The 540,027-nt window shown below is 39.6% G+C and overlaps 6 protein-coding genes, 1 non-coding gene and 2 pseudogenes across 13 annotated transcripts; 5 read left to right on the top strand and 4 right to left on the bottom strand.

Moving 5' to 3' along the window:
* Window positions 1–83,362: 83,362 nt before the first annotated feature.
* NDUFA12 (NADH:ubiquinone oxidoreductase subunit A12) lies at window positions 83,363–111,431 on the bottom strand. The gene is made up of 4 exons (XM_070370000.1): window positions 111,276–111,431; window positions 110,387–110,469; window positions 105,037–105,124; window positions 83,363–83,639 (listed from the first exon to the last, which is right to left on the bottom strand). The coding sequence occupies exons 1-4, from the start codon at window positions 111,359–111,361 to the stop codon at window positions 83,459–83,461; spliced, it is 438 nt and encodes a 145-aa protein (XP_070226101.1). The 5' UTR covers window positions 111,362–111,431; the 3' UTR covers window positions 83,363–83,458.
* An 8,886-nt stretch (window positions 111,432–120,317) lies between these two features.
* NR2C1 (nuclear receptor subfamily 2 group C member 1) lies at window positions 120,318–159,913 on the bottom strand. 3 transcript variants are annotated; one of them, XM_005910265.2, is made up of 14 exons: window positions 159,775–159,913; window positions 152,239–152,310; window positions 147,090–147,320; window positions 143,893–143,974; window positions 142,292–142,471; window positions 140,808–140,955; window positions 140,615–140,705; window positions 136,593–136,786; window positions 135,243–135,408; window positions 131,014–131,135; window positions 128,652–128,791; window positions 127,118–127,255; window positions 124,512–124,617; window positions 120,318–122,192 (listed from the first exon to the last, which is right to left on the bottom strand). In XM_005910265.2, exons 2-14 carry the CDS (start codon window positions 152,290–152,292, stop codon window positions 122,018–122,020), a joined length of 1,827 nt encoding a protein of 608 aa, XP_005910327.1. In that variant the 5' UTR covers window positions 152,293–152,310; window positions 159,775–159,913; the 3' UTR covers window positions 120,318–122,017. The 3 variants fall into 3 exon arrangements, with proteins under 3 accessions (XP_005910327.1, XP_070227002.1, XP_070227003.1); XM_070370901.1 differs by having other exon boundaries at window positions 135,255–135,408; XM_070370902.1 differs by lacking the exons at window positions 135,243–135,408; window positions 136,593–136,786.
* LOC102280091 (small ribosomal subunit protein eS1-like) lies at window positions 148,685–149,982 on the top strand (annotated as a pseudogene).
* Window positions 159,914–165,984: 6,071 nt separating the features above from the next.
* Window positions 165,985–269,265, bottom strand: FGD6 (FYVE, RhoGEF and PH domain containing 6). 2 transcript variants are annotated; one of them, XM_005910266.3, is made up of 21 exons: window positions 268,926–269,265; window positions 261,364–263,791; window positions 226,482–226,632; window positions 218,926–218,993; window positions 218,810–218,840; window positions 204,761–204,912; window positions 202,992–203,148; window positions 201,760–201,847; window positions 187,034–187,084; window positions 183,445–183,503; window positions 183,290–183,361; window positions 182,528–182,596; window positions 181,907–181,990; window positions 181,102–181,181; window positions 175,187–175,289; window positions 174,555–174,701; window positions 173,430–173,532; window positions 171,418–171,545; window positions 168,555–168,683; window positions 167,798–167,946; window positions 165,985–166,223 (listed from the first exon to the last, which is right to left on the bottom strand). In XM_005910266.3, exons 1-21 carry the CDS (start codon window positions 268,939–268,941, stop codon window positions 166,187–166,189), a joined length of 4,302 nt encoding a protein of 1,433 aa, XP_005910328.2. In that variant the 5' UTR covers window positions 268,942–269,265; the 3' UTR covers window positions 165,985–166,186. The 2 variants fall into 2 exon arrangements, with proteins under 2 accessions (XP_005910328.2, XP_070226996.1); XM_070370895.1 differs by having other exon boundaries at window positions 226,482–226,635; window positions 268,926–269,261.
* Window positions 269,266–269,429: 164 nt separating this feature from the next.
* VEZT (vezatin, adherens junctions transmembrane protein) lies at window positions 269,430–349,164 on the top strand. 4 transcript variants are annotated; one of them, XM_070370899.1, is made up of 12 exons: window positions 269,430–269,594; window positions 296,780–296,914; window positions 300,829–300,915; window positions 306,130–306,260; window positions 308,223–308,498; window positions 311,167–311,316; window positions 315,107–315,254; window positions 325,226–325,557; window positions 327,843–328,036; window positions 331,307–331,407; window positions 336,071–336,278; window positions 339,650–349,164. In XM_070370899.1, the coding sequence occupies exons 1-12, from the start codon at window positions 269,442–269,444 to the stop codon at window positions 340,162–340,164; spliced, it is 2,430 nt and encodes an 809-aa protein (XP_070227000.1). In that variant the 5' UTR covers window positions 269,430–269,441; the 3' UTR covers window positions 340,165–349,164. The 4 variants fall into 4 exon arrangements, with proteins under 4 accessions (XP_070227000.1, XP_070226998.1, XP_070226997.1 ...); XM_070370897.1 differs by having other exon boundaries at window positions 306,085–306,260; window positions 311,179–311,316; XM_070370896.1 differs by having other exon boundaries at window positions 306,085–306,260.
* A 42,097-nt stretch (window positions 349,165–391,261) lies between these two features.
* Window positions 391,262–391,334, top strand: TRNAC-ACA (transfer RNA cysteine (anticodon ACA)). The gene has a single exon. It is a non-coding gene; the product is annotated as a tRNA-Cys (tRNA).
* Window positions 391,335–483,347: 92,013 nt separating this feature from the next.
* Window positions 483,348–483,829, top strand: LOC102266871 (small ribosomal subunit protein uS17-like; annotated as a pseudogene).
* A 10,074-nt stretch (window positions 483,830–493,903) lies between these two features.
* METAP2 (methionyl aminopeptidase 2) lies at window positions 493,904–524,713 on the top strand. The gene is made up of 11 exons (XM_005902072.3): window positions 493,904–494,126; window positions 497,536–497,640; window positions 506,361–506,426; window positions 509,932–510,034; window positions 516,314–516,475; window positions 517,192–517,373; window positions 518,136–518,230; window positions 518,475–518,571; window positions 522,627–522,730; window positions 523,236–523,351; window positions 524,034–524,713. Exons 1-11 carry the CDS (start codon window positions 493,976–493,978, stop codon window positions 524,284–524,286), a joined length of 1,434 nt encoding a protein of 477 aa, XP_005902134.1. The 5' UTR covers window positions 493,904–493,975; the 3' UTR covers window positions 524,287–524,713.
* Window positions 524,714–525,827: 1,114 nt separating this feature from the next.
* USP44 (ubiquitin specific peptidase 44) lies at window positions 525,828–539,474 on the bottom strand. Its single transcript, XM_005902074.2, has 5 exons — window positions 538,038–539,474; window positions 535,273–535,468; window positions 532,143–532,251; window positions 529,034–529,239; window positions 525,828–528,209 (listed from the first exon to the last, which is right to left on the bottom strand). The coding sequence occupies exons 1-5, from the start codon at window positions 539,454–539,456 to the stop codon at window positions 528,010–528,012; spliced, it is 2,130 nt and encodes a 709-aa protein (XP_005902136.2). The 5' UTR covers window positions 539,457–539,474; the 3' UTR covers window positions 525,828–528,009.
* Between the last annotated feature and the right edge of the window lie 553 nt (window positions 539,475–540,027).

The following is a 540,027-nucleotide window of genomic DNA, read 5'->3' as shown; positions in this document are numbered from 1 at the left end:
CTTCATTTTCACTTTTCACTTTCCTGCACTGGAGAAGGAAATGGCAACCCACTCCAGTGTTCTTGCCTGGAGAATCCCAGGGACGAGGGAGCCTTGTGGGCTGCCGTCTCTGGGGTCGCACAGAGTTGGACACGACTGAAGTGACTTAGCAGCAGCAGCAACTAAGAAAGGGTTCTTGAAGAAGATGATTGTTGTTTCGGTTGCTAAGCCCTGTCCGACTCTTTTGTGACTTCTCTGTAGCCTACAGGCTTCTCTGTCCGTGGGATTTCCCAGGCAAAAATACTGGAGTGGATTGCCATGCCCTCCTCCATAGGATCTTCCCAACCCAGGGATCAAACCTACATCTCTTAGGTCTGCATTGGCAGGCAGATTCTTTACACTGAGCCACCCAGGAAGCTCTGAAGAAGATGAGTCCTTATCTTTTTTTAAAGAAAGGACAAGATTTAAATTAAAAGAGTGAAGACTGTTCTTGAGAGGGGTCAGCACAATGGCCAAAACATGGAGAAGATGACAATTAAAAACAAACAAACAAAAAAAGACCTGATCTCCTAAGGAGTCCTGGGGCACATGACTGGGGAGATATGCCTGGTGGCCAGTTAATAAGAGGCTGAGGATACTCATCAAGGTACAATCATACACATTCCCTTCATTTTTATTTGCACTATCACAATCACTCAAAAATATCCATTTATTTTGCTGTAGAAGTTCAGTGTGGTTGCTATGCCATTATTTTTCTTCTTGCCCTTGCCAAGACCTCTATGACTTCTCTGAGCCACAACCAAGGAATCGGGCACTCCATTAATATTATTTTATTTTTTTAGGTGCCTGAGGATGCATGATTGGAGAAAGAGTAAGGAAGAGCTTACCTGGAGTTGTGTGTAGACTTTGTCAGAGAAATTTAGTTCTGCTCTCTCCTGAGGTTCTTTGCAGGGTTGGCTCCCTAATTGGTATTTGAAAAGATAAAAATTCACCTATACTCCTCATACTGTTTACATATTTCCACATCCCTTTCTAGTCTCAATCCAAATGTGTACCTGCTTGCAATCTATTAACATGGCTTTCTCTTCTGTTAGACTCCTTTATAGAAGGCTTCTTAAAGTGTTATTAACTCAGTCATATCCGGTTCTTTATGACCTCATGGGCTGTAGCCCACCAGGCTCCTCTGTCCATGGAATTCTTCAGGCAAGAAAATTGGAATGGATTGCCATTCCCTTCTCCAGGGGATCTTCCTGATCCAGGGATCAAACCAGGGTCTCCTGCATTGCAAGCAGATTCTTTACTTTCTGAGCTACTATCGCCCATCTCCTTAAAGAAGGGACTGTCTTAATCCTTACATCTCTATGGCCTATCACAAAATAGGTACTCAGTATATGTTTAATAAATGAATGAATGATGTTAAAATCATATTGTAGTCTTCTCCTTTCCATTGACAAAAGATTTTCTATATTAATAATTATCTTTATTGATGCTTATATGGACATCTCATTGGTGCTGCTTCCCAGGTGGCTCAAGTGGTAAAGAATCCACCTGCCAACACAGGAGATGCAGGAGACATGAGTTCAATCCCAGGGGTGGAAAGATCCCCTGGAGGAGGGCATGGCAACCCACTCGAGTATTCTTGCCTGGAGAATCCCATAGACAAAGGAGTCTGACAGGCAGCAAAGAGTCATGACATGACTGAGTGCATGCATGCATTGTGAACATTGATATATTATCATTTAACCATTCTTTCAAGTCATTCGAGTTCTTTCTACTCTTTAGAAATTCTTTGTGAGTTACTGAGTAGAGACATGACTTGATATAAGCAAAAATTTAGAGGCAAATAATATGAATGAGGTTGGTCAAATGGTCCAGATGTAAGAAGGCCAGTTAGGAGACTCACCTCAGTCACACAAAAGGGTGCTGATGAGGTGGCTAAGGCCAGGATTAAGATGATGGCTGTGGAAATGCGAAGGGAGAATTCATTTCTATGTCTACTGCTAAAGCTGGAAAGTTGTAATATGGGTTTATGTCTGCTGCTGCTGCTGCTAAGTCGCTTCAGTCGTGTCCGACTCTGTGCAACCCCATAGACGGCAGCCCACCAGGCTCCACCGTCCCTGGGATTCTCCAGGCAAGAATACTGGAGTGTGTTGCCATTTCCTTCTCCAATACATGAAAGTGAAAAGTGAAAGTGAAGTCGCTCAGTCGTGTCCGACCCTCAGCGACCCTATGGACTGCAGCCTTCCAGGCTCCTCCGTCCATGGGATTTTCCAGGCAAGAGTGCTGCTGCTGCTGCTGCTGCTAAGTCACTTCAGTCATGGCAAGAGTACTACTGAGGGCTAAATATATGACAGACAATAGCAACATTGTTCTGTGTTGAAGGGCATTGTTTTAGCACCACGGACAGCTCCTGGCTTGCAAGGCAGGGGCTGTGGGTGGAATGGGGCCATTATCACTGTCTGATGGCTGCTCTGAATAAAAAGCAATAAATAGCATTTGTTGAGCATGTACTCAATGAAAGCCTTCCATGCATTAACTTATTTAATTTTCACAAGGAAGTAGGCACAGAAAGGACCCCCAAAGTCAGACAGATAACAAATGAGGCAGAGCTAACTTCTGAACCTAGGCATTCTGGCTCCAAAGTCTATTACATCATATTGTAAAAGACAATTACAGTTAAGTATGATAAATTATATGACAGGAAAACCACAAAAGAGAGGTATCTGAACTACACCATGGAGGGAAAGAAAGGGAGGAGTATTCTGGGAAATTTTCTGACAGAAGAGAACACTGGAACTAAGTTTTGAAGGATGAATGGGATGTACCTAGAGAAGAAGAAGGCTAATAGTTTACTTGAAGCCCTGCGTTGAGAAGGGTTCCGAGGCCAGATCCAGGCTCAGCAAAAAGCCTCCTGTGATCAATTAACAAATGAGGTAGAGAACAATAGAAAACCTGAGCTATCGAGGTATGTGGGCCAAATAATAAAGGATCTTGCATGTAAGTTAAGAAGTTTAGGGCTTCCCTGGTGGTCCAGTAGTTAAGAATCTGCCTCGCAATTCGAGGGACATCGGTTCAATCCCTGATCCAGGAAGATCCCATGTGTGCATGTGTTAGTCATTTAGTTGTGTCCAACTCTTTGTGACCCCATAGGCTGTAGCCCGCCATGCCTCATGGCAACTAGGCCCTTGAGCCCTAGAGCCTGTGCTGCACAACAAGAAAAACCACTGCAGTGAGAAGCCTTCACAACAGAGAATAGAGAATAGCCCCCACTTCCCACAACTAGAGGAAGCCTGCACGAAGCAGTGAAGACCTAGCACAGACAAAAATGATTAATTAAAAAGAAGAAGTTTAGACATTTTTTTCTAAAAGCTATGAGAAATCACCAAGGAGTTTTAGGCAAGACATGGCAGGATAAAATTTGCATTCTAGAAAAAGCATCCTAAGATGTCCTAATACCTAATGTAATGAACAAAAACTAGCTTAGAGAGAGGGCAATACATTCATCCTAGATAAGATGGGAACAGAGGCAAACACACTACATTCACTCAACAATAGTTACAAGAAGCTCTGATTGGAGATGCCCTTATTAAATAAGAGTGAGATGAAAAGAAATTCGGAGGAGGCAATGGCACCCCACTCCAGTACTCTTGCCTGGAAAATCCCATGGACGAAGGAGTCTGCTAGGCTACAGTCCATGGGGTCACTAAGAGATGGACACGACTGAGCGACTTCACTTTCACTTTTCACTTTCATGCATTGGAGAAGGAAATGGCAACCCACTCCAGTGTTCTTGCCTGGAGAATCCCAGGGACAGGGGAGCCTGGTGGGCTACCATCTATGGGGTCACACAGAGTCAGACACGACTGAAGCACCTTAGCAGCCGCAGCAGCAGAAAAGAAATTACATGGCAACCATGTAAATACAATACAATCAAACATGGGACAGACAGGGAGGAAGGAAGGTAGTGGGTCAACTATGAAGAAACTAGTCTGGAAGAAAATATAATTCCAAGATACAGGAGATCCTCAGGGATTATACTAGACAAAAGGGCCTTAATAAGAAAATGAATCTGAGAAAAATAAGACCTCAAAATTCAGATGATAAAGTGAAAGAGGGAGATTAAAGAGATTTCAGAGCTAAGGAAATGAATCGAGAACAGAAGCAACACCATTATATATCTAATACACAAATTAGAAATGTCAAAGTAACAGGAAAGACATGATTGAAAATTGAATTAATGGCATGGATAAAAGACTTGAGATAATTATGGGAAATACAATGGAAAAACACACAGGGAGTAAAGCAATTAGGGAAAAGATAATAAGAGAACAAAGAGACCATCAAACATAAGGATAATTGGTGCCCCTAATAAAGAATCCAATAAATGCAACAAAATATGCATGCAGAAACACAATACATGGACATTTTTCCTAAAATGAAGGGAGAACTGAATCTGCAGAGGAAATTTTCCATTGTGCACCAGGGGGAAAAACTGCTTTGAACAAACAAGATATTAATTTTCAAGGGGAAATAACTTAGACATTGGGCAGAAAAGGCAAATCATCCATGGAGGTAGAGGTGGGTAGGGATGGAATCAAGCTGGATACAAACATTTCCAAACAGCCTCAATGTAAGAAGACAATAAAACAATGTCTAGAGAGTTTGGAGAGAAAAAAGTGTGACCTTGGAATATTACAACTAGCCACAAGTAGATGTCTCAAACATGAAAGAACAGAATGAAACACCCATGAATCTTTCTTGGAAAAAAAAAAAAAACAGGGCTTCCCTGGTGACTCAGTTAAAGAGTAAAGAATCCACCTGCCAATGCAGGAGACATGGGCTTCCATCCCTGATCTGGGAATGTCCCACGTGCTGCAGAGTAATTAAGGCCGTGTGCCATAACCATTAAGCCTGTGCTCTAGAGCCCGAGAGCCGAAGCTGCTGAAACCTGCACGCCCTAGAGCCCATCCTCTGTAATAAGAAAAGCCACAGCAGAGAGAAGCCAGCCTGCACGCTGCAACTACAGAGTAGCCCCTGCTCACTGCAACTAGAGAGAAGCCTGTGTAGCAAGGAAGACTCAGCACAGCCAAATAAATAAATAAAAGTTTCCTAAAACTCCAACCAATCAGGACCAAGAAATGAATTTTTTTTAAAAAGAATTCAGGAACAGAAGACACCAAGGTAAGAATCCAAAGAATATGGTGATAGGATGGGCAGATAAACCAGATAAACTGTTTATATACAGAATTAAGACAAAGGACGGATGGAATTCTAGTTATGGAACAAAATGTAGATATTACAAATCCTGACAAAGTAAAAATAATAGATTTTACAAATCAGAAGGTGGGAGAAGGAAGAAGTAAAATGCTAATTACTTCATCTCTCACCTGCAGGGATCCAATTGCTATCACCTAAAATTGAAGCATAAACCAAGGGAAATAGTGTAACTTCCTAACAATTTCCTAACTTTTTTCTTAAGCTCAGGAATGCCTTATAAAAACACTTCTCCCAGGTGAGGGGGAAAAGTTGTCTGAAACTAAATTACCAGTTTAATTTTAGTTTTTCCTTTTGTAAAGTGAAAGTCGCTTAGTCGTGTCCAGCTCTTTGCGACCCCATCGACTATACAGTCCATGGAATTCTCTAGGCCAGAATCCTGGAGTGGGTAGCCGTTCTCTTCTCCAGGGGATCTTCCCAACTCAGGGATCGAACCCAGGTCTCCCGCATTGCAGGCAGATTCTTTACCAGCTGAGCCACCAGGGAAGCTTAAAATTCAGTACTTCAATTACAATAACTTCGGTAATTAATCATAAAATTCTTTCCATCTGTCTGTCTCTCATCTTCTACCTTTATATATACATAAAAGAGACCTTGAATTATGTTACTGTTTCTGGGTGGTGAGATGTTTTCCCAGTTTTAATGAAATATAATTGACATATAACATTGTATTAGTTTAATCAATATGTACCACATACTTATTTGATGTATATATTGTAAAGTGACTATCACAGGAAGTCTAGATAACATCCATCACCTCACATAGGTATAATGGCAGGATTTCCTTCTTTTTTGGGTGGTGAGATTCTGAGGAATGTGCTGCTTTTATTTTTTCTTTGTACTTTTCTGTATTGCCTGAAACTTTTGGTAAGGAACAGGTATTTTTATTTTAAAACAATTACCTTTTTATTATAAATGAATATGGCTGCCCTAAGTGATTTGACATGGAAAGACGTCCATGATACATTGCTGAGTGAAAATATTGCTGGTTTCAAAATTGCATCTGCAGTATATCATTATTTGAGGTAAAACCTACATAGCATACATGCTAATATATAAATTAATAAGTCTGAAAAGGCAAGCACCTAAATGTTAGCAGTATCTCTGAAGCTGGGATAAAGAATTTAAGAGAAGGGTTTATAACTTCAGTATCATTTTTTAAAACCTTTTTTAATTGAAAATGAAACACAGGTACAAACACAAACAAAAAGGAAATGTGTAGTCTTTTAAGTTCCTAAGGTGAACATCCTGTAAATACAACCCAGGTCAACAAGTATAACACTGTCAGTAGCCCCAAAACCTGTCTGGTGCCCCATCCTCTTTCCTCCCCACAAAATATCAGTATTATCATGACTTTTGAAGTACTGATATCCTTACATTTCTTTATGGTTTTATCATTCAAGTACACATGAACTTAAAAATACTTTGATATGTTGTCTCTTTTAATCTATGTCTTGTTCTCCCTCCATTCCTTTCTTCTCCTATATTGGCTGAAAAACCCTGGGGGGTCTGTCTTGAGTTTCCCACAGATGCAAGCTGGACTTGGTTGCTTGCACAGTTATGATGCACTTTAATGTGTCCCTCTGTCTGTCCTCCATATTTCCTGCAGAAAGACAGCTGGATCCAGATTCTCTTTGGCAAGACTACGGGTGATGTGATGCTTTTATCAAGTGCTATAGCATGTCTGCTCGACTCTTTTTGGGTGATGTTAGTAGCTATTATCAATATCTCAATTCATTGACTTTTTAGGATTGCAAAATATTTCTACATACCTCAATAAAATAATACGTATTAACAGAAAGATTTCTAGGGAATTCCCTGGCAGTCCAGTGGCTAGGGCTCCACACCTCCACTGTAGGGGGCACCAGGTTCAATCCCTGGTCAGGGAACTGAGATCCCACAAAAATGTTTTGAGTTCTACTTTTCTTTCTCATTCATTAACTGAAATGCTTTTATATGGAGATAATTTCCCTCATTGGTTACCCAGTGTTGCAATTTATACAGAAAAGGCAAGATCATTGTTTGATTCTGTTTTCTTTACCAGTTTTGAAGATAATGAATTGGTTCCCTATCATATTTGGAAAGTAATCAATTATTTTTTAATATCCATATGAATTCATGGGTTAAGCATATTTGGTGGATTTTAATCAATTGCGATGATCATCCTTCCTGAAGGCTCTGTCTCATCTTTGGCCACACCTTCCAGTGAACACCTCTTGGCTGGGGATTCTCCTGCTCTCCATCCAGGAGCTGCCCCACTGCTCCCTCAGCTTTGTTAGCACAGATGTTGATACCACACAAGTCTTCCTGTATTGGGGGATTCGGCGGTAATCTTGTCACCCAGTTTTGCTAGAAACATGTCCACGGGTTTTGGATTTAGCCCTCTAGTTTCTCTGTCTGTACTGCCTCATCTTTGGCCAGTTAAAGCCTCTTCAATTCAGCTTGTGGGTTTTATTGTTTGTTTTCTGTTTGGCCATATCCCTAAAACGCTTCATACCTTCCCTGCTCTCAGATTTCCAAGTTCAACTGGTAGATCTTCTGTCCCAGATAGGAATCAACTATTTCTCTGAGACTTAACCATTTCTCCAAGAAGCCTTAATTTAATTGAGAGGTAGATTAAGAGAGGCAAATATTTCAAGACCACAATATTGGTACTAGGCATGCTCCATGTTTCTGCCTTGCTCACAAATTTTAGGCCTCTGGATATATATGATTTATGTATAGTCTTATGGTCTTAGCTCTGTCCCCAAAGACACCTACCACCTGTATATAATCTATAGACCACAGGCTATATATACATAGACGAAAGACTTTGTCTCTTTCACTCCACTTAACTCTGAACTTGGCTTCCCTTCTCTACTGTCTATTTCCACTCTTTCTCTTTCAAGGCAATACCCTACCCTGAAAAGGATCCCTGGCTGGTCAGCTAGAAGAATCTGTAAAGGTTACACTGCTCCAGCTCCTCTGGCTTTTACTGCGAACCCACTTCACTCTCCAGCTACTGGAGCTGACAGATATCTACCCATGACAACAGCTCTTCTCAGGTTACATTACCATGCCTTCCAGTGAACGCCCCTTGACTGGGGATTCTCCTGCTCTCCATCCAGCAGGTGACCCACTGTTTCGCTCTGCTTTGTCAGCACAGATGTTGATACCATGCAAGTCTTTCCAAATTGGGGGATTCAGCGATATCTTGTCACCCAGTTTTGTTGGAATTGTGTCCACGGGTTTTGGATTTAGCCATCTAGTTTCTCTGTCTGTATTTGTCAATTCAGAGAAATTTCAGAAAATATGCTGGAGCTACAATCTTCCCAGCTCGTCTTATTTTACTATATTTTTACAATGGTTATGTTTAGGCTGTTATGTTTTCTGGGAAGGAGTGGAAAGCAACAATATTTTCATTTGGAGAAGGAAAAAAAGATAAGTCTGGCTGCATTGTACTGTTTGGCTTTGGGGGAGTTTAACAGATAAAATCAGCTGGTACGCACTAGTACAGCTGTACCACTAGTAAAATATTTAAATACATCCATTTCAGCTGGCACCAGGCTCAACTACTCCCAGGTGGCGCTAGTGGTAAAGAACCCCCCTGCCAGTGCAAGAGATGTAAGAGACCAGGGTTTGATCCCTTGGTTGGGAAGATCCCCTGGAGGAGGGCATGGCAGTCCACTCCAGTATTCTTGCCTGGAGAATTGCATGGTCAGAGGAGTCTGGCAGGCTACAGTCCATAGGATCGTACAGAGTCAGACATGACCAAAGCGACTTAGCAGCAGCAGCATTTCAACTAGTAAATACCACTATTTCAACCCCAAGTTCTCGTACCTTGATATTCCTTTCCTGTGCCCCCAACCCGCCCCCCCTCCCCGTTCAGAAAAGTTAATGTCTACCCCGGGAAGGGTCCTCCAGGATTCCAGCTCACTGGCTGCTTGGTTAGTGCCCAGACGACACTGTTGGTTCAATATCCCGACCGTGGGGACTTCCCCAGTGGTCCAGTGGCTAAGACTGCACTCCCAGTGCAGGGGGCCCTTATCCAGTTCCTGCTCAGGGACTAGATCCCACATGCTGCAACTAAGATCTTGCAGTTCGCATGCCACAAGGAAAATCGGAGATCCAGAGTGCCACAGTTAAAACCAGGCATGACTGAATGAATGAATGCATAAATAAATAATAAAAATATATCCTGACTATGACCTCTGGGAAGACTACACAGGGTTTTGAGACTGGCAGTACATGGAGATAAGAGAGAGGATGAAATGGGTATGTGGCTTCTGAATGGGCCTCAGCTGAATAATTCAACCAGTATTTCTGAAGCATTCCCTGTGTGTTAGGCACTGTGCTAAGCTACACCCTGAGGAGCCCACAAAGTTCTGTGCCCTGGGGCCATGGGGAAGGTGACAGTTTTGCCATAGAGAGGTACAAACCTCAGTCCCTGAGCGGAAATGGGAGGAGCGATGAAAGTGCAGACTCAATGTCAAAGCTCTTAATTTGACATCACCTAACAAGCTCACATCTCTCCACCTTTGGAACACTGACTGCCATGAAAGTCCCGGCAGCTAATTAAACACACAGTAAGTAAGCCAGGCAAGGAACAGCCTGTCCTTGTACACAATGAATCCAGCAGTCTCCTTAGACACAAAAGCTGGCATCTTTATCTGTAGAGTGAATCAGTTATTTAACAATTCATGTTCCGTGTCCTAATTGGACCAGCAATGGTTTCTTTGAATACTGAGGAAAAGAGACCTAGAGTAAAAGCAGGTCGGCAGCACAGTATTTGTCTAAATAAAAACAAAATTTTTTCTTAAGAAAGACTTTTACAGTCAGGAATGTAACATACTTAAGAAGATGCTCTAATTGTATTTGCCCAGTTACTGGAAGCACAAATCTCTTGGAGGAAAAAAAAAAAAAAAATTAAATAGGACTAGCTGTCTACTGTCAGAGCCCAAAAAGCACCAAGAGGAAAAATAAATAACCGTGACACCTTCATTCCTCCAGAGTCAACAAATTCCAATTGATTACATGTATTACTGCTGCTGCTGCTAAGTCGCTTCAGTCATGTCAGACTCTGTGTGACCCCATAGACAGCAGCCCACCAGGCTCCCCCGTACCTGGGATTCTCCAGGCAAGAACACTGGAGTGGGTTGCCATTTCCTTCTCCAAAGCATGAAAGTGAAAAGTGAAAGTAAAGTCAAGCAGTCGTGTCCGACTAGCAAATACATATTGTTATTCAGTCACTCAGTCATGTCTGACTCTTTGCGACCCCATGAACTGCAGCACACCAGGCTTCCCTGTCCATCACCAACTCCTGGAGCTTGCTCAAATTCATGTCCATCAAGTTGGTGATGCCATCCAACCATCTCATCCTCTGTCATCCCCTTCTCCTCCTGCCTTCAATCTTTCCCAGCATCAGGGTCTTTTCAAATGAGTCAGTTCTTTGGATTAGGTGACCAAAATATTGGAGTTTCAGCTTCAGCATCAGTCCTTCCAATGAATATTCAGGACTGATTTTCTTTAGAATTGACTGGTTTGGTCTCCTTGCAGTCCAAGGGATTCTCAAGAGTCTTCTCCAACACCACAGTTCAAAAGCATCAGTTCTTCAGCGTTCAGCTTTCTTTGTAATCCAACTCTCACATCCATACATAACTACTGGAAAAACCATAACTTTGACTAGATGGACCTTTGTCAGCAAAGTAATGTCTCTGCTTTTTAATACGCTGTCTAGGTTGGTCATAGCCTTTCTTCCAGAGAGCAAGTGTCTTTTAATTTCATGGCTGTAGTCACCATCTGCAGTGATTTTGGAGCCCCCCAAAAGAAAATCTCTTACTGTTTCCATTGTTTCCCCATCTATTTGCCATGAAGTGATGGGACCAGATGCCATGATCTTATTTTTTTGAATGTTGAGTTTTAAGCCAACTTTTTCACTTTCTTCTTTCACTTTCATCAAGAGGCTCTTTAGTTCTTCTTCACTTTCTGCCATAAGAGTGGTGTCATCTGCGTATCTGAACTTACTGATATTTGTCCCGGCAACCTTGATTCCAGCTTGTATTTGTATTCCAACCAAAGTATTGGAGCTTCAGCTTCAGCATCAGTTATTTTAATGAACATTCAGGGTTGATTTTTTTTTTTAGGATTGACTGGTTTGGTCTCTGTGCAGTTCCAAGGGACTCTCAAGAGCCTTCTCCAACACCACAGTTCGAAATACATACTAAGCATCTACTATGTATCAAGTGTATCAATACTTTGGCCACCTGATGCGAAGAGCCACTCTTTGGAAAAGACCCTGATGCTAGGAATGACTGAGGGCAGGAGGAGAAGAGGGGGACAGAGGACGAGATGGCTGGATGGCATCGTCAACTCAATGGATGAGTTTGAGCAAGCTTTGGGAGAGGGGAAAGGACAGGGAAGCCTGGTATGCAGGTTCCTGGGGTTGCAAAGAGTCAGACATGACTTAGTGACTGAACATCAACAACAATGTATGAAGTGCAGTCTCTACGATTACCAACTTCCACCTTAATCATCAGGGAAATCAATATGCAGACATGACTGTTGTAGAGGTCAGCCTTGCTTCTGTAGAAGAAGTAAGAAATTCAATGTTTCCCACAGTGGAGGTAATACTTAAATAGGAACCAGACATATATTGTGAGTAGGACATTATTGTTTATACCTTCAGTTGGGACTTCTGAGAAAATGAACAATCACAACAGTTTAATTAGTCTGTAGGAGTTTATGACGAATGTGGGAACCCCCTGTCTTGGATCCTATTTCCAAAGCAGAAGAATCAGACCCTGTAAAATATCAGCCGACAAAGTCAGAATGTTACATTGACAACTGCTACCATTAACTTCTAGTAATACAGTGGTTTGCAAGATGGGAAGGCAATGTATCAAAAATCTTGGTGGGGTGACAGAGGGAACTAAAAGGGATGTTTTTCAAATTACACATCCCCTTAATAAGAGATTTTATACAGAAATGACTATGAGCACAGGCTTTGGATTCAGACTGCCTAAATTCAAATCCTGGCTTTAGTATGTATTAGTTGTATGACTTTAGAGAAATTATGAAGCCACTATATGATTCCGTTTTTGCAGTTGTAAAAGGGGAACAATGACAGTAGTAGTATCTGTTCATTCAGCTGTTTTGAGAACTGAGCGAATTAACATAGCTAAAGCCCTTAGAAACGTGCCTCCCTCTCAGGCCCCTTTCTACTGCTGCCTCTCGCTGACCTACATTGACTTTCCTGGGGAGGCCTCAAGTCTTAGACCATGACAGAATCAAGAGCGGGGAGGAATCTTGGAGGCCATCTGCTCTCATCCATTCTGGAATCCTCTCTCTGAAATCTTGGCCGAGTCATCTGGCTCCTACTTCAACACACTGAAAAAAATCCGTTCCATCTCTGGACATTTGAAATAACACACTGAAAAAACCTGTTCCATCTCCAGACATTTGAAAGGCCTCCCTTGTATTGAGCTGAGTCTGTTTCTGTCTTCTCTGACTTTTGCTCTCTCTGTTGGAATCAGAGACAATAAGGTTATTAATATCCCTTTAAATAATGGAGGACAGCTAATGGTGTACAGTTAAGCCTGTGGGCTCTATGGGCAGATTGCATGGATGGACTGACTCTCAGCTTCCCCGTTTGCTGATTGTGTGATCTCGGGCAATTTAATCTTTCTATGCCACAAGATTCCTCATCTGCAAAAAAAGCATACTAATTCTGCCAATTTCATAGGGTTGTTGTGGGGACTGAATGAAATAGCATACTTAAGGAACCTGTTGCATGATATTCAATCACTGTCAGCAATGTCATCATACATACATGGTTCCTAAAACTCAATAAATGGGGACTTCCCTGGTGGTCCAGTGGTTAAGAATCTACCTGCCAATGCAGGGGACACAGGTTCAATCCCTGGTCCAGGAAGATCCCACATGCCACAAAGCAAGCAAGCCCAGGCACCACAACCACTGAGGCCGCACACCCTAGAGCCTGTGCTCCACGACAAGAAGCCTGCGTTCTGCAACTAGAGGTAGCCCCCCTCGCGGCAACTAGAGAAAGCTCTCATGCGGCAATGAAGACCCAGCACAGCCAAAAACAAATAAATGAATTTAAAAATGAATGTCATCAACACCGATGCTGTTGATAACCCTCTTGGGCATTTGTTTTTGGGGATAAACATCTGTATTTCCTTCACTTATTCCTGATGCAATTCCAGTGCCCCCTCAGCCGTTCCCTCTGAGTGAGCTCTGATTTGCCAGTCTTCCTCTCCAGGGTTCCAGCTCCCTTTTCCTCTTTCACTGTACCCCCCGTATGGAGCCCAGGACTCTGGGGGCTTCTGGTCCACATAGACCAGAACGAGCCACCATCTTGCTTGTTTGGTTGTTGCTTCATCTACTGATTCATTCACAAATGATTTTAAGCATTTATATTTTTATAAATGGATCCTAAGGGAGAACTGGCTTTTTTAGCAAGCGCATCACGGTCTTGATTGACAATGAATGCACAGTGACCTGACTCCTCTTTAGTTAGAAATTTTACGAGGTATTTCCTTTGCACTCACAGCTGAATGTTGAAGGTTGAGACTTTGGATTTGTTTCTTTTACGTAGCTCACTCAGCTCCTTAAAATATACTCACCTTTAAATCAGAGTAAGGGTTGCAAACTGGCAGCTCCAGGGCCAAATCCAGCTGGCAGAAATGGGCAGTGTCATCTTCACCCCTGCCTCCCTCCCTCCCTTCCTTCCTGCCCGGTATAAAATATCTGACTTGCTTTTAGCAAAGCACAGACTCCCCAACTTAACCAGGGTTTCCTCCATGCTCTGTTGCCCCATACAGGGTATATACACATTTAAATGACCTTCCTGGCCCTGAAGGCATTGAAGGTTTAGATCCCAGCATTTGGGACAGTGAGCAATTTGCAAAAGGGAGGGGTCATCATAGCAGTTTTTATTTTAGAGCATTTACGGTGGACAGGCACTGGGCTATATATACATTCCATACATCCTACAACTTTAAGAGACTGAGAAAGAAAAGCCAGCCCAGAGTCACAGAGCTGGGGGCAGCCCTGGGACCCATGCAGGCCTGGGTAGGCCAGAGCAGCCACTGCTGTGCTCCATGGAAACGGGTGCTTTTCTGAAGCAGTCACACCTGGTCTCCTTATTCTTAAACATTTAAGGAAATACAGAGGCTTTAATTCAGCTGAAAAACCGAAGGGGAGCAGACTGCTACCCCCAAACATTATACTGTGGCATACTGATTATTCTGATCTATAGTTACTTGAGAAACAGCCAGTTTAAGAAGGACTCTCTGACCCTTCTCTGTCCCCCTGAAGGCAGGAAACAGATCTGTCATCCGAAAGCTACCTTCCCTGTCCCAGGAAGGTAGAAAATATTATTTATCACCAGAAATCGGGAATTTAGGACAGGGAAGGCTGTATAAACAAATTTTGTTACATCTTCACTAATTTGTTACTCTAAGTCCAAAATCCTTTGTCTTGTCAATTCTTTATAAATTCACCGTTTTTTGTGTGTAAAAGGTGTAAAAGCTGCCAGTTTTGGTCTCATACTTTTATGGGATTCCCATACATAAGCATTAAATGTTTTCTTCCTGTTTATGTGCCTTAAGTCAACTTACATATTAGGCCAGACAAAGAACCTATTGTAGAAGGGAAGAGGGGGACATTTTTCCACCCCTATGAAATTATGACTAGATGTGAAAACCAAAACCCAGAAAAGAGAATAAGCAGATAAGCCCCAGAACAAAATGATAAAAACTCTCCTAGCTTTTAAGAGGAAATTCTAAAAAGCCTGAGAATGAGAGTTTTTCTGAAGCTATTATTATTAAACTAAGTGGTCACATGTGCGTGTGTATCTATACTATATTTTATTTTGTTGAATATGCTTTTATGACACCACAGCCCATGTGTAAAACTTGATTTCTCTAAGGACAGTGCAGACAGAGCAACAGAACTGATCATTACTAGCTGTGTCTTCAGAAGCAGAACCAGATAGGGCAAGGAGCTGCAGAAAATTAACTGCCTCATAAAAATTCCAGACTAGCCAGCCCTCAATGACAGCAGGGGCCTCCCTCCCTCCCTCCTTTGTGTTCTCAATAGGGATCAAATGAAGGCCCACAAACTACTGATACTATCACGTTTTTAGGAAAGACCCCCTTTCGTCAGTTCACATGTTTCCGAGGGCCAACTGCTGTGTCCCATGTGAAATACTGAAGCACAGTGCTTGCCTGCCCTCCTGGAGCTTAGAATCAAGACGATGCAAGTTCTTTCTTTTTGAGTGTCACTTACTCAGAATTCTAAATATTTCTTGTAATCATTTTCCAACATGTCTCTGAAACAGAGATGGATTATAGTTTCTGGAAGTATCTAGTTCCCAGGATGCAATGGACTGAATTATGTCCCTGCCAAATTCATATCTTAAAGCCCTGACCCCCATGTGACTGTACTGGACACAGGGCCATTCAGGAGGATTAAGATTAAGTGAGGTCATTAAGTGTAGCTGCTGCTGCTGCTAAGTCGCATCAGTCGTATCCAACTCTGTGCGACTCCAGAGACGGCAGCCCACCAGGCTCCCCCATCCCTGGGATTCTCCAGGCAAGAACACTGGAGTGGGTTGCCATTTCCTTCTGCAAAGCGTGAAAGTGAAGTTGCTCAGTCGTGTCCGACTCTTAGCGACCCCATGGATTATAATCCACCAGGCTCCTCTGCCCATGGGAATTTTCCAGGCAAGAGTACTGGAGTGGGGTGCCATTGCCTTCTCCGCATCAAGTGTAGAGTCCTGATCTAATAGGACTGGAGTCCTTATAAGAAGAGGAAGAGATACTGGTGCTCTCTTTGTGTGCACACACTGGGGAAGGCCACGTGGGCACGCAGCAAGAAGGCAGAGCTCTGCAAGCCAGGGAGAGGGTTCTCGCCAGAACCCAACCTTGCTGGCGCCCACATCTCAGACTTGCAGCCTTCCAAATTATAAGAAAATAAATCCCTGCTTAACTGACTCAGCCTGCAGTATTTTGTTATGGCAGCTCTAGCGCACTAATATATGTGGTGTGATATTAGCATGTGTAGAGTAACTAAGGGTACAAAAGCATCAGTATGAAATAGCATCACTCAGATGCCCCTCATCAGTTCAGGGGCCTGGTGGGCATCTACTATTTTGCCTGCTCTGCTTCTCTGACTTGTTTGGGCAACTCCTCATCCCCAGTCCATAGAGTTCATGTGGAGTTGTCACTCACTGTTTACTGCCCTATGCTGACCATAGGCTTGCTTATTACGGTACCCAATCACCCTGATGACAGTGACGGTAACTGGTACAGCAGCTGGCATGCCACACAGACAGGACATCAGAGCCTTTCTCTGCATTTATATGCAGTACTTACCTTGGACATTTGATATGCATTGAGAGAACTTGCTTTTTCTGCTAGGCTTGCAGAAAAGTGAAAGTGTTAGTCACTCAGCAGGGTCCAACTCTTTGGGACCCCATGGACTGTAGCCCACCAGGCTCCTCTGTCCACAGGATTTTCCATGCAAGAGTACTGCAGTGGGTTGCCGTTTCCTTCTCCGGGAGATCTTCCCAACCCAGGGATCGAACCTGGGTCTCCTGCATTGCAGGCAGACTCTTTACCATCTGAGCCACCAGGGAAACTTGCAGAGCTGGGTCTTAAAAGGCTGGCTGCATATAGGAAGCCTGACTGTAATGGTAGAGAGCAAGCCTGGAGGAGAAATGAGAAGACAGAGAGTGCATGTTATGTCCGGCCATGTCCCAAACCTACTCCTGGCTCCCCACTCCCCAAAGCAGCGTACTGCTTCTCTTTTAAGCTTAAGCTAGCTTGAGTTTGATTTCTGTCACTTGTATCTAAGAATCTCAACTTATCCAGTAGGTTCACTAGTCCCTTTGAGTCCTTTGCTGGCCAGATTTGGCCAGAACCCAGGCTCAGAGCGACTTTCATCCTCCGATTGTGCTGATCCTTTTCTTTTCAGAGGAGGGCAAGTTTTATCATCAGATTTCCCATGACTAGACACATACTTTCCCTGCATTCCCCTCTAGGTTCTTCCAGCTAAACACCTCAGTTTTCCTGTCTTTAAAACGGCAACAGCTACCTGTAAAAACACCGAATCAGTATGCTGTACACTCAAAACTAATATAATATTATAAACCAACTATACTTCAATTTTGTAAAAATCGGGAAGTGTTGCTGTGAAGTAATTTCAGGAGGTATCTAGCATATTATTGGGCAGTAGTCAGTGCTTGGGAATGTTAGCTCCAATCATGGAAAATTCTCTGTATGGTGCCTGAGGCCCTCTCTTAGGCTTCCATATAACAACCTCTTATTTTTCCTCATGAAAAGCAAAAGCAATGAACAGATCACAGTCAATATCTGTTGTTTTCACAGTGAGATCTTAGTCCCCTCCCAGAGGAAGGTTGTCTATCTGTAACAAGGGAGGAGAACACATGTGCATAAATGCTCTGCTTAAAATTGTGCTTTTTTAGAAATCATTCTTGCCTACTTTTCCTCTTCAATTCAAGAATGAGAAGAAACCATTTCTTCAGCATCCGTTAGCATAATGTAACATAACATGCTCAGTCCCGTCTGGATCTTTGTGACCCTATAGACTGTAGCCTGCCAGGCTCCTCTGTCCGTGGGATTTCCCAGGCAAGGAGGTTGCCATTTCCTCCTCCAGGGGATCTTCCCGACCCAGGGATGGAACCCCCATCTCCTGCATGTTCTTCACTGGTACTCGGGTTCTTTACCACTGAGCCAAATGGAAAGCCCAGCATCCAGGAAGGAGAACTGAAATGAAAGATTACCAGGGGCGCTCAATTACTGCTCTGAGGAAATTAACAAAGAGGGCTGGCAAGCCTGCCCTCCCTGGCATGGTCACTGGATGGGCTTGCAAAGATTTGGTTGGGTCCTGGGGAAACTCCTCTGCTGTCTGCCATCACCACCAAATGGGAGGTACCACCGCACCCCTCCAGGGGAGGATAGTTTGGGAAACAGAAGAACCTCAGGTTTAGGCTGAAGCGGGAGCTTCATAACGCTGCTACCTGGATGGTACATCTGGTATAATAGGGATAAAGGAAGTGCAAAACCCTTTTGACTGGTCTCAGCCTCCTGGGATCCTGAAATCTCCATTACTTGGGATAAAAAAGAATTGCAGTACAAACTGCCCCACAGAGGAGAAGCTTCTGGTCAACAATTAGGGCTTGCTAAACAACCAACCAGAGCAGGGTAGTGCTGACACAGGCTTGGCGAACCATTAAATCATCACACTCAGTGGGTCAGCCTCAGTCAGGGCCACCAGCCTTTGCTGTCATGGACAGAGCTCTGAGTCACACTGCACGCACTCATCCACTTTAGTCTCGCCCTGTGAGGTGGGTACCTATCCTCCTTATATAGAGGAAGAAACCGGCTTAGAGATACGAGGTAACCAGTTGGTAAGCAGAACTTGCTAGTCTGTATAAATACAACACCCACATTCTTCCCCACTGCAAAAAAGTATTCACATATTTAAGACTCTTGTTTCTAAGGCATGCAATGAGGGCAGTTAGGCCAGCACACCCCTAATTAACTAGATGGGCTTCATCTTCCTAATAATCTTCATCATTTTTACTCTAAAATAAAAAGCCATCCTATCAGCACCATTCAAAATGCTTGGAGAAGGAAATGGCAACCCACTCCAGTGTTCTTGCCTGGAGAATCCCAGGGACACAGGAGCCTGTTGGGCTCCCATCTATGTGGTCGCACAGAGTTGGACACAACTGACGTGACTTAGCAGCAGCAGCAGCAGCATAATGCTTCCTTTCCCAGAGAAGAGGCTGTTCTCCGGTATTTTCTCAATCAACCTCATGAGAGCCTGGCACATTGTTTCTCAGTAATCGTAAGCAGCGTTCATCTGCATCTCTTCATTCGCTGAACACTGAATGGGTCAGGCCTTTTTGCTCCATGTCCTGGGTCCTCAGAGGGGCCTGCAGCCCTTTTATTGTTATCCCTCTTCTGGCCTAGCCAAAGACCAAAGCAGATGGCCCAGCTCTGGGGGTAGAGACCTCCTCTGGTTTCCCCACTTGAAGACCAGTTAATCACCTGCAGTAGTTCATGCTTCTTCCTCTTCCGTACAAATAAGACCCAGGCACTTCTTGAGAAACCTCTGGTTTGCAACGTTTTGAAAACTTTTCAAACAATCATCACTTGCGCTTCCACTCAGCAGCTGAAGTATCAATGTGGCAGGGTGGAAAGTCAGGGCGACATTGCTGTCCTGCAATTGCTGCATTTATTTCACTCATTTCACATATTGGCAGGGGCATAAATGGTTAGGTGTTTACTTCTTCATTGGTTTAGGGCCCTCTCTCACCCCGCACCCAGTCTCATTCATCAGTAACTGGAGACAGCTGTCTACAAGGAGTCTTTATGGTGTTTTAATGTTATTTTATTTTCCTAAAATGTCAGTTGGACAGCCAAGAAAATTTCCCCTTAGAGTCCTTGGAGGTTGTTCTGAGCTGAAATCACCACCCCCATGGTTGGCTGAGCACTAGATGAAAAACAATGTTATAAGTCAAATTAATATTTTAGGGAAGAAAATGTGTGAACCCACACCGGCAGTTCCGCCAGCATAATTTCAAGCTTTAGCCACAAAACTGCAGAGGAACGACTGAGGGCCAGAGTCATCCCTGGCCATCAGTTAGGGAGCCGAAATCCAAGAGAGGGAGAGAATGAATAATGGTGATGAGGTCTCCGTTCATCCACTGTGGCAGATTAGAAGGCCATCAGAAGGCAGGAGTGATGACATTTTTAAACGGATTCATTCTGTGAGAAGACAGCTGGGTGAAAAGCAGTGGGTCAGAGCTTATTAGAAACCACAGCTGAAGCCGTAAGGAAAGAACATAAGACACTGTAGAAAAATAATGATGATGAGAGATAAAGCAGCTTGACAAAAGCAGTTTACAAAACTGAACGTACAATATTGTCCAATTTTTGAAAACTACAAGAGAGATACAGACAGGCAAGCAATAGGCATGAGTTGAGTGCCAGGGTTTTTAAAACTGACTTTGCAATAGAATGTTCTGGAATTTTTTTTTTTAAACACAGACCCATCATCCCTATCCCTGCTGCTGCTGCTGCTTCTAAGTCGCTTCAGTCGTGTCCGACTCTGTGCGACCCCATAGACGGCAGCCCACTAGGCTCCCCTGTCCCCGGGATTCTCCAGGCAAGAACACTGGAGTGGGTTGTCATTTCCTTCTCCAATGCATGAAAGTGAAAAGTGAAAGTGAAGTCGCTCAGTCGTGTCTAACTCTTAGCCACCAGGTAGACTGTAGCCCTCCAGGTTCCTCCGTCCATGGCATTTCCAGGCAAGAGGACCAGAGTGGGGTGCCATTGCCTTCTCCTCCCTACCCCTAGAGGTTCTGATTTATTAGCTCTGGTTTGGCATCTTTATTTTAAAAAGCTCCCCAGGTTGCTCTGATGCATTGTCAGCACTGAGGACCACTAGTACATACAGAGAAAAATTTAAAAACCAGAAATGGCTTTACGGGATATGTCTAATTTAATTTTAATGCAGTTTTTCTGTGTTCCTACATATTGTTCTATGAACATGCATTACATCTCTGATCAGAAAAGGTTATTAATAAAAATTATAACTGAACTTATTAGGAAAAATCACCCCAGGCAACAAGAAATAATAATAATGACTAACATTTTGCTGAGAGCCAGATATGCTCTTTGTCTTGTTTTTGTTTTGTTTTGTTTTTCAGCAATTGGGAATGTCGGATCTTTGTTCCCTGATCAGAGATTGAACTGAACTCATGGCCCCTGCAGTGGAAGCACAGAGTCTTGACCACTGAACCACAAGGGAACTCCCAGACACTGGCTTTATCAATGTCCTTACAACAACTCTGTGACTGAGGTACTGGTATTTCAGCCATTCTACTGATAAGGAAGGTGAAGTCCAAGAGGTTCCAGCTCAGACACCAAGACAGTGACAGACACAGCACAAACTCAGGACCAGTTACTAGAGAACCTGAGGCTTACCCTAAAGAAGTCCTGTGTGGTCCCTCCCCTCCATCACACCATCACGGGCCCTCTAGATCCAGGGCCTCACCTGTGCCTGCTTCCGGCTTCCCAGGGCCTCATGGGAAGTTTCCTCTCTGAATTCCCATCAGTGTTCTACTTCTTCCAAAGACTTCCCACAGTTTGCTACTCCCCTCAAAGGAGAACCCTGTCTCCATGCAAGCTAGAGAGAGAGGAAAAAGAAAGAAGAAATTGAACACCACAGGATACTGACTGTCTAATAAGACATATTATAAGAATCCTTTTTTAAAAGTATTAATTGATTTTTTTACTGGAGTGGAGAATGAAGAGGAGGTGCCCCAGGCAATTATACTTGGGGATACAGATGGGAAATTCTACAGGGTTTTCCCCTGGGGAGATGACAGAGTGCTTATCAGATTATTTCCCCATTTCACAGATGGTGGTGCCAAATTCTTAAGAAACAACATGAAAGAGAAAAAAAAAAATGAGTGATGCCCCAGCCAGAACCAAAAATCCTTTCTGGTCCACAAAAGGTTTGTGGATTTTAAAAGATTTTTTAAAAAATCAACAGCTATTTACCTTCATCCTCTTTCATGATTAGGTTTCCAGATAAAACACAGCATGTCCTGTAAGATGTGAATTTCAGATAAGTAATTTTTTTGGTAAAAGATGTCCCAAATATGGGACATATTTATACTAAAAAATTATTGTTTATTTTATTGATAGGTCAGTTTTAACTGGGAGTCCTGTACTTTTGTGTGCTGAATATGACAGACCTATTTCATGAGAAACATGATTTTCTTTCTTCCTTGGACATTGTTTTTCCTTCTCAGTGTCATCAGCTCAATGATTTGAAGAAGCATAAACCAGAAAATTGAGCTCATCAACTGAGCTCATCCTTTTGTGTCAAACAACCCACTAAGCCAACTCCTCTGGTAGTCAATAAGTGTTACATCTTCCAAAGGCGCACACACACACCCCTTATACACATGCATTCACAGACACCCACACACCTTCAGACATGCCCAGGCACACACTTTCACATATATGTATACATATGCATACACACAGAGTACAAACAGATTTTAATTTCTCCTAACACTCTAAAATGCAGATCCCTCATTCTCTTTTCAGATTTTCACGGCTTTCCAAACACATTTTCTTATTTGTTCAAGGAGAAAAAGCCATGTCTCCAGTTTGCTTTATGTGCCCAGCTACACTAACCGGGCTTCCCACAGAGATGGTTGGCAATAAGACCTCGTCTTTTGTATTTCAGAAATGTTGAATGTTCTTTTCTTGCCACTGTATTAAACTGCTATTTTAGTATAAAGGGGATGACAGTTGTCTTAGGGTCAGATACTAAACACAACTTCATAACAAGGAAAAATACAAAACTGCAAATTGAAAACTTGAACCATATAATAAAAATACTTGAAAATGAGAGAAAAGAAAAATTTTAAAGTATCTTTCAAGAAGGATAGTAGTTAAATGAATAATTCCTAGATCCAGCCTACTTGAGTAACTAGCTGGCCAAGTTACTTAACTTATCTGTAAAGTAGAAGTAACAATAGTTTCCATCTCATGGATTGCTGTGATATTTAAGTACATACATAATTAAAGATGTACAAAATAGTGGCCAACACACATTTTTTACTATTACAATTACCTCTTATTTGCCACACACAGGGGTAGCCTCTTTACATACATAATTATATTTGATTATCAAATGAATGTGAGCTATGTAGTCATGAGGAAACTGAAACTCACAGAGGTTAAGAGACTTCCCTGAGGTCACACAGCTAGCATGCAATAAGCCAAGATTTAAGTACCAATCTCAGTACAAAAACACTGTTCTCTTGATTACCCAGTTTTAAGGTAACAAGCAGAAAGTACACAGGTGGCAAGGTGGTAGCTTTTCAAGGAGAAGACCTCTATGGTCATTGCTTCTATGGAGTGGGGTGGAGGTGGGGTATTCAGAAAGATTTGGACTGGTGCATCAGGTAAAGAGTACAGGACCTTCTGTCTAGTTACAAACCTCACCCAAACATTTGCCAACCAGATTAGGACCCTACTTTTTTGTGACCTCTCCATGTAAATCCCAAGGAGGTGGAAAGCCCTGACCCTGACTCTGCCTGACTCTCTGTTTTAAGGCAGTTAAGGTAGGGCTGATCCACCAGCACTGGGCGTGTTCTAGCAGCAGCCCCAAGGACTCGATCCTTTATCACATTTGTCTACTCAGCTTCTCCACCTGGATATCTAAGACTCTCATCTCAGACTTAAGTCCAAAACTGGCTTTACCTCTGAGGGCCCCAGTTCAACAGATAACAACTCCCTTCTTCTGGTTGAGCGGACCTAAAGGTGTGGAGTTGTCCTTCACGTCTCTCTTTCTTGTGCCCTTGATATCTAATCCACTGACTCATCCCTCATCCAGTCCTGATGGTTCTACCTTCAGAATACATCCAGAACCTGACCACCTCCCTCCATCTCCACGCCCACCCTCCCAGTCTGTGCATCGCGCCTTCATCAGCACCACTTCCATCCTTGTCTTCTGCCATCACATCATCTTCACACAGTGGCCAGAGTACTCTTGTTACATTTGCCTCCGATCGCCAGGCTCCTCTGCTCAAACTCCTCCAAAGTCTCCCACCTCAGAGGGCCTGAGAAGCCTGTCATTATCCACAACTCTGCCTCAGCTCTCTCGGACCTCCCCTCGCACCACGATCCGCAACCCCATCTGTTCCAGCCCCTACCCCTCCACACCAGTCCTTGCATGGGCTGAGCCAGCTCCCGCATTAGGCCCTTCGCTCTCTGTCTGCTGGAAGTACCCCACCACATTGCCGCCGTGACTCACTCCCCAGCATCCTTCAAATCACTGTGCTCCTCCATCTCACCCTACCAGAGGACCACCCTGTCTACCTACATAAAACAGCGATGTACCACCCTCACCCGGGCACTCCCTCCCCCTTAACCTGCCTTATTTTTTTCACAGCATTTGTCACTTCCTGATGTGCTCTATTCACCTATTTGCTTATTGTCTCCATCCTCTAGAAGGGAAGATCCAGGTGGATAGAGATTTTATCTGTGTTATTGACTGCTGTTTATGTATCCTCAAGGCCTAGAAGCCTATGTACACGCAGTAGGTACACAATAAATATTTGACAAATGAATGAATGGAAAGAGTCTCATGTCATCTGAACAGGACACCTCTGCTGATTGCTTCAGCTTTCCTACTCTAAAGTCAGCCTTTAGAAAGACTCTTGAGACCTCCCTGGTGGTCCAGTGGTCAAGACTCCACACTTCCATTGCAGGGGATGTGGGTTGGGGAAATAAGATCCTGTAGGCTGTGAGGTGTGGCCAAAAAATGGAAAAAAAAAAAAAGACTCTCCACTCTGCATTCTTTTCCATCTTAGGAGTCAAAACTCCAGGGTGATCCTGAACAAATCTTTTCTGGCTGGCGTGCTGCTGCGTTTGTGTAGTTCTGCTTGGTTGGGTTGAACAGAACAGGCTCATGGACAAAGCCACGTGCAAGGCTCCCTGTGTGTCTCTGGCTTCCCATGCGTTCTCGGTGGAAACATGTCTGGGGCCACTGTTCTAAAGCCTCCAAACCAACCAGCGCATGACGAAAACCTCATCACTCAAGCAGAGAAGAAAACAAATCCATCCACCTCAATACCCACTTCCATGGAAACTTGGCATTAGTTCAAAAGGCCAGTGCTGGCAACACTTTTGACTTTTATTATCCTCTTTTGTCATTCCAGGGATTGTGTTTACAGGCACATGCTGAGAGGAGGCGGCCTTTCGAATTGAATGCACCAAGCAGGAAACCTTCCAAAGCCCAAATTAATTATCTTCAGCAGCATCTAAATAATTATTATTTTGTGAGGAGTTTGCCAGTCAGAGACTTTGGCACATCCATTAGGGACCCTGAAACCACGCCAAGGACTTAGCCTTTCACTGCAGAAATCCCTTTACCCCCCCAAATAAGCAAGGCTGTTAGAGAAAGTCTTTGCTGATCCAGGTGGGAAGCCTCACCCAACCCTCTGGCTTCTGCTGCATCTCCTAACAGCTGAAGTGTTGCCTACAGGAGCCTCACACAGACACTGAACACTATGAAGGCAGAATGCTAGAGTATGCAGTTGCTAAATGTCCAAGGATCATTCCTAAAAGGATTCAGGCATATCCAATCACCACTGTGTTGGTTAGTCATTTCTCCAGGATTACACTGGCAAAACTATCAATAAGTCTAGAGTTCCTGTTAATGGGTCCCAGGTTCATGTACACGCATGCTACCCACATGAAGAGGACAATGCCCAGTGGAAGTACTTGAACTCTGTGGTTTTTCTGGCACTTGCTTTAGCCATGTCCCCTCTAAGATTCCTGAACATTCAGCCAGCACAAATTTCTAGATCGTTTTTAAAGTATATTTAAGACACTGAAGGCTCAGATGGTAAAGAGTTTGTCTGCAATGCAGGAGACCCAGGTTTGATCCCTGGGTTGGGAAGATCCCCTGGAGAAGGGAATGCAACCCATTCCAGTATTCTTGCCTGGAGAATTCCATGGACAGAGGAGCCTGGCAGGCTATAGTCCACAGGTCACAAAGAGTCAGACACGACTGAGCAACCATCACTTTCACTTTCGCACCATACTTTAATTTGTCATCCATTTTAAGATGCACCATTATTTTATGTTGGAGAAGGAAATGGCAACTCACTTCAGTATTCTTGCTTGAAGAATCCCATGGACAGAGGAAGCCTGATGAGCTACAGTCCATAGGGTCGCAAAGAGTTGGACACAATTGAGTGACTAACTCATACCTACATACATTATTTTATGTAAAGCTAAGAAAGACAACAATGCTGTCAATTAAATTAGAACAAGCCATTGATTGTAGATTGGGTCCTGATCAGAAATAAGTTGTCAAAAATTGTGTATCTTATGAATACAATCATGTGTGTGTGTGTGTGTGTGTGTGTGTGTAGGGAGAAAGAGAGAGATGTAGTGGGGGAAAAAGGAAACTCATATAAGTGGTTTGGAGCAGTTTTGATATTTCATATTTTTACCATTTCTAAAATTAAAGAAAATTACTATACTGCTTTAAAAATCCACTTGGGATTTTAATAGAATTTTTTATATTATCAACTGTACGAATTTATTTCTATCTTAGACTCTACTGAGCAGGCACCAAGTTCTCTAACATGAAAATGAATTATGTAATTGCTTTTTCTGCTTGCTCTGCTTGCAAAGGGCCAAACCAAGTTCAGTGTTGCTGCCTCAGCAGAGCACATATGATTAAGTAATGCAGTAAATGGCCATCGTTCTAAGATCTTGAATCCACTCACTCACTCTTTCAGGACTGCCATCTAAACTCCGGTCACTGGTAATTTTCTGAGTTTATCTCTCGTTTCTCATTTACAGAATGAGAAGCTAGAACTAAATTGATTTCTAAGCACCTTTTCTGCTTTAACATTCAGCTTTATACTAACTCCAGTTTGACTTCTAAAATATAGGAATCATCTGGAAAACATTTAATGAGCATACGTTCAAGGCACTCTCATTATTGCTTTTCATATGGTGTTTCATTTAACCCTGAGGCAGCTCTGTGAGGTATAACAGATGTTACTATGACTATTTTACAGATGCAGAAGCTGCAAATAAATGCCGAGCAAGGTCTTTTGTTTTCTGTTACAGATTGAGTGACATATAATTCACATCCCATACAACTCACCTTTTAAAATGGAAAATTCAATGATTTTTAGTATATTCGGGGCTTCCCTGGTGGCTCAGAGGATAAAGCATCTGCCTGCAATGCAGGAGACCGGGGTTCGACCCCTGGGTTGGGAAGATCCCCTGGAGAAGGAAATGGCAGCCCACTCCAGTATTCTTGCCTGGAGAATCTCATGGACAGAGGAGCCTGATGGGCTTCAGTCCACAGGGTCGCAAAGAGTTGGACACCACTGAGTGACTTCACTTTCACTTTCTTTCTTTAGTATATTCACAGTAGTGCAAACAGCTGTTGTTATTGTTTAGCTGCCCAGTTGTGTCCAACTCTTTTGCAACCCCGTGGACTGTAGCCTGCCAGGCTCCTCTGTCCATGGGATTTCCCAGGCAAGAATACTGGAGTGGGTTGCCATTTCCTTCTCCAGGGGACCTTCCTGACCCAGGAATTGAGCCTGTGTCTCCTGCATTGGCAGGTGGATTCTTTACCACTGAGCCACTAGGGAAGCCCATGCAAACCATGTACCAAACTCAATAAAAGCCATGTATCATAATCAATATTAGAACCTTTAAATCACCTTAAAAAGAACCACCCCTTTTAGCAGGCATTCCCCTCATTGCCTACTTTCTCAGCCCCTGGCTACCATTAGTCTACTTTATGTCTCTAGAGTTGGCTAGTCAGGATATGTGCTACAAATGAGATCATACAATACAGTCGTTCCCTTTGTATCCACGAGGAATTGGTCCCAGGAATCCCCACAACCCTAAAGGTATGCAAATCCCATAGATAAAATGGTGAAGTACAGTGAATACAGTTGGCCCTCCATGTGCATAGTTTCATATTTGCAGATTCAACTAATCATGGGTATGGAGGGCACATTGTATGTGGTCCTTCCTAGTAGGGTCTTGAACCCAAGTTTTCCGGACTGCAGGATTATATACCATACTGCCTTGGTGCCGGGTATTTTGAAGGACATAGATAAAGTAGGATGCTAATCCCTGCTCAAGTTTGAGTGAGAAAAGTGTTAGTGGCTCAGCTGTGCCCAACCCTTTGCAACTCCATGTATTGAAGCCCACCAGCTCCTCTGTACGTAGAATTCTCTAGGCAAGAATACTGGATTGGGTAGCCATTCCCTTCTCCAGGAGATCTTCCTGCCTAGGGATCGACATGCATTCAAAACAAGAGCAGACATCCCTATCAAATTACTGATGGCATTTTTTGCAGATCTAGAACTTTAAAAAATCTTAAAATTTGTATGGAAATACAAAAGATGCCAAATAGCTAAAGCAATTTTGAGAAAGAAAATGAAGCTGGAGGAATCGGGCTTGCTGGCTTCAGACTACACTATGAAGCTATAGTAATCAAAACAGCACAAAGTCAGACCTATAGATCAATGGAAAAGGATAAAAAGCCCAGAAATAAACCTACGTACCCATGGTCAGTTAATCTATGACAAAGGAAACAAGAATATACAGTGGAGAAGACAGTCTCTTCAGTAAGTGGTGCTGGGAAAACTAGACAGCCACATGTAAAAGAATGAATGAAATTAGAACATTCTATAATACCATACACAAAAATAAAATGGATTAAAGACTTAAATGTTACATCAGATACTATAAAACTCTTAGAGTAAAATATAGGCAGAATACTCTTTAACATAAATTGCAGCAAGATCTTTTTGGATCCACCTCCTAGAGTAATGAAAATTTAAAAAAAAAAAATAAACAAATGGGGCCTAATTAAACTTAAAAGCTTTTACACAGCAAAGGAAATCACAAACAAAATAAAAACAGAACCCACAAAGTGGGAGAAAATATTTGCAAATGATGAATCCAACAAGGAATTAACCTCCAAAAGATAAAAACAGCTCATGCAGCTCAATATTAAAAATAAAAAATATTTAGAAGATTTAGATAGACATTTTTCTAAAGAAAATGAAAGTCATTCAGTCATGTCCGACTCTTTGTGACCCCATGGACTATACAGTCCATGGAATTCTCCAGGCCAGAATACTGGAGTGGGTAGCCTTTCCATCTTCCAGGGGATCTTCCCAACCCAGGGATCCAACTGAGGTCTCCCGCATTGCAGGTGGTTTCTTTACCAGCTGAGCCACAAGGGCCAAAAAGCACATGAAAAATGCTCAATATAGCTAGTTATTAGACATATGCAAATAAAAACACAATGGGAAAAAAACCACAATGAGATATTACCTCACACTGGTAAGAATGGCAATTGTCAAAATGTCTACAAGCAATAAATGCTAGAGAACGTATGGAGAAAGGAGAAGCCTCCTACACTGTTGGTGGGAATGTAAATGGTACAGCCACTATGGAGAACAATAAGGAGGTTCCTTAAAAAACTAAAAATAGAGCTACTGTATGATCCAGCGATCCCACTCTGGGGCATGTATCTGGAGAAAACCATAATTTGAAGATATATGCACCCCAATGTTCATAGTAGTGTTTACAATAGCCAAGACATGGAAGCAACATAAATGTCCATCAACAGATGAATAGATAAAGGCAATGTACTACATGTACACAATGGAATATTATTCAGTCATAAAAAGACTGAAATAATGCCATTTGCAGCAACATGGGGGGCTTCCTACGTGGCGCTAGTGGTAAAGAACCCACTTGCCAATGTAGGAGACATAAAAGATGCGGGTTCGAGCTCTGGGTCAGGAAGAACCCCTGGAGGAGGGCACAGCAACCCACTCCAGCATACTTGCCTGGAGAATCCCATGGACAGAGGAGCTAGCAGGTTACAGTTCATAAGGTTGCAAAGAGTCAGACACCACTGAAGTGACTTAGCACGCACGCATGCAGCAACAAGAATGGACCTAGAGATTGTCACACTAAGTGAAGTCAGTCAGACAAAGACAAATACAACGTGATATCACTTATATGTGGAATCTAAAAAGATAACGCAAATGAACTCATTTACAAAACATAAACAGACTCATGGACTTAGAAAACAAATTTATGGTTACCAAAGAGGAAAGGCAAGGGGAGGGATAAATTAGGAGGTTGGGATTAACATACACACACACACACACACACATATATATATACATAAAATAGATAATCAACAAGGACCTACTGTATAGCACAGGGAACTCTATTCAATACTCTGTAATAACCTATATGGGAAAAGAATCTGAAAAAGAATGCTGCTAAGTCACTTCAGTTGTGTCCGACTCTGTGCGACCCCATAGACAGCAGCCCACCAGGCTCCCCCGTCCCTGGGATTCTCCAGGCAAGAACACTGGAGTGGGTTGCCATCTCCTTCTCCACTGCATGAAAGTGAAAAGTGAAAGTGAAGTTGCTCAGTCGTGTCCGACTCTTAGCGACCCCATGGACTGCAGCCTACCAGGCTCCTCCACCCATGGGATTTTCCAGGCAAGAGTACTGGAGTGGGGTGCCAGTGCCTTCTCCGTGAAAAAGAATAGATGTATGTGTATATATAACTGAATGACTCTGCTGTACACCTGAAACTAACACAACAATGTAAATGCACTATACTCCAATATGAAATTAAACATTTTAAAATAATTAAGAAAATAAAACAATAACACAATATAAGATAACAGGGGAGACAAAAGTGTGATCGGATAGATCTCCCTGACTTCCCATTTCTATTCTTCTCGGTCTGCATATGGAGGTTTAGCAGGTCCTCAGAGGCACTTGGTTCTGAGCAGGAACCCACGCCCACACACTCTGAGGTTCACTCAGAGCTATAAAACTGTAAAGAGAAAAAGCAGGTAACTTTCCTGGCCCCTTATAGTCAAAGAGGGGACAGACTGTGGTCTTGTTTCTGTACTGAGTCTTGAGCTGACAAAGCATTCCTCAAACACCTCCAAGCCACAGCTCAGGATTCTCCCTTCCTGTACCCTGGCTGGAAGTTTCAGTCTTTGTACTCAAACTGCTGCAAATCTTCTCACCATATAGGCCAGCCCCTTTCCCTAATGTGTGGAAGGACACAGGCTGGCACCTTGCAGAGGTGACTATGCTGGATATTCTCTATTTGTCCCACACCATCTTCGCCCTCCTCTCCCTGCTCTGGACTCTGAAGGCTGGTCTCTGGGCTCACCAGGCTCCCTTGCTCTTAGGTTAGATCCAGGCAGCTGCTTGCAAAAGACAGAAGGGCAAGAAGATGGAGAGCCTGGGGTCTTTAGTCTCTGGCCCCTCTCTCTTGGGTCCAGGGCTAGTAGCAGCTGCCTTCTCTTGCTAGCTTCCAGATATCTAGCCATCCTTTGATGGTTCCCTTCAGTCCAGTTCAGTTCAGTTCAGTCACTCAGTCGTGTCTGACTCTTTGCAACCCCATGGACTGCAGCACACCAGGCCTTCCTGTCTATCACCAACTCCCGGAGCTTGCTCAAACTCATGTCCATCGAGTTAGTGATGTCATCCAATCATCTCATCCTCTGTTGGCCCCTTCTCCTCCTGCCTTCAATCTTTCCTTAATCTTTCCCAAATCTTTGAAAATCATCTCTCCATTAATTTTTCAGTTAAATTCTTCTGATTGTGTCATCTGTTTCTGCTAGGACAGCTAGCAGCCTTCAGAGATAGCTACTGAGAGCTACGTGCATGCATGTTCAGTTGCTCAGTCATGTCTGACTCTGTGACCCTATGGACTGTAGCCCTCCAGGCTCCTCTTTTCATGGAATTCTCCAGGCCAGAATACTGGAGTGGGTTGCCATTTCCTCCTCCAGGGGATCTTCCTGACCCAGGGATCAAACCCGCCTCTTTTGAGTTTCCTGCATTGGCAGGTGGATTCTTTACCACTGAGCCACCTAGGAAGCTTCAAATAATCACTCCAAAAGGGGTAGGCAGAACTAGCTGTCTATTTATCAACTTTCCTTCTGCCTTAATGGGCTTCCTTGATAGCTCAGTTGGTAAAGAATCAGCATGCAATGCAGGAGACCCTGGTTGGATTCCTGGGTTGGGACGATCCTCTGGAGAAGGGAGTCTACCCCCTCCAGTATTCGTGGGCTTCCCTTGTGGCTCAGCTGGTAAAGAATCTGCCTTCAATGAGGGAGACCTGGGTTGGATTCCTGGGTTGGGAAGATCCCATGGAGAAGGGAAAGGCTACCTACTCCAGTATTCTGGCCTGGAGAATTCCATGGACTATATAGTTCATGGGGTCACAAAGAGTTAAACAAGACTGAGCTTCACTTCATTTCTGCCTTAATAATAATAAACCCACTTTATTTGTAGCTAGACATGTAGCTACTCCTAATTTTCTCACCCTCCTTTGCAATTAGCTATTATGGCCTTATGACTCAATTCTGCCTGTAAGATGTAAGCAGAAGTCAAATGTAGCAGTTTCTGGGAAAGCTTAAAAGAAAGCTAGATAATGTCATTTGGCCTTTTTTCTGTGTTCTTTCCTCTACTACTTGAAACATGGTAATGATGGCTAGAGTTCCAGTAGCTGTCTTAGACCATGCGAATGAAGGCTATACCTTAGTAATGGTGGGATGGGACACCTGAAGGAGCTTGGGTCTTTGCATGTGTAGAGTTCCTATACCAGCCTGGACTGCCTACTTCTGATCTCTTGCACAACCCATGCTTGCTTATGCCGCTGTTATTTTTGGCTGTCTGTACGATGCAGCTGAGTTCAGACTAAAATTGGGGAGTGAGATTGGAAAAGAAGTGTGGTTTAGGAGAAAGAACTTTAGGCCAAAAGGCAGAAGATGCTGGTTCAACCTGTAGTTCTTCTACTAAGAGCTCTACTACTAAGTTGCTTCAGTCATGTCTGACTCTGTGTGACCCCATGGACTGCAGCCCACCAGGCTTCTCCATCCATGGGATTCTCCAGGCAAGAACACTGGAGTGGGTTGCCATTTCCTTCTCCAATGCATGAAAGTGGAAAGTGAAAGTGAAGTTGCTCAGTCGTGTCCGACTCTTAGCGACCCCATGGACTGCAGCCTACCAGGCTCCTCTGTCCATGGGATTTTCCGGGCAACAGTATTGGAGTGGGGTGCCATTGCCTTCTCCCACTAAGAGCTCTAGAATATTGAGAAAATCACCTGGTCTTCCTGAGACTCAATTCCCTATCCATTAAGTTGGAAAAATAGTATCCACTTCACATGATCATTGAGAAGATTACATAAGATAAATATGTTTCAGTGTGCTGCAAACAGCAAGCGCATGGTTTTAAGTGTATGGCTCTAGAGTTGGACTGGGAGTTATAATCCTGCCCCCACTCCTTACTAGCTGTGTGCCTTTGAGAAAAGCTGTGTACCTTTGAGAAAAGCTGTGTACCTTTGGGAACTGACTTGGCCTCAGTTCTCTCATCTTTAAAAGTGCATTATAATAATACATGCCTTACAGGGCTTCCCTGGTGGCTCAGATGGGAAAGAATCTGCCTGCAATGTGGGAGAACTGTGTTCAATCCCTGGGTCAGGAAGATCCACTAGAGAAGGGAATGGCAACCCCCTCCAGTCTTCGTGCCTGGAGAATTCCATGGACAGAGGTGCCTGGCAGGCTACAGTCCACAGTGTCACAAAGAATTAGACATGAATGAGCAACTAACACTTTCATTTTCATAGGACTTTGAGTATAAAATTCGGGAATTTGTGTAATTACCTTATTTTATTACCTAGCACACAGTAAACATTCATTAAATGAGTAAACTACTGCTATTGTTATTTTCTGGTCATCACCCTCTAATCATTTTTATATATTCTTATAATGATTATTTTCATTTTAAGTAATGGATTGCATATTTCTATGACAAAGGAATGTCTATATACTGTTACAGCCTTTACTGCTCCAAGCTCAATGCCAAACCCAGAAGTACTTAATTAAACAGCTCACAAATCATTTTGCATGCTTCAGTTGAGGAGGTCCAGTTTTTCAGTGAGGTTGAGATTCCTGTTCTCAGAAAAACAGCTAGATTTACCAAAGAGGAATGAGATGGGGAGAGGCTGGGAGAAGAGGCTGAGAAGTGTTGAGATTTCAGAATTAGTAGGGCATTATATAAATTGAGAGTCCTTGTTGCAGACAACAGAATTCACTCTGGCTGGCTTAAGTAGAAATAAGAACATGAAAGAAGCTAAAAAGCTCACAAAATCTTTGGGAAGAACCAAGCTTGAATGCAATGCAGCCAGAAAAAAATGCCCTGCCACAATATGGAGCTGTTTTAATGCAAGTTTACAAAGAACCATAAGAAAGTACCTTGGAGGTTTACAGAGAATCTGCTCTCCTTCCCTCCCTCCCTCTCTGTTTCTGGACTCAGCTGCCCTCTTACATCTAGGCCTCATAAGTTGGGCAGAAACTATCACATGTCTCAGTCTATCTGCAAGGGAGTCTAAGAATGTAGATTTTAGCTTTCTTGACAGAAAGGGGTTGGAATATGAGTTTACTGAGTCAACTTATAGTATCTGCCACATAAATTTTAGGACTTTCTGTTTGCCTATGGCTTCATCAGTGTGATGTGTCAGAAAGACCATGAGGTATAGTGAAAAGATCACAGGCCATGATAACAGATAAATGTGCTTCTTTCTTTTCTTTGCACAGACCAAATCTGTTCCTATCTTAGAGTCATTGCGTATGTTCATCTTTTACCTGGAACTCTCTGCCCCTGTGACTTCTCATGGTTCATCCACACCTGTCCTCAAGTTCTGGCATGAATGTTACCTCCTCAGACAGGCCTTCCCTGACCACCCATCTACATGATTTCATCTCACCCAGCCTCCCATCATGTCATCCTTTTATTTTCTTTTTAGAATTTATCTGCTATCTTCTTGTTCCTTGTTGTTGTTGCTTTGCAGCCTGTACTCCTCTTACCTCTAAATAGAATGGAAATTCCATAAGAGCAGAGACTTAGTCTGTCTTATTCACAGCTGTACTCCTGGAGTCCTGAAGAGTGGCTGACACATGACAATATTTATTTTATTATATATATATATATATATATAGGCTTCCTGGTGGCTCAGATGGTAAAGAATCTGCCTGCAGTGTGGGAGACCTGGGTCCAATCCCTGGGTTCAGAAGATCCCCTGGAGAAGGGAATGGCTACCCACTCCAGTATTCTGGCCTGGAGAATTCCATGGACAGAGGAGACTGGCGGGCTACAGTCCATGGGGTTGCAAAGAATCGGACATGACTGAGTAACTTTCACTATGTATGCTTATATACATGCATATGTAAGTCTGGCTCTAGAGCCTGAGCATGCTAAATATAGCAGGTTAATTCTTGGATACATGTGTGCATGGACGTCTTTGAGTCATCTCATTGGCCCTCTCTATTATATTTAACACTGCTAATTATCTCTTTCTCTGTCTCCTCACGGGCTTCTCATCCTCAATCCCCTTGTCCCCTCTCTTTACCTGCTAGTGTTCTATAGACTTCCATCCTGTGTCAACTGCTGTTTTTGCCACATGCTCTCCTTGGGTTTTATTCAGCATCACGATATGCTGAATATGAATGCCTATATTTTGTGCTCAATTTCTAGTGCTGATTCTCCAAGGGGGACAGAACTAAATGTTCTTGGCTTCCTGATGTCACCATTTGAGCATCCTTTATGCATCTCAAACTCAGCAAACACAAAGTTGACTTCATCTGCTATGTGTAGTCAAGTTAGTATCAGCTGGTCTGAGGAGAGGGTGCCATTTCATCTTCCCCCCAAACAAAATCTACTCCTTCTCCACATCCCCCACCTCAGTCAACATCACCAACCATTTAGCCAGTCTTCAGGACCAACAACCTGGAATTCACTTTAGAATTTCCTCCCCTCTTCTCATAGCCAATCTATGACCAACTCCTATGGATTTTACTACTTAAATAGTTCTCTAGTCCATCCTTTCTTTTTATTCCTGCTCCCAACAGGATTTCTGCATTTCCTTCCAAGAATATATATCGCAATAGTGTCCTAACTACTCTACCTGTCTCTGGTCTTGCTCCCTCAAATCTGTTTCTGAGTATCACTGGTGTGATCGAACTACAATAACATTTTGTTTGCTCTAAGCTACGCTCTGCCGTGGCTCTGCCATTCATTGCCCTCAAGATAAAGTTCCCCCTTGTTAAAAATCAACCTTGACCTGGCCCTCGCCCACATCCCAAATCTACATCAAGCCCCTTCCCTACTCCCAACCTTCACCATCATCTATGCTGCAGAAATGACCAGTTGGGGACTTCCCTGGTGGCTCAATGGTTAAGAACCCACCTCCAGTGCTGGGAACATTGGTTTGATCCCTGGTCTGGGAAGCTCCCACATGCCATGGGCCAACCAAGCCTGTGTGCCACAAGCACTGGGCCCACCTGCTGCAACTACGGAAGGCCCTGGACCTAGAGCCTGTAGTCCACAAGAGAAGCCACTGCAATGAGAGGCCATTGCAGTGAGGAGCCTGTGCACCACAGCGGAGAGCAGCCCCAGCTCAGCCCACCTAGAGAAAGCTGGCACACAGCAGCAAAGACCCAGCGCGTGCAGAAATGAAAATAAATCAATTTAAAAACAAATGGCCAACTGGCCAGTTCACTGCTTTTCCCCACCAAAGCCCACATATAGAGGCCCGTTTTGCTCCTTGTGGAGTAGGAATCAGGGAAAGTCAGTCAACTGGAGAGGAAAGGAAACGTTACGGTAGCTTTTCGGTTCCCCAGTTTCTTCTTGAAGCCCAGCTGCAGTCCTGCCATTTCACTTCTCCAGACCCTCCAAGAGCTTTATAATTCAGTTCTTTTATTCACTTCTGGCTCAAGTTGTGTCTGCTATTTGAAACCAAAAGAGTTTCAACAAATGCACTGATGAACTGAAAGAAAAGGCATCTGTTTACATAAGATGATTTGCATGAGAGGAAGGAAAGAGCCCCGTCACAGGAAGAGGGAGATGACTGGGGAGGCTGGCCCAGCCAGGCTGGGAGGGATGCGTGTCTGAGCAGCGAGTGGAGCAGGAGAAGCTGCTAAAAGACGATGAAGACTATTTCACAGAGCCTCCCTCCTGCAGAAGCACAGCTTCTGGGTCCAAGTGACCAAGCACCACACAGGGCAGAGCCTTCTCCACCTTCTGTAAGGGACGCAGCTGTGGCACATTTAGGGCTCCAGGGAACATGGAACTGCTTTGGCATCTCCAGGTTTGCTGTCTGGGGATCCCAAAAGAGATGGCATTCATGGCACAGTCCTCAGCATTATCACCTTGGACACTAGCAGCATGGGTGCAGAAATGCACCCTCCCCAAATGGCTCAGTGGGCAACAGATATCTTTGAGGGGAGGAGATGAGGGCACAGGAAGAAGACGTCACGAATGTCCCTTGGTAACGGTAGTGGACAGACTGGTTTGCAACACAACCACTGGGGAATCACGAAAATAACTGAACGAGACGTGAATGGGGACACTCAGGCTCTGAAACTTGAAGATGTGAGATGAATTCAGCAAAATGTGGGTTATCGCCATTAGTGCGCCCCCACTGCGACCCCCAGGCCAGGGAAAGCTGAGGAAATTGAAGGTCACGGTATTAGATCTACTTAAAAATGGTTTTAAGTGAAGGAATAAAATAACCCTAGGAAAACTAAGTTGGAATTATCTATGGGACTTTCCTTCAAAGCCTTGTCTAGAACTCACAAGATGTTTATGAAATGTCATCCACTAAAAGATATAATTTATAATTTAGTATGCCAAGATTTTCCTACTGACTCAACAAAGTAGAGGAGGACAATAGAAAGCTTATATTCCAGGGTAACAAGTCTGAATGTCCCCTTTATAAAATTAGGATCTCTGGGTAGTTAGCCACAGAGATCTTGTCAATTATTCTCGATCTCATTTGGGAAAGAAGTAGACAGACATTTTTATAACCTTACTTTTAGTTCTGCATTTCACATGGAGTGCTTGACCCAATTGTGAAATGACACATTTTCCACAGCCTGGTTGGGATAAACCTGACTGAACATATAGCAAATCAATTTACCCATGGAATGGATGGATGTCAACCTAGCCTTAAAGAGAAACTTTCTCTCTAAAGAAACTTTGAACTAAATTGATACTTAATACACCTTTCGGATCTTTGGTTCTTTTTCATTCTTATAAGTGATAATACTGAGTTTCAAATTGAAGTTGATGAGTTATAAAAACCTTCATTTATAATATCCTAACTATGTTTACAAGGAGAAGGCGATGGCACCCCACTCCAGTACTCTTGCCTGGAAAATCCCATGGATGGAGGAGCCTGGTGGGCTGCAGTCCATGGGGTCACGAAGAGTCGGACATAACTGAGAGACTTCCCTTTCACTTTTCACTTTCATGCATTGGAGAAGGAAATGGCAACCCACTCCAGTATTCTTGCCTGGAGAATCCCAGGGACGGAGGAGCCTGCTGTCTATGGGGTCACACAGAGTCAGACACAACTGAAGTGACTTAGCAGCAGCAGCAGCAACTATGTTTACAGACATTTTAATAACACTCAGGAGACATAAAATGCAGGATCATTAGTTCATTGGAAGATGAAGACTTGGGGAATTAAAATGTTTCTCAAACATAAATTTTCTAGTAAATGAAATCCAGAAATCAAACTTCCTATGTGACAGGAATCGCTCAAAGCAAGTAACAAAACCTTCTGAGACAGATGTCATTTTTTCCCTATTTCACAGATGAAGAAACATAAGCTTGGGACTTCTCTGTGGTCCAGTGGCTAACACTCCAGGCTCCCAATGCAAGCAGGCTGCATCCGATCCCTGGTCAGGCAACTAGAACCCACATGCCACCACTGAAGGTTCACGCGCCGCAACCGAAGATTCCACGTGCTGAACCAAAAGATCCCATGTGCCTCAACTGACACCTGTGCAACCAAATAAGTAAACAGAAATAATTTTTAAAAATGAGAAGGAAAGAAACAGAAATTTGGAGAACTTAAGTAACTTGCCTAAGAACCCACAGCTAGTAAGAGCCGGGCAGGGATTTAAGACAAACTGACTAGAGAGACCAGATGTGATATCAGCATAAGTACACAGTGTCCCGACTTCTGCTAGCTCCTTCTTTAGCCAGTATCTGTACCTTTGGACTGTTTTGGTGCCAACTCTGATCCCATCTCTATGTGATCTTATCCTTCAAGCATGTAACCGCTTTTCTAGGAAGTCTAACTGACCTAGGATGAATTAGTGTCTTCACTATGGGTTTTTCATTTTGACATGACCAAGTAATTCCATAATTCTCAGCAGACACTGGCTGGGTCCTGAGTGTCCTAAACTAACTCATTTCTGGCACTATCTACCTGGAGATAGCATGAGATTCTACAGGTTAAGGGCTCAGTCCAAAACACTGCTCTTCCTTACCCCCCAACTTCAGATGCCAATCACAAGTTCAGGCTGTCACCTGAGCTTCTGATTTACTAGCTAGAGATGACAGGTCCCTGTGACTGAATTCTCGGGTTTGATTAACTTACTAGAGCAACTCACATAAGCGTTTTACCTGCTAGATTACTGGCTTATTAGGAAAGGATATAACCCAGGAAAAGCCAGATGGAAAAGATTCATAGGGCAAGAGATGTGGGAAGGGGCTCGGTCTCCTAGCACCTCCTTGTGCTCACCAATCTGGAAACTCCAAATCCCGTCCTTCTGGTTTTTCTATTTGTTTAGTTTGCCACACTGCATGGCCTGTGGGATCTTGGTTCTTCAACCAGCGATTAAACCCAGGCTGCAGCAGTGAAAGCACCCTGTCCTTTTGGTTTCTATGGAGGCTTCATTACATAGGCATGCTTGATGAAATCTTTGACCATTGGAGAACAATTCAACCTCCAGTTCCTCTCTCCTCCCCAGAGGCAGTGGGAGGAAGAGGGACTGAAAGTCCCTTTCTTCAGAGAAGGGGTTAGATGCTTGAAAGATAAAACCACATATAGATGGGTTCAGAGTTGATACCAAAGTAGTCCAAACAGCTGTGGTCCATTCCCCTGGCAACTACCATCCATCCTTAGGTGCTTTCCAAAAGTCACTTCTTTAATATAAACTCATGTGTGGCTCAAAAGAGTTTGTTGTGAATACTGAGACACCTTTATCACTTAGAGAAGTCCAAGGGTTTTAGGAGCTCAGTGCCAGAAAGGAGGGCAAAGACCAAATATATATTTCTTATAAATCACAGCTTTCATGTTTAAGTTGTGGGGACATTAACTGGAAAAACCCCTCAAATGCACCTACTACATCTCAGTGAGTTCTTTATAATCAAGATTTGAAAAACAACCACAGGCAAAAATATTGGAGAATCACAAGGTGGAGGATTACCAGTGTCGATGACCTACAATGTGCCATGAAGTGAAAGTGAAAGTCACTCAGTCATGTCCGACTCTTTGCGACCCCATGGACTATACAGTACATGGAATTCTCCAGGCCAGAATATTGGAGTGTGTAGCCTTTCCTGTCTCCAGGGGATCTTCCCAACCCAGGGGTCAAACCCAGGTCTCCCATATTGCAGGCAGATTCTTTACCAGCTGAGCCACAAGGAAAGCCCATTATGTGTCAAGCACTGTGCTAAGAGTTCTAAATGCATTACCTCATTTATGTTTGTAACAACACAAGAACTAACTGTAACAACACAAGAACAAAGACTATCAAAGGGTCAGTTAGAACAATCAACAATGTTAAAGAACAATGACAATGCAAGATATTAGAAGACTTCAACAGCCTAAGAGGAGACAGACTAGGAAGACGGTCCTTGGGAAGAGCCTCAAACAAATGGATTTAAATTCTTCTTAATTTATATTTTGAATGGGTATATATGCAAAATTCAAAAGGTACAAAGAAAGTCTTTTGACTATTTTATCTAATCAAAATAGTTTATTGATTGGGACCATAAACTTTTTTGTCCCAAGAGTTTTATAATGGACATTTGATATTTGTGTTTGCTCCGCATCTTTTCTTTGTAGTTCTTTTATATTGTGAATTCTCCTTTCCATAAATAGAAACAAAGATAACACATATCCTGAAACCCTTTGCTGCTAGGATATAGACATGTGACTATACTCCAATAAACCCCAAATCTAAGCAAGACTGGAAATACAAGCAAAAAAATTACACATTATTCTCCTGGTAAGTATGGCCCTGGGGAATTTGCCTTTCTGCAGGAACTGCAGTGGGTCCAGGCTTTACAGAGGTTGAGCATCCCCTGCCTGGCAGCCACAGCAGGACTTCTGCTAGAACACTCCGATGGTGTGTTCAGACATTTGGGATGTTGTTGGACATTTCTCCTGGATGCTTTGCTTCTGACTGTTTGACATGCAGGCTTTGTTGTTGGCCTTCCCAGAAATTCTAGTTAATACCATGTAATGAAGTTCTACTGAAACTGGATAGAATGGATTCTTTCTTTGAAAGAGATCACAAGGTACTGGCAATCTGGGGTAGATTAGATGACCTGGTTGGCTAAGAAAGCAGTAAGGGGACTTCCCTGGTGGCTCAGTGGTAAAGAATCTGCTTGCCAGTGCCGGAGACACAGGTCCAACCCCCTGGCCCAGGAAGACCCCACATACTGCAGAGCAACTAAGCCCGTGCACCACAACTATTGAGCCTGTGCTCCAGAGCCTGAGAGCCACAGCTACCGAGCCCACGCACTGCAGCTCCTGAAGCCTACACACCCTGAGCCGGCGCTCCACAGCAAGAGAAGCCGCTGCAATGAGAAGCCTGCACGTCACGAGAGCGGCCCTGCTTGCCACAGTTAGAGAAAAGCCTGCACAGTAACAAAGACCCAGCACAGTCAAAAGTAAATAAATAAAACAATTTAAAAAAATAAAGCAGTAAGGACGGGATGCAGGTAAAACAGTGGCACCCAGTGGTAAAAGAGTCATGAAAACTACTGCAATACAAGTTAGGATGATGCTGTTTCTTCCTCAGTTTAGTCAGACACATCACTAGATTATATCTCAGGATGCCACAGTTAGAGTGAGGCCAGCCTCTATTCCCCAGTCTCCCCACTATTAGGCAGGATTTGTAGGGCTGAAAAAACTGCCCCACATCTCCTGGGCTTCTCAGAGAAATCAAGAATGTAAACAGGGCTCAGACTATTCGGAGAAAATGGCTGAGAAGATCTTTTTTGAAGAGGTTTCAGCTCTAAGTCTTTTCTCCTTTGACAAGGGTGCAGGGTGCTTGGTGCTATCTCCCAATCTCAAGCCTGGTGAAAGAAATTTCCAGTAGACCACTGAGTAAGTTGCAGCAGCCTCCTGCAGCTGGCAGACACGGAAGACCAGGGTCTGACTAATGACCAAGAAAGTGCAATCCAGTCATGGAATGAAGTCCAGTTTCTCCAGCAAAATGTTGAATGTTAAGAAGGGCTGGTTAAGTGCTCTGGAGAGAACAGACCCAGGAGGTGCTCCGCTGGAATCATCGGGCACTCTCAGAGCTTGCTGGGGCCAAGGGAGGGGATTTCCCATGACTACTTGAAGGTTGCACAGGAGAAAGCCTTGGATCCTAACAATAGGTCTTTTTAGACAGACCTTGACAATCAAAGCTGAGCATGTACTGCTGGATATCAAGGGACTAAGGAAAGAGTTGAAAGGAACCACCCAGAACAGAGATTTGTCCTATTGAGGGAATTGCAGGAGAGGAGGACTGTAGGGAGTGTCCAAAATCCCTAGGCCAGTACACCGAGGGAAGAATCCTCCTGAGCCAAACTACGGCCCCCTGGGGGTCGCCAGCTTTAATCATCTCCAAGGCCCAGAGAACATGAAGCCACACATCAAGTCATAACTCACTGGCCTCTTTCCCTCTCATCTTACCCGATCTTCAATCTGAGAGAAAAAGACAATGATAGCTAGCAGGTGGAGGTGAAGGTCATCGGGGAGAGCAAGAGAAGCTGTCAGAAGTTTCATCTCGGGGGAGAGGAAGATCAGCTCTCCTCCTCCATCCCTGAGTGAAACTGAGAGAGTTGGTGGTAAACATAAAAGTGCCTTTTGATTATACCATGAGTTGTGTTCATACTGGGGCTTCCCAGGTGGCTCAGTGGGAAAGAACCAGCATGTCAATGCAGGAGACACAGGTTTGATCCCTGGGTCAGGAAGATCCCCTGGAGTAGGCAATGGCACCCCACTCCAGTTCTCTTGCCTGGGAAATCCCATGGGTAGAGGAGCCTGGTGGGCTCCAGTCCATGGGACCACAAAGAGTCGGACACGACTGAGCGACTAAGGACAAGCCCACACACCCAGTGGCCAAACTGATCGCCTGCTGTTGTGCAAAATGAAATGTCAGAGGAAGCAGGGCTCCGGTGGGCGGGGAAGAAAGGAATACGAAGGCTCTCAGGTGAGAAGTTCCATCTAATCGCAGAAAACAAATTAAAGAAAAAAAATCATGGGCTTAGGAGTTTAATTCTCACTTCAGAGCACGGTCAGTGAATGAGAAAGGTTCTACGACCTCCCTAAAATACTCTTTCATCTCATGAAGGCACAGAGCTAATGAAGCTGAAAAGTCAGAGGCAGAGACAGAGCCTGAAGATCGATGGATTATAAAACAGACTGAATTCACAGTCTCACCAGGTCTTTCAGGACATTTATTGGGAAAAAGTGACTCTTGCCCTGAGTATTGGAATGGACATATTTTGGAGGTGTCACATAGCCCCAAAAATCTAAAGTCCCAGAACACAACTCCCTGGATCAACAAAAACAGCCCGTCCTCCCATTCCAATGAGGCTGGTCCCGTCCTGTTCAAAGACACCAACTTCACATGGTGGTGACCTTGCAAGGGGATGTCCCCACGGTCCACCCCTACCTCTGCTCACTGACTCCAGACCCACAGTTACAGTCCGATTCCAGCATGCCCTGAATCAAAATCAGACCTGGGAAGAGCAGGCTGGCACACCCAAAGCACTGCAGGACTGTGGGAAAGTATTCTGACATTGTTAGGAAGAGAAGGTCATCATTTTAGATTGGATCAATTTCATTTTATAGGTGCCCTCACCAAAAAGTTCTGGATTCAATGTGCTAGATCAAACAATCAGAAGAGGTGTCAATTTCTTGCCTGGTTGTCTGAGACTGAGTCTCAGCGGCAGCCTGTGCATGTGAAGTTCAGAAGCCACACATTCCTTGATGGAATGTACACCCCAAGTTATCTCATTAGTAAAGATACAGGTGTGCTCAGAAGGGTTTCCTCACGAATAACGAAAGACTATCATATCACTCAGGAAATTCCAAGGGTTTTAGGAGCTCTGTGCCAGGAGCCAGGAATGAAAACCAAATATATATATTCCTTAACATAAGTCATAATATCACATATATGTACCCCAATGTTTATAGCAGCATTATTTACAATTGCCAAGATGTGGGAGTAACCTAAGTGTTCATCAAGAGATGAATAGATAAAGAAGATGTAGTATACACACAATAGAAAACTACTTACCCATGAAAAAACAATGAATGAAATTTTGCCATCTGCAGCAACATGGATGGACCTAGAGGGTATTATGCTAAGTGAAGTAAGTCTGACAAAAAAAGACAAATACTGTGTGGTATCACTTATACGTGGAATCTAAAAATGCAAGTAGTGACAAGAAGGAAACAGACTCATAGAGAACAAACCAGCGGTTACCAGAGGGGAGAGGTGGGGGTGGGCAAGACAAGAATAGGAGATCAAGAGGTACAAACTGCTATGTAGTAAAAAATTAGCTACTGGTATATATTGTACAATACAGGCTGCTGCTGCTGCTGCTAAGTCACGTCAGTCGTGTCCGACTCTGTGTGACCCCATAGACGGCAGCCCACCAGGCTCCCCCGTCCCTGGGATTCTCCAGGCAAGAACACTGGAGTGGGTTGCCATTTCCTTCTCCAACAATACAGGCTAGGTAGCCAATATTTTATAATAAAAATAAATGGAATATAATCTTTAAAACTGTAAATCACTATGCTACATACCGGAGAAGGCAATGGCACCCCACTCCAGTACTCTTGCCTGGAAAATCCCATGGATGGAGGAACCTGGTAGGCTGCAGTCCATGGGGTCGCTAAGAGTTGGACACGACTGAGTGACTTAGCAGCGGCAGCAGCAGCACGCTGCATACCTGTAACTTATATAATATTGTACATCAAGTGTGCTGTTGTTGTTCAGTCACCTAGTTGTGTCCAACTCTTTGACACCACGGATTACAGCATGCCAGGCCTCCCTGTCCCTCACCATCTCCCGAAGTTTGTCCAAGTTCATGTCCATTGCATCAGTGATGCCATCCAGTCATCTCACCCTCTGACACCCTCTTCTTCTGCCCTCAATCTTTCCCAGCATCAGGGACTTTTCCAATCAGTTGGCTGTTCACATCAGATGACCAAAAATACATCAACTATACCTCAATTTAAAAAAATCACAATATCAGAGTTATCCGTTTCATTAGATTGTAAGGTCCATGAACATCCATTTTTTTCTTCTTCACCACAGTATCCCCAGAACTGGTGCAGGGTTCTCTGTACATGGGATTTTCTCAATAAATGTTGGAATAAACGACTCACTGATTTTTAATATGATAATTGTATTGTCAATTATCTATTCCTAGATAACAAATTGCTTCAAAGTTAGAAACTTAGAACAGCACACAGTTATCATCTTGGTTAACTGTGAGTCTAGACCTCATGGTTCTTGTGAGTCTAGAGTCCAGGCAAGACTGTTGGTTCTCTACTCCAGGGTCTCATCTGAAAGCTGCAATCACTGTCTTGGCCAGGGCTGCAATATTAGCTCAAGATTTGACTGGCAAATGATCCACTTATAAACTCACATGATTGTTGGAAGAATTCAGCTTCTCGAGGATGGTTAGCCTGAGGGCTGCAGTTCCTTCCCCACTGTCAGTGGGAAGTTACCCTCAGTTTCTGCCATCTCAGAACATGGTCACTTGCTTCCTCAGAGCCAGCAAGGAAGAGGGTCTATTAGCATGATGGACGTTAAAATCTTACGTAATAAACTGATATACATGCAATCACATACATTCCATTACCTATTGATCAGAAACAAATCTCAGGACCCACTCACACTCAAAGGGAGAGAATTACACAATATCATGGATACCAGGAGGTAAAAGTCTTTGGGGCCGCCTTATAGCCTGTCTGCCTCAGTGATGCACCAAATACCCTTATTGAATCAGCTAAGCTGTAGCCATTCTCTAAAGAAGGTTGGACAGTTAATGTCTGTGAAATGCCAGAGGGTCCTCATTAGCTCAGCCTTCATTACTCAAGTCCCAGCTATTGTCAGGTTACATAGGGAAGCAAAGGTCATCTCAAGATAAAAATATTCACTAATATCAAATTAGTTCCCATTCGAAAAACATTTCTTCTCTTAATGCTAGTATATGTCCTCTTAGATCACATTTTGCCAGAGTACCTCCTGCTAATTGTGCGAGCCTGCAATGCAAATACAATCAAAACCAATTGCATGGGCACTTCAAAAGAAAATTATTTGACTATCAGAGGCTTAGGAGAGGCTCTTGGGAAAACCAATGAATCCCTAAAATAACTTTGTAAGAATATTCTTATTTGGACCATGTTGGGAAATTTGATCATGAAATATTATGCATCCTGCTGTCGTACCAGTTTTGGATAAATATTATGAAAAACTGTCAGCAAAATATTCCTTTTTCTTATGCTAAGAAAATTGCCTAGATGCAGAATAATTAAGTAAACTAACCTTAAATATAAGAGAAAATAACATAGTCCCATAATTTTATTTTTTTACTTACTATAACCTTGAGTCTTTTGTGGCCTGGGTTCAAATCCTAGTTATATTAATTACTAGCTGTGAGATAGGCAAGTTAATATTTCTGTGCCTCAGACCACATGTCTATAACATGGAGATGCTAGTAATAATACCTGAATCACCTTGTTCCTTATTTGACCCTAATGACAACACAAGGAGGCCAATGTTAAGGCAGGTGCTCTTGATGGGATTAATGACTGTGATTGGAGTAAGATGACCAGATGTTCCTTTTTTTGCCTTTAAAATGCTGGGCCTCCACAGCATAAATCATAGAGGCCAACTAATTAAGGTCAGGGGAGTCTGCAAGTTCAGGATAACTTCCTCATCTCATAGGTTTTTTAAAAAGTCCATACAACATGAATCCACCAAAAACAAAGACTAGATGATACACTGCACCTCATAAGATATAAGAGCATTTAAGTAACTTTCCAAAGGTCAATAGATTAAAAGTGATGGATTCAAAGCCCTGTGTAACTAACTGCAAAGCCCACTTTGATGCTTTTTTCCCATAACTTTCTCTGTGCACAGCCCTGTGGATGGGAGGATGAGTAGTAGCAGGGAGGAGTGGGCCGACTAGGAGAAATACCCAGTGCTCAGATCCATAGCCAGCCCCAGAAAATCGCCAGCCTTGCTTCCCCACTCCCTTCTTCCTCAATGAACCCTTCATTCCTTAGCTCTCCCCTCCCTCCCCCACAGCTCTTATGTTCCTCCAGGCTGCTGCTTAAGAAGGTTTTTGAACAGTGCCCTTGAGATCTCAGGAAAAGAGAAACAATCTAAATCGAAAAAGCAAATAAACATTGAACCATCTTCCAGCTGTTCTGTTTGAACAGACAGAGGAACCTGAAGCAAGGCCCAGGAGTGTTAAGAGTTCATTTTCAAAGCACAGCTCAGAGAGTGCTCATGCTTAATAAACCAATGGAGTGAGACAGAATGTAGAGACTGGGGAAAGGGTCATTGCTTGACAGATCAATGCCACAAACATAAACAGCCAAGTCCACACACATGCAAATACAGATTGAGGTGCTGCTTGGGGCCAGGAAGCATCAACTGTGTCTTTGGAACTTGTGGTTCCAAGCACGAAGCCTGGCTTTCCCACTTGCTAGTCACAGCATCTCTGCTCCTTCGTATGTGAGGAAGAGAATAATCAAAATCCTTAGAGATCAAGTTGGGAATGGCAAAGAAAATGAAATGCTGGGATCCAAGTGGTATTGCCTTGGAAAATAATCATTGTGAGGGAAGGAAAGTATTATTCCATAGCTGGTGCTGGGTACAGTCTGAAGAGTGAAATGAATTCATTCCACTGTGGAAATATTTAACTGAAACAAAAAGGACTGTAGATAACATGCTACATGGTATTTAATGATAAGGTCTGAGAGGCAAATCTCATGAACAAAAGCACACAGAGAATTCCAAACCCTGAGGTTATATTATCATCTCAGTACAATGATGAAAGAGGATTAGCGAATATTCACACCCCAGAAACCTCAAAAAACCAGGTACAATAAATATCATCCAGGTGGGTCAAATATCTTAAGTTTAAAATGTCTTATCCCCAATAGTCCTGCTTAATACAGTTTATATATATATGTATATATATTCACACACATATATAGTGTTTTTTTCAGATGTTAATTGAAATCTCAAAAACATATATTTAACCAATCAAGAAAAACAAATCTTGTCTTGTTTTCATTTTAGTCACTCAGTTGTATCTGACCCTTTTGTGACCCCATGGACTGTAGCCTGCTCTACAGGCAGGCTCCTCTGTCCATGGGATTTCCCAGACAAGTATACTGCAGTGGGTGGCCCTTTTCTTCTCCAGAGGATCTTTCTAACCCAGGGATTGAAACTGTGTCTCCTGTACTGCAGGTGGATTCTTTACCACTGAGCATATATACCATAAAAAGATATCTCAAAGAAGGTTATGATTGATTCATTGATTGATTGGCTGATAGGGGAGTTTAGATACATTATCTCCAATCATCATAAAAGCTCCCAATGCACTTTACAGAAGGGAAAACTGAGGCTCAAAGTATATAAAATCATGCAACTGATAGAGATGTGCTTAGTTTCAAAGCTTCTAATCTCAGACCACAGCTTCCTGCCTGGAAGAAGGAAGGGAATGAGCAGAGATTCTGATGGAAAACTAGAGGCTGGCCAGGGAGGAGGCCACCAGGCTCCGGATCTGGTGGGATAGGTTTATGTGGTCAAGCGCATCAGGAAGCAAAAGCTTGGCCACTGTGTGTTGTTAGTGGGTCATAATATGAATAACTGGCTGAATATTCCAAGTGTGGACTGTTATCAGTACAATGGCTAGCCGACAAGAAGGTGTTTCTTTTAACCACCCCAGTTTACCCCAATCCCCCAGTGAGAGCAGATTGAAGGCTCATATCAGGACCTACTGAATGAGACAGAACATTGTCTGAGTGAGTCTTACTGACATCAGGAACTACTAAACACTGCCCATAGTTCCAAGTGTTATACATTTTTGCCACTAATACTTGTGCATGAATTAGCTTGTTAAGGAAATAAGCAAACTAATGACTTCCCAAGACCAGAAGAAAGGAGGTTCAGATGAATGAGTTTTGTAAGGGAGAGGGACTGTGGTTGGGAAGAAGCAGAGGGTAGAACCAAAGTGGGTATAGCCAGAGCGAGAGCTGGACGGAGGTCAGGGGGACGGAAGGCCCTGAAATAACAAAAGGGATCCAAGGAAGAAAGCTCAGAGGACACAGAAGATGGGATCTCACTTCTTTCCAAACCTTATTGTTGTCCATGAAATTGAGCCATCCATGGGCAGCTGTCCCTTCCTACGTAAACCAGGGGCCCCTGGGATGGGTCTGCAGTCATAGGCAAATATCTCTTTTGTTTTTATGTCTCAGATGAATATAGACAGCACAGTATAATGGAGAGAGGAAAGGCTTAGCACTTTGGAGCTAGTGTTGGAGGTGACAGCTGCCTCTTTCACCTACTGGCTTAGAAATTACTTACCTTCCATGAGAGTCAAGTCCCTCATCTATACAAAAGTTCATAGCAATTTATTAAGGTAACACCATATGCCGTGCAATACTTGTTAGGTAAGCAGGTAACACCTACTAAGGTAACACCTCAGCACACAGTCTCATGTTCCACAGATGAGTGCGTCCTTCCCTCATCTATAACTCTAGTCCTGCACTCTGCCCACCCCAAGCAAGCAGAAATCACTGAGTTCATTCACTCCACTGCCTGGCTCTGAGCCATCTGAGGTCAGCACCTCTCCTTCCCCTTGCTAGCACCCTAACAGTTTGCTCTCTTTATTTTCCTACTGCCCCTGCTCTGAGGACCTCTGAGGACTTGGCAGACTCCAGAGGGGAAACATAAACCATTTCTATGTTATCAAGAGGGAAGTTAGGACACAATGAAAAATAAGCGGTTTTTCCAGAAAACATTTGAGAGAAATCCCAAATTGTCATCCTTTCCCACCATCCACCCCACTGTTTGAACTGCTGCCCTGGACACTGGAAGAAAGCAGCTGGCTATCAGGGACTGTGGTCCACAGGGAATGCTTATTAAGGGCTGGGTTGGGGTCAAATTTTCAGGTGTCTCATCTTCTTTTTATTTTTTATTTTTTTTTATTTTTTTGTGTGTCTCATTTTCTGAAGCCCTCGGAAACTGCCTCTCCTGAATGACGGCAGCTGCAGCACCAAAGTCATTTTATCCTGAAACAATTGCCAAGCACCAGGCATACCCAGCCTGTGGCGCTGGAGAGGCATGAGTGACATGCTTCCTCGGATTATGTCCATCCCTTTGAGGAAAAGCATATTGCTAGGTGATAGTAACCTCTGGTGTCAGCCTCTGTTTTTAGTCTCCAAGTGAGTGATGAATCAGGTTCTAATCTGACAGTGTGCTTAAAGACATATTAAAGTCAAATTAAATTACAGTGCCTCAGACACCACACACATTTCTAAAGAACAGAGCCAGAAGGCATTATACCTGCTCAGTTTCAACACGCATCCATTATAACCTAAATTATTCTTATTACATATCCCATTATACCTCAGAAGGTTAAATGTGACTCTAAGATGAAGTAAGTTTCCTCCAATTTTAATCAAGCCTCCTATATTCCGGTAGTTCATTCCAAAAGTTGGAGATAGAAATGATTTCTCTTGAATATTATCACTGTGCTGTGAGCTCAGACACTGCTGGTAGAATCAATACTCTCAATCACTGAGATCGATCTGGAACACTTGTGACACTGGCAGACACTGCCTCGGGCACTGGGGAGACAAGGGTGAACAAGAGCAAGAATTATTCTTGCCCTTGTGGAGCTAGTTGAGGGAGAAGCGAGATAATAACCAAATAATCAAATAAGTAAATGGTTAGAATTGAGTGCTGAAATTATATTACTAAGTCTCTGATTTTATCTCCTCCATCCATCTCTTAGTTCTGTGGTCTTCTATTCTAGCACCTGTCTCTATGTGACTAAGATGGCCACTTGCAGCTCCTGACTACTACAGTGCTAATGAATGATGATCCTAAAGGAACAATTGTCCCTAGAGCTCCAGCCTGTCCTGGAGAGGATGCTGATAGGCCTGGATCAGATCACATGCTCCTTCTCACAATGAGATGGAGACCTGGGAAAGGAATATTCTGATTGGCCAGCGTAGGTCACATGTGCACTCAAGGTGGCAAAGGGAGGGGTGGTGTTAGTTTCCTTGTACCACACACCTAAGCAGGATTCCTATGGCATGGGAGACAGTAGCTTCCCAAGTTAAAGGATGATGGGCCAATGAACATTTGTCCATGAAAGTGTCAGAAGGTTGATATTTAAAGTTAATCAAGTGAAAGAAGAAAAGAAGTAGCAACGTAAGTTATGCTTTCTTTACATTCCTTCCTGCTCCTCTAAGGGCCAGGGACTGAGGCATGCTACAGGGTAGAAAGAGAGAGGGTTTCAGGACTAGACAGACATGGGCTCAAATCCTGTCACCACCACTTTTTAGAGGCTATGTGGCCTTCAGCAAATCATCCAACCCTCTAAAAGAGTTTCTTCACTGGTAGCAAGGGGATAATAGTTCCACTCCATAGGCTCGATAGGGACATGAAATTGTACAGTGTAAACAAGGAGGTGCAGCAATGGGACCATTGGAGCTACTTGATGGATGGTGGGTATTTAGAAATCTCCCTGAGGTACCATACTGTGCAACAAATATTGTAGACAGACAGGGTCCTAATATGGAATGGAGGGAGGGAATGGTGTTTAGAGACAAGAGGAAGAAACAAAATATATACAAATAAATAAATAAACTTCCATTCATATTTTGAAAGTGCTCTGATGGAAATAAACAAGGTAGAAAAAACAGGAGAAAAACAAATACAACAGAGTAATAAGAGTGGAGGCCTCCTTTAGACGGAATCGGCCAGGAAGGCCTCCTTGAGAAGGTGATATGTGTCCTTCAGAAGTCCTGAAGGCTGAGAAAGAGACTGCCACACAAGGAGTCCAGGGAGTGGGTTCTGGACAGAGGGAACAGCAAGTGCGGAGGCTCAGAAGCAGGGAAGGGGCGGTCATATTCAAGGAACAGAAGGAAGGACAGAGGTGGGAATGGTAAGGTTAAAGAGAAACCCGAAACAGATCCTAGTAAGTATGGATCCTTTCAGTCCATAGTAAGGTAGTTCAAGTTCCACACTAAATGATGTATCTGGCTAAAAATTCTAATAAGATAATTAGAGTTGTTGGGTGGAAAACAGAACAGATAAGGGCATGCGTGGGGCAACCAGTTGGGAGACAATTGCAGTCATCTAGGTAATAAGACCAAAGAAGGCAATGGCACCCCACTCCAGTACTCTTGTCTGGAAAGTCCCAGATGGAGGAGCCTGGTGGGCTGCAGTCCATGGGGTCAAACAGAGTCAGACACGACTGAGCGACTTCACTTTCACTTTTCACTTTCATGCATTGGAGAAGGAAATGGCAACCCACTCCAGTGTTCTTGCCTGGAGAATCCAAGGGATGGTGGAGCCTGGTGGGCTGCCGTCTATGGGATCTCACAGGGTCAGACACAACTGAAGCGACTTAGCAGCAGCAGCAACAGGTAATAAGACAGTGGGAACCTAGCCTACTCTGATGATAGTGGAGATGGGGATAAATGGCTGGATTAAAGATATATTTTGGTTGTAGAACCAGGAAGACTCAGAGATGGATTTGTATGTGGGAGGTGAAGGAAATGAAAGAATTAAAGATAAATCTTGCCTCTGGGGATTGAGCAACTACTTGGGCAAATGTGGGCCATTTAGTGAGCTAGGGACACCTTGGGAAGAGACAGATTTAGGATACTGAGATTGAAGTCCCTATAGAGACTCAGGGGGTGACAAAATGGATTAGGCAGTTTGATGACAAATCTGGGTCTTAAGGGAGAGGCCAGGGCTAGGGTACAAATCTGAAACCATAGAACTGGATGAGATCATCCAGGAAAGAGGGGAGATAAGAAGAGAAGGGAGAAGGTCCTTGCATGAGCCTTGAGACTCACAGAGGAAGAGCCAGCAAGAAACAGAGGCCATGATCTAGAGGGAAACCAGAGAGTCAGAGGAACAGAGGTCAGGAGAGGACATCATTTCATAAAGAAGGAAGCAGTCAATTCTGGTGAAAACTGTTGAGTGATTAGTAAAATGAGGACAAGGAAATGAACTTTAAATTTAGAAACAAGTGAAATGAAGCAGGAAAAAGGCTAGCAGAGTTTTGTCAAGAGAACATGCTGGTCATAGCAAACACCCTCTTCCAACAACACAAGAGATGACTCTACACATGGACATCACCAGATGGTCAATACCGAAATTAGACTGATTATATTCTTTGCAGCTGAAGATGGAGAAACTCTATACAGTCAGCAAAAACAAGACCTGGAGCTGACTGTGGCTCAGATCATGAACTTCTCATTGCAAAATTCAGACTTAAATTGAAGAATGTAGGGAAAATCACTAGGCCATTAAGGTATGACCTAAATCAAATCCTTTACAATTATACAGTGGAGGTGACAAATAGATTCAAGGGACTAGATCTGATAGACAGAGTTCCTGAGAACTATGGATGGAGGTTTGTGACATTGTATAGGAGGCAGTGATCAAAACCATCCCCAAGAAAAAGAAATGCAAAAAGGCAGAATGGTTCTGAGGAGGCCTTACAAAGAGCTGAGAAAAGAAGAGAAGTGAAAGGCAAAGGAGAAAAGGAAAGATATACCCATCAGAATGCAGAGTTCCAGAGAACAGTACGGAGAGATAAAGTGAACCATGCAAAGAAATAGAGGAAAACAATAGAATCAGAAACACTAAAGATCTCTTCAAGAAAATTAGAGATACCAAGGGAACATTTCATGCAAAGATGGGCTCGATAGAGGACAGAAATGGTATGTACCTGACAGAAGCAGAAGAGATTAAGAAGAGGTGGCAAGAACACACAGAAGAGCTATATAAAAAAGATCTTAATAACCCATATAACCATGATGGTGTGATCACTCACTTAGAGCCAGACATCCTGGAATGAGAAGTCAAGTGGGTCTTAGGAAGCATCACTAAGAACAAGCTAGTGAAGGTGATGGAATTCCAGCTGAGCTATTTCAAATCCTAAAAGATGATGCTATGAAAGTACTGTACTCAGTAACATACCAGCAAATTTGGAAAACTCAGTAGTGGCCACAGGACTGGAAAAGGTCAGTTTTCACTCCAATCCCAAAGAAGGGCAGTGCCAAAAAATGTTCAAATTACCACATGATTGCACTCATTTCACATGCTAGCAAAGTAATGCTCAAAATCCTTCAAGCTAGATTTCAACAGCCTGTGGACCGAGAAGTTCCAGATGTACAAGCTGGATTTAGGAAAAGCGGAGGAATAAAGATCATACTGTCAACATCTGTTGGATCATAGAAAAAACGAGAGAATTCCAGAAAAACATCTACTTCTGTTTCATTGACTACACTAAAGCCTTTGACTGTGAAGATCACAACAAACTTTGGAAAATTCTTAAAGAGATGGAAATACCAGACCACTTTATCTGCTTCCTGAGAAACCTGTATGCAGGTCAAGAGGCAACAGTTAGAACAGGACATGGAACAACAGACTGGTTCCAAATAGGGAATGGAGTACGTCAAGGCTGTATATTGTCACCCTGCTTATTTAACTTATAGGCAGAGTATATCATGCTAAATGCTTGACTGGATGAAGCACAAGCTGGAATCAAAATTTCGGGGAGAAATATCAACTTCAGATATGTAGATGACACCACCCTAATGGCAGAAAGCAAAGAGGAATTAAAAAGCCTCTTGTCTTGTTGAAGGTGAAAGAAGAGAGTGAAAAAGCTAGCTTGCAACTCAACATTCAAAAAATGAAGATCATGGCATCCGGTTCCATCACTTCATGGCAAATAGATGTGGAAACAATGGAAACAGTGACAGACTTTATTTTCTTTGGCTCTAAAATCACTGCAGATGGTGACTGCAGCCATGAAATTAAAAGGCGCTTGCTCCTTGGAAGAAAAGCTATGACAAACCTAGACAGCACATTAAAAAGCAGAGACGTTACTTTGCCGACAAAGGTCTGTATAGTCAAAGCTCTGCTTTTTCCAGTAGTCATGTACGGATGTGAGAGCTGGACAATAAAAAAGACTGAGTACAGAAGAATTGATGCTTTTGAACTGTGGTGTTGGAGAAGACTCTTGAGAGTCCTTTGGACAGCAAGGAGATCAAACCAGTCAATCCTAAAGGAAATCAACAGTGAATATTTATTGAAAGGATTGATGCTGAAGCTGAAGCTCCAATTCTTAGGCCACCTGATGAGAAGAGTCAACTCACTGGAAAAGACCCTGATGCTGGGAAAGATTAAAGGCAGGAGGAGAAGGGGATGATAGAGGATGAGATGGTTGGATGGCATCACCAACTCGATGGACATAAGTTTGAGTAAGCTCCAGGAGATGGTGAAAGACAGGGAAGCCTAGCGTGCTGCAGTCCATGGGGTCAGAAAGAGTCGGACATGACTGAGGAACTGAATGATGACAAATAAACAGAAGTCCACCCTTGACAGTGGTGCTCTCAAACTCATCTTTCCAAAACACATCTGATTATGTTACTCCCCTGATTACAAAATTCAGTAGCTCATCTCCAAAGCCTTAGCAGGGTGCATGGGCCGGGTCCTTCCCACCAAAGCCTCCATCTGCTCTCATCCACTCCCCACTTCTCTGCCTGTGCTTCCTGTGAGCAGTGACCACAGATAGTCCTGCCTCTCCGGGAAGCCCCTGCTCTTTGGGTCTGTGGACATAGTTTCTCAGATCTGCCCTGCCTGCACTGCCTTTCCCTTGCTCCTGGCGGATGCCATACCCTGATTCCATCACGAGACAGTGTTGTTGGAGCCACAAATCCCCTCCTTAGCTCTCTAATACAGCACTTCTCAGGTTGCGTTAGAATTGTTTTCCTATTCATGGCACCCACTAGACTCTGAGTGAGATTCTTTACAGCTGGGAATTTGTTTTGTTTATCTCTGCACTCAGCACAGTACCTAATGCATAGCAGCTGCCTACTAGGCATTTGTTGAATCAGTTTCCTAAAGACAAAGTTTTAACTACTCTTTAAAAAGCAATTTTAAAGTAAATCTCTTAAACCTGAATGCATATACAAGTTCCCCTTACTCAAAAAATCATCTTGCAGGGTACAGAAACGTGATCACTCCTATTATCACTTGAACTGTGTTCTCCACCCCTTATTGAAGTCTTAACTCTCAATACCTCAAAATGGGACCTGAGTTGGAAATAGGGTCTTTACAGAGGTAATCAGGTGGCGGGGGGGCTAGTCCAATATACCTAGTATCCTTACAAAAAAGGAAAATTGGGACATGGAGGCAGACACACCCAGAGGGAAGACCATGGGAAGACAGGGAGAATGCCTCGTGAAGACAGAGGATTAGAGTGATGCGTCTACAAGCCAAGGAATGCCTGTGGCCACCAGAAGCTAGGAAAGAAGTCTGGAAGTTTCCTTCCTCAGCACCTTCAGAGGGAGCGTGAACCTGCTGACACTTTGATTTTGAACTTCTGGCCTCTGGAACCAAGAAAGTAAATTTCTGTCATTTTAAGCCATGTAGTTTTTGCTGCGTTGCTTTGGCAACTCTAGGAAGTTATCAACAGTACAACCCCTGACATGCAGGAAGCCCCAAATGTATTTTCTTTCTCTTGTCACTTTGGCAGTCCATAAGTTGAACTCAACCCATTATGCTGAAAATGTTTAAAATACAGGAAAAAAAAAATCACTCTCATCAATTTTGCCTAACAGAGAATGAAGAATCCCCAAAGACCTGAATTTAATCAGATTTAAATTAATCTACATTTTGTATTTGTAGTAATATTAAATTAACCAAATGCATTTTATAATAATAATGTAGTCTGAAGATGGAAATTGGATTATATTAATTTGAGCACTCTATTTTTATTTAGTAAAAGAAAGTTATGCCTTTTCTTCTGCTCATTTTATAACCCTGAGTGAGTTCCTTATAAAATAATATAGTCTATTAATTAAAAAATACTCTATGAAAACCATAAAGTTCTGTAGTGAAACAGTGAAACACATGGTTTCACTGAAAATTAACAGTGGCAGTTAATTTTATGTCAACTTGACTGGAATAAGAAACATCCAAATAGCTGGTAAAATGTCTTGTGAGTGCTTCCAGAAGGAATTAGCATTTAAAATGGAAAGCTGAGTAAAGAAGACCATCCTCACCAGAACATATGGGCATCACTCAATCCATTGAGAGTGTGAATAGAACAAAAAGGAAAAGGAAGGGCAAATTTGTTCTTTGTTTGAACTGGGGTGACCGTCTCCTCCTGCCCTCAGACAATGATACTTATTGGTTCTTGGGACTTGAAGTCAGCCAAGAAACACCACTGGCTTTCTTGGGTCTCCTGCCTGCAGAAAACTGTTCAGGTGACTTTTATATATCTATCTATCACCTATTGGTTCTGTTCTTCTGAAGAACCCTGACTAATACAGATGGGGACGTGGCAGAGAAAGTATCATTGACTTAGTTGAGTAGAGAAGAAAAAAGTAAAGAAGCTGAGCTGATACTTTGGGAAGGCATTAGTCAATTTAACCAAAAAAAACAGAAGCCACTTTAAGTGTTTAAACAGAAGGAATTTAATACAGGGGATTGGTAACACATAACAGAAGAGATGGGCTTCCCCAAAGGCTTAGGTGGCAAAGAATCTGCCTGCAGTGCAGGAGACCCGGGTTCGATCCCTGGGTCAGGAAGATGCCCTGAAGAAGGAAATGGCAACCCACTCCAGTATTCTTGCCTGGAAAATCCCATGGACAGAGGAGCCTGGGGGGCTATAGTCCATGGGGTGACAAAGAGTCTGACACAACTGAGCAACTAACACTACTACTACTACTATTACTACTACTACTACTACTACTACTACTACTACTACTACCAAGGGCAGAGCTAAGCACCAAACAGAACAATGAGGCGAACCTGAGATGAACAATGGAAGGAGCCACTATTGCCTTCAGGCTGGAGCGGGTTTCTCAATCGGGAACTATTGGTGTTTTGCACCAGATGATCCTCTGTTATCAGGGGCTATGCCCTGTGTAAATAGGATGTTTAGTCTTTATCTCTGACATTCAGCCACTAGACGCCAATAGCACCACCGTCCCAAGCTGTAACAACCAGAAATGTTTACAGACATTGCTAAATGTCCCTTGAGTAGAGGGAGTGGGGATTAGGTAGAAATGTCCCTAGGGTGAGAACCACTGAACTGGAGAGACAAAAGGAGGAAGTGGTGTTACTGGAACTTAGGTACAGGGTCACCTAGGAAACGCTGGATCCACAAAGCAAGAGGTTTGTCCAGTGAGAATTAGAGACATGGAAAAGAGGCTTTAGGCAGAGAGGGAGAAGGAGAAATACCCTGGCTTTTCCCCTGCCCCCTCAATTTCCTGCAGGTTGGTGTTGGTTTCCGGAGATATGCATGCAAGCATGCATACTAAGTTGCTTCAGTCGTGTCTGACTCTTTGCTACAGGCCCCATGGACTGCAGCCCACCAGGCTCCTCTGTCCATGGGATTCTCCAGGCTAGAATACTCGAGTGGGGTGCCATGCTCTCTTCCAGGGGATCTTCCCAACCCATGTCTCTTATGTCTCCTGCATTGGCAATTAGGTTCTTTACCATTAGCGCTACCTGGGAAGCTCCGACATACAGAGCAGATCAAGGCAAAGGCAAGAAATGGCCTAAGGGTGCAGAATTGGTGCAGAGATTCCCTTAAAACTTTGGCTCTGAATGGAGTAAGTATTTTAATCTGAGGTCCAACTTTGAGATGTTCCAGATCACCAGATGATCACCACGTGTCATACAGAGGTAACTTACTGTGAAACCAAAGACCAACTTTGAGATGTTCCAGATCACCAGATGATCACCACGTGTCATACAGAGGTAACTTACTGTGAAACCAAAGAAATCCCTTGTTTGCATGGGCCTCCAAGGTGCCAGGAGGACTCTAGTAATGTGTTCAACATGGTCTTACATTTTAGTAAAATGCATTTCACACTCCTCCTCATGTTGGGTGGACCTGAAGTGGGTGTGGGCACTTCAGAGCAACAGGGGCTCCTGCCCTGGGGCCCACACATCAGAGAGCCGCATGGAGCCTCCTCCTGCTGCACCATTCCCTCTAGATGAGAAGTCTGCAGTGTCTGGGGCTATGCCCACGGAGAATTTATACCCTCCCCTTTTGCCCGTACTTTGAGTACCCAGGGCTATAAAATTGCCTGTCCATATGGTCCTGAGCCAGCTCCCAGGGTCTACATGGGCCTCTCCTCTGAGTCCAGACTTCCAAGACTGGAATGCACACCCTTAGGAATAGGAATGCACACTCCTAGGCCCAAGAGGGAGCCAAGGCATAGCAGTTTGCTGGGGTTTATAGATAAAGCTTGGTTGTATGGACTGTAGTGTTTGCACATGTGATGAGGCCCTGCAGGGTGCAGAAGGGAGCTCGATAGGAATAGGAAGAGAAGGGGAGTCATAAATAAGCAATAAGATCAGTATAAATTATTCCAACATTAAGAAGCAAATTCTAAGTCCTCCGTTTTTATTCAAATTATATCCAAGGAAGTAATTCACAAAGAAGAGAGAAGTTTTGAATAAAAGGAAAGAATCAGCTTTTATATTGTTTGATATCTGTTTCTTCTTGATCTAGCATGACATACTGACATCATAATCTACCCAAACAATGACAAACTGGTTAATGAGGGTCCTCAGTTCAAAAAGTATTGAACATTAGTCCCTGTGCAAGAGAATTTGAGATACGTATGAATTCTTACAGCTTATATGTAAAAGAAAGTTGATGTAGGATCTCCCAAATTTGACAATTTAAAAAAACTACATGACTTATCAGTAACCAGTTATGAGGCTGAAAAACTTTTTCTATCATATCAATAAAAATATTTATTCAACCAGGCTAGAAGAAAGACTGAGTAATCTTGCTATAAGGTGTACAGGGACTTCCTGGTGGTCCAGTGGCTAAGATGCCACACTCCCAATGCAGGGGGCCTGGATTCAATCCCTGGTCAGGAAATTAGATCCCAAATGCCACAACTAAGAATCCACATGCTGAAACAAACAAACAAAAAATATCCCATATGCCAAAACCAAAAATATCCTGCATGCCACAGTGAAGATTGAAGATCCCATGTGCTGCAACCCAGGCCTGCTGCTGCTGCTGCTAAGTCGCTTCAGCCGTGTCTGACTCTGTGCGACCCCTTAGACGGCAGCCCACCAGGCTCCCCCATCCCTGGGATTCTCCAAGCAAGAACACTGGAGTGGGTTGCCATTTCCTTCTCCAATGCATGAAAGTGAAAAGTGAAAGTGAAGTCGTGTCTGACTCTTAGCGACCCCATGGATTGCAGCCCACGAGGCTCCTCCGTCCATGGGATTTTCCAGGCAAGAGTACTGGAGTGGGGTGCCATTGCCTTCTCCGAACTCAGGCCTAGCTCAGCCAAATAAATAAATGGATATTAAATAAACTAAATATTTCTTTAATATTAAAATTAAAAAAGAACTTTACAGAGGTATGTCACCAATCAATATAGAGAGAAGGATATTAAAGAGATGTGTCAAGCCATCAAATAATGATGGTATTATTATTTTTCTAGATTTTTGTAGTATTTGTCAGTTTTTAAAATTTTGTGACTTGCTGTAGTTCCTTTTCCCATTTCATGTAAATATTAAACTTCATGTTTAGTTGTTCACAATTTTTAATTCTCTTCTCTAAAGAAAGAGCCCGCCTCCCTCTAAATTGCAAAGCTTTGGTTTCCACAAAATCTGGCTTTTCCCCTGGCATCATAATTTATTCTGTGAGTTGTTTGAGTGTGGAGAAATGAAGTAAGAGGGGCTTGAGGGCTATGCCTGGAGATATTTATAGAAAATTATCTGAATGGGCAGCTCATCCTGACTCCCAAAATGTCAAGACATTTTATTTCCAGGTGAGTCAGTAAGTGGCGCTTCTCGAATACCATTTTCAGATGACTGAATTACGTCCTCTTTCCTCCTTGTTTTTGTTCTGTAGTCATGGTGGCAGCTGATGACAGGAGATTGAAGTGGGTGAGGGGCAGATGTTTAGCTATGACTCCTCCGTCTCTCACACGGTAGAGAGCAAAAACAGACGACTAAAAAAGAAAAAAAAAAAGAGGCCACCAGAACACGCCTTCAACCCTGGCAAAGAGTTTTGCTATTGGGAGCCCCTTCCATTTGGGAAGCCCCAAGGTCAACCCAAAGTAGATAAAGCAGGAGTGTGGGTATAAGGTCATAGAAGCCAAAGTTCAGGGGCTTCATTTGTGAGCCTATAGGCTGCAGAGCAGTGACTATTCATCTCACTGAACAAAGCACAGGGATTAATTCTTAGTGTGTAATTTATTATTTGTTTTAAAAAGAAGCTATTTTATCTTGAAGTTATTAGGGTTCCTAAGTGTTCACATTTCCTCAGAAACAGTTATTGGGATTTGCTGATGTAATTCCTACATAATTCCTTGGTGTGGTTATGTAGTTCCTTGCGACAGAAGAGCTGCCCTGAGCAAGGCTGCCAGTCCATTTTCCAGCAAAGGTTTTTTAACTCCTCAAAAACTTTCTGGTTAAAGTGGGTTGAACACAAACTCTTTATCTCTGCTCCCTTCCATGATCCCAATAACACAACTGAAAAAAGAGTGAAATAGGAAAACTTCACAAGGACAAAAAGAATGAAAGACAATGGCAGCAGAACAGGATTCAACAATCCTGGAGACCGTAGTCCTGGAAAGTGGGACTCAGCAGGAGAGTGGATCAGAAGTACTCGCCCTCCCTTACCACTTCTAGGCCAGAACAGAAGAACTTTCACAAAGTGACTTCAAACTTATATTTTCTGGGGTTATTTTCTTTTATAAAACGGATCACTTCAACTTATAGAATAGAAGCTTTCATTGACTTAACAGGGAGAGTTAATCAGGAGCAAGTCAATTATTACCTCCAGATCCATCCTCTATCCCTGGTCAGGAAGTTCTCTTTCTGGAGAGATGGGACCAGCAAATCCTGGATTCAGAGAGGGCTTAGATGAGATGTTAGATCAAAAACAGTAGTCAAGGCGGAGTCAGCTGTCTCTGAAACACAGATACTGGAGGAAAGGAGAACAATTTCCCAAAATGAAGTTGGGTAACAGTGACAACAGCTGATACATACACAGCGTGTGACGCAGTTTCTGAAACACTTTATACACATTAACTCAATTCTCACAACAACCGTATGCTCGGGGAACAATTATCACTTTATTTTATGTACAAGGAACTCAAGGCACAGAGAGTTTCAGTACATTCCCGAAGGCCACACAGCCAATTAGGGGCAGAACAGGAGATGAACCCAGACAGTCTGGCTATACTGAGAGGGGGACATGAATCCCAGGGGGCAAAACTCACGAAGGTTTACCACAGGGAGAACTGTGGCTTATGTTCCAAAAGTTTCATAGATTGTGGAGGTTATATGCGGTTAACTTCTGGTAGCTACAATGTGAGCCAAGCAAACAACAATGCCACGCTCATTCATTCTGAGCAGATTCTTTTCTGCAGCAGCAGGTCCCTCTATAGCTATAGGTCTATGGTGGCCTGATTAATGACCCCCTCCCCGCCAAAAGATGCCATGTCTCAATCCTGGGAACCTGTTACATTACATGGTAATAGGGGCCCTGTGGGTGTGGATCTTGAGATCTAAATGCAGAATCTTGAGATGAGGGTTCTCCAGTCCTCAGGCCTTTCGTACTTACCCAGCTCAGAGTACCAGGTGAGACGCTCACGGACTACACACCCCTCTGCTAATACCACACGCAGCCCACATCACGATTCCAATCACCAGTAAGAAGCTGCTGACAAAGGTGAGTGGGAGTGGACTTCACATAGATCTGTGTCTTAACTGGGATATGAACTGAAAATTGGTACTGATTACACACCACATACACTGAGTACATACCCACAGGATCCCCATGTAAGAAATGGTTTCTAATCACAGAATAGAAAACTCTCTCATTAAGGATAAATGTACTGTGACAAAAAGAAAAAAAGTGCTATGACATTTGCAGAGCTTGAACGCCAACACAAATGGATTTTGTGCAGGAATCAGAATTTCTAGAGTGCCAAAGATGTTGCTGTGATTTCAAGGAAAGAACTGTGAATAAAGCTTGGCTCAGCCGTGTCTGTAGAAAGGATGAAACGTTATTAGTCATGGATGGAGACTGGTGTGGAATCAACAGCCCACCTGCTCTCTTGGTAGAAATCATCTCTATTCCTGTTTAAATAATTTTGATATTGTGAATTGATAATCCTAAAATGATCTTTGAAGCTTAGGAAGGAGGAGGGAGGAGGAGCTTAGGAAGGAGGGAGGAATACCATGGGGGCACCTAAATGAGACACCAGAAATGAGCAGATGGAAGCTACAAACAATATAAGACAGGGAGGGGCCAAGCAAGTCATTTTTCCAAGGGTGTGTCAGTCATGTCAGGTCTGCAAGAGAACTATGAACCTGATGTGTTCCTTAGACAAGAAGCAGAAGGTTATTGGGTGTAGAAGTCCTGAACCAGGAAAAGATACATTGAGCCAGGAGCTGCAGAGAGACATCTGAAAGGCTACGTTACTATTAGAGGAGCTAGGCTCAGACCTTGACTTAGAACAGTGATAGCAAACGCACAGCTACTCTCTACCCCATGCCCATGGCAGACATCACTTACACTTTCTCGCTGAAGCCAGAGGCAGCCTCAGAATCTTTCTTAGCTTGGATCTCAGTCCTAATACTTATTGATCAGAGTTGACAGACGAGATGAAATCTATTTGCTATCCCTGGTTTCGAACAGGGATACAAGAACAAGAGGTAAAAGAACCAAACGTTGGTTAGAAAGGCACACACATTAGTATCTTGAAAAAGCACCAAGGGCAAGTTGAGTAGAACAGAAAGATTTGGGCAAGAAAGAAAGGAAGGACTTCCAGGGTCTGAGGCCAAGGGGGTATCCAGGAAGTTGCAGGAAATGACACTAGCCAGGCTGAGGTCTAGAGGGAGAACTTAGCAAATGTTTCCTCATGTCTCTATGGCTTTAATGGGATTATGGGCCCATCCTGAACTGATCACTGTCATCACATGTGGGCTCTGCTGATTGGTTTAAGTTAATAAAGCCCACCTGTAGAGCAAAGGGCATTCCCACCTAAACCTCATGACTAAGAGTCAGCAAGAGGTGGCTTCCCGAAGGAACTGGGGTACCCCTCCCATGAAGGAAGAGACGTAATGCTGAGGAATAACAACAGGCTTTACCTACACTGGGTAGGATTTACAAGGACCAGATTTGGAGAGCTCTTATAGAAGGGCAGTGGGATATCCATCGAGTAGGTGCAGGGTGGCTCAAAGCCCACAAAAATAATTTCTGGGGACCACGTAGGAATTTCTTTCCTCCTCTAAGGAGACCAAAGAATTCATACCTGCCACAGAAATGAGGAAGCAAGTTTAGGTTGCAACTCAGAATATTCCCAGACCTAGTAGAGACACAAGCTTGAATTTCCTTGGCTAAGCATTTCAGGCCAGCTTTTCAACGTTATATGAGGGTGACACCTTGGAACCAGCCAGGAACTAGATCCTACAGCTCAAAGACAACAATAGCAAGTGCTTTCTGCAACCGTGAAAGCATCCTGTGTTTGTAATTTTGCTTCCATGAATGTTTCCTCGAGATGCGTGACAGCCAATTCCTGAGGTCTGAAAGTCCCGAGTGATTGCCTTCTAGAAAAGAAAAGAAGAAGGAAATGGGGCGATTGTGTCCTAGGTCTTTGTCACTCCTGGAAACAGAAAATTCCCCAGGGCTGGAGAGGGGATGGCAGCTTTGAAAAGAAAGGGAGTTTGGATGTTTGGGATACATGGAAAAGAGGAAACGTGCAGAAAGGCAGTGATGAGAAGCAGGTGTGGGTTTGATAGGCAGAAAACCCCATGGGTTATAGAGGAGGAAGAATTTGTAAATAAGAAGAAAGCCATCAGTGGAAAGAAAGGTGTTAGTTTGCTGCAGTTTGTTCACAAATAGTATCAATTGTGTTAGGCATCTGCCAGGTGTAAGCATTAGGAAATCTTTCCCAAATTGTCTTTAGAAAGAAAAAGAATTTATTAGCTCATGTATTTGAAGGGAGGGCTTTCCTGGTGGCTCAGTGGTAAAGAACCCACCTGCCAACGCCGGAGACGTGGGATCCATCCCTGGATCAGGAAGATCCCCTGGAGAAGGAAATGGCAACCCAGTGCAGTACTCTTGCCTGGGAAATCCCATGGACGGAGAAGCCTGGCATCACAGAGTCATACACAACTTAAAGATCAAACAACAATAACAAAATTAGAAAGAGACAGATGTAGAATGGACTTTGGGCAAGATCTGATCCAGTAGGGACTTCCCGGGTGGTCCAGTGGCTAAGACACTGCACTTCCAACACGGGGGGACTGGGTTCAATCCCTGGTTAGGGAACTAGGTCCCACCTGCCACAGCTAAGAGTTCTCATGCTGCAACTGAAAGATTGTGCCTGTTGCAACAAAGATGGAAGATCCCATGGGCCGCAACTAGGACCTGGCACAGCCAAGTAAGTAAATAAATATTAAAAAAAGATCTGATGCAGCAACTCAAAGGATTCCACTTCTTCCCATCTCTACTCTCTTCATCCTAAGGCTGGCTCTTCTCATTGCTGCAAGATGCCTACCAGCAGCTCCTGGGGAAAAGGAACATGCTTCCTCATTAACATAGACGGAAGAGAAAGGATGCTGTGTCCCAGAATCCCTATCAAAGGACCTCTGATTGGACTTACTTAAGTCCTGTGACGACCTTTGAACCAATTACTGTGTTCAGGGGAAGGGAAATCAGGTTCTAATCATAGGTGGCTATACAGCCCCTCACATCAAATCTGCATGGCTGAGAATGGTCCAAGTTGTGGTTTTCTTAAACAGGAAGTTATTATGAAGGAAGACAACTAAAGGCTGGAGAGCCAATAGCAGATCTCCTCATATCAAATGTATGGAGAAAGGAGGAATATACTTAATATATATTTCTAAATTAAAGATAAAGGCAAATAGCAGAAGTCTCTCTCCTAGAAGAGACTTTGGCTTAAAAAAAAAAAAAAAAAAAATGACCAGAAGAGAAAGGCTCCCATGGTTTGACCGTGGCCTTGCTCGGCTGGCTGGCAGCTGCTCCACCAAATGAAATGAGGCTCGCGGTAACAACTCGCATGGATCACCTCTAAAGAGGGATCTTGATATACACACTTAACCTCACATTCTTAGAGGGACTCATGGGCACATCGCAAAGAGGGAGTTAATGTTCTGTTAAGTTCTTGCTTTATTTATTCGCAAAGATGGTTTTTTCCTGAAACCCAGCACTGTATTAGCATCCTGCAAGTCCCTCTGATTCAAGTAAGCCATAGGAAGATGGATGACTGTTCACTCACTGAAGAATTTCCCAAGTTAAGAAGACATACAATTAATGGTGGAGCAACTCAGCTAGAAACTCTTATATGCCACGGAAGACAGAGAATAATGAGAACATTCTTCGGTGCCCAGAAGAGAAGAGTGAAATAGAGTCAGTAGCATGATAACTGTTCAGTAGATCTTTTTTTCTTCCTGGGCTTGTTGTCCTTGGTTCGTGGCATGGGCCTATGGAGCTGAGAGAGCCAAAACATTCATCTGAAACAGAATTCTCCAACCACTATGTCAGACTGTAGCAGCAGATTCCAAAGTCTTGCGTGGTAATGAGATGATTCTTTAAACAAATTATGTTATATCCCTACAATGGAATTCTATTCTTTCACTTAAAATGATGCTGTAGATGAAAATGTATTGACTTTGTTTTTTAAATATTTATTCGTCTGGCTGTGCTGGGCCTTAGTTGTGGTACATGGGATCTAGTTCTCAGGCCAGGGATCAAACCCAGGCCCCCTGCATTGGGAGCATGGAGTCTTAGCCAGTGGACCAAAAGTGTATTAACTTTAGCCAGTGGACCAAAAGCCAGGGAAGTCCAAAAGTGTATTAACTTAAAATGATGTTCAAAATATATTATTGGGTAAAAAAGCAAATTAAAAAACCACATGGAGGTTACAACCGTACTTTTCAAAAATATGAAAATATTTCGGCACAGAAACAGTGAGAAAATATATTCTAAAGTGTTTCCAGTAGTTTCCTCTGCATGATGGAATCATGAATATTCTTTTTTTTTAAACCGGAGGATAATTACTTTACAATATTGTGTTGGTTTTTGCCATACATCAACATGAATCAGCCACAGGTACAAAATGTCCCTTCCCTCCTGAACCTCCCCCCACCTCCCTCGCCATCCCACTCCTCTAGGTAGTCAGAGTACAGGGTTGAGCTCCTGTGTCACACAGTAAATTCCTGTGGGCTATCTATTTTACATATGGTAATGGATTTGTTTCCCTTCTACGCTCTCAATTCATCCCGCCCTGTCCTTCCCCCCCCCCTGCCCAGCTGTGTCCACACATCTCCTGTGTCTGCATCTCCATTGCTGCCCCGCAAATACGTTCATCAGTACCATCTTTCTAGGCAATCATGAATATTCTTTGTGGATCTTTTTTATATTCTCTAAATTTTCTATAATGTTTATCTATGGCTTTTGTTATAAAAATACAGCAGAGATATTTTGAACTAAAAAACTATACCCGTTACATCTGTAACTCTTTAATTGTACTTCCATCTTATTCTTTTAAAAGTGTGGCATTCTTGGTAAGCAGCCACAGGTCCTCTGTGGCATGAGGCAGGGGAAGAAATGCATGCATGCATATATAAACGAGTGAATGAATAAACACGGCCCCAATTACAGCAGGAAAGGAAACTCTGGGGAATCCCAAGCCTGACCCTCTGTTCTCTCACTTTGATTTAGTTAACATTGAAATGAGATCCAATTCCAGGAGAATAGTCCCAGCCCTGGCCACATGAGACATTTTAATGCTTCTGGGTCTGCTGACAGAGTTTTCTTGCTCCCAGGAGAGGCATCTCAAGAACATAGATTCTCAGACTCGAGTCAGGGGTCCATCACTCCCCTCTGGGCCCCAAGAGGCCTTTCTCATCCCATAATCTCTAGATCACACTCTCCTCCCCAGGCAGGGCCACATTTGGCCTTGGAGGGAATGCCACCACCCGGACCCAGAGGTACTCCTTGACCTTCACACTCACTCCAAGGTTTCTGGTGCTGTCCCCTGCTTCAGACACCTCTAGTCCTGCCCCACTATGCAGCCAGCATCACGGCAGCAAGCCTGCTCCCAATATGTTAGAAGTCCCTCCCCTCTGCTTTAGTCCCGAACAAAGCTGCAAACTCCCCCTCAACAGCTGCCAGCATCTAGAAACACAAAGGCCTCTTCACAGAGCTGTTCTCAGGTGGGAAGAAGGTGGACACATCAAGGTCCAACTCAGTCCCACAGTACCCCCACCTTTCTGCTCACCAGGCTGCTAGACGGGGGACACGAAGTGACAGAAGTGGAGGTGAAAGAAACTCAAAAGCCTGCAAGTAACATGTTATCTACAAGTTGCTGAGCTGCAGTAATTGTTGCCAAGGGTAATACAGGCCTAGTATTGATAGGTTTGTTTTTTTAGGAGAAAGTAGAAATTTAGGTTATATTATCTGTAATCCCCAATTTTTAAATACTGGCCATATGCCATATATATATATATGCATTTAATATTTGTTTATATTTGTTTCTATATTTATTTGCACCGGGTTGAGTTGCAGTGTGGGATCTAGTTCCTTGACCAGGATTTGAACCCAGGTCGCCTGCATTGGGAGTGCAGAGTCTTAGCCACTGGACCACCAGAGAAGTCCCATGTGTTCTATATTTTTAATCCCAAAATAAGTCTGTCCTGGTTAGGAATTCTGTCCAGTTGCAATAATAGAGATGAGAAATAATACGGCTGATGGTAGAGTCTTGGTTCTCTCTCACCTGAAAGAAATCCAGGGCAGTGCAGGGCTGTGGGCAGCTCCACGAGTATCACGTTTGAATCACTTGGCTTGGCTTTCTGCCTAGTGGTTGCTAAAACACTGGAACTTGAATTCAAGATAAACCAGCTGAAAGTCCCTGGGCACAGCCATTTATCTTTCTATGCTGGTTTCCTCTTTTGTAAGATGGACTAGAATGGTACCTGCCTCACAGGATGGATGTGAGAATCGAATGAGGTAATACATGAAAAGAGCCTGGGGCACAGTGAGACCCGTAAATGTTGTATAAGACACAGTAAACCCCATCCTAGATCCTTCTACATGGTAATGACAAAGTAGCCTTTAGAGAGCTGGGCATAGGACAGATAAGAGATGAATTGTTCTGTATGTTAAAATGAGAAGAGCTCAATTTCCTATCTTTTCCCCCTCTTAGAGCAGGAAATGACAGTAAGAGAAGGGAGGAGAGAAGCAAGTAGCAAAGCAGAGTGCAGAAGGACATTTACAAAGATCTGATCTTATTTTTTGACACTGATGGTCTTTTTTGAAACGTAAGCCCGTCTGTCACCCCAAATCTTTAAAGTCTGCTAGGCACTAAAGTATCTATTATAAGTAATTTTAAATAAAATATGAGAAGGGGATGAGTTCTGTGGATATTGACGTAGGATACAAGTGGACAGCATATGAAAATGAAGTCACTCAGTCATGTCCGACTCTTTGCGACCCCGTGGACTGTAGCCCACCAGGCTCCTCCGTCCATGGGATTCTCCAGGCACAAATACTGGAATGGGTTGCCATTTCCTTGTCCAGGGGATATTCCCGACCCAGGGATCGAACTTAGGTCTCCTACATTGCAAGCAGACCGCTTTAACCTCTGATCCACCAGGGAAGCCCAGCAGACAGCATGTATAGGACTGTATATTCTAATGAATAACTAATTCAACAGAAATGAGAAGGATTGGGAGTTTGGAGTTAGCAGATGACAATTAGTATGTATAGGATGGATAAATATCAAAGTCCTACGTTAGAGCACAGGGAACTATATTCAATATCTTGTGATAAACAAGATAATGGAAACAAGTATGAAAAAGAATATAAATATGTATAACTAAATCACTGTGCAGTTCAGCAGAACTGGAGCCATTAACCTCTGGAGCCAGAGGTTAATCTGTAAGAACATGAACTCTACCCTTCCCCAAATCCTTGGAGAGATTACTGGATTTTCTTCAAATGTGAAAGGAGGGGTGAGAGTTTGAGTCAATTTTATTAATACCTTGATCTAAAGCAGCAGCAACACCCTAATAGACATTTGATTTGCATAGCTACTACCTACCCTCCTCCAGTCCTCAACCACACTCCCGATGACCCTTCACAAAACTGAAGGGGAATCTTCTGACACTGCCTCTGCATTTGTAACACTCTTCATCAAATCAGGAAGAGCTTGAGTTGACTGTAATTCTAAAGGATGAATGGATGCTGATGGTGTTTCCTAGCAACAACTGGAAAGAAATCAAGGTTAAGTGATACAGTGCCATGAGCAGAAGCAAAAGATCCACTGAAACAGTCAGAAGTAACATAGGCTTAAGCACGGACCGTCAGACCAAAAGTGGCAATTGCACGCTGCTCCCATTAGGACGCTGCACAGACGAAGCAACAGCAAGAGACAAGGTAGGCTAAAGGAGGCCTCATAAAAATGACCCCGATCACATTGCTCAAAACCCAGGTTTGGCGGGACAGCCTTAGCCAGAGAAAACCATTTCATCTATAGACAACTGAAGGTCATAGAAGGCTGTCAAATAAATCCCTTTGATCTCATTATAATGACATTTATTTCTATAAAGCCATATAGTATTAAATAAGACACTAATAATCACATTTCAGAAGGATAAAAACAACTCTCTTCACTACCGTATTAGTAAATTTAACAAGCACTGATTGTTACCCAAGTACCAGCTAAAGAATACTAGTGTATCCTACGGCGTTTGTCAGAGGTATTTTTATTGCCAAAACAAGAAATTCAGCGTGAGCTTCACTTGAGCAAAAAGAGGATTTGGGGGAAGGAGTGAGTCGTGGAATCAAAAACATCGAGGAATCAGGGCAGCGCCGAGGAACCAGAAACCAGGGAATTTAACGCGCCTGGGACTCTTTCTGCTTTGCTGTGACTTCTTCATTTCCTCAGGCTTCTCTCTGAGGCTACAATATGGCTCGTAACAACCCTGGAGCTGTGTAGTTTTGTGGTCCCAGGAGGGAAGAGCACTTTCCTTACTAGTTTCACTTAGGAAAAATCCCAGGGTGGGATGCGTTACCCCATGCTGGGCTGTGTGTCTTCTGGGCTGCTCACTGGGGTCGGGAAGAAGGTGCGAGCATCGGTCAGGCCTGGGTCACACACTCACCCCTGGTGTCGGGACAGGAGGTAGGATACACTGGTTAGCAGAGTTGGGATGGGAAGAAGTCCCACAAAGAAAGGGATGCTATTTTCCAAAAGAGAAAAACCTGGCACCGAGCAGAAAAGAACACATGCCCACCACATTTCTTGAATTGGTGAGGAGAGTGATTTTCATAACCCACTACTATCCTTAGCTTGTCTAAGTTGTCTTGGTAAAGGCAAATCATTACAGAATCCACAGCTGTCTGGAATGTACTGTGGATTTGGTTTAACCTTGCAAAATTGTAACTAGCCACCGTAGGAAGGGGGACTTTAGTTGTTCATCTCTGAAAATATCAAATCCCATTTTCTCCATAAATAAAAAGATGATAAAGATAACATCTAATATAGTAGCTACATTTGAACTCTGTTTCCAAATAGAACAGTTACATTTATTAAGGATTTTTTAGTCAGTAAAATAACACAAAATTCAATTTTTATTAACATTTAAAGGAATATTACATACAATAATTTTTTAAAATTACTCATTCCTATAGTGATCTGGCTTCCTGGGTAGCTCAGCTGGTAAAGAATCCACCTGCAATGCAGGAGACTCTGGCTCAATTCCTGGGTCAGGAGGTTCCCTTGGAGAAGGGATAGGAGATCCACTCCAGTATTCTTGCCTGGAGAATCCCATGGACAAAGGAGCCTGGCGGGCTACAGTCTCTAGGGTCAGAAAGCGTCGGCCATGACTGAAGCGATTGAGAGCGCACACACACTAACAACTGTCTCAAACAATTATTGAATCATAAATTGTATAATTGTGTCTCATATTTGGGCAAAGAAGCTAATCTCTTAGACTTCAAAATGTTCTCTCAAACAAGACACATTTGCAGTGTGCAAAATGAAACAGTTGCTAATTCTAAGTGAGTGAAGTGGAAGTCATGTTGGACTTTATATGAACCCATGGACTCTAGCCTACCAGGCTCTTCAATCGATGGGATTTCCCAGGCAAGAATACTGGAGTGGGTTGCCATTTCCTTCTCCTGCTAATTCTAAGACCCTAAGAGAAATCTCAACATCAAACTTGATGTGAGAAACCACCGATCAACAAAAAACGAAGGCAAGAAAGCTGTTATCCAGTCAAAAATCAAGGAACAACTGTGCCCCGAAAGACCACAAGAGAAAATGTGAGAATAAGATCTTAGCTCTTCTTCACCAATGGGAAACTAGATAAGGGGGTTTTTAATTTAGGGTATGAGGACAGTTAGGGAGCTGGGGCAAGCACAGTTATATGACAAATATTAATGGCCATCTCAATTCTCTAACTGAAAAACTCAGGTCAGTTTGTATAGGGGAAGCTGTCTCCAAATGCAACAGCCTTGTTTGAGATTCACTGGTAAAGCCTACCTAAGCAAGGGAAGTCATCTGAGCTCACAGAGAAGTACATAATTCAGAACAAAGAGATGTCTGTCAATAGACTTGTGGTTGCCAAGGTGAGGGGGTAGTTGGGAGGGAAGGATTGGGAGTTTGGAATAGATGCAAACTAGTATGTATAGATGGATAAGCAACAAGGTCCTACTGAATAGCACAGAGAACTCTATTCAGTATCTTGTGATAAACCATAATGGAAAAGAATATGAAAAGAATATATATATATATATATGTAAAACTGAATCACTTTGCCCTACAATAGAACTTGTTTTAAAGTCGCTAAGTCATGAATGATTCTTTTGTGACCCCATGGACTGTGGCCCTCCAGGATCCTCTGTCCGTGGGATTTCCCAGGCAAGAATACTAGAGTGGGTTGCCATTTCCTTCTCCAGGGAATCTTCCAGAGCGAGGGATCGAACTCGTGTCTCCTGCATCGGCAGGTGGATTCTTTACCACTGAGCCACCTGGGAAGCCTGTGGTAGAAATTAACACATTGTAAATCAACTATACTTCAATTAATTTAGAAAAAAGAAGAGATGTTAGTTAAAACATCCCTACATTTTTGGACAAAATTCCAGCAGAGTGGTAGTTTTCCCAGTGGACAAGGCAACTTTTCTCCACTGGGAATATTAATCATGATACAGTAAAAGCTGGTCGGACACCACCAAGCTTGGAGTGGGTTCTCTATGACAGACATCATTAATGCCAACCAGGAGTTATTCCTCCAGCTTTTGTTAACAGAATCCTAGTTTTGCTTACCCTTCATGTCTTTCAACAAGGCTGAGTCCTGGTCCAGCCACTGGGGATGACCACTGATTAATAAAACAAATATGGGCATCTCATGAGCCTTGCCAGGTGACTGGTTTAGACATGGGCATGAGATGCAATTCTGCTGAAAGTTTCTGGGGAGATGTTCATGCTCTCAAAAGGGACATAAGACAGGGGCATCCCCCTTTCCTGACTCTAGATATTGTCCTCTGCGTGTGATGTCTAGAACTGCAGCAGCTATTTTATGAAAGGAGCCAGACTAAGAGAAAAAATCCCCATATTGAGGATGGCAGAGTGGAGAGATGGGAAAACCCATCTCTTGATCCCTTGATAATGTTACTGGGCCCTTGAACTTAGAAACTACAAACTACTTCAGTTACTTAAATCTTAACTACAGATTCTTTATAGGTTTGTTATTAGTGTATTGAAGGCACTTTTGAATTGGTTTTCTTTATAAGCCAAAGCTTCTTGAAACTGTACCCAAGCCAGAGGTATCAAAATCCAATTTCAGGACATGATGGTCAGATCAGCCTTCCAGCCTCCTCTACTTGCTGCCCAACTTTGTGTGTGATCTTTTAACGTTCAAAAACTTGGCATCCCCATCCTCCTTTACCTCCCCTCTCTTCCTTTCCATCCCCTCAACCCCCCACCAGACCTTTACTTCAAACCTTATCCACCCTCAAGTCACACTGCACTTAACTGCAGGTAATGGAATTTTTAGGAGACTCAACTCAATCTATATCAAGCCCAACTGCAAAAAGGTGGAATAATCATATGGTGCTTGCCCAAGGACGGGGTAGTTTTTAAATGGATCTATAGTAGGGTGAATGTCACTTTCTTTTATGCTGAGGATACAGTATATAACCCATTAGAATTGAGTTTTAAAATCATTTTTTTTTAACTGAGACAAAATTCACATAGCACAAAATTCACCTTATAAACCATTTTAAAATGTGTAATTCAATGGTTTTTAGTATATTTACAATATAGTGCAACCATTATCACCACCTCACTCTAGAATGCTATCTGATCCCATCATTCCTCCCCGCAAAAAATCCCAGGCCTGTTAGTGTATGTGTGCATGCTAAGTATCTTCAGTCGTATCTGACTCTGTGAAACCCTATGGACTATAGCCCACCAAGCTCCTCTGTCCATGGGATTTACTACGCAAGAATACTGGAGTGGGTTGCCATTTCCTTCTCCAGGGCATCTTCCCGACCCGGGGATCAAACCCGTGTCTCTTACGTCTCCTGCATTGGCAGGCAGGTTCTTTACCAGTAGTGCCAGCTGGGAAGCCCAGGCCTATTAGTGAAAGTGAAAGTCACTCAGTGGTATCCAACTCTTTTCGATCCCACAGACATGGAATTCTCTAGGCCAGAATACTGGAGTGGGTAGCTGTTCCCTTCTCCAGGGGATTGTTCCAACCCAGGAAGTGAACCAGGTCTCCTGTGTTGCAGGCAGATTCTTTACCAGCTGAGCCACCAGGGAAGCCTATTAGTTGTAAACTTACACGTCTTAAAGGACTTTTACTGATTTCGTTTCTTGTAGTTTGTATTATGAAAATAATAGGGTGGATTGTTTTTATTCACTTTTCCAATGCAAAATTACGTTTTACAACTTCCCTGGTGGTCCAGTGGTTAAGAGTCTGCCTGCCATTGCAGGGGACGCGAGTTTGATCCCTGGTCTGGGAAGATTACGCATGCTGTGGGGCAGCTGAGCCCAGGCACAACTGCTGAGGCCTGAGTGCCTACAGCCCATGCTCTGCAACAAGAGAAGCCACTGGAGTGAGAAGCCCACACTGCAACTAGGGTAGCTCCCCACCCCCACCATCATAGCAGCTGGACAAAGCCTGCATGCAGAAATGAAGACCAAGCACAGCCAAAATAAGTGAATAAATTGGAAAAAGAAAACTCAAAAAAATAGAATCACAATACCACTGTGATTTATGTTTTATTGTCATTTGTGCTTTTTCAAACTATAGATGCCTCCCAGATTCTGATGGGCAAACCCATCTCTGCAGGCATCCTCTCTCGGCAATCAGGACTATGCTCTGATAGAGGATACTTGTAAGATGTGCATATTTTGTGTGCATGGTTCTTATATGGCCAACTGCTTCTTCCATGAGTGAGTTCTTGTTTTTTTCCACCTAGCTCAAGTTAGAGTTAATGGTTCTAGTGATTTAGATGAAACTCTTAACATTACAAATTTACTGATCCTACCTGCAAAAAACTGCTTTTCATAAATGAAATAGTTTTTAATGATAACTTATTTAAGTTTCAAATTAGAACACAGACTTTTTCTGTCACATACTTTTCCATCCTCTTCCTATCGCTTTGAAAGAAGTATCATAAACCCCTTAAAATGTGGGAGTTGATGCTTAGCCTTATTTAGTGACATAAAAATGATTGTCTATTTTTTACCCATTTTATTGTGGCCCAAAGTTCCATGTCCAGGCTACATGCAGTCAGATCCGCAGACCTTTCTAACTGGAATCATCCAGTAGAGTCATAACATACACAAATTGTAAAGACCTGGATATATCCTCAAATGCACATGCAGATACCTCATGGAATGTGGGCATCCACTTTAACACAAACTTTTTTTAAAAAATAGAGGGTTTTTTTTTTAATTAGTTTATAGTAATAAATCATAACAGACACCACAGGCCATCAAATACCCATATTTATAAATCAAAAATTCATAATCAGAGCTACACCTAATAAGAAAGATGGTGCAGACCAGTAACAAATTTCATTATTACACAGAAGTGACAAAGTCATAAGAATGTTATATCCATGAGGACATTCAGTTCAGGCAAAGAAATCAGTGTATATTCAGAAAACAAACTAACAAACAAAACCAGTGAAATTCATTGGTTTCACTAAAAAGTCTAAGTGAATTCCACATTCAGGCACAGTTGGAGTTGGGAGTTAAACACTCTTAATAAGTCTGTCCTGTGCCTTCTCTTGGCTCCACTTTTCCTTTCATTGTTCACTTTCAGGCTCCCTTCCGAGGTGCAGTGGCTCCCAGCCACACCTGGAATCTATCCTCCAAGTGCGTGTGTGTGTCCAGTCATGTTCAACTCTGCGACCCCACAGACTGTAGCCTCCCAGGGTCCTCTATCCATGGAATTTTCCAGGCAAGAATTCTGGAGTGGGTTGCCATTTCCTTCGCCAGGGCATCTTCCTGACCCAGAGATTGAACCTGCGTCTCTTGCATCTCCTGCATTGGCAGGTGGGTTCTTTACCAGGTAAGCCTTATAGAACGAGGCTTCTATAGAAGCCTTATAGAACGAGGAATTCTATTTTCCAGTGTTTCTAACTAAATCCTACTAGTTGAGTTGCACTGGTCTGTCTTAGTCACCTATTCATTCCTGAACCAGTCACTGAAGCCAGTGAAACACAATACTCTGAGAATATTTAGAGTGGGTACAAACCCACTGACCCATATGGACTACAAGCAGGGGTAGGATAGTTCTCAAGGTAAGTCAGGATTCTATGACAGAAAAAAGGAAAAGGGATGCTGGGCATCCCCAGCAACAGATGTCCAGACATATGCTTCCCAGGAACTGGATTAACTCCCTGACATGTCCTGGTGGATAACCCAGAACTAATGTGTGGCACAGCTCCAAGGGGCACCATTCATACTGTATCCACGTAGGTGAAAAGTGCAACACAGGAGCTATTGTGCCCAACCTTTCTTTGGACAGGAAGGCTGGATCAACACCAGATGAACCTGGGAAACAATTTTTGTAAGGCCAGTTCTGTCCCCAAGAATTTGTTAGACAGTTTACCACCACATCTCGACTTCGGTAATCCCATTCTTTCCCTGAGTCTTAAGACAGACATTACCCTCCTGGAGCCGGCGCTAACAAATGTGCCCTGATTATAGGGCACTTATGAGGCAACTGCATTTCATACTCATGGGCACTTGGCACCAGCAGATGGATCATTTTGTATTTGAGAAGAATGTTATAAGTCATTTTCTTCTGTAGGAGCATGATTTAAAACAGGGATGCAGGCCTGGAGGTCTCTGCAAACTGATCACACAAAGTGATTGCAAACCCTTGATATAATCACCAATCTTTTTGGAAACACAGCACGACATCCTGGCAATTAGTGTGCTTTTTTCTTTCTTCTATAAAAACTGCTCAATGAAACATTTTCAGTTCTCTATTTATAACTAGTTGCATGCTTTAATGCTATCCCCTACAGATCCTTTCACTTCCTAAAATTTCAGATTTTGCTATTCAGGGCTGCTGCCGTTTTAATTTCAGTCATCACACCTCTATCAAAAATACGAAATCTGATCAATACTGTTTTACTTTAGGTGTTCAGTCAGTGCTGAATACACAGGTTATTTCCTGGAATAATTTTGTTCATCTTGTTTTTCAAAAAGGAACAATAAATACTACGAAGAAAATAAAACAAGCAAATTTATATAAATAGAATTCTTAAATAAGAGGAAGTTTCAAGAGAGCTCCTTTAGATTAGACAGACAGGGAGCATCTCGCTGTGGAAGCGATACTGGTTAAGTGAGACACCAGTGATACAACAGAGGGTAGAACACAAAGATGTTACTGGTCTAGACCGAAGGAAGAGTAAGTGCAAAGGCCCCAACTCAAGAATGAATCCTGTTTTGAAAGGGGGCTGGTGTGACTCACATATGGTGTGTTATAGAGGGAAAAACAAGAAAGATAATGTCTGAGAAACGGGCACATCAGGAATACCAGACATTGTTCCCACAGACACTGGTTCATTGCCGCTTTCGGTGAAGTCGCCTGTATTCTTGAGCACAGGCACTCTTCTGCGTATGACAAAGCAGAAGGCATTCTCAGCCCATGGATGTTAGTGCTGGCCAAGGTATGGCAGGGTCCATACTCAGAACAACCGTCTATTTCCATGGGAACAGATCACAGCTCCATCCACAATGGAAGCGGTCCAGGGAAATGAACTTGTCACCAGGTGGCTGCTGGACTTTATGCTGGGTTCCCTCAGAGTCTGGCCCTAAGGCAAGGAGTTGTGCTCAGGAGGTGCTCCTGGTAAGCACTTAGCTGCTTTGTTCTAATCTTAAATTCTAGGTCCCATCCTCAAGGTTCATTGGTAAAATCCTTCCTAAAACCTTTACACCAATTGTCAACATTGCTTTTTTCAGGTCTCTGACCATATAGCCAGTGATCGTTTTAGAGCCTGGCTCAGGTCATGCTTTCAAGTCAAAGTATATGGTAAAAGGCATTGCTTGGAACTTCCCTGGTGGTCTACTGGCTAAGACTCTGCACTCCTAATGCAGGGGGGCCGAGTTCGAGCCCTGGTCAGGGAACTAGATCCCACATGCCACAACTAAAGATCCTGCATGCTGCAGCAAGACCCAGCACAGCCAAATACATATAAAGGCATCGCTGTACGGCAGAAACCAACACAGCATTTTAAAACAATTATCCTATGCTGGGATTTGCCCTCTACGGTCCTTCAAGATCACTGTGAATGGGGCTGCAGGATACAGCAGTATACTTCCACCTGGTAATACATATTGTTCAACAATATCTATAAGCCAGGCTTGACTTTTTCCATTCTCAATTAATTGGCCAGCAACTCTCCACCAGGGCAAAGGGACAGATTGATAGGGGCACTGAGTGGGAATAGGGTACTTAAAGGCACAGAGTGAGGAGAAATCTGCTTACCCAAAGTTAGAGTGCCTTCACGGTCTGCTCTGGTCCCATCTGCTATGGCAATGCTACTGGAAATAGCCAACTTTTTGAGTAGGTGAATTACACAGCACCTGACGTCACAGGCTCTCCAACATACCAGTAGCAAATGGGAGCCGTATCACGAAAGGAAAAGAGTAATTTTTCTGAAGGGGATGTGGCCTTGTTCCAAAATCCTGTGGGCTTCCACTGTGACTCTCCTAGAGATTTGTTTCTGACTTTAGTAAAGCATTTCAATCTTTCAGATACTTCGAGAGGGCCGAGCAGCAGAGCTGCTTGGTCTACAGCCTAGGTGGGCCACCGAGAGAGGCTGCTTATGCACTGCCAACTTTTCAGGTCACTTGGGAAATAAATACGAGCAAAACATTTGTATGCTATATGCTGTCTCTAAAATCCAGAGCCTTTCTTAATTGTAGAACAGGCAAGGTGCAGCAATTTGCCCTTTAACACTGAAGAGGCCCATCTCAACATGCACTAGACCACTGAATCCCTGAGAAAATCACGAAGGAATCAAGTCCCTCCCTTTGTATGATATTCAGGTTCCATCCTTGGCATATGTTGTGTCTTATCAGGGCATTTGGGTATCTGATATTTCATGCTCTGCATCAACACAGTGGGCTAATGTGACATCCTACAGTTTGATGAGGCATTAAATGTCCTCATGTAGCAATTGGCTAGAAGTGACATCCATTCTGTCCCTGTCAGGTAAAAGCAAACAATTGCTGATGGATTCTACCAACCAAAATGGGTAAAAATACAGTAGTTAGACCAACAGTTACATATCAAATGCCAGAGGCTGTACTAACTTGCTCCAGTGAAGAGACCATTGGATAGCATCTACAATTTAAATCACCTCAAGGTTAAGTTTGATCATTATAAACTGCTGTCACCCTCCAAGGCCTTTCTCGCTGGTCAAATGGAAGTACACTATATTTGAGGATGACAGGAATGTCCACATTTGTACCTTTCTTCCCACCAATGGTTGCATTTAACTGTCATTACCCCAAAGACATACTGCTTTTTCACTTATTATTTTGGTAAGAATGGAATGCTCCAATGTCCTTCCCTTGGCCTTTTGCCACAAGTGTATTTACTCCTGAAGGCAGGGATCCAATGCTGGGCTTCTGCAAAGGGTGTCTAACCATCTACACTTAGGAACTGAAGAAATAAAGCATGGGGTAGAGGAAAGGGAAGAGGAGTTCAGCCTTTCCCATGGGCTTCGAGTGAAATGGGGTCCAACGTGCCACTCACAGCCTATATTTTTATCAGTGGGCCATGGTGTTCTCAATCTTCCCAAAGTTGGTCTAATTTGGAACAAGTGTCCACTGAAACACTGATATTTCTTTTTTCTAAGTACACATATCTATTAATATAGCACAGCCCTTGAGGGTTTCAGATCAGATCAGATCAGTCGCTCAGTCATGTCCGACTCTTTGCGACCCCATAAATCGCAGCACGCCAGGCCTCCCTGTCCAGCACCAACTCCCGGAGTTCACTCAGACTCACGTCCATCGAGTCAGTGATGCCATCCAGCCATCTCATCCTCTGTCATCCCCCTCTCCTCCTGCCCCCAATCCCTCCCAGCATCAGAGTCTTTTCCAATGAGTCAACTCTTCGCATGAGGTGGCCAAAGTACTGGAGTTTCAGCTTTAGCATCAGTCCTTCCAAAGAAATCCCAGGGCTGATCTCCGTCAGAATGGAGCCCTGTGAATTAACTCAGGTGTGAAATCGAGAGAGAAGCTGTGATCTAGCTTGATTCAGGTGTCTATTATCCAGACCTATAAAGTTGTTTTCAAGAAAAACCAGATTAAGAACTAAGGTAGCGAGTTGGGGGTGGGGCTGTAGAAAAAAAAAAAAAAGAACTAAGGTAGCTGCCTACTACTTTCATTCCTAGAAGCCCCAAGCTAACCATCAGCAGAGATCACTGCAGATCAGACCATTTCCTCGTTACCATCTCTGTCCACCTTCCCCCTCCTTATGAGAACCACACCCACTTTCCTTCTAACAGGTGAACCTCCAAAAGAACAGCCAAAAAATAAATAAAGAAAGAACAGCCAGGACAGAACTTCTAATTTTTCACATTTCCCTTTTCAATCTATTCCTAATTGCACTAGAAAGCCACGCTTTAGGCACTGACAGAAAAGTCAGTGAAGTGGTAGACAGAGCATACAAAATCTCAGTCTAGCACAGGCTAGCTTTTAGCGCTTAGTGCTGCTCTGCTTTGGTCAGTCAACAAATTGCAGACAGCTGCGCCAATAATATGCCGACTATCATATCTCCTGAGAGCACCACATTCAACCTGATCCAGCTAAGTAGGGAATACTCAGCAGCAAAGCTATGGGAAAACCTTAATTTCTTATGATTGAGAAAGTTTCAGAACTCAGGTTCAGAAACCTGAGGAATTGGCTAAGTCATATAATTGCCCTGAGTTTCACTCAACACCTTGAGTGGAGATTTGGGGATTAAAGTTCATTCTCTCCCTTAAGTTATCCAGTATCCTTGAAAGCAATCACATGACTCTACAACCTTTTTCCATCACTAAATTGTTCCATCTCTGTTCTGCTAAACTATTCTATGGTAGCTGCTAACTGGTATCCAAGGGCCTTATCCTTCAGGGGCTTATGGACCCCAGTGACTAAGGACAAGAGCTTGATAAGCTGATCACTGCAGCTGCTAGCTTCCCATCCAGAATACGAAGAGAGGTGGTGGTGCCTTTCATCCTATCCAACATCAGTGTGGATGACAACTGCAGCCATGAAATTAAAAGATGCTAGCTCCTTGGAAGAAAAACTATGACAAACCTAGACAGCATATTAAAAAGCAGAGACATCACTTTGCCTACAAAGGTCCATACAGTCAAAGCTATGGTTTTTCCAGAAGTCATGTACGGATGTGACAGCTGGACCATAAAGAAGGCTGAGCACAGAAGAATTGATACTTATGAATTCTGGTGTTGGACTTCTCCACTCCCTTGGACTGCAAGGAAATTAAGCCAATCCTAAAGGAAATCAACCTTGAATATTCACTGGAAGGACTGATGCTGAAGTTGAAGTTCCAATACTTTAGCCACCTGATGTGAAGTGCCGATTCATTAGAAAAGACCCTAATGATGGAAAAGATTAAAGGCAGGAGGAGAAGGGGACGACAGAGAATGAAATGGCTGGATGGCATCACCAAGTCAACTGACATAAATTTGAGCAAACTCTGGAAGACGATGAAGGACAGGGGAGTCTGGTGTGCTGTAGCCCATGGGGTTGCAAAGAGTCAGACACAACAGAGCAACTGAACGACAACATAACCAGTTCCAAAGATTCCTTATTTCCCGGAAGGTCTTTTGCCTACAATCCATTCTTTGGAACCAATCTGGATATTAGTTAAAGCTCTTTTATTTGCAAGCAAAAAAAAAAGAAAAATGTCAGTGACCTTACTTGGCTTAAGGAAATAAAAATATATTGGAATGGATCCTGGGGTAGTTCCAATCAACTATGAAAGAACCAAAACTCAGGAAATAGGAAACCTCTCATAACCTTTTTACAGGCCATCATAAAATCATCCAACTTTGATGTCTCTCAGTCTCTCCATTCAAGTTTCAAATTCCCATGAGAAGATCTGTTTGGCTCAACTCAGTGTTAGGTCTCCCCATCAATCAGCTACGGCAGCAAGGCAGGGACACAAAGCACAGAGACCACCACACAGGTGACAGGGGACCGTACACCACGCAGCTGCCCCAACAGAAGTCTACTTCAATTACCCGTGTTTGTAAGCTTCTATTTTGCAGCTGATAAATAAAAAGTTAAGGGCAAAAAAGCACAAAGTGAAAGTGAAGTTGCTCGGTCGTGTCTGACTCTTTGCAACCCCATGGACACCAGGCTCCTCCGTCCGTGGGATTTTCTAGGCAAGAGTACTGGAGTGGGTTGCCATTTCCTTCTCCAGGGATTCTTCCCCACCCAGGGATCAAACCCAGGTCTCCCGCATTGTAGACAAGACGCTTTACCGTCTGAGCCACCAAAAAGCACAGAAGACACTGCTTAATCAAGTAACTTTAATCAAGTTAACAGTAAGCAGTACAATTATAGGAAAAGCCCCATATTTTACACGTAAATTGCTTTTCGTTGTCTTCACTTGTAAGGTGTCAAAGGTGGGACCCACTCCTGAATCTTCTTTCTAGTGGTGGAATAAGGTACGTACTGTTGTGGAGTGCCACTCAGATTGAATTTATGGTTTGTCCAAATGAATTTACGAGCAGTAGGTGGTTTTACTGTTGGAGGATCATCAGTCATACAGTGAAGCCAACGATGCCTTAAAGAGAGAGAGAAAAAAAAAGACAGTTATGAAGAGGTAGCCTAGTGTAGGAGGAGGAGAGCTAAGACAGCAGTTCTCAAGTTATTACGTTGCTTGAGCTCAAATCTCAGCTCTAACTAGCTGAACTTTCCCATGCCTTGGTTGTTTCATCTGAACATTCTTACTAAGAAAAGTATAAGGATTAAATCAGATAATACCTAGAAAAACTCCTGTGCGTGGCAGGTACTCAATGTTAGCTACTGCTTTTATGATTATTATATGTCATCAAATCTAGGACCCCATCAATTTTAAGATACACCATTATTTTATGTATCACTAAGAAAGAAAAGAAGATGCTGCTAATTGTGGCATTACTGATTATAACATACATCTTAATTTTAGATATAAAAATGTAGTTTAGAACTGATGACGTACAGCATTATTCTTTTGGATGCTGGAGGCTGCCTCCGCGGTTTCAGCACGCTCAGGATGCTCTGGTTCATGAAGCTCTAGTTTGAAACCCTTCAGGCTCTTGTCGAAGAAGAGGGTCTCTGCGTGCATCTTAAGTCAAAGCTTAAGTCTGAGCACTGGAGGACATACAGTTTGTTATAATAAAATTGTTCAACCACAGCCCAAAGTTCACGAGTGTTTCAGCTTCAAGTGTTTGTAAAAAGATACTTGGGGGGAGGTGCCAGAAATCTGGCCTAAAGAAGGAAGCCGGGCATTTCCTTGGAGTACAGAAAACTCTCTAATAACAGAAAAGAAAGAAACTAAGTCCAAGGGACAAAGAGTAGAACTGAGCAGAAAACCAAGCTGAATTTATATGGGAAAGGAAGGGGAGAGAGAATTCATAACAAGATTCTGAGCTCCTAAGACAAAGATGACTCTATAAGAAAAGGGAATGAGGTGACAGGCATAGAATTGCAGCTCCTGAGGAAAAAAAGGGCTGGGGTGGGGTGAGGGGGGATTACCCGGCTAGAGAGGAAAGGGCAAGTCAAGGAAGTTTCAGTAAAATAAGACTAAAGCTTGGACTGCAAGGAGATCCAGCCAGTCCATTCTGAAGGAGATCAGTCCTGGGATTTCTTTGGAGGGAATGATGCTAAAGCTGAAACTCCAGTACGTTAGCCACCTCATGCGAAGAGTTGACTCATTGGAAAATACTCTGATGCTGGGAGGGATTGGGGGCAGGAGGAGAAGGGGACGACAGAGGATGAGATGGCTGGATGGCATCACTGACTCGATGGACGTGAGTCTGAGAGAACTCCAGGAGTTGGTGATGGACAGAGAGGCCTGGCGTGCTGCGATTTATGGGGTCGCAAAGAGTCGGACACGACTGAGCGACTGAACTGAACTGAAAGCTAATGAGAAAAATGCATGATGCTATGTAAGTTTAAGAATATCTGCTAACAGTAATTGATAGATACAGCTAGGTAATTGTCTAAGATCAATAAGATATTATTACAGTTGCTATATTTGTGTCTAAGATAATTATATCATGACCAGCTAACACAATGAAGAATGAGGAAGTCTAAACCCACCGGGCTGCTTTCTCTCTTACATCCTCCAAAGGAAAATGGGGATTAGTCAAAGTAACCTGGACCAATAAACCATGACATTATGAGACACCAGTGGTGAGACAGGAGGGATTAGCTGTGAAAACCAAAGCTTTTACTTACCAAGGGGTTTTATGTAAGTTAAGGCACAGCAGAAATATTTAACTTTTGCCTTTTGAGTCAGCCTAAGTAACTACAAAAAAAGTGTGTTCAAAAAAATGTTAGTTGCTCTGTCATGTCGGACTTTTTGCAACCCCATGGACTGTAGCCTGCCAGGCTCCTCTGTCCATGGAATTCTCCAGGGGAATCTTCCCAACCCAGGGGCTGAAACCAGATCTCCTGAACTGCAGGCAGATTCTTTACTGTCTGAGCCATTTTTATTCAAATAATTGTCATCAAGACTCCTGAAAGTTAAAATGATATTTAAAGAAGCAGAATCCAAAGCTTTTATATGCCTATTCAGTAACTTAACTGAGAGCTCACAGAGAGAAAGAAAATGCTAAAAAGAGAGAACTATAAGAGGAGGGAATTCTCTGGTGGTCCAGTGGTTAGGACTCAGCAGTTTCAGTGCCAAGGGCCCAGGTTCAATCCCTGGTCAGGGAACTAAGATAAGATACTACAGGCTGCACGGTGAGGCCAAAAAAAGGAAAAAGAAAACTAAAAGAAATTTTTACCGCCAACACATAAAATCTGAAAATGTTCATCTAGTAAGGCTATTGACTGGAGTCAGGGAATGAGTAAACAATCATTTATTCTCATTCTGTTAGAATAAGAAGCTACAAGAAATAAGAAAATGTTTATAATCTGCTAGCCTAATTTAACCCTTCTAACTATATTATTAAATAAAGCGTAAAAAACAATATCTTTTAGATTTTCACACTGAAGAGTTTGCGCAAACAGGTTTTCATTTGGGTCACTTTTATTCCAATTAATTAAAGGCACCAATGGACTAAGAGTACTGCCTAAAAACTGTGTTGAGCTGGCGTCAGACCCACTTCAACTTTATATCACTGTTATTATCTTACAGGACAAAATATAAACTTCAACTTGATGATAAAGTCAGTAAGACTATAAATAAGGAGACTGGCAGAAAGGCAGAAAGTTCTAAATACAAAAGAGATAAGTATTTGTCATGAAAACAGATTACACTTTGGGAAAAACTTAGTACTCAAATATATTCAAGTATGTCAAAATTAATAACAAAGATATTAAACCATAATTACAACACAACTCAAATGGAAATAAATCCCACAGGTGGTTGATCCAATTTTCAGTTGTTATTGAAGAAAACAGAGACTGGAACACAAAAAGAAGTGTAGAAAGGAACAGGAAAGGACGACCTTCTCTTTCTTTGAAAACATACTACTTTACTTAAGTTTGAGGTTGTTAGCCACTCTAAGTACAAAATGGAGGGATTTATTTCTGAAGAAAGAATAAAACAGCCTAATAGGAAATTTAAGAAATAAAAATATACACCATATAAAACAGATTGTAAGATGGTAAACAATCTTTAAGATGGATATTAATAACAAAGATAAAAAGTTTAATTTTCCTTTTCAGAAATATAACAGCAACAAAAATACAGGCAGTTTTGAATCTTTTCCTCGGATAATAAACATTATTAACTTTGGGAATCAAGGCTGGAGTTTGTGTTCATGTTTCAGATATTTTTACCTAACATCACTGAGCCTAGAAACAACAAAGATTTTTCAACTTTTCAAAAGACAGACTAAGAAAAACCACACAAACCCCTCCAGATGGTTTTCTGAGGTAAAAATATTCATTATACTAAAACTATTATTACTCCATCTCACTTTAGTTTATGAAACATTCTCATGCATACCACTCAATCACTTAAATTAATACTAAGTATTTTGTATTTTAAAGCTGAGGAAACAGAGTTGAAACCACCTTCCAAGGTCCCACAGCACGTATGTCACACAGCTGAGGCTTGAACAGTTTCCCAGGAGCCGAAAAGAACATCCTGATCAGGAGCTTACATACGAGCAACAGATGAAAACTGGCTGGGATGATGATAGCACTTAAGTATCTGTCAAAACCCTGAGATCCAGCTAACCATAGGATAAGACTGACATATTTAACAAAATAAAAACCAAAGACAATTCATGACAAAATAGCCAACTCAAACTTCTTTAGCTCAGTAACTACTGTTTTTAATTAAATGCAATCTGAATCAAAATCTCAATAGGGTTTGACAATTATAATTCTAAGGATCAGCTGCAAGCCTATCTTAAGAACACTTTGAAAACACAACAATCAGGAAGGCTGGCAATACCAGACTTTAAAGTCACAAACATTAGAACAATATAAAAATTGGTACAAAAACTCTGTACTAAGAATTTTGTACAAAAGTATAATAATAGAACAAAATCCCCTAGACTTAAGGATATATAAAGTAAGGTTGGCATATCAAATTATTGGGGAAAGTAAATTTTTCTCAATAAATTATGCTAGGACAATTAATTTTGTTGAGGAAAAAGTGCAAGAATATTTATATTCATAAGACGTGTTGATACTAACAGAATATGAAGGACCATTTCTGAGCTTAACATCAAAGTCCAAAAGCCATAAAGAAAAAAAAATGGTAATTTTATTACATAAAAATTGAAGTATGTTTATGTCCTAAAACTCTGAAAACAAGATTAAAAAATAAAAGAAATGGGGAAATATACAGAAAAGTAGTTAATCTATCACTACAAAACAGAAAAAGTTAAACATCCAATAGCAAAACAGATAAATGATGTTAAAAGATAAGTCATAAAAAAAGATAAAAAATTTTAACCAAGGGAATAAAAATTAAAACAAGATATAACGTTTTACTTGCTAAGCTGGTAAAGATTTAAAAATAAAATAATATCTAGTATTGGTGAAGTTATAGAGAAATCAAACTCACATACTGTGAATGTATTTACCCTGAGAATGTCAACTAAGGGTAATTTGGCAGTAGGTACCAAACACTTCCAAAACATGTACATTTCTGGACTCAGCAATTTTACTTGTAGGAATGTGCCACAGAAAATAGGATGTGTGGATAAACACTTACATACAAGGATACTGACCAAAGTTTACTTATAATAGTAAAAACATAGAAAAAACAAAACCAAGAATAATATAGGGAATACTTTAACTCAGGCCACAGCCACATGACAGAGGATTAAAGCCTTAGTAAATATTATGTTAACAGAGAATATTTTATGACTTGAGAAAACGCTCACCAAATATTAAGCTTAAAAAGCAGGTTATTTACTTAATTTACTGAACGATCAGATCAGATCAGTTGCTCAGTCGTGTCTGACTCTTTGCGACCCCATGAATTCCAGCATGCCAGGCCTCCCTGTCCATCACCAACTCCCGGAGTTCACTGAGACTCACGTCCATTGAGTCAGTGATGCCATCCAGCCATCTCATCCTCTGTCGTCCCCTTCTCCTCCTGCCCTCAATCCCTCCCAGCATCAGAGTCTTTTCCAATGAGTCAACTCTTCGCATGAGGTGGCCAAAGTACTGGAGTTTCAATAGTAGATAGCATTTGTAAGTCATGGCACTGTTCTAAACAATTTATAAATATTAACTCATTTAATTCTTAAAACAACTCTATGAGACAGATGTTATTAACCCGATTTAATAAATGAGGAAACTAGAGCACCAAGAGTTTAAAAATAACTTGCCCATGATAGTGAAGCCAGGATTCAAACACAGGCTACCACTTTAAAAAATCCACTTACATTAAAAACAAAAGCAAAGGATATATATGCACAGGAAAAGGGGAAATGAGAAGAATATATATCAAAATATCAACAGTATTTTGTCTCTGTGTGGTAGGGTAATAGGTTACTTTTATTTGCTTTGTGATTTTCTGAATTTTCTGTAACAAACATGTACTACTTGGTAAGACAAAAGAAAGCTATTAAAAATTAAAATCCTAATTCAAAACAACTAGCAGGGTTTTAAATCCTCATTGAAATCATCTGTCATTTATTTGAGACTATAAGTAGGTTCTTCTACTTCTAACCCCACTTCACCCCACTTTAGACCATCACTTAAAAAAAAAACAAAACACTCTCTTCAATGTACTGAATGTTTTAGTGGCAGATAGACTGCTTCTCTCAGTCTACCTTAATGGGAATTCTTCCTATGTCACTTCCACAGCACAACATCTTTCACTATAGTTACACAGAAAAGGTTCAAACTGTTTTTCTAATTTAGAAACCTCAAAAATTTCTACATATGACTATGTGTGCCATATTTTATACTTTGATAACCTGTGAACATCAAATAGATTTTGTCTGGAAATTGCAGATAGTTCTTTGTTCAGCAAACTACCCAGTTTATTTCCACAATCAGGTATGAAATTTCCCAACAACACATCTTTGTAAAATGTTACATTGAACAGTGAATAAAATGTGTTATTTATTATAAAGCAATATTCTGTAACACCTACATATCTACCTAAACATGCATTTTATAGTTTCTTAAAACACAGCCACTTAATACTCTCATTTTCTGGAACAGAAAATAAACATTAGGAAGGAACTATTTTGAAAATAACCTGTAACCCACTGTACTGAGTAACACTTATTTCAATTCAGAGTATTTTATACAACACTTACTATCTGAAGAAGGACAGACTGAGCAGATATATCAAGAGGAAGACAATATTCTCTGGCATTGAGAGATGGCAATTTACTTAGGAAAATAATATTCTAAAAGACTAAGATACAATTCAGTGGGACAAGATATTAAAAAGGACAGGCTGAAGTTAGAGTGGAACTCAGAGGTAAATATATTACAGCTTCAAATTCATACAAAAGCTATGAAAGGAGTGACAGATATACCATTTTTGGATCAGCCAGCAGAAGCAAATAAAATTACTGTATCCAAAAAGCAAAATAACAGTTGTTTCAAGTAAAACAGTATGTCCACATTCATCTAACAAAAGTTTACTGAGCGACTACTACGTGTGAGACACTGATTCAGGCATTAGCAACACAAGAGTGAACGAGATTCTTACCAAGAAGCATGGCAGCTGGAGAAACAAACCATGAGAGAAGGACGGGGCTCTTTCAGCTAGGGCAGTCTAAGAAGTCACTGGAACAGACACTTGAACAACCTGCAGGCCTGAGCCATGCAATCTGGGGAAACATCCAGTGCAAAGTAACTGAGGTAGGAGTGTGGTCACTCCGTAAGAAAAGCCAGAAGGCCATTGTGGCTAGTAAGTCAAGAGTCAGCAGGGTGGTGAACTGGGCAGGGCGCACAGACCTGGAAGGGCCAGGACGGCATATGGCCTTGCAGACCGAGTGAAGTGAGAGCCGCTCAGTCGTGTCCGACTCTTTGCGACCCCATGGACTATACAGTGCATGGAATTCTCTAGGCCAGAATACTGGGATGGGTAGCTTTTCCCTTCTCCATGGGATATTCCCAACCCTGGGATTGAACCCAGGCTTCTCTCATTACAGGTGGATTCTTTACCAGCTGAGCCACAAGGGAAGCCCAAGAATACTGGAGTGGGTAGCCTATCCCTTCTCCAGTGGATCTTCCCTACCCAAAGAATCGAACCAGCGTCTTCTGCATTGCAGGTTGATTCTTTACCAACTGAGCTATTAAGGAAGCCCTGCAGACCAAGTAAGGAGTTGGAATTTTAATTCTAATCATAATGGAAAGCCAATGGAGAGAGTTCTGAGCAGAGTACTGATATAATCTGAGTTAACATTTTAAAATAATCACTCTAATCACTTAATCATCTTCCCAGGTGGCGCACTGGTAAATAATCTGCCTGCCAATGCAGGACATGCAAAGAAACATGTTTGATCCCTGGGTCAGGGATATGCCCTGGAGTAGGAAATGGCAATGCACTCCAGTATTCTTGCCTGGAAAATTCCATGGACAGAGAAGCCTGGCTGGCTATATAGTCCATAAGGTCACAAAGAGTCGGACACGACTGAGCAACTGCACGCGCGTGTGAGCGCGCGCGCACACACACACACAATCATTCAGTATGTTGGGAATACTGGTATATTGTAAGAATGTAAGCCAACTAGTTAAGTGGTTGCAGAAGTCCAGGCAAGACATTACTGTGTTCTGGACTGGGGTAACAGCCATAGATGTAGTGATTAGGCATGGGATATATTCAGAAGATAAAGCAGAAAGAACATGTTGATAGAACATGTTCCTAGAGAAAGAGTTTAAAAGGACCCTTAAATTTTTGGCTTGAATAAACAAGAGTCATTTAATGGCTTAGGAACATTTTGCCTGAAAGGTTCATTAACCTACCTACACTGGGAATCTGAAGATATTTTAAAAAATCAAATATATTACATTTATAAATGTGCCCTAAAATGCTTTAAGGGATGTAATTAACTAACATTGCAAGTGGAGATAACTCCTTAGGAGAATTTCTTTCCATTAGCGTTTATTAACCATTCATCAAAGAACAAGAGAATATAATTGTTTTTTATTTTTATGCACAAATATTCAAGTTACTAATCTTGCTATCCTATTCATAAACAAATCCTCAAAGCTTAAGAGCAACTACATTTTAAAGTTTGCAGCTATAGTTAATAGAATATTCATTTTAAACCCAAATTGCCATTAGTCCTGTCTATATTCAAAGCCCCTCTACACTAAAACACTCAAACTGACAAGCAGCATATTAAGTGAAAACATCTGTGCTATATTTAGTGAGGGGAGGGGGAAGGGAAACAAAATATTGTATATAACAAATATATTTGTATACACACATTTACCTATATATAGTTATTAAAATTTATAACCACAAATCTTCTAAAGAAGATGTGACCAATAAACTACAACCTGTTCTCCACATTGTGGTCCTTTGAAAACATTCCTTCTCTACTCAAAAGCCGACAAACTGGTATCTGTTCAATCAGTGAAAAAAACCTTAACAGTGCTTATTTCTTGGCTAAGGAATTATAGTTTATTTTTGTTTGTCCTTCTATGGATTTTCCAAGTTTTCTATAACAACTGTACATTTTTACCATCATGATTATAAGGATTCTTTTTAAAAAGGAAAATTGCTTATATTATACACTGAAAAAAAAGAGTAAATAAAACTGAATGATTAGGAACACAACTAACATAAACATTTATTTTAAAAGACTAAAGGAAATATGGCAAATGCTGACAGTGGTTGCCTCTTAGGGGTGTATGTGGATTATCCCTGCCCACCCAACAGATTTTTAAAAATTTTTCTGATCTCTCCACATTTTGTTCAAGAACAGATTCCATTTAGATTCAATGAAGTTCATACTGCCAAATGTACGTGGACACTTCTCTGTCCTTATATTACTTAATCTCTCAGCAAAAATCAACACAGTTAGACTTCCTATGATTATTGAAATGCTCATTTCTCTTGTCTTCCTTACTTTGCTGCTGCTGCTGCTAAGTCACTTCAGTTGAGTCCGACTCTGTGTGACCCCATAGACGGCAGCCCACCAGGCTCCCCCATCCCTGGGATTCTCCAGGCAAGAACACTGGAGTGGGTTGCCATTTCCTTCTCCAATGCATGAAAGTGAAAAGTGAAAGGGAAGTCGCTCAGTTGTGTCTGACTCTTCTCGACCCCATGGACTGCAGCCTTCCAGGCTCCGCGGTCCATGGGATTTTCCAGGCAAGAGTACTGCAGTGGGGTGCCATTGCCTTCTCCGCCTTACTTTGCTGCTGCTGCTGCTGCTCAGTGGCTTCAGTCGTGTCCGACTCTGTGCGACCCCATAGGTGGCAGCCCACCAGACTTCCCTGTCCCTGGGGTTCTCCAGGCAAGAACACTGGAGTGGGTTGCCATTTCTTTCTCCAATCCTTACTTTGCTAGTAACTACTTATTCTTTACTGGCTCGACCTCTGTCCTAAGCTACAGATTCATCTATCCTGCTGTTTACTTAACATAATTGTTCACTTGGATTTCTGGCACGTATCTCAAATTTCCTTCATCCAAAAAGGAGGCTTCTGATTCCTACCCTCCACCCTCACAGGCTACCCTTCTCCTAGTCTTCCCATCCTAATGAAAGGTACCACCACCACCCAGTCTCTCAAGCCCGAAGTAATCATCTCCAGGTAATCCTCCCCACCTGCTACCTCACTTCTCTAAAAGGCTTCTAGAACATCTTCTGTCAAGTGAAAAAAAAAAAAGCTGACTAAAATGATGTTGTGTGTATGTATGTGTGTGTGTTAAGTTGCTTCAGTCATGTCCGACTCTTTGCAACCCTATGGACTGTGTTAGGTATCCTAAATAAATTAACCCTACAAAAGAAAAACCATTGTCAATGTCACCATGGCACTAAAAAAATCTTCAAGGACAAATTATTTTCTGTAAAAAAAAAAAAAAAAAAAAAAAGCGAAAACTTTTGAAAATAAGCTATAATTTCTTTTAAAAAGTACTTATGTATTACTTGAGTAATTTAACCGTTAATTTTAATAAGAAAAATTAATATATGGGGAGGAGAGACCAGTACACTACACGGAAGAAGGAAGGGCATGTTACTTTAAAATGAACAGAAGGTGCCACCAAGTGGGAAAAAAGTATATCCACAGTAAAGAAAAATCCAGGCAAGCCATGGTTTTTTCTTTTTTAACTTGGTTCAAAGGATTTCAGAGTTCAAATATTTCAAACCACACATAAACAAAACTTTGTTTCTCCTGATGTAAATGAAAACAGCAATTTTATACTATTATGCAAAAAACTGCCCAAAATTTTCTTTCTATTGGTATTCAACAACATTTTATCGTGTCAAATTTCATGTAGATACTGATTATTTACTTGGTTTACTACCATAAAAATGAAAATAAATATTATTATGCATTACTGTATAGATGGTGGCAATTAGCTAACTTAAAGATAAAATTAAGGGTACTCCAAAATGGTATAAGACAGTATTTGTAATCCACTGAAATAAAGACTTTGAGTATTCTATTCAGTCAAGTTAAAGGAGAAATTAAAATCTAATTGTTGACCCCATAAATGAATAAAGGACTTCCATGGTGGCTCAGACGGTAAAAGCATCTGCCTACAATGCGGGAGACCGGGGTTCGATCCCTGGGTCGGAAAGATCCCCTGGGAGAAGGAAATGGCAACCCACTCCAGTACTCTTGCCTGGACGGACTGGGGAGCCTGGTAGGCTACAGTCCATGGGGTCGAAAAGAGTCGGACTAAGCGCCTTCACTTTCATTTTAAATGAATAAAACAGATAAGAAAAGGAAGGTACTGTAACAAAGAAAAATAACAGTAAGTTACAATACAGTATTAGTCTACCAGCCAGTACTCATTAAGTGACTATAAACTCCAGGACAGGCTCATATATTTTCATCCGTATAAATGTACAAACCCATGAGTACCTGAAACATAGTGGGGTGCTTAATAAATATTCACTCAATGGCATGAACTATTTGTAAGCTGGGTGCTGTGCTGGGCTCTAGGCACTAATTTTTTTCTTTAATTTTCAAGGTTCGAGTGGCTCCACTGCCCATCCAAGATGTTTGCACCACCACGGATACCTTTTGTTTATCTACTAATAGACCTTACCAACTGCTGACACATTCAAAGAAAAGGAAAGCTTTGAGACAAGACCGACAAAATGAACTCATTTTCCCACACAATTTCTCATGTTACCACAAAGATGGGGAACATTAAGTGAGCTACTGCTGCTGCTAAGTCACATCAGTCTTGTCCGACTCTGTTGGACTTCATAGACGGCAGCCCACCAGGCTCCCCCGTCCCTGGGACTCTCCAGGCAAGAACACTGGAGTGGGTTGCCATTTCCTTCTCCAATGCATGAAAGTGAAAAGTGAAAGTGAAGTCTCTCAGTCATGTCCGACTTTTAGCAACCCCATGGACTGCAGCCTACCAGGCTCCTCCGGCCATGGGATTTTCCAGGCAAGAGTACTGGAGTGGGGTGCCATTGCCTTCTCCGAAGTGAGCTACAAGTTCATTAAAAATATGCCCTGGTTCTACCAAAAACACTGAAAGGATGCCACTGAAGGGAAATCCTTCCCCAGGTGAGACTATGTAACTACTCAACAGACTCAAAGACTGTCAGAGGCCACAGAGGGCCCCTGAGAACTCAGCAGGGCCAAGCACGGGAGCCACAGCCTGAGAACACAGGGACGCATCAGGTGTCACTCCCACAGGGAGTCTTTGCAGTAGTTCGTCGGGGGACGAGGCTCACTCAGACATCCATCTTTCACTCTGTAGATGACACAGCACAGGCTCAAGTGAGATGAGAACCACACAAGGCAGGTGCCGGAGCTGCCCTAACTTTAAAGCTTCATGCCCACAAAAGCTAACATCTCTGTTAACAACTACAGGCACGGCTTCAGGACCACCATTCCTAGCAGGGACTTACCGGTTCTAAGAGCAACAAGACAGGGGAGCCAAAACATAGCTGACTCATCAGGCATTTGCAAGTCCTCTCAATCTAGATGCAGTTTGCCAATCAAGGATCAGTTTAATCCAGCACTATGACTGATACAATCTAACCTGGTTTCCAGGGTGACAGAGCTAGATATTTAACTGAAGATCAGAGTCTCTCAACCCTTTTACCCATAATTTATGAAAACTGCATACTATGCTAGGTAAAATCACACTTGAAGTCCTATCTCCAGCACCAACCTCTATTCTGACCTCCGGACTAATGTTTTCAACTATCTACCCACCACACTCACTTGGCTGTCTAACAGACATCTCAGATGGAACTCTCGATTACCCCTTCCAATTGTGCTTCTCCCATTCTGCCTGCTCCTCCTCTTCCCAGCTAATATACCACTAGCAGTTGAGGCCAAAATCTTGAAGCTACCCTTTTCCCTCAAAATCCAATCTATCAGCAAATCTAGTTGAGTCCATCTCACTTCAAAATGCGTCTCTGTGGTGGGCAGCCTCTAAGATGACCTCCAATGACCACATCCTCCTGGTGGACATACCTCTCCTTGACTGTGGGCTAGCCCGACGGACTCAACTAACAGAATACAGCACCAGTGTGGGGTGTCACTTCTGAGATTAGGTTTAAAAAGACTGCAGCTTCCAACTATGGTGCTCCCTTTCATTTGCTCCTGATTGTAACTCTGGGAAAACCAGCTGCCGCATCATGAGGTAGTCTTGAGGGGAGGCCCACACGAGTGTTCTAAGGTCTGTGAATGAGTTGAACAGTGGATCCTTCCAAATGTAAACCTCAATATGACTGCAGCCTCACATGGCAAAGAGATGGGGAAACAACGGAAACAGTAACAGATTTTATTTTCTTGGGCTCCAAAATCACCGTGGACAGTGACTGCAGTCATGAAATTAAAAGATGCTTGCTCCTTGGAAGAAAAGCTATGACAAACCTAGATAGCATATTAAAAAGCAGAGACATTACTTTGCCGACAAAGGTCCATATAGTCAAAGCTATGGTTTTTCCAGTAGTCATGTATGGATGCCAGAGTTGGACCATAAAGAAAGATAAGAGACAAAGAATTGATGCTTTTGAACTGTGGTGTTGGAGAAGATTCCTGAGAGTCCCTTGGACTGCAAGGAGATCCAACCAGTCCATCCTAAAGAAAATCAACCCTGAATATTCGTTAGAAGGACTGATCCTGAAATTCCAATACTTTGGCCACCTGATGCTGACTTATTAGAAATTACCCCGATGCTGGGAAAGATTGAAGGCAGGAGGAGAAGGGGATGACAGAGGATGAGATGGTTGGATGGCCTCACTGACTCAATGGACATGAGGGTGAGCAAGCTCTGGGAGATGGGGAAGGACAGCGAAGCCTGGCGTGCTGCAGTCCATGGGTCGCAAAGAGTCGGACACGACTGAGCAACTAAACAACAGCAAACACACGGTGTCTTCTGTGTGGCCTTGTGAGAGAGTCTAAGCCAGAGATATCCAGCTAAGCTGCACTCAAACTCGTACCCACAGAAACTGTATGATAATGTTTACTGCTTTAAACTAAATTTGAAAAATCTGTTACACGGGAGTAGACAACGGTGTGTGTGTGCTCAGTCGTGCCTGACTCTGTGAACCCAGGGACTATACAGCCCCCCAGGCTCCTCTGTCCATCCTCTGGGATAACCCCGGCAAGAACACTGGGATGGGCTGCTGTTTCCTCCTCCAGGGGATTTCCCTGCCCCAGGGAATGAACCCGCATCTACTGCGGGTCCTGCACTGGCAGGCAGATTCCTTACCTCTGTACCACCAGGAAAGCCCCCGAGAGCCATTAGCTGGGGCTAAGCAAAGTAAGCATCTGTCTGCTTGGCACAGTGGGTGGAGAGGAGGAGTGTGGCAACAGACTAGTAAGGTGATAGAGCCTGCACGGGGAGAAGGCATTCCTGTGGGGAGGTAGCGGGAGTTGCCAAGCTGATGTGGGGTGCTGGAAGCATAGTGGGGTAAGAAGGGCGTTCAGAGGTGGGGAGTGGGAAGGAAGCAATGAGAACTTCAATACATAGAGTGGAATTCATCAAATAAGTAACTCTATTTAAAAAAAAAAGAAACAGAAATATGGAAAGAGAAAAAGCTGGAATATAACCTACGGTGTTGGACTGGATTCAGTGGCACTGCTGTGGATGCATGGTTTTCAATATGTAGACTAAAAAAGACAGAGATATAGATGTATACACACATACACACAATTGTTAGAGCCAACTAAGCTTGTCCACTGAGAGAGCCTGGGAGCAGTGATGTCCCAACAGCAGTGAGCATACTTTGCACTTAGATATTATTATAGTTTCTAAATACTATACGGAAAAACAGCAAGAAAACAAAACAAACACAGGGCTCCTCAAAGAAATGGCTGTTTTCATGGGTGGGGAGGGGAAAACATAAGATGAACCTGGAAAAATTGTTGTCAGAAAGAATGTGCTCCAAGAATGCTGGAGATGTTTTAAAAGGACCACAAATGCAGACTGAATGGACTCCTACTGGTCAAATTTGTTCAATCTGAGCAATAAAAGAACAAATTATATTAACAGATTATGCTGCTGCTGCATTGCTTCAGTTGTGTCTGACTCTGCAACACTATGAACTGCAGCCCACACTATGGACAGAGCGCCCTCTGTCCATGGGGATTCTCCAGGCAAGAATCCTGGAGCAGGCTGCCATGCCCTCCTCCAGGGGACCTTCCCGACGCAGGGATGGAACCTGTATCTCTTATGTCTCCTGCACTGGCAGGCAGGTTCCTTACCACTAGTGCCACCTGGGAAGCCCATTAAGGGACTATAACCCATGGATTAAAATAACAGTTCATACTGCTATAAATAAATTGAAGTTTCTTGAGTAATTGGATAGTTATATACTTCAAAGTTTCTCCCCACAAAATGCTAATTGTAAAGGGAAAATGAGTAACTTGAGAATGCAGAAATCTGGGGAAATCAGAAGCCATTTAATAAAATGCAACAAGAAGAACCTGACATTGCTTCCGTGACATTCCTGTCACAGATGCACAGCTCGCATGGAGTTATGAGGAAACACACCGAGAAGCACTCCACAACACAACTGGCCTGCAATCTTGTAAAGTGTTAAGATCATAAAAATCAAGGAAAAACTGATGAACCAATCCAGTGTGGAAGAGACTAGAGAGAAATGAGGTCTACATGAAAGGCATGACCAGACCCTCCTGCTATAAAGGACATGGTTGGGAACACTGATGAAACCTGAAACAGGGTCTGACCATTACACAGCAGTGTGTATCACTGTTCATTTCCTAACTTTGACGGTTACATCATAGCTATGTATGTAGGAGAATGTACTTGTTTGTAGGAATTATATACTAAAGTTAATTCTGTCGTAATATGACATCATTTTGGAAACTTACTTTGAAATGATTCAAGTACTTGGACTTTTCAGAAAATTTGGGATTGTTCCCAATTTTTAAAAAATCGTAAAACAGGACTTCCCTGGTGGCGCAGTGGTAAGAATCTGCCTGCCAATGCAGGGGACACTGTTTCCATCCCTGGTCCAGGAAGATCCAACATGCCATGGAACAGCTAAGCCTGTGTGCCACAACTGCTGAGCTCACGCTCTAGAGCCCGCGAGCCGCAACTACTGAAGCCTGTGTGCCCGAGAGCCTGCGCTCCGTAACACGAGAAGCCACGGAAATGAGAAGCCTGCACGCTGCAACCAAGAGCAGCCCCCACACTGCAATGAGAGAAAGCCCACGCACAGCAAAGAAGGCCCCTCCCAGCCAAAACTAAATAAAGAAATAAAATGTAAAAACCTGTAAAACAGATCACAGTCTATCTTGCGTTCCAGTGACTTTCTAAGAACTTTAAAAAAACAGCCAAAGGATTTACCCATGACTTACAAGATCCGCATGCAGATGTAGCTACTGTAGGCCCTAGCTAGTTCTCCTTCCTCGTCTCCTGACATCTTCCCCTCACTCATTCCATTCCAGCCCAACTGGCCACTTTGCTGTTCTTTTGAATCAAGCAATACATCTCAGACACAACGGGCCTTTGCACCTGTGGTTTCTGCTGTCTGGAACTCTTCATTTCCCCCACCTCAGTCCCCTCCCCTTTTCAAATGTCACTTCTTCAAGAAGCCTTCCCTAACCCCTGTATAAAACAGCCACCACCCCCTCGAGAGAAGGCCCTCACTCTTTATGAATATCAGCTCCCTTGCATTTACTGTTTCCTAAAATACATATTTGTTTTTCTGCTTCCTCTCATGAGAGCAAGGGCTTTGTTTCACTCACTTGTTGTATTCACAGTGCCCACAATTGTTCTTGGCATCCAGTAGGCATGCCATAGGTTTTTTGGTTTTGTTTTTTTTGCCATAGGTATTTGAATGAATAAAGATGACAGACTGTAGTTCATTAATCTATACGTAATACCTGGCTCTCTAATGAAAGAAAAATCAACCCAACTTGAGATTTATTCATGGATCAAATCAAAGGTAAGATCAGAGTTCCACAATGCATTGCACTCACTCAGAAAAGGGGGTTCTGAGAAACAAACAGCTGAAGCCAATCCAAACCACTCTCTCCAAGGCAGATTTATCACAAGCCTTTAAGGTTCCTTTACAAACAAGGGTCCTCAAAGGTGCTCAGAACTTAGGGGGCTCCACTCCACAAAGAAACCCAGCTTTGTATCCTCAACTGCCCCCAGGCAGCACCCCAGCGGGTGATGTTATCTTCTACAGCTTTCAGCTTGGCTGAATAGCACTTATCATTTCAGATTTTTAACTATTTAATGGCTTAAAATGTGTTTCATCCCACATAATTTAAATCAATTCCCTCCCTAACCCCTAATCTAGATAGGTACTCTGAAGGAGATGGCCATCCATCTGAACAAGACAGCCCACAGACCTACACACTCTCGGGATCAACCCCTCCCCAAAACAATCAACCAAATAAATGAAAACTGCAGGATACCTAGTCACCTAAAGCCAACACTCCACTTTGAGATCGTGGTCTCAAATAGTGCCCCTGACATACAGAATGCCCCTTCAGAGAAGGCAGGTAGCTCCAGACCTAAAATCACAGCTCTTCACATTTTCACAGACCACAGATTATTGTTTCCCATTAAAAAGAGCACAAAAATCCAGCCTCAAATAACATCAGTGCTGCTTTCTCATGTTAAGAGCCAATGAGTTTTATTAAAGACACACTTCAATATCGTAGTCTTCAAACTACGTCACTGACAGGGGTAAACGCTCCTAAGCAGTCCAAGCAGGGGACCACAAGTTGAAAACTGCATGTACGTGAACCCTTATAAACATACTTTCCTTAGCTCACATAATATTTAAAAAAACAAAAAAACTACTCTGTCCAATGAAGTAGACTGTTCAATTTAAATAAAACATTAGATTAGTTCACTTCCTTAGTCACATTAGCTGCATTTCAAGGCGCTCTGGGCTACATGAGGCTGGTGGTTTTGTTGTAGTTCAGTCGCTAAGTCGTGCTGGACTCTTTGTGACCCCACGGACTGTAGCCTGCCAGGCTCCTCTGTCCATGGGATTTCCCAAGCAAGAACACTGGACTGGGTTGCCATGCCCTTCTCCAGCGGATCTTCCCGACCCAGGGACCAAACTTGCGTCTCTTGCACTGGCAGGTGGAATCTTTAACACTCACTGAGCCACCAGGGAAGCCCCACTGGAAAGCACAGTTATAGAACGTTTCCATCATCACGGAAAGTTCTATTGGACAGTGCTGTATTAAACATTCAATAACAAACAAACAGAAAATAAATCTCATAAAGAAATACAGATTTCCACTTTCTCTTGAAAAATTGTATCTGGAAATCCTTGGCTGGACCCCCACCTGGTGGAGCCGGAGAGGGAGCAGCACGCTGCCCTCACTGACGGAACGCGTGCGTTCAGCTCACTGTAGCGCCCAGAACCCCCAGCCGTCTCACAGCAGCACTTCCGCCACTCACTCAGTGCCTGGGTTCCTACTTGAGCCTTTAGAATGAAAGTGAATACTATGAGATTATCTCAGTTTCTACTCAGTAGAGCCCAAAACTACTTCTGATGATCAAGTTCAACTAAAAGATCACAATTAACCTGATACTTTATTTTTAGGTGTGTGCTTTTTTTGTAAAATTTTCTAGACCAGGATCTTCTAGAAAGGATCTCTAGAGTATATCAACCAGCAATCTATGAAATAGATACAAATACTTTTTTTGAACTATTTTTATTAAAAACTTGGTAATTCAAGTAAGCGGATTTGAAATTTCATTTTTAAAATAGACATATTAGAAATCATAGTTTTTAGAGACCTAAGGAATTTGAGGGAATCTCACTTAACAGATGAGAAATCCAAACTCCAGAGAGGTTAAGGAATGTGCTTTAAGTTGAACTGCTGAATTAGATCAGGGCCAGAGCTCTTTTAGCCTTTCTCTTCACTATGGCCAAGTGATACCACAGCATCCTGCTTTTCCTCAAAGATGACCACACCATTATGTAACCCAACATATAATATGATTGGTGATACCTCTTCATCAAGAGAGAGTCTACACCTCTCCTGTTAAACATGAACAGAGTTTTCTAACTGCCTCGGCCAAGGGAATGCAGACTAAGTACTGGATGATTTCCAACACTAACTCAGATAAAGCAACATGGCTTCTGCCTGGTGCTCCCTCTCAGAGCATTTGCTTAAGTAGGCTCAGGCTACCTGAGGGTATTCCAACCCAACACTCAGCCATGTTCCCCGCTAAAAGCCAGCATCAATTGCCAGACGGAGACAGAACATCTCTCCAGACTGTTGTCAGAGCTGCTCCAGGTCTTTGCTCAAACCCTCCAACCTCCACCTTCAGCCAGGTTGTCCTTGCTTAAAACCAGCAAACAAGCCACTACCTCCACCCACACGTTTAGTAAAAGTGAACATAAATTTTTAAGTTAAAGGGTACAGAGATAAGAAAGGCAGCTACAAGCAAAAACACAGATGGAACCAGATGAGACCAACCAATGAATCTGACCTCCAACTATAATAACCCTGAGTCATCTTATACATTGATTTCTATGATATTAACATATTAAATGGCACACCTACCAACAGTGATGACCAGACATTAATAACAAAAAAAGGATAAAAAGGGAGTGGCACCCCACTCCCTGAGGATGGGGGGAGCCCTACCTTTCCTGGCAGACTAATGCATATGCCTCCCCATCATTAGGCTCACTTCTCCTCCCTTTGTCTTTACTTTTTTAAAAAAAATCCCTCTTGCCACTGATTTGAGTAAGATGGAGGAGGAGAAAGACATGTGCTCATCTCCTCCTAAGAGAACACCAAAATTGCAACTAGCTGCTGAACAATCAACAGGAACCCACCAAAAAAAAGATACCCCACATTCAAGGGCAAAGGAGAAGCCGCAACAAGATGGTAGGAGGGCTGCAATCGAGTTTAAAATCAAACCTCATACCAGCCAAAGATGCTTGGAGAATACACACAAAAAAACCTTGTGTGCACCAGGACCCCAGGGAAAGGAGCAGAGACTGAGCCAGCCCTGCCTGTGTTTGAGAGTCTCCTGAAGAGGCATGGGGCCTCAGGAAGCATTATGACGAAGAAAGTCAGTAGAGGTGATGAAATTCCAGCTGAGCTATCTCAACTCCTAAAAGATGATGCTGTTAAGTGCTGCACTTAGTAACATGCCAGCAAATTTGGAAAACTCAGCAGTGGCCACAGGACTGGAAAAGGTCAGTTTTCGTTCCAATCTCAAAGAAGCGCAATGCCAAAGAATGTTCAAACTGCTACACAATTGCACTCATTTCACATGCTAGAGAAGTAATGCTCAAAATCCTTCAAGCTAGGCTTTAACAGTATGTGAACCAAGAACTTCCAGATATACAAGCTGGATTTAGAAAAGGCAGATGAACCAGAGATCAAATTGCCAAAATCTCCTGGATCATAGAAAAAAGCAAGGGAATTCCCCAAAAACACCTACTTCTGTTTCATTGACTATTCTAAAGCCTTTGACTGTGTGGATCACAACGAACTGTGGAAAATTCTTAAAGAGAAAGGAATACCAGACCACCTTACCTGCCTCCTGAGAAACCTGTATGCAGGTCAAGAAGCAACAGTTAGAACGGGACATAGAACAACGGACTGGTTCCAAAGAGGAAAAGGAGTACGTCAAGGCTGTATACTGTCACCCTGCTTATTTAACTTCTGTGCAGAGTTTCATGAGAAACGCTGGGCTGGATGTAGCACAAGCTGGAATCAAGATTGCCAGGAGAAATATCAATAACATCAGATATGCAGATGATACCACCCTAATGGCAGAAAGTGAAGAGGAACTAAAAAGCCTCTTGATGAAGGTGAAAGAAGTGAAAAAGCTGGCTTAAAACTCAACATTCAAAAACTAAAATCATGGCATCTGATCCCATCACTTCATGGCAAATAGATGGTGAAACAATGGAAACAGTGACAATTTTCTTGGGCTCCAAAATCATTGCAGATGGTGACTGCAGCCATGAAATTAAAAGACGCTTACTTCCTGGAAGAAAAGCTATGACCAACCTGGACAGGATATTAAATAGCAGAGACATCACTTTTCTGACAACGGTCTGTCTAGTCAAAGCTATGGTTTTCCAGTAGTCATGTATGGATGTGTGAGGTGGACCATAAAGAAGACTAAGCACCGAAGAACTGATGCTTTTTAACTGTGGTGCTGGAGAAAACTCTCGAGAGTCCCCTGGACTGCAAGGGGATCAAACCAATCAATCCTAAAGGAAATTTATCCTGAATATTCATTGGAAGGGCTGATGCTGAAGCTGAAGCTCCAATCCTTTGGCCACCTGATGCCAAGAGCCAACTCGCTGGAAAAGATCTTGATGCTGGGAAAGACTGAGGGCAGGAGAAGGGGGCAATAGTGGATGAGATGATTGGATGGGATCATCAACTCAACAGACATGAGTTTGAGCAAGAGTTTGGGGAGACAGTAAAGGACAGCAAAGCCTGGCGTGCTGCAGTCCCTGGGGTCGCAAAGGGTCAGACACGACTAAGCAGCTGAACAACAACTACTGCCACCTGGGCAAGAAGCTGATCTGTGAATATGTTCTTGCTTCTCCACTCTTTGGCCAGTGAATAAAGCTTGTGCTGAGTCAATCTCAGTCAGGGTCCATGGGATGTAATCAGGAACAAGATGATTCCAGCATCAGCCCTGAGTCTTCCCCTTGAAGCCTCAGACATCCTGGAGCAGAGATAAGCCATTCCTGCTCTGTCCTGTCTGAACTCCTGACCCACAAAAACCCCAAGATAAATACTTATTGTTGTTTTAAGCTACTAAGTTCTAGGATAACTAGTCACACAGCCATCACAATTGGGACCGATGCTTTCAGAACACCACCGATTAACTTAGCAATAGAATTTCAACAAATATTTGTGTAATACTGCCAACTTAAATAAAATAAAATGCTGATGCAGCCTACCATTCAGGGGGCACCATGCTTCCATCCACATCCCAGAATGTGTTTTTGCCATTCATTTCAGTAGTATATATAACCCATCGGTGTCGGCCTGGAGGGAAAGATCAACGTGTAGTTTAGAGAGATGTGAGGAGGTAAAGACCAGCTTTCTAAAACAGCGTATTTGCGTAGTATCAAAGTAAGCTTTTTATTAAGAAAAGACTTTTATATGCTCTTATGTAAGAGAAAAGTTAGAGAACTATAGAGACCCGGGTGTATTATTGAAGGTAAACTCCAGGAAGTACATGGCAAGGTTTATCAACAACCCAGAGGCCACCTCAGGAAAACCCCTCTAGGGCAATGGACTTGCTCTGTGGGTGGAGCTCAGGCCTTTTCCACAGTGCAGAACCCTTGCTTCTCCCGCAGGTGCCCTGCCAAGCAGGTATCAGAGAGGGAAGGGGAATACTTTCCCAGTCATTCTGGGTATTCAGGAGAGAAAAGTGCTCCTCCTGAAACTGGGGCAAGAGAAATGTATTCACAGCAATCACACTTGAGGAACAGGTTTCCGTATAAATATTTTTAAATAACCATCAGAGATTCTTTAGGAAATTGGTGGTTATTACATAATAAACAAGCATTACATATGATGGTTAGATAAGTAGAACAGCTCATGTTATCAAAATAGTATGGCTACATGTTTTAACAAATTTCTATGAAACAGCTGAGAGCCTAACCACAATTTACAAAACTGTTAGGCAAAGGCCTATATTTTAAGGAACATTGTCACTTTTTTTTCTTTTACTTTTTACTGGGGTATAGTTGATTTACAATGATGTGTTTCAGGTGTAGAGCAAAGTGAATCTGTTTTTATATATATATATATGTATCTCCACTCTTTTTTGAGATTCTTTTCCCATATAAGCCATCACGGAGTGTTAAGTAGAGTTCCCTGTGCTATACAAGACTGTCATTTATTATCAATGGCTGTTAGGCAAGTTACAAGCCTCAGTTTCTTTATCTATTAAAAGTGGCTGATTATACCCACATCTTAACGTTGCTATGAAAACTAAATGTCACACACACACCCCTAGTTTGGTATCAAGCACATAGGTGCATAATAAACATTAATTTCTTTCATCTCTTCCTCACTGCCCTCACCCCCACAAAGGGAATACTGAATTCATCCCTGTAATGAATTTTAAGCCAATAAGCAAAATGATGCCATGATAGAGCTGGGCTTTAACAATCTCATAATCTATACATATCAAAATTTTAAATGTGCATACTCAGACTCAGCAAATTCCACTTACAGGAATTTACTCTTAGAGTACTTAAACAAGTGAATGTGGACATTGTTACAATCAAGTTCACTGCAGCATTGTCTCTAACAGCAAAAAGTTGAAGGCAATGTAAGTGTCTACCAATAGTGAACTATCCAAGAAAATAATGGTTCTTCCATACAGTGGAATACACTGGTGCTATTAAAAAGAATGGTGTGAAAATCTGTAAAATAGGAAAACACAAGTGTTCAAACAGAAAAGAATGCTGTAGATACCTTCAACTTACTATGGGAAAAATGACCCATGATTTTTAAGTAAAAGTATTTCAGTTTACAAACAACATGCATGACATAATTTTAAAAAATGAATGTTTACACATGCACTGAGGAATGTTGAAATATATATATATATAATACTATTAAAATGGGGTAAAACTATGAGACAAGGAAGCTTTCCTTTTTCACTTCATACACTAAGTTTCAATGTTTTACAACAAAACATATCATTTTTTAAATTAGCAAAAGTAAAGATATTTCCAATGTGAGGCAAAAATGGAAAGAAGAAAAGGGGAAAAAATGAAGGAAGTTTATTATTATACTAGTTTGTAACAAAGCGATGAATAGAAAGAATTTTGGCCTGGGGCTCTGCCACTACCTAGCTGTTATTTAACTAAGTTCCTTCTGGATAAGACATTTTCTTGGGCCTCAGTTTTTTTCTCTATTCAAAAAAAAAAAGCTGAGAATACGGTAGGAACCTGAAACGTCTTGAAGTTGTCTGAAGAGTCTTCAATCACTAAAATCAACAGATATTTCTCTTTCTTCAAAGATCAGGGATCTAAACTTATCCGAAAAGCTAGACAGGCACCATTTGTCCCCATTGGAATGGCAAGCAATTGTTGCATATGGATTATATAGATTGAAGAGCAGGGACATACTAAAATGTCTGTTCACCTGATCCACATGCGTGTGGCAGCCCAAGGCTTTGTTGTGGAGCAATGACTCTTGGTATGGGCTATTCCTGTATCAAGAATTCTGGGGGAAACCTAAACCTTAGAAGAGGAGATGCTGTCTTGGTCGTCTTGGTGGTGCTTGCTTTAGTTAGACATCTCATATTGAGGTTATATGTTTATGCTGAAAATAAATTGTTTGGGTCAGACAAGAACATGGTAATTTGAAAATTGGCCTCCTTTCTTGCAGGCTTGATTTGCCTGGTGACCAAGTTACTGGTGACTAGTTCACTAGCTAGGTCATTCAGGGGAGTCAGACCAGCACAAAAGAAACATGTCACTTTTAAATACACTTGATAGTGGTACCTGTCCACCTTCTTAAACTCTTCTGTTGAAATTAGTTCTAAAGAAGACAACATGGCAATCCTGAAAATGCTCCCAGTTGCTGCAGAATATCATATGCTTTTGATGTAATGTAGGAATCCTATTTACCCCAGTTAATGTAACTTTCTGACGGCCTTGTGGACTGAGTACTGTTTTAAGGGCTGGTTGGCTCTTGAGGAACCCTTTCAGAACAGTGCATGGAATACAACATTATAAACCTCCCTGCAAGTCTGTGTGTGTTTTTAAACCAAAACTAAAAAGCTGGTAACAGAGCCACTTTGAAGTAGTATTTATTTTAGAATCATAAACATGAGAGTAACAACTTGTGGATCCTTTTAGCTCTTTAGTAATTGTAGAATTATATTTTGCTGCTGTTATATTAGAATAATTTTAAATTATTTTGAAACATGTATTTTAAGTGCTAATGCAAAGGTAAATGAAAAACACTTTTTAAATGTGTGCAGTATGTTTTCTCCAAAAGTATCATCAACTAAATAAAATCCCTACAATGGAAGTCATTGATGAGCAAGCTGGTTTGGTCAGACATTATACAAACTTTGGTATATCACAGAATGCTTTGTTGTACTTGTGAATTCTCGTCTAACCTGAATTTACATTCCATGGTGATAACATGGTAAATGTAGTGTTATTAAAGTAAATGAACACAAAAAAAAAAAAAAACAACAAAAAAAAGCTTTTTGATAATCTCTTAAAATCAACTGCAGGCCTAGAACTCTGATTTGCCTAAATATTACAAAATTATGGTTACAGAGTGTTAAGATACTGCTGTTTACCCCTTGTAGACCAACTTGCATCCAGTGCAATCACACATGGATACATGATTTGTATGTTCCTAAAAATATTAAGGTCCATGAGCAAGTTTCCTCTGTAAAATGAGGGAGGGGGAGATGTTAAATATTAAAGTAGATAATGTACGTTATATGTGTTTAGCAAGCACATGGCACTCAAGGCCATTATATTTCACCTTATCAGTTTTTCCCCTGGATAAAGACTAACTATTCCCTCTCTGATACTTTTAATCTCAATCAAAATATACTTTTTTTTATTATAAAAGTAACAAATGCACATGGCAAAAAATTTCCAACACTTCAAGAAGGTAATAATACTAACAACAGTAGTATAGTATTTTTTGAGCACTTACAGCCCGAGCAATAGGCCAGTGGTTCTCAATGGGGGACAACTCTGTCCCCCAGGGGACATTTGGCAAAGTCTGGAGACATTTTTGGTTGTCACAACTGCAGAAGGGAAGTGTTTCTGGTACTTGGTGGGTCGATGCCAAGGATGCTAAGCATTCCATAATGCACAGACCAGCCCCTCACAACAGAGAAGTATCTGACCCACAGTGTTAATCTTGTTGAGGCTGATAAATCCTACATTTAGATAAGCTCCTCCCATTCACTTATCTATTTTTTATACAAGTTTATGAGGCAAATATTATTATGATGATGCTACTTTATAACATGAGGAAGCTGGGGCTGAGAGACATTAATTAAGTAAACTTCAGAGTTACAAAGTTTTAACACGGAGAAACAAAATGTTGAAACCTTACCATCTGATAATACTTCTAAGTTTCTTGTATTTCCTTCCAGCATTTGGAATATGAACACAAAAAGCTTAATTTTCTTCCTGTGAGGCAATAAATTGTTCTGCATCTGGAGTTTCTTGTGTTACAAACATCTTTGACATCTTTCTACATAAAATGTATTGGTTTACATCATTCTTAATAACAACAAAGTATTATAAAAAATGCAATTCATCAGTATCCAATTTATGCACAATTAATGTTGCTTTTAGAATGTACTAGTAAAACAATGCTGCAATGGTTGCTTTTGGTTTGCAAGAATATTTAAGGTGGATTCCTAGAAGTTGAATTGCTGGGACAAAAGATACGTGCAATGTAAATTTTAAGAAAATTTACTGACTGTCCTCCAAAAGGACTGTACTAATGTATATACTTAAAAAAAAATTATTTATCTGGCTACACCAGGTCTTAGTTGTGGCACATGGGATCTTCAATCTTCCTTGTGGCACGCAGGATCTTTAGTTGTGGCATATAAACTCTTAGTTAGGACATATGGGATCTAGCTCCCTGACCAGGGATTGAACTTGGGCCCCTTGCACTGGGAGCATGCAGTCCCAGCCACTAGACCACCAGGGAAGTCCTCATGTATATACTCATGGCATTTCCCCAGTAAGTATTTATCAGATTGGCAAATGCTTCAAAACTCAACAGGTGAAAAAAGATAACGCTGTTTTTTTGAACTGCATTTCTGTAATTACAAGTGAGGATGAGAGGGATAAGTTAGGAATTTAGATTTAAAATATACACATACTATACATAAAATAGATAACCAAAAAAGACCTACTATATAGCAGAGGGAACTATACTTAATATGTTGTAATAACCTATAATGGAAGAGAATGTAAAAAAAGAATATGTGTATTTATACACGTATACATGAATCCCTTTGCTGTATACCTGAAACACTGTAAACCAACTATATTTCAATAAAAATTGAAAAATAAAAAAATCATGTATTCTTTTAATAAAAAATAAGAATGAGCATCTTTTCATGCCTTTGTTAGTGACTTAATTTTCTTTTCCTATGGATTATCTTTTTCTTTTTTCTATTGAGTTCTTCATCCTTTTACAAGTACCTTGTAAAAATACATTACGGAAAACAAAGTAAAATCAAACCCCAATCTCACTCCCATTACTTATACCCCAAAATACTGCACTTACCAAAAAACTGCTTGTTGTCTTCATAGTATTTATTTCCATATTTGTCTTCTCCCACTAATGTGCCAACCCTCACATCATTTGCCCTGGGAATGTCCAAAAGAAAACAGACATTTTGGAAAGATTTTTTATTTACAACACATAGGTAAAAAAGAGAGTATTAACTTTCACAAACATAGGCAGCTGTGCCAAGGAGAAAAACGAGGAGATGCTGGATATGGTCACCGATTGTATACTTCCAGCACAAGCGAAGAGAAACTGAGCCAACTGATGTGCCTTAAATGCACTAAATATTTACACGCAATACCTTCAAATTACAAGACTACTTTAAAAAATCTATTATCCCTAGGTCTGAGCCACTGAAGTTAGCAATAAACTTCAGGAAACCTGGAAATTAAAGTGTTTCATCTTAAAATGATACGAACATCTGGCTCTTTCATTCGGCTCTAGGTCTCCAACTCCGTTTCCCCGGACGATGCTGCTCGTCCAATTCACCGAGTTGAAGGACTACTCGGGGAAAATTGTAATCACTTGGTTTAACTCCTTACAGTACATGGAAGGAAAGGGAAGGAGGAAAAAAACCCCAAAAGCTTCCCAAGGTCACACAGTGTGAGCTTTTGGCAAGCTCATTACTCTCCAGGAAGCAGAGCAGGGGTGCAGCCCATACACGCCCTCACCTCTATGTCACAGCCCTGTCTCTACAGCCGGCTTTGATCCCGTCTCCGGGAGACCCCGGGACAGACTTCCGCCCGGGGAAAGCCAGGCTGACTTGGCCGGTTGTCCTTGAGAGGAGTTGCGGATTCTCCAAGGTGACCCAAGCCCGAACCCCCTTCCAAGAAACCAGCCAGGGTAAGTCCAGTCCCAGAAGCCAAGAGCATGGCTGGCTGCCTACCTGAACAAGACTCGTAGATAGCCGCGGAGGCCACCGTGGCCGCTGACCTGCTGCAGCCCGCGCTTCAGGACCTGCAGCAACTCCATCTTGTCCTGCAGGCCCCGCCTCTCCGGCGCGCCGCGGAAAACCCACCGGCGGAACCAGCCACTCAGCGGCAGGGAGCCGACGACAGAAAGTTTCCAAGCACGCGCTGCAGGAGGAGTTGGTTTTGCGCATGCGCGGGTCTGGAGCTCCCCCTTGTGGCCGCCTCCCGTTTTACAGAGAAGATGAGCTTTGTTGTCCCTCCAGAGCTGCGTTTTCAGAGATGCCATTTAGAAGACAGGACAAGTGGAAAAGTCACCTATACTAGGGTTTCCCAGGTGAAGTTTTCTCCTTTGGGGACCTCAGTTTCCTCATCTAAAGTGATTGCTTCAGACTACTCCAAAAATCCTTTCTAGAGTCAAGATTCTTTAGAAACAATTACCATCAAGGAATTCAATATTAAGCACAAAATGATTATTGCACATTTGAAAGTAAGTACATTTAATACTACAGTTGTATAGGTAGGCCATTGAGGAGGAGGAATAGAAAAATACAAGATTAAGTATCTACTTTAAAGGACTTAATGATTCAGTTTCAAGTTTTGAAATAATAAAAAACTATTTTCTAATTTAAATTAGATGCATATTTAATTTTTTAAATAATCAGTTCAGTTCAGTTGCTCAGTTGTATCCGACTCTGAGACCCCATGAACTGCAGCACGCCAGGCTTCCCTGTCCATCACCAGCTCCTGGAGCTTGCTCAAACTCATGTCCGTTGAGTCTGTGATGCCATCCAACCATCTCATCCTCTGTCATCCCCTTTGCCTTCATTCACTCTTTCCCAGCATCAGGGTCTTTTCCGAAGAGTCAGTTCTTCACATCAGGTGGCCAAAGGATTGGAGCTTCAGCTTCAGCATCAGTCCTTCCAATGAATATTCAGGACTGATTTCCTTTAGGATTGACTGGTTTGATCTCCTTGCTGTCCAAGGGACTCTTCAGGAGTCTTCTCTAGCACCACAGTTCAAAAACATCAATTCTTTGGTGCTCAGCTTTCTTTATAGTCCAACTCTCACATCCATACATGACTACTGGAAAAACCATACTGGAAAAACTAGACGGACCTTTGTCGGCAAAGTAATGTCTCTACATTTTAATATGCTGTCTACGTTTGTCATGGCTTTTCTTCCAAGGAGCAAGCGTCTTTTAATTTCACGGCTGCAGTCACCATCTGCAGTGATTTTGGAGCCCAAGAAAATATAGTCTGTCACTGTTACCATTGTTTCCCCATCTATTCGCCATGAAGTGATGGGACCAGATGCCATGATCTTCGTTTTTTGAATGTTGAGTTTTAAGCCAACTTTTTCACTCTCCTCTTTCACTTTCATGCAGAAGCTCTTCAATTCCTCTTTGCCTTCTGCCATAAGGGTGGCATTTCTGCCATTTTTAAATAATAAAAGGAATTAAATGAACATTATTTTTTCTAGCATCTAACTTTATGACTTTCAATATGCTTTAAAACACACACTCCTTGATCTGTCAGTTTGAAACAGTCCTCTGAGTCCCAGCTATTTGAGATGAGAAACTTGGCACATGGTCACTTTCTTCATCTCTTCTCATCTTTTGTGCTTCCAGATGCCAGTTTACCATATCATTTCTTTAAAAAGGCCAAGGCTTATAAGATTTACACTCTAACCCATAACTGAAAGTCTTCATAATTGTCTAAAGAGTTTTAAAAATGGAAACACATTATTTCCTGAGAGGACTGAGTAATAAGATTGGACCCAGACATGTAATGTCACACTACTAAATCTTCAACCCCAGAAGAGAAACCTCCAAATGTTAGGATCAAATTTTCTTTTCTTAGACTCAATCACTCAAAATTATGTCACACAGGAATTTATTTTATGCTTAAGTGTGACTTTCATGGTCTTTCCACAGGCTTTTTTGTTTTTAAAAAATTCCATCTGTCTTATTTCACAATATAAAAATTATTCTAAAAGCATAACCATATTATTACTATCTCACCTGAAAAAGTTAATAACTGCTTAATATAAAATATCTGCTGAGGAAGGTTCAAATTTCCACAATCATTTAATACTTTTTTTTAGTTTGTCCAAATAAGTTCCATATTTTGTAACTGATTTTCTTTTAATATTTGATTCTCCCCATTTCCCACCCCTTGTTTTTGGTCCTTCTGGTTTATTTGACAAACACAAATTTCTCCTGTAGAGTTTTCCACTGTCTGGATTTTGTTGATTGTGTCCTTGTGTTCTTCTAGCCCCTGTATTTCTGTTCAGTTCAGTCGCTCAGTCGTGTCTGACTCTTTGCGACCCCATGAAATGCAGCATGCCAGGCCTCCCTGTCCATCACCATCTCCCGGAGTTCACTCAAACTCACATCCATTGAGTCGGTGATGCCATCCAGCCACCTCATCCTCTGTCGTCCCCTTTCCCTCCTGCCCCCAATCCCTCCCAGCATCAGGGTCTTTTCCAACAAGTCAACTCTTCGCATGAGGTGGCCAAAGTATTGGAGTTTCAGCTTTAGCATCATTAAATCTAGGCACCTAACAAGATTTGTGTTCATTTTTTTGTTATCTTTCCATTCAGGAGCATATATGGTGTCTGCTTGTCTCATTTTTTTGGTGATTTTAGCTGTCACTGCTAAGCATTGTCTAAATACTTTCATTCCTTCATTAGCCACAAATCTCCTATAAAGAGAAAAGTGTGTGTGTGTGCTCAGTCATGTCCAACTCTTTGCAGCCCCACTGACCTTAGTTTGCCAGGCTTCTCTGCCCATTCATTTTTCCAGGCAAGAATATTGGAGTGGGGTGCCATTTCCTCCTCCAGGGGATCTTTCTGACCCAGGGATCGAACCCATGTCTCCTGCATCTCCTGCACTAGCAGGCAGATTCTTTACCACTACCACCACCCGGGAAGCCCTGTAAAGAGAAAACTTCCTCTCAACTATTTGGTTCCTAAAATACTGTTCATATAGGAAAGATGCTTGATTCTCCCTTATGGAACAGTTTTCAAAAGTACAATTTGGTTTCCTAGCATCCTGTGTATATGTGGGGGGAGAAGCAAAAAAACCCATAAAATTTACCATCTTGTTTTAAAGTGTATAATAATGTTAACTATATATATAGTTGTGTAGCAAATCTCTAGAACTTTTGTATCTTGCAAAACTGAAACTCTCAACCCACAGAACAACACTCCCCTTTCTCTCTATACTAGGTTGTGCTGTGCTTTGCTAAGTCGCTTCAGTTGTATCTGACTCTTTGCAACCCTATGGGCCATAGCACGCCAGGCTCCTCTGTCCATGGGATTCTCCAGGCAAGAACACTGGAGTAGGTTGCCATGCCCTCCTCCAGAAGATCTTTCCCACCCAGGGAACACCCAGGGATAGATCGAACCTGCATCTCTTACATCTCCTGCATTGGCAGGTAGGTTCTTTACCACTCCCTAATAGCTCAATTGGTAAAGAATCAGCCTGCAATGCAGAAGACTCCAGTTCAATTTCTGGGTCAGGAAGATCTGCTGGAGAAGGGATAGGCTACCCACTCTAGTATTCTTGGGTTTCCCTGGTGGCTTATCTGGTAAGGAATCCTCTCTCAAAGCGGGAGACCTGGATTCAATCCCTGGGTTGGGAAGATTCCCTGGAGAAAGGCTACCCACTCCAGTATTTTAGCCTGGAGAATTCCATGGACTGTATAGTCCATAGGATCACAAAGAGTTGGACACAACTGAGCGACTTTTACTTTCTTTACCACTAGCACCACCTGGGAAGCTTCTATTGGAGCTCCTATTAGGTCACCAGAGCCCAATAACCACTATTCTACTTTCTGAGAATATGACTACTTTAGATACCTGCTATAAATGAAATCATGCAGACCTTGTCTTGGCTCAGACAGTAAAGAATCTGCCTGGGTCAGGAAGATCCCCTGGAGAACGGTATGACAACCCACTCCAGTATTGCCTGGAGAATTCCATGGACAGGGGAACCTGGTGGGCTACAGTCCTTGGGGTCACAAAGAGTCAGACACGACGAACACTTTCACTTTTACTTAGCATACTATCCTTCAGTTTCATCCACGTTGTAGGATGAAATCCATGTGACAGGATTTCCTTTTGTAAGGCTAATACTCTACTGTGTGTACATATCACTTTTTCTCTATCCATTCATCTTTCAGTGGGTGTTTTTGGTTGCTTTCATCTCTTAGCTATCACGCAGTAAACATGGGAGTGTATACATCTCTTCCAGATCTGTTTTCAATTCCCTGGGATATAAGTCTGTATGTGTGTGTTAAAAGGATGTGTTAAAGGCATAATCTTTCACCATGGATTGATTTTTAAGATTTCATTTTTTCCTAGTGTTGTTTCTGCTTGTTTTAAAATGTTTGTTCCCCATTGCTGTTCCCGTTTCTTGCTTTTTTTGTGGGGGTGGGAAAGAAAAGTTTATTGCAAGGCCAACCAAACAGAATGGGTGGCTCATACTCTAAATTCCCAAACTCCCCAGTGGTTTTCAGGGAAAAGTTTTTATAGGTAAAATTTGGGTTGAGAGCTACAGGGTATGTGACTTTCTTCTGATTGGTTGGTGGTAAGGTAACAGGGCAGTGCAGGAATCTTTTGCTCAGCCTGCAGTTGCTATCCTCCACCTGGGTGAGGGCCTCAGATTTGTAAAATTGCCAGGCCTGCTATGAAACCAGGTAAACCATCTAAACGACTTGGTTCTTCAGTCTCTCCCTTGTTTGCACGGAGACCACCATCCTATTCAGGATTTCTGCTGGCCCCACGACTTTTCTAAGTTCACTGCCCATAATGCTGACTGTCAAAATCAAAGTTCAACTCTCTCCACTGTGGGTGCCTAACAGCCCCAACATATGTGCTCAGTGTCCACCCAAGCCAACTCTGCTACTTATTTTTTTAAATAAACATATATATATATATATATATATATATTTTTTTTTTTTTTTTTTTAGAAAAGGCAGGTCAGTGAGAAGGACAGAGATGGGCTGGTTGAAAAGGCCTGGGGAATTACCTCCATCCCTGGAAGCAGAGGGCAGGGGATGAAGAGCAAAATGCAAGTGAAGGTGAGTGGGGGCAGCACACCCAAAGGGGACAGGGACCTTGGTGTGTCCCACAGACACACAGGGAGAAGGCTGAAGAACTAGGCCTGAGTCAGGCACACCCCTCAGGGCTCCAGAGACCATGGGAGGCAGCTGGGACGTGTCCAGTTGGCAAGCGGGTCCATGGAAGGTTGTTAAGAAGGGAATGGACGGGCGCAGACAGATGTGCTTCAGAAGGTTCTCAGTGGTGCTGCTGGAGAAGGCTGCCGGGGGCAGAGGCACACACACAGAGGCGAAGGGATCTGTGACCAACTCTGGAAGCTGAAGCTTCAGGGGTTACTGTTGAACTCGATGGGGGTGGGAAGATGGAAGAGCTGCCCTAGGTGTTGGCTCAGGTGAGTCGGTGGCTGGTGGTGTTGGTCACCAAGGCAGGTCACTGAGCCAGCAGTGCTGGGGACTCCGAAGTGCCTACAACCACAGCACACAGTAGATGCCCAAAAGGATACTGGTTGAACCAGAACACCCACCTCCTTTTTGATTTCATTTTTTTCTTCTTAAAACTTGTTATGTACACTTTGAATCATGTACAGATAGGACAATTTCAATATTTTTTAGGATCTATATGTATTGCTTATTGCTGACTCATTCAAATTTCCTTCTAACTGATAATTTTGTGAGCTCATATTTGGTTGAGCTTAATGTGTGACAAATTGAGGTTCTAAATTAAGAGGTCAGCCAACTACACTCGAAGGGCTAAGTCCAGTTCACTCCCTGTTTTCTAAATGCTTTACTGGACCACTGCCATGCCCATTCACTTATGTACACTCTACAGCTGCTTCTGAACAATAGCAGAGTAGTTGATTCAGACATGGTAAGGTCCTCAAAGTAAAAAACACTGATGCTCTGGCCCTTTACAGAAAAGTGTGCAAAACTCTGATGTAAATTAATGTTTTCCCCAGAGTTTTGATTCTGCCAGGACAGGGAGGGTTCATGACCTGGGACAACTTAAGCCTGCTTTGAGAACTCATGCCATATTTCTTTCAAGTCCAGCAATAGATCAAAGGCCTTCAGAGTTATCTATTCCACAATACTGTTAGAAGCAGTAATACACTATCTTCTTTGATTATGCTGTTCTCATTTCAAGATGGTATGGATCTTTTTCATTTAACAGGTCAATCATTCAACCTGAGAAGCACATGTCCTTCTGTGGAACTTTTCTTGTATCAAATAATTTTCTTACCTCGTCTTTTGTTTTCTCTTAAGTCCTTACTATTAAAATGTTAGACGTCCTGTTCTCTTTTCTCATTTTCTATTTCTCTGTCTCTTGGTTAGAGTTGACCCTTAAAATCATGGGTTTGAACTGTGTGGGTCTACTTACATGCAGACTCAAAAAAATACATACACAGTACAGTGCTACAGGAGCTGCAGGTGGTTGGTGCCCCTAACACCCATGTTATTCAAGGGTGAATTGTACTTTGAAGGTTGTTGAAACCTTGAAACCTTTCCTCAACAACTTTATCTTGCAACCCTTCTAATGAATTGTTTTGGCTATCAGTTTAAATTTCCAGGGGCAGTTTCTTCCTTTAAATTTTCCTTTTCAAAGCATCCTATTTTCATTTAATGAATACATATTTCTTTCAAAATATTAATAATATTTGAAGGTGGGGTACTTTTCTGATCACTGCATTGTTATCTTCCCCCACCATCAGATTATAGCTGATCTCTTATATATTAAAAATTTTCCTCAAATATCTGATGATCCTGGCTCTATGTTCATATTTAACAGTAGACATTAGAGAGCTGAATGGGAACCCCATGTATACATATATGACTTAGAAATACTGGGATTCACTGAAGAGTGATAAAATGGTAGGCAGTCTTCTTATCAGGGACAACCAAAAGTTGAGTGTCTAGAGATCTTTTTTCCAGACAAATTAGTTTTTCCTAAAGAAAAAAAATCCTGGCATTAGAAGCCTATACCCAGTGGTCAGCATTCTGGGAACATGCTTCAGTTCAGTTCAGTTCAGTCGCTCAGTCGTGTCCGACTCTTTGCGACCCCATGAATCGCAGCACGCCAGGCCTCCCTGTCCATCACCAACTCCCAGAGTTCACTCAGACTCACGTCCATCGAGACAGTGATGCCATCCAGCCATCTCATCCTCTGTCGTCCCCTTCTCCTCCTGCCCCCAATCCCTCCCACCATCAGAGTCTTTTCCAATGAGTCAATTCTACGCAGGAGGTGGCCGAAGTACTGGAGTTTCAGCTTCAGCATCATTCCTTCCAAAGAAATCCCACGGCTGATCTCCTTGCAGTCCAAGGGACTCTCAAGAGTCTTCTCCAACACCATAGTTCAAAAGCATCAATTCTTCGGCGCTCAGCCTTCTTCACAGTCCAACTCTCACATCCATACATGACCACAGGAAAAACCATAGCCTTGACTAGACGGACCTTTGTTGGCAAAGTAATGTTTCTGCTTTTGATATGCTATCTAGGTTGGACATAACTTTCCTTCCAAGGAGTAAGCGTTTTTTAATTTCATGGCTGCAATCACCATCTGCAGTGATTTTGGGGCCCAAAAAAATAGTCTGACACTGTTTCCACTGTCTCCCCATCTATTTCCCATGAAGTGATGGGACCGGATGCCATTATCTTTGTTTTCTGAATGTTGAGCTTTAAGCCAACTTTTCATTCTCCTCTTTCACTTTCATCAAGAGGCTTTTTAGTTTCTCTTCACTTTCTGCCATAAGAGTGGTGTCATCTGCATATCTGAGGTTATTGATATTTCTCCTGGCAATCTTGATTCCAGCTTGTGCTTCTTCCAGTCCAGCGTTTCTCATGATGTACTCTGCATAGAAGTTAAATAAGCAGGGTGACAATATACAGCCTTGACGTACTCCTTTTCCTATTTGGAACCAGTGTGTTGTTCCATGTCCAGTTCTAACTGTTGCTTCCTGACCTGCATACAGATTTCTCAAGAGGCAGGTCAGGTGGTTTGGTATTCCCATCTCTTTCAGAATTTGCCACAGTTTATTGTGATCCACACAGTCAAAGTCTTTGGCATATGGCCGTAGACGGAACATGCTTAGGGAGCCCATATTCAACGCAGATTTTCACTTAATCCATATCTTCAAGATTATACCTAATCCAAGCCTTCTGTTATCCCTGGTATCCTATAAATCCTGTGATCTTCTGGTTTAGTGTCTCAAGATTATTCATCTCTGGCTTCTTGCTCAAACAGGCTGAATGATAGAAAGTGGTCACTGGGGACTTCCCTGGTGGTCTAGCAGTTAAGATTCCAAGTTTCCAGTGCAGGGGTCATGGGTTTGCTCTCCAGTTGGAGAACTAAGATCTCACATGCCGTGCAGCGCGGCCAAAAACAAGACAAAAAACAAGAAAAAGAAAGGGGTCACCTGACTTCAATAAACGTAGAGAAAGGCAGTTCAATGATTCTGTAGACAGATATGCAACCAATCCTCTTGTTAATGCTCCAAGTACCATCTCTGAAGATGAGCACCTGATTGCCCGGGCACTAGACAGCATTCCTGGACACTGCAACACATACTGGCTCCTTTCTCAGTGTACCACCTTTTGCAGGCATTCAGATGACCATTCCCTTGGTTTTGGCTCTTTCTCTACCCGCATTTTCTTTCCCTAAAATTTATTCAACTCTCTTATCCTTTGATTTCTTCTCTCCTGTTTCATCTGTCATTGTGTGTTTACACTTTACTGAGATTTCAGGAGAGAAAGAAAATAAACGGTCAGTGTGTAATATTTAGTTGCAAGTCTTCAAACTGAACTGTAAATCATCCTAAAATATTGGGATATGGAAATGTTTTCCATGCTTTTTCCTTCCTGAAAGTACTTTCACAAATATTACTAGAGATTTCTTAACAATGGGACAAACAGAAGGATGACCAATGAACAAACAGGACTCTGAAATCAAATATATTGGCAGAAAACAAATTTGTAATGCAGGCCACATTTTAATGTAGTTTTTAAAAAACACTTCCAAATACAACTGTAAATGTAATCAGGAAAAATACTTCAAACATGTATCTTAATTAACCATTAGTACATTACTTAAAAGAATTTCTTGAATCCTTGGCTTTCTTCAGCGGGTTTATAAAGGTATAAACCTACTGATTTTTCCATTTGACTATTCTGTACTAAATGTAGTTTACCCAGCTGTCATTATAGAAAAAAAATCCCATTGACAAAAATCACATTTTAAATAGGGAAAAAAAGTTTCCCTTAAGTTGGTAAAGACTGTAAATTGACACTTTAAAACTTCTTATTTACTATAAAGCAGCAATTAGTAAAATCCATACTCTTCCCCCAAATTCTGCTTCTCTTCTATTGCAAAATCTTTGTAAAAAATGTTCAAGTGCAATAAAATATCCTTATTTTTTAAAAAAATCAACAAATAGAGATAACAAAGTAATTTCTCACGAAGTTATAGCAAAGAAATACTTAACAGTATCATGTTCTGCTAAAGAAAACATTACTGTGGAAGACATTCAAGGAATCTAAACTGTTTCCATTGTGGTATACAAGGCAGTGCTTCAGGCTGATGCTCATACTGTTGTTACAACAGCCCTTTCCCCTTTAGAGTGAAAAATCAGTGCACATTCCTCCATGTATTAAACAACTGAAGTCTCAAAAAATTATCAATTGCTTTTAAATAACTGTCTAACTCACTTTGGAAACACAGACTGGCTATGATAAATCCACTTTCACAAAGGAGGTATTTGCAGTGACCTAACAGAAACTGGCTAAATCCCATGGAAGGGTCAGGAAACTAAATGCAGGTCAGAAAAGAGGGAGAGATGACAGATGCTTTCTGTGGAATAAACAGCAACAATTTATATATCTATTGTGAAATACTGAAGCTTGTGGCGCTCAATCAGTTTCTATTACTTTTACAACACAGTAAACCAAAAATATTAAAACATGAACCCTATCTTATTCTCAAAAACAATTTTCTGCTACATACATAAATAAAAAGTGCTTGTAACTAATAATACACAACACTAAAGATATCAGCTCTTAAGTTCACAAATAACCTATGTCTCATTGCCAGCAATGAGGGTGATAAATGCTAATGGTGCCATGATATTTACAAAAAACAAAAAAATATTTATATACAATTATTATCTCCTATAGTCCCAGTGTTATCATTATATCACTGAGCATAAAATAATCTTCTTTAGACAGGTAATTAAAACAGATTATATTTTAGAAGCGTAAAATGCAAGATCCTTCTTAGCGATTGATTAAGTGTTTATACTGGTTCATAATGAAAGTAAACATGAATAGAACACAATTCTGGGGGGAAAACAGAGAGACTTATTTATTTGTTTTATAAAATAAAAGGAGAAATCTTAGTCAAGAGGTGACAGCTTTAGGTGTCATCTTAACCAAGAATAAGATGATAATATTTTTTATTCACTTAAATAAGACAGGAAAGGAAATTCTAATTCCTGCTACCTGCTCAGTCACTTCAAACATTCTTCTTAAGGAAGTAAAATCAAAATATCTTGGTTTTTGGTTTCTCTTTTAAAGTAAAAATTTCCAGATGCCCTGGAATCAGTGAGTTCGATTTGGTATCTTCTTGTGTTCTGGGAAAGAACAATCACTTTAAATTGAGATCTCAGCTTTCAAATGCTGTGACCAATTATTTGTGAGTTATAATCTGCAGGTTCCATTTTTAAAATATGTGGGATGACACTGTCAATTCGAACATTGCCGATGAGACCTTTGAAAAACAGTTCTTCGGTGATGGTAGCGTTCATCAGTCTCAAAGCTGGCAATCGAAGTAGTAGTCTAGACAACCTCAAAAGAGAAAAGGAAGGTGAACAAGGTTGTAAATCAAAGAGTAACTCAGTTGAAAGATATCAGTAATTTCTGCATGAATACCAATGCCATAAACAAAGATTACCAACAGTTTTCAACACTTAAAATATTTAGTATTCTCAAGCCTTAAACGATATGACAATCACCTAGATATATATGATGTCTGACAGACTTCTTTGGAAAGCCTTGCTCTTAACTGCTATGCTGTGCTACCTCTAGTTGGTTGTATGAACCATGGAACAAAGTTTTAAACCATGGATCGAGTTATAAGTTTAATGGCTTAGGAACTCTTTCAAGGTTATCATAGCAATGTTTTGTGTTATCAGGATACATGAGGCTCAAAGATAGTTTTTTTGGTTTTGCTTTGCAAAATGTATTGGGAATAGTAAAATAGGCAATGAAGTGAAGTGAAGTGAAGTGAAAAGTCACTCAGTCATGCCTGACTCTTTGTGACCCCATGGATGTAGTCCATGGAATTCTTCAGGCCAGAATACTGGAGTGGGTAGCTGTTCCCCTCTCCAGGTAATCTTCCCAACCCAGGGATCGAACCCAGGTCTCCTGTATTGCAGGCAGATTCTTTACCAGCTGAGCCACTAGGGAAGCCCCAAATAGGCAATAGCTGTTATTAATGGGAAGAGCACAGATTACAGAATCAAAACCATCAGGTTCAAATCCTGATTCAACTACTTCCTAGCTATGTGAATGGGTGGAAGCCGCTACTCGCCCTGTCTCTCTCCCAATGTTGTGACAATCAACAAGATGATCCCTGCCAGTTTCTGTGCTAGTGAGGTAGGACAATGTCTTGTGTGAAAGTACATCTTAAGTTGAAAACTGCTATCCAAAGATAATTAATGAAACTAACTATGGATATAAGAAACTAAGAAAGAGTTCCAGAGGTCAAAGAACCTGGAACCTAATGGAACAGAGGTCAGCAAGAAGGCGTACAGTCAAAACGAGGAAAATTCTAAATACTCTATTGATTTGTATGTGTGTGTGCTAGTTGCTCAGTTGTGTCTGACTCTGCGACCCCATGGACTGTGGCCTGTCAGCCTCCTCTGTCCATGGAATTCTCCAGACAAGAATACTAAAATGGGTCACCACGCCCTTCTCCAGGGTATCTTCTTGACCCAGGGATCAAACCCTGGTCTCCAGCATTGCAGGCAGACTCTACCTTTTCAGCCATCAGGGAAAGCCCATTAATTTATATAAGGTATAAAACTTTTGAAACTTTAAAACACTGAAAAAAAAAAAAAGATCATAACAAAACTAACACCCAAAGAACTACCTTTCCAAAAAGTTTGTGGCATTATCTGTCCTTCCTCTATGCTAAGGCCTTACACTCTTGAGAACACTGGAGCACTTGAGAACAAGTGAAACCAGCAGACCCAGAATTAAGTGATCTTTCTGTGTTCATGTACTATACTGCTCAAATACCTCATTTCCTGTTTGTTCCCACCAGCTGAGCTGTATTCACAGAACTGGTAGGAAGTAAGGTAGGAAAACTATTTAGATGTTAGATAAACTACAGCTGATTTTCATGATAGAACTGCCTTATAAGCCTATTATCTAATATATGTAAAAAGTTATTATATGTAACATATTCTTTTACTAGTTTGAAGTATGTTAATAATATTAGTAAACAAATTTACATAGCCCTTACTATGTAACAGGCACTGCTCTACCAAGCTCTTTGAATATATTAACTGATTTAATCCTTATACTAATTATAAAATGTGGGTACTATTATCTCCATTTTACAGTAAAGAAATTGAAATAGAAGTTAAATAACTTCTATTAACTTCTATAAGGTCTTACAGCTAGTAAGTAGCAGGGTTAGGCATTAAACCCAGGTGCTCTTGCTTTGACAGCCAAATGCTTAATCACTCAAAAACTGAGTTCATTTTATTAAAGGACACTGGTAAGAAACACCTTGCTATAAATGCCATAGGCCAAATTTCAAAATTAATGATAAAATAAGCTATTTTTTTAATTCATGCACTTTTCATCCGCTTTTCTAATTCAATCCATTATTTCATCTGAAGCAAGTTAAGAGCTTGGGTGTGAGAGTCAAACTACCTGGCTCTGCTGTTTATTGTGTGACTTTGAGCAGGTTACTTAACCTTTCTGTGCTGAAGCCTCATATAAAACAGTACATATAAAGTGCTTGCAACAATGCATTAACTACTTGAAAGGCCAAAGCTGACTAAATTTAATTACACTTGGAATGGAGAATAAGGAAACAGATACACAAAAATTTTTAAGATGAATTTAATTAAATAGTATTTAACTTCTAGATACCTGTAGGTGTCATCTGGATATGTTTTGGTTATATAATCTTGGAATTCAACATAAGCCTTTTCCTGAAATTTCTCAATCTGTTCCATGTTTTCTAGGCCTGGATGATCTGAAACATTAAAGAATATATTGTTACCTTAGTTCTGAATACTCACTTACTAAGATACCAAGTGGAGATGGAAGAGGTGATAAAAAACAGTTCAGAAGGAAGCCCGATCATATATGTGTGGCTCTTTCATTCCACAAATACTATTTTAGTAACCCACCCACTAAATACCAGGCACTGTACTTAAACCCTTAAAACTATTTCATCTGATATACGTATTCTAACATTTAATAAAAAAATGAAACCATTGGGCTCAAATAAAATAAGACAGCCTTTTCTATTTCAAAAGTGGTAGAAAGGATTTTGATCATTTTGCTTTCAATAGAAACAAAAAAATGAAATGACTTAGCTTGGTTAAAAGTATTTTTAACCAAGGAAATATTTTCAGAATGAAAATGAAAGTGAAACTCGCTCAGCCATGTCCGACCCTTTGTGAGCCCATGGACTATACAATATACAGTCCATGGAATTCTCCAGGCCAGAATACTGGAGTGGGTAGCCTTCCCCTTCTCCAGGGGATCTTCTCAACCCAGGGGTTGAACCCAGGTCTCCCACATTGCAGGTGGATTCTTTACCAGCTGAGCCACAAGGGAAGCCCAAGAACACAGGAGTGGGTAGCCTATCCCTTCTCCAGCAGATCTTCCCAACCCAGGAATCCAACTGGGGTCTCCTGCATTGCAGGCTGATTCTTTACTGAGCTATGAGGGAAGCCCCCATTTTCAAAATATATTCTTTAAAATTTTTTTCATTAAAATAATAATACATATTTTAACTTAAGTATAATTAACATACAACATTGTATCTGTTTAAGGTACACAACAAAATGAAGTGACATTCATATGCACTGTGAAATGATCACCACAGTAAGTCTAGTTATCATCTGTCACCATTCAAAGCTACAAAACTTTTCTTACGATGAGAACTTTCAAGGTTTATTTTCTAGGAACTTTCATGTTTACACTACAATGGTGACTACTGTCACCATGTTATAAATTTTATCACTGTGACCTGATCATAACTACAAGTTTGTACCTCATGATTCTCCTTCACCCATGTCACCCACCCTCGTGCATGCTATATTCTATATTTTTTTAATAAGAAAATCTTCCTTTCACCATTGTTAGGATAAAAAGATACTTAGGAAAATATAAACTCTGAACATCATCTCTATCAGAAAAATAATATAGCAACATGAAATAACCTATATAAATATTTCACTGAAATGGAAATGTTAAAAGAATTTCATGAAACTTATGCCTAAAATATGGAAAGTGGTATCCTGACTAAGAAGAATAAGAAAAGTAGCAAACAGAAACAGAGGGAACATTTAATAAAACAAAAGTACATTACAATTCTGTTGTCAAATCTACGGTCTTTCAATTTTAAGGAAAATTAAAGTGGCAAATTGGTTGTGATAAAGATTGCGATACATGTTATTAATTTAGCTAAAACATCAGAATAATAGTACAAAATAGCTTTAATTATCTTACTGATATCACTGAAGGTAGTAAGAAGCAGGGTTCCTCAGATAATTTTATTATGATACACAGTAACAGAAAAACATATACCAAAATGAAGAATACAGAACCTAAGAAAATAGGCAATTTTTCTTACTCTAAAATTGATTGTTGAGCTTTACTGTCATTTTACTATATGTAAAAACTAGTACTTGGCAGAAAGACAAGAGACCCATTTTTCTATTTATTGGGAACTTGGAGAAGGAAATGGCAACCCACTCCAGTGTTCTTGCCTGGAGAATCCCAGGGACGGGGGAGCCTGGTGGGCTGCCGTCTATGGGGTCGCACAGAGTCGGACACGACTGAAGCGACTTAGCAGCAGCAGCAGCATAACATGTTTGGAAATTTAACCCATTAACAAAGCAATCTTCATCTCTCTTTTTGCCTTTTAATGATGCCTAGCAAAATATACCTAAACATTCAAGTGCTGAACAGGACTAAAAGTCTATGTCATTTCACTGATTTCTTTAATTTTCCTTTTCATGCCCAGATGTCTAACATCCAACAATTTCACAGATTTGAAGTGTACAATTCAATAGTTTTTTAGTATATTCAGAGTTGTGCAAACCTCACCACAATCTAATTTTAGAACATCTTTGTTGGCCCCAAAAGAAACACCCATTAGTAGTCACTCTCCATTATCTCCTATCCTTACACCAAGGAAGCCACAAATCTCTCTATAGATTTGCCTATTCTAGACAATGCAGATACATGGAAATATTTAATATGCGTTTTTTTTGTGATTGATTTCTGTCACCTGCATACTGTTTTCAAGGTTTATCCATGCTGGCATGTATTAGAATTTCGTTACTTTTTATGGCTGAATGATATTCCATTTATATATACATTTTGTTTATTCATTTGTTTGATGGACACTTCAGTTGTTTCCATATCAATGTACATTCCCAATGGCAAATGTATGAGGGCTGTAATTTCTCCACATCCTCAAACACTGTATTTTGAATAGGAAGTAAATGTTTATATACCTGGACTGAAGAGTACTATTGCCTTCAGGTAGGCATATTCATATCCATCAATGCAGAGTTTTACCATGCTGTTACAAAACTCCTGTAGTTTGAAGATGTGTTCCATCAATAATTTCCTTCTTTCTGCTGATATTTTATCTTTAATTAAAAACAAACAAACAAAATCTTCTAGTGTTCAGCAAAAATGTATGACTATTTTTATCCGACATATTTCTTCCTCACTAATTTCCAGCTTTGAATATAATCAATTTATCAAATGTTAAAAATTCAATATATCTGCAAGTTTAATGTTTTATTTATTTATTTATTCAGCTGTGCTGGGTCGTAGTTGCAGCATGTGGGATCTAGTTCCTGAACCAGGGATGGAACCCAGGCCCCCTGCACTGGGAGCATAGAGTCTTGGCCACTGAACCACCAGGGAAGTCCCTCTCTGCCAACTTCAAATGAAACTAATTAATGATCTTCAGACACTGTTCATTCAAGAAAATAAAAAAAGAACAGGCTGTTAATATAAAAAGCCCTAAAGGTTATGTTTCCTTCCAAGATACACCTTTGAGAAGATAAGCTATAAAGATTAACTACAAAAGACTCAAATTTTGCTAATAGGATTTAAGTTTATATCAATAAAATAAGCAAAATCATCTAGATATTTAAGTTACCGACACTACTACAACAACAACAAAAAAAACCCTGTTAAGACCAAAGAAAAGTTGAATAAAACAGTATGTTCTAACTTAAAATTTATTGTGTTTATGTAGTACTGACTTCTGGTATATCTACTATTGATGAGATCTTAATAATCAATAATCTTATTGATGAGGTTATTCTTTGCCATTAAATGGAGGGGAAGCAGATAGTTCAAGAAAAATGTACAACAACAGGAAGTGGCATATGCAAAGGAAATAAATGTAATTCTCTGTCTATAATTTTTTCTTGAACTCAAAAAAAATAGTTCTTCCCATTTGATGAAGGGGCACCTTCTTGGATAGTCACAAGCCATTCTGAAACAAAACATTTATAAATCAGTGCTTGCCCACCTGTCTCCTCAAGCAAATGGGAGTTGTAATCAGGAAAAGGAAAAAGATAATTAGGGTTGTTTTGTGACTCTTCAGTAGTGTCTAAGTGAAAGGATACATACTGATGAATTGATTAAAAAAAAAAAAAGTTTAGCCTACCTTGGGATTCAAAAGGCTACAATGAAGAAAAGCAGTTTAAAAATAGTTGGTAACTATACATTTATAAATAGTTGATTACCTCTATATAAGCGTACCCTGGATTCTTTGGTATGTACGTTGAAGTGTAAAAATTCATGAGGCCTGATCAGAAAGAGCACTTAAATACATTTGTTTCAGTTTTGTTGTACTATCATTTAAAACTATTTTGGTTGATTAATGAATTATATCAAAATGTAACAATTATGTAAGGTAAAAAGGATTATTGATATTTATCTTTTGATACTTAACTTTAAACGTAATACTATAAAACCGATGTCTCTTCTTATATCCTAGAAAAGGAAAAATAAGGTGCTTTTTACCTTGTTGAAGGCTACTGTGAAGACAGTTGACAAATGTTGCTAGTATAGTTGCGACATTCATCACTTGCCAGCACTGGGCAAGACCGAGAGTAAAAAGTTCATTCCAATAAGCTTTCACCAATGATATGCTGTTTTCTTGCCTATAAAAACAAAAACAAATATCAAATATGTTTTATGAAACCTTATAACTGACTCATATATTTGAAAATACAATATTCAGTTCAGTTCAGTCACTCAGTCGTATTGGACTCTTTGCGACCCCATGAACCGCAGCACACCAGGCCTCCCTGTCCATCACCAACTCCCGGAGCCTACCCAAACTCATGTCCATTGAGTCGGTGATGCCATCCAACCATCTCATCCTCTGTCGTCCCCTTCTCCTCCTGCCCTCAATCTTTCCCAGCATCAGGGTCTTTTCAAATCAGTCAGCTCTTCGCATCAGGTGGCCAAAGGATTGGAGTTTCAGCTTCAACATCAATCCTTCCAATGAACACCCAGGACTGATCTCCTTTAGAATGGACTGGTTGGATCTCCTTGCAGTCCAAGGGACTCTCAGGAGTCTTCTCCAACACCACAGTTCAAAAGCATCAATTCTTCAGTGCTCAGCTTTCTTTATAGTCCAACTCTTACATCCATACATGATTACTGGAAAGACCACAGCCTTGACTAGACGGACCTTTTTTGGCAAAGTAATGTCTCTGCTTTTTAATATACTGTCTAGGTTGGTCATAACTTTCCTTCCAAGGAGTAAGCATCTTTTAATTTCATGGCTGAAATCACCATCTGCAGTGATTCTGGAGCCCACAAAGACAAAGTCAGCCACTGTTCCCCCTCTATTTGCCATGAAGTGATGGGACCGGATGCTATGATCTTAGTTTTCTGAATGTTGAGCTTTAAGCCAACTTTTCATTCTCCTCTTTCACTTTCATCAAGAGGCTTTTTAGTTCCTCTTCACTTTCTGCCATAAGGGTGGTGTCATCTGCATATCTGAGGTTATTGATATTTCTCCTGGCAATCTTGATTCCAGCTTGTGCTTCTTCCAGCCCAGCGGTTCTCATGATGTACTCTGCATAGAAGTTAAATAAGCAGGGTGACAATATACAGCCTTGACGTACTCCTTTTCCTATTTGGAACCAGTGTGTTGTTCCATGTCCAGTTCTAACTGTTGCTTAAGAGGCAGGTCAGGTGGTCTGGTATTCCCATCTCTTTCAGAATTTTCCACACTTCATTGTGATCCAAACAGTCAAAGGCTTTGGCATTGTCAATAAAGCAGAAATAAATGTTTTTCTGGAACTCCCTTGCTTTTTCGATGATCCAGCGAATGTTGGCAATTTGATCTCTGGTTCCTCTACCTTTTCTAAAACCAGCTTGAACATCTGGAAGTTCACAGTTCATACTGCTGAAGCCTGGCTTGGAGAATTTTGAGCATTACTTTACTAGCATGTGAGATGAATGCAATTGTGCAGTAGTTTGAGCATTCTTTGGCATTTCCTTTCTTAGGGACTGGAATGAAAACTCTGAGTCTAAAGTTTTATACAGGAAAGTCAAAGGTAATCAACCAGTGAACAAAGCACACAAAAAAAGAACAGAGTAAACAGATTTAAAAAGTCAGTTTTTGATGGCCTGCGTTATACCTCTTAGTTAGAAAATAACATTGGCATTGTTGTACAATGAGGTCCTACAACTTGACCAATACTTTTCTAACTATGGGCTTAACTTTCTCCATGGTCTCTTTGCTTCTTCAAACCAGTTACTTTAAAACAATAAAGAAATCTGACTTTAAACAAAGCTTGGATTTCTCATAATAGACCATTTTCCATTACCACCTAATCTAAACAGAATACAGACATGCTCTTCAGTGATACAACCAAACTTCTAACTCTTCATAGTGGTACTATGGGCTAATTTATATTTTCTTACTTTTTTAGGGGGCAACCAACCACATGATTAAAAAATAATTACTTCTATTTTCAGACATATTCAGTGTATGCAAGTTTCAGATCCTTATTAACAAGCTTGAGATGACACTGAAACGGTGGTGGTAGGGAGAAACAATACCCCAAGTCATCTAGAGTCTCCCTTATTTAAGCCAATCAAAGACAGCCTATTATAAATGCTGGCTCCAGTGCACTGACTTCATTCAAACTGTTAACTCCATCAGATTATGAAATATGGATAATCTTCCACATAAAATAATATACAGTAAATACCACCCACTATGATCCTTCATATAAAATTTCAAGTTATAATGCTGTATCAGTTTGCCCCGTTTAAACAGATTCTCCCAAAATAAAAGCTTTTGCCTCATGTACATCTGTGCTGCAAAATCACACTTAATATTCAAGAACTTCAGGACACTTACCCTAGAGCCTGGAAGGAAGGAATTGAAAGTGCCCAGTGCATTGATAAGAACAGCAGCCTGGAGGCAGACTCCCCAATGTAGTGCACATTCAGGTACTCAGGCATAGGAGACGGCATGGTGAGCTAGTGTGGACAGGGATGAGGTCAATTATCTCACATCGGACACTTCTAAATGAGCACTTCTTTGAAAAACTTAACTGTCAACATGTCAAGTAACTATCTAACATATTAGCCAAAAAGGCAAATCTTGATATAATCCAAGTCACTGGATGTTACAGCTAAAAACAGGATTTAGAATAAACGAAAAGACCAGAGTTTCTAATAAAGCAATATTCAGATAAAGCAGAATTCCACTTAACAAATACCAACCACAACATTATCTCGGTGTATTTTTAAGTTACTTTCTGTCTTCATATCAACAGTAAGTGTTTCCTTTCCTCTCTTCATTAACAGTATGTATACAGAAAACTTAATTCAAGAAGCAATCCTTTATGTTAAATGTCCCTTTCATTTAGGCTATGGGGATAACAAATTCAAATGCTTATAGGAGAGTAAGGAGTGAAGTGAGCCTGCTGATGCCATTTGTAGAGTGCATATTCCCAGATAACGGGCATGGGTGAATTCAACACATTGAAGACGTTTGGAATTAGGGCTCAGAACTGCTTGCTTTTTCAATTTTTCAAAAAGCAGCTTCTACACAAAATCTCACCATCTAATCTACAGGAAAAATAAAATGTGTCTGTGGCCATAACAGTCACAGGCTGACCTTAGGTAATGTGTGACCACTGTTGGAAATAAAGATCCTACATCAGAATACTTATCAAAGCATTTCTGAAAATCTTGTTAAAGAGATCTTTTATTGCTATAAATTAAGAATTGATGCTTTTGAACTGTGATGTTGGAGAAGACTCTTGAGAGTCCCTTGGACTGCAAGGAGACCCAACCAGTCCATCCTAAAGGAGATCAGTCCTGGGTGTTCTTTGGAAGGACTGATGCTGAAGCTGAAACTCCAATACTTTGGCCACCTCATGCAAAGAGGTGACTCATTGGAAAAGACCCTGATGCTAGGTGGAATTGGGGGCAGGAGGAGAAGGGGACGACAGAGGATGAGATGGCTGGATGGCATCATCCACTCAATGGACATGAGTTTGAGTGAACTCCGGGAGTTGGTGATGGACAGGGAGGCCTGGCGTGCTGCAACTCATGGGGTCGCAAGGAGTCGGACATGACTGAGTGACTGAACTGAACTGAAATGTAATTTCATTCATAAGAAACTTCTATTTTAAAATTATTAAAATGATCAGTAATACCAAGCATAGGTGATGATATAGGGAAACAAATACATACAACTGAAGTGAGGTGAAAGTTGCTCAGTTGTATCCGACTCTTTGCGACTCCATGGACTATACAGTCCACGGAATTCTCTAGGCCAGAATACTGGAGTGGGTAGCCTTTCCCTTCTCCAGGAGATCTTCCCAACCCAGGGATGGAACCCAGGTCTCCCGCATTGCAGGCGGATTCTCTACCAGCTAAGCCACCAGGGAACTGAGTACCGGTCAAATGAAGGGCAAATTGGCTGTATCTATCAGCATTTTAAAACTGAGTTTATCCTATGACCTAACAACGCCATTTCTAAATCTCTATTTCAAAAGGATACTTGCAAATATGCACAAAAAAGCATATACAAGGATGTCCATTTCAGTACCGCTCTTAACAGAAAAACTAAATTAAATGCTGGCTATAACCCAAATTTCTATCACTAAGGAAAGAATAATCCATGCCTACTTAGCAGGCATTAAAATTAGTAACATAAACTGAGATAGCAAGAAACATTTCAGACATCTAAGCAGAAAAAAATAGCAAAATAATATTGATGAGCCAATATATGTTAAAAAGAGTATATGTATATAGATACACACTTTATGTGTATTGTATATATGATAGGAGGAGATACACCACACATTTAACAGTAGCCACCTCTGCTGGGGGACAGATGAAAATGCCCATGTGCATTTTTCTGGGGAGTGAATATACAGCTTTTAACAGATTCTCAAAGGTATCTATGATGCCAAACAGATTAAAGCTTTTCATCGAAATGATACCAAAGTTCTCTGGAAATGTTAGATAAAAATGCAAAAAATATTAATTTCCTTTGTTCAGTGTTAGCCATAAGCGGTTTGTCTATTTACAAAACGGTGTCAAGTAATAGAACAGGACAATCAACAGCTGAAATTTCACATGTGAAAAGATAATTTTTAAAATGTTTGAGAAATGTTTACTGCAGCAATAAATTAAAATATCATTCCTTAAGAGAATTATAATAAGTAGATATTAAGCATCATAAATTTAATTGTTAGGATTCAACTGTTTCCACACATAAGTATATAAAAAACCAATTGGAAACTACCATACATTTCCGTACTGCCTATGGTGAGTAGGGGGAAAAAAAAATCCCTGAAAGTAATTACCAAAGATTACTAGTTTTAAGGGTAGGATTAGGGTGCAAAAACAAGATTACCCTTTACTAAGTAGTTTAAAATCATTCTAAAACAAATGAAATACTTACAATATGTAAAAACTGGATATTGGGGGCTAAAAGATACAGATGCACCCCGATTTACACAATAGTGGTGGCAATGCTGAAAACTGTGTTGCTCTAATCGTAAAACTGAAACCACTTGCAATATACACTAGAACCTGTTATTCAAAAGACTGCCGCATTGTATTATTTTATAGAGAAAAAACTGTTTTACATACATAATTTTCTTAAAGCCAAGATAAACCTCCAACATTATATCAAGGCCAATTTTAGAAAGAAAAATGTTTTAATTTCCCCAATTCATCTGTCCAAAACAAATTTTTGAAGGATGACACTGATTATTCTCACTGCCTATTCCTATAGCCCCCATAAAATTTTTTCTTGTAAAGTACAAATAAAGCATTTCTGATTTTTTCATGTAAATTAACTTTGGTAAAATGTTCCATAAAGACTAGTTTCCCTGATACATTTGTGGACTATATCAAATTACAGCCACAATTATTTAAATGTGACTTTTCTCTGAGTCAATTCTACTAAGCCAAATTTTGTAGGAATAAATTTTATCATACGCAGCTTTGATCAGTGTTAGATTTTTTTTTTGGCTGCACCACACAGCATGTGGGATCTTAGTTCCTGGAAGGGATGGAACCCACGTGACCGACCTGTAGTGGAAGCTCAGAGTCTTAACCACTGGACCACCAGGGAAGTCCCTGGCCAGGGTTAGATTTATCTTGTGTTCATTATTTCTGCCAGTAGCACACATATCTATTTGATAACTGTATATATTTTCATAAGAAACCCATGGAAATTTATAATCGCCAGTAAAGTTATGAGCAACTACCCTCAGGTAGTCCAGGACTGCTATGCTATGCACTGCTAACTAAGAGTTCTTAAGCACTTTCAATCACTTGCATATGATCTGCTAACAGTCCTCAGGGTGGGAGGAGCAAAGATAAACAGAGGGATCAAAACAGCAGAGTCTTAATGAAGGGTCTCAATGTCTCACTGGTCAGCCTATATAGCTGTGGTTCGAATATTATCTGAATGACAAATCAAATGCCAGATGTTATTTTCTAATATTCTACATGTATTGTTTCTAGTATTCTACATGTATTGTTTCCATCATAAATATATTTAAGGAAGCAAAAAAGAAATTACAGATGTACCTTCTCCAAATGGTTAAAGTGTAAAAAGTTAAAAACCAAAAATTAAATAATTTTAACCTTCTTAAAATGAGGCTGAGAGCTAGCTAACTGAGGCATTATATAATTAATTCTGTTCTTTGTAGTTAACTTGGTAAAAGCAGAAAATCTGGGTCTTAGATACTGATTTACACTAAAGCAGTAGTAGCTAGGCATTGAATAAAACCAGTGGATTCCACACATGATGAACACCAATACTTAAGAATACCCCCATCAACCATGTCTAACAGTGTCTAAACGAAACAAATCATGTCCAAATGTCCTAAAAGCTAACTTTTATAATCTTAAACACATTAATTGATATTGTGAGTACTATATAAACAGGATGTTTTAGTGAGCTGTTATTTTATGTTTTAGCTGGTGTTTGAATCCTATTTGGGGTATCTCTGAGTTTAAAAGCACAACAAATATATTTTGATTTCTGAAAGGACAATTAAAATGGTCACACAACATAAAAATTATGAAATGTATATATATATATAGAAATACCCTGAAAGCTACATGTGAATCGCTGAGAAGTGGCCCCTCTTTTTCGATGTAATTTATGCTTGAGTCTCCAGCAATTAGGTGTACGTTTCCTTCCATGCCCTCTCCTGAGCTCTGACAGGCTGTGCTTTCTCCAGGATTCAAAGCTTTTGCAAGAGTGTCAAATGCCCTATAAGGAGACATCAGAAGCTGTGAGCTTGGCCAATCTCCACAATAAAATGAGAATTCTATATAAAATCCTGAAATTAAGATTTAGGCCTTAAAAACTGTTTAGAAAATAGAACTTTGGTATATCACTGAGTATTCTATTTCAGTGATGTCTTTGACTCACTCTCCAAAAATAACAAATTAAACTTTAAATGTATAGTATGAAAAACTTTATTATTAATATATTTTACCAGAGAATTAGTCTTTTTAAAAAACTTACATGATTTAAGGGGAGAAAAATTCTTATGCTTCCTTTTACAAGTTAAATATTTGATACAACAAGGTATCAGGCCATTTATTTTACATACAAAAGTTATTTAGAAGAACAAGAGCAAGAACTTAAGCTGACTTTATTCTACACAAAACAAAGTTAGGTTTTTAATTTTATTTAAAAATGCAGAGAATGAACTTATGATAACACAGCTACATCTGAACTATAAGAATCTGAAATTAAGATGGCAAATAATTAATATTAGTAAGTAACTAGTCAAAACAGCTCCCTGTATTTTTCAGTGAGAGGGCTTCTACAGTTCTTTAAAATCTCATGTTCAACAAAGTACTCGGTGAGATTCTGAAATGCAGTTCGTTCAATATTTTAGAAGAGGAACAGAGTGTAAAAAAAGCTGGTTTCTACATCCTAAGTATTAATAGCAGAAGAATGAAAAGTAGAATTCTGATACAAGTTTCCTGAAGTGTAAACTTAAAACTATAATGGATTCAACCCAATTTTTAAAACCTATTTTCATCACCAGAAATTGGTGGGGGAAATGAAAAACGACTGCCTAGTAAGATATATATTAAACTTTAAATACACAGAATATAAAATCTGGCAACTAGAACATCTGAAAAATCAGACCCAAATTATCATCTTTATTGGGGAAAAAAAACCAAAACTGAATTTTATGACTACATTTCTAATCTTATCATATTTACTTATTGCTCACTATTTACAATGTAACCTGCTGGACATCATTTTATATTGAACAGAACTTTTCAATGAAAGTTTACTTATGACTTAAATTTTCTAAGTTTAATAGAAATAATTGTTTTTTGAAACTTCTGTAAATAATATTTAACATAAAAGTATTTTTTAAGAGATACTAAAGGACAATTGGCAAAGGGACACATGCTCAAAACAGATCTTACCTTGAAACATCACCGTTTGTCTGCATTTCTTGATGAAATTCACACAAAGAAGTATAAGAAGTATCACCATTGCTTAAGCTTTCAATCATAGACACTTCATTACTATTTGGAGCAGGATCTTTAGTTTTTCCAAGGTTTGCTAATGATGTAACCACACTGGCCAATGTACTTAAATCTCCCTGACATGATACAGCCTTTAAAAAAAAAATTAAAATTCTGCAAATTGGTATCAGTTAACATTTCAATCTTAAATATCTAATTCTAGAATGTGAAATGCCAAAAGAAAAGTATATAAAGATATATGGAATCTAGAAAGTAAAATCAAAGAGCTCTGAGCTTTTAGAAACTTAAGGAACAAGTTTAAAAATATCAGGCACATTTCCTAGGAAATATTAATATTTACACAGGTTAAACTAAAAACTGTACATAATGGCTATCTATCCACATAACAGTTGCTTTCTTTTATTAAAAAGGTATTTGCTGCCCCAGGTCTTAGTTGTGGCATGTGATATCTAATTCCCTGCCAGGGACGGAACCAGGACTACCAGGGAAGTCCATTAACAGGTGCCTTCCCTATAAAAGGATATTAAATTAGATGAGCTTTCAAGATCTTCCAGCATTAAAATTTTGATATTTCTGTAATTCCCAAAACTTATTATGCAAACTTGAAAGTTGCATAGGATAAAATTAATGTTTTATTAAGGAATAGAGAAAAGAAAAGTGTATTACTGAACAGACTTCCAGGATGCCAAGTTTTACCAGCCACTGTGTTAAATGTGTTAAATATCAAGCATTCTGTAGGTGGAAAGTCCCTCTACATTATTTAGGAGACTGGGCTTTTGTATATATTGCATGTTTTCCTATTTGTCACCACTTTTTGTTAACGTGTACATTCTTTATGCATGAATTAGCGACAACTGTTTTATGAAAAAATCTGCTCAACTCTCTGACTACCCAGAAATATAATCTGTACAGGAAAAGCAGATAGATGGTTTATTTTTCTTCCTTTTATTTATCAATTTTAGAGCAATGAATCAATGCCCAAGCAACTTATGACGAAAGGTGAATTTTGAGTATCATTTTAAATTCATATTTTTATATACTCATTAGTCATTCTTTCATAAATGCTCAAATCATTCCACCCTAATCAAATGAAAGGCTCTTCAGTTTGCCTTCTATGACTTCTGACAGGTCCATAGATATTTAAAATTTTTCATTATATCTTTATGGTTTTTTAGTGATAATGATTACTCCTAAGAGGATACATGTTTCCTTGAATTTCTCTATATCAATTCTTTAGTTTATGTGAAACTGATTTGTCTATGAATACATAGACAAATAGCTTCTGTGCTCTCCCAAACTAAAGAATGGTCCCAGAATTATTTACTGAGTAATCCACCAGTTACTGAGTTTCTTACATGACTGTGACCTTTGTATGTATTTTATGTAATCCATACATCAACCCTGTGAAATTGCAATCATTGTCCCTTTATTACTGATAAGAAGAATTACTCACTGTCTCTTTAGCAGTAAGTAGTAGAGGCAGGATAGGAAGTCAGATCGGTCTGACAGGAAAGCCTGTGCTCCTAACCCCTGCTCCTGCCTTCATATATACATGTAAAAGGAGCTGACATATTTTAGGTGTTTTAATTTTCAACTAAAACATTTATATATTCTCTTCCATTTCATACCATGTCTATCTAGACAGGTGCTTAATGTGGAAAGGACTTACATTGTAGCTTGACAGCTTTGGGACCATTTGTCAGAAACTAACCAAATAAGGTTGTTAACACAATTTAATATAAAGACATTTAGAGAAGTACAGTGTCTGGGCAAGTATTACAGAAAATTTTCAACAAAACTTAGTTCTCTTCCTTTCCTAAAGAAGTTAATATGTCAATGAAGTTGTAACTACAATTCTAGGTACAAATCATGTAGATAAGGCTAAGTGAAGTCTTGAATGTAATTCCAAAATATATGGTAAGATACCAGATCTCCTTGATTAATAACAATACGCTAAAGCCCAATCTGTAAGGCAGACACTCTTATTATCCCTTATTTTATAGATGAGGAAGGAAACTGAAGCACTAAGGTCAAATATCTTGCCCAAGGTTATGCAGCTAGTAAGTGGCAGATGAAATTTGATTCCAGAGCACAAGTATTAAGATTGCCTTAAAGTACCAAATAAAAAATAATAACACAAATCTGGCCATATATAGAATAAATAATCTCATAGGGCATATGAAACCAGATCACATTATAGGTTAAGACAAACACCAGTAATAGGCTCTCTGAAATCTGCCTTCAGGAACAATGTTTGTTTTCAGTTCTTATAAGGGGCTTTCAAACACTACGGAATTCTACATGCTTGTTTTTTATTTCAGACCTCTTGCTCAATAAAGAGCTGCTCAAATCTCTAAGGGGACCCAGATGACTTGGATACGTAGCATGAGAGCTCATGCAACTGTTACTACTCTTGATTCAAGTCAGTGTTTTAAGTGAGGTGCGTGAAGAATTTCTCTTCACCTGAAATATTTTTAATATCAACATTTTAACACTAAAAAGTTTGTAGGACAACACAAAAGGAATATAAAGAATTTTATACTTATTATACATTTCTATATCTGAGGACTTTTAAGATGAAAGAAACCCAGAAGACTTTTCCACGTTGAAGCTATAGTTGGTTCTGGTGGAAAAATGAACATTTCTACTGATAAAATTAATTCATCAGGACTCACAAAATAGAAGCTGCTCCAGTGACCTGGCCCATTTCACACCACACTTACGGCAGAAAGCAAAGAACTAAAGAGCCTCTTGATGAAAGTGAAAGAGGAGAGTGAAAAGTTGGCTTAAAACTCAACATTCAGAAAACTAAGATCATGGCCTCTGGTCCCATCACTTCATGGCAAAGAGATGGGGAAACTGTGAAAACAGTGACAGACTTTATTTTCTTGGGCTCCAAAATCACTGCAGATGGTGACTACAGCCATGAAATATAAAGACGCTTGCTCCTTGGAAGAAAAGCTATGACCAACCTAGACAGCATATTAAAAAGCAGAGACATTACTTTGCCAACAAAGGTCCGTCTAGTCAAAGCTATGGTTTTTCTAGTAGTCATGTATGGATGTGCGAGTTGGACTATAAAGAAAGCTGAGCACCGAAGAATTGATGCTTTTGAACTGTGGTGTTGGAGAAGACTCTTGAGAGTCCCTTGGCCTGCAAGGAGATCCAATCAGTCCATTCTAAAGGAGATCAGTCCTGAATATTCATTGGAAGGACTCTTGCTGAAGCTGAAATTCCAATACTTTGGCCACCTGATGAGAAGAACTGACTCACTGGAAAAGACCCTGATGCTGAGAAAGATTGAAGGTGGGAGAAGAAGCGGACGACAGAGGATGAGGTGGTTGGATGGCATCACCAACTCAATGGACATGAGTTTGAATAAGCTCCGGGAGTTGGTGATGGACAGGGAGGCCTGGCTTGCTGCAGTCCATGGGGTCCCAAAGAGTCAGATGTGACTGAACTGAAACTTACGTCAGTTTGCACTTAAAGGAAACATCTGTCAAAGAAACCTATCATATACCAGTCATAATCCTCCAGCTCCAGCTTTAGTGAGCTCACCTCATCCTAGACAGCAGGACCTGAGAGCATTACAGGGAATCCCAAACTCTGAGTCAATCCCAACCTCTGTTTCCTTTTTGCTGCTTCAAATCCTCTATAAAACTAACTCTTGTCTAAAATTCCTCCACTAGAGTGTTCCACTGCTAATCAGCACTGTAATCTGCTCATCCATGGATCGTTTTCCCTTAAATAAGGAAGACTGAACTCATTACCAAATTTTTTTAGTTTTGTTATTTGATACTACCAAACAGTTGATGATAATTTTCATTAAAATAAAAACAAGAATCTGTAACCCGAAATATTTAGGACCAAATCAATTGGCCAAACTGATGGAGGAGAAAAGGAAAAACTTTTATAAGCTTAAGCAGTTTTAAGCTTTAAATTAATTGTACTAAACACACCTTATCTGGTGTCATCAGCATAGTTGACTCAGTTTTTATTCCAGATTGATGAATATTCACAAACATTCCTGAATCTAAAAGTCCTGCTGACCTGTAACAAATAAGTACAAATTTTAGCCTTGGTTTCACTGGGAAGACAAAAAATGACCACCTGCTTATCATATGTTGCTGTTGTTTTCTTTTTTTACTATACCTTGCAGTTTCACTATCTGTTACAAAAGTTGGAGTTGCAGCTAACGGGCTTCGAAGGTCTTTTCGAATGTAGATTTTTTCTGTTGAAGCAGCACAGTTGGAAGATTTTTCTCTGGATACTTCAATGGGTTTTCTTTCACACTGAACAGCTACAAAAATGTGCCAAATTTATATCACAATGCAGAATTTATAAGCAATTATAAATGCAAGCTCTAGGTCAGCAATGTTGTTATGGGAGACATGGTTATCATAACTCTAAAGATAACCATCAATCTTTAGAAATTATTTTTTAAGTTCAACGAAGTTGCTTCAAATAGTAAAACTGGCCACTGTGCATCTCTCTTGTTCTCTTTTCTCTCCCTGCCCCAGTTGTGGCAGAAATGCAGAATTCTTATTTTTTAAAAGTTCACTGTCAAGAAGGAAAACCTGAAGTTAGGAGTCCTTTACACATCTAATACACATAAGAGTATTAAAAAATAAAGTATTTAAACAACTGAAGACAATACTGACAGTGAACCACAAAAAGACCCAAGTCAAATCTTTTTTTAATTAAGGGCAGGGAGATTTTTAAAAATTTGTTAGTTTTTTAATTTGTACAGGGCAAGGAGATTTTTGAGCAGCAACTCAATCGCTTAGTTTTTATTTATAAAATAGAGGTTAATAAAAAAATAGAGGTAATAAATTTTATGGGCTTCCCTGGTAAAGCTCAGATGGCAAAGAATCTGCCTGAAATGTGGGAGACCTGGGTTTGATCTCTGGGTTGGGAAGAGCCCTTGGAGAAGGGAATGGCTAACCATTCCAGTATTCTGGCCTGGAGAATCCATGGACAGAGAGGAGCCTGGAGGGCTACTGTCCATGGAGTTGCAAAGAGCTGGATGTGACTGAGCAACTTTCAATAAAATTTACAGCAATTTTATTTCATGATACTTAGGAGACGGTATACTGAAGTTGTTAAATGTATGTTTTCTGAGAAAAACAAAACAAAACTGCCAAGATGCAAATCCAAGTTCTGCCACTTATTAGTTATGTGACCTTGGGCAAGTTTCTAAATTTCCTCTGTTCACACAAATGTAAAATGGCTAACAGTAGTATCTACTGACAATTCTGATGTGAGAACAAATAATTTAATTAGTACGCTATACACAGAGTAAAGCACAATGAGAGCTCAATCAATACTAGCTACTGTTATTGCCTTATTAACCACTTTAGTATTAAAAGTTTGGTGAAAAACTAAACTGGTATCTAGTTACCTTTAAAAAAAATTATTATTACCAGATCCAAACTAAAATTACAATGCCTGGCATTATAGGCATTGAGTTAAGATTTGTTGAACATACAAAAAATACATATTTCTATATTTTTGTTGGAAAACTTTAAATTAAAAAACATATATATATGACATATTTTAACGTGTTAATTTTAACATATTTCTAGGAGTTTGCCTGAATTCTTAAAAGTATTTTCTCCTGAAAAGCTAATACATACAGTCTTGTTTCATTCCAAACGCAATACATCTTTGTAACCTGCAGTATTGACAGCGATTTCGATGGTGTTTATTAATAATACAGTCCTTTGATCCTCGACATGAATAAACTAAATTTTTTCGGATACTTCTTTTAAAAAATCCTTTGCAGCCTTCACAAGTTACTGCTCCATAATGACGGCCTAGAAACAAATGTTTAAGAAAATACGAAAGTCACATTTTTCAGAACTAAAATGAAGTAGGCCCGCCCACATCTACCCTTTAAACATGAGATGAAACTGAGATTTCTGAGTTTATGACATGATGTTTTTTTTTTTTTTAATGAACTACCAGAGAATGACACAAACAATTCTCTGATAAAATATACTAAACAATATGAGATTTTAAATTTTGCAAAGTAATTTTAACAATGACATGGAAAATTTGGGAAAGAGAAGAAACACAATCACCCATAACCCATGATATAAAAACTATTTTCACTTCTGAGATCACTTACACATTACAATTCTATTATGTACTATATAAGGGTTTCCCTGGTGGCTCAGTGGTTAAGAATCCACCTGTCAATGCAGAAGATGCAGGTTGGATCCCTGGGTTGAGAAGATCCCTTGGAGAAGGAAATGGCAACCTACTCTAGTATTCTTGCCTGCGAAATCCCATGGACAGAGGAACCTGGAGGACTATAGTCCATGGGGTCCAGAGAGCTGGACATGACTTAGCAACTTAACAACAACAATATACTTTATAAAGCTACTTTATTCTGAAAACTATGCTCTAAAAAAAGGATATAATGTCAGTTAGTATTTGAAAATCTAATCATCCTTCCTTATAGTGAGTCCACTAATTTTTGGAGAAATCTGTTACACTTTGATAAACCTATCATTTTCACAAACCATTAACAAACTGAACATACTCCGGGAAAAGCTCCAGTACAAGTTTTGTAATGAAGCTATGGGAAAGATAAAAAAGATGAAGGAAAACAAGCTGGGCCCTTAAACTTATCTCACTGGTACTTGTGAATATATACGAATAAATATGGGTATGTATTTCTGGGCATGAAGGAACAATGGCCAGAACTAAAACAGCGCAAACCTGAGTACTAAAATCAGGCTTGGAGAAATGTCTGCTCAACTATGCAGAGCATTTCATCAGGGTTCACCAGAGCTTTTCCACCTCAGTAATCTATTACTCTGTATTCCTAGAATGAGAACAGGGCTCAACAGGTAGATTAGTAATCTAATGTTACATGTTATTAAGGATCACAACTAATTTTTAAGCAATACCTTTGATAAAACTGGTTTCACATTCAGAAAAATTTCCACATGTTCAGTTTACTTTCAAAAAATTGAAACTGCCTTTCATAATTCTTTGAAATATGCATTTTATGTCACTGCAAGATCACATTAAACTGCAGTGAAATAAAAAACCTTTAGGTGAATAAAAAGCTCTGGGGGAAAATCAGTTAAATTTCATAGGCTACAAATATGAACCATAAAAACAACATGCTCCTTTATTTTACTTTTTACTGTCAGTAGAAGAAATGCAGCAGTGAGGCAGTTATTTTAACAGCACAACACAGATAGCAGGTTATGTGTAGTATTACCTGATGCTTTGTCTCCACATACTACGCAAAGATCAAAAACCTTATTTGGTCCTTGTTCTGAGGAAGAATTATCTGTTAAGAACTAAAGAAACCCCCCAAAACAAACAAACAAACAAGAAAACAATAATTTGTTGTTACTCAGTAATACTCTTATGTAAAAAATTAAAAGAACTTTCATATTACTTTTTGCTTTCTTTTTTGTAAGTTATTCTGAAACTTTCAACTCTATTATTATGCATGTATCAATTAAACTATTCTGAATTTTCTTTACATAAAAATTAAAATTTCAATGTTATAAAAAGTACAGACAGAAATAATACCTTTTAAGTTTGTTCCCTAACAATTCATTAAAGTAAAAAGAGTCTTAAACACACAAATACATGAGTATATTTTTTTACTGCATCTCACCCATAAAGTATTTACTATTCATATGGAACACATCAAATTACTGTAGCAGTTATCTGTCCTATTTTGACATTTGTCTTTGAATAACTCAGAATATTTCCCCATAGAATGATATGACTAAAATAAGCTATAATAGCGTAAAAAGAGAAATCTAATTTTAAATATAAAAAGGTTATGAAGAAAAAAGAAATCTATTGAAGCATTTACTTTAACTATGGAACATGACTGATATACAAAGGTATAAACTTTTCATTCAGCTGTCTAAGGATTGGGTTAGGTGCAGAGGTTGAGAACATGGACTCTGGAGTCTGTTAATGACAGCAAATTAGTAGGGACTAGATGGAGTGGCCTTGGGCAAATTACTAAATTTCTTTAAACTATATTAAGAGCTCATCGCTAGGTACAGCTAATATAATACAAAGAAATACTAGTTTCTTCTTTTAGGTTCATCCTTCAATCTGTCATTTTCTTTCAATCTTTTGAAATGTGAACAAATTAAATTCAAGCTTCAAAATGGTAAAAACCTACCCCTGCTTTAAAACAGCTCACAAAATAATCCTCTCTTCCTTCTCTTAGGGGTGTGAATGCCTTCAGGAACAATTCTGATTTTAAAAACTTTAAATAGTCATTAAAATAGCTGTCCCAGGGAATTCCTTGGTGATCCAGTGGTTAGGACCCTGCGCTTTCACTGCTGAGGGTCTGGGTTTGACCCCTGGTTGAGTAACTAAGACCCTGCATGCCATGCAGCAAGGCCAAAAAAATTTTTCAAAAATAAAACAGCTGTCCCTTACTATGTTATAGTAGCATAATTTCTTTTTATATCACCATAAAAATCAGTCTTCAATGAAAACTTAAAAAAAAACAATTTCTGTATTAGATATCCTTTGAAAACATCTCTGACAAACATCTATCTTTTTTTAAATAGCATATCTACTGCAAATGGTGCTAATCTTTTATTTGTTAATTTCCTAAGGGTGGAAGAGGCACTGAGGTTAATGGGCCTGCCCACATCCCATCTTAGGTCACTGGAACAGAAATCAAATCTTGGCCCAGGGGAATTCCGTCCTATACCTGTTTCTCTTTCATTGCTTTTAGAGATGCAAAGTACCAATATTAATTTTAGTTTTTAAATAAAGAAAACCTTTGAAAAAGATTAACTTTAAAGAAATCTGATATACACCTTTTCAGCCAACTGATGTCACCAGTCATAAATATGATGATAGGAACTACGCTTGGAATGATGTGATGAAAATGGCACTTAACTTCTGCTAACTACTCCCCCAAACCCACAACCCCAGTCTAACCATGAAAAAAACATCAGACCAAGTCCCACAATAAGGCAATTTATAATATACCTGACCAGTATAACTTAAAACTATCAAAGTCACCAAATATAAGGAAAGTCTGAGAAACTGCCACAGATTAGAGGAGTCAAAGGAAACATGACAAATGTACTGTAATTTGGTATCCTGGAACAGACAGACATTAGGTAAAAAGTAGGGAAAGCTATGGATTTTAGCTAACGTATAAATACTACCAGTTCATTATTTATAATAAATATATATTATTTATAAATATATATATATAATAAATATATATTATAAATAAATATAATAAATATATATAATAAATATATAATAAATATAATGTAGAATGTCAATTATATGAGTAATTGTGTGTTGGGCGATTATATGGGAACTCTCTATACTAAATGCTCAATATTTCTGTAAATACAAAACTGTTTTTAAGAAAATCAAGCATGTTTATTAAAAAAAAAATAAAGAAATTAGGGTATGGATAATGCCATACGTTTTTTTAGTGACTTCTAATAACTTTATATATTTTATCCATTTTCTACATTAGCTGTTTTTAAAAGTAATATAAAATTGTGTAACTTGAAGAATAATACAATTTATCAGGATATATAGGCATAATTTTGTATCTTATGAATTTGGAGCTTTTCAATTCTAAAAGGAATTTTACTTGATTAGCTTTTCAACACAAAATGTGGAATCCAATTTTCAGTGAGCACCCTCACCAAAGCCTCTGGAAGCCAATGTAAGGGTTCACTGTATTTATATTCAATCATAGCAACCATTGGTAAAAACAGCAGCTACATAATTGTATGAAAGCCTTAGCTGGCTCTTTGAAGAATAATGTATAACTAGCAAAAATAAACAGCAATGTAAAGGTAATTTACACTACTGAGTGAGTTCCAGTGTTAGAGCAGACCACAGGCTCGGCTGCTCACTACATTAGTGAAGATGCACACGACAGAAGGGAAGCAAAGGCCACAAAGCTGCCAGCTGTAATATGGACTTCTTGATCCGGCAGCTGCTTATTCACAACACAGGCATCTTGGTCTTGGAAACTGCAGTCACAGAATTCTGTAGATGCTCCTGATTTGGAAGTTTCCTAACTGCAGAAGCAGGGCACCTAGAAGCAAGCTCTGAAGCAGGCTCCCAGTTATTCTTGGAAACCTGACCTACAAGTGTTCCTTCAGCCTTTCTAACAGTACTTTGAGCTCTCTACATTCTTTGTTAAATTCCTTCCTGCCCAAACTCGCCAGAGTGGATCTTACTATATGCCACTAAAAACCCACCGAAATATACGCTGTGAGGATGTGTGAGGACAAGTATAGTGGCCCATAGGAGAAGGTAGCACCTAATTTTATACAAGATCTTTTCCTACTGAACATGCAGGACATAAAGTCTTAATGTCAGGACTTATTTTATGATATGCTTTTTCTTTTTTTCAAGGATAAGATTAAAGAGAAACTCTTATGAATTTACCTGGAGCTGTTGTGTAGACAAATCAGGAGTCGTAAAAAATAACTGGTTGACACCTGCTGCATCTGGCGTTGTGAAGAAAACTTTTCCTGGAGTAGAGTCTTGCCTGGCCAGAATGACTTTGTTTGGAGTAGAGCCATCGTGATTTGTCAGAATGAACTGTTTGCCTTGGGTATTATGATCAAGTGCTGTCACAATCTGGATTTTCTGGCCAGTAGGCTGCTCTGTAACAATCTAATACAATCATGTCATTAGTAATTAAGTCAACTTAATCTTTTTCCTTCTCTAAGGACAATTTTTCTCATTTCTCAGACAAAGCTAGACTAGAAAGCATACCATTACATATATAGATTCAATGTAATACACATAACATACATACCATTTAATCTAGCAATCCTACTTCCATGACATCCTACCCTACAGAAATAAACAAATGTGTAGATAAAGCTGCAATAGTAAGAGCACTTGGACTTCACTATTTTGATTCCTTCCCTTCTCCTCCTTCCTACCTTCCATATACATAAACATATACTGAGTGTATTCTATTTGCCAATCGCTGTTTGTTCTGGGTCCCTGGATACAACAATAAAGAAAACAAAATTTTTATTCTCTAAAAGCTTTTACTTTAGTGAGGAAAGGCCAATAAAAAACAAGTAAGCAAATAATATTGTCAGGTGGTTATGTGTTACAAAGTAAAATAAAACAGGGTAAGCTGGGGGTTATTGATGGAATGAGAGTGTTGAGGAGATAACATTTCAGCACAGACCTGAGTGAAGGAACAGACCAAGGCTTAGGACTAGCTAGGGGAAGTGCGTCCCTAGTAGAGGAAGCAGCCTGTGGGGCAGGAAGAGCGTGTTTGAGATAGCTGAGGCAAGAGGCACAGCAAGAGAGCTGTATGAGTGAAACTGGATGGGAGAGAGATTTACGGTAGGAAGTGGGATGTGAGAAACAAAAAGGGCCAAACTGAAAAGGGTCTTGTAGGCCATACAACATCTGATTTCCTACTGGATGACATGGAGATCCACTGAAGGGCTCGCGGAGCAGAGACGCGGCAGGATCTTTTGCAAACAGCATCTTTCTAGATTCAGTGTAAAGATCAGACTATGAATTAAGAACAGAATTAAGGGAGACCAGAAAGGATGCCAGTGCACAAACACTGGCAGCACTTGGGTACTGTATATAGGCAGAGACACAGGCCAAGATCAGGGTAGTAGGCATGCTAGGGGTGAAAAACAATTGGGGATATTTTATAAAGGGAGAGGTGACAAGATACACTGATGGATTGGATATGGAATATGAGAAGAGAAGAGTCGAGGATGATTATGAAATTTTGGCCCGACCAATTAGGACAGAATTGTCATTTACTGAGACAGAGTAGTCTGGAGAAGAAAAAGTTCATGAATAAAAAGAACAGCCTAGCATTGAGGGTTTTCAATGTAGCTGAGCAAATATTTTACGGAAAAAAACTCATTAAGCCAATTAAATTCCCTGAATTCAATTTTAAAATGGCAAAGCTGATTTGTTCCCAAGTTTTTTCTATTTCTCTGAAATTATTTTCAAGACTATTTTCTCCTTTTTCTGGCTCTCTTAGCAGCCCCATGGTGGTCGTCAAGAACAAGCGCCTTATGAAAGGAGGCAAAAAGAGAGCCAAGAAGGAAGTGGTTGACCCAGTTTCTAAAAAAGATTGGTATGATGTGAAAGCACCAGCTATGTTCAGTATAAGGAATACTGGGAAAACGTTGTTCACAAGAACTCAAGGAACCAAAATCACATCTGATGGCCTCAACGAGTATGTTTTTAAGTGAGTCTCACTAATCTGCAGAATGATGAAGTAGCATTTAGAAAATTCAGGCTAATTATTGAGAATGTTCAGGGCAAAAACTGCCTAATTTCCATGGCATGGATCTTATCCGTAACGTATTCCATGGTCAAAAAGTGGCAAACCATGATTGAAGCTCATGTTGAGGTCAAGACTACGGATGGTTACTTGCTTCATCTGTTCTGTGTGGGTAACTAAAAAACGCAACCATCAGATTTAGAAGACCTTTTATGCTCAGCGCTAGCAGGTACACCAGATCCCCAAGAGGGATCTGCACCTGAGAGGCGCAGATGAATGACTTGAAAGAAGTGGTCAATAAACTGATTTCAGATAGCACTGGAAAAGACTTGCCAATCTATTTATCCACTCCATGATGTCTTCTTTAGAAAAGCAAAAAATGCTAAAGGAGCCCAAGTTTGAATTGGGAAAACTCATGGAGCTACATGGTGAAGGTAGTAGTTCTGGAAAAGCTACTGGGGATGAGACAGGTGCTAAAGTTAAATGAGTTGGTGAATATGAGCCACCAGTCCAAGAATCTGTTTAAAACGTGTACTTTTAATGATGACAAAAGATCTTATTTGTGGTAGGAAAAAAAAGACTATTTTCTGCACAAAATTTACAGCACAGTTCTGAATCACTCATTAGTTTTTGTCTAGAGCACACTGCATTGATTATGGCTGCTACCAATGTGAGTTTCCTTTGTTGACCATTATTTCTACCATGCCCTATTTTCCTGGCTGCAGTTTTAACTGTTGTCAGTTTTGTTTTGCATAGGTTATTTCTACCAAGTCTCGTCTCCAACCTCCCCACTAACAATTTCTGCAATATTCAATGACACTTATAAGAGGTTTTCAATCAGTTCATGTGTAATTTTACCATGTAAAGTTTATGCTGTTATACATTTCATTTTAGAATATTCCTATCAGAAATATTAATTGTAAACTGAATAAAAATCTAATGGCTCACACTTATTTCTTAGAGACAAGAGCATCAGGTACATGCAGGGTCCATTATTATTATTATTGCCTGGAAACACTTTGCTTAGATGGGTAAAAGTATGTTTACTGCAGCACAATAATTATAATTAGAAACTGAAGTGATCCAAGTGGCCTTCAATAAAGAAAAGTAAATAGATTATGGAAACAGTTCTCAGGTCTTAGGATTTCTTTACATCCCTAAACAAATAAATAAAAATCACTGAGAGCCCAAACGGCTTTTATTTACATAGGTTATATCTATTGATATTTACCATACTGAAATTCAAATAAAAAATTTTAAGTATTTATTAATTCATCTTAAAATAACCCATTAAATATTAACATAATATATTTATTTAATGAAAAATAAGTATATTTTCCAAACAAAAAAAAATTTAGTGGAGGACAGAGGCACTGATTTACATTTTTGCAAACAGATTCAATGTCTGGCTTAATAGAAGCTGGATACTCATACCTGCCTGTGCATTCAATCTGCTGCAAAGGCTGTTTTGGTTAAAACAAAGAAAGACAATCCAGCCTTATATTTTTTGGGTAAAAGGGAGAGAATATCTTAATTGCTTCTTCAAATTGTGTAAACTGTTCTTTGATATGACATCAAAACTTGAAAAGTGACAGCTTTTTAGAGGTTAGTTGCAATGTAGAATCAGAAACTACTGGGTTGGTCAAAAAGTTCATTTGGGTTTTTCTTGATATGATACAAGAGACTTGAACTAACTTCTTGGCCAACCAATATATTAAAATCTATTGATCTATCCTGTAATGTGAATCCTTCACTTATGAGTGATTTTGTTACATCATGCACTGTTCATTTCGAAAACGCTGGTTCAATGAGTTATGTACACCTTTTAAATTTTGACATATTTAACCTATCATGTAACAAGTAGTCTCTGGAAAATTATACCACGTATTTGTGAGAGAATGATAGTGAAAAGACAAACAGCATTTTAGTATTATTATGAGAATGGTTTGGACCTTGCTGACTCTGAAAGAGTCCCTAGATGATATTTTGAAAACCTCTGGACTATGGAACTTCTTACTAGAACACAGCTGTTTATATGATATAGATCTCCTTCTAATGGTCCAGTAAACCACAGATTTCACACCCTCCAGAAACAGTCTCTGACTAGAACCTCACATCCCACAACTCTTCATTAGCTGTTTTTCTTCCATGTTCCCAATTCCCAATTACACTCTACACAATCACCTATCATAGCACTGAACATATTCTATTTTTATTGTCCAATTATTCAACCATCTCTCACTAGATCAAAGTGAACTGAAAGTCAGTTCAGTTCAGTTACTCAGTTGTGTCCAACTCTTTGCGACCCCGTGAACCGCAGCACGCCAGGCCTCCCTGTCCATCACCAACTCCCGGAGTCCACCCAAACTCATGTCCATTGAGTCAGTGATGCCATCCAACCATCTCATCCTCTGTCGTCCCCTTCTCCTCCTGCCCTCAATCTTTCCCAGCATCAGGGTCTTTTCAAATCAGTCAGCTCTTTGCATCAGGTGGCCAAAGTATTGGAGTTTCAGCCTCAACATCAGTCCTTTCAGTGAACAGCCAGGACTGATCTCCTTTAGAATGGACTGGTTGGATCTCCTTGCAGTCCAAGGGACTCTCAAGAGTCTTCTCCAACACCCCAGTTCAAAAGCATCAATTCTTCAGTGCTGAGCTTTCTTTGTAGTCCAACTCTCACATCCATACATGACTACTCAAATAACCATAGCCTTGACTAGACGGACCTTTGTTGACAAAGTAATGTCTCTGCTTTTTAATATGCTGTCTAGGTTGGTCACTGGAGAAGGACATGGCAACCCACTCCAGTACTCTTGCCTGGAGAATTCCGTGGAGAGAGGAGCCTGGTAGGCTGCTGTCCATGGGGTCGCACAGAGTCAGACACGACTAAAGCAACTTAGCGGCAGCAGCAGCAGGTTGGCCATAACTTTCCTTCCAAGAAGTAAATGTCTTATAATTTCATGGCTGCAATCATCATCTGCAGTGATTTTGGAGCCCCCAAAAAATAAAGTCAGCCACTGTTTCCCCATCTATTTGCCATGAAGTGATGGGACCGGATGCCATGATCTTAGGTTTCTGAATCTTGAGCTTTAAGCCAACATTTTCACTCTCCTCTTTCACGTTCATCAAGAGGCTCTTTAGCTCTTCTTCGCTTTCTGTCATAAGGGTGGTGTCATCTGCATATTACTGATATTTCTCTGGGCAATCTTGATTCCAACAATTGAGGGTATCTTTTATCTCTGTGCCACCAAAACCTAGCAAACTTATTTGTATAAATCACTTTGGTTAAGCAGTTAATGAACAGTAAATTAGACATACCTCTCCCATTTGTTGTTCAATAATTTGATGTGCAATTTCTTCTATGGATGCCATGATTTGATTGCCAGTGTCCTGCCAAAAATAAGATGCTTTTTCACAATTATACCCACAAAACATATTAACTGAAGAATTTACAAATGAAATTATATGATAACTAGGATTTGCTTCAAAATATTCTGGTTTTGGAAAGAGGTAGAGGTGGGAAGGAATAAACAACTTAAGATTGGCTGTGTGTTGACAATTATCAAAGACGGTTGACGTTTATACAAGAATTCATAAAATTATTCTCTCTGCTTTTACAAATTTTGAAAATGTCTATTAAAAAAAAACCAAACAATTTCACTTTTCAAAGGTACTGAAGACTAAACCACAGACTTTCAATATAGATCAGGAATGGTTTATTAATTAAAGAAGGTCAATCCAGTCTAAAAATACATCACTGTAGCCATTTAACACACTTTTTAATCAGTATACTGTAAAAGCTGACAAAATAATTATATTCAGAAGACTGGAAGATTTCTCCAGAATTTTGTGATTGTTCTTCATTGTTCTTATGTGTTAAGTTTAATTTGAATTTTAACATAAAACTCTTCAAATAGATTTGAAAGTCAGTAAGATTAACAGATTGACTTTGACATTTGTTTTTTCTCTATATCAGGTAGTCAAGAATACAAAAATCATTTGACTTTATTATATACCATCATAAATTCACTAATATTCTACAATTATAATTAATATTGATCACCAAATTATTTTAATCACTTGTCTTTCAATCACTTTTAAAACCTTAAATGTTTCAATTACTTGTTCTAAAAGCAATATACAGTATTTAGATTAATTACTCAACTATCTCCCACTTGAAAAGTAGTGCCAGTTAAGTGCCCTCAACCTCTCTGGAACCCAACCAAGGAGACGGTTACTGCCAAAGCCTGTGTGCTCTGGGTCCATGATGGAATGACAATCCTTCCAAACTCTTCTCTATTTTGGTGGGGGGTGGGGGGGACGGAGTGTCATTCTTTCTTTTTTTTGAAAGGCAACATATGTTCAAAACAGAACAGCGCTATTGACCCACCCAGTATTCCAGAGTTCCAGAATTCCAACAGCCTTCATTCATTTCATCCCATTTATGTCCCCTTCAGTCCAAGCTGGCAGCCATTTCTGCTGGCATGAATTCTCAGAAATCTTTGTTGCCTCCCATGCAATTCACGCGGGTTCATGCCACCAGACAAGAGTCTTGTACAGACCTCTTGTGGGTAACTGCATCTCTATTCCTACCATGTGCTGTCTGTAGATCTCAAGGACACTGTGAATGCAGTCTTTTGAACAAGGCCGCTTACTTTTCCTACACGAAAAACTCTTCCTTTGAGACTCACTTAAGCGAGTTATACCAGTTTTTAATGTCATTCATTCATTTCTCTTTCAATTACACTACTTACTGAAGACTGACAGACTGGTGTCCCGTTCCTGCCATTCTCCCAGTTTCTTGACCTCAAGGTCCAATAACGTTCACCCACTTGCTATTAACACTTTAATAGTGTGGTGCCAGACTGCTTTAATGTATATATTTAACATTATTTTAGCTCTTAATATTCTTCAAAGCCTTCCCTTTAATTATAGGATGTGAGGTGCCAATGGTTAAACCTTACATTTTAGCCATATGCACTACTTGTAACTCCTTGAATTTATTACCATGTTGCTTCATATTGCCATGTCTCTGCTAATGGCTTCTCTCTCTATCACAACTGCAATGGAATCACTAGATCAACATGTGTTTGTTTTCCAAGACTAAATTTAACTCAAAAAAACTGAGGAAAAATAAGCATTCTTTACATATTATTGATGTAAGTCTAAATTGAAACAAACTTCCCAGAAATTTGCCAATGTTTATCAAAGCTTTAAAACTTTTCCTACTCATTGATCCAATAATTCATTCAACATTCTTTCATTCAAAAATAATTGTTGAGTGCTTACTATGAGCCAGGCATTTTTCCAAATGTTAGGGATACATCTTTCTAAATGTCAGGGAGTATTAAAACAAGGGCTTCCCTGATAGCTCAGTTGGTAAAGAATTCGCCTGTAATGCAGGAGACCTTGGTTTGATTCCTGAGTTGGGAAGATCCGCTGGAGAAGGGATAGGCTATACTCACTCCAGTGTTCTTGGGCTTCCCTTGTGGCTTAGCTGGTAAAGAACCTGCCCGAATGTGGGAGACCTGGGTTTGATCCCAGGGTTGGGAAGATCCCCTGGAAAAGGGAAAGACTACCCACTCCAGTATTTTGGCCTGGAGAATTCCATGGACTGAACAGTAGGAAAAAGAGACAATAAATAAAATATACAAACATTCTCAAGTATTAATGATGACTTCTCTAAGTGCAGATTTACAGGCCACTTATTTTCTGCTTTTTGAATGGGTATCTACTAATGGGTAATTAGAAAAGTAAACATTCCTTCATCTGTAATCCACTGTATTTTGTGCCTATTTATCTTCTAAAGCACGTGGCTTTATCTGTGTAGATGATAAAAAAACTTCTAAAGAAAAAGAACTCGTAGTTTTTCAATGGACTAATTTTTTCCAATGAACCTGTAATGTTTAATACTGCCTGGTACTTGTATTTGAACTCAGAAAGCATCAATATTTACTGAAAGATACTTAACAGGCACGGTGTGACTGCTGGACTTCACAGTGAGTAAGACAGAGACAATCTCTGCTGCATGGAGCTTATATTTTAATGAAGAAACAGATTTTTTAAATTACCACGTACTAAACGCTACGAACGGGGAAGGCAATGGCACCCCACTCCAGTACTCTTGCCTGGAAAATCCCACGGACGGAGGAGCCTGGTAGGCTGCAGTCCGTGGGGTCGCGAAGAGTCGGACACGACTGAGTGACTTCACTTTCACTTTTCACTTTCATGCATTGGAGAAGGAAATGGCAACCCACTCCAGTGTTCTTGTCTGGAGAATCTGAGGGATGGGGGAGCCTGGTGGGCTGCTGTCAATGGGGTCGCACAGAGTCGGACACGACTGAAGCGACTCAACAGCAGCAGCAGCAAATGCTACAAAGTAAACTAGTAAGTAGTGATAAAGAGAAAAAGAGAGGAATATAGGAGGGGGTTTATAAAGGTAGTAGAGTGCCCTAGAGTCAAGTCAATAAATCACTTTCAATCCCATTTTTACTATTTACTAAATGTTTAACTACATGTCAGTCACTTAAGGCTGTTTGCTTATAAATGAAATGGATTCAGTAAAATCTATCTCAAAATATTCTTGTAAAAATTGAGTTTGTGAAAATATCTTTGTCAATGTATGCTGTTGTTCCGTTGCTAAGTCATGTCCAACTCCTTGCGACCCCATGGACTGCAGCATGCCAGGCTTCTCTGTCCTTCACTATCATGGAGTTTGGTCAAACTCACGTCCATTGAGTCAGTGAGGCCATCTAACCATCTCATTCTCTGTCACCCCCTTCTCCTGCCTTCAACCTTTCCCAGTGTCAGGGTCGTTTCCAGTAAGTTGGCTCTTCGCATCAGGTGGCCGATGGAGCTTTAGCTTCCGTCCTGCCAGAGAACATTCAGGGTTGATTTCCTTTAGGATTGACTGGTTTCATCATCTTGCTGTCCAAGGGACTTCAAGAGCCTTCTCCAGCACCACAATTCAAAAGTATCAGTTCTTCGTCACTTAGATTTCTTTGTGGTCCAACTCTCACATTTGTACCAATGACTACTGGCAAAACCAGTAGGTCCATTTGACCAAATGGACCTCTGTTGGCAAAGCAATATCTCTGCTTTTTAATATGCTGTCTAGGTTTGCCATGACTTTTCTTCCAAGGAGCAAGCATCTTTTAATTTCGTGGGTGTAGTCACCATCTGCAGTGATTTTGGAACCCGAGAAAATAAAATTTGACACTGTTTCCACTTTTCACCCATCTATTTGCCAATATAACAACATTCATCCACACACACACACACACGCACAGACACATAATCAGTGTACAATGGTCTCTTGCAGGTAAAACATATTCCCTGAAAGTTAGCTGAATAAATAAAGTGCTCAATAAATAAAGAGCAACAGGTCAGGAGAACCATCACACTGGAGAGGGAGGGTCTGGGAAAATCTTATAGAAGAGACATTTGAGATAGGCATTGAAGGGTAAGCGTTTTTACCAACCTGAGGGACAAAGCCAAAAAACAGGAGGATGCTGCCTTTACTACTCTAGAGCTAATTAACATACACAAGACACACAGTCTTACATTTTTGGCTCTGATTCTTCTTTTTTCACATTCACCTCAATCTCACGTCTATGTATCTTCCCACAGGAAAAAATATACCCTCAGTGATGCCATTTGAATCTGTTCATGGGGTTCTCATGGCAAGAATACTGGAGTGGTTTGTCATTCCCTCCTCCAGTGGACCATCTTTTGTCAGAACTCTCCACTATGTCCCATTCACCCTGGATGGCCCTTCATGGCACAGCTCGTAGCTTTATTGAGTTATACAAGCCCTTTCGCCATGATAAGGCTGTGATCCATGAAAGTTATGGTTTTTCCAGTAGTCATGGACGGATGTGATAGTTGGACCAAAAGAAAGCAGAGCACCACAGAATTGATGCTTTCCAAATGTGGTGCTGGAGAAGACTCTTGAAAGTCCCTTGGACAGCAAGGAGATCAAATCAGTCAATCCTAAAGGACATCAACCCTGAATATTCACTGGAAAGACTGATGCTGAAGCTGCAACACTTTGGCCACCTGATGTGAGGCGCTGACTCACTGGAAAAATACCCTGATGCTGGGAAAGACTGAAGGCAAAAGGAGAAGAGGGTAGCAAAGGATGAGATGGTTAGATAGCATCACTGAATCAATGGACACAAATCTAAGCAAACACCAGGATATAGTGAAGGACAGGGAAGCGTGGCATGCTGCAGTCCACGGGGTTGCAAAGAGTCGGAAATGATTTATTGACTGAACAACAAAAGTGGTGTCATCCTCCTTCCATTCAGGTTCAAAATTTTAAGTCTGTGTTCTTTGAGTACATCATAAACAGTCCATTTTCTTTCTCCACCAGCCCTACTCCCATCAACCAACTGTAGGCTCTTGTTACAAAGCAGTATTTTGCAAACTCCTTATTGTGAGCCACTTGTGAATGGGGAAATATAGTGGGTCAGAATTTTCTTCTTTTAAAAAAGAAATTAGAATAGAAAATACTGCATCAAGCATAGTGAGGGTAAGGACTTATTTCAATTTAATCTGTGTGCTAAGTCATGACGGAAAACATTCTTCTGTGTAGCAGTCAAAAAATGCTTGAAAATATGATGCAAAACAATTATTATTATTATTTTTTTTCTGGTAGGGTGGATCAAACGTAGATTTGAAAATCTGGGACTTCCCTGGTGGTACAGTGGATAGGAATCTACCTGCCAATGCAGGAACACGGATTTGATTCCTGGTCTGGGACGATTCCACACGTCATGAAGTAACTAAGCCCATTAACTACAACTACTGAGTCCGTGTGCCGCAACTACTGAAGTTCGCACAACTACAGCCCACGCTCCGCAACGAGAAGCCACTTCAGGGAGGAGCCTGGGCGCCGCAACTGGAGAAAGCAAGGTGCAGCAACCAAGTCCCAGCACAACCGAAAATAAAAAAGAAAAGAAAATCTGACGGCAGTTAAGGTTTCCCTCACAAGAAAACAGGTTCACATTCATTCTCTCTACAACTGATCATATATGCTATGCTGAATTTCAAGGAGTTCATAACTCTATGGCCAGCCCAAGGTCTTCAGGTTAAGAATCCTTTGAGTATAATTTCAGCTACTGCCAGAAAAAACTTTCCTGGATGAATACTTAATATATTCAACTTTGTGTATATGAAAAACCCCTAGAAGGCAAGAATCATCTATGTGTCAGCACTTCTAACCAACAGCAAAATCTCGGGATGCTTACAGAATTGAAACACATCCTTATTTTCCTGTTTTATAAGTATCAGTGCCTCTTTAATGGTCAAAGAATAAAGTTTCAATCCTTCTCCTGGTATTTTTTCAGTATTTACTAAGTCCTTATAAACACACCTGCCCCTGCAGACACAAAGGAGCATTCCTTTATAGTTTGACTTCCCCATCTTCCTATTTTATCTCCTACCAGTCCCAGAGGGGACTCGTTCAGGACAAACTGGAATGTTCTTGATTCCCCAATATACAATTCCAAGCTCCTCCTCCCTCATTTAAATTCTCTCACCTTTAAAACTCAGTTGTGAATCTTCTGTTTACTTACAAAATTGTATGCAAGGGTGCATTTTTCTAGAGACAGTCTATGGCTTTCATAAAAGATTAAAAAAGGTGGCAGACGGTTCTATGACTCAAAAAAGGTACATGATTATATAAACTATTAATCCTTTCTTATATACGATTTCTTTCCTTCTCTCCAACAAATAGTAGGAATTATATTGTGTAGCACACACAAAGAGTACATATTTTGGGGATGTTTTTTGCCTTTGCTTTCCTTTTAAAAAGCCGAAATGCTCCTACAAAGAATGATGAAATTACATTTTCTGCGATCCATTTTAAAAATAAGCAGAAATAGCTTCTTTATTGTACATCTACCAAACTGACAATTAAAATCTAAAACCAACCACACAGCAGGCACCGTTCTAAAACCCTCAAAGTCGAAGGTCCATTAAGTTCCGAAGCACAAAAACCCTAAAGGCCTTAATTTCAAGCCTTTTTTATTTTCCTTTCCAGAAATTATTTTTTAACAGTTGACCTATATAGCGAAGGTTACAAAACAACCTGGCAACATATGCCATTCATAAAACGGTATCTGCAAGAGCTGGAAGCAGACTTTCTTAACAAAAGAGATGCAGGAAGCTTGGACGTGCACTGCAATGAGGACATTCGGCCGTTGCCTTTTCTTTCTCTAAAGATAGAGATCCAAAGGCAGCGGCCGCTCCTGCGCCACCGGTTGTGAAAGTAGAGAGCGTCATTCCGTCGGTCCAGTAAAAAGCACAGAAACAAGTCAGAGACTCGTAGTGAAAGGGATCCGGGCCTCGGCTCGCCGCCAGGCCGGCTTCTCCCACGTCCGCAGGCGCTAGAGCCCACTCCGACCCCGGGCCCGGCGGCAGCGCGCGGCTCCCGGAGGCTGGGGAAGAGGCGCCCGCGCCAAGACGGAAGCTTTCCCTGTAGGTGAAAGGTCAGAGGTGCCGCGGGAGAAGCTGCCGTGCGCGCAGAGCCGCTCGCCGACTCCCTCTCGCGCCCACCGCCACGGCCCTGCTCTGGGCTCTGGACCCCGCTCCCGGCTCCGGCTCCGGCTCCGGCCTCGGCCTTTCTCGGAGCCCCGCGCACTCGGCCCCGCTGCTCCGGCCGCTCCCAGCCCGCCCAGAGTAGCGCGCCGCGGATGCCGAAGTGTGGGTTCTGCTGGCCGAAGCCTCAGGCTGCTGTGGGGACTGGGGGCGCGCCCGTTGGCAGTTGGGAGGAAGGGACCCTCCCAGGGCCCCCCGCCTTCCTCCCGGGCACCGCTGCGGCCGCTTTTCTCCTCACCCGTCCCTCCTTACCGGCGCTTCTCTGCCGAGCGGCGTCCTACGCTGGGCGTAAACCGGACAGTCCCGTGCGGCGGCTCCTGGGACGGGATAGGGTAGGGAGCCTCCAAGCAAACAGACTGGAAAAAGCTGAAGCGGGGAGGGTCAAAAAAGTGGAGATGGAGCTTTCTGGGTTTGTGTATTTGGGGGGGGAGGGGGGGTCAGAGTTCGTGACCCCTCCCTCAGCGGCTCGGTGCGCGCTCCCGTCCGCGCCTGCGCACCAGTGGAGTGCAGAGGCGGCGAGAGGCGGTCGTGACGTTCCCCGGGTGGAGGGTTGAGAGAACCCAGCCTCTGGAAGTAGACTGCCCCCTATCGCGTAGGAGGGAGACTGCTCTGGCAGAGCTGCACTTCCCTTATCTAGGACTTGGAGAAGATGCGTGCGCTTAGCATCCTGTTTGCAAAAAAAAGCGGTCCTTAAAGAAAATTTTGAGACTGTTCAGATTGGAGCCAAGATAGATGACCTAATCAGTTTTAGACAGTTCGGTCTCTAATTTATGGGAAACTGGGCTTTGTCACAGGCTCTTGCTTTAGACTAAACGGTTTATTAGAACACTTAACTGGGTAGATCCCAATAAAATATTTCAAATTCCCTTAAATAAGCTGGAGTATAGCCCTGTTGAGTAAGGCTAAGTTTTACTTATCAACTTTTGTGAGTAAATAGCATAATTGCCTAAATGGAGCCAGAGCAGAATCACTTAGAATGAAAACTTTCAGAAGACTGGCTTTAGTCTGTTTTGTTCACTGGTGTATTCCCAAGCTTATGGGACAGTACCTAATGGTAAATACAGATTTGCGAAATAAGGTGTTGACAGAACATCACATTCTGATAGTGGCCCCCGAAGCACCAAGGTGTGGTAGCAAGAGCCGCCATGTTTGCAGAGTGCTGTGTGGTGTGGTCTTGAAGGGGTCCTCAAAATGTCTTATTTATTTTTTAATGTCATAGTTTTGATTCACCCTAGAAAAGCAGTCATGCATTCAGACCAGAAACCCAAGTCAGGAAAAACAAGGTGCACTGATAAGGAGAACATCTCCTATGTCATTTCCCCCTGGAACTGGGCATCTGGGCAAACAAAAGGGGCATGCAACAACCCCTAACAAGTGAAAACACTATGTCTCATTCTCTAGAAGTCGCTCTCTTCCTTTTAGTATCATTTGTTGTGTAACTGGTGGTTTTAAAGCAGCCCTCCTCCATCCATCCTTGAAGTCGAGTCCTAAAGGAAATCAACCCTGAAATGTTCATTGGAGGGACTGATGCTGAAGCTGAAGCTGCAGTACTTTGACCACTGGATGTGAAGAGCCGATTCCTTGGAACAGACCCTGATGCTGGGAAAGACTAAAGTCAAAAGGAGAAAGGCTAGTAGAGGATGAGATGGTTGGATGGCATTATCGACTCAATGGACATGAATTTGAGCAAACTCAGGGAGACAGCGAAGGATGGGAACCCAGCGTGCTGTAGTCCATCCAGTCCCAGAGAGTTGGACACGACTTAGCAACTGAACAACAGCTACTCCATCCACCCAAATTGGGAGCCAATCCTTACATCTGTCCCAAAGATGAAAGCTAAGAAAGTATACTACCTATAGGTCCAATGGAAAAAGGCGATCTGAGACCTTTTCTCTATTCTCAGTGCCCAATATGCACACCCACAGTGATGCCTAGGGTCATCCCCTTTACAGCCAATTAATCTGCTTAGGTCACAGTAACATTTCAATGTAGATACCATGCAAATGGGGAGTATGTTTTGTTGGTGAAAAAGAGCTTCCTCTATGATTCAGGAAAATAGATCAGTGTGGTTCATCTCTAATTGCATGGCTATAAAAAATGATTTAAAAGACATCATCACACTGAGAGTAGATTTAGTAAATTTATTTTGTATAAATATACATAACATTATTTACACTGCTAATATTTTATTTATAAAGGATCTATATCTCTACATGGACAATAAGATACAAACATCATTTTTAAAGTAAAAAGTGTTTCTATAAATTTATGTCATTTGAAAAAATAGTATTTCAAGATTGGTTCTTAACATGCTATGATGAACTCATAAAAGAAAGTTGCCACCATTCGTCCTAACCACCCCCTCAAAAACGGGGGAATTTGATATTGAGACTTTCTGAACATTTATCTTAACAAAAAAAGCCAACTAGAAAATTTCCATTAGAAAAAAACATTAGAAGTGGCATAGGCTCCAGAATATTTGTGTTTTGGAGGCATTCAAAAAAGAGATCATTTGAATTTAATTCACAACAGTGTCCAGTGAATGCAAGGCACTCTGCCGGGTGCTGAGGAGGAATCGCAAACGAACAAGATACAGTTGCTGTTCTCAAGGCTAGAATGTGATAAGCACCATAAGAAAGTCTGTAGGAGCCAAAGGCTACAGGAGCATAGAGGAAGGAGAGACTAGATCTAATCTGCAGGAATGGGGAGAGGCTAGGATCAACTGTTACAGAGAAGTCTTAGGTAAATAGGCAGAAAAATGGGGTGGGGGGAGGATGAGAAAAGACAAAACGCTGTGAACAGAGGAAGGTAGGGTTGGGGTTAGCTGCCACATGATACCTGAGCAGAAGTATTCATGCCAAACCACTCAGAAGCCAGTGAAGGTTGTAAAGAGCAGGAATGCAACTAAATTGGAACTATGCTTAACAAGGTGGGTCTGGCAGTGTTTAAATGGGAAGGCATTGGAATTAGAAGAAAAGTTATACCCATCACTGGGAAGAGGTAACAAGGATTTGAGCTAGGGTGGATGCAATAACAGAAGGACAAAGAAGATGGAAAAGACACGAGGGCAATTGTAAAGGGTCTTGTTGAGACTTGGAGGCAGATTCTGGAGCCAAGAATGGTGTTTCTCCATTGTAGAAGAAAACATGCAGATCTGAATGAAAGGAAATTGAGTTTTAGACATGTAAAGCTTAAAATGCTTAAGATATAGATGTCCAACAGGTACTTGCTAATATGGCCTTGCAGGATGGTGGGAAGAGCAGGTCTAAGATCTGAGTTATAATATGGGCCATCTGGGACTTTTGAGTTCAAAATGATAAGAATCCTGTCCTTACTTTCTTCCAACAAATATTTTCTCTTGAAAGATGCAAGGTAGGTATTTTGTGAGAAACTGTTGTACCAGGAATAGAATAGTACGTTTTTAAGGAGTGTGCAGTATAGTAAGAGAAATAGGATTTATCTCTGGAAGTCCCCGTGATGACATCCGACAACAACAGATCTCAAATTTCAAAAACCGGGTACAATGAAAGCACACTCAAAGACATAAATCAAGATATCCTGTGATGACATTTACATTTTAACTGAATTACTAAATAGTAGGCTTTCCCTATTTCTGGATATATTCTACCATCCAAATATAAAATACACCTTTGGCTAACAAAACTATACTTTAAAGTTGTCCTCACGTAATTGGTTCATTTGGAGAAGGCAATGGCACCCCACTCCAGTACTCTTGCCTGGAAAATCCCAGGGACGGAGGAGCCTGGTGGGCTGCAGTCCATGGGGTCGCTAAGAGTCGGACATGTCTGAGTGACTTCACTTCGACTTTTCACTTTTATTCATTGGAGAAGGAAATGGCAACCCACTCCAGTATTCTTGCTTAGAGAATCCTAGGGATGGGGGAGCCTGGTGGGCTGCCGTCTATGGGGTCGCACTGAGTCGGACACGACTGAAGTGACTTAGCAGCAGCAGCAGTTGGTTCATTACAGCTTTATATTAAAGTTTGCTCTGATGATCTCATTTTAAGAAATGCTAGTACACACTCAATCAAGCTTTTAGTTATTAAAAGAGAGATGTATCTTGGGAAAAGACAATAGCAGGATACTGGGTACATTAGGGAACAAGGGGAAAGAGGTTGGGAAGAGGTTCAGAAATACCAAAGATAAACTTTCTCATTTTCTTAGACTCTGGTGGGTCCTCTATGTTTAAAGCTGCCACAGATAAGGGAGCAGCACTGCCTAGAGACACACACTAAGGCCAGCCTTCCCCTAGTTTGACCTGGCATCTCTTGTCTAGGTTTCTTAAGCATCCTTTTGGACTGAACTTTATAACTACTCTTCTTTCTCCTTATGAATAAAAGGAGACACTTGAAAAGGATTTGATGGAAGCACATATATCAATGTAGAAAATACACTAAGCACTACTGGGGTCTAAGTACTGTTTATGCTTTCTTCTCATTTATAGAGTGCATACAACATCTTTTTTTTTTTTTTTTTGCTAAAATGTTAGCTTCAAGAGTGGTTTTAAAAGTATTGACAGCTTTATAACAAAATATATATAATCAGGCTTTTCATTTGACATTGAATGAGCAAGGTTAAATAATTGATCAGCTTCAGTGAAGTTATGAAGGATTGATAAGGGAGAAAGGGAATGTAATACTATTTCACATTTAAAACATCTGGTGGGGGGGGCTGGTAATCCGATAGCTTCCTCAAAAGGCACCATATTTTATATTTTTCAAAGCCCTCCATGGGCCTAAGCCAACTAGCATAATCATACATGCGCTTCACATGTAATTAGAATTATCAGAAGTCTGTGCACTGTTTCTTAAATATTTAACTGATTCTTGATTCAGCCAACTGTTGGAAAGACAGAATAGCCACTGGCTGATAATTTTCAGATTCCGATTAGACCAAACCTTGCAGTCAGAAGGTTGAAAGCTCAAGAGGAGGAGAGAGGAACCCCAGTAACCTGTTTTACAAAATGCTGATCCTATGAAACCAAGGGAAATACTTCATAAGGCATGACCTTGGTCTCTAAAAAGGACACACTAAAAACTGCAGGGATTTTAACGTGGAAGCCTTATTTATGCTATCTTGGTTAAAGTTAATGAGATGCAAAGAAATGTTAGTTTACCTACAGCTAACAGAAAGACTTGGAAGTTAACATGTAAGGACTGTATGTGAGGTTGCAAGAGGGTTTAAAATGATTCCACAGCAAGTAATAGCCAGAAAATGACAGCAGTCAAAATCGAGATGTAGAGACCCTGGTGCTGCAACCAACATTCTAAGGGTTTCAGGAGGCGCTCGGCAATTCTCTTGGCAGTCACAGAGATAATACTGCATTAGGAAATTCTTTATATAACAGCAGAAGGGAAATTTCTTGAGCCTTTTATTCAAAGGAATTTCTTGCCTTTGAAGATACTTTATATTTCATTTAAGCTCAGTCAGTAAATTTATTTTATGAACATCAGGAATGACTTTAATCATAGTGTTAATTTAATTTTACTTCTGCTCATCAATTTTATGTATAAAGCAGTTCATATATTAAACAATACATGAACCAAAATAGGAATATAAGTCCTTCCTAATGAGGTATGCTGACAGCTGTTTAAAGGAAAATATAAAAAAATATACTTTAATTACCAGAGAGGACATAACACAAAGTGGTATTTAAAAATCTTTTAAAAATGATTACTATACAATTTCTAATACTGGCTTAGAATATGTGCTTTTTGATATGGTAATTCCAGTTCATTTAAAAAAATCACAATATTATAGAAAATGTAACATTCTTTTTATATACAAATACCTCTCTACTACCTTGGGCTCAGAACATCTAGAAGAGCAAGAAACATTATATAATATACTCACCATATTTTGCTTTTTAAAGAAATAATACATTTATGTTTGTGTTGAAATGGTAGTTTTTTTTTTCTTTTTTAAAGATTAGACTTAATGTAAAGGCCATAGAGTTAATTATTTGTGTAACCCTGAAAATGGAAACATTCTTTTTCCTACTCACAATTGAGTTAAGTGAAAATTCAGATTCTATCCCTTTGCAGTAATTCCTTGATGATATATAACATTATCTCATGGCACAAGAGGTACGTAACAGTAGAAATACTTTAGACAATTTACTGGAATTTTGTTTCAGTTACTGAGGTAGCAATTGGCCATATGTTTTTCCATTAAAAGATAAAAAAAATTCATCTAAATGTATGGATTCAAAGACATACATTTTTCTCATCAGCTGTTTAATCATAATTTCCAACCCAAAGACTGTATAGAAATTCATACCACTGGTGAGAATGTTACAAAGTAACATTGTAAAACACACTGAGAAAACAGGAGGGACCGTGTCACAAACAGTTAATACGGTATTAAGGTAAGTGTTCTGGTTTCTAAAAAAAAGGTACTTCAGAATACAGTGTGAGTCTCAGAAATAACTCTGACCATTAAGTAAACATTAAAATTTTAATAAATAACATACATGAAAAACAAACATTTTAAAAAAATTACCTTATACCTAATAAAATAATCTCTCTGATGAAGATTTTAGTTGGATTCATCTTGGCATTGTTCATTTATATAAAATGTTTGTACTGCATTTATTCTGATGAAATTCCACCCTTTTGGAACCACACGAGACGAAACCAACGCAACTACAGTATTGTGCCTTCTTGAAATGCTTCTATCCACCTGGAAGAGAAATTTGTTAGACCTGTAAAATGCAGTCACCCAACATACGGTAAGACAATACTATAGACCACAGCTATTCCCTTGGATCCAATTACCCAACAGTATATTTAAGATCTTTTCTATAGCAAACGAGAATTCTGTATGAATGAAACTACCCTTTATCTGGTAACTTGGACCAAAATTTGACCTGAAGAGTGCATCTCTTATTTTTTTTTAGTGGTCAATTTAAAATGCAGATGGCATATAAGTTATACCATAATAAATAAGATTTTTTAAAAGTCAAAAGTTTTCCTTAAAATTAACACATTTTAATATTCTGTAATGTGAAAATATTGCAACCCATGTGATATTAATAAACTCAAAGAGAAATTTATAAATTAGTCTGTATTAATTCTAAATAACAACTAAGCTGATTCTTTTCATCCAACTACATTCAACTCTCTTGAAGGGATTTCTATTTTGTCAACTATATAAGGAAAAGATACATATTCAAAAGTTCAACAGCTGATCATGAACACAAATGAAAATGATGAGAAATATAATATCTAACAGAATTGTAGGCAATTACTATTTTATCCAAATAACTATTTTTTAAAGAAAAAATAGCTGTGTCATAATTTTAAATTATTCTTCCGTACAGAAGTAATCATTTGGTTTAACAGCTATATATGGTTCGAAACTCTAATATAGACTGAAAAAAAAGGCTTATAGAGTATTTGTAATATAGTATCTGACTATTATTGAGGGGGAACATGTTTAATTCTGATACATTAGTTGTAACTACCTTTAATAAAAGACAAGCCTTATTTAAAGCATTCTTTTAGATTTGCATGTACTTTGAGAGCCTAGTGAGAAAACATGAGCACCACTTAGTGAAAATAAAAATGCATATTTTGTGAGGCCAAAATAAAAATCTAGTGAAAGGGAGGTGAACTGAATTGTTTTGTTCACAGAGGACCTCAATTTCACGGAGATACTCTTCTCTATGTCAAGCAATCTCACGACATCTAAATAAATATTCTTTTCAGAATTTTGAAGAGACTATTTCAACCCCTTCCATCTAAAATGATATATGTTTCCTTCTACTCAGTCACTGGGAAGCATAAGAGACTCTTAATGTGTTTGACCTTCTCCCCAAAGATGTAAGTTAGCAAGCAGCTGTTTAAGCTCCTGCCGTTCCATGGCACGACTGACTCACTGGATTGCCAAAATCCTAGAATGTTTCAAGAGAAAACTCTCCTCTTTGGAGGAGAGGTCAAATACCTCCGCTTCCCTTCCTTTCAGCAGAGCAGCTTCATGCTGCTTCCTTGGAGGTCATGTGTACACAAAATATTTTGGACAGAACTACCTATTTTCTTTTCCTCTCTGCTTCCTGAAAATATTCCAGATACTCTTGCCTATCTTTAAAATAATTCTAAAGAGTTTGAATAATACGTTAAATCTTTCTAAATGGGATCTCTGATTTATATTCTTTGTTGATCACATGCCTGGAAGTAGGTTATTTTTAAAATCAATCATTTAAAGTAACAATTTGAAATCTCATGTATGAAAAAAAAAAAGCCTAAATTACTTACTTCTGAGCTGAGTGAGCGTCATCTGCTTTGAATACATAAAATAGCATGTTTTTGTGCAGTAACTGAAACACTCTAGACTCTGAATTCTCATCTTTGACTTGAGTAACTGTGAATCCTAGTAAAGGTTGACTCTCCAAAGCTGCCACGTCCTAAATTTACAAAGACACAAAGGAAGATGGACTTCTAAAATGATACAGAATTCAGACCTGCAACTTTTTATCTGAAAAGCTCTAACTTAATTTCAAACAAACACACGTATATAAAACAATGGTAATTCTAGCAACTAATTCACTTTTCATTTATTCAACAATATTTATTGGGCCACCCTCTCCCCACCCATCAGACAGACATGGCAGCAGACAGTTTTCAATGTGTTCATATTCACTGATTTCATGTTATTTCCCTACAACCATGGGAAGTGAGTAATTACATTACTTTCATTTTATGGATGCAAAAAATACAGCTCAGAAAGGTGACATACCCCAGTCTTACCAAACTTCTGCCTTTAGTGAAGTAGTCAGTAGTCACATGATATCCCCCAAACTTAACATTTTAACACTATGGAAAATTCCTAATATCTTTGAGTATCTTTAGGTACAAAACAAGGACACTGTTCATGTCAAAAACAACAGTAATATCTCCCCCTCTGAAAGTAAAGCAAAAGTGTAGACAAATAGACCAGGCAAACACTAATCATTTCTAGGTGGCACTATAAAATAAAACTCCAAATTATTCATGTTTACATTTCAGATCTTACCTCACTTGCAGCATATGTATACAGTACTTTATTTTTTATGACAAACCACAAGTGTTTCCAAGGTTTTTTATTGCCCTTTGATCTGTACAAGTAGCCACTCATAGAGGAATCTTCTGTGTTTGCTGATACCTAAATAAGCAAACCCCATACACAGTTTAACAGTTTTTAGACAAAACCAAAATTTAAAATAACAAAATTGTTTTTGATCATTGATGCTGAAAGCAATAACCATGATAATATCGTGTTTAAGAATGAAGCTGTTTATATTCAAAATCTGCTGCTGTACAGATTGAATACTGCCATTACCATGAGCACAAAATCTTTCCTTTTAGAAGCAATTCCAGAATTTTACCTAGTTTACCTGTGCTTGCATGTATAGGTTTCTTAGTGGGTTCCACTAGGTTTTCTGGGTTGCCAGGAGATGAATAATAATTTCAAATGACAAAAATGCCTTTTTAAAGCCGTGTTTTGGGGACAGTATATGTTGTTTATTGCTCTCTTTTAGGGGTGTTAGGGAAAATTACTTAAACCTTTAACTTTGTTTCTGCGATAACTCTGGATTTCTACAAATTATATCAACAGATAAGTAAACAGGAAATTCTATTTTTGGGGGGAGGGGATCATGCAGCTTGTAGGAATCTTAGTTCCCTGGACAGGGATCAAACCCCTGCTCCCTGCATTGGGAGCTCAGAGTCTTACCCACTGGACTGCCAGCAAAGTCCCAAGTGGAAAATTTATATCTAATGTTAAATTAGAATGTCTATTAAGTGCAAGTAAATCTGTATACAGAAATAACATCTTATATAAGACTACCAAGTAATTAAAAAAAAGGAAAACTACAACATTTACATTCAAAGGAGGTTTCTCTTAAAATGCAGTTACACTGATACTACTGATACTAAATATTTAGGTTAACTGTTACTATCATTGCCGAAATATTGTGTACATTGCTCTTTTGGAATATTTTACAATTAATTTAATAGCCATATAAGACTAATCACAATATTGAATAATCATGCATAGTCCTCTATTATCTTTTTAAAAGAAAAATTAGTGTTAAACCAGTTTAATCACCTAATTCACAAAACTTTCATGCTATAACTTGGCTGAATCTCAAAAACACTGTGCTAAGCGAAAGAAGCCAAACATTCAGGATCATATATTGCATGATGCCTTTTACATGACAGATCCAGAACAGACACGAGCAGATTCACAGTTGCCAGGAGGTGGGGGTCAGGGGTGGGGGTGGGGAATGATTATTTAACAAACACAGGGTGTTCTTATGAGGCAATGAAAAAGTTTTGAAACTGGAGCAATACAGCAGTTACACATCACTGTGAATACACCAAATACCACTGAATTGTGTATCTTTAAACAGTTAATTATATGTTATGTGAATTTCACCCCCGTTTAAAACAAAAGACAAAAACCACAGGTTTCCAAGGAGACTACTTTGACTTGTATAGAATGTAATCGGAAAAATGAATTTCCCCTGTGTGGCCACAGAGGCACAAAGCAATGGTTTTCAAACTTAAGTAGACATACACCTGAATCACTGGGAATGCTTGTTCAAGTTTCTGATTCCACACAGCTTGGGCCCAAGAATCTGCATTTCTAGTGAGTTCCATGGTGGTGCTGCTGCCACTCCGGAGGACACTGAGAACCAGCGGAGTCAGGGGAGAAAGCAGAGGTTTGAAAGTGGAAGGCCCGTTTGTATGCTTGGGTAGAAAGATGTACAAAAGAGGACTGGAATTAGGTTGAGTCTAGTCTATAGCCCATAAAGAGTTTTTTGTAGCCAAAAACTCTGTGGAGTTCTGACTAAAGAGGGGAGCACGTGTCAGAATTATAAACAGTGACATCAACATGGAGAAGTGAAAAATTACAAAGAACTGAAAATTATTTCAGTTGGTTAAAAACTTCAAAGTTTTTGAATGTAAACTTAGATTCAGGAACTGTGTGATCGAAGAAAAAGAGTTAAGAGGTATTCACTTAGCCCGCTTACCCAGTTCCACATGAAACTTGGCAAATGGAACTGTAAATCCTATTCTTACTATTTCATGAGACTGGCTATATAAATCACTTCCTAGTGTTTCAACAACCATGATAAAATATGCTCAGCTTTACATAAGGAACATGATCTTGGTCAAATTTTTAGAGTTCCTTTCTTCCACTTTTCATGATGGAACACTTCGACAGCAAACAAGCAAGAGAACAAAATTTAAAATGCTACTTTCCTGGGCACAAAACCAATTAATAAACTAACCAAAATAGGAATGACTAGAAAGGCAGAACTATTTGATCTCTTGACATCAGCTGATTTAACACTTGACTTTGAGGAACTGGGACAGAATATCAGTGATGCATATGGATTTACTCCAGGGGCAGGTCAAGCTTTGTAGGTTATTAAAACTTAAAAATTTTTTCTGTTAAGTTGAAGGAAGAACAACCTACTATCAGTGAACAACCTACTATATCAGTTGTATATAACCTACTAATGCCTAAGAAAAAATAAGCCATGCAGATGAGTAAATGCTAACAAAATCCCCCCAATAGTTTATAGACTTCTTCCCTCTGATAAGGGGTCTCCTCAAAGTAATTTTAAAAATCAACCCAAGTCCAAATTATCTTTACTTTCTATCACTGCTATAAAATGCTTTCCAAACCTTTCAACATTCATTTTCTAAATGACTCAGGTCATAAGGGAGATAAGGGAGGCCTAAGCCACATCCATCTTCAGTATTAAAATGCATGTCTTAACAGTGGTGGGAAATGGCATCTTCCTTTATGAGAGAAAAACTAAAGTACTATCTGGGTATGAATAATTCAGCCTCTATCAAGTTGCAAGTTTAATGGAAACACTTACTTCTTTCAGAGCAGCTGGGATTTTTTTCTGTTTCCTCCCTGATGGAATACTATGTAAGACTGATGATAAGGCGCTGGAAGGAGATTTGTGATTTCCAGGGGATCCAAACTTAGGAGAGTGCTGGTGATCTAAAACAAACCAGGTACACTTATGGAACCAACGGTAAACATTCTGCAATTCAATTTAATCCAAGTCAATAAACACTGTTGTGCAAAATATCCATGGAAGGATACTTAAGAGACTTGTGTCACTGAGGCCCCTGGGAAAGGAAACCAAATGGGTGGAAGTTGAGTGGGAGGAAGACTTTTCACTGTCTATTTTTTACTTTTTTCAACTGCAAACCATATGAAAGAATTGCCCCTTTATGCCTTTAGAATTCTGAAACATGTTCATGTACTACCAACTTAAAAAACTAAATTGAAAAAACTTCTCTCTTGACTTAAAAAAAAAAACTAACAACATCATTTAGTATCTAATACATGACCAAATAACATTACATAAAATTTTCAAAAAGAGACTATAAGGCAAGAGGAGGCAGTAATTAATTTTGACTGCAGAGGTTCAAGGAAAGCTGGGAAAAGAATGAGTTTTGAGTTGGCATCAAGGTATTAAGTAGGAGTCTGGCAAGCAAAAAAGAGGAGAAAGAACACTTTGTGAAGAAAAGTCAGCATAAGCAAAAGCACAGAGATATGAAATTAGATCATCTATTTGGAGGTGAAGCTAGAAAAAAGAGGACTGGTTCTAAGGACTGTCTTTTAGGCAGTAGGAAATCAAAAGCCTTCTGGGCTGGGAAGTAGACTCAATTTAGAAAACCAAATCTGACAGTAGGAAAGGGGAAGGATTTGCAAGAGAAAAACCTGTTAGCAAAGTAGGACAGCAGTCATATGAAAGATAACGAAGGCTTTGTTAGGGTGGAGATGCAAAAGTCAAGAGCAGGACAGATTTTTCAAAGATAAATTTGCCAAGATTTATTGACCAAATGGGTGACAAAGGAGTATTCAACAATGGATTTTGAATGTTTGAGCCTATATTAGATACTCAGAGAACAGAGGGAGGAACATAAGGCTGGCAGAAGATCAGGTGAGTGTTTCTTTTTGGAAAATGTGTACAGAAAATAACAAACAATTCCTCTATTAATGTATGGATTTTGAAATAGCATGTCAACCAGTTTTATTCACTTAGACACTCTCATCTGCTAATGAAAAGCTTTTCTTCATCGCCATGAAGGATCATCTTTTAAAAGTTTAGATCCTCTAAGTTTCAGGAATTTTAACTACGGATCTTTTCTCAAAATGTAAACCTGAGCTGCATTCATCTTAACTGCAGGCAGATATAACTCATCATTTTATAGCTGGTAAAAAGCTGCACATTTAGATGTAGGTTAAAACCTCACACATCAGTCCAAGTGAATAGAATAAGGCTAACAAAGTGCCACTTGGTATGTTTTTATAGAGAACTACTTGACTGATTGACAAAAATGATTTGTAATACACATAGATGTGAAACTAGAAACTTGAAAATTACTTAGAAGCTAAAGTTCCCTTGTAACTGTTCTAAGCATTTCATCCTGTGATTATATTTCTACAATTAGAATCCTTAGCAAAACCCTTTTCCGAATAAAAATAAAGTTTCAGTGCAACCTTTCCTGGAATCATCACAAATACGAATGAAGAAAGCTTAACTATCCAGTGCTATGTGACACCTAGAGGGGTGGGAGATGGGAGGAGGTTCAAGAGGGAGGGGACATATGTATACCTATGGCTGATTCATGTTGATGTATAGCAGTAACTGACACAAAACAGTAAAGCCATTATCCTCCAAGTAAAAATAAATAAATTTTAAAAAAAGAAAGAAAAAGCTTAACTAAGTTAAGAATGCAAGATACTTAATATTTTGAGAGAAGTATCACCAATTATATTGCTAATAGGCCCTATGACAATTCTTTTAGAAGGTTTTTTGCAACCGTCTGGGGCATAAAGGAATTTTCAGTTAAATCTTTACTTATACATTACCTAATTTCTGCAGTTCTTGGAAACAGTGTTCACATACTCTTGCTGGTTGATTTTTCAGGTAATCTAAGCCATACTTATTTGATGAACAAGCTTGGCATACAATCTGCAAACACATTGGAATTAAATCATTTCATTTATTTTTATTTTTTTTTTAATTTTATTTTATTTTTAAACTTTACAATATTGTATTAGTTTTGCCAAACATCGAAATGAATCTGCCACAGGTATACCTGTGTTCCCCATCCTAAACCCTCCTCCCTCCTCCCTCCCCATACCCTCCCTCTGGGTCGTCCCAGTGCACCAGCCCCAAGCATCCAGTATCGTGCATCAAACCTGGACTGCCGACTCGTTTGTATCTAAACCATCAGTCACAATTTATAGCCCAGTCTACTTTTCAAAACCTGTTCATAGTCATTGGGTCTCAATAACAACTCAGTAGAGGAATGTAGTGAACTCACACACACTACCACATTTGAAGAGGCCACAGATTATCATTGATTGCTTATGACAGATAATAATATACTAACGGAGTTAACAGGTGCAAATGTTTAGACACTGCCCGGTGGGTAGTAAGTGCTATGTTAGCTGTGCCATCATCACTGTCACTGCTGCAACCATGAATACCTCTGCTGTACCTCTTCCTAGTGTCTGGCCTGTATTAAATGCTCTCTAAATAACATCCATTAAATCTTTACAGTCACTCTCTGATTTCATTGTTACTATGCACATTTTACTGATCATGTTATGAAAACTTAGAAACATCACAAAGGGTAACTTCAACACTGAAAGTTTCCTCCTGTTAAGAACGTAGTTTTGGGACAAATGTAGTTTCAATAATTACCTATAAATGTGAGCATCTATTTAATTGTCAATTTGTTAGTTTTTTGTTTTTTTTTAAATGAACATGTTCTACTATTGACATCCTAAAGTAATCTTGGGGTAGAAGGAGTAAGTTTCCTAACAAGATTGCCTCATGCTAAATGTTTAGGGGGGGATACCAGTCTTGAGTCAGTATCTCTCTCCTCCCTACCCTACAATGGTTTACAAGGGGAAATACACTTCTTCACCATGTACAGCGTGGAGCTATTGAAAATCACAAGGGAAGAGAGTGTGATCCTCTCCAACCTTTCCGCAGGCCCGGCAGTGATGTCGTCTCCAGGTGAGAGTAAATTCACTGGTGCAGATCATACACATGGTGGCCCTGGTATCAGGAATCCAGATGGGAGCCTTAGATCCAAGAGGACTAACCTCGTCTTTATCTTCTGAGTCAGCCTGTAGAAGAAGGACTTCTGATTATTTCTAGGCACACTGCCTGCTACCGCTAAAATCTTTTTATTTTGCACTGGCGGCTCACAATTCTGACGGTATCATTAAGGATGTGGATGAAATAGGAACAATTGTATTTTTCATCTTCTCAGGATATTAAGATGAGCTACATTCCAACAATCCTCTAGTGCAAAACTGTACTACCATTGCCTGTGGTAGTGCAAGGACAGCTGATTAGTTTCTTCCTCAAACTATACTACCGTATATTCTACAGTGAGGTTTTATAACCAGAAAAAATATGAATGCACTATATACTATCCTAGATTTGTAGGGAGACAGTAATAGAATAAACATTTAGGCTCTGAAATTATGCACATACCCAATCCTTCTGTGAAGCATATGCTGCTTTTCTAAACCCCTGGGAAAAGTTTCTTTAAGGTGAAAATGGTTTGAAATGCACTTAAAAAACATGCGAAGGAAAAGAACAATACCTCATCAAGACTCCGACTAGGACAGAATGTGATTCTTTTCTTGGCATACTCTTCTATTGACCTGGAAATGGCTTCGAGCCATTCATCCCTTTCTGGGGCAGAACTGTTGGGGGCAAAAGAGGTTCTATCAGCCAGATGTCAGCTCTTATTCTTTGCCTTTTTCTTACTTTTTTTCCTTCTGCCATGGCAACAGATTCCACCACCCTCCAACAATGTGAGTCACAGGCAACAACTAGGAGGTTTCTGGGCACAAATAACCAGCGGGCATTTAAAGAACATATGGCATTTTAGCAAACACAACACTTTTCTTCTTTCCAAAGATACCACTTTCTAAAACTGAATGGCTTTTGAAGTCTCCTAAATTTGGAAGTATTTTTGTTCAATTTAAGGGCTATTCATGCAATTAATAACTGTAATTACTTATATAACCAAGGAGCTTCCTGAGATATAATCCTAGCTTTAAAAAATATTCCAAGGAATCAAGTTTCAAATCCAAATTTACAACACAGAATGCCAAATATTTTTAGGTTACTAAATACTCTAGAAAGGGCAGTAGAGTAAAGGAAACATATTTTTGGTGTCATAAACAGAAGCTGAAGAAGTGTTTAATAAGGTAGAGAGCCTTCAGTGGTTATTAGGGCTCCTCTACCAATTCAGTCCATCACGTTTTCTGTTCTTACCCTCAGTTCATCAGGAATGTCTGACTCAGATATAGATAGAAATGGGCCAAATAGGGGGACAGCCTGCTCAGAAAAATGCGTTCTTGTTCTACGTTTTTGCAAAGAGGCCCTCTAAAAAAATTCTATGGTGACTCAGAATCATTACCAGTATCGGTGCATTTGTTTTGCAAACTCAGGAGGGGAGACACATTTTAGGTATTGTGTGTGTATGTGTGTGTCTTTGTAGAGAGAAAAGAGAATTTAATAATAAATGTAAAACTCTATCATAATAAAAATCCATTATAATAATGGGAATGTTACTGTGTAAGAAAATGTGCATTTTCTTATTTTTAAGAGAAGCATACTCAAGTATGCAGAAGTAAAATGACCTGATATTTGCCATATGTTTTAAAGTACTTTTAGAAAAAAGGAAAATCTGTGGCAGAACCTTGGTAATTTTTTGAGTCTTAGTGACCAAATATGCAGGTTCGTTGTAGTCCTCATTCTATTTTTAAGTGCATAACTTTTAAGTAATGACTTTAAAAGGAAAAATTCCATCATAAAAAATTATACAAATAGGCATATTTTGATGAATCCAGAGCACATCAAGGAGATACTTTAACCTTCCCCACCATAATCATTCTCAGAAATGAACCTTCCAACTAAATGGCTTCAGTACCATTTAGAAAATGCACTCATACGGATATTAAAAGGAAGGCATCCAGTTTACAAACAAAATTTTAAAACTAGTATATTTTTCAAAGTTTCATTATATATCAGAACCAGAATAAAATAGAAATAGCCCCATCTCTCTAAACCAAACAAAACCCACCTGTTACCTCTACTATTCCACCATCACTGTCTCACTAGCTGCCGCTAATTTAACATTTACCACATTATCTGCCAATTGTGCTGAATGCTCTCTGTGCAAATGCCATCACACCTCATATCCTCAGAGGAATATCTCTTTCCCCTAATCCCAATTTCACACACCATCTCCATCTATAGAAAAGCAATGTGAAGATTTGAACAGTTAGATAATTTGCTTTAGATAATATGATGCTCAGGATGCTCAAGTGCTCAGTCCTGTCTGACTCTCTGTGACCCCATGGACTGGAGCCCACCAGGTTCCTCTGTCCGTAGGATTCTCCAGACAAAAATACTGGAATGGGTTGCCATTTCCTTCCCAACGGATCTTCCTGACCCAGGGATCAAACCCATATTTCTTGCATCGGCAGGCAGATTCTATACCGCTGCATCACTTGCGATGCCTTAGATAACAGGCTGCTGTGTTAAATGGTGACCTGGTATCAGACTCAGGTGTGGCTAAGGATGGAACCCTTCACCACCAGGCCATCTCTAGCTCCTGTTCCTGTCCTCTGAAGAGTTATGCTATGAGATCACAGGTCCAGGTTCCGGGTAAACATTCATAAAATATTACTGTCCCCCCTGCCTTCTCTCCTTCCCCAACTTTTCACTGGAAAAGGTAACAGAAAGCAGAGAGGCAGATGGCTAATTTGAGGATTGCTGTCTGATTTTTCTGGAGCCCTGGGAGCATGTGGAATGTGATTCGACTGCAAATCATGTCACATATGCTGTTCTTTCGTTTAGTTATTCCTGGCTTTTTCTTGTGTGGGCTTTTGCCAAAACAATGTTTATCAGCTCTTGATAAAACATGTCTCAGAGACCACACACATTCGCCTCGAGCATCAAGTGCAGACATTCTAGCCCTGCTTTTGTGACATGGTTAAGAGAAGAATCAGCATCTTCCTCCTAAGAAAACACAGTTAAGCCAAGTATTCTTTTCTTTATGGAATGTGGACATTGCCAGAAAGCAAATTTGCATCAACCAAGCACCTTTTCTCCACTGACTGGAAAGAATTTCTAAGGGAAAAAGTTCTCCAATAGAAGGGATTTCTGGTGTGCTCGACCTGCCACACTATGGCTTTCTTGTGTTAACTGTGGGATGCTACTCTGGGGTCCAAAGGCCCCATCATTTCAGTTCACTTGATAACATTTACTGGGAGCCTTCCATGGACCAGGCACGATGCTGTGAACCAGGCACAAAAGTACCCTTCACTTCCAAGTGCTGACACCCAACTGAGGTGAGACCTAAGAACGAGTAATTACCATATAATACAGTAAGGGTAAAGTAGATAAATAATTCAGAAATAGTAAACTACCTCATTTGGGTCGCAGAGAAGGCTTTGCAGAGGTGATGACTAACATGCGACTGGAAAAATTACAGGATTTAACAGGGAAGTCTGTGGTCTCCCTGTGCACTCCCAGTCAGTCTGCTACCTTCGGTCATCATCTCTAAACTGATGACTCCCCAGGACATGCCTCTAGTCTGGTCTCCCTTCTGACATCCAGCTCCTGGCATAAACTACCTCTGTGCTGACCGATGGTTTTTAGGCACCTCATATTCAATATGCACCTGTGAGCCTGCGCTCACTCACTCAGTCGTGCCCGACTCTTTACGACCCCATGAACTGTAGCCCACCAGGCTCCTCTGTCTGTGGCATTTTCCAGGCAAGAGTACTGGAGCAGGTTACCATTTCCTTCTCCAGGGGATCTTCCACATTCACATCTGAACCTAAATTCCTGATTTCTCCCCAAAGCTCTCAGTTACCTATCGCAGCAACCTGATACGTTGTCCAGGCTAAAGACTCAATCTTACTGCCTCTCATTTCCTTTGTCCCGTTACTCACCGCCTTCAGTTCCCTCTCAAACTGTTCTCCACAGAGTAACCAGATATTCTTTTTAAAAAGCCAGTATGATCAAATCATTCCTTTGTATAATCTTTCCGTGGTTTCCTGTGGCTCTTAGGCTAAAGACCAAAATCCACAAGACAGTTCTGCATAACTTTTCTCCCCGTCCCTTCAGGTTTATCTCGGGTCACTCTTCCTCTCATTTGCTATGTTCAAGACGCAGTGGCTTTTCAGTTCTTCGAACACGCCATGCTGCCTTCCACCTCAGGATCTTCGTTCCCACTACTCCTAGTGGCCAAGAGCCCCCTCCTTTTCTCTTTGCCAAGCTATCCAACTCCTACTTACCCTTCATAACTCGACAGACACAGGACTTGAGGGAGGCTATCCCTAACTGCCCTTTCTCCATCAAATCTAACTGAAGGCTAGACCTCAGTCTAACCATAGTCCAGACCTCACCATCGACAGCCTCCTAACCGGTCTTCCAACTTCTACTCTAGTCTCTGGTGGCCTGTCATCTACAAAGCAGATAGTGTGCTTTTTTAAACATGAAAAATGAGGTCACACCAATTCTTGGCTTAAATCTTTGGATAGTTTCCCATCACACTTAAAAATTCAGTGATCTTACTAGATCATTCTAGGAGCCAGATCTGAAAAAACACACAACATCTAGATATTTAACTGATAGGCAACCAAAGAAAGAAAGACTGACCATCATTTTCTGAATTGTTTAATTTTTAATAAACAGAATGTTTGTTTATCAAAGCACATTTTAGTTAGAAAACTTAAGTGCAATTGAAAACTTAACTTCCCTATAAGCATTTCCTCTTTGGATCTTTGAAAATAAATTTTTTTATTTTAAGAACCAAGCTAAAGTATTCGCCAGCAACCTGATATACAGGGACTTGATGTTCTTTGCATTTTTTGTACTAATTCAAGAAAGAAAGAAAAGAAAGGGGAAAAATCACACAGTTCCAGGTGATCAAGCTTTTTTCCCACTTTCTTTAAAAAAAAAAATTGGCTGCACTGCTCGGCTCATGGGATCTTAGTTCCCCAACCAGGTACTGAACCTGGGCCCTGAGCAGTGAAAGTGTGGAGTCCTAACCACTGAGCAACCAGGCAAGTCCCCTACTTTCGCATTTTAAATACTGATCTGGAGGATGCTTCAAGTACTCGCTCCCTTGACAGAGCTCTGCTTGCTCCAGCCAGCATCTGGGAAGCACATGACAAACCCAGAATACAAGAATTTGTCTTCCCCTGTCATCCTGAGATTTAGTATCAGACAGCAGTGGCCTTTCTGTTTCAGAAGAGTGACACAACCCAGGGAGCTGTTCCTGTGGTCTGATTCGGGAAGTCAGCACATTTGGTCTGAGGCCTTCACATCCATGGACACAGGCAATATTAGAACAGTTAAAAGAATGAATTTTAGTGTCAGATCCAAATTTCAGCTCCACTGGCTCTGCTACTTAATAGCTGGTTGACTTTTTTCACCATAAAATGGGTATAATAGTAGTAACTCACCTAAAAATTTATTGTGAAGATTTAATGAATTAATACACAGAAAGTACTCAAGACAGTCCCAAGTACAAAGTAAGCACCATGTAAGGGTTTGCTGCTATTTTGATTACATCAAAGGTGAAGTCTGAGAGCCACCCAGACTTGTTATCCAGATCTGGCAGTAGAGCAAGCTAGAGCTGTTGGTGTCTTTCCCTTCACCAGTCAAATCCTGCCAGACAGCCACTCCTGGCACTTAGCCAAACCTGAATAATGTACCTGTATGAGTCATACAGTTTCAGGTTTCCTCAGCACTTAATTTACATTATGGTCATATATTTCGCTGTACACACAAATCACTGTAGGTTTCTATTGGAGGCAAAGTGGTATTATAGTAACAACAGATTTAAAACCAAAAAAAGTTCTATTCATATCCTGACTTTGCCAGCAATGCAGCCTTAAGAAAACAATTCAATTTTTCTGTAACTTGGTCTTCCTCACTTTTATGACACCTACCTCAATAGATTTGTTATGACCTTGGAATGTTATACAAAACTTCCTTGTAAAATATAAAGTGCTAGATGTTTTAAGAACATTCCATATCACTGTAAAAGGATTTGAAATACCCACTTCAAAAACAATGATTGGCAAAGCACTTTTTAGCATTATTACTCCATTCAGAGGAACATTTTAATATTTGTGCTTCTAGCATACTACTGCATCAGCTCTCAGACATTCTCCCTACATGGTAAATCAAGAGTAAACTGCATGGGGGACTCCCTTGATGGTCCAGTGGCTAATACTCCTCGTTCCTAATGCTGAGAGGCTGGGATCTGGTTCCTCTGGTAAGGGAACTAGATCCCACATGCCGCAATTAAGACCTGGCGCAGTCAAATAAATTAATAAATTTAAAAAAGAAAAAGTAAACTGCATGGTATTAGGAGAGAAAAGAAGGGGGGAAAATAAGTCTAGTTGTTAACCTTAATGTGAAAAACGTTGCAGGTATCTGAGCCTGTAACACTGGCAAATGTTTATACGTATTTGTAAAATGTACCTGGCTGAGAGGATGAAGGAACGTTCTACACTTTCGATCTTAAGTTCATTTTGATATGCTTCTTGGGTGGGTTTTCTGACCTGGAAGAAAGCAAAACGAACTGAGCAGACATCTCCTATGGAAAACCTCATCTCTGACGTGCAGTTAAAACTGCCCAGCGCTCTCCCTCATATGCTCTATGCTCCAGATGAATGTAAACACCCACATACTCAAAGGCCCAACTTTCCCATCTTCAGGCCTTTGCTCACACTATTCCCTCTACCAAGAATGCCTTTCCCCACATCTCAGTGTGGCCAGATGTGACCCACTCTGTTAAGATTCTTGGCTCTTCCTCCAGAAAGACTTCCTCATGTCTCCCTCTTTTCTCACTGCCAACTATCCCTCCACCATGTCCCATGAAAAGCTACATGTTCTTTATTTTCTGAGCTCCCACAAATTTTGTGCCTTTATAGTGATTATTTATTACCATCTATTTTATAGGTGTTGACATGCAGTGTATTTGCTTCCCCACTAGTTGCTAAACTCATGGGGGTTTAGAGCAAAGGTGGAGACAAAAGAATCCTGTTTCAATTCATCTTTGTATTTTTCACTAAGTCATTAACATGTTTTGTTTATAGCAGTTCTCAGGAAATATCTTGTAACTAAATTAATATATGAGGGAAAAAATGAATAAGTGAACACATGAACAGCAACGCATGGAGACAGAAGAGAGAAGGATTATGAGAAAATGATCATTGTAGGGATTTTTCTCTAAATACATCTGGGTTAAAAAAATATATATATATCTTCTAACAGACGCACAGACCTTCATTCCAGCCAAAGATAGCATGTTGTTCAGTTTGTACATCCCAGACTGCACTGGTGTTGTATACAACAGGGCATCATTAAACTGAAAGTAGAAACATTTCATAGGACAAAGTAAAGCAAGAAATTTTATCTACAAAGATACTGATAAGACACAGGAATAAAGGAACAAAATTACCTCTTTGCTTCAAACTCTCTCAATAAAATCCTTAGATTCTGCTTATAAAATCAGAACCACCTAGAATGTTCTATTATAATATTACTAGAAGGCAACTTCTGGAAAATGCGCTGTCTTTCCGAGTTCTATAAGAAATTTGACATTTTCTGAATTCTAAATCCCACTAAGGAACTATAATCTGCCAGAACAAAACACCGACAGAATCAATTTTTCCAAATCAGACATGAAACAAACTAGATTCAAAAAGGAAGTAAATTTCTAGTTATGCACCATACAAGACTTTGTTTCCTATACTTGACATGCAAATAAGCACTCCAGACAATCAAAGATCCCACTAAAACTGCTATTTGAACATGCCAAGCTTATCTGGCCTGAACAAAGGTCTCCTTTCACTAAGCAATTACCCCTGCCTTGGGTTCAACAGCAACACACATGGCCACTTACCAGGAAAAACATTCGGGGCTGCATGACTTTCCGAGACAGCTTCATCAGAATTCCTTCTTTGAGAAAAACCTGATTCATCCAAACGAACACCCATTTAGTACCATCACAACTACAATATATGTATACACGTAATTTCCTTTTCAACCTTCTTTACCCAGATGTTTTGTGTGAAGGCTGGGTAGCATAGTTTCCTTGTGGCTTTTTACAGCCATGGTTTCTTTTAAAACCCTTACAGTCATTTAGGAATTGGATAAGCCAGCAGAATTCTATAAAGCCAATATTGACCCCAGGGGTACCATGGGGTCTAAAATGTAACTGACTGAGTGTGTACTTTATCCCCAGGCTGAGCCAACATCCTGACAATTGCACTTTGTAAATTTCCTGAATTCATTCCCTCAGCCACTTTTGTGCTCCAAGAAGAGCATCAAAACATCAATAATGTTCCCCTCCTCTCAAAATTCACTCTTACATTAAAGATTTGAAATGAAATTGTCTTTAAAGCTGTGTGAGGTCAGCTATATTACACAATAAAACGATCCTATTTAATCAGATACTCTGTGGGGTCCATTGCCATTCTCCTAATTGAATTGGACTTCTTGTTACAGTGACTTAAATCATGCATGTTTTTAAAGGATAGAATGAATGCAGTTAATCCAGATTGGGTCACTGAAGACTAACAATAACAAAAAACCTATTTTCATAACTCAAATGAAAACTAAATCCATTGTATTAAGCTTGTAAAGGGCAATCTAAAACACTTACCCGTCCAGGCTGAACTATTTCATGGTGTCCATTTAAGCTGTACTGAATTTGCATAAGTTTCTGGAAGTTGTCCTATAGAAAGAGAATGCAGAGCATATGAAGGCATAAGCTCCCAGGTACAACAGTACAACAGCCACTGAAATGAAGATACTTACTCCTTGCTTCATGGTGTCATTGGCGTGGTTGGCTACCTCTATAACAACAGCAAGGGCATCTAAAATACGTAGGAACAGAAGGGGCATTTGATCACTATCATTACCAATGAAATGCAACATCGAGCAACTCCAGGTAACAAGACGGCTAGTGGAGGAGCTCAGTTAACTGTGCGTGGGCAGAAATACACATGGTGAAGTTCGAGGAGAGCAAAACCAAGGACAAACAGGCAAAAACAGTACTTAGGAAAAGAAATGAGCCAAAGACAGACTCTGAAGACACATTAGAGGGAATTCCCTGGCAGTCCAATGGTTAGGACTTCCATCGCAGGGAGTATGGGTTCAACCTCTGATCAGGGAGCCAAGACCCAATAACCGTGCAGTCTGGCCAAAAACAAAAAAGACACATTATAGACCATGCATATCAACAGTAGGAAGTCAGGATTGTTTTGCGCTGAGATTTGTGCTCTTGGAGACTACAAGGATACGAATAGGATTTAACTGGAAGCTGAGGACCATTCCAGGATAAACTGCCTTGACAGACAAGGATCCTGGGATAGGAAACCAGAATTATGAGAACCTTGAATTTAAGAAGGTCAGGGCTTAGCTGTCTTCTCTTAGTCTGACCCCAAAAGGGAAAAAAGCCACGTGGAAGCATACTGTATCTTAGGAAATTACACACATTATTTTGTGAGTTGGGTTACTGAGCCTCACCTGTGTTTTATTCTTTTTATTAACTTCTTGCCTTTATCAAATGTTTCTGAACGTCTGTCTTACCATCTTCATTATACATATAAAGGAAAAAGTGTCCCTTGTCTCGTTTTGGGCCATGGCTGTTCTCAGCAGTATTCCCCTAGGGAATGCCTGAATATGTGTAAGAACTTTTGTTTGTCACAATGATGGGAAGGCCCACTGGCCTTTAGCGGGAAGGAGCCAGGGATGTTAAATATCCTGCAGTGCTAATTAGCAATCCCCACAAAGAAAGCTATCCCAAATGACAGCAGCACTTTCACAGAGAGAAACTGGTAGAGTGTTAAAGAGGGAAGCATACTCTCCTGAGCCTGGTGTGGCAGTGACAGTAATTATCAATGAAAGGAATAGATACATATATTTTTTAATCAATTTCTGGAAAGGGTTTGAGGTTTTTTTTGGACCAGCTACTATACCTACTGGGATTCCCCGATGGCTCAGATGGTAAGAATCTGCCGGTAATGAAGGAGATCCAAGTTTGATCCATGGATTGGAAAGATCCCCTGGAGACGGAAATGGCTACACACTCCAGTATTCTTGCCTGGAGAGTTCCATGGACAGAGGAGGCTGCTGGGCTACAGTCCACAGGGTCGCAAAGAGTTAGACATGACTGAGGGACTAACTATACCTTCCAAGGGATACTCTTTCTGGTATCGACCCTGGAGGTTTCTGTAGCCTTTAAATATATTATTGGACTTTCCTGGCAGTACAGTGGATAAGAATCCACCTGCTAATGCAGGGAACGTGGGTTCGATCCCTATCTGGGAAGATTCCACATGCCGCAAAGCAACTAAGCCTGTGTGCCACCACTACTGAGCCCATGTATTGCAGCTACTGAGGCCTGCGCACCTAGAGCCTGTGCTCTGCCACAAGAGCAGCCACCACGATGAGTGGCCTGCTCACCGCAACGAAGAGGAGCTCTGCTCACTGCAACTAGAGAAAACCCACTCACAGCAACGACGACCCAGTGCAACCAAAAATAAATGTGTTATCATCACCTTTATCCAAGGAAAGCAGTATCTTCTTGTACAGATTCCAACCACATATCGGAATGTACTGCAGTTGGCACTTATCATGGAAGATATCAAGAGGTGAGCCTGGACACATTCCCTGCTTTCTGACCTGCTTGACCTCCCAGTGGACAGGGACAAAGGCTTGAAGATTTAATGAATGGATGAAGTACTAAAGCTGCTGCTATTTGGTCACCTGGCCTCCAGGCTCTGACTTCTCCCACCCATTCTGCAACCCTACTTTTCCCATGTCACCCCTTTACAAGGCCCCTGTGTGACTCTTCCTTAACTTTTCTGCTCACCTTCCAAAGCTATATTACCAACAGTCTCATTCTCTCTCGCCCTTGGGCAGTCTCATCACTGCACTGCACTGCCTCTGGCCATACAGTACATGTCACCATTCACTGCCTATTCTAAGCCATGTCTTTGCTGAACTGTGTAATTTCCTTTAAACAAGCTCCTTAATCTCTGCCCTGCCTCTGTTTTACTGGCAAAACGGAGCTAACGATGCACTTTCTTTGAAGGCAGAAGCCCTGGGACAGATGTTTTCTTGAGGCCTGCTCTGTTAAACTCTGTCTAAAATATTTATCTTTGTGATGTCCATTCTTCCTCTCGTCCACCATCTCCAGTCATTCATCTCTGGTTCCGCTTTCCTCTAAGTAGAACTCTGCCTCTTCAATTCTCACGCTTTGTTCCCTCTTTCAAATGATTCTATGCTGCTCAGCGCATTCTTACTTTAAAGCTATCTGCTTTGTTCTTTACCTGAAGGGTATCACAGACGTCCTTCTTCAACTAAACTATGTTCACCAAAGACAAGAAGCATGTTCTATCCCCCACTCCAATCTTTTCCTTTAAAAAAGCACCCTTTAAAGCATAACCCTTGTGAAAGAAGATGTTAGAGAAAAAGAAGTAAAATGATTAATAGAATGAATAAGAATCTCTACAAAATGGGTTAAAGACCTTTCAGCTTTGTAATCTGATAATGTAAAGGAGGATGCACAAGAATGTGATCAAAATTCATAAGATGAACGTAGTGGAGATGGATTTGTCTAGGGTGTTTCTGTAGATTGGAACCAGGGATATACCTATGACATTCAAAAGAGGTAGTTTGGGAGTAAACAGAAAAAAAACTACTATCCCAAATGGAATTAAATCCTTGTGTGTGTGTGTGAAACAGAGAGAGAGAGGGAGAGAGACAGACATACTTGCATGCACATGCGCGCGCACGCATGCGCACACACACACACACAGTGGATTATCCCATGAATATCAGTGAATCCCTTGTACTGTACTAGACTATTTCCGATAAGTACTATTGGGGTAAGGAGTGGAAGGATGGCAAACCTAATGCCCATCTTTAAACAGTCCCAGAATAATAGATTATTTTAGATCTTACCTCTAATTTGTATTGTTTGGTCACTTCATGGACTCATGATTTTAAAGCCTGAAAGGATGCTGCAGATCAACTGGTTCAATCTCTGCCTTCGAAAGCTGGTGGACATTTACTGAAGGTGAACGCACCCTGGCACAGACAGACTGAGCCCAGGAGGACGACGCTTCCTGATCACACACTGTGCTGGGACCACCCTCTCAGGAGGCTGGCTCCCATGGCTGCCTGACCATGGGCATCTTTGGGCCCTATAATTTCACCTGCTTCCAGGCCACTAACACTTTATCTAGTTCTATCTTCATCTGCCCAAAACAGAGTTTAAAAAGGCTTGTTATGAATAAAACACAGTTTTGTATATGGGTTTTGTTACATTTTTACTTTCTAGGTCCAAATGAATGTAACATAAAAACTTCTAACACATAAGACCACAGAAATCATTTACCTTGAGTGTCTCTGTAATCTCCAGAGTCTTCTAAGAGATTTTTCAAATAATCTAGAAAAGGTGAAAAAAATACATATATAGTATTTAGTACAATAAAGCACTAAGGAAAAAAAAATTAGTCAGCCTTATTAGTCAGACCAATAAGTCAGCCTTATTGGTTAGTATACACATTCATTCTGGTTGTGCTAACTTTCTAAAAATGGAAGAATAAAGCCCTGGGGTCAATTTGAAATCAGGACACAGAATCAGAGCTAAGAAAGAGCCTACAGGTTGCACTGGTGATTTTAGAGATGAGTAACCGGGCTACTGAGGACACGTCTCACCCGAGTAATCCCACCTCTTTGTGGCAGAGCCAGGATCAGAATCCAGGTCTCCAGATGACCAGCTCAACACTTTTACTCCAACACACAGTAAATACCTTAATCCCAAGATCAGATGTACGTCTACTTCCAAAATTCAAGCATTAATAAATTGAATGCCTAAGGGACTCAGATTCATCAATCTTAAGAGTCTAATAATGCCCAGAATACATACCCAAAAAATGCAATATGTGTGTCTAGACCAGTGGTTCTCAAACGGGGGCAACTTTGCCCCACACCCACCTCCCAAGACATTTGAAAACGACTGAAGATATTTCTGATGATCACAACTGGGTGAACGGGGACACCACTGGCATTGAGGGGTTAGAGGCCAGAGATGCTGCTTAACATCTGCCAAATGTCGCAGGATCGTCCTAATGTCAACATTAGGGCGTTGTCAACAGGGCTGCAGTGAAGAAACCCTGGTCCAGATGGTCTGTAAATGAGCGACATGGTACACAGCAGCTCTTGCAACACAAAATAAATTAAGGCAATAGGTTATATTTAATAAGTCTTTAACACCAAGGAATATTGCTGGATTTCAAAGTGACACTTCCAGTTGAGAAATGCTGAACGACTTAACTACCAAATTAAAACAAATCCCATTTGCTGTAATTTCAAGACCCCACTACATGGTCCCTGTTGACTGTTCTGATTTTCTTTCTTGCTACTGCCTTACACCAGCCCTTTGTTCTTATTAAAATTTGATTCTACACAATTTATTAAACACTTCCTATGTGTTCCCTGGCTCTATACTTTTTGTCTTTAATGCACCCTTCTTCTGAATCCTTTCTCTGTCTCTGCATATAAAAATTCTACTCATAATTCATCAAGGCTCATCTCAAATTCCTCCTCCCCTACCAAACTTTCCATTTGAAAGAAATATTCTTTCCCTTTGAATAATATATAACACAGCAGTTACTCACTGTATGCCTTCTATCATTTTTTTTTTCATTAGATTCAAGGCTCCTTGTGGGCAGGGCCTGCCCACATCTGATACCATCTTTCTCTCATACCACTTAGCCAGAGACGTGGCATACAAGGGACAAGAAATACTTAATGATTTTTTTTTTTCAAGATTTTTTTCATATAGGATTTTGTCTTAGTGGGTAAAAGGCAGTGAAAGCTAAAATCAATCCTAATTCCTGTGGGAGCTTAGAAATGGAAAGAGGAAAGGCATATTAAAAGACTGAATGCATTTTATCAGATCCAGTCTCCACTAGGAGATACCGTAGATGACATTAAGCCTCTCTGAGCCACAGCACAGGTTCTATCTTGCCAGAGACCATCACACCACTTGCGCTCCCCAGGTGGCGCTAGTGGTAACGAACACGCCTGCCAATGCAGGAGACCTAAGAGATGCAGTTTCGATCCCTGGGTCAGGAAGATCTCCTGGAGGAGGGCATGGTAACCCACTCCACTGGCCTGGAGAATCCCATGAACAGAGGAGCCTGGCAGGCTACAGTCCATGGGGTTGCAAAGAGTCAGACACGACTGAAGTGAGTTAGTACCATGCAATCTCCACTTAGCAATATTATGGAACAAATATAATTTCATCCCATGGATTTATGAAGTCATGCTCAAAAAGGCACAAAGAGAAACTTGGATATTGGTGCCAGCTTTTCAAACTTAATAGATGACATAAACATACACACCCAGCTGTTGAAACTATACGTCTTTGAGACACTGATCTAAGAACCTGTGAGTCTAGACATGCACACTGTAACTACCCAGCCCTGGCAGTGAGTCACCGTGAGATACTGTGGAGACAGCACTAAGCTTCTGTGAGCCACAGCAGAAGTTCTATCTCACCAGAGGCCATCACAAGCAATTTAGATCCCAAACTAATCCGAACACACATTGGAGAGCATTCTTCCAATCAAATAAGAAAGTCTCCAAAACTAACAAAATATATTGACCGTACACTGTACTTAGCCTCATCCAGGGATGAAAAATGAATTTAATCTCACTCTGACCCCATCAGAATGCATTCCCTGTATAAGTCATCTTTTGTGAATTCAAATATTTAATGTTTCCATGAGAGTGACAGGGTTAGGAAGAAAAACATACTCTTTTAAGCTACATCATTAGTCAAAAGGGATGTTCCTTTAAGCCTGGGGGAGCAGAAGAGCACATGAACGAAAGCAGATTTACCTAAGCATCAGATTCACAGCAAGTTCCTATTTTGTCTTTGATTCTTATTCTTTAATACAGAAACATATCTATGCAAACTGAGACATTTCTCTAAACCAAAAGCGGTCACTGGAGGTTGTCCGTATTAGGAAATCCTGACCTCAGAATCACTATGCTGAGCCTGATAAGTTTCTGAGTTGCATTTTCTTCCCTTGTACTCAAGTTCAGCTACTGCTCGCCAACCTAAACTTTTAGGAACAAAGTGGAAAGACACAAATTGGCTGGGCAAAAACCCCACCATGAAGCTGTTGCAAAATCATACTATTAATCAAGAAGATAATGGGGTTAGGTTTACTTTCCTTGCCAATTAAAAAAAAAAAAAAAAACTTAAAATTCACCTTTCAAAATTCAGCTTTCCAGAAGTGAATTTTAGAATTTCAACTTTCTAATGTATTCATCTGTATTTTCAGGTTATCTCATTGCAGTACATCTTCCTTTTGAGAACTTTTACCTTTTCTAGGAAGACCCAACCATGAGCCCCTCAGTTAAGAATCACTCCATGCCTTAACTACAGAATGAGCAGGAGACTGATCACCCTCTGAGTCAGATGGAAGGAGCAATGAAATCACCAGCTGTCCCAGTGACTGTCATAAGCCAGGTGAAACACAGGAAGGGAGACCAGACAGACACGCCTGCATTGGTCATGTGGAATTGTTCACTACATATCATTTAGGTCCTAGTATCCTGCTGGCCACCTGATACGAATAACTGACTCATTTGAAAAGACCCTGATGCTGGGAAAGATTGAAGGCGGGAGGAGAAGGGGACAACAGAAGATGAGATGGTTGGATGGCATCACCGACTCGATGGACATGAATTTGAGCAAGCTCCAGGTGTTGGTGGACAGGGAAGCCTGGTGTGTTGCAGTCCGTGGAGTTGGACACGACTGAGCAACTGAACTGAACTGATCCCGCTGGTGATCATTTTAAAAAATGAGAACACAGGAGTCATTTCGATTTGCCATGTTAGATTTATAGTATTCCATGTCTTTCCTGTTTTCAACAAACGAAGCAAAGAATTTTTCAAAACTTCAGTAATAAAAATGCCTCAAATGCTATTGAAGTTATTTATGTCAAAGAAAAACAGGCTGGTGAGGTCTGCATGGGCACCACAAAATGTACTTTCTGGCCACCAGGTGGCACCCTTGATTAATAAAGGTTAATTAATCCCCATAATCACCATCATCCAACAGTAGCAGCACAAAACTAATTTAGCATGTGCAGCCTCAAGGATTAAGCAAGTGAATTTCGTCCTCATATATCAGGACATAGTCTTTCATGTTCTCATAAAAGAATGAGAACCTAAAAAACACCATATCTTGTTAGAGCTCTAAGTGTTCAATACATGAACTCCTAGTAAGCCTTACCATTTCTTGATTGCCTCATCAATGAATAAGCAACTTAAAGCAGAAAACTATTCAGAGGTATAGTAACCATTTCCTAAAGAAGAGTCATCTGTGAGAATCGGGGACTTTTTAATTCAACAGCACCCAGTCAGATTCCTGGACGCTTTGCTCAGAAACGGTTGATGGCAAAGAACAGAGGAAATGAGCATATACAAAGAGTAGCGTTCCAAAGTTGAGCGTTTCAAATTTGAGAACATGGTTCTATGGTGTCAGGTATCCCTTTAAACACAAATGCTAAACTATGGATTGCAGGAGGACCAGGAGCCTGATTATTTACTCTTATATTACCAGCATCTAATAGAATATGCATTAAAATTGCATATTCAGCAAATGTTTCCTGAATTTATGATGGACTAAATGACATTCCATGTCCAGTTCTAATTGTTGCTTCCTGACCTGCATATAGGTTTCTCAAGAGGCAGGTCAGGTGGTCTGGTATTCCCATCTCTTTCAGGATTTTCCACAGTTTATTGTGATCCACACAGTCAAAGGCTTTGGCATAGTCAATAAAGCAGAAATAGATGTTATTCTGGAACTCTCTTGCTTTTCCGATGATCCAGCAGATGTTGGCAATTTGATCTCTGGTTCCTCTGCCTCTTCTAAAACCAGCTTGAACATCTGGAAGTTCACGGTTCACATATTACTGAAGCCTGGCTTGGAGAATTTTGAGCATTACTTTACTAGCATGTGAGATGAGTGCAACTGTGCAGTAGTTTGAGCATTCTTTGGCATTGGCTTTCTTTGGGATTGGAATGAAAACTGACCTTATATGCAGAGTACATCATGAGAAACGCTGGGCTCGAAGAAGCACAAGCTGGAATCAAGATTTCCCGGAGAAATATCAATAACCTCAGATATGCAGATGACACCACCCTTATGGCAGAAAGTGAAGAGGAACTAAAAAGCCTCTTGATGAAAGTGAAAGAGGAGAGTGAAAAAGTTGGCTTAAAGCTCAACATTCAGAAAACAAAGATCATGGCATCCGGTCCCATCACTTCATGGGAAATAGATGGGGAAACAGTGGAAACCGTGTCAGACTTTATTTTTGGGGGCTCCAAAATCACTGCAGATGGTGACTGCAGCCATGAAATTAAAAGATGCTTACTCCTTGGAAGGAAAGTTGTGACCAACCTAGATAGCATATTCAAAAGCAAGACATTACTTTGCCAACAAAGGTTCGTCCAGTCAAGGCTATGGTTTTTCCTGTGGTCATGTATGGATGTGAGAGTTGGACTGTGAAGAAGGCTGAGAGCCGAAGAAAGCTGTACCAGAACATTGGGGGTGGGGGGCGGGGAATGAAAAGGAAAAGATTCTGGGTCTATACAGTAAAAGCCTTAACTTATTTCTAGGACAAACGAATAAAAGAAGTTACCTCATGCAAAGAGTTGACTCATTGGAAAAGACTCTGATGCTGGGAGGGATTGGGGGCAGGAGGAGAAGGGGACAACAGAGGATGAGATGGCTGGATGGCATCACCGACTCGATGGACGTGAGTTTGAGTAGACTCCGGGAGTTGGTGATGGACAGGGAGGCCTGGCGTGCTGCGATTCATGGGGTCGCAAAGAGTCAGACATGACTGAGCAACTGAACTGAACTGAAGACATTCACTTAGGGGTTACCACTTTTGCTCCATATTTTATTAAGCAGCTGAGATGATGCTCGGAGGGTCTGATTAATTAAAAAGTGCTCCAGTCTTTGCTCTAATTTTCCTGCTTCTCAAATATGGAGAACTCAGTTGGGAACCCTTCTCAGTTCAGTATGTGGTCCAGAGCTCCCTAAGTTAGTAAAGTGACCTTTCCAGGCTCTCAGGCTCACCAATTCATGTTCTAAGAAAGCTGACAATGCCTTTCTGTGAATTAAAAAGACCATTTATTTCTCAGGACTTCCTCCAAAGTCCAGTGCTTCCTAATGCAGGAGCTATGGTTTGCTCCCTGCTCAGGGAACTAAGATCCCACATGCCTCATGGCACAGCCAAAAAGTTTTAAAAAAAAATTAAAAAGTCCAATTCTCCTGGGCTGATGCAGTCCTTCACCAGGGCACCCAATAAGGTGAGCAGAGTGAAGGCTGGACTTGGAACTCGGCAGGGAGCCCATCAGGACATAGCCACTTGAGGCAACACTGGCCTATCTTAAGACTTTGATCAGTCTGTTCCAGAGGGGCATGCCCAAAGAACTCACAAACCAAACCTGATGCCAGGCTCATCGTAGGGCAAAATTTTAGAGCAGGTCTTATAATGGACAGACTCTCCCTTCAGTTCCTTTTTAGCAGGACAGGTTGGCTTGGCATATCCAGAAGGCCCTTAGAGGAATCAACCCCAGATGGAAATCTCCCAACAAATGTAAACATCCATTATTTTTACTTCATTGAGATTGCTTTTCTTCTTGGATAACATTTTCCAAGCATTAAGGCTGCCAGTTTACCAAGTGAGAATCTCACATATACAGAAATGGCTTCGTTGAGGCCAAGGCCCACTTAAAGAACCTCTTATTCATATTTGGTCCCCACCAACCCAGTTATCAACGAATTGCAGTTGCAAATAAAGTATTTTGAATTGCAACAGAACTAGAGCTGAGCTAATTACAATAGGAATTTTGAATGTTATGACCCTCCCATTTCTCAAGGATGGAGCTGCCTTATATCAAGGGCTTTGGATTCCTTAGAGACGAAATTCTTTGGCTGGTGTCCAGGACAGCCCTGCCTTTCATCATGTTTTGCTCTAGAGAAAATGTTAGAATGATTTCAGATGTAGAAAATTAGCCCATGGTTTTCAAACAAACACTTGCTAGGCAGAGGTTTTAATTTTCAGAAGCAAAGTTTCAATATTCAGTGGGGATTTTTAAAAGTCATGCATTAATCTGATTCTGATCTTTTGTCATATCTGCTTATTAGCCTGTTCACAACTCAAATTTATAGCTTCAGAACACTACGGCAGATGTAACAGATGTTTTCAATATCCCATTTTTCTATCAAAATGGGAAATCCTGGATTTCTAAAACCTAGAGGGAGTTAATGTCATCCTGGACTAAAGGCCAAGATTACACGAAAAGTAATATAATATGTTGTTAAAGTTACTTATAATATAACATAAATATCTTGAACAAGATCAAAGAAACTACCTGATCTGAATTTAATCAAAGTTCAAAGGATTGGTTCCTCTGCCACATACAGAAATGGAAAAAAATACTTCAGAGGAATTTTTAAATTACACTTTTCATTATATTTTCTTCACTAGGATCCCCAATGATTCACCTTGTTTCAACACCAATGTAGTAACTTTCCACAAATAAAAGGTTTTTTACTGAAACTTTTATAGTGCATATAACAAAATAGAGACATCCCCCCCACAAATAAAACCCCAAATCCTAACAACAGCAGCAAAAACAAACAACCTGAAAGGATACATGATAGTCATCCCTGAATGGTAGAAGATGAAAAGGGACTTTTTTTTGGTATTATGTAACATACTTTTCATACACACAAAAGTGAAAGAAAGTGAAAGTCACTCAGTCATGTCCGATTCTTTGTGACCCCATGGACTATACAGTCCATGGAATTCTCCAGGCCAGAATACTGGAGTGGGTAGCCTTTCCTTCCTCCAGGGGATCTTCCCAAGCAAGGGATCAAACCCAGGTCTCCCGCATTGCAGGCAGATTCTTTACCAGTGAGCCACAAGGGGAGCCCAGAAGCGCACTTGTCCCACAGAGCCAGCCAGGAAAGGTTCCTTCCAAAAAGAGAAGGTGATGCTTACAAAAATAAATCCTCAGGATCTTCTCACTCAAACAAATGACCAGATCAATATAAATTCTAGGCAAGAAGAGGAAGAGCTGGGAGGGAACCTGAGGGGTTGGGTGCGGTTCCCAAAGAACAGGACTGTAAGCTCCATAAGGGCAGGGACCACCACTGTGTTGTACATACAGGTGCCCAGCTCAGTGCCAGCCATGTGAATACTGCTTGAATGAGAAAGTGGTCGATGAATGGAGGAGAAAATCTGCCCTTGACAGTCAGGTTTGAGGAGAGAGTCAGATAATGAATGCAGCTAGAGCAAAGGAAAGTAAGGCTTGCACAATTCTTCAGTTACAAAGAGCATGTTTAATAGTTGTGGTCTTTATACTCTGGACCAATAATTTTTTTTTCTAAAGTAAGATTTAACTTTTTAGAGCAGTTTTACATTTACCGCTAATCTGAGGAGAAGATATGAAGACTTCCTACATATCCCCCGCGCTCACACATGCTTAGTCTCCCCCATCATCAACACACCCCATCAGAGTGGCGCATATGGTACAATGGAGGAACCTACACTGATACACCATAACTGCCTCAAATCCACAGTTTCCATTACAGTTCATTCTTGACTTTGGATAAATGTGTAATGACATGTATCCCTCATTGTGGTAGGATAAGTAAGTTTTCAACTTTCCTAAAAAGCAAAATAAAAGTATGTCTGCGAAATGACAGAAAATATATACAGCTATCCCTCGTTATCTGTGGGAGATTTAGTTCCAGCACTCTGCTCAGATACCAAAATCTGGATGCTCAATTCGCTTATATAAGAGGGTACAGTACAGTCAGCCCTCCCTGTGTGTGGGTTGTGAGTCTGCAGATACCGGAGGCCAACTGCAGAGTCTCTGCTCCCAGTTCCTGGCCCAAGGTTCCCCAAATCTTTACAATCTTCTAAATGACAGAAGCAGCAGGAGCATCTTTTGTCCTAATATCTGGATTCCCTGGTGGCTCAGATGGTAAAGAGTCTGCCTCCAATGTGGGAGACTCGGGTTTGATTCCTGGGTGGGATGATCCACTGGAGAAGGAAATGGCAACCCACGCCAGTATTCTTGCCTGGGAAATCCCATGGACAGAAGACCCTGGCAGGCTACAGTCTATGGGGTCACAGAGAGTCAGACACACCTGAGCAACTTCCCTTTCTTTCTGTTCTTTGACTTTAGTTCTGACAAAAATGGGCTTGCCAGGACATGCTAGTGGTAAAGAACTCCCTGTCAATGCAGGAGACATAAGAAACATGGGTTCGATCCCTGGGTCTGGAAGATCCCCTGGAGGAGGGCAAGGCAACCTACTCCCATTCTTGCCTGGAGAATTCCATGGACAGAGGAGCCTGGCAGGCTACAGTCCATAGGGTCACAAAGAGCTGGACATGACTGAAGTGACTTAGTGCTTGCACACACAAGCATGCACGTGCGCACACACACCACCCCCTCCCCCTGCCCCCAGAGCTGCCTTGGGATTTCCTAGGTGACAACAAGTATCTTTTGTTGTAACAAGGTGACTCTTAGTGGGCTCCTAAATGGGGATGGGTCACCAGAAAGATCAAACCATGACTGAAACTTTCAGCACCACTCTCCATCCTCCAGGAAGGGGAGAGGGACTAGAAGTGGAGTTAATGATGGGCCATGCCTCCGTGATGAAGCCTCCATAAAAATACCAGAGGACAGGATTTGGTGGGGTTCCAGGGAGCTGGAGTACCCAGAGAGGGCATGGGAGTTCCAACCCACATACTTAGCCCTGAGTATCTCTTCCATATGAAGCTCGTTTTTATGCTTTATCATACCGTTTTACAATAAACCAGTAAATGTAAATAGGTGTTCCCCTGAACTCTGTGAGCCATTCTAGCAAATTTTCAAACCTAAGGAGAAAGTCATGGGAACCCAGATTTACAGTCCATCAGTCAGAAATAGAGGTTGCAGCCCAAGACTTGTGAATGGCACCTGAAGTTTGGAAGGATCAGAGCCCACTATCTCTAGGCAGATAGTGTCAGAACTGAATTAAATAACAGCAGCAGTCTTCAACCTTTTTGGCACCAGGAACCGATTTTGTGGAAGATAATTTTCCCATGGACCAGGGGTGGGGGGATGGTTTCGGGATGATTCAAGTGCATTAAATTTATTGTGCATTTCACTTCTATTATTATTACATCAGCTCCACCTCAGATTATCAAGTGTTAGATGCCAGAGGTTGGGGACCCCTGAATTACAGGACACCAAGCTGGTGCTGAAGAGAATTGCTTGGTATAGGGGAAAAAAGCCCATATATCTGGTGTTAGTAGTGTTGAGTGTGGTGGTGTGAGAGCCAACGGGAGACACAGGAGGAGTGTGTTTTTTCCCAAGGTCTTCTTGGAAGGGGGCCTGATAAGAACACCATGACCAGTAGGAAGATACTGCCATAACTTGGCATGACTTTAGAAAGATCTGGCCTGAATCATAAAAAGGGAAATGGAAAGAGCAGGAAGCAGAGCAGAGGAAAACTAGTCAGCAAATCCTACGACGGAGGCAAGATGAGGAAAGGGAAGCATTTCAGTCCTTTCCCACAGGTTTGTTTCTGGATAACCGGAAGACTTGTTTTTACTCTTAAAAGCAATTTATCGATCCATCCATCCAACAAATGTTCACTGGCACTACCATATAGGAATTCTCAACCTCATAAAAAGGAACACTGCTTATTTCTCTGAGCCCTTTCAGTTTATTGAGTCCCTGTTATGTTCCAGAATCTATGCAGGCACTGACTTAGGATAAAAAAGATAGTCTCTACCCTGAACTGATGAGGAGGTAGAAAATAACAATTAATGTTGTTTCTTCAGCAGCATCTGCGCGCTTAAAAAAAACCACTCCCTCACTGTTGCTTCAAGATCCCCCTTTGTCCTAACTCCAAACAGGGTTTGGGCACCACACAGACATAAAGATCTGGCCAGATCCACTGGTCTTAAGTGGCCAAAATAAAGGCAGAATTTACAAGTTTCTCTTCTTAAATTAAGTCACTTTATTTTCCTACTTAAAAAAAAAAAAATCTAATCTTAAGCATTTCATTACACAATAGACATTTTCTTGGATCCTATTTTGAGTTGAGCTTAAAAAAACATCAAGAATTTACTTGGAAATTTTACTACAATGAAGGAAGGGAGAGCCTAAAAAAATAACCACTAAAAACCCAAATTAGGTTCTGAAGAAAACACTGCATGACAACAGGCTGGTTGTTTGAATAGGAGGCAGGACTGCTGTATCCAGGGATTTCCAGTTACCTCTCTCTAGAAGAATTCCAAAAGAAACCATCTTATCTGCACTCCATCCCTGCATTTCTCAATCTTCCCTTCCCCAGAAGCCAAAGTGGGCACAAATCTACTTACACCAAGCCGGGCAGGAATCCTTCCCTTTCTCTGCCCAATAAATCAAAGTTGTCAGGAGTTGTCTCAAATAGTCTCACTCTTTCTTTCTGTGCCCCTGGCATTTCTAAAATGGAAATAAAAGTACTTCCCTCATAGGGTTGTTGGGAGGATTAAATCATTGAGTTTGTTTATCCAAAGATGAGGATCCAGCTAATTCACACATCTGAATTGATGCTAACCTAAGACCTGAAGTCCAACTTCTAAAAAATCTAAATGCATAGACAGGGGCACTTTGATAACTAAAGCAGAAATATCTTGCAAGGAAAAGAAAAATCAGAACATGACAAAAAGGAGTATTGGAAAGTCAGAGTTTTAAGTAAAAAGACATATAAAACAAACTGTTGGCATCAATTCCCATATGTCCTAGGATTATATGATCATAGATTCTTCAGTTAATACTATTTGTGTTGCTGGGGCAGGACATTTCACCTCTCTGGAGAAGAGAACATCCCTGAAATTCTCTCTCTCAATATTGTTCTTTAGGCTAAAGATATTTTGGTTAAAAGGATGCTTTAAATGTAGCTTAAAATCAACAAAAATTATTTCCTAAATAGCTTTCAAGTGATCCCAAACTGACCCAGATACATTGGGTACCCTAAATTATGAATTATTAATTAAAGACTTACTCGTCAGGACTTCCTGGAGGCCCAGAGGTTAAGAATCCGCCTGCCGGTGCAGAGGATATAGGTTTGATCCCTAGTCTGGGAAAATCCCATATGCTGCACAGGAAATAATCTGTGTGCCACAACTACTGAGTTGCACTCTAGAGCCCGTGCTCCACAACAAGAGAAGCCACTGCGATGAGAAGCCCTGCATCTCAACAAGGAGTAGCCACTACTTGGCACAGCTAGAGAGAGCTCGTGGACAGCAACGAGGCCCAGAGAAGCCACAAAACAACAACAACTCACTCACTGACCTCAAGGGGTTTATAATCAAACTAAGGAATCAATATTCAAGTCATACAAATATTAGCAAATAAACAAGACACCAAATAAATCTTTACTAAGTCACACTGCACTGATACGAAGGATCAAGGAGAACTGAAGTAATCCGAGATGGCTTTGGAGGGATGGGGGACTCAGGTCAGGGGGGAGGAAGGGAAGAATCTGAATCAATGGAAGAAAAGGCACAGAATGAATATGAAGTCTTTGCTTTACAAAGTCTATGTTCTTTCTTTAACTTTAGTCCTGACTTTGCAACCTTGAACAAGTCATTTACCTTTCAATAAATCCACAATTATTAAGAGTCTACTATATATAAAGTATTGTACATCATTTAAATAATGTAGATTTTCCAAGTTAAGAAATGGGGGGGGGGGCTTTAAGATTAAAGAAAACACAGCTCAAAACTAACTCCAATCTCATATCATCTTGGTTATAAAACAATGAAACAAGTGAAACCTGTTCTCTTAAAGAGAATTTTTAAAACTTACTGTTGCTATTTCACCATTCATCAATTAAAATCAAACCCAGCATGAAACCTACATTAAACACATGTGTAACTTTTACTTGGATCAGTCATAGTGAGGGAAAAAAATATTTTTACATGAAAATTTCAGAACCTTGCTCCATTCTTCTCCCATTTGAAAACCATAGTTGTCTTTTGCCACTAAAAACAGTACTTAATTCAACAGCTGTAGAAATAGCCTGAGCCCTTCAATAGCTCATTTATGATAAAGCACTGAATTTATCTAGCAAAAACACAACACAGGCATGGGCACTTCCTTTTGCCCTGTGTATTCCAAATCTCTGCCAACTGCAGAGGAAAGAAAGTACAGATGGACAGGATATCCTGAAATTATTTGGTTTGCCTTATGTCAGTCCAGAGAGAAATCCAGTGCCTGATTCACAGCAAGAAATTCAAATTAAGTAGAAATATCTAGGGTAGCCAGTCCTGGGGCTGAAGGCAGGCATTCCTCACCAGTGGTTCACCAGGGAAGCTTGGAAGGATGGCTTTGCCTAAAGGGAAATCAAGAAATCTTGGCTTTCCAGAATTCACTTCCCTCATTCCATTAAGCTCTTGGCTTAAGAGAAAGTGATTAAGGATAAAAGCATGCATGCCATTTCTTAAGAACACTAACAGGAACCAAGTACCTCAAAACCTATTACATAAAATTTCAACTGACTGAATTTAGAGTTGTGGAGGCATTTGAATATTCTTGTGTATTTGGACACAATTCCTTTAAAACAAATTTTTTTTTGGTATGCAGGATCTTAGTTCCCAGACCAGGGATTGAACCTGTACCCCCTGCATTGGAAGAAGGGAGTTTTAACCACAGACATACAGAGAAGTTCTAGAAACAACTCTTAATGGTACTATATATATATTAAGGTATTGCACATCCAATACATTTCCATAAATACCACAGAGGACCTAGTAGTATGTGTTTGATACTATGCTTGGTACTGAGACTATATTGGCTTTTTTGTAATGCCAAACAACTTAATATGTGAAATATGCATAGCTATGGTGAAGATTTAAAGAGCCAATGAATATAAAGTCCTGAGCCTCCATTCAAATCATAGCTTTCTTTTCCTTCTTCTTTTTTAAATGATTACATTGGTAAACAAGACACGCAGCCCGGTAATCTTGAAGCTGTAGAAGATACAGACAATGGCCTGACATAGTGACAGTGATGATGATGATGATAAGGATCTAATAATAGGAGTTAATACTTATTTAGACTTTACTATGAGCAAGGCTTGTGGCTCAGATGGTAAAGTGTCTGCCTGCAGTGTGGGAGAGCCGGGTTCAATCCCTGGGTTGGGAAGATCCCCTGGTGAAGGAAATGGCAACCCACTCTAGTACTCTTGCCTGGAAAACTCCATGAAAATTCCTGGAAAATTCCAGGAGCCTGGTGGGTTACAGTCCATGGGGTCGCAAAGAATCGGACACGACTGAGCAACTTCACTTTCACTATGAGCAAGGCATTACTCTAAGCACATAGCTCATCAATCAATCCTTATAATAACCCTCTGAAGTAAGTGACTAGGGCCATGGTGAAAAACAAAGTGCTTTAAGTGGCTCAGTTGTGTCTGACTCTTCGTGAACCCATGGACTGTAACCTGCCAGGCTCCTCTGTCCATGGAATTCTCCAGGCAAGAATACTCAACTGGGCAGCCATTCCCTTCTCTAGGGGATCTTCATAACCCAGGGATCAAACCCAAGTCTCCTGCATAGTAGGAGATTTACCATCTGAGCCACCAGGTAAGCCCCAGGGTCATGGTAGTTGATATTCAAATATGTGGGAATGATCCTCTAAACCTCATTCTTGAGTCGCTGGAAAAGCACCTTCTAGGAATTAGTAATATTAAGCAGGTAAAATGACCCAAGGTTTTGGGGCTGGGACAGTAAAAGAAGTTCTGAGCAAAACAAATTAACATGTAGAAATGCCCAGAGCAGAGAATGCACATGGATGATCGAAGAACTGGAAGAAGCTCAGTTCTGGTGATGTCTATGTGAGGCCACCAGCAATGTATAAATTCCTTGTTAGGAAAAGCAGCTACTGGATAGACAGAAAAACAGAAGTGTTCTCAGGAAAGGCAGGGTGTCCTCAGTGTGACAGGAGTTCCTTGGTTGGCAATCTGCCAGAGAAGCCCACCTGTTAGCAGCAGCCTGTACTGGGGAATCCTCTGAACCGGCTTGAGCAGGTAGTGCTTGAGGGCCAGATTAGCACAGCGTGGGCTCATCTGAAAGGAAAGGCATCCAAAGTAAACACGAACATTTTCCTCTGAAGCAAGAGACCCAGACTCAGGTGCTCGGGAAGCCAAGTTTTAAATAGCCAGCAACTCCGGGAGGGGGTTCATGGAGATACTCCCTTTATTTTAAGGCACAACTCATACACTGAGAGGGAGACCAGAGCTGACTCATCATGGAGCCCACCCTCTCTTGCAGATAGGTCTTCGAAATCACTGACTCGTGAGGAAATTCACAGCCCAGAAATAAAACTACTGGGAACTGGATTCAAATAAACATCAGAGCCTGTTGTCAATATACTCATAATAACAACAGTTGGTACTGGGGAGAAGGCAGAAATTCAAGACAACCTGAAAAACAGCCTTGCTAAACAAACCTCTTATAAGCCTGAAGAATGTAAACTTTCTCAGATGAACGGCTACAAAGGACAGCCCCAAATCACATTGTCTATGGAAACATTTGATTCTGGAACCCTTTTGACTTGACCATGAGGACATTTGATTCTGCCTTTAAAGTTGTTTTCTGTAGTATGTATAACAGATACTGGTGCCCAATTCTGAGCCCCACCTCCAATCTCCATAACAGGTATTAACTGGGAAAATGTCCCCGCATCCTAAGATGTCCTGGGGTTCTTACACAGCTCAAGTGAGAAGGGAAGAGTTTTTTCAAATTTGTTCAGAGGGTTCTATTTGTTTCTAAATATATACCTCCAGGGTCTGGTATGCAGGATAATTATGAAAGCATAATGATAATGCATGTTAAGAAAGCATCTGTTGTGCAAGCATCCTTAGACATTGGACGGTTAACTTTCCCCGGTCTTGTGTTTTTTTTTGGTGCCAAGGCAACAGAACAACTCACTGGACAGTGATGAGAACCTGGGCCACAGCTATATATATATATATCTATATATCTATCACACTTCCATTCTTAACAGCATGAAGACTTCAGAAGAAAGGAAAAGAGGGAAGAAAAGTTGACACATAATTTTAAAGTTTAATTACCATACAAATCAGAAGAAATAAGCAATATCTTAATACTTCTAAAACTTTTCTAGTTTGGTATAAATGGAATTTACTGATAGTTTTAGCTTCAAAACAGAGAAAGTGGTAGCAAAACAGAGGATGGTAGCAAAAATACCTCAAATTCTCTAACAACAGCAGCAAAACCTGGGTTTTTCTTGCACTGCTCATCCAACAAAGCTATATTCTTATCAAATTCTTTGATGTATGTGGAATACATTTTTAGATATGGTCCCTTCTTTACAAAGATATCAGCAATTCTTTGTTGTTCCGTCCTAAGGAGTGAGAAGGGATAGACAAGAAAAAGAGTCATTACAGGATCCAAAATATATCCACTGATAAGCAGAGTCCCATTTCCAAGCCATCTGTTTATCCTTTTTTCCTCTTCTTATAAGATATATCCCCTAATGCCCACTCTTTCCCATTTCGATTGTCATCATTATATTTTGCCTGGACTCTGCCAGTTCTGACTGGTCTGCTAGTCCTGACTGGTCTTTCCTGCTTCTGTACAGCCAGAGACTTTAGAAAATTCAGATGAATTTCTAAGATAATTTTTTGTAAGACGAATGATAAAGTACGGACAGGGAAATTCTTTGTAATTACATTTTATTTTAGCATGCCTTTAAAAGAGAGCTTTTAGTCACTCCTCAGTCCTTAAACTGTGTAATTATAGTTTTAATCACTCCTTAGCCCTTAAACTGTGTAAGTATAAATTTTATACTTAGGCCGTAGTGAAGTATTAATCACTATTTAGCATATTTTCCCAACATGTAGAGGCAAGATATTTCCAAAACAGGCAGAGGTTATTTTCCTGGATTATATATAAATAAAACTTAGAGGGAAATTTTTTTATCATCAAAGTAGGTGATACACAATGTTGTTCTAATAATTTGGTGGTTACCCATGAACTTCAACAGTAAATCCAACCCCCTAAACCAAACTCACCACACATTTCCAAAGATGTCACCAAACTTTCTATTACTGTCTAAATATCATAATACTGTCTAAATATCATAACGGGCTTCCCTGGTGGCTTAGATGGCAAAAAGAATCTGCCTGCAATGTGGGAGACTGGGGTTTGATCCCTGAGTCGAGAAGACCCCCTGGAGAAGGAAATGGCAACCCACTCCAGTATTCTTGGCTGGAGAATTCTGGTGGGCTACAGTCCACAGGGTCACAAAGAGTCGGATAGGACTGAACGACTAACACTCAAATACGGGTAGTGGCAGTCAACCTTTGGTATTGTTTTCCGGTTGTGAAATCTACAGCACCTACAATAATGTCATATATGTGTAAATTTCCTAAACCAAACAGAAAAATCTCCCTATTCTCTCAGTTAACAGCCTCCTTTAGGAAATGCAGTTTCCTCTTTTTGAGGTTCCAAAAAGAGAGATATTTAAAAATGTTTCCAACGTGAATATATCAACTAAACTCTCCTCCCAGTCTCAAAAATCTTGGATTATCAAAGGGCACCTATAGAAAGTTAAATTGGCCAAATATAGGCCCTTCTTGCTTTTGAGACAACATTACTAAAGAATTAAAAAATGTAGTGTACTGAGCTGAGTGCACCAGTGAATTCTGGCCATCTAACGTGATCAATCTAGGGGACTTCCCTGGCAGTCCAATGGTTAAGACTACAAGCCTCCACTATGCAGGGGGCACAGGTTCAATCCCCAGTCGGGGAAATAAGATCCTGCATGATGTGCTGTGTGGTCAAAAATAAATAAATAAATAAAGTGATCAATCTACAGGTAATTCTTACGCCAAGAAAATTCAACATATTGAATAAACACAATGTAAGGAACAACAAGTCTTTGTCACGTGCAGGTCCCTTCTGCCTTTATCTAAAATTAGAAACTCTGGGAAAGCGGGTCGGCCCATTTTTACCAGTTTGACATTCTTTCCTCCAGCTCCTTCAGGAGATCCCGATTGAGCTCATACAGCTGAGGCAAGTAGTACAGGATCTGGTTTAGGATCCGGTCCTCAATCACTGGTTTCCCAAGTTGCCTGGAAGCATGGGCTACTGCATCCCGGAAATCCTGTTACAGTTCAGAGGAGGAAAAACAATGTACACACACATACCACTTAATATAATGAAAAGCTTTTCCCCCAGTCACTCCCTTTACCACAATATGAACTGCAAACTATATTTCCCATGTAGAGTTCAAATTGAAAGCACCCACTTCCTCTTACCCCACTTACTTGGATAAGAAAGTACACATACATGCATACACACATACACACACACACACACACCCCCAGTGGCTGGAGTGGATGTTTGGTTTTTAAACAGAACATGATATTTCTCTTAAATCTTTTGGTTTGATCTCCAAACTTAGCAATTATATTAAGGAGATATCTGCAAATTATACCGGAACTCTTAAGTAGTCCTCAAAATTATTCTAATACTGCTATATGGACAAAATCCATTTATTTAAAAGTTCCCAGAAGATCTTAATTAATTTTACATTGGGAGCATCCTTTTGTCCACTTTCAGTAATTATTTGCTAACTGCTGGAACATTCTAACTGAGGCATTTAGAGGGTGATACATTCTTGATAATCAGAGAATATTGGATGTAAGCCCTTGTTCCTATTCTACTGTATTTCATTGAGCTAGCTCCATTTTACTCATCTGTTAAATGGGTTGTAAGACTTTAATTAGATACTACACACAAAGCTTTCTGCAATGTATTTGGCACACAGACGCAACAAAACATTTTAACTCTGGACTTGAAACTCTCTCTTCCCTCTATCCAACCTCCCCATAAATTCACCAGAATTTATAGAAATTAAAAATTTTTCTCATCACACATTCTTTTTCCTTGACTTTTCCCTATAATAAGACTATTTATACCATGTTTTAAGACAGGTCCACCCTACCCCACCCTCTCTCTCCAGAGAACTTGGAAAGGGTGAGGCTGGAGATGGTACCTGGCCAGAATTCAATATATTTTGAGGCGTACCCTCAGGGGATAAGACAGACAATAGCAAACTGTATCACAGTCCTGAGGATTCAAAAAAAGATTGTTCCTTCTTAGAAAGGAATTTAATTAAAAACCTTAAGGCAAAGGTTGGGTAAAACAGAGTCTTTACTAGGCTTTATCTTTTTTCTCCTTTCTAACTGCTTCCCTTCAGGAATTCACTGGGCAAATCAAAAATCAAAACAAAGACCCTGATTTCTACCCTGATCCCTTTTAATAGCTACCCCATACATACACACACTAACCATTAGTATCAGTATTTCTTGAGCTTCTTGTGAAGGACAACAAACTCATATCTAATTTGAAAGTAAATAAAAGCTACCAGAGTAATGAAAATAAAAACAACAGTAAACAAATGGAACGTAATTAAACTTAAAAAGTTTCTGCAAAGCAAAGGAAACCATAAACAAAAGGAAAAAACAATCCACAGAATGGGAAAAATATCTGCAAATAAAGTGACCTACAAAGAATTAATCTCCAAAATATACAACTAGCTCATGCAGCTCTATGTCAATAAAAACAAACAATCCAATCAAAAAATGTACAGAAGATCTAAATAGGTATTTCTCCAAAGAAGACATACAGATATCCAAGAGGCTCATGAAAAAATGCTCAACATAACCAATGACCAGAAAAATGCAAATCGAAACTACAGTGAAGTATTACCTCATACTTTATTTTATTGGACTCCAAAATCACTGCAGATGGTGACTGAAGCCATGAAATTAAAAGATGCTTGCTCTCTGGAAGAAAAGCTATGACCAACCCAGATAGCATATTAAAAAGCAGAGACATTACTTTGCCAACAAAAGTCTGTCTAGTCAAAGATATAGTTTTTCCAGTGGTCATGTATGGATGTGAGAGTTGGACTATAAAGAAAGCTGAGTGCAGAAGAATTGATGCTTTTGAACTGTGGTGTTGGAGAAGACTCTTGAGAGTCCCTTGGACTGCAAGGAGATCCAACCAGTCCATCCTGAAGGAAATGAGTCCTGAATATTCATTGAAAGGACTGATGCGGAAGCTCAAACTCCAAAACTTTGGTCACCTGATGTGCAGAACTGACTCACTGGAAAGGACCCAGATGCCGGGAAAGATTGAAGGCGGGAGGAGAAGGGGACGACAGAGGATGAGATGGCTGGATGGCATCACCGACTGAATGGACATGAGTTTGAGTAAGCTCTGGGAGTTGGTGATGGACAGGGAGGCCTGGCGTGCTGCAGTCCATGGGGTTGCAAAAAGTCAGACACAACTGAGTGACTGAACTGAATCACCTTATACAGGTCAGGATGGCATCATCAAAATATCTACAAATAATAAATGCTAGAGAGTCTGTGGAGAAAAGGGAACCCTCCTACACTGTGGGTGGGAATGTAAATTGGTACAGCTACGAGGGAAACAGTATGGACGCTCCTTAAAATACTAAAAACAGAACTACCGTACGATCCAGTAATCCCATTCTTGGGCATCCATCAGGAGAAAATCATACTTCAAAAGGATACATGCAAATGTTTATTGCAGCACTATTTGCAATAGTCAAGAAATGGAGGGGACTTCCCTAGTAGTCAAGTGGTTAAGATCCTTGTTTCCACTGCAGAAAGCAAGAGTTCAACCCCTGCTTGAGGAACCAGATTTTGTGATTCTGCATGTCACCCCATACAACCAAAGGGAAAAAAAAGAAAAAAATGACTCCTCTTCTAAGGTATATTTTAGACAAGTCAAATGCTATGCTCAACAAGTGCTAATAAACCCTTCACTTAGTGCTCAGTGTGTTCAACTCTTCAAGATTCCATGCACTGTAGCCCACCCAAGGAATCTTCCAGGCAAGAACACTGGAGTGAGTTACCATTTCCTCCTGCAGGGGATCTTTCCACGTCTCCTGTGTCTCCTGCATTGAAAGGCGCATTCTTTACCACTGAGCCACCTGGGAAGCCCTCAGTACCTTTATCAACCCCAAAGAGTCATATTAACCCATAGGAACCAAACTACTTCCACCAGTAACTAAAGAACTACTTTTACAACTAATTACTGTAATATAAAATAAGAATTTACTACTTGTATAAACTAAAATTCAGAAAAACACACAAAAAAACTCCACAAACCAAATGGATTGGGGCCAAATTCCACCTCCAAACAGCTTGTTTTTATCAGCACTCACATATAGTAAGAGAAAATAGAGCTAACTTAACATTTTTGACAGTCATCAGGATTTCCATCAGGCAGAACTATAGAGAATGTGTTTACATATCACAAATAACATCCTCAACTGTAAATATACTCAAAGCACTATAACTAAACATCTTCTATGGCATTTTTCATTTTCCCAGTTCAAAGACTAATATAATTAAGATGCAAGAGTTCCTTTTTCAGCAAAACAAGAAGCACTGTCCTTTCTTCTGATAGGTTAAATGATGGATATGTTTGTCCCCTGGCAGGAGGATAACTTTTATTTTCCAGTTAGAAGGCATTTCCTCAGCCAGGACAGTGACAGCAGACATTAGCTGCTAAGCAGCTTAAGGACCTGTTTGACACAGCTTTGCTAGACTCTGCATTCCATGTCTGCCACCACTGCCAAAAAGGAAACTGGTTTATTTAAGACACAGTCAACAGAGACCAGCTAGTATGCTGCACTGACGAGTAAGGTGGTCACCTCTAACTGGGGGTCCCTGACACATACCTGGCAAAACTGTGGGGTTTTTTTTGAAGTATTATTGGGTAATGTCAGCAGTTCTGCAGGAATGAATGGCCAAAGATGCCATTTTGGGGGCTTGTACTGTGCTTTTCTTGGAAGAAAAGCTATGACCAACCTAGACAGCATATTAAAAAGCAGAGACATTACTTTGCCAACAAAGGTCCGTCTAGTCAAAGCTATGGTTTTTCCAGTAGTCATGTATGGGTGTGAGAGTTGGATCATAAAGAAACTCAGCACCAAAGAACTGATGCTTTTGAACCGTAGTGTTAGAGAAGACTCTTGAGAGTCCCCTGGACTGCAAGATCAAACTAGTCAATCCTAAAGGAAATCAGTCCTGAATATTCATTGAAAGGACTGATGCTGAAGCTGAAGCTCCAATACTTTGGCCACCTGATGTGAAGAGCCAACTCACTGGAAAAGACCCTGATGCTGGGAAAGACTGAAGGCAGGAGAAGGGGACAACAGAGGATGAGATAGATGGCATCACCAACTCAATGGACATGAGTTTGAGGAGGCTCCGGGAGTTGGTGATGGACAGGGAAGCCTGGCATGCTGCAGTCCATGGGGTTGCAAAGAGTTGGACACAACTGAGCAACTGAACTGAACTGTGAGGCATGCAGGACCTTAGTTCCCAGACCAGGGATTGAGCCTGTGACCCCTGCAGTGGAAGCACTGGAGCTTAACCATTGAACCACCAGGGAAGTCCACCATGATGTATTTTTTTAAAATTATGACAGCATGTCAAAATAAAAGAGAAATAATTATAAGAGCAAAAGAAGAATGTCTACGATGACCTTCTTAACTGCACAGGGCAGCCCTGGCCCCCATCTCATTTCCCCACCCTGTGGGCCACCATCCCCTGAAAGCCATGTGCAGTGGCCACAACGCCAGATGTAACTAAGTCACACAGGAACTACACACAATCTAACTTCTCAACTCTTCATGAACCTCAACCACTGCCAAACATGTGCCACTGGAAGGAGGAAAAAAAATATTTTTAATAGAAAGGATGATTACAACATATGTCTGGTTCTTCTTCTAAATGCTAACAGCCAGGATAATTTGGGAAAGTGTGATGACACTTATGAGCCAGAGGCAAAACTATTTTGGGGCAGAAGAATCTAAAGTTGCCAACACCCCCTTGAATAAGTCAGTGAGGACACAGGACGATAGGACTAGTACTTTCCGTTAGATCCAGAGTATAGTTTTTCACACTGGAAAAGCTGAGGAATTAAAATAAATGGGTGGAAGGGAGCTATAGTATAAAAATGTTAGGTGCTGGCATCCCTGGTGGCTCAGTGGTAAAGAATCTGCCTGCCAATGCAGAAGACACGGGTTTGATCCCTGGTCCAGGAAGACCCCGCATGCTGCGGAGCACCTAAGCCTATGCACAACTACTGAGCCTGTGTTCTAGAGCCCAGAAGACAGAATTACTGAAGCCCACATGCCCTAGAGCCCATGTCCCACAAGAGAAGGCCGCGTACAGCTAGTAGAGAGGAGCCCCCACTTGCTGCAACTAGAGAAAAAGCCCATGCAGCAACAAAGTCCCAGCACAGTCAAAAATAAATAAAAATAAAATTATTTTAAAAAGGTAAATGAGTGAGTTTTTTAAAATATCAACTACATATACTTCAGTCTATTCTTCTAACATAAAACCTACCAAAGAGTCTGTATGCAAAACAAGTTCCTAATCACCACCAACCTGGCCTTTTTAGAAATAGAAATGGGTGCCTCAATTAAAAAGTGTAGTATAATATTATTCTTAATAATTTGAAGAAAACCTACAACCAGATCAACTTAAAAAAAAATACTCAGTTCCTGTGAGGTATTAACATACTAGTCTTACCACCTCTGATCTCCTGGGCAAAAGCAAGCAAAAATCAATGCAAACAAAATCGAGACTGAACATTTTAACGTAATGAAGCACAAAACAGATGGCCTTGTTCATCAGGTCAGACTTTATATCCCCAGGGCCAAAGAGCAGCAAGTGACTTAATGACCAGCTGTCCTGACTGGCATAACCCGACCTTAGGGCATTACTTAACCACTATGATGACACAGTGAATTACAAAGACCAAATGGATATATGGGCAGACAAGGGGCTCTGTAGAGCTCCCTGCCTATATGAAGGGCACTAATCAATTCGTATTAAGCAAAAGCAAAGGAGCTGCTAAGATCAGAGAGCTATGATGAATAAGCAAAAGGCAGTGTGATGCTATGAAGTACAAGTGGGGATGGGGTATAGGCTCCACATTAATAACTTGATTTTATTCTAAAATGAAAATGTTTGACCAAGGAAGTTACTCCTCCCTTTCTCTATGTTCAGACCCGGTGATAATCTGAAAGCAAGCCAATAAACTCAAAAATACACCAGAGCCTATACAGCACAGCAGACATTCCAAGTAACAACTTTTAATCAATTTCTGAACTTTCATCACTTAGCACGTGGGTTCAAAGGGACCCAGAATTTAAAGTCTGGCTTTGCCATTTAGTAATGGGGTACTTTTGGCAGTTAGGTCACTTTCTTCACTTAAAAAACAGACATGACACCCATTTGACAGGGTTGTCATGAGGACTGAAACAGATAATTTATGTAACACAGCACGCTGCACAGAGAGCACTCAGTAGACAGCCATTTATTTCATTAAAGGAGATTCAGTTATTTTAAATGATCACATGACCACCATTTACAATCCCAAGTCCCTTGAAGCTCAGAAAAAGAGCTCTCAAACAGAAGTCTATAAACAGAAGCAAACATCAAAGCAAGGTGAGGAAAACCAACAGTCCAGTGGCAAGACAGAGACACGCTTAACAATGAACTTCATTCAGCGAAGGAAGCCACTCAAAACTGAAAGTTTGGTGTCCATGTCAACATACAATACAGGAGGATGCTTCACAACTAAAAAACAAATAATAATTAAATAGTTCACAAAACTGAAAAAGAGACAGTGTATTTGGTAAAACAAGATGGTCATTTTAATATGGTAACAACTGGAGGCTTCTGTGAGGAAGTCTTTTATTTTTATAATGCACTTTTTTTAAAAAGATATATTCTATTTACTAACAAACACCTGACTGTCCAAAGTAACTCTGCCTCTAACTCTACGGATTTTAATTGAGAGTCTTCTCAAATCTTCAGGGTAATATATATCCCAGCCTAAGGAAATTGGTGGAACAAAAATGCCTCATTACAAGTACCACTTACCTACAACTTAACCAGCCCATCTTTGTTCGAAAGACCTCAAAGTCTTTGATCATTCTCTCTTAAGACGTATTATTTAAATCATGCTGTTTAGACATTTATAAAATAAGTTTATAGATACATCTATTAAACCAGTCTCCCAGCAGAGAGCAAATCAAATAACAAAAACAAAACAAAAAAACATTGTATCATTTGTACTTAATTATATTAGATGTCTAAGGTGTTTTATCTTGAAAATGGTACTTATAAACAATATTATAGCAACCTCTGGATTGGACAACTTCTGATACAAAAAAGGAAAATAAATATAATTAACTAGAGCTCTACCAAACCAAGAATTATTCATCACTTTCCTATCATTCATTTAACAGATATTAATTTAGTGGGATAACACTAAACAAAACAGACAAAAATCCCTGTTTTCACGGAGCTTACTTTCTAATGGAAAAAGAAACTTAGTAGGGTATTTTTCAGGAACAAATTCTATTTTGATTGATTTGAGTAAAAGCTTACTTGGTAACAACAAAATTAAATAGTACAGATTTTAACTGATAGAAATAATTCTAAATAACAGCACATGGGAAATAGATGGGGAAACAGTGGAAACAGTGTCAGACTTTATTTTGGGGGGCTCCAAAATCACTGCAGATGGTGACTGCAGCCATGAAATTAAAAGACGCTTACTCCTTGGAAGGAAAGTTATGACCAACCTAGATAGCATATTCAAAAGCAGAGACATTACTTTCCCAACAAAGGTCCGTCTAGTCAAGGCTATGGTTTTTCCTGTGGTCATGTATGAATGTGAGAGTTGGACTGTGAAGAAGGCTGAGCGCCGAAGAATTGATGCTTTTGAACTGTGGTGTTGGAGAAGACTCTTGGACTGCAAGGTGATCCAACCAGTCCCTTCTGAAAGAGATCAGCCCTGGGATTTCTTTGGAGGGAATGATGCTAAAAAGCTGAAACTCCAGTACTTTGGCCACTTCATGTGAAGAGGTGACTCACTGGAAAAGACTCTGATGCTGGGAGGGATTGGGGGCAGGAGGAGAAGGGGACGACAGAGGATGAGATGGCTGGATGGCATCACTGACTCGATGGACGTAAGTCTAAGTGAACTCCAGGAGTTGGTGATGGACAGGAGGCCTGGTGAGCTGCGATTCAAGGGGTCGCAAAGAGTCGGACACGACTGAGCGACTGAACTGAACTGAACTGAACCTGAAGAATGTCCACTTCACCTGCAGCTAACACTAATTAAGTGCCTAACATTTATTTTGTATGATCACATTTAACCATCACACCAAATGTGGTTATTATTCCCATTTTCAAGAAGAAACCAAGGCTTGATTAATTTCTCCAAGAGCACAGTTAGTGGCAGAAGCACAATTCTTAACCACTAGCCAATTAGTCACATTCATTCATTCAGTAACATTTGCTGGGGGCCTTCCACACAATAGGAATGATGGGAAACTCAGAAGATATCCCTGGGTTGGGAAGATCCCCTGGGAAAGGGAATGGCAACTCACTCCAGTATTCTTGCCTGGAGAATCCCATGGATAGAGGAGCCTGGCAGGCTACAGTACATGGGGTCACAAAGAGTTGGACATGACTGAGCAGCTAACACTTTCACTTTTTTTTCTTTTCTGAAACTACAGGATCGTTGCCCTCACCTAGCTTACATTTTAGAAAGTGAAGTAAAGTGAAAGTCGCTCAGTCGTGTCCAACTCTGTGACTCCATGGACTGTAGCCCGCCAGGCTTCTCTGTCCAAGGGATTTTCCAGATCAGAATACTGGAGTGGGCTGCCATTTCCTTCTCCAGGGGATCTTCCCAACCCAGGGATCGAACCCAGGTCTCCCACATTGCAGGCAGATTCTTTACCATCTAAGCCATCAGGGAAGCCCTACATTTTAGAAGAAGAGACTAAAAACAAACAAGTAAACAAACAGATAAACAACATATGTGATGTAATCAAGAAGAAAATAAACACAGGAAAGTTGGAAAGGATGGTCAAGGAAGACCTCTTTGACGAAGTCACCTTAAGCTCAACTGGAAGGATAAAGAAAGAACTAGCTTGAATGAATGAAGGAAGGATAAATATTCCAGGAAACCGCACTGGTAAAATCTCTCAGCAGAAATAACCTTAGCACTGAACTACAAACTGAAAGCAGGCCATGATGGGACAGAACATAGTCTTTTACAAGTGAGAGAAGGCCTTCCTCTCTTTCACTGCCTTTTCATCTCATTACTAGAAGCCAAATACAGAGCACCTTACAGGCGCAGGGAACGATAACTTACTATCCACATTAGATCATTTCTGACAGTAAAAGGAAGCTCTATTAATAATATTTGTTGCTGCTGTTTAGTCACTAAGTCATGTCTGACTCTTTGCAACCCCATGGACTGTAGCCCGCCAGGATCCTCTGCCCATGGGATTTCCCAGGCAGGAATACTGGAGTGGGTTGCCACTCCCTTCTCCAAGGGATCTTCCTGACCTAGCAATTAAACCTACATTTCCTTCATTGGCAGGCAATTCTTTACCACTGAGTCACCTGAGAAGCCCATTAATAATATTATGCCAAGACAATAACCAAGATGGTCAAAAGCAGATTAGGACAGATCGTCATCCTACTTCCAGGACTTGGGACTTGCTAAGGAACAGCTTTTATTCTTAATGCAATGGGAATCATATAAACAGCTTTAAGCAGGAGAGTGACATGACCTAATACATATTTTAAGAAAATCACCCTTAATACTTCACATGAAAAAATATTTTAAGGAACAGACTGAAGGGGGGTAAGAATGGAAATAGGAAGCCCAGTTAAAAGGCTGATGCTGTTTTGAGTAAGAGATGATATTCTGGACTAGGATAGTGGCAGTAAAGAGGAAATAAAATCAGCAGGGTTGCTAACAGTTTGGCAAGAGAGGTGAGAGGGAGAAATGAAGAACAAATCCTAGTTTTCTGGCTCTGGCAGCTATATGGATGTCATCACTATTTTGAAAAGAGAATCTCTTTTTTTCTTTGGACTCAATAGTGTATTGACTTAGAGACAATGTGTATATTGGACCATTTTTTCAAATCTAGGTCAAAGTCTAAGCGCTCATGGTAGATACTGCAGAGTAAGGACCATATAAAACATTACTTTTAAAGTCTTGCTACTGCCTCTGCAGGCCCAATTTTTTCTCGCAAACATCAGAAGAATCAAAGCCTTCAACTAAGTACACCGATTCTTAGAATTTTAAGTATACTTTAAATCACATGATCGCTACCCAAATCTAATTCTTTCCAATGTAGTATGATAAAATTTATTAGTTTAGATTTAAAATCACTTTTATGAGCTATATCACCTAGTTCATCAAATTCGAAACCAAGAAATAATAGTGAGCTACAGTGATATATTGAAGTGATATATAAAGTATTGCACTACAGAGATACATTAAATTTCAAGTGTGACTACTAACTATACTAGACAGTGCAGATAACTGAACATTTTTGTTTCTGAGAAAGATCTATTAATGTTAATCTAGAGTCTCGAATATGGAAAACTATTAATGGGAAATCATATATAACTGAAATAATAGCTCCTCCCAAGCCACTAATATAATGGGTTGATTTCCAAAGATACCCACTGGGTTATCTAAAGCCTGTTAAGATACTTTAAAGCAGTCATATTCTATCATATAACACAGTAGTTAACTCATTTAGATGAAATCAGATAGCAGCAGCATTCAGGATTACAACTATCCATGAGCTATCTTTGTGGTAGGGGAGTAAACGTGAGCCTTAATAGCATGATTGGAATGTTGGACTGAAACAAGAGATGCTTTTGGCTTTACCCACATTATCCTGGTGACAAAGCCCTCCTAGCAATGGTTCAGAATCTGTTTTAATGCCTGGCTGTTAAGACACCCACTAATGTTGGGCTCTGCTGAGTTACCCTTTGCACATACCAGACAGGATGTTAATATAAGGTTGGCAGATGATCTATTCTCACTCCTACATTAAAAGCTTAGGAGGTTTTGAAGATGTACAAATCAAGGTGAGTTACGGATGATTCACTCTGTTCAACATCAGTGGGGAAGAAGCCGAGGCCATCTATCAGATCTGAGATGATAAGGGAAACATTTTGGTCTAATTGTCTATTCTTATGGTGCTTTTGTTTTGTTTCAAACACACAGAGGTAAGAATCAGGATACATATTTTTTTTTAAAAATCAAACACTCTGGTAATGCTTTTACTGGGCTTGCCTTGTGGCTCAGTTGGTAAAGAATCAGCCTGCAATGCAGGAGACCTAGGTTCAATCCCTGGGTTGGGAAGATCCCCTGGAGAAGGCAAAGGCTACCCACTCCAGTATTCTGGCCTGGAGAATTCCATGGACTGTATAGTTCATGGGGTCATGAAGAGTTGACTTTCACTTCACTTCACTTCATTGCTTTTAAGTGCTTCTCTACCTACTGGAATCAGAACTTCCTTCATGAAAACGAAATTTTAGTTCAGGAGTAGAGGAAAAGGCATTTGAAAGCATCAGAACTGTGAAAAGTCTACTGCCTGGTAATATTAAAATGGATACTTCATTCACTGATGCTCTACATGGGAAGAAGGAGAAGAAGAAAATATAACAGCAATTTGAGATCCTATCATACACTTTATAATTTTAGTTTTTTTCACATACTTTATTTCACTGATTCTTCATGACCTGAGAGATGGATTTTTTTTTTTTTTCAGCCACACCACAGCTTGTGAGACCTTGAGTTCCCTGACGAGGCGTGGAACCTGGACCCTCAGCAGTGAAAGCTCAGAGTTCTAACCACTAGACAGCCATGGATTTCCCCAAACTGTTTTCTAAAATTCACATACCTAGTAAGAAACAGAATCTACTTAGCTAATGCTTCTCCAAGTGTGGTCTACAAATTGTTATAGGTATACAAAGACATTAGTCAAAAAAAGTAAGAATAAGGGATTAGAAACTTTTCTATCCATGAATTTTTATTGCATTTTACCAAAGTTTTGGTCCACCATGGATGTGCAATTTAAATATTCATTTGCTCACCAAAGCAGTGTGAGAAGCAATATATTAGACTACAGGCATCCTAAACATATGTTCCATGCAAGGTTTGAATAGCACAGTGAAGTTAAACAGCAATTTTTGCCTCTACCAGTTTCCTCATTCACTTGCAGATGCTTCAAATTTCCTTCAGGAGGTCCTCTGTCTATTTAAACATGTCTATCAGAAAATATGTCAAATAGATATAATGTGCTCATTCTGGAGATAAATTCTAAGTTTTCAAGAAAACAGCAATTTAGCATTTTCTTCCACCTCTCCCTCTACAGTTCCTTATACAATAGAGACAGTTGGGGCATAGCAGCCAATGCATATGCAGTTTATTTTCAAAAGTCATTTATTTATCAAGTTTATCATTATTTTTTTTAATGACAATATTGTTGTCATTCAACAGCTCAGGTGACCAAATATTGCTATATATATACATAAATTTTAAAAGGGAACCTACCAATATAGTCAAGAGTTACATGAAAAAAAATTCATGGGAAAAACAAATTAGCAATGCTAAGAAATTTTTAAGAAAAATATTCCAAAGCTAGAGATTTTTCACACAGGAATTAGGTCTCCATGAAGGCAATGGCACCCCACTCCAGTACTCTTGCCTGGAAAATCCCATGGATGGAAGAGCCTGGTAGGCTGCAGTCCATGGGGTCGCTAAGAGTCAGACACGACTGAGCAACTTTACTTTCACTTTTCACTTTCATGCATTGGAGAAGGAAATGGCAACCCACTCCAGTGTTCTTGTCTGGAGAATCCCAGGGACGGGGGAGCCTGGTGGGCTGCTGTCTATGGGGTCACACAGTCGGACACGACTGAAGCGACTTAGCAGCAGTAGCAGTGCCCACTGGACCAACTAAAGAGCACAGGGGATTGGTGAATGTTACCCACCTTTAAGTGTAACCCTCTTTTCATGTTTATACAAAAGAAAACAGAAAATGATACTCTTTTCAGAGACAGGAATGAGTATATATTTTGTAAACCTACCACTCCTCAGTAATTCAGTTAATAATTACCATCTAAGTAAACTTGGATGGTAACTTAATTCACTTCCATTTCTTTTAAATTGTTTTGTCTATTTCAAACTTTTCTTTTCTAAATCTTAATATCCTGCTAAAATATAACTAAAACAAAGTAACACCAAAAGCACTTTAATTGCCAGTAAGTAATGAACTTGTGCAGAGAAGGCAATGGCAACCCACTTCAGTAGTCTTGCCTGGAAAATCCCAGGAGCCTGGTGGGCTGCAGTCCATGGGGTCGCTAAGAGTCGGACACGACTGAGCGACTTCACTTTCACTTTTCACTTTCATGCACTGGAAAAGGAAATGGCAACCCACTCCAGTGTTCTTGCCTGGAGAATCCCAGGGATGGGGGAGCCTGGTGGGCTGCCGTCTATGGGGTCGCACAGAGTCGGACACGACTGAAGCGACTTAGCAGCAGCAGGAGCAATGAACTTGTGAAAACTTGCAGGAGTGCATGAGAAAAATGAATATGCAGCCAGACACATTAACTGTTTCCCAACAGGTTTTTTCAAGTTTACAACTGCAAAAATTGAAAACAGAACTTTAAAAAAGTTTGTTTTTAAAATATCTATTTTAAGTGACTTTCTAGGAGATTGTTCATATAGAACAGTTTTGAACACCAACATTCTTTACCCATTGCTGTAGAAAATTCTACTGAAGCAGAAATCTTCTGCAAACGGCCAAGAAGAAATATCATCCTTCTAATAACTGTTTATTATGAGGATAAAAAGTTTAAAGATTTGGAGATACAGATATAAAGGCTCTGTTTTTCAGAAATCATCTGGCATATTATATACATACATGAGATTAATGCACTTTAGAAAATTTCTGTCTTCACATAAATGTGTGAATTTACTAATATAACCATGTATTAGAAAGCACATACATGTATATACATGTTAATTTAATAACACTGAACATATCGAAGGATAGGGAAAGATGTAAAAGAGGATAGTCAGACTTCAAGAAAATATTAGCAGATACTTACAATATGCAAAAGTTTTAACACATCCACAAACCTGTAAAAAACAGCAATGGGAGACATGTTTTAAACGAACCAATGAGGAAACAAATAGTCTTTTGAATTGGAAACTGGATACCTACACTTTTTCTGAGCTCATGATCTCTTTGGCAATATGATGGACTTTACATTTCATTCCAGTATCTTCACCCTGTGGATAAGAGTGCATTAAGAAAGCATGAACTCATAAAAGGATAAGGAAGATCAGCTTTGAGTTATTCAGATGTACATTCAAGCTCTGATACTTACAGGTTTCAATTAGAACACATTTCATACTATATAATGTCTCAAATGGCAAACATGAAGGATTAGATGTGGTTATTAAACCATGATACAGGAGAAGCTGAGAGCAATCATAATCCTCACTGTTATCAATGCCGGATTCATGGAGTACCCTGAGGAACCCCAGAGCCCCAGTGGGGCACACTGTTAGTGGCACAAAACTGAAGTTACATTCTGCAGGGGAAGTAGACACCACATGAACTTGTGTTCTTGGGGTGCAGGCAAGTAATTTTAGTTAGTAACTATTTAGTAGGCCTGTCGGAGAAGGCAATGGCAACCCACTCCAGTACTCTTGCCTGGAAAATCCCATGGACGGAGAGGCCTGGAGGGCTGCAGTCCATGGGGTCACTAAGAGCGACTTCACTTTCACTTTTCACTTTCATGCATTGGAGAAGGAAATGGCAACCCACTCCAGTGTTCTTGCCTGGAGAATCCCAGGGGCGGGGGAGCCTGGTGGGCTGCCGTCTGTGGGGTCGCACAGAGTCGGACACGACTGAAGCGACATAGTAGTAGTAGTAGTAGTAGGCCTGTATCAGAGAAGGCAATGGCATCCCACTCCAATATTCTTGCCTGGAAAATCCCATGGACAGAGGAGCCTGGAGGGCTGCAGTCCATGGGGTCGCTGAGGGTTGGACGCGACTGAGCAACTTCACTTTCACTTTTCACTTTCATGCATTGGAGAAGGAAATGGCAACCCACTTCAGTGTTCTTGCCTAGAGAATCCCAGGGACGGGGAAGCCTGGTGGGCTGCCGTCTATGGGGTCGCACAGAGTCGGACACGACTCAAGTGACTTAGCAGCAGGCCTGTATAAGAGTACTTCACCTTCAGTAAAGCCATTTTAAGTCAGACAACTTGAGTGCAGACTGGCAAGTGCTCTTCAGTAGTCTATAACCCCACATATCACAGCCATAAGCTTTTACAACTTACTGAAAATACCTTTTAGAAATATGCTCTTCCTGGAATAGACTGTTTCCTCATAGTCCTCAACTCTGCTGATACACTAATCTGGACATTTCCCCTCTAGAAGTGAGACAATAAATTTCTGTTGTTTGGGCTTCCCTGGTGGCTCAGTGGTAAAGAATCTGCCTGTCAGTGCAGGAGACATAAGAGATATGGGTTTGATCCCTGGGTTAGGAAGATCCCCTGGAGGAGGGCATAGCAACCCAGTAGTCATGTATGGATGCCAGAGTTGGACCATAAAGAAAGCTGAGTGACAAAGAATTGATGCTTTTCAACTGTGGTGTTGGAGAAGATGGACAGCAAGGAGATCAAACCAGTCAATCCTCAAGGAAATCAGTCCTGAATATTCATTGGAAGGACTGATGCTGAAGCTGAAGCTCCAATATTCTGGCCACCTGATGTGAAGAACTGACTCACTAGAAAAGACCCTGCTGGGAAAGACTGAAGGCAGGAGAAGGGGACAACAGAGGATGAGGTGGTTGGATGGCATCACCGACTCAATCGACATGAGTTTGAGCAAGCTCCGGGAGTTGGTGATGGATAGGGAAGCCTGGCGTGCTGTAGTCCATGGGGTCACAAAGAGTTGGACAAAACTGAGCAACTGAACTAAACTGATCCATCATCCGATAGCATGGTTAGTAGGAGAAAACAGCTTCACCATCAGCTAATTCATTGCTCTGCAGCTGAAAACACTTCTGATCATTAAAACCACCAGGCAATGCATGAGACAGGGTGCTCAGGGCTGGTGCACTGGGATGACCCTGAGAGATGGGATGGGGAGAGAGGGGGAGGGGGGTTCAGGATGGGTAACACATGTACACCCATGGCTGATTCATGTCAATGTATGGCAAAAACCACTACAATATTGTAAAGTAATTAGCCTACAATTAAAATAAATAAATTAATTACAAATAAATAAATAAAACCACCAGACAATTCTTATTAATTTTCAGATTCCTAGGTAACTGTCTTGGAAATTCTGATTTTGTACTTCTGAAATGGGGCATGAAAGTAGACGTTAGAAGAAGGGATTGAACATAAATAAGAAATAGCTCCAGGCTTCAAGACGAGAACAAGGGAGCAAACCACACATACAAATAACTATACATAAAGACACGGACTTGCCTGGTGGCTCAGATGGTTAAAAATCTGCCTGCAATGCAAGAGACATGGGTTTGATCCCTGGGTCAAGAAGATCCCCAGGAGAAGGAAATGCCAACCCACTCCTCTATTTTTGCCTGGAGAATTCCATGGATAAAGGAACCCAGTGGGCCATGGAGCTGAAGAGTCCAACAGGACTGAGTGACGAACACTTTGACTTTTCATATATAAGGACAACTGCGAAATGTGCTGATTATCTCGAAGGAGAGAAGGATCATAATCAGGCAGTGGTACGATCATAACCAGGAAAAGATTGACAAAGAATAAAAAATTTGATGACCTTCAGTCACTCCTTAAACAGACATAAAATACTCACATCCCAGATACTATACATATCCACTGATCAAAGCCAGAAACCTGGACTCTACGTTCTTCTCCACCCTCTATGATCACAACTGAATCATTGAGCCCTGTTGATCTGCACTTCTGAATATTTTATTAATCCTCTCCTCTCCTTTCATACTGCCTCCTTATTTCTGGTCTATACTACTGCAGTAATCTCAGTGGCTCCCTTGCTCTAGATTTACCCCTGCTGCAACCATTCTCTGCACTGCCACTAGACAGCTAGGCTCTAAACTGCAAATATAATCACATCTGTTCTCAGGCTGAAGCACGTTAGCAGACCCTATCATGGAACTTCCTTTTCCATGTGTATACGGCACTCCACATGACGGTCTGGTTGTCTTCACTAGTCTCATTCCTGCTTCTCCACGGTGTGTACTCTCTACTCTAGCCAAACTGGAACCACCCTGAAACTCCACATGTGCTCTGCCCTTACATGTCTGTCCTGCTTCGACTTCCCTCCTTACCAGCTCCACCTCCCCCGAAGATTTCTGCTCATTATATTCCAACCCATCTTTTAAAGTGGCAGGCACTCAGTTTTCTCCTTGACAAAGGCTGCCTTTATATTCTCTATTCTCTCCCTACCATCCTTGGGGATGTCATTTGGATGACAAGATTATTCTCTTACTGGTGTAGAGTTTACAGGACTGAACCCAGTGGGTTCTGTTTATTTGCTGACCCGTCTAAATCCTCTCTAGTCTGTGATCTTATTCACCCTTGTCCCCTTATGCACCAAGCAGACTGCCTGGTTCACTCTGCACTTAAGACGCATGAATGAGCAAGTGTACAAGGTGGCTACCATCTGCTCAGAATCTAAGACCAGAGAGCACTACTTTTGAGTAACAGGAAAATGTAAATTCAAACTAACAAACAAAAGGCTCATTACAGCGATTTCATCATGTAAAAGAACAGAATGTTGGACTAGATGATTAACGGTCTGCTGCTGCAATTCTAAACTTCTAGGAGTCGGTATAAAGTTTTCTACTTTACCTTTTAAACCAGGAAGACGGCAGAGCTAAAGAAGGACAGAAACTACTAGAAAATGATTCAGAGGATTACAATCATTTTCCAAGTACAGAGAAAGCCAAAGATAATCAAAAAACAAAATACAAAGCTCTATATTAACTCCAACTTGCAAGAACAATGATTCTGACCCAAGTCAAACTATGACGGGAAAGTACATCCCACTGTAAAACTTCAAGACAGAGGCCTTATTTGGTGTCTTAACTTCTCTGTTAATGTAAGTCCTCACTTAAACTACATCACATTTCAAAGGAGGCTGCCTGTTAGATAATTGCATGTCCCCAAGTACGCAGTCATGGAAGTTGAAACAAGAGTTACAAATGAGATTACTTTGTTAAGGTCATAAAATAATTCAAACAAATTCCAAACAGAACCTTTGATCTGAAATTTAGTTTTATGTTCTGATCTCCTGATAACAGACCAGCTTTGTAAATTCTTAACTGTGTTCTCTTCTTTTCATATTTGTTCACAAGTAAAATCCAGTGAAATTTATCCATTACTTTAAAACAGAATTTGTAAAACATCTCTGCTGTATCACTTGAGTTCTACTAAAAATAATACATACGGAATTTAGAAAGATGGTAACGATAACCTGTATGCAAGACAGCAAAAGAGACACAGATGTATAGAACAGTCTTATGGACTCTGTGGGAGAGGGCGAGGGTGGGATGATTTGGGAGAATGGCATTGAAACATGTATAATATCATACGTGAAACGAAATGCCAGTCCTGGTTCGATGCATGATACAGGATGCTCGGGGCTGGTGCACTGGGATGACCCAGAGGGACGGTATGGAGAGGGAGGTGGAGGGGGGTTCAGGATGGGGAACACATGTACACCCGTGGCGGATTCATGTTGATATATGGCAAAACCAATACAATACTGTAAAGTAAAAAAAAAAACCTAAACAACCACATCACCCAAGAAACATCTCCATATCATTAAATAATCCCACAAATGAGGTGACACCATGATGAACTAAAAAAAAAAAGTCCTCTTAGGTTTTCACCTCTCTCTTCATGGTATGTACCATATGAGCTGTTACATATACACAAAAAAATGTGGGGGAGGGAGGCAGAGAAGTCAATATTTAGGAGGGGTGAATAGTGGCGAATATTCTAACCATAACGAAGCAGAATGAATAACATATCTCATTTTTAAACAATCATTTATTATGTACTGAAAATAAAGACCAAAAAATATAAAACTAAAAAATGGGAAAAGAAAAAATTTGCATGGCTACTCCCTCCATCCCAAACACGTTCCATCAACATCATTCAGATTCTGTGGCTCAAACCAAGTTATTAGCAGTGACAGATTTTGGCTACAAACCTCAGTTCCGGAGGTTCCCAGGCAAGTTATTTAACCTGTTTTTAAAAAGTCCCTTTCTTCATGTGAAGAAGAGAAAAAGAGGACAGTTGTCAAATCTATAACCCTGGACGATTTTGAAGATTAAGTGTAATAACCTGCACAGAGACAGGCACAGACACACAGATGTGGTAAGGGCAGTTTTCTTGCTTTTATGGTGGCACTTTTCTCTTTCCAGGAATAACTTTTTGAACGTCAGTTTGTTGTTCCTTCACAAGTTAAAGATAAGGGTGCAGCGGCACACATTCTCTCTTCTCTCCTTCTACTGAGTCTGGTACTTTGGTGAGGGAATGTTATTGGCATCTAGACACGTATTCGTGATGTGCCCATTATATGTCCATGGAATGGGGTATTTGCTATAGTTTGAAATAAGTCCCTCCAAAATGAATGTTCAAGTCTTAACCCCCAAGGACCTCAGAATGCGTCCTGATTTGGAAATAGGCTTGTTTCAGATGTAGTAAGCTAAAAATGAGGTCATTTTGGACTATGGTATGCTCCTAATCTAGTAAGATTCGTTTCCTTCTAAGAAGAGGAGACACAAGCACACACACACAGCGAGCACACCATGTGATGACGGGGGCAGGACTGAAGTGCTGGAGCTATAAGCCAAGGAACCCTAAGGATGGCCGGCAAACCACAGGAAGAGGTAAGGAAAGATTCTTCCTTAGAGGTTTCAGAGAGAGCTTGGCCTTGACAACACCCTGATTGTGGAATTCTGACCTCCAGAACTGTTAAATAATCAGTTAATTATTAATTGTTAATTTCTGTTTTCAAGGCACTCAGTTTGTGGTCCTCTGTAACAACTTCCCTACGAAACTAATACAAACACAAGCACAGACGTACATCACACGTGTTTAATGTGCATAAATTTCTTTGATTTACGAAGTGTTTTGGCAACTATTAGCCTGCTTGAGACTCAGAACAACATTACTGTCCCGCTGAATAAACTGAGACATTTAAAATCAAACAAGTTATAGAAGAAGGTCTTCTCCTATGCTTCTACTCCAAAGACTTCTTTTGGAAACTATCACCTTTTCTCCTTGAGTTACTGGCTGGCTACAGCCACATTTGTGGTCCACCCTTGGCTGATATATATGGACTATACAATATGCATGTGCTATGCTCAGTCGCTCAGTCGTGTCTGCCTCTGTGTGACCCCATGGGCTGTAGCCCGCCAGGCTCCTCTATCCATGGGATTCTCCAGGCAAGAATCCTGGAGTGGGTTGCCATGCCCTCCTCCTCTGTACTAACCTTTCTCTTAGCACAATTATTTTCCCTTTATCAGGACTTTAATCTTTCTTTAACAACTTTTTTGAGATATAATTCACATTTCATAAATATATTTTTGTATTTTTAAAATATATAACTAAATGGCTTTTTTAAATATTCAGGGATGTGCAATCATCACCACAAGCTAAGTTTAGAACATTTTTATCACCCCCAAAACAAACTAGTGGTTCCGCCCAACTCCATGATCCAATACTTTATAGCACAGAAATGAAGTCTTGTGAATAACAAATATCAGAGTCATTGCATTCTTATCACGTACTAGACAGTATTCCAAGACTTTACACATATCAACGAATTTAGTTGACACAATTCTATGAAATAAGTACTATATTTTCCTTCATAACACTGAGTTCTTTAGCTCAAAGAGGTTATTGAGATCATAGGTGGTGGCACTGGAATTTAAATCTAGACAATTACAAAACATGTGCCAATCACTTAAGGCTGAAAGTTAATTTAAACAAAGCAAAACTATAGTAAAGAGGAAGCACAATGGTCTGATAAATTATGACACAGGAGTTAAGTGACATGGATTTTCTCTAGGGCTTGATAAGTTTGCTATGTGAATCCTTTCAAATTCCATCTTCCTGTAACATTTCAACACATTCTGGGGATATTGCTGATAACACTATTTTTTTTCCATTGCAACTATTTCTTTATTCAAAGAATTATGATTTAAAATGAAACATATGCATATCAAACTGGAGAAATAGTGTCATGAACTCCCATGTATCTCTGATACATCTTAAATAATCACCAGTACATGGACAATCCTGCTTCATGTATACAGAAAATACACACGTAGTGGATCATTTCAAAGCACATCTTGAGGTACTACTGACAGCGATCTTTATTCTATCCCTAAAAAGATCTGATTGAGGATGAAATGCAGCTAATTCCTTTCTTTCAAGTAGAATCACCAGCAGTACAGGAAGCAATCCTAAGAAGGGTTTTTATTATCAAAAGAAAATCAAAGGACGTTACCAAAAACAGTTTCTCGAAAATTACTAAATAATCTCTAAATGATATGTTCCTTGAAATAGGAAAACATCTCAGGCACATATAGCAAGAATTAAATAACTAGAAAGATGTTTTATAAGGTTTTGAAAACTAAGGAAGGATTTTATGCCTATCGTGATAATAAATATTACTTCTGAGTGTCCTGAGAGGCCAAAAAACACAAAAGTAGAAACTTTTAAATACCAACAACATACCTGTTTATCATCCAGCAGATCAGGCTCCCCTTTACTAGAACCAGAGCTGACATCATCTTCATCTGAACTGTTGATGACTTCCTCTTCATCTGAAGGAAGGTCACCAAGACCAAGGTCCAGATCACTTTGTCCCTCCAGGGATGCTCCAGAACTGCTTTAATAGAGAATATCACATTAGACACCTTTGAGAACAAGAAATCTCACCAAAAACAAACTGTGAGGGCTTCCCTAGTGACTCAACCGTAAAGAATCTGCCTGCCAATGCAGAAGACACAGGTTTGATCCCTGATCCAGGCACGTGTCACGGAGCAACTAAGCCCGTGTGCCACAACTATTGACCCTGTGCTCTAGAGCCCAGGAGCCACAACTAGTGAGCCCACGTGCTACAGCCACTGAAGCCTTCATGCCCTAGAGCCTGTGCTCCACAGAGAAGCTACCATAATGAGGAGCCCATGGTGGGGGTTTAGTCGCTCAGTCGTCTCCAACTCTCGCAACCCCAGGGACTGTGGCCTGCCAGGCTCCTCTGTCCATGGGATTCTCCAGGCAAGAATACTGGAGTGGATTGCCATTTCCTTCTCCAGGGGATCTTACCGACCCAGGAATCGAACCTGGGTCTCCTGCATTGCAGGCAGATTCTTCACCAAATGAGCTACGAGGGAAGCCCGAGCATCGCAATTATAGAGTAGCCCCTGCTCGCCACAACTAGAGAAAAGCTGACACAGCAATGAAGACACAGTCAAAAACAAATAAATAAATTATATATATATATACACACACACATATGTATGTGTGTGTATATATATATGGGCTTCCCTGGTGAATCAGACGGTAGAGTCTGACTGCAATGCAGGAGATTCAGGTTCAATCCCTAGGTTGGGAAGATCCCCTGGAGAAGGGAATGGCAACCCACTCCAGGATTCTTGCCTAGAGAATTCCATGGACAGAGAAGCCTGGTGGGCTACAGTCCATGGAGTTGCAAGAGTCAGACATGACTGAGTGACTAATACACACACACACACACACACACACACACACACACACAAACAAATTGTGTGAGGTAAGCAAAGCACATCTAAGGGATCTGGAGGGATGGAAAGAGTCAGATCAACCAAACTCTCCCTTCCCTTTCCCCATCTCAGTTGTTAAAAACCCAAATTCATCTTGGATTTAAAATGGATCATCTTGAAAAACACATTTTTTTTTGTTTTTTTTTTTACAACAAACCAGTGAATATAACATAAAAAAGGCAGACTTACAGATACAGAAAACAAACTAGTGGTTACTAGTGGCAGGGGGAAGGTATAATACATTGGGTGTAGGACAGACTCAAATGTATTCCTCAACATGGGGAATATGGCCAATATTTTGTAATAAATGTAAACGGAAAGTGATCTTTAAAAATTGCATAAAAAAACAAAAACAACACCCAATGGGGCTTTCCTACTGGTCCAGTGGTTAGGAATCCACCTGCTAATGCAGGGGACACGGGTTCCATCCCTGGTCTGGGAAGATTCCACATGCCAAGGGGCAACTAAGCCCGTGAGCCGTAACTACTGAGCCCATGAGCCATGACCACCGAAGCCCACACAACCTGGAGCCTGTGCTCCACAAGAAGAAAAGCCACCTCAGTGAGAAGCCGGTGCACCGCAACTAGAGAGCAGTTCCTGTTCTCCGCAACTAGAGAAAGGCCGCAGCAACAAGGGCCCAGTACAGCCAAAAAACAAATAAATACAATTGGATAAATCTTAAAAACAAAAAACAGACCAAACCTAACATGTATTTCTGTGACAGGAAGGTGGGTAAGGAGCAAGTTTCCCAGATGCCCCTATTCTATGCTTTAATATACCCCTAATCAGGTATATTAATATACCCCTGATATTATATAATAGTATATTAATATAATATACTATTATACTATATTAATATAACCAGGTCTCTACAAACACAAACCAAGAATAGGAGGTGGCCTGGGTTACTGATCACGTTAATGTTTCAACATTAGAAGAGGTGTTGCTTCCTTAGGTCTCAGAGATTTGTTTTTTTTAAAAAGCGACTAACAAATCTATAAGTATTGGGATGTAATGATGGTGACCATAATGCACAATCCATGTGCTATTGTGAACATGTGCCCACCTCTCTGGTCATCACTCCTGCCTTTCATGTAACCACATCTGAGGATGGGTACAAAATCTCCAGCTTGCTCCAGACATGCTGAATCAGAAACTCTATAGAGCTGCAGGGCCCCTAAGGGATACAGGCTGGAGTTTGAAAACCCTATTGTACAGGCCATTTATCAACTCCTCCTCACCAGCCTGACATCAACAACATTTCTCACTCTGTACTGAGACAGAATTCTTAAATCTAAAAGACACTGTGGCAATCCAATCTGTGAGGGGAATTCCATAGGAAAGCTTCCAAGGAAGGCAATAGAAATAATCCTAGCTTTAGTTGTAAAGACTCAGGAAGAAAAGGACTGTAATAATGGCTTTCCTGTTTGTAGGCTGTAAGAATATTTGCAGAATAGAAGAGTCAGGAAAAGATCCATAGAAAATCATCAGGGAAAATACTCAGGCAGAATAAGGCGACAGTTCCACTCCCTGCGGCAGGTTTCTTTTTCAGGTCATGGGCAGGTCACTCAACTGCCAAGATTCCTAACAAGTCATGAGGTTTTCTAACGGGAATCTTAAAAGTTAAATTTTCTGCCAGTTCCTGATTACACACTGTAGGATACAGGCTTGCCTCAGAAGCCATTCCTGAAGCCCAATTGTTATACACACCAGTTGGATGGAGGCAGAACGCCAAAGGAACACGTCCTCCTGCCAAAGTTACAGTTTCCTATTACTCAGGGGCAGAGGGTCTTGGGGAATAATATCACAGCCTCAATTAAGTGGGTGCATATCTTATCACAGCTCCCCATGACACAAAGATTCACCCCTGGGGTGGTGGGTGGGGTGGACAGCAGAGCAGTCAAATCACTGGCAATATTCACTTGTTTCTTGGTGCAGGGATAGGAGCCCAATCCAGCTGGGTAATTAGGTGATTGAGATGAGAGAGAGTAAATGAGAGGTAGGATATACAAACTGCTGGATTCATCCATATACGCACGCAGAAGGAAATATACCTTGAACTTGCTTTTTATCTTAGTTCTTAATTTCCTCACATCCTCTGAGACTCTGCTACTCAAAACATATTCAGTCTATGAGCAACTTCAGCATCACCAGGAAGCTTTTTAGAAAAATAAAACCGCAGTCCCGCCCCACCCCAATGAATCAGAAGCTGGTTTTAACAAAACCCCAGTAATTTGATTTTTTGGATCAGCCTATCCATGAGTTCTTTAAGATTCAGCAGTACAAAAATTGCAAATAGTAATACAGCTGTAGTACCTATGAGGAAATTAGGTTTATTTTGTCTAGAGAACACTGAGAGGTGTTTCCTGGATTAACATTCGGAGAACTATTTTAAAGAAGACAGCAACCAGTTGGTTGCCACATCCATTCATGGACACAAAAGTTCACAAAAGCTAACATTTAAGAACAAGGGGACAAAAAGTAAGTAAATAAATAAATAAATAAAATATTTAAATAAGGATCAAAGGAATAAAAAGCTTTAAATATTAAAAACAAGGATCAAAATATACCTCCATGCAACTTCAGGAGATTTTAGTTCTGAAAATTGCTTACCTAGAGAAAACCTTCCCTGGCCATCCTCTACCTACTCCAAATTAGATTATCTGGCTCTTCTCAATCCTACATGCTCTTACTTGGTGGTAAATTTTTTTCTCTCATTAAAATGTAAACTCTTAAGGACAAGGAAATTGTCTTTTTCAGTTGAACTGCCACCACATTACTTGATATGTAATATGCACTCAATATATTTTTATTGAATGAACAAAAAGGATATTAGAAACCAATGGGTGTTAAATTGCAGAAGTTCAGATAATCTATGTGGTACTGGTGATGCCAGATAAAGGCCTGGGGCAGGGGTAATACTGGAAAAACGATGGTTTTTAAAGGAAAAAGGACCTCTGGGCATCATCATCAATGGTACAGAAGAATGCTGGCATTCACAAAACAAAAAAACCATTTTGCCTACCAAAGGAATCTCTTGTGAGTAGTTAATGGAAAACAAGCTTGGAGAAGATGACAGGTGCCAAGCTGTCAAGAAGCATGAAGAGTTCACACGCATCTTACAGGCCTTCAACAAGGAGACTGAGATCTTCCAGTAGACCTCAAAGATCTCCTCAATACAGCTCCAAGATGCATGTCACTACCATGCTTCTTTTTTTTTTAAGTCTTTAGTGGGTTTGTTACAATATTGCTCCTGTTTTATGTTTTAGTTTTCCTGGATGAGAGGCATGTAGGATCTGAGTTCTCTGACCAGGGATCGAACCTGCATCCCTTGTACTGCAAGGTGAAGTCTTAACCACTGGACTACCAGGGAAGTCCCTATACATCTTTCTTATTAGTGCCAACAGAGAAGAGAATGGCACCTCTTCCATCAATCAAGTTTTGTAAGCACAGTACCTACCCCTCTCTCCCCATATCCCACCCCCTCCAAGCAGAGGAAAGGATATCCTTGTTTATTAGCATCACTGAGGTCACCTTGATGATTTCAGAGCTTAAGTCGAAGCTAAAGCAGCTCCCCACACACCTGGATGGTAAACAGTACAGATCAGTTATGGTTTCTGAAGCTTAAAGAACCCACATGCATGCTCATCTCTACATGACTAAATAGAGAAAAACTGTTGATTACTCTATTTTCCCATATAACCGTCAACAGCTTTCAAACCTATCTAATAATTGTAGATTCCTGATAATGAAACATGGATTTCTTACCTATGCTAGTCACTGAGTTCAGGCTCCTCCATTCCTTACACTCCCTTCCCGCTCTCAGAACGATCACATCCTAACACAGTCTGCTTTCAGGGTTAAAGGCACAAGACATAGTGTCTCCTCCATACTTTCCTGCCTAGTTATTACATAATTTGAAAACTGAAATAAAAGGACAGTAAGCTGCAAAAACAACCAAAACAGAGTCACAACTGGGCTCTCCTTTTGTAGGCCATCTTTTCCAAAAGTACACTGGGATAAAAACAGAGACAAGGAGAGCCAGAAGTAAATTTCTACTGATTTAGGTAACTGTTCCTTCAGTCTCACATGCCAAGGATCCTTGCATGTGGAGTGGTGATTACTTACTGTCATCACTTAAAAAAAAAAACTGACATATTTGTTGTTAATTTCTATATATAAACAGTATATTTTATACTGGAAGTACATCAAACTTCAATTTTATCACATCAAGGACGATCTTTTTAAAAATTCTTTAAAAAAAAAAATTCCTATTTTATCTATTTCCTCAAAGAGTTTTTAGAAACACAAAACCTTCACAGAACCAAGCTAGGCATAAAAGTTGCCAGGGTTCAGCAATGAAACATCCTTGTGAACCTCTATTAAGTTAGAGTCTAGCAAGGGGAGGGGAGAAAGCCAAGGATGACACAGAAATGAAAAGAGGAGCAGAATCAACAGAACACGTTTTCAAAGCACTGAAAGCAGTTTTGGCAAATCCAGTTATCTTTTACCTCTCTTGCCTGTGATCTTATTTGGAGCCCCTTAAACAAAGAAAATCTTCCTGCAATGCAGGAGACATAGGTTCAATCCCTGGGTGGGGAAGATCCCCTGGAGAAGGAATGGCAACCCACTCCAATATTATTGCCTGGAGAATCCCACGGACAGAGGAGCCTGCTGGGCTACGGTCTATGGGGTGGCGAAGAGTCGGACACGACTGAGCAACTAAACAACAACAGAACAAAGAACACTCCCTGTAATTTCTCCAAGTGTGAAAAAAAGAAATCCACTCCAATATTCTCACCTTCAAAGTTTCTCTCTCATTTTCAAGTGACAACTTGTAAATCCGAATTTCTGTCATCTTTCATCTCTTCTTTCTACTCCTGAACCAACCTGAACAGAACACCTGCTAGTCTTCAAGATGTCAAAATTCTTTTGCAAATGCTGTCTCATTATGACTTGGTGATTATGTGCTTCCTTTAGCTACTTTCATATTTATCACAGAGTAAGTGGGGAAAACGACCAAGGAGAACTTGAAGGATGAACATAACAAGGAAAAATCAGGAAAAACAATTTTAAAACAAGTCATATATTATATAATGTAAAGTATATAAGACAGGTTTACAATTTCACTGGAAAATTGATTCTATTTAGTTTCCCCAGGAAACTTTTTACTCTTTCACTTCAGTTCCTTTGTAGAATTGCAGATTCCACTGTCAAGTTGAAAACTAGGCATTAAATCAACAACAACAAATTTTAAAAACCATTCACTTTCTTATTTTCAGGTCCTCTTCTCAATTATGCAGTATGTATGGAATTTTCTCTACCCACTACACACATGACTTTCCCAGGAACTACCCCTAAAATAAGAAAGATTTCTATTTCTTTTAGGAAATACGGAACAACTCGGGAATTTGCCCTACATAACATTTTCATCCTCTAATAAAACAAGACTCATATAATCATGTCATGATTTCAGGTTTTCCAAACACAGGATCTTGCATGATTATTTTCTGTCTGTGCAGAGCCAGAGTGACAGAATGTAAAAGCCAGAAGATAACAAAGAGTTTGAAGCAAATTTATCTGACTTCAACAAAGCTCAAGTTCCACAAGTGTAAACCCTCTGGGCTCAGAGGTAAATCAGATCATCTGATAGATCTTCATTGCTAACTGTTTTGACTAAAAATAAACACTGATGTCTCCATAAGTAAGGCCGAGACTTTTATTACTGATTTCAGAAAAAAAAATTATACACACACACACACACACACACATATATATAAAGAAATAAAAGCAAAAGGAAAAATGGTTGTCTGAGGAGGCCTTAATAGCTGAGAAAAGAAGAAAAGTGAAAGCCAAAGGAGAAAAGGAAAGATATACGCATCTGAATGTAGAGTTCCAAAGAATAGCAAGGAGAGATAAGAAAGCCGTCCTATGGGAAAGACTAGAGATCTCTTCATGAAAATCAGAGATACCAAGACAACATTTCATGCAAAGTTGGGCAAAATAAAGGACAGAAATGGTATGGACCTAACAGAAGCAGAAGAGATTAAGAAGAGGTGGCAAGAACACACAGAAGAAATACACAAAAAAGACCTTAATGACACAAATAATCACGATGGTGTGATCACTCACCTAGAGTAAGACATCCTGGAGTGCGAAGTCAAGTGGGCCTTAGGAAGCATCACTACGAACAAAGCTAGTGGAGGTGATGGAATTCTAGTTGAGCTATTTCAAATCCTAAAAGATGATGCTGTGAAAGTGCTGCACTCAATACGCCAGCATATTTGGAAAACTCAGCAGTGGCCACAAAACTGGAAAATGTCAGTTTTCATTCTAATCCCAAAGAAAGGCAATGCCAAAGAATGCTCAAGTGAAGTCGCTCAGTCGTGTCTGACTCTCTGCGACCTCATGGACTGTAGCCTACCAGGCTCCTCCATCCATGGGATTTTCCAGGCAAGAATATTGGAGTGAGTTGCCATTTCCTTCTCCTGAGGATCTTCCTGACCCAGGGATCAAACCTGGATCTCCCAAACCACAGGCAGACGCTTTACCATCTGAGCCACCGGGGAAGCCCCAAGAATGCTCAAACTATCGCACAATTGCACTCATCTCACACGCTAGTAAAGTAATGCTCAAAATTCTTCAAGCCAGGCTTAAACAGTACATGAACTGAGAATTCCCACATGTTTAAGTTGGATTTAGAAAAGGCAGAGGAACCAGAGATCAAATTGACAACATCCACTGGATCTTCGAAAAAGCAAGAGAATTCCAAAAAAACATCTACTTCTGCTTCATTGGCTATACTAAAGCCTTTGACTGTGTGGATCACAATAAACTGGAAAATTCTGAAAGAGATGGGAATATGAGACCACCTGACCTGTCTTCTGAAAATCTGTATGCAGGTCAGGAAGCAACAGTTAGAACTGGACATGGAACAACAGACTGGTTCCAAATAGGAAAAGGAGTACATCAAGGCTGTATATTGTCACCCTGCTTATTTAACTTATATGCAGAGTACATCATGAGAAACGCTGGGCTGGAAGAAGCACAAGCTGGCATCAAGACTGCCGGGGAAATATCAATAACCTCAGATATGCAGATGTCAACACCCTTATGGCAGAAAGTGAAGAAGAACTAAAGAGCCTCTCGATGAAAGTGAAAGAGGAGAGTGAAAAAGTTGGCTTAAAATTCAACATTCAAAAAACGAAGATAATGGCATCCAGTCTCATCACTTCATGGCACATAGATGGGGAAACACTGAGAGATTATTTTCTTGGGCCCCAAAATCAGCACAGATGTTGACCGCAGTCATGAAATTAAAAGATGCTTGCTCCTTGGATGAAAAGCTATGACTAACCTAGACAGCATATTAAAAAGCAGCAAAGACATTACTTTGCAGACAAAGGTCTGTATAGTCAAAGCTATGGTTTTTCCAGTAGTCATGTATGGATGTGAGAGCTGGACCATAAAGAAGGTTGAGCATGGAAGAATTGATGCTTTCAAACTGTGGTGCTGGAGAAGACTCTTGAGAGACCCCTGGACTGCAAGGAGACTAAGGCTGTCTACCCTAAAGGCAATTAATCCTGAATATTCATTGCAAGGACTGATGCTGAAACTCCAATATTTTGGCCACCTGATGCAAAGAGCCAACTCATTAGAAAAGACACTGATGCTGGGAAAGATTGAAGGCAGGAGGAGATGGGGACGACAGACCAGATGGTTAGACGGCATCACTGACTCAATGGCCATGAGTTTGAAAAAGCTCTGGGAGACGGTAAAGGACACGGAAGCCTGACACGCTGCAGTCCATGGGGTCACAAAGAGTTGGACATGACTGAGAGACCAAACAACAACTATATATATGTGTGTATGTATATATATAATTGAACACATGTATATAGTATGTTAACTTTTTGGAGTTAAATTTTTTTATTAATAACCACAAAATATAAATAATAAAATCACTAAAATAAGGGATAGCACTGGAGGTGTTTGTTACCAAAAATAAGTTCAAAAAAAAAAAAAAAAAAAAAAAAAAAAAACTGCAGCATAAAATGTACACAATTAATGTTTTTACTCATTGTCAATGAGTTTTAGAGGTATTAATATCTAAGCCTTTAAAACTAGCAAGCTGAGGATTTCTAGCTTTAGAAAAACAAACCACAGAAAAATATCCAGCGTTAGCTGAAATGTAAACTAGATTATTTAAAAAATGGCTTCAGAAAACAACAACAAATAACAACAACAAAAAACTAGCTTTGTATAATGAACTCTGAAAATCAGGTCTGCTTCATTTTCCAGGGGCAACTTCTACCGTCATAAATTCCACCATCATTCCCTTCCTCAGAAACACATATCTTAGTAGGATTCTTTTTTGCTTATTTATTTTTAATGGAAGGATAACTGCTTTAAAATATTGGTTTCATTTCTTACATCAACTTGAATAAGCCCTAGGTGTACACATGTCCCTTCCCTCTTGAACGTCCCTGCCACCCTTTCCCACCCCTCTATCAAGGTTGTTCAGTTCAGTTCAGTTCAGCAGCTCAGTCGTGTCTGCCTTTTTGCAACCCCATGAATCGCAGCACGCCAGGCCTCCCTGTCCATCACCAACTCCCGGAGTCTGCCCAAACCCATGTCCATTAAGTCGGTGATGCGATCCAACCATTTCATCCTCTATCATCCCCATCTCACACCTTCAATCTTTCCCAGCATCAGGGTCTTTTCAAATGAGTCAGCTCTCTGCATCAGGTGGCCAAAGTATGGGAGTTTCAACTTCAACATCAGTCCTTCCAATAAACACCCAGGACTGATCTCCTTTAGGATGGACTGGTTGGATCTTTTTGCAGTCCAAGGGGCTCTCAATAGTCTTCTCCAACACCACAGTTCAAAAGCATCAATTCTTCAGTGTTCAGCTTTCTTTACAGTCCAACTTTCACATCCATACATGACTATAGGAAAAACCATAGCCTTGACTAGATGGATCTTTGTTGACAAAGTAATGTTTCTGCTTTTAAATATGCTGTCTAGGTTGGTCATAACTTTCCTTCCAAGGAGGAAGTGTCTTTAAATTTCATGGCTGCAATCACCATCTGCAGTGATTTTGGAGCCCCCAAAAATAAAGTCAGCCACTGTTTCCCCATCTATTTACCATAAAGTGATGGGACTGGATGCCATGATCTTAGTTTTCTGAATGTTGAGCTTTAAGCCAACTTTTTCACTCTCCTCTTCCACTTTCATTAAGAAGCTCTTTAGTTCTTCACTTTCTGCCATAAGGGTGGTGACATCTGCATATCTGAGGTTATTGATATTTCTCCCGGCAATCTTGATGCCAGCTTGTGCTTCTTCCAGCCCAGCGTTTCTCATGATGTACTCTGCATATAAGTTAAATAAGCAGGGTGACAATATACAGCCCTGACGTACTCCTTTTCCTATTTGGAACCAGTCTGTTGTTCCATGTCCAGTTCTAACTGTTGCTTCCTGACCTGCATACAGGTTTCTCAAGAGGCAGGTCAGGTGGTCTGGTATTCCCATCTCTTTCAGAATTTTCCACAGTTTATTGTGATCCACACAGTCAAAGGTTTTGGTATAGTCAATAAAGCAGAAATAGATGTTTCTTCGGAACTCTCTTGCTTTTTCGAAGATCCAACGGATGTTGGCAATTTGATCTCTGGTTCCTCCACCTTTTCTAAAACCAGCTTGAACATCTGGATGTTCACGGTTCATGTATTGCTGAAGCCTGGCTTGGAGAATTTTAAGCATTACTTTGCTAGCATGTGAGATGAGTGCAATTGTGCGGTAGTTTGAACATTCTTTGGCATTGCCTTTCTTTATGATTGGAATGAAAACTGACCTTTTCCAGTCCTGTGGCCATGGCTGAGTTTTCCAAATTTGCTGACATATTGAGTGCAACACTTTCACAGCATCATCTTTTAGGATTTGAAATAGCTCCACTGGAATTCCATCACCTCCACTAGCTTTGTTCATAGTGATGCTTCCTAAGGCCCACTTGACTTCACATTCCAGGATGTCTGGCTCTAGGTGAGTGATCACACCATCATTATTATCTGTGTTGTGAAGATCTAGGTTGTTACAGAGTCCCAGTTTGAGTTCCCAGAGTCATACAGCAACTTTCCATTGGCCATCTATTTTTCATATGGTAGTGAATATGCTTCCATGTTTCTCTCTCCATTCGTCTCACCCTCTCCTTCCTGCCCCTCACCCGTGTCCCTTAAGTCTGTTCTCTATGTCTGCATCTCCAATGCTGCCCTGCAAATAGGTTCATCAGTACCATATTTCTATTACTAGGATTCTTAAAATTGTATTCTGACAGAAACAAAATCAAGATCAGTACCCTGAGGCTACTATTTAAAATACAGTCATAGAAGGACAAGGGCTTCCCAGGTGATTCAGTGGTAAAGAATCTGCCTGCCAAATCAGGATCAGGAGAGGCAGGTTTGATCCCTGGGTGGGAATATCCCCTAGAGGAGGAAATGGCAACCTACTCTAGTATTCCTGCCTGGAAAATCCCATGGACAGAGGAGGATGGTGTGCTGCAGTCCATGGAGCCCTAAAGAGTCAGACACGACTAAGTGACTGAGCACACACACGCATGGAAGGACAACTCTGAAAACTGGCTAAAACACAAAATGGAATTCAAAATTCCTTAAAGCAGATGATAACCTACCCAGATGTGAGCACTTTACATAAGCAGATTCCAGAGTCAGTAAGGTTTAACAACAAAACAAGCAGTTTTAAAAGAAGTTTCCATCAATGGCCATTAGTAGAAGGCTGGTTAAAAAAGCAGGGCACATTCATACAATGATATACTAAACAGCTATTTTAAAAATGAAACAGGTCTATGCACAATGATACAGGTTGCTCTCCAAGAATACTGCAAGGCTCAAAAGGAGTCAAGGCACAGAGCAGTGTGCATCCATCTGTGTAAAAAGGAAAAACACACACATACACGTGCACATGTGTCTATCTACATAAATATATGCATATAAAATGTATGCAGACAGGCTGCTGCTGCTGCTAAGTCGCTTTAGTCGTGTCTGACTCTGTGCGACCCCACAGACGGCAGCCCACCAGGCTCCCCTGTCTTTGGGATCCTCCAGACAAGAACACTGGAGTGGGTTGCCATTTCCTTCTCCAATGTATGAAAGTGAAAAGCAAAAGTGAAGTCGCTCAGTTGTGTCCAACTCTGTGCCCACAGACAGCAGCCCACTAGGCTCTGCCATCCCTGGGATTCTCCAGGCAAGAACACTGGAGTGGGTTGCCATTTCCTTCTCCAATGCATGAAAGTGAAAAGCGAAAATGAAATCGAGTCCGACTCTTAGTGACCCCACGGACTGCAGCCTACCAGGCTCCTCCGCCCATGGGATTTTTCAGGAAGAATACTGGAGTGGGGTTGCCATTTCCTTCTCCAGGGGATCTTCCCGACCCAGGGATTGAACCCAGGTCTCCCACATTGCAGGCAGACGCTTTAACCTCTGACCCACCAGGGAAGCCCTACATTTTAGAAGAAGAGACAAAAAACAAACAAGTAAACAAATAAATAAATGATACATGCGAAGTATCAAGAAGAAAACAAACACAGGAAAGTTGAAAAGGATGGTCAAATAAGACCTCTTTGAGGAAGTCAGAAGAAACTGATAAAAATCATTGCCTCTGGGGCTACAGTCTGAGATGAGACTTCATTATTTACCCTTTCCTGCTTTAAAAAACAAAACAAAACATTTCTACTTACTTTTTCAAAGACAACACACATACATCCCAAACTCAGAAACTGAAGTTTTAATTCAAGCACCAACTCTTCAGGCATTCTGCCCACACCCCAGGTTTAGATTTCTGTGTATTTTCAAGAGTGCCTTTATTTTTTCCCTTTAATTGCTTCTTAAATGGGAAAGATACATAGATTATGCCTTCTCTTGTAGTCAGTAGTAGGGGCTTATTTAGGAAAACCACTGGCATGAGTCTCTAGATAATAGGTAGGAGGAGAGACCTTCTGGCCAGTCAGCTGATAGCTTTAAAAAAGAGAAAGAGAGATTGTAAAGGGATTGTTCCAGAGTCTATAGGGGCCACAGAGTAACCACACAACTGTTAAGGAGACCACAGTAAACAGCACCATATTATTAGATATCTCCCAGAGGGCTCTGGCTGGGTTGTGGGAAAACTCCTGGCCTGTAAGATCATGCCCTCCAGACCTGGTCCAATCTTAAGGACAAAGGAGAAGTCCAAAGTCAATCACAATCCAACAGACTCCCCTGTCCCTCCAGCTTGGGGCTTCCCAGGTGGCTCAGTGGGTAAAGAATACACCTGCAATGCAGGACATGCAGGAGACACAGGTTCAATCTCTGTGTTGGGAAGATCCCCTGGAGAAGAGGATGGCTACCCACTCCAGTATTCCTGCCTGGAGAAACCCATGGACAGGGGAGCCTCGAGGGCTACAGTCCATGGGATCGCAAAGAGTCAGACACAATTACACATGCATGCCCCTCAAACTTAGCTGGAAGGCATCTGGTTCAAGTCTGAGCTGTTCTGAGTTACAGTGGAATAAACTGTTATAAAAATGTCTTTTGAAACAAGCACTAGCTAAAATAAGTACCAAACATTTAACTACCAGCAGTTTTGCTTTCTTAAGGGATTTGAGGAATGAATGATTCTTTAAAATGCATTTCAAGAAATACAGATAATAGAAATCTTTTTGTTAACACAAATAGGAAAGAATTCTACTGAGCTTAGAATTGCTTCCAAATTAAATATAGCAGGTTCCCAATTCAGTTTTCTTATTGCAGCACAGATGGTATTTATCTTGTTGAAAAATAGTGTTTAAAAAAAGAGATGTTGACCCAACATCATTTCTTCCCTTTAACTCCTCATTATGTAACATGTAATTCATTAGTATCACACCAAATAGAGGCCACTAGAAATAATGAGGTTGGGATGATTGGGATGAATATATGAGGACACTTCATATTTAGACATGCACACACACACATATGCACATACACATATATTGTACATATATACATATATTTTCACACATGTGAGAAATGGAGTATTTCCTGCCATGTCAGTAAACAAGGATGTCACAGTCATCAGTGATTCCAGCCCTCCAGGGCACTCAGGAAGGAAAAGAATACCTGCTAAATCTGGCAGCCCTGAGGCTGTAGCCACTCCCTATGGTGAGCACTGAGGAACTCAGGATGTGAAGAAAACACAGGATACTGACCCAGGAAGATGCAAATGAAAGGAATGATTTCAGTGAGCCCAGACTCCTGCATCTTCTCAAACATAGAAAAACACTAAATTACTTAACTTGAAATATTTGGTTTCCTTTAATTAATTGTTGTTTAATTAACAAAAATCTCTTGATGTTCCAGCTACCTGCCCTTTGTTGTGAAAATTCTATAAAGCCTGGTTTCTTCCCTTGCCTCCTTGAAGCAGTTCTCTCAGGATTATGTGAGAAGCTGCCTCCCGGGCTTAAGTCCTAAAAATTTCCACCAAATAAAACAGAACTCTCAACTTTAAGGTTGTGAATATTTCTTAAGCTAACATATATATTTTATATATTATAATATTTAATATATAAAACTGCTATACCATTTATTTCAATAAATATTTGTTGTGAGATTATGCATTCTATTTTAGATGAAGCTACTGTAACAGAATTAGTCATAGATGATGTTCAAACTGTAAATTCTATTGGTTGCTTTTCTTTTTACCTGCTAATTGAGACTCTCCTAAACTAATAAAGGCAAAAGGAATCAGGATAACTGCAGTAAATAGGGTAAAAGGCAGGGACCATTTTCTAAACAGAGAACAACTAAAAGTAAGTGCATGCTAAATGTTAAAGGCAGCTCACAGGCACTAGGGCTACAGAAGCAGAGAAAGAAGTACCCCATGCAGACTGGGGCAGTCAGATAAATTGGAAGTATGGGCACCTGGGAGAAGATACTTCAGTGAATGAAAGGAGAAACACAGGTCTCCTAAATAGGAGAGGACTGGAGGGAAAACAGTGTGAGCAAAGGCATGGAGGCAGAAATGCAAGTTATGTGGTGGGTGATGGGAGATGGTGATAGGAGGGTGAGTGCATTTCTGTGTGATAAGAAACGAGAGATTTACTAGTTAGAAAGAGGTTCCTGCAGCTAGGAAGCAAGCAAGACACACAAGAAATAATCCATTTGTGATGGGAGCTGGGATCCAAATCAACACTTCCCCTTAGCTTTATCAAGTTTCAGCACTAGACAGGGAACCTAGCAGGGGAGTCAGGCTGGGAGAACGTACTGTGTGGTGAGCAGGCAGGGATGAACAGCTCACCTCTGACTACCAGCTCTACCAGGGTGACCACATGCTTTTGTGTCAAGCGTGTGTGCCACACTGCTTCTGCTAATGTCTTTTCATCAAAATCCTAACAGTCACTGAAAACGTGGTGAGACTTTTGGAAAATATGACCAGGTCCTCTGCCCCTGAGACACTCTTGATCGTGACTCAGTATGAAGCCACTATGGTGTAAGGGCCCATACGGAGTTCTGCCCTGCCATCGGGGGAAAACGAAGAGGGCCCCAAATGGCCTAATTACAAGTTGCTCTTCCCGCTCTGCTCCCTCAGATAAGGCCCCCTGGTCAAACAACCTTCTTTACCATAGGGACTCTTGCGGCTTATCCTTGAATAGGTGATTTTAGTTTCCCACTGTGTGAGATTACTGAAACTAGTCAGTCACATTCTCCCATGGAATCCTCTTGATGGTACAAAGTCTGGCTCCCACAGCTCCTGGTGGTTCACTCTGCTTCCAGTGCAACCTCTGTTTGGCCCCATGTGAATGCTATGTCCTCCTCCCCTAGGGTGTGTGTGTCGCTGATAAACTGCTGTCAAGCTTATCTGTCAACATTTGGCCATCCTTAACCCTCCCTCACAAACAGAGTGAACAGAATGTAACAAAACACCTACCAAAGAGGATGTCATTTTGTGGATCCTTACATACAAAGCTGGTGCACTGGTGATTTCTAATAGCGTTATCCTCACATCATATTGAAGGGTATATGAACCTAGCTTCATGAATTCCTAACTAAACTTTGCATTTACATCTACACAGACTCTGCCAGGATAAACGCAAGCCACCTTCAAGTTAAGGTATTATTGCTATTATTACAGACACAAGACATATTCCACATCACACAAAATAAAATGTTGTATTAAATACAGACCCCACTATAATTAAATAGTGGGGGATTATAAGGAAATCAGCAGTTAAAGCCAAATCTACTTACTGTTCAAGATCTTTTTGTATTCGAGCCTACTTGAGTGTTTCCGTTTTCTAACAGGAACCACAACCTGTAATTGGGATTTCCCACTGACACGGAGGAAAAAGATAGTAGGCTTCTTGGTAGCCCATAAGTAGCTAAAGAGGGGAAGGTTAAACTATCGCTTATGAATAAATCAGTCCACTTCCTTATTTAAAATATGCATGAAAAACTGTATTTATCATTTCTCTTAGACTACTCTAGATCAACTATGAATTGTCAACAACCCCAAAGACTCATATGGGACCCATTTCTTCCTCAGAGTACATTGGATACAGGCCCATTTTTTTTAAGACTGAGAATCTGCAGATGGCTTCAGGAAAGTTTTGTCCTCCACAAAACAATATCAGTGTTATCTTTGCACTGGTTACATTATTGACCGCCTCCTTTATCTCTGGCTCCCTTGACTGGGAAACAAACAAAATCACAACATTTTTATCAAACTTGAGCAACATTTTCTAGAGTCAGAGAAAATGGAAGGGAAGTAAAAATAAACATGCATTCAAGAAGTGAGATAAACGGATGCACTTTTGCAGAGTCACAAACATTTCATCATAGTTTCATAGTTTCTCAGAGTAGATGCTAGACACACTCTGACTTGGAGCAAAACTGCCTGTCTGAGTCGTCATCTAAGCATTTACTAGATATGTGAAACTGACTTAACCTCATTATGTCTCATTTCCTCATCCATAAAATGGGGATATCATAGTGTCTACCTGACAGGGTTTTATGAGCATTAAATGAATTAATGTAAATGATGCTCTAACAATGTCTGAGACATAGAAAGTTCACTTTCCTGTGTGCACTCTCTTTCTCTTCATGTGTGTGTGTGTGTGTGTGTGATCATCTCTAGTATTTAAAAGGAAATTAGTACTCTAGACACTTAGAGGTCTAGACTTGTAGCAAAAAGGACTGCAAGAGAGAACCTTCTGCATGGTCAGTCATGTGAAACAGCTCATCACCAGCACACACATCTGAGTAAAGAACTCCTGCAGTGAGATCATGTGAGCTGTGGTTTTGCAGGTCACTCCTGGGCTTGTTTTCCACGTTTAATTTCACTGCTTCTCTGTGGTAGTTTACTACTTGTACAGGAAGACTGAAAGCCCGGTTTCACAATACAGTCTCCTGTTTCTAAAAGAATTTCAATCACCAACATAAATGACTTAAAGGTATCCTGCTGAGTCTCAAGATACTTTTTAAAGTAACTTTTGAAAAGCTAGCTTCATCCCTCTTTGACATATAATGATCACAATGATAACAACTTCAAAGACCAATATAGGTAGAGATGGTCTATGAATGATATAGGAAGGAAGTGTCACTTGTGGAATGAAACTGCTGATTTCCTTGCCAATATGAACTTCATTTCACAAAGTAAAGCCAAATACTTGTACAGACTTTCATATGAGGTTAAATAGCATAAAGAATCTAGTAGGCCTTCAAAACACTGATCCTCTGTTCTGAGCCACTAGCTAAAAGCACAAAAAAAAAAAAAAAAAAGAAAGAGAAAAAGAAGAGAGGAGGGAAGTAAAGAGAAATTAAGACACCAGGTAGAAAGACAAAGGGGCTTCCCAGGTACCTCAGTGGTAAAGAATCCGCCTGCCAAGAAGATGCAGGTTCAATCCCTGGGTCAGGAAGATCCCCTGGAGAAGTATTCCTCCTAGAGAATACTCCAGTATTCCTGCCTAGAGAATTCCATGGACAGAGGAGCCTAGTGGGCTCTAGTCCATGGGGTCACAAAGAGTCAGACATGACTTAATTAAAGACTAAAACAACAAAAGAAAAGACAAAGCATCCTCCTCTCCTCCGGCTGTGACATGTGTCAACTCTGGCCATTCACTGAGCTTCTGGGGCGTTACTTTTCATGTCAGGCATTGACACACAAGAAGGAAGATGCTATTCCTGCCCAGGGGGAAATAGGGCTGACAGCTTCTGTCTTTCTCACTTACTTCCAAGATAACAATAGCCTCCCAGGGACAGAGACAAACTACCCCTAAACTTTCCATTCATTCTAAAACTTTCCATATTAGAAAGCAAAACAAAAACAAACAAACAAAATCCTTCAAAACCCTTATCTTTCAGCTGGAACAGAAGAGGGTAATGAGAGGGAAAGGGACTGTTTTACTTTTCACTATCTCTACATTTAATATTTTTTTAAAACAAGAATTCTATATAACATTTAGAATTAAAATATAGTAATATGTAAAATTAGAATACTTCCTAACACCATACACAAAGATAAACTCAAAATGGATTAAAGACCTAAATGTAAGACCAGAAATTATAAAACTCTTCAAGGAAAATGTAGCTAGAACACTTGATGACATAAATCAAAGCAAGATCCTCTAAGACCCACCTCCAAGAGTAATGGAAATAAAAACAAAAATAAACAAGTGGGACCTGATTAAACTTAAAAGTTTTTGCACAACAAAGGAAACTATAAGCAAGGTGAAAAGATAAACCTCAGAATGGGAGAAAATAATAGCAAATGAAACAACTGACAAAGGATTAATTTTCAAAATAAACAACCAGCTCTACAAACAACAAATGCTGGACAGGGTGTGGAGAAAAGGGAAAACTCCTGCACTTTTGGTGGGAATGTAAACTGATACAGCCACCATGGAAGACAGTATGGAGATTTCTTAAAAAACTAGGAATAAAACCACCATATGACCCACCAATCCCACTCTTAGGCATATACCCTGAGGAAACCAAAACTGAAAAGAGACACATGTATCCCATTGTTCACTGCAGCACTATTTACAATAGCTAGAACATGGAAGCAACCTAGATGTCCATTGACAGGTGAATGGATAAAGAAGCTGTGGTGCATATATACAATGGAATATTATTCAGCCATAAAAAAGGAATGCATCTGAGTCAGTACTAATGAGGTGGATAAACCCAGAGCCTATTATACAGCATGAAGTAATTCAGAAAGAGAAAGATAAATATTGTATACTAACACATACATATGGAATCTAGAAAGATGGTACCAATGAATTTATTTGCAGGGCAGCAATGGGCTTCCCTGGTGGCTCAGACAATAAAGCATCTGCCTACAATGCGGGAGACCTGGGTTCAATCCCTGGGTTGGGAAGGTCACCTGGAGAAGAAAATGGCAACCGGCTCCAGTATTCTTGCCTGGAAAATCCCATGGGCAGAGGAACTTGGTAGGCTACAGTTCATGGGGTCGCAAAGAGTCGGACTCGACTGAGCAACTTCACTTCACAATGGAGAACAGACATAGAGAATAGTATTATGGACACAGGTGATGCTTCCTAAGGCCCACTTGACTTCACATTCCAGGATGTCTGGCTCTAGGTGAGTGATCACACCATCGTGATTATCTGGGTCGTGAAGATCTTTTTTGTACAGTTCCTCTGTGTATTCTTGCCATCTCTTCTTAATATCTCCTGCTTCTGTTGGGTCCATACCATTTCTGTCCTTCATAGAGCCCAACTTTGCATGAAATGTTCCCTTGGTATCTCTAATTTTCTTGAAGAGATCTCTAGTCTTTCCCATTCTACTGTTTTCCTCTCTTTCTTTGCACTCATCACTGAGGGCTTTCTTATCTCTCCTTGCTATTCTTTGGAACTCTGCATTCAAATGGGTATATCTTTCCTTTTCTCCTTTGCTTTTTGCTTCTCTTCTTTTCACAGCTATTTGTAAGGCCTCTTCAGACAGCCAAGAGAAAACTTTAACCCTTCAGATCTTTATTTTATATTCGTCACTAAAGCCTTCTGTTTTTCATTTTAAGAGTTCCTTTTATACTTCCCCAAATATGGTGCTCAATACACAATATTATGTAAGTACCTGTTAACTGGAAACAACTTTTAACACACTAAAGAAAGAGGTAATCTACTAAATAGCTTTCACAGGTTATCTGTGCAAATCCATAAGAATATTTTACCTGTCTTCTTAACAGCTAGTACATGGGATTTTACCCAATATAGAATAAGAATACTAAAAGATAAAATAGAGAGTTTTTTTAAGGTAACATTTTAATAAAAGATTTTATAATTTTCTTAGATAAAACTCTTAACATCTTCCTCATCTGGATAGCCAACTAGTCCATGCTGGGGTTCACAAAACACTTTATTTATAGACAATGAAGCAGAGTCTGAAATAATGCAGATAGATGTTCAAATCCTGAGATAATTTTATGACTAATTCACTCTACAAGGGAAAACAGGTTTTCTGTAGCTAAAACATTCTGAGCATTTCCCCATATACATAAAAGTTGCACAAGGCCTTTACCAGGCTCTTGACTTTGGGATATCTTAGTAAATTTTTGCTTACTCCAAAGGTACCTACAGACTGCCCAAATATTTTCACGTTCAGTTTTACATGTAAGACATGGGGACAGGTCTTTCGTTAAGAAGAGTTTTGTAAAACTGTAATTTTTTCTAGTGATAGACAATTTTTAAAAATTGTTTTCTGAATAGCATATGAAGATTTTAAGATCTGCACTACTTATGAAACTGTTAAAAACCGTTCCACAAGCTTGATCAAAGGACTAGTGGAATCAGAGAGACGGAATGTTTTGTGCGTCACTATCCCACCATGTGGAAGGGTGCTCACTACATAGCTAAAAAAGACAGACGCGTGTAAGGGCTTTTAACTCAGCGTGTCTTCTCAAAGGGAGCTTTGTTTTACTGAACAGCGGTAATTCTCCAAATCGGTGTAATTGCTTTCCAAAATGATCAGGTGTTTCCTGTATATTCTGGAAGCCCGGTCACTGGGACACTGGTTTACTCAAAATGCAGCTGGACTCTGACTTCATGCAAGTAAAAGCAACGTATAACCTGACAACTATTTACTCAGATCTGTTCATCTATTTTGTGCCAGGTATGTGCTGGGGTCAAGGATACAAAAGTGCTTATAATCTCTTACACCATTTGTTCCTTTATTTCATTTACTACATGTTTCCTCTTTTAGCGGGAGTGGTAAGAAGTATAGCAAAACTCTGGTAGAAGAATGAGTTAGTGTTGTGCAACAGTAGAATAAGGTGTGCCTTATACTGCTTGGTATAGTCAACACAACTCATGTTAGCCGTTACTTTTATAATGCAACAAACAGCAAATGCCAGGCAATGTGCTACAGAAGGGAATGGTGACACAGAAGCCACAAATCCACTTCCTTATTCAGTCTTTAATAAATATTTACTATGTCCCTACCATATGCCAGGCACTGTTCCAGGCATGGGGGATAAAGCAATGTAACAAAATTAAGTGGGAGGGAGAAAAAGGAACCCTCCCACACTGTTGTTGGGCATATAAACTGGTACAGCCACTATGGAGAACAGTATGGAGGGTCCTTAAGAACTAAAACTAGAGTCACCATATGATCTGGCAATTCCACTCCAGGGCATGCCCTGGATAAAACCACAATTTGAAGAAATAAATGCATCCCTACGTTCAGAGCAGCACTATTTACAATAGCCAAGGCGCGAAACAATGTAATGTCCACCCACAGTTATAAACAGCTAAAGAAGATGTGCTACATATATACAATGGACTATTACTTGGCCACAGAAAAGAACAAAATAATGCCACTTGAAGAAACACAGATGGACCCACAGATTATCATACTAGCTGAAGTAAGTCTGACAAACATCTGAAAGACAAATGTCATATGATATCACTTATATGCAGAGGTTCACAGACACAGAAAACAAAGTTACTGCGGGCAGGGAGGGGTAATTAGAGGAGTTTGGGAATAACAGATACACACTACTATTTATAAAAGAGATAAGGACCCACTATACAGTACAGGGAACTATATATAATATTTTATAATAACTGATAATGGAAAACAATCTGAAAAAAAATACATATGTGTGTTTAAAAAACTGAATCTCTTGCCTATATACCAGAAACTAATATAATATCCTGGTATGTAAAGTCAAGTGGGCCTTAGGAAGCATCACTACGAACAAAGCTAGTGGAGGTGATGGAATTCCAGTTGAGCTATTTCAAATCCTGAAAGATGATGCTGTGAAAGTGCCGCACTCAATATGCCAGCAAATTTGGAAAAGTCAGCCATGGCCACAGGACTGGAAAAGGTCAGTTTTCATTCCAATCCCAAAGAAAGGCAATGCCAAAGAATGCTCAAACTACCACACAATTGCACTCATCTCACACGCTAGTCAAGTAATGCTCAAAATTCTCCAAGTCAGGCTTCAACAGTACGTGAACCGTGAACTTCCAGATGTTCAAGTTGGATTTAGAAAAGGCAGAAGAACCAGAGATATAATTGCCAACATCTGTTGGATCATAGAAAAGGCAAGAGAATTCCAGAAAAACATCTACTTCTGCTTTATTGACTATGCCAAACCTGTTGACTGTGTGGATCACAATAAACTGTGGAAAATTCTGAAAGAGATGGGAATACCAGACCACCTGATCTGCTTCTTGAGAAATCTGTATGCAGGTCAGGAAGCAACAGTTAGAACTGGGCATGGAAGAACAGACTGGTTCCAAATCTGGAAAGGAGTCTGTATATTGTCACCCTGCTTATTTAACTTCTATGCAGAGTACATCATGAGAAACACTGGGCTGGAAGAAGCACAAGCTGGAATCAAGATAGCCGGGAGAAATATCAGTAACCTCAGATATGCAGATGACACCACCCTTATGGCAGAAAGTGAAGAGAACTAAAAAGCCTCTTGATGAAAGTGAAAGAGGAGAGTGAAAAAGTTGGCTTAAAACTCAACATTCAAAAAACGAAGATAATGGCATCCAGTTCCATCACTTCATGGCAAATAGATGGGGAAACAATGGAAACAGTGAGAGACTTTATTTTTGGGGCTCCAAAATCACTGCGGATGCTGACTGCAGCCATGAAATATAAAGACGCTCACTCCCTGGAAGAAAAGCTATGACCAACCTAGACAGCATATTAAAAAGCAGAGACATTACTTTGCCGACAAAGGTCCATCTAGTCAAAGCTATGGTTTTTCCAGTGGTCATACATGGATGTGAGAGTTGGACAATAAAGAAAGCTGAGTGCTGACAAGCTGATGCTTTTGAACTGTGGTGTTGGAGAAGATTCTTGAGAGTTCCTTGGACTGCAAGGAGATCCAACCAGTCCATCCTAAAGGCAATCAGTCCTGAATATTCATTGGAAGGACTGATGCTGAACCTGAAGCTCCAATCCTTTGGCCACCTCATGCGAAGAACTGACTCACTGGAAAAGACCCTGATGCTGGGAAAGATTGAAGGAGGGAGGAGAAAGGGATGACAGGGGATGAGATCGTTGGATGGCATCACCGACTTGATGGACATGAGTTTGAGTAAGCTCTAGGAGTTGGTCGACAGGGAAGCCTGGTGTGTTACAGTCCGTAGCGTCGCAAAGAGTTGGATATGACTGAGTGACTGAACTGAATTGATAATATGATTTATAGCATTATTTGCTTAAAATGAAGACTAGCCAGGTTTAGTTCAGGTTAGGCAGGATGAACACTGGTGCTGAATTTAAAGAGGCATTTCAATTAGTTTGCCCTTGGAGGTAGGTTTCACCAGCCCCTAGGTAGAGAGGGTCAACAATTGTGACACATGTCCGTAGTCCCAGCAATGATGCTAGAAATGCTTTAGCTAAGAAAATTTCTTTTGACCTACAATCCAACTGAATGTTTTCCTCTCCTAGTTTCCAGGTCTTATCCTCTCATAATTCAAAGGCTCCAGAAATCCTACTTCCTCTAATCTTCAACTAGAGAGTTTATCACCTGCCTCTTTGGGGAAAAAAAATTCACCATTCTCTTAAATCTAATTTTTCATCAAGATAATAAGGCTATTATGTATTATAAAAGGTACTGCCGCCCTACAAAATTATTTCCTTTGGAGAATCTATAAATAGTAACTAATTTTAAACTACAGGGCTTTAGGGGGGCTTCCCCAGTGGTCCAGTGGTTAAGACTCTATGCTTCCACTGCCAGGGGCAGAGGTCCAATCCCTGGTTGGGGAACTAAGATCTTGAATGCTGCCCAGCGTGGCCAAAAAAAAAGAAAAAGAAAAAACAAAATAAAAAAAACTACAGTGCTTAGAGCTCGGAAAGTACTTGACAGAAAACGAAATGAGGAACTGGAATAATAGATAAAAAAGCAAGTTTCATGTAAATCAGTGGGGAAATATGAGGCATGCATAACTCCTTCTGTATCACTGATGTCCACATGCAACCAGTAAATGACAGGAACTATTTTAACTCGTTCTGAATAGCAACCACCATTAACTTGACCAAATGCAAACATGGCATGATTATTTCCATTTTTAACCACAGAAACACCTATTCCCATAAAAGCTTTCCAATTCACAAACTTATCTTGCATGAAAAATCCTGGGCCTCTGAAAATGCTCATTAATTTCTATACAAATCACCGCAGGTGTCCCGTGTTTTTTCCTCTAGATAGTGAACAAACTGGGGACAGTAATATTTTTTCAATCATAGTCTCCTGGGTAGATAGTCTATAATATGAACATGTTCTGATTTAAAATTATTATGTCTCAGGATCAGTTTTTCTGAATATCAGCTGTGTGCCCCTGGGCAAGTTATTAAACCTCACTGAAGTCTTAGTTTCCTCATCTGTAATAAAAGATAATATCTATCTTTGGAAGGACTGATGCTAAAGCTGAAACTCCAATACTTTGGCCACCTCATGCAAAGAGTTGACTCATTGGAAAAGACTCTGATGATGGGAGGGATTGGGGGCAGGAGGAGAAGGGGACGACAGAGGATGAGATGGCTGGATGGCATCACCGACTCGATGGATAGGAGTTTGGGTGATCTCCAGGAGTTGATGATGGACACGGAGCCCTGGCGTGCTGCAATTCATGGGGTCACACAGAGTTGGACAGGACTGAGCAACTGAACTGAACTGAAGTCACTTCAGTTGTGTCGGACTCTGTGTGACCCCATGCAATGTAGCCTGTCAGGCTCCTCTGACAGGAGGAGAATCCATGGGGATTCTCCAGGTAAGAATAATGGAGTGGGTTGCCATGCCCTCCTTCTAGGGGTTCTTCTCAACCCAGGGATCGAACCCAGGTCTCCTGCATTATAGGCAGATTCTTTACTGTCTGAGCCACCAGGGAAGCCCAAGAATACTGGAGTGGGTAGCCTATCCCTTCTCTAGGGGATCTTCCCAATGCAGGAATTGAACCAAGGATCTGCTGCATAGGATAATAGGGACTAAATAACTCTTATGAGAGTTCCTAGTATACCAGAAATATCAGCTATTACTATTAAATATGGAATCTATGTATATGATATTACAGCATTTCTTATCCTTGATATTGTCTGATCAATAAAGTTTTGGTGAAATGGGGAAAAAAAAACTGGATTGATGGGCAGAATCAGAGAGTTGAAGGAAAGAAATACTAATATACTACCATATATTAGTGGCATGAGATTATTTGTAAAGCTTCTGCTTAGTTTGAACACTCACCTCCCTGAAATCACCATTTAAAAAGTAGGAGTCACACATCTGTGTGGCAGCCATCTTTCCTCACATGGGGAACGTTATCCGTCATAGCAGGAGAAAATAAGGCCAAGGTACAAGCAATCCTGAAGCTTTCTGCAACTAAGATCACTTGAATTTTCTAAAACTTGTGGTCTCTGTAATACTTCCACAATAGCGTTAGAAGTGGAGATATGGTATTATGAAGTACCAGGTTGGAGCCACGGTTTTGCAAGTTCCATCTCTCTCCCATAGGGAAAGTCAACAAATCCTGCTGTGCTGGGTTTTAGCAAGTGAATGAGGAGGCTGGCCCGAATGCTTTCTAATGACTCCTTTAATTCTGAACTTTAATGATTCTAAAACTACATTTAAAGTAAAACCATTAAAAGACACACTTCAATTTTCAAAGTTTTCAAACTACCCCAAAGGCCCCCATTTAAATGTTTTCACCCCAACCTTTGTTAACAAACAAATCATACTGGACTAGTGAACGATCTCATTATTTATCCCTACTTGCCCCCAGCTCCCCTGGCCCCGACCCTGCCCCCAGAGTCCTTCCCACAACCTAACTGGGGGTTACAGAGGAACTATGCTTTATTTTCCTCTTCCTCACAGTGAAGCTATTGAAAGAAAAATTAAATAGTGCAAAAACTACTCATTTAAATTGAAATCTGTTTACTTATGACTATAGATACATCTAAAGACCAACAGAAAGAAGACAGAAAAAAGTTTCCAATTATTCAATTACTCCTTCTTTATTTATTATATATGTTTTCCTGATGTGAAATTACACTTGTCAAGCAATTCAAATCAGAAGTGCTTTTCAGATTAAGGGCGGTGGGGGGGGGTGGGCAGGAAACACAAAAACCAAGCTATTCTAAGTTTGTTAGAAACCAAGTCTTTAATTGGTTTACTTTAATTCCTAACGTTTAAATGATAATAATATATGACAAAGTATATCAACAGTTACAAATATGCTACCAAGAAACTTACTTAAAAAAAAAAAAAAGTGATTTAAGTAAAACAAAGGTTTCAATGGAAGCCACAGGAGCTACAAAGAACAAGCACTGATATCATTTTAAACAGAAAAAGTCTAAATGTGTTTGTTTTCCTTTAAATTTTTATCCAAACAGTCAGGGGAAACTGACTTGCTTTGTTCAGTGTTTATTATTTCACCTTTCCTGAAGCTGAAACTAAAATACTTTGACAAATGGGAGAGTCTGGTAAACAGACCATTCAATGTTAGGGCTTAAACCACTAATCCATTTGCATTTCCTCTTTGCCCATTTTTCCTGAAGTCAGCATCACCATGATTGTTTCTTTACATATAAAAGGGTAATAATACCTCATACAACCTTACTCCAATTCACACTCACATGGAACCAGAATGGATCTATAATATATGCAAACAAAAAGGGATAAGAACTCTGAAAGACAACTGCAGAAGAGAGCTATCCTTTCTGGAAATACTATCATAGTACTTTACTCCACTGATATCCTATTTAACCAATCGAATTTTTATAGCCCCACTGATAGACTGTCTCTGCCTGATGACAAAACTACTCGCAAATACTTTTTTCTCCCTCTAGAGATCCACAAACAAAAGACCCAAACTAAACCACCAAAGTTGTTTTTCCATACTATCCAGAAGAAACGAGGCAGTTCCATTCTTGAACTTAACTCTTAAACTCAGTCTTTAATAAAAAGGTCGGCAGTGCTTTGTAGCTTCCCACACCCAAAACTACTGTAACTCGAACTTCTCTTTGTACTTCATACAGTTTCAAGAAAGTGTTAAAATAAACAGGCTAATATAAACAGATCTACTTTTTAAATAAAGGGCTTTCCCTAAATACTAAATTAATCTATGCAACCCCAGGAAAAGATGATGCATTTAAAAGAAATGTCTGGGAGAACCCAGAAAACTTACCAAAGTAGCATACAAGTACAGGCATTTACTGAATACCTGAAATATGAATATACTCACCCCCTCTTGTTTGAACAGGGGCCTGCATGTGGAATTCCCCTGAACCACCTGGAGGACTGGTGGGCCAAAGGGCATCTTCTCCACCTCTTCATACTAGTCCCTCCTCCCTTATTATTTTCCTCATCAACACACTAACCTTTCCCTCTTTGACTACATCAGCATTTAAAAGTCATAAACACTATTCATTTAATTTTATTGCTCTCTCTAATGCTATTGTCCCCGGCTCACTTCCCACTACTTTCCATTGCATTTTTCATATGCTAAAGATGCTCTTGTGATAAGGCTGGGAACCCAACTCCTGCTCTTGGTTATTTCTAAGGCAACAATTCATTAGGTTGCAAACATCCTACTGATAGGTTTAATCCATTCACAGACTGGTGGATTGTCTGATTATCTTTACCTATCAGGTCCTTACAGAAATTAAAAATGCTCAGGAAAAGAAGGAAGGCCCTTTTTGTTACCCTTCCCACATGTGCCCTTTCCCAAACAGAAACATTCATGGGAAAATTTTTCCAGGAAAAAGATCAAAATTTCATTTTGCAAAGCAATTTCTACCTCATTGATACAATTCTTAATTGCAATTTTATGAAAAACAAAGAAACAAATCATAACCTTGGTGAAATTCTAAAACTATATATTCAATTTTTACTATTGAAAAATCATGGAAAAACCACCAATTATCTCAAAACAATGTCATCTTTTTTCCCCCAAATGTGCAAATATCAGCTATCTCAAAACAATGTATTTTTATCAAGGAAGACAGGATGCGCTCGCACACACGCACGGGCATGTGTGTGTGTGCACACAATCACAGTGTAGGATATTCATTCTTCTATTTCTGGCTAAAAATATGCTCTCTAAAAGTATAAAGTGATATTCTGTCACATAAAAACATATGTATTTGATAAAATATTAACTTATCTGTTTTGGCAACAGTGAGATCAAAGGTATATAGTTGTACAAAAATATCACATTTTAATTCCTAGTACATATTTAAAAGGAAAAAAGAAAAGTTGCATAGCCAAGAAATAAAATCCAATGCTTCCAGTGGATGTTTCAAATGTAGGGTAAGCATGTAAACAAACAGATCTGCCAAAACCGTGTGGCTATGGTTCCAACGCAAGAAGCACAAAGTTAAAGAGCCGTACAGATTTTTGATATTTCCTGAGCTGATACTGAAAATAACTCACAGGAAGAGCTGCTGTTGAGATGTACGAGTCCCAGCCCCCACCCTTTAACTGTGCTAAATCTTCCTGGTGCTATGACAACCATGGAAGTGCTCATTAGGGCTATTAATTTATACTTTAATCGTTATATTAAAATCCAACAAAACCACCAGATGGTAAATGTAACCCAGGAGAGACAGCTTCTAGGCTGGGTCTGAAGATTTACAACACAGATGCCATACTGGGACTTGAGATCTGAAATGCCATTCGGCTGCTCTTTAAGCCCAGTTTTGTATTTAAATTAAGGAGAAAACAAAGAATGAAACCACTCTTATTGAGGTTAGAAAATGATCTAAATGCCAAATCCAATCATGTCCATTTTATAAGCCACAGGTCAAGTGTCACTATCTCTGTGAAGTCAAACACCCCTACTTGGGATACAACTCAGACAAAGCTTGTCGTCCTATAACTCAGCCTCACTGGGCAGAAACTCCTAGGGAGTAGCACATGCTTCCATCTCTGAATGCATACTGTTTGATACCAGTCAGCCTTTGCACAATAAATAAACTGAGGACTTGAGAAGTTACCCAGGAAAACCCAATTACCACACATTTTCTCTGAAGGGCTTATAATAATAACAAACTAAAACAACAGAGGAAAAACCTGGAATGTTTCCAGGGAAAACTGTTCTGGGTTATAGAATTAGGAAATCTGCTACAATTTTTAGAGGAAAATTCCACTGTTTGGGCACTACTGTTCTGTGATCTGTCCCTAACTCTTTAACATCAGAGGCCCAAACTTTAGAAACTTCCTTATGGAAATCACACTTCTTAGTGAAGTGAATGAGCACTCGTCACTTGCATGCCAGAGAGAAAGGCCCACTGCCTGTTGTTTTAGATGTATTATGTCTGAAACACATCAAGGAAGAGGGTCGCTGTACCCCCCAAGAGCACTGGAATACTCCAAGGTGGCTCACTATCTTACTTCCAATGAAATTACTTCTGAGAACCCAGAGCAATGACACAGTGGTGACCTACCTGGGAATACCTAAAGCTATGTTTCTATGCTTTCTCTGTTTCTGAGCATTTAAAATACTCTGGCTCCTTGGAAGAAAAGCTATGACAAACCTAGACAGTGTATTAAAAAGCAGAGACATCACTTTGCCAACTAAAGTCCATCTAGTCAAAGCTATGGTTTTTCCAGAAGTCATGTACAGATTCGAGAGTTGGACCATAAAGAAAGCTGACTGCCAAAGAATTGATGCTTTCGAACTATGATGTTGGAGAAGACTCTTGAGAGTTCCTTGGACAGCCAGGAGATCAATCCAGTCAGTCCTAAAGGAAATCAACCCTGAATGTTCACTGGAACAACTGATGCTGAAGCTCCAATACTTTAGCCACCTGATATGAAGAGCTGACTCATTGGAAAAGACCTCGACGTTGGGAAAGATTGAGAGTAGGAGAAGAAGAGGGCATCAGAGGATGAGATAGTTGGATGGCACCACTGACTCAATGGATATAAGTCTGAGCAAACTTACGGGAGATAGTGAAGGACAGGAAAGACTGGCATGCTGCAGTCCATGGGGTCACAAAGAGCTGGACACCACTGAGCGACTGGACATCAACAATAATGTTTCTATGACATCATCCACCTTGACCTTGAGATTTGGCTGAACCACTCCTTATCATCCAGCCCCCTCCCTCAGTTTCTTCCACTCACTCTCTCCTGAGGTCAGAGACTAATTAGGTGAATCACACAAAGCAGTCTGAGGAGGGTTAAGGGGAGGAGTAGGAATAGTAAAGGAGAAAGGAGGAAAAGCAAATTCAGTGCATCCTAATTCCCACCCACCCAGCCCTTCCCTTCTTGTCACTGGCAGCGCTTTGTAGTCTTTCTCAGCCCAGCCCCCAGTTTCCTCATTCTTCCTTAGCTGCCTCACCCTTTCCACAAACCCCGCTGCCTCCAAACAGCAACTCTGCTCCTGCCCTGCAGGCACGCAGCTCCAGCCTGGCCAACTCTCCTGTATTAGCACAAAGCACTGAGGATCAATCTACCTGGAGAGGGGCAAGGAGACACCGGGACAGTAACAGCTAATGTAACCAGGAGACTAAACTGGGGTTATATCACCATCCCACAACTGTGTCTTTGAGAAATACACTAAGTTTCAAATCATCATAAACTTTCAGAACACAATCCTTTTTGAAATTGGGGGCTGCCTGCAATTCTTTTCTGAAGAGTTACAAACATGTTGTTATGAATCTGTAAATGTTAAGCCGTTGGATTCATGAAACATCTATACTCTAAAGAAGGAGACCATACGGGCTACCCCAGCTTGGCAAATGTCTGTTTACTAATCCAGAATCTGCTCGGTTATCTAAGTAGACTGTAAAACTAGTGAGTTTCTGTGAACCAGTCCCCTCTAGAATATCCAGAACCTCTTCTTTGAGGCCTAAGAAACTGTTAAAGACACTTTTTTGATTCACTTCAGCAGAAAAATTTTAAACAGAGTTCATTTGTGTTTTTTCTTATCATTTTAGAAGCACAGGGTGTTGAATTTTAATTACTCTAAAACACAGATCTGTATTCTCAACAGCCAGATTATCAAACAGGATTTCCACTTGGATCCACTCAGCTCACCTGAAACAGATGCCCCATTTCTCATTTACCTTATTTTGGGGGGAGCCAGGTATCCTCCTCGGGAGGCTTGAATTCTCCTTTCTCTTTCCACGCGCAATGTTGTTTACACAAGGGACGACCTCCCAGGCAACACTGTTAGCCTGGCCCTGTGACTGAAGGCTTTTGATTCAGCTGGCACATTTTAGGACTCCCCAGCCTGTTCAGGCCTCCCTGCGCCAGGCCTAAACAAAAATCTCCATGGAAAGTGAAATTCAAAAGCAGAGCTCTTTTGGTAAAGAACCCACTCTTTACCAGGCTGCCCTACTTGACAGATTCAACCTGTCCAAAGCCGCCCTCGGTTTCCTGTGGCCTTGAGAAAAAGCCCTTCTTATGAATGCCATCCGGCTGCACTGGCTGGATGTGTACATTAACCCCTTCCATCCTCGTTTCCCTCCCTGACCAGAGCAGCAGTGCCCTAAAGACATAAGAAGCAAACCAGATGAAGAACAAGTTCCAGAAGTTTACAGTTTGCATTAGAGATAATCACAAACCCTTCAGATCAAGTCTGAGGGTCGACAGAAAACTTAACACTAAGGGTCAAATCTCCAATTTCAAGGAAAAAAAGTTCATCTTAGCTAAGGATAGGAGCATGTCACAAAGCCCTGATGGCTCAGATGGTAAAGAATCCACCTGCAATGCAGGAGACCCGGGTTCAGTCTCTGGGTCAGGAAGATCCTCTGGAGAAGGGAATGGTAACCTACTCCAGTATTCTTGCCAGGAGAATTCCACAGAGGAGCCTGGTGGGCTACAGTCCATGGGATAACAAAGAGTCAGACATGACTGAGTAACTAACGCTTTCCCCTAGATAGTTATCTGGCACCTCAAATCCAACATATCCCAAAAGCAAACTCACTACTCTTATTCCAAACCTAATCCTATCTCAATTGTTGGCATCCACTCATTGCTCAAGCAGAGAAGGCAATGGCACCCCACTCCAGTACTCTTGCCTGGAAAATCCCATGGATGGAGGAGCCTGGTAGGCTGCAGTCCATGGGGTCCCTAAGAGTCGGACACGACTGAGCGACTTCACTTTCACTTTTCACTTTCATGCACTGGAGGAGGAAATGGCAACCCACTCCAGTGTTCTTGCCTGGAAAATCCAGGCAAATCCCAGGGGCAGGGGAGCCTGGTGGGCTGCCATCTATGGGGTTGCACAGAGTCGGACAGGACTGAAGCGACTTAGCAGCAGCAGGATGTCACAAAGAAGCCAAATTCGTCCCTTCAACGTACACACATACACAATAACACACAAAACCTTGTTAAAAGGAGGGCAGTAGCAGCAGAAACTAATACAACATTGTAAAGCAACTATCCTCCAATAAAAAATTATTCAAAAGGAGGGCAGCATCAACAAAACTGTTCCATGGTGAGATGAGCAGGCATGAAAATAGAAAACAGACTTTTAAAAAAGTTGGATACTTTATTCCCCATTGAAATATTTATGCCAAGGGAGAGGTTTTCACCTAGGTACTAACATTCAGAGTAGACAGCTGTAAACAGGATGGAGTCCGATTTAGAAAAGTTAAGGCAAAGGAGTAAGTCTTTGGGGGTTAAAGGAGGAAGGGCAGAGAGGATTATGAGCAAAGAAAAGTGCCAAGAGAGCATCTGAAAGGTAAAAGGACAATATATTTTACTTAGTGCAACAACTAAGATTTTGCTTAATTTGATTTATTCAATTCATCCAATAATCCTTTTTTTTTTTTTTTGAGGCTCTACTATGTGCCACATATGTTAATATTTCTACAGAAGTCCTATCTTAAGACCTAAGCACTCAAAGGCTTGAAGTTAGTAACCTAAAAAAGAATATAAAGACTTCCAAAAAGGTCTGTGTGCTTTGTGTTAAACACAAAACACTTTCAACACAATGCCAAGGATCCCTTTGTGACTAGGGGGACAGAAGGAAGCTGCTCCTGGGGTTAGGAAGCTGCTCCCCTTTCCCTTCTTTCACTCATTCTTCCATTTACTCAACCAAATCTACCGACCCCCACTAAACCCGTTGCTTGGCCTCATGCAGGACAAAAAGATATGACCAGAACTCTTCATGAAGCCTGAAACCAAACACCAATCAGACATGGCAATAAACAATTCTACCATAAAGAAGACTGAGACAAAGGACACCACAGCATCAAAGCACAACTGGGAGATCAGAACAGGAGGTAAACACGTCCCACTAGGTAACTGTGGAAGCTTCAGAAAGCAAAGGATGGCTGAGCTGGACCATCAAGGACAGGTAAGGGTTCCAATAAGACAGATGAAGCAGGCACACCAGGGGTAGAAGTATGTATACAAAAGTGAGAAAGGCAGGAGTTATGTTTCTCCTGCATTTTTTCTATCTCCATCTGAAGTTAGTAATTAGCCTTCAACAAGTAAAATAAATAATCCTCAAGACTAGTGACTTTTGCAAATTTAGAGGTTTTATCTGACAAGGGCACCAAAGGTAAACACATAGATTTCAAAAGCTTCACAGATTTCTTATACCTAGCAAATAAACCTCATTGACTTAGACAACTTTGTCGCCTAGGGTCTCGCTCTGTATTCCAAGTTGGTACTTTTAAGTCAACAACTTAAAGGCTACATTGCAAATACCCATCCTGACTACATGATAAAAAGAGACTGCACTTTGGAAATAACTTAATATACGCTTAACTAAACTGCTCTCTCAAACTGGGTCATTTGTAGAGACGTGATGAACCTAGAGAGAGTTATACAAAATGAAGTAAGTCAGAAAGAAAAACAAATATTGTATATTAACCCATACATGTGGAATCTAGAAAAATGGTATAGATGATCTTATTTGCAGAGCAGAAACAGAGACACAAATGTAGAGAACAACTATATAGATATCAAGGAGGAAAATAGGGATTGGAGGAATTGGAAGACTGGGACTGACGCATGTATGCTATTGATACGATGTATAAAATGGATAACTAACGAGAATACAGTGTATAGCACAGGAAATTCCACTCAGTGCACTGTGGTGACCTGAATGGGAAGGAAGTCCAAAAGGGAGGGAATATAATGTATATGTACGGCTTATTCACTCTGCTGTATAGCAGAAACCAATGTAACATTGTAAAGCAACTATACTCCAATAAAAATTAATTAAAAAATAAAATCAAATAAACCACTCTCTTGCCAAGTTACTTGTCCCCACCTATGAGATCTTAACCTATCTCCCAGGGTTGCTGAAGGTTAATTTCAGTGATACACGTGTCTGTCTGACACCTAAGTGTTACCTGGAATGCTGGTGTCTGGGTCCGAGTTGGAGCTGGCCGTCTGGAGCTTCATACGGCTCCTGTACCTCATACACATTTGCATCAGTGTCCTCCACGCTGCTGGAGTTCCGTCGTTCCAACTCGGGAGTTTTCCCCATAGCCATAACAAAGGGCAAGTTCTCATACTCTGGTATTTCCTCATAATGCCGTATATTTTCATACTCTGGTACACAGTCGCTGGTAACAGATTTGCAAGGTGCCTGCAAGGACGACTCCCTGGACAGCATTTGGTCATCCAGAGACTCGGCTCTTGGTCCATTAGCTGCACTGGTGTGGCCCCGCAACTTCTTCCTCTTCTTGTGGGACTCCAGGCTATAGTTATCTGCCGAATATGCCTTGATGGGTTTACTTCTCTTCTCTTCTCCTACCAACAGGCCATGCCAATCACTCTCACTCCCTCTTTGCTCCCCACCTGCCAGGCTGCCTGAGGTTGTGTCTCCAAGATGGCTATGCTTGGACCAAAATTTCTGGAAGTCACTCTTCATGAAACAGATGGACAGCTTCATATTGAGCAACTTCTTTAAAGAGTTCTTCTTGTGAGAGTCTTTGCATGGCTTAGTGCACCTTTCCACATCCATAGCAGATAATGATTTTGCTCTAGGCTTGGTCAGGGGTGTGGGAGTCTCACTGCTTGAGGATATGGTGACAGACTTTAAGGATTCTGGGTTCCCTGAAAAGGGGATAATGGGATGAGGTAATTTCCACACTGGCTTCTCTGAAGCCCGTTTAGGCATATCAAAGGAGGATGACATACCATTGTTTGGGGCACATAAATGCTGCACGTGATCTCTTTCTAGACCCTTCTCTGCATCTTTTTCTTCATTTGAGGGATAAGAACTTTTCTCCACAAGCTCCTCAGAGGCAGCCTTTTTAAGCACTCCAGCAGCAGGCAAACTGTGTCTTTGAGGTTTTTTGGGGACAACTTTTGAGGAACTTTCACCTTTTATCATAGATTCCTTTTGCATTTGAGGGGCAGACACTCCTGGGTTAGAGGCAGTAGGCAAATGTTCGCTGCAGGTTAATTTGAGCTGCTTGGGCAGGCTCATAGATAGAGTACTGCATCTTATAAAACTGATTCCTTTGTCCTCGGCAAGTGACATACCAGAACTATCTCCTGACTTGTCGTCAGAACTCAAGTTAGAGTCTGTTTCTAAAGGAGGTGCCGTTTTTTCAGAGGAAAATGTTTCAGGACGCAAGGCTTTCTGTGAATAGACCGAGTTTTGTCTGTCACCAGTGAGGTCCACATTCAATTCACCTTTATTTTCTGGCTTCACTTTGTCCACCTGTTCCTGGTTACACAAAGCAGTCTGATGAAAGACACTGATTTTATTGTTTTTCAAACTATCTTCGAAAACATGAGGCAAGCTGTCTACATCCTCTGGTTCTTCAGTACTTTCACTAGAAGTATCTATATGTCTCTGGCGTAAGAGGCGTGCAACATGTGTTTTTCTGGGCTTGGGAGTTGGAAATTTGGGAGTACATGGCACTAAGTGGATTTCCAAGGGACCAAGGTCTCTGGCTTCTGATTTCTTACTATCTCCATCTGAAGATAAGAAAGGACTCCTTTTTCCATTTTCTAGAGCTTCTTGTTCAGATGAATGATAGCAAGTGTTGCTTTTTTCACTGTCATTCTGATTAGTTTCAAAATTTTGAAATTCAGTGCTAGGAAGTTGTAGGTGGCAAGGGTGATGATTAGAAACGTTTTCAAAGCTGGACAGGGAAGGTGACAAATCTGCAAATTCAATGCTGAATTGTCTGTGGGAATTACAGCCATCACTCATTTCTGGACTGTCTGTGGATCTGTGCTTCTGGGGGAAAAGAAAGGGTGACATTGGTTGTGTTAAAACATCTTTGAGCTTCTCTTCGAGGATGCTTGCCTTTAAAACTACTTTACTCTGGCTCTTGACCCTTTCACCAACAGAATCACATTTATGCTGATTTTTCACAGCTGAAGGGGACTCACCAATTTTGTTGTTTTCTAAATTCTCATGCATTTCCAGGGGCCCTAAGACAAGCTGCTTGACATACAAATTCTTTCTGCTCTCAAGCTTATGGTTACATCCAGGATGGCAGGAACACACTGGTAAAATATAATCACTGCTCGGATGCCCTCTGTTTCTGCAGTTCGAGTTGTCAATACTTTCAGGGAATTCCTGTGTATGCTCTTCCAGGTTCACGACGATTTTCCTTGATGGTGACTGTGTGATGTCCTGGACAGGTGAGGCCTTCAGAACTTTTGGTTTTGGAGCTATGGATGGTTTGGTTTTCTTTGTTGACTGTGGAACACTAGAAACCAAGATCTCAGGTTTAGGTGCGACAGGAGGTGGAGCTGGCTTATTAGCTGCCAGAACAAACTTTGGTTTGGGGGCCACTGGTGGCTTCTTAATCTCTAGAAAGGGGAAATAAAAAAAGTCTGATGACCAAAAATCCAAAGCAGAAGATAAATGATTAAGTTTCAGAACATTTTTACTTTTGACAATGCATTTTACTAGGTAGATTATTATACTACATTATGCAGAGTCAGTGTTACTTTTGAAAATTCTGTAAATTGCTCAATGCCAGTACATACAGATTTTGGTATAGTGTACACTGCTTAGTAAATCCAGTACAGTTGTTCTTCTAACTCTGGAACAGCTCACCATATCTTTAGTCAACACTAAATGAAACAACTGGCTTTTGCTTAGATCTGTATAGGAGGACAGGATACTGTGGTTCATTTCCTGAGTCCAAGAGCTGAATTTGCCTAAGGATTACATAGGATACGACCCAAACATCTCATGTGAATAGCAGTATTCTTCTATCTCAAGGATACACAGTGGAGTTGTATAAAATGCCCTTTATCAATGACCTATCTCACTTGAACCCCAAAATAACCTAAAAGAGAATACAGAAACTAGAAATTTCCCAAACTTAAAAACTGAAAATTATCAATACTGTATTATTTGAGGCTCTTAATAAAGCGGGTATTTTTCCTGTGCAGGGGTTGTCAAATGGGAATTTTCATTCTAATTCTTCACTGAGCTTTATTTTTAGAAAGTCACATGTCTACACTCTACACCAGGTGATTATGATGTGCACCCCTCATTTATAACCACAGTTCTAGCGCATTTAAAAGATGACCATAATTCCTATGGTAGCAATTCTTTCTTGACATTATATTAAAAGGACTTAATAAGCACCTTATAAGCACTGTGTTAGATTTCGGCAGATCTGCTCTAGCCTATAGGAACCTAAAACTTTACACAAAAGGCCTATAAAATGAAGTTACATAGTCTGAACATCCACATTTTTTAAAGTTCTTTTAGTTTTTCTATCTATACTATCACTTTTCACCCTCTCATATTTCTTAAAAGACTTGTGGTAAAAAAATATTTTTAAACCTTTCAAAATATCATCTGCTGGACACTGTTTATGTACTTGGATACACAGAGGCTTTGATTCTTCAGTTGGTGGTGAGTTTCTTTTCAACAAAGGAAATTAGTCACAACACTCCAATTCGGGAAGGTATTACAGGGACACAAGTAAGGAGAAAAAAAAAAGTAGGGTGCTCTACTTCCTTTTTACCAACCAAGGAAGAATTTCTCAAACCTCTTCAACTAAGGTCACCTGATAACAGATGCCTTCTCATTTAATTCTTCAGTATTAATGTTATAATAAAAAAAGATATGAGGTAGTTCCCAAATGCCTTAATACAAATTCCCAAAGCCATGCAATTTCAGTTAAATGTTCAATAAGCACGTTATTATTTTGCTTGTTCTTTTTTAGGTAGAAAATATTTTAAAACCATTCAAACCCTAATGATAAAGCTTTGTGTCATGGTCTATTAAATTAAACCCTTGACCTATTAAGTAAAGTCTTAAGAGAAAGTATGACTGCCCTAGGCTTCTTCCTAACCTCCCATCTTATTCAAGATAAGGAAGACTGGCAGACTGTCACACTGATTTCATTTCTGTAACCATTCTGAAAACATCCTACCTCTGGGCATTTTGAAGGAATAAAAAAAAAAAAGTTTTGCAATGTGGAAAGAGTTCTGGAGACTGGCTGCACAGCAGTATGAATGCACTTAGCACTGCTGCTTTGTACACTTAGTATAGATGCTAAATTTATGTTAGGTTATCTTACCACAGCTAAAAACCCAAAAAAACAAAACAAAACACCTCTGATCTCATTAATCTTTTACTGAATCTTAGAGCCTGTTCAGAAATTTCAGGGTCATTCACTCAATCAATTTTTGCTATTTCAGTTCAATCTTTTTTTTTTTAATGTTTGGTATTAACTTTACTCTTTTCTTTAAATATGTTTTGTACAGGGTCTGCTTCCAAGAATCATAAATCTCTTCCTGTTCCAGAAACTCAATTAACTACATGAACTATGGTTGATTACCAACAAATACAGCACAGCATTCTGTACCTAACTTGCTCAACACATACTCGATGAATTAAAGAACTGTGAACTTTGGCCTAGTTAACGCTGTTTTGGAGGAAACCAATAATGTAACTGGGAGAGCTGATTAACCTAACCGTGTGTTTTTATGCAGAACTGGTTGCCTCAGTTTCCTTACTTGTAAATGGGGGATTTGAACAGATTACTCTAAAGTCTAAATGACTTTGAGGTGATACGTCTGAGATACCTGCTTCAGGAGAACCCTTAGATTCCGGAGCCCTTTGCCCTGTGTGATTTTTCTTTGGTGTACCTCCCTCTGTCTTCACCACAAGGAGACAAGCTCCAGGAGGGCAGACACTTTGTCTCTCTGCTGTATCCCCAGTGCTGAACACTAGGCCTGGGAACAGACAGAGTTGCCACACACACATAGTCTTTACTATGTCTCAGTAACAAGATATTTCTTAAAAAAAAAAAAAAAATCAATACCATTTAAGCATAGAATAATAATATGTTTGTAGGAATCAACTTCAATAGGATTACTAAGTTCTTAATTATTAGTAGGAATAAGTGTTCAACTAAGTCAGTAGCACAGAAATATTTGAAATTCATCATTATTTTCAGTGGCTCTATTTTGAAAGAAACACAAATCAAAAAATAACAAGCCATTATGAGACGGTCTGCTCCAATGTCAAACTTGCAATAAATCCAGCACCTTTGGATGTTAATACTGTATCAACAGTCAGACTTGAAACTTTTTAGAGCATAGCAGCAAATCTTTTATTTACACAGCTGTTTGGCTCCAGGGAAAAATAAGGTAAGAGTGTAAAGCACTAGTACCACTATTCTAACAATTACAAACACACTCGTCATCTATTACACACAGATGGCTGTAGCCCACGTGCAACACTTTGAGCTACTAGACCAGCCAAAAAGCAAAGCACAGCGCACGTACACTGAGACCTGTATGTGTTCATAAAGGTATAAAATACATTCCTATAATTAGCTCTCTTTTTCTCAGACACTGATTTTAAAAATTCTAAAATCTCTATGTGGGCCTACTCTTTTACAGATGCAGAAAAACAAAGCAAGCTCTTCTTTAGAATACATATAATTTAGATATTCTACATTTTTCTTATGTCCTTAAATTAAGCCAACCAGCCCAAACAATACCACAGATTAGGTTCAGTGTAAACAAACATCTCCCCCAGTTGCCAATAATGTTCCTAAAGTTTTAATGCATTTAAATTTTGTTCCAAAGAGCATCATAAACAGCTTGTAAGAATGATGAACACATAATTTTGTTAGAAGATGGGCAGTTCTTTTCTATATTCCCCATTTAGACATGAGAAAAAGTTATAATAAATCTTAACAGATGGGCAAACAAAAAAGTCGTCAATGCTTCTCAGCCAGCTATGCTAAAAACCAACTAACTCAGCTAAACACAGGAAGTGTCCCTCTTTTAAACACCACAAAAATGTCTGGATTTCTTTAATTGTAAAGTTGATAAATATAAAAATAGCCTGAAATATTTGAGGGTCATTCAAATGAAATAATACAATTCCAAACTGAGACCTAGATCAGGTTTACATATTTAAATATCAATTAAATGCTTCTGTATCTGTTCATTTATAAACTGTTGGGACTGGAACTGAAAGTTGACACATCCAAAGTACGAATTTTAAATGCGTTTGACAAAGGAAGGAAGAGTTAAAACAGGCTGGAAGGATTTTAAAATCTCCAATAATTTTAAATCTAAATTTAAATTAAATTTGGCTTGTTCATTACACTGAGGCACAGAAATTTAGGATGAAAATACTTCACCTCAAGTAAGTGGAAAGCCTTCCTTTGGTAAGGAAAGAAGAGTTTATAAACAACGTAATTCTCAGTATATGATGACATCCTCTACACACACATATAACATCAAAAGGGAAGATCCACAACATCTTCTTCAGAAATACTACTACCGGAACACTGCTTTCCTTGCTTTCTTACTCCTATTGGCTAACTTCTCAGCTCCTTAGTTTGTAATCAGATTACACCTAGCAGTACAACCTCTAGCATATCTAGTCTTCAGAAAGAACACAAATCAGAACATTCAGGGTGCTGTTTGACAGTTTCAAGTTACAGAAATTTAAAACAAATGCCAAGAAAAGCTAAGAAAATTTAATCTGATACTTAACTGCTGATTCTAGAAGTAACTTTGAAGTCTTACACTGTTTTACTATTAAATGTATAATGAAGGTTTATTGCTTTCAATGTGGGCGAAATTGTTATTTAAAAAAAACACAAAAATTAAAAAAAACTTAATACTGAATACATTATTAAGTTCTAACTTAAAAGTTAACCTATGTTCTTATAAGTGAATATAATACCACTTCAGTAATTATTTCGGAAAATAGGAACTGTTCCTTCTGAACGTTGTCCATAAAATTCTTCAGAGTGCACACAAAGGTAATACAACTGGCTTTGCCATATGGATGAAGGGAAAGGACCGAGGAAGGTAGACAGAAAATAAGGCTTTGTGTACACTAACCAGGTAGACACAGGGAAAAAAAGTGCACAAAAAAACCCGGTGGAGATGAACAAAAACCTCGGCATCGGCAGGCAGTTCTACTCCTCTGATTCTTAGATAACAGGGGGAAACCCACCAGGACAGCAGTAGCAATGTCTAAATCTCTTCACTAAGGGTCAGGGTTTCCAGTCCTCACTGAGGTTAAAGCCACACAGCCTAGTGGCTAAGTTCAACACTCCGGGAACGCTGCCCTTTCCTAGAATAACTGATTTCTTAACATGGGAATCTAAACTATTTTCATACGCAAAGGCAAAGTCGCTCAAATTTTAGGAAAGAAAAATAAATGCCCTCTTTACATTTCCCGTTTCTCCTGGAGCTAAGAGACCCCAACAAGGTCTTCCTTTAAAGGGAGGTCCCAAGAGACACATGATTTCCAAAGAGCCCCTCTTAGGCACGAAGGGACGAGAAAATCCGGCAGCAAACACCGTCTGCTCCGCACTTGCCGCAGTCCCGGAGAAAGGCAGAGGGAACACTACTAACCTATCCCGGGGGAGAAAGCAGCTCCGAGCCCCAAACCTGCAGCGCTCGCTACAAACTTTCCAGCGGCAGCTCGAGCGCCGTCACTTACCTGCAGCAGAAGTCATGATTCCCCAGTGCAGGTCGCTTCCCAGCTCGCCCCCCTTAATCCCCGCGCCCCTTACAGTCCATTGTTTCAAGAATTTGGGAAGAAGAGAAAAACTCCCACAGAGCCCACATTCCGTCCGGAGGGACCGCGGCGCGAGCGCCGCACAAAAGGAGCTGCCTGCCGGCTCTAAGGACCCGGCGGCGCTCCCCGGCGCGAGCGCCGGCGACGGGCAGGCGGGCACGAGCACCGAGCAGCGGAGCTCCCGGCGGACGTACACGCGCGCGCACGAGCAGTGCTCACCGCGGCTTCGCCAGTGCGAGGCCTTCTCCAGCTCCAAAAAAAAAAAAAAAATCAGAGCTCCAGGCGCCCTCTGCTAGTCGCGGCCGTAAAAGGCGGACAAAAGCCCCAACCTCCTCCAATCAGAGGGCCCAAGTTTTACCCCGTTCCCGGCCCTCCCGCCCACATGCTCAAGCTCGACTCCAATGAGCGGGCTTTAAAAAGGGGCGTGAGCTACAAGGCATGATGGGAATTGTAGTTTTCTGCACACAAGGACTGGCAGAGGCAGACGCTTGGGTGCAGCCTGTTCTCCCGCCTTCATTTCCCATCGTGCTGAGGCGGGTGGCATGGCGGAGAAGGATGACACCGGATTTTGACGAAGAGGTGGTTTTTGAGGTAAGGGGAAAATGGCGGTGCGTGTGAGTTGCCTTTGTTTGAGAAGGACGAGGGAGAAGGCGAGAGGCCGATCGAGGCAGCGACGGATCGGGTGACGCTCCTGCCGGTCTTGGTCACCGAATCTCGTCGATTTCCGGGCCTACTGTTGGCCGCTGCCTGACAGGTGTAGCCCGAGGCGCCCTTGCCTCGCCCAGTCTCTGCCTTGGGTCCTCCCAGAATTCCCAGCCTGGCCGGTGAACGCGAGCCCAGCTTGTTCCTTCCCGGGTGATGGATACGCCTTGGCTGGGTGTGGGGGTGGGGTAACTGCTCCTGGTTGGGGCGGGGCCCAGTCGTGGATTTTGGATACTCGCCCATATGATTTAGCCTCCCCCTTTTTCGTCCTTGATTTTTTGGGGTCAATATCAAGAAGTGCCCGAGGTCACAGTTCACTGTCGAGGCGTGGCTCTTCGAGTGGAGGCAGCAGGTGCTGGTTTTCTAACGTGGTTTAAGATCTGTGTGTGGGACCTCCTGTGGGTGATTAGGGCCGGGGCGTCTCAGCGTCTAATTCTTTTGTCCTTTGCTGTTGCTCTAGGTGTAGCTGTTTCTTCTGTTTCGAGGCTTTGGTGAGAGTGCTTTTGTGTGGGGACTATTTTAAGACGTTCTCTGCCATCTTGAATGAAAAAAAAAAATTCTAGTGTTTCTGTTGCCGTTTATCTATCAGACACAGGCGCAAACGCACACCTCTGTATAAGGCATGTGTATGAATGCTTTACCAAAGTCCATTCATCCAACTTGCTTTTAAGAAATTTAAGAAAAGAAACAGCTCATTCTTTACAAAAAGAAGCTAGACAATAAATAGTGCAGAATGGTATATGTTGAAATATATGCAAACTGTCATTGGAGGATTGGTTTGGAAACTGCCGTCTGTACTCGGAGACGCTACACCCAGTAAGTGGATAATGGAGGTGGGTCTTGAACTGTAAGTCTGTATAGAGAGGTGGAAGGGAGAAAATGCATTCTGAAGAACGAGAACAAAGTATGCCAAGCTTGGGAGGTGTGAAGGTATCTGGTGCAGATTTTTCCAGGACTTGAGTGTGAACTGTCACTATGTGAAGCAGTCTGATGGGGCTAGAATGGAGAAGTAGTGAAAGATAGGGCTCTTTTACCAAAAGGAAGTGTCTTGATTTGAGGAGGTCAGTAGGGAATACAAGTGCCTGAGTTTCAGATATGAGAGAAGACCGAATTGAATAATGGCTTGGACAGATACTGCTAAGGTAAAATTGAGGAAACAAGTTACAAGATTGCATGTGGGACATGAAAGAGAGACAAAAATCTATGTTACTTAGATTGCTAGAGAAAAGGGACTGGGTGGATTTTTTTTTTTTTTTAACCCTGTTATGTGGTTAGATATCTGAATATAATAATAATGCATGCTCATTTCTACAGCATTTCATTGTAGAAAACAAGCCACAAAATTAAATCACTCGTTATCCTTTCACCCACAGATGGCCACTGTTAACATTATAGTATGTATTCTTGCCAACGTTTTCTATGCAAATGTATGTTTGATTTTTTTTAACAAAAAAGTATACCACATAGAATTGTATAAGTATTTTTCACTGAGTGTTTTCTTATCATTACTCTTTGAAAACAACATAATATCCAATATGTATATGTATCATAATCATTTTCCCATTCTTGGATAGTTACATTGTTTCAAAATGCCATTATAGTCAACACTGGCATAAGTCCATTTTTAATTGCATCTCTGATTTTTCCTTAGAATAATTTCTAGAAAGGAAACTCGTGGGTCAAAAGATACATTTTTCAAGACTTCTACGCGGAAAGGTTATACTATTTCAAGTTTCTGTTAGGAATAAGAGTATTATTTTCACCAAATCCTCAGCAGCAACCTTATTAATTTCTTTTAGTCTTTGCTAATTTGATAGGGAATGGAGCATTCTGCTGTTCTAATTTACATTTTTTGAATTTACTAGAAACATTTTTATTTCTTTCTTGAGCATTTCTTTTTGTATTTTTTTCCCCATTTTCCTGTTGGATGTTAGATTCTTAACTGATTTGCATACATTTTTCATAAGTCACTTAAACCTATTTTACTTGTACAAATTTATTTATTTATTTTGTGGCAGAACCAGGGGGCCTTGTGGGATCTTAGTTCCCTGACCAGGGATCAAACCCTGCAGTGGAAGCACAGGATCTTAACCACTGGACTTTGTGGGAAGTCCCTAGAAATGTTTTTCGTTGTTTAGTTTATTTGCTTTTTGTCATATACATTAATTTTTATTGCAGCATAATGTTCATAAGTGCACAAATCGTAAATGTGCAGACTGATCAGTTTTCACATGTTGAATACACCCATGCAGCCAGGACCTGTGTTAAGAAACTGAACATCACCAGCACACCAGAAGCTCCCTCTTACTCTCTTCCAGCCACTTCTCTCCACCCCCAAAATAACCACTCTTCAGACTTATAATCATTAATTTAGATCCCTTTTGACGTTTTTTATAGTGTACACACTGTGCAAGTTCCATTTGTATGTGCTCTTTTTTGTCTGACTTTGCTTTCTGATTTTGTCTGTTATATTCATCCATATGGTCATGTAAGGATTTTTTATTTCTCCATAGTATTGCATGTGAACGTATAACCAGTTTTTAATCTACTCTACTATTAATGGTCTTTGGGTGATTTCTAGTTTGAAACTATTATGAATAGTGCTAATGTGAACATTTCAGTATATATATCTTACTGAACATGTTTCTGTTGGGTATATACTTAGAAGAGGAATCACTGAGTCATAGGAAATACATGCGTTCACCTTGTGTGGATATTGCCGAACATTATTCCAACGTGGTGGTGCCAATTTGTACTCTTAACCAGCAGTGTAGAAGAGGTCCAGTTGCTCCCCTCACTGACACTTGTTAATTTCCGTCTTTTTACCATTCTAATGTGTATACTGGTATCTCCTCTTGGCTTTAATTTGCATTTCCCTGATAAGGAAAGGGAGAGGGTTTTTTTTAATGTTTAAGGACCAGTTGTATATTCACTTTGTGAAGCCAATTCAAATTTGTTGCATATTTTTATTTTGGGTTATCTCTTGATACCAATTTGAAGGATTTCTCTACACATACTGAATGTAAGTCTTTTGGTGGATATATGTACCTCAACTGTCTCAGGTCTGTGGAACTCTCTTAATAGTGTCTTTCAATGAACAGAAGCTCTTAATTTTATTATAATCGAAGTAAATCTTTTTCTTTTATGGTTAGTGCCTTTAAAGAAATATTTGCCTGCTCTAAGGTCACAGAGCTTTATTTTAACCTTGTGCTTCTAGATCTGCCATCCATATGGAACTGATTTTTGTGTGGTATCAAGTAAAGGTCAACATATTTTTTCCCCACATGGATGTCTATTTAACCTGGCATTTTCTGAACAGACCATTGTTTCTTTGATGAACTTCAATGTTGCCCTTGTCATAAATCAGGATACCTTGTGTGTGTGGCTTTGTTTTTGGATGTTCCCTTTTCCACTAATTTGATCGTTCTTGTGCCTATACCACATTATTGTAATTACTATAACTTTTATAATAGTTCTTAGTATCTGATAGAATAATACCCATCAGTTTTATTTTCCTTCAAGATTGCTTTGTCTATTCTTAGCCCTTTGTCTTTCTGAATGAATTTTAGAGTCAGCTTGTCATTTTCACTTTAGAAAAAGGAAACTGCAAAGATTGATTGAAATTGCTTTGAATCTCTGGATTAATTTGGGGAGAACTAACATCTTTACATTATTGAATCTTCCAATCCACGAGCATTTTTATTGCTTGCCTTCTAAATGAGTGAAGCAACTTCCCATCACTTTGTGCTCTAGGACAGATTTACAAACTGGGACAACAGGGGAAGAGAAATAATTTTTCCTCTACCCTTTGAGTTCTTGGCTGAGATTCCTGTAATAACAGATAGATTAACTAGAGGAAAAACAAAACAAAACAAAAAAATGTTAACATTGTTATGAAATGAAATTCATCTAGAGTAAATTTAAAAGATCTTATAGACTTTGTTCACCAATTTATGTATTGGGCAGCATCCCATCTAGCAGACAGAAAGGAGTTCCTGAATCTGTTAAAAAAAAAAAAAGAGAGAGAGAGACTTTTATAGGCAGAGGAAGTGGGTCAAGGAAGTTAGGCTAGTAAAGAGGAGATTGGTTGTATCAAGGTCACATTCTTTTAGGGAGTGGCAGGGGTCTGTCAGGCAGATTACCTCACTGATGCTGATTGACTGGCTTAAGATTGTATTTCTGTTACTGAACAAACAAGTTCCTGTGCCCAACTTGGACTTACTAGTGCAAACACCAAAACACTGAAGTCTGGAGCAGAGAAAGATTTATTGCAGGGTCATGCAAGGAGAACAGGTGACTCATGCCCCCAAAATCCTAACTCCTGGAAGGGTTTCACAAAGCATCTTTAAAGGCCAGATTGGGGGAGGAGCATCCCAAGATGTGTGATCTGGTCACTCAGAATTCTCTGATTGATTGATGTTGAGGTAATAACCCCTCATTAATGGTTAATGAGGGCCATTAACATTATCAGGTCTTAGGTACCAATAGGTTTGGGGGCTACAGGCTCATGATCATCAGGTAGTTAATTTCTTCCATTTGGTGGTAGTTTTTTAGCATCTAAAAAACTCAGGAAATATGCAGGATATACTTGCTATTTCTGATAGGAGCTACAACAGAGAATATTGGGAGAGGAGCTCTGTCCCAAGAAGGCCCCATAGGGTCCTCTTTGGTTACATTTCTGGAAGAGGCCAAAAATGTAAGTCTTGGTTTGGAAAGTGGATCTTAGCATAAGTGACTCCATTTGGGGCGTGTTGTCTTGTTCCTAACAACATGCATACCCACATATATACATGGGAGATAGTGTTTTTTTTTTTTTTTTTTTTTTAAATGGAACTAGATGATAGTTAAAGCAGTAAAAACATATTTTATTCAGGACTACTGCAATAGAGGAAAGAGACCTCAGTATAGAACTGGATTCTATTGCAAATACATGAATAAGTGGAAATTTAATTACTAAGAGGAAATCTTGGATTTAGAGGGGTTTTGGCTAAACCAATATACCAGGATTCTTGCTGAATACAAGCCAGGGTGGTCTTTTCCTTTGTTACTGCAAGCCAAATGCTGAGAAACTGAAGTTTGCCGTAGAAGAGAGTTTACTCACAAAGCAGCCAAGGGAAAACAAGCAGAAAATCCACCCTCCTGAAGGTGGGGTATTTATGGAATAAAGAAGCAAGGTGATCTTAGTTGCAAGGAAAGGTGATTGGAGGTACAGGAAGAGTGAGGTAGTCAGTGTTCTTTGCAGTCTTATCTAGGTTACATGCTCTTCCAAGGGTGCATGTTGAAAGATGGAAGCACTTAGCATGATTCTGGAGGTGGAGGTTTTGGCCCTCTGACGTCAAAGGGACGTTCATCCAACACCTGCGTGGGTCCAGTCTTACGGCCCTTGATCTCAACCAGTCTTAGCCAGCTCTGACTGAACAAAAGCTGACTCTTAAGTTCCTAAAAATCAGCTTAAGCCCCTGCCTCCAGTACTATAGCAAGCCATATATCAGAGGTATTTTCTGTGGGGTGGTTAAGGAATCTTGTGGTATATTACCTAGGCTCTATGAAGCTTGGGGTGCATGCAATTAAAGAGAGGGAAAAAAACTAAAGCAAGCTCACCAGTGAAGGCAATCTATAAGCAGAGGGGTTTTAACAAGCTGTTCCTTTATCTGTTCTTTAAGACAAGCTCAAGAATTTCTATTAGTCACCAGCTTCTGACCCTGTGGGGCTTGATTTCACCTGGAGGGATGGTAGAAGATGAGGAACCCATGAGGAAGATTGAGGGTGATCTGTTGTGGAGGATGAGAGACCCTTGCTAAACTGACATAGCAGGGTTTTGTTAAAACCAGACTTTGCAAAGAAGTGTGTAGAAGAATTTTCAGGAGCCTGACTAAAGTTGGGTTAAGGAAAGAATCTTTGTCAGGGGAAGGTTGTAACACTCCAAGATGTCTTAGATGATTCAGGCTTATGTACCATCTATGTGGGACCAGGGAAAGGATGTAGGCCTCTTGTGTAAGTGTGCTAAGTCTCTTCAGTCATGTCTGACTCTTTGCGACCCCAAGTACTGTAGCCCACCAGGCTCCTCTATCCATGTGACTCTCCAGGCAAGAATACTGGAGTGGGGTACCACGCCCTCTTCCAGGGGATCTTCCCAACCCAAGGATCGAACCCGTGTCTCTATGTCTCCTGCATTGGCAGGTGGGTTCTTTACCACTTGTGCCACCTGGGAAGCCCCATGTATACCTCTTAGGGGAGAGTAAATATTTACTTTGCAAAGATAAATGGGTCCTTAGAAGAGCAGATGGGAGATATGACAAAGTTTGTCTGGGTGTATCCTCCTTTCCTGTGATGAGTCAATCTTCCTGGTTGATGAAACTCCCAAGTAGGAGATATATGACAATTGAGTTTCTTTTGAAAGATGTGTCTTTAGATCTGAACTAAGGGGAGAGTTCAGAGAAAGCATTTCTCATTTGCTGTTTTTCAAGTGCGTACAGCTCAAGATAACCAGTATGCCCCAGTGACATAATTTTGGAGTAACATATTTTGCTACCTTTCAGGAAGGATCTGTTCCTCGAGGCCATAGCTAAATTGACCCTTAAACTGTCTAGACCTTTGCTGAGGGTGCACAGAACAGATGTAGTCTAGTGGTTCCTTTTCTTTTATGGTTAATGCTCAGTTCTAGTTTTCTGTTTCAGGGGATACTTTGATAGTCTTTTTTTATTCTGAAAGGGAGTATAATACAGTTGTCAAAGGAGTAGAATCTTGAGTTGGATGACCTAGGAAATCTTATCTCCAAGATATATTAATTAGTGTGACTTTGAGCAGTTTACTCCTCTTTGTGTCTGTTTTCTCGATATTAAGTAGAAGTAACAGTATCAATCGGAGAAGGCAATGGCACCCCACTCCAGTACTCTTGCCTGGAAAATCCCATGGATGGAGGAGCCTAGTAGGCTGCAGTCCATGGGGTCGCTAAGAGTCGGACACGACTGAGCAACTTCACTTTCACTTTTCACTTTCATGCCTTGGAGAAGGAAATGGCAACCCACTCCAGTGTTCTTGCCTGGAGAATCCCAGGGATGGGGGAGCCTGGTGGGCCACCGTCTGTGGGGTCACACAGAGTCGGACACGACTGAAGCGACTTAGCAGCAGCAGCAGCAACAGTATCAATCTCATAGAGCAGTTATGAGTCATTAAATGACTCAATGTAAGTGAAGTACTTAGATGAGTACCTGGCACATTATAAGCATTCTGTAAACGTTAGCTTCCCTGATAGCTCAGATGGTAAAGAATCAGCCTGCAATGCAGGAGACCCCAGTTCGATTCCTGGGTTGGGAAGATCCTCTGGAGAAGGGATGGGTTACCCATTCCAGTATTCCTGGGCTTCCCTTGTGGCTCAGCTGGTAAAGAATCCTCCTGCAATGCAGGAGACCTGGGTTCAATCCCTGGTGTTGTGAACATCCCCTGGAGAAGGGAAAGGCTACCCACTCCAGTATTTTGGTCTGGAGAATTCCATGGACTGTGTAGTCCATGGGGTCACAAAGAGTCAGACGCAACTGAGTGACTTTCACTTTCAAACTTTAGCTACTATTAAATTTTTCCTGAAAAAAAATTCATGTTGGTTTTCAGAATTACTGGTATTGTGTGTTTCTTGAGTTAAAGACTTGAGTACTAAAAAATAATTTGTAAGGTTATAAATGTCCCTGGGTGCTGTACTGGCTGTATTTCATGAGTTTTGAAATATAGTTTGTCTCATAATTTTGTAATTTCCTTAGTGATTTGTTCTTAAACCCCGACTTAACACCTAGGTGTATGGGTAAGGGATTGATGGTGGTAGTGATGACTTTTCTCCATTCAGCTGGTGAGAATTCTATATAGCTAATTCCATTTAGGCTCAGCCAATTTAGTTAATTCAGGCTGCTGTAACACTCAGATTGGGTAGCTTATAAACAACAAAAATTTACTTCTCACAGTTCTAGAGGCTGGGAAATCCAAGATTAGGGTACCAGTGTGGTTGAGTTCTAATGAGAACCCACTTCCTTGGTTCATAAATGACTGTCTTTTCCCCTGTGGGCAGCAGAAGGGGTGAGGGAACTCTCTGGGATCTCTTTTATAAGGGCACTAATTCTATTCTTGAGTGCTCTAACCACATGACTTAAGCACCTCTCAAAGCCTCACCTCCAAATACTGCTACATTGGAGATAGGTTTCAACATTTGAATTTGGGGAGAACACAAACATTCAGATATAGCAAGAGGATAGAAGACAGAACACTGGAGAGATACTATATTTCTAGTTCCCTTCTAGCAGGGCTGCCATTTGGTAGTGATTGTGTTCCTGTACTTAAAGCCACAAGTCTTTTGGGGGACTTCTTTAACGTCATCTCTTACAGGGCTTCAGTGTGACCCTGCTGCTTTCCTTTGACCTTTAGGCCCAAGGAAATTAATAACTTACTGCTGTTGCTACTCCGTGGATGCTTTACTATCCCCTCTTGGCTGCCTCAGCCCTTCTTGAAAAGTGAAAGTGAAAGTGAAGTCACTCAGTCATGTCCGACTCTTTGTGATCCCATGGACTGTAGTCTACCAGGCTTCTCTGTCCATGGGATTTTCAAGGCAAGAGGACTGGATTGGGTTGCCATTTCCTTCTCCAGGGGATTTTCCTGACCCAGGGATCGAACCCAGGTCTCCTGCATTGCAGGCAGATGCTTTACTCTCTGAGCCAGCCCTTCTTAGGGCTATGTAAATAATGGTCATTTCATTACTCTTTTCAGTTATCCCTTTTGAGTGTGCCGTCTGCTTCTTGTAAAATCGTCCTGCAAGAAGACTTTCTTGGTTAACCTACTTTGTAGCCCTTGTTCCGTTCTCTAGGATTAACTCTTATCCACTGTCATCCACAGCCTTTGGTTTTGCCTTCTGAGAACTTATTCCTTATCTCTTAGCACTCCTTAGCTTCATAGGAAATGGGTATTAAAGTATGCTTTACTTGCAGGCTGCATACCTTTCACAGCCTGATTCCTGATATGGGTTTAAGAGTTGCTGTAGAGGTTGAATAAATATGAGGTTTTGCAGGATTTTGGTTTCCCTAGCAGTATCAGTTCAATTCAGTTCAGTTGCTCAGTCGTGTCCTACTCTTTTCGACCCCATGAACCGCAGCACGCCAGGCCTCCATGTCCATCACCAACTCCCGGAGTTCACTCAAGCTCACGTCCATCGAGTCAGTGATGCCATCCAGCCATCTCATCCTCTGTCATCCCATTCTCCTGCCCCCAATCCCTCCCAGCATCAGAGTCTTTTCCAATGAGTCAACTCTTCGCATGAGGTGGCCAAAGTACTGGAGTTTCAGCTTTAGCATCAGTCCTTCCAAAGAACACCCAGGGCTAATCTCCTTTAGAATGGCAGTATAGTTCCCTGAAATGTGGTAGATTTTCAGTTTGTTAGCTTCTAGACAGTTTTATACACAAGTAACCACAGTTAGAGAGCTCATTTGGGCCTAACTCTTACATCTGAAATCTATAGAGTATTTACTGGTTCTGTTTTGGATCTTTTCTCCTCATTCAACTTCATGGCATTACCTTCAATAAGAGGCCTGGTTGAAAAGGTGTCACCTTTAATTAGATCCTAACAGCTGGGCTGGTTCCCACTAATAGCTTATGGTGAACAATGTCAGATTTGTGATCTCCAAAGAAGACTTAGCTTTGGGATCAGGGATCAGGCTTGATCACTCAGAGCTTTTGTGTGGCAGAAGTTTTACTACAATGAGAAAGGACAGAGAAAGCTTCTGACATAGACATCAGAAGGGGGTGGAGAGTGCCCCCTCACTAGTCTTATCAAGGCCTTATATACTTATACCAGACCCACTCCCACAACCTGTCTTAATATAACAAGATTAGTCAGAAGATTCTTGTTAAGGAGAAACATGTCCTTGAGCAAGATACATTGTTGTTATATAATTATTAGTACAGAGCTTAAGAAAAAACATAGCCTTGAGCAAGATGGAGAAGCTCTATACAGTCAGCAAAAACAAGACCTGGAGCTGACTGTGGCTCAGATCATGAACTCCTTATTGCCAAATTCAGACTTAATATGAAGAAAGTGGGGAAAACCACTAGACCATACAGGTATGACCTAAATCAAATCTCTAACTATTATACAGTAGAAGTGAGAAATAGATTTAAGGGACTAGATCTGATAGAGTGCCTGATGAACTATGGTTGGAGGTTCCTGACATTGTACAGGAGACAGGGATCAAGACAGGGAGCAAGAAAAAGAAATGCAAAAAAGCAAAATGGTTGTCTGAGGATGTCTTACAAATAGCTGGGAAAGAAGAGAAGTGAAAGGCAAAGGAGAAAAGGAAGGATGTACCCATTTGAATGCAGAGTTCCAAAGAATAGCAAGGAGAGATAAGAAACCCTTCCTCAGTGATCAGTGCAAAGAAATAGAGGAAAACAATAGAATAGGAAAGACTAGAGATCTCTTCAAGAAAATTAGAGATACCAAGGGAACATTTCATGCAAAGATGGGCTCAATAAAGGACAGAAATTGTATGGACCTAATAGAAGCAGAAGATATTAAGAAGAGGTGGCAAGAATACACAAAAGAACTATACAAAAAGGATCTTCATAACCCAGCTAATCACGATGGTGTGATCACTCACCTAGAGCCAGACATCCTGGAATGTGAAGTCAAGTGGGCCTTAGGAAGCATCACTACAAACAAAACTAGTGGAGGTGATGGAATTTCAGTTGAGCTATTTCAAATCCTAAAAGATGATGCTGTGAAAGTGCTGCACTCAATATGCCAGCAAATTTGGAAAACGCAGCAGTGGCCACAGGACTGGAAAAGGTCAGTTTTCATTCCAATCCCAAAGAAGTGCAATGCCAAAGAATGCTCAAACTACCGCACAGTTGCACTCATCTCACACGCTAGTAAAGTAATGCTCAAAATTCTCCAAGCCAGCCTTCAACAATACGTGAACTGTGAACTTCCAGATGTTCAAGCTGGTTTTAGAAAAGGCAAAGGAACCAGAGATCAAATTGCCAACATCTGTTGGATCATCAAAAAAGCAAGAGAGTTCCAGAAAAACATCTACTTCTGCTTTATTGACTACACCAAAGCCTTTGACTGTGTGGATCACAACAAACTGTGGAAAATTCTGAAAGAGATGGGAATACCAGACCACCTGACCTGCCTCCTGAGAAATCTGTATGCAGATCAGGAAGCAACAGTTAGAACTGGACATGGAACAACAGACTGGTTCCAAATCGGGAAAGAAGTACGTCAAGGCTGTATATTGTCACCCTGCTTATTTAACTTATATGCAGAGTATATCAGTAGAAACACAGGGCTGGATTCCAGTACAAGCTGGAATCAAGATTGCTGGAAGAAATATCAGTAACCTCAGATATGCAAATGACACTACCCTTATGGCAGAAAGCAAAGAACTAAAGAGCCTCTTGATGAAAGTGAAAGAGGAAAGTGAAAAAGTTGGCTTAAAGCTCAACATTCAAAAAACAAAGATCATGGTATCCAGTCCCATCACTTCAAGGTAAATAGATGGGGAAACAGTGTCAGACTTTATCTTTTTGGGCTCCAAAATCACTGCAGATGGTGACTGCAGCCATGAAATTAAATGACGGTTACTCCTTGGAAGAGAAGTTATGACCAACCTAGACAGCATATTAGAAAGCTTAGACATTACTTTGCCAACAAAGTTCCGTCTAGTCAAGGCTATGTTTTTTCCAGTAGTCATGTATAGTTGTGAGAGTTGGACTATAAAGAAAGCTGAGTGCTGAAGAATTGATGCGTTTGAACTGTGGTGTTGGAGAAGACTCTTGAGAGTCCTTTGGACTGCAAGGAGATCCAACCAGTCCATCCTAAAGGAGATCAGTCCTGAATATTCATTGGAAGGACTGATGTTGGAGCTGAAACTCCAATACTTTGGCCACCTGAGTAAAGAGTTTACTCATTTGAAAAGACCTTGATGCTGGGAAAGATTGAAGGCATGAGGAGAAGGGGATGACAAAGTATGGGATGGTTGGATGACATCACTGACTCAATGGGCATGAGTTTGGGTGGATTCCGGGAATTAGTGATGGACAGGGAGGCCTGGGGTGCTGCAGTCCATGGGGTCACAAAGAGTCGGACACGACTGAGTGACTGAACTGAACTGATGTGCATCTAGAGCCCTAGCTGCAAGATAATTTGGAAAATATTACATTCAGCTCTTTCTTCTCTTTAATACAAGAGTTGCACTAGGCAGGAATGTAATTTAGAGGTTGGAATAAACAGCCTACCACATCCATCATAGGACCTAACCTCTCTTCTAAGAAAGTTTAATGGTTTTTTTTAGTATATCTGATGTAATACTATTATTTATAATGATTTTCAGAATCAAACATCAGGCTTATTTATGTCTTAATACTAACTCAAGGGAGTCATGTGCCCCATTAAAATTAAAATTTTGAATTTTAAATCAAGCATATATTTGGAAAGTATTCTAATCGCATCTTTTCTCTATTTCAAACATTTTCAAAATGACTTGGTTTAATACCAGTTTCCTTGGTTATTAGTCAATTGCACTGTTTTCTTGTAGTTTTGGTCTTTTGTATTCTCCCTCCAGAAGCTACCTTTGAGCCCTCCTGGACTGAACAATGATGTAGAGGATGAATTAAGAAATGGAAGGACGAGTGAGGTTTCCAGACCAGTTCCTGGTCCTTACCGTAGAATCTGACTGTTTTCCTTTCATCAGGGCTAGATTCCATGTATATGAATATCTTAAAAGTTAGTTTCTTTATCTTGGAGCCCGACTGCCCCCTGGAGGCTGAAGTGGGAAAGACATCACCTCACACTGGGACCTCTGACTGAGCAGCAACGGGACAAAGTTTAGAAAATGATGGACTCCATATCTAACATGGGTATTAAGCAAAATAAATACTGAGATAGCAGTATTGTCATTTTGATCTGTTATTGGAATCTCTTAAGATGTTTTGAGAGTAAGAATTCTCTAGTTACCTTAGGTGACTAGTTCTGATTGCTCATTCATAGCTGTTGGATTTTTTTAATTATAGATTAATTGCAGAAATTTTGAGTTGTTTATCCTATCTTGAATCCTTCTACTCCTAGAGGGAAGAGTATCTGAAAATAAACATTTATTTGAAGGACAGATATTTTTACCTCTTTGCCTTATTTGTAGTGCAGCTAAGCCTTTTTTTTTTTTTTTTTTTTTTGTAACTTTCTTAGAGGGACAGCATTATCCTCAAGGGATGTTTTTACTCTGTAAACTCTCTGTCCGTGATAACCGTTTTTTGTCGTTGAACTCCTTTTGATATTTGTTGAAATTCATTCTTTTTTCCTTTGTTCATGACTGGGGAACCTAAATGCTCAGAACTGGGAAAGCCCCTCTTGTCTTGACTTCTCTCCCTCCTTCATCAGTAAATAATTAAATGTTAACCCTTTGTTGGCAACGTGTTCAGGTTTAGCTTTCTCTGACCCCCAGCACTAAGGCAGTCAAATGAATGTGAGATGGCACTTACACAATCTCCCATATCTACAAGAAAGGTACAAAAAACCCTCTCTTGCTTGAGAGAGATTCTCATTTTGTTATATTTTTAAAGGTTATTATACATCTCTAAAGAACAGTAAGGCATTTTTTATAAGTAACATTTGTAGGTTCTTTCCTATGTGCTTTATTGATTTGACTAATGGAAGGAAATTTTTTCTGTCTGTGTATGTTGATAATATTTGCTGTTTTGATAGTGGAGCTTGCTCTCTGAAAAAAATTATACATACAAAATTTTAGGTATTATGGTATCATATTATTATTCCTTAAAATGCATTTTCAGTTACCTGTAGTACACAAAGCTTCACAATTGTATTATATAATTTACTTCTGACTAGTAGCTGAGATCAGAAGCATGACAAAATTCATGTTTTTATCACTTATCTATAATAGAAAGGATATTGATTAGTGGAGTTATTAAATCAGAACTGTATTGACATATAAGATTGACCATTAAGACCAGAGCTAGTTTATTACCATATATACAAGAATAAATTTATTTAACATGAACTGTAAAATTTTTTCTTGAGGGACAAGTCACTTTTTTTCTGTCTGTGTCATATTGTTTCTACTGTTTTGGCTTCATCACATATCCTCAGAGCTCCAATATAGATTTTAACATTTTAAAAAATATATTGACAGTGCAAAAGATAGTAAGTAGATCTCTATTTATTGCATTTATTAAAATGCAAGTTCCTTTGTCCGATATACAATTCTTAAGTTACTTTTACTGGTTACCTTGGTAGCTTATGTAGTTATATTAATGACTTTCATACTTTGAAAACATTGTGGAAAGGGGACTAATCTAATAGTCAAGAGATTAACATGAATTAGCAATGATATCTTAAATGAATCACTTAATTTCTCTAATGCTTACTTGCCATCTGTTATAGAGGAGTTATACCAGATCATCCTTGAGTATTAAATTTTTCTTGAATCTGATAGGTTGGTTGAGTTAATGAGAGTAAGCCCCTAAAGGCTTCCGTTCATTAGAAAATACAGGAAGAGATTCTGCTCATTTCCAGTCTATTTTTATATCAATAACCCTGGCTCAATTTTCATTTTCCTGATTCCATTCCAGGTGTTTTCTGAGTTCCCAGAAGCAAATCATGCTTAAGGATTTAGGAGAAAAGGCCGAAGCTCAGTGTACTACCCAGGGGTATAGTATTAGTGTACTGACTTCATTGCCTCTGGCTTTTTAGAATATTGCTTACATGCTTATTACTGTTATTCCCACTGCAGAAGATCAAAATGCCCATTTGTCTTTATTTGAAATATTTGACGATTTAATTTTTAATCCACATTTTAATTTATTTTGCTGACAGAATCTGGCCATCTATATCCTGTTTGGGGATTTTTGCTGATAAATCCACAATCATTAACCTCATATCTCTTTAACACCTTTATTAAAGTAGATTTTCTATTTTAGTGTATATTTTGCCACGTTCTTTTCATTTTACTTTTCCTTACAAAATCTCCCTGATGATAGAGTATAATGAATTATTTGAGAGAAAGACGTCCCCACTATCTCTTAACAGAATCACAAATTCTGCCTCCACATTTATTATTATTATTTAGGATAAGGAAAAAAGAAAATAAGGTTAGATGGGATCTAATAGGGCTTCCCAAACCTCACTTTGATGTTTGTTGTACGTTCTTCTCACACCCAGCATTTTGCCAATGTATTCAACATGGCTCCAATTTTTTTTTCAAAAGCAGTTGAAAATGATAGTTTTCCTTTCTCACTATATTTCTCACTATATATATTTTCTGCTCTATATTCAGTTAAGTGCCCAGTATAGGCCAGTTGATTAACAAGATATTGAGTAACATTAAGGGTAGCATCAGAACTACAGGGGGTCAATCAGGATTACTGTCTTCTCTTTGCTTAGTTAAGACCAAGTCACTGTTGCTCTTTGCTTTTAATCAGTTGAGCCTGTAAGCCGTGTGAGTGCTCTCCCTTTGCATCTCTTCATCTTTCTTTTGATGGATATGTTTTGTTTTGGATTAGATACTGTTGTACTTAAGTAATTTGTACTATTATAGGAAAAAATGTAAAGTTAATCTCTCTAAGCTTTTTGTTGTTTATAACATTTCATGAAAAATTAACTGGATAGGATGAATTTCTGCTGGAAAACAGAAGCCTGAAACCAGGAGAATTTATGAATAGATGTCTTATTTGCTGCTGGTTTAAAAAAAAAAAACTAACATAAATATTAAGTAATAATCTCTAATGGCATTTTTTAAACACCACCGTCCTTATTACTGCTTCTGCAGTTACAGAGTAATATTGAATGGCACTGAAGAAATTATGTTCAGGTTTTTTCAAAGAGCTGCTTCTGATAGCAAAATGCTTAGTAATGATGAGGACACACCCTCCAGTTCAGTGGCCATTTTGTACTGTAGTTCTGGAGAAACAAGTGGGAACCATCAAAGAAAGAAGTGTACGGATCAAAAGAATATGGTCAAGAGGCAGTAAATTTTTCCTCTGGCTCAATTGGAGGATTTAGAACTATGCTGTCTGTGAGTAGTTTAATTAGTTGGACCCTAATTAAACCCATTTATGAACCTTTTTAGCTTAATCTTTTTTAATTCTATGATTAGATTTTTGCTTTGTTGATAATGAGGAACAATTAACACGTGAATTTGGGACTTTTGGAATAGTAATTTAGAAGTTATGCTGAAATGTATATACTCCAAAAAGTATTTCCTGTTATTTTATAATATCTTTAATTTTGCAATATACTTTTCCTGTATTATTCAAGGTTGAAGGTGGGAGCAGTAAATAGTTATTTTTAAATTATGCTTTATGATTGTGTATTAATTAGAGATAATTGAAAGGTCTGTAGAAATTCCATATATTAGCAATATAGTTAATAGTAATGGGAAAATGTATTTTCCTTTGTAGGGTTTGTTAATTGTGACTGTTTTAGCTGTTGATATACCAAAAGTTTCTTCATTAAAAATAGAGAAAATAGCTACCTTGTGTAATTTGGTAATGACAGTCTTCCTTGTCAGCTTATTTTGTGGAGTTCTTCAGTTAACTGAAAAACTAAGAAAATCAAAGCAATTGACAACAGTTTATCCTTTTCAATCACATTCTTCAAAAACAATGCTGTTCTATATGTGATAATCACATTTAGACCTACAACTTTAAACTATGTTCAAAGATAAAAGATTTTTAAAATATTTATAATGGTTAATAAACTGTTTCAAGGCAAATATTCTCCATCAAATTCCTCTAATTATAGATATCTTTCTCCTTAAAGATTTTGTTTTGAATAAAAGATCTTTTAGAGATTCTGTTGGTATGGTAGGAACGTTTAAAAATATGTAACTTAAATAAATTATAGTACTTTTCTTAGACTTTTAAAGAAAAGTTACCTGTAAGCAATTTGATAAATTCTGTTAACAAGGGGATGGAAATTGAAGGCTTCTGAGAACAGATTTGTATAGGCGTAAAGTCTTCATTAACAGTTACTTCTGCCTCACACAGTTTCAGGTTTTTGTGCCAATGCTTCCTACTACTTTCTGTTGATAGTTAATTATTTTCCTATTGCTTTTGTGTTTAATAAAAACTTGCAGAGGTCATATAGCATCTAACATTCGACAGTAGTTAGCATTTTGCTTTGATATGGTATGATGCTTTAAATAAAAGAAATGTGTAACAGTCAAGTAGATCATTAATTTTTATATAGAAAGGTGCTCAGGATCATTCCATTCATTTGCTAAATTAAGAATTCAGCCTGTCTTTTGGGGTACCTTTTCCCACACAAATAACACATAAATATATTTTCACTATAATAATACTCTACTCTTGCAAACTACTTTGAAGTCTGGGTCAAACAATATTCTTTGTAGCCAGCTTCTAAGCTTGTGTAATCTGAGGCAAATTCATGTGAATTATGGCTCATCTGAAAGAGAAATGATGGGTAATAAATGTAGATATTACTGGGAGACTTATGCTGATCTGTTTTGAGTTTTCTAACTTAATCTGTTAAGTAATTTAAAAGTCACAAGTTCAGCTTCTGGTTAAAAAAAAACACAAACTGTACAAAATACTATATAAAACAAAGTTAATGAACTTCTTATTTGCGATGTAGTGAAGTAAATAACAGCTTTGACTCTGTCAGGCTGCCTCGATTCATATCCTGACTCTTAGCATTTACAGGCTCTGTGACCGTGACCAACCAAGTTACTTGGTCTCTCTGTGCCTTAGTTTCCTCTTCCCTTAAATGAGCTCTGCCATAAAAGGTTATTGTAAAGATGAGAATTATTGTATAAAAATGCTTAGAACAATGCCTGGCAGTGTGGTTACTCGGTAAATGTTTGGTGCTGCTTTGTTTGGGGAGGAATTAGTAGGGAGGGAATCAACAAACAGATGGGAGCCTACACTGATCATCTTCTTGTGAGAAATAAGTGCATCTGGTTGCACCAAACAGAATTAGCAGCTTCCACTGACATTTCCAAACCGGAAGTAAATGCTGTTGTAACCTGCAAAATAGGCAGAGGGAGCAGGTCAAGGACCATTTTGAGATATCCACTGCCTGTGGGCCCTGTAGCCTCTGGGAAACTGCAGCAGTGGAATGAGTGAAAAGGAAAATCAAAGAGCTGGTAGATCATAAGAGCAGTAGTTCTATGAAGATCTGGAGGAGCTGCCATTTTCAAAATATATTCACAGGGGAAAAAAATTCAATTTGAGAGACTGTAGTTCTGTGAAACTTAAAGCTAGCAGTGAAAGGGAATAACTTGAGGTGAGGAGAGCCTGAAGAAAAGGGGGAAATATATAATTGAGTTAAAAATAGTACCATGCAGGGCCTGCATTTTAAACCTTACAGAGTATAAAATCTGACATATAAGTTTATTAGCCATTGTTTTACTTTCTGTATTCTGTTGCATTTAACAACTTGGAGCCTTGCTGACCCTGCAGGGATTGCTGCTCCTTCCAGGTTACGAAGAAACTGCTCACCTGGCTACTGTCTGTCTGCCTAGTCACCCTGGCGTCACTACCAGACTCTACTCAGGACAGACCCTGTGCTCTAGAGCATGCTGAAATCATCCATTTCGCCAGTCTGAAGCCTGCTTGCTTTGCTGCCTTCCTTCCCACACAAACCACAGTGAAGGCTCCCTCCCATAATCCCCTCCTCTCCCTTCCAGCTGACCCTGGTGCCGCCCACGTCCCCTCTCCTCCCCTGTGGCGCAGCCTGCTCCCGTCTGGAGATACGTGAATATAACAAACTGTCTTTCCAATGGCAGTTGTCTCTTGATCTGTGGGCCTCACCATACCTGTATAAGAAAACTTTTGTGAGAGAAGCCTTAGTTGTTCCTTTTAGATCTCCTTTTTTCCTCGAGTAGTCTTGTGTTATGGTTAAGCATGTAGGCTTTGGACTCACCCCAGCTAGCTTCCATTCTGCTGGGTGACCTTGGACAAGTTATTTAACCTCTCTATATCCTAGTTTCCTTCTAAAATGGGAGTGGTAGTAGTAACACCTCTTTAGAAGTTTGTTAGGAGTAAATTAGGTATGGTAAAACATGCTTAACTTATGCTTAATATATATTCAACTCAACAAATCTTAACAGTTTTTACTGTTACTCTTATTATTTTCCAGCTTTGACTTTACTCTTTTCTAAAATATTGATCTCTCTTAGGACCCTCTTGTCTTCTCACATATGTGTTATCTCAGGCTGACCTCATTTACTCCATCTGTTTTTCACACCTGTATGACATCGTATGGGTTTGCCAGCATACCTATTCGCTAAAAACTCAAATCTATACATCCAGATTAGGCCACTCTCCTAATCTCCAAATATCTTAGGTCCAAGTTACTTACATTTGAATGTCTCATAGGTGCCTCTAACTCATTGCCTCTCTCTTCAGACTTGTTCCTCTGTTGCTATTTTATATTTTAAAATAATATAAATATAAATAGCACCTCCTAATTGTTCAAACCAAAAATCTCGGAGTCATCTTAGCCATCTCCGTTGCCAGCCACTTTCAATCATAAATGGATTCCAAATTTAGGAGGAAGAATTCACAAGCTAAAGAATGTTTATTACATTTTGGGAGAGGATGTAGGGGTAGGATCAGGGCAGGGGAAAAAAAGTTTTTATTGCATTTTATGTCTTTTGGTATTGTTTTAATTTTTAATTTAAAAACAATGAAAAAAAATCCATGACGTTGAGCATTTGAACTTAGTTTCCTTTTATAGGTAAAGCAAAGTTAACTTTTTCTTGAATATCCTCAGAGAGAAGTTAGAAGTTAATGGCAGAAAATTACCATAACTCTAGTTAGTTTAGTACATGCTCTATAGATATTTGGTTAGTGGTAGATAAGCAGATGACGACTGCCATTTAAGTTTCCCTTTTGCTAAATTTTTCTGGCGGAACGCAGTTAGCACTCAGTCATCCGCATCTAGAAGACAAAGCAAATAGTTGATGAGGAACCAGCATCAGAATTTGTCCAGTAGTTGTTGCAGACTAGAGATTGCTTTTCTAAAAGGGTAACTGAGCTCTCCTGGGAATCAGGATTAGTTTGGAAAGAGCATCGTAGCATTCTGCTGGTGTTTCCAGCCTGATGCAGGTGCGTGCTTGTGGGCCTGTAGCATTGACAGAGGTGTGCCAGTAACCAAAGGAAGCCGCTTCTTAGTAAGATGCCATCTGTGGAAGAAACTGAGTTTATCTAGATATCCAAGTTTCCTAGTTGCATATGTGGCCTCATTAGTCAGATATATTTTTTTTTATGTTGAGACCCCAACAGAAATTTTTTAATAAGGAAATTATTTTATTGGAAAATTGAAGTTCAGTTAGATGAATAAGAAGTTCATTTAGAAATAGTCTCCAAATGTACCCAAGTGCTGTGATTATTTTGGTTTTGCATGGTATTAGTGACTGGTTGAAATTTTAACATGTTAACTCTGCTGCAGTTATTTCGAAGGTAACTCATTTCACTATTACAGAGCCTGTTGGGTTCTTAGATGGCAAGTCATGGAAAAGTAATTTTCCATTTTGGCTTTGGAATCTATCATGCTCCCAAAGTAAAAGGTAAATAATGAAAGCAGCTGCTGGGGTATATATTTGGGGAGAATTTTTTCAATCTGTGATTCTTTATACTGTAAAATAGGGTTTCTCAGCCTCAGGACTGTTGACAGTTTGAGCTGGATAACTTGTGGGGGTCGTCCTGTGCGTTGTCAGATGTTGAATATAGCCCTGATCTCTCTCCATTAGATGCCAGTAAAGCTCATCCCCTCAGTTATAACAACCAGAATTATCTTCAGACATTGCCAAATATCAGAGTTGGGGAATGGGGCCAAAATCTACTTACTTGCTCCATAGGAATATACTGGGTTTTTGTATTTGTTTTAACTGTCTAAATCACATAGCTGAAAATTGCTTATCCCACAAACTTCACATTAGTTTTTGAAAAGTAAATATGAATAATTGACATGTAGTTAGCCATTTATTTGTACCTCTACTAAGACTGGTAACTTGAAATCTTGTTGCTAGAGAGTACTTTGTTATATTCTCTTTCAGTAGGTAACTAAAAATACCAGTACCATTATATGGAAGTTTGTAAGGACTTGAGAATTCTTTTCTAAAATTTAATAAACTTATCTTTTTCCTAGACTAAAATAATAACTTAAATTTTTTCAATTTTTCTGCCATTTTCTTAAATCTTTTATACCAGACTCTGGAAAAACCTAGCATCTGACTTTTAAAAACTATTATAATGAACTTATACATAAGAAGAGTAATACAGTGAAAGTTCTGTGTGCCCATAACCCAACTTCAGCTTGAGCAGCTGTTAACATTTTGCCAAACTGTCTCATCTGTTCCTCTCCCACCCTCATCTTTCTTGGAGTATTTTAAAGCAAATCCCAGACATTACTTAATTTCACCCATAAATGCTTCAGTATACATCTCTAACAGATAAGCACTCTCTCTTTTTAATGCTAACTCTGATGCAATTATCTAAAAAATTAATAATTCCCTAGTATCATCTAATACCTATGTTTGGATTGCCTCAGGTATCTCAGAAATGTCTTCTTACAATCAAACCAGGATCCTAACATCCATCCATCACATTTGGGTGATATGTCCCTTTAGTCTTTAGCAGTTTTCTTTACCTCCTCTACCTTTATTGTATCATTTTTTTGTTGCTGAAGAAACTGGGTGATTTAATCTGTAGAATTTCCATCCTGTAGACTTGACTGCTTACATAGGGTAAAATGGCATTTGAGTTAGCACAAGATTCTACATTTTAATGTACCACTTTTCTGTCTTGTTTCCCAAAGAATGTCATGAGTTTTGTTTTACCACCTGAACAAGTTTAAGAACCTCATGGCATTCTTTGTACTTCAGGAAACTGAGACCAAGAGAGGATTTTCCTGAAACCATCAACTTAGTTGGAAAGTATCGAGTGTACCATAGTTTTATAAGAAGTGTCATAGAATGAAACTTTCTTAGCAAAGACCTCAACCTGTTTTGTTTTCTCACCTGTGCATACATATTACCTGCCACACGGGGGGATTTTTAGTATTTATTATTATGAGTTGTCTAATTCTGCTGGATTTGGCCTCTTCTTCCCTTTCTGGGCTAAAACCTGAAAGATTACAACTTGCTCTACCTGTAAGGGTTTAAAGCGGTTTAAAAGAGAAAACATATTAATAAGAGCATTTTACACATCACCTCCATTTCTGCACAGTTAATCTTTTAAAATGCAAATCAGCAGTAATAGTACTGGCACTTCTGTGGAATGCACCATAAATCATGGAGAAAATAAACAGTTGGTTAAATGAGTTGTTCAAACTTTATATATCCATTGGCATGGGATCTCCTGTTTTGCGGAGAGCATGAAATGCAGGTAATCTGGGACTTAAAGAATCATTTTATTGCAGTGCTAGCAAAAATATTGGGATTTCCTGTCTTATTTTATGTTTACTTTCTTACAAGAGTATATTTTAGCCATCAGAACAATCTTAGCACAACCAAAGACTTGTGGCATTTTTGCATTTAGCAAAATTCTTTCTGGTGCTATGATGTGTGTTTTCTGTCAGCTAAAATTTACAGGAATAGTGAACCACAAGGATTTCCTGAGGAGAAGCTCCCACATGCTGTGTCTGGGATTTCTCATATTTCTTTTGGCAGCAGTAACATTCTCCAGTACTACAAAATTGTAGTTTGAATCCAGTGCTAATAGTTTCTCTTCAAGAAAACAACTGAAACGTTTTGATTCTATTCCCTTGAACCAAGGGAAAAAGTTATAACAAGGAAAATTATTTATCACCACCTACTTTGCCTTACCCTCCACACACATACAAAAAGTCCCTTTCTAAAGCTGAATCAACCTATAGTAATACTCATTGTATGAATCACAGAAATTTATGTGTATTTGTTTTTAAGCCTAATAGTCCCGAACCTCCAAATATAGTGGCTAAGGCTGTTGCAGTATGGAGCTTCACCCTGTTGTAAAAGAAAAAGTAATTTGTTTTATATTGGGTGATCAAGTTTTATACTGACATTATTTGTTTCTATTATTCTCATTCTCTTGCATGTACAAAATATGAAAAGCTCACCAATATGGTTTCATATTTCATGTTAAACCTTTTCAAAATTATCACTTGTAGAGTTTGATATGGCTGTTTTTCGATAATACAGTTATCAGAGAAGACTTAAAATACTCCTCCCTTTCCAACTGCATATCTGTTTATGGTCTGATTTTCTTTATATACTTCATCCAAAATAAAAAATTGCAGCTGATTCAGTGCAGAAACAGATATAAAAATCCATCCACTTCCTCCTGTTATGCCAGACTTTAATAAGAGATTTGCAAAAATATAAAACAACCTACTTTTCTCAATACATTTATTTCATTGTGAAAAAAATTTCATTAAAATCATGTTGTTAAAATGTTTTAATTGTTTCCATGACTATTATAATAGGTTTATTGTTAAGTAAGTTGATAAATATTTTAATTATTTAGTTTTAAATTTCTAATATGATAAATATTGTTAGGCATCCAGATAAACAAAAGCTCTTTGGGACCTTTAATAATTTTTAAGACTAGAAAGGAGTCTCGAGACGAAGAATTTTTGAAAATCACTTGTCTTGATTTGGCTATCTGAGATCTTTCAGTTAGTGCGTAGATGATATTTGGTAGTTCAGAGAGAAAGGTAATTTTATCTGCCCAACAGTTTTTAAATTAATATAAAATAATTACTAAAAATCCCTTTGCATTCTTAAAATTTGTCTTACAAGGTCTGTCTTGGTCAGTTCATCTTGGCTGATGTTCAGTTTGTTAGCCAAAGGATGTTTGTTTTTCATTTGTGTGTTATCATTGGTTAAATTTTAAATTTTCTTTTGGCTCAAAGGTTATTGAGTCATAAAAGTGCAAATAAAACAGTAAAATAAATGCTACAATGCAGAATGCTATCATAAATATAATCAATAAAGCTTTAGTGTTCATATAGTCTGTTTATATGTGTTAGAAGGTGATATGATTTGCATTAACAGCCAAAAAGAGAGAAGAACAAACATGAAATATGACAGTGACTGGAATTAACATTTTACTAAACCTCCTTTACCTTCATCCCCTGTCTCCAGAGGTGACAGAGGTCTTCAGAGGTCTCTGAAATTTTGCCAAAAACTTAGTTACATAAAGTCATGAGACAAAGCAGTGATGGCTTGGCAAGCCAGAATTTACTAAAGAATTAGTAGTTGCTGTTTTGTGAAATATGAAATAGTGGTTCATACTGTGGTTATCCAAGCTGAGGGCATATGTTCTTAGTTAATGTGCAAACAAAAAGGGAGAACAGAGTATTTATTGTATCTCTTCTGTGTAATCACTTTTTAAAAATCTGTTACAGATACTCCATTTTGTTATTTTGTGAGCTGTGACATAAGCTGGAAAAGGAAGGGACATTGAAGTCATTGCTGGACATAGCATCAGCTAGTTTGCTGTAAGGTAGGGCCTTACAGTTTGAATAAAAAGAAATTTGGCCCGGTCCCCACCCACTAAGCCCCTTCCCAGAGAACAGTTAGCAGTTAGCAGTCAAAAGTGTGCCTCATGATCTTGATTGAGTAGGGAGTCGGCAGTAAACTCTGGGCCAATTTGTACTCCTTCAGTGCCTATTTTTATATGGATGGTGAACAAAGAATGGTTTTTACATTTTTAATGGTTGGGAAAAATATCAAAAGAATGTTATTTTGTGACATGTGAAAACTGTAAGAAGTTCACTATTTCCATAAATAAGGTTTTATCGAACATAATCACATTCATCGGTCTGTGTGTCGTCTGTGGCTGCTTTCACACTACAGCATACTTGATTAGTTGCGACAGAGACCATATGGCCTGCAGAGCCTAAAATGTTTACTATCTGGCCTTTACAAAAGAAGTTTGATGACCCTTGAATTAGAATAACTCCACTTTGATCCATCTTATTTATTGTTCTTCCCCATGGGAATTCGTTTGAAGAAAGGATTCTACTGTCTTAAAAACAAGTTTGGGTTTTGTTTTGTTTTTAAATATGTAAACTTTTCTAAAGGTCAGCCCACAAGAACTAGTATTCTTATTCTTTTGCCATTCTAGGGGCAGAGCAAGGTGGGATTCACAGTTCAGTTTGAAAATATAGGTTGAGTAACTCAAGGCAATATTTGAAAAAACATTATGGGTAATAGAAAGATTAACCATTTCTGCCACTAGAGATTTTAAGTCTGATTTAGGGATGAGACTGTAAGTTCTTTCTCCTTATTTTTAAATGCTTTGCCTATTTTTCTCAAAGGAGAGATTAAACATAGCTTTAAAGGAAGGCATTCATCTTCTTATTCTCTCAAATTAATAGCCAGTGAATTGCTACCAGTCCAGCAAATTCCCACTCTTCCTCATGTTTCCAAATTCAAAGATATATTCCCTTAAAGTATTGGTCTCATTCAGATGCCTCTCCTCTGTTTCCATATCAACCAGTACATTCTTGTAATTATTCATTTACTTCATGTCTCTGTACTAAACTGTACGTAAGCTTCTTTGGTGTCTTCTTTTCTAAACACAGGAGGCTGTTTGTAACTTTAGGTAATATAGCACAATATTTCAGAGCATTAGCTTTGGAGTGAGACCTATCCTGCTTCCTCTAGGTGAGTGAGTCTTTCCTCATCTATGAAACGGGAATAACAGTAGTAATGATGATGGTAAAGCATTTATCTAGAATTGTCCCATGGATTTTCATTCGATAGTGATGAGGATGTTTCTGTTTGTTCTATTCTATAACCTGCATTTGGCACATAGCTTATATAAAGTTGAGGTGTAGATTGAACAATTACTGTGTGCTAGGGACTACTCTGGAGAAGGCAATGGCACCCCACTCCAGTACTCTTGCCTGGAAAATCCCATGGACAGAGGAGCCTGGTGGGCTGCAGTCCATGGGGTCGCGAAGAGTCGAACACAATTGAGCGATTTCACTTTCACTTTTCACTTTCATTCACTGGAGAAGGAAATGGCAACCCACTCCAGTGTTCTTGCCTGGAGAATCCCAGGGACTGGGGAGCCTGGTGGTCTGCCGTCCATGGGATCGCACAGAGTCGGACACGACTGAAGAGACTTAGCAGCAGCAGCAGCAGGGACTACTCCAAATGCTATATATTTATTTAGTCCTAGAACCCCATGGTTTAGGTATTAATTATTATATCTGTTTTTAGATTAGACAGCCCAAGCATAGAAAGATTATAAATCGCCTTGGGTTACCAAGCTGGTAGGAGGCAATGTTGGGATCTAAATCCAAATAGTCTGGCTCCACAGTTTTTGTTCTTAACCTGCACTGTCTCTTATTTGCCATATGCTTGTATGTAAGCTTATTTTGGTAACTTTCTTGGTTTTTTAAGTTTGTTTTCAGTGCTGACAAATGATACGTAATACTCATCTGTGCCTGATTGACTTAATCAGTATGATTGTATGATAAATTTATAATTGATACAGTTATAATCATTGCTCCTTGGCTTCAAGTAATAACTATTTTTCACTGTGAGCCCTTTTTGGAGCTATATTTAGCCAGGATTAGCTATTTTGAAGCGATTTATTCTAATACTACAAAAATTTGGACAAAAATTGCTTAAATCTATTTATACTCCTAAATTCATTTTTTCTTGCTGGCACTCAAAGAATGTCTATTTTATTTAGTTTTTCCTTTGAGTTTTAACCCTGCTGAATTGTTTGTTGATTTTTTTTTTCTTTTGATGTTAAGTGGCGTTGTGTAAATAATTCAGTTTGGGCATACTTGTCATAATGTTGAATTTGGTCTCTAAAACTTTTGAAATAGTTGACCTTTGAAATATAGGGGGGTTGAGGCACCACCCTCGTATAACCACACAGGCAGCCCTCCCTACGCTCAGTTCCTCTCCCTGGGCTTCAGCCACCCCTCCATATGCAGTGCTAGTGCTGTAGTGTGTACTTATTTTTGAAAATCATCAAAGTGGAGCCCTGTCGTTCAAACCCACGTTGTTAAAAGGTCAACTGTAGTAATTATCTTGAAATTTATTTTATATCTCTTTCAGAATTCTCCACTTTACCAGTACTTACAGGATCTGGGACACACAGACTTTGAAGTATGTTCTTCTCTGTCACCAAAAGCAGAAAAAAGCGCAGTGACAGAGGGACAGCAAAAGCCTCCTGCGAGAGCCCTGCCAAAAGTAAGAAGGTGTCTTCATTCTCTGTGACTCAGTCTTTTGTCTTTTACTGATTATTTAAATTGCCTTTAGCCTTATCCTTACCAAAAAATACCTTATTGGCACCTCCATGTTCTTCCCCTGCACTGGTTAAGACTTTAATTTTTATTTCATCAGTGGTATATATCTGTTCAGATAAACATGAATCCTTGGTATTTTGGACTATCTCATAGGTAATTTGTATAATGAATTGAAATTAATATGATTGAGGATCAAAATATATTGCTTATTTAAATATTGAAGTTACTTAGAGTGAACCAGGAAAAAAAAACGAAAAGATAAAAATTAATACCTAATGGGAGCCCAACTATAGGATCCTACAATAACTAGAATTTTTTTCTTTAGATTTTTTTAAGAGAAAGCAAATTTATATTTAATAAATTATTTCAAAGATATTAATGGAGTAAGTATATTTACCTCAATTTCTGCTGCCCTTTATATCTGCAGTATCATATATTTTTATATAGTAAGTATTTCGTAGTTGATATACAGCATTGGGAGGCTGAGGTACTAGAAGAAGCCACCAATAATTAGGTTCACTAAATTGATTTGTGCTCTATTATTGTATTTACTAAAATAAAATATTCCAGTACATTTCAGTTTTAACAAAAAGAATTCTAACAGAAAAAAATATAACTAGATTACCTTATTTCTTGAGCATTCTAGTTTAATCAGTGTTTTAATATAGGAGTCAGTTACTTTTGGGAGGAAGATTTTAAAGTTTTCAGTTAATCATTTACTCTGTAAGATAGAAAGGGAAGGATCTTTCCTTTTGTTCTTCTTAGGAAAAAACTCTAAAATGTGAAGTAACCAAGCTGGACCCAAAGGCAACAGCAGAGTAAACACCAGGGAAGCGGTGTTTTTTTAGCTAACTCTCACGAGGAAGGAGTTAAGGGAGTGAGAGCACACAGGCCAGAACCAGTGCTGAGAGTCCTCCCTACCTAAGTCCTTTCTTCTCCTTGTTCCTTTCAAATACAAGCACCTCTGGGGAAAGTTTTAAAAGCAAAACCTAAAGATATATCTAAAAGATTATTCATAGATTAAAATTTGAATTTGAGATTACTTGGCAACAAAAGACAAAGGATGGGTCAAGGGATAGTGTTGGGGCTGGAGATGGACATTGACCTCGTGTGTGTGTGTGTGTGTGTGTGTGTGTGTGTGTGTGTGTGTGTAAACTTGGGTTTTATAAGTGTTTAATTCTTTTCACTTATGACAGTATTTTTACATTTAGAAATATTGTTATTAGTTTATAAATAAATAAGAGTTTAAAGTTCATCCTCTCAGAAATTGAGGAGCAGTTAAAAGCATAGCCAGAAAGTGTTTTTCAAAATTACCACATATCCAGAAAGTTCGTTTAATCTTCATGTTATACATTTCAACTGCGTAAGGTACATCTCTCTAAAATGAATTTTTTCTATATAAATCTGGGGCAGCTATATTTTAAAAAGATTTCTTGTTCCTTTTTAGGGGATATATTTTTAGAATTGCCCCCCAGATTCTGTTCAAGTGATGAAGTTTCAGTTATTTCCTTTGGAAAGCAAAGCAAATTTTCTGTATGAGTTCATGATGAAACAGTCACCATTTTTAGACTTTTTTTTAGAAAATGTGATTGTTAGATACTTACTGAGTATTCTGTATTGGTATTCTCATCATGAATATTCATTCTCTGTATATTTTTCTGGTTTCTTTTCCTGGGATTATTCTTAAACATTCCTTCCGTAAAGTTTTAGCATCAGTCCTCTGCTTGGTCTCTTTTTTTCTGAGCTATCTCATCTACTTTCTTGCCCTCACTGGCGTTTTTTGTCTATTCTCCATTTTCACTGAGTTCCAGATACTTGTTAGACATTTCCATCTGCCTGTGCTCCAGGAAACTCATATTCAACATCCCTAGAGCAGAGCTTTTTTTCTCAGCACCCCTGAAACAAAATATTTTTCTGTATTCCCAAATTACTACCCTCTCAATTTATCTTACAGTTTCCCACACTCTAACATTGATTTGGTCAGTAAATCAACTTCTTTCTAAAGAAGTTGAAGTTGAAGTTACAGTAAAGTAAAGTAACTTTTTACAGTAAAGTAAAGTAAAGTGAAGTTACAGTAAAGTAACTTCAACTTCTTTCTAAAATCTAATCCTTAGTTATTGCTGTTTTTACTACCCTAGTGCAAGCTTTTATCATTATTTAGCCGGACTATTATGTACCCTCCTAATCATGCTTCTTGGCTACACTCATTCCTTGCTAGTACAGCCACTGCTCTGTTTGCCAGTTATTTTTCTAACATGCAGATTTTTATTGTTTCACTTCCCTGTATTAACCTTCCATGACTCCTCATAGTCTATAGGATAAATTCAAAATTATTAAGACCACAGTCTTTTAAAATCTATCTCAGTGTACTTTTTAAACTTCATTGCTCTTCTGTTCTTCCCTTGGCTCTTTGCCAGCCCAAACTCTTAGCTGCCACTGTCTGCAGGACAAATGCTTCCATGGCTCCCTCCTGTACTCATCCTTGTCCCTTGCCTGGGCTTAGCTCCAGTGTTAGTTCCTCTTGACTTCCTTCCTCCTACACTTCTCCAGATTTTACATTGTGAAAGAAAGTGTGCAGGTCGCTCAGTCGTGGCTGACTCTTTGTGACCCCTGAACTATACAGTCCATGGAATTTTCTAGGCCAGAATACTGGAGTGGGTAGCCTTTCCCTTGCTACAGGGGATCTTCCCAACCCAGGGATTGAACCCAGGTCTCCTGCATTACAGAATCTTGTACTGCAGATTCTTTACCAGCTGAGCCACAAGGGAAGCCCAAGAACACTGGAGCAGGTAGCCTATCCCTTCTCCAGCAGATCTTCCCGACCCAGGAACTGAACTAGGATCTCCTGCATTGCAGATGGATTCTTTACCAACTGAGCTATCAGGGAAGCCCAGATTTTACATTAATTTGTAACTATTTGTACTGTCTCTTCTAAGTTCTTGAAAACAGCAGTTATGTATATTCATCTTTGTTCCCGTAACCCTTTTTCAGTACCTGGAATATTATAGTCACTCAGTGAATGTAAACTCCATTTACTGGCCTGCTCAGGAAATGAGCTAATAAGGTAAACTGAATTTTTGATTGATTCAATAATATAACACATTTCAATATGAGACAGTTATTCTAAAATTGTTAAAATAAATTTCTGCTTTAATATTGTAGAATGAAATGTTCTTAATATTTGAGAACTTGGAGCACTTGGTTTTCGTTTTAAAATACCCATATCATCATCATGTTGACACAGGTAGTATTAATACATAGTGTACCCAAGATAAGGTTTCCAGGTCTCATTCCAGACTCACTGAATCTGAATTTAGTTGGGGAGCCTGGGAGTATGTTCCTAGCTAAAATCTCCAGGTGATTCTGATATACGATTAAATTCGGGATCAAGAAGGAGACTGAGACATACTAGCAAAGCATATTATACAGCATATAATACAACCTGCTGCTGCTGCTTCTGCTGTCACTTCAGTCGTGTCCGACTCTGTGCGACCCCAGAGACGGAAGCCCACCAGGCTCCCCCATCCTTGGGATTCTCCAGGCAAGAACACTGGAGTGGGTTGTCATTTCCTTCTCCAGTGAATGAAAGTGAAAAGTGAAAGTGAAGTCGCTCAGTCGTGTCTGACTCTTAGCGACCCCATTGACTGTAGCCTACCAGGCTCCTCCATCCATGGGATTTTCCAGGCAAGAGTACTGGAGTGGGGTGCCATTGCCTTCTCCAATAATTACAACCTAGATGATTTTAACTTTCTTTTTCTGATTAAAAAAATGTGATTAATTAGAAGTAGGTTATTTGAAGTTTTTCTGATGTTTAGGTGTGGTTTAATAATCTTGCACAATGTCATTCATCTCCTTCAGCAAGGCATCCTGTTAAAAGTGGCTGAAACCATCAAGAGTTGGATTTTGGCTCAGTCCAATAAGAATGATGACTTACTTCACAAGTTGGTAAGTGTTCACTTTACTTTTTGGTCACTTTTCAGGACTCCAGTTTCTTTTCCAATGAGAAAAATCAATGAATCCAAATTTGTTTTGCCATTGATTTGGGCAGTGACTAATTTTAATTAGAAATTCTGGGCTGTTCTCTAAAAGGAGAGTATCCACTTCGTGAAGTGTTAAAAAAGTTTGTATCACCTAAGGAAAAAGAAAAAGGAGATTCTTCAGTAACTGGGTATCTTTGCATATGGACTCAGTAGTATTTCATAGATCTTCTAAGAGGTTGTTAGCTACTGAGAATAGGATATTCTGATGGTTATTGAAGACCTATTTGTTAGATTACTCATGTCCTGCTGCCATCTTCCTCCAATGACAGGTATTCCTCTCAGTGAGTTAGAAAATAGATCCGTTAGTGGGATCTTCCCTCTTTTCATTAGGAACTTGATTATCTCTATTCCACAGCCTTTGATTACAAAGTTTGGGCAAAATCAAGAGTGTGGTTCCTCCCTAATTTATTTATCATTCATTTACCATTCTCTGTGCTGTGTGCTTAGTCACTCAGTTGCGTCTGACTCTTTGCTACCCCATGGACAGAGGAGCCTGGCGGGCTACAGTCCATGGGGATTCTCCAGGCAAGAATACTGGAGTGGGTTGCCATGCCCTCCTCCAGGGGATCTTCCAAACCCAGGAATCAAACTCAGGTCTCCTGCATTGCAGGCAGACTCTTTACCGTCTAAGCCACCAGGAAAGCGCACCATTCTCTGACAACTTCTTATATAAAATATAGTCTTCTGGGATTGATAAATCAGAGAATTTCCCAAAGACTTGCTTAATCTCTGAGCCCCAAGGAGTGCCTCAACGTTTTTACATCCTAATATTAATAATAGGTAGTATAGTTTAAAAAAATAAAATTCTCTCACAAGTAAGCACATTTCAGAATCTTCTGCTGGCCTATGACCTTAAGATGATAATTTAATTATTATTCTTGTAAATTATCATTTGATAAGGGATGTTTACAAAGTGCTTTCTCATTTTGATTTGGTGATCTAAACACCATATAAGGTTCAGTGTGGTTTACCATTTGGAAAGCCTGAGGTTCAGATATTTCAGTTTGGTTAAGAATACTCATGAAGAGAGTTGTTCAAAAATGTTCAGCTAGAAAGTGAGTCAGAATTTGAACCCAAGTCTCCTGGTTTCAAAGCCCAGGCTCTTTCCGTTATAGTGTACCACCTCTCTAGTTTGTGTGTTGTTTTTACTGACTAAAATTACCTTTTTAGCAATCCATTTGGGCAGGTTCTCTGTTTAGGGTTCATCTCCATAGGTGTTTTGAGAATGTCAATGAAGTATCTTTTCATCTACGTAGAATATCGTCTCTATACAGGTGGAGCCATCTTCATTCTTCAGTGATATTAGAACTGTGGTAAGGTACGTGCTTGGTCTCTTCAGTCTTGTCTGAATCTCTGCGACCTCCTGGACTGTAGCCCACCAGGCTCCTCTGTCCATGGGGTTCTCCCGGTAAGAATTCTGGAGTGGGTTGCTATGGCCTCCTCCAGGGGATCTTCCCTACCCCTGGATCGAACCCGCGTCTCCTGCACTGCAGGCAGATTCTTTACATGGCTCATTCTTTGCTGAGCCATGAGGGAAGCCCCATGGTAAGGTATATGGGTGCATATACATTTTTCTTGGTTTAATCATAGTGTGCATAGTCCTGATCTTTTCATTCTTGGATCTTTGTCACTGACCACATGCTTCACGTCATGTTTCACTTTAAAGTGCCAGCTTTTGTATGCATCTCTTTTGTGCCTAGATTATGGAGAATTTTAGGAAGTACATACAATAGAATAAAGAATTGCCCAGTTGGCATGTGGCATGAAGTTGCTTGACTTTTTTCTCTTGATTATAAAATATTTAAAATTTTGTTAGCTATACAGATATTGAATGAGTCCCTCTTTCCTTTTATAAAGATACTGGCAATTGCTCCATGATATCTGGACATTTTATTATTGTTCATTTTCATTAAGGTAGTACTTTTCTTCTTAAAGATTTAAAAAAAAATTTATAGCAACTATGATACTAGTGGTATTGGCACTCTCTTAGCACTTTTTAGCCTATAAAGTGCTTGCCCAGAAGTTATCTCACCTGATCCTCATCAGCTTAATTAAATAGCACTATATATTTAAAAGTGTGTAAGATCATTGAAGTATATTGACACATGAATATGTTTTCTTCATCCCTAGGGGCCACAATAGAAATCTCTTTATTCTTTAGCAGTGCTTCTCATACTCTTCATTCCATCCAGGCAGTATTCTTCCTAAGTTACCTTCTCATGCTGTTTCCCTGTTTAATTTCTAAAAAGATACCTACTGCCTACCAAGTCAAGTCCAGTTCATCACTTTGACAGGCATGAAAGTGTTTGCATAATTTGGCCTTAATCTGCCTTTCCAGTTTTATGCACCAGTATTTCATCAGCCCAGTATAGTCTTCCTTTTTGTTTATTCCTTGCCTAGTCTCTCTATATGTACTATTTTATATGTATTTATATATATATATATATATGTATATACTGTGAATTGTGTTCCATTTTTCTATGATTGGAATCTTTTCAATAAGCAGTTCTAGCTCTTCCTCAGGACCTTTCTCAGAACCTACAGCCTGTTGGATCTCTTTTCTACAACAACCTTGTAATAATTATGTGTGCTATGTACTGTAAGTTTTTATATTATACATGGTTTTCTTTATTGTACTTTTAAGTATTTCATATGTACTAAAAACACTAGGAGCTAACACTTACATAGTACTTACTGGGCACTGGATACTCTTAGCAGTTTATAAATACTGACTTATTTAATCCTTACAGCAACCCTATGAAGTGGATACTATTATTGTCCTCTTTGCAGATGAGGAAACTGAACAGAAAAATTAACTTGCTTAAGTTGTGGGACCAGGCTGTAAACCCAGGCACTAAGTCTTGACACTAAGACTTGTTGAGGGTAAGCCAAAGTTCACATAGTCCACTTCCCCCCAGCACAGAGCACCAGTACTATCAGTATTACCTCGGATCACACTGGTTAGGGGGAAGCTTTATCCCCAAAGCAGATCTGGTGCCAAGGAGTGGTGTTGAAGAAAGTGAGTTCCTGATGAAGCAGCAGGTCCATAAGAGAGCCTGTGTAGAGGAATAGCTCCCACCTATGTTAATAGCTTCCCCCTCTCTGTCAGTGTTGGCCTTCATTTAATTAGGCTTCTTTTAAACTTACCCATATATAAGTACATAGAAGTCTCATAAAAGGCCTGCTTTCAAGTTTTTGTAGCAAAAGTTTTATTTTTAATATTTACATCTGAATATGATCCTGTCTGATGGGGTAATCAAAACCAAATTATAAGGCATACATGAAGATTTATTTCAAAGATTATTTGAAAAGCTACCCTGCCCCACCCACTGCCCTCCCTGCCTCCCATTGCCCACCTGCTGTTGATATTCTGCAGCCCCTGTCCCCCTTCCCACCCTCAACAGTAGTATAAAGTAAGTCGTGCTGTTCTCTGTTTATGAAAGTGGGATGGAATGTCAAAAAATTGAGTAGTTCCTAATGTTAGGATTGTAAATGAGAGGAAGCAGTAATTCAAACATGAGCCATAAAAGTGCTGCAGAGGTATGTCCAGGGTATATCAGTAGATGGTAAAATCCATATCGGGCTAAACAGAAGATCAGCATTCCACTGAGATTCTTTTTTATTATTGTTATTGATAAGAAATATATCCAAATAGGCTTCATATTAAAAACATTCTTCTCTAAAAGTGATGTGTACAACCCATGATCAAGAGGATATGTACTTGTAGTATGTGGATCACTGCCTTCTTGCTTAAGTCCTCATGATGAGCTCGGGCTACAGTCTGTGGTGTGGGAATGATTAACTAAGAAGAGGAAACCCTAGACCTAACTGATTTTACTTTGATTGCTACAGGTCTTGTCCATTGAAAGTTCTCTTTTATTTTTTATCATACAACAGGATCATTCTATTCTTTTTTTTTTTTTCATTCTATTCTTGAATCAGATGCAAAATAAAAATTTAAATTTTCTGATAGAGAAGACTATATTCAGGGAAGCAGAATCAACTAACTACCAAAGACATATGATTTAAAATCAGAATTCTGGAAAGTTACTTGGTTTCTTTGGGCTTCATTTTTTCCTCTATAGAATGGACAGAAAATGATAACGTACATGACAGGGTTACTGTGAGAACTGCTCTAACATTGCTGCTTCATCTCTCATCTCTCCACCAGGTATACTCTGCCCAAAACTAATATTGGTCACTTACAGGTCCCCAAACTAGAAGAGGCTTGCTTTCATTCTGTCTCATCCCACTCTTCCAACTCTTTCATCTGGTCAGTTCTTGTGTATTCTTTAAAACTAAGCTTAGGCTCTTTTACTTTCTCTTTGTTGCCGGTTTATTCCCTCAATGCCGTTTTCATAATAACTTAGTTATACCTCGTCACACTTGTCTGCACTTTATATTGTAACTGCTTACCTTTCAGCCCTCTCCTTTAAACTCTGAACTCTCTAAGAGTAAAGACTTGTATGTCTTGTGTATTTTTTTGTGTTTTTGGTGTCAAGCATGTTGCCTGGTATGTTAGGAGATATTCCTTGATAGATGGATAAAAGGGAAAGAGGGAGGAAAAAATGAGCTAGTATATGTGAAAGCATTTTGTAAGCTATAAAATGCTATGCACACATTAGGGCCATTTTGTATTATATTCCTTAATGATGTATTTTTTTAATATTCGAATATTTCATTTTTAGAAAGCCTTGATCCTGCTGATGTTATTCTTAGATGTTGGCTATATTGTTACAGTATCTAGGGACAGCATATCTATTAGAGGATTATATTTTCCATGTTGTTTTGCAGCCATTTAATTAATTAGGCTTAACAGGTTTATTAATCTGTAAAAAATACATATTTCACTCAATATGCAGCTCGATGATGTCTACCTCTGTTTTTTTGTTTGTTTCATATTTACTGTAAAAATATAACCCTGTACATCATACTGAAAATTGACTATTGTTTCTTCTTCTTGTAGTCTATACTGAAAATAAACACCTCTAGTTTTATTAACATGGTAGGAGCTTAATATTTAATACAAAATTATGTGTGTATTAATTCCTCTCTTTGGTCTTTCAATGGCAAGGATATTGGATTCCGACTTGATTCACTCCATACTATCCTGCAACAGGAAGTCCTGTTACAAGAGGATGTGGAGCTGATTGAGCTGCTTGATCCCAGTATCCTGTCTGCAGGGCAACCTCAACAACAGGAAAATGGACACCTTCCAACACTTTGCTCCCTGGCAACCCCTAATATTTGGTACTGTCTAGAAAACATCTATCCTTTGTTTACATTTAGAGTATTAGTAGAGGAAGTCTGTCATCATCCTCTCCATGATAAAGGCATTATAAACATTTTAGCATTGTAATTAATATAATGATATGCCAGAGGTTTTTTTTAAAAAAAAAGGATACCTTCTAACAAAATACTATTTAAAATGAAAGTGGGAAAAAACATCCAGTTTGACTATTATGTACTTGCAACTCAGTGTAATTAGTTCTGTGTATAACAGCCCAACAAGCAGGATTAACATACGCCAAAAAAGAATCTCTCTTATACACATGTGTGCATGAAGTCCTAGCCAGTTCTTCACGTTTCTTACCCTTAATAGATTATATAATAATTACATTGTAGAGACACCCAGGAGAGTATGAGACATGGAGATAAACAGTCAATTCCTACTTTGTTAGGTGAGATGAGATCATAGGGAACATAGACAATTCAAATTGTCTTAAAACTTGTCAACCACTTGAAGTATTTGTGTTTAATGCACAAGTCCTGGGCCATCATCTATTAAAAAAGAAATATATATATGTATAGTAATAAGGAATTATATCTTCAGAACTGTTAATATCCTCTTTCTATTAAAGTATGAGTTTATTAAATGAACTAAATTATTGCTCAAACTATTCAAGTTATATGGGCAGTTACATTCATTGGCCTCAGTGTTCTGAATTTATCTGTCTTTCCTGTCATGTGGACAAACGCTTCATTTTGTAACAAGGAGTCTATGGGCTCGCATAGAGTCGAACACGACTGAAGCAACTTAGCAGCAGCAGCAGCAGCAGCAGCCATATATAGTGTTTTCCAAATGTGTAGTTATTCAGATACTGTCATGATGAAGTGTACAGCACCTTACCATTTAAAAATTTAAGAACTTAAGGAGCTGCTAAGGAATCATAGGTTTCAGAATTTTACAACTTTGTAATCCTTTGACCACAAAGGTGATTAAGCAAGTCTGAGGCCTATAAATCCTTTATAGGTTTGCTATAAATATATAAAAGTATATGATCAGATTTTGCTATGATATTACCAATATTGCCTAACAGCAAAGAATTCCAAGGGAGATTTTGGCAGGCAAATATTTATTAAATATTCTTATGTGTTATTTTCTTTATAATTTGACTGTAACTATCTTCAAGTGTTAATGATGATGTTTCTTGGATATCCTTAGATATAACTCCCCTGTATTTGCCTTCTTATATTTAAACATTTTCATCAAAGCCTTCACTGCTTGAAAGAAATTTATAGGTTTGTAATTGGACTAAATTTAAAAATATCATACGTCTTTTGATTTCACTTAAAGCAGTATAAAAGTACAAAGCTTGTCCATATTATGGTCTGCGGTAAATATGTATATTCCAGAATTGTAATGATAACTTAAAATTAGATGACTTTATTCAAAGCAATTACTCAAAGTATATATTATTTCTAATTGGAAAAATGCTAATAGTTTTTTGAGATATTATATGTTTTCACACAAATAATTAGAGTCTGATTTTGGGAAAAAAGACCGCATAATATCTCCAAATATGAAACATTTTTAGTTATTTTTTTAACTTTTATTTTGTATTGGAATATAGCTGATAAGGTTTTTAGTATTAAAAACTAGTAAAAATTAAAGCTTTTTACTTTTATACTTTTAAAATCAGATTTTAAAATCTGTAATTGTTATTAGGTTAAAGAGTACATATCAGAAGACACCTATTTATATCTACCACCTAAACTTACTAGCTTTAGACAGTGGTATCTAGCAACTAGATAGTGGTACTAGATATTTTTTAACTGTTTCATGTTATTTTTTTAAATGTCATATTTTATAAAGCCATAGTTTATAGAGAAGCTAGCATTTTATCTGTTTTAGAAAACATAAATTCTAACTAGAGAAACTCATCTTTCTCTGGACTGATGGATATCATTTTCTTTGTTTCTCTGTTCCAGGGATGTCTCAGTGGTATTTGCCTTCATTAGTTTGCTTGTTATGCTTCCCACTTGGTGGATTTTATCTTCCTGGCTGGTATGGGGAGTGATTGTATTTGTTTATCTGATCATAAGAGCTTTGCGATTATGGAGGACAGCAAAACTACAAGTAACTTTAAAAAAATACAGTGTCTATTTGGAAGATATAGCAACAGATAGCCGAGGTTTTACTAACCTTGTGAGAAAAGCTTTACGTCTCATTCAAGAAACTGAAGTCATTTCCAGAGGATTTACACTGTGAGTTCATTTTTCATTTTATTTTTTAAATAACTATTTTCTACTACCTAGTTAAATTAGAATATTTATTACCTATTTTCATTTCTGTGTTGTATTTACAGAAAAAAATAGGTTTCTCTCTAGTATTTATTAAAGTCTGTTAACTACTAAGTGAAGAAATAAATACATTATATGCTAGATTTAATAAGTAGTGTGAGTCTGTTTATTTACTTTGAGAAACCAAAGTATTTTGAGAATCATGATTATTTCTCTGTGTTACCATGTGGTTATATGAGATAATATAGAGACCTTAATATTATATATATATATAAATATATATTTATTTATAGTTTTATATATATATATAACTATTGCATGCAATAGTTACCCAATAAATATTTGTTCCCTTTACTCACCCCCAGATGCTCTCTTTATTCAGCTTACATGATAGATGATTTCACATAAATTCATTCTGAAAAATCTTGGCATGTATTAATAGTATTCTGTAGGTTAATATTATGACACTGACACTCTCATATGTTCTCACTGATATTTAATACAGGAAATTAAATATTCACTAGTCTAGCTGTAAGTGTACTAAGGTACTGGATAGACAGCCTATTTATTGTGTTATTAAAGGAAAAGCACCAGTTATGTTCCATATACTGTGCTAGACAATTTTGCATACAACTAAAGGCATACAGTTATAAATGGTTGAGCAAATGTTCAAGTTCATTCCATCTGACTCTAAACTTTGGTTTCCTGTACACTGCCACCTAAATACTCATATATGACAGTTGTACTATAGTGTATTTAATAATTTATATAACCTTTGTAGCCTATAGGTGGGAGGAAGTAAGTATATGGTAAAGAAAAAATGTTGCTCTTAATTAGTTGTATCTGGAAAATCATGAAAAGAGGTAGGCAGAAGAACTTTGGGTGGTCATTACTGTCTTCACTCTGCTGTGCTCTGGAGAAGAACCTAAATAATCCTGAATAAAAGCTGTATTTGGAACATCAGGAAATAGGAAAGTAGAAGAGTCTTCAGTAGTCATCTCATTCTTCACTCTGCTGTGTTTTGGAATAGTGTTTAAAACTTCTGAGACATGAGAGAGGTTTTATAACTTCTCTTTCTGTTCAGTTCAAAATGTAAGAGCCCTCAGTGTTTGTTAATTTGGTCCTTCCATTGTAAAGTCCACTATTGATAGAGCGTAACAAATATTGAATGTCAAATTTTAAAAGTTAAAAAGTATGCTAAGTAAAAGTGATAGCTCCTTTTCATTCTTGACTTGTACAACATTTTATTAGGAGCACTGACTGGTTAAGCAGAGTGGCTGTGTGTCCAGTTAATGCTAGCCTTGTGTTGATGGTTCTGTGCCTTTGTCCTTGTTCCATTTTTACCCATATGTGTACAATTAGAATGAAGAGCTAAAATGGGCCAATTAGGCATGATTTTCCTCTGGATTATGACGTATATCTACTCAAATGCAGACAAAAAATTTTGGAAAAATTGTACTTGTGTCCATCTAAATGTAAATGGATTGGAAAAAATTATGAGGAATAATAAATTTTGAATCATAATTTTTTAGAAATATTTTTGTTTTTAAGACTGAGTAAAATGGAACACAAACAATAGTGTCCATATGTTGAAAATATTAGTGCTGTTTTATTCTGCCTCAATTTTTCCTCTCTAGCAAATAATTAAACCCTTCTTTGCCTCTATCAGTCATTGTCCTGTTTTTTATAGATTTTTAATGCCTGAATGTGTTTTAATTTGGTTTAACATTTTTTTTAAGTTTTGAGTTAGATGCCTTATTTTACAAATTTGTGGTTATGTTGTAATAAATTTATAAATTCCAATATTTTGTCTTACTATTAGGAGTGGTTACTAGTTAGGTGAAAGCCTATTGTCTGGAAAACTGTAATATGAAATCACAATTTCATTTATAAAAGCGTAATACATTATATGGCATTGTTACAAATAGGTAGTCCCCCATTTACCTTTGGAAAAGTGCTTATGAAATGTGCTTCCTCTTGAACAGTTTTGAGAGTAGCTATGCTCCTACCTAGTAACCCTTACTTTGCCTTTCTACTTGCATTCCCCTGTTGGCCACTGGTTCTCTTTCTGCGTCCCCTACTTCATTTTGGGTAGGTAAGTTCCAGTGGCTGCAGGTGGGTAAGTAATTTTACCCTACTTTTATGAATGTACAGAATGTATTTCTATACAGTATTTGAATGTTCTGTACAAATGACCAAAAATATGATTGATAAACATATATAAATGCATATTAAGAACATGAAAGTTTATAATTAAGGCTTTCCTACTTACTGTAGATACCAGGCTTTTGAAAACTAAATGTAAAGTAGTACCACTTTGGTATATTCTATCAGGTAGAGTATCTATATTAAAAAGTTAGTATCTTAAATAAATATCCCTACATTTCTACTATTATTTCAATTAAAATTAATTGTTCCCCCTGTATCAGAGGAAGTATTCTTTTTTCAATTGTCTTTTTTCTGGTGGCTATATATGTGTCAGGGAAATATCTGTTTATGAGACCTGAGTTGGAATATTTATAACCATTTTGTAATGAAAAAAGAATTTTTTCCTAAGTTTAATAAAATTGTGGATTTAGAAAACAAAAACTTTAGGACACCTGTACAGTTGTATCACATTTTACTTTTCAAGTTTGCTTGACAGGGTCAGTGCTGCTTGCCTATTTAATAAAGCTGGACAGCATCCCAGTCAGCATCTCATCGGTCTTCGGAAAGCTGTCTACAGAACTGTCAGAGCCAACTTTCAAGCAGCAAGGCTAGCTACCCTATATATGCTGAAAAAATATCCTTTTCTGTCTATATGTAAGAATAAGCAATGTTTCCAGAGTCCTGAATATAGATATTATAGCTGCATCCTGTAAAACTTCACTGTAAACTGAAATCGCCTATTTTGAAGCTGATTTCCATCATCACTTCTATTTTAAAACTGGAAATGCATTCCAGGGGGAATGACAATAATAGACAGGAAGAAAGTTCTTCTGCTTGCATGTGGCTCATTTTTAACAAGGAAAAAACTTGATGTCCTTTCCTTTACTGGTCCAAATAATAAAGTCAAACGAACCTGGCTTCTCCAGGTCACAGTTTTTCAAATTACTGAACATGGCAAATTTGCGTCATCATATGGAAATAAACTGGCAGCAGAAAATCCTTGCCCTTTCAAAAAAACAGGCTCTAGAGTCAGATTGACTTTCTGAATTTTGGCTGTATCAGTTACTGTGTCAGAGACCATAAGCAAGTTTCTTAACTCTCTGTACCTTGCTTTATTTGTAGAATGACAAAAATAACAATTCTCCTGTTTTTGTTAGATCAAATGAATTATTTTATATAAAGTGCTTAGGCAGTGTCTGATATATAATAAGCACTTAAAGACTGCGTGACAATAAGTCTGTCTCTTAAATTTACTGAAATAGGAAATTAGTTCTAGTAGTCAGAAAATAGAAGTGTATAAGATCTTTATTTTAGTTAAAATTCATAGATTAAATAATAAGTAAATGGGATGCAAAAACTTTGTACCTTCAGTATGTTGGATACTGTGACACTGATGAATATAATGCTTGAAAGTTTATCATTATATCCTTACACAAACCTTTCCAGCTAGATTTTCTTATCCCCACTTAATGAGAAAATGAAATAAAATCACTACTTTATATGAGATTTATCCAGTGTCACACAATTAATAAGAAATAAAATTGTGTCTTTATTGTAGGACTTAGGACTTTAAGCATTTTCTATATGTGTATAGATATACTATATCTAGATTTATACACACACATACTGTACTATGCTACCACTTTGGATATTGAGAGAAAGTACTTTGATTTTAGTCAGGAACTTGTGTATTCAGTTCCCTTACTGCCTAAATACTCGCCTGCATTGTGCTAGGAAGACAGAGCAAAAACCTGTACTGCCTACTTCTAAAAACTTCTGAGTGTAGTCAGTAGATACTCTTAGTACAGTAGAGTGCCTGGGGTGCCTTCCAGCATCTCAGGACAATGTACTTGGCCTGTGAAGCCACAGAATGCTTTCAGGGAAGCAACACCTGAGCTGACCCTCAAGGAACGAGCTGGAGTTGACCTTGGGAGAAAAAGTCTGCATTTCAAGCAGAAGGAAGCAAGATATAGAAGGAAATAGAGACATAACAGTGTGGCATGTTAACCGCCAGTAGTTATTCATTTAGTGACTATTATGCCAAGCAATATGCTAGTCACTAGGTATGCAGACGTGGTTCCTGCCTCAGGGAGCTTATAATTTCTTAGAAGTGGGGTGGAGGCAGGTGAGGGGGCCTAACGAAGACTGTAGATTGTATGAGTTCCCAGTGCCAGTCACTTTTCTAGGTATGAGGGACCTAGCAGTGAACAAGATAAACAAGATCCTCGTTTTTAGGGAGTTTGCGTTCTACTGAATGATGAATAAAAAGTGAACAGAAAGTTTTCAGATGTTTGCTATAAAGAAAAAAAAACCAACCAGGGGAATAGGATAGAAAGTGCTTGGTGTAGGTTGCTGTTTTTGATTGGATAATAAGGAAGGCCTTCAGTTTAAATGGAGACTTGAGATGGAGTTCCAGTCAGATGCACCAGCAAGTATAAAGAACTTGTGTCAAGAATGAATTTAGCATGATCAAAGTGTAGAAAAAGGATCACCATACTCCAAGACAGGAGCACAGCAAGTTGGCAGTTGGAGTATGAGATAAGATCCAGAATTAGGCAGGGGCCAGATCATATTCTTCACACGGGAAACCTTAAGAAATTAAATAGTATTATCTACCAAGTATTTCTTTGAAAAGACTTAATACATTATATGAACTCTAGCATCCCTGTTCAAAATAAAAAGAATAAAAATATACGATTAGTAATGAGAATAGAGCAAGAAGCTGAAATTATTATATAAGGGAATAGCGACTGAGCACACATGTAACTTTCTGGCCACAGCTTTGAAACCGTAGGGGAAATGGATCATTTCATATCAAAATACAAACTCAAAAACTGACCTAGGAAGAATTGAAAAACTGGAGATTAGACAATTCATAAAAAGAACTCCATTAAAAAAGAACACACTTGGTTATATATATAAACAGTGGGAAAATACACAGCTATAAAAAATAGTTCTTGGTATACTATTGTGGAATGTTGTTAAATAAACAAAGTGCACACAGTGGTGTTTATGCTACCCTTCCATTTGTGCATAGAAGGGAGTGTAATATGTGTGTATGAGGGGATAAAGAAGTGTGTGTATATATTCATATGTATACCCACATACATATTTATGTTTAGATTTCCTTATATGTATGTCCACAATAATAAAATATCTTAAAGTATACACAGATACTGGTAGCAGTGATTGCCTTTGCTTTTGGGTAGAGGAACTAGGTGGCTAAGAGATAAAGGTAGCAAGCAGTTTTTACACTACCTTGTAAAATGTTAATCCCATAAATACCTTACTTATTCAAAAACTAAGTGAATGAAAAAAATGTTTAAGTCCCTAGTCCAGATGGTTTTATAATTTAACAAAAACCTATTTTAGACCATAGAAAAGGTTAGATAGAAAGCTACTCTACATCATTTTATTTATGCAGATAGTATAATCTCACCTCTAAAACATGATGTAATACACAGAATAAAAACTACAGACCAGTCTTGCCAATGGAGATATAAAATATTTAAATAGAATATTTATAAATTTGGCTTAGTACTGTATCAAAAGATTATTATAATATGACCAAATAGGAATATGCTATAAATGCATGAATAGTTCAAATATTAATATAAAGAATTATATGGATATAATTCTTTACAAAAAACAATTGAAGAGGAGGAAATCACATAGTAAAGTTGGCAGCTGCCATGAGGAAGAGGGAGACAGAAGGAGCAGCAGCCTGTGTCAGACAACCTGGATGTAGCAGGCTTAGTGTTATATCAGTAGTTGAATGTTTTCAGGTCATCGTTGTCAGGTAATGATGTCCTGCAGTATGCAAACGGGGAGATAAAGAGAAGTATTTACTATAGAGTGGTAAGGGCCTGAGCCATGCAGTCAAGTACATGATACAGTTTCAAAAGGCACATATCAAAAATAACTAAATTAGTACTTTTGCACTTGTGAAGAGTTGAACTTTTAACTATCTAGTTATAAAGATATTTTATTCTCACATTTCCTATAAGATTTGAGGTATATTAATCTATTAGATTTTAAGATTAATTTCTTTTTAAACTGATGTAAATCTCCAAGGTCAGATACCTTTACTTATCTTTTTCCTGAACTTTGAGGAGAATTACATCACTTTTTAAAAAGAAACTAATCTTAAAATCTAATAGCCGACTAATTAGAAAAGACCCTGATGGTGGGAAAAATTGAGGGCAAGAGGAAGAGGGGGCGACAGAGGATGAGATGGTTGGATAGCATCACTGAATCAATGAACATGAGTTTGAGCTAACTCGGGGAGATAGTGAAGAACAGGGAAGCCTGGCATCCTGCAGTTCATGGGGTTGCAAAGAGTCGGACACGATTTAGCCACTGAAAAACTGTACCCTTTGTACTTTAATGAAAAGGCTTTGTTGATTGCCTTAACCTAATTTAACCTACCCCCTGAACTCCGAGAGTGACAATGTAACCAACTACATCTGTGTGGTGCCTTTTAAGGAGCTGGGCCTTGGACTTAGTGAAGAGCAGATTTCAGAAGAGGAAGCACATAACCTTACAGATGGCTTCAGCCTGCCTGCATTGAAGGTAATCCATTCATGGACGTGAAGGGCTAAAGAAAAGATAGATGCATTTGGGTTGTGTTCGTGCTTTCTGAATGTACGTGGTACACCTGTCCCCCGACTTCTGTTGTTTGCTGGATACCATTACCATAATAGCCTTACTGGTGTTTTTGAAGCTGCCTTTAAAAATGGAGAGTATCATAAAGATTGGATGAGGAAATCCTTATAGTCTGATGTTAAAATACTTAAAATTCTTAATATATGTATTTCTTGAATTAAATTAGAATTTGAAGATAAATGAGTTTAAAAGGAACCCAACGTGTGATTTTATTTACTAGCCATTTGTTTCAACAAACATGGGTAAAGAACTTACAAGATCTACCCCTTGGAAAATCTTCCAAATCCTTGTTTAGAACAAGAATTTTTTCATATGTTAAAAGTCTCTTAAAAGGATATATCTGACTACATAAACTTCTAAACTTTAAATGCTGTATCCTTTAAATGTGAATAAGCTCGGAGGGGGGAGGGGAAATGCAATGATTTATAAGCAATGGGCTTGAATTCTTTCTATATAAAGAAAAATAAGATATGTAAAATCTATTGAAGATAGATCAGGTGCATGAGTTGCCAGTTCATAAAAGAAGAAATAGAAATGGCCAATAAATATGATAAAAAATTTCAATCTTATTACTAATGAAAGTAACAAAGAAAAATAAGTAAATATTTTGCCAAGGATTCTGAAAGTTGATAATAGTCATCGTCAATGAAGACTTTGAGAGAACTCACACCAGTAGTAAAAATGTCAACTGCATCACTTTAGCAGTGAATACCAGTCTTTACAAATGTACCCTTTACTGCATCGACTTTAGCTTATAGATTCATCTCAGAAAGTAATAGAAGATATATTCAAAGTATGTTCATAATATTATTACAGCAGCAGATATTGGAAAGAAAGGAAAAGCTCAGTGATATGAGATTGGTAATGATTTATGGTGCATTCATTTACTGAACTGTTTTGGAGTTAGTAGTAGGAAAAAAAAACATGAAAAAACATAAGTTAAAGAATGTTACAAAACTGTATGTATTTTAAGATTCCAGAAATATTTTTTGAAAGTCAATCCAAATGTCTCAAAGTTCATTTTCAGTATTTAGTAAGCTCCACTTCGATATTTCTTTATTCCTAGTCTTTAAACTTCACTTGATACTGTGGAAATCAGTACAAGTGTAATTAACAGCATATTTTTCAACATCCATTTTGTTTTGAGACTGTATGAACTTTCACATCTTTGAAATTTTCAGATCCTCATAAAAGTTCTAGTTCTCCTGTTTTTCTTTCCAGTTACTTGAAATTCACCTTAACTAATTTTTAATGTCATTCTAACCCATCTTAATAAATGTCACCATATAACTTATTAAGCTAGATACCTGTTTACTGTCATCCTTATCCCTCTTTTTACCCCTCACATATAAGCTATCAGTAGATTTTTGTGCCACCTTTAAACTACATTTTAAAGTCTTTCCCTTTTTTTCATGTCATTTCCCACCATTCTAGTCATAGCTGCCATCATTCTTATCAAGGCCACTACAATAATTTTCTTTTTGGTTTACCTTAGTTCCTTAAAATTTGTTTCAGAATGCACTTTGACATTTACAGTGCCTTAAAAATGATAGAATCAGTAATTCCACTTATGCAAATCTTTCTTAAGGAAATTATTTCAAGTATCTTAAAGCTTTATGTACCAAGTTGCTTATTAGCTCTGTTCATAATAGTTAAAACGGAGAAGGCAATGGCACCCCACTCCAGTATTCTTGCCTGGAAAATCCCATGGACGGAGGAGCCTGGTAGGCTGGAGTCCATGAGGTCGCTAAGAGTCGGACACGACTGAGCAACTTCACTTTCACTTTCCTGCATTGGAGAAGGAAATGGCAACCCACTCCAGTGTTCTTGCCTGGAGAATCCCAGAAACAGCGGAGTCTGGTGGGCTGCTGTCTATGGGGTCGCACAGAGTCAGACACGACTGAAGTGACTTAGCAGCAGCAGCAGCAGCATAATAGTTAAAAATGGAACACTGCCTAAATGTGCAGCAGTAGAGGAATAGTTGCATGAATTATGTTAAATCCAATAGGGACCATTGAATAATAGCTACAACTTGCTTATAAAGATTTTGTAAAAATTTGGAGAAACCAGTGCAACAATCAGAATAAGTAAATATATATTTAGTATGACCACAACTCTGTTTTTAAAAAAGACCATGAGAAAATACTAATATACAATTAGCTGTTCTTAGGGTGGTTGCACTATAGGTAATTCCGTTTACTTCTAAATTCAATACCATGACCATGCTTTATTCTGTGAATGGAAATAGTCATTTTCAAAAGACAGTTTGGGAGATTCTTAATGATGAAAAAGCAGGGACTTTGGAATTAAGCAGGTGTGGGTTTACATTTGAGCCCTGACACTGACTAGTTGTTTGACCTGAATGAGTTATTCCTCGAATTCACTAAGCTATAAAAAGAGATTACCATACCTGCCCTACATGGTTTTAGATTAAATGAGAAAACATAGAAAATACCTACAACAAAGCTTGGTTAACCCAAAATGGTAATAGCTGTTACTCTTTAAGAAGGATTTGGAGAGAGAATTATGGTCATATTTCTTTCTGTTTTAAATAATTTTTTCTTTACTCATCAAGATGTCTTAGTTATTTCCCTATTTTTCTGTGCTTTTTGAAAAGCTTGTTAAATCCTGGATTATATTTTGTCCAAATACAGGCAGCAAAGAGAAAAAGTGAGTCTCTTAGAGTCAGACTGCTAGGTTTCACTCTTGCCACCTGACTATTGATATGGTCTTGAACAAGTCGTCGTTTCTGTGTTCATAAAAATGAGATAATGCTTATCACTAAAGGATTAAATATTCACCAGTCCAGTGCCTGGGACTGAGTAAGTGATTAATAAATGTTAGCTGATTTTTTTAATTCCATCTGACATGACCTATTCTAAAATGTGGGACGCGTTCACTTATCTCCTCCACATACTATGATGAAGGATGTAGCTGGATCCTCTTTGCACACCCATATTATTTTATAAATGAAACTTTAGTGTTTTAATTCTGTTTTATTTTGACATATAACTAATATATAACTAAACTTGGTAATTGTGTTCCATCGTTACCAGGAACATCAGACTCCAAAAGTGGCCTGTCTTGAGATTTACTTTATAAACTGCTAAAAATTCCTGTAATGTTCAAAATCTGTGTAGGGCCACCTTGTTCAGTTGTCATTATATCCAGATAAAGAATTTCAAAGTGAATTTTATAAGCTAAATTCTAAAAGAAAATTATTTCTCAAAAGAGCAACACTAATTAAAGCTTTAAAAAAAAAAATGTAGTGAAAGATGGTTTACAAATTAGGTCCTTTTGTTTTCCTTTGTAATCTTCATTATGTCTTTTAAAGAAAATGTTTTGTTTTGTTTTTTCAATTGCATATCTTCTCTCAGGAGAGTTTCAGTTCAGTCACTTAATTGTGTCCAATTCTCTGCGACCCCATGGACTGTAGCATGCCAGGCTTCCCTGTCAATTACCAACTCCTGGAGTTTGCTCAAATTCATATCCATCCAGTTGGTGATGCCATCCAACCATTTCATCCTCTTTTGTCCCCTTCTTCTCTCGCCTTAAATCTTTCCCAGCATCAGGGTCTTTTCTAATGAGTCAGTTCTTCACATCAGGTGGCCAAAATATTGGAGCTTTAGCTTTAGCATCAATCCTTCCAATGAATATTCAGGACTAATTTCCTTGGTTATTGACTGGTTTGATCTCATTGCAGTCCAAGGGAATCTCAAGAGTTTTCTCCACAGTTCAAAAGCATCAAATCTTCGGCACTCAGTCTTCTTTATGGTCCAACTCTCCATGCATGACTACTGGAAAAACCATAGCTTTGACTATGTGGACCTTTATCAGCAAAGTAATGTCTCTGCTTTTTAATAGGGTGTCTAGGTTTCTCACAGCTTTTCTTCCAAGGCGCTTGCTTCCATAAAAGCAAGTGTCTTAATTTCAAGGCTGCAGTCACCATCTACAGTGATTTTGGAGCCCACGAAAATAAAGTTTGTCCCAAAAAAATAAACTTATTTCCATTGTTTTCCCATCTGTTTGCCATGAAGTGATTGGACCAGATGCCATGATCTTAGTTTTTGAATGTTGAGTTTTAAGCCAACTTTTTCACTCTCGTCTTTCATTTTCATCAAAAGGCTCTTGAGTTCCTCTTCACTTTCTGCCATAAATGTGGTGTCATCTGCATATCTGAGATTATTGATCTTTCTCCCAGCAATCTTGATTCAAGCTTGTGCTTCATCCAGTCTGGCATTTCCCATGATGTACTCTGCATAAAAGTTAAATAAGCAGGGTGACAGTATACAAGCCTTGATGTACTCCTTTCCCAATTTGGAACCAGGCCATTGTTTCATGTCTGATTCTGTTGATTTTTGATCTGCATATAGATTTCTCAAGAGGCAAGTAAGATAGTCTGGTGTTCAGGAGAGCTTAGCAATAGCAAATGCTGCATCTTTGGAAAGGAAAGAAACTTCCTAACTGTATCCTAAGGAGAGACATGTGAAATATCTAGTACAGAGTCCTTACCCCTCTTTTTTCCTTAGTTCAAAATTTTAATTAGTTTTTTGTAAAATTATTATAAAGAGTATCTTTCCTGCTTTAAAAAGCAGATCTAGTTTTGAAAATGCTTTTTTTTTTGGTCTTGCTGCCTGGTTTGCAAGATCTTAGTTCACTGACCAGGGACTGAACCAGGGCCACAGCAGTGAAAATGCCAACTCCTAACCGATTGACCACAGGGGACTCCCTGAAAATGCTTTAAAACAGCATTTCCTAATTGCCCGTAAACTATGGTTATCCCCTCATCCAGAGGGGCTTCCCTTACTCAAAGAACAAACAAGAAAAAAATGTGGATTTCTGAGTTTCGGTTTCATTGGATAACATAGCGATGATTAGATAATAGTCTTTTTTTTTTTTTTTTTAGAGCAATAAGCTATGCCAACTTGATTTTTTAGTTGTGTGAAACAACTAGAATCTGAAACTCTAGAATCATCCTTGTTAACACTTTTACTCATAAACCATCTGTCAAGAGATTCTGTCCATTCTGTATGTATCCAGGGTGTGCCCTCTGCTTACCTCTTACTGAAGTAGAACGGTTCTATGAAGACCTACAAAATCTTCTAGAACTAAAACCCAAAAAAGATGTCCTTTTCATTATAGGGGACTGGAAGGCAAAAGTAGGAAGTCAATAAATACCTGGAGTAACAGGCATATTTGGCCTTGGAGTAAGAATAAAGTAGGGCAAAGGCTAATAAAGTTTTGCCAAGAGAACGCACTGGTCACAGCAAATACCCTCTTCCAACAAAACAAGAGAAGACTCTACACATGGACATCACCAGATGGTCAGTACTGAAATCAGATTGATTATATTCTTTGCAACCAATGATGGAGAAGCTCTATAGCTTCCACAAAAACAAGACCAGAAGCTGACTGTGGCTCAGATCATGAACTTCTTATTGCCAAATTCAGGCTTAAATTGAAGAAAGTTGGGAAAACCACTCCATTCAGGTATGACCTAAATCAAGCCCTCACGATTATACAGTGGAAATGACAAGTAGATTCAAGGGATTACATCTGATAGAGTGCCTGAAGAACTGTGGACGGAGGTTTGTGACACTGTACAGGAGGTAGGGATCAAGACCATACTCCAGAAATGCAAAACGGCAAATTTGTAAGGCCTATTTGTAAGGCCTCCTCAAACAGGAGAAGCCCTTACAAATAGCTGTGAAAAAAAGAGAAGTGAAAGGCAAAGGAGAAAAGGAAAGATATATCCATTTGAATTCAGAGTTCCAAAGAATAGCAAGGAGAGATAAGAAAGCCTTCCTCAGTGATCAATGCAAGGAAATAGAGGAAAACAATAGAATGGGAAAGACTAGAGATCTCTTCAAGAAAATTAGAGATACCAAGGGAACAGTTCATGCAAAGATGGGCTCAATAAAAGACAGAAATGGTATGGACCTCACAGAAACAGAAGATATTAAGAAGAAGTGGCAAGAATACACAGAAGAACTACACAGAAAAGATCTTCATAACCCAAATAATCATGCTGGTATGATCACTCACCTAGAGCCAGACATCCTAGAATGAGAAGTCAAGTGAAGCATCACTACAAACAAAGCTAGTGGAGGTGATGGAATTCCAGTTGAGCTATTTCAAATCCTAAAAGATGATGCTGTAAAAATGCTACAGTCAATATACCAGAAAATTGGAGAACTCAGCAATGGCCACAGGACTGGAAAAGGTCAGTTTTCATTCCAGTCCCAAAGAAAGGCAATGCCAAAGAATGCTCAAACTATTGCACAATTGCACTCATCTCACATGCTAGTAAAGTAATGCTCAAAATTCTCCAGGCCAGACTTCAACAGTACGTTAACCGTGAAGTTGAACTGTGAACTTCCAGAATGTCAAGCTGGTTTTAGAAAAGGCAGAGGAACCAGAGATCAAATTGCCAACATCCAGTGGATCATCAAAAAAGCAAGAGAGTTCCAGAAAAACATCTACTTCTGCTTTATTGACTATGCCAAAGCCTTTGACTGTGTGGATCACAATAAACTGGAAAATTCTTAAAGAGATGGGAATACCAGACCATCTGATCTGCCTCTTGAGAAATCTGTATGCAGGTCAGGAAGCAACAGTTAGAACTGAACATGGAACAACAGATTGGTTCCAAATCAGGAAAGGGGTACATCAAGGGTGTATATTACTGCCCTGCATATTTAACTTATATGCAGAGTACATCATGAGAAACACTGGGCTGGAGGAAGCACAAGCTGGAATCAAGATTGCCAGGAGAAATATCAATAACCACAGATATGCAGATGACACCACCCTTGTGGCAGAAAGCAAAGAAAAACTAAAGAGCCTGTAAGAGGAGAGTGAAAAAGTTGGCTTAAAACTCCGCATTCAGAAAACGAAGATCATGGCATCTCGTCCCATCACTTCATGGCAAATAGATGGGGAAACAGTGGAAACAGTGACAGGCTTTGTTTTTGGGAGGGCTCCAAAGTCACTGCAGATGGTGGCTTCAGCCATGAAATTAAAAGACGCTTGCTCCTTGGAAGAAAAGTTATGACCAACCTAGGCAGCATGTTAAAAAGCAGAGACATTACTTTATCAACAAAGGTCTGTCTAGTCAAAGCTCAGGTTTTTCCAGTAGTCATGTATGGATGTGAGAGTTGTACTATAAAGAAAGCTGAGCACTGAACAGTTGATGCTTTTGGACTGTGGCATTGGAAAAGACTATTAAGAGTCCCTTGGACAGCAAGGAGACCCAACCAGTCCATCCTAAAGGAAATCAGTCCTGAATACTCATTGGAAGGACTGATGCTGAAGCTGAAACTCCAATACTTTGACCACTTGATGTGAAGAACTCACTCATTCGAAAAGACCCTGATGCTGGGAAAGATTGAAGGCGGGAGGGGAAGGAGATGACAGAGGATGAGATGGTTGGATGGCATCATCAACTCTTGGACATGAGTTTGAGTAATCTCCAGGAGTTGGTGATGGACAAGGAAGCCTTCAGTCCATGGGGTTCCAAAGAGTCGGACACAACTGTGCAACTGAACTGAACTACCTCTTACCACTCACCATTATGTTCAAGGTACCTTGTTAACACCCACCTGCATTACTGCAGTAACCTGTCTTCTGCTCACCTCCCTATTATCTATCAACACAGCAGCCAGAATGATCTTGTTAAAGCTTAACTCGAATTATATTACTCTAATGCTTAGAAACCTTCAGTAGCTCCCTGTTTCTCTTAAAAATCCAATTACACACTCTCCCTCTTGCTTATTGTATTCCTCTGCTATTCTCTCCTTCCTCTTCCTCTCACATATACACACACAATCACACATTTGCTGTTCCCCTTCTCTGCTATATTCTCCCCATACACTGTCAGCCAAGAAACTTATCTTTTACTTGTTAATATCTATTGCCCAACTACTTGAACATAAGCTCCATCAGGGCAGGGATATTTTTCACCTTTGTTCTCTGCTGTATTATTAGCACCTATAATACTGCTTGGCACATCATTGATGCTCAAAAAACACTTGTTGAATGAACAAATAAAGGGATAAAGAAAAATTTGGGGGGGGCCACACTGCACAACTTGTGGAATCTTAGTTTCCCAACCAGGGATTGAGCCTGGGCCACAGCAGTAAAAGCACAAAGACAGCCACAGGACCACCAGAGAATACCCAGGAAAATTATTTTAGTGAAGAAATTTAATGGTTAAGTAAGATTTCTGCAATAGCTTGTATTTATATTTAAGAATTCTTGGTGTATCTTTAGTGATTTGAAATTTTGGCCTTGCTTATTTAAAAACAATGTTAATAGTAAAATAGGTTTACATTAAATTATCTTAATGCATTATTTACATAATTTTAAAATTCATTTAATATACCAGTTTAAATAATGTCCATTTTCATATTTATAAAAAACTAGAATCTAAATTATCCAAAGTGGTTGAATCCTCTCTGTTATCTGCTAACTCCTTTTCGTACTAGATTGTATTTGTGTGTTTGATATTGTCCTCTTGAACAGGACGATTTCTAGGAATCCTTTGCTGCCGGGATCAAGCTGTGTCTTTTAAGAATGGTTGTTGTAGTTTCTCATGCCAGACATTCCTGAGTATGATCACTCTGGAACTGATTTTTATGTTATTTCTTAGCTATTTCCTAGGCCAAAATATTGGTATAATTTTGAACCCCAAACTCTGGATCCATCGGTGACTTATTTCTTTGGACTTACACAGACCCATCATTCCTGCTCTCTCCATTTCTCCTTTGTATACAGTTTAAAAAAAATAATTCATCAAAGAACATTCATTTCTAATTAGGTGTGTCTTATTCCATCAGCATTTCTCTTTTAGGACAGTCAGTCAGTCCGTTCAGTCACTCAGTCGTGTGTGACTCTTTGCGACCCCATGAACCGCAGCATGCCAGGCCTCCCTGTCCATCATCAACTCCCAGAGTTTACCCAAATCTATGTCCATTGAGTCGGTGATGCCATCCAACCATCTCATCCTCTGTCGTCCCCTTCTCCTCCTGCCCTCAATCTTTCCCAATATCAGGGTCTTTTCAAATGAATTAGCTCTTTGCATCAGGTTGCCAAAGTATTGGAGTTTCAGCTTCAACATCAGTCCTTCCGATGAATATTCAGGACTGATTCCCTTTAGGATGGACTGGTTGGATCTCCTTGCAGTCCGAGGGACTCTCAAGAGTCTTCTCCAATACCACAGTTCAAAAGCGTCAATTCTTCGGTGCTCAGCTTTCTTCACAGTCCAACTCTCACATCCATACATGACCACTGGAAAAACAATAGCTTTGACTAGACGGACCTTTGTTGACAAAGTAATGTCTCTGCTTTTCAATATTCTGTCTAGGTTGGTCATAACTTTCCTTCCAAGGAGTAAGCGTCTTTTAATTTCATGGCTGCAGTCACTGTCTGCTAAACTGGTATAAGCTGCTATAGGATCAGAAGTTTGTATGTGCTATAACTACATTTGATGTAACATGGGCTTCCCAGGTCTCGCTAGTGGTAAAAAATCGCTTCTAGTGCAGGAGCTGAAGGAGTTGTGGGTTTGATCCCTTGGTCTGGAAGATCCCTTGAAGAAGGGCATGGCAAACCACTCCAGTATTCTTGCCTGGAGAATCCCTTGGACAGAGAAGCCTGGTGAGCTATGGTCCATAGAATCACAAGGAGTTGGACATGACTAAAGCAACTTAGCATGCAGGCATGCATTCTTCACTACTCTTAGAGTTAGTTCAAGCTCAGCTATATTCATTACTTAGGATAAAGTGAAAAGTTTAATCCAGAAATTAAGATAAATAAATTTGTAGTTTGTTTTGAATATTGGCTAGTATTTTTTATTGATCTTGTTCTTTTTTTCTTTTTAGGTTCTGTTTCAGCTCTGGGTGGCACAGAGTTCAGAGTTCTTTAGGCGGCTAGCCCTGTTACTTTCTACAACAAATTCACCTCCTGGGCCCTTACTTACTCCAGCACTTTTGCCTCATCGTATCTTATCTGATGTGACTCAAGGTCTACCTCATGTTCATTCTGCCTGTTTGGAAGAGCTTAAGCGCAGCTATGAGTTCTACCGGTACTTTGAAACTCAGCACCAGTCGGTACCCCAGCGTTTCTCCAGAACTCAGCAGAAGTCAAGAGAACTGAGTAATGTTCACACAGCAGTACGCAGCTTGCAGCTGCATCTGAAAGCATTACTGAATGAGTAAGTTTAGAAGCCACGTAAGGAAACATCCCCGTGATTAGCAGGCTTCATTCTCCTGCCATTGTGGTTGTTGGCTTGTGTCCTAGCTGAAAAGAAGCAACAAAGTCGAGACATGCAGCCTAAAGGGTGGTTTCAACCTACAAATGTAACAAACTGGTTTGTTAGTACTGTAGTTGGGGGAATTCATTTATAGTTTTTACTTTTTTTATTTCAACAGAAAACCTAGAAAGATAGGACAAAAGCCGAGAAGTATTATATGTAGTTGAAGAGTATTATATTGCTATTTTTCTGAATAAGAGGTTTGGACATTTTTCTATAGCATAGAACAAGTTTTTTGGCCCCAATTGGATAGTAAAATGTAGGATCCATGGTTTATATTTGTTGATCTTCTACTTCACATGGTATTGTTAGTATTCCACCTTAGTAAAATGCAGTGTCCAGTCATTTCAGTGAAATTTTTCTATAACAGATACTCATAGTATAGGACTGCATCAAATGAATGAGTTGGTTCATGTTGTGTTGTAATCAGGGGAAGGTCAGAGGGATTTAATGAGTTGAGAAGATTGTAGGTGATGTATTTGACGCTGAATACCAAGCAAGATGTGGAAGGGGGAGGGCAGCAGTTGATTTTCAAAGATAAGAAAATGCATCAGAAGGACTTGAAATCTCAGTAAAATCAAAAGGCTCATTTACCAGAGTGAAGAAGGATGTGATGTACACAGATAGGAAATTAAGGTCAGAAAGACTTTTTATAAAAGATAAGTTTTTAACCATCAGTTCAAGGTCTGAGATAGGTATATAATACTCATGTAAAGGTTGAGCCATAGGGAACAATTAAGACACTATGAGGCGGTGATGTTCCATTGGTCTGTTGCTGCTGTTCTAAGAAAGCTATTTCCCACTGGGAATGTGGGAGATAAGGCTGTCCATTTGAGTGGGTGGCAAAAGGTGGATCATCATGAGAGGAAAACAAGATTTCAGTGGATGGAAAGGTTGTGTTAGGCAAACCAGGGTCTATCAAGAATTAATGTTTGGCAGTGGAATCAGAAATGTACAGGGTTTAATAAAATGCATTAGCATGAGGAAGATGGTTTGGGAAGAAAGAGTACTACACTAGATGGACATGAAAATGACAAGGAAGGGCTGTGTACCTTGGCCAGGGATTATGGAAAATACATGGGAGGTATGTTTCCTGTTAAAAAATGAAAGATTTTATGTATGCTACTGTAATCACCCTTCAAAATACTTCACTAGAGAGCAGTCCAGTCACAGAGCATCATATCTGATTTGCTCTTTAGCACTGCCACACACAGCTTTGAAAAGTGTTAAAAAAATCATTCTGTGTTTCATTCCTCCCACTTGCTTGTCCCACTTGCCGTTCCCACTCTCACTTGCCTGCAGGAGAACATTAACTCTGTAAGTGTTCTCCTGGTCTGTAGAGTGCCTGCTGCCAGAGGAATGTTTCTGAGCCTTATATTTGGTTTCTTACTTATCTGAAAAATTTCCCTGGATATGGAGTGAGTGTAGCAGCTTAGACTGAAGTCTGTATAAAACACTCTGCAGAAAGGGCTTGGCATAAACTGACTGCTGTCTGCTCTCTCTTTATTTCTCACTCCTTTACCTCAGTCCAGCCAAACTGTATAAATGCTATTTCCCACTACCATCTAGAATGACCTTCATTTTCTGTACATGCTCAGGTTTTATCCATCTTTCAGTGCTACCTCAGAAGTACCTCTTCCTTAGCATAGTAACTTGCTCCTCTTCTGAATTCTTTTAATCCCTTCTTTCTCTCTGTCATTTTGTGCCTGGATATAACCCAGCTTTACAATTTACCAGCTGTATGACCTGGGCAAGTTTCTTCAACTCTCTAGAACTAATTTCTTATCTTTAAATTGGAAATAAAATGTTAGTTTTAATTTTTTTTATATTATATATGTATGACTTCTCTGGTGTGGTTTAAGTTTCTTATAAGTAGGAAGTAGGTTTAACTTATCTTTTTAGTTTGTAAAAATGCCTGGTATATATGCAAGAAATATTGGTTGAAGAAATATATAATACTCTTTATAAACTTTTTTTAAAACTGGTAAATGCATACAATGTAAAATTTAGCACTTAAGCTACAGGTAAATGGCATTAACTGCGTATGTATTGTTGTGCAACCATCACCACCTTCCACATTCAGAACTTTTTTTCATCTTACAAACTTTTTTTTAAAATAAACTTTGTGAATTATACATTTCGTTTCATAGTTTAGAAATCTGTTTTTGTTTTTCTTTATTACTCAGGGTAATAATTCTTGAGGATGAACTTGAAAAGCTTGTCTGTACTAAAGAAACACAAGAACTAGTGTCAGAAGCTTATCAAATCCTAGAACAGAAATTAAAGTTAATTCAGCCCCATGTTCAAGCAAGCAACAATTGCTGGGAAGAGGCCATTTCTCAAGTGGACAAATTGCTACGAAGAAATACAGATAAAAAAGGTACCTGTGAGAGAGTACTTTTACATACACTTACCAGACATACTTATTCCCCAGTAGGACTTTATGAGGTTTACTTCTTGTCTGCATGATAAAACTGATTTGATAAAATCTCTTAGTTGTCTAAAAAAAAAAAAAAAATGAACTTATATGTGCAAATTGACACTGAATATAAAATATGGGCTCTTATTTTTGTAAATAAAAAATGAATATCATTTGAAGTTTCCCTGAATCATATACTTCCTTTTTTAAAATTTTAATTAAAAAATAGATTTTAATAGTATTATTCCATTATTAGAAATTCCAGAAACTCTTTTCCAGTTAGGGTAATAATGAGTTTTGATAGTCAGAGACCAGAAATTGAATTTACTTTTAAGATAAAATACTTCATTAACTTCACTAATTTAATTGTAAGTGTTTGGCATATTAATCTTTAAACTTGTGCTATAAGTCAATAATATGTTTATCCCTTGGACCTTTATTATGATGTTAAGAGGGAGGGGACATATGTACACCATGCTGATCATATTGATGTTTGACAGAAAACAACAAAATTCTGTAAAGCAATTATCCTTCAATTAAAAAATAAAATAAAAAATTGTATTATTGCCAAAGGTGAGTAATGCTTTATCACCCTGTAAGTCATCGCTTTGTTTGTAGCTGGGTCTGTAATGCTTTGTTTACTGTCTTGAGCAAACTGAGCAAGTCCTTAGATAGTAAAAGTATTAGCATTTTTCAAAGGAAATGTAAACAAGCTAATTACTGGTATACTACCAGTACATTTCCTCAGATGTAAATAGTGAATAATTCTTTCTCCAAAAGTTAGATTTGCCAAGAGTTTTTAATATGTGCAAATATTTATGCATATTAAACTCTTTTAGATGATTTAACTAGAGCTTTCGGGTGTATTTTTTATAAATAGAAACACTCAGGAGACCACTGGGTGTTCGAAGATGCATCCCATTCCTGCCTCCCTCAGCATACTGTAAGATACTGAATCTTAGTCACTTAAACATGATTGTTAAAACAGTCTCAAATCATTGGGCAGGTGATAAGCCATTTCTTGATTTGCTCATAGGTGGTAATGATATGAACTAAGATACAAGTATTCAGAAACTTTTCTCACTAAAATGCCCATCGTAGCCTTGGATACACAACTTGAAATAAAATTGTTGGTTTAAATTTTTTAAGAAATAGGTGCTTTAGTTAGCTGTATCTTTTTATTTTAAGTATTTTAAAATTATAGGAATATCACAAGAATAATTTTAAGTACCCCTTAATTCCAGATTTCCCAGTTTTTTACACTCTACCACATTTGTGTGTGTATTGTCTATAAATTCTTTTGGTGGTATTATTCTAAACCATTTAGTTAAGAAACAGACATGAAATCCCATTGCCCCTAAGTACTTCTGTTCATATTTTTAAAAATCAGACATTCTTCTGCAAACCCACAGTATACCAACAGAATTAGGAAACAACCCAAGGTCCTTCAGCTGACGAATACGTAAATCGTTACATCCATCCATACAGTGGACTACTACTTAGAAATAAAAAAGAAATGAACTACTACTGCTCTGTCAGTAAGGTGGAAGATGCACTCTGCTAATCAGCAGAAGTTCGGCTCACATCACTGCACACTGTGTGATTCCACTTACAGGACAGCCACAAAATGACAAAGTTTAACAGGAAGAAGAAACGTATCAGTGATTACTAGGAGTTGGATATGGAGGGAGGAATAGGGCGTAAAGAGGCAGCATTAAGTAGATGTTTTGAAGTGATAAGACTATTCTGTATCATGATCAGTGGTAATGGTGATTACATGACTGTAATTTATCTAAATTCATAAAATTGTGTATCGAAAAGTGAATACATTAGCTTAAAATGTTTTCACCCACTACTTTTAGCATCCATTGATAGTTCTTGCTTCAGCTGGATATTGCTGTGGTGGTTGCCAGATGGTAATTTTCTAATTCCGTTTCCACCTGCACTTACTAGTTGACACTGTTTTAAGGTTAAGCATCCCCCTTTCTACTTACTTACACATTTATATTAGTATGGGTTCTTATTTTATTCACTAGATCGTAATTAGTTACTCTTATTTTATATTGTTGCTCAGGTTGTCCATAGTTCAACCAGAGGGAGCCCATTCAGGGTGGTTCCTATCACCATCATTCTTTGAGCACTTGTTGACTTCGTCTCATACTTTCCTTGCCTCCAGCCCTAACATCTGCCTTGTCTCCAAAGAGCCTCATTCTTCTTAATAGAAAATGACCTTTAGAAACCAAGATCTGAAGTGCTAGGGATGCTCATGGCCCTGGGATATCACTGCTCTTACCACTTATCCGTATACAGAACTATGGAATACATCTGCACATATACATGTACAGGCTACAGTCCCTCGGGTCACAAAAGAGCTGGACACAACTGAGCACACATACGACTCATATGCATGCACACACACATCTGTCTCTGTTTGTAGATCTATCTGTCTGTCCATATATGTTATATACCACACCTTCATACCAGTACCTCCAGTGCAGTTTCAGGAGCACATAGTTTATTCTGGCCTCCCCCTCCTCTGTGTTTGTTCTTCCCTTTTGTGATAATGAGAAGCTTGACTGTCATCAGTTTCAGTATATTTACTTTACTTACTCAGTCATTTGTATGAAACTAGTCACCTGACACTGTGGGCTAAGTCACATTTTTGCTGATGATACCCACTGAGAGTTCTCCCCTGCTGGCCTAGATTGCTCTGACCATACCAGCCCATGCTAGCCAAGAGTCTCCCCCAACTCTGAAAGCTAAAATCTAGAGGCTTAACACCTACTTCTTTAAAGTAGACAGATAATGATAAAAGAGAGCTGAATATGAAGCTAAATAACCCCGAGATTGGAAGTCAAACACTGTCTTTTAATAATTAATCGAAGTTAAGCTCACCTGAGATGATCTTTTCAATCTTTTACTTATGAAACTCATTTCCAATCCTAATTTCTCCTGAGAATAAAAATGGTATAAGTAAAGTGCAGAATTGAAGTTTCTTTTTCATAGGGAAGAGTGACGATAGTCTGTCTTGAGTCTGTTTCTATGCCATGAGTAAAGTTGATTGTTGAAGTATTTAGAGTACCTCCTGTGTGCCAAGTACTATGGTAAGGTGAAAAAGGAAGAGAGAAAACAGGTTTTCTTCTCCAAGAGTTTATTTAAATTATAAATCTACAGATGGTACTCTTTATTAACGTTAGTAGATACTCGCTCATTTCCGTGTTCCTTTTTAAGGGCACCCTGAAATGGCGTGTGAGAGCCCACGCTGTACTGTGGCACCTGTGCTGCAGCCTCCTCTACACATCGCAGACAAAGATCCAATCCCTGAGGAGCAGGTAAGGATGAAAACGGCTTTTCTTCCCTCTAAAGAGTTTAATGTACAAACCTTACCTCCCTTTCTCTGTAATTGACATGGATAATTGTTGAATTAGAATTTTCCAGGGTTCGATCCCAATTTGGGAAGATCCCCTGAAGGAGGGCATGGCACCCCATTTTGAGGGCTTCTCAGGTGGCGCTAGTGGTAAAGAACCTGCCTACAAATTCTGGAGATGTAAGAGACAACAGGTTCAATCCCTAGGTCAGGAAGATCCCCTGAGAAGGAAATGGCAACCCACTCCAGTATTCTTGCCTAGAAAATCCCATGGACAGAGGAGCCTGGCAGGCTACAGTCCATAGGGTCACAAAGAGTCTGACGCGACTGAAGTGACTTAGCACAGAACAGTTGTTGAATAATTGTGAACAGTTGTTGAATTTATATTTCTAATCTTCAAAGATCACAACACAGTGTATTGAATTTATATCATATCTAACTAATTTATATCATGTCATATAACTAAGAACATTAGTTCTTAGTGTCTTGAATTTTAATCCATTGAATCTACCAGAAGATTTTCCTGTTTATATCTAATTGTCCATTTCTTAAATACTCGAAAGTGATGAAATGCATTAAAAATTAGTACATTGGTAAAGGTACCTTCTGGGATGCTGGAAATGTTTTTATCTTGATCAGAGTGGTGGTTCCCAGTATGTGTACATCTGTAAAAATCCTTTACACTTAAGATTTGTGCATTTGAATGTATCTATGTAAGTTATGTGAAAGATGCTTGCTTGTGTCTGACTCTTTGCGACCCCATGGACTGTAGCCTGCCAGGGTCTTCTGTCCATGGAATTCTCTTCTCCAGGAGGTCTTCCCGACCCAGAGATTGAACCTGAGTCTCTTGTGTTACAGGTATATTCTTTACCATCTGAGCCCAGGGAAGCCCAAAAGTGTGGATCGGCAGGATGTATGCTAAACCTCACTTTTAAAATACTTTTTAAGATATTGACAACAGATTGCTTATTCTGAAGAAGACTTTTCTTCTGAAGAAGAAGACTTCTTTTTTTTCTCATTTTGTCTATTCAATATTCTTAATTGCAAAGGGAGACCAACCCTACTTAGTTTAACAAAGAAATTTATTTAAAACCGTTAGCTAGCTGACAGAATATTTCAGAGGGCCAGATGATGAGCTTAAAGCAGGCTGGGGTACACAGCCAAAGTCACTCAAAAGCACTGTTCCAGTGGCGGCGTCACCGCTGAGTCACTGGGTGTAGGCATTGCCACTTGTTGCATCATGTAAATAATGAAAACTTTATTCAGAACCTCTACCTCTAGAAATTTTGTCTGCCACCATCCTTGCCAGAATAGTTTCCTTAAAACTCCTGTTCTTTTATCACAAACTTCTGAATCAGATCTGACCCAGTTACACCTGATTTCAGTTCAGTTGCTCAGTCGTGTCCGACTCTTTGCCACCCCATGAATTGCAGCACACCAGGCCTCCCTGTCCATCACCAACTCCCGGAGTTCACTCAGACTCACGTCCATCGAGTCAGTGATGCCATCCAGCCATCTCATCCTCTGCCGTCCCCTTCTCCTCCTGCCCCCAATCCCGGAAAAGCGTCCGGGTCTTTTCCAGTGAGTCAACTCTTCACATGACGTGGCCAAAGTACTGGAGTTTCAGCTTCAGCATCATTCCCTCCAAAGAAATCCCAGGGCTGATCTCCTTTAGAATGGACTGGTTGGATCTCCTTGCAGTCCAAGAGTCTTCTCCAACACCACAGTTCAAAAGCATCAATTCTTCAGCGCTCAGCTTTCTTCACAGTCCAACTGTCACATCCATACATGACCACAGGAAAAATCATAGCCTTGACAAGACAGACCTTTGTTGGCAAAGTAATGTCTCTGCTTTTGAATATGCTATCTAGGTTGGTCATAACTTTCCTTCCAAGGAGTAAGTGTCTTTCGATTTCATGGCTACAGTTACCATCTGCAGTGATTTTGGAGCCCCCCAAAATAAAGTCTGACACTGTTTCCACTGTTTCTCCATCTATTTCCCATGAAGTGATAGGACCGGATGCTATAATCTTCGTTTTCTGAATGTTGAGCTTTTTCACTTTCCAATGTGTTCTCTCTCCTCTTTCACTTTCATCAAGAGGCTTTTTAGTTCCTCTTCACTTTCTGCCATAAGGGTGATGTCATTTGCATATCTGAGGTTATTGATATTTCTCCCGGCAATCTTGATTCCAGCTTGTGCTTCTTCCAGCCCAGCGTTTCTCATGATGTACTCTGCATAGAAGTTAAATAAGCAGGGTGACAATATACAGCCTTGACATACTGCTTTTCCTATTTGGAGCCAGTCTGTTGTTCCATGTCCAGTTCTAACTGTTGCTTCCTGACCTGGATATAGGTTTCTCAAGGGGCAGGTCAGATGGTCTGGTATTCCCATCTCTTTCAGAATTTTCCACAGTTTATTGTGATCCACACAGTCAAAGGTTTTGGCATAGTCAATAAAGCAGAAATAGATGTTTTTCTGGAACTCTCTTGCTTTTTCAATGTTCCAGCGTATGTTGGCAATTTGATCTCTGGTTCCTCTGCCTTTTCTAAAACCAGCTTGAACATCTGGAATTTCATAGTTCACGTATTGCTGAAGCCTGGCTTGGAGAATTTTGAGCATTACTTTACTAGCATGTGAGATGAGTGCAATTGTGTGGTAGTTTGAGCATTCTTTGGCATTGCCTTTCTTTGGGACTGGAATGAAAACTGACCTTTTCCAGTCCTGTGGCCACTGCTGAATTTTCCAAATTTGCTGGCATATTGAGTGCATAAAAAATTAAAAAATAGAAGCACTTTCACAGCATCATCTTCCAGGATTTGAAATAGCTCAACTGGAATTCCATCACCTCCACTAGCTTTGTTCATAGTGATGCTTCCTAAGGCCCACTTGACTTCACATTCCAGGATGTCTGGCTCTAGGTAAGTGATCACACCGTGATTATCTTGGTCATGAAGATCTTTTTTGTACAGTTCTTCTGTGTATTCTTGCCACCTCTTCTTAATATCTTCTGCTTCTGTTAGGTCCATCCCATTTCTGTGTTTTATTGAGCCCATCTTTGCATGAAATGTTCCCTTGGAATCTCTAATTTTCTTGAAGAGATCTCTAGTCTTTCCCATTCTGTTGTTTTCCTCTATTTCTTTGCATTGATCGCTAAGGAAGGCTTTCTTATCTCCCCTTGCTATTCTTTGGAACTCTGCATTCAGATGCTTGTATCTTTCCTTTTCTCCTTTGCTTTTTGCTTCTCTTCTTTTTGCAACTATTTGTAAGGCCTCCCCAGACAACCATTTTGCTTTTTTGCATTTCTTTTCCATGGGGATGGTTTGCTCCCTGTCTCCTGTACAATGCCACGAACCTCCATCCATAGTTCGTCAAGCACTCTATCTATCAGATCTAGTCCCTTAAATCTATTTCTCACTTCCACTGTATAATCATAAGGGATTTGATTTAGGTCATACCTGAATGGTCTTGTGGTTTTCCCTACTTTCTTCAATTTAAGTCTGAATTTGGCAATAAGGAGTTCATGATCAGAGCCACAGTCTGCTCCCAGTCTTGTTTTTGCTGATTGTATAGAGCTTCTCCATCTTTGGCTGCAAAGAATATAATCAATCTGATTTGTATTGACCATCTGGTGATGTCCATGAGTAGAGTCTTCTCTTGTGTTATTGGAAGAGGGTGTTTTCTATGACCAGTGCGTTCTCTTGGCAAAACTCTATTAGCCTTTGCCCTGCTTCATTCCGTATTCCAAGGCCAAATTTGGCTGTTACTCAAGGTGTTTCTTGACTTCCTACTTTTGCATTCCAGTCCCCTATAATGAAAAGGACATCTTTTTTGGGTGTTAGTTCTAAAAGGTCTTGTAGGTCTTCATAGAACCATTCAACTTCAGCTTTTTCAGCGTTACTGGTTGGGGCATAGACTTGGATTACTGTGATATTGAATGTTTTGCCTTGGAAACGAACAGAGATCATTCTGTCATTTTTTAGATTGCATCCAAGTACTACATTTCGGACTCTTTTGTTGACCATGATGGCTACTCCATTTCTTCTAAGGAATTCCTGCCCACAGTAGTAGGTATAATGGTCATCTGAGTTAAATTCACCGTGATTAGAGGATCCCAAATAATTTTCCTTAACCATAACTGCAACAGAAGCTGAGTAATAAGGATCCTACCCTTCACCTTAGAGATAAGGAGAACCATCAGATCTGGTTTTCCCTAATCCTAGCAATGGTGTTCAGACTTCCTGAAGAGTCAGAAAGAAATACAAATGTCTATCAAAGAAAGCTAACATACCTGACTACCTCCGTAAACCAACAGCCCTGCTAATTTTGATTGATTTTGACATAGCTAATAGCTTGAATCTTGACTAGATCTATCAAATGGTATCAGAGTAGAAAAACAATGACTGAAGTTGTTAAATTTTCTTATCCACAACTCTATTTAGTATCAAGTAAGTTTCGTTAAGATTTCAGTTTATCTGTGTTTGCTTTGTATGCCCAACTTGTGCTTCAGTGACCTGTGCCAGGAGTCCTTATTTTTTTTAATCTTGGAGTTCAATAGGTTCAAATCAGTGAATGCTACTAGAAACCTGTCTGCTTGAAGTGCTGTCTTCTTTCTTTCATTCATTTTCAGGAGTTAGAAGCTTATGTAGATGATGTTGATATGGACACTGATTTCAGAAAGGATGATTTTTATTACTTGTCTCAAGAAGACAGAGAGAGACAGAAGCGTGAACATGAAGAATCCAAGAGGGTGCTCCAAGAACTGAAATCTGTGCTGGGATTTAAAGCATCGGAGGCAGAAAGGCAGAAGTGGAAGCAACTTCTGTTTAGTGATCATGGTAAGCACTGACTTCAGGGTAAAAGTTTATTTCAATGTAAGGGATTCTTTTTTCTTAAACTGTAAATCTTAGCACAGAATTGTTATGGTGTTCATTTTAGGGATCCACCAGTAAGTATAGTACTTTGTCTTTTAGAGACAAAGTCAGTTTGATCATTAAAAGAGTCATTATGTAATCCAATTTAATCAGTAAAAGAGTTACTGTATAATCAGATTGGGAATATGAAGTCAGACTTTTTCATCAGTTACTCTATTTTTCTACTAAATTTGTTTCAGTGGGTTAAAGATTCTAAACCCTGTTCTCAATTATAATTTTTAATATAACACAAAATTACTAACTTCACTGTTGAAACCAATGAATTAAACCCTAGGCCCTTAGCTATATCACTAGGTTACTTAATAATAGTTGATTTGAATACTGTAGAAGATGGAAGGCAGAGATGCATATGTGCACGCTGTCTCCATATTTGGATTTGTACAAAAGTGGATGACTGGTAATACCTAAGATTACCCTTGAACTTCTTTATGTAACCACCCTTCTTTTCTTTAGAACTTCATAGAAGGCAGGGAGGAAGAGAGGGGAAGCTTAGTATTCAACAGTATCATCAAACTAGCTATTTCCTAATTCAAGAATTAATTCCTCTGGATTTCTAAGCAGGTAGAGTGAGACTTCCCTTCTATTTTAGTATATGAGGAGCATCAAAATCAACTGCCTTCTCTTCCCTTTCTCTTTTTCACTAGAAGTGTATAGATTATTTGGAAGGTTCCTCATCATTCTCTTTTCTTCTCTGGGGCCCTCCCATCCTCCCTTGTCCAGATGTATACTTCTTGATTTTGTCCTCCTTCTTTCTTCCCATTGATCCCCTTTATAGCCCAGGTCCTTGTAAGGCTGGGCTTCCCTGGTGGTTCTCATGGTAAAGAATCTGCCTGCAATGTAGGAGGTCCGGATTCAATCCCTGGGTCAGGAAGATCCAGTAGAGAAGGGGATTGGCTCTCCACTCCAGTATTCTTGCCTGGAGAATTTCATGGACAGAGGAGCCTAGTGGGCTACCATCCATTGGGTTGCAAAGAGTCGGACATGACTGAGCTACTAACACACACTTATAAACTTAGGCTTATATATTATAATAGCCTCTTAGCTGACTTGCATTTTCAATACCTTTTTCTTCTAAGCTATTCTTAAAGATAGCTTCTAAGCCTTTAGGTTTGCTTCTGTCTATCCTTGAAAACTAATTTGATTTTTCTCAAACAGCACATAGATAATAGCTCTCTGTCTTAAAAACCTACAGTTTTTAACTCCGATTCCTGGTTTCAAGCCTCCATCATGAGTCCCCCATATTCAACTATATTCCCCACTATTTCTAATATAGATATCTTTCTCTACTTATATCTAATTAGACAATGGTTCTGCAAGCTGGCTGTTTTTATTAATGAAAAGTATTCGTAGTGATCCCTTTCACAGGCATCCTGTCCTTACCAGTCTTTCCTCCATGAGTCCCCCTCGTACTGTTCCAGTCCTGCCACCTCTCCCACTACTACAGAGCCTTGCACGCAGGGGACACTGTTGTGGAATGAAAGGATTTCTTGAGCAAAAAGCAGAGAGTTCCTGCAACCTGCTTGTCCATATATTGGGCCTTCGTAAATCAGAGATTAGGAGTATTAGATTTTAGACACTATTGTTTCCTGTGTGTTCTATTTTTTTTGTTTCTGAAATTAAATTACAGTATTCTTAAATAGGGGCTTTATTATCCCCCACAGTATTCATTTAGAAAATTACTCAATAAGTAGATAATAAGATACGGTTTACTATTGAATCCCCAGCACATAGATCAAGAGACAGAAATCTGTACAGTCCTGGAGGCTTATATTCTAGCACAGTGTTAACATACTAGTTCATTGATGCATTATACAGATTACCCACCCTCATTTAATTAACAATAATCAGGAATATCAATCAACTTCTAATATGTGTTGCTTTAAGAATTAACAGATTTATCAGCTAACACTGTACACAAAGTTGTACACAAAGTCTGAAAATAGCACTGTATATAAACTTGTATCCTTTTTTATTGTTTAGTAACTTTTTTCATGTGGCTTTAAAACTATCCTCTTGACAGTATGGGTAAAGATATAATGATGAGAGAAGTATCTCTTTTCAGGTATGTGCTTTTGATAGTTTATATTTGAAAAGGCATAATGCTAATTTAGTTTATGAAAATAAGTAAAAAGCTGATACCTTAAAATGCTTTTCCCATGAAAAATTTCAGTACATCTTCCAGAGTTGTTTTCATCTCTGCCTACAGGGGTAAAGTCCGAATGGAATTAGAGAGGGAAATTCTACACTGGAACCTGCTGTGGCCATTTTTTTCTGTTGTTGCTGCTTCTCTAGTGGAGTTACTGCAGCTTAGGGATCTGTTTCTTGGAAATGGACACGTTTTACAAATTATTTTTTAAAATAAACGCCAGATCTTCAAGACGCACTTTTTTTTCTTCCGTCATGCTTCATAACATATTGTATTGTACTAACCCCTCATACTGGGAGGAGAGACTGCATAGCAAGCAACCCACTGCCTACTAACATCAAGAGGGGCTAAATAAAACTTCATTTTCCTTGAAAGGACAACTTCTGCCGTATGGATGTAATATTTATGTATTACGCTTTGTACAGTAGTTGATATGGAATACAGGTTTTATTTTATTTTATATTTTTCTGTGGCGTTAAAATATGTAGAAGTTACGGCTTTACTGTCATCAGGGTCTTATGAGGTGGTTGACAAGTGAGTTGAATTGTATGTTGTAATTTTTTTCCATGATGTTTTAACTTGTAAATATGTGTGTGTTGATGATGATAGGATTATTACTTGAATTACTCTTAGGTGTTTCGTCTATCATACTATGGGTGAAACCATGCTGCTTATCCTTTAGTACAGTGGCTCTCAAACTCGTGTGCGCATCAGAATCCAGCAGAGGGCTTGTCAAACCTTAGCCAGTCCTCCTTCAGTTTCCCATTCAGTAGGTATGGGGTGGAGCTGAAGAATTTTCATTTCTGAAAAATTCCTAGGTGATGCTGACTGATGCTGTTGGTTCAAGAGCCACACCTTGAAAACACTGCTTTAATGGTTTGAATTAAGAGAATACATGAGGTGTTTTAAAATATTTATCAAAACCCCATCTCATTTCATGTCTTAGGTATTTGATCTCTTATAAAGTTCTCTGGTTTTATAAATTTACTTTGATTTACTAGAAAGTTTTATTTAGCTTTTATTTATTGTTCTTTATAAGAAAAACCTACTTGGAGTTTAAATTAAAGTTTAAATCATTGCTGGGTTTTTAGTTATTATTTTTCTTTCTTTTTTTTTTTTTCCTTTGAAGCTGTGTTGAAATCCTTGTCTCCTGTAGACCCAGTGGAACCCATAAGTAATTCAGAGCCATCAGTGGATTCAGATATGGGGAAAGTTGGTAAAAATGATACTGAAGAGGAAAATAATAAAACCTCTACAGCTGACAATGAAATAAGTAGTAGGACTGAGTATTTATGTGAATACCCTGTAGATGGTAAAAGTAAAGACAATTCTGCAAATGAAGTCTTCTTCCAAGGAGCTGAAGAAAGAGCACATTACCAATGTGAGAGTGAAGATGAGTCTCCGCAGGCAGATGTAGATGGCCTGGCCCCTGCCCACCCAACCCCCAGGGTCTCATCACAGCCCTCCATCAAGCAGAGGCTGGCACAGCTACAGCTGTCCCCTGGTTTCACTTTCACTGCTGGCCTCGCTGCAGAAGTGGCTGCTAGATCTCTCTCCTTTACCACCATGCAGGAACAGACTTTTGGTGATGAGGAGGAAGAACACATAATACAAGAAAATGAAAATGAGGTAGAAGAAAAGTAAGAACCAAGATTTACGTGAAGGATTTTATTCTTTTTTTGTGAAAGTGTTTTAACTTCAAGACTAGAAATTCCACTGGAAAGGGAAAATGAGTGTAAGTTTACTGTGTTTAAAGCTAAGATGTGAAATTATAGGAAGAACCTGGGTTTGAACAACTGATCTGGAAATACTAGTTACCTATAAATGGCAGACCTTTTAGGAGAATAAGAGAAAGGTAAGGGCTCTCTTGAATAAATTGCTGTTTTATTTGCAGCATGACTGATTGATCTTGGAAACTCTTTAAGTATCTTTAATAACAAATGAATTTATCATTTCTTGCCAGAATTTACTACCATAAAATGACTGGGATAATTCTGTTGCAAGAATATTAACATTTAGTAAGGCTCCTTTTTACTGTATTCTCGCAGTTAATAACTGCAGCTATTATGTCAATAACAAGTTGTTTGTATTTAATTTTTGTTTATACCAGTCTTAAAGATACACGTTCTGAATAAAAAAAGTTGAATTCATGAAATTGATGTGTACTGGGGTTTGGAACTAAAACATGGTTTCGAAAGTACTTGGGTTGTAACATGTGTCCTTGTTTGTATGTGTATTCAGTATCTTAAGATTTCTTAATGATCTTGTAAAGAAAAACATTGCACCTTTTTAGGAATTATCCTTTAAGTTTTTGTATATTTATCTTTTTCTGTTGTTGCAACTAAAAGAGATGATACCAAAGTGGGATCTCTGTAGTTCGAGGCCTCATCCCCGACTTTATAAAAAGGTTTCTTCCATCAGTTTCCCTAGAGATAATGGGTGCCATTGCCATCAGTAAATCATGATGCTGCTAATTTCTAGCCTGAAGCTGTACCCTCTCCACCTTAATAAGATTATGGAAACATCCTGTTGACTTCTTGGAAAGCATCCTTGTCTCCTTAATAACTTTATTTACAAACTACCTCCTAAGACGTTGCTTTCCAAATTGTCTCAGTTTCATCTGTTTTGTGTTGTGATTACGTTTTCAAAGTGATATTTTCAAGAGTATATGTTTTTTACTACCTATAGCTCCTATGCACTGACATAGTTTACAGATGTTATTTGAGGAAAATGTAGGAAAAACTCTATGCTACTGTCCTAGAAAGGAAATTATGAATCTAGTGTGCCTTTGGAGTTAAAGAAACACATTTAAATTCTTGTAACTTAGCACTTCAAATGAGTAAATTTTTGTATACCAAAGGGGATTTTTTTTTTTTTCCCAATAATCTAAGGAATTTTATTTTTGGTCCCGAGGAAAAACTTCGTTCTGCTTTATATGAATAATAGCGATTTCATATACTATAAGTGATTCTGCCAGTTGCCAAATATTCTGGGACTTACCCATAATTAAGCTCTTAGGAGCAATATGTTAGGGTGGGCCTGTAACACTTAGAAATAGCTAAATTTCAAGAAAAAATTTTGTGTTGTAACTATTACACTCTTAAATGATAATGCTTAGAGTTTATTTTCACTTGAAATTGCTTAGTTTGCCAACTCCTTTTTTCCTTGAATTTAGAATTATGGAAAAACTTGGATAATCTTTCTCTAAATCTATATAACCTTATACACAGAATTAGAGTTTAATCATTTTTAATTCTATTATTATATATATATATTTTACTACACCAGTTTGTGGGAAATATCTTCATTATATTATGCCAGTTTTATTTAATACTTTCTAAAATGGTACTTTTTAATTTTGAAAGACTAATTTTAATCAGGAATTCTTTTTTATTATTATTTTTAATCAGGAATTCTTAACCTTCCATTCTGATCTGTTTTATTCACTAGTTGTTACTTAGTTCTATGAAAATTCTACTTGAAATCATGATAAGAAGGGTCTTGGAATTGTAATTGAATGTTCTTTTATGTACTTTTCAAAATTTGTCATTTTTTAGAATATTTCCAAGGTAAAAAATTATTTTACCTGTGAAAATTCCTTATTTTCTCTTACAATAGTCTAGCGGTCAGTGTTTCTCTGTTCCTCTCCCCGCCCTCCACCCACCCCCGTGGGCCCACCTGCATTAAAATAAACTGTAGGTCTTATTTTTTTTTAATGCAGATTTGGGGCCGTACTCTCAATTATTCTTAGTGGTCATTTTGGAACAAGATGTAGGTGATATTTATACCCAGTAAAAATCTAACAACTCTGTCTAGGACCTTATTGTTCTTGCCATGAATACCTTAGGAAATAAATAACTCAGTGTAATATACCTAGATATTTTTGTTACTTTTCTCAGAATATTTCAATTTTCCTTATCAGGCTTGTGACTAGTTTTATGGCTGTCATCCTCTGTCCAAAAGAAGCCCTCTGGGGAAAATATTCTGTGGGGAAAACTTGTAATTGTGCTTTCCAAATTTAACAATGGTATTTTGACAGAATAATTCTTGTAAGGAGTAATACCATGAGAGCTTTTAATATAAGTGTTTCTATAAAAAAGGCATTTAGGTCACTCTTAAAGACAAGATTTTTGCCCCTTGCCTACAGTTAGGAAAGTCATGGCAGTAAATGATCTGGTGACAGTTATCATATCTTAAATCCTTTTTTTCCCCAAGCCTTCAGTGAAAGTCTACATATCTGGCCTATCTAGGGCCAGACTTTTGCTGGTCCTGGATTGGCAGGTCGTTGCTTATTTTCACAAGTTGTCTCTTTGATCTGACTTCCAAAGTTAAGTCCTCATTAAAATCAATTGTACTTAACAGCGTGTGAATATATTTCATTAGAAACTCATGCAATTGACTCAAGTTTAATTTCTGAAGTTGTTGAAGATAAAGTCAGAAAAAAATGCATTTAAGGCAACTTTCTATGGAAATTTAAGAATATGGTTTTAAAGAATTAATATAGAAGGATAGACCTGAGTTTAAATCCCAGATCTCTATAATTTAAAAGCTATCAGTGCAGCTGAAGTAATAATATCATGGAGAGTTTTTATATTAAAACCCAAATTCTCTGAATTACTAAATGATATTTGTGACTTCTGACTTCTCAGACATAGTTAAAAAGAAAATAAAACTTTTGAGGCTGGGAAACAAGACCTGTTTATATTAGTAAGCAATTAGTAAATATGTTAATAAAATAGGTCAAAAAATTTAACTCAACTTTTTTGAAAAATAAATAGTAATATTCTGATTCACATAATAAAAATGGTAAAGTTTTTAATGTTAAAGCATAAAAAGAATTAAGTTCTGATACATTTCATACAACTATAAGTCACTGGAGTATTAGTCAAAAGCAACCCTAGAGGTCATTTCACTCTGATGACTGACTTTTACTTACACATCATCAGTAATGTAAAATATGAAATATTTTGATAAATTTATATCATGTGGGAAGAAAAGGTCAATGGATCTGGTTTAATCATAGCATATTGTTTCTCTATCTGAACAAAACAAGAGCTGCATACCATAAGGCTGTAGTATAGCTCATTATTTGAACTAAAGTGGATAACCAGAAAAAGCATAAAGATTGATTTATCCCTCCAATTCTATTTATAAGACATTTATGCAAATCACACTGAGAATTACGAGATGAGCTACAGGTAACACCCTGGTGGTTCAGTGGTTAGGACTCCATGCTTCCATTGCAGGGGCCATGGGTTCAGCTCCTCATTGGGGAACTAAGATCCCACATGCCACATGGTGCAACCAAAAAAAAAAAGAAAACTACAAATATTTTAGAAGGGAAAATATCTTAAATACAGTAACAATCCATTTATATCATCATTGGCTATATCATATGCTAAGGCGGCTACCTTGCATAATTTAATTTTTCAGTTAACTGAGGCAAATCCATTTAATCATTATTTTTTAACAGTTTTATAAGAAATATTCTAAATATACTTTCTACTTCTCTGCATTTTCTTTGTCATCTTTAAGAACATGGGGTGATAACAGAAATCCACCCTTAGGGGCTGCTGAGATATAGAATGCCCTTTACTACGTGACCTTGCGTTGCTGTGCTTTTTGAGTCATATCTGTTTTTCACAGTTTCTCTATCTTCCCTTATAATCAGTTGTCACTTTTTGCTGCTGTCCTGTATGCCTGCTTCCCGCACTAGGCCCCTAACTTGCTGCTTCTAATCTGCTGTGGACTGAGAAACCAGATTGCCAAGCTTGCTAGAATTGTGTCTAAAATAAGAGTAAGTAGACTGAACAAGGCTTAAGGGGCTTTTCTGTCAGTACAGTGCATGGACTTTGTGGTACCTGTTTGGCTGCTCAGCATACTTTTGTTTGCTTCTTAGTTCTTTACTAAGAATTTGCTAAAAATACTTGTTTGAATATGTGATTGCCATACATTTAGAGTATTAATTCAGTTTTTATATGGTGATGTTTCTAAGACTCTCCATTAATGAATTCAGCCATAAAAGAAAATTTGACTATCTTTGTATAAATCACTGTATATATTTTAGGAAAATGTTAAATATTTTGTTCTTGCTAAGTGTTCTAATATAGTATGCAGACTTAAAACTTAGAGCACTATAAGTAGACTTCAACTCTGTTCACCAAGATTTATATTCTAGAACTATTGGTTTGAGACTAAACATGCATGGCTAATTTAGTAAGAACTGCCTAACTGAATATTTGGGGAATGAGTCATTCTAGATATCCCAGTTTTCTGTGGAGCTTAAACCTCTAAAGAGCTTTTAAATTTTTTGGAATTACTGAAGAAAATCTTTTTAAAACAATATGCATCACTGCCTTCTTAAGCAATATATGAAATACATTGAAAAAATTTTGATGTCAAAATGATTGTTACTAACAACAGTTTTACTGTAATAAACTACTCAGGCACTGAAAGCTATATGCCCCTTTACTAAATAAGTCATTCTGCTGTGCCTTTGATTTCTAATAGTTTTGATTCTCTATTACTGCTCACTGAAGTGTGCCTGTAGCAATAGCCTTTCTCTACCTTCATAATGTTCCTTCTAGACTGCTTCAGTTTTGGAAAACAGCTGACTGAGACAGCTAGCATAATGTATAAAAAATACAAAGAGTAAACTGACTCAGTGAAAACCTGAAAAACTGGATTATACCTAACTACATGAATTATAACTTATTACCTGTTTCATTGCTGTCTTTAAGTGTACTAGAATAGAGTCCTGTTCTCAGAATAGAAGAGCTGTCAGTATACCAAAGAAACCATTTTGTTTTCATACTTTACCATCTATATATTTCACGCTGCTAATATTTTTGGCGCTGATTAAAACCAGTGTAGTCAAATTAGCTTTTTCTATAGTACTTTCTATTTGAATTGGATACCGCACGATGCCAAGGATTTCTTTGGCTAGGTTGTTTTTGTTATGTCAGTTTTGTTTTTAGAGAAATGTATCCTCATTTTCAAAACACGAAGTAGGTTGAGCCCTGGAAAATAAGGAAAGTTTTGTTATTGATACTATGGAGAACTGAACGGTAATAAGGATTTTAGACTCAAAACAATTATACACAGGAAAATTATTCTTTGATTATACAAGTTTTTAAGATACTATCTTTTATTCAATTAAATGTATATTAAAAGCTGGCCAAACATAAAAGTGTTAGATCTAATGATCTTGACAGATACTTGAATGACTAAATTCCCACTGCCATTCTGTATTTTGCATGTTTAAGTTATAATTTTATGTGTTAATCAAGCATGATTATTTTTCTTGTGAAAAATAAACATTAGATTTGCATGTTATATAATATCTGCAAGTAAAATTCAAACCTGTCCAGAAAGTGATACTTGTCTGATATCAGCACTGAACTACTTGCTTTTACCAAAGTCTGATTGTGTTTTAGTAACCATATGTTGATTCATCCTGCCATCTAATTACACGGTAATTAGAGAATCAGCCCACTTATTTTATGGCCATGCCTCAAAGTCAGCTTTCAGTTATTCATGCTGCTAGAAGGGAATTATGATACAATTTTCATCAAAAAATAGATGATCCAAAACACTGTCTTAAGTTGAAGCTGCCATTACAAAATAGTTATGAAGCCAAACTTGGTTTAGTGATACAAGGAGAAAAATTCTCTTTAAGTGTAGTTGTGAGAAGAAAATGACTCTACCTAGTATAATTGCTGTAAATCAAAAAGAGGGTGAATTGATTCCAGAATTCACATATACAGAAGTTTAGCATGAATAAGGAGTTGATTTTTATGGATATCCTAAAATGTGTGATAAATTAAAATACATATGTTTTAAATGCTATAAATTTTAATATATATTTTAACCTGTGAGCTATTCAGTTAGTTTCATTTCTATTTACTAATTTCATTTGTTAAATATCAAACATTTTACTGCAACAGGACAGTATTTAAGTTGTGTATACTTTGGAATACACTGTTTTTAAAAGTGAGTATATTCTGTGAGATACTGTTGCACAAGTATATTTCTCCTCTCATTTATATTTTAAGAGTTTCTCCAAATAAGAGATAATTTTACTATTTTGGACTTGACATTTTTCACTTTTTAGCATTTTCTTAAAGGTCGGCTACCTACAAATTATTTTATCATTGAACATATTTTAAAAACTAACACAGTCTTTTACAAGTAATTACATTCTTTTTCCCTTCCCAAGTACATCTATAATATATTAGCTCAAATGGAATCTGTATTAGCTGAATCACAGTATTTTCTGCACTTTTATTTCACCAACTTGTACTTCTGTTCATAACATGATTTAAATAATGCTTACTCAAGCACAGTACTAGCATCTGTCGACATACAGAAAGCTCCAGATATGTTACACCCATCCCTTAAAGACTGGCTTATGGTTCTGGTACAGCCCTGGAGGTCCATATGAGTGAAAAGCCAGAAGTCTGCCTGAGCTGAAAACACTCCCAAGGAGTTTGGTTTTGTTTGGGTTTGTTCTAGGTATGGTCCCAGGGATCCCAGATCAAACCAGGCCCCTGGGCCTATCCTAGAACCAACCTAAACTCGCGCATCATTCCTGGAACGTCAAGAGTGTGAAGGCTGAAGACAACCTGAAGCTGACGAGACATACTGAGTTTAATGTTTTTTTTGTATGTGTGCCTATGTGTGAACAAGAATTGGTTCCTTAATCCTTCTCAAATAGAGGGATGACAGTGGACAAGATAGTCTTACCAGACTTTGACATTATAGTAATTTATCACAATAGGAACGTGGTATATAATATGGTTATTATTAATTGCCAGTGAGAAGCATTGTTCTTAAAATTTTTATTATCTGGTCTCTATTTTTAGGGTAAGCAACTTAGCCACCAAAACAAATTTCCCTCCTCCCCAAATTCATGATTTCTGCTTTTGCTTTTCTCAAAAACTTTCTACTCAACAATAGTATCACAGTCTCATTTAACTAATTTTTCATAGTTTCTAAAAAGGTATTCTAAAAAGTCTTTGCTTTCTTGCTGCATTGTAGATGATTCTTAAACTCTTGTTTCTGGAATTTAATGCCTTTTTCTTTTAATCTGTTACTGAATCTACCACATTGCTTTCAGCTTGCTTTTTGAAATTCAGATCTGGGGAGAACTTGAGCAACATTTGTAGATGCTCCATCCCTGTTAGACTCAATGTAGGCTGCATTTTGGAATCTGCTATAAGATTTTTAGCAAGGTTCTTTATTTTTGTTCCCTGCTGCTCTGGATTTTTAAAATATTCTGACCTAGTTGATTTATCAAATGGCCTCATATTATAACATCACTATAGTCATATACATGTTTTTATTTAATTTGGAGAACAAGATTTCTGAACAGGCATATTGAAAACACCCCCAAAGGTTGTTATACACCTTTGGTTATTATATTTGTATATTGTATTATACAATATAATATTTGTATATTATACAAAATAATATTTGTATATTATACACCAAAGGTTATTAATACACAATGAAAATGTATACTTTTGGTAATACTAGCATTTCAGTAGATTTAGACCATGTTTGAAGTAATTGCAGACTAAGCAGGGACTGTACCTGTGAAAGCAGCTGAAACTGTGCTATTCTTCCAAGCCTTGTCACACTAGAAAAATCTGGCCAGTGAGGTGTCCTTTAACATAGGACTGAGAGACTGTCCATCTGAAGAACTCAACCCTGGGCTTATTTCTGTATTACATTCGTTATGTAGATGCTTCATCCCATGGATTCTGTTATTTTTGCCTTTTAAATCTTGCTATGTTTACGCTTCTCAATGTTTTTCTTTTTGCACAATGTTTTCCTGTTTGTGTAAATCAAAGCACTGTACATGTTACTCTGTGTGTGTGTATATATTCTTAATAAAAGAGTAGACTATGGGTCTACTGATTTTGAATTTTAAAGCTAAATGATTTAAATGTGTTTTATTGTCTTGTAAATTCACTCTTAATTTATGCCTCGTCTTCTCATTCATTTTTTTCTCTAATGGACTATATAGATTTAATAGGTGAGCCTTATTTTCATCTTCTGCCAGAATTTGACATTTTGTGTTCACCCAAACATGAAGAAGTTCTGTCATCTGCATTCTTATATCAGTGCACAGTTAACTTTATTTCTTGACAGTTAGCCCAGCTTATGTTTATATACAGTAAGTATTCTTGGTTATGGGAAGGGGCCTGTCTACTCACTTTTAACATGGTTATTTATGAACACTGACAATAGGAATTTGCATACTGTCCTACAAAGTTGATGCTTATTTACATAGGAAGTTTCTAAAGTCTGCCTTCACTTTAGATATTTTCAGAGTGTTAAGGTGTATTTTTTAAATATCATTTGAAAATATTCTTTCAGAGATGCTTTAATTTTTACTTTTCGACTACTTATGTTTTATATGGTAAAACTACGTTTCCAACCCTACTTGAAGACTTGAGAGTATAACCTTTTTTGAACAGTAATTTCTTTGATAACTCTATGTTTTTTATCATAATGCATTTTTGTGAACTGTTTTAAAAGATTTTACAAAATCCCAACAGTAGGTTTGTACATATCTCTATTATTGTCGTTCCTCCTTAGCCTAAGTCTCCAATAAAATCTGTACTTCTTTATACTTTGTACCTTTTGTATTCTGGTGTTTGTCACATGAATTAGCCAAAAGATAAAATTTCTTTTTCTGTTTCTTCTGTCTTTATTTTTTTATTGGACTTTTTTTTTTTCCCCCAATATTTTTTCCCAAAAGACAGTGGTTGTCTAGGAAAGCCTTGGATTCATTAGTCTGTTTGATCATTCAGGTGCCTCACATGAGACTTTATCAGCGCAAAAGCATCAGGTTAAGTGTAAAAACTCCATTTTACCATTCTCTGTGACATTCTCATCCTGTTACATTTGTTGCCTTACATGACCTCCCTTACAGAAAGGGCCTGTTGAACTAATAAGGGAGTTAAGGTCCTGTGGATTATACTTTTCCTGTGTAATGAATGGAAAGTTGGTTTTAACTTTCCTAAGCTTAGCTATAGACTTGGGAACATTCATGGTAATTCCACAGTGGCTCTTCAGACTGAATGCTGGTTAAAGAGAAAGTGATCTTCCTTGAACTGAACTTTTAAATAAATAAGCTACCCCTTTGCAGAAAAGATTTGAGGCAAGGAAATTTTGCTCTTGTCTGAGATTTTTTTAATTAAAAATGCAAAGATAAAGTAGATTGTATATAGTTTACTCTACCGGATCCTGAAGTCATTGGGTAGGAAATATCCCATATGATAATCACTCCTTGTCTTCACAGTTTGCTTTTGAAGATCCTTAGCAGATGTGCCATAACCATTGAAAATAAAGTTGGCAAATAGTAATTTTCCCCGAATATACATCTGTAAAAATTAATAAAACTCTTAGAGAAAATGGCCAGATGAAAATTAGTCCTGTTTGTTTGAAGTAACATCTTAGATGTGTCTGTACAAGAAAATATTAATTTTTATATACAAAATAATGTTAGGTAATAAACATGTTCCTAGAATCCAGATATGTTGTTTGAAGATTAAAAAAACAGGCTCAGTTGTTTTCTCACTCAAAGTCATACACATGAGGTGGCAGAACCAATGTCCAAACCAATTCTAAAAGGATAACCAGCCTTCATCATTATGGTAAGCTACTTGTGGATACATTTAATTTTACAGCTAACCTCTAGGATAAAGTAGAAAGACCTGAATTGGAAGTCAGTAGAGTTGGATTGTGGACAAAGCTACTTTCTCAGTCTCAGACAAATCATTTAATCATAATGAGCCACAGTTTGCTCAGTAAGAAAAAGACAGTTGCTCATGTGAATGTATGGCAAAACCCACCACAATATTATAAAGTAATTAGCTTCCAAATAAAATAGAAAAAGACAGTTGTCATTTATGAATTGGACTAGACTTCCAAAATCCTCTTCTAGGAGTAAGATTCTCAGATTGTCTCTTTCTTAAAGAGATACAGTTCCACTATGTAAAGCCATATTTGTCTTTTCCTTCCAGGGTGCAAGAGAGCTAATATTTAGGCACAGGTGAGCATCTTGGAAATTATTCAATTTTTAGAGGCTAGAAAGGTTAAGAAGAGGTGGCAGGGGAAGGAGATAGTAGTTTTAAAACAATGTAGCTGGTTCCAACACAGAAAATAACCTAAGAAGTAAGTGTACCGTATTTTTAAAGTTGTCCAGTACAAGTGCTTTAACGGGACTGTAAGGTTCAGAAGAAACAGTTGTTCTCTATGATGACATGTTATTTCTTTCCTCTTAGCATGATCTTTAAATCATGAAGGGATGTCCTATTGCAAGGTTTGCTCAAGGAAGAGAATAATTATTATTATTTCATTTTAGGAACAAAAGAATCTCTCCTGTTTCCTTTCTGGGATCATCTATAAACACTGGCTGAGATGGAGCTTGGTGTGGTTCCTTGATCTGAAACACATTCTTTGACTTTATTCTTTAGCACCCATGTCTGGCTGTTAGTCGTGAAGCTACTTATCTTGCCTGTACTTAGATACATGATTAATGATAGGCAGTGACAAAGGTACTGTGTTCAGTGTATGAATATTTCACAAGATCGGAAGAATTTAACAATGATAATCTCTTAAACATTGATATCAGGGTAACTTAGCTATTTTTTTCTACAAAGATAAATGTGAAACATTTGTATAATAGAAAAAAATGTAGTTTAAGAAATTGATAAGTTGCAAATGTGCAGGATTTCATTGTTATTTGGGGCTTATAATCATCCATATAAGCCATCCCCTCTTAGGTTGAAATTGAAGCCTAGAAAAAAGTGGACAAAGCAGCAATCTTTTGTTCTTGGAGAAATAACTTAGTCAAAATACAGAGAAATGTTAGACTAGGAAAAAAAAAAAAAAAAAAACCTTAAGTTTGTGTGTGTCCAGAAGCCAGGATATGACCAGACACAGTATTAAAATTTTAAGTATTTTCTTACTGAAATCATGTTGAATTTGAGTTTCAGTTGAGCTTCAAAACCTGGAATAAATAATCCAGATGTTCTCAGCATTTTATCAAATAAAGACTCCTGATGTTATTTTCCCCATGGGACCTATGCTTTGAAATTTTTTTAATCTATCACATAATCTATGTTCATTAAAACTCTGTAGATTGGGACTTCCTGGACGTCCAGTGGCTAAGATGCCATACTTTCAATGCTGGGGCCTCAGATCTGATCACTGGTCAAGGAACTAAATCCCACCTGTCATAACTTAGTTCCCAAGCCGCAACTAAAGATCCTGCATGCCGCAACAAAGATTGAAGAGCCCGAGTGCCTCAACTAAGACCTGATGCAGCCAAATAAATACTTTTTTAAAAATACTCTGTAAGTTGCATACCCTCCCAAGTCCCTCCCTTCTTTGTTTTTTCAGCTAGCCAAAGTTATAATGGCCATTTAATCAGAGTGTATGCTGCATGCTGGGCTTCCCAGGTGGCACTAGCGATAAAGAACCTGCCTGCCAATGCAGGAGGTAGAAGAGATGTGGGTTCAATCCCTGGGTCAGGAAGATCCCCTGGAGTAGGAAATGGCAACTTACTCCAGTATAATTTTTTTTTTTTTTTTTTAATACTCCAGTATTCTTGCCTGGAGAATCCCATGGACAGAGGAGCCTGGTGAGCTACAGTCCATGAATTGCAAAAGAGTCAGACATGACTAAGCACTCATGCAAGAGGGATATGGAGGATGCAGAATGCTTTTTATGGTGATCAGGTGTGAGGAAGTGAGGGAACCATCCCCCACAGAAGAGTATTGCAGAAGCTGTAAGTGAAAGGGCTTTGAGGCAGGAACAGAAGTAAAGAGGCAAGAGCGGCTGAAGCCCCACAAGAAAGGAGCTGGTCAGTCAGGGAGGGTCTTGAAATGAACAAGGCTTTTACTTTGAGTTAGGAAGCCTTTGGAGGTTGTTGGGCATTAAAGTAACATGGCTTAGATTTTTGCAGATCTGTTGGCTATTGCAGTGATCTGTGTGAGGGATGCTGGGTGGTGGTAGTGAAGGCAGTCAGGGGTGATCAAATTCTGGATCTATGTTGAAGGCAGAGCCAACAGGACTTGCTGATGTAATTAATGTGCAGTATAAGAAAAGGGAGGTCTAGAAACTTCTATGGTGTTCAGCTTGAGAAACTGGAGGGACAGAGTTGTCATTTATTGAGAAGGAGCACCCAGTAAGGTTTGGGTAGAAATTGAACTGATTTTGGATAGGCTACATATGAAATACTTATTAATCTTTAGGTGGAAATAGGAACAAGCAATTTGATATATGAGTTTAGGAGAGAGATCCAGACTGGGAGATGTCACAGTTTGGGATGTGGTTAAAGGTATGAATATAGGTCAGATGATAGAGTCGGAAAGCTGAGATCTTTCTTTGGGTATCTGAAGCTGGAAATCAGGAGATAAAAAGGAAACTGCCAAGACTGAATGAGAGCAGTCAGACATAAGAGTGGTGTTCTGAAGCTGAATGAACAAAGTATTTTATAACAGATTAATTGTCAGTTCAGTTCAGTTGCTCAGTCGTGTCCGATTCTTTGTGACCCCATGGACTGCAGCACTCCAGGCCTCCCTGTCCATCACCAGCTCCCAGAGTTTACTCAAACTCATGTCCATTGAGTCGGTGATACCATCCAACCATCTCATCCTCCATCGTCTGTTGGGAGCCGGCATATTGCATATTGAGTGCATATTGCATATTGAGTGCAGCACTTTCACAGCATAATCTTTCAGGATCTGGAATAGCTCAGCTGGAAGTCTATCACTGCCGGGAGCCAGCGTAAGGAACTCCACCCGTGGCAAAGGTCATGAGGAAGGAGGCTCGGCATACGCAAAGGCGGGATCGAGCCTCAGGAGTCCCCCTGGAAATTCTCGAGCATCTACCCCCATAACCACAGTCTGCCTACTTTCTGCTTTGTGCTTTCACCTACACCTCTGACTTTACGGGGGCCTGTCCCCTACTACCTCTCTCTGAAAAAAGAGTTAACTTAAAGCTCCAGTTAATAAAGTTCCTGGGTGTGACAGTGTTTCAACTTACAAACTCCTTTGGAAATCCTCTAGCCTACCTGAATAGGTTTTTCCGGCCACATGTGATTGTTCAGAGCTTCCCAACTGTGAGAGGCAGGAGACGTTCTAAACTGTCTAAATACAGATTCCTTTGAGTAGTTAAAAGATTGATTAGAAATTGTATTGGTGAAGGGTTTTTCACTTGTTGGGCCAATGTTTGCTGCTAAGTCTCCATATCCCTTACCTGCTGTGTCCCTGGCAGTGTATTGATTAATATAATTGGTGTAAGTAGTAGCTTTAATGTTTGTAACCTTGGACCCTTGAGTTAATTCTTTTTTGTTGTAGCCCACCACACCTTTGCCCTATAGGAATGCAACTTTAATGCTTTTGGAGGGTGGCGCCTGCCTAATCACCTTTAGAGAAAAATAAGTTTTCTGAAGAAAGGGTCTTAAGATGTTAACAGGCCTCCGGGCCAGAAGATGATGCAAATCACCTAAACTTTTGCATATGATAAGTTTGCAGGAAGAAAGCCTGGCTTACTGCATGACTCTACCCCTTCCCCCATTATCCTTTATGCATAACTTAAGGTATAAAAACTACTTTGGAAAATAAAGTGCGGGCCTTGTTCACCAAAACTTGGTCTCCCCATGTCGTTCTTTCTCTCACCTTCTGGCTGAATTATTCAGCCTCTTTTCTCCACTGAATTTCCTCACTGAGCTATCCTCATTCTGTTACTCTTTATATCTTTGATAAATATTTAAATAAATAGGTCACCGATGCCGTCTCTCCTTCGAATACCCTGGATCAGCCAGGGCTGGACCCCGGCAATCGTCCCCTTCTCCTCCCACTCTCAGTCTTTCCCAGCATCAGGGTCTTTTCCAATGAGTCAGTTCTTCACATCAGGTGGCCAAAGTATTGGAGTTTCAGCTTCTACATCAGTCCTTCCAATGAATATTCAAGACTGATTTCCTTTAGGATGGACTGGTTGGATCTCCTTGCAATCCAAGAGACACTCAAGAGTCTCCTCCAACACCACAGTTCAAAAGCATCAATTCTTTAGTGCTCAGCTTTCTTTATAGTCCAACTCTCACATCCATACATGACTACTGGAAAAACCATAGCCTTGACTAGATGGACCTTTATTGGCAAAGTAACGTCTCTGCTTTTTAATATTCTGTCTAGGTTGGTCATAACTTTTCTTCCAAGGAGTAAGCGTCTTTATAATTTCATGGCTGAAGTCACCATCTGCAGTGATTTTGGAGTCCCAAAAAATAAAGTCTCTTACTGTTTCTACTGTTTCCCCATCTATTAACATGTCAAATGCTGCTAAAAGATCAAGAAAGGTGAGGCCTTTGGGTATCTTCAGAGCAATGCAGGAGACCTGGTTTTGATTGCTGGGTCGGGAATATTGCCTAGAGAAGGGAAAGGCTACCCACTCCAGTGTTCTTGGGTTTCTTTTGTGACTTAGCTGGTAAAGAATCCACCTCCAATGCAGGAGACCTGGGTTCGATTCCTGGGCTGGGAAGATCCCCTGGAGAAGGCAAAAGCTACCCACTCTGTTATTCTGGCCTGAAGAATTCCATGGACTGTGTAGTCCATGGGGTTGCAAAAGGTGGGACACAACTAAGTGACTTTTACACACAGAGCAATGCCTGCTCAAGTTCTTTGCTCATTTTTTATTGAGCTATTGGTTTATAAACCAATTGGGCTATTGGTTTATTTTGTTGTTGAGTTTTAGGAGTTCTTTATATCGTCTGGATATTAATCTTTTATCAGATATATGCTTTGCAAGTTTTTCCCCTTCTGTGAGTATGTTTACACTCTTTAATAGTGTCCTTTGACAATAAACATATTTAATTTTGATGTAGAAAAAAAATATTATTTTTCTTTTGTTGCTAAATCTCCTCTTTTCAAGAAAGTCAATAATAACACCTGGTTCATAGGATTATTATGAGGATCAAATAAATTACTACATGTGAATACATATAAAAAGACTGGGACAATACTTACCATGTCAGAAGCATTCAATAAATACTAGCCATTATTCAGGCTAAGTTTAGTACAAAAACCATGGGTTAGAGGGATAGAATTATGTGACATGAAAGCCACTGGAGCAGAGTCTCAGGACCACGATCAGCAGTGTAAAATGATGCAGAGATGTCAAATAAGATCCCACAAACTTAGACTTGACACCAACAAGGTAAGACCGTGGTAAGACAGAGTTAGATGCCAAATTATACTGGATGGAAAAAAACTGTTAGGCTCTTTTTTGTCCAGGGTCAAGTCTCCTACTGTTTATGCTCTTATGGTGCTCCAAAACAAGAATAAACCTGTGGGGGGTTGCTAAGGTACAAATTTGACTGGATTTGGAGTCAAAACAACTAGGTTAGAGTCTCTGGTCTCCTACCACTTGATGCCTGTGCTCACTTCCAGAGTTCCCATTTCCTCACTTAAAGGACAATTATTCCTATGTTACGAGGTCAACGAGGGTTTGAAAAGTAAACATAATGGTAAGTCATTAATTAATATTGTCATAATAAATGGTTCTAACTCCTCTTCTTATTCTTTCTAACGTTCAGTAGTTCCCCCTGCATGCCAGATCTTGTGTAGTGGGGTGTTCCCACCTCTCAGATAATTGACGTACAGGTTTACAGTGGTAATTAAGATGAGATTAATACACATCTAGGGGCTTCCCAGGTGGCACTAGTGGTAAAGAACTCGTCTGCAAATACAGGAGATGTAAGAGACACATGTTCGATCCCTGGGTCAGGAAGATCCCCTGGAGGAGGGCATGGCGACTCACTCTGGTACTCTTGCCTGGAGAATCCCCATGGACAGAGGAGCCTGGTGGGCTACAGTCCATAGAGTCACACAGAGTTGGACAAGACTGAAGCAACTTCATACACACACACACAATACACATCAAATGCTTATGACAATTTGGCATGCTGTTCTATGCTATTGGGAAACTTTTGTCTGAGTTTTAGTGGTGACTATATCTTCAGGTCTGCTTCCTGAGCCACTGCATTCCTCATGGCTGTGATGTTCACCAATTTAATTCATCTTCAACTGTTGCCATAAAAAGCAAGTGCTTAAAATATTACCATTGAATAGATCAGTGGATCTTTTTGTTCACTTTGTTTTGGTTGTAGACATGCAGAAGTTTGAGGATTTAATCTGCTGTTCAGTGAACAGAACATGGGGCTCCTCCTGAGTTCCTGCAGGTGCCTAAGCAAAGATGTTTTCAGCAGAGAAATGGCCCAGGCTTGGTCACCCTCACCCTTGGGAGCCACATTTCAGGGCAGGACATAAGTCGCATTTATTTACTCTGATTTGCACCTTGTTGTGTGGCTTCTTTTATTCTTTTTTAAAAGTTTATATTTCTTTTTATTACATATCCCAAGGTACCTTAGGAATGAATACATTTTCAAAACATAATAAGAATAAATTCTATAAAGAATATTTGAATAGCCTTGCAAGGAAATCCAAATGAACTATAACTTTATAATATTTTGTTTGTTAATGATGGATGGTTACAAATGGAAAGAATTTTTAATTCAATACATACTTATTAGGGGCTTCCCTGGTGGCTCAGTGGTAAAGAATTCGCCTGCAATGCAGGAGATGTAAGAGACACCAGTTCACCTTCTGAGTCGGGAAGATCCCCTGGTGGAGGGCATGTCAACCCACTCCAGCATCCCTGCCTGGAGAATGCCATGGACGGAGGAGCTTAGCAGGCTGTAGTCGACAGGGTCACAGAGAGTCAGACACGACTGAATCGACCTAGCATGCACACACGCACGTACTTATCGACCGATTTTCTTTGTACTAGACACAAAATCACCCTATGAGATATTCCCATTTTATAAATAAAAAGCGTGGCTCTCGAATAAGTTAGATATCTAGCCCAAGAGTCCAAGCCTCTTAGCAAGAAAAAATAGTGCACTAGGTTCCCTAAAAAGGCTCTTTGACTTCAAATTAGATGCTTGTGTTTGTGTTTGGTCACTTTGCTCCTGTTTTCCTGTGTAGGTCACCACATACAGGGACACACATTCACACAAGCACGTGCGTGTGCACACACATTCACAGAGGAATCCTAGTTACCGCTTCAGACAGCACAGTCCCCTCTGTTTACATTTAATCACGGGATTCCTAAAGGAAGTCAATTAAATGGGCAATTAATTCCTCTGTGCACCGTTCACTCATATATTAAAACTCTTAATCTAATTTCTCTAGATATTGTTCCCCAAACCACTGTCCTCAATGTTTAAATTCCTTATTACTTGTGAAGTTGATGTGAGAATCTTTTTGCAAGAGCACTTTGTAAACTGAAAAGATATTCTATTATCTAGTTGTGGGATCCAATCTGTTCAGTTTTATTTGCTGGTGAGAGGTTAAATGTTTATCCATTGTTCCACGAACTGAATGAGTGGAACTCAAACCAAGAAAACAGTCCCTGATTTGCTCTCTCAAGCTAAATATATTAGCCTTGTGGTGACCAAATATTGACTAAATGAAAGCAAAGATATTCTAACTGTCCACTAAAGTCCTTTCCAATTAACCTTAGTGAAATATCCTAAGATACTTCCAGACAGCTACTCTTTCTGTTAAGCAAAGACTAGAAAAAGGATATGTGTTAGGAGAGTAAATCAGTTCAGTTCAGTCACTCAGTTGTGTCCGACTCTTTGTGACCCTGTGGACTGCAGCACTCCAGGCTTCCCTGTCCATCACCAATTCCAGAGTTTACTCAAACTCATGTCCATTGAGCCGGTGATGCCATCCAACCATCTCATCCTCTATCGACCCCTTCTCCTCCCCACTTCAAACTTTCCCAGCATCACGGTCTTTTCCAATGAGTCAATTCTTCACATCGGGTGGCCAAAGTATTGGAGTTTCAGCTTCAGCATCAGTCCCTCCAGTGAATATTCAGGACTAATTTCCTTTAGGATGAACTGGTTGCATCTCCTTGCAGTCCAAGAGACTCTCAAGAGTCTCCTCCAACACCACAGTTCAAAAGCATCAATTTTTCAGTGCTCAGCTTTCTTTACAGTCCAACTCTCACATCTATATGTGACTACTGGAAAAATCATAGCTTTGACTAGATGGACCTTTGTTGGCAAAGTAATGTCTCTGCTTTTTAATATGTTGTCTAGGTTGGTCATAACTTTTCTTTCAAAGAGCAAGTGTCTTTCAATTTCATGGCTGCAGTCATCATCTGCAGTAATTTTGGAGCCCAGAAAAATAAAGTCTGACACTGTTTCCACTGTTTCCCCATCTATTTGCCATGAAGTGATGGGACCAGATGCCATGATCTTAGTTTTCTGATCTTGAGTTTTAAGCCAACTTTTTCACTCTCCTCATTCACATTCATCAAGAGGCTCTTCAGTTCTTTGCTTTCTGCTATAAGGGTAGGGTCATCTGCGTGTCTGAGGTTATTGGTATTTCTCCCGGCAATCTTGATTCCAGCTTCTGCTTCATCCACGCAGCATTTCTCATGATGTACTCTGCATATAAGTTAAATAAGCAGGGTGATAATATACAGCCTTGTCATACTCCTTTCCCAATTAGGAACCAGTCTATTGTTCCATGTCCAGTTCTAACTGTTGCTTCCTGACCTGCATACAGATTTTTCAGGAGGCAGGTCAGGTGGTCTGGTATTCCCATCTCTTTGAGAATTTTCCAGTTTGTTGTGGTCCACACAGTCAAAGGTTTTGGCATAGTCAATAAAGCAGAATTAGATGTTTCTCTGGAACTCTCTCAGAGAAGGCAATGGCACCCCACTGCAGTACTCTTGCCTGGAAAATCCCATGGATGGAGGAGCCTGGTAGGCTGCAGTCCGTGGGGTCGCTGAGTCGGACACAATTGAGCGACTTCACTTTTACTTTTCACTTTCCTGCACTGGGGAAGGAAATGGCAACCCACTCCAGTGTTCTTGCCTGGAGAATCCCAGGGATGGGGGAGCCTGCTGGACTGCCATCTATGGGGTCACACAGAGTCAGACATGACTGAAGTGACTTAGCAGCAGCTGGAATTCTCTTGCTTTTTTGATGATCCAACGGATGTTGGCAATTTGATCTCTGGTTCCTCTGCCTTTTCTAAAACCAGCTTGAACATCTGGAAGTTCACGGTTCACGTATTGCTAAAGCCTGGCTTGGAGAATTTTGAGCATTACTTTACTAGTGTGTGAGATGAGTGCAATTGTGCAATGATTTGAGCATTTTTGGCATTGCCTTTCTTTGGGATTGGAATGAAAACTGACCTTTTCCAGTCCTGTGGCCACTGCTGCGTTTTCCAAATTTGCTGGCATATTGAGTGCAGCACTTTCACAGCATCATCTTTCAGGATTTGAAATAGCTCAACTGGAATTCCATCACCTCCACTAGCTTTGTTCGTAGTGATGCTTCCTAAGGCCCACTTGACTTCGTATTCCAGGATGTCTGGATCTAGGTGAGTGATCATACCATCATGATTATCTGGGTCATGAAGATCTTTTTTGTACAGTTCTTCTGTGTATTCTTGCCACCTCTTCTTAATATCTTCTATTTCTGTTAGGTCCATACCATTTCTGTCCTTTATTGAGTCTATCTTTGCATGAAATATTCCCTTGGCATCTCTAATTTTCTTGAAGAGATCTCTAGTCTTTCACATTCTATTGTTTTCCTCTATTTCTTTGCATTGATCACTGAGGAAGGTGTTCTTATCTCTCCTTGCTATTCTTTGGAACTCTGCATTCAAATGAGTATATGTTTCCTTTTTTCCTTTGCCTTTCACTTCTCTTCTTTTCACAATTTGTAAGGCTTCCTCAAACAACCATTTGCCTTTTGCATTTCTGTTTCTTGGGGATGGTCCCCTGCCTTCTGTACAATGTCACGAACCTCCATCCACAGTTCTTTAGGCACTCTGTCTATCAGATCTAATCCCTTGAATCTATTTGTCATTTCTACTGTATAATTGTAAGGGATTTGATTTATGTCATACCTGAATGATCTAGTGGTTTTCCCTACTTTCTTCAATTTAAGTCTCAATTTGGCAATAAGGCGTTCATGATCTCAGCCACAGTCAGCTCCCTGTCTTGTTTTTGGTGACTGTATAGAGCTTCTCCATCTTTGGCTGCAAAGAATATAATCAGTCTGATTTGTATTGACCATCTGGTGATGTCCATGTGTAGAGTCTTCTCTTATGTTGTTGGAAGAGGGTGTTTGCTATACCAGTGCGTTCTCTTGGCAAAACTCTGTTAGTCTTTGCCCTGCTTTGTTCTGTAGTCCAAGGCCAAATTTGCCAGTTACTCCAGGTGTTTTTTGACTTCCTACTTTGCATTCTAGTACTCTGTGATGAAAAGGACATCTTTTGGGGGTATTAGTTATAGACGATCTTGTAGGTCTTCATAGAACTGTTCCATTGCAGCTTCTTCAGCACTACTGGTTGGGGCATAGACTTGGATTACTGTGATATTGAATGGTTTGCCTTGGAAACAAACAGAGATCATTCTGTCGTTTTTGAGATCACATCCAGTTACTGCATTTCAGATGCTTTTGCTGACTATGATGGCTACTCCATTTCTTCTAAGGAATTCTTGCCCACAGTAGAAGATATAATGGTCATCTGAGTTAAATTCACCCATACCAGTCCATTTTAGTTCACTGATTCCTAAGAGGTCGATGTTCATTCTTGCCATCTCCTGTTTGACCACTTCCAATTTGCCCTGATTCATGGATCTAACATTCCAGCTTCCTATGCAATATTGCAGTAGCTGCATGGCACTGGAGTGACTGTGAGAAGATACCCCATGTCCAAGGGCAAGGGTGATGCCCCAGCAATATGGTAGGAGTGGAAAAATCACATTTAGAATCAAACCCCATACCCACCAGAGATGCCTAGGGGGCTCAAACAAACCTTGTGTGCATCAGGACCCAGAGACCCCACAGAGACTGAGACAGAACTGTGTTTGAGTGTCTCCTGCAGAGGTCCAGGTCAGCAGTGGACTGCCACAGGGGCAGGGGCTCTGGGTGCAGCAGACCTGGGTATGGCATATGCCCCCTTGAGGGAGGTCGCCATTAACCCCACCATAGAGCCTCCAGAACTTACATAGGACTGGGGAAACAGACTCTTGGAGGGCACAAACAAAACCTTGTGTGCACCAGGACCCAGGAGAAAGGAGCAGTGACCCCACAAGAGACTGACCCAGACTTGCCCATGAGTGTCCTGGAGTCTCCAGTGGAGGCATGGGTTGGCAGTGGCCTGCTGCAGGGTTGGGGGCATTGAGTGTAGCAGTGCATGCATGGGACCCTTTGAAGGAGGTGGCCATTATCTTCATTACATCCACCATAGTTTGGTCCCAAGTAAATAACAGGGAGGGAAAACAGTTCCACCCATCACCAGAAAGTTGGATTAAGGATTAACTGAGCGTGGCCCCGCCCATCAGAACAAGACCCAGTTTCCCCTCAGTCAGTTTCTCCCATCAGGAAGCTTCCATAAACCTCTTATCCTTCTCCATCAGAGGGCAGATAGATTGAAAACCACAATCACAGAAAACTAACCAATCTGACCACACAGACCATAGCCTTGTCTAACTCAATGAAAGTATGAGCCATGCCATGTAGGGCCATCCAAGACAGATGGGTCACAGTGGAGAGTTCTGACAAAACATGTCCACTGGAGAAGGGAATGGCAAACCACTTCATTATTCTTGCCTTGAGAACCCCATGAACAGTATGAAAAGGCAAAAAGATAGGACACTGAAAGATGAACTCCCCAGGTCGGTAGGTGCCCAATATGCTACTGGAGATCAGTGGAGAAATAACTCCAGAAAGAAGGAAGAGACAGAGCCAAAGACTGGTGATGGAAGTGAAGTCTGATGCTGTAAAGAGCAATGTTGCATGGGAACCTGGAATGTTAGGTCCATGAATCAAGGCAAATTGGAAGTGATCAAACAGGAGATGGCAAGAGTGAACATCAACAGTCTAGGAGAGTAAATAGAGACCTCCAAAATACTCTCTCCCAGAAAAAAAGTCTCATTTACAGAAAAACAAAGAGGGGACAATTTTGCACTCTACCTCTCCATACATTATATCCCAATGCAGTCAACAGACACTTCCTGTTCCCCATTTTGAACTAAGAGATAAGACGCCTGGGTTCAAACCTCAGCGCCTCCCCTTAGCTGTGTGATCGCCTCAAAGGCTCATAGAAACAGCAATATCATCTCATAGAATAGTTTCCAGGAGTCATGAAATTAGCTATGTGAAAAAGTATACTTCTCAACAGATATTCTTTTCCTTTGGGTCTGAAATTTTATTTTTTCCTTGGGAAATTCCTACCTTGTAGAAAAGCCTGGGGCCTTGCTAAGGGCTGGGACAAAGGCTTGGTTGATAAGTGAAAGAGACAAAGCAAAGTAAAAATGGGTTTGGCCTTCCTGTAGGAAGGACTGGTGAGTATTCATTCACCCAGTCAAAAAGTACTTATTGCAGTCCACTCTTTTTCTAGGCATTCTCCTAGGCACTGGGACGTAGGAATAAACAAAAAACATGAAGTCCCTACCTTCAGTGGGTATACTGAAAATAAACCAGTAGTTGCATAAGATGTCAATGGACAAAATAGGGTAAGGAACAGAGAGTGAAAGAGGCCCTTAGTGTAGAGCAGAAAGGCAAGGCCACTGAGGGGTGGCATCTATCTAGAGATGCGATTATGTGTAAGACAATAAACTATTAAACTGAATGGAAAACAACCAGCACAGAGAGTGCCACGTGTAAAGGCTCTTATGGGAAATGGCCGGGAGGCCAGAGTGGCAGGAGCTGAGTAGCCATGGAGAAGAAGGCAGCCAGGGGCCAGATTACATGACGTCTTGTGGTCCATGGAAAGGACTGGGGATAAGCAACCCATTTGAGGGTTCCAAGCAGGAGAATGCTGTCATCTGATTTAAGTTTTATGAAGATTACCTGGTCACTATGTAGAGCACAGACAGTAGACAGGGCAAGAGCAGAAGCAGATAAATCAAAGAGGAAGATGCCTGGAGGTGGTGAGACAGTACACACAGCAGGATTCTGGATATATCAGCAAGAAAGGGGCTACAGGATCGGCAGATAGATTGTGAGTAGGATATGAAAAGAGAGAAGTCAGAATTTAATTCAGTAGTTTTGGTCTGAGTAAAGGGGGTGAGGGCCAATGCTTGATGTGAGGAAGATACAGGGAGGAGCAGATATGGGAGAAAATGAAGAGCTGTATTTGGAAAAGTTGAGCCAAGATACCAATTTATCAAACATCTGAGGAAAATATTGAAGTAAGTTGGAATTAAAAGGAACCTGGAGTTCAAGGGAAACATCGCACTAATGTGGGGTTTTTTTAAAGCCCTGGCACTGGAGGAGAGTATCTCGAGCAAGCACCGATGGAAAAGAAAACAGACCTGAGATGATCTACTCTTCCTAGAGGCTGAGTGACACAACTGACTCTTAACCCTGGTTGTCTGTAAAAGTCATGCAAGGGTCTATTTAAGAAAATAGATACTCAGGGAATTCTCTGGTGGCCCAGTGGATAGGACTCTGTGCTTTCAATGCCAGGGACCCAGGTTTGACCCCTGGCTGGGGAACTAGAGTCCCACAAGATGTGTGGTGCAGCCAAGAAAAATGAAAAAGATACTCAGAATAAAACAAACTAGTGAGTATAACAAAAGAGAAACAGACTCACAGATATAGAGAACAAACTAGTGATTACCAGTGAGGAGAGGGAAAGGAGAATGAGCAAAATAGGACTAATAGATTACAAGGTACAAACTACTATGTATAAAATAAATAAGCTACAAGGATATATTATACAACACAGGGAATACAGCCAGTATTTTAGAGCAACTATAAACAAAATATAACCTTTAAAGATCGTGAATCACTATGCTGTATGCCTGAAACATATAATATTGTACATTAACCATGGTGGTGGTGGTTTAGTCACTAAGTCGTGTCTGACTCTTGTGACCCCTTGGACTGCAGCCTGCCAGGCTCCTCTGTCCATGGGATTCTCCAGGCAAGAATATTGTAGTGGGTTGCCATTTCCTTCTCCAGGGGATCTGCCCGACCCAGGAATTGAACCCAGGTCTCCTGCACTGCAGGCAGACCCTTTACTGACTGAGCTACAAGGGAAGCCCCACGTTAATCATAGCTCAATAATAATAATTAAAGATACTCAGGGTCCATATGAATCTACTGAGTGAAAATCTCTAGAAGGTGACACTTGTGGTTCTTAAAGAGGCCATGAGTGGGCAGCCTGGTTTGAGGACTATTGACCCAGGAAAAACTAAGGCAAAGGAGTGGGAAAGGCTATGGTTCAGGTAAGACTAAAAAAAAATAGACCAGAAGCTCAACAAAGAACCCATTAAACCCTTCAATTCTACATACACACACACACACACCCCACCCCCACCACCACTTCCCCTATCACCATTACTGTGTGTCCTAGTCGCTTAATTGTGTCCAACACTTTGCTACCCATGGACAGTATCCTGCCAGGCTCCTCTGTTCATGGGATTCTCCAGGCAAGAATACTGGAGTGGGTTGCCATTTCCTTCTCCAGGGGATCTTCCTTACCCAGGATCGAACCCAGGTCTCCTGCATTGCAGGAAGATTCTTTACCATCTGAGCTATATGCAAATCTTAAGTTCTACACGTCAAAATAATAATGATAACATACACAATATTTTGTGGTTTATCAAGGTTTTGTACACGTTTTCTCATTTGAACACATTCTCACATCAACCCTGGAAGAAACAGGTGAAGACTGCATTTACTTCTATTAAATCTAGCTTTACACTCAGGTCCTGTTCATACGATAATTCAGTTAATCCTCATGACATCCCCATAGTGGAGGTGGTGATTTTCACCCCAGTTTACAGATGAGGAAACTGAGGCAAGCCACAAAAAGAAGTGGCAGATCTCAGATTCAAATTCAAGTTTCTGACCTTATGCTCTTATTTCATCAAATATAAAAAAGTAATCACTACTCTGCTTCATTTTTTTTTTAAATGACTACTAAACTAGGTTAGCTTTTTTTTTTTGGCTGTGCTGGATCTTCTTTGCTGCGTAGGTTTGTCTCTGGTTGCAGTGAGAGGGGGCTACAGTCTCTAATTGTGGTGCGTGGGCCTAGTCGTTCTGCAGCATATGGGATCTTCCCAGACCAGGGATCAAACCCATGTCTCCTGCACTAGCGGATTCTTTACCACTGAGCCACCAGGAAAGCCCTAGGGTAGCTTTTATAGCCCAGAATCATTCGTCTTATCAGAAATGATAAAAATAGCAGGGTACTGGGAATTCCTGATTCTGAAGTAATTATTGTGATAGCAATGTCAACCAGATTTCCACACTTCCTTGGTAGGTACTGGTTTTGCTCCAAGAATTTTTAATAATAAAAGTTTTTTCTTAGAGATGCAGGTGTAAAATATGTAAGCTCCTCAAATAGTCCTCTAAAATTAGAATCTAAAAATGGAACGATAGAGTAATTGATGGCCCCTCACATCCAAGTCAGGCTGGTAGGATTTGGTGGAGGAAGTTATAAATTTTATACACATTAAGAGAGAAGTTTCATTTCCCTTCTCTCTGTGATTATTCATCCCCTTCTAAAGCATGATTTTTTTCCCTAAGGTTCAGCATTACGAAATCTGTTTCTTACTAGTAAGTTTGATCACTAGTGTTGATAACCATATGCCCTCCTTATTTTCCATATAGTCTTAGGAGAATTTATGAATGTGGCTTTATAGAATGAGCCCTCCTAGTCAGGAAGAATCTTTACTCTAGTTCCTTAGAGTCAAATTAGACATGCCCAAACTAACTGCTTCCAGAAATTTTGTTGGTTTTCACTGTACCAGATTCACATCCTTAGAATTAACATTACAGATTTCAAAGCTGTGTCTTAAGAAGGTTCTAGACTTGAAAAGAAAATAGATTAAAAAATTCAGTGCCACTATATAGCACAGAGAACTATATTCGATAGCTTGTAATAACCTATAATGAAAAAGAATTTGAATATATGTACGTATAACTGAATCAATTTGCTGTACACCAGAAACTAACATAACACTGTAAATCAACTATACTTCAATTTTAAAAAAAAACCATTGTACTGGCACAAAAATAGACACATGGATCAACGGAACAGAAGAGAAAGCCCATAAACAAACCCATGCTTCTATGGGAAATTAATCTATGACAAAGAAGGCAAAAATATACAATGGGGAAAAGATAGCCTCTTCAGTAAATGATGTTCAGAAAACTGAACAGCTACATGCAAAAGAATGAAACTGGACTACTTTTTCACACCATGCACAAAAACAAATTCAAAATGGATTAAAGACTTAAATGTAAGACCTGAAACCAGAAAGGTAGAAAAAGACATAGGCAGTATTTTTTGAATATGTCTCCTCAGGCAAGGAAAACAAAAGCAAAAATAAGTAAGTGGGACTACATCAAACTAAAAAGCTTTTGTACAGGGAGGGAAATTATTAACAATATGAAAAGCCACCTACTAAATGGGAGAAGATATTTGCAAACAATATATGCAATAAGGGGTTAGTGTCCAAAATATATACAAAGAGCTCATATAAGTCAACATAAATAAAAAGCCCAAAACCCAGTATTAAAATGGGCAGAGTACCTGAAGAGACATTTTTCCAAAGAAGGTATGCAGGTAGCCAACAGATACATAAAAAGATGCTCAATATTACTATTCATTAGGGAAATGCAAATCAAAATCACCTCACATCTGTCAGAATGGCTATTATAAAAAAAAAAAAATACTTCCCAGGTGGTCCAGTGGCTAAGAAAGTGTTCTCCCAATGCAGGGGGCCCAGGTTTGATCCCTGGTCAGGGAACTAGATCCCAGATGCCACAACTGAGAGTTCCCATGCTGCAACTAAAGATCCCTCATGCTGCAATGACGATGGAATACCCCACATGCCGCAGCCAAGACCCAGTGCAGCCAAATAAATAAATATTTTTAAAATCCAAATAACCAGTGTTGGCTAGGATGTGGAGATAAGGGGACCATCTTGCACCAATGGTGGGAATGAAAAAATTAGTGAAGCCACCATGGAAAATCAGTAGGGAGGTTCTTTTAAAAATTAAAAACAGAACTACCATATGATTCAGGAATTCCATTACTAGCTATTTATCTGAAGAAAATGAAAACACTAATTCAAAAAGATATATGTACCCCTCTTGCCTGGAAAATCCCATGGACAGAGGAGCCTGGTAGGCTGCAGTCTATGGGGTTTCGAAGAGTCAGACATGGCTGAGTGACTTCCCTTTCACTTTTCACTTTCATGCATTGGAGAAGGAAATGGCAACCCACTCCAGTGTAGCCTGGAGAATCCCAGGGACGGGGGAGCCTGGTGGGCTGCCGTCTATGGGGTCACTCAGAGTTGGACACGACTGAAGCGACTTAGCAGCAGCAGCAGCAGCATGATCATTGCAACATTATCTATAATGAACCAAGATATGGAAGCAACCTAAGTACCCATCAGGAGATGAATAAATAAGATGTGGTATGTATACACAATGGACTATTACTCAGCCATAAAAAATAAAATCTTGCAATTTGTGACATGGGTGGACCTAGAGGGTATTATGCTGAGTGAACTAAGTCAGATAGAGAAGGACAAATACTGTATGATTTCATTTACATGTGGAATCTAAAAAGGAAAACAAATGAACAAACACAGAAAAACAGTTATAGACACAGAGAATAAACAGGCAGTTGCCAGCGGGGAGGAGCTGGGGGAAGGATTGAAATAGGTGAGAGAGATTAAGATGTACAAAATTCTAGCTGCAAAATAAATGAGTCATGGGTACGAAATGTATAATGTGGGAAATATTGTCAAACACTATGTAATATCTTTGAATGGCAACATATTGTAACTAGGCTTATCTTGACGATCAGTTTGAAATGTATAGAAACATTGAATTACTGTGTTGTACAACAGGAACTAACAGTGTCATAGGTCAATCATACTCCAAAAACAAACTCATAGAAAAAGAGATCAGATTTGTTGTAACCAGACATGGTGGGTAAGGAGAGGGGCAACTGGAGGAAGCACAAACGTCATCAGGCAAAAAGTACAAACTTCCAGTCATAAGTACTGGGGATGTAGTGTACATGATAAATGTAATTAACACAGTTCTGTGTTATATATGAAAGTTGTTAAGATTGTAAATCCTGAGTTCTCACCACAAGAAAAAGTGTTTTTTTTAATTTCTTTAATTTTATATCTATATGAGATGATGGATATTCACTAAACTTATTATGATAATCATTCCATGATGTATATAAATCAATCCATTATGCTGCACACCTTAAACTTCAACAGCTGTTGTTTAGTTTCTCAGTCATGTCTGACCCTTTTTGTGACCCCATGAACCGCAGCATATGAGGCTTCCCCGTCCATCACCAACTCCCAGAGTTCACCCAAACCCATGTCCATTGAGTCGGTGATGCCATCCAATCATTTCATCCTCTGTTGTCCCCTTCTCCTCCTGTCCTCAATCTTTCCCAGCATCAGGGGTCTTTTCAAATGAGTCGATTCTTTGCATCAGGTGGCCAAAGGATTGGAGTTTCAGCTTCAACATCAGCCCTTCCAATGAACACCCGGACTGATCGCCTTTGAACTGGTTGTATCTCCTTGCAGTCCAAGGGACTCTCAAGAGTCTTCTCCAACACCACAGTTCAAAAGCATCAATTCTTCGGCACTCAGCTTTCTTTATAGTCCAACTCTCACATCCATAAATGACTACTGGAAAAACCATAGCCTTGACTAGATGGGCCTTTGTTGGCAAAGTAACATCTCTGCTTTTTAATATGCTGTCTAGGTTGATCATAACTTTCCTTCATAACAATAGCTGTAAGTAGTTTTGACTCTGTGGTCCATTTTTTATGCTCTTACTGGTAAGGTATGAAGACTGAAGCTGCTATTTAGCTTTCAACCATATTATGTTTACACTACTTCTCACAACATTAATACTTCTAGCCAATCTCTGTGTTATCAGGCAGGGAAAACTGGTTAAAAGGTAATTTACTTAGAAGCACAAACAGCAATTTGATTCTCAATGCTTTCTCCACTAAGAGTCGTAATGGAAGAGTCCCCCAGCCTTCCTAACTAGATGTGTCATAGAAAGGAAGCAGATATTCAAAACTATTGAACTCCCAACAGATTCACTTTTTCACTGTGGAATGTGGATATGTACATATTAAGGCCTTGTCAAAACTAGAGCTCATAGCTACTTATATGATTTTCAGTAACACTTTCCATGTTAGTAGACATGAGATAGGAGTTAGATCAGGGCTTCGCTGATGGCTCAACAGGTAAAGAATCCACCTGCAATGCAGGAGACACAGAAGACTTGGGTTCAATCTATGGATTGGGAGAATGGCAACCCACTCCAATATTCTTCCCTGAAAAATCCCATGGACAGAGGAGCCTGGTGGACTAGAGTCCAAAGGGTCCCAAAGAGTCGGACATGACTGAGCAACTAAGCACACACAAGCACACATAAGTTAGGTCAATCAGACTTCATCTCTCCTGGGCTGCACACAAAGTCAAAGTGTTAGTTGCTCTGTTAGTTCTGTTAGGTCCATTCCATTTCTGTCCTTTATTGTGCCCATCTTTGCATGCAATGTTCCCTTGGTATCTCTAATTTTCTTGAAGAGATCTCTCTCTAGTAGTTATATGCTAGAGTGGTTAACCATTCCCTTCTCTAAAGGATCTTCCTGACCCAGGGAAAGAAGCCAGGTCTCCAGCATTGCAGGCAGGTTCTTCACCATCTGAGTCACCAGGGAAACCCCAGGAGGCACACAAAGCGCAGACAGACTGAGACGGACGAGGCTGAAAGCCAGTGCTCACCCAGAGGCAGTGCACTGGAAGGAAGGTCCAGAGCGGTGCTGCTCTGGCTCCTTGCTCTCCTGGGTCTTCTTAATGAGCTGGGGTCTTAATAATGACCTGATGAAGTCTAACTTTGACTCTGTGAATTGCCCTGATCCTTCAAAAACCACTCCCACATTTAAGTTAGTTGGTTTCTGTTGCTTAGAACCACAGATCCTTAACTGAGAAACCAAACATAGGCCTCAACACCCATAAAATAAAGTACAAAACTAGAAGGAAGAGTATTAGCTTCTTTCAAGGGCACTACCTCTTTATTGCTATTCTATATATTTGTGATTAGAAAGTACATTTAGAAATTCAAAAAGGTAGGAAGCCTTTGAGCTTTGGTGCAAAATAATTCATTCAGAACATTTGCTGGCTGAACCAAACAGGTTTCTAGTTTGTGTGCTATTTGTAAAGTTCTGCATGCAAATCAACTTATATCCGTCTTAGCAAAAATAATTTTCATGACTTTTAATTTTGATCTCTGACTATATCCTTCTTGGCATTTTTTGAAGGTGCCACTAAGGAAGAGGTCCTTTTTCCCCAAAGTTTAAAATATTTTTGAGATATAATTAACACTATATCTCCATTTTAAATTGTACGATTTGAGTATTTTTCGTGTATTCACAAGGTTGTGTAACCATCACAACTGTTTTCAGAACATTCTCATCCCTAGAGAAACCCCCTACCCACTAGGAGTCATTTCCCATTTTCTCCTCACCCAGCCTCTGGAAAACAGTTTTCTACTTTCTGTCTCCATGGATAGATTTTTCTGGACAGCTCATATATATGGAATCATATAATATGTAGCCTTTTGTGTCTGGATTCTTTTTCTTAAGCCTAATGTTTTCAAGGTTCTTCCAAGAGATCTTCTTTGAGCATAGCTTTTAATCAGGTTGTCTCATCAAATACAAAATATATCTCAACAAAAATACATATGTATATACATAATATATATACATATAATCATATATAATACATATAATCATAATGTATATACATATGTATCTACTTGCATCTACCTACATACTTTGGCTACCTCATGTGACGAGTTGACTCATTGGAAAAGACTCTGATGCTGGGAGGGCTTGGGAGCAGGAGGAGAAGGGGATGACAGAGGATGAGATGGCTGGATGGCATCACTGACTCGATGGACATGAGTCTGAGTGAACTCTGGGAGTTGGTGATGGACAGGGAGGCCTGACGTGCTGCGATTCATGGAGTCGTGAAGAGTCGGACACGATTGAGAGACTGAACTGAACTGAACTGAACCTAGGACCCTTTTTCCTTTAAGATCTTATAAGGGCTCATGCTGTTTCACTCTAATGACTTGAGGGTATGAAAGAAAGGAGGGAAGGAACCAATTTTTACAGGAAACACTAAAACAAAAGCAGGACTTCTTAAACAGCAATCTGGGGTTACCCTTTTCTTTTTTTTTTTTTTTTTTTACCCTTTTTGTTGCCCTTCTTTCTTTCTATCCCTCTTTTTCCTGTCTTTATTTTTATAAGAGCATTGGTCACTCCCCAATATAATACATATTATTGTCTTGCCCCACTAGAATGCTTGTTCCAGAAGAAGGGGAAATTTTTGTCTCTGTTAATGACTATATCCCTGGTGTCAAGGACAGTGTCTGGTGCATAGTAGGCACTCATATTTTGGGGAAGGAAAGAATGAAGGAGGTTTAGTGTGAGATGAGACTCTTTAGGTGGAGAGAAGGCACGTGACCAAGCAGTCCTGCTCCCTTTCCGGAGTTTTCCTAGGACTGTGGGCATTATCAGGGCACCAGCTTGCTGGCCATGGGGACTCCATTCCCCCTTCAATCTTCTGACCCCAGGCAGAGTCCCCTTCTCCAGATCCCCTGCCTCCTTCCTATGGCCCTTTCAGATTGTCTCAATAGCCACCTAAAAGTTCTTCCCACTCATGGTCTTGTCTCTCTCCAATTCATCAACGGTATTGGGTGAATAGTGCTCTTCCTAAACCATGGATGTATAATTAATTGTGTCAGTCCCTGTTAAACATACTTCAGTGCTCCTCATTGCTCTGAAAAATCAAGCTCGTGCTTCTCTGCCTCCCCTTCTCCCTCCTTCCCTTCCTCTTCCTTTTCCCCTTCCTCCTCCTTCCCTTCATGGCTTGCGAGGCCTTACATTATTTATATTTTCATCTTTTGCAACTCTTCTCATGCCTTCTTAACCTTATACTTCATGATCCAAATGGATTTTGTATTTGGACTTGTTTCTGAAGTACCTAAAACACCTCCAAGTCTTGGATGAGAAGTCAGGACTGGTGATGGAGATTTAGGTGTCACTAGCCTACAGAAAAAGTGAAACGTGGGAAAGGGTGAACGTGTAGAGTTCAAAGAGGACTCGTGGCAGAACCCTGAGGAGGGCCAGAATTCCAGCAACCTCAACCAGGGATGTGCTTTTAGGTATCTTGACTCCTTCATGATCCAGATCAAAAGATCTAGCTTTCCTGTTCACAGTTCAACCTTCCCCTTTCTGGTTTTTAGTGAGGAGACAAAATTCTAAGGCCTATGTTCTTTAATTTAGCACAGGCTACAAATTATCACTGAAGCAAGCCCCAGCAGTTCAACAACAAACCCAAGTATTTGACAAGACAAATACTCAGCAAGGCAGTACATCTTAGATGTAAGAAAAATAAGTATGCACACTCTAATTCCTCTGAGTAGGCAGCAGCAAAGATCCCCAAGTGATCCCCATCTGTCCCCCCAAACGAAGACTTGCAAGCAGCCCGACATGATCGCAGCCCGACATGATCGCAGCCCGCTTGGCCCTGATTTGTTCCAGTCACTGGCTGTGGTGCTCTCCCATTGCATCCAGGGCGGCATGGGACTGAGGCAGGACCAGAAAGGCAGAGAGGGACTGGGACAGGGAGAGGGCCATTAACATCATCTTCCCTTTTCACTTGCAGTGCTCTCCTATCAAGTGGAAACCTGGGAGACACTGATTTGGAACACGAGATCTATGGAATGTTAAGAGTCAGATCAAAAAGGAGTTCTGCAGCTAAATGACAGAGAATTTGAACAAAATTAAAAGACTTCTTTAAAGGAAAAAAACTATGACTATTTACCCATGGGTGGCACTAGTGGTAAAGAATCCGCTTGCCAATGCAGGAGATGTAAGAGACACTGGTTCAAGCCCTGGGTCAGGAAGATCCCCTGCAGGGCATGGCAATCTACTCCAGTATTCTTGCCTGGAGAATCCCATGGCCAGAGGAGTCTGGTGGGCTACAGTCCATAGGGTCACATAGAGTTAGACACAACTGAAGTGACTTAGCACACACACAGCATAAAGTTTATGACTTATTATGAAGTCAAGTTTCTCAGGCTGTTTGCTATGAAGGGCAAAGAGCTTTCTGGTGATATACAAAGATTCATTGTGACGGTTACAAGGACTGTTTGTTGATTTGTATCCTTCAGATCATAAACATTTGTAATTGGAAACTGCATTTGTTAAAATAACGTTTGTTTACTTAAAACTATAAACTATATTTGTTCAACAGATTGATTTTTATCCACCAAACTCAAGATAATTAGCTTCACCAACTTTTTTCTGTAGCATTTCTAGACTCTAATTGGTGCCTGAATAATAATAGTTATTATTATTATTATAGTTAGAAAACACCTACACCTTTTATCTGAACTTCTACAGACTGGTATTCTAATAAGCCTGGCAACTCTATGATTTCTGAAAATGATAGCAAATGTCAACTTGTCTCCATCACTTATCTGAGAGGATGTGTCTTTTTCACAAATGTTTGATCATCAGGTGGGACCTCAATAGAAATCCTAATATGGCTTTGTCCTCAGAACATGCATTTTTCTGATGACTGTTTAGAATTGGAAGAACACCTAATCCAGTCCCCCTTGATTTACAGATAATGAAATTGAGGAGTAAAAAGGTTATCTGTTAGAGGCAGAACCAGGGCTAGAATCAAGTTTTACTGCTTTTCCCATACTCATCCCCCTCCCCTGACTTTTCTGTTGTTGTAGTAGAATGTGTGAAAGTGTTAGTTACAGTTATAAATTTTATACACATTAAGAGAGAGGTTTCATTTCCCTTCTATCTGTGATTATTCATCCCCTTCTAAAGCATGGAGGAGACAGCCATTCTTGTCTCCAGGGGATCTTCCCAACCCAGGAATCAAACCTGGGTCTCCTGCATTGCAGGCATATTCTTTACCATCTGAGCCACCAGGGAAGCCCCGTAGTACAAAATTTACTACTTTAGCCACTTTTAAGTGTTCAACTCAGTGACATTAAGCACATTCACATCATTGTACAACCATCACCATTATCTACCTCCAGAATTTTTTCATCATCCCAAACTGAAACTCTGTACCCTTTAAACAGGAACTTTGCGTTCTCCCTCAGCCTAGGCCCCAGTAACCAATGTTCTATTTTCTGACTGTGTATTTAACTGTTCTAGGTACCTCATATAAGTGGAATCATACAGTATTTGTCCTTTTGTGTCTCACTTGTTTTGCCTAGCCTAATGTCCTTAAGGTTCATCCATCTTACAGCGTGTATCACAATTCCATTCCTTTTCAAGGCTGAACAATAATTCATTGTAGACATATACCACATTTTGTTTATCCCTTCATCTCTTGATGCACATTTGGGTTGTTCCCACCTTTTAGCTTTTGTGAACAATGCTGTTATGAAGCAAATAACTGTCCCTGCTTTTAATTCTTTTAGATATATACCTAGAAGGAAAGTTGCTGGATCATATGATAATTGTATATTGAATTTTTTGAGAAACCACTATACTGTTTTCCACAATATCGGCATCGCTTTACATTCCCTCTCCTTGTTTTTTCATGTGCAGTAGAAAGAGTATTGAATTGAAAGTTGGCAAAAAAAAAAAAAAAGAAAGTTGCCAATCCAACCCTAGGTGGCTCAGTGGTAAAGAATCTGCCCATCAATGCAGGAGCCATAGAATACTTGGGTTCAAACCCTGGGTCAGGTAGATCCCCTGGAGTAGGAAATGGCAGCCCACTCCAGTATTCTTGCCTGGAAAATCCTATGGACAGAGGAGCCTGGCGGACTACATACAGTCCATGGGGTCGCAAAGAGTCAGACACGACTGAGCAGGCACACACGTGCTCACACACACACACACACACACACACACACATGCCTACAGTCCAACCTCAGGATTGATTTGCTGTGTAATCTCAGGTGAGCCACTCTACCACTCAAACTCATTTTGTCTAGTCAGAAAGAGCCAAAGCACATTTGGCTGTCTGACCCCACAGAACCATTACAAGAAGTCAACAAAATGAGATACAAAGACTGCTTTATAAACTAAAAGAAATGTTATTCAATGGAAGTTGTTATTAGTTGTTTGTGCTAAATTGGAGTCAAATCCAAAGTCAAAAGAGAAAACCATGAGGTATTAGGAAGGAAAGGACTCATTAAAGAAATTTGATATCCAACAAAGACTTTGATCTAAAGATCTTTTTTTTTTCCCCCACAAACCTAAGCAGTTTGACCCTAAACAAAGAACACCGTGTCTCAGTGCAAGTGCAAAGTTACAGCCAGCTTGGGAGAAGCTGAGAAAAGAGCAAATCAGCACTTCAGAAAGCAGCAGTGGGTCAGTCAGCTATTTGAGTCTGAAGCTCTGGAAGTCAAGTTTTATCAGAGGAATTCAGAATTGTGTTTACAATTCTCTGTAAACATATCATTCCTAGGACAATGTGGCTTATTCCTTTTGACTGATGATAAGGGTTGCTGAAGTATATCTAACAGATTTCTTTGTCTGAACTTAAACGTCAGGCTTAGTTTTACTCACATTGATTAAACAGCCTTCTATAAATAGGAAGTGTTCAAGGTGGCCAAGATGGTGGAATAGGAAGACTCCAAATAGGAAATGAAAGCTACATGCTAGCTTTATAAAAAATTTAGAGATGCCATTGTGATTTGGGATCCTAAAATATTAAATTTACTCTTTCACCAAAAATCGGCTGTACAAATACTGATTTTGTAGCTACTCTAAAGAATGTATCAAAAATAAGAAGAGTAGAATCCCTGCCCTAAAGTGATTAAAGTCAGAATTAAGGATCTCAAGAGGCTAATACAGTGTTGATCAACTTTATAACTAATGACACAAGAGAATTATTTTCACTTTTATTTACACATACTAACATCATTGTACATAAAGAGCATCTGCTTTAAAATTTGTTTTTTGTTTTGAACACATTTAAACTTCTTTTGCCAGCTCTTTCCTGTACCCATCCTGAAAAGTATTCCATTTTTAAGAACAATGAAGGCCTAGGATATTCTTATGATGTGACGCCAGGCTACTCAACTATTCAATGGAAGAAGTTGGAAATTCCCTGGTGGTCCAATGGTTAGGTCACAGTGCTTTTACTGATTGGTTCTGTCTCTGGTCAGGGAACTAAGATCCCACAAGCTGCGTGGTGTGGCAAAAAAAAAAAAAAAAGGTTATTGGGCCTAGAGAATGTCTGATTAGATTGGCCAGGAAAGAGAGAAGCCCTATGGTAGTGGGGATATGGCTCAGAGGTAGAGCATTTGACTGAAAAGCTCTTTAGTAGAGACAGGAATGCAAAAGCAGTGCTTTCTGAATCTGGCACTAAGGAGGGAGAAGGAGATGGTCAGGATGATAAGGTTGAGACGAGACTGAAGCACAGGGAAAGAAGGCAAATACTAGGAAGAAAAATAACTGCCACAAGAAATGCGGTCAAAGAAAAGAAAGAAGGTACCTTCTTAGAGTAGGAATTGCTTCTGAGATAACCCCTAAAAATTACATTCTAGCCTCTCAAAAGGAAAGCTCACTGCTTTGCAAGGCTGTGCATTCCAACATTATCAGACAGCTTTAATTTTTCTAATGTACTTCTTTAAATAATTTAATGCTGCTGCTGCTAAGTCGCTTCAGTCGTGTCTGACTCTGTGCGACCCCATAGATGGCAGCCCACCTGGCTTCCCCGTCCCTGGGATTCTCCAGGCAAGAACACTGGAGTGGGTTGCCATTTCCTTCTCCAATGCGTGAAAATGAAAAGCCATCAGTAAAAGATATATTAAGTAATAAGTCATGGTACAGTCGTATATTGGAATATTATTCAACTAACATAAATGATGTTGTTGTAAAAGAATGTAGAAACAATACTTAGTGATACGGGGAAATATTTGTAAGACCCTAATATTAGCGCCACCTGAGCAGCACTGGAGCAGCGAGCAGTGGAGAGGAGATAACCCATGTCCAAGGTCAGAAGCAGTGGCTGCACTTTGCTGGACTGGCTGTGTGGAGATACCCCATGTCCAAGGTCAGAGAAACCCCAGTTAGATGGTATGCACAGGAGCGGCTGTGAGGAGATATACCACAACTAAGGGCAAAGGAGAAGCCCCAGCAAGACGGTAGGAGGGGCGAATGTTTAGAATCAAACCCCATTCCCACCAGAGATGCTCAGAGGGCTCAAACAAACCTTGTGTGCACGGATGCAGGGACCCCACAGAGACTGAGAGAGAACTGTGTTTGAGCATCCCCTATGAAGGTACCGGTTGGCGGTGGTATGCCACAGGGACAGAGGCTCTGGGTGTGGCAGTCTTGGGTATGGCATAAGCCCTCTTGGAGGAGGTGGCCATTAACCCCACCATAGAGACGCAAGAACTTACACAGGACTGGGAAATAGACTCTCGAAGGGCACAACAGAACCTTGTGCACCAGGATCCAGAAGAAAGGAGCAATGACCCCACATGAGACTGCCCTGGACTTGCCTGTGGGTGTCCTGGAGTCTCCAGCAGAGGCATGGGTCACTGGTGGCCTGATGCAGGGTTGGGGGCACTGAGTGTAGCAGTACATGCATGGGATCTTTTGAGGGATGTCACCATTATCTTCATTACCTCCACCATAGTCTGGCCCCAGGTAAATAGCAGAGAAGGAACACAGTTCCACCCATCAACAGAAAACTGTATTAACGATTTACTGAGCATGGCCCCGCCTATCAGAACAAGACCCAGTTTCCCCCTCAGTCAGTCTCTCCCATCAGGAAGCTTCCATAAGCCTCTTATCCTTCTCCATCAGAGGGCAGACAGACTGAAAACCACAATCACAGAAAACTAAACAATCTAATCACATGGACCACAGCCTTGTCTAACTCAATGAAACTATGAGCCATGCCATGTAAGGCCACCCAAGATGGGCCAGTCATGGTGGAGATATCTGACAAAATGTGGTCCACTGAAGAAGGGAATGGCAAGCAACTTCAATATTCTTGCCTTGATAACCCCATGAACAGTATGAAAAGGCAAAAAGATAGGACAATAAAAGATGAACTCCCCAGGTTGGTAGGTGCCCAACATGCTACCGGAGATCAGTGGAGAAATAACTCCAGAAAGAATGAAGAGACACATTCAAAGCAAAAACAACACCCAGTTGTGGATGTGACTAGTGATGGAAGCAAGCTCGATGCTGTAAAGAGCAATATTGCACAGGAACCTGGAATGTTAGGTCCATGAATCAAGGCAAATTGGAAGTGGTCAAACAGGAGATGGCAAGAGTGAACATCGACATCTTAGGAATCAGTGAACTAAAATGGGCTGGAATGGGTGAATTTAACCCAGATGACCATTTTATCTACTACTATGGGCAGGAATCCCTCAGAAGAAATGGAGTAGCCATCATGGTCAACAAAAGAGTCCGAAATGCAGCACTTGGATGCAATCTCAAAAATGACAGAATGATCTCTGTTCGTTTCCAAGGCAAACCATTCAATATCACAATAATCCAAGTCTATGCCCCAACCAGGAATGCTGAAGAAACTGAAATTGAACGGCTCTATGAAGACCTACTAGACCTTCTAGAACTAACACCCAAAAAAGATGTCCTTTTCATCACAGGGGACTGGAATGCCAAAGTAGGAAGTCAAGAAACCCCTGGAGTAACAGGCAAAACTGGCCTTGGAGTACAGGATGAAGCAGGGCAAAGGCTAATAGAGTTCTGCCAAGAAAATGCACTGGTCTTACAAACACCCTGTTAACAACAACACAAGAGAAGACTCTACACATGGACATCACCAGATGGTCAATACCGAAATTAGACTGATTATATTTTTTGCAGCCACAGATGGAGAAGCTCTATACAGTCAGCAAAAACAAGACCAGGAATTGACTGTGGCTCAGATCGTGAACTCCTTATTGCCAAATTCAGACTTAAGTTGAAGAAAGTAGGGAAAACCACTAGACCATTCAAACATGACCTAAATCAAATCCCTTACAAATATACAGTGGAAGTGAGAAATAGATTTAAGGGACTAGATCTCATAGACAGAGTGCCTGATGAACTATGGATGGAGGTTTGTGACATTGTACAGGAGACAGGGAGCAAGACCATCCCCAAGAAAAAGAAATGCAAAAAAGCAAAATGGCTGTCTGAGGAGGCCTTCCAAATAACTGTGAAAAGAACAGAAGCCAAAAGCAAAGGAGAAAAGGACAGATACTCCCATTTGAATGCAGAGTTCCAAAGAACAGCAAGGAGAGATAAGAAAGCCTTCCTCAGTGATCTGTGCCAAGAAATAGAGGAAAACATTAGAATGGGAAAGACTAGAGATCTCTTCAAGAAAATTAGAGATACCAAGGGAACATTTCATGCAAAGATGGGCTCAATAAAGGACAGAAATTGTATGCACCTAACAGAACCAGAAGATATTAAGAAGAGGTGGCAAGAATACACAGAACTGTACAAAAAATATCTTTATGACCCAGATAATCACGATGGTGTGATCACTCACTTAGAGCCAGGCATCCTGGAATGTGAAGTCAAGTGGGCACAAACCAAGCTAGTGGAGGTGATGGAATTCCAGTTGAGCTATTTCAAATCCTAAAAGATGATGCTGTGAAAGTGCTGCACTCAGTATGCCAGCAAATTTGGAAAACTCAGCAGTGGCCACAGGACTGGAAAAGGTCAGCATTCATTCCAATCCCTAAGAAAGGCAATGCCAAAGAATGCTCAAACTATTGCACAATTGCGCTCATCTCACACGCTAGTAAAGTAATGCTCAAAATTCTCCAACCCAGGCTTCAACACTATGTGAACCATGAACTTCCAAATGTTCAAGCTGGATTTGGAAAAGGCAGAGGAACCAGAGATCAAATTGCCAACATCTGTTGGATCATCGAAAAAGCAAAAGAGTTTCAGAAAAACATCTATTAGGATCTTGAAGAGATCTCCAGTATTTCCCATTCTATTGTTTTCCTCTATTTCTTGGCACTGATCATTGAGGAGGGCTTTCTTATCTCTCCTTGCTGTTCTTTGGAACTCTGCATTCAAATGGGAATATCTGTCCTTTTCTCTTTTCCCTTTCGCTTCTCTACTTTTCACAGCTATTTGTGAGGTCTTTTCAGACAACCGTTTTGCCTTTTTGCATTTCTTTTTCTTGGGGATGGTCTTGATTCCTGACTCCTGTACAATGTCACGAACCTCCGTCCGTAGTTCTTTAGGCACTATGTCTATCAGATCTAATACCTTGAATCTATTTGTCACTTCCACAGTCCCTGGCAGCTTAGATGACAAAGCATCTGCCTACTTTGTGGGAGACCTAGGTTCAATCCCTGGGTTGGGAAGATCCCCTGGAGAAGGAAATGGCAACCCACTCCAGTACTGTTCCCAGGAAAATCCTGTGGATGGAGGAGCCTGGTAGGCTACAGTCCATGGGTCACAAAGCATCGGACACGACTGAGTGACTTCACTTTCACTTTCACTGTATAAGGGATTTGATTTAGGTCATACCTGAACGGTCTAGTGGTTTTCCCTAATTTCTTTAGTTTAAGCCTGAATTTGGCAATAAGGAGTTCACAATCCGAGCTACAGTCAGTTCCTGGTCTTGTTTTTGCTGATTTTACAGAGATTCTCCATAGCTGCAAAGAATATAATCAATCTGATTTTAGTATTGACCATCTGGTGATGTCCATGTGTAGAGTCTTGTGTTGTTGTAAGAGGGTGTTTGCTATGACCAGTGCGTTCTCTTGGCAGATCTCTGTTAGTCTTTGAACTGCTTCATTTTGTACTCCAAGGCCAAATTTGCCTGTTACTCCAGGTATTTCTCGACTTCCGACTTTTGCATTCCAGTCCCCTGTGATGAAAAGGACATCTTTTTTGGGTGTTAGTTCTAGAAGGTCTTGTAGGTCTTCATAGAACCATTCAACTTCAGCTAATTCAGCATTACTAGTTGGGGCACAGACTTGGATTATTGTGGTATTGAATGGTTTGCCTTAGAAATGAACAGAGATCATTCTGTCATTTTTGAGATTGCATCCAAATACTGCATTTCGGATTCTTTTGTTGACTATGATGGCTACTTCATTTCTTCTAAGGGATTCTTGCCCACAGGAGTAGATAAAATGGTCATCTGGGTTGAATTCATCCATTCCAGTCCATTTTAGTTCACTGATTCTTAAAATGTCGATGTTCACTCTTGCCATCTCCTGTTTGACCACTTCCAATTTGCCTTGATTCACGGACCTGACATTCCAGGTTCCCATGCAATATTGCTCTTTACAGCATCGGATTTTACTTCCATTACCAGTCACCTCCACAACTGGGTGTTCTTTTTGCTTTGGTTCTGTCTCTTCATTCTTTCTGGAGTTATTTCTCCACTCTTCTCCAGTAGCATATTGAGCACCTACTGACCTGGGGAGTTCATCTTCCAGTGTCATACCATTTTGCCTTTTCATACTGTTCATGGGGTTCTCAAGGCAAGAATACTGAAGTGGATTACCATTCCCTTCTCCAGTGGACCACATTTTTTCAGAACTCTCCTCTGTGACCTGTCTGTCTTGGGTGGCCCTACCTGGTATGGCTCATAGTTTCATTGAATTAGACAAGCCTGTGGTCCATGTGATCAGTTTGGTTAGTTTTCTGTGATTGTGTGATAAAACATAAATGTGTTGACTTAGTACAAACAAACGGGACCAAATAGTATTGAATAATGCAAAGTTTTAAAAATCTGAAAAACGTTTTGTGGTATAATTTCTATTTTAGTCATTCAACCTGACAAAAAAGAATTTGGAACAGAATCCTACATTAACATTACTCTATTGTTTACTATATAATGAAGAGTCTCAATATTTTTGGATCATGAACCTTCCCATTTTGGGGAGTGAGAATGGAGAACAAACATTTACTAACCAACTCTTTTTTTTTTTTTTTTTTTTTAATTTAGTCTTCCTCTTTAACCACTCATGCATTGGCAGGAAAGTTCTTTACCACTGAGTCACCTGGGAAGCCTGCCCATATAGTATTAGTATATCTATACGTGCTCTACTTCAGACATTTTTAATCTATGATCAGTCCTGGGTGCTCACTGGAAGGACTGATGCTGAAGCTGAAACTCCAGTACTTTGGCCACCTCATGCGAAGAGTTGACTCATTGGAAAAGACCCTGATGCTGGGATGGATTGGGGGCAGGAGGAGAAGGGGATGACAGAGGATGAGATGGCTGGATGGCATCACCGACTCAATGGACATGAGTTTGGATAAGCTCCGGGAGTTGGTGATGGACAGGGAGGCCTGGTGTGCTGCGATTCATGGGGTCACAAAGAGTTGGACACGACTGAGCGACTGAACTGAACTGAACTGAATCTAGTTACTAGAAGAATAGGCCCATTAAAGTATTACTAGGTAATATAGATTTACAATAATATATAACTAAATCAGAATTAACTTTCTTAAAGATTATAAATTGGCAAGAAGTAGTAAGTAAATTGTATTTGACATTAAAAAATATTTTTTTATTGAAAGATAATGGCTTTACAGAATTCTGTTGTTTTCTGTCAAACCTCAACATAAATCAGCCATCAGATCAGATCAGTCGCTCAGTCGTGTCCGACTCTTTGCAACCCCATGAATTGCAGCACGCCAGGCCTCCCTGTCCATCACCAACTCCCGGAGTTCACTCAGACTCACATCCATCGAGTCAGTGATGCCATCCAGCAATCTCATCCTCTGTCGTCCCCTTCTCTTCTTGCCCCCAATCCCTCCCAGCATCAGAGTCTTTTCCAATGAGTCAACTCTTCGCATGTGGTGGCCAAAGTACTGGAGTTTCAGCTTTAGCATCATTCCTTCCAAAGAAACCCCAGGGCTGATCTCCTTCAGAATGGACTGGTTGGATCTCCTTGCAGTCCAAGGGACTCTCAAGAGTCTTCTCCAACACCACAGTTCAAAAGCATCAATTCTTCGGCGCTCAGCCTTCTTCACAGTCCAACTCTCACATCCATACATGACCACAGGACACACACATCCCTTCCCTCCTGAACCTCCCTCCCACCTCCCCCTGCATCCCACCCTCCAAGTTGACACAGAGCCCCTGTTTGAGTTTCCTGAGCCATACATCAAATTCCCATTCACTATCTATTTTACATATGGTAATGTAAGTTTCCATGTTACTCTTTCCATACATCTCACCTTCTCCTCCCCTCTCCCCATGTCCATAAGTCTATTCTCTATGGATGTTTCTCCATTGCTGCTCTGTAAATAAATTCTTCAGTACCATTTTTCTAGATTTTGTATATATGTGTTAGAATATGATATTTACCTTTCTCTTTCTGACTTACTTCACTCTGTATAATAGCTTTTAGGTTCATCCACCTCATTAGAACTAACCCAAATGTGTTCTTTTTTTTATGGCTGAGTAATATTCCATTGTGTATATGTACCACAACTTCTTTATCCATTCATCTGTCGATGGACATCTAGGTTGCTTTCATAGTCTAGCTAGTGTAAATCGTGCTGCAATATACAATGGGATACATATGTCTTTTTCAATTTTGGTTTCCTCAGGGTATATGCCTAGGAGTGGGATTGCTAGGTCACATGGTGGTTTTATTCCTAGTTTTTTAAGGAACCTCCATACTGTCTTCCATAGTGGTTGTATCAATTTACATTCCCACCAACAGTACAAGAGCATTCCCTTTTCTCCACACCCTCTCCAGAATTTATTGTCTGTAGACTTTTTGATGATGGCCATTCTGACCGGTGTGAGGTGATATCTCATTGCAGTTTTTATTTGCATTTCTGTAATAATGAGCGATGTTGAGCATCTTTTCATGTGTTTGTTACCATCTGTATGTCTTTGGAGAAATGTCTGTTTAGGTCTTTTCCCCACTTTTTTTATTGAGTTGTTTGTTTTTCTGGTATTGATTTGTATGAGTTGCTTGTATATTTTGGAAATTAATCCTTTTGTCAGTTTTTTCATTTGCTATTATTTTCTCCCATTCTGAGGGTTGTATTTTCACCTTGTTTATAGTGTACTTTGCTGTGCAAAAGCTTATAAGTTTAATCAGGTCCCACTTGTTTACTTTTGTTTTTATTTCCATTAGTCTAGGAGGTGGGTCATAGAGGATCTTGCTTTAATTTACATCATCAAATGTTCTGCCTGTGTTTGCCTCTAAGAGTTTTATAGTTTCTGGTCTTACATTTAGGTCTTTAATCTTTTTTTAGTTTATCTTTGTGTATGGTGTTAGGCAGTGGTCTAATTTCATTCTTTTACATGTAGCTGTCCAGTTTTCCCAGCACCATTTATTGAAGAGGCTGTCTTTGCCCCATTGTATATTCTTGCCTCCTTTGTCAAAAGTAAGGTACCCATTGGTGCATGGGTTTATTTCTGGGCTTTCTATCTTGTTCCATTGGTCTATGTTTCTGTTTTTGTGCTAGTACCATACTGTCTTGATGACTGTAGCTTTGTAGTATAATCTGAAGTCAGGAAATTTGATTCCTCCAGCTCCATTCTTCTTTCTTAAGACTGCTTTGCCTATGTGGGGTCTTCTGTGTTTCCATATGAGTTGTGAAATTTTTTGTGCTAGTTCTGTGAAAAATGCCATTGGTAATTTGATAGGGATCGCATTGAATCTGTAGATTGCATTTGGTGGTATGGTCATTTTCACAATATTGATTCTTCCTACCCAGGAACATGGAATATCTCTCCATCTGTTTATGTCATCTTTGATATCTTTCATTAGTGTCTTATAATTTTCTGTATACAGTTCTTTTGTCTCCTTAGGTAAGTTTATTCCTAGATATTTAATTCTTTTTGTTGAAATGTGAATGGGATTGATTCCTTAATTTCTCTTTCTGATTTTTCATTGTTATTATATAGAAATGCAAGTGATTTCTATGTATTGATTTTGTATCTGCAACTTTGCTAAATTCACTGATTAGCTCTACTAATTTTCTGATACTATCTTTAGGATTTTCTATGTACAGTTATGTCATCTGCAAACAGTGAGAGCTTTACTTCTTCTTTTCCGATCTATATTCTTTTTATTTCTTTTTCTTCTCTGATTGCCATAGCTAGGACTTCCAGAACTATGTTGAATAATAGTGGTGAGAGTGGACACCCTTGTTCCTGATCTTAGGGGAAATGCTTTCAGTTTTTCACCATTGACAATTATGTTTTCTATAGGCTTATCATATATGGCCTTTACTATGTTGAGGTAGTATCCCTCTGTGCCCATTTTTTTGAAGAGTTTTAATCATAAATGGGTGCTGAATTTTGTCAAAGGCTTTTTCTGCATCTATTGAGATTATCATGTGGTTTTTTCTTTCAATTTGTTAATATGATGTATCACATTGATTGATTTGTGTATGTTGAAGAATTCTTACATTCCTGGAATACATCCAACTTGATCATGGTGTATGAGCTTTATCATGTGTTGCTGAAATCTGTTTGCTAAACTTTGGTTGAGGATTTTTGCATCTATGGTGATCAATGATATTGGCCTGTAGTTTTCCTTTTTTGGTTTGTCTTTGGTTTTGATATCAGAGTAATGATGGCCTCGTAGAATGAGTTTGGAAGTGTTCCTTCCTCTGCAATTTTTAAAAAAAAGTTTTACAAGGATAGGCATTAGCTCTTCTCTAAATATCTGATAGACTTCTCCTGTGAAGCCATCTGGTCCTGGACTTTTGTGTTTTGGGAGATTTTTAATCACAGTTTCGATTTCTGTGCTTGTAATTGGGTTGTTCATAATTTCTATTTCTTCCTGGTTCAGTCTTGGAAGATTGAATTTTTTTAAGAATCTGACCATTTCTTCCAGGTTATCCGTTTTATTGCCATATTTATTACTCATAATAGTCTCTTATAATCCTTTGTATTTCTGCATTGTCTGTTGTAAACTCTCCGTTTTCAGTTTTAATTTTGTTGATTGGATTCTGCTCTCTTTTTCTTGATGAGTCTGGGTAAAGATTTGTCAATTTTGTTTATCGTCTCAAAGAACCAGCTTAAGTTTTATTAATCTTTACTATTGTTTCTTTTATTTCTTTTTCATTTATTTCTGCTCAGATCTTTATGATTTATTTCCTTCTACTAATTTTGGGGGCTTTTTGTTCTTCTTTTCCCAGTTGTTTCAGGTGTAAAGTTAGGTTGTCTATTGGATGTTTTTCTTGTTTCTTGAGGTAGGATTGTATTACTATAAACTTCCCTCTTAGAACTGCTTTTGCTACATCCCATAGGTTTTGAGTTGTTGTGTTTTCATTGTCATTTGTTTCCAGGAATTTTTAATTTTCCTTTTGGTTTCTTCAGTAACCTGTTCATTATTTAGAAATATGTTGTTTAATCTCCGTGTGTTTGTGTTTCTTACAGTTTTTTTTTTTTTTTTGTAATTGCTATCTAGTCTCTATCCTTGTGGTCAGAGAAGATGCTTGATATGATTTCAATTTTCTTAAATTTACTGAGGTTTGATTTGTGACCCAAGATTTGGTCTATCCTGGAGAATGTTCCATGTGCACTTGAGAAGAAGGTGTATTCCTCTGCATTTGGATGGAATGTCCAGAAGATATCAGTGAGATCCATCTCATCTAATGTATCATTTAAGACTTGTGTTTCCTTATTAATTTTCTGTTTTGATAACCTGTCCATTGGTGTGAGTGGGGTGTTAAAGTCTCATACTGTTATTGTGTTACTGTCAATTTCCCCTTTTATGTCTGTTAGTGTTTGTCTTATGTATTGAGGTGCTCCCTTGTTGGGTGCATAGATATTTACAATTGTTATGTCTTCCTCTTGGATTGATCCCTTGAGCATTATGTAGCGTCCTTCCTTATCTCTTATAATCTTCTTTATTTTAAGATCTATTTTGTCTGATATGAGGATTGCTACTCCAGCTTTCTTTTGCTTCCCATTAGCATGGAATATATTTTTCCATCCTCTCACTTTTAGTCTGTATGTGTCTTTAGGTCTGAAGTGGGTTTCTTTTTTTTTTTAATATAAATTTATTTATTTTAATTGGAGGCTAAATACATAAAGTAATTATGTAATTACTTTACATAAAAAACAAATGTATGGTTTTGCCATACATTGACATGAATCCACCATGGGTGTACATGTGTTCCCCATCCTGAACCCCCCTCCCACCTCCCTCCCCGAAGTGGGTTTCTTGTAGACAGCATATATGTGGGTCTTGTTTTTGTATCCATTCAACCAGCTTGTGTCTTTTAGTTGGAGCATTTAGTCCATTAACATTTAAAGTAATTATTGATATATATGTTCCTATTGCCATTTTCTTAATTGTTTGGGGTTGATTTTGTAGATCTTTTTTCTTCTTTTATATTTCTTGACTATATAAGTCCCTTTAACATTTGTTGTAAAGCTGGTTTGGTGGTACTGAATTCTCTTAACTTTTGCTTGTCTGAAAAGCTTTTTATTTCTCCATCAGTTTTGAATGAGATCTTTGCTGGGTACAGTAATCTTGGTTGTAGATTTTCCCCTTTCAGTACTTTAAATATATCCTGCCATTTCCTTCTGACCTGCAGAGTTTCTGCTGAAAGATCAGCTGTTAAACATATGGGGTTTCCCTTGTATGTTACTTGTTGCTTCTCCCTTGTTGCTTTTAATATTCTTTGGTGATGGACAGGGAGGCCTGGCATGCTACGATTCATGGGGTCGCAAAGAGTCGGACACAACTGAGCGACTGATCTGATCTGATCTGTGTTTAGTCTTTGTTAGTTTGATCAGTATGTGTATTGGCGTGTTTCTCCTTGGGTTTATCCTGTATGGGACTCTTTGTGCCTCTTGGGACTTGATTGACTATTTCCTTTTCCATTGGGGAAATTTCCAACTATAATCTCTTCAAAAATTTTCTCATACCCTTTCTTTTTTCTCTTCTTCTTCTGGAACCCTTATAATTTGAATGTTGGTGCGTTTGATATTGTCCCAGAGGTCTCTGAGATTGTCCTCAGGTCTTTTCATTCTTTTAACTTTATTCTGCCCTTCAGAAGTTATTTCCACCATTTTATCTTCCAGCTCACTGATTTGTTCTTCTGCTTCAGATATTCTGCTATTGATTCCTTCTAGAGTATTTTAATTTCAGTAACTGTGTTGTTTGTCTCTGTATGTTTAGTCTTTAATTCTTCTAGGTCTTTGTTAATTGATTCTTACATTTTCTCCATTTTGTTTTCAAGGTTTTTTTATCATCTTTGCTATCATTATTCTGAATTCTTTTTCAGGGAGTTTGCCTATTTCCTCTTCATTTATTTGGATTTCTGTGTTTCTAGTTTGTTCCTTCATTTGTGTAGTATTTCTCTGCCTTTTCATTATTTTTTTCTTTAACTTATTGTGTTTGAGGTCTCCTTTTCCCAGGCTTCAAGGTTGAATTCTTTCTTCCTTTTGGTTTCTGCCCTCCTAATGTTGGTCCAGTGGTTTGTGTACACTTTGTATAGGGTGAAATTTGTGCTGAGTTTTGTTGTTGTTGTTTTGTTTTGTTTTGTCTATTTGTTTGTTTTTCCTCTGATGGGCAAGGCTGAGTGAGGTGGTATTCCTGTCTGCTGTTGACTGGGTTTGTATTTTTGTTTTGTTTGTTGTTTAGATGAGGCATCCTGCACAGGGTGCTACTGGTGGTTGGGTGATGCCGGGTCTTGTATTCAAGTGGTTTCCTTTGTGTGAGTTCTTACTATATGATACTCCCTAGGGTTAGTTCTCTGGTAGTCTAGGGTCTTGGAATCAGTGCTTCCACTACAAAGGTCAGGGCTTGATCCCTGGGCAGGAACGAAGATTCCACAAGTGGTTTGTTATGGCATTAAGTGAGATTAAAACAAATACCCAAAAATGAGAAACCAAAGGTGAACCCCAGACAAATGGCAGTTACAAAACCAGGCAAATAATAATTAAAGTAATGGAATATACACATAACATATACATCCCTGAGCAAAGTCAAAACTGTCCAACAAAAATAAAGTACAATAGATTGACCTGGTGAACAAAGGAAATAAAAAATTATATTTACCAGTTAAGAACAAAACTAACTAAAGCACAAACTGGAAAACAAAACTAAAGCAAGGTGCCAAGTGGGGAGTAAAGCAATGAAAACAAAACTAACACATATGTTGAGAGGAAAGGAAAAAAAGAAAAGAAAGAAAGAATAGATAGGTGAAGTTAAATAGAGGTAGAAGAAGAAGATTTATATACATTAAAGATTAACTGGAAGGGAAAAAGAACAGTAGGAAAAAAAACAAACAAAGGGATAAATGTATAAAATAATACTGTGTTTAAAAAATTAAAATTAAAAAAAGATAGAAAAAAAGGAAAACTCCACAGAACTGCAAAAGCCCAACATAGAGCCAGAGGTTTATAACAACAATAAAAAATGTGACAGAGGAGAGAAAACAAAAAGCTCAAAAGCTTAATTAGATTTCATAGTGCCAATAAAATTGACAACTACAATAGAAGGGGGAAAAAAAAAGAAAAGTCAAAAGAATCTACTGTGCTTAGTTGCTCAGTTCTGTCCAACTCTTTGTGACCCCAGAACAAGTCAAACCATAAGAATAATAAATGTTTTTCTTGAGTCACTGCTGTCAGAGTCCAGCCTTGCTGGGAGTCACAGTCCACCTCACCACCCTAGGATGCCCTCCAACATTGTGCTGGTCTCTGGACCTGCTGTGGGGGCAGCTCAGATTCTAAACTGGTCCTACGGCTCTGTGTTCTTGCCTCCAATGTCCACAGCCATCAGAACTAGTGCGTTTTCTTTTGCGGGAGTTCTCAATGACCTTTTATATATTCCATAGACACAGAGTCTGCCTAGTTGATCATGTGGATTTAATCTGCAGCTTGTATAGCTGGTGGGAAGGTTTGGGGTCTTCTTCCTCAGCCACACTGCCCCTAGGTTTCAATTGTGGTTTTATTTCCACCTCTACATGTGGATTGTCCACTGGGGTTTGCTCTTGAGGCTGTCCTGGAGTACTTGGGTTGGCCCCCATCAGGGCCAGGTGTGGAGATGGTGCAGCTGCTTGGGTCACAGGGGTTCTGGCAGCACCAGGTACTCAGGGGAGTTGGCAGCTAGGGCAGCAGGAAATACAGTGCTTTAGAAGGGTATGGCAAGCAGTATTGGCCAATATGCTCCAGTATTTTTGCCTGGAGAACCCTGACAGAGAAGCCTGGCAGGCCACAGTCTACAGGGTCACAAAGAATCAGATACAACTGAAGCAACCCTGCATGCATAGATGCAAAACTTTTTTTGCCTGTGGCAGCTCTGCCCCAGTGAGAGTTGAGCGTGAAGGTAGCACAGCTGCTTGGCTTGCGGGGACCCTGGGCGGCACCAAGTGTGCAGGGACATGGACTGCCTCTGTCGCAGGAGTTATGGCCTTTTCAGACTATTTTTTCAAGCCTCTTATAGCTGACGATCAGAAGGCCTCTTGGGCCAGTTTTCCTCCATAGCCCTACCCATTCAGGCACTTAGAGGCCTCCCTTGCCTGGGGTCCTTCTCTGTTGTTCAGTGTCTTGGGTACTTAAAGGGGCACCCTGGGTGGAGTCCTGCTCTGTAGTTCAATGCATCAGGAGTTTGATGGGCTAGCCTCTCTATTGTTCCCTGGTGGCTCAGATGGTAAAAGCGTCTGCCTACAATGCAGGAGACCTGGGTTCGATTCCTGGGTTGGGAAGATCCCCTGGAGAAGGAAATGGCAATCCACTCCAGTATTCTTGCCTGGAAAATTCCATGGACAGAAGAGCCTGTAGGCTAAGTCCATGGGGTCTCAAAGAGTTGACACGACTGAGCGACTTCACTTCACTTCACTCTATTTTTCAGCTGCTGATGCTAGTGTGTGAGGAGAGAGGCTATGGTGATGGCTCTATCCCCTACACATGACTCAGCAGAATCACCTTGCTTCCATGGCTGCCTGGCTTTCCTCCACAGGCATTTCCCACTAGTCTCCTCCCTCACATCCCCTCAATCTGTCTCTCTGCAGTCAACAGCGGCCCTCACCCTGGGATTGTGCCACAATCCCTAAAGTCCAGCTCCCAGCCGCTGGGCCTTCCAAGGGACCTGTGTCCCTGTCAGGGGTATGTATGGCTGTAGCAAGGACTGTCTGATTCTCATTCCATTTAGGCTGCCACAGATCAGCTGTTTCATTCTCAGCCTTAAATGCTTCTCCTCTGACTCAGACAATTGCCCTGATGTGGGGATCAGACCCCTGCTTCAGTTCCCCCACTTGCCAAGGGCAGGTCCAGTCCTACTAACACTCCTGTGTTTCCCCCTAGTTCCTTCGTCCTACTGAGTTTTGTGTGATTCTGTATATTTTTTTCCACTGCTCAGGTACTCCTGTCCTCTCTCAACTGATGTTCTGCATGTAGTTCTGTGTCTGAAGATGAATTCCTGATGTATCTATGAAGAGAGATGTACTCCACATCCACCTACTCCTCTGCCTTGTTCCTTCAGACCGACTCTTTTAAAGACTCCTGAAGCTGGCACTCAACTCACTTCCTGTGTTGTCCTTTTAAAATGACGATGTGACCTGCCACCATTCCCTCTACTCTACCGCATTATCATAACACACTACCATCATTTCCACTGATCACACCGAATCTTAGTACAGTGTTTGTTGTTGCCTATCTAGTTCTCCTGGGTTTTCCTGTGGTCATATATGGATGTGAGGGCTGGACTGTAAAGAAGGCTGAGCGCGGAAGAATTGATGCTTTTGAACTGTGGTGTTGGAGAAGACTCTTGAGAGTCCCTTGGGCTGCAAGGAGATCCAACCAGTCCATTCTAAAGGAAATCAGTCCTGGGTGTTCTTTGGAAGGAATGATGCTAAAGCTGAAACTCCAGTACTTTGGGCACCTCATGCGAAGAGTTGACTCATTGGAAAAGACTCTGATGCTGGGAGGGATTGGGGGCAGGAGGAGAAGGGGACGACAGAGGATGAGATGGCTGGATGGCATCACTGACTCGATGGACTTGAGTCTCAGTGAACTCCAGGAGTTTGTGTTGGACAGGGAGGGCTGGCATGCTGTGATTCATGGGGTTGCAAAGAGTCAGACACGACTGAGTGACTGATCTGATCTGATTTGATCTAGTTCTCATTTTGAAGACAGGGATCATGTCCAGAATAGACAGAATAATGTAAAACCACGACATGGCAATCTGGAAATAACAGTCTACAAAGACAATCTTGTCCCTCTTCAGAGGCCTGGATAATGCACATCCACCACTCTAGCATGTTTGTATTAGAATGAACAACATGCGTAAAGAATTGTTCCATCCCAATGCATTTAAGTAAACTGCTAAAATGAATTTTCAGCTGTTTACACAGTGCTCTTTACAAGCTTTCTGCCTTCATTGTTTATATTGTCAGGGAAACGCAGGTTAATTTATTACGGACAATCACATTCATTATCTGTACTGCTTTGCCCAAAGAAATCCAGGCCCAGTGTGGTTACATCAGAACAATTTACCTCACATTTTCCTTTGAAAGATAAAGAAAACAGAATCATTCTTCCTTGCTCCTGAGGAAAGACAGAGCTTCCCCCATGACCCTCAGAACTCCATCTGGCTGCAATCTTTCCCAGAGTTTGCTGGCCCTGAGACAAAACACATTTATTTCAGATGGATCAATACTGTCACCCAGTGGATGGTCAGCTAAGCAGGTTGAGGCCTTTGCTTTGCTCTTGGTTTGAAAGCCAGAATTCTGACAGCCAGGAATTGAGTGGGAACCTGTTTGCTTTAGGTGATCGTGAGTAATGGTTGACACTTTCTTACAGGGAACCGGAAGGACCTCAGCTGATAAGTCTTTGATTTGGATTTCACAGATGAATGCAGCTTGCTGCTAAGTCACTTCAGTCGTGTCCAACTCTGTGCCACCCCATAGATGGCAGCCCACCAGGTTCCCCCGTCTCTGGGATTCTCAAGAATCCCACTGGAGTGGGTTGCCATTTCCTTCTCCAATGCATGGAAGCGAAAAGTGAAAGTGAAGTCGCTCAGTCGTGTCTGACTCTCAGCGACCCCATGGACTGCAGCCTTCCAGGCTCTTCCGTCCATGGGACTTTCCAGGCAAGAGTACTGGAGTGGGGAAGAGGACATATATTTTCACTGTGTTGGTACTTTTCTTTTTTCTTTTAAAGCCACCAGTAAATTTACAGGAAGCAGAGACTATAAACCAAACATGCAGTCTGCCAAGACTCATAGGATCAAATAGGCTTGCAGGAGTTGGGTGATATTTGATCACCTGCCAGGTCTGTGGGATGACTTCCCTACCGCAGAATAAGCTCATTGTTTATTGTTCACAGTGACAAGGATGTGTATTTTGAAAACTGAAAACAGATTTTTTTATGTGTATGTTGGTTGAAATTTGAGGAAGTTACTCAACTTACTGTGGTGAGATTAGTGGATGAGCTCCTATTAGCTAGAAAATTCACTAGCTAAATTTTCTCTAATTTATTTAGAGAAAATAAATTTCTCTATTTAGTGTATATCTCAAAACACAAGTACAGATGCAGTCTCTGCCCCATCTCTGAGTCTGAGTCTCTTTCTCTTGACTAAACTGTCATTTGAACACTTCCAACCAACTAGCTTACTTTCATATTAAGGTGACAGGTTGTTTGTCTATAAATATTAGTGTTATAATCATCCTAATTATTACAACAGCAATCATATTTGTTACTCCTAAAATTCAGCTTCTATAAAGTACCTCTAGACAGCCGATGAAATCATGGTACCCTTTTTAGCTATAGGGTCCTGTGAGATCATCCAGATTGTTGCTTCTCATGAAACTCATCTAAGGAAGCCTTTAAAAAGCACTGATATCCCAAACAGCCAGCCAAGAGGGTGCTTATTGGGTGAATGCTCTAAGTTGAAATTTTAGAAAAGGCAAACCCAATCTACAGTGCCAGTAAACCCCAGCAGTGCCAGTGATGGCCTGGAGGTGGGAGGACTTCCAGCTAGAGGGCCGGAGAAAACCTTCTGGGGTGACAGCAGTGCTTTCTTCCTCGATTATAGAGGTGCTTTCATGAATATCCACATTTGTCAAGTCACTGGGACTGTACACCTTACAGTGAGTGCATTATATTGTATGTAAAATATATCATAATAAAGTTGATGTGAAGAGAATACTGATGCTGAGTCGCACCCACAGAAATTCTGATTTAATTATTCCAGCGTAAGGCCTAGAAATCATTATTTTTTCATGCACTAAAGCATTGATTGGGATTGAGAGCCAGTCCTCTCCTCTACCAGGTGAGAATAACATGGTTATAATGCAAGACACAGGACTAAAAACCATATCTCTAGGTGTTTTGCACCCCAAACCTTCACCTTTCTAATAATATTCCTCCTCTCTCGAATTTCTTTCTCCTCCTCTTTCTTACCTGTATCAGAATCCCATCTTTAGAGCCCAGCTCATATATCACCCTTTTCAGGCTACAGCTCTCCCCACTGTACTAGAAGCTCCATGACAGGAGGGAATGTGGGTTTTTTTAATTTGTGTATCCTCAGTTCCCAGTACTGTGCTTGGCACAGAGCTTTCAATAAACATTTGTTGAACTGAAAAAGTGCTGGAAGGGAATTAACACTTACTATCTGCCCATGATGTGCCAGGAATTGAAACAAGCAATTTATGCACATTATTTTACTAAATTTTTACAATTTTATGAATTGATTATCATTACCCCCTTTGGTCACCTCAATGTTAAATGATATCCAACTTTTAACTTCACTAGGAGTAATTATAAGGCTAAGATCTGCAGTCAAGGAAGTACCACAAAATGTTGTGATACAAGCTGATCCATTTCTGCATTCTTATAGCCTCTGTGCACTCTGTGAATTATCTCTAAGTCTGGCAAGCAACATACACAACAGTCAAAGAGTTATATATCTCAAAGCACATACCAAAAAAATTCCTGGGATGACATTGTGCCTTTGAACCAGAAGTGGACTTTTGCTACTAGTAAATTTGGATGCAGTGATGATGTTGTATTTCATCAATCGAAAGGCATCTGAATGACACTGAGAAAAGAAAAAGGGAAATTGTAAAGATACTGAAGCCCAAGTAACAAATCTTTTGCTCCATTCATCAGTATTTGTATCTTTGAATCAAAAATTCTAGACTCTGTCCCCACCTCTCTATTAGAAATGCCTTCATAGGTTCACCAGGCTTCCCAGGTGGCACAGTGGTAAAGAAATCGCCTGTCAAAGCAGGAGACATGGGTTCAATCTCTGGGTTGGGAAGATTCCCTGGAATAGGAAATGGCAACCCACTCCAGTATTCTTGCCTGGGAAATCCCAGGGACAGAGGAGCCTGACAGCCTATAGTCTATGGAGTCAGAAAGAGTTGGACATGATTGAGTGACTGAGCACCCATGCACGCACGCACACATAAGCTCACCAAAGACCTCTCTGTATTGCCAAGCCCAGGGGACAATTTTGTGTTTCTTTTATTATTTCACCGCTTCATGGCATTTAACATTTTTGAATTGTACCTCTTTCTCTGTCTCCTGGATTTCTGTGGCCGCATTCTCTTCTGTTTTCTTCCTATTTCTCTGTTTTCCATCCTAGTCTTTATCATGTACAACTTTTCTCCACTTAGCCTCTAAATTTCTACTGTACTAAAATCTCCATTCTTGCCTCCAACCATTCAGTGTCTTCACACGCTCCTTGGGTAACCCGTAATTTTAAGCACTCTTCATGTCTACATCAAACATCTTCCAAAGTTAGTGCTCTGCTCAGAGCCAGACCTGTAGGTTGAATTGCCTATTTCTTGATGTCTCCATTTTGATGTCATTTGGGGACCTCAACTCAGCATTCTCAATCTGAATTTTTCATCTTTTTCTTCAAATAATGTTATGGCAGATTAAAGATGGCTATCAGTCCTTTGCCACGCCACTCCTCGAGTAATGGGAATCTATTTCCAGTCATCTGGGCTGGCTCAGTGGCATCCTTTAACCAATTGCATACTGTGTAACTTAAGAGATCTCCAGCTTGCATTTTCACCTCTTGGGATATTCCTTTTCAAAACATAGACCCCATGTTGTGAGGAAATCTGAGAAGCTATGTGGAAAGGCCCTCATGAGGAGGACAGAGACCCCTGGCCAGCGACCATAACTGTGAGCTCCCAAATGGCAGCAGCACTACCTGCCAGCCTCGTGAATGAGCCTGTTCTTGAATTCTCTGGCCTTCTTCATCCTGCCTCAGTCAGTGCTACCTGAAGCATAGCCAAGCCAGTCATGAGCACACACGTGACTGTTGTTTTTAAGATTTCAAAGTTTCTAGGTGTTTTGTTATGCTGTGACAGATAACAGACATTTCTTCTTCTCCTCCTGAATTCCCTCTCTCAACAAGGGGCACTGCCATTATTCTAACTGTCCACATGAAAAGCTGAGTGACATCTTAAGTTCTTCCCTCACTCAACAAATTAAATCTTAGAGAGTTTTGCTTCTAACTCACACTCATACTCAGCATCCTTTTTCAACCACACTGTCCTGGCAGATTATTTCTCACCTGGTAAAATGTATTCATAGTAACAGTGAAAGTGAAGTTGCTCAATCGTGTCTGACTCTTTGCAACCCCATGGACTGTAGCCTACCAGGCTCCTCTGTCCATGGGATTTTCCAGGCAAGAGTACTCGAGTGGGGTGCCATTGCCTTATCCAGGGGATCTTCCCAACCCAAGGATCAAACCTGGGTCTCCCACACTGTAGGCAGACACTTTACCATCTGAGCCACCAGGGAGGTCATCATAGTAACAGGCCTCCCTGTTACTCTGACATTTTCTGGATTGTTTTTTCAAACTTATCCTTCTTAAAAAAAAAAAAGTCTTCATATTACTTCTCTGCTTAAAATCCTTTAATGAATCCTTCTACTTTTCAAGAAGAGTTCAAATTCCTTATCAAATCTCAAATAAGAGATCAAATCTTATCAAAGTGTGTTGTTTGTGAACCTCTAGTTGCTAGCTCCTTCAACATGCACCCCTTAATACTGATTTATTCCCAGTCTTCCAAATTCAGCTTCCAATTTCCTATCCTCTCGCCTTCCAACATGCATTATTCCAACATGCTTTCCAAAACACAGTTTGTGGGAGATGTTCTCTGTCCAGTTAACTCTTCTTGGTGCTATAAGACGCTTCTTGCCTGAATGTTGTGTTCATACTTCTGACCGAGCACTCAGTTCACTGTGTTGTGATTGTCTGTTCTCTGGATTGTCTTTTCCTAGTGGATAAGATCAAAGTCGAATTCATTTTTCTATCACATGCTCCTACCAGTTCTTATCACATGCTCCAGCATTTGTAGAGCTCAGTGAGTGTTCACGTGTCAAAAGCGCTCATTGGGGACTTCCCTGGTGGTCCAGTGGTTGAGAATCTGCCTTGCAATGTGGGGGATGTGAGTTCTGTCCCTGATTGGGGAACTAAAATCCCAGATGCCTTGGAGCAACTAGAGAGACCATACACAGCAATGAAAGATCCTGCTTGCTTCCGCTAATAAAGAATGCTCCTTGGACTGATTGTTGTTGTTGTTCAGTCACTCAGTCTTGTCCAACTCTTTGCGACCCTATGGACAGCCCCAAGTAGATATTACTAGTATTTTGGACTTATTTCTTCATTGCTAAAAGGGTTCAGCCAGGGATGGCTCCTTTTATCAACTGCATTGGCCTCCCTAATTCCTGCTGGGGATACATACAAAGCCCCTTCCACATCTCCTGCCCCCACAAGCCCAAGCATATATTCCTGAAGTGCTAAATATGAGCCGTTCCTCCCAATCCATTCACTCATTCAGTCCCATTCTTGCTTCCCTTAGCTGCTGATTTTCCTGCTCCATGCTGCTATGCAGCATGCCACAGTGCTTGTGAGCACAGGTCCTAGAGTAAGACTGCCTGGTCTGAACCTCAGCCCCACCACCTTCTCAGTAAAAAGCAGACAAATAAATAAATGTCCTTTGTCTTAGTTACTAACCTGTGCTCAATAGATGCCTATGCAGAGAGCCAGCTATTTAGGGTTCTTTAGAGAATTTACTGATAAATCAGGAAAACAGTGGTTGCAACACAGTAAGCACTCAATAAATATTTTCTCTCTTGAGCTTATCTTGACTTTGCCATTTCTGATCATTTCAGCAAATATTTACTGTCTATTAGTTGCCAGACATACGGTGTGGGACGGTCAGGTGCTGGCTACCCCGAGGATATCAGAACCCTTGGATTTGATGCACCTTGTTGTCATTTCAGTGAGGAGTTGAACTCCTGACTGTAGTCTTGCTCTCTCATCAGCTTGGCTTGTCTGTCTCTTCAGGGGAGACCTAGCTCAGTTCACAAGTAAATAGTTCAAGAAGCCCCTTCCATAGGGCCAAAAAAGAATTTGCAGTGACAATATGCCCTCACAGGCTTCACAAATGGTGCAGTGGTAAAGAATCCACCCACCAATGCAAGATACAAGAGATGCAATTTTGATCCCTGGGTTGGGAAGATCCCCTAGAGCAGAAAATTGCAACCCAATCCAGTGTTCTTGCTTAGAAAATTCCATGGACAGAGAAGCTTTGCGGGCTACAATCCATGAGCTTGTGAAGAGTAGAGCACAACTAAGCACACACACGCACATATACTGCCATATCTGGCCCTCGGGCTGAAGAGTCATTTACTCATTCATCAGTCCATTTATTCATTTGATAAATATGTTTTAAGTGTTAATCAATCCTTAGGTCCTGTGATAGCCATTGGGACTCTAATGTGAAAAAGACATGATCCTGCCATCCAGAAGCTTCCAGCATGCAAGCAGAGGACTCCAGCAGCCTCTGGGGCTCAGGCCCCCTTCTGAGAGCTTTGTCTGTATACCTGGATGCTTCCACCAGAGTATCCAGTGAATTCCCACTGCTGTTCAGCTTCCATGCACAGCTTCAGCAATTTCAGCACTATGCAGGGGCCTCTACCAGGCCCCTACACACCACCAGGTCCCTGGTTAGGCGGAACTGTAGAGAATGAAGGCCAGACAACTCTGTTTGAGGAGACTGGGATTCTCAGGTGAATTTCCTGTGTTTTATAACCATCTCTATTCTTATGTGTATTCCCTTCAGTGTCACTAGTATAGTGAAAGTGAAAGTGAAGTCTCTCAGTCGTGTCTGACTCTTTGCGACCCCATGGACTGTAGCCTACCATGCTCCTCTGTCCATGGGATTTTCCAGGCAATAGTACTGGAGTGGATTGCCATTTCCTTCTCCAGGGGATCTTCCCAACCCAGGGATCAAACCTGGGTCTCCCAGATTGTAGACAGACGCTTTACCATCTGAGCCACCAGGGAAGTCCTGTCACTGGTATGGGATCATTCTTTTCCTTTTTATGAGCTAAAACAGAACCTACTTTTTGGAAGCATAAGGTACACAGCCAGTAATGCCCAGATTCTCTTTCTTTACCATCCAAACTTACAAACTTTCATGTCACCTCCCTGCAAGGTTACTCTCAACTCTGCTGGACAAAATAATACTTCCTTAGCCAAATTTATGGAGAAGGCAATGGCCCCCCACTCCAGTACTCTTGCCTGGAAAATCCCATGGACGGAGGAGCCTTGTGGGCTGCAGTTCATGGGGTCGCTAAGAGTCAGACACGACTGAGCGACTTCACTTTCACTTTTCACTTTCATGCATTGGAGAAGGAAATGGCAACCCACTCCAGTGTTCTTGCCTGGAGAATCCCAGGGACGGTGGAGCCTGATGGACTGCCGTCTATGGGGTTGCACAGTCAGACACAACTGAAGCAACTTAGCAGCCAAATTTACATTTTAAATTTATTGTTTACACTCTGCCTTTTTAGCAAAAACCTGAGATGGTTTATAGGAGGTAAATATAGCCTAAAAGAAAATTATAAATTATAAAAATTACAATGAGAAGATTTTAATATAAACAGAAGCTCTAGATCCAAAAAGAAGAAATGGATTTTAGATAAGTGGTCCATAACTTCTTAATGTATTGTTATGATTCAGTCTAAAACTTTGCTGTGTACTTTCAAGCAAAGTGAAAACAGAAACTCAGTTGGGCACCAAAAATCTCATTACCAGGGAAGAAGAAACCAACCAGATCCTCACAGGAAATAAAACTTTTCTAGCTTCTCATTCAAAGACAATTTTCACACTTCACTGCAATTCCATGACATCAAACTTGTGGCAAATAATGTAACATCCCTCAGAAGAAGCTCAGAGCATATTCAGGGCAACATCCTAAAAGGCATCTCATTGAAAGTGGTTCAACAAGGGCCACGTGGCCCAAGCCCTCAGCTTTCACATGCTTCAGCCTGATGAAGAACAAGACCTGGGCTCTCAACAGTTCTGTAAAGTATCCCCCAGGGCTATAAGTGGGGCTGGGATCATGAACTGACCAGGCAGCCCTGGAAAAGCCCCTGTGGGAGAGACCCTCAATGTCACACAAAGAAACCTGTACTGGACTCTATAAGAAATCCTTAGAGGGTTTTAAGCAGAAGATGATGCATGTTCAGATATTAAAAAGAACACCTTTCGATGTGCAGGAAATATCAGAACAACCAAGACCAGAAGCAGGAAACTTTCAGGGAGTCCACTGGAGAAAATCAAAGTCTGAAATAAACAGAAGCTTTGGGATTGAGATGATGAAACAAATAGGAAAAAAAAAGTCACAATAATAGAATGAGTAAGACTTAGAGACTTACTGTCAGAATAAGAAAAACAAATATCGTATATTAAAGCATATATGTGGAATCTAGAAAAATGGTACTGATGAACCTGTTTGCAGGGAAAGAATGGAGATGCGGATTTTGAGAACAGAGTCATGGACACAGTCAGGGAAGGAGAGGGTGGGATGAACTGAGAAAGTAGCACTGACATATATAGACTATTATGTGTAAAAGAGCTAGCTAGTGGGAAGTTGCTACATAACACAGGGAGCCAAGCCTAGTGTTCTGTGATGACCTGGAGGGGACGGAGGCTCAAGATGGAGGGGAGATATATATATATATATATGTGATTATGACTGATTCACGTTGTTGTACAGCAGAAACCAACACAGCATTGTAAAGCAATTTTCCTCCAATTAAAATGTAGATTTAAAAAATGACCACATAGAAATATAAAAAATAAAATTGTTAAACACTGGGGGAAAAAAAAGATTCAGAGATTTATTAAACAGGTTGAGTGTAAAGGCTATCATGTAGAAGATGTTTCATTAGTGCCTTCTCAGATCAACTTTTAGTGGCTATTTGAAATACAACCACAAATAAGAGTTAGGGCCCAGTCCGGGCTCAGTTGAAAATAATGGATTAGTAGGCTGCCATCTATGGGGTCGCACAGAGTTGGACACGACTGAAGCGACATAGCAGCAGCAGCAGCAGCAGCAGCAATGTCTGCCGTGTATGCAGAATAGGAGCATGTTGGCATGACTGGTATTTACCATTCTTATTCTCTGACAGAGGAAACACAAAAGTATACTGTGTATTTTTAAATGTTCACACTGTATGATTCCACATCTGCAGGCATGCATGCTAAGTCACTTCAGTTGTGTCCAGCTCTTTTATCCTAAATAAATTAACCCTCTGCCCATGGTATTCTCCAGGCAAGAATACTGGAGTGGGTTGCCATGACTTCCTCCAGGGATAATTCTATGTATATGAAGATTTAAAACAGAAAAAACTAATTTATTGTGATAGAAGTCAGAATAGTGGTTACCTGAGATGATTAGATGGTAGAATATTGACTGAGAAGGGGCAAGAGGGAGCTTTTTCAGGTCTGTAAATACTCTATATCTTGATCTGAGTGGTGATTTTATAGGTGTATATACAGGTGAAAGTTCATTCATCTACATATCATTAAGATTTGTGATCTTTGTTATAGGAAGGCCATACCTCAACTTAGAAAAATGGAGGAAAAACTCCTTCCATAATCCTCAAATAGGAAAAAAGAGTATGTCAAGGCTGTATATTGTCACCTTGCTTATTTAACTTATATGCAGAGTACATCATGAGAAACGCTGTGCTGGATGAAGCACAAACTGGAATCAAGATTGCTGGGAGGAATATCAATAACCTCAGATATGCAGATGATACCACCCTTATGGCAGAAAGTGAAGAACTAAAGAGCCTCTTGAAGAAAGTGAAAGAGGAGAGTGAAAAAGTTAGCTTAAAGCTCAACATTCAGAAAACAAAGATCACAGCATCCAGTCCCATCACTTCATGGCAAATAGATGGGGAAACAGTGGAAACAGTGGCTGACTTTATTTCTTTGGGCTCCAAAATCACTGCAGTTGGTGACTGCAGCCATGAAATTAAGACGCTTGCTCTTTGGAAGAAAAACTATGACCAACCTAGACAGCATATTAAAAAGCAGAGATGTTACTTTGTCAACAAAGGTCCATCTAGTCAAGGCTATTGTTTTTCCAGTGGTCATGTGTGGATTTGAGAGTTGGACAATAAAGAAAGCTGAGCACCTAAGAATTGATGCTTTTGAACTGTGGTATTGGAGAAGACTCTTGAGAGTCCCTTGGACTGCAAGGAGATCCAACCAGTCCATCCTAAAGGAGATCAGTCTTGGGTGTTCATTGGAAGGACTGATGTTGAAGCTGAAACTCCAATCCTTTGGCCACATGATATGAAGAACTGACCCATTGGAAAAGACCCTGATTCTGGGAAAGATTGAAGGTGGGAGGAGAAGGGGATGACAGAGGATGAGATGGTTGGATGGCATCACCGACTCAATGGACAGGAGTTTGGGTAAACTCCGGGAGTTGGTGATGGACAGGGAGGCCTGGCGTGCTGCAGCCCATGGGGTGGCAAAGAGTCGGACACGACTGAGCAATTGAACTGAACTGAATGATCCTTTGTGTGGCTGAGGAAATATATGAAGATATAACTTCCAAGTAAACATTATTATACAGGCTGCCTTTATACACACGATACTCACCTGAACGCAAGGCATGCTTCTATGTCTGTTCAGTTTCGTGTACAGTTTGGCCATTTCTCTCATAGTCCTGTCCTTCTTCTTAGCTGAGAACACATAGACTATAATGATCTGATCCACAGAGGACAGCTGGTCAAATATTAGGTGATCATATTCCAGGTCTGTCACTTCAGGGATTCGGCAAGTGCTACAGTGGCATTTGTTCCTTCCATTCCCACATAGTGCCCATCTGAGGACCACAGGACAAACCAGCTGGGAGGCAAACCATGCATCCTTGTTCTCAATGGGGAGAGGAAGCCTAGAAATGTAATGGTTGAAATCATGTTTAAAGAACTGAAAGGAGAGAAAAAATACATCTTTTCAAAACACCAAAGAATCAAAGTGGCTACTTTAGTAAAGGATTGAAATTTAATTCTGGACATAATTCTGTTTGCCATCATGCTAAAATATGTGTTGATACACCAAAAGAGTTCAGTGTAAATTTTTTTTTTCAGCTATATAGGCACCTAGGGTTCAGAAACCAAGCGACATATTCAGAGAAGTTTAACAATGTAAGAAGACTGCTGGTCTGTAAGATATTTACTTTATTTCCTCTTAGAAATGGGGAAACTGAGACTTAGAAAATTCAATAATTTGACCAAAACCACACAAGTAGTAAAGGAAAGGGTTGGAACTAGAACCAGTGTGTATTCTTTTCTATTATGGTCCTTCTATCTCACTGACTCCTGAAGATGAAGTGCCTGTGGCATGGTTCTGTGTTGATTTATGTATATTACTACAGAGGATATGCAGAGAGGCTCAGATGGTAAAGAATCTGCCTGCAGTGCAGGAGATCCAGGTTTAATCCCTAGGTCGGGAAGATCCCCTGGAGAAGAGAATAGTAACCCACTCCAGTATTGTTGCCTGGAGAATTCCATGGACAGAGGAACCTGGAGGGCTACAGTCCATGGGGTCACAAAGAGTCAGACACAGCTGAGGGACTAACACTTTCACATGCAGATGATACCAGTCTAATGGCAGAAAGTGAAGAGAAGCCTCTTGATGAGGGTGAAATAGGAGAGTGAAAAAAACTGGCTTAAAACTCAATATTCAAAAAATGAAGATCATGGCATCTGGTCCCATCGCTTCATGGCAAATAGATGGGGGAAAAATGGAAACAGTGACAGATTTTATTTTCCTGGTCTCCAAAATCACTGTGGACAGTGACTGCAGCACGAAATTAAAAGACTCTTGCTCCTTGGAAGAAAGGGTATGACAAACCTTTGCTGTTGTTGTTCAGTGGCTAAGTCGTGTCCTAGTCTTTATGGCCCCTTTGAACTACAGCACTAGACAGCATATTAAAAAGCAGAGCATCACTTTGCCAACAAAGGTCCATCTAGTCAAAGCTATGGTTTTTCCAGTTATCATTTATGGATATGAGAATTGAACCATAAAGAAAGCTGAGTGCCAAAGAATTGATGCTTTCAAACTGTGATGCTGGAGAAAACTCTTGAGAGTCCCTTGGACTGCTAGGAAATCAAACCAGTCAATCCTAATGAAAATCAACCCTGAATATACATCAGAAGGACTGATGCTAAAGCTGAAGCTTCAGTCCTTTGGCTACCTGATGAGAAGAGCCAACTCACTGGAAAAGACCCTGATACTGGGAAAGACTGAGGGCAGGAGGAGAAGGGGATAACAGAGGATGAGATGGTTGAATGGCATCACTGCCTCTAAGGCACCTGGGCTGTGGAAAGAATGGTGAATATTAAATAAACTTGGGGTCCTATTAGGAAGGGTGAAGATGGAAATGATTCTTGGTTATTCAGTTAGAAAAATGTTCACCAATGTCCACCACAAATGTAATGATTTAAAATGTGCACTTGCTGAAACAATTAGAAACAAAGCATGAAAAGTTAGGAAAGGACTTCCCTCATAGTACAGTGGATAAGAATCCGCCTGCCGATGCAGGGGACACGGGTTCAATCCCTGGTCCAGGAAGATTCCACATGTTTTGGAGCAATTAAGTCAGTGCACCACATCTGCTGACCCCACGTGCTGCAAGTACCGAAGCCCCAGCGCCTAGAGCTTGTGCTCCCCAAGCGAAGGCTGCAATGAGGAGCCTGTGCACCACACGGAAGAGCAGCCCCCGCTCACCTCAACTAGGGAAAGTCTGTGCCCAGCAACAAAGATCCAGGGCAGCCCCCCCAGAATTAAATAAATAAATCATTTAAAAAATCAATCGATCATATTAAAAAAATTAGGGAAAGGACATATTAATACTTGATTGCCTGTGAACTGTCATTCATACAGATCACTCTAGTGGGTAAAACTCTGTGCTTATGTGCTCCTCATACTGTGGCTGATTTCATTTCTTTTGTCAAACAGCACTTACGTAGACAGTACTCAAAGTTCTGTAACTGAATACCTGTTTTACTTTATAGACTGCTACAGCCTTTAACAGTCTTCTGCAAAAAATGCTGCACCATGTTGCACAGATGTTACTGGTTGTCTTCATTCTGATTTTATGAGTAGAATCTGGGCTTTAAAAATTCTTCTCTTATTCTTTGAAGCATGTTGAGTACTTCCTAATAGGATGGATAGTTCTGAAAACAAAGCGCTGTTTAAACTTGCCCCTGTAGTTCAACTTCATCAGTGGTGACTATGAACCATTATGAAGAAAGTAGCAACTTGCTTGTGCCTAAAAGGAGAAATTGGAACTGGAAGGTGTATTATATGGGGACTTCATGGGCTTAATTAATCTAAAACTAAATCTTAATGTGTTTGCACATCTGTTCATTTTTTTCAGCATTTCGAAACACCCAAGAAATACTTTATTACTAGTATTTTCCTGTGCATTAACCTCTAAATGTGAAAAGTTACTGAACTTCTTTTTAAATACATAAATTTAAAAAATTAATGTAGATGCATTTTCTGACTGTTTACTGCTCTTCTCTGATGTATACAATAAACTCGTATATAGAGGGTTGCATTAAAATATTAACTTCCAATGTGCATCATGACAAATACAGAGAATGAATATGAATTTTTTAAGCACACAACAAAACAGTATATATCTCTCACTAAAAGGCTGAACAATCTTAAAAGAAATCAACCCTGAATATTCACTGGAAGGACTGATACTAAAGCTGAAGCTCCCATACTTTGGCCATCTGATGCAAACAACCAACTCACTGAAAAAGACATTGAGTCTGGGAAAGACTGAGGGCAGGAGGAGAAGGGGATGACAAAGGATGAGATGGTTGGATAGCATCACTGACTCAGTGGACATGAATCTGAGCAAACCCCAGGAGATAGTGAAGGACAGGGAAGCCTGGTGTGCTGCAGCCGATGGGGTCGCAAAGAGTCAGACACGACTTAGCAACAGAACAAGAGGCTGAATACTACATTAACAGTCTTATATTGGGGAGTGGGTGGTAGACACAGCACTAAAAACTTGCTCTGTATCATCTCATTTAATTCTTTTACAGTCTTGTGAAATATTTATTATTATCCCGATTAAAGAAACAGAATCTTTGAGAGGTACTTGACTGCTGAAGATCTCACAGCTTGTATGCTCTGCTAGTGTGTTATCAGGAATTATGCCAGGTGTCAGCCTGTCCTCTGTGCACAGGATTTGGCTGGCAACGGAACTAGAACATGGAACCCATACAAAACAGCGATTGCATACAAGATGGGCTTTCTCACGCATGGAGCTTATTTCTAATTCATGAGCTAGGTGAATACTGGATTAGATAAATACTATGTTAGGTGAAGCCTTTATGCTTTCTAAATTCAAGATTCAGAGTCCAACTGTGGGTTTTAAAAGTTTCAGTTAGGGTTTGCAGAAATAAAGGACTCCCTTATTGGATTGATATTCATCGCTTCAAATGTCTGCAACTTGTATAGCTGAACTGTAAAAATAATGCTACATTTCACATGAAATGATTGGGTTTTAACTTCTTTCAACAAACTTGAAAGCCATTTAATTTATTTATTTTTTAAATTTATTTTTATTTAGCTGTGTCAGGTCTTAGTTGGATCTTTAGTTGTGGCATGTGGGATCTAGTTCCCTGACCAGGAATTGAACCCTGACCCCCTGCACTGGAAGCACAGAGTCTTAACCACTGGAACACCACGGAAATCATTTGAAAGCCATTTTAGCTCTAAAATACATGTGCCTACTTGCTTTCTCATTAGATTTTAAAGGATTTGGTTACTTTTGTTATTTGCTCCCAGGCCTCACCTAGGGTCAAGACCTTCCATGATCTGGCCCTAACCCTGCCTATCCCATTTTCTACATTCTGAGCATCAGTAAAACCAGACTGTTTAGCTGCTTGTGCTTTGCCTATACTGACCCTCTGTCATGCCTCTGCTCTACTGCTTGCTTGCTCTGTCTTTGGGGCGGGAAGGGCATGGTAGGATTATCGTTACCCCTTAGGTGTGTCATGGATGGTAAATGACATCTTGGGAGAACAGTGTTTAGCATGGTGAAAGGGAAAGTGAAGTCGCTCAGTCGTGTCCAACTCTTTGCGACCCCATGGACTGCAGCCTATCAGGCTCCTCCGTCCATGGGATTTTCCAGGCAAGAGTGCTGGAGTGGATTGCCATTTCCTTCTCCAGGGGATGTTCCCAACCCAGGAATCGAACCCGGGTCTCCCGCATTGCAGGCAGAAGCTTTACCGTCTGAGCCACCAGCATGGTACTTAATGTATATTAAGTGCTCAGTAAATGTTAACTGTCCCTGACATGACCAATATTATCAGCGTTCTTACCACTCATCTCTCTACATGGATTACCCATCCCCCCACCTGCATATCCAAATTCTCCTCATCACTCAAGATTCTACTCAAAGGCTCCCTTGTTGCTGTTGTTCAGTCACTCAGTCATGTCCAGCTCTTTGCGACCCCGTGGACTGCAGCATGCCAGGCTTCCCTGTCTTTCACTGTCTGCCAGAGTTTGCTCAAACTCAAGTTCATTGAGTCGATGATGCTACAAATCCTTTAAAAAGTTTTTCTCCCTCCTCAAAACTTCTTCAGCATTTCACTTCTGTACAAATCCAATAACACTTTCTTCTTTATTTTCTATTGATTAATAGTATACATTCTTAATCTCTCTTTGCAGACTTGAAGCCCTTGGAGGGCAGGGACCAAGTCTGTATTTCTGGCTGTGACTGTATCTCTGTGGATGGCAGATAACAGTTGTTGGTTGAAGAAATCATTCCATGGCTAAGGGTCTGGGAGCACTGCTTGTTTAGCAGCATTATCTGCTGACAATGCTTCAGATACCAGAAACATTGCCCTCGTGGCATTTACCACTTTTCTAAAAATTCATTATCTTCACCAAATATTACTGAAACAATATTAAGATTGGGAGCTCTAGGGATTCTCAGGTCCTGGAAGTCTTGGCAGATGTCGGCCCATCTGGTTTGCTGTACATGTGGTGGGAGGAAGCAAGGCATCTCCTATGGCTTCTGAATGCTGCCACCTCAGGGTGGGTTCCAGTGTAGAGATCAACCACTCTTCCAACCACTGCTCCCCTTCCCCACGCCTTCTAGACCTGGAGGAAGATGACACTAGGGCTTTCTCTGCCTGAGGTAGGAAGCACTGCTGTTTGTAGCTACTCCCAGAGACACAAATGCATAGAGACCGTGGCTTTTTATGCTGACTAAGAAAACAAGAATATATTTCTTTTGAGAGGATTACATAAGAAGGCAATGGAAGCAATAACTCCTGGCCCTCATTTACCATTTCCAGAGTCAGAATTTTTTTTAATTAATTTTTTAAATGGAAGGATAATTGCTTTATAGAATTTTGTTGTTTTCTCTCAAACCTCAACATGAATCAACCAAAAATATACATATGTTCCCTCCCTTTTGAACCTCCTTCCCATCTCCCTCCCCATCCCACCCCTCTAGGTTGATACAGAGCCCCTGTTTAAGTTTCCTGAGCCATACAGCAAATTCCCGTTGGCTATCCATTTTACATATGGTAATGTAAGTCCAAATAGGAAAAGGAGTACGTCAAGGATGTATATTGTCACCCTGCTTATTTAACTTATATGCAGAGAACATCATGAGAAACGCTGGGCTGGAAGAAGCACAAGCTGGAATCAAGATTGCCGGGAGAAATATCAATAACCTCAGATATGCAGATGACACCACTCTTATGGCAGAAAGTGAAGAGGAACTCAAAAGCCTCTTGATGAAAGTGAAAGAGGAGAGTGAAAAAGTTGGCTTAAAGCTCAACATTCAGAAAACGAAGATCATGGCATCCAGTCCCATCACTGCATGGGAAATAGATGGGGAAACAGTGGAAGCAGTGTCAGACTTTATTTTTGGGGGCTCCAAAATCACTGCAGATGATGACTACAGCCATGAAATTAAAAGACACTTACTCCTTGGAAGAAAAGTTATGACCAACCTAGATAGCATATTCAAAAGCAGAGACATTACTTTGCCAACCAAGGTCCGTATAGTCAAGGCTATGGTTTTTCCAGTGGTCGTGTATGAATGTGAGAGTTGGACTGTGAAGAAAGCTGAGTGCCAAAGAATTGATGCTTTTGAACTGTGGTGTTGGAGAAGACTCGTGAGAGTCCCTTGGACTGCAAGGAGATCCAACCAGTCCATTCTGAAGGAGATCAGCCCTGGGATTTCTTTGGAAGGAATGATGCTAAAGCTGAAACTCCAGTACTTTGGCCACCTCATGCAAAGAGTTGACTCATTGGAAAAGACTCTGATGCTGCGAGGGATTGGGGGCAGGAGGAGAAGGGGACGACAGAGGATGAGATTGATGGATAGCATCACTGACTAGATTGACATGAGTCTGAGTGAACTCCGGGAGGTGGTGATGGACAGGGAGGCCTGGCGTGCTGCGATTCATGGGGTTGCAAAGAATTGGACATGACTGAGCAACTGAACTGAACTGAACTGAATGTAAGTTTCCATGTTCCTCTGCCTACATCTCACCCTCTCCTCCCCGCTTCTCATGTCCATAAGGCTGATCTCTATGTCTGTTTCTCCATTGTTGCCCTGCAAATAAATTCTTTGGTATCATCTTTCTACTTCTACTACTACTACTACTAAGTCGCTTCAGTCGTGTCCGACTCTGTGTGACCCCGTAGACGGCAGCCCACCAGGCTCCCCCATCCCTGGGATTCTCCAGGCAAGAACACTGGAGTGGGTTGCCATTTCTTTCTCCAATGCATGAAAGTGAAAAGAGAAAGTGAAGTCGCTCTGTCGTGTCCTACTCTTAGCGACCCCATGGACTGCAGCCTACCAGGCTCCTCCATCCATGGGATTTTCCAGGCAAGAGTACTGGAGTGGGGTGCCATTGCCTTCTCTGATCATCTTTCTAGACTCCATATATATATGCATTAGTATACAATATTTATCTTTCTCTTTCTGACTTACTTCACTCTGTATAGGCTCTAGGTTCATCTACACCATTAGAACTGCAGAGTCAGAAATTTCTGACATACAATCAGTGTTCACTGAAGAGGTAAAAACAGAGTCTTGATTCCTAATTCAAATTCCTTCTGCTAAATGGGCAGCCTCTTGGGAAGCAGATTGGAGAAAACTCAAATGATTGAATCAAGGCATGTAAGTTTGTCTCAGTTTTTTAAAATCTTTTGGCCATACCATGGGTCATGTGGGATCTTAGTCCTCCCACCAGGGGTCAAATTCATGCCCCCTGCATTGCAAGCGGACAACCTTAACCACTGGACCACCAGGAAAGTCCTGTCCAAGTTTTAAGAAAGATTTTTCACTGACAGCACATAAGTGGCAACACCTTAACTCAGTCTGCTTAGAGAACTCTTACATGAAGCGACTGAACAGCAGGCTTTGCTCAGCATTTGTAGGTGGACTGAATGAGATATTCATCTAAAGCGCTTTCAAATGTAAGCTGAATCATGAATTATTAAGACAAATGAAGCTGGTTACCTGACGGGTGGACTGCTGGCTGGGGTCTTCTGAATTTGACGGAGAGGCAAAGGCTTAAACATACCCTTTAGTTTTAGGAAGGTGTTTTGGTATCGAAGATATTCCTTATTCTCATTGCTTTCCTTTGTACTTTGTTTCAAAGGAAATTTTGCTGTTGAGATTCTTCTTCTGACCACTTTTTGTGGAAACTTGGGCATTTTGCAAATATGTCGGGTTTCTATTCCTAAAACATAAACAGAATATACTTTACTGCTTAGTGAACCTAGGTCACTATAGGTGGAACTATATGGACTAAGTTGGCTGAAATAATCTGGACACTCCTTCACCCATTTACAGAATTGTCTTTCTGTTGGTTCTTTTATTTTAAATGCACTACGTGGTCTGTTCAGAGAATATATAGCATCTATGTAATAAACAAAGAAAATTTTAGGTTATCAACAGATCTGATCCATAGGAGAGATTGTCTGTACTTACCTTGTACCAGCTAATGTGCTAAGTACTGTAAATACATAATCCCATTGAATGAAGTACCTTCACGAGGTACTCTTATTTTTATGATATCACAGGTAAGTCCAAGTCCACTCAGCTAGAAAGAGGCAGAACCAGGCTTTGAGCATAGCTATTTAATTCTGAAAGTTGTACCATAGGATTAGACATAGTGCTTCACAAATTTTTCTCATCAAATCAAAAATTGTAGACTATAAACCCCTATATATAATAGATCATTATCATAGAAATATGATATAAAAAGAAAGTATGATGTATTTGTATGGCACACAGTGGTAAAATTACTAGGCTCCTTGCAGGTGGAGTCAACAATCTGAGGGGCTCAATCACCCCAGCCCAGCTGGCTGCCCGAGGGCTGAGGGGTTCCATTTTTCAATTTCTGTGTTAAACATCTGTGGCACATCCTTTGGGGAACTCTGCTATATACTATGCATGTGTGCATGCTAAGGTGCTTCAGTTGTGTCCGACTCTTTGAGACCCCATGGACTGTAGCCCGCCAGGCCCCTCTGTCCTTGGGATTCTCTAGGCAAGAATACTGGAGTGGGTTGCCATGCCTTCCTCCAGGGGATCTTCCCAGCCCAGGGATCGAACTCACATCTCTTATGTCTCCTATTGGCAAGCAGGTTCTTTACCACTAGTGCCACGGGGGAAGCCCATTATATACCACAGTAGGTAGCAAATCACCTCCTCAAATGGAGAAGCTTGCCTTTTAGATTTAGCATACAGTTGATGCTTATCACTCACAAATTCTATATTTGTGAATTTGCCTACTTGCTAAAACGTATTTATAACTCCAAATCAGTATCTGTTGCACTTCTGTGGTCAGAGTGACATGGAGAGTGGTGGAACTTTTTGATGGCTTCATGCATGTTCCCAGCTGAGATTAAACAAGGTGATGCTTTGCTTCTTGTTTCCCTGCTCATACTGTAAACCAGTGTCCTTTACATGGTCTATTTTGTGCCACGTTTTGCACATTTTTATGCCTTTTGTTGGTGATTTTGCCGTTTAAAATCACCTGCAAGCTTAGTACTGAAGTGCTGTTTACTATTCCAAAGTGCAAGAAGGTTGCTATGTGCCTTCATGATAAAATGCTTGTGTTACTGTTCAGGCATGGTTCATAGAGCTGTTGACCATAGGTTCACTTAATATATCAACAGTATGTATTTAATAAGGTGTCTTTATACAGAAACACATATAATGTAGATTATATATTGATCAGTTGAAAATATTGTGACCAGAAGCTTTCAAGAAGCTTGCTCTCTGTTTCCCCAGGAGTGGCAGTTTGATATCACTAATTCAGTATTGGTAGAGATGCTACAGAATCTAACTACCATGTATAATGAGAATCCACTGCGTTATGTCACCAGTCAAGAATTGAAACAGTGACAGGTAATCAGAAACTGTCACCAAATACAAGCTGTGAGTTGCCATTACAGCAGCACATGCCAATGTGAGGACATGGGCCCCTTTCAACACAGCAAGTTAACAAAAGACATTAGCAAGAACAGAGGTTTGGGTGGAGAGATTGAGTGGTGATGGTTGAGGAGCAAAAGTACTTTCTGATTCAAAAAATGAATATGAAAGCACCTTCCTTTATGAAAACACATAAGTTGGCCAAAAAGATTATCTTTTCCAAAAAGGAAGGAAATAAAAATTAAGGTTGGCTCCTTTGATTTTCTTACAATGGCAGATCACCTGGATCTGTGTTAAGGATCTATAGTGTATAGCACTTCCAGTTTACAAACTCACCCCTTGGGAAACCTTGGAAGGAAGAGGCATTTAAATGTTAGTCTGCTAGAAGTCTGAATGATGGAAATGGATTATGTGGAACAACACAACGGATTCTATAACTGACCTAAGGCAAATCTGTAGTGATCAAGCCATTGAAGTAGGATATGCTTGGCCTTTGTCTGTAGTCCTCTCAATTTAATAATGGCCACCACGTCAGACATAGGGCTTATGTCCATTACTGGATCAAATGTAGCTATATCCACTGAGTCTGTTAAACTTGAAGGCTTCAAAACAAGAAATGTTATATATGTTTATTAAAAAGAGAGAGGCAGTTTGATAATTTATATAATTATCAAACATCGGATCATTCATTTTCTCGTTCATTCATTCAGTAGGTTGTCCAACAAACGTTTTCCTAGTGTCATTTACAGGCCAGGCACTAGGAAAGAAACAAGGACTAAAGATATCTATCTATTTATCTATACATATATGTCATGTTCCCTTGTGAATATGTGACACTGACACTGTTCCCTTGACACTGTTCCCTTGAATTACACATTTTAAAATTATTAAAGGGTAAATATCATGTTATAGGGTAAATATTATGTTATATATATTCTAGCATAACAAAAAATGAGGGAAGAAAAAGCCATGTTCTCTAGGAGCTCATAGTCAGCTCAGAAGAACTAGACAAATAAACACTAGGGTAGAGCACAAAGACTATGTTATCAAAAGTCCAGAGTGTTTTGAGCACAAAAATAGAAAATTTACCACTTGCAATACTGAGTCATTTAGCAGAAGAAAGTTTCAAAGTAAATAATGAAGGCATTAAACTTTAAAATAGATAGTAGTATATATGATCTGTTCACAATGAATTTGGATATATTAGAGTAGATACTTAGGTTTGGATGAGTTTATGTGACTAGGAAAATTGCTAACATTTCAGTTTTATATACATCCATTATGTATTAGTCACTCAGTTGTATCCAACTCTTTGAAACCCCATGGACTGTAGCCTGCCAGGCTTCACAGAATACTCCATGCAAGAATACTGGAGTGAGTAGCCATTTTCTTCTCCAGGAGATCTTCTTGAACTTGGGTCTCCTACGTTGCAGGCAGATTCCTTACCATCTAAGCCACCAGGGTATACATAATTAGAGAAAGAATTAGAGAAACATTTATGTATAAAACATATGCATAACTGAAATCATTATCCAGGTGTAATTTGCACAATTTGAGTGTATTATGACAGGGACAGGTGAAGATATGAGAGATATTCTGAACACAAGAAGAATGTGAAGAAGGGAGAGAATTAAAAGACCCATAAGGAGAATAATGAAGTAGATGGTGAGGTTTTGAGGAATTTGGTCTACAGAAATCAGGCAATAAAGATGAACCTGGGAAAAAAACAACCTTATCTGAAGGATTCAGACTTGAACTCTCTTGTCATGATGACTCTAAAAAGGACTTAGAGAACCCATTTGAAAGCTTGATAAAAATTACCCCAAAAATGCATGTCTTAGGTCCTGAGCCTCAGCCTCAAAAATAAGGAGATGCTGGATAAATAATTCCCAGAAAAGTTTAGAATTTAAATAAGGAAATAAAGTAAATCAAAGCTTTAATGTGTATAAAGCAATTTTGAATCACTGGGATACTCGTGTATTTGTTATGCTTGCAATATTAAAGCTATTTTGGTAAATTAGAGAATCTGAGAGATTCCTCTTGGGCTTTCAGTTTAAACTGAGTTGACTGATTTTATACCTGTGATTATTAAGTTTAAAAGTTCAATATAATTTAACTAAGCTCAAAACTATAATTGGAATATTTAAGAGAATTTGAGATTCTCCCCAAATTTAATTTATTTGCTTTATAAAAGTTAAAAACTAGAGAATATTTTGTTTGAGTATAAATATGCATTTGAGGTACTTAGGAGCAAAATATATAAAAATACACACACTTTAAAATATATAAGGGATTATTATTCATTGAGTTGTATATAAGTCATTGTTAAAGGAAGTTTAATCAGTTCAGTTTGAGTTAATCAAATATTAATCAAGAAAAAAGGAGACAGTTGTTATTTTAGTAGAGTTTAAAATAGAATAAATAGGTTTTTATTGACTTTTAAACTTAACAAAAACTGGGTGTTTAATGGTCACTCCAAAAAAATTAGTTTTAATTTCAACACTAAAGTGATTGCATTTTTCTATTTACAAAAATTTCTTGGGTATTAAAAACCTCCACATTGATTCCTTGCTTTCTTAAAGCCTCTCCCCATTACATGTTTACTAAGTTGGTTAATCACTACCAAAGAGAATTTCTTTTAAGTTTTTAATAGAATGAAATTGACATAGATTTATGTGTCTTCTTTGAGAGCTTGTTTGGAGGTCCTAGCAGGGGAGCGCAGCTACTCGTATACCCTTGACCGAAGACCGGTCCTCCTCTAGCGGGGATGGTCGTCCTCTTCGACCGACCGAGCGCGCAGCTTTGGTAGGGACACACATGGAGCGGTGAGGGAGGAAGGGGACACCCGCCTAGCCAGCCAGATCAGCCGAATCAACCCTGGCGATCAATGGGGTGACAGATGTCGCAACCAGATCGCCCTCACATCCTATGTGTCTTCTTTGAAGAAATGTCTATTCAGATCTTTTCCCCAATTAAAAAATTGGTTTATTCATCTTTTTATTATTTAGTTGTAAGGGTTCTTTATATTCTAAGTCCCTTATCAGATATATGATTTACAAATATTTTCTTCCATTCTTTAAGATGCCTTTTACTTTCTTGATGATATTTTTTCCAACACAAACATTTTAAATTTTGATCAAGTCCAATTGATCTGTTTTTTAATTTCTTTTTTCACTTGTGCTTTTGCTGTTGTATCTAAGAAATTATTGCCTAATCCAATATCATGAAGATTTACACCAATGTTTTTTTCTTTCTTTTAGCTCTATTATTTAGTTATATAAAGTAAGGACCAGATCCAACTTCCTTCTGTTGCATATGGATTATCCAGTTTCCCAGCACCATTTTTGGAAAAGACCATTCTTTAATTGCCTTGGAAGTGTGGCCAGAGTTTTTTATTAAGGAAAAAACTTCATCTCTCACATTTCCATAGGAGGGTCCTTCGTATCCTCTCTTCAAGAAATCTCATGAGGGTGGGCGTGTCTTGTTCCTTCTTCCATCCCCTCATTCTCTCACATGGGAGGATACAATTTAGCTAATGCAAGAGCAGACGATGGTTACTTAACCTGACCACATTCTCCAAAGCGGCACCTTTTCAACAGTTTTTAGGATATGTTGTTCAGACAATTGTTGGGATTACAATGAAAAAGATTTTGTTAAAGCAGAGTAACAGAAAGACCCTGAAATAAACAGGGAAGGCACAAGAAGATTTTCGTTTAAATATCTTCTCCCACAGTAGCCAAGAAGTGCAGGTGAGACTCTGCCACACTGGACCACCTTTCCTTATTTGGGTCAGAACACAGTTTGCTCTTGCCGACCACTTGCTCATCACGTAGCATGAGTTTGCCCTGCATATGCTATTCCCGTGTGACAAAACCACCAGTAGATGTGTCTCCACTCCCTGTTCCCATTTGCCAGCTTGCGCTTTGATGGACAGGGTTACTAGTTTTTTTCCATTAGGGGAAGGATTTAGGAAACTCCACTTTGGCCTCAGGTTCGAGCTATCTTCTCCAATCCACCTCTACCTAGGAGGACTTTCAGTAACAGATGCCTTGATTTCTTTTTTTATTTTTAAAATTTATTTATTTATTGGTTGCCCTGAGTCTTTGTTGCCCTCGGGCTTTCTCTAGGTGTGGCACGTGGGTACTGTTTTCTGTTGTGTGCAGGCTTCTCACTGTGGTGGCTTCTCTTGTGGAGCACAGGCTCTAGGCACACAAGCTTCAGTAACTGCAGCGTGCAGGCTCCGTAGTTGCGGCGCTCAGGCTCTACAGTGTGGCCTCAGTAGTTGTGGAGCACAGGCTTAGTTGCTCCCCGGCCTGTGGAATCTTCCAAGACCAGGGATCGAACCTGTGTCTCTTGCATTGGCAGGTGGATTCCTATCCACTGCACCACCAGGGAAGTCTCAGTGCCTTGACTTCTATTTGGCTTCTTATCCCTGTTTGGAATCAGATTCAAAAAGGAGGAAGAAAAAGGGGTTTCCCTAGTGACTCAGATAGTAAAGAATCTGCCTGCAATGCAAGAGACCTAGATTCAAACCCTGGGTCAAGACGATCTCCAGAAGAAGGGAATGGCAACCTACTCCAGTATTCTTGCCTGGAAAATCCCATGGATAGAGGAGTCTTTTGGGCTACAGTCTATGAGGTTGCAAAGAGTTAGACACAACTGAGTGACTAGGCATACATACACACACACACACACACACACACACTTCCACTACAGGGGATACATGTTCAATTCCTGGTCATGGAACTAAGATCTCATATGCCACTTGGCACAGTCAAAAAAATTAAAATAAGTAAATAAAAGAGGAAGAAAGAGCAATAGGCACTTCCAGCTTACCAACATTTTTATGTCATTCACTTACAAGTTATGTGTTATACAAAGTTGTATTTCTATTTCATTTTTCACCGGGCTTTTTTGGTTCAGTTGGATTCATACTACTTATTTTATCTTTTTTATATTATTTTAAAATTTATTTATTTATTTTTGGCTGTGATAGGTCTTCCTTGCTCAATAGTACATTTATTACAATTGTTGGTGTTTTGGTATGCTAAAATTAGCTCATCAACTATTCCTGTGAAAACAAATTATCAGGAAGAAATGAAACAACAAAAAACCTTCTTTGAAATTGCATACTTTAACATTCTTCTTTGGAAATAAAGTACAAAGAAAATATGAAACATCTAAAAAGCAAAGAATCCATCTTTAATAATGATTTTTAAAAGTAAGTTGTCACAGTTGAGAATATTCTTGCTCACACAACCTTGAACATTTATTTTTGAGGGGAAGGGAAAACTGCTGATTGTAGGAGTTTTCAGAAGTTACAAAAAGGGACTCTGATAATTACTTTGTGCTATTTGTGAATTCAAGAGATAAATGTCCATCTTTATTAAGGATATAGCACAAGAAGCCTTTTCATGCCCTGTGGAGAAAGAGTCCTCATCCTAAATCTGAAAGAAGTGAATATAAATTACAGCACTCACACCTTCAGAACTGCATCACATTAAAAATATAATTTTTTTCTGATTTGGTTTCTGTTAGTATTATCCATATTGTTTTTACCTTTGTGAGTCCTTTACACATTTCAAAAAATTTTTTCATATTTCTAAAGTAATATATTCAACACAAAAAATAGGCAGTCTTTTAAAATACACAAATAAGAATATATTTTTCTTTTCTTTTTTGGTTGCATGGCATTCGAGATCTTAGTTCCCCCATCAGGGATCAAACCCACGCCCCCTTCATCAGAAGTGTGGAGTCTTAACTTTTGGACCACCAGGGAAGTCCCAAGAATATATTTTTCTTTGAACAAAAGTGGAATCAAACAGTACATGCTGTTTTGTCATCTACTTCCCGCTAACAGGCACTTACCACATTCTATGAACACCAGAGGGTTTTCTTTTGTGATATTACTTCCCTTAGGAACTAAAGACCATGCATATGGGGAAAAAAAGTAAATTCCTTATATTGGAAAACTGTGACTGTAAGTATATTTCAGTCAGTTTGTAAATACTAAAAGGAGCATCATTTATAAATATTGTTTTATATTAAATAACTAAAAAATGATCACCAGTTTAACAGTGCCAAGATCTCTTGACAACTTAAACACTGAAGATTATCCCACTCAGTGATAGAAGCTGTAGAGGCCTGGACCAGAGTGCATGGATTTGCCTTCTTCCATCTGGGGCTTCACTGGTGGCTCAGATGGTAAAGCGTCCACCCGCAATGAGGGAGACCCAGGTTCAATCCCTGGGTTGGGAAGATCCCCTGGAGAAGGAAATGGCAACCCACTCCAGTGTTCTTGCCTGGAGAATCCCATGGACAGAGGACCCTGATAGGCTACAGTCCATGGGGTCACAAAGAGTCGGACACGACCGAGTGACTTCACTTTTCACTTTCATCTGAGACAGAAACCAGCAAAGGCCTTCTTACATGGCATCAGATGCAGAGGTGTGGAAATTATGGGGAAGGAAAGGTACTTCAGAAGAATGTAGCAGAGCAAATAAAGGGAAATAGGGTTTGGGGTTCACAGAAAAGAAATCGTGTCTTCTGAATGTAAGCTTGCCAGATTGTTTCCTCCCAAAATAACTACAGAACCAAACCTATGGGGATGCTGTTAAGTCTGCCACAGTGAGGAAGAAGGAGAATTTGAGGACCACTGTCATGGCAATCTGGGGATCAGAAAGCTCATCAATGCAGAGTGAGGCATTTAAGTGGTTTGACATGTAAGAAGTTAAGCAGTCTAGAAAACTTTGAGAGCTGGGGTCTAAAACACCCCTCTTCTTTCATACCAAACTAATCCAAAGCATAAGCAAATGCCAACAATAACACAAGAATCTCTATGTACAGTATTCAGATATCTGTTCCTCAACTTATTGTAATCAGGATTCTACTTCAATCTGTCCCTGAAATGGCTCTTGTTGAAGTCACTACTGATCCCCATAGAGACAAACCCAATGAGTACTTTTTACTTCTTATTTGCTTGGCCTCCCTGAAAGGCTCACTCTGTTACCACTCCCTCATCTGGAAACTCTTTCTCTTTATTTTGTGCGTAGTTTTCAATTTCAGGAAATAAAATCCTCTCCAGCTATTTTGTATATAGTTATAAAATCCCTGAAAGAGCAGAAGTGGCAATCGCTAGCTGCTCCCAGAACACCAAACTGACCGGCCAGGGAGGCTGCGGCCTCTGCCACATCAGGAAGGTGCATTCAGGGAACTGCCACCAGGCTGTTGGGCTCAGGAGCAGTGAACTGATACTGTATCCTTGGAACCTGGAAGCTGCCACAGTTACATCTCAGTATCCATGACTGGATGATGCAGCACTATTGTGGGAAATCCCAATTTCTTCATGATTTTGCTTGCCTAAGCAAGAAGAAGGTTTTCCCTTATTTCCATCTTCCAAATTTCACATTAATGCATCTAACTGATGATGTTAATCCAGAAATCCATCTGCCAGGGTGTCTGGAAATAGTTTTCAGCTTTCCAACCCCTGTAGTACACTACAGCGAGAGGGGAACGGACACAGAACTCATCGTGTCCACATGGTTCTCCTCCTACCTGGTTACCAGACTGTTAAGTGTTGGCTTACTTGCCCTCTTCTTTCCTTATTCTACCTACTCTTCCTTAGTGATTTGTTCTTCATCTCAACACATAAGCCAGAAAACAGTCCTATGACTTCTGTCTCCCAATTAACTTGTACTCTCATCTATTTTCCATCCTCACTACTTTAGTCCAGTCCACAATATCTTGGCTAGATTAGTGCAGTAATCTTATGACTGATCTCCCCACATGATACACTCAAATATGTCCCCAGAGATAATTGGTATAGAAAAGTTCTCAACCCAAGTGAATACATTTTCCTTTTGGACATTCAGAAATGTGCATGGGCCTTTGACTGATGGCATAACAGGCACTTATTGATAGTTTGTAGGGACAAGGGATGTGTTTTGAAATATTCTAGGGGGTACTGCATAACTAAGCTGCTGCTGCTGCTGCTAAGTCGCTTCAGTCGTGTCCGACTCTGCGACCTGATAGACGGCAGCCCACCAGGCTCCCCTGTCCCTGGGATTCTCCAGGCAAGAACACTGGAGTGGGTTGCCATTTCCTTTTCCAATGCATGAAAGTGAAAAGTGAAAAGTGAAAGGGAAGTTGTTCAGTCGTGTCTGACTCTTAGCGACCCCATGGACTGCAGCCTACCAGGCTTCTCCGTCCATGGGATTTTCCAGGCAAGAGTACTGGAGTGGGGTGCCATTGCCCTCTCTGAACCAAGAGCTGCTGCTGCTAAGTCGTGTCAGTCGTGTCCGACTCTGTGTGACCCCATAGATGGCAGCCCAACAGGCTCCTCTGTCCCTGGGATTCTCCAGGTAAGAATACTGGAATGGGTTGCCATTTCCTTCTCCAATGCATGAAACTGAAAAGTAAAAGTGAAGTCGCTCAAACATGTCCAAGTCTTAGTGACCCCATGGACTGTAGCCCATCAGGCTCCTCCGTCCATAGGATTCTCCAGGCAAGAGTACTGGAGTGGGGTGCCATTGCCTTCTCTGAACCAGAGCTATCTGGTCCCAAATGCCATTTAGTGCTCTCTCTAGAAATGAGGGTTCATAGATGCAGGATTGCATGGACACTAAATTTCGAAAAATGTTGGAAACGAAAACAAATTGTAAACTTTAAATTTCACTGAGTAGGTATATCAAACAAAATTACCACCATCTTTTTCAACCATTGTTTTATAAGGGAAGATAATTTTTTTAAATGTGCATACAAATGTTTATTTTGGCTTTAATCATAATAGCCAAACACTGAAAATGAATGTCCACTGGTGAAAGGACATTCAAATGGTCCACTCAAATGTCCACCTGGTGAAAGGGTCAAGTGTGGTATGCCCATACAAGACAATACCACTCGCCCATACAAAGGGAGAAACAGATATATACAGTAACGTGGATGACTCTCAGATACATTAAACTGATCAAAAGTAGCCAGAAGGAAAAGAGTGCCTACTGGTTCTTGTGTGAACGACTCTCCCTACATGAAACACTAGAAATACATATCTAATTAACAGTGACAGAAAGAACTGACTATCTGTGGCCAGGAACAGGGAGAACTGACTGGAAAGGGGGCACATGGGAACCTTTAGGTGTGTTAGAAATTATATCTTAATTGTGATGGTGGTGGTTACACAGGTTATACATTTGTCAAAATTCATCAGGTATAAACTTAAAGTGCATGATTTTACTGTAAATAAATAATTTTTCAATAAAGTTGATTTTTAAAAAGTTAAATATAACCACCCTCATGCCCATTAGGATGGCAACTATTTTTTTTCTTAAAAGAAAAAGTGGTGGTGAGGATATACAGAGAAATTGGAACACTTGTATACTGGTGGTAGGAACGGAACATAGTGCAACAGCTGTGGGAAACTGTAGGGTAATTCCTCAAACACTTAAAAATAGAATTATCATATGATCCAACAATTCCACTTCTGGGAATATATCTAAAAAAATTGAAAGCAGGAACTTGAAGAGAGATTTGAACACCATTATTCATTGCAGCATTATTCATAATAGCTAAAGTACGGAAATAATCCAAGTGTCTACCGACAGATGAATAGATAAAATATGGCATATGGAATATTATTCAGCCTTAAAAAGGGTGGAATTCTGACACACATGACACAACAAGGAGAGACTCTGAGGACATTATGCTAAGTGAACTTGCTGGGGCTGCTGCTAAGTCGCTTCAGTCGTGTCCGACTCTGTGCGGCCCCATAGACGGCGGCCCACCAGGCTCCCCCATCCCTAGGATTCTCCAGGCAAGAACACTGGAGTGGCTTGCCATTTCCTTCTCCAATACATGCAAGTGAAAAGTGAAAGTGAAGTCGCTCAGTCGTGTTCGACCCTCAGTGACCCTATGGACTGCAGCCTTCCAGGCTCCTCCGTCCATGGGATTTTCCAGGCAAGAGTACTGGAGTAGGTTGCCATTGCCTTCTTAGACAGTTACAAAAGGACAAACACTGCATAAATCCACTTATATGAGGTACCTAGAGTAATCTAAGTCATAGAGATATATGCCTCCTGCCTCTTGAGAAATCTGTATGCAGGTCAGGAAGCAACAGTTAGAATCGGACATGGAACAACAGACTGGTTCCAAATTGGGAAAGGAGTACATCAAGGCGGTATATTGTCACCCTGCTAATTTAACTTATATGCAGAGTACATCATGCAAAATGCTGGGCTGGATGAAGCACAAGCTAGAATCAAGATTGTCAGGAGAAATATCAATAACCTCAGATATGCAGATGACACCACCCTTATGGCAGAAAGTGAAGAAGAACTAAAGAGCCTCTTGATGAAAGTGAAAGAGGAGAGTGAAAAAGTTGGCTTTAAAACTCAACATTCAAAAAACGAAGATCATGACATCCAGTCCCATCACTTCATGGCAAATAGATGGGAAAATAATGAAAACAGTGAGAGACTTTACTTTTTTGGGCTCCAAAATCATTGCATATGGTGACTGCAGCCATGAAATTAAAAGATGCTTGCTCCTTCGAAGAAAAGCTATGAGCAACCTAGACAGCATACTAAAAAGCAGAGACATTACTTTGCCAATAAAAGTCCATCTAGTCAAGGCTCTGGTTTTTCCAGTAGTCATGTATGGATGTGAGAGTTGGACTATAAAGAAAGCTGAGCACCAAGAATTGATGCTTTTGAACTGTGATATTGGAGAAGACTCTTGAGAGTCCCTTGGATTGTAATGAAATCAAACCAGTCAATCCTCAAGGAAATCAGTCCTGAATATACATTGGAAGGACTGATGCTGAAGCTGAAACTCCAATACTTTGGCCACTTGATACGAAGAACTGACTCATTGGAAAAGACCCTGACGCTAGGAAAGATTGAAGGCAGGAGGAAAAGGCGACAACAAAGGATGAGATGATCGGATGGCATCACCAACTCAATGGACATGAGTTTGAGTAGGCTCTGGGAGTTGGTGATGGACAGGGAAGCCTGGCATGCTGTAGTCCATGAGGTCACAAAGAGTCAGACATGGCTGAGCAGCTGAACTGAAGTCATAGAAATAGAAAGTAGAATGGCAGCTGGCAGAGGCTGGGAGAGGGGAGAAAGGGGGGATTGTTTAATGGGTACATAGTTTCAGTTTGGCAAAATGAAAAAGTTCTGGAGATGGATGGTGGTGATGACAAGGTTGCACAACAATGTGAATGTACTTATGCCACTGAAATGCACATTTAAAAACAGCTAAGATTTTTTTTTAAAAAGTTAAATACAAAGTTAACAAAAGTTAAAAAAAAAAAAGTTAAATACAAATAAACGAGTCAGCATACGCTCCTTCCAGATAAATTGGCCTATCTATGTTCAATAGCTGAATTCTTTGGCTCTTTTTCTAAGACTACATCGGAAGAGAAAAATAACACTAGAATAATATGAAAACCAATGTCATTATTTGCCTGAAATATTAAAATAGTGACTATTTTGCACTTACATCTTTGTTCTGTGTTATGCATTTCATTTGCTTGCACTTCACTTTGTAGGCCTTGAATAGCTTCCTGGCTTCTTCGGACATAGTATTGACATCGTGGAGTGACTGAGAGAGATTGTAAGCTGTTTTCAGGTGACGTGGCTCATAAAACCCAGGGAGGCAAGAAACTTGACATAAAGACACTATTTATGCAAAATTTATAAAGCTTAAGCATATGTGAAATAACCATGGTAATTTTATTACCATGAGTAACATAGTAACATAGTTTTGATGCCTGTCCCTAAAAATAAAGATATTTTATATGTGTTCATACATGTGCTGTAATATGTGTACCATTAACACAAATGCACTCAAAAATTGAAAAAGTGTCAAAAGTTTTGATCAAAATCAATCAAGCTAGCTCACTGCTTAACTACATGAAATTGGAGATAGTAATGTTTTATCTCACCTCTTGAGAAACAAAAGCTTTAACCTAAAATTCCTCAACAGAGATTTTGTGCAATTGCGAAATGGTTAAGTTATTCTGAGCCATAGATTTAACAATGCTCTAACATCTCCAAGTTCCTTTGGAATGTTTATATGCTTTAAAAAAGTGAACTTAAATTGACTTACTATATTTCACTTTAGAAAAAACAAGTGTCACACCATTTTAAAGAAATCATAGATTATATAAATGCAAGCTGATGCAACTGATTAGGACACCAGAAATTAATTCTCCAAAGCTCAGGAATCACGGCCTTAGAAGAAACGAAGTGTTCTTCTTACTCCTACTTCTACCATTCTAACTTCTCCCCATCTCAAACTTTCAGTTATTTCTCAGATGAGGTCAATGAACAGTCATGGAAGGATTTTTAACTAGCCAAGATGCCAAAATCCTTATTGATTAATAGAAATCACCAGGCAATACTAAACTGAGTCAATACTGTTCTGCTCTGGTCTGTGCTGAGGTGATAACATGAAGACGATTAATGAAACTGCTGGACCTACCGCCTCAGGTAACTGTGGAGGAAAAGGTTTGCATTTCACGGGCGCCAGAGACAGACTTATACTTTGGGGGTGCCATTTGTAGATCAAGGTGATGGCAAAGCGCCCAGAAATCTTCACGGTAATGAACTTATTCACCTAGGGGCAATAGAAAGGATTGTTCATTCCTGCCCAGAATTCTCATTCTCATAATTCAGGTGGAAATCATAGACATTTACATGATGCACAGAAGGAAATTTCAGACCAGTATTCACAAACAGCTTCAGTCTAATTCCATGAAGTCAGAAGTGAGGTGTAGGTTTTGGTACTGCCAATTCATTGGTGCTTGATTTATTGACAGAAGAAAGAGAAGTGGGGAGAAATTATTTGGAATTAATGTAATTATGTCTTATAGAGAAAGATTCGTTTTCAATTGCAAAAATGCTGGGTCGGTTTACAAGTACTTCTGAGCCCTAATTCTAATCTGAGACACAGACGATCTCACCGAAAAGACGCACTTGGTAACAACTGATGCCCTTGATGTTGAGAAAAGTACTTTATGCCTGCCAAGTCCTTAGAAGTTTTATGAGCCTTAATATTATTGTCAAACTTATTAAAGTTGGAGGTATTTTATAAGTGAGAATGGAAAACTAATGACAAATGAACAACTTAAAGCTCAAATGAATATCTGCAGATTTGTAGAGCAAATTTAAAAGGCTTGCTACAGATGAAGTGTCCTTATTGAGTCAGCTGTATTAAGCATGCAAGGACTTGTATTTGGTTACAAGTTATACTCCCTTGTTTCCTGAAGGCTGCCAGCTGGAGTAATTTGAATTGAATAATCTATCCCATTGCAACCCTGAGTTTTTAGAAAAAAAGAGTAAGGAAACCCTGATTCCTGAGTGTCAGGAAGCTTTCACATACAGGCTTACCTGGTACAGTTTCTTTACCTGCTCTTTACTTCCCTAACTTTCTAGAACTGAGCAGACCTCTTTTAAAATAACTGTCTAAATAGTATATATAGGATGATACCATGGATTTTGTAAATTGTGTAGGACAGACCTGGAGGTACTTTTCATGCCTGTCCAGTAGAAATACAATATGACCCACATAAGTAATTTAAAATTTTCTAGTAGTCACATTAAAACGAATAAAGGGCAGGTGAAATTAATTTTAATACTATTTTATAGCCAAATATATTCAAGAATTCACAGTTAAGTATATAATGGTGTAAAAATGATTCGTGATATTTTACATTCTCTATATTGTATCAAGTCTTTGAAATCTTGTGTGTGGTCTACATTCACAGTGTATTTCAAGGGTTGCATAACCACGGATGGCTGTGGCTGCCACACTGGACAGCACAGCTCCATATGTCTGTGGTGCTACTCAGGTTGGCTGTGCAGGACACCACCAGCACAGCATATGCGATTGCCCTGGATGCAAAGTGCAGTCCATGCACACACACACACACACACACACACACACATGCAGTAACTATATGTGAACAGAGACAGTCTAGCCCAGAAGTTTCAGACTGATAGCTCAGAAATGTTTGGTTTAGTATTCTCAGAGTTTGAGCTAATTGCCAACTTTAAAATATCAGGATATTTCATTAAAAAACCTGAATTTATGACTTCTAAAAAAATCATAAAATATAGCAAGCTTAGACCCACAGTCCCATTTGGCAATAGTCTTCTGGCCCTGCATAAAGGCTGTCCCCTTTAAAATGTTTTTTTAGTAGGCATGAAATGCTTTTATAATAATAACTTTTTAAAACTACTGCTGCTAAACAAAGACAAATCCATTTTAAAAAGGACCAAGTGAAGTAAAGAACTGAAATAAAAATTTATCAGATCAACTGGCTAGTGTAGACCACTAAACTGAATAATTCAGACCTCTTAATCCTCCTACTCCCAATAGTTTATTTTAGAAACTCAAATTAAATGACTGCTACAGAATGAAAATGATCAAAAGAATGATAAATTGTAAAATAATACCCAAATTTCAACTGGATCGTCAAGTTTTCCCTTTGAAGGCCATATCCATTCTCTCACAGTGGTTCCTTTTTTGCTGAGCATCATGCCTCCATCCTGATTAAACATCATTGATATTACTTGGCTATGAAAAAGACAGAAATGTATCTCATTTAGAACAAAAAAATGGATGGACTCATTGATTTGGCTGAGATGACAGACATCAACAGGTTACAGCTTTTAAGAGTACAGGACTCCCTTCTATCACATTCCTGGTGGGTGGTCACCTTGCCTCTGCCTGAATATCTTCCTTGAAGAGAAGGCTGGTATATACATCTCAGCTGATCAAAATTTCCCTTCTCTGAGACACATCCCCTCCCATTCACCACTCCACATCTAGAGAGTCATGGAAATGGGCCCTCCAGCCATGATTATCACGCCATGTGGTCCCAATGCCTTGGCTCTGGCTGATTGAGTTGGGTGGACAGCTGACATAGAACTGTGTTGCAACTGGATGCAAAAAATACATATACAAAAGGCTATGAGGAAGGTGCTGAGCAGAGCGCACTCAAAGGACTTATAGAAAGCAGTGTGGCTAGGGACTTCCCTGATGGTCCGGTGGCTAAAACTCCTCACTCCCAAAGCAGAGGGGCCAGGTTCAACCCTTGGTCAGGGATCTAGAGCCCCACATGCTGCAACGAAGAATTCTAATGCTGAATTTAAGACTCAGCACAGCCTAAGAAATAAATATTAAAAACAAAAACAATGTGGCTAGAGTCCAGAGTGGTGCAAATAAGGCTGGAGTGATCAGCAGGACTGGATATTCAGGTATTCCTATGCTGTATCTTGAATTTTATCTTACAAGTAACAAATCATATAAGGGTTTAATAACAAAGCAATGAGGTGACATGATCAAACAGATTGGTGAGGAACCAAATAAATGCTGGGTACCAGGTAAGCGGTCATATCAGCGGTCCAGGAGAGAGGATGGCAGCTTGGTCTAGGGCAGGAGTGAGAGAGATGGATACACATGCATATATTCAAGAACCACCTAGATTTGGATAGATAGAATTTGTGTAGTGAGAAACAGGGAGGTGTCAATTTTACCTTCCCTATACTTTATATGTCTATTAATGCAGTCTAGCATTTTATTATATTATCTTTTCTGGATGAATAGCATCACACTATGTGTTCATGTCTAGATCATCTTTGTGTCTTCCTTCTTCTCAGCAATAGCACCTGGCACAGAGAAGAAGTATAAATTGCACTGGTAAAATGGATTCAATTAAACAAATACATAATGGCCAATTATTAAATGCAAGATACTGTTTAGGGACTGTTAGGTGTCAAGGGATGCTCAGCATGAGGTGATCTCACTGCATTCAGGAGATTTTCAGTCTTGTAATTATAATTATCTTGCTAGATTACATTTATTTGGAGCCTACTATGTGCCAAGCCTTAAATACATACTTTTATTTTTACTTATTTATTTATTTTTGGCTGTACCACCCAGCATGTGTAATCTTAGTTCCCTGACTGTGGCAAGAATACACAGAAGAACTGTACAAAAAAGATCTTCATGACCCAGATAATCACAATGGTGTGATCACCGACCTAGAGCCAGACATCCTGGAATGTGAAGTCAAGTGGGCCTTAGGAAGCATCACTATGAACAAAGCTAGTGGAGGTGATGGAATTCCAGTTGAGCTATTTCAAATCCTGAAAGATGATGCTGTGAAAGTGCTGCACTCAATATGCCAGCAAATTTGGAAAACTCAGCAGTGGCCACAGGACTGGAAAAGGTCAGTTTTCATTCCAATCCCAAAGAAAGGCAATGCCAAAGAATGCTCAAACTACCGCACAATTGCACTCATCTCACACGCTAGTAAAGTAATGCTCAACATTCTCCAAGCCAGGCTTCAGCAATATGTGAACCGTGAACTTCCTGATGTTCAAGCTGGTTTTAGAAAAGGCAGAGGAACCAGAGATCAAATTGCCAACATCTGCTGGATCATGGAAAAAGCAAGAGAGTTCCAGAAAAACATCTATTTCTGCTTTATTGACTATGCCAAAGCCTTTGACTATGTGGATCACAATAAACTGTGGAAAATTCTGAAAGAGATGGGAATACCAGACCACCTGACCTGCCTCTTGAGAAATCTGTATGCAGGTCAGGAAGCAACAGTTAGAACTGAACATGGAACAACAGACTGATTCCAAATAGGAAAAGGAGTATGTCAAGGCTATATATTGTCACCCTGCTTATTTAACTTATATGCAGAGTACATCATGAGAAATGCTGGGCTGGAGGAAGCACAAGTTGGAATCGAGATTGCCGGGAGAAATATCAATAACCTCAGATATGGAGATGACACCACCCTTATGGCAGAAAATGAAGAAGAACTAAAGAGCCTGTTGATGAAAGTGAAAGAGGAGAGTGAAAAAGTTGGCTTAAAACTCAACGTTCAGAAAACTAAGATCATGGCATCCGGTCCCATCACTTCATGGGAAATAGATGGGGAAACAGTGGAAAAAGTGTCAGACTTTATTTTTTGGGGCTCCAAAATCACTGCAGATGGTGATTGCAGCCATGAAATTCAGATCAGACCAGATCAGTTACTCAGTCGTGTCTGACTCTTTGCAACCCCATGAATTGCAGCACACCAGGCCTCCTTATCCATCACCAACTTCCGGAGTTCACTCAGACTCACATCCATCGAGTCAGTGATGCCATCCAGCCATCTCATCCTCTGTCGTCCCCTTCTCCTCCTGCCCCCAATCCCTCCCAGCATCAGAGTCTTTTCCAATGAGTCAACTCTTCACATGAGGTGGCCAAAGTACTGGAGTTTCAGCTTTAGCATCATTCCTTCCAAAGAAATCCCAGGGCTGATCTCCTTCAGAATGGACTGGTTGGATCTCCTTGCAGTCCAAGGGACTCTCAAGAGTCTTCTCCAACACCACAGTTCAAAAGCATCAATTCTTCGGCGCTCAGCCTTCTTCACAGTCCAACTCTCACATCCATACATGACCACAGGAAAAACCATAGCCTTGACTAGACGGACCTTTGTTGGCAAAGTAATGTCTCTGCTTTTGAATATGCTATCTAGGTTGGTCATAACTTTCCTTCCAAGGAGTAAGCGTCTTTTAATTTCATGGCTGCAGTCACCATCTGTAGTGATTTTGGAGCCCAGAAAAATAAAGTCTGACACTGCTTCCACTGTTTCCCCATCTATTTCCCATGAAGTGGTGGGACCGGATGCCATGATCTTAGTTTTCTGAACGTTGAGCTTTAAGCCAACTTTTTCACTCTCCTCTTTCACTTTCATCAACAGGCTCTTTAGTTCTTCTTCACTTTCTGCCATAAGGGTGGTGTCATCTGCATATCTGAGGTTATTGATATTTCTCCCGGCAATCTCGATTCCAACTTGTGCTTCCTCCAGCCCAGCATTTCTCATGATGTACTCTGCATATAAGTTAAATAAGCAGGGTGACAATATATAGCCTTGACATACTCCTTTTCCTATTTGGAATCAGTCTGTTGTTCCATGTTCAGTTCTAACTGTTGCTTCCTGACCTGCATACAGATTTCTCAAGAGGCAGGTCAGGTGGTCTGGTATTCCCATCTCTTTCAGAATTTTCCACAGTTTATTGTGATCCACATAGTCAAAGGCTTTGGCATAGTCAATAAAGCAGAAATAGATGTTTTTCTGGAACTCTCTTGCTTTTTCCATGATCCAGCAGATGTTGGCAATTTGATCTCTGGTTCCTCTGCCTTTTCTAAAACCAGCTTGAACATCAGGAAGTTCACGGTTCACATATTGCTGAAGCCTGGCTTGGAGAATGTTGAGCATTACTTTACTAGCGTGTGAGATGAGTGCAATTGTGCGGTAGTTTGAGCATTCTTTGGCATTGCCTTTCTTTGGGATTGGAATGAAAACTGACCTTTTCCAGTCCTGTGGCCACTGCTGAGTTTTCCAAATTTGCTGGCATATTGAGTGCAGCACTTTCACAGCATTGTCTTGCCATGAAATTAAAAGATGTTTATTCCTTGGAAGGAAAGTTATGACCAACCTAGACAGCATATTAAAAAGCAGGGACATCACTTTGCCAACAAAGGTCCGTCTAGTCAAGGCTATAGTTTTCCTAGTAGTCATGTATGGATGTGAGAGTTGGACTATAAAGAAAGCTGAGTGCTGAAGAATTGATGCTTTTGAACTGTGGTGTTGGAGAAGCCTCTTGAGAGTCCCTTGGACTGCAAGGAGATCCAACCAGTCCATTCTAGCGGAGATCAGCCTTGGTTGTGGTTTGGAAGGAATGATGCTAAAGCTGAAACTCCAGTACTTTGGCTACCTCATGCAAAGAGTTGACTCATTGGAAAAGACTCTGATGCTGGGAAAGATTGAGGGCAGGAGGAGAAGGGGACGACAGAGGATGAGATGGTTGGATGGCATTACCAACTCAATGGACATGGGTTTGGGTGGACTCTGGGAGTTGGTGATGGACAGAGAGGCCTGGCGTGCTGAGATTCACGGAGTTGCAAAGAGTCGGACATGACTGAGCAACTGAACTGAACTGAACTGACCAGGGATCAAACCCATGCCCCCTGCATTGGAAGCAGAGTCTTAACTACTGGATAAGGCAGTGTTACATAATGATTACAACCTCTATAGAGCTAGACGGTTAAAAGTATTGAACCTAGCTCTTCCATTTCCTAATTGTATGAACATGGGCATATTTCTCAACCTTTCTGTGGCTCAGTTCCCTTGTCTTAAAATAGCGATAACAACAGCACCCACCTCATAGAGCTGTTGTTTGTTAGTACTAAATGATCTCATATATGTAAAGCACTTCAAACAAAGCTAGACAGCTTGTAAGTTTTCAAGAAGTGTTGTTTTTATTAAGTCTCACATAAGTCTCACAAGTCCATTTATAGCCATTATGGTTTCTCTTTCCCAGATGAGAAAACAGAAGCTGAAGGATGTTCACAGAATATCCACAGCCTAATGTGAAGTTCTATAGAGGGGCTCATCATCTAATGAAAGATTAATAGTTCCCTGTATAAAAGAGGTGCTTTTGGCTTAATCAAATGCGCAGTCTAACAAGTGGGCTGGAGGGGCAAATTGACAAAACCAATGAAAAAAGCAGAAATGGAAATCCCACGCCTTGGACACCTAGAGAGCATCGCTTTCTTGAATAGCCTACCCTCTCAGCCTGGGCAACCCAGCCTTGAGCTGTTCTCATTTCTGTGAGGAGTCTCATCATGCAACGTAGGAGGAGCTCTAGCTAAGGCAGCTGTCCCCTGCTGGCACAGTGCTTCCCTGCACACTGAATCCTGGCAGCAAGGGTCCCAGTCCACACTCCTCTCTTACTCATCTTCCTGCTGATGCAAGCTTCTGAGCCTTCTCACCAAGAATCCCCTTTGGTGAGATGACAGATGTGCAAAAGGGGGATTGGTTTAACAAAGGCCTACTATATGGCACAGGGAATTCTGCTTAATGTTGTGTGGCAGTCTGGATGGGAGGGCAGTTTGGAGGAGAATGGATACATGTATGTGTATCGTTGAATCCCTTCACTGTTCACCCGAAAACAAAACCTAACACTGTTTGTTAAATACAAAATAAAAGTTTTTAAAAATTGCAATTACAAAAAAGAAATGTAACATACAACATTTAAGACATATAAAATTTATAAAGCATAAAATGAAGAGCCATATCCACTGCCCAGTTTACTAAATAAAAGATTACCAAAAGTAAAAAAAAAGAAGAGGGAGGGGACTGGTTTAAAAGATCACTAACAGATAACGAATTCCCTTTGGAAGCAACTTTTTTGGTTTGTTTTTGCCTTGTCTTTTTCAGAGCCTTCAGTTCTGCTGAAAGCAGACTGTACCCTGTGCCAAGGAACAGTCTCTGGTGCCCAAGATGAAATTACACAAGGGCAGGACTTATCCATGAGGCATAGTGTTTTGAGCTTCTGTGAATTCCCAAAATACCACTAACAGATGGTGTTGTATTAATCTGCTACTGTCATCAAGGAAGACAGGGAGGGGATGAGGAAGGGGACCACTCTAGAGGGTCAAGTGGAGGAAAATTACTTCCTTGTTTGTTTTTCATATATAATCCTCATCTTGGACATTTAATTTCATGTAACAAATATTCAGGGGAACATTTTCTTGGCATAAACTTCGTTCTCGGGCAATACTAAAGTCTGGCCAGGGCACTGAACATTCTGGCATCTGCCCAGAAAGTGAAGACTTGGGATGTACTTTTATTTCAATTCTAACTTTGCTGACTTGCAAATCTATTAGTCTGTCTGTAAGTTAGCCCTAAATGAGATCTCAGAAATCACATGGCTCACCTTTGTATCAACCACTATTTTTTTATTATAGCTTTCATTTTTAATTTAATATTACTTAAATGACAAGGGGAATTTTTAAAATATTTCATAAAATTGTTGTGAACAAGGAATGTCAGGTTTAGGTCCAATTTTCTTGCAGACAAAAGGGAAATAATAACATATACTTTAACTATGCAATATTGGACAGAAAATTATATATTAATATTTTGAGGGGCTTCTCTGGTGGTCCAGTGGTTAAAAAATCCACCTTGATGTGCAGGGGACACTGAATCAATCTTTGGTCTGGGAAGGTCCCACATGCTGCAGAACAATTAAGCCCATGTTTCACAGCTACTGAGCCCACACACCTAGAGCCTGTGCTGCATGACAAGAGAAGCCACAGCAATGGGAGGCCCTTGCAGTGCAACTGGAAAGTAGCCCCGTGGCAACTAGAGAAAGCCCATCCCGCTGCTGCTGCTAAGTCACTTCAGTCGTGTCCGACTCTGTGCCACCCCATAGATGGCAGCCCACCAGGCTCCCCCGTCCCTGGGATTCTCCAGGCAAGAACACTGGAGTGGATTGCCATTTCCTTCTCCAATGCATGAAAAGTGAAAGTGAAGTCGCTCAGTCGTGTCCAACTCCTAGTGACCCCATGGACTGCAGCCTACCAGGCTCCTCTGTCCATGGGATTTTCTAGGCAAGGGTACTGGAGTAGGGCGCCATCATACGCAGACGCAAATATTCAGTACAGCCAAAAATAAATAAATAAATACATATTTTGAGCTCTCGGATTCCTTGAACATCCTAGTAGTTTATATTAGTATACTGTAGAGGATTTTATGGAGTTTATCACTATCCTATAGGCTTAGTTAGACCTTCTCAGCCAATTCATTATTTCTACACTGACCAAAGTGTCATTATATATCATGCCTCTTTTAGGTGTACTCATTTGGACTATGTGCCAAAACTAGGAAAAATTAGCTCCCATAAGGGAACTGTGTCTCAGAGTTTTTTTTTTTTTTGGGTGAGTTACACATTGTATCACCGAATAGGGTTTTTTGGTGAGAGACAAAATTAAACAAAATATACTTCTGGAAGGTGGAGGGGACCAAAACCAGTGTCATTACAATGTATTATCTAAAATGTCCAGTTTTTAGTAAAAAGATTATCAGACGTGCAAAGTAAAAGAAAAATGTGATCCATACACAGGAAAAAAGTAGAAAATAGAAGCTTTCTTTATGGGGCCCAGATGTTGGATTTATCAGACTTTAAAGCACCTATTATATTTTTTTAAACTAAAGGAAAACTTTTTTAATTAAAAGAAAATATGATGCCAATGATTTATTCAAATAGAGAATAGCAACAAAGAGACAGAAATTAAAAGCTTAATAGACATCTGGAATTTAAAATACGGTAGTACAAGTGACAGAGTCAATAGAGGGGCCAACCGCCTATCTGAGCTAGCAAAAGAAGAATCAGTGAACCTGATGATAGCTCAGTAGAGATTATCGAGTCTGCAGAACAGAGAAGAAAGAAAAGTGAAGAAAAATAGAGTCTGAGAGTCCTATAGACACTATTAAATTCACTGACATACATATATGTGATGGGCGTACCAGCAAGAGTAGAGAAAAATGGGCAGAAAAATAAAAATAATAATGGCCTAAAAGTCTCAAGTTTTATGAAAAACATTAGTCTGTACATCAAACCAGCTCAAAAAATTCCAAGTAAAATAAACTCAAAAGAGATTCACACCTGCACACATCAGAGGCAAACTGTTAAAAGCCAATGATGAACAGAAAATCTTGAAAGCAGCAAGAAAGCAATTAGACAAAGAGTAAAATACAAATGGGCCTGACATATAGTAGGTGCCCAATAAATATTAGATATCTATAAATTTAATCTTCAAGCTTAGAGAAGAATCAACCAGTATCCTTGAATAATAAAGGTATATGGAAGAATGAAAATACCAACCCAACTTCAAGAAAGCATGATTTCTCAGCTGTTTTTCTAATAGTGAGGATAATTAGGCAGATGGTATCCAGAGTCTAGGCCAAAAATAGGCAAACTATAACCTGCAGGCCAAATATGGCCTGCTGCCTGGTTTTGTAAATAAATTTTTATTAGGGCACAGCCAGGCACATTTGTCTATATGTTGGCTATGGCTGCTTCCATGCTACAGTGGCAGAGTTCCTAGTTGCAACAGAGACTGTATGGCTGGCAAAGCTTAAAATATTTACCATCTGGTCCTTTAGAGAAAAAGTTTTCCAGCCTCTGGCCTAAGTACGTCTCCCTTGTTCCCTTCACTGGGTCCACCAGAGCTTTGGAAATCCTACTGTTTGCCATGCTCTTTCCTACTGGACTAGACTTTTAGAGATTGTGGCTCATGCAAATCGAGTTCTATCTGCTCCACTGCTGGTGGCATACTCAGCATTCAATCTCTACCTTCTTCTTCCTTTCTAACAAATTCCTGTTCATTTAGTTCTTCACGGCTCATTCAGTCAAATCCCATTTACAGGGGTAGATGCTGAGCAGTCTAAGCCCATGGATGCATGGCTCCCTTGCATCCCTTTTGGTTAAAGTGTGTGCCTGTGACTAAACTGACCTAAAAACACTGAAAGGAAGGCCTCACAGTTTACTGAAAAAAGCTTTTTTTCTGTTTGACATGAAAAGGATCATGTAGCTAGTGTCACTGGCAGTGACACCAGGATGATTACCTTGGAAGAAAGGATGCCTAGGATAGCCAAGTGGAGAAATGAAAATAACCTGGGTCCTTCATGATGTCACTGGGCCCTGAATTATACTGTACCCAGAGCCCATCCTATCTCCAATTTAAAATGGTATTTTTCTGTTACTTGCTATACCAAAGCATCATAACTCTATTTTTAGCAAAAAAAAATGTGATTATAATTTTCATGACTGGCTCTCTTAAAATCCTGTCTGTCCCGGCCACCCTATCCCCACCATCTTTTCCCAATAGCCTGACACAAATATTTCCGAGTCTTGTTCACTCACTCTTAAACCACTCAACAAATATTTATTAAACATTCACTATATACTAGGCTTCCCTGGTGGCTCAGTGGTAAAGAAGCCACCTTCCAATGGAGGAGACAAGGGTTTGATCCCTGGGTTGGGAAGATCCCCTGGAGAAGGAAATTGAAACCCAAACCAGTATTCTTGCTTGGGAAACCCCATGGAGAGAGGAATCTGGAGGGCTACAGTCCATGGGGTTGCAAAAGAGTCAGACATGACTTAGCAACTGACTAAACAGTAACAAAAAATACTAGGTACATACTAAGTGTTGAGGGTAGAGCAATGAATAAGAAAGGTATGGTCCTTCCCATAATAAAACTCACAGTCTAGTTGCACAGACCCAATAAATAAAAGCTTAATTTCAGTTTGTTATTGGTGCTGAGAAGAAATAAAGTCATCACTTAGAGTAACAGAAAGAGGATTTTTTTTTTTAATGGATGGTCAGAAAATAGTCTGCAAGTTCCTTGCAAAGTTAAACATAGATTTATCATAGAACCTAGCAGTTCTACTCTTGGTATCTATCCAAGGGAAATGGACCATAATGTCCACACAAAAACTTGAACATGAATGTTCACAGCAGCATTATTCACAGGAGTCAAGTAGTGGAAACAACCCCAATGTCCATCAACTAATGAACGAGAAACAAAAGGTGGTATATATCAATACATTCAATGGAATATTATTTGGCCACTAAAAGGAGTGAAATACTAGTACATGCTACGTCGATGCAACTTGAAAGCCTTATACTAAGTGAAAAAAAGCAAATCATCAAAACACCATATATTGTATCACTTCATTTATATGAAATTTCCAGAATAGACAGATCTACACAGGCAGAAGGTTTATTAATGGTTCCTAGGATTGGGGGAAAGGATGGGGAATGATGAGTGGCTGCTAAGGTTTCTTTCTAATGTGATGAAAACATTCTAACATTAGATTATGGTGATGGTTGAAAAATTCTGTAAATATACTAAAACCCACTGTATTGTACATTTTAAATAGGTAAATTTTTGGAGTGTAGTTTTTCTCAATAAAGCTATTTAAAACAAAAGGAACAATCTCTCCTAGGAGTGACATTTAAACGGAGACCTGAGAGATAAGAGGAAACTAGTCAAGTAGAGGTGGGACAAGAACTTCCGGTCACAGAGAACAACAGTGTACAAATGCTGTGAAGAGAGACAGAAGGTCAGCAAACAAGAGGATGAATTATAAGAGATGAGTCTGAATAGGGACCCGAGCAGAGAGGGTCTTCTGAAACTCTCAAAGGCATCAAATTCCATTCTGACACATTCGTCAGGCAGCATAATCCTTATGGAAATGGGTATGAAATGTTTAACAGTGAAAGTGGATATGGATGTGCAGTGGATATGGATATGGAAAGTGGGTATGGATAACAGTGCTATGGATAAGACAGCAAGTGGAGAACTATTAATTCCAAATGCTATAGCAGCAAAACACTGAATTGTGAAGAAAAGAAGTGTCATTGAGTTCTGAAAGGGAGAAATCTTTAAAGCAACACTCAGCCTATAACTGGGGACATCCATTAAATCACTCTCATCATTGTTATAAAGATCAGCTTCTTTATATTTGCAGAATTTTAGCAAACACATGAAGAATTCACATCTCCAGAAAGTTCATAATGTGGGGATCCTATGGAATACCAAACAGGAACAGAAATCACTAAAGCAGCATAAATACAAAATTCATAGTGTCTGAACCTGGTGAGCACTTGTAGGTGACATACTTAAAAACATGAGCCAAAATGAAGTGACCGATCCAGGTTTGGGTCATTAAAGCATATATAAAAGAATCAAAAGATGATACAGAACTTCAAGGAGAATCTAAAAATATCTAAACCAAAACCAGGAGAAAAAAGATAACTAAGTCTTACAAGTTTCATCAACACCCTTGAGAGGAGGGATTTGTGGTTAAGAGACTAATGCTAGCATGATCATTCGTCTTATATGTACTTAACACTTCTCAAATTTTACTATACATGATCAATCAAAATAGTATTGAGAGTGGAGAGAGAAGTAACAATTTATTTTGCAGCTTCTCCCAGGAGAAGTAGGAGTCTATTCCCCACCACATGAATCTAGGTTTGGCCATGTGACTTGCTTTGATCGATGAGTCACTGGCAAAGACGATGCTAGGGGAGGCTTGAAAAATGCTTATGCACTGGGATTCACCTTTACTCTTGCTGCTTTTGGAGCTCAGTCACCATGTAAAGAAGGCTTTACATGAGCTAGCCTTAGATACTAGAGACATATAGCCCAGTTGCCCTGATGCTCCAGACAACTGCCAGATACATTTAACTCCAAAATCCATGCTCATAACAACATTATTATTATTACTACTATTATTATTATATTACCATTATGATAGCTATGCTAATAATTGCTCGTGCAGTGTATACTCAGTTCTAGACCATTCTTTCCACCTGTTAAGGGTTGGAAGGGGAAAAAGCATTGGAATTAGCATATGAAAACTGACTTCAATGTTTTCCTCTATCATGTGGACTTGAGAAAGATATCCATCTTCTCTGAACTTCAGTTTGGAATTATATCTAGTCACAGGGTTAGATAGCATCACCAACTCAACCAGCGCCCATGAATCTGAGTAAACTCTTGGAGATGGTGGACAACAAGGAAGCCTGGCATGCTGCAGTCCACGGGGTCACAAAGAGTCAGACACAACTTAGAGGCTGAACAACAACAGGGTTCCCAGGAAAATTAAATAACTTGAAAAAGTGCTCTCTCAACTTAAAGTGATATATGTTTGCAATTAGTAGGGGGGAGATGTTTTAATCAAGTTTACCAGCAACAATTTCCAAAGACTCCAACTTGAACAATCCCTGGAATATCTAACTAATTAAAATACATTTCTTCATGAAAGCAGTTTTAGTTTTCCACCCAGTCTGTAGTGTCACAGAATATGAAGTCCGATTAGAATGCCATAAAATTACATGGTGTTTCCTAACTTTTCTTTTGAAACTGTCAAACTACTAGGGTTGGGAGAGGAAAAGACTTTTTGAAAGTATGTGCTTTCTCAGCCTCTGAAATGCTTCCAGATTCTGTCATCTTCTTTTCATCTCAACATCAAAGCTGGGAAAGGCTCCTCCACACTGAAGGCAGGTGTGTGCATGCCACTCAGTAAGGTACTTTGCTGCCTCATTCATCTCTCTCTTTCTCTATTTGCATCTTGAGAATCAAACATTAGTTTAATATTTCTTTTGGCTTTAGCTGACCTGTACTCTATTTGCTGGCAAGCTGCTGACATAGTTTGACAGGTGATTTGACTCATAAAAACAGCCAGGGAAGGGAAACAAGGAGAAGAGGCTTCACCAGAAGCTAATCAGCACATACGAAATGCTGAACATGGCAGGAACACACAAAAGCATATTTATGAACTGGCTTTAAAAAAAAAAAAACCATCAACTTCCATTGTCTTGAAATCAAGGGAACACAGGAAGCTCAGGTTGGCACTCTGCGATGGCCTAGCGGGGTGGGATGAGGGAAGTGGGAGGCAGGCTCAAGAGGGAAGGGATGTTAGTCACTCAATCATGTCCGACTCTGTGACTCCATGGAATGTAGCCTATCCTACTCTGTCCATGGAATTCTCCTGCCAAGAATACTGGAGTGGGTTGTATTTCCTTCTCCAGGGGATCTTCCTGACGCTGGGATTGAACCCAGGTCTCCTGCATTGCAGACAGATTCTTTATTGTCTGAGCCACTAGGGAAGCATATATAGCTGATTCATGTTGTACAGCAGAAACTAATACAACATTGTAAAGCAATTATCCTCCAATTAAAAGTTTTAAAAATATGGAGGCAGGAAAATATGTGATTGAGGATCATTCAAAAAATTGAAATTCAGCAAATATGAAAGCAATATGGTATCTTAGTTCATTGAAAGGCTGCATATCAATAAGCTATAATGTCGATCTATTTCTGAAGCTCCAAGAGCCAAAAAATGTTTTTCTCAGCCCACATTTCATGTTGTTGTTGTTTTTTTTAATTTTCTGTATTTGTATATTTACCTTTGTGCAACATTTTCAACGAGATGCTTTAAAGTGAGTCACCAACTAAATTGAAATTGAGCACACGGAAGAGGTGCAAGCAGAGGTGTGGGGTAAGTAATAATCCAAAGAACAACAAATACAGGGGAAGAGTCATTACAGTGAGTTGCATAGTATCTCCCCAAGTTTCACATGCACTCTGTACCTCAGAATGTGACGTTATTTACAAATAAACCAGGTAACATCAGGAATTGCCGGCAACCAACAGAAGCTGAGAGAGGCAGGGAACAGAATCTGGAGAAGAAAATATGATATACTGGGCAACACTTAGGATGGATGAAACACTTTTCAGCACACACAGGTACATTTTACATTTCATTTAAGTTGTTTATATCACTGTGCTATAAAGACCCAAAGCACCTGGCTACCCTTACAGAGGCGGGCCACAGCCCATCAGGTCAGAGTCAGGCACAACTGAGAGACTGAGCTTACATGCCTGCACAGAGAGCACAGAGTCCTCAGGTGAATGGTTTTTATGTGTGAAAATCAAGGAAAGAAGCAAATTCCCCAATTAGCTCAAATCAAAGAGTCAAAATAAGGTCACAGATGCAAGACACAGGGTGGAGAACATGATTCAGAGGAGGCAGGGTGTCAAAGCCAGAGGAGATCATGAGAACTCTGCAGAACTCTTGAGGAGGATGTGAGACTTTGTATGGGCATGGGATGGTAGTGCTGCCAGTGTTATCTAGTCCATAAGAGGGTAGGGAGGCCCCGCTGATACCTGGCTCACCCAAATAACCCAGTTTTGCTTCCCAGCCTGTGTGTTCCTGGGGCCTTGGCTTCATATAAGTCCCTATATGAAAAGGGGCTATAGCGTCTTCACATGGATGGCACAGTTGGGTTCTCTGAGACCTACAGTCTTTTGGTCTGTTCTGATACGCAAGTCTGTACATGGAGCAGCCATGAACACATCTATAGGTTTCATTTTCCTTATCTGCTTTCCCAAACTAGATTGCTGATTTCAAAGATTGTTTTCCTGTCCTTTCCATTACTGGGATTTAGCACTTCCTCCACCTCTTACCTTACCCACAGGTTCTAGTTTGTCTGGAATTTCACATACCTCTTAGGAGAAGAAATGCTACCACATCCAAAAGGTGTGAAGGTTCCCAGGATAACTTGATTTGGCAAGTCGCTAAATATGTTGGTATACATGCCACCCCAAGGGAGGGCAGAATAGCTTTGGCAGACAGCTAGGCGGCCAGAAGGATAGATAAGATCCAGGCTAAGGAACTACTATTGATAAAAACAATAATAATGCTGATAACAACTCTCAGAATTTACTCTTTAGTAGAACTTATTCTTATTATAATTCTTAAATAGAACTTTTCCTATCTAATTTTTTAAATCAGCTTATCTAGGCAACGAAATCCAGAGAGAGTGACTTGCTTTCCCCTAGACACTGAACGCAATAACGATGGTGCCAGGCCAGCACATCTGACTGTGACTTCCATTTGCATGATCTTTCCATGTGTTCACATTGCCTGAACCTCCACTTCAGCTGCAAATTCCTTAAAACCAATCTTGTGACGAGTAACAGGAAGGTCTGGTCAGACAGGTTCTGTTACTGAGTCACTGGAAGCCAAAGTTGCCCACTGCTACCCAGTGTGGCCTCCTGAGGTCATTCTATGACACAACACAATGATTGGGTCTCCCCAGAAATGTCGATGGACAGGCCAGGCAAAGGAGGACTGAGGGACAATTATGGGTATGCAAACAATTTCACAAACCTATCTGTACTAACCTTTACAAAGCCATGATGAACCCTTGAGGTCTTTTTCATTTTGAATTTGTAAGAATTTATTACAAAATCCCTATTCTAAGCTAGATCCCCAAATGTCTCTCTAATCAGGAAAATGAACAACAATTCATTTTCTCAGAATCATGTGATCCCTTAGGTGCTTAACAAAATGTTGACTAAAACCAGAGATCCCTTTAAGTAGAAGAAAGGTTTATAAACTGGAGAACTTGCCCTGACCTCTTTCTTGGGTTGACTTCTCCCACCCCCAGAGTGAGGGAACGTAAACCCTTGGGAGAAAGGGACTGAACAAATACAGGGATCAGACCTTTTTTTTTTTTAATGCTTCTGGGATTTTCTGCTGAAACAGAAACACTCCACCTGCCGCCCCTTCTACAACTCCTGACCCTTCCCATCCTTCTTCAACCATTGGCGTTTCACAAGGATATTAGGTCAGAGAGGAACCATCTGTCAGAGCATAATGGAACTTTTTCAAATTCTGGTCAGGCTTCTTGATTGTTGGCATATTAGTCCTCCTCCTCAGCAACTCTAGCCAGAAACACTGGGAATCTTCAGGGGTGGTGTTCACCTCTTCCTCGTTATAGTGGCTCAGGATAAGTTGTTTGTCGAATCCTTCTTTCCTTAGCTTAGCTTCTTCCGTTTTTCTGTTCAAAAGAAAACAATTCAAGATCTGGCTAATTTCTTGTTCTTATCAAGGGCTGGGGGATGGCCAACGGCTGTTTAGGCCTCTGTGACCTCACCTTTGTTGTTGTTGCTGCTGCTGTGTAGTTACTAAGCCGTGTCAGACTCTTTTGCAACCCCCTGGCCTAAAGCCCACCAGGCTCCTTTGTCCATGGGATTTCCCAGGTAAGAATACTGGAGTGGGTTGCCATTTCCTTCTCCAGGGGATGGTCATCCTGACTCAGGGATCAAACCCACATCTTCTGCATTGACAGGCAGATTCTCTACCACTGAGCCACCAGGGAAGCCCAACCTCACCTTTACCACCTATCTAATGGATTTCCTTTCAATCAGGAAAGCTAGGCTTTGAAGTCCTTAGCCAAGCATTTATTGACTGCCTACTATTTTAAAAACAGATGCAGAGTGTCTACTGTGTCTGAAGCACTATACAGAGGCTGCAGCAAATGCAGGATTAGGAAGCAGCACCGGTGCCCGCAGGGGCAGCACTACACAGCACAGGTTTGGCATGAGAACTGAGGTGAACCTGGCACTGTCACTTGAGACTATAAAAAGCAGGCAAACTATTAACCTCCTCTGAACTTTGATTTCTTCGTCTATAAATGGAGACAATACCTCATGGAAGGGTGGGAATCTGACTATAATGCACACAGACCTCTGGGCCAGACCCTAATGATTAGCATGTCATCTGTTAAAATGAATAATTGTTTTTGTTACAATTTAGTGGGGAACATATATATATATATATATATATTATATTCATTAATAATATGATGGTCAAGGAAAAGGGCAGGTGAATATGAAACTACCTGGCTTCTAGGTTTCAGACAGAAACCTTCAAATTAAGGTAGCCTGTTAGAACATTCACTTAACCATTCACAAATATTCACTAGGTGTCTTCTGCAGTTCAAAACTTATACATTCGTATGAGAAACATGCTATCTGTCCCCATTCTTGTAAGAGTGAACGAGTTTTGCAGCTATATGGTAAAGCCTGGATGCAATGCCAAGGACTTCCCTGGCAGTCCAGTGGAAGCCCCATTTCCAATGTAAAGGGCACGGATTCGATCCCTGGTTGGGGAATTAAGATCTCATATGCTGTGTAGAACAACCAAAAACAACATAAAGCAACAAACATAAAAAACACCCCCCCCCAAAAAAAGGCTGGATGCAATGCCATCCATATCAACCCCATACTCTCTGCTCTGTTCCCTTCACTTCACAATACTGCTGTCTACATTCCTAGTGTTGGATGCTATAAGAGCTATGGGCATAGTATAGGTGTATTTTAAAAATGCAGATTAACCAAGGATCTTTTTGAAAGTCAGCCAGTGAGGCAGACCTTCTTGCCACTAACACATGCAAAGGTATACACACACATGCACATACATGCATACACACTCATGTACTCAAGTATGCCAAGTAGGAACTGCTGGCAACATGCCATAGAAGAAGCCTCCAGAGTCAGGTTGGCAAAACAGAGTCATTAAAGAGATATTCTTAGCTGCCTTGGAGACCAACAGTACCTGTTTAATATCTCCATGGACTGGCTGGCATGACTGACTTAGTCATGATCTGAGCTACCGAAGACGGGCTGCTGAGCTTTTGGGTTATTAAGACATAATATGAAGATGGAATTGGGCAGACTCATGATCAACATTTGAGAATAAGCAGAAATGTCCAGATTCTAATTAGGGGACGTAGGAGCTACTTTCTTAGAGAAAGAGTTAGCAGTTTGGGAGTTTCCAAGCACAGGGTAAGATTCAAAACAAACAAACCTCAGCAACAGCATGAAAGAAGATCTAAGACTGCCCTCAGCAAATCCCTTCAGATACACAGCAGTTTCAAACAGGAATCCTCAGTGTTTTTCGTTTTAAGGTGCACTTGAAAACTCCTAAAACTGAGCTGGCATATCTCAAGGATAACCTTGGAATATTGGGAAGAATTGCTCAGTGTGTGTTTGAGTGTGCACGCCTATGCATTTTTTGGCTGAGGGAGGGACTTGGAATGTGGAAAGAGCTATGCTGAAAGGACTTTTAAAGGATAAAAATAACTAACTGGAAATAACACAGCTGATTAATGAAAGGAGAGGTATAATAGCCACCCCACTGCCAGTGTTGGTGGCAATCAGCAAAGGTCTCTGACCCCTCTCGGAGAAGCTGGAGGAGGTGCTCCTTGGAAGTCCTGTGAGCAAAGAATCAGATCCAGGAGGGTGGGCAAGAGCCAAATCTGCTAGAAAATGGAAATGCTTGATTAAAATAATTACTTTCTCTCCCCTACTTTTGTCTCGTCTCTCACTTTCCTTCTCCTGCTGCTGCTCCTTTTCTTTCTTGTGTTCTCATGAAAATGTGTCCCACTGCCAAAAATGAGGTGAGTGGGCAAAATTTTTGAACAATGTGACAAAAGCAAAGCACTTCTAGATTTCTACTCTTCCCCACACCAGAACACACACATGCCACTCCATTTATAAGCATCAAAGGTTGGCAGGATTTCAGCTTAACACCACCCGTGTATAAGCCAACTGGAGACCCAAGTTTAATTATCATTCTCCAAGCCCATACCTCTGCCCTTTCAATCAACGCCTAGACGTGATTATATTTTTCTGTGACTTTCCACAGTGGATCATTTTAGATTATTCTTGAAAAAAGGTAAGTATGCCTCTGAAGTGTAAACCTTATGCTGCTACTGCTAAGTTGCTTCAGTAGTGCCCCACTCTTTGCAATCCGTGGACCATAACCCACCAGTCTCCTCTGTCCATGGGATTCTCCAAGCAAGAATACTAGAATGGGTTGCCATTCTCTCCTCCAGGTAAACCCTATAAATCATTGAAAACAACAACAACAACAACACATAGTCCTTACCAATATGCCCCAAAATTAAGATACAAAAGCTATAGGGCAAAAAACTCCAGTGCCAAATCTCCTATATTTATATAAATCCCATATAACTCAAATACTCAAGATAGGCAGCTAAAATTCAGTAAAGTTCTCCATTACAATTTTTAAAGCAGCACTTCCTTTTGTAATCCCTTTAACAGACCCCCAGATAAAGAGTCTTTTAGTCATTGTATGACATCTAGTCAGCCTCCCATGCCAGTAAAGACTACTTCATCTCTACCTTTTCTCAAAGTATTGCTAGTGATAATCTTGCCCAAGGCCCAGAAGTTGACCTCTGGATTCTCCAGCAGGTGATAATTATCACCAAATTGATAAGTTCAACAAAAGTGTCTTTGGATTTCCCTGGTGGTCCAGTGGTTAAGAATCCACCTTGCCATGCAGAGGACGATGCAGGTTGGATCCCTGATAGGGGAACTAAAATCCCATGTGCCACAGAGCAACTGAGCCCACACGCCACAACTAGAGAGTCTGTGCACCACAAAAGACCCTGTATGATGCGATGAAGACCCTGAGTGCTGCAACTAAGATCTGAAGCAACCAAATAAGTAAGTATTTTTTAAAAACAGAAAAGCCCTGATACTTACACAAAATGGTTTATTAGAATTTCGGGTGGCTGGTTATTCCCAGGAAAAGTCATTGTCAGGACTTAAGGAACAGTCATTTTCTAAGTCAGAAGCTACCCAATTATCTCAGACTTTTAGTATCTAGACTATTCAAAGACAAAGGCTGAAATAGAAAGGGAACTGCATGTCAAATCATCTTAAATCAAATTGGTCTATGAATCTAACAGTAAGCTAAATTCCACATAGTGGGGGCATTCATTGATTGTAAGAACTGAAGGATATCTGGAGAATATCTAATCCTGTTTTATAGATGAAGGAACCAAAGCATAGAAAAGGGATCTAAAATCACTAAATAAGAATTACTGTTCTACAGATTGTGCTTTTAGCTACATTATTCCATTTAATGCTTCGAACAACTCTATAAGGTAGATTCTAGTAGGATTTCCATTTCTTATGAGGAAAGTAAGGTCCGTCTAGTCAAGGCTATGGTTTTTCCTGTGGTCACGTATGGATGTGAGAGTTGGACTGTGAAGAAAGCTGAGCACTGAAGAATTGATGAACTGTGGTGTTGGAGAAGACTCTTGAGAGTCCCTTGGACTGCAAGGAGATCCAACCAGTCCATTCTGAAGGAGATCAGCCCTGGGATTTCTTTGGAAGGAATGATGCTAAAGCTGAAACTTCAGTACTTTGGCCACCTCATGCAGAGAGTTGACTCATTGGAAAAGACTCTGATGCTGGGAGGGATTGGGGGCAGGAGGAGAAGGGGATGACAGAGGATGAGATGGCTGGATGGCATCACCAACTCGATGGACGTGAGTCTGGGTGAACTCCGGGAGTTGGTGATGGACAGGGAGGCCTGGCGTGCTGTGATTCATGGGGTCGCAAAGAGTCCGACACAACTGAGCGACTGAACTGAACTGAACTGAAGGCTTGAGAAACTAAGTGTCCCAAGTTCCATGGTTGGCAAATGGGAGCACAAAAGTTGTGTGGATTCCAAAGCTTGGGCTCTAAACCTTAACAGACATTAGCTCCTGTACCCCAAGTCACACAGCAAATGAATGGGTAGAAGCAAGTCTGAAATTGGCAGACTAGTGTTTTTGCATCACCATACTCTAACAGCGAATATGAGAGCTTCATTAGTTATAGCCCAGATTCAGGCCCAGAGAGCAGCTCTAGGTAGACCTGGTCTAGAGAAAGCGCTCTGCTATACGGAGTGTCCTGGGATCTGTCTGGTCTGGGACGAGAAGATTCAGACGATGTTTGTCAGACTTGACTTCCTGTGATAAATCCATAGTGTATCCTAGTGTGGATCTGCCAATGAAGTTAGAGACTTTTTTCTTTCTGCCTTCAATTTCTCTGGGCCTGACTTGATATTAAACTTCTATAATGTTAAGCAAATGTGGTAGAAACTTGGTAGGGTAAAATGGCTGATAGTTCTGACTTGCGTAAAATTGCCCTTTGTTCAGCAAGCATTTATTTAATCTCCATGCTATTAATATCTCTCATCCTGGCAATCAGGGGATGTTAATATTTGGTCGCTTTTCTTACAGAAATGTTTTGTAATGCATAAACTGTAAAATTACATGTGTTTTTTAAAAAACTTGGATCCTGTATATGACAGATCCCTTGAGAATGGATTCTACCAATTCTACCAAGACAATTAGCAAGTCTCATCACTTGCTCATCAGTTACAAAATCACTCCCTTGATGCAGTTTATTACTGTGGGTCATGTATAAAAGCATCTTACTCATCCCTGTTGCTATATTCCAATAAAATCTGCCTCTTCCATCTACTCTGCCAAGCTATCCTGTCTTAGTTCTAAACCTATTTGTTACAAGCAACCACTTCTGATGGTATTGGGTTATTATTAAAGAATGCTTTTTACTTGCTTAGTGCTTTAGTGTCTATAAAGAATGTTTATATATATTGTGTCACAACATGTTATGGTAAGCTGCAGAAGACGTATTATTATCTCTAAATGGTTAAAGAAACAGAGGTTCAGGGAGTTCAGGCAGTGACTTACCCAAGATCTCATGCCCATGGATTAAAGAAGCTGGGTGTTCTGACTCCAAGTTCTTTTTCTTTCAGTTTTTAAAAAGACATTATTTTTTAGAGAGTTTTAGGTTCACAGCAGAACTGAGTGGAAAGTACACAGAGTACAAAATGCCTCCTGCAAGTTTAGTTTCCTTTTCATTAAAATATGCTGCCTGCTCCATAACCTCTGAGGCCTTTTTAAACTTGAAAAACTAATTCTATAATTCACTGGGAAGAATGAGTTGGTGAAACTGATTAAGATGCTTTGAAGTAGAAAGAGTAACCAGAGGAGATTTGTTGTACCAGATACTAAGATAGTAATAATTATTATTTATTGAATGCCTATTTGTGCTAGGAATCTTTACAACAACTATAAAAGGTAGCTACTAAGATTATCCCTATTTTACAGATGAGGAAAATGAGGCAAAGGGCAATTACGTGACTTTCCCAAGGTCGCATGAATCAATGGAGCTGGGATTTTAACCCTATCAATTTGGCTTCAAGGAGTCTTTCTTACCATCACAGCTGCCTGTCTCATACTGTATAATCTAAATAATTAAAATAGTTGAAATAAACCCACATACCCATGGTCAATTAGTCTTCAAGAAAGGAGGGAAGAATATAAAATGTGAAAAGACAGTCTCTTCAGCAAGTGGTGCTAGGTAAGTTGGACAGATGAATGTAAATCTATGAAGTTAGAACACACCCTCACATCTTACAAAGAAATAAACTCAAAATGACTTAAAGACTTAAGCATAAGACATTACACCATAAAACTCCTAGAAGAGAGCAGAGGCAAAACATTCTCTGACATAAATCATATCAATGTTTTCTCAGGTTAGTCAACTAAGGCAATAGAAAAACAAAAATAAACAAATGGGACCTAATCAAACTGACAAGATTTTGCACAGCAAAAAGAAACCAGAAAAAAAAAAAAAAACCTGGGGAAAAAACCTACAGCATGGGAGAAAATATTTGCAAATGATGTGACAGACAAGGGTTTAATCTCCAAACTATGCAAACAGCTCATTTAACTCAACAACAGCAACAACAACAAAAAACAAACCAAGAAATGAGCAGAAGACTTTAATGGACATTTCGCCAAAGAAGACAAACAGCTGGCCAGAAGGCGTATGAAAAGATGCTCAATGTCACTAATTATTAGAGAAATGCAGATCAAAACTACAATGAGGTATTATCTTATACTGGTCAAAATGGCCATCATTAAAATGTCTACAAATGACAAATGCTAGAGAGAGGGTGGAGAAAAGGGAAGCCTCCTATACTGTTGGTGGGAATGCAAATTGGTCCAGCCACTACAGAGAGCAGTGTGGAGGTTCCTCAGAAAACTAAGAATTACCATATGATCCAGCAATCCCATTTCTGGGTGCATTTGTTGTTCAGTTGCTAAGCTGTGTCTGATTCTGCAGCCTCATGGACTGCAGCACACCAGGCTCCTCTGTCCTCCACTACCTCCTAGAGTTTACTCAAATTGGTGTCCATTGAGTCAGTGATGCTATCTGACCATCTCATCCTTTACTGCCTCCTTCTCCTTTTGCCTTCAAAATTCCCAGAATGAGGGTCTTTTCCAAAGAGTCGGTTCTTCCCATCAGGTAGCCAAAGTATTGGAGCTTCAGCATCAGTCCTTCCAATGAATATTCAGGACTCATTTCCTTTAGGATTGACTAGTTTGATCTCCTTGCAGTCCAAGGGATGCTCAAGGGTCTTCTCCAGCACTACAGTTTGAATGCATCAGTTCTTTGGTGCCCAGCCTTCATTATGGTCCTACTCTCACATCCATGCATGACTACTGGAAAAACCATAGCTTCGACTATATGGACCTTTGTCAGCAAAGTGATGGCTCTGCTTTTTACTAATAATACGTTGTCTAGGTTCATCATGGAGAAGGCAATGGCACCCCACTCCAGTACTCTTGCCTGGCAAATTCCATGGACGGAGGAGCCTGGTGGGCTGCAGTCCATGGGGTCGCTAAGAGTCGGACACGACTGAGCGACTTCACTTTCACTTTTCACTTCATGCATTGGAGAAGGAAATGGCAACCCACTCCAGTGTTCTTGCCTGGAGAATCCCAGGGACGGGGGAGCCTGGTGGGCTGCCGTCTCTGGGATCACAGAGTCGGACACGACTGAAGCGACTTAGCAGCAGCAGCAGGTTCATCATAGCTTTCCTTCCGGGGAGCAAGCATCTTTTAATTTCATGGCTGCAGTCACCATCCACAGTGATTTTGGAGCTTAAGAAAATAATATCTGTCACTGCTTCCACTTTTTCCCCTTCTACTTGCCATAAAGTGATGGGACTGGATGCCTGGGCACATACAAGACTATAATTTGAAAAGATTCATGAACCCCTATGTTCATAGCAGCACTATTCATGGTAGCTAAGACCCCATAGACTGTAGTCTGCCAGGCTCCTCTCTCCATGGGATTTCCCAGGCAAGAATACTGGAGAGGGTTGCCATTTCCTTCTCCAGGGGATCTTCCCAACCTGGGGATCGAACGAGTCTTCTACATCTCCTGCAGACAGATTCTTTAGCCACTAAGCCATCAGGGAAGTCCAAGTCACTTTACTGTACAGCAGAGATTGACACAACATTGTAAATCAACTATACTTCAATTAAATTTAAAAAATAGCTGAAATCTCAATAGGCAGATCAATGAAATAGAATAGACAGCTCAAAAGCATACTAGTGTATATGAAACTGAAGCTATGATTAGGTTGAGAACTCAAATTAGTGGATAACAAGAAGATGTATTCAATAAAAGCCTGCAAAGAGGTAATACATTGTTAAGGTTAAATGCACAGGCTTTGGTATCAGATAAACCTAAGCTTCGGAGAAGGCAAGGGCACCCCACTCCAGTACTCTTGCCTGGCAAATCCCATGGATGGAGGAGCCTGGTGGGCTGCAGTCCATGGGTTCACGAAGAGTTGGACACGACTGAGCGACTTCACTTTCACTTTTCACTTTCATGCATTGGAGAAGGAAATGGCAACCCACTCCAGCACTCTTGCCTGGAGAATCCCAGGGATGGGGGAGCCTGGTGGGCTGCTGTCTATGGGGTCGCACAGGGTCAGACATGACTGAAGCGACTTAACAGCAGTAGCAGCATCATTATCATTGGCATGGGAGGAATAAAACTTGAATCTCATTACCTCACACCATACACAACAAAATTTCCAGCTAAATGTAGATAAAAGAAATTAAAAAAATAGGATAGATCTATCTAACTTGAAAGCAAGGAAAGGTTTCTTCCAGTTATAAAAACAATGGGAAAAAAATCTTAAAACAAAACATTGATAACTGAACAATAATAAGAGTTAAATACCAAAATTTACTAATTTAAATTACATTAAAAATTTTAACCCTGATTTCAATTTTTAGAAAATTTCACTAGAATTTACTCTTTTTCAATTAAATCACCAGGGACTTTCAGAACAATATTTTTAATATCTTATTGCTTGCCAAGACCTGGACTCTGGTGCCTGCTCTGCCTCTCCTGTTCCTTAAAGGAGTTTGGTGGGAGAGACATCATTAACAAAGACCAAGTCAGATGGATGCAGGTCTTTCTTTCCCAGCTGTGTTGAACAAACTGCTTGATTCTTGTCCAGAGTAGGAAAGAGCCAGGATTTCAGAAAAATCTAAAAAACAATTTGACATTGTTGGGACTTCCGTGATGGCCCAGCAGTTAAAACTTGGCGCTTACACCCCAGGGGGTTCGAGTTTGATTCCTGGTCGGGGACTAAGATCCTGCATGCTGTGTGGTGTGTGGCCAAAAAAATTTTTAAATTAAAAAAAGAAAAAAAAAGAATTTGACATTGTATTATAAGATCCCTCTTAATTTAGATTTATCAAATGTCAAAACTTATTTGCTTCTCATCTAAACACTTTTCATTTTGTGACTTTTTTTTTTTTACATGTACATAACTTTAAATACTTTGAATACTAAGCATACACTGGGCTTCCCTGATAGCTCAGTTGGTAAAGAATCCACCTGCAATACAGGTCCCATTCCTGGGTGGGGAAGATCTGCTGGAGAAGGGATAGGCTACCCACTCCAGTATTCTTGGACTTCCCTTGTAGCTCAGCTGGTAAAGAATCCACCTGCAATGTAGGAGACCCCGGTTCCATTCCTGGGTTGGGAAGATCTCCTGAAGAAGGGAAAGGCTATCCACATAACCGGCCTAGAGAATTCTGTTTTAGTCCATGGGTTGCAAAGAGTCGGACATGACTGTGCGACTTTCACTTTCAAGCATATATTATATTTAAAATACAATCCCCAAAGTGATAAGTGATGAGTTTCACATCAGCGGCCAGGTGAGGAACTAGAGAAGAATGGTGGAGAGTGAGTGGACTTTGGAGTCAGATAGGGCTGGGTCTTACCCCTGTTCTGCCTTTTTCCAGCTATATGACTCAATGAATTGCCACATTTCCTGGCACATTAGTTTTCTCACCTATAACCTGGAAGTGATAATCAGACCTCTTCTGCTGGGTGCTTGTAAGGAGCATAGATAACACCTGTAAAGTGGCAGGTCCACTGTCCATCACAAAGTAGACGCTTTCCAGTGTTTGCTATTGTTATTACCTCCTCCCATTTGTTTGATTTGTCATGTATTGATCGTTAATTTGCTGAGATGTTTAGTTTCCCATTAGTTCCTTGAACACAGGGACTGATTTTATGTTTCCTTAGAACAGTGCTTTGCTTACAGCTGGCTTTTCTTTCCCTGATTTCTTCCCTTCCTCCTCCCCATTGTCTTCACATGTGATCTTTTACAGCCTACTTAAAAGGTTGATTGACTGGTAAGTCTTGTACCACAGAGCAACTTTTCCATGAGTTACCAGGAAGAGAAGGGTTTGTGAGTATGTATATTTTTTTATAGTACAGATACAATAGGCAAAGTGATAGGGTAACTTGTCCAGAGTCCCATAGGCTCTGCATCTCTTCTTGCCTACACCCTGGTGGCTCAGATGGTAAAGAATTTGCCTGCAATGCGGGAAACCTGGGTTTGATCCCTGAGTCAGAAAGATCCACTGGAGAAGGAAATGGCAACCCATGCCAGTATTCTTGTGTGGAGAATTCCATGGACAGAGGCGCCTGGCAGGTTATAGTCCATGGGGTCACAAACAGTCTGACATGACTGAGCAACTAACACCCACACATTGTATCAGCTACCTAATAAAAGTATAGAATTCTAAAGACTGCAAAGGGCTCCTACATTTGCATTATGGCTACTTGTAGTTTCTTCACAGCAGTATCAAGAATTGTCTTCCATTTCAGGATTTCCAATTTTGAGGAAGGAGGCTGTAGGACCCAACCTTAAAAAAAAGACACACATATTAACACAAAAGGGATATTTCAAAATATATACTGAGTCAGTACTCACTGGGTAGACCCTATCCAGTCATCAGTCTACCGAAGTCTACCTGGTTAAAAAAAAAAAAAAAAAAAACCAAATCCATTTATATTAAAGCACAAATAATTATCAGCTTAAGAATTATTTTTCCTATAGGAGGATTTACACTGAAGGGATCATATCTTTAACCCCTATGATGACATCTAAAGTATTAGAGGCCTTTCAAGAATGCCTTCACATCCTGTGATTTTAGCATCCTCAGGATAGAATCCCATCTATTGGAGAGAACATTTTATAGGCAGTCAATAGACTTGGGTTCAGTTCCTGATTCTCCTACTGACTAGTTTGGGTACTCAACATCTCTGGGCTTCAGTTTTCTCATCAGTAAAATGGGGGAGCTGAATGAGATGATTTCCAAGACCTCTTAGCTCTATAGTTCTTCCTTTATAAAAAACTCTACCCTGGTAATGAACATATGGAAGGATCCACCAACAGCTTCAAGGAACTTAAGGGAAGAGGAAAACCTGCTATTTCTTTATTCCAAGTCTAATGCATTAAATAAACCAGTGAATTACATATAGAAGAAAATTTGGAAAATAAAGAGTGGCATGGGGAAGGATATGTTTATCTTACCCCACAAGCACTGTTACCATTTTGGTGTGGCTCCTTCCAGATTTTTTCCCCTATGCATAGGTGCTTTAAAGCATTATTTTGTAATGAGAATGTCTACTGTTTACTCTGTCTCCAGATCTTTTGCCTTAGTCATGAGCTCTTTATTTTAGCCATAACTCCAGGTGAAACTTTGAATCAGAGCATTCTGGCTCCTTCCCACTTTGTTCACCTCTAATCCCCACCTTAACACAAGATTAAGGACAGGCTTAACCTTCTCTTCCCAAATTATGGAACTACTTGACTTCCCTTTCTTTGAGGCATCATGCCACCCCCATCCCATGCAGCTCAAGTTGGGCTGACAATGACAGTTCTTTACTGTAAATTACATGTAATTCACATGAGCCAAAGACCCAGGTTTGACCAACAGTATTACTCCAATTCCGAGGCAACCATCATTGGGCCATTAGGTGGGTACCTAACTGAAGTAGAGCTCATCAGAGTCACTGCCTTGACAAATCAGAGTCAATCCCGATATCTTGAGATTATCTGGACATTGGAGGAGAAGAAGCACTTTCTTCCTAGTCAGGGAACATGTGAATTTAGGGCTGGGGGTGACATCTTCTTTACTGTATGAAATGAGTCTAACTGTAGAATTCAGCCAGAGTTGGAAGGAGAGTCCCTGAAGCATGGACTCCAACACCCTTGTTACCCAAGCTGATTTCTCAGAAATCAGTTCCCAGGGTACTAGAGTGGAGAAACCAGAGGTGGGTGGATTAGAGGAGGATGCCTTTGAAAAGTTTGACTTGGAATCCATAAACTTAAATGTCTGACTCTTATTGGGGTTATACCAAGAGGATGGCTGGGAGAAAGTTTCCAAATTCAGGGAATGGAAGTGATTCTCACTCTGGTTGCTCACTGGATGGATAAGGGGATCTTACCATTTTCTAAACAGATCTTGGATGTCAGTGAGAAGTGGGTGACAACAGGTAAACTGCTATCCTGGGAGATCTGGGAACACTGCTGTTGGTCGACAAGAGCTAGGAAAGAAGGAAGCAGGAGGAATGTGAGCAGGGAGAGGGGAAGGAAGAGAAAAAGAAAGCATTTTGCCAGATCATCATCAACAGAAAATCCAATTGTCAATATTTTAATATTCTTACCAGGGAATTAAGATTTTCCATAAGCACCCACAATTACCCATAAAATATTTTCATTAGTTCTGGAGTCAGTCTTTCAAACTGAAAATTCCAGACTTCCCTGGCAGTCCAGTGTTTAAGATCTGCCTGCCAATGAAGGGGACATGGGTTCAATCCCTGGTTGGGGAAGATCCCACATGCTGCAAAGCAACTAAGCCCAGGCACCACAACTACTAAGTCCCTGCTACAACAAGAGAAGCCCCTAATCACGGCAACTAGTGAAAGCCCACGTGCAGCAACAAAGACCAGCAGAGCCAAAGCTAAATAAATAAATCAATTAAAAAATTTTAATGAGCATAGATTTATTCTCAAAAAAAAAAAAGAAATTTCCTCTGCATAATTTCTTAATTTATTAGGGGACTGTGTTTATGCTTTCAAGAATTGCCTTTTCACATTAGAACTACTGAGAAAAGATTCATGTTTTATTTTAATTTCTTCTTTTAGTAACTGGATAACAGCAGCCTTTTGTTGGTTAAAAAAAAAAAGGCATGCTCAACAATAGTAATTATTAGAGAAATGCAGATCAAATCTAGTGAGGTACCACCTCACACTGGTCAGAATGATCATTATTAAAAAGTCCACAAACAGATGCTTAGAGGTGGTGTCAGAGAAGGCAATGGCACCCCACTCCAGTACTCTTGCCTGGAAAATCCCATGGACAGAGGAGCCTGGTGGGCTACAGTCCATGGGGTCGCTAAGAGTCAGACACGACTCAGCAACTTCACTTTCACTTTTCACTTTCATGCATTGGAGGAGGAAATGGCAACCCACTCCAGTGTTCTTGCCTGGAGAATCCCAGGGACGGGGGAGCCTGGTGGGCTGCCATCTATGGGGTCGCACAGAGTCGGACACGACTGAAGCGACTTAGCAGCAGCAGCAGAGGTGTGGAGAAAAGGAAACTCTCCTGCAGACTGGTAGAAAAGTAAATTGCTGCAGCCAATATGGAAGTTGGTAGAAAAGTAAATTGCTGCAGCCAATAAGGAAGTTCCTTAAAAAACTGAAAAAAAAAAAAAAAAAGCCAAACCCTGAAAATAGAGTTGCCATATGAGACAACAATCCCACTCCCAGGCATACATCCAGAGAAAAGTATAATTTGAAAAGATACATGCACCCCTATGTTCATAGTAGCATTATTACAATAGCCAAACATAGAAAAAACCTAAATGTCCATTGACAGATGAATGGATAAAGAAGAGGTGTATATATGCACAATGAAATACTACTCAGCCATAAAAAGAATGAAATGATGTCATCTACAGCAACATAGATGGACTGAGATTATCATACTAGGTGAAGTAAGTCAGAAACAGAAAGACAAATACCAAATGGTATCACTTATATGTGGAATCTAAAATATGACACAAATGAACTTATTATGAAACAAAAACAGACTCACAGACATAGAAAACAAACTTATGGTTACTACAAGGGGAAAGGGGGTGGGAGAGGGATAAACTAAGAGTTTGGGATCAGCAGATTCAAACTACTATATATATGATAGACCAATAAAAAGTACCATCATACTGTATGGCGCTTGGAACTATATTTAATATCCTGTAATGAACCATATGGGGTGTATAACTGAATCATTCTGCTGTACACCAGAAACTAACACAACGCTGTAAATCAACTATACTTCAATTTTAAAAAAAGGCTACAAGGACAAAAAGCCTTTCAGTATCATTACGTTTTGGGCTAAAATACAAATCTAAGACAATAAATTTATTAATCTATGAAGTGTAATGAATTCATCCCACAGAGAAAACATATACATTTTAAAAGCTGTCTAAATACAAAGCACAGAAGAATTGATGCTTTTGAACTGTGGTGTTGGAGAAGACTCTTGAGAGTCCCTTGGACTGCAAGGAGATCCAACCAGTCCATCCTAAAAGAAATCAGTCCCGGGTGTTCATTGGAAGGCCTGATGCTAAAGCTGAAACTCCAATACTTTGGCCACCTGATGCAAAGAGCTGACTCATCGGAAAGGACCCTGACGCTGGGAAAGATTGAGGGCGGGAAGAGAAGGGGACGACAGAGGATGAGATGGTTGGATGGCATCACTGACTCAATGGACATGAGTCTGGGTAAACTGCAGGAGTTGATGATGGACAGGGAGGCCTGGAGTGTTGTGGTTCATGGGGTGGAAAAGAGTCAGACATGACTGAGCGACTGAACTGAACTGAACTAAATACAAAATTTGGATATATTTTGAAAAGAAAGCAAAACTCATGGGAGCTTCTTAAATTTTATATGTAAATTAGGAGGTTTGTAAGTCCAGGATCCCATCACAAATAGGCTGTATCAGATGCAGAAATAAATAAGATGAGAAAATCACAATGATAAAAAAAAAGCAAAAGAAATAAGGCTATAGGTAAGAAATTGCACAATAACCATGAGTTACATCTATTGAGCACTAGGCTAAGTACATTAAAATCATTATATTATATAATTCTCTCAACAAAGTTATACCATTAATTCCTCTCCCTCTCTCATTTTATAATGAGGAAATCAAATAAGTCTAGGATAAGGCCTGAAAGACTCAAAGAGAGTCTTCTCCTTGCAGTCTCTTGGACTGCAAGGAGATCCAACCAGTCAATCTTAAAAGAAATCAGCCCTGAATATTCATTGGAAGGACTATTGCTGAAGCTCCAATACTTTGACCACCTGATGGGAAAGAGTTGACTTACTGGAAAAGACCCTGATCCTGGAAAAGATTGAAGGCAAAAAGAGAAGGGGGTGGCAGAGGAAGAGATGGTTAGATAGTATCACTGACTCAACAGACATGAATTTGAGCAAACTGTGAGAGATAGTGGAGGACAGAGGAGTCTGGCATGTTGCAGTCCATGAGGTTGCAAAGTCAGACATGACTTAGCAATTGAACGACAATCCTAAGAGCAAAAGTGTAACCTCTACAGCTAGGTTACTTCTCTACTTCAAAGGGGTTGTTGTAGGGATAGCTACAACTACTATTTAGTCTTATTGTCAAATCATTATCATTATTATGATAGAAGAATGGGAGTTAGGGCTAAAGTAGTATAAAGAACAATATACTGGGAGTCAGAAGACCAGGGTTGGGGGTCACAGATCTATCAGAAATTGTGTGACTCTGGGCAAGTTACTCAGTCCTTAGTGAAACAGAAACCCTATCAGCTATCCCAAAGGAATATCAGGACAACTAAATTAGACAATGGTTAGAAAGTTCCCTATGATCTGTTGTTGTTGAGTCACTAAGTCATGTCTGGCTCTTTGCCACTCCATGGATTGCAGCATGCCAGGCTTCCCTGTCCTTCACTATCTCCTGGAGTTTGCTCAAACTCATATCCATTGAGTCAATGATGCCATCCAATCATCTCATCCTCTGTAGTCCCCTTCTTCTGCCCTCAATCTTTCCCAGCATCAGGGTCTTTTCCAATGAATCAGCTATTCACATCTGGGAGCTAAAGTATTGGAGCTTCAGCATCAGTCCTTCCAATGAATATTCAGGGTTGATTTTCCTTAGGATTAACTGGTTGAATCTCCTTGCAGTTCAAGGGACACTCAAGAGTCTTCTCCAGCACCGCAATTTGAAAGCAGCAATTCTTTGGTGCACAGCCTTCTTGATGGTCCAACTCTCACATCTGTGTGTGACTACTGGAAAAACCATAGCTTTGACTGTACAGACCTGTGTCAGCAAAGTGATATCTTTGCTTTTTCATAAGCTTTCTAGGTTCATCATAGCTTTTCTTCCAAGGAGCTAGCATCTTTTAATTTCATGGCTGCAGTCATCGTCCACTGTGATTTTGGAGCCCAAAATAGTAAAGTCTGTCACTGTTTCCTTTTCTTCCCCCATCTATTTGCCCTGAAGTGATGGGACTGGATGCCATGATCTTCATTTTTTGAATGTTGAGTTTTAAGCCAGGTTTTTGACTCTCTTCTTTCACCTTCATCAAGAGGCTCTTTAATTCTTCTTCCCTGGTGGTCTCATCTGTCTATCTGAAGTTATTGATATATTTTCTGGCAATTTTGATTCCAGCTTGAGCCTCATCTAGCCTGGCATTTCACATGATGTAGTCTGCATATAAGTTAAATAAGCAGGGTGACACTATACAGCCTTGACATACTCCTTTCCCAATTTTGAATGAGTTCGTTGCTCCATGTCCAGTACTAACTGTTGCTTCTTGACCTGCATACAGGTTTCTCAGGAGGCGGGTAAGGTGGTCTGGTATTCCCATCTCTTTAAGAATTTTCCACAGCTTGTTGTGATCCACATGGTCAAAGGCTTTAGCATAGTCAATGAAGCAGAAGTAGATGTTTTTCTGGAATTCCCTTGCTTTTTCTATGATCCAACAGATGTTGGCAATTTCTATGATCTGTAAAATATTATAAACTAATATGATTTTTATTTTTTTAAAATAGCTCTTTTTGCTACATCTAAATCTACTTATATATATTCAACACAATAGAGGGTGAAATGGGAACTATTAAGGTTCTGAACATAAAGTTTCAGTCTAGTAGGAGTCAGAACAGGGTCTACCAATACTCTTCACTGTGCAGTGCTAACCTCTGATGAAGATGTTCATCCTTTTTGAATTGCATGACTATGCTAGTTATTCATACTTCCCTATCAAGCTTTCTGAAATTTTTATCAGCAATGACTTCAGATCCCTAAGCTTCTTTAAAAAAACATTTCTAGGCTTGCAAATGTTTCAGCATCTGAGAATAGCATCAATTTCTTGGAAATAAAATAGTAAACTTCATTTTAGCTGTGAAAACCATGGAGACTAAGAGTAAGTGGTGGGATGAAGCAACATTCTGAGAGAGGTGAGTGGTACCTCAGAAGTGAAGGAAGAAGGCAGCAGGACTGATCTGTTAGGCACGCAACCCTTCCAGGAACCTAGAAAATGTGTTAATTTTAATTTCTTCTCAAACAGAGAAAACCTGAATATGACAACAATGAATATACAAGTGTAATGGAATTATATTTGTCTTCATAACAATACAGTCATAAGAAGTTATTTTTAGTAACTTTATGGAGGTAGGGACTCACGAAGGCAAAAGTGCCCAGAACCCACAAAAGTCATAATGTAGTCTAGGGAGTGAGGGAACACAAGCGCTTCTTCTTCAGTGGGGGAAGAAATGGGCTGTGGAAACAGCATTGACCCAAGTGCCTTTAAAACGGGCCAGTTTGTGCTATTTCACATATATATCACATTACCACAGGTTCCTAATTCTAGGCTTACAGAGTCAAGTTTTTACTCACCTCTGAAATTAATTAAATGCTCTTTATGACCTTGGATACACCCGTCCTTCCACTCAATTCCTTTTATTTACCCCCTTATAAAAAGTAAAGCTTAATTATCCACATTGACTTGGTTATCCCTTTTTCCCACTGTGATAGAATATACATAACGAAATTACCATTTTTAACCAGTAAAATATTTTATTGTGGTTGAATATGCATAACTTAAAATTGATCACTTTACCAGGTTTTAAGTGTACAGTTCTGTAGCATTAAGTTCATTCACATTACTGTACAACCATCATCACCATCGAGCTTCAGAAATTTTTCATTATCCTTAACTAAACTCTGTATCCATTAACTTTAAACTCCCTAATTACCCACCCCCCGCCCCCACTTCCCAGTCCCTGGCAACCACCATCCTACATTCTGTCTCTATGTATCTGACTACTCGAGGTACCTCATACTCTGTTTGTTGTTTATAGAGTACACTATATTTGTTGTTTTGTTTCCAGATTAAAATGCCTTCAAGGTTCATCCATGCTGTACCATGTATCAGAATTTCACCCCTTTTCAAGGTTAAATGATATCCCACTGTATATACATACCACATTTTGTTTATCTCTTCATATGTTGATGGACATTTGGGCTGTTTCCACATTTTGGTTACTATGAATAGTGCTGCTCAGAGCAATGGTTGTACACAAACCTGTTTGAGTTCCCACTTACGATCACTTCCAGTTGAAGATAACCTTATCCTAGGCCTCAAATATTTTTAAAAACAATTTTTCAAACACAATGTCTGGCAGAAAATAAAAAATAATCATATTCACAGGGAGTCAAGAGAACATGAATGAGAACCAGCAGAAACAAAAGCAGAACCCAGAAATAGATTTAAATACCTACGCCCATTCGACTTTTGACAAAGATGCAAAAGCAACTCAAAGGAGGAAAGACAGTATTTTCAACAAATAAGCTGAAGCAACTGGAGATCCATAACCCAGAAAATGAACCTCAAGTTGGTCTAAGATGTATACAAAAGTTAACCTAAAATGGGTAATGGGTTTAAATATAAAACGTAAAGTTATAAAACTTTTAGGAAAAAAAAAAAGAGAAAAACTTCAGGATCTAGGGCAAGGCAAAGAGTTCACAGTCTTGATATCAAAGGCACTATTTATTTAAAAACTGATAAATTTTATGTCTTCAACATTTAAAACTTTTTCTCTGCCAAAGACCCATGTAAAAGAATGAGGAGACACTGGGAAAAATATTTGTATAGCACATATATAACAAAGGACCAATATCTAGAATATATAAAGAATTCGTAAAACTCAACAGTAAAAAATATATATTATCCAATTAGAAAATCAGTTAAAGACATGAAAGACATTTCACTGAAGAGGACATACAGACGGCAAACATTCAGCATCATTAGCCATGAGAGAAATGCAAATGAAAACCCCAATGAGATGTCACTACACATCGCCAAGAATGGCTATTATAAAACACAGTTACAATATCCAAATACTAGTGAGAACGTGGAGGAAGGTGGCCACTCAACACTGCTGGTAGAAATGTATTATAAAATGGCACAGCCATTCTAGAAAACAATCTGGCAGTTCCATATAGAAGGAAACATGCAAATACCTCATAGTCCAGCACTTGTACTTCTGGGCACTTATCAAAGAGAAATCAAAACTTATATTTACACAAAAATCTGTACATAAATGTTTGAGCAGCTTTCATAATATTCAAAAACTGGGGGAAAAAACCCCCACCCACTGAAGGAGGGAATGGTTAAACTGTGGGACATCCATACCATGGAATGCACACTGCCTAGCAATAAAAAGGGACAAACTACTGAGACATACAACCTAGATGAATCTCCAGAGAATTAAGTTGACGGGGCAGGAGGAGAAGGGGACGACAGAGGATGAGATGGCTGGATGGCATCACTGACTCGATGGACGTGAGTTTGAGTGAACTCCGGGAGTTGGTGATGGAGAGGGAGGCCTGGTGTGCTGCGATTCACGGGGTCACCAAGAGTCGGACACGACTGAGTGACTGAACTGAACTGAACTGAACTGAAGAAAGACAATCACCAAAAATTAAACGTTGTAGGATTTCATTTATACATTCTTAAGATGACAAATATACATAGGACTTCCCTGGTGGTACAGTGGAAAAGAATTTGCCTGCCAGTGCAGAGGACAAGGGTTTGATCCATGGATCTGGGAGATTCCATATGCCATGGAGTATCTAAGCCTATGCGCCACAACTACTGAAGCCCATGTGCCTAGAGCCTGTGTTCAGCAGCAAGAGAATCCACTGCAATGAGAAGCCCGCCTACCTAACCAAAGAGTAGTCCCCACTCGCCACTAGAGAAAGCCCGCACATAGTGATGAAGACCCAGTGCAACAAATAAAAAAATAAACCAAAATACAGAAATGTAGAACACATTGGTGGTTGCCAGGGTTAAAGAGGGTGTGGGGACAGGAGGGATGTGGGTGGGATTACAGAAGGACAACATAAGTGATCCTTGCTGTGGTGGAATGTTTTGAAGCTTGACTGTGTTAATGTCCATATTCTGGTTGTGACGTTTTCCAAGATGTTGTCATATGGAGAAAATAAGTAAACAGTATACGGGATCCCTTTGTATTAATTCTTACACATGTGGGTCTATAATTTTCATAAAACAAAAAGTATAATTTTGAAGATTACATATGTGGCTAGCATCCTACTTTTGCTGGACTAAGCTGCTGTATGAGAATCTGTAGGATCCTCTGAGGTGGAGACTTAATATCACATGAATATGAAGCATAATAGATGCTTTATTTAACTGAAAGCAATTTAAATTTTTGTATCTTATCCCTGATCTTCACTAATAATGTATTAAAATGATTAATAAAAACCAAATATCATTAATATAATGTTTTTTTTTCAATATCTTACTTGCCATTTTCATTTTTATTTTTAAAACTGGAGGATTATTTATAAGTCTAACTAGTAACTTCTACTTACATGTTTTTACCACAGGTTTACTTGCTGCATCGTGATGGTCTTCTTTTACTTTCACCAGGCAGTTCCTCTTATGACATTCTTCTCTTGAGCAGCTGTTGATTTTGTATCCCTTTAAGTCGATCATAGTCATGATACTGGTATCATCTTTTAAGGCACTACATTTCTTCAACATAGGATTTTTGGTTGCATACTTATAAGCATCTGAAGTAAGATCGTGCCAACTGTAATCCACAAGATTTACAATTCCCACAGGGAAAGTAATGTTATACACAGCATATTTCTGTAATACCTCCTCAAGTTCATACAGTATTTCAGCAGCAGTGAGTTTGTATTCTTCAAACAGAGACTTTTGCAGTTGTAGTTTGGAAAATTTTAAATTAGTAGATAACATAGAAACACTAGAGGTTTGTGAGACACCAAATGAGATGAACTCATCTTTCTCCCCAGATTCAGCTACTGTAGAAAGTTTTGCTTTCTCTAGTTCTTTAAATATACTCCTTGTAGGACTGTAAAAAACAAATACGAACTTTAAAGATATTTTATACTTTTTAACCTAGTAATTTGACTTCTAGAAATCCATCTTATGGTATAATAAAAAACTATAACATCTGTGCATAAAATGCTAACTACAGCATTATTTTTGATATAGGAAAAAAATGGAAAAGAATCAAAGGCCTTATAGAGATATAGTTAAGTAAATAATGCCATACTCATACAATAGGTCGGAGAAGGCAATGGCACCCCACTCCAGTACTCTTGCCTGGAAAATCCCATGGACGGAAGAGCCTGGTAGGCTGTAGTCCATGGGGTCACAAAGAGTCGGACACGACTGAGCGACTTCACTTTCACTTTTCACTTTCATGCATTGAAGAAGGAAATGGCAACCCACTCCAGTGTTCTTGCCTGGAGAATCCCAGGGACGAGGGAGCCTTGTGGGCTGCCGTCTCTGGGTCGCACAGAGTCGGACATGACTGAAGCGACTTAGCAGCAGCAGCAGCATACAATAGGTAGCCATAAAAATTGTTTGGAAAATTGCTCTTAATAACTTCGGGAAATGTTTATATTATAATATTATATAAAAGTATACATAATTGCATATGTAGAAAGATCTCAAATGTATTATTTATGTATATATATAATATATCTGGCATTAAAAGGACTAAGCAAATGCCGACCCAAAAGCAAACATTGTGAGATTATAGAAGTCAACTTTTATTTTCTCTTTTTATACTTTTCTACATCAACATTTATTATGTTTATACACAGAAGATAAAAACCAATATGTGTTTTTCAATATGTGTTTATTCAATTGTTTTATTATAAGATAAGACAGAGATCACTTCTTCCAGAAACCCTTCCCTGAATTTCTTAGTCTACATTTTCTGTGTTCCTGTAGCCTACTCTCCACACTCCTATTAGATGTTACTATAGTACGCTAAAATTCTAAAGTGGACAGCAAAAATAGACTCACAGAAGACTCGGCATTTCAGATATTGGAATTTTATAAGCCACAGTTTATAAAACAACTAGGCATACAATGTTTAAAACTTCCAAGTGGTCTTCCCCTTTTGGTAATAGCATCTGGGTAATCCAAATTACCCCACCCTGACTTTGGAAGACAACTAGAGAAGCTGAACAGAATACAAAAAAAAAAATTCTTGTTAAAGGCAACAGAGAACTAACAAGATAGTGAAGGGCTACTATCAATACCCTGCTGCTGCTGCTGCTGCTGCTGCTGCTAAGTCACTTCAGTCGTGTCCAACTCTGTGCGACCCCATAGACGACAGCCCACCAGGCTCCCCCGTCCCTAGGATTCTCCAGGCAAGAACACTGGAGAGGGTTGCCATTTCCTTCTCCAATGCATGAAAGTGAAAAGTGAAAGTGAAGTCATTCAGTCATGTCCGACTCTTCATGACCCCATGGACTGCAGCCTACCAGGTTCCTCTGCCCATGGGATACCCTAGAGAGATGGAAATCCAAAGAGGAATTTGAGAGGCTTAGCAGCAGCAGCAGCTGCTGATCAGGGCTGATCAGGGCTTTTTATAGTTTTGTGGAGGCTAAGGGTTTTGGAGTCCAGGCTTTCCAATGGGAGGCTGCATCCTAGGAGTAAGAGCTGTCCCAAAAGTAGACCTAGACCAGCACATTCAAAGACAGCTTCAAATCACTGCATTCTCTGAAACTGAATTAAGGTACTCCTGGCTGTTTCTTCAAGCCTCTGACACAAACAAATGTAAATCTCCTTCAGAAAAAGATAATTTCATCTTAGCCCTCAAATTATTTTTAAAAACAATTTTTCTTTCTTTTTTTTTTTTTTTTTAAAGAGAGCTGAGGTATTTATTTATTTATTAAAAAAACCTTTTTATTTTGTAATGGGGTATAACCAATTAACTATGCTGTGATAGTTTCAGGTGAACAGCAAAGGGACTCAGTCATACACATACATATATCTATTCTTTCCCAAACTCCCTTCTCATCCAGGTTGCCACATAACATTGAGCAAAGTTCCATGTGCTATATAGTAGGTCCTTGTTGGTTTCCATTTCAAATATAGTAGTGTGATATTTTGGTGACTCTTGCAATATTTAAAACTTTTTCATTATTATTATGTTTGTTATAGTGATCCATGATCTTTAATGTTACTACTGCAAAAAGATTAAAACTTGCTGAAGGCTCAGATGATGGTTAACATTTTTCAGCAATAAAGTATTTTTTAATTAAAGTGTGATGTGACCATTGGTTTTTAGACATGATGCTATTATACACTTAATAGACTACAATTTAGTTTGATACAACTTTTATATGTACCGAGAAACCAAAAAATTTGTGTGACTCATTTTATTGTGATATTTGCTTTACTACTGTGGCTTGGAACCATGTAGTTTGGAACAACTGATGGAGTTTCACTTGAATACTGTCTTTATAAAATGGTCCACAGCGCAAAGGAGCCACTTGCATTTTTCTTCTAAATCGTAGTTCTATTAGCATAATTTGAAAAAAATGGCATAGGTTTTCTAGATAAGTGTTTAGCGTGAAATAAAAGGGAACATTGTTTTAAGATCAAAAGTATTTGACGTGGAAAAGAATTCTAAATGTGGGGAATTCCCTGGTGGTCCAGCGGTTACGTCTTGGCATTTTCATTGTGGGAGCCTAGTTTAATCCCTGGTTGTGGAATTAAGATCCCTCAAGCTGCATGGCATGGCCAAAAAAACAAACAATAAAAGAATTCTAAATGTGGATCTTAAATTTTTTATCTCTGAGCACTGGTTATGTTATTACATTGATATTTAAAAGCTAGAAAGCCCATTTTTGAAAACAGTAAATATATTTTCATAGTAATAATTCATTAAAGCTTAAAAATTCATTAGAGCTTAAAAATCACTCTCATAAATATTATCTTATCAATTTCTAATACTCACCCTATGAGTCAGCTAGTGTGTTATCCCTATTTTATGTTATTTTCTTTGTAAATCCTATATATATGCATTAGTGGTAAATTTATCTATCGCTCAAATAAAATGATAGAGATTGGATAAATACAAATGTCATATGATACTAGTTATATGTGGAATCTAAAAAATGATACAAACTAACTTATTTACAAAACAGAAATAGATTCACAGACTTAGAAAGCAAACTTATGGTTACCAAGGGGAAGTGGGGGAGGAATAAACTAGGAGTTTGGGATTAAAATATATACACTACTATATATAAAATAAACAACAAAGACCCTACTGTATAGCACAGGGAACTATATTCAATATCTTGTAACACTTTGTAATGGGAAAGAATCTGACAAAGGAAATACCTATAACTGAATCACTTTGCTGTTTACCCTGAAACACTGTAAATCAACTATATTTCAATTTAAAATAAATAAATAAAATGATAGAGACTGTACTTATTACAGTATTTATAGTAACACCTATCATTTATTAATGCCCTGGTGGTCCAGTAGCTAAGACTGTGCTCCCAATGCAGGGGGCCCAGGTTAATCAATTTTATCACATGTAAAATGATGCCAATAATTATAGCTCCTTCATAGGGTTGTTAAGAAATTTAATGTACATTTGAAAAAAATAATCTTTATATGTTTGGTTTACTTTTCAGACAAAAGCTCAAATAATGGACTGTTGAGTTCAAAACGAGGTTAAACAATCCTTTGTTTTTCCTTTGATGTGGACCTCTTCAAAGTCTCCACTGAATTCACCACAATATCACCTCTACTCCATGCCCTGGCCCCTAGGCTGTGAGGCACGTGGGATCCCAGCTCCCTGACCAGGGATTGAACCCACACCCTCTGCACTGGAAGACAAAGTCTCAACCACTGGACCAACAGGGAGGCCCCCGGATTTAATAATCTTGACAAGAGATAGTCAACAATAAAGCGGATGGGACCTGGCCCAGTCTTAAAGTAGCCCCGCTTCTCCAGGTACAGCACATGTGAAGAAACCATTCAGCAAAATTCAACAGGCACAGTTCTAGGTGCTGAAAAGACAGGGTGAAGAGGACTGACCTCTGCCCTAATGGACCTTACATTCTAGTTGGAGAAGGAGAGGAAGGAAAGAATGAAGGAGGAAGAGAGGAAAGAGAAAGGAAATTACAGGTAGTGGTAACTAATGATAAAATTAAAACAGAGCAGTATAAAAGAGTGATGATGGGGTATGTGTGTTTGGCTCCTTTGAATTGGGAGGTCAGGGATATCTTTTCAGAGGAGGTGACATTCAGGTTGAGATTCCGACGATGATGAGGAAGAGTCAACCACAAAATTATATGGAAGAAAAACATCTGAAGCAGAGTGCATAGCAAATGTAGAGAATTTAATTTAGGGATGGCTTGATTGTTAAATGAATTCATAGCACATAACAGCTGGGGCATAGTAGGTGTCATGGAGTGGTATGTGAGGTGGTCAGAGGACAAGTAGGAAAGGAAATCACAGAAAGGCCTGCAGTTCATGATAAGAAGTGTGGATTTTATTCTTGGTGCAATGGCTGCAGTAGGAAAACCAGTAGAAGAAAGAGGGTGTTACCAATCAGAGCTGACAGAAGCAAAACTTAAGCCATGCCCTGAGAAGACATCAAATGAGAAAGCTGGGCAGCCAATAAACCTCTGAAGCTTTATATAAATAGACCTACTTAATGCTCACATGACAATCTGATTTCATCCACTGAGTGTCAATTATAAGACCAATCGTGGATGAAAACTGACGAAGTTATGCTGAACTGCATTTAGGCAGAAAGAGTTGAAAATGAAGAGACAACAGACTTCTGAAAAGAGCAGCAACTTGCTGGGGTCTTGAGAAAAGTTATAGCAGGCTCAAAAAACCCCAGACCAGATTAATATTTCTGGGGCTTTTCAACCCTGGTATTACTGACATCTTTGACCAGATGATTCTGTTGTTGGCTGTTATGTGCATTGTAGGATATTTAGCAGCATCTCTACACACCAGATTGTCAAGAGTGCCACAACTGCCTAGTTGTTAACAATCAAATATGTCTTTGAAAAGTGAAAGTGAAGGGAAAGTGAAAGTCACTCAGTTGTGTCCAGCTCTTTGCAACCCCATGGACTAGTCCATGGAATTCTCCAGGCCACAATACTGGAGTGGGTAGCCTTTCTCTTCTGCAGGGAATCTTCCCAACCCAGGGACTGAACCCAGGTCTCCCCCATTGCAGGCAGATTCTTTACCAGCTGAGCCACAAGGGAGGCCCTTAGACGTTTCCATACGTCCCTGGTTTGGAATGGGCTGGGGGCGCTGTGCCTGCTTGAGAACTCATAGGCTGACAACTTTTAAGCTTTGTGATGTATGTTCTAAGACAGGTTGAAGTATTTTAATTTCCACTTCACAAATTAAGAAATTATCGTAATTAGAGGGTAAAAGTGTTGTGGAATGACTAGTTTCATTATTTCATTCATCTTTGTAGGCTTGACACAATTTCATGGTTGTTAATCACAAATCTCTTATTAAGTACATGACAGAATGTGGTCCACTGGAGAAGGGAATGGCAAACCACTTCAGTATTCTTGCCTTGAGAACCCCATGAACAGTAGGAAAAAGCAAAATGATAGGATACTGAAAGAGAAACTCCCAGGTCAGTAGGTGCCCAATATGCTACTGGAGATCAGTGGAGAAATAACTCCAGAAAGAATGAAGGGATGGAGCCAAAGCAAAAAGAATACCCAGCTGTGGATGTGACTGGTGATAGAAGCAAGGTCCGATGCTGTAAAGAGCAATATTGCATAGGAACCTGGAATGTCAGGTCCATGAATCAAGGCAATTTGGAAGTGGTCAAACAAGAGATGGCAAGAGTGAATGTTGACATTCTAGGAATCAGCGAACTGAAATGGACTGGAATGGGTGAATTTAACTCAGATGATCATTGTATCTACTACTGCGGGCAGGAATCCCTCAGAAGAAATGGAGTGGCCATCATGGTCAACAAAAGAGTCCAAAATGCAGTACTTGGATGCAATCTCAAAACGACAGAATGATCTCTGTTCGTTTCCAAGGCAAACCATTCAATATCACAGTAATCCAAGTCTATGCCCCAACCAGTAACGCTGAAGAAGCTGAAGTTGAATGGTTCTATGAAGACCTACAAGACCTTTTAGAACTAACACCCAAAAAAGATGTCCTTTTCATTATAGGGGACTGGAATGCAAAAGTAGGAAGTCAAGAAACACCTGGAGTAACAGGCAAATTTGGCCTTGGAATACGGAATGAAGCAGGGCAAAAACTAATAGAGTTTTGCCAAGAAAATGCACTGGTCATAACAAACACCTTCTTCCAACAACACAAGAGAGGACTCTATACATGGACATCACCAGATGGTCAACACCGAAATCAGATTGATTATATTCTTTGTAGCCAAAGATGGAGAAGCTCTATACAGTCAGCAAAAACAAGACCAGGAGCTGACTGTGGCTCAGACCATGAACTCCTTATTGCCAAATTCAGACTGAAATTGAAGAAAGTAGGGAAAACCACTAGACCATTCAGGTATGCCCTAAATCAAATCCCTTATGATTATACAGTGGAAGTGAGAAATAGATTTAAGGACCTAGATCTGATAGATAGAGTTCCTGATGAACTATGGAATGAGGTTCGTGACATTGTACAGGAGACAGGGATCAAGACCATCCCCATGGAAAAGAAATGCAAAAAAGCAAAATGGCTGTCTGGGGAGGCCTTACAAATAGCTGTGAAAAGAAGAGAAGCGAAAAGCAAAGGAGAAAAGGAAAGATATAAACATCTGAATGCAGAGTTCCAAAGATTAGCAAGAAGAGATAAGAAAGCCTTCTTCAGTGATCGATGCAAAGAAATAGAGGAAAACAACAGAATGGGAAAGACTAGGGATCTCTTCAAGAAAATCAGAGATACCAAAGGAACATTTCATGCAAAGATGGGCTCAATAAAAGACAGAAATGGTATGGACCTAACAGAAGCAGAAATATTAAGAAGAGATGGCAAGAATACACAGAAGAACTGTACAAAATAGATCTTCACGACCCAGATAATCACGATGGTGTGATCACCGACCTAGAGCCAGACATCCTGGAATGCGAAGTCAAGTGGGCCTTAGGAAGCATCACTACGAACAAAGCTAGTGGAGGTGATGGAATTCCAGTTGAGCTATTCCAAATCCTGAAAGATGATGCTGTGAAAGTGCTGCACTCAATATGCCAGCAAATTTGGAAAACTCAGCAGTGGCCACAGGACTGGAAAAGGTCAGTTTTCATTCCAGTCCCAAAGAAGTGCAATGCCAAAGAATGCTCAAACTACCGCACAATTGCACTCATCTCACACGTTAGTAAAGTAATGCTCAACATTCTCCAAGCCAGGCTTCAGCAATATGTGAACCACGAACTTCCTGATGTTCAAGCTGGTTTTAGAAAAGGCAGAGGAACCAGAGATCAAATTGCCAACATCCGCTGGATCATGGAAAAAGCAAGAGAGTTCCAGAAAAACATCTATTTCTGCTTTATTGACTATGCCAAAACCTTTGACTGTGTGGATCACAATAAACTGTGGAAAATTCTGAAAGAGATGGGAATACCAGACCACCTGACCTGCCTCTTGAGAAACCTGTATGCAGGTCAGGAAGCAACAGTTAGAACTGGACATGGAACAACAGACTGGTTCCAAATAGGAAAAGGAGTATGTCAAGGCTGTATATTGTCACCCTGTTTATTTAACTTATAGGCAGAGTACATTGAGAAACGCTGGACTGGAAGAAGCACAAGCTGGAATCAAGATTGCCGGGAGAAATATCAATAACCTCAGATATGCAGATGACACCACCCTTATGGCAGAAAGTGAAGAGGAACTAAAAGCCTCTTGATGAAAGTGAAAGCGGAGAGTGAAAAAAGTTGGCTTAAAGCTCAGCATTCAGAAAACGAAGATCATGGCATCCGGTCCCACCACTTCATGGGAAATAGATGGGGAAACAGTGGAAACAGTGTCAGACTTTATTTTTCTGGGCTCCAAAATCACTACAGATGGTGACTTCAGCCATGAAATTAAAAGACGCTTACTCCTTGGAAGGAAAGTTATGACCAACCTAGATAACATATTCAAAAGCAGAGACGTTACTTTGCCAACAAAGGTTCATCTAGTCAAGGCTATGGTTTTTCCTGTGGTCATGTATGGATGTGAGAGTTGGACTGTGAAGAAGGCTGAGCGCCAAAGAATTGATGCTTTTGAACTGTGGTGTTGGAGAAGACTCTTGAGAGTCCCTTGGACTGCAAGGAGATCCAACCAGTCCATTCTGAAGGAGATCAGCCCTGGGATTTCTTTGGAAGGAATGATGCTAAAGCTGAAACTTCAGTACTTTGGCCACCTCATGTGAAGAGTTCACTCATTGGAAAAGACTCTGTTGCTGGGAGGGATTGGGGGCAGGAGGAGAAGGGGAAGACAGAGGATGAGATGGCTGGATGGCATGACTGACTCAATGGACCTGAGTCTGAGTGAACTCTGGGAGTTGGCGATGGACAGGGAGGCCTGGCGTGCTGCGATTCATGGGGTTGCAAAGAGTCGGACACGACTGAGCGACTGATCTGATCTGATATGTCAAGCATTATCTTTGGGACGGGGATAGAGAAGTGATAGAGAAGTGATTAAGTAAGCAAACTATCTTAACCTGTATAGACTTAACACTTGATGAGAAGAGAGAGGGCAAACAAATAAATAGAAATATCATTTATAAAGTTAGAAAGTATTAAGAGTAGCAAAAATGTTAGGAAGGGGACTAAATAATACCAAAATGGGCACAGGGTGGAAGTATGAAATAAGGCAAATAAGAAAAGTCTTACCACAAAGGTGATATTTAAATAAAGACTTAAAGGAAATAGAGTATACAATGCATAAAGCTGAAGAAACATCTAGAACCAATTGCCTAAGGCAAAAGTGGAGCTGGGTTTGTTGTGAAATAGCAAGGAAATCCGGATGACTGGTTGATTTGACCACTTTTGCTTAAATCAACCAATAATTTGGCCAAAATAAAGTTCTCCATTGACTTCATAATCAGCTTTGAAATGGCAATTCCTTGATGTGGTTTCTTGGGGGATAAGGAACAGGGGAGGACTGGTCCTGACCACCTTATAACCTTTTGAGAATGTAAAGTGACCCTATCAAATAGAGAATAAATTCCATATGTTTTACTTATAGTTAGCTCCTTCAGTGCACTCCAAAAGGGGGAAGTGGTCTTCACATTTTCTCTTTTCCCATATTTTCCTTTTTGGTTTTATCTAAAAGAAAAGAAAATTTTCTGATTAAAAAAGACAAAAAATATCAGTCAAAAGTAAGTTACTTTTAAAGAAAGTAAACTATAATTTGACAAAACTGAGCTATATTATTACCTGATCAAAAAAATAGATGGGTCCAGTGTCCAAAAATTTAATTTCAGTAAAGTCTTCCATTCTACCAGGAGACCTAAGAAGGAGAAACTAGAATTCTGAAGTTAGGTTATCATGTCTGTAGGTAATATTTCAAAGCATTTGATGGTTTTAAAATTTAAATATTTTATTTTCAATGAAATGTAAAAAAATTAAGGGGGGGCCCAACCCTCCCTTTACCTCTACATTCATTTCATAGGCTATTGACTTGACATTGATGCAATCAGGATTTCGTGCTCATGTCAATACTGAGTTTCTCAACCTTCATACTACTGACATTTTAGGCCAGGTAATTCTTTGCTGTAAAGTGTTGCCTTGTGCTCTGTAGAATGTTTAGCAGCATCTCTGGCCTCTACCTACCAGACACCAGTAGCATAACTTCTTACTCAGACAACAAAAAGTATCTCCTGACACTGCCAAACGTCTCCTGAGAATTAAAATTACCTCTTATTGGGAATGACTATGCTAGTGTAATGGCCAGGAGATGAAAGTTTTGATAGGGAATGATCTGGTGCCTATGAAGATGAGTGATACTACTGATGGCAGGGTCATCAGCACAGTGCAACTCAAACTGTGTCCCTGCACACCTATGGGCACCTTATCTTTGACAAAGGGGGCAAGTATATACAATGGAGAAAAGGTAGCCTCTTCACTAAGTGGTGCTGGGAAAACTGGACAGCTATGTGTAAAAGAATGACAGAACACGTCCTAAAACCATACGCAAAAATAAGCTCAAAATGGATTAAAGACTTAAATGTAAGGCCAGACACTATAAAGCTCTTCGAAGAAAACATAGGCAGTACAATCTTTGACAAATTGCAGTAAGATTCTCTCTGACCCACCTTCCAGCTTGACGGAAATAAAAACAAAAATAAACAAATGGGACCTAACAAAACTTAAACACTTTTGCACAGCAAAGGAAACTAAACAAGATGAAAAGACAACCCTCAGAATGGGAGAAAATTACTGCAAATGAAGGAACTGACAAAGGGTTATTCTCCAAAATATATAAGCAACTCATACAGCTCAATATCAGAAAAGCAAAAAACCCAATCAAAAAATGGGCAGAAGACCTAAAAGACATTTCTCCAAAGATGACCAATAGACATATGAAAAGATGCTCAGCATTGCTCATTATTAGAGAAATGCAAATCAAAACTACAATGAGGTATTACCTCACACCAGTGAGAATGGCCATCATCAAAAAATCTACAAATAATAAACGCTGGAGAGGATGTGGAGAAAAGGGAACCCTCCTGCACTGTTAGTGGGAATGTAAACTGATATAGCCATTATGGAAAACAGTATGAGATTCCAGCAATCCCATTACGGGGCATAAACCTTGAGAAAAACCACAATTCGAAAAGACACATGTACCCTAATGTTCAATGCAGCAATATTTACAATATCCAGGACATGGAAGCAACCTAGTTGTCCATCAACAGATGAATGGACAAAGAAGTTGTGGTACATATATACAATGGAATATTACTCAGTCATAAAAGGGATAAATTTGAGTCAGTTGTAGTGATGTGGATGAACCTAGAGCCTCTTATATAGAATAAAGTAGGTTAGAAAGAGAAAAACAAGTATCCCATGTTAATGCATACATATGGACACTACAAAAATGGTCCTGATGAATCTAGCAGAGAACGGACTTGTGGACACAGCAGGGGACAAATTGAGAAAGCAGCATTGACCTGTATACACTATTACATGGGAAGTTGCTAAATAACACAGGGAGTCCAGCCTGGCACTCTGTGATGATGTAGAGGGGTGGGTCGGGAAAGGGGAGGTAGGCTCAGGAGGGAAGGGATATATAATTATACAGATATATGTATAATTATGACTGATTCATATTCTCATAAAGTGGAAACCAACACAAAATTGAAAGCAATTTTACACCAAATAAAAAATAAATAAAATTTAAAAAAATGTGGTCCCTGGGCCAGCAGCATCAGCATCACCTGGGACCTTGTTAAATTGCCCTCATGGGTTTGCAATGAAGAAGATGAGTACACAATAGAAGACTGGGCAGCTGCAACAGCATCAAAGAACTGGGACATGCAGTAGACTGAGGAGTATTAGCTATTATTAATAAGAAAATGTTTTCAAGGCTCAGGCTTGACTCTTTCCAAGGCTGAGAATCTGTTTAAAACGAGACTTGAAGTACACTAAAAGCTCCTGTTTAATTAAACATCTCTAGCTCATTGTCTTGCCACTATGGCTAAAGTTTCCATATTGAATAAATTGTATCTCCAAAATCCCTGGTTAAAGTGTAAATACAGGTATTTATGCTCTGATATATACATTTGTGAAAAACATCATGCTCTGTAAAATTATGCACTGAAAATAATTTGGTTAATGAGAAAAATAAGATTAGGACACACTAGTTAAAATATATGCCACTTTGGAACCAAAGCACAAAAGAAAAACAGTAATTGGCACCACACAAAGAGCTTAAATAGTCCAAGCAGGCAGCCGTGGACAGAAGATGCCTCAGGGGATATTTAAAACAGACAGAGTAGAAATGCAAATTTATGAGTACTGAAATAATGTGGATGAAGTAGACCTTGCCAATGGGATTGACTTTAAGTTGGGTACAGAAAGAAATTAAACCTGCCAGAATCTAAAAGCCCTAAGTCTGGGGGTGTGCCCTTCTGGAAAATGATTCCTGAGTACTAGCACTCATTTTTAGCTTTTTTTTTATTTTTTAGGAGTTGAAAGAGCTCTTGCCCATGCAGCAGCTGAACCAAAGACTTTTCCTTGTCCAATTGTTACTTCTGTGACCCCTACTTTACTAGAAAAATCAGGTATGGAAAATTGAGAATGACAATTTCTACTTACACTGAAATCATTCACTTATTTAACAATAATTAGCTAATTTGCATTATAGAAACAGAAATTGTGGTAAAGAGACAAAATGTTTCTTTGGGAAGAGAGAAGAAATAGCTTAAGCTAAAAATAAATATAAAGTGTTTCATATGAGGTCATTATCAGCTTGAAACAGAGAGCAGGCCTTGAAGAAATCAAGGAGGTAAGTATAGCAAAAGAAGGCAGTAAAAGGATGATTCTGAGAACATCAAACATTAAAGAACTTCAAACAGTTCTAGCATAGACACACAGCAAAAGGAAAGTTGGAGCTATCAAAAACTCAAGCACTAAGAATACCCTACATTCATCAAAAAATAGAAAAAGAAAACCTTCCCTACTCAATCTACAAAGCAAACATTACCCTGATACAAAAACCAGGCATCACAAAAATAAAGCCACAGTTCAAAATGGTTGCACTATGTTACATTTCGGGCTTTCTGCAACTATAAAGTGGTGGTTATGGAAACCATGGTCCTCAGTATCAATATCTAAAACGCAGCCATCACCTATTCCACATGTATTCTCTTTAAGGATTTTTTTCTTAATTTTTCTTAATCAATCCTGCTGTTATTGCTGTTTCTTAGCAAAACTAGAAAAAACAAAACTGCAAACATTGAACATAGCATTTTAGAAATTAAGATATTTAAAAGCTTCAATCTATAGGGAAGGGAAAATCACAATAGGAAAGGCAAGTATATAGTAAGGATTTAAGGCCACTTAAATAAAACAGTATGTGGATCAAAAACAACTACACTATAAAACAATTATAACTACAATTAACAGTAAAAGGATAAGCAGGAAGATGTAAAACAAGTCATCAAAATTGAAAATGTGGGGAAGGGGAGTATAAAAATGTAGATCTTTTAGAATGTGTGTGAACTTGTATATCTATTAGTTTAAAGCAAATCAATATAGTTATGGGTCCATATACTTGAACTACATAGTAAGCACAAGTCAAAAACAAACAATAGATTCAAAAATAAATAAATAAAAAGAAAGGAACTCAAGCATACTACAAAAGAAAATCATCAAACCATAAAAGGAGAAACAAAAAGTAGAAATAAACAAAAAAGAACTACAGAAACAACTGGAAGGTAAGGATTAACATGGCAATAGGTACACATGGCAGCCCACTCCAGTACTCTCGCCTGGAAAATCCCATGGACAGAGGAGCCTGGTGGGCTGCAGTCCACGGGGTCGCAAAGAGTCGGACTCGACTGAGCGACTTCACTTTCCCTTTTCACTTTCATCCACTGGAGAAGGAAATGGCGACCCACTCCAGTGTTCTTGCCTGGAGAATCCCAGGGACGGGGGAGCCTGGTGGGCTTCCGTCTCTGGGGTCGCACAGAGTCGGACATGACTGAAGTGACTTAGCAGCAGCAGCAGCAGCAGCAGCAAGTACACATCTATCGATAATTACTTTAAGTGTCAATGGACTAAACGCTTCAATCAAAAGACACAGAGTGGCAGACTAGATTAAAAAACAAACAAACATGAATCTGTACTGTGTTGTCTATAAAAGACTCACTTCAGGGTGAAAGACACACACAGACTGAAGGTACGAGGAATGGAAAAAGATATTTCATGTAAATGGAGACAACAAGAAGGCAGGGGTAGTAACACTCATATCATAAAAAATAAAAGGCCACAAAGAGAGACAAAGACGGGCATTACATAATGATAAAGGGATCAACACAAGGAGAGGATATTATACTTGTTAACATATACACACCCAATATAGGAGCACCTAAATATAGAAAGCAAAAACTAAAAGATGCAAAGGGAGAAATTGACAATAATACAATAATAGTAGGAGACTTTAACAGGTCACTGTAATCAATGCACAGTTCATCCAGACAGAAGATCAAAAGGCAACAGAGGTCCTAAATGACACAATTTAGATACAATAAACCTGTTGGATTTAATTGATAGCTATAGGACACTATATCCAAAAAAATTCAGATACACATTCTTTTCCAGAATGCATGGGGCATTCTCTAGGATAGACCACACATTAAGTCACAAAACAAGCCTCAACAAATTCAAGAGGACTGAAATTACTTCAAGGATCTTTTCTGACCACAGTGGTATAGAACTAGAAATTACCACAGAAAGAAAAATTGGAAAATAACAAACAGATGGAGACTAAACAACATGCTACTAAAAAACCAATGGGCCAACAATGAAATCAAAGAAGAAATTAGAAAATGCCTTGAGGAAAAGAAAAATGAAAACACAATTTTACAAAATCTATAGTAAAAGTAGTTCTAAGAGGGAAGTTCATAACAATACAGGCCTTCCTCAGAAAAAAAAAGAAAAACAAAAAGAAAAATCTCAAATAAACAACCTAACTTAGAAAAAAGAACTAGCAAAAGAGCAAACAAAACCCAAAGTCAGTAGAAGGAATGAAGCAATAAAAATCAAAAATGAAATAAATAAATAACATTTTTTAAAAATAGAAAAAAAATCAATAAAACTAACAGTTGAATTTTTGATAATATGAACAAATCAACAAACCTCTAGCCTGGCTCACTAAGAAAAGAGAGAAAACACAAACAAAATAAAAAATGAAACAGGAAAAATAACAACTGATACTATAGAAATACAAAAAAATTCATAAGAGAATATATGGACAATTATATGACAACCAATTGGACAACTGAGAAGAAATGGACAAATTCTAAAACATTCAGCATACCAAAATTGAGTCAAGATGAAACATAATTTGGACAGATCACTGGAAGTGCCATAGAATCTGTAATTTTAAACATTCCATGCAAACAAAAGTCCAGGACAGGATTGCTTCACTGGAAAGTTCTACAAAACTTCAAAGAAGAATTTACACCTATCCTTCTCAAACTATTTCAAAAATTCAAGAGGAAGGAAAACTCTTAAACTCATTCTGTGAGGCCACCATCACCTTAATACCAAAACCAGAAAAAAACAATACAAAAAATGAAAACTATTGGTCAATATCTTTCATGAATATAGATGCAAAAATCCTCAGCAAAATATTAGCAAACCAAATCCAATAATGCTTAAAAAGGATCATAAACCATGATCAAGTTGGACTCATTCCACGGTCACAAGGATGGTTTGACATATGCAAATCAATCAATGTGATACATCACATTAACAAAAGGAAAGACAAAAACCACATGGTCATCTCAAAAGATGTGGAGAAAAACATTTGACAAAATTCAACATTCATTTATGATTAAAAACTCTCACCAACATGAGTATAGAGAACTTAATATAATCAACAGTGAACATCCGACTCATTGGAAAAGACCCTGATGCTGGGAAAGACTGAGGGAAGAAGGAGAAGAGGGCATCAGAGGATGAGATAGCTGGATGGCATCACCAATGCAATGGACATGAACTTGGGCAAACTCTGGAGATGCTGAGGGACAGGGAGGCCTATTGTGCTACAGTACACGGAGTCTCAAACAGTTGGACATGACTGGGTGACTGAACAACAACTTAGGCCATTTACAACAAACCCATAGCCAATATAATACTCAATGGTGAAAAGCTGAAAGCCTTCCTACTAAGTTCAGGAACAAAAGATGTCCACCCTACCTCTTCTATTCAGCTTAGTGCTGGAAGTCTTAGCCACAACAATCAGACAAGAAAAGAAATAAAGGTATACAAACTGGAAGGAAGAGGTCAAACTGTCACTGTTTGCAGATGACACGACACTCTGTATAGAGAACCCGAAAGTTTCCACCAAAAACTGTAAGAACAAATAAATGAAGTCAGCACCGAGAGAGGATACAGGATTAATATACAGAAATATGTTGCATTTCTTTACATTAATGATGAAACATCATAAAGAGAAAATTTTTAAAAATCCTGCTTAAAATCATGTCAAAAAAATAAAATACCTAGGAATAAACTTAACCAAGGGGGTGAAAGACCTATGCACTGAAAACTGTAAAGCACTGATAAAGGAAACTAAAAATTATTCAAAGAAATGGGACGCTATCCCATGCTCTTGGATTAGAAGAATTAATATTGTTAAAATGGGTATACTATTCAAAGCAATCTACAGATTTAATGCAATCTCTATCAGAACACCCATGACATCTTTCACAGAACTAAATAATCCTAAAATTTATATGAAACCACAAAAGACCCAGAATTGCCAAAGCAATTATTCACAATAGCTATAGAGTAGAAACAATCTAAATGTCTTTCAACTGATGAATGGAAAATGTTGTGTAATTAGATAGTGGTGATAGTGGTACACTTACACTAACAACCACAGAACTGTACACTTTAAAATGGTGAATGTTGTGGCATGTAAATTATTGAAATTTTTTAAAAGGGATACCCAAGAGCTTCAGCCAGTTCTTACTTTAACTCATTCCCACCTAGACATGTCAACTTCCAGAGATCAGGTCCTTGAAAATATGTGAATGCCTTAAAAAGTACCTACTTTCTGTCTCACCAGCTGCTGCCAGTTTTCAGACTCAAAGAATACTAGAGAGCTGTTGATTCTAGCCCCAAAATAACTTAATACCAGTGTTCCATTCAGAACTTTAAGACCTGTTGATTCCGTTCAAGTCTTTCATCTCAGTAATCCTCAGTCACTGGAAATATAAGCTTGGAAAATCTAGATCTAGAATACCCCACTGAGTGTTAACTCATTTACATTCTGAATTTGTACCAGTTACAATGACTTTTTAAGTACCAGAAATCTGTTTTAACAATATAGAGTTGTAACATCTTACATGTTTGGAGGAAGAGTGACTAGCATAGGGCTTTTCAAGTCAGAGGCTGAATAATACAGTCAAGGGCCAGCATCTTTCCATTCTTCTCCAGATTTCATCCCCAGGGATCATTTTCTCAGACTTGAGAACATCTAAAAGAAGAGGAACTATGTTTTCTTTTCTTTCTTTCTTTCTTTTTTTTTTTTTTTTTTTAAGATTTAAGGAACCTTTTACAGAAGTTCTCAGTGGCTTTTCTTCACGTCTCATTGATCAAAATTGCAACACATTTCTGTGCCTTAAGAAGTCATAGGAAGAGGGACTGGAATTGTTGTGTTTTAGCTTAGCTCAATCAGGATGCATCTTTGAACTCAGGACAGATTCACCCGATTAGAACATGGTTAGGCAGAAAAGAGTAAACACCTGGACCTAAACAGGCCTATGTTAGCAAGAGAAAAACTAAAAATGAATTCAGGATAGGTATCCAAAAGTGCCTATTATGGGGATACAACGTCTATGATCCACTTATCATGCATTCTCATTAAGGTAAAACTTTCCAGTTTGACAAAGCCCTACCCATTGACACAAAAGTCGCAGTCAGTTTTTACACTGCCACGTATGAAATTATGGCTTGGCAAGCAATGCTCATCAGACATTTAGGGAAAATCTGAAACATGGAAATGAAAGATCATGATAAAGATTTCTGGTTTCAATCATGATATAACAACTGATACTGAACATAAGACCTTCCACAGTATAATAACTGTTTTTAGATACTGGTCAATAGGAAACATAGAATTCTGATTCCTAATAAAAGGGAAACAAATGAACAAGCTTGAGGATCACCACAGCTTTCTGTGTGTACGCACTTTTCAGACTACAGCACAGGGAAAGGCCAAACAAAGGATGGTGGTGTCACTGAGCTGAGGTGACGCAGATCAGATATCAGGGAGAAGAAAGCTGCACAAAGAATTGTGCACAGGCAAGGACTCCAGGAGACTAGGCGAAGAACAGCTTTTAGAGAACTTCTAGGGAGCTATGATCTGAGCAATGACCAGAGATTGCATAGGGATGGGAGATGTTAGCGTTTCAACCAACCACAGTGTAGAAATCTCATTAACCATCCCAATAATTTAGTAGACACCCTAGAAAGGCTGAGTCTTAGTAGTAGGGAGAATCTAGCACTATAGCGGCATTATTCAACAGAAATACAAGATATCACAAACATAAAATTTCTACCTTTTTTCCAAGTAACCAGGAACATGGTGGACCTTTAGACAAAGTGTGCTTACCAAAAGCAACCTACCAACTTTCAAAATAAGAAGAGGGTCCTGCTTGGAGAAAGTGGCAAGGAGAAGGTCCCGTGATATTACCAGAATGTTGGTTTGGGCTTTGAGACACTGAAGGAGGCTATCGAAGGCACCTACATTGACAAGAAACGCCCTTTAACTGGTAATGTCTCCATCCAAGGGCAGATCCTGTCTGGGATGGTGACCAAGATAAAGATACAGGGGACCATTGTCACCTGGAGACTGCCTTCACTGCATCCAAAAGTACACCTGCTTCCAGAAATGCCACCAGAACATGTCTCTCTACCTTTCCCTCTGCTTCCGGGACATCTGGATCGGGGACTTTGTCACAGTGGGCAAGTGCGGGTCCCTTGCACTTGCAAGGGACAGTGAGCCTCAATGTGCTCAAGGTCACCAAGACTGCTGGCACGAAGAAACAGTTCCAGAAGTTCTAAGACTGGATCCCTACTCACTGCCCCAAACAAAATTAAGTTATTTTCCCAGATAGGTAGATAAACAAAATTTCCTAGTAACCTCTTGAAAAAAGTAAAAATGAAGGCAATGGCACCCCACTCCAGTACTTTTGCCTAGAAAATCCCATGGACGGAGGAGCCTGGTAGGCTGCAGTCCATGGGGTCTCTAGAGTCTGATACGACTGATCAACTTCTTTCACTTTTCACTTTTATGCATTGGAGAAGGAAATGGCAACCCACCCCAGCGTTCTTGCCTGGAGAATCCCGGGTACGGGGGAGCCTGGTGGGCTGCCGTCTATGGGGTCGCACAGAGTCGGACACGACTGAAGCGACTTAGCAGCAGCAGCCACAGCAGCAGTAACCTCTTGAAAAAAGTAAAAATGAACAGATAAAATTGTTAATAAAATATTTTACTTAACCCAGAATATCCCAAATATTGTCATTTTAACATGTACCCAACATAGAATATGAGATATTTTATGTTTTTTCATACTAAGCATTGAAATTCAGTGTTCGTGTTTCATTTACAGCACACTTCCGTTTGGACTAGTCACAGTTCAAGGGCTTAACAGCTAAACATAGCTAGTGAATTTCATATAGGACAGTGGTGCCTTAGAGTAAAGGTTACTCTAGTTCTGTATAAAAAAGAGCTTAAAAACAAACCTTGAAAGTACCACACTGAAATGCAAGTAAATTGACTACCTGAACAACTATTAAAAAGTTAATTATTAAGAATACTCTATTAAGAAAGACAACAAAAATTGCCCAAAGGAGAGTCTATGGCATCCAGCATAAGAAAAAAATTACTAGGCATGAGGAAAATTGGAAAATGTTACTCTTGACCAGGAGAAAAAACTTATGAACTCAGAAATGAGAGAGATGATGGAAATAGGGGATACAATTTTTCAAGCAGCTATTATAAATGTGTTACTCAAAGGAAAATATAAATATAATAAGGGAATAAACAGAAAATCTTAATAGAGAAATGGAAACTATAAAAAGAACCAAATGGAAATCTAGGACTGAAAAATATAGTATCTTAAATCCATTAAGCAGATGGGCTTGGCAAGAATTAGATACTATAGAATAAAAGTGAACTTAAAGGCAAAGCAACAGAAGCCATCCAAACTGAAGCAAAAGAGAAAAAAGCAAAAACAAAAAATAAAACCAGGGGCTTCCCTGGTGACTCAGTGATAAAGGGTCAGCCTGCCAATGCAGGAGACACGCGTTGGGCCCCTGGTCTGGGAGGACCCACATGCCTAGGAGCAACTAGGCCTGCGCATCACGAATGCTGAACCTGTGCTCTACAGCCTGGGAATTGCAACCACTGAGCCCACCGGCCACAACTGCAGAATAGTCCCCACTCACCGCAAATAGAGAAAAGCCCATACAACAACAAAGACCGAGCACAGACAAAAATAAATAAACAAAGTTATTTTAAAAATAAATAAAACCAGAATCAACAAAGCCTCAATGACTATGAGACAATGTTGAGTTGATTCAATGCCTGGTGAAGTCTGGCTCCCTGGTTCACAGACAGTGGGCTTCTCTTTGTGTCCCCCCGTGGTGGAAGAGGGTAAAGGAGGTCTCTGGGATCTCTCATAAAAGTACTAATCCCATTCAAGAGGGCAGAACCCTCATAACCAAATCACCTCCCAGAAGCCCCACCTGCAAATACCATCATATAGGTTCCAACATATGAAGTTGGGAAACAAATGTCTTCTAAGCTAAATTACATATATATGTGTGTGTGTGTGTGTGTGTGTGTGTATCAAATCTGTGGGTCCTCTATTAGTTTTCAATATAACTATATTATATAGTTATTATTTCACACGTTGGGCCCCTGGTCTGGGAGGGGGACAATATTATACAGTTATATTATTTCAATATAACTATATTCAATTATAAAAAAGGTCCTGTGACCACAAGTTTGAGACCCTCTGTCTAATCCTTTTCCATATTAAAATCTCACCCACAGAACAATCCTAGTTCAACTCTACCTACCTCTGCCTTCAACGCTAAAATAACCTTCATTCTTCAATAAGGAGTGGGAATCATTAATTGGAGAGATGGATAGAGAGAGCCGTGAAGAAAACTGTCATTTGTCCTCCAGTATTTTATGTGGCTCTTATCTTTCTTTTGTGAACCCTGGATACTGATTCCCATGTAGCCCTGGTCAATGAACAGTTGAAACTTCCATGTGGGCAATAATGCTCCTGATGTCTTGCCTATGGGAACATTGCTTAGAGCCATTTACATCTTTCCCAAAGTTCAGCCTAAATACTTGGATGCTACACAGAAATTATGGGGAATGTAAAGTTCTATCATTAAGGATCTAACGATTCTCCAGTTATAAAAAGAGATAATAATACATTGTAATATAAAACGTAACAAGATGTTGTTGGACAGAGCTAAAATAGGTAAAGGATTACAGAAGAGAACGTGGCAAGAGAGTCACATTTAATTTCAAGAAAGGCACCCTTCAAGAGAACAAAAGAGGAGAGCGTAGCAAGATTGCTGATGAAGTAGGTTTAAAATAAAAAGATCCTTTGCTCCATGAGCTAGTGTCTAGGCTAGTGCATCAAAATTTCTTGTGAGAATTATTTTTTTGATATGCTTTAATTATACTGATTTCATTAAAGTCACCAATGGCTAAAATCAATGGTCTAATTTAAGACCTTGTACTCCTTGATCTTTATTCAGCAGTTTCATATACCTGACCAAACTTTTGTAACACTTTCTTCTCTTCTTATTTCCATGTGATTATTTCTAATGCATTTTCTCCTTATTCTATCTTTCTTTTGTAGTTTCCTTTACAGAATTTCCAACCCTTGTTTCCTATAACACCCTTGTTTGTTATAAACAAAACCACCAAATATTAGTGTCCCTCTAGGTTGTGTTCAGTTTTTTTTTAATACTTTTCTCTCAACTACTTCATTCTTAGCCTCTACCACACCCAAGCCTAATAACTCTCATGTCTCTATCTCCAGATCCATGTTTCTAACTTACTACTAGATATCTCTGCCTGGATGCCATGTAGGCATCTCAGACTTAAAATGCTCAAAGTTTATCTTCCCCTGCACCTCCTCCAAGACCTCTTCCTCCTCCTTTATTTGCTATCTCAGGGAGTGGTACTACTATCAACCCAGAAACCCAAGCCAGAAAGCTGGCTTGGAGTGTCATCTTCAACTCCTCCCTCTTCACAGATACTGGACCATTACATGTGTGCATCCTAAGTTGCTCCAGTCTTGTCCCACTCTTTGCAACCCTATGGACCGTGGCCAGCCAGGCTCCTCTGTCCATGGGATTCTCCAGGCAAGAATACGGGAGTGGGTTGCCATGCCCTCCTCCAGGGGATCTTCCAGACCCGAGGATTGAATCCATGTCTCCTGTGGCTCCTGTATTGCACTCAGATTCTTTACCACTGAGCCACTAGGGAATCATAATGGACCATTAAGTTCTCTGAATTTTAAATTAGAAATGTTTCTGCAATCCAATCTCTTCTCTCTAGTCCCCCAAAAGCCTTCACATAAGTTCTCATCAATATTGTTATCAACAATAACATCTTAGCAAGTCTCCCCAACCAGCAGGCTATGCCATTTCCAATACTTTCTTTAGAATATAAGCCATCAGACTTAGAGATATCACTACTGATAAAAGTTTAAAAATGGTTTGGAGAACTGACATAGTAAAGGCTGCCTTTAAAAAAATTTTTGTCTGGGCACAAGAAATCACTCTCCACTCTGTTAGCTCACAATAATAATTTTAGAAGACTGTCCAACTTCAAAATCTGCATACTCTCAGAAAACAGTTCTTTAAATGTATTTGAATTTTTAAATAAAATGAAGGGATTTACTTGAAGGGAATCACTGCTCTAGAATCTAAACTGCCATCAGAGTGATCTTTTACAAATGACCATGTTTTCCTAGGTTGAAGACATCTGTAAGTATTACATAAATATATACATTTATCCACATCATCTATATGAATATCATTTTACTGGCTTTTAATGGCTATACAGTTTTTAAAAAATATTTATTTTGGGGATGTATTGGATCTTAGTTGTGGAGAAGGCAATGGCAACCCACTCCAGTATTCTTGCCTAGAGAATCCCATGGACAGAGGAGCCTGGTGGGCTGCTGTCCATAGGATTGCGCAGGGTCAGACACGACCAAAGTGACTTAGCATGCATGCATGCATGGGTCTTATCTGTGCTACACTGGACTTGTGGCGGGCACGTGGACTTCTTTCTAGTTGTGGCACGGGCTTAATTGCCCTACCAAACATGGGATCTTATTTCCCTGACAAGGGCTTGAACCCAAGTCCCCTGCATTGCAAGGTGGATTCTTAACCACTGGGCCACCAGGGAGGTCCCAGCTACACAGTATTGTTCATTGTGTTTGCGTGCTATGGACATGCCTGTGGTAGTTTATTTTAGGCATTTTAAAAAATATTAATTTTAAATAGTCCATGTCACATATCACCTTGAAGCCTTACAATAAAAGCCATACTCTTTAGGGTAGGGTAGAAAGCCATTTATGATATGGTCTCAATTTACTTACCCCTCAGCGAGAACTTCCCTTTAACATGCCACTGTAAACTGAAAAATAATGCACAATCTAAAAGCACAGAGTTATATTTTATTCAGCAGATATATTTAGGACTTTAAGCCTGGCAGACAGCCTTTCATATAAACACTGAGAAAACTGTTTCAAAGAGTAAGAGGGGGAAGCCAGGATATAGGGGTTTCTGCAGCACCACCACATAGTCAGAATAGAAGGCTGCTATTAATAAAAGAAAACTAGATATCCCAAGTTAAGGAATTTAGCACCTTTCTATGTATTGGACGATGTACAGTCTGGGATCACTGAAATCATTCCTTTGATATGCACCGCAGCTACCTGGGCCCCGTATCTTGCGTTTCCTCATCAGGAGTGTCCTTAGCATTGTTAGGGGTGACTGCAGTCTGATGGCTGCTAGATGGCAGGAATTCCTCAGAGCTCACCATCAGGGGTGATCACAATCACTGATAACTTTGACATCCTTTGTTTACTGCCTATTTATGGCAGGAAATATTTTATTTCTCACCACATTCTTTCACGCCTTTATGCCAGTGGCTCTCAGTCAGAAGCAATTCCCTACCGCCTGCTCTCCTTCTCCAATATGGTCTGAATCATATTCCCTCCAATTCACATGTTGAAGCCCCACTCCCAAATGTGATTGAATTGATAACTATATCTGTATCTATACCATATTATCTATATATTTAAAAACTTATAAAGCACTTTTCATGAAGATATGAAAAAAATCCTCAGTATTTCCCTTAATACCAAGCAAACAAACTTTCCCATTTTTTTCTTAATATATTTCTTATTAACCCATTGCCAAAGGTCACCTAATATGTGTGTGCCTGAAAATATTTAGGCCATCATGGATTCCATACAAATAGAAAAGTTTCAAGACCATGGCTTATTAACCTTGGCTAATACATATCACTGTTGTGTCAGATATTCTATCATAAGTGCTTTCTCTCTATTTTGAGATTTAATTTCCATATCCTATGATGTGGCACTATTCCTGCCCTCATTTTACAAATAAGGAAACTGAAATTTGGAGAGATCAAGTTTTTGTCCTAAGCCATATCATTAACAATGACTTCAAAGAAAAGAAGGTGGGGGCTAATTATGTCCTCCATTTTGGAATAAGGTTTTCTCACAAAAAATACATTTTCTGGACAAAATAATAAATATTTTATTGCAATAAATTGATTTTACAGTAGGGAAAGTATCTCGCTAAGGGAAAAAATCTTATTTTTGCTTGCTTATCTAGTTAACCATCTGAGACAAAATGACTTCAAATAATTAGCTAAAAAAAATATCCTAGTCTGTGCTGGTTTTGAGATCTACAGTTTTGGTTTCTTCTCTTTTTTAAAGAATTTTTTTTTGATGTGAACTATTTTTAAGTCTTTACTAAATTTGTTACAATATCATTTCTGTTTTATGTGATGGTTTCTTGACTGCAAGGCATGTGGGACCTTAGCTTGCAGACCACGGATTAAACCCACACCCCCTGCATTGGAAGGTGAAGTCAACCACTGGACTGCCAGGGAAGCGCCTACAAATGCTCTTAAGTTCTTTTTCATTTTTTAAGTTTCTGAAAGTGAAAGTTGCTCAGTTCTATCTGACTCTTTGGGACCCCATGGGCTATGCCGTCCATGGAATTCTCCAGGCCAGAATACTGGAGTGGAGAGCCTTTCCCTTCTCCAGGGGAATCTTCCCAACCCAGGGATCGAACCCAGGTCTCCCACATTGCAGGCAGATTCTTTACCAGCTGAGCCACAAGGGAAGCCCAAGAAAACTGGAATGGGTAGCTTATCCCTTTTCCAGGGGAGCTTCTAGACCCAGGAATTGAACTGGGGTCTCCTGCATTACAGGCGCATTTTTTACCAACTGAGCTATCAGAGAATTGGAGAATAACTGCTTACAATGTTGTGTTCATTTCTGTTATACATTATGAATCAGTCATATATATATAAAAGATCTTCACAACCCAGAAAATCATGATGGTATGATCACTCACCTAGAGCCAGACATCCTGAAATGCGAAGTCAAGTGGGCCTTAGGAAGCATCACTACTAACAAAGCTAGTGGAGATGATGCAATTCCAGTTGAGCTATTTCAAATCCTAAAAGATGATGCTATGAAAGTGCTGCACTCAGTATGCCAGCAAATTTGGAAAACTCAGCAGTGGCCACAGGACTGGAAAAGGTCAGTTTTCACTCCAATCCCAAAGAAAGGCAATGCCAAAGAATGATCAAACTACTGCACAATTGCACTCATCTCACATGCTAGTAAAGTAGTGCTCAAAATTCTCCAAGCCAGACTTCAACAGTATGTGAACCATGAACTTCCAGATGTTCAACCTTGTTTTAGAAAAGGCAGAGGAACCAGAGATCAAATTGCTAACATCCGTTGGATTATCAAAAAAGCAAGAGAGTTCCAGAAAAACATCTATTTCTGCTTTATTGACTATGCCAAAACCTTTGACTGTGTGGATAACAACCAACTGTGGAAAATTCTGAAAGAGATGGGAATACCAGACCACCTGACCTGCCTCTTGAGAAATCTGTATGCAGGTCAGGAAGCAACAGTTAGAACTGGACATGAAACAACAGACTGGTTCCAGATAAAGAAAGGAGTATGTCAAGGCCATATATTGGCACCATGCTTATTTAACTTACATGCAGAGTACATCATGAGAAACACTGGGCTAGATGACACACAAGCTGGAATCAAGATTGCCGGGAGAAATATCAATAACCTCAGATATGTGGATGACACCGCCCTTATGGCAGAAAACAAAGAGGAACTAAAAAGCAACTTGATGAAAGTGAAAATGGAGAGTGAAAAAGTGGGCTTAAAGCTCAGCATTAAGAAAACTAAGATCATGGCATCTGGTCCCATCATTTCATGGCAAATAGATGGGGAAACAATGGAAACAGTGAGAGACTTTATTTTGGGGGGCTCCAAAATCACTGCAGATGGTGACTGTAGACATGAAATTAAGACACTTGCTCCTTGGAAGAAGTTATGACCAATCTAGACAGCATAGTAGAAAGCAGAGACATTACTTTGCCAACAAAGGATATCTAGTCAAGGCTATGGTTTTTCCAGTGGTCATGTATGGATGTGAGAGTTGGACTATAAAGAAAGCTGAGCTCCGAAGAATTGATGCTTTTGAACTGTGGTATTAGAGAAGACTCTTGAGAGTCTCTTGGACTGCACGGAGATCCAACCAGTCCATCCTGAAGGAAATCAGTCTTGAATATTCATCGGAAGGACTGATGTTAAAGCTGAAACTCCAATCCTTTGGCCACCTGATGCAAAGAATCAACTCATTTGAAAAGACCCTGATGCTGGGAAAGATTGAAGGTGGGAGGAGAAGGGGACGACAGAGGATGAGATGGTTGGATGGTATCACTGACTCAATGGACACGAGTTTGGGTGCATTCCTGGAGCTGGTGATGGACAGGGAGGCCAGCGTGCTGCTGTCCATGGGGTCACAGAGTTAGACATGATTGGACGACTGAACTGAACTGATATGTCTGTCTCATTGAATGCAAACCTTTATTGAGAGTATTTATTTTCACTTTGTAGCTTCCACCAAGAAAAATTAATGCTAATGTACAATCAATACATATCTATTGGACTGATTTGAAATTTCAATGGGAAAGTTAGAATACAGAATTACTAAATTTCTGGTGCTTAGTAACTTGGGTTTGGATTCTAAGCCTATTTACTTCCTGTATGACCTGGTGCAAGTTACCAAAACTATAGCTCGTATTTCCCCAACTCAAAAATGGATTAAGTAAGACAATGAATGTAAAGTACAGGGTACTTCTTAAGTGCTATTTATATAATGAGTCTACTGGGTCCCTACAATGCTTTAGTTAGAGGTAGGTGCTGGTAAGAAAAATACAAAACAGGCAATGTTCTTGTCTTCACGGAGTTTGAAACAGTTGGAGAGACACACAAAAAACAAATAATGACATAAAGCAATTACAAACTGCCATGAAACAAAGTTAAGAATCAGATATGCAGATGACACCACCCTTATGGCAGAAAGTGAAGAGGAACTAAAAAGCCTCTTGATGAAAGTGAAAGTGGAGAGTGAAAAAGTTGGCTTAAAGCTCAACATTCAGAAAACGAAGATCATGGCATCTGGTCCCATCTCTTCATGGGAAATAGATGGGGAAACAGTGGAAACAGTGTCAGACTTTATTTTTCTGGGCTCCAAAATCAGTGCAGATGGTGACTGCAGCCATGAAATTAAAAGACGCTTACTCCTTGGAAGGAAAGTTATGACCAACCTAGACAGCATATTGAAAAGCAGAGACATTACTTTGCCAACAAAGATCCGGCTAGTCAAGGCTATGGTTTTTCCTGTGGTAATGTATGGATGTGAGAGTTGGACTGTGAAGAAAGCCGAGCGCCGAAGAATTGATGCTTTTGAACTGTGGTGTTGGAGAAGACTCTTGAGAGTCCCTTGGACTGCAAGGAGATCAGCCCTGGGTGATCTTTGGAAGGAATGATGCTAAAGCTGAAACTCCAGGACTTTGGCCACCTCATGCGAAGAGTTGACTCATTGGAAAATACTCTGATGCTGGGAGGGATTGGGGGCAGGAGGAAAAGGGGACGACAGAGGATGAGATGGCTGGATGGCATCACCGACTCGATGGAGGTGGGTTTGAGTGAACTCCGGGAGTTGGTGATAGACAGGGAGGCCTGGCGTGCTGCGATTCATGGGGTCGCAAAGAGTCGGACACGACTGACCGACTGAACTGAACTCGGACTGATTTAGATTGCTGAGGAGGGATCTCTGAGGGAATGGCACTTAAGCTTGAAACTTGAAGGATGAAGAGATTCTCTGTTTTCCTCTCGTTCCTCAACTCTCTTTAGACTGGCTTCCATCTCTCTACCTAAATAGCTGTTGCTAAGGTTACCAGTGGCTACCACGCTACTATATACATCTGATGTTTTTCAGGATCTTACTTCTTAGCAGCACTCAACGCAGTTAGTCACTCCCTCCTTGAGACGCTGTCTTCCTTTAGCTTCTCTGTGAATAAACGTCTTCTTATCTCTGACTGCTTCAGTCAGGGCCTTTGTAGGTACATCTTCTTAACAACCTGGACAGCCTCGCCGTGAGCTGTAATACTGAATAAAAACGCAGTCCTTTCGAGTTATAAAAAAGACTGGTGCGCAGTATAAAACCACGAATCCAGAAGTTTTCGGTTTCAGTCGAGGGGCCTCTCTCCCGCGGGAGGAATATCTGTCCACAAGTCAGGCGCGGACTTTCAACCTGACACTAAGCAGGCAAGTTTGCCCGAAGCGAGGGAAGAGGGAAAAGTCTGGTTTCGCCAGGTGTTCCGCGTCTCCTTGCCGCTTGCTCCGGCTTGCGGTGAGCCCGGCCCCTCCCCGCGGGTTGCCCTTACAGTCGAGTCCTCCGTAGTCCCAGCATTCCCCGCGCCTCTACCATAGAGAGCAACTTCCGGCGTCGCTGGTGTAGGTGGGTGAAGAAGGAGCGGGCCCTCGCTCTTCTGTTTCAGTGCCTCGCGCTCTCTCGGGCAACATGGCGGGTGTGGAGGAGGCAGCGTCCTGCGGGAGCCACCTGAATGGCGACCTGGATCCAGACGAAAGAGAGGAGGGAGCTGCCTCTACGGCTGAGGAAGCGGCCAAGAAAAAAAAAAGGAAGAAGAAGAAGAGTAAAGGGGCTGCCACAGGTAAGGGGAGTTTTATGTTTTCCTAGTCTCCGCCGGGATGGCCGAACCGATCGACTCGGGCTTGGCGTTGGTGACAGGGCCCGGGGACTGAGCACCCTGGACTGGTTCCCAGGACTGAACGTGTGTCCCGGGAGAGCTACAGATTCCCAGTCCCGGGAAGAGGTGACTTCTTCCAGGCGTCTTCTGGGCGTGGGATGGCGGAGAAGAGGGTGCCACGGTTTCTGTGCGGTTGCTGGGGCAGAGCTTCTAAATTGCCGGAACTTCGCTCCCACGCAGACGATGCGACGGACTTGAAGCCATGCACGGGGCCCAGCCCTTCCACCTTGCGGGTTGGCCTCCTCCTTGAAAATCTGGTTCTGACCACACTGCCGCCTCTGTGTTGGAGAGACGTGGGACATCTTTTCGTCGAGAGTGGGGGTGAAGTGGGCAAGTCTTAGTGCCTGGACCGCACCAGCCCCTATCATCCTAGTTTACGGAGGGATTTTTGTGGCGCGCTGCACTTTGGGGTTGGGTGTGTGTATGAGTTTGGGGTGTGTGTGTGAGAGAATGCCCACGCGCTCTTGTCACTGTTTGGGTGGGTAGGTGTGGGTGTGTGTGATTTTGTGGCGCGCTGCACTTTTGGCGTGTGTGTGTCTGAGAATGTGCTCTTGTAGTAATAGCAGGATGTGTGGCTGCGGTGCGAATCCTCACCGCCTAATCCTACAGTATCATCAAGCTTTGGGGCTTTTAGGCCTGAATTATGATGCCACTTGTAGGCAGTCTGGGTAGAATATTCTTGAGTCCGAATGAAGCTACTCTAAATCTACTGGTAAGGCAAAGAAAACAGCTGAAAGTTTACAGTTAGATTATAAGTTAGAAACTTAAATATTTGAATATGAGAAGTCATTGTTTTTGATGCATTAAGGCCTTCGTTTTAGGAAAATTATTTGTACTGTTAAAGTCAGCCGCAGAAAGAATGAGAGAAAAATGGAGAGACCAGAAGTGATGAAGTGGAGTTGAGAGAGGTTGAAGAGGGTTAACCTGTATCTTTCTGAAATTTTGATTATTTGAGAGTTGAAGAAGGAGAGTTGTAGGTGCTGGGACACTTTCAAAGCAAAATTTAATTTCAGGACATACTTTGGTGGCTGTTCTGGCTTTCAGATGAAAACCAAACTCTTCGGTTTGTCCTTTAAGTTGTTTAGCAGACCGACCCTGATATGTTTTTAACAGTTGTGTATTTCAGTATGAATTCTCTACGGTAGCTAGCATGTCACCTCATTATGTACTACTTGGTAATACTACCTCTTTTTACATATTACTCCTATCAGATCAGATCAGTCGCTCAGTCGTGTCCAACTCTTTTCGACCCATGAATCGCAGCACGCCAGGCCTCCCTGTCTAGCACTAACTCCCGGAGTTCACTTAGACTCACACCCATCGAGTCAGTGATGCCATCCAGCCATCTCATCCTCTGTCGGCCCCTTGTCCTCCTGCCTCCAATCCCTCCCAGCATCAGAGTCTTTTCCAATGAGTCAACTCTTCACATGAGGTGGCCAAAGTACTGAAGTTTCAGCTTTAGCATCATTCCTTCCAAAGAAATTCCAGGGCTGATCTCCTTCAGAATGGACTGGTTGGATCTCCTTGCAGTCCAAGGGACTCTCAAGAGTCTTCTCCAACACCACAGTTCAAAAGCACCAATTCTTCGGTGCTCAGCCTTCTTCACAGTCCAGCTCTCACATCCATACGTGACCACAGGAAAAACCATAGCCTTGACTAGCCGGATCTTTGTTGGCAAAGTAATGTCTCTGCTTTTCAATATGCTGTCTAGGTTGGTCATAACTTTCTTTCCAAGGAGTAAGCGTCTTTTAATTTCATGGCTGCAGTCACCATCTGTAGTGATTTTGGAGCCCAGAAAAATAAAGTCTGACACTGTTTCCACTGTTTCCCCATCTATTTCCCATGAAGTGGTGGGACCGGATGCCATGATCTTCGTTTTCTGAATGTTGAGCTTTAAGCCAACTTTTTCACTCTCCACTTTAACTTTCATCAAGAGACTATTGAGTTCCTCTTCACTTTCTGCCATAAGGGTGGTGTCATCTGCATATATGAGGTTATTGATATTTCTCCCGGCAATCTTGATTCCAGCTTGTGTTTCTTCCAGTCCAGCGTTTCTCATGATGTACTCTGCATAGAAGTTAAATAAACAGAGTGACAATATACATCCTTGACATACTCCTTTTCCTATTTGGAACCAGTCTGTTGTTCCATGTCCAGTTCTAACTGTTGCTTCCTGATCTGCATACAAATTTCTCAGGAGGCAGGTCAGGTGGTCTGGTATTGCCATCTCTTTCAGAATTTTCCACAGTTTATTGTGATCCACACAGGCAAAGGCTTTGGCATGGTCAATAAAGCAAAAATAGATGTTTTTCTGGAACTCTCTTGCTTTTTCCATGATTCAGCAGATGTTGGCAATTTGATCTCTAGTTCCTCTGCCTTTTCTAAAACCAGCTTGAACATCAGGAACACAGCTAGATTGTAATCCCTTCTAGAGCAGGGCCTGGTCTTGTGTTTAGCTGTTGGGAAATTTTGTTTTTTAGTAATGGAATAACTTTTCCTATATATTTTGATTTTACCCTGCTCGGCTTGACAGGTTCTTTCTATCTGAACCCCTGAAACTTCCAGGATTTCCAACAGACATCTTCTTACTAAGGCCTTCAGCATTTATTGCCCATCTTAAGTTCCTGCTTGGTTAATAAAGTATTTGCTGTAGATTAATTGTTAAATACTTTAGAAAGTTAAGCTACTTAAGGGTAGGGACCAACTAACCGTTTAGCTCCTAGCAGAGAATGCCTAAATGAGTGTCTTGTTAAGTGGGCAGTACCACTTAGATATGGAAGATTTTTCTGTCATCAAATAAATTCTATTCTCCTTACTGTGGTGTTGGAGAAGACTCTTGAGAGTCCCTTGGACTGCAAGGAGATCCAACCAGTCCATTCTGAAGGAGATCAGCCCTGGAATTTCTTTGGAAGGAATGATGCTGAAGCTGAAACTTCAGTACTTTGGCCACCTCATGTGAAGAGTTGACTCATTGGAAAAGACTCTGATGCTGGGAGGGATTGGGGGCAGGAGGAGAAAGGGCCGACAGAGGATGAGATGGCTGGATGGCATCACTGACTCGATGGACGTGAGTCTCAGTGAACTCCAGGAGTTGGTGATGGACAGGGAGGCCTGGCGTGCTGCAATTCATGGGGTCGCAAAGAGTGGGACACGACTGAGTGACTGAACTGAACTGATTCTCCTTACAATGTTTCTGTTTTTGTTTCCTGAGCCTTGTCAGGAAGAGTTATGTGTTTTTTAGGATCCTTAGAACATATTGTAGTGGGAAGATACATTTGTCAGATTTGATTTAGTTGTTACATTTGATCAACAGGGCAACAGGAACCTGATAAAGAAGCAGGAGCCTCAGTTGATGAGGTGGCAAGACAATTGGAAAGACAAGCATTGGAAGAGAAAGAAAAAGATGATGATGATGAAGGTAAATTGTTAATTTTAATTTTATGGTTAGGAGGGCAAGAAAATATGACATTCTTTAACCAAAGCTGCTTATTTGTCAATATAATCCAATATTCTGTGATATTTTACTTAATTCATGTTAAAGCCTCAATGTCACAGGTAAAAACAAAAAGGTATTTATTAATAACTCTTTAAAAAGTTGGATATGTTGAATGCTGAAGTAACACAGATCTCAGCTTTTTAAAACATATTTGGCAGAAAGCCGAATAGTAGATGAGTATTAATAAGATAAAATTGAATGAATGTTGATCTTACTTTTATTGAACAACTAATATGTACTAGGCACTATCTTAGGATACTTCTGTCCATTTTTATTTTACCCTCACAAAAACCTAGCAAACAGGAAATGACAGTTATGTGATTTGCCCAATCTGACACAGCTAGTATGTGTAAATAAAGTCAGTTTCAAATCTAGCACCTGTGCATGTTAAGTCACTTCAATCATGTCTGACTCTCTGTGACCATATGGACCGTAATTTGCCAGTCTCCTCTGTCCATAGGATTCTCCAGGCAAGAATACTGGAGTGAGTTGCCATGCCCTCCTCCAGGGGATCTTCCTGATTCCAAGTCTGTTCCTTGTACTCTATCAAAGGTACTTTTATTTATTTTCAAAGGAGCACGTTGGAGTGCTTCTAAAACCTACTATGAATTCACTGGCCCCAAATCCTTATATTTTGGAGCTTTTGCCAAAGGTTTCTATAAAGACAACATTTCTTGGAATTGTAGGAGTTGATGCTATCAATAAGACAGTGGAGGGAGTGATTAGTTGGGAGAACTATTATTCTGTAGCCTCTTTAGGCAGAAGAGGAGATGGGGCTTCCCATTCTTAATTATATACTGCTGTGAGCTATTCTTCCTCAAGCACTGCCAGCTAGGGCTTACGCCTTCCAATCTTTAGCAACAAATACCTGCTGTACTCTTCTTGTGTTAGGATAATGCAAAGCAGTTGTACTTCCTTTAGGAAGATAAGTTCTGTAAGCCTTCAAGGAGATTATGGTCAAATTTAGTAAAAAAAAAAAAAAAAAAAAAATGCCAAGAATTGATACTGAACATGGACACTGGGTTTTAGCAAAGGAAAGTACAGTGCTTAATTGCAAAATGCCAAGCAGGGAGAATGGTCATCTCATGCTCAAAAGCCCTGAAGGCTTTTTGTTGTTCACTCACTCAATCATGTCTGACTCCTTGCAACCACATGGCTTTCGGCACTCCAGGCTTCCCTTTCCTTTACTATGTCTTGGCATTTGCTCAAACTCATGTTATTGAGTCAGTGATGCCATCCAACCATCTCATCCTCTGTAACCCCCTTCCCCTCCTACCTCAGTCTTTCCCAGCATCAGGGTCTTTTCCAGTAAGTCGGCTCTTCCCATCAGGTGGCCAAAGTATTGAAGCTTCAATTTCAGCATCAATCCTTCCAGTATAATAATCAGGAATGATTTCCTTTAGGATTCACTGGTTTGATTTCCTTTCTGTTCATGGGACCCTCAAGAGTCTTCTCCAGAACCACAATTTGAAAGCATCAATTCTTTGGCACACAGCCTTCTTTATGGCTGTGCATGACTATTGGAAAAACCATAACTTTGACTGTACAGACCTTTGTCGGCAAAATGGTGTTTTTGCTTTTCTAAGGAGCAAGCATCTTTTAATTTCATGGCTGCAGTCACCATCTGCAGTGATTTTGGTGCCCAAGAAAATAAAGTCTGTCACTGTTGCCATTTTTTCCCCCATCTATTTGCCATGAAGTGATGGGACTGGATGCCATGATGTTGATTTTTTGAATGCTGAGTTTTAAGCCAGCTTTTTCACTCTCTTCTTTCACCTTCATCAAGAAGCTTTTTAGTTCCTCTTCATTTTCTGCCATTAGAGTAGTGTCATCTGTGTAGCTGAGGATATTGATATTTCTCCCGGCAGTCTTGATTCCATGTGTAGCTGAGGATATTGATATTTCTCCCGGCAGTCTTGATTCCAGTCTGTGCTTCATCCAGCCTGGCATTTCACATGATGTACTCTGCATATAAGTTAAATAAGCAGGGTGACAGTATACAGCCTTGACGTTCTCCTTTCCCAATTTGGAACCAGTTTGTTGTTGCATGTCCGTTTCTAACTGTTGCTTCTTGACCAGCATACAGGTTTCTCAGGAGGCAGGTAAGGTGGTCAGGTATTCCCCTCTTAAAGAATTTTCCCAGTTTGTTGTGATCTACATAGTCAAAGGCTTTAGTGTAGTCAGTGAAGCAGAAGTACATGTTTTTCTGGAATTCCTATGCTTTTTCTATGATCCACCGGATGTTGGCAATTTGATCTCTGGTTCCTCTGCATTTTCTAATCCAGCTTGTACACCTAGAAGTTCTCGGTTCACATACTGCTGAAGCCTAGCTTGAAGGATTTTGAACATTACTTCACTAGCATGTGAAATGAGTGTAATTGTATTGTAGTTTGAACACTTTTTGGCATTGCCCTTCTTTGGGATTAAAATGAAAACTGACCATTTCCAGTCCTGTGGCCACTGCTGAGTTTTCCAAATTTGCTGGCATATTGAATGCAGCACTTTCACAGCATCATTTAGGATTTGAAATAGCTCAGCTAGAATTCCATCACCTCCACTAGCTTTGTTCGTAGTGATGCTTCCTAAGGCCCACTTGACTTTACACTCCAGGATGTATGGGTCTAGGTGAGTGGTGACAGCATTGTGGTTATCTGGGTCATTAAGATCTTTTTGTGCAGTTCTTCTGTGTATTCTTCCCACCTGTTCTTAATATCTTCTGCTTCTGTTAGGTCCATACCATTTCTGTCCTTTATTGTGTCTATCTCTGCATGAAATGTTCCCTTGGTATCTAATTTTCTTGAAGAGATCACTAGTCTTTCCCATTCTATTGTTTTCCTTTTCATTGTTCTCTTAAGGTTTTCTTTTTTTCCTTGCTATTCTTTGGAACTTCTAAAACAAGGCTTTTAGGAAAGGATTTTTAAAGGCAGCATTAAGGGTGAGGGTTGCCATGTGTCTGATCATCTGGTGGACATCTTCTGATCGGTTGGTTGTGCACTATCAGGGTGACTTTTTGGGAATCTCAGTTATCAGTTTTCTGGTTTCAGCTTATCTGGAGTCAGCCTACAGTCTGGTGGTCAACATACAGCTAACTTTTCTGCCTGGTAGGGGGTTTAGTATCTGCAAACCGACTCAAGAATGTGGCTCGGTATTATCTATAGCCCTTGAGGAGAAACTAAAGGTCCTTTACTCTGCATGGCTAAACTGTTATGATTTTGTGTTGTTGGACTGTTTTCCTTTGTTTCTGGATTTTTCTCATGTCTCTAATTAAATTTGTTCTTTGGAACTCAGGGAAAGCCCAAGAGTTTAAAGCTCTTTTACCACCAAGAGGCAGGATCTGTCCCACACAGTCCTGCTTGGTTTCAGACTCAATGAAAAGGAAAATAGTTAGATTTTTGTTTTCTTTAAGTAGACCTCTTGTTCATTCTGCCTTGGTTTATACTTCAGATTATGAACATATTTTGAACTCTTAACAACAGTAATTGTAAATTCCAGGTTGCTCTTGACTCACTATGTGTAGAGTATCAGCTGCTTTGAAGATAATGCTTGTTTCATTGCACTTCTACAGAGTTATGTGAATCTCTAGACATTGAAGGAGGAAACTTTGCTTTTCAGAATGGAAATCTTTAATGTATTAAAGAAGATTTTAGGAATATTAGTATTTTTCTCCAGTTTGGTTCATCATATTCCTAATTCATTTTGATGATGAGGATCAGCCAATACTGTTTAACTGTTGTGAGAAGTCTCTGAGTGGATGGAAAGCTAATGGTTCAGTATCTTTGTTCTTAAGGAAAATTAATCATTGTGGAGGACAAAACATAGAGCTGGTAAGGTATACTGGTACGTGCAGTAAAAGTTACTGAAATTTGGAGGTGGAATTGTGAGCTGAATGCTGAAGGAAAGCTCCTTTGAAGGAATGGAACTTAAATAAAAGCCAAGCAAACAGGACCATTTTGGGGCAGGACAATGCTGAGAAAGTATTTAAAGTATAGTAAACAGTGCATACTGGCCTCATTATGAGGTGATTCATTGAGGGAGTCTTTGAGCAGTTCCTTTATTCTTTTTTCCTCCCAGTTGATAATTGGCATACAGTTCTGTGTTTGTTTAAGGTATACAGCACAATGATTTGACTTATGTACATCGTAAAATGATTACCATGTAAGCTTTGTGAATATCCCTCATATAGATACAAAATAAAAGAAAAAAATTTTTTTTCTTGTGGAACTCTTAGGATTTACTATTTTAAGAATTTTCATATATAACATAAAGCAATATCAATTATGTTAATCATGTACCTTAACATCTCTCAAAGACAGAGATTCACTCAGTTGTGTCTGACTCTTTGCAACCCCACAGAGCCTGCCAGGCTCTCTGTCCATGGAATTCTCCAGGCAGGAATACTGGAATTGGTTGCCATTCCCTTCTCCAGGGATCTTCCTGACCCAGGGATCAAACCTGGGTCCCCCGCATTGCAGGCAAGTTCTTTACTGTCTGAGCCACCAGGGAAGCCCTTGTAGTAATTTATCTTCTAACTGGAAGTTGTCCTTTTTGACCACCTTCATCTGCCCACCCCGTCTCTGGTAACCTCAAATCTGATCTCTCTTTCTATGAGTTTGAGCATTCTTAAAAGAAAAATGTTATGGAAAGATAATATAGTCTTCATGTACAAGCAGGGTTGTTAGAAACGAGGAAATAGAGGCACGGAGATCATTTTGGCGGCCAGTTGACAGTAGCCTCAGGCATGTGGTAATGAGAATGGAAAGGAAGGGTCCACTGGAACAGTGATCGAGGAAGCAAAATTCAGAGGATTTAGAGGCTTTCAGTCTGGATAGAGGGCTTTCCATGGGGTCATGAAAGAATCGACACAACTTAATGACTAAACAGCAACAAAATCTGGAGAGAAGAGAGGACAAACTAGCAGACTATAGGGGTCTACGTTTCGAATTTGGGTGACAGGATGTTGGTACCGTTGATTGAAATAGTGAGGTAAAGAGGGAAAGTTGGATAAAAAATTAGAAGGGGGTGCTACAGGCCAAAAAGGTTACGCTGAGTTTAATTTTAGATTTGTTTATTTGCAAATGGGGGTATTGATGTGGAAAGTTAATCCTGTGGGTGTTTGGCGATGTGCTAACCCTGGTGGCTCAGACGATAAAGAATCTGCCTGCAGTGCAGGAGACTAGGGTTTGATCCCTGGGTGAGGAAGATCCGCTCCAGTATTCTTGGCTGGGAAACTCCCTGGAGAGAGGAGCCTGGCAGGCTACAGTCTGTGGGGTCTCAAATAGTCTGACACAACTGAGCACCACACCCAACATATAGACCATATCCATTTAACATTTTCATGCCCACAAAAAATGTTCCCTTTGCCCTTTTGTACTCAGTTCTCTTGCTCTGTTTGCTGACTCCTGGTAACTTTTGGTATATTTTCTTATGGTAACGTTTGATACATTTTCTGTTCCTATAGTTTTTTCTACAATACTGTATGAATGGAATTTTTATAGTATGCAGCTGTTTTGGTGTTTGGCTTGTTTCACTTAGCATAATATTTTTGAGAGTTATCCAGTTGCATATGTATCAGTAGTTCATTACTTTTTATTGCTCAGGAGTATTCCAAATTTGTTTGTCCATTTACTAGTTAATGACTATTTGGATTGTTTCCAGATTTTGTCTCTTATGGATAAAGTTACTGTGATCATTTGCATATGTGTAGGCTTATGTTTTCGTTTCTTCTGAGTAAATACCTAAGAGTATAGTTGCTGGTAATGTGGTAAGTGTATGTTGAACCTCACAAGAAACTTATCAAGCTGTTTTGCATTCCTGTCAGGAGTGTTTGAAAGTTCTGGTCCCTTTGTATCCTCATAAGCGCTGGTACTATTTAATTTTAGCCCAGTAGGTGTATAGTGGTATGTCATCTTTTCATATCTTTATTTGTCTTTCATTTATCTTTGAAGCGTATGTTCAATACCATTTGTCTATTTTTCATTTGGGGTATTTGTTGTCTTACTGAGGTGTAAGTAGTTCTTTGTGCAAGTTCTTCATCAGTTCTTCATCAAGCAAAACAGCTTGGTAAGTTTCTTATGAGGTTAAACATATTTTATAGCTCTTTTCCCCCATGCTTGTATTGTTTGTAGCAGAAAAGATTTTAATTTTGATGAAGTCCAGTTTATCAGCTTTTTTCCTTTCTGGGTCATATTTTTTGTGTCCTGTCCAAAAGTTAAATAATTGATGTCTTTAAAGTCATGAAGATTTTTCTCTTGTATTCTTTTCAGTAAGTTTTATTTGTGTCATAAATGTTAAAAGGAAGAACTACTTTATATATATAATAAATGTTTTATATGCTTTGGTCTATGTCCATTTAGAATTAATTTTTATATGTAGTGCAAGTTGTAAGGATTGAGTTTTTGTGTTTTTTTTTTTTTTTCATATAGATGTCCAGTTGTCATATCAAGTATTGGTTTGGGCATAGTGCTAATGCAGAAAAGAACGGTTTCTGTCTATTTAGAGTATCCTGAGATGCTCTGAAAGACAGACATGTAAAAATATAAATTGTAGCATGGTATGATAGGCGAAAGCATGAGCATATGGTATTAAAATTTAGATCCTGGCTCTACCATCATTCTAGCACAAGTGGCCATTTTTCTGTGCTGAATAGCAACCTTGGACATTGGGTAAAATAATTAACCTTAGAAGGATGATCAAGTATCTGAGGAGGAGCTTCATCTTACCCATTTTAAAGATGAAGATACCATGGTGGTGGAGGCTAATTAACTTGCTCAAGGTCACAGCACTGGTAGGATTTTGAATGTGTTTAAAACTGGTTATACATCATGAAGCATGTGTTTCAGGTTCTGTCTAAGGTAAATTGCAGTGTGCTATGTTGAATATTTGTCCAGAACAAAGACTGTCATATTTACTGTTCTGTCTCTGCTGCCTGTCACTGAAGAACTTAGCAAACATTTATTGGATGAATGAAGAAGGCTGCTGTTAAAACTGTAAAGTACAATATGCGAATTAGATTATATGACACACGAGGATGTTGAAAGTTGTGTTTTCCAAAATTTTTAGTGTTGTTTTTGTTAAAGCTTTGACTTGAGAAACCACTAATGAGTAAATCAGTAGTATTTGTTTTCTCTACTGTGTTTCTGTTGCTATTATAAGATTGAATATAAGAAATGTAATTTTGTTGGTCAAAAATTGTCAAACAGTTGTAGTTTCCTATCACTCAGCCCATTAAGGCCTTAGATTATGTTACCTCCCTCCTTGCTAAGCTGCTGTTTCCTATTTCTCAATTGGGTGAAAATAAATATAAGCAGGATAAACTAAACACTCATTTTGAATAGATTGAATATTTATCACATGCTTGGCACTGTGCTTAATGGTGTCTAATCCTTAAGGAGCTCACAGACAAGTAGAGGTCAGTATAAATCAGTGATTGAGTGATAATTAGAATATGTAGTTAGTGTGGTAAGATTTCTTTTATGGCTTGTATCAGTCTAGCAGTTAAAAGGGAGCACTTTGAACAGAAAATGTAAGCACTCATTTGACATTTTTTGGTGAGCGTGGATTTTACTAAAATTATTAATGTTATTAATACAGCCAGGAGTTACTACCACTAGGTGAAACATTTAAAAAAATACTATATGCTAGGCATACTATTAAACTATCAACTTCTAATTATCGGGAACAGTGTCCCATTCATCCCTTTTTCATAGTTATGTTATTTGTGGGTAGAATAGCATACTTTAGAAATGGTTGTTAAAATGTATTGAGCAGCATTTTTAGAAATTCAAACACTTAGGTCTGTTTTTGATACCTTTATTTAAAATACTTTAACCCCCTATTTAATCTTGGTCATAATTATATTCTTTATTTTTTTCTCTGAGTTTATGGGCATTGGGTTGCATAGAAAGTTGTCATAAAAACTGACAAGCAGATTGTGTCTGTTTTGGATAGTCTTTTGCCAACTGTTTTTGGAAATAGTTCTCAGTTTTGGTCATCAGGTTCTTTTGAGAATCTGAGAACTATGAACCTAGGAAAAGTAAGATTTTTTTTTTTTGTATACAATTTGATGCATAAAGAGAACTCTTTGATAACAACTAGGTAGGAAAAGGTATTTTAAAATACGAGACCCCAATTACCTCTCACTGGATTAGGAATCAAGTGATATTCTTGGTCCAATTCTACTATTTACCTATTAGGATTATCTTGGGCATGTCCCTTAAACATTTCTTGTTCAAGATTGTTTTGAGAGTCACATGAGGTTGTGAAATACAAGTGTTTAACTGCAAAGCATACATCAACTTGAGACTAGTATCCTTTCAGATGAAGTCATATAGTCATTATTATACTAGTATTTAAGTAACACTAGTTACTTTTCTTAGCTTTAAAAAAATGTTATTTAATACATTGTTTATTCTTAAAGTATCTTATTCAACAATTCTTGTATTTAGAATAAATCAAAGTAAAGTTTATTAGTGCCTTTGATTGCACAAGTCAAATTCTGATACTTGAAGCTAACAATATACAAAATTCTAAGAGTATTGGATCAACTTTGTCATACGCTATTTAAGATGCACTCTATGTACTTGTGTGCTTGTTTTGTCGCTCTGCTTATGAGATTTAAATGAATTTGACATGTCTTCTCTTAGATGGAGATGGTGACGGAGATGGAGCAACTGGAAAGAAGAAGAAAAAGAAGAAGAAGAAGAGAGGACGTTAGTGTCTTTAGTTGATTCTACTTGCCAAATTACAAGTGGTTATTAATCAGCAGGCTTGAAGAGTAGGTTAGAGGTTGCTTAGGATCCTGGTATGTTAGGGAAATAAATGATGGCCTAATAGAATTTAGTGAAACTTACTAGTATTTGGCAAGTAGTTTTTGCAGTCTTATTATTTTATTTTATTCAGTTGTTATTTAGTCAAAGGATATTAATAATAAGTTTGTTGCGTTTTACTGCAAGTTAGGGATGAATTCATAAAAAACTTTATAATTTAAAATTTGAATAATTCAGATAATTTTGTCAGTGATGACTTAAATAATGCCACCATGTGGTAATAGAATAAACAGTTTGCAGTTCACCTACCAGTTTTGATATTAAAGAGATTCTTGACATATTTAATGAGGAATCCCATTATTTAAAATTTGTGAATATGGTGAATTTTTATTAGTAATATTTGTATTGTGCTATTTCAGATTCACTTAAAGTATAATCCTACTTGTATTTTGTTTCTATAAATAATACAGCCAAACATCTTAAGGGACCTGAAACTCTTAGGGAGAATAAAGGGTGACTGTGTGGTATTGGGGAACAAAGATTGGGTTGGGAATCAGAATGAGTTCTAATCTTGGATGCCCTTTGGCATCAGGGACCATTGATTGTCTGGCTAAATCTTCAGGATAAAATTTTATGAATGAGAATATTGAGGGTTTGACTTTCATTTTTATCTCTGTGTTGAAAATACTCAAATTATTATTTTTTTAAAGCTGTTAGCTCTGCTAGATATTTCCCTGATACATTTCAGGGGTAGATGGGATTGCTTTCTTTCTTGTCAGGAATCTATTCTGGTTAGATCCTTCTACTCAGGATATCATTTCTGCCTCTAGCATAATCTGTATTTAATGAGCATAGGTTACTTGCTTTCTAGGAATCTCTAGGAATTATAATGTCATATTCCTTCCATTCAAAAATTGTTCATAGAGTGCTTTTAAGACATAATGTTACCTGAAAATGGCTTGAGAGAGATCAATTTCTCCAGATACTCTAAAATTGCTTCCTAATGAAGGTAGATAAGCAGGGAGGAGTGTTAGAGGCTGCTTTGTATTTGCCCTTGGTAGACTCTTCCACTGAGGGCATTTTAGTATGATACCATCAGCGCTTATTGTGCCTCCTCTAAGGAGGTTGTTGAACTTGCTGTTCGTTATATTTCTTTATGAGCACTCTTGAAAGACCTCTCTTTGTCTGATCTTAGTATCAAGAATAATTGTGCTTTTCCTGAGTAGTTAATGTGTTTTGTTGCAGAAATATGAACTATGCAAATAATCTAAACCCCCCCGCCCCTTTTTGTTTTTTATTGACTGCTAGAGGATTTAGGGCCAAAGCTAGTTTTGTATTGGCCTTATTTCAGGTTCTATTTTAGGTTCTCTCTGTGTTTTGATTTGTTGCTTTCTAATTTGCTTTGAATATGTCTTGTTTGTGTCATAAATCACTTCTGAAATAATCCAAATAATATAATCAGGAGCAGTTTACTGCCTTCATGTTCCTCATCTATAAAGTGAGAGAATTGTAAGTGATAGTTAATAATTAAGTGCAGTACAGATACTTAAAATTGTTCATAGTTTTAGATAATAACTTGGACATAGTAGATTATAATTTTCAAAGGTTATCCAAGATTTCATCTAGTTCTTCGTTTTGTAGATGAGGAATCTGAGGCTTAGCACATTTAGCCATTTGTCCAAGTCACAGCTAATAAGTGGTAAAGGTTAGGCTTCAATTTATTTTGATTACAAATTCTTTGCTTTTTCTCTGATGATCTCTTTGAGTCCTTTATCTTGTCTTAGTAATTTGTGGACAATATAAAAGGCATCTTTATTAGATTTGTAGATGAAATAAATTTCAGGATTATGAGATAATCCTTTGATTGACAAAAAAACAAGATTTCAAAAGGAAACTGAATTATTAACAATCTGAAATTTAAATAGACATATATAAAATTAGTATAAGGTGTTAGTTAGGATCCTAAGGATTTTGGATGCTTGTACAATGTGAAGGAAAATGCTAGGAATCCAGACCTTTCAGTAGCAGCAGGATTTTTAGAATCAAGTGTAGTCTTATACTGATTATACCTTATTTGAACTATTAGTAGAAGTAAAATCTAGTACCAGATTAAACACTGAGAACGCTGGTGAGTATGAGTGCAAGTGTTAAGAACCGTATCCCTTAAAGTGCCTTCTCGTCATAGAGAGGAAGAAAGCAGTAGAAAAGAAGAGTAAAGTAGAGCTAACAGATGAAAGTAATGGCGATATTACTTTATAGCAGCTACAGTTCTCCCAGAATGAATGGATTTTAGCTGGGGAGATAATGACTGCCTTCATTGTCAGGCATGTAGTACCATCTGTCAGGGATGTTAGAGGATTCCTGGATTTGAATGTGAAGCTTAATTAGGTGACATCTAAGGTCATTTTTATTTCAAAATTCTAAATGTTCCCTCTTAGGAGGAACCTAAAATGGTGTTTCCCAAGTTTACTTGCCCATAGAACAATTCTAAACATTACTCAAAAAGAGGAAAATAGTGTTTGTGAAATACTGAGTATTCCATTAAAAGAAGGAACCAAAAAGTGGTTCTGTAGATAAATGATTTGGCTCAATTGTCATAAAATATGTGTTAAAATTTCAGATTAAAAACCTGTAACATAAGACAGGTTATAATCAAAAGATAACCACACACTTCAACTTGGTAGTTGGTAAATGCTGCAGGTATACATTGAAAGCCATGTATTATTGTATAAATCACTTAACTTCCTGACATTCCTTGGATACAGCATTGTTCTTCATAGAGTAAGAAGTATATAACTAGGTCTTATGCAGACTTTTAGAAGACACATCTCTAAACATTTTTTAAAAAGCATTTTGAAACAGTGGTGTCTTAGAATATAGTTTGGGAAATAATGTATCCTTAAAAAATATGCTAAGTACTGAAACTTTCCAAGTATTTGGAAATTTGTATGTGGTTCCTAAAGTCTTTTAGCACTGAGAATGTATATTCTTTAACTTTTATATGTAATATACCCTTCTAAGAATTTTTTTACCTGTTTTATTAATACATAATGGCTTTATATTTTATTTTATTGCTGTAGGATTTCTTTCTTATTTTCTTGTCGCTTCTTTGATTTTTATTTGTGAAGGCGGCTTCTATATGCTATTCCATTTCCAGTATAGTAAATGAAGACAAAAACATTAGAAGTGTTCTTTGTGCCAAAGCATATACTGTTTAAATACATAATGGAATTATGAGGAGTTGAATATTTTTATTCCCAAATAACTGTAAATAAGAGAAGGTGGCCACTGTGGTGAAATATCTTCTGTTTTTGACTGTAAAAGTGATAACAAGGAGGTTCCTCAGTCAGGACATGTAATACCAATTAGGAACTGAGAAAAACTGTAATGATAACTGCTTAATTTTGTTTTTAACTACAGAAGTTAATGCTTTATTTGTATCTCACAGCAAAAGTTCAAACAGACCCTCCCTCAGTTCCAATATGTGACCTGTATCCTAATGGTGTATTTCCCAAAGGACAAGAATGCGAATACCCACCCACACAAGATGGGTAAGGATCACAAAATAACTTCCAGTATGACCTTCAAAAATTGTAGCTTAGCAATAAAGCAGATTTAATTTTTCTTGGAACTTTGCTCTACTACCTAAATAAAAAAACTTAGGAATTTGTTTCAGAGAAAATACAGTAGAAGCCCTCTTATCCAAAATGATTGGGACCAGTAGTTGGTTAATCGTTACTGATAAGAGTTAACTTAAAACAAGCATCGGTTTTTCATCATTGTTGATCCTTAAGTGTAGATTGCATTGGACTCCACTTTTTTTTTTCCTGTGAGCTATATCCATAATGCACTGAGTCCATTTCATTTTGAGTTTCTGTGGACAGCAAAAATTAAGTAATCTGAGGACTGATGGCTGTATCTTTACATCTTTTTTCTGAAATCATTTCCATTTGACAGAAGTATTTTTTGAAAACTTCTCTGAGTAGTCAATTTAGTTTTCATAGAAACAATTCTTTTTAGTAATGTATAATTAAATTGTGTCATTGCAGTAACAAGTACAGATGATTTATACTGGTTTGGGCACAGATCACTTGATTTTTGGAAGTGTTCTGAAAGAGTAAATTTTTTCTGGTTAGCAGACTAGTTAAGAGTCTGGATGCTGGGACCAAACTATCTACATTTGAATCCCAGTTCTAACACTTATTAGCTTTGTGACTTGGGCAAGTAATTTATCATGTTGTGCTTTCATATCCTAATCCATAACATGGGCACTTCATAGCGTTGTTGAGAGGAATAATATTTAGTGTATTTATTTAGTAGAGTGATAGACATATAGTAAGCATTAAGTAAGTGTTAGCTACTGTTATTCAGAATAGAAACCCAGTCACTAATACTCAGAATATAGTGGGCATTGGTCCATATAATTTATAGGGATAATCAGGAGCATTGGTTAATCCAGTGGTTGCAATAGTTGGTTAAGAAAGCTTCTACTGTCCCATTGTTTCCTTGACCTATATAAAGACATCATTGTTTTTCTTTAAAGTTAGAAAGGAACATGATGTTATGTTTTATGGCATGGGCATTTTTTCTTTGAATTTGAATACATCAGTTACTGGCCCTATCTTAAGCATTTTAGAATGTCATAAACATGGAGTTTTGTATTAATTACCTAAATTTTCATGTAGCATACAATGTGATCACACTTATTTTTTAATATAATCTTTTTTATTTTTTATTTTTTTTGCTTGCTTGTTTCCTCTTCCTTCCCTTTCTTCCAGACCCATGTAACCACCTAGCAGGTAGCCTTCCATATTTTTCTATGTTCATGTATGTGTATATCTCTCTCTACTTGTGTAAGGAGAGTGTTTTGGTCATTATTTGGTGTACAAAAGTAGAATTGTAGGTACACTTTTTTCTCCTCTGTGCTTTTCTCATCAGGGCTGCATCTTGGAAGTCCCTCCAAGTCAATCAAAATATTGATTATTAAGTTCTGTTATTCTTTTGAATGGCTGCATAATACTCTGTGGTGTGATCATACAGTGCTTTATTCCACCATTTTAATTGTTGAGCATTCACTTTGCCTCCAGGTTTTTTTTTTTTTTTTTTTTTTGCCATTATAAACCATTTGCAATAAGGCATGTGCATATACTTATGCATATATATGTATATATACATATATGTGTTTGGATAGACACATATATATCTCCATATATACTGGCAGTTTTATTACGTGATAGCTCTTCAGGAGTGGAATTGCCAAATTAATATATTAGTATTTTATGATTCCCACATTGCTAGTGATTTTGAGCGTCTTTTGATTATTGGTTTTATTCTTTTGCTCTTACGGAAATTTAAAGATTTTAAATAACAGTATATATTCATATTTTGTACTTTTGTGTTCTTAGCAGTCTCTTATTTTCTCAAAACTATTTTTTTTTGTTTTATTACATCTTGAATTGGTCTGGACTTTTTTGTCTAAGGTCGGGAGTGCTAATTTTATTTTGTTTTAAACGGGTAGTCAGTTGTGTTAGAGTTGTTTGTTTAGTAGTTTCGTTCTATTTAATCGAATGAGCACTTTTGCCGTCTACTACTCTCATGTAATGGAACTCTATTCTCTTGCATAATGGAACCAATTTCTGTATTATTTATTCTGTTCCACTCATCTCTTTGTCTATTTCTATACTATTTATTTTGACAATTTGATGAGTGAATGTGCTTCTCTGCCATACAGCCCAACCAAACATAATTCTTATAGTTTTCTTAGGTACTTTTGGTCATATTTTTAGTTTTAACACACATGCACAGAAAAATGCCCTTCTTACTGGAATCCCATCATAATTATGTATTTGTTTCAGAAAATTGACAGTTGTATTATAGTATCCAATGTCATTATATATTTTCCAGCCCATTCTGATTTTTTTTTTTTAACGTACATCCTCGTTTTTGGTTATATTTGTTTGTAAAGGTTTTATTCTGTTACTGATATGAACGGGATATTTTTAATTCCATTTCTGTTTTCTAATTGCTGAAGGACAAGAAAGCCATTGATTTCCTGTACTTGTTAATACACTGTTAATAGGAAACTGGAAGTAATGTTTAATACAAGGAAAAAATTGAAATTTTGTATATCTTAGAAACTACCCTTTCTTTTTTGCTGTCATTTTCTGATGCAAATTAAACATTGTGTAAGTAAAGTAGCTTCTGTTTTTCAAACAATACAGGAAGGTATTCTATATTATAATATCTCTTGGAGTAATACATGTACCATTTTTCTGAAGTATTTGAGAGTTGTACATTTTTGGGTGGGTTACTACATTAAGTAGATATTGTGTCCTTTTCATGGTTGTCACATATTCAGGCTCCTGATGTCAGTTTCTTTCACTTAGGTAAGATATTATTCAGTTTCTTTTGGTGTATCATTATTCTTTTCCCTCTTGTAATTGGTAATTTTAGGGAAGTTACTTTGAGAATGTAAACATCTCATTCCTTAGGAACATCTTCTTTACATGTAGAAATTCATGATTTTGGAAATCAGTTTTTACCAGGATGGTTGTTGCTCTTAAATTTTTTTTAACATTTTATGTGCATTTTCTGTGTTATTAAAATTTTTTGAAACCAACCACTAGAAAAATTACTGTGAACATCTTCGTATGTTAATGGAATCTGATTTTTCTCATTCTGGATCACTAGAAATGGAACAAAGAATTATTTGAAATTCTTGATTTATATTTCTAAATTCAGTAGGCAGTTTTTTGGGACATTTGTTAATTATCCAAGCAATACATATTCATTGTCGTATAATTAGGAAATATAGATAAGCAAAAAAGAAAATAAAAATTTCCATAAATCTGCCTGTGAATTAAAATCAGTTTACTGTCTGCTATGAGTTTTACCTTATTTGATCACTTGGTTAATGTGGTTATAGCCAGCTGTTTCTTATTTAAAATTCTTTTTGCAGTTTCTAAGTAATCTGTAGGGTACTGTTAGAATATTCTCTTTTTTTAAACAATCTTAATTATTTTAATATCTGTTGATGATCCTTGCTTTGTCAGTTATTTTATGAGGACTTCAGAATGGTGAATGTCTAATTCTGACATTCTTTCTACACTTTATTTGTTGACATTATTCTGAAGAAGAATTTTCCTTTACTAACTATAGTTAGGAACCAAGTGTACTCTCTTCTCATAGGCAGTGTAAACACGCTTTTTTTTTTTTTCCTGCCAAACTGTATGGCTTGTGGAATCTTAGTTCCCTGACCAGGGAATGAACCCAGGCCCTTGGCAGTGGAGAGCGGAGAGTTCTAAACACTGGCCTACCAGGGAATTTCCTCTTTTTCTCATTAAATACCACTTTTCACAGGAAGGAGTTGATCTCAGCATGCGTGCTTAATTTTTTCTGGGCTAACGACATGTGTTTTTTTAAGATACGCATTTTTAAATGGTTTTGGTAAATGTGGCATGTAGTACCTTAACATGCAAATAGTGGCTCAGGTGGTAAAGAATCTGTCTGCAATGCGGGAGACCTGAGTTCAGTCCCTGGGTCAGGAAGATCCCCTAGAGAAGGGAATGGCAACCCACTCCAGTATTCTTGCGTGGAGGATCCCATGGATAGAGGAGCCTTTCAGATACCTTTGTGTCTTTTGATCTTCTATTTTTTCTGCTTTTAACAATCCACTAATAAAAATGATAAAATAATTTAAGACTCCGAAATCAAAGAGGTGTGAAGAATTTACATATTCTATAAACATTTCCTGTAAAGATTGTCTTGCAAGCAACTGTTTTGATAGTTTTGTTTTGCAGACATAATTTTGTGAAAAAGCATATGTCATCTGTCAGTTTAATTAATTCCTTTCTAAAATATTTGTTATGACTTAGAATGATATTTTAATTTTATTTATAAGTTTTTGTTAAGTAAACTGAATGTCAAAAAATCAAATTTAAGAAAAGGGAGACTCCTTCATATTTTCTCTTTCACTTGAACCTTGAATTAAAATTATAGACCCTGACAGTAGGTTCTCTGATATCTCTAATGACTTTCATCTTGAACTCAAGACTTAGCAAAATAGTTTATTTAAATTCAGTTTTTGATCAATAGTTCTTTACTAACAATGCAGAACATTACATAATCTTGTGAAGAATCCACTGCTTCAAGAGTCAGCCATGCAGCCTTTCAGAAGTGTAAGATAGTCTCGAGATCTGTTGACTTCCATATTGGGGATCTTATTGTATCATGTTCTAATTGTAAAATGTCAAATATCTTTTGAAATTTAATTAAACTTATGTTTTGACCTGTAAGAAATCACTTTGAAGAATCTTAACAGTTGGATTGAGAAGAAATTGGGAATTCATAATGACCAATTCTGTTTTCATTGCCCTGAATACATGATATCCATCAGTTCCCTGTGGATGTAGCCTTTTGTCTTACCACTGTAGAGTAAATAGTAGCTCATACTTTTGCTTTCCTTAAAATCTTTGGCTTTTGAAGCAAAAGATGCTTCAGCCTTTGCTGCCAGGTATGGCTGTAGCTGTATGTGCCAGAATTATCTGAAAATAAAGCCAGTACTCTTGTGCCTAAGAATGATTTATTCTTAGAACATTTGGGTTCCTGGTTTTCAGGGAAGAGATTTGGACTTGTGGGAGAGAAAAGGCTAGACTGATTAAGTATGTAATGGGTTTAAAACTGACCTTAAACTGGTGGTACTGTAATATTTCAGTTTTCTGAAAATATCAGTACATAGATCCAAAATGTATTTCCAAACAGTAAACAGCTAAAGAAGCCTCGGTGATTCTTAAATACTCCAGGTTTCACATAGGACAGCTCCTTTGGGCCTGTGTAGCAAATCAGAGGTAGTAGATGTTGGCACAGGTAGCTGCTGCTGCAATAGGAAGTAATCATAGTGAACTTGATGTTGACACATAAAAAAACTCAAAGCATTTTGAGTCACTATTTTAGCGGGCGGCAGTTTAAAGCAGTTGGGTAAGCTCTTACAGAGACTCAGATTGAAAATATTTTAGGTCTTGAGTATTAATTCATTGCTGTTGAGCATGAAAGTAGCTATGGATGATATGTAAATAAATGGGCATAGCTGTGTCACAGAACGGTTTTATTTACAAAATAGGTGCCAGGCTGGATTTGCCTGCAGGCTGTAGTTTGCTGACCACTAACTTTGAGGCAAATAAAAATTATGTCTTGAAGGCATCACTCTTATACTAAGTATAATGTTTACTTCAGTGATCACTGACTTGTGAATTCTGTATTCAGTATTGGTTAAGAATCTGTGAAAACTATAAAAACAAAAGACTTTTATTTGAAAAGTTACTGTTTTTGAAATGTACTACTTAAAAAGGGAGTCAGTAGATCTCTTCATTCCCAAATACTGAATATAAAAATCAGTTACCCTAGCAGTTTTAGAATATGAGCCATCTCCTTCGAGGAAGATGTTTTATGTATGTATAAAGTTAGAAAAATCCTACAAAAGCATATAATTTATGTTTTGAGGAAGGTATATGCAGATTGCCAAGTCAAGTCTTTGGGTTTAGTGCATGCCCTGTTGGTGAAGTTAAATGCTAATATTTGGTTCACCTTTAAAATTCATAATACCTGGAGTGAAAGAATGACTTTTTTTCTAAGAGTCTTACAGAAGGTTTAACTTGATTTGGCTTGGTTGTAACTGTGTGGGTACTTGTATTTCAAAAACTTTGCTGACTTTTAATAAAAATCTGAGTATGTAATTTTTTGCCTGGAATATCTTAGTGTATTTTATCGCTCAGCTATTATGCTTATTTTGCTGTTTCTTAAATAACTAATGCTATACTATGCATACTATAAAGGCGAACAGCTGCTTGGAGAACTACAAGTGAAGAAAAGAAAGCATTAGATCAAGCTAGTGAAGAGATTTGGAATGATTTTCGAGAAGCTGCAGAAGCACATCGACAAGTTAGAAAATATGTTATGAGCTGGATCAAGCCTGGGATGACAATGATAGAAATCTGGTAAAAGGAATATGTTTTTGTAAGAATGTGATAAAAAAGTTTTTTTAGCTCTAACTCTTCAGGTTTATGTTTGTCTTTCATTACTGCCTTGCCAAAGATCTTAAAGTGAAGGTTCTAGAAATACCTTGTGTAATCCTTATAGTGCTGATGTACTGAGGAAACCGTAGAGGGTGTTTGCGTCTCATCCACCCTGTTCTGTACTCGTGTTCTCATATGTACAAGTGCACACATTCCTGGCTCTTATTTTCTGTTTGAAAACCTGTTATTTTGCTAGCCAACAAGTGATGGTAAATTAAAATCCTGGGACACAAAACCTTTATAATGCAATGAAGAAAGTGATTATTTCTCCAGTTTTCCCCTTGAGAAATAATTAGCTGTAGGGCAACTTAATTCTCTGATCTAAGAATTTTTAAAACTTGCAACATTGAGAAAAATGTAATCAGCCTTTAGTCTAAGTCAGGAGTCGTATTTCCTGATAAATTAAGTTGAAAGTGGATCATGTTTTTCTAGTGGATTAAATTCTCTGTATTTTTTTAGAGATGAACTGTTTTCATAGTAGTTATTTAGTTGGAGAACTGTTACTTAGTTGCATCCAGAAGGTGCTCAGATCACTCCCAGAAAGTAAGAGTTTCAGTCAGCTTTCTGAACTTGATGAGCTGTAAGGTACATCAAGGGTAAGAATGTAAAAGTAAAGAAGTTCCTTTCTCTTTTTTTAGTGAGAAGTTGGAAGACTGTTCACGAAAGTTAATAAAAGAGAATGGATTAAACGCAGGCCTGGCATTTCCTACTGGGTGTTCTCTGAATAACTGTGCTGCCCATTATACTCCCAATGCTGGTGACACAACAGTATTACAGTATGATGACATCTGTAAGATAGACTTTGGAACACATATAAGTGGTGAGTTCTTAGAAATAATTCCTTGGGTAGGGCTGTAGATATTGAACTCTTTGAACATTTTCCCTTTTTGATGTCTCACTTTTCAGTAGAGTTATTATTAATACGTTGAGGCAGATTTTGAGATTTATGTCAAAGCATACTACTGAATGGAATTCAGTGAAAACTGTTGGGTAATTTAGGTTTGTTACCTATTATAGCAAGGATTGAAAAATAGAATCTTACATCTTCATTCAGGTCTTTCAAACTTTTTTATTCATATAATAACAGTAAACATTTACTCAGAACCTTTGAGTTTACCAACCTTTGTACATAATTGTTAGTTTTTCTCAATTCTTTCCTACACACCCTTGTTAGGTAAGTACCTTTTACTTTCACTTAACAGGTGAGAAAGCAAAGCTTAGATTTAAACACTTGAGGTCTTCCTAAGCTGGAGAAGCTGGATTGGTGGTTAGTGTTCTATGGACCTGTACATTTTCTCTGCCCACTTGTGCTACTTAGTTCTCCAGGCTTTCTCAGTTTGATTTGTTTTTATTTTTGTATAACTGCCTGGTGAGTACTGAATTGGTGCTTTCTTGAAGTAACCCTGGAATTAATTTTGTCATTTTGAAACATTGATTATGAATGCTGTCTAGGGACTTGAAGTTCTGCTTTCATTAGAGCCCATCATTTTGTTTTTCTGTTAATTAGCAAGGTTAATTAATAATGTAGATGCTATAAAGTAGGTAATATGACTGATAATTAAACACAAATTTTCTCTTTCAGGTAGGATTATCGATTGTGCTTTTACTGTCACTTTTAATCCCAAATATGATACATTATTAAAAGCTGTCAAAGATGCCACTAACACTGGAATAAAGGTATGTGAACTGTAAGCACCATCTCATTTAATATATTTTGAGCACTTTATAGCCTGTTTAAGGACTTCGGGTTATGTAAGACTGGTGTACCACCCCTAGGGTTTTAAGTGAGTTATTGTAGTACAGTGTATGGAAGGCTTTTATAGGTGAAGTTATTTCTGATTGTCCCTTATTTTAAGATATTAGAAAGTTCCTGTAAAATTCTCTACCTTGAGTAACAGAGTATATGTGATTCTATTCTTAGTGTGCCGGAATTGATGTTCGTCTCTGTGATGTTGGTGAGGCTATCCAAGAAGTTATGGAATCCTATGAAGTTGAAATAGATGGGAAGACATATCAAGGTATGTTATCTAAAAATGCATCTTATTTTGAAATGTCTTAATTTGGCAGAAATAATTTTGCAAGATGGTGTTGAGTGCTTTCTTTGGGTCAGCTGCTGTATCTTTCTCTCTTGGAAATTGAGAATATAAAGAGGGGAAACAAGGGAAATGGCCTGTTCGTGGTAGGAGTTCTGTGGTAGCTAGTTGCTGGGAACTGTTAGTCTACTCTGGTTGCTGTTAAGACATGGGAGGATTTATCCCAGGGTGACCAGATGTAGGCTAGATTTTCTGTGACTAGTTACAAGGCTCAGGCAGAAGTAAGAGGCCGTTTCCATTGATGACTCCTCCCCTCTATTTTTATGTTGAATTCAAAATTTAGAGACCAATTAATTCCTTGTGTTAATCCCTTCCTTTAATGTTTATTCCCTTTGCTGTCTAGTCTTTCACAGCCATTGCCAATCTACACAATCCCAGAGTCATTGTGCATTCTGGTGTTGTCAGTCTAGCCTTTCTCCACTTCCCAGGGTCTATCCAACCACTTTCCAGCCACCATTCTCCTTCCTAATCTATGCTCATTGCTCTCTGTGTCTCTTAAGAACTTCCCTGTGGAATATTTCCTACATTTCCTTTAACCAAATCGCTACTCTTCCTTGTAGTCTGAGGAAGCATGGAGACTCTCATGCTCCTTGCCCCTCAGGAAACTCATATCATTCAGTGTCCTTTGCATTCCCCTGCTGATACTTTTGGACTGGGGTGTCTCTCCCAACCGCCCAGTGTTTCTTTCCTGTAAGGCTTGATGGTGCCTGTCCTTGTTGCTCTCTTGCAGATCCTTAAACCTATGAACATCTGTACAAATAACAAATTCTTTAAAAAACTTTTTTTTTAATTTTTATTAATTTTTACTTGTTTTTTTTTGGTTGCAGTGAGTTTTCGTTGCTGCCTGCAAGCTTTATTGCGGTATACTGGCTTCTCATTGTGGTGGCTTCTCTTGTTATGCAGCACGGGCTCTAGGCGTGCAGGCTTCAGTATTTGTGACTCTCGGGCTTAACTGCTCCATGGCATGTGGAATCTTCCTGGCCCAGAGATAGAACCCATGTCCCTTGCATTGGCAGGAGGATTCTTACCCACTGCACCACCAGGGAGGTCCCACATGAAAAATTCTTAAGGCTTCTCACACATGGATGGGAGGTGTTAAGAGCTAATGAAGAAAACTTGCTTTGGAGTTAGGCAAGTCTATCTTTGAGCTTAGATAACTTCTTTTTATTTTTTGGTTAAAAAATTTTTTTAATGTATTTATTTTTAATTGAGGGATTAATTGCTTTACAGTATTGTGTTGGTTTCTACCAAACATCAACATGAATCAGCCATAGGTTTACCCATTTCCGCTCCTACTTGAACATCCCTCCTACCCCCTTCACCCTACCCTTCTAGGTTGTTATCTAGCCCTGGTTTGAGTTCCCTGACTCATACAGCAAATTCCCACTGGCTGTCTGTTTTACATATGGTAATATATGTTTCCATGTTACTCTCTTCATCCATCTCACCCTCTCCTTCCTCCCCCCTGCAGCTGTGTCCGTAAGTGTTCTCTGTGTCTGTGTCTCCATTGCTGCTCTGCAGTTAGGCTCATCAGTACCATCTTTAGATAACATCTATAACTTTGACTGTAATAGTATTCATGATACCATGTTTTTTGTTTTGTTTTTGAGAAATGTTAATCTTACGACATGCCTGGAATTTATTAGTATTTAAAAAATAGTTGTTGTTTCCCACCCCCAGTTTTGGGATTGGTCCCGCAACAAATAATACTTAAGTTTCTCTCAGATTATCTTTCCCTTCCATTTTCTCCTTATTCTACAACCTTGGTTGGAATGTGGTCTGCCTTTCAAGGCACAGTAGGTGACAGTTTGACTTAAGGTTTAGTCACCACATAACAGTTTCTAGGGTGAAATGTTGAAATCTTTAATATCTACATTCTTACCTCTTCCACTAAGCCGGTGCAGCATTTTAGGTTCTATTCTTTCAGCATCTGCTTTTTTTTTCTCTTTTGTCAGTTATTGTATTGATCAGGGTTCTTAGCTGCTGCTGCTGCTAAGTTGCTTCAGTTGTCTCCGACTCTGTGCAACCCCATAGATGGCAGCCCACCAGGCTCCCCCATCACTGGAACTCTCCAGGCAAGAACACTGGAGTGGGTTGCCATTTCCTTCTCCAGTGCATGAAAGTGAAAAGTGAAAGTGAAGTTGCTCAGTCTTTTCTGACTCTTAGCGACCCCGTGGACCATAGCCTACCAGGCTCCTCCATCCATGGGATTTTCCAGGCAAGAGTACTGGAGTGGGTTACCACTGCCTTCTCTGGTTCTTAGTTGAGGGTAGCAGAATTCATTTTTACTAATTTAAGCAGAAAGAGTATAGACAGATCATGACATTTAGAACATGAAGAAATGAACTACAGGCTGAACTTTAAGAAGCAATTTCCCTAAACCACGTAACAGAACCAGGCTAGGCCATCAAGGGAGTGGAAACTATAGAATTAGAAAATAACCGTGATAGCTGTTGATTCCAGAATCAGCCTGCCACTGTCCACAGCCTGTATACCTTGAGCCCTGCTTCTTCTATGTAACTTGGTTATATGTGTTAGGTTGGGATAGCTAAGAAATGTTTTTAAATATGTTTTTGGTTGGTCTAGGGGGTCAGTTTGTTTGGTCTTGGGGAATAGTAATGCTTGCTGAATTTTAAAGCACATTTAGCTTGTCATTTTTATAAGGAAGACTTTTTTAAAAAGCCAACTGAGAGTCTTATTTTTCTGCACCACCCCTAAATTTGTAATATGCTTATCATTGCTAAAGATTTGGGGGAAAAATAACAAACTCTTGCTACCTAGTTCTGCCCTAGAAGAAAGGTAACTCACACTGGATTCTGTAGAAAATTCTAATACTGTAGAACTCGATTTTTTTTTAAAGTTTCTATTGTGGAATATAACAAAAACTGAAAATACACACAATTTAAAAACTTGAATTAAACAATTGTAAAAGTTATGTTACCTCACCCCTTGAGAAATAGAATATTGCCGTTACAGAAGCCCCCAGCTTTATATACCCCTTCTTGGTTACATAAGACTTCTTCAAATAAGCCATTGTCTAAAGATTTGCATTTCCTTTTATCTTTACCTAATTATGCATCCCTAAACATTTAGTATATTATGCTTAATTTTGAATTGTTATGTGTACGTGTATATCTATAGGATTGCACCATATCTATATAATTGTGCCTTTTGTTCATTTGGTTGTATCTCAGGTCAGTATATCCCTAGCTTTTCATTTTTATTGTTGAATAAGTGTTCCACTGTGTAAAGATACTCACAGTTTGTTTATTCTGTCATTGATTCTAGGACTTTCGGGTTGTGTCGATTTTCTTTTTTACCACTTGAAATGTTGATGTAATAATAAAATTTAGGGTTTCTTAATACTGTCGTTTTGACACAATCCTCATTTTCAAATTACCTTTTGGTTCATAACCATAATAATACATATTTTTCTTGTTTGTAATGCTTATATACATGGTATTGTATGCCTAGATGGATTGTAGATGGTCCATAGATAGACCCCCATTATGTCCTCATCACATAATTTATTCTTTTTCCATTATTTTCCCTACTCCTGGTTTTTAATCTGTAACATTGCAATAAATAACTTTATAACCCTCTAGTTTTCCAGTTTGTATTTAACTATCTTAATGTGGGGTTGGGCTTTCTGGTAGCTCAGCTGGTAAAGAATCCACCTGCAACGCAGGAGACCCAGGTTTGATCCCTGGGTTGGGAAGATGCCCTGGAGAAGGATATGGCAACCCACTCCCAGTATTCTTGCTTGGGAAATCCCATGGACAGAGGAGCCTGGTAGGCTACAGTTCATGGGGTCACAAGAGTTGGACACAACTTAGCGACTAAACCACCAGACCACTAACGTGGGGTTATTTAGTAGCACCAAACCTGATTTTTAAGTAAATGCTTGAACTCTGTACCAAAGGCCAAGAGATCTGTTTGTGCCTTGAAACCCTGAATACATTTTTTTTCTATTATGCCAGTGAAACCAATCCGTAATCTAAATGGACATTCAATTGGGCCATATAGAATACATGCTGGGAAAACAGTGCCCATTGTGAAAGGAGGAGAGGCAACAAGAATGGAGGTACGTATGCCATTAGCACTATTCTTCTGTCAAGCATTTTGACTTTTCTTTTTCTTCTGAACTATGAAGCTAGTAGTAGTTGAGTATATAGTAGTTGAGCAAAATTAACTTGCCACTGATACTAACCCCAACAGGAATTGGGCTGTGTGAGTGTGCAGGTTGTGTCTGGTCACACTGGGGCTCAATTGGCTGTGCAAGTGAGGCATGTCAGAGGTTTAGTCGATACTTGATTATTTATTGAGCATCTTGTTGGTACCAGTCTCTTTAGTAGGCACTGAGATGTATAATAGTAGTGAGCAAAATTTCCTGCTCATGTAAAGTCTACGTTCTAATAGACAACACAGAGATCAAAAGTGCTAAGGAGGTAAATCAGGAAAAGGCAGATAAGGACTGCCAGGTGTGTGATTTCTTACACTAACTGGGGAATACCTCAGCCTGAAGTTAAGATGGGAATTTTAATTCATTCTCAATTTTTCTTCGTTTCCCTTTACTCATATATTTTTAGGAAGGAGAAGTATATGCCATTGAAACCTTTGGTAGCACAGGAAAAGGTGTGGTTCATGATGATATGGAATGTTCACATTACATGAAAAATTTTGATGTTGGACATGTGCCAATAAGGTGAGAGGCTATTCGTTTTATAAGATTGATGAGTTTCTCTTCCCAGTTAACAGCATTTTAAAATGTGTGATGGACATCCACAGTGGTACATTCATAAATGCACAGTTCTGTAGCCTAACAATAGTCTGTAAACAATTTCTATAATTCAGCAAAAAAAAAAAAGAAGCCCTATTAGAAATGTTAACTGAGATGAAATGATCTAAGTATTCTCTTCATATCTTGTTTCCAATAATTGTAATAATTACAGATTATTATTTTGCTGGCATTCCTAGGTTTTTGTTACTGTTTTTGCCGTTGGTAAACTTTGTATTTTTATTTACTTTTTAAAAACTTTTGGATATGATTGAAGCATCTTCTTTATGATCAGATCTTTTTCAGTTTGATGCTGAAATTCCCCCCAAAAGGGGAATTCCCACCTTAATATTATTGATAAGTTTGTACTTGAAATTTAACACTGCATACATAGACATACAAATATAAGATAACCTTCATCTGGTCTCCTCTCCATCTGCCATCTGTAATTGAGTATTCTACAGTCTGGTTTTTGGAAGTTGAAAGAGGCAGCAGAGAGAGTTTTTTGAACTTTAATTACTAAGTAAAGTCATAGTTCTGAGTTTTCCTTAATGGGGGAAATGAGTTGGTAACTTATTAGCCAACTATTAATCTTTCACGTTTCTCTTAGGCTTCCAAGAACAAAACACTTGTTAAATGTCATCAATGAAAACTTTGGCACTCTTGCCTTCTGCCGCAGATGGCTGGATCGTTTGGGAGAAAGTAAATACTTGATGGCTCTGAAGAATCTGTGTGACTTGGGCATTGTAGACCCATATCCACCATTATGTGACATTAAAGGATCATATACAGCACAGTTTGAACACACCATACTTTTGCGTCCAACATGTAAAGAAGTTGTCAGCCGAGGAGATGACTATTAAACTTAGTCCAAAGCCACCGCAACACCTTTTATTTTCTAAGCTTTGTTGGAATACATTATACCAGATTTAATTTGCAACATGTTGTCTTAACAGTGGACTTATGTAATACTTTTATCCATGTTTAAAAAGGAAGGAATTTGATCAAAGGCAAACCATTTAATGCCATTAACCAAGGAAAAAGCTTCCAGGACTTTGAAATGTTAACCATTTTCTGTCTGTAAAGCTCCAAATAGTTAGGAATGACTTATACATTTTGTTTCAAACACCTAAGAGATGCTTTTCAGATATTTATATTGCCATATTCTTAATTGAATGCTTTGAATTACTACATCCAGTTCTGCGCCTATATACCCTCTGGTATTGCTTTTTAACCTTCCTGGAATCCATTTTCTAAAAAATAAAGACATTTTCAGATCTGAGAGCTATATTTCAATGTCTGTGGTTGTAATTCTGTATAGGAAATAGTTTAGCATAGTATAATGTAGGAAAACGTAGAGCCTTTTGTCTGGATTGTAGACCCTCACACTGAAAGTTTTATTCTGACTGAGTGGCTAAAACAAGAACTATACATACATAAAGTGGGAGGACAATTTTCATAAGTTAATATACAGCTCTAGGAATATTTTGCCTTTACTTTTTTTAGGACAGTATTAATGCTTGTCTTTCATTTAACCCCTTGATATTAGAAAGATATAATTAAAACATAACTTAGTAGGAACATTGTGCCAACTTAAAACCTTGATTTACTAGCATCTCAACATTTAGATCCTTTGTCCAGTGGTAGTAGTTATTGAAAAATGTATTTAGCTTACTCAGTAAGCCAAAGGCACACTTAAAACCACACAAAGAAAAACAGTACTTTCCATGTTTAGATCTCATTCTAGTTATTTCGGTTACTATGCTTTTTCATTATGAACCAGATTTTCTAGCACCCTGCCCCTGGACTGGCTTGAATTCATAACATCATGGGTGGTATTTCACTTGCAGGAAGTGAAGTTACAGTGACACTCATAGCTAAGTACATAAGTTGAATGTAAGATGCCAAATATTTGAACTGAACCCCACAGTTCTTAAACAGATTGCTTGAATTCTGTGTGAATGATTTGTTGGGAATGTTCCCACATAATTTCAAAATTGTTGTGTACCAGGGTAAAGCCTTAATTTGTATATGCTGTAGCACAGATTGCCTTGGGGATGCTGTTTAGTTTGTGTTGTGTTTAACGTTTTTCTCATAGGAGAAACCTGACTTCTGTACTAAATCATTTACTATACATTTAAAAAGCTGCTCTTTCATATTTGAGCTACAAATGAATGTTACCTTGTGGGATACACAGCCTAGGTTTTAGCTATATGAGCCATGTTTGTTATGGTGCTAATGTTCAATAGCTACCTTTGAATAATTTTTTTCCATTTCCTGTGATGATGGGCAAGTGGCAGAGCTCACCAATTCACGCCTGGACATGTTACAGGGCTTGGACCCTCCAGCTAGCTCTTTTGGGGCTTTGGTGGGAAGTATAAAGTATTTTTATTTCTAAACCCAAGAACTTTAGAACTGAGTCAAACAAGATCTCTAGCAGTAGTGGCCCTCTAATTGTAAGCTCCAAGCTCCCTTCCCAAGTTGGGAGCAATGGCTTTACTGCATGCCCCTGAAATGGCTGGAAGGGATATGATCTTGTAAATAGGAAAGCTGTTACTTTAAAAAAAAAAAAAATTGTATTGTTTACCTGGTAGCGATGTATCTCTTGAAAATCATTTTGTCATGTTTACAATGATGTACCTTATTGGTAACAAAGTATTAGTTTGATGTTTAACAATAGTGCCTTTAGTAAATTATTTTACAACCAAAATACGTTGTTTTTTTGTTAGATAAATTTAACAGAATGTAGAAATCCACATTGAGATATACTGTAAGAAATCTTGACTTGGTTTTAGTTTTGTTAAATAGCCTTAATTTTTTTTTTTAGAGCAGTTTTAGGTTCTTAGCAAAACTGAGCATAAAGTACAGAGTTCCCATAGTCCCCTTTCCTTGACTTCACACAAACAGCCTCCCCCATCGGTTTTAGTTTTAAGGGTTTAAAAAGTAAAGGGCTAGTGACTCTACCACTATAAACAACATAGCTTCCAGAGTTGTTTTTAAACTGTTGCACTAAAATTAGGTACACTATAAGGTATAGTTTAAAGTAATCCTTGATGTTAAAAAAGGCTAGACTCAAGTATCTTGACCACAAAAAATCTTTAATGAGGTATAATTACATTAACAGTTGAGGTAACAACTTGCATAGGTATTTAATAGATGAATAATTTTAAACCTTAGCCATTTAAACTCAAGCTGTAGTTTTGGCATGAATGATTTGTCTGTGAAGTGGTAAATTCTCATTGCACTTCATGATCAGCTGCCCCTGATGATTTCAAACTGTAAGCAAACCTACTTGAGAAAAAAGATAAATGATTTTCTAGTAGTTAACATCGAGCTAAGATCTTAACAAATCTATAGAGGTTAGTGGATTCTCTTCTTTCCGAATAAAGTTAGCAGCAGTAGGACTTTAAAGATTTCTAATAAGGTTGTTAGGGAAGAGCAATGAGTATTTCATACTATATTTTTAATAAAATGCAAGTGTAATTTTAATTTCAAAAAGGGCCCAATGTTTAAATATCTAACAGGCTTTTAGTAGTCACATAATACTAGCAAGAGCATTTTAATCCGGCTTTAGTTACTTATTCTAAGTGAGATGCTGAACATTTTTCTCAGATGCCAGTTTTGAACAGTTCTATGTCCTATGCAGTTTTTTCTCTTTAAGACTGATTTCTATCCCTTTAAACCAAAAATCTCAAGATACAATAGTACAAAACTAGATCTAATGTTAAATATATAAAATGAACTCATATCCAAGCTGAACTGTACTTGTATTACACCATAATATACTGTTTGCTACATTCTTTTTTTTTTTTTTTTTAATGACTGCTTTATTAGAATCTGGACAAACGTTTGCTGCCAGACAAATCACTATTATTAATAGAAGTCTCAGCCATCATTATTTTCATGTCCATAGTACTGAAGCCATTTAAACATGGTGTTTATAAAGCTGTCATCTTCATTTGTATAATACAGTTTGACTATGCCAAGTAAAGAATAATTTTTACAACAAACTTGAAAAAGAGGAAGTTCTGTTTACCAAAGTAAAGTCTATTCTGAGTCCTGTCACACAAAGCCTCAGGGGTATTGAATGATAATGAGTAAGTAATATTTCACTTTGTAGTAGTTGAACTTCCTTTGGGGGCATTTGATACACAAATCTGAAAAAAATGTCCCTTTTCTGGTGAGACTTAGTGAAGCAAGTTTAATCTGGTAAGAATTTGTATAGAAAATAACTATAAAAAATAAATTATAAAATGATGCCACCTGAACTTCTTCAGTAGAAGATGGCACAAATTCATGATCTGAGCCAATTAAGACATCAAAACACAAGAGGTAACACCAGTCTGAGGTAAACACTAAAAGTTTAAAACTCCCAAGTATTTAACAAAAATTACCTGCTGACATTGATACACATATACTTAAGCTAACTTCATCTCTGTAAAAAGATCTGTTGCAGTCAGATACAAAATGTGTAAACACTGTGCACTGATTAGTAAGTAAAAATAAAAACAGTGAAGCCCCAAATTGTCAAGTCAGCCCTTTTAAAAAGTACAAATCATAAGAAGAAGGCCCCCACTGTCTTTGGATCAGCTAAGGATTTCATTAGAAGAGGTCTCAGCTTCTTCACTGGGATGCTGGCTACCAGACAGGAATTCTGGAGGCAGGAGTTTAGAATGTCCATTCTCAGTAACTCGCTGGGTATAAAACAAGATATAAGCTTGGGCCTTGCATACTTCATCCATAGTGCACATGCTCAGCTTGGAATCATTGCAGTGTACCCAGAACCCTAGAGTGAAGCACAAAAATATATCTTAATGTTTACAAAGGAACTTTAGAAATTTCTAGTATAAGTGAAAACATGGATTTAAAGAGTTTCAGTGAGAGTTGAGGGTTTTTTTTTTTTGAAGGAAAAATAACTGTCTAGCCAATTTAGTTCTTTAAATTAGAAATACAGCTTGGGCAGTATGTTACTCAAATCACCTACCTTTGTCCTAGAAGTAATTTGAAGTTATAGAATCTGATTTGTTCACTCGACACTACCTTTAATTCCTGGTATAATCTTACCAGTTAAATTATAAAGCAAATTGTGTACAACTCATGGTAATGTTAATTGCCTTCCTGGGTTATATGGACTTTTTGTCCATACCTCTTTTTTTAAGGTTCATGGAAGCAGTAAGCAAAAGTTTCAAGTTAGAACTTGAAATCAAAGTTGTTCCAAATATCTGTGATTCCCCAGTTCGTTAGGTGCTCTGTTCTTTAACAAAACTAACTGAATTCAACCAGAAAACAGAGGACCTACTCTTGGAAGTGTGCCTTTCGCACTTTCTGACTTGTAACTAATGAGACCATCCTTACTATTTTATCCGTAACTAATGAGACCATCCTTACTATTTTATCCCTTCAGCCCTTACAAGACAAAACTACTACAGTCCTGCATCATAGAATACCCTATTTTCTGCACAAAACCCCCATTTTTTTTCCTTCTTGAAAGAAAACAAATCAAGTGGCTTTTCTTAAGATTAACTTAGTGTCTAGTTTAGAAATCTGTGAAGACTGAACCCTGGCTTCCAAAAGCCTACCCCAAGGTAAAATACTTTTTTTCATCTATACCTCCTTCAGAATTGTAACAGTAGGCAGTGTAGTGTCCTGAGCCAAATCCTTTCCCGTGGTGCATTACCACAGCAGATAAGTCATACAGAAAACATTCTGGTCTGAGGGACTTCAGGGATTCCCTGCAGCAATAGGGCTCCATGTTTAAGATTTCTTCAAAGCCAACATGAACACCAATCTTCTCTCGGTTATTACGTCCTGACCATCTGCAAACAAATCGGTAAAATTATCAACCAAGTCAAGGGACCATAACCACGTACCCGGTCCAAACTCATAGAAAACCTCAGACAGCATAGAGTACAATCCTATATAAAAAGTGTAAATAGTAAATCCTTTCAATACTGAAGTGGGCTATAATAGAGGAATTTAGGCTTATTTACCAAACAAGTACAGTGAGGTTCTAAAATAAATTATTTGGCTTCTGTAGTTACAGGATAGTATAGGAAGAAAATTAACTTTCAGAAAAAATACAGCCTTATGGCATATTCCCCCTTTGAAGTGAGAAATTCAAGGCACCAAAGGGTTTTTAATTCTTTACTGTCTTGTCAATACTTTGAGGAGGATATCCCAGGACCTAGAATTTGTTCCTGGGAGACATAATCTGGATTTTTCTTGGCCAGGTATGGGGAAAAAAACAAACCCAAACAAAACAGGGATCTCTAATTCCTCAGAACACTTTAAGAGCTCTTCATACTTAAAAAAAAACAAACTGACCCTTCCTGTGTGTAAGTCAGTATAATACCCATTAGTGACAAAACTCAGATATCGTCCCTATACTGTCAATTTCTCAGTCTGTTGGTCATGCTTCCCAGTACTGGATCTATGCATGTAAAGCAATGCTTTTATCATCAAATAGCATGAATTGGTGCTACAGGGGAAAAATAATGTAATCAATGGTAGTTCTTACAAGAGATTATAGTCCAGCTTCGAGTGCTATGGTACAATGACAAAAAACAGCTGAAAATGTAGTATCAATGTATTAAAACATGCAGTTAAGACAGTAGCAGGTTAAGTAAGGAGAAAGGCAAATAGGTTTTATGAAGAAAAAAAAATGTGAAATGCTTAATTAGTAGGATGTAAAATTGTATGGAACTAAAGGTGAGACTTGCAAATTCTGTCACCTGCCACGCTCAAAGTCATGTCCCAGTCTTTCCCTACTAAATGTATAGAGTCCTGCATCCAGTGCCCCTTTAATCTTAGTACGAAGCATGTAAAATAATGGAACTTGCTTAGCCTAAGTTCCTATCATTCTCACGTTATCTCTTTTATCATACCATAAAATTCAAATCTTAATTTACTGAATGATGCTAAATACTTGTCAGTTGTCTAATTAGAAAATAATTTATTTCCATTGACAAGCAGGATCTTTTTGTCTGCTGATAAAAATACAGTAAAATGATAAAAGAACAAGATAACACTACACCAAAAGTCATGCTTTATTTCTGAGAGAGGGAATAGGACTAGGAGGCATACATGGGGAGCTTGTAAGGTATTAGAAATGTTCTGTTTCTTATGTTTCTTCTAAAGCTCTTGTGTGCCCCTCCCCAATCCCACTCTCCCTTTTATATGCCCTATATATTTTATATACTGGCAAATATAACAGTACATTTTTAATAGATGAAGAGAAAGGAAAAAGATAAATGTGGTGGTAAAGCAGCATAAAAATGGTCCCTGAATCAGAATATGGCATGGAAGCATCACAAATATTTTCAGCAGAAGATGGAAGGGAGACAAATAGGTTTAAATTAAGGTGAGCTTCAAATGGCAGACTAAAGAGGCAATTATGAAAAACAGAAAGTTCTTCAATGATTTATAGTAGCCAATTAAATACCAGAAATTTAAACCCTTTTAATTCTATCTATAGAATCTCATATATGGTCTGACCTCTCCATGCTCCCTGGCCTTGCTACCTGGCCCTGGACAATGCTGTGCGTGCTAAGTCGCTTCAGTTGTGTTCAACTCCTTGCGACCCTATGAACTGTATGTAGCCCACCAGGCTCCTCTGTCCATGGGATTCTCCAGGCAAGAATACTGGAGTGGGTTGCCATGCCCTCCTCCAAGGGGATCTTCCCGACCCAGGGATCGAACCTGTGTCTCTTATGTCTCCTGCACTTGCAGGCAGGTTCTTTACCACTAGCACCACCTGGGAAGCCCCTGGACATAACAATTTTCTTGTTTTCATTCCACTTGATTTCACACACCCTGGCAGGTCTCACCCAGACTCTTCACTGAACCTTTTGTTGTGTACCCTTTCCTGTTCCTTCATACCTTTGTTCATGTTGTTCTCAGGCTAAAGTGTTCCTCCTGCATACACCCAATTCATTCACTTAGTATTTTGTACTATGTACTGAGCTCAGTTCTGGATTTTGGAATACAGGAATGAAATGACCACTGTCATTACTGAACTTCTGTTTAGGGGGAGAGAAACAGGTATTAATAAATCAACTATTGCAGATAGTTTTGCCAAGAAGCAAAAATAGGGTAGGTAATGTGACACTTAAGAGTTGGTGGTGCTACTTTTAAACAGGATGGTCAGGAAAGTCCTGAGATGACATATGAACTGAGATTTAAATTACATGAAGTCCCCTGTGCCATTAGGGAAGCTTTGGGAATGTTTAGATATCAGCTAATGCCTTCCTCTAGGGCTCTGATAAATTCATTTTTATGTAGTTCGTGGTACTTAGTATTTCTCCTTCATCATTATTTCTGTGACTGCTTGACTATAATCTTGAGGAAAAAATTCTACCTTATATTCCCCCAAAATACGGAACAACATCAGGCATTTTCCAAGCATGAAGCAATTGGGTCAAATACTCTCAAGCTATAGATTTTAATTTTAAAATTTTGTACCTAAAACATGCTGAATATTAAACACTATAAGCAGAGACTAGGAGAATAATCTACTGTGCAAACCAAAATGCAAGGAGTCTGCTATCAGCAATGTATTCTACAAGGGAAGATAACAGTATCAGAAGGATAGTTACTGAACATGTTGTCTATGATTAGGGCTAGAGATAATGACAGAATTTTTTCTCCTTAAAAAAAAAAAAAAAAAAGCAGACATAGATAAGTCTCCCAGTCAAGTATTAAACTTTATTCTACTACTAACCTGAATCGTTTGAGATGGAGTCTGAGAACCTGAGGTAGGTGGCAAATCATAAGCTGTTTTTGTGCTTCTGTGAGTAGAACTGGTTTTGAGGAAAACCTTCTACGTTTTGCTATGATATCAAAGACAGAATGAGATGCAAATTTAAGGATACAATGAAATGCTTGAGTAAACTCAAAATAATCCAAGCTTGTATTATCCATTAAACATCTACTGAGTTATAGGCATTATATAGGGCTAAATATAAAGGCATGGCCTTGCTCAAGACACTCACAATCATGTAAAAGAACGCAAAAATGAAGTCGCTCAGTCATATCCAACTCTTTGTGACCCCATGGACTGTAGCCCCCATGGACAGGTCCTCTGTCCATGGGATTCTCCAGGCAAGAATACTGGAGTGGGTTGCCATTTCCTTCTCCAGGGGATCATCCCGACCCAGGAATCAAACTCAGGTCTCCCACACTGCAGGCAGATTCTTTACCATCTGAAACACCGGGGAATCCCACAATCATGTAAACCACACACACAAAACTTACGAGCTAGTCAAGGCAGACAGGTAAACAAGTACAGTTGACCCTTGAACAACAAAGGCTTGGACTACATGGGTCCACTAACATGCAGATTTTTAGTTTTTTAAATCACAGTTGACACAGTTGACTGTATGTTTCGCACACACAGATTCAACGAACCATGGATTGGGTTGGTTCAATCTGTAGATGTGAAATCTTCAGGGATGGTTTGGCAGATTGGCAGATTTTAGGATAACCGGGTGTGCCTAGAACCAATCCCCCACATACACTGTACACGATTTAATGTGGTCCTAAAATAAGGCAACAGAAAGATATAGTGCTATAATATTTTTAAATGGATTTGGTTATGCCAACTAAAAGGAAAATTACTCCCTAAACACATACTTTAATATACTCTTACCAAAGTCTAATCAATCATGGTCAGTTTACTTCTTGAGGCTAATCAGGATCCCATGAACATGGAACCTTCCTGCCCAGAGCACCCCTCCCCGCTTCCTGGAGATCCAACCCAGCACCGCCTGAGAAAGCAAGCCTTGATTAGCTGAGATCTCCCTCAGTGTCTTGCTATTCTAGTACCAGATCTCAAACAAGGGGAACTGAGGATTCTTTTTACCCTCTACTATCTCTAGAGGTCGTCCTATGGACCTTGTGCTGCAGCTTCTCTCTAGGCCATTGCCTACCAAAGTTTGCTCCTGATGTCCAGGAGCTATCCTTCAACTTGTACATCAACCACAACTCCAGCCACAGGAGAAGCTGCTTCTTATAGGAAGTGGAATCAGTCCACCATGAGGCTGTCCTCTAACCCAACTCCTCTTTCCACCAGAAGTCTTTCCTCCAGGTCTATGCTCTGGAGATCCAGGTATCAGACTGTTGCAGGATCTTAGGGACTTAACTTTGGGTTGTCTCCCAGAATATATGGTACAAGTATAGCTAGACAAAGCATGTTAACTCCTTGAATTATAGTTCTAAACATTTGCCATTATAGATTAAATTCAAGCAGCTCTTTTAGGCCTTTATTTGGTGGACCCAGCAGATATAAACATGTTATAATTTTCTGCATTTATTTTCATATCTTTCTACTCCCAGATTTGGTGAAGAAAACATCTAGGACCGTTCGCATTTATGTTCAAGAAAATAAACACTATACACACTTTATCAATAAAGGTTTATTTTCTTCTAATCTTATAAATATTAGGCTCTTCTTTACAACAGATTTCATAATAGGCAGCACTCAGAAGACAATGTTGGTATAAGTTGTTTTGGAACATCATCAACTTATATGCCATTCTTTCAATGCTGGAACAGCCACTGTTTCTTTTATGTTACCTTAGGAGTTTATTATCTAACCCCCTGCTGCTGCTAAGTTGCTTCAGTCGTGTCGGACCCTGTGCAACCCCATAGACGGCAGCCCACCAGGCCCCGCCACCCCTGGGATTCTCCAGGCAAGAACACTGGAGTGGGTTGCCATTTCTTCCTCCAATGCATGAAAGTGAAAAGTGAAAGTGAAGTCGCTCAGTCACGTCCGACTCATAGCGACCCCATGGACTGCAGCCCACCAGGCTCCTCTGTCCATGGGATATTCCAGGCAAGAGTACTGGAGTGGGGTGCCATTGCCTTCTCCCTCTAACCCCCTAGAGTCTAGAGTCATTTTTTTTCAGACGTGGAGATTAAGGAGAATATCTGCAAATATATAGTATAAACATTTAAAATGCCATGTACTACACATTGATAAAGAAACCGGAAGAAGATGTAGCAGATCTGATGTGGTTTTATCTACCATTTCTCTGGAGGAGGATGCTTCTGTTTAATTGAAATGGCTGTTTCATCCCCCAGTGCTGGGTTCCTATGCTCACTTTCATTAGAGAGCTTATCACAGTAGACCTTGTCTATCTGTTTTCTCCATTAGGTATGTGAGCATCTTGAAAGTGTCTTTCCTCTTTCCACAATGACTAGAACAATGACTAATTATAGAAGAGGCAGTCAATGGATGGTTTTTAAATAAATCTTTGTTTTTATGAAACCAATGTCCATCACAGCAGTCCAGCAATGTATATTATTTCCTATTTTATAAGTATGTATACACACACATATACATATGTTATCTATGTATCAATGTTTTGATGTGCACCAAAAAGACTCATAAAGCAATCATTTCATTCAGTACTAAATACCTTTTACTATTCCCCTTCACTACTTTATTCTGCTGCTGCTGCTGCTAAGTTGCTTCAGTCGTGTCCAACTCTTCACGACCCCATGGACTGCAGCCTACCAGGCTCCTCCGTCCGTGGGATTTTCCAGGCAAGAGTACTGGAGTGGGGTGCCATCGCCTTCTCTGACTTTATTCTACTCACATATTAAATTTTATCTTATGAATCCTTTCTACAACTTACTATAGGATCAAAAATATTTTAATGTCATCAATAAGGCAAAACAAACATGTAGTTCACAAACATCAATTAAAAAGAAATATGTAGCCCAAGTTTCTTTTGATAAACAGTTTATTTCTATACCTGCTACTTACGGAATTTCTTCCAGTTTCCCCTCATTGGTGTTTCTCTTTGCTAACCTTAGAAAAACAAAGAGAATATACAGCCTCTACTTACAATTACACTGGTCACACACGTAGATTTTTCCTTCTAAAGCTTCGGTTTCTGTGAACTTAGCCAACATTTCAGTAACCAGACACGGCTGGGAAGCACTATCTTTTCCACTGCATTGGTATCTTTCTGGGAATTCCAGTGACAAGTCCCAGAAAGGTTCTATGGTATTTGACTTGCTGTCACATGCAAGACATGTAACCTGCAAATAAAAATATTAGTTTCTCAGATTACAATCCTTCTGTCAAAATATTTACTCCTTTCACTAGAAGTCATTACCTGTAAATAAGCTTTTCTTCTGAAAATGTACTATCAGAATTCTGAATGATCTGCTTTATATTATTTTCAGGGAATAATATTTTTCTTCCATAAATACACTATGCATTGATGGGCTTTAACTATGAGGCATTCAAAAAGCTCTAAGGGCTTTTTTTAACTAAGTTCAGTCAAGTCTGAATTTAGTAAAAAAAAAAACAAACTATGGGCTCACTTAATTAGATACACACTGTGTGTATATATATATGTGTGTGTGTGTGTGTCTATACATATAATATATATTTATATACATTTAATGTGCTTAGATTATTAGACTTGAGTTTCTTTGCCCTTTTCCTTTCTCATCTTTCACTGATGGGTTTTCTCTTCCCAAATCCCCATAACTTCTTAACCATAATGCAAGTAAAATGCTATTAGTATATTTTTATATGCAAATTTAAAAATATAGCATACTTTTATATTAGTACATTAGCATATACAGATTTTGAAGCCCTACCAACTAATAATTTCAAAAGATAGTATATATAAAATACATATAAATATTTCTACTTAAAGCAAACAGCACTACATTAAAATCCTAATCAAAATATAGGAACCTCAAAGAACAGGAGGCCTTTCTGACATAGGAAATATAGTAACTGGAAAAGGAAAGAATAACTTTGGTAAAGCATTCAGCAGGATTTAATGCCAACACTGCCCATAACTGAAGACAGACTTTAAAGATCTAATAATCCACATGATATGAAATACTACTAAACTCTTTCACAAAAGCTATATTTCTGGAACACACAACAAAATAAAAAAGCCAATTGTAATTTACATTTTAAATTAATACACTGACACAAAGAAAAGAAGAATACCCCTAGTGTTAATAGTTTGGGGACTCACTAGGACCAAGGTTTGACCTTTTGAGAACAGTTTCTTGAATATGGCAGGTTAAAAAAGCCATTCCAGCAACCAACCTCTGAATCTTCTGAAATGACCAATTTTCTAAGTATTTATTACACATTAGAAAGGAAGAGAGCAAAGTGCTGGTATAACAACTTTTATTAAATTTAAAATTCATCCATAAAGGAAAAAAACAAGTACATACACTCTCACATTGTTCAAAACATGAAATGGTAACTTTCTGGAAAGGAATCTGCAACCACATATCAAAAGTATTACCCTTTGACAAAGTAATTCCTCTGTCTTAAGGAAATCATTAGAAAAACTGTAGTAATTGATCATGACATTATAATAATGGAAAAATTGGAAATAGTTTAGAAGTCAACAATAGGGGAATGGTTAAAAAAATTATGGTATATACATTTGCTGGACACTGAAATGTGAAAAAAATGACCAAATATTTTAATGACTATGAAAAATCCTTAATTATTAAATAAAGTGGAAAAAGAAGCAGGTAAATTCAACATGACCATATAATTAGGGCAAAAATATATATAAATATTCAGAAAAAAACCAGAAGGAAACATACCAAAATAGTCATAGTTTTATGTGTGGGTTGTGTGGAGTTCTGGGACTAATGTATGATTTTCTTCTTTTCTTCTACACAGATTTACTGTACTATATAGGTTTTCCATATGGTATATATCACTTTTATTTATAATTGTGTATTTTAAACTTTTGCATAAAAAGTTAAAAATGACAGAGAAAGATGATAGGAAAATAATATTGCATGCAACCCCCAAAACCACAACTCATATTTGCTAAGTCACACAATGTAGAATCTAGACAATTCTGAAACATGAAGTGAAATAAACTTCATAGAAATATATAAACTATTCAACTGAATATGTGTATAGTGACTCAACTGCCTCAGTTAAAAAATAACAACACACACATTTTTTAAAGTTCTATGCTCTAGAAAAGTAGAGAGCTGATGTCTAGTAATGTCCCAAGAGTCTACTCATTCTAGAGAATCATTAGATGGAAGATTCTGGTTCTGTGACTGTCACAAAGGGAAATTTTTACAGCTGTAATTAAAATAAAGGAAAACCATTTAGGATCTTTCTAAATAAAACAACATCTATTTACCTTAAAACTTCCCTATCTACCCGTTCAAGTTTTCAGTCCTTGCTCCCTTTGGTTTTATAGGAAATCTTCTAGGGCTACTTTCTTAGTTCCTGAAACTACTCAAGTGTGCACTGAAACCATTCCTGGTACAAAAGTATCTCCAAATCTGTTCCTTGTGTAATTAAACTCCTCATCTCAACCCTCAGAGAATGAAAGCAATATTATTAACCTAAGAAGCTCTGTTTCCTAATTCCCGCCCCACCCCCATCATAAAGCTTTAATACTACTTCCAATGACTCATGAAGGTGAAACAACTGTTGGAGTGAACTGACGTCTTCATACATACTTGTAAAAGTGATCTAATGTGACCTGAGAACAGTACTAACGCTAACATATTAGCTATACAGAGCATATGCATTTTTTAGGCTTCACTTTATGAATTCCCCAAGATGACAATAAGACTTTTTAAAAATCCATACCTGACTAAGAAGCTGTCCATGAAAAATGTTATTCACAACATTCAGAACCTGCCTGATACGTTTCCTTTGAGAAGTAGGGATAAGAGCTGGTGACCTGGTCCCAGTTGTCTCTAGTTCATGTTGTATTTTATCCAAAAGCTCACAAAGAAATTCCTGAGCATCTTGTTGGCCATAACCACGAAAAGCAGGAATTAATCTCCATACTGAGTGTAGCATAGCAAACGGTGAGACCAAGGCCCACTTTCCAGACCACATGACTTGGAACAAAGTATGCAATTCATGACAAAGAGAAATGTATTGTGAACTTGGCTCCCTTGGCTGAATAAGTTCCATCTTGCTACTCGTTGGTGCTCCGCCACTTAGTCCTGATGATAAACTTGGATGTCTGAAGCACACAGAGTAGGGCTCTTTTTCTTGACATTCATTCATTTGATACACTGTATCTGTAACTGGAGGATGCTTATAAGATGATCTTGTTTTATCACTAGCTGTCACAGCCAGCCATTGGTTCAGATCAAGTTTTAAAAAACATTGGCGAAAAATAAGTAAATGACTCAATACTTGGAGAACAGAATTCATATAGCAAGTATTTCCCAAATTTCTCAGTCCTGTTACACCAGGAGTTACTGTTGGCCTTTGTTTAACAGAGGAGTCACTAGCTTTTTTCAATCTTACATCTTCTGAGGTAGATACTACTTTATCTTTTGCTGGCAGTGCTGAGGTTTGCAGCTGTACAGGAACTATTTCTACTGTGGTGGACTGAGCTAGAGCTTGTAAACGTAAACTCTTTCTGGGAGGCATACTTTCCAATTCTGCTTTAGCTTGATGTTCTAATAGTTCTTGTCGTCTTTTCTTCTCCTCTCTTTTTGCTAATTTCTCCTGAAATTGTTCTTGCCTTTTTCTTCCAATGGGTGACTGCTCAAACCAAGTTCGAAAGATTTTACCCATGAGTATCCTTCTCCTGTGCCAAAGAGCAGTATACATTTGATCTTCATGTTGAAGCAGAGATTGGGTGCCATCATGTAAGAAATAGGAATCATCACTTGTACCCATAGACCGTAAAACCCTTCCACTACGAGTGGTACAGTGATAATTTTGATTTTTGATTGCACTTAATGTACTTCGTAGTAACTTTAGGTCTCCAGTTGCATTATCATTAAGAACATAATCATCACAAAGGTAACAAAAAACATACATCTCATTCACCTCCAATGCAACAGGATGACTGCTTTCTTGAAAGTGCCCGAGTGCATGTTCTTCGATATATCTTCCACAGGCAACATGAGAACAGCTAAGGCAAGCCCAAATCGACTCAGTTGTATTGCAGTCCACACAATGCCATTTCTGCGGGTTGAGGATGGAATGGTCCTGAGCAAGCCGCAACTGCCCAATGTGTTGGCACTTATCCATTGTTAGCATTTATTTAGTCTAGCTGAGGAATACATAATCCAAACAACTCTCTGTTGACAACACTTGAAGCATCTGAAAACTAAGAACAATGTCAATTTTTAATAAAAGAAAAACAAAAAGCCAATATTTTTCTTTTTACAAGGTATTTTTCCAGGAATTATTTTATTTTTCCAGGAATAATTTTGTTAATTTGCTCTCACTGGTCCTAATATCTGGGCTGCCTGTCATAATACCAAAGGCAATTCTCACTTTTAATTTACACTGCTGCTGCTGCTGCTAAGTCGCTTCAGTCATGTCCGACTCTGTGCGACCCCATAGACGGCAGCCCACCAGGCTCCCCTGTCCCTGGGATTCTCCAGGCAAGAACACTGGAGTGGGTTGCCATTTCCTTCTCCAATGCATGAAAGTGAAAACTGAAAGTGAAGTTGCTCAGTCGTGTCCGACTCTTAGCGACCCCATGGACTGCAGCCTACCAGGCTCTTCTGCCCATGGGATTTTCCAGGCAAGAGTACTGGACTTCACTAATCTCTCATCCGCCTTGCTCCGAAAGAACACATACATTACTTGCTCTGACGGTTCC

Source organism: Bos mutus, chromosome 5 (assembly GCF_027580195.1).
Source record: "Bos mutus isolate GX-2022 chromosome 5, NWIPB_WYAK_1.1, whole genome shotgun sequence".
Taxonomy (NCBI): Eukaryota; Metazoa; Chordata; class Mammalia; order Artiodactyla; family Bovidae; genus Bos; species Bos mutus.
The sequence above is the reverse complement of the archived record's forward strand: the minus strand, read 5'-3'. Positions and strand labels throughout refer to the sequence as shown.

Excerpts from the sequence above, each read along its gene's own strand:
- NDUFA12 (XM_070370000.1), bottom strand. The coding sequence starts at position 111,361 with ATGGAGTTGCTGCAGGTCCTGAAGCGCGGGCTGCAGCAGGTCAGCGGC. Across the intron at positions 105,125-110,386 it reads AGACAACAAGCAGTTTTTTG|GCCGACACCGATGGGTTATA; the intron begins GTAAGTGCAGTA and ends CTTTCCCTCCAG. Across the intron at positions 83,640-105,036 it reads AGCATGGTGCCCCCTGAATG|GCATCGTTGGCTTCACTGTA; the intron begins GTAGGCTGCATC and ends TCTCTCTTTAAG.
- NR2C1 (XM_005910265.2), bottom strand. The coding sequence starts at position 152,292 with ATGGCATCCATAGAAGAAATTGCACATCAAATTATTGAACAACAAATG. Across the intron at positions 143,975-147,089 it reads TGTCTACACAACAGCTCCAG|TTCTTAACAGATAATTCTTC; the intron begins GTAAATTCATAA and ends GGGTTTCTTTAG. Across the intron at positions 136,787-140,614 it reads TGCTGATGACACCAGATAAG|GCTGTATCATGTCAGGGAGA; the intron begins GTGTGTTTAGTA and ends TTTTTTTTAAAG.
- METAP2 (XM_005902072.3), top strand. The coding sequence starts at position 493,976 with ATGGCGGGTGTGGAGGAGGCAGCGTCCTGCGGGAGCCACCTGAATGGC. Across the intron at positions 494,127-497,535 it reads GAGTAAAGGGGCTGCCACAG|GGCAACAGGAACCTGATAAA; the intron begins GTAAGGGGAGTT and ends TTTGATCAACAG. Across the intron at positions 518,572-522,626 it reads AGATGGGAAGACATATCAAG|TGAAACCAATCCGTAATCTA; the intron begins GTATGTTATCTA and ends CTATTATGCCAG.
- FGD6 (XM_070370895.1), bottom strand. Across the intron at positions 218,994-226,481 it reads ATCTGCTGGATGATAAACAG|GGTGAAGATACTGGAATGAA; the intron begins GTATGTTGTTGG and ends TCTTATCCACAG. Across the intron at positions 182,597-183,289 it reads AAATAGTTCAGCCTGGACGG|GTTTTTCTCAAAGAAGGAAT; the intron begins GTAAGTGTTTTA and ends TGGATGAATCAG.
- VEZT (XM_070370896.1), top strand. The coding sequence starts at position 269,442 with ATGATGGGAATTGTAGTTTTCTGCACACAAGGACTGGCAGAGGCAGAC. Across the intron at positions 311,317-315,106 it reads ACCCTATATATGCTGAAAAA|CTACCCCCTGAACTCCGAGA; the intron begins ATATCCTTTTCT and ends ACCTAATTTAAC. Across the intron at positions 315,255-325,225 it reads TCAGCCTGCCTGCATTGAAG|GTTCTGTTTCAGCTCTGGGT; the intron begins GTAATCCATTCA and ends TTTTCTTTTTAG.
- USP44 (XM_005902074.2), bottom strand. The coding sequence starts at position 539,456 with ATGCTAACAATGGATAAGTGCCAACACATTGGGCAGTTGCGGCTTGCT. Across the intron at positions 532,252-535,272 it reads CGTGTGTGACCAGTGTAATT|CAAAACGTAGAAGGTTTTCC; the intron begins GTAAGTAGAGGC and ends TTGATATCATAG. Across the intron at positions 528,210-529,033 it reads CTGTTACAATTCTGAAGGAG|GGTTCTGGGTACACTGCAAT; the intron begins GTATAGATGAAA and ends GCTTCACTCTAG.